At 41.1% G+C, this 463040-nt stretch overlaps 2 protein-coding genes across 9 annotated transcripts; one reads left to right on the top strand and one right to left on the bottom strand.

Annotated features, from left to right (window-relative positions):
* The first annotated feature begins 7622 nt into the window (after positions 1-7622).
* NAV2 (neuron navigator 2) lies at positions 7623-414205 on the top strand. Of its 8 annotated transcripts, XM_075755357.1 has the most exons (40): positions 7623-7756; positions 11216-11837; positions 252858-252975; positions 259746-259798; positions 274959-275031; positions 282119-282386; positions 283938-284006; positions 287213-287370; positions 304753-305851; positions 307491-307603; positions 311117-311225; positions 312374-312763; positions 325670-325792; positions 358773-358911; positions 364057-364348; positions 365272-365974; positions 369585-370052; positions 371105-371170; positions 372403-372447; positions 374624-374784; positions 376940-377128; positions 382398-382450; positions 384338-384361; positions 384481-384555; positions 389115-389198; positions 389799-389910; positions 390762-390907; positions 393494-393666; positions 396395-396548; positions 397077-397236; positions 397732-397832; positions 398835-398930; positions 399089-399257; positions 401313-401548; positions 402783-402937; positions 403430-403501; positions 403984-404180; positions 404627-404745; positions 409161-409364; positions 410429-414205. In XM_075755357.1, the coding sequence occupies exons 2-40, from the start codon at positions 11763-11765 to the stop codon at positions 410552-410554; spliced, it is 7167 nt and encodes a 2388-aa protein (XP_075611472.1). In that variant the 5' UTR covers positions 7623-7756; positions 11216-11762; the 3' UTR covers positions 410555-414205. The 8 variants fall into 8 exon arrangements, with proteins under 8 accessions (XP_075611472.1, XP_075611473.1, XP_075611475.1 ...); XM_075755358.1 differs by lacking the exon at positions 283938-284006; XM_075755352.1 differs by lacking the exons at positions 7623-7756; positions 11216-11837 and adding an exon at positions 188024-189798.
* Positions 414206-423962: 9757 nt separating this feature from the next.
* On the bottom strand, positions 423963-430556 carry DBX1 (developing brain homeobox 1). The gene is made up of 4 exons (XM_075753085.1): positions 428261-430556; positions 427657-427758; positions 425720-425922; positions 423963-425382 (listed from the first exon to the last, which is right to left on the bottom strand). Exons 1-4 carry the CDS (start codon positions 428853-428855, stop codon positions 425008-425010), a joined length of 1275 nt encoding a protein of 424 aa, XP_075609200.1. The 5' UTR covers positions 428856-430556; the 3' UTR covers positions 423963-425007.
* Between the last annotated feature and the right edge of the window lie 32484 nt (positions 430557-463040).

Here is a 463040-nt window from a genome sequence, read left to right as displayed (position 1 = left end):
GTTTTCATAGGATGAGAGGATAATTCGCGTTACAATGGCCTCGGGAGATCTCTAGTTCAACCTTCTGCTCAAAACAAGGTCGGCTATGATATCAGACCAGGTTTCTTGGGGCTTTAGCCAGTCGGAGCATATCTTAGCCTACCGACTTCTATCTGGAGCCACTAGATCATCCATGAACCCATCTGCTTCTGTTTCCATTACAGTCTAAAACCTATGGAAGCCTTTAGTAATGTTACTGAAATTAATACCCCAAAATCCAACACCCCAGAATAACCTTCAGAAAAATGTTGCTATTGGGACACAAGGATTTTAATTTTTTTTCCATCTTAACAATTTATCTCTGCAGCTGCAAGATTTTCTATGGACCTTCCCAGTAACTTTTTTTTCCTTGCAAAGATAATCAGAGAGAGGGAAAGAACTGTTAACGAGCCTGTGGGAGATAAGCCAGCAGCCTTTTCAAGACATTGGAGTACTGCCTATTTGAGGACAGAGTAAGGCAATAAGGGCTGCCTTCTCAGCCTCTTGGTTTGGGTATAGAAAGTCTCCCTCTCCTGCTCTGCTAGGGTAAGAAATTCACTCTCTGCTGTAGCCACTAATTAAAATCTGTAGAAAGTCTCTTTTCTCAGGTATTCACGATCAGCCTCTTAATCCATACTGGGCATCCCATACCGTCTTTCAAAGGCTCAGTTTCTCGTCTTCTGAATCACTGTGAAAAGACTGACCTGCAGACAGAAGGTTTCGGTTTTCTCTCCAGTGCTGGTCTTATGGCTCCCAGCGGGGTAATGCTTTGTGTTATAGCAATCTTTACTGACAAATAGGATGGAGAACCCTGTCAGCAGGGGAAAAACCCCACCAAACCTGTATTCAAAGCTCATTTACAACATTCACGATGTCCAGATTGTTCGAGACAGAGCAGCTCGTCACTTTTTCAGAGATACCATTGTAGTGTTTCTCACCATCCCATGGGAGTTCACACGTACCTTTCTGACCACAGCCATTTATTTCAGAATTGGTCCTTTCTGCTGCTGCTGTGCCGTTATCCTGCTTTTCCAGTTCAGCCGTTTGAAGTCAGTAGAAAACTCTAGTGATCCCTTTATTTGCAGACAGAGCAGATATCTACAAGCCAGCTGTGGAGTAGCTAGTTTGAATCTATATTTAAATACTCAAACAAGCATATGTTTATTCAGATTTCCCTTTAAAGTTTAGGCTCTGAAAGTTTTACCTATATTACATAGGCATGTGCCGATACAATCTGGAATTTTGAGTTGATGGTAATATTGCTACTAGATATTAGACTAGGGTTGTTCTACCACCACTTCTTCCTCAAAGGAGAATTAATCATCGACTTAACTAGAATGCTAATATGAATGATTGTGTTGTTATGCATATGTTGATTTATTTAATTTTTTCAGCCTTCTAGGTCCCTTTTGAAAACAAGCTTAGCGAACCAAACTTAACAAGCTTTTACTTGAGTGTGTATAAATGTTAAGTAAACAAAATATTTTTGCTGCTTATGCTTGCAGTATTCAGCTTCATTAAACATGTTTATATGCAGTCTGTAACCTTTTACAGTATACATGACTAACTTGTAAGATGGGTTCCGATCAGATAAAAGAGGACGTGGACAATGTGTTTTGGAGAACTCGTTTGAATGGAGCTCTCCTGAGACACACTCAAGGTGTCCTGTTCAAGCAAAAAAAAGATCTCAAATCTTGAAGATCACGGGGTGTGTAACAGGTCAGGATGGCTTCTCTTAGATGGACTTTCCACCGAATAACAATTAATAACCATTTTGCACTGTGAAAGTCGTCCACGGTTAATGGTGTCCCTGCGGCCAAGCAGGAATCCTCCGGTTACCCTGCAGTTGCAGGCTGAGGCGAGGATGGTGCGAGGGTTAGTACGTCCCACTTCCTTTGGCAGCCTGAGAAAGGGTTTGTTTCCAATTAGGCGGCCAGGCTTCAGAGGCCAAGGAGACACTAACAGCAGAGAGAATTTTAAGAATGCCACCACATCTGGCAGATGTTCAGGGAAGACCTTGGGAACGCGGACAAACAACTGAGGTCTGCTCTTAGCCTCACCTGCCAAAGCAAGGATTAAACAATCGTCATCAAATTGCTTCTTCCTACCTCTGTTTTACGTTAAAGCACGTAAGCTGAGATTTTGATGCCACGATGCAAAGTAAGTACTTGATAGTGACAGAATCATAGTGTAGCAAGATGCCACTTAGTAAAAATTTCTGATACCCTGAGAGAACATACCTACAGGTTAAAGGAGAGAGCAGGTTGCTTTGGCAGTATGGGAGTACTGGTAAAGTCTTGGAGCAATGGCTCACCGCAATCGTAACTAACCCTTGCAAAGGGTTTTTATTGTAATAATGAGGGACCGTGGAAGACACTGGCTGTCCGTAGATACAAGCCACAGATGAAGTTACCTACGTTGAGGAGATGCGCGTTCTAACCACGGAACTACGGAGTGACGACTCTGAGAACGAGAGAGATGCCAGCTAACAATAACAGTTGTTGATAGAGGGTTGTCTTAGAATAGTTAAACTGTAAATAAAAGGCACTGTGAAGCAAATTCTTAGTTCAGGTAAACTGCTGTTGTTTGTGTTTACTCCATCTAAGCAGCTGTCCTTATGAGCCATGAGTGAGGAACCTATGTATTTTCCACCAAAGCGGTAGGAGTACCCACCTTTTAATGAGTACAGGGTGGACATAATTCTTAGAGAGCAGCTGACCCTTTTCTTTTAAAACTGTCATTTAAATTTAGCGTTTGAAGTTTCTCTTTAGTCTAATGGTTTTCCGATCACAGGAGAGGTAAATGGGTGAAGCAGTTTCTAAGGTCTTATACACCTTACTATGTATCTGTCTTGTTCTATTAATCAAGTGAGCAGTTCATTTTCCAAATTAAAATTTTATTTTTTTTTATTTTATTTTATTTAAATAAAATTTTAATATTGAAAAACCAAAACAATTCCCCCCTGCCAAAGAATACAACAAAGACAGAGAGCATCTGGCTGTCCTAGAAGAAATCTATTGGCTCTCTCAAGAGTTAATCTTTCAAAGATTATATTGGATTTCATAGAGGTAAATAGATTCTCATGATGCATTCTATCCCCAAAAGCAACAACTTTTCTTAATGTACATGCATTGCACAATAACATCTTAAAAATGCAAAATAAGACATTTTTAAGAATTCATTGCTGTAAGTCAGAGCTTATATGGACATTCAGTTTGATTAGCTACAGCCAAAAGCTAAAAGGTACATAACAGAGCCTGAAAAATTAATGAAAGCCTTGCTATTTTAGTTTAACATCCCTGGTTTTCTGCTCTCTAAACACCGCTACCGTTGCAGCCATCGGTTTCATAACAGAATGTTTTACCAGACCCTGCAGCAGACACACAGACAAATGAACTCAAGGTTGTCCTGAAAAGTCTGTGAAAACACCTCAGGAAATGTTGACTCTTACAGTCTAAGGATCAAAGCTGAATTATGTAAAGTTAAAGGATTTAAATTCTTTAGATGATGAATTGCATGTAGCTGTTTATGAATGTTTTGTTTTCTAATTATGAAACTTGTTTTCACTTAGTATAAAATCTAGTTCTTTAAGAATATGAATAATATTCAGTATTTTTAAGCATCTTTCACTGTTTTAGAACTGAACTTTCTGTGACATTTTGTAGTATCAGAAAATAGGCACTTGCAAAGGAAGCCTCATATTTTCAAATGTTCGTGGCGAACAGTGTGATTATGGCATCGTGGCTTTGACAGCGTTTCAGTAGCCTCGTATTGCAGTGGTAATTAAAATGCATTGGCCCAGACCCTGCTGTCCTTGCTGAGATCACAACTCCAAAACACGTTCAGTATTAATGTGCTCTTAATTATTGTGGACCTGGTACCTAGAACTTTCAGCTAAGATCACGGGCTCGTTTTGTTAAAATTTGTGTGGAATTTGTGGTAAAAGGCAATCTTTGATTTAAAGCATTTACAACGCATGGCTGGCATTTAGATTTTATCCTGCGGGAACCCAGTGTGTTTCCACGGTACCAGTGTGGCCTTAGATGACAGAAAGCTGACAGATTGAGGAGTCCCGAGTCCCAGGCTGGTGCTCCTGCCCCAGCATCCTTTCGTTTCTGTGAACGTACTAAATGGCTTTTTCATAGGAATGGCATTGGGATTTGAATGACATTATCCCTAGACTAAAGGTCTAGTGTTTAGTTACTGATTTTTATAGGACAATGACCGTTACCTGTTGTTCCATAAGTACTCTTAAATAAGAGAATTATTAGTGTGTTAATGTCTAATGAAGTCATCAGATTGCTCCTGGCTTCAGTTTTCATCACTGAGATGAGAACTTGGGCATTGATGATTATCTTTTTAGAGTCCAAGCCTGTAACTTATCACGTGATTACTTTTACCTATCTAACAGGTTGGAACACATCAAACAGGTAAGAAGCCACAAGAAGGGGAAGGGCTTGTGGTTAGTTTTGGCAAATTCCCCTCATCAGCTCTGTGCCATAGCTTTCCGTTTCTAAAATAGAGATTAAAATGTTGGGATTTTTCTCTCACCTTTTATCTGTCTGGAGTGTAAGCAATGACGAGGGTACATAAGTGCAACACCTTGTACATTAGTGCTTCTTGCTACAACCGTAACATTTAATCAATAAAAATATGCCTTTTGCTTCTTTGATTCATAAAACGCTGAATGTCTCACTAATCTAAACTAGAGAGGAACACGTATTTGCAGATGACCTTTAACTGGAAACAGTAGATGATCACCCTCCTTGCCTTTCAGTTGAGGAGTATGATACCAGTAATGCAAATTTTCAGGCTCTCGCCATGTAAATGAACAAAAGAGGTGGCAGCACACCTGTCTTTTCAAAGCTCAAAGCATCACACACGCGCAGGAAAAAAATAAAAAAGGTTACACTACAGTCGAGCATTCTTTCAAAGGGAAAATCCATCACTTTGAAGAATTTACAGAAGAAAACCTCCACAGCAACCAAAGCTGCAGGCGAGTGAAAGGCAAAATGCAACTGCTGAGAAAAATAAATAAAGGCCTTTACAGCAGTCCCATTGAATTGAAATTTTCCTTTATCACAGACTAGGCTATTACAATCTTCTTTTCTACCTCTAGCCACATATTTTAAAAGAAGATTTTCTAAATATAAAAATCTTACAGTAGAAGCAAAGTTTCTTATTAATGTGTTATAAAACATCTCTTTCTGTACTAAAACACCACCTGAATTTGCCAAAGAACTGATCCGGCTTAACATCTCATTACTGTTATCTGCACGTGAAACATCGATCAGATACGAAAAACGGCAGTTGAGTTTGCGGAGTGACGGAAACGTCATTTTCCGCAGGCGCTGGCATTCAGCAAAGCGCACCCAATGCTTGCAAAGACCTTTGAGCACAGGCGAGACCAGGCGTCGCAGCGAAGCCTTCTGCAAGCCACGATGTCCTTCGAGGTCCCAAGAGCTGCAGCAGCCCAGGTGTTCGTGGCATCTTTTTCCACGTAAGTTTAACCAAAACCTTGGGCAACGTAAGTTCGCAGACCTCTTTTTACAGAGGCCGTGTCCTTTAACTTTTAAATTAAAGAAATAGTCTAAATGAGATGTAAATTTTATTTACTGGTGTTCCATCTTAGCAGGTGTCCTGAATACTGGGCTGAAAGCTGTAGCTCTGCTGAGTCAACAACCTTGAGGAGAAAGCTAAAAGCAAGGTAAGACTGTCGTCGTAATTTTATCTGGGAGGGGGGAAACTGAATTTTCTTTCCCCAAGAGCAAGGTGCCACAGAAAGAGTCATGTATAGGACTCGCTGAAGTTCAGACAGAAAATAAGGAAAATGCCTTGAAATCCTGGGCTGGTAGCGGGATGGGAAGGGCGAAGGCTGATGCTGCTCCCGGCTATATCCTCCCGAGGAACAGGAACTATTTCTCTTCACACTGACCTCTCTCAAAAGGTGGCAGGCAGTAGCCATCCTGGGTTTCTTGAGCTGTAGAGTCGGCAGCAAGCCATGACCAGCTGGTTGCCTTCAGAAATCCGCAGTCCCTCGACACTGCCTACTTCTGTGGCCCCCAGCCAGCCTTGACTTTGATGGTAACATCCTGCTCTAAACACAGCGTGCTACAGCACTGTAAAAAGTGTATCTCGGGTTGAGGCTAAATCAATGTAAACCTCACGTATTTTGCATCTGTGATGATATTTGTGAGAGTTTTCTTTTTCTTCCCCACAGAAGCTGTGTGGGTCAAGCTCAGATACAGGGTGACCAAGGGAATACATTGCTGCTGGAGGGGGCCGGGGCCCAGGCACGTGCTAGCACGGCTACCGGCACAGGCCAGCAAGTTGCGTTGGACCGGAGCTGGCTTCTGCCGAGCCTTCGGGAGCGTATCCACGCTTCCATTTCCAGAACCGGTGCTGAGCTGCCTCAGTGGCTCTGCAAGGAGTGAACTTACATCCAGCCTGCCTTATTAGCGCTGGCTTGTTAAGGCTTGTCCAGAGCAGGCTGGCTCTGCTCCAGGTAATTCAAACATCTGCACTAATGAGAGACTGATACCATGTTGATATTGTTTTTTTGGAATATGTACCTAATCGGGGTGTGTTTGGTACCAACCACCGGTGACAGGACAAGGGGCAACGGGCACACACTGGAACACAGCCGTTCCATCTGAACATGAGGAAAAAACTTCTTTGCTTTGAGGGTGACCGAGCACTGGGACAGGCAGCCCAGAGCGGTTGTGGAGTCTCCTTCTCTGGAGATACTCAAAACCCGCCTGGACGCCATCCTGTGCGACCTGCTCTGGGTGATCCTGCTTTGGCAGGGGGTTGGACCAGGTGATCTCCAGAGGTCCCTTCCAGCCCCTGCCGTTCTGTGACACCTTGCGTTAACAGCGCTGTAGGAGCAACGCTGCCTTGCGGCATCTCTTGAGCCGCGTCCCCCGGACCCGCGTGTCCGTTCCGGTCACGGGTCCTGCACTGACGCTTCCCCCACCCCAAGGCGCGTTCGGGCCCGACGGGCTGGGCTCCATCCAAAACCCGCTGTGTTGCTCTGCTGGCGGTTTTGCGGCTTCGGAGGGTTTCTTAGGGTGGGTAACGCCAGACAGCCGAAGGGTGCTGGTGGCTGTTTCTCTGGGTACCCCTCCGCCTCGGCGCCAGGGGCCTGCATGGTGCGGGCAGCCCGGTCCGGAGCCCAGCGCTTGGCCTGGCTGCTGTGACCGTCCCGCCGCACGCAGGTGGCCGGGGCCGGCCCGGGCCGCCCAGCGCCATCTTCCGCTGTGGGGCGGGGCGCTGCCTGACCACCGCCTTACCCCGCTGAGGGCCGCTTCCCGCCGGGCCGGGGACTGGGGCCCGGACCGGACCCGACCCGACCCGACCGGACCTCCGGGGAGCGGCCGCGCCCTCCCGCCGCCCCTCACGCCCCGCTCCCGCCTGGAAAGTGGCTCTTCATTGACTTCGCCGGCCGCAGCCCCCGCCTCCCATTGGCCTCCCGGCCCCACGTGGGCACGGCGGGCGCCCTTGTGGTTGGCCGGCGAGGGCGGTGTTGTGGGAAGGGAGGGGGTAAAGCGAGGGGGCGGGAGGCAGTTGCCCGGGTAACGGGAGAGTGAGTAGTGGCGGCGGCGGCGGCGCGGAGCGGTGGAGCTGGAACCGGAGCCGGGCGCGCAGGGCGGCCCCTCGCCCTGCCCCGGGCGCATGGGCCGCCGGCCCGCGGGAGGAGCAGCGCGCCCAGCCGCCCGTCCCGCCACAGCAGCGCTAGGTACCGGCGGGGACCTGCCGCCGCGCGGGGAGCCCGCCCGGCTCGCGGGAGGGATGCGAAAGTTTGTCCCGGCGGGCTGCTCCGGCGGCGGGAGAGCCGGGGCGGGCGGGCGGGACGGCGGGACGGCGGGACCCCGCGCCCTGCTGGCGGTGAGGGGCCGGCAGCGAGCCGTGCCCCGCCGGGGAAGCGGCTCCTGCCGCCGGGTTGACGGGGTGGGGTTGGCGGCGGGGGTGTCCCGGCGGGGCCGTGCCCCATCCGCACCGCGGCTCGGCGGGGCCGGCGCCGCCCGCCTTGCCGTGGCCGCTGCCCGCCGCGCTGCGCTGAGGCGGGAGCGGCTCCTCCGCGCTCTCTCTCGCCGGTCGCCAGAGGGGGGGGGGGGGGGGGGTGTGTGTGTGTGAGGCGGCCGGTGGCGGGGCCGCAACTTCTGCGGGGGGCGCGGCGGCGTGGGGCCGCGGAGGGGGCTGTGCGTGAGGGGGGGCCGCGGGTCTCCAGCCCCTCTCCCTCAGCCGAGGGCCCGGGCGGTGTCGCGGGGCTGAGCCCCCGGCGGGGCGGGGGCCTCCCCGTGCTCCGAGCCTGCCGTTCGGCACCGGGTGGGTGTTGCTGCTGCTGGTCTTTATTATTTTGATGATGATGATTTTGGTTTATTTCTTATTGTCTGCTGGCGCAGAGGGGTGCTCGCTCCTCCCGGGGAGCCCACGGCAGCCGCGGGTGCGGGTGTCCCCGCGGGGTTTTGTCTTTCACCTCGGGCTGCCGTAGAGACCGGGGAAACTTACTGCTGGGCTTTCATTTTCCGTGTAAAAAAATTAAAAAAAAAAAAAAAAAAAACCAAAAAAACAACCAAAAACAACTTGTGGAGAAAGACCCGCGAGTAAATTTTGTTTTGCAATCACAGGAATTAAAAATTTCCGATGCTGTGAGATTGCTTTTCTTTTTTTTTCTTTTTTTTTCTTTTTTCCCAGGAGGGGAAAAAAAAAAAAAAAGTTGTGTTTATCTGCTTTGCTTTTAATGAAAGAATAGCGACCAGGAGGTGTTGTTGGGGATCTGGTTATCTAGTGAGAGATTTCTGAAGGACATAAGTGCAGGTGTGGGTCCTTCCAGGGCTGCGTGTGAGGACAGACCCTGGTAGGACACATCCAGGTACAGCCCTTGAGGCTTAAATCCAAGAATATGAAATCATCTGAGGCTCACCGAGATCCGTCATACGCTTAAGCCGTGGTCGGGTTTAGGCTCTGAGCTCCTAAAGCTGTTTTCTCATGGAGGTTTTGAAGCGCGTGGCCCAACGGGGTCCAGAGCCCGTCCGGGGCCTGGGGATGTTGCAGCGGTAGGAACATGCGATGCCAAGTGGCCGAAAATCTGTTATTTTGCTGGTTTTAGCATCTCTGATGGCTACGTGGTGATTTCCCCAGCAAACCTTTCTTTTTCTTCTTATCACTTCTATTTTGTTTTTAATGCCAGTTGTTAACAAATCCATGTCTGCAGTTAGCTATGCACAGATATAAAAAGCAAGACTTCTTTTTGTTTGGGGGGGGAATAAGAATAAATTCAATCTAGATACTTAAAATGTTTTGGTTTGTGGTTGGTTTGAATGAAACAGTCTTTCAAGCTTCAGGATACATTGTTTCTTTCCTTGTTAATATAATTGTTTTTATATGAAACAATGTAGCTCACTTAGGCAGTGATACTACATATCCAGTAATGCATACTCTACAGGCATACACTAAGTACTACCTACACATAGAAATTTGCATGTTTCCCCAGAGAGTCTGTCTGGTTCCACGATGGTTAAAGCCATCCCATTGAATGCACAGGAACTTCCAGAGAGGTTGCACTTTTTCTTCTTCTAATTTTTTTTTTTTTTATTTTCTGGTTCAGGGGACCTTTCGTGCAGAGAAACGTTGTCCTTAGTTGCACTGGTTATGTCATGCTATTCCAGCGTGGCATTACACGATGTGACTGATGCAGTCTCGTGTGTCACATCACAGTGAAATCACTGGAGGGAGAAAGTTTTCGTCAGTGGGACTTGAGGATATTTATAAAAGTTGTGTTTGGTTGGGGGTTTTTGTGTGATATTTGTTGCTGAGGTCAGAAGGCCCTTTACTGCCTTCAAGCTACCTGTACGATTTCCATGGATATCAGCAGGTGTGAAACCACAGATCAGGAGGAGATTGTGGTTCAAAATAAGATTTGAAACCTCTTATTTCTCTATAAAATGTGTTTTTCAGATTATTTTCAAATGGCAAAACGTAGCAGCACCACTGCAGTCAGTCATGTTCTTTCCTGTGGTCAGCAGAAGGACAAGAACTGGATTAATGCCCTACCACTTCGTGGTGAGGAGCAGTAAAAGAGCATTTGAAGCGAGAGGCAAAAGCGGCATTTCGACCTGTTGTCTTGTGGTTTTTTTTGCATCGGAATAACGAGGGACCCCAGCACGTAGAACAAACCTGTTCATGTATTTGACCAAATATCTGCCTTATATCTAACGGGTATTTGATCCAGGTATTCAGTTTGGGCAGTGCTGAAGCTCTGTAGAAAGATATGAGTGGGGTACAGACACCCAGTTTCTACTATGTTTATGGAAAAACTATTTTTCATGCTACCCATCCTTTAGTGATGGGAGAATGTCTGATTATTAGGATGATTTTCCTTTTTATTATTTTCTTTCTTTACACAGGACACTGAAGTTTGGAATTTTTTGGTGCTTGTCTCACAAGCAGAGCTTGTATCGACAATATGCACATGAATATGCGGTCTCATACCATGCTCAGCTAAAATAGATTTGATATTTAGTCTTTTTTAGATATGGAATCCAGCCTAATAAATGAGCTTTTTCTGGTGCCTGCGTATTGAAGCCTGCTGATATTGATCCCACCGTACAAACTAACTCAGGGAAACAATTTGTCTCTGTTGGAGTAAACTTGTGCTTCTTAGTACAAAAAGAACAATATTTTAAGGTGGTTGAGTTGCTAACCTGTGATTTCAGATGCCATGTTCTTTCCCAAGTAATAGCATAACCTGTTCATTCACGTGTTCTTGTGCCAAGGATTTTGGGAGGTGGCACACGGTAACCTTATGAACTGTGGAGAAAGATCCTTGGGTTAGAGACCATCCCCAGAAGGGTAATGAATTTAGCTTTAGATCCAGAACTTGAATCCTTGAAGACTGAATCTTGAGTTGATCCTTGCAGGTTTTAGTCAGCTTCGCAGTAGGCTCGACTCTGATGTACAGTGTTGTCATTCTAGGGTGCTTTTAGGTAAGAAGGCCCAAAAGCAAGGTAACACGCTAAATAGGCATCAAAGCATTTTGAGAGGTTTGAATGAAGAGTGCAGTATGTACCAAACATGTAGTTATTGTATCGGTTCTGACTTGCGGCTCCTGGTGGTGGGCAAAGAATATCAGTAGCTATGTTTTCTTTCAAGCTGGTAAAAAATGCCTTTTTTTTTTTTTTTTTCCCCCTTTTAGGTATTTGTTTGAATACATAGAAGAAGATGACAAGCGTGCATGGATGATTTTACGTAATTAACACCTGCTAGATTTGCAAAAGGCAATTATCGCTGTGAAGTGTTTACATTGATTTATGGGAGGAAGGTTGCCCAAGAGAGGGATGCTGATAATATCAACACAGTGGATTAAATGCACATTTACACCTTTATTGACATATAAATTATCCGTGCCAGGAATGCACTGAAAAGGCTGCTGATGGAGCAATAATGTGGCACAAACTACTGGGTTTGGATTCAGCTCTGTCATCCTTCTGTAAGGCACATGTAAATGGAAACCTTCATCTGAGCTAAAATAGGATATAGAGGTTCACAGAATGGCTGCTTGTTAAGCTAATGAGCAGCGATGGCACACAAGAATTTAGAAGGATGATAAAAAACACAGACGAGGTTTGAAGGAATTCTCTTGCCTTTTTTTTTAATTATTTTTAGATTTTTTTTTTTGTTGTTCATACTATGGATTTTTAGGGAAAGCTTAAAGAGGCTGGAAGAGTCTTTGTAGCTGGGAAATGGAACCTGGCTCTGAATCCAGCCAACATCAGAAAAGAAAGCCTGTGACACATGGACTGGAAGATCAAAAAAGGGTAAGTGACAAAAGGCGGAAGCATTTTCTGCTTAAATTGCTGGATGAGACACAAGTGGCAAAATCGCTCCTTATAACTCTTTTATCAGTTGCAGTTTCTGCTCATTCTGCTTAGCCAGCTGTAGATCTCTTCTCCTGATTACATATTAAAAAAAAAAAAAAGTTTGTCTTTCTCTTCAGGCTTGTTGCAATGTATGGGGCAAAGAGCCGAGGGAAAGGAAAAATTTAATAGGAGTGAAATAAGGGAAAAATTCCCAGAATTTTGGCTAGTTGTTGACGAAGAGACATACAGAGTAAATGAGGTATACTGACTCTTACTGAGTCCGATCAGATTATTGATTTATTGTAACTTCAACTTTTTATTGATATCATTAGAACAGTTAAAAAATTGGTCTCTTGAGGTTTGGTGAATAAATTTGCTGAAAATGTTGTACGCTTGTCAGTATCCTTATTGTCCTGACGGTAGCATTCGCATTTTACTGTAGTGTCCAGATGAGACTTTGACTTGAAACAAAATAAAACGCACAGTGGAAGGTGCTTAGTGTCAACTGGCGGGCCTTGTTTCGTACGAGGGCTTTGCGGAAGCTCTGCGGGTCAAGGTAGTATTGTAGTATTTAATACTAATGGATTGGCATATTAAGTTGACTTAAATGAAGTTGCCATCTCGGAAAAATGTAGCTTGTGAACAATTGGGACTTTAAAGTTGTTTTCTTGGCACCAGTCAAGCAAACTGTAACACTTGACGTGTTTCTACTGTATAAATCATTGATATTGTTTTCCACACAGATCTGATGGGTGATAGAAAACCCTGTGTGTTCAGCTTTGCGTGGAGAGCGCCTTTTTCATGTAGCTTTTACGTATGATTTTTATTTCAGTCAAAAAGTGAGTTGGAAAAAAAAAAATTCACCATCGGCTATTAGTTTGCTGTTCAATACTGCTGTCTAATTTCGGGGAGAGGGAGGTTTGTGTCACAGTTTCATCAAGTCCGCTGAAGAATAAAAGCGGTTTCCCTGACACCCCATTAGAAATCTAAGCAGCCTGGAAAACTTTAAGAAATGGGACAAAATGCAGCTGTTTCCTTAGAAATGACATTTAGGGAACACTTATTTGGGGAACCAAATAGATGTCCTAAATATATTTTAATTGCACCGAGCATGATCTATTAACTGATAAGCTGCCAAGGTCTTCCTTCTGCTTTTTTCAAGGAAGCGTTTTGGGACTGAAGTAAATCAATAAGGGTTGAAACAAAATCCTTCTATTGACTTAATTTCTGGAGTCTGCTAGTACACTTTTTTCTCCTTAAGTATACATTATACTGCATATTGGGTGTGATGGGAAAAACATTTGGGACCCATGACACCAAAGTATACTATAATTGTTCTGATGCACCAAAATTAATATGCAATTACGTCTGTCTTCCTTGCTGATAGGTATGGAAGCCTACATCTCCCATCTGCTCCTGGCTCTGGGTATTCGGTGCACATGTAGTATGGGGCCTCTGAGTGTATAATATAACCCCAAGTGAGGCTCAGTGGCAGCTGGGATAACATCAATTGGTCATGCTTTGCTGACATTAATTTTAACTTGAACTCTAGCCGTCATGGAGATTATTAAATTTATAATGATATATGTAAGATCCATTTTAATGACTCTGCATGCTTGGGTGATCTCTCACTTCTGTTTGCAAAACAAGTCTTAATAGAGTATTACATTTCATTTCCTATAGAATTTTCCAGGGAGAGGTTCCTGATGAGAGCTTTGCTTACACTTATGTTTACTGGGAAAAATCAGTTTGGAATAAAAAAGTTGGTACAACTCAGTTGCTGTTGTGGACTTGAATAGTAATATAAATTGTGGTGTTCTTAAGCTTAAAATTCTGAGATTTCTGCTTGGGGAAAGTGGGTGTGTGATCAAGGGCCATTAAAATTAATCATCGGTAGACGCTTCTGTAATTGGAAATGAGTCTTGTGCTGGAAGAAACAAGACCAAGCTCATTTTAAATCGGGCGAGTGCATTCTTCTTTTTATAACAATATATTTTATGGACATCAAGTCAACCGTTGTTTAGTGGTTTTGAAGCAATAAGAAATCAGTGTATATATGTACACCGATCGATGCATCTGGCGTGTCTTGTCCGAGTAAAATAATAGAAAGCTAGGTTTGCATTTGTGGTGTAGAAATAAAACTTAAATTTGCCTTCCCCCCCACCCCACCCCCTTGATAGGTATCTACTTGGTAGCTTTATTGATTAAAGCAAGACAAGATTTAGTTTTGTGCTTAGCTTTTAGTGGTATGAGGTTTTGCTTTTTGTATTTTGGCTCATCTTCAAGAACTGGAAACTGGGCTGTGTCTGACATATTGCTGAAATCAGTAGAAGCAGGTTCTTTTCATTCATCGCTGCGTTAGCTTTCCAGGCTGAATTTGAGAGGACTCTAGTTGTTAATGTTTGGGATAGCATTGCATCTATCTACATAACTTACGTCGGCTGTAGTGGGAGTTACATAGCCGAAGTCCATGCAGCTTGTCATATAAAAGTAAAAAATTCGATCAGGTTTAACAACCATGTAAGTGGACCCTCTGAAGGTAGTAGGGTTACTAACATGAATACTAATGTGAATCAAGCGAGGAGACTTTATGCCAGTATGTGACCTTGGCAACAAAGTTTTTAAATACGGGAGTGGTATAGGTGATATTATAGACTTGTTGAGTTTGTATGTAGGTTATTGTTTTGATATCAAAAATAGATGATTGCTTGTGACCAGTAAATTCACAGGTTTGTCTTGAAGAGGAGACTTGAGGAAATCACTGTAAAGCAGGTGAAAACTGCTGCTAACATAATCTAGTTAGGTGTATTTCCGTTGTCCTGTGTAATGAAAAATTTAGTACTGCCCTGTGTTCTGATTAAATACTTTTTCTGCTGAGTGAAATGGAATATTTCTTCAGTAGGTTTCTATCCATTCCTACTCTTCCTGATTTCTCGTTCAAATTAGCAGCTCTAAGTTAGTGGGACATGGTAAAGAAATGTGTATGTGTAATAGTGACAGAAGCGTCTTCTGTTCTGCCTGAATGAACCCTCTTTGATTAAACAACGAGTAAAATAGAATTGTGAAGTTAATTTAGACTTTGGAAGGATCTCTGTAAATGAGATCATTGCTTATATGTGCTCTATTGTCCAGCTAAACTTCTAGCTCTAATAAAAACTGAAAATCACAAGACAAGCAGAGACTTATTTGTGCCTACCCTGGTATATTAGGCTAGCAGGTTTTAGGAAGGACTGGCTTTGTCAGCGGCACAGAAAGCAGTGTGCTAATATTGCACGCGTGGGGCTTGTCAGTGGCTGGCTGCTTTTGTGTGTGGGTTTTGTTTTTTGACTGCAGAAAAATTGTCACCCTGGACTTTGACGTGTCAACTCGAGCCACCCAGCCATGCTACCACAGATGCGTAGCAGACCCGACACTGGGCCTTGTAAAGCTGAACTGATGGTGGTCTTCCAGTAGGGGTTTGTTGGGGTTGTTTTTCCCCCCTCTTTCTACTTGATAGAAAACTTCCTCATCTCTCTATTTTGAGTGAAGAACGTGCGAGTTGTAGTTTTATAGCGTTAAAAGCAGACTAACCCTTTTTCGTGGGGATCTTCTCTTTTGACTTGTTTTTATTGAAGCAGCTATGATACACATGACTGAAGCCATATGCTGTAGCTTTCTCTTTGGTTTTTGTTATGTTTTTTCTCGGTTAGTATTGACACACTTAAGACTTGCTTGAAGATGCTTTGCTGCTACCTTTCTATCATACTCAGTTTAAAGAGCTTAAGTGGTCTCGCATGTATTGAACTTCTCATACTGAGAACTTGTTGTTTAAAGTGGGGCGATGTTGGCCGAGCACTGTATTTATTAGTAGATTTTGGTGCTAAGATATTAAGGCAGTTGTTTTTGAGCCAGTGTGAAAGCATTCAAGTACAACCACTTATAAATTGCAGCAAGGCTTACCTTATGAAATTACAGGAAGCTGCTATGTGGTGTTTTGATAATGTAACTAACTGGGCTTTCATGGAAGGGAAACACAATAAAAATCCACTGAGCAAGAGAATGGAGATGTCCTAACCTCTCCTTCATTTTGCAAAGACTTAAAATCTTCTGTAGATAATAATAATCTCTGAAGATTTTGGTTCTTAGCTATGGGGTTTATGTTCTTATTCTTTTAATTAAGATCATTAATAAATCTACTTTAAACCTGGTATTCACAGAATCAGATTTGGGAGACGTAGTTACGTGGATGGGCCTTGGTGATCTGTCCAAGGCTCGGCTTCTGCTTTAAGGTCGTAAGTTTTCTGCCTTTAAGATGCTCCTGAAACCCATTTTGTGGGTGTGCTGTCCGTGATTACTTTAAACCACACTTTGTTAAAGAAATGGGCTCAAAGAACAGGTAGATCAGATCACTTCAGCAATGCAGATTTGAACCTTGATGATTGTTGCAAGGTATTCTGTTGTTATTTTTCTTCTGGTTTCTGTTAAAAGCTCTTTCTGTAATGGTTTTAACGGAAGAGTGGTATGAATGAGTGTGAGTTTAGTTTGTTTGGGTTTTTTTAAATTTTTTGTGGTTTTTGTTGTTGCCAGTTGTCTTCCAGTCAGACTCTGGTCTTAAAGAAATGTCCTTGATGAAGCAACAGGGCTAGCTAGGATTGTCAAAAATATTTCTGTAAGGTAAACAGTGAATCTTGCCTGTTGAGCTGGTGTCTGTTGAAATATTTGTCTAGTTAGAGGAATTTTGCAAACTTTAAAATTAGAGTGTGATTTTTTTTTTCTTTTTTCCCAACTTGTGTACATTTACATTAGGATGTGATAGAAAGGGTCTGTGGTGATGTAGACCAATTGAAGATTAGACTGTGAGCAACAAACTTCATGCCCTTGAGGTCTCTGTGGTATAGTTTCATCTAGAATTGACCTGGGTGTAATACTGTCAGTTTTTTATCTTTTTGCCCTGTCCTTCTTCCCCCAAGTCTGTGTTAGTGTAAAATGAAAAAAAGCTTGTGTGTGATTTCTTTGAGGTCTTGCATGAGTTATTGGGTTTTACCTCTGTTTTGCTGCATGGAAGTGAATAAACAGTATACAGCACATGTACACATGCTATGACTTGTTAAGCAGGGGGGTGTGTGTGTATATATATATGGCTCCTAAAACAGATGTATGGATGGGATTTGTAAGGGAGGTGTGCTGGATTATTTCTGTTCCTGTTGGTGGCCACCTTAACATTAAGAAGCTTCTAAGCTGAGTGTGTCTGTGGCTGTGCAGGTAGCTTTTTGAATCTGGTGTTCAGTGATCCAAGAGAAAAGTGAAAATCCAACTTCATTTCAAATGGAACTGAAGAAGATCTGTCTGTGTTCAGGGATTAGGAGTGTTGGCATTCAAAGCTTGAAAAATAAGACACTTTACAACAGACTTCCATTTGTACCCCAGTGATGCCGTTGTTTACATGGGATATGTGAGGTATAACCTTGATTTAAATAAAGTTTTGATTTGCATTCTCCCATCTCACAGAAGTGTCCAGATTCATTTATATGGATTCATTCCTGCATATTTTTTCATAATTGCTGCTTGTGAACCTGATTAATTTTAAATAATTTCTCTTTTCCTCTCTCTGTGATTGGAATTAAGCTTCCTAGTAAATACTTGATATAAATCTGTTTGGTTTTTTTTTCCCAGTGAGTGAGGCTACTTTTGCGACAATGTCAGAACCTATTCAATCTTGTCTACTGGGTATGATTCTTTTTTTTTTTTAAAACTTGTTAATGTTCTGGGGCCTCCTTCAGTGTTGATAACAAAGCTCAAATGCTGATTTCTGCCTGATCTGGAGCGGCTATGCCATATCTGTCAGTTGTTCATATTGCTAGGTTATGCAGTTTCTGTTAAATGACATGTACATCAGAGTAAATCTAGCTTTAAAAAGTTCATCTGTGTAGGATCATTCCGGAGTAGGTAAGCGTATTGGCATGTTTCTACCCTCTCTTGGACTCAGAATGCTAAATTCAACTCTCTAAGTAATTTTGGTTGATCCAACAAAACACTTTTTTTTTTTTTTTTTTTTTTTTATTGAGCAGGAATAAATAATGAACAGAAAGTCCTGTAGTCACTGAGTCACCTATATCTTTTCCTCATCTCAAGTGAAGTTCATTATCCTGGAAATAAACTCCTTAGTCAAGATGAACTTATCTGAAGTTCTAAGGATCTGAAAAATACCCACGTATAAGCACAACGGCATTGCAAGGTTGCAAGACAATGTAGCATACCTTTCGAAATCATTTGGGTGTGCTTTGAAAATTCTGATCTTACAGATGGGTTAAATGATGGACAATATTGGCTTTCCTCGTTAACAGCAGCTTAAAGCCTCTGTTAGAGGGAGGAAATCAGGTTGATCAGGAGACATGACCAAGTAGGCGATGAGATTAATAAACAACTGCTACCTGTGTTGTGGCTATGTATTAATGGAATAATTACAAGTGAAACATTACAAAGGGTAGGACTCCGGTATGTCTGTTAAAAACGTTTATAATACCTTTTACAAACTTGCTGATGACACTGTTTTAACAGAATGCCCTGTTCTGGATCTTTATCTCCACCAAAAATAGAGCGCGGGGATAAATTACATTCTGTTCAGAAGAGCCTGACACTGCCCCCGCCAACGCACACGTGAAAAAGCAGAACAAATCTTCTTAATTATTCTTCTAGGTTTATTCCAGAATCCTGGAAAAAATGCTTCTGAAAATGCTTGTATGGAAGAGTATTTACACAGTAGATAAGCACAGATGTAACTTAAAATGGAACCATACAAAACTGGGTAGAAATGATTTCTGTATGCTGAAACTGTGTCAGACAATGCAGAAGAGTTGATTATTTGCAGTCCCAAAGGAGTGAGGGTTAATGCTGATGAGTACTTTATAAAAGATACCTCTAACGCCGCCCGTGCCTGCAAGAACTTCCTGCTTGCATATGTGCATATCTCCGTAGCATCTAGTTTTAAATTGGCTTTTTTTCCCCTTCTTCTCTGATAATAGATTAAGAATACATTGGTGTGATCCAGTCGGACATATCCTACAACAGTCTGTCTGGTATGCTGTACTGCCTATGGCACTGATCGACAGCTGATGTTTCGGAGCTGGAGTTAAACCCAACAATTTGATGCATCAGATGGTTGCCTTGTGTATAAGGAAGAAATCCAGCCCTTCGTCCAGCTGCTGCTGTTCTTATCTTGAATGACTACAAGTATTAATGGTCATAAATCAGCTGGGATATTTTAAAATTTAGCCAGACACGTTGATTCTGTGGAAAATCTCCAGTCAGCGGTGGATCGTGTGGAGAGGTGGTATTCTACATTGAATGCTGTCTTCTCTAGCTGGCTTTGGGGTTCCTTGTCCGGGGCTGGTGAACGTGGGGGTGGGCTGAAGCGTGAAAGCTCTGAGGCTGGGCTCAGTGCTGCAGCCGTCTTGTAATGCACTAGCGAGCCCGTTACTCGAGATTTGCACATCCTGTGGTATAAATACGGATTTGATGGCTAGGATCCCAACAGCTTCATCAATCTAATTTTAAAGATAATGAAACCAAAAGGCTCAAGCAGTAAATACATCTAAGTGCTATGTAATATAGTATGTATTCTTTATGGTAGAAAGAATGCTGGTTTCAAAATAAAGTGAATTTCTGATGTGAAAAAGGAAAAGCCTCCTATCAAACATGGGTTAGAGGATGCTATGGAGAACTCCCAGCCTGATAAGAAGTTTTCTTCTGTTACTGGTTAGATTGTAAAAAAAATTTACTTCTGATTTGTCAGATTCCAAAATGTTCTTGGAAATATTTCTTCAGCTGTGAAATAAACCTCATCCATCCTTCCCTTCTTTCCCAGTGATTTAGCAGGAATGGACGTATTTCCCTCATTCTTTCCGTGATTGAGATGTAGCAACACAGCGTTTTGTGTGCCGTAGGATGCATTTCCGCGATGCACAGCTTCAGAAGCCAGCCCGCTCCTGCAGTCCTGGTGCGTGTGAACAGTCCAACATAAATTACTGAGTTTCTTCAAGTGACTCAGTATCGCAAAAATTAGTCCTATGTGTTCTTGTTCATTTAATAGGACAGGTGCCTCTCAGTCTGTTACATAAAAGATACAAGTAGGTAAACATTAGAGGTCGTGTTTTTAATTATTTTTATAAAGCCAAGTGTGGCTTTCAGATAATATACGCTAGAACTCATTAGCATGTAGTTTCCTGCACACCTCTTTAGAAAAATGTTCATTATTATGCAAATGGCTAGCCTCTGGCTTTGAATTAATTGTCGTATGGAATAATGTGTGGGCCATGATATTAAATTCTTCAAAACCTAAATAGCTGGGAAATTCATATCGGACAGTCAGATATTGCCTCTCGTGGTGTCTGTGCCTGGAAGCAAATTTGATGTCCCTGAGGTCCGCTATCTATTTTGATATTCCTCGTGAAGGGAGTGGTAGGAAAGGGAATGGGAAAAAAGGGGGAAGGAGTGTGAAGGAAATAGTCTCTGTGATAATTCTGACGTTATTTACTAATTTTAGGGCATATTGCAAAGCTAAGAGTACCGCAAGGGTCTTTGAGAAAGGGACGCTTTAGGGAGGGACTGACATGCGTTTGTCAGTATTTATTTTTAGGCATTGAGTGTTAGCATTTTTTCGGGTGATTATAGTCTACTTTGACAGATGTGGTATAGATTTATTTACGCTTGCATACTACAGCAATTCATAACAACTTCAAGAAACAAGTATTAGTGACAACCTCCAGTAGCTGTAAAGCTATAGTATATTCTTTAACAAAGAAATTAGATTTTTGTGTTAAGGTGTAGATCCAGCGCTACAGACAAAGCAGATGTCCTGGTGCAGTCTGTGACTCTGTGATAGGTTTCAGTGCAGATGAAGGAGCTTTCAGTGAGTGTGAGAAATGTGGGTCTGTTTCCTAGTGATGTATTTCTCCTTGAAAAGCATCATATGTCTGTGTACGCTTTCAAGTTCATATATTATTTTCAAAGGATTGCTAAAAGGAATATTTAGAATGTAACAGAACCTGATAGTAAAATAGCTGCGTTACAGATCAAAGCTGATGCTTTCTGCTAAAATTGTTCAAGGTTACATTGGTCTAACTCTAAAATAACTTTTAGAAGACTGCTTGACTAAGCTATTTAACTTTTCTCCCAACCTGAGGTCCCCTTGTAGTGCAGTGCATTACTATTCTTTATATTTTCTAGATCAAGTTGTAATTTCCTTTTTTTTTGCAGAGAAAAACTGGAAGAGAGAGAGCACATCTGAGTTTCTTGCCTTTTCTTGCACTGAGTTTTTTGCCCATCAGACAGTTCACTATTTCCGCTCTTTTTCTGGTGATGCAAAGTAAGTAACTCAGAGGTAGGATGTGGCAGGGGACTATCGTCTGAGGTGGAAATGCCGTGTGATAGCATTATAGAATAGACAGAACCAGTGCAGATAACCTAGACCTTTCTTCCATTCCTCAGGAGCTTACTGCAGCTTCTGATGGGAGCCCAACCTGTCTGCTGAGAGGCTCCTGGAACATTCCCATGGCAGTAAAACTCGCTGAGAGAATGATCTTTGTGGGTTTGGTTTTGGTTGGTTTTTTTTTCCCTTTACAGTGGAGGGTGTCCCTGCCCATGGCAGGGGGGTTGGAACTAGGTGATCTTTGAGGTCCCTTCCAACCCAAACCATTCTGTGATTCAATGAAGACTGTCATTCATCCTTTAGAAAGGAATGATCAGGCTTACAAATTAGCTTGTCCTTGCAGCATTAAGAAAAAATAGCATGATATTGAAGACACTGATTCCTTTTCTTGCTAACAGAATATGATGCGTGGATGTCTCTTGAGGCTATCGCACATTGATGGTAATAAATATGTACTCAGACTTGTGTAGCTATTTTTAAAGTGTTCTGCACTAAAAAAGGAGTTGTATTCAAGGGAGCTGAGGGGCAGGGGAGTAGCTTCCGAGATCCGATGATAGAGGAAGTTGAGAAATCGATAGAGACAAGGTAAGCTTGTTAGGAGAAACCTCATTTATAGGTGGAAAACTAGAACTCTACGTGCTGCAAGCATTCAGCTTGCAGTTTATTTTCTAAAGTCTTTCAGTTCTTCATTGTGATGACAGCAGTGACTATTAGATCTTCAGTAACTTGGAGGACTTGTTTTGGATAAACAACATGCATCTGATGTGACTATTCCAAAAATGTAACAAGGCAGATGGAATTGCCTATGTTAGTTGAGTGAATTTTTCCAATTTAAATTATGTGTTTTCTTCATTGATTTTTTTTTTTCTGTATCATGTCAAACAAGGTAATGAATTTTTTTTAATGTTCTGAATTTAGCACTGTGGCACTCAAAATTTCAAAGCAAATCCTATGAACACAATAGAAATGAGAGGTTAGAAACTAGAGAGATCACAGAATTGCTAGATTTTGGATAAGGAAAGTTGGATTGTAGTTAAATTTTCTGAGATGGGCAGGAGCTGGGCTTCAGTTCCGTTATTGTTCCATTGGTTCACAACATGAATGTTAAAACCAACAAACACAAACTAGACAGTGCTAGTTCAGTTATTGAAAGAACAGTGTCCTTTCCCTATCAGCTGTGATTAAAATCAATATAAGATATTAGAAATGAGTGAAAGTTGCAGCAGTTATCTGTTAGTTACATAAAATAGCGCTTTAATGTTACTTAGGCTGGCAGCTCAGATCCTAGTGAATGGGAAAACCATCAGCAAATACGAGAAGAGATCTTTATTTCAAACATTTAGTTTTTGCAGGTTTTAAGTACTTCATTGTTGTGAAACTCATGTTAACCTTGTGTACTGTGGTGGGTTTGGTTTTCTTGTTGGTTGCTTTTTGTTTTGGGGTTTTTTTTAATTTGCCTTCCAAACCTGCATCATTTCACTTAACACGCTGACTTCTGGAGGTCAAGCTTGGCAACAGGAGTAGCCTGTCTTCCAGCTCCTTTTTCCTTTAAGGTGCTTGATTAAATAAAAGGAAGATTAGTTATAGTGTATATGTGTCAGGACTGGAATAAAATCTTCATAAATATTTATCAAGTGGGAAAAATAAATACATGGATGCATCCTTTTAAAACTCAAATGATATGACATAATAGACCAGCTGGCAGAGGATGAAAGTTGAATATGGGGGAGACTTTTCACCTTGTATAAACTACGTATGGACTTTGCAATACAGCACATTGAAGTGCTAAAATAGATAAAAGCATGTACAGACAAGGGTATTCCTAGAGAGGCAGATGATTTTATTGCTTTTGTAAGAGGATGTAACTTTAAATCTTGATGGTGGGTGGTCTAGTGTCATTCATTGTATTTTGAATAACTGAATCTGAAGTGAAGGTGTTTAATGCTTTGATAGAATCAAAATGAGCCAGAACATAAATACTGCATAATGATGGTGTTGTAACTGCTGCTCGTGTAATTGGGGAGGCAATATTGTTGATAGATAAGGTGTGAAATACAAATCTACATAGTTCTCCTTGTTCTCCTAGCCCACAACATGTTTTTGTGAGGGAAGTTCATAAGATAATGTGAAAGACTTCTGCTTTTCTTGGTCTTTCCTGTCTATAACATGGGATAACATCACTTTACAGAGCATTTTGGGACCTCCAAATGTCAAGAGTTGAGTGACATTAACAGAAAATCCAGGGGTTTTAACATACATTGTAATCAATAGTGGCATAAACGCAATGTCTTGTTGATAGTCTTCTTTACTTACCTGTCTTTATCTGACTTCTATTTTCAGCTTGTAGATGTAGCTATTTGATTTTTCTGTGTATGAGCATATCTCTCTGTAGAGTAGAATATTAGTTTCTGGTAATCAGAGACAATAAGAGGAAAGACGTGACTCTGGTTGAGGAGCAGTACGTGAAGTGCGGAGGTGTAAAAGCAAAACTAGCTCCTTCACTCCCTGCATTGTTGTCACAGGATCTGAATTTCAAGCGCTGCAGTTAGGTTGTAGTAGTTGGCCCAACCAGTGTGTGTTCTAATAGCAAGAGGCATCTCTGGAGCTTTAATAAAAAGTTCAAACAAACAAAACCCTTAAGAATCTGAGCGTGCGTAACATGGGTTGGACTGCACGGTCTGCTGCTGCAGATCTGCATTTCGAGGGCTAACATGTCCTTTGGATGACTCCTTCCATGTGGTCCTACATGGATGAGAATATCTGACACACACAGCCTCCAGTAATGGATTCCCCTTGGATTAAGATAAACTTTTTTTTATTGTTTTGGAGAGGGGTGTTATGTTCAAACTAACCTGGCTGGCAGCGTGGCCCCTTGTGGCTTCTAGGCAGTGTGGCTCCAAGGTTGATCTCAGGATCGGGGGAATGGGAAGGTGGAGAAGAACTGTGGCTTATTCTTGCTTTTTCTCCTCCTCCTACAAGTTCTTGCAGTGCTGGTTTTGGGTTTTTTTGTTTGGGTTTTTTGTTGCTATAAGTAAAATAGAAGTTAGATATGGATAATCTTTATGAATGATGAGAAATGCTTGTTCTAGTCTTGCAGACCTACACAAGGTAGCTACACAAAACCAAATATAATGCAAGCATTCATCTCATACGAGGAAATCCGCTTAAAATTTGAAGTGTATGCTTGTCCTTATGTCTAAAAAATAGCCCAAAAACCCAACAAACCAAACCCAAAATACTCTATATATAGTTTGTAAATGACTGTTACTGTTCCATAGGTGGCTTTTCATTTGTGTACTGAAGTAGAGACACAATGCAAAGCTATTTTGTGTGTACAGTTTTGATGCATTCTGCAAATAGTGACTGCACGATGGATGTGTTGAGAAGTGTCCCACAGAACCAGAGGTGTTTGGGACCGAGGGCGAGCGTGCTCTCGCACTGCCCTGCGCTCCTGGGGAGCAAGGACAGCCGAATAACTTTCTCTGATCTGCATCAGTTGTACGCGTTGCCGAAGATGATGAGACAGTAACTGCTCTCCTTCTCTTCTTCTCTCTTCCCTTTCGCATGTCCTGCCTTAAGGTGTAAGTGTCATGACTAATAACGCTTGCTGAGCAATAAACACCAGTGACTATGAAGTGCAGAAGGACTTTATGATCGAGGCTTTGGTCCGAGATGTTTTGAATGTCTCTGAAGAGATGCATGTATAAACCAATTAAACATGCTAATTAGCTATCTTACTACGTGTCTTCAAAGTAAACCTCTAATTTATTTCATGATTTTGGATGAGGGAGTAGTGTAAAGGTCTTGGTGAACTACAGCAGTGGTTATGGTTGCAACTTCTACAGTAAGCCTTTTCAGTAGGTGCACCTCAAATATTCAGAGCAAAGTTGTTTTTTGGTTTTGTGGTTTTGTTTTTTTTCCAGTGAATCTTGTCTGAATGGGAGAGTCTGAGGTAGGGAGTGGATAGAGGAGGACTCAGCATACTCTTTCTCGGCCCTGGCAAGTACTGTGTGCACCGCAGTTAATGCTGGTAGATGTACTTCGTTTACCCAGCAGTTTATCAGGCTTGCATCTCTTCCTGAGGTCAGGAAGCCAAACCCCGCATCCCTGCAGAACCTCAATATATACTATTAACAACCGCACGCTGCATGAAGTGCTCCAGAGTGTATTGTAACTGCTGCCCTGGCTGGCCAGTTGGGGATGTGCCTTTTGCAGAGAGGCAATACAAAGACTGTTAGTGCGGTCCTTGGAGGATAGAACAGGATGTAATTATATTTCCTTAAAGCTTGCACGTGTTTTTAGCAAACTTAAAGGATGTCCAGATATTGTGCCCAAATTCTTTTGGGAGTTTGCGATGACTGAGTTTTTCTTCCGAAAGAGAATAGTATGCTGAAATTATTCTATTGCAAGTCAATTCCTATAATGAACTTTGACAGTATCTTTTGTTGCCAGTTAGATTAGTAATCTAGAGTGCTTTTCACATTATTACAGTTAATTTCTATTCTTATATCGATTCTTGTGAAACTAGCATGTGGATTCCAACTGAGGATTTTTTTTTTGTGGCAACTAAATAATGAAAGCTGTCAATCTGGATTTCTATTTAATGGCTGGATGAAGACTGTTTGTTTGTTTTTTGTGATATACTGTCTTCTCCTTTGCAGATAGTGTCAAAGATAACGTAAACCAACAGCGTGACTGTTTAATAGCTTAGTTTCATCTTTAACGCTTGAGAGGAAAACATGACCGTGCACTTTAGCAAACTGTTCATAATCAAGTCTTAGACTCCAATATCTTGACTTACTGTGTGTCTACAATCCAAGCACGTTGTCAGCTGTAATGCATTGCCACATATGCTACGTTAACGGCGAACGCTGTGCAGTTAAACCCTTTTGAAATCAAGGCTTTCATGAGGCAGATCTAGGCAGTGTGTCAGATGTTTGAGTGTTGAACTTCGGAAGCCAAATACTATTCATAACCATTGATGATAACTTAATATCCATGGGTTTTTTTTTCTTTTTGGCCACCTGCCCAGATTCTATAATGATGAGTAGTTATCTTTGCAACCTTTCACATTGTTGACAGTGATTAATAACGTGTTGTGCACACTTCCATTGCATCAAATACCGTTTTTTTGGGGTAATGGGAAAAGAATATCTAATTAAGGAACTAATTAGTAGTTTACAGTATGATTTTTATGTAGTTAGGGGAGTAGAGTATTAGAATGTTGGTTCATTTCTATCAGTTTCCCAGTGTGTAATGACTGAAATGCGAGTGTATGAACACAGAAGCACATTTAAAGGATTCTACTGTGAGGAAGAAAATCTTCTTTTAAATCACTAGGTGCCTCATATACCCATTTTAATGTTAAAGCGTAAAGTGAAAAAGATAGCAAATGCTTGTAAAAACGAGATGAATACAGCTCAGAAATCTTATTTTTGTAGGCAAAAGTGCTTGAAATTGCCAGTGCACTGATAAGCACCCTATACTACTTATCTCTCAGTGCGATGACTGGAAATTAAAAGATGGGTACTATTCTCATACTTCAGTACCTTTCATGTAATTACACTTCCTTCAGTTGCTATAATAATTTTTTTTATTGATGACATTTAACCTGAGGCTTAATTTTTTTTTTTCTTTTTGATAGTATCAAAGTAGATCGCACCTCAGTGTATCTACTCAAGAGAAACTGAACTGTAAGTTAGGTCACCTATGCTGATTTTTCACATCAGGTTTTTTTTCCCCTGAAACAGTAGCTTTTCTACTGTTTGTGTAATTGTCTGTTCAACTTCTTCACCTTTCAGGATTCGAGGGTTTTTTTTTGTGTTGTTACAGCTGCGCTATTCACTAATGCAGACCCTGTAGTTGTTTCATGATTTAGATATTATCTGTGAGTATATATTAATTCCTATTCATGTGGCTAATGCCTGACATATTTAACTGGTATTCTTTCTGGTTTGTGTCATGGTTACTTCATTAACCGTGTTGAATTATGCTATAAATGTTTGCAGGAGCCCAGTCTTTGTAGTCATTCTCTGTGGGGAATTTGCATTGAAATTGATGGGGGATCTGAGTGTAGAAAAGCTGCTTGAGTGGGCATCATCTGCTCTTTCAGGCAGGCAAGCTTAAGTGGTAGAATATATATGTTTTTAACGGCTAATGTACTGTTAGGGCAATCAAGGGAATGATTCCTTTGGTGATGTAAGTGGTTAGGCGGGAGGGGGATATCCATTCACTCGGGAACCGTGGAGATTTTTATCCAGAAAAGCTCTGGATAAAAGCGGGGGCCAACAGAGAAAATGCAGGAATATTTCAGTAAAACTAAACAATGTGCGAGGATAATGGGAGGGATGCAAGTTCAATGAAAGAGGATTGTGGCTGTCTAAAAAGCCTTTCATTCGCTCCTTCCTCTTAAGGGTTTTGAGCTTATTATGAATATTGTACTAAAGATGACATATTGTAAAGGTTTGCTCTAGAATTCCTGTATGCTGGGGATGTATGCTCACGTTGAACTACAGGAACAGAGGAAATTGGTTTTGGAAATTAATTTAAACAAAAATCACATGGCAGTGAAAATCTTTACACAAAGAAATGCGAACGACAAGGAGGAATGATATAAATTTGCTCCCTTTTCTCACTGCAGCCTTGGAAAGGAAAGGTTGTTGAATAACAAATCTTGTGCCACGCAGAGAAAATGCAGTTGGAATAAGTTAGTTTTGCAGACACACAATAACAGCAGAGAAACAATATAGTGGTCTCACTAAAAATTATACAAATGGTTATTTACTCTTGCATTGACTGCTTGGCTCTGACCTGTGTTTCAAAAGTATACGCACAAGGAGAATGAAAACTTGTATTAAATTGCTGAACAGTCGACGTTGACGGCTTTTATCTTTGTTTTGTTACATCCCACAACCTTCATCTTTAGAGTTGTCTAAATAGATGGCGAGATCTCTGGGACGGGGACTCCATTGTTTCTTTGGGGAAAGGTACACAGCAAGCTTAAACCATTACTAAAGGTGGTGGTTTTGCCCAGATCTTACTGTCCGTAAAGATGCACTAACATTTTTGTAACGGTAGTTGGCTCTACCCCTTCCTTCTCCATTGAGGCTATGAAAATGGAGAAGCAAGAAGCTTGGCACAGGACATCTTTTGTGATGGCAACTGTGTTTCTGGGTATACTCTTCCCAATTTTTGGATGAGGTAAATTAGCTGTGTTAATACTGCACTACCTTAGTGGTCCGTCCAAGACTGAGCACTGAAGCACAGTAACTAGTGAAAGAAATGGCAAAAAAGCCAAGGAATTGTTGGTTTAGTTGGTTTTCAGTGGAGGGAAGGGGTTTGTAATCTTTTTCACAATCTAATTTGCATTTTACTGGAGTCTGCCAGTGGTGATATTAAGGCCTGTGTTATTTCCCAGGGTATTTGGAATTCATTTGTCCCACTCAGACTCTTCTTACTCTGCTGTGAGTTTCCCTATGTGATCAATAGAAGAATTTTCTGTTTAACAAAAGTAAAGTCTTGTGATTATGCTAATACACTCTAAAGAAAACTGGGTTTTCTCATTGGAGGCCTTGCATTAAGGGGCTTTATTTTGCTCTTTGTGCATTTTAAACTTGTACTTGAAGTATCTTTGCCATTTTAGACCCAGGCTAAGATCCTAAAATATACATAAAGGGTACTGAGATATGCGATGCGCAGTGGTCTGCGTACATGCTTGCTGAAGACCAGCTAGTATGCAAGCAGGAAAAATACTTTCCATAAAACACTAGGGTTTTCCAGTCTCACATTTCCAAAGATGTTCTTCCCCCAGCGGTACAGTCATTTGCAGTTAAGAGCTTGGAGGCAAGGAGTGAAGCACAGAATAACATGAGAAGTCCTGTGAATGTCAGCCACGAAACAGTGCACATCTCTTCCATCAGGAATATTCAGACTTTCATTAAATTGCTTAGAGGTGAGCACGGGAACAAGTCTGAAAGTGATTTGTAAACCAGAATTGGTTTATTGCACTGTATTAGCAGATGACACGATGGTCACGTTGCTTTGAATGTGATACTAGGAGGCTTGATACTAGGCGTTTTCAAGTTAATACCTTATTCTGAAATAATCATACTCTGTTGAAAAGATTTCCTATCAGACAGGGAATTGCTAATTTGTGTTATTGATTCTGACAAGCTTTTTTTTTTTAAAAAAAGAGAATTCTTTGTTTTCCTAGTGAATTCAAGGAGCGGGTGTGATGCCACTGGAAAACAAGCACTGTGCCCGTTGCCAATCTGAGCGTTCAAATGGTTGCACTAGAGGCAACTTGCCTAGCAGAGAAACTTGCGTGCATTATTTTTCACAATATTTCACCACATAAAGAAATTCCTTTTAGTACCATGAGTTCATTTAAAATATACACTGGTGAGAGAGTAATGGAAAAGCCAGTAGATAAAGAAGTGTCTTCTATTTGCTTAACCTGTATGGTTAGCTGAAATACCTGTCTTAGGCAAGAAGAACTTGTATGACTTGTCCTTGAACGTGCATTTTGAAAGTGAGCCTAAAAGTTTAATCAATTAATGCATGTTTTGATCATGTGCTGTCATCAGGTTTCCCATCAGATTCTTGTGGCTATTCTCTCCTGCTTTAACATGCAGGCCTTGCACCTCTGTTGTTTAGTGATGAGATCTTTTTGGTTAAAATTGAACTGAAGGGTTAGAAACTTCTTAATGGAAGGGTGACAAGCGAGGCTTGAGTACATGCTTACAGAAGTTGTCTTTCTACAAGAAATAATCTGAAAAATTTTGTTCAGTGGTGCATCCAACAAGTCAAACTTTTTAATACTCTTCTGAACTAATGAGACAACACTGGGACCTCCAAAATGAACTTTGCGTCTTTAGGAATACTGTGTCTACCTTGACTGGTGTGACAAGGATGTATTCCTCAAGGGAATGTTGTTGAAGAAATATTTTTTTCTCAGTGGACTTTTAGGAGCAGGAAAACATCTCACTTGTAACCTTCCACTGAAGGATGAGTTGATTCAAACTGTCTAGTGATAGTCATTTAGGTACAACTACTTCTGGTGAAAGTTCTGTCATCTTTTCCCCCTCTCTACAAAGGAGCACCCTGGTGCACCATAAATTATTTGGTGTGTGTAAATTGATTGTTCCCAGATGGAATTAAGAAGGTTTCTAGGCTTTCTGGAAGAAAAAAATGCTGAATTTTCACTTGGTTTACATGACTTTATAAAAAGTGTTTCAATCAATAAAAACAAGTGTTGTAGGCTGTCCATATCCACATCGACACGGTGGTACATGCGATGTGTACATCAGGGCTTTCTCATACAAATGTGGGAGATCAATATGTTACATATTGCGATCTTCTGGGTGAAAATATGTGGCTTACTGATGCAGAAAATAACAAGCAACTAATATGGATATTACACAGAACTGTATTGTGTGTCCTTAGCATTTCAGTTCATCTCCAAGGCACAGCTGTAATACGCCTGTGCACTGGGCTTGGGGCCGCTCCGGTTGGGAATTGAGGGATGTAGAAAGGCGCGAGGAGCGCGGGTACCTGCGGCCGGGGCTGGCAGGCTGTACGCCAAAACGCAGCTTTGCCGGGGCACGGCAGCGGAAACGTGCATGGTTCGTGGGGAGGGATCTGTCAAAAGAGTTAAACAGTGGAGCATAAAATGAAGGGGATATGTTTATATACACACCCACACACTGGTTCAGTGCACTATATGCAAATACATATTTACTGCACAATCTGGAAGTACAAAACCCCCTATTTGTTTATAAATATTTGTACATTTCAGCCTTTCATTTTGGTTTAAAGTATGTAATCTACCATAGCAAATACTCTTCCCCTGCCCCTTGACAGACCTTGCCAAATGATTGCTTTTTACCAGCTGTTTAAGAAGAAATAGTGGAAGAAATAATGAGCTTAAAAAAAAATTAAAAAAACCCTTAGTTTCTTGTTTCCTCGTTCAAGTGTCACTAGAAGATTTGGACAGTTGCTCTGTAATTAAGTACCTACTTATTTTAAAGGTTATAGTTGCAGTGAAAATAGCACACTTGCCATTTAAGTTTGTACTTCAAAACCATCTCATATCCCTCTTTCGAGGGAAGACAGTCTATCTCCAGTCATGTAAACCACATATACAGTTAAGAGACAAATATTATGTCTCAAAAATAGAAAAATGCTCAAGTTGTCCTCACTGCTCTTTCAAATCTAAGAAAATCTGGTATCTTTAATGATAGTTTTCATAGGTTTCTTCTGTGCAGTTGGTTTCTTGAGGCTTGATGTTTCCGTTAATTTTATTTAAGATCTAAGGCTCGGTTCGAAAAGCATATGTGCAATAGAGCCCACCTTTGTGAAGAAATGCGGTGATGGTGTGCTACGACCTCTTCTCGGCTTGTACTTCTAATTTAGAGACCATGGTGAGGGGTTTGGGTTTTGGTTTCCCAAAAGTTTGTGGCTCTTTGAAACTTCCTTCCATAATAAATTAACCCCTCACATTAAATATCAACACCAGCTGTATTAGTGTTCATTGAGAACAGGACAGTGTAATTGGAAGCTTAGGGTTCATACTGACTTTTCTAAGCTTCAGATTAAGCTCAGTCATGTTCTCAGTGATGAAGAGTAAACCCAAAGTTTAAAAGGTTAAAATAAGTCTTATTACAGTAGTCCTAGATGTCTAAACAAATTGTGAGGTTTATCTATATAAATGCACGTAGTTAAGTGACTAAGTTGGAGAAGTGTCTCTAGAGTAGGTCTGTCTTGCTATGGGCAGTTCAAGGTAAAGAATATTATGTCAGTAACTTTTTTCCTATATTTAAGCAGTTAGATCTCTACTCCTGCTGATACTGGGGATTTTTTGGTGGGTTTTTTTCTTTTCTTTTGAATTGTGGTGGTTCAGGGTTTGTTGGGTGTTTCTTTTATCTAAGGGTCTGTCTGATACATAAGGGAGGCTCAGAGGCCATTTGGATTTTTGTTGGACTGGACGAGCCATTTATTTGGCTGCAGCCACACTTGTTTTCTGGTTGCATGTGTTTGTAGTGTCTTTATTCGTAGTTGCTTTTTTATGGTTTATGTCATCAATACCTGTAGTAGCTTACGCTTATTTCAGCCCCCAGCAAGGAGTAAGACTTTGTCTTGCCTGTTGTGTGAAGAATTTCCTGTTCCTAGAGGAAAATAAGACATCTATTCCTGCCTGGGTGTCTCTCCCAGATGAAATGCTGCTCTTTTGATAACTGACCATATAAATGTGATTGCGGAACAGGGACTGGCCTTGAAGATAACTGAAGGATCAAAGACTTATCTAACATATTTCTTCTGTGGGAGAGACTCCTAGTCAGAACCGGACTGGTGCATTTTTTTTGTGCATTTTTTATTATCTTTCTAATATGGGCTGAATTACAAATTTGGAACACCCTCGGTATTCCTCTTTGCACAACAGTGATTTAAGGTAGGGTAAGTGCCCTACTTGCTTTTGTCTTTTTATGCTTATTTAAGATAAATTGTGCTTCTGTCTGGCATAACTGTGCACTTGAAGATCAAATGTACAGATTGAAGAAACCTCTGCAGCTGCTCTTAAACTTTGTAACTGTAGTCACTCCAACTGTCAAGTTAAAATAATTATTTCTCCTCATAGGAGTTAAAATAGCTTTGCTGGTGGAAAAACTACGAGCGAGAGCAATATAATTGGTTTGGCACCCTGAGGTCTTTTATTTAGCGAGCTTTCCTAGCTATGCCTCTGCAGTAAGGCTTATCTGTATGTTAGATCCTGAATGTGAAATGAATAGTCCTTTGTGTAAACACAAATAGATAAAATTTTATCAGTGAGTACAGCTGTTTTCACGTAGCGAGTTGCATCTGAAATCCAGAATGACTGATTAAGCAGCAGATAAGTTTGAAGATGTTAGCAATAGTTTGAGTGAAAACGTTACAGAACGCTGTGGTAGTCAAGGAAGGACTGTAAATAATTAGGATATTCGGAGGTAAAGATTAAGGAAAAAAGAAACTGGAAACGGAGGACCTGGCAATAATGTCGGAAACATGTAGTTTTGCTGCATTCTGTTGTGTTTTGGCGTGGCCTCTTCCTGACTCTGTGTATGTGGTAGGACCCGGGAGTCCCGGTTTTCCCCTCTGACGTACACCTTTCGTGGAGTCACTGTCCTTGACTTTCTTTTCACAGAGTTCGTACCTATCACAGTTGCAATTTTAATATGTGATCTCCATGTTTGACTTGTTTTTCTGTTGTGGAGTGGTAATATACTTGAAGGGGGAAGTGATGTGATGTCCTCCACTGTGGAGATGTCAATATGGTTTATCGTCATTAGAAGATGCTGCCTGTTGGTATGAAGGAGAGTATGAGCAATCACAGCATAGCCCTGGATCACCGTGATTCTGCTGGCAGCCAGTGAAAGATGTGTTTGCTGGGGGAAAAGGCAGCATGGTGTGGGACTATCAATGCTCTTTCAATATCTAAAATGTCAGTGTCTTGTGCACATTTACCCCAGGACAGAGCTGCACAGGTATATAGCTGCTGATACTCGTGCTATGGGGTAGATAGTCACTGCTGTGAGATAACGTTCACAAATCTGGATGAAGGGTCCCCTTTCTCACCATGGAACAGCTTCTCCCAGTCTTTTCTCTAACCTTCTTCCCTCATCACCCTCAAATAATCTTAAAGCACATGTGTTTTAGTCAAAATGTAAATAAGCATTAATTTGGGAAACATCTTTTAAAGCTATTTCATGCTATTTTTTGTTTTGTCTTGGCTGTGATGAGACAGGTAAATGGATGGGTGCATGTCCTCCAAGTGCCAGTGCTTTTCCTTGGCCGTTACCATGGTCCTTCCTAACCTGGCCCCTCGTTCTTGACTGACAGCTGACAAAAGAAGAATCTTAGAACATCTCAACGTTTAAGAAAACGAGTGTTTTGGGGCATTTTGAAGCTGGTGCCAAGTTGTTGATGGGGATATGTGACCAGAAGCTGGACTCATTGGGGATTGTCTATATGAATTAAATTAGTGCTAGTCCGTAGTAGTATCTACTACCTCATTGTCTGGAGTAGACACATAATGGACACCTGCACTAGCGTTTGAGACAGGCACTTCAGGGTAACACAGATAGCGTTTTCTCCTATTTACTGCTGTGTTAGCTTCTGTATTTCAGATGCGTACACAAGTATTCCCCACTGAACTGGGTATTTACAGTCCTGCAGAAATATTTATAAAGCACTTGAATTCCCTGCTCTCTTAATAGCTTGGCACAAGCGCGAGAGAAGCACTGCTGCTTGGAGCAGTAGGCTGCCTCCTTTCTTGGATTTAGTGATTCACTAAATTTACATCTGTTGTATTAATAGAAATGGAAATAGCAATGGTACCTGGCTTCAAAAATTATTTTTTCTCTCCTGTTGGCTTCATGAATACCACTCCTGAAGGTCAAGCAAATCCTGGCCCTGTACAAGGAATTATTCTGAAATTCCTTTTTCTTGTTGCTGTCTAGATGCTTACTGATTTGTTGGAAAGTCTGTCAGTCTTCCTAATCTTTTAGACAAAAAAACTTCTGATTTTTTTTTTCCCTCCTTTAGCTATTTTTTAAAATTTTTTAATTTATTTTTTTTTTAGAAAATAGTGCTTTGTGCTTAGAGTGCTTAAAAGTCTGAAGGTGACAGTTTTACCCAATACTTCAGATATCCAAAGCTTCCCCATTACACGCTAGTGTAAAACAAGCACCTTGTTCTTCTGAGGGAAGAAATTAAGAGCGAGCTGGGTAAGTCCAATGGTACTAATTCTACCTGAGGTTACATGTGGATGGGTGTTAGACCAGTGATGAATTTGTCTCTGGCTTGTGAGCCCTGATTGCTTAATTTAATTGTGTGTGTGTGTGTGTGTATATGTATATAAAAATAATCCTCAATTATAGTCAACAATGATATACACGCTTTTAAAAACGAAACCCCTCTTTCTTCCCAGAGGAACTTCTAGATAACTTCTTCCTCTGCGAAGGGAGAGAACCTCAAGCCTGTTTATCTCTCGGAACTTTCTGCACCTGACCTTTCCTTCCCCGTTGCGTGCATTCTCTTCTCTTTTCACTGCCCTTGCTTGGAAGGAAAAGCCCCATCTGAGCAGCTTTGCCCTGGTATCAGAGCAAGTGACTTGACTCTTTTGTCTTTTGCTGGAGCTGGATAATTCCATACGCTCCTCGGCAGGACACAGAAACCACTTGGTTTGAGTTGCAAAGATTGCAACAACAGACCTGTCATTTTTCACCCCCGATGCTGCTTAAGTTGAAATTCAGTCCTACTCTGAGATTTTGCTGCAAGTGGAAGTGTACTCTTATAGTTAGATTTCTATCTTCTTTAATGAGAAAGGGACATAATCTCTGAGGAGAAATATTGGGGTCTTAGTAAGAAAAACATCTTGCAAGAAACAGAGCTTTGAAGTGATGGATATCACTTATTTGAAGGGAGAACTTGATAAGAGTAGCTTAACGGAAATGTTTTAGGCTAAATGCAGGGCGAGGAGGCAGGAATGTGTTCAACTTCTGGGCTGTAGCGACGCAACAAAAAAATACCGTGTGTATGTATCTTATATACGTGTGTTTTGTATTAAAAGTCTCTACAGTGTGGCTCTACTGCAGAGTTGGAGCACAAAGTCTTGGAATGACTTAGTGAGGTGTTAGGAGACCCGTGTAGTGCTTATAGGTTGCAGATTGGGTCGTCGTACTCCAGCAGGTAAACTGATAGCACTATTCCAAGCTGCTCAGACCTGGAAGACTGAAAATGTTCTCAATGTAGTTGTTAACAAAACCTCTAAAAACCCCATTTGTTTTATTTTCTAAAATTCTCTTTTCCCTCAATTTCTCTTGGTACACTTGCAAGAGGACGGAATCCTTTTGCTTGTACCTTGTATTGCCACCAAAGCCCCGACGTCTGAGTAGTTGTGTGTTTATGCTGGTGTAAAGTTAGCATCCTCTCCTTCCACTGCATTGCAAAGTGTTCTCCTCTGCCTTTCAGTGAGACAAACTGAATGTTAAATCGGGAAAAAAAAGGAGATAAAAGACAAACCACAATCTTCTGGACACAAAAGTGTCCCAGTAGCTATTGTTCACTGACTAGCAGCTTCTAAAATGCGAACTTCATTATCATTAATGATAACCGCTGAAAATTGCTTGCGCTCAAAATAACTATTACCACTTACTTTGAATCTCTTTGCACATATCTGCAGCTATTTAAGATCAAAATAGCACTTAATGGGTTTAAGTAATCAATAGTCCCAAAGACTTCTGAAGATCTCGGTGCATAAAATATTAATAGTTTATATTTGTCTTTCAAGAATCTACTCAGCATTGTTAACGCATTACAAAGTGCTAAGATTGCAAAGTGTTTTTCTATTAAATGATGTTAAAATGCTTATAACAAGCACAAGATGCTTGTTTTATGTATCGACCTAAATAAATGCTATTTCCATTCTGTTGAAGTACACAGTTACTTTGAAGTTCAATGTCAAGTTTGATTTGCTGACAGGCTTGTTTCGCTACAGGATGGAAAGGTACATCTTTGAAAACGTCATTTTTCTGCAATGCTTATAGTTGAAACTACATAAAAATTCTCACCTAAAAAAATTTCTTTACCATTCCTACTGGACAAGGTAACAGAAAAAAATCTGTCCAATTCAATTTTATTTAATCTGTGGGCACGAATAAGGTGTGTGGTTAATTCCTGTCGCTGGCACTACAAGACAAGTAGGAAGAGCAATGTTAGCTGGAGCGCAGGTCGATGGATATCAGGGTACACTTCTGAAATCTCACAGCAACTCAGAATTAGTAATCTGTTCCAGCTATCACACATTTCAATAGAAATCGGAATTTAAAGTGGCATTTAGAAAAGGAGACTGTGGTAGGTATTCAGTGGTGCTGTGCCTGCCCCTTTGGTGCTAGGAAAAGCTGTGGGGGGCCGTGGTACCCGGCGTGAGGTACCCATGCAGTGACTTACTGCTGGCAGGCAGCTGACCCGCAGTTTGACTTTGGTGCAGAGACAGCTTCTTAGACTTATTTGAAATGGTCACAGTCTGTTGTTCCCACTTCTTTTGCTGTGTTCTGTTGTTATTTAACCTAAACTGAACTGTACGGGCCTGGCATGTACGTTAACAGAAGTAAGAAATTGTTCTGAAATTCCCTCTGTGTGTGTGTATGAAAGGAAAACCGATGAGATGTGTAGAATTACTACAGAAGAATGGGCAAAAGGTAACTCCAGCAAGGAGATTTTTAAGAAACGAAGGGAGATTGGCATGTGTTGTAACTCAGGTGTATTTCTTAATTTTCCTTTGGAAAGGTAGATCCCACAATGTACTTGAACTGACAAGGAATATGTGTGAGTCTCAACTCAATGGTCTCACGGAGTCGAGGTGACTGGTCTTCTCAGATCTTACTGCAATGAACTCAAACGCTTTCCAGTTCCCTTTTAGCATGCCATGTCTAGTAAATGAGACTGTTTATACCCCTACCGAAATGAAATAGTCTATTTTCTCTACTGGAGACTGAGCATCTCAAAGAAGGGTCTTTTTCTTTACGAAAATACATGCATAAACATTCAAGGGGAAATTGCTATTGATCAAAAGAGCAAGATGTTTGTTTCTGCATGACTATAATGGCTATTTTAGTCACATTGGCAATTTTTCTTTAATGGCCTCTCAATCTTCATGCTGTGTACAGTAAATGAAAGTGATTATGATATTTTTGTTTCATTGATATTCAGCTGCTTTCAAGGTGGAATTGAGGATGGGGGCCGGGGGGGGGGGGAAGGCAAATTCACAACTCCTGCCAGATATGGCTTGACTGCGGGAGTAGTTGAAGACCTTTACTTGGAGCATATGGTATGAAATTGCTGCTGATCTAGATGTCTGGGGTTTAAGCGTAGAAACAGTCAGATACCACCAGTCAGTATCTGCCAAAAATTGAAGTTTAATGAAATGAGCTTGAACTTGCGTACCTAGTGAGTACCTGTCTCTCAAATGTCACCTGCATACAAGATGAAAGGTTTTTTTCCTTGTGGCAGATTTGTACTGAAATACAACAAACCCTTTAAGCTTTACCTTTTTTGTTTTTCGTAAGCAATTGCATAATATTATTTATGTAGAATTGGACTTGGATGGGAAGAATAGGACAGGGGAGCTGAGAGACCGTCCCATCTGTCTTTTGAGGGCAGTTGATTTTGAAAGGCAGTCAGATGTTTTAAAACATCACTTGGTTATGCAGCAGTCATGATGCCAAGTTACTTCTGAACAGTTGTTTCGAGGAAACTTTAAAGGCACCAGTCAATTTCTGTTTAATCTGTCCTCTCTTCCCACCTCTTAATAAGGCAAAAAAAGCAGTTAGTCTGCCAGCTGGAGCCTCTCTGCCGTAACGCTTCCCTTGCTACTCCGGGTTGTAAACACGGGGGGTTCTTGTTATCCCCCTCCTGCTGGCCACTGCCATTAGAGAGGGTTTAAATAGTACCAGCGCGACGCTGTCTGCTGTCGAGATTCAGAATCCTGTTATAACTGTGAACCATGAAATATTGGAGGACGGAGGTTGAGAGAGTATTCTGCTGATCTACCTTAGATCTGACTTCCTTTTGCTTTGGAAGAAAAAGGCTGGCTCTCCTAGTGTAACAAAACAAAACACCCAAACCCCTGCATGTGTGTGATACCAAAGTGAAGTAGATTAAAATAAAGCCTCCAATAAATTTCCTTTCTTGTGTATTAGCTCTTTTCTGACTGATGTGCAGAGAAAACATCATTTTGGAGCGTCGTAGTAAGCACTGCAATCTATGCCGTTGTTGTCCAAGAGCAGTACTTGTATAAACCAATGACAAAATATAATCCCTGCTATCTTCCTATTTTATGTTATCAAAGGAGGTCCCTTCCTCCCTAGCTGCTGTTGCAGTTCACCTATCTGTACCTCTAAGGAGATATTAAATAACGCTTATTTCTGCTGAGAAAATCCTCTGCTCTCTTTTAGGCAAGTCTGTGCAAAGGCTTAGGTTTTTCTTACTAAATATTTTTATTTTTAAACTCAATGGTTTAAAGGCTGGATGGTTTAGCTGTACATCCCCAATTGTGTAATTTTTTTCTTAACCACTTGAGCTTTTCTTGCTAGCGCTGCGTATTTGACTGCTGCTGTTCTTGTGTTTTCTAATGCAGAGATATAAGCAGTTGCTTGAGCCCCTGCTCTGCTGTCAAGTCTTTCTGCCAACCTGTCTGGCTGATGAGAATCTCCTTCAGACCAATTTAGTGTTTGTAAATAGGCTTGGTGTAAGTCATGGCACAGTAAAAATAATGAAAAACACAGTATTAAGTGCTATGCTAGTCCAATGATCCTGATAAGATTGGTTCATCCCTACATCAGTGTAATTTAGAGAAATAGCTGTGTTGTGAAAGGAATTTAAACAAGAAGTCCCCACTGAAAAAAAAGGTTAAATTAAAATGATGTTTAAATCAGAATGGCGCAGAGAAGACATGCAATGTAAATCAACTACATTAGTGGAAAGCAAAGCTAGTTTTGGGAAGCATGGTGTAAGTGAGAAGGTTCTGCGTTGGTTTTGTTTGTACCTGTGCATTTGTAATATGTCAATATTTTAATTTTTTTCCCCATGGGGACTTGATGTAAAGATAAGTAACGCATCTTTTTAAATGTCAAAAGTCAGCTTAACCACAAAAGTTAAGTTTAACTACTACAGTGCAAATGGGAGGAAAAAACCTTTATAAAAAGAATTAGACGTCAATAAACTTATAGACTCTTTAATTCTGTAATCTTTTTATTTCTTAATTTTCTTATTCAGATATTCTTATCTGAGCAGAGAGATGTCATGAATTGTTTGGCTTGTGAAATAAACCTGTACTGTATCTTGAACCCTTGCCTCCCCCTCCAGATGAGAAACAGGGGACCCAGATTTGTCTTGATTGATCTGAAGCCAAGTGAGATGGAGGGACTAGGAAAGAGGTGTGGAAAATACCTGCAGCAAGAGAAAGTGTCCTTCGTGTGTGCTGTGACAGTTTGCAGCTGGGCGTTGTATCCACAAACTACCCACACATGATGAGCAAAGAAGGATGTGACGGAGGACTGCTTTGATACCGCGTACCACCCAGACAGCTTCCGCTCGTCCCTCTGAAATCCTGGTCGTAGCTTCTAATTTTATTTGAGAGAATTGCTGTCGCTTCACGTCGGTTCCGGCCTCTGCTAGGTTCATGGAAGGCTCCCTCTCCACTCATTGGTTGAAATGGCTTGAGCTAAACCACCTATGTTAACCAACAAAACTTGACATTGAAATTTTTGGCCTGGTTGTTTTAAACACAATGTTCCAGCCGAGCAGTAGAAGCTCTAGCTTGTTCCTGATCAAGTCTTGTCTTGAAAGAGTCTAGAAATGCTGGGCTGCTGTTCCTGTTGTGCCGGAGAAAGGAGACTGCTTGTGCACAGCTGGAGGGTCGCTGGGGTGCCACAGGGGGTTCTCAGCTCACCTTACGAGCCCTTATGATGCTGACTTGGGGAAAAAACCCAGCCCCAAACCCGTTAGAACTAGTCTGTAGACTTCATCTCGCAAATAATGAGGGATCAACACCTCTATCAACTCAGCGCAGAAGACATGACAGACTGTATCCTGAGGGAACAGGGCGTTTGTTCCTTTATTCCTTTCCCTGCATGTTTCTTGCTCTATGGTGTGAGTTATTAGATTTATGATATCTTATTGACTAGGGGGAGGAAGGGAAGGTATGATCATGATACAGGTATAATGATACATGGTTACATGAATAATCTATGTGTAATCAATACCGAACTCTCCCGTGGTCGATTAGATATCCAGACGCTGAGTTTGTTTTACACTTACTTTATCTGTCATAGAAATGCAATGCAATTGCCTCCAAAATGCAAATGAACTGTAATTGCCGTGGAAGAGCTCTGAACTTGGGGTCTGAATATACCGTCTTGAGTCCTTTCTCCTAAGGTGAGAGTTGGGGGGTCCTTTGTTTACCAGTTGTGACGCTTCGCTTCATAAATCTTCCTCTAGATGTGGTATGCTCAAGACGTAGATTTAATAGTGCATCAAGCTAATATTTTATACTGTGTCTGATCAGAAGCATAACTTCTCAGCCGGATATCAATATTTCCGTGAATAACAGTTTAAGACACCCCAGGAATCTTTTGGTATCCTGTTGACTCAAAAGTGTTTTTTTTTTAATCTAGTCTGCTATAAAAGAAGCATTTTTTTTTACCTAATGATTTTTTTTTTTTGGTAGAAAGTTTAGGTAGAAATATTTGTGTTTGTGGTGGGGTTTTTTTTGGTGGTGCCAGTCTCTAGCTGATCAGAGAGGCCACTAAGTACCTTTGAAAAACACCTTCTCAAGGACTCCAGTTCTACTCCTGTGTGCAGGAGGCTTTACCCTGAGGTTACATCTGCAAGACTCTGGAAAATTTTGATGCTCTTAGAGGAGAAATCAAGGAATAAATACTTGTCAAATGTACCTTTGTGTAAACTTAATCTGAAGCTCATGTATGGTGAGTAGCACAGTGCCTAAGAAAAGACAACGTGATGTGGGACAAGGCAGCAGAATGACCTGAACTACCAGTAAAAGGCTTTGATGGGTTTCGCTACTCTTCTTTCTGTACAGCATTTAAATTGAAAGCAATTTAAGAATCTGAGTTTGCCTCTTTGGTCTGAGTCTGAAAGATCCTGAAAGCCTTAATTGCCAAGGGCAAGAGCGGGCACGAAGGCTGGCAAGTTGATGGCAACTGGGAACTTCTAGGAGGACATGGGCAACTTGCAGTATCTGTCTCTTCATTTCTCTTTGGACACTTTCCCTGCTTCTCTGGTGAAGAAGAGATATGGCTGCAGAGGATATTTATAATCATCAGCCTGTCAGAGTTCTTTGTGCCACCCTGCACAGAGGTTAAAATCTGGATGCTAGCATCTCACTGGCCTGAGAACAAATAGATAATGAAATAGCTGATCCTTTGTTTCTGTTTTGTTTATTTGTGAAGGCTTCATTTCTTGCTTCAAACTGCATCTAGGGGATGGATCCCAAATGCCCAGTCTCTGGCAAAACTGCTAAGGTAGTCCTATTCTGGGTGAGGAGAGATTTTTTTTTTGTGTGCCAGTCTTTGGGTGTTTAGTCCACTTTAGTTTAAATAGAATCTAGTGACACCTTCCCTAGTGTGCTGCGTGATGCGCTCCTGAGCCTAAATATATGAATTTCTGGGGAAAGTGTACTACACTTTGCTGGGCGTTCCTCTATGATGCATTTCCCATGGATATGCCCTTTTAGATATCCAAAAACATTGCCATATGTTGCCATCTTAATACTTCAGTCTGCCAAATGGTTATGAATATCAATAGTGTTCTTTACTCACTCAAACTGTAAAAGTCACTGCAGTAAGTTTGAACACTTGCTGTTGGACATTCATTTATTCCTTTTTGGGGCTCTCAGCAATTTTTCTGATACTGACTTTGAATTTTTAAAGCCTTGTCAGCATACTTTATGTTCTTCTATACTTACTTTACTGTGGTTTTCAATGGATCCAATCCATGGTTTTTCACGTACCGGAGATTAGGGACTGTATCTTGGCAGGAATTGTTGGGAGCTGTTGTTGGAGAGCAGAGTTAGGCTTTAAACTCCTTTCTGACTGCAAAGATACCTATTATTGGTGTGGACAATGGTTCTGAGCCTACATACTCTGAAAAGCTCTAACCAAGCTTTCCCAAAGTAATCCAGCAGGATTTTCACTTTATCTCTGCAATACATGCTGAAGGAGCGCTCGGGAGTGGAATTTAAGGAGAAATAAAATGTATGAAATGTACTAAGTGTGCTTCAGCTTAGATGTTGCTTAATCACAGTTGCTTCTGTGTTTTTTCTCCTTTTTAATTTCTGAAAATTTGGAGGAGAATAGCTCAAGTAGTCAAGAATATGATGCAATCGTTAAATGTTCCAAGGCTTTTAAACTTAGGTTTATTGAATTTGGGATTTTTGAGGCTCGGTCAAACATTCTTGTCTTCTGACTATCGCAGCCAGCATGAGGACCTTCCTTATTTTGCTTTGTTTTACTTTAAGGGAGACTTTAAATTTCTGTTATAGTCATAAGAGCTTAGAGATGGGGATTTTAAGAGAAAAGTCAAATACTTCCTTAAACAAAACTAAGATTTGAGGAGAAACTGGGTGCACTAGAATTCATAAGACTCATTCTCAGGTGACAACAGTACAGGTGCAATGGACTACTGTCCTGATGTTAATGGCACCTTTTTCTTTTGGATTATTTCTATATTTTTGGCAAAATTCCTGGTTTAGGAGCGAGGTGGGGCTGGTATGTTAGTAGTGAGAGCTGATGCTGGATGAGAGCAGTGTGGAGAGGATGCCGGCAGCTAACATAACTTATGCCAATCTAGATTCCCAGGGGATAAATCCTCAGCTGGTATGAATTATCACAGCTTCATTAGCACAAGCGAGGGATGTCAGGCTGCACCCAGCTGATGATCCAGCCCTGTGGCTGTAAAGCCTTCGATGGACAATATGGCTCGGTGTTTGCGTGCGTGTTCACATTTAACTTATTAAATGTGGCAGTTTCAGAGTCTGTGTGATTGTGCCATCGCAGAAGGGCAGTCGGAGGATTTTTGCCAGCAGGGCGTTAAGACAAAGCAGAAAGGATGCTGCATCCTTTATGGGTCCCATCCAACTCGAGATAACTCTGTGATTCTGTGTGCCTTGTTTTAAGCTCTAGCCTGGCAGGTGCACATCTGCTCTTCCCTGTTGCAGCGTCGGGGCTTTTCAAGAAGAGCCTGATGTTATAGTGCTTCCTGAAGCCGACGTTTCAGGCTGAACGCTGTAGGAATTGCTACATACGCCTACTGTCTGACAGCATCCTGTGTGTACTTTTCACTTGCTGCTGTAGGAAACTGCGAATGGCTTTGCCTCGCACCTCAAAAATTCAGACTTGGGCTGTGGGGTGGCTTCAGCTGTCCCAAATGGGACATCCCTTCCGTGGGCTTGCTACATGCCGGTACATTCTGCAGAAGGAGAAGCAGGCTGAGATCTAATCTGGCTGGAGCCGAAATGCTTTGATGAACCATTTCCCTAGAGGTGACAAGCTAATGGTTTGTCCACAGAGCCATGCAGCTTTTCCCATTTCTTTCGGAAATGAATAGAGCTGGAAGAGAATCGTATGCTGCATTGTGATAGCCTAATGCTCTTAGAGCTGTGTGTTATTACCCAAGCTGCTTTAGTGGACAAATTAGACATGCAGAATTTCCAGATTTTACCTTATTCAGATTTTAATTAACTTAGTGTAATAAGCTGTAAGCACATTAATATCAACAAAATACTTTGTACTATATCTGTTAATATTCAGATGATAAAGCCAGAAGTATTGTTTTCATACATAGACTGGTGAAGCTAGAAATAATGGGGATCTTTTTTAGGAACTTGGAACATGCTTTTGAAATAATCCTGCATTTTTAGTGGTAGATCGCAAATAATAGCTGTGCAGCAGAAGGTGCTCGTATGAGATTTTTAATATCACATGGATATTTTTTAAGTTTATATTTTAAAAATCGGTGGATTCATTTGCATTCACGAGCTTGGACAGATGGTGTGATCCGTAACAAAATACTGAACAGCATACTAAAAAGGATCATTTTAGCACCTATCCCCTGCAAGCAGCTTTCATCCAAATAATGAAGGAGAGCTTGCAAAATATAACATCCTCACACAGGCTTTTCGAAGGTAAAAATGTCACCCGAGCACTCGCATTTGGACATTTGCAGTGGTTCTGCGTGACGCTGCAGCCACCCACCCCGGTCCTTGCCCTCTGCCATCAGATGATGTGTGTTTGCAACTGCTTGGGTGTCTGTATTGGGAAAGGTTGGAAAATACCAGCTGGAAAAGAGCCTGCTCTGGCATTTGTTTGAAAATCTCTTCTTGGGAACAGGGAGTTCTTCACCTGCCACTGGGATCGCTTCCGACTGCGGTTAACCCTGTAGCCAGGGGATGCTCGGTGCACCGCTGCGTGCAGAAATGCAGGACGGAGAGGGATCACGGCTTCCTAAACTGCTTTAAGGCACTGTGCGCAAATCTGGGCAGCTATGCTCCGTCTTGTATCCCGACAGGAATGTGGCCATCTTTCGATTAGCTATTTTGGCTGCATGTACAAAACTAATTTTACAGAAATGTTACAAAAGTCCAGCTTATTATTTATTTAACATCCCCCTCCCCCTTTATCTTCTGATTAAAAGATAAGCAAAAAATATTAGTTGTTTATATTTTCCACTATGCATTTACTCTAGCGTGGTTTAGTGGGTTTTAACATCTGGAGACCTTGGAATAACTGGAAATTTGAGACCGGTCTCAGTAACCTCCACTCTGTCTCATTTGTATTGTGTCTTCATCTTACATGGAGACCAGGAAAAGCCTGACCATCAGAGAATTTTTTGAAGAAAGCTCTTTGGAGAGGGCAATTATTTTAGCAATAATTGGAACTTTGGTTAAAATACCACTGGAGTCTTACTAAAGAGGACATCTGTGGTTGCAAATTAGGAAAAAAAAATTGTTTTGGATACTGTCAATTGAGCAAAGCTGCAATATGTTCTGAAAGTCAAGCTGTGTTTTCTCATTTTTGCACATCATAACCAGTAATAAAAGTCTTTGGGGCTAAATTAGGTTCTCTGTTTCACTTCTGAAACCTCAATTGCTTTTCTATTGTCAGCAGCAGCACCAGTGCAAACCAACCTACAGAAAATAAGGTTTCAGCAAGGTTCAGTGCAGGGGTAATTGCAGAATCACTTGGAAAAGTCCCAACTGGTACAGCAGCGTTTCTGAAGGGTAACTTTACTCCCTCAAAAATGCTTCTCAGTATATTGCAAGCAGTCAAGAAAAGACCTTTAAAGTCTCACCTTGTCTGAAAGAAACGGGTTGTTATTCTTAAGGTATAAGTCACCCCTGGAAAACTGCGTGCTCTCACAAATGTATATTTTAGCATCAGGGTGGTTTTTTAGTCGTCTTTTTTTTTTTTTTCCTGTAAAAAGTAGTGGGTTAATTCCCAAATATTAATTTTGTGCCACTATTTGAGGAGAATTGGCAGCTGCTGCTCATCTTCCGATTCAGTCCAGCATTTGTGCTGCGAAGCAAGGCATGTTATAACATAAATCCTGAAGCTTTGTATGGTGCTGGATCCGTATGCAGTGAGGGTGATATGGGTGAGCTGCCCGATTCAGCTGGAGCAGCCTACGGCACGCGTGTTTGAACGGAGAGACGATGGCCAGATTGCTGGGGCTGGGGTGGTGGGGTTTTTTGTGGTTTTTTCGGGCTTGCAGGATTCTAAAAATAGTGGTGAGCTTTGTGATTTTCAGATAAGCAACACTAACCAAAGATGAAGGCTGCCATTGCACAGATCCTGGCGGCCTTTCAGATTGTAGAATTACAAGATCATTAAATGAGGTGGTTGTTTAAGTTCTGTCGTTACCAGAACCAGGATTTCTTACTGGTAGGTTGAGATGAGAAATGTTTTACTTCATTAGAAAGGAATTACCTTGGTGCAGGAATAAATGCTGGATAGTTAATAACAGTAGTTATTAACCCATCAATTTAGCTTGCCTGGATAACTGCTGATGGGGATGTAATTGCCTGAAGTTTTGAGCAGAAATATTCAAGGGTTGGGAAACAGTTGTTCTACAGGCGTACTGTTCTGTAATAAACCAAAACATTTAGGTTTAGGAGGGAAATCTGGGGAAATAGATTTATTTGCAGGAACGTGGGTGTGAATACTGAGGAAGAAGCTGTCTAACATTGAGCAGAGATTTGGGATTGTATTTGAAACAAAGCTCTGTTTACATGAAGGTATGATATTTAATGTGGTTTTTAAAAATTATATAATTTTTGAGTCTTAATCCTGGTCCTGAAATAGATTCCGTTTGTAGCGTGAGCATTTCATAGATTTGAGGACTTTATGGGATTGAATCCTAACAAGGAGAGGATGATAATTTGTGCCATTCTGCAGGCTTGCGCTCTCTATCCATCTTGCTTTCTCCAGTTGTAAGCTGGAGATTCAGCCACTCGCTTGATCCGCAGGTTCCTGCCTGTGTGCTTTAATCTTAATGAAGTGCTTTGGCAACTGAAACGCTTCAGTCAGTGCTAGGTACTAACTTATTATTCAGATGTCGTCAGCTTGCTGTATGTGTGAATATAAAAATTAATCTTAACCTTGCTGTGCAAAGACCAAAATCTCAAGAATTGTCCCAGGATATTGAGTGCTTTGTGGCTGCTATGGGACTTGTCGATGCTTCCCGAATATAGACCAAAAGCCAATCTTGATCACGGTAGCGTAGATTCAGCTTCACAAAACCGAAGCACTTTTGTAACTATTTGAAATCTTTATCCAGAGAAGTCAGATTTTCTCAATATCTCTTTCAAATACCTGTGAAAAACTCATCTTGAGAGAGGCATTGGCTCGTATTTCTGGCTCTGAGATGCCAGCGTCGACAGTGCAGGGCTGAAGGGAGAGTCACGCTACCACCGTTCTGCAGGTTCCTTATAAGAAAGGAAGTTTTTGTAAATGAGTGATACAAATTGTCTCTTGAGTCTCTACTGGCTGGCCCTGGTGTGTGGGGACCGCTGAAGTCTCAGGCACTTATGGATTTTTTTATAGGGATCCTATAAATTGTCAAATTGCTTTTTATATAGGAAAATTACACTTTTGTGGCATATTATAACGGTACTTTAATATACGAATAAGTTACAGAATATGAAGTGAACTGTGTTCTGAGCCTTCGGTGCCAGTTCAGCTGAGCTCCGTGCAGCTACCTTCACGCCTGATGCCAAGCGCTGCTCCTCAGTCTTTTAGACTGGGGCCGCAATGCAGAGTAGAAATAGCACCTAAAAATAAACTGGTTTTAGAAACATCATCTAACATCAAATTAAAGATGACAGCTATATTAATGATATTCCATAAAGATGAAAAACGGACATCAGTCACGCTCTTTAAACTAGATTGTATTAAGCACTTGGACTGTTCAGTTCATTAATCCTTTGGTCAATGAATCCTTTGATTAATCCCTCAATTGCTGAGCTCAGTTTAGTTGCCTGAGCTGTAAGGATGTTTGTTTTAAATAAAAAATATCTAATTTTTCCCTTTCAGATCTTTTATACCTGTGGTTTTCAGTTTGATCTAAGAAATTGCAGAACTCCACATCTGTCCCAGAGTGGTTTTTCAGTGCTAGGGTTCAGCCAGTGGACTTGGGCTCGGTGTATCTGGGTTCATTTCTAACTTCTGTCGCAGACTTCTCGTGTGACTGACTCAAGTGCTTTATCTTTGTGCACTTCGGTTCCCAGTAAGCAAACTTCATACCTCAGTACCGGCTTTCCTGTGCTTGTATGTATTGTGACATATGGTGAGGTGTTTGGGCCAGGGTGTATTTTGTCACTATTTGATGATCAGTGCTGGATCCCTTCAGGCACCAGTCTGAGACCCCCCCTTGCCCCTGGCCTTCAGTATAGCCCCCTGTCCTTGGGGGAAGTACATTGCTTGTCTTTGTCTTTTTCTTCTCCGCCCCCCCCCAAGATGCTTGTTTTCACTGTTGCTTTTAACTCTTTCATGTTGCTGATACGTTCTTTCTTTGCGTTTTGACACAATTCTGGCTCACAATGTAAACCAGCCTATTGAATATTGCTTTTTCAGAGGACCTTCTTGGTAATAAAGATTTTGATAATCATTCAGTGGTAAATTTCCAGATGAACATATTGACCAGCCCTTAATTTGAAAGCCCATCTAGGTCATCTGCCATCTACTGCTGACACACAGATCAAATTTTTTTAATTTTTGTTTTGTTTGGTCCTTTTGATAGTTGCAACTGCAGCTCCTGAGAAGCACAGTGGACTAAAGGTTTTAGTATTTCCTCATGCCATCCAAGAGAAATAATTTCCGAATGGTACGGCAAGCCATAGAAGAGCCTCCCTGCTAAGGAAGCAGAGGATTGAAACTGAATTTAATCTAATGTAAAGGCAGAACAACTTCTCAGCTCTTGAAACAATGCATCTACAGATGGAAGGACAAAGTTGTTCAACATAGCTTTGTTCTTTAGTAGTTGAGCTGGCTTTATGTTGAAGTGGTATAGATGCTTGTGGGGTTAGTACTTGATGTGAAGAGGGACTATCATGTTAACATAGTATTATAAAGTTGTGGTTAAACTTACAATTTTCTGTCTTGAAGGCAACAAGGCAACTGTCCTAGAACCTGGAAGCATGTGAAAACCTGTAACTCCCAACAAAGTACATGAAGATTAATTACACTGTCCTATTACGATTTCAAACTAAGAATCCTCTATGCATTGACTAAACAACATGTCAAAGATGGGACTGGCTTCTTGTCTTTTCACACTGTAAATCACGGAGATAATCCTACTTTATTCCCTGGTTTCTGTGTTAAATTTCTCCTCTGCAAGCACTCGGCAAGGTAGGTCTGTCGTGTATGTCGACTTTATTCCTGGCTTCTTTACAAAATGCACTGAGAGAAGTAAAAGATGCTCAGTGCCCTGTAAAGCATGCCAGGGACAAAAATCGATGTTAATAAATTATCAATTGATTAACAGATCTACCACTCGGGCAAATCAGGACCTTTAATTTCTAATTAGTGACCTTGATCCGAAAGAGAACATTTAGGTTACAATAAAACAAAACATTTATGTCTCAACCAGATGGAGGCTGTGCTTTTCCTTTCTTAAGGTAGGCAGAGTTTGATTTTTCCCTCGTTTAGTGATACGGAAAATGCCTTCAAAGGAGCTGGGGTGAATGCAGTATTAGACTTGCTAGTAGCAGCAGAGCGTAAAGACTGATTAGAGCAGTCATTCAAGATGGATTCAGATTATTAAGTAATATATGGAACAAACATCATCAACAAACATAAGATGAATGTCTGTAGGAATATCCTGACAGTGATTTATTAGACCTTCAAGTCTAGTAGACTGCTAATAATCTCCCATGGGGTGGTGGACTGATCCTCCTTTAGAATATTTACAGGTGGGCCAGCGACGGTGTCAGTGGAGACCTTGTGTCCCTTGCGTCTGCTTGCCACCGTTCCTTATCTCTAAGTATCATTTTGGTGCTAGACGAGGTAATAAAAATAAATATTTTAACTAGTTTTTCATAAAAGTTGTCATCAACCTGAAAGGAGCCCTGCAGATATAACCACAGTACGTACATTGTTTCTTGAAGAGATCTAAAGGATGTTTAAAACATGCTCTCTGAACCTTGTAGTAAAAATGAAGCATAATTTGAATAACTTGAACATCTAAACAGTGCATTCACTTTAATTCTCACTAGACTTCTATTCAAGACTCTAAAAATTATAGTTGAAAATGATGATTTATATTGAAATCTTCAGAGAGCGTGAGACCTCCTGGTTTGGATTGTAATAATGCTTCTGAGTTGTAACCACAGCAGGGATTTTTGTTTTGTTTTTAAATATTTACTTCTATTTTAATTTCTTTTAAAGAAAAGACCTAAAATGTGAAAGGTGTTTTCACTGTGGTCCATATCATCACAGTCAGTGCAAGCGTAAGAGTATCTTCTGGTGTTATTTTTCCATAGTAGCTAATTCTTTGTGGACTAAACCTTTCAAGATCTTGGTATTTGTGGAATGCAGCATTTGGGTTGTCAGAGAAAAAGTGAGAAATATGCTCTGTTCTTGAAGAAACCTCAACATATTCTCCAAATCCTAAGCTCTTCTTGATATCAGTAGGGCCCTTCTGTAGTTTGAAGCCTTAGTAACTAGTATTGGTGTTCCTTCCATGGAGAAGGGTTTGGGAAACTAAAAGCAGCTGCTAAGAAGAAGAAAACCTTTCAAAACCTCACTCGCTCCCACGTGCACTAGAAAGCAAGGAATGAAGGGGAGATGGGCCAACCCATGGGTATTTGAAGTTGGGTATAAGTCTTACTTGTGAATTAGTCATTGTTGCAATACTGTAGAAGGTCTTCTCAGCAAGTCTCAGGCTGCCCATGAATTTAGAAAAGCAGGACTTGAGTATCTCTAAACTGGCACGTTGGGTGCATGAGCTGAGGGTGCAGGAGCTGTGTGTGGGCAGCACAGCCCACTCTTGGGAGGTTTTGAAAATATTGTGGTGTGAGATGAGACCAGACCCAAGGAGATGGTCGCAAGAGGCTGATAGGCTTCGTGTTCGGCTCTGTTTCAGAAGGCATGGTTGACCTCGTCAATGCTCACAGTAAGCTCTGTTCATCTAACTGGGATGCAGCCATGGGTGCCACAGCTGCGAAGTCTTGGGTGGTTGTTTTCCCCAGAGGAGGTTTGTGGTTTGAGGCTTGGGGTTTGGGTTGTTGCAAAAGGAATTGGTAAAATCAAGCTTTAACAGATGCTGAATCTTGAAATATAAAACTGTTTTTCTTGTGCTGATGCTTCTCTATCAAGGACCTTCTAGTAGTGAGTATAAAGTTTGATTCCATCTGATGCAGCTGTTTCTTCTCTTAAGTGCAGTAAGACAGTGCTTTTCTAGTATGTGTTCCTGGGTTGGGGTGGGGTTTTTTTGGGGGGGAGCGTAGGGTGTAGTTTCTTTTTTCTTTCTTTCTACTTCTTCCGCTCTGCCATGTGTGTCAGCATTAGGGAGAATTTTGCTATCTAGCCTTTATTTTCAAGTGCCCCCATTTGAACCTACTTTAGAGGTAGACTCTACTGTAGTCTTGAGGCATCAAAGTCCTCAGTAGCTACTAATGGGGGAAATGTCATCATTTTCAGTAACATGGTGTTTTATACGTGGTTTTGCTGACTCTTAACAATTTCTATAAACTAGAAGTTATTGCATTTGATGCACATCTTGGTTTTCAGTAATTAAAAAAACCCCAACCAACCAACCTTTCCCCCCCAAACCAGATCCAACCACAAAAGACTTACTCTGTTTTCCTTCACAAATTTTTATGACTTAATTCAGAGGCAGATACTTGCTGCGTTACATGCTGTGTTTATTGCTAGTTGAACCCATCCAGGAAACCAACACTAGGTGCAGGGTCCAATTCCAGTTATCTTAATTTTAATGTCACCGTTGGGTATGTGGTTACTTCTGTGGCTAAATATAACCCATCAGAAAACAAAATGTCCACGTTGTTTTCTGATGGCTGGGTGTGGGTGTGTTTTTGTGGTGCTGTAATTAACTGGGCGTGAGTGAGTTCTGGAAGTAAATAATTTTTCAGAGGGTGAAATGCAAAATAAGTCATCTGCCTTGTACGGCAGAGTATGGCCCATCTACCTATGGGCTCGCCGAGACCTGGGGAGGAACCTGGACATGCAGAAGTTCTCTGTTACCTCTAGCAGAGTGACAGCCTCCAACCTTTAATTCCCCCCATCTCCTGTAATGTGATTTTACTCTCTTCCTGCTGGCAATGTAGATTATTTTTTTATTTTATTAATTTTTTAGCTAAATCTGTCTTGCAAAACATGATGGTTGGGTAAGACGCAATTTTGCTTTAATTATGATTAAATTACTTTATGAATTAACCAGAGGATCTCATGGGACTGGAATCTTTTGACACAGGAGAAAATTGCCTTTCTTTAACAAGCTGCTTCAAGCATGCAAGGTAATATTAGCATTTTTCAGTTATAGCTTCAGGGGATTAAATAATAAGGGGAAGTATTGTACCTACAATTATATGGTGTGCATGTGTGTATAAAAGTCTTAAAACCAAGTAGACACTGAAGAAATCAGTTGAACTGCTGAACCTGTGACATTTTGCAGTGGGAGTGTGAGTAGCAATTTTTTTTTCTTTATGAAATGGCTTTTTAAGATGGATTTTTTAAGAAAACCTGCAGGTATCTGAAGAATTTTACTTGCAAAGGTTGGTTGTCATTCGGCAAAAAAGCATCCTAGGCTTAATACACCTGTTTCACCTTAAGGATGATCACTGGAACGCAACTTTAAAGGAAGTTAATGGTAATTTTCGTATGTGTTCCTTTGTTTTACTTAGTGGAGGTAGCAATTCTGCTAAAGTCAGTAATTTGACGGTAAAAGATGCATTGCATGATTAAGCCTCTCATGAAGTATATGTAATAGTACGTGCTATCCATGTAGGTCTGTAAATAACATATATGTGATGTAGTCTCCAGAGTATGATATTCTTCTGGTTTAATGCCTCTAAATGCATGCGTTTAAAGTCAAGCTTTTTTTTTTAGATATGCTATGTCCGATGAGTTAAAGTTGTTCAAGACTCTGCAGAAATTAAAGGTGTCAATTTTTTTTTTTTTTAAATGAGGGCAAGAAATAGTACAACAGCTTGTGTGAAATTGAGAAGGAATGGGACAACTTAAGTCGCACGACCTCTGCATATGTTATATTCAATATGGGCTTGCACCTGCATGACCCTGTTTTGGTTTCAGAGGGTTGCCACTGGCTTGTGGTATCAAATCCACTGAAGTGGAAAATTGACAATAAGGGATTTAAGCTATTGTTGTCATTGCCCCAGCTGTTTGGTGGTTGCTTTGAGGACAGGATTTGTTCATGTTCTACACAAATCCGTAAGGTAACAGTAATTAGTGGCATCCATAGAAGTTGAGGAAGGTAATACAATGATCTGAAAACATATAACATAAATTGCTTAAGTGTTGCAGTAGTCATCTTCTAGAAGGAAGGTATATGCATAACACATATTTATAAATTAATAAATGTGCACTAGAAAAGGCAAATAATTTGATTTAAAAACAGTCATTGATAGAAACCCCACACCTTCATCTCTAGATTTATTTGGGACAAAACTGTGTCTGTGCAATAACAACCAAAAGTAATGCTTGTGTGCAAATGCTCTCAAGTAGGGCACAAATTTTTTTCACATATATTTGTCATGTCATCTTTTAACTTAAGATTAAATGCACGCTAGCCACTACAACTATTGTACCATAATATAACTAGCCTCTCTATGTTCCCAATCCAAAGACTAAATGAGGCTGGTAATTTTAAATCGAAATCTGTTCTGTGCTGACAGAATAGTACGGTAGGTAATGCTCACAAGATAAACAGCGTAAATTACAACCTTATGTAGGCAAGATCAGTTCAGTGTTGATAGTCTCTTGATTGCGTGTGGCTGCGTTTATCAGAAAATTGAAAAAATTGTTTAGAAGAAAAGCATGTTGTCTGATTATTTTTAAATTTTATTATAACTGTAGGGATTGCTGAGAGAATTCATATGGAGGAAGAACAAAGCCCTGTATTATGGCTGTGATCTAAAACAATTGTTTCATTTTCTTGTTTGGTTCCTTTCTTTACACGTTTGAATTGCCTTCCATTTGTTGGTTGACACCAAAGATTCGCTTGATGCTGAAGGGAGCGTTATGCTTCATGCAGATTCAACCCAGGGCTCCAGAAGTTTGCAATCAACAAAGCAAATCGTCTGTTACCTCGGATAAATATTGGCTCTGCCAAATTAAAAATGCATTTTTCTAGTATGCATTACACTCCATCTCACAAAATGGTAATTGTTGTTGCTGTTATTGCTTTTGCTCGTAGTGAGGCATCTGTTTATCATCTAATTGCTAGCATTCAAGTCCCAGTCAGTTTAAAATAACTTTTCAGGACTTTAAGATAGCGTATCCAACCCATCACAGGCATTCCTGATTCATACCTCTGGGGTTTTTGATGCAATTTCCTCACAAAAAAAAAAAAAAAAAAAAGCCAGCCACCAAACCCAACAGTGGTCAGGTTGAGCTTGGTTGTGTCTTGTGCTGTAATCAAAGGCAGGGCTCCACAGAGACAGGAAACACATGGAGGAGGTTCAGCTGCCTTTCACCATCTGAGATTATTCAGGCTCCAAGCTTGGCTATAGGTTATGGAGCCCAGGATCTACCACTGCCTCTTGCATAGTCACTTGAAGCTGGAAATGTGTTAGATGACTTTGTACGCTCTGACATGGCCTTGTGCGAGTTACCCGTGACAAACCATTTTTACTTTTTCCTCTTTGATAGTTAATCTTTATTATTTCTTCAAGCTGGAATAATCATCTTCCTTCATCCTTGTCCCCCGCAGCCAGTCCTGCTGCTTTGCTTCTCCATGTCCCTTGGCTGTTGTTTTAAAAATCCTCTGCAGGGTTTCAAGACTCTGTACAACCAGTTGGGAGCTGTATCTCTTCTCAGTCCTCCTTGAAGCTCAAATTCTCGCACCTACTGAGAGTAGAATGATGACACAAACACAGAGACGCCAATTTTCCTGGATTCTCTGGAATCAGCATGGGGAATTTTAAACTTCCATTACTGCTGTCGTCTTTGCCCTCATCTCTCATCAATGAAACAAGAAAATGCAAAACATAAATAATAAAAAAAATCCCCATTAGAAGAGATGAAAACATTTATAATACCCAGATGAGAGAGACTACTGGGGAGCTGCCAGGGGAGGGTGGGGAGACCTGTCCAGCATGAAGGCTTTGTTTGTGTCTTTATATAAGGATATTTTTTTTTCCCAGTGATACTGTACCGACTGTAGTGAAACTGCTTGTACCTCCAGGGGACGGAGGATCGTATTTAGATCTCGTTCCTACGTAGCTTTTGGAGGACAGACATCCTGTGGTCTCTGCCGTTCTGGCTTGAATCTGCAACTTGACTTGCCGTGAACCTTCTGGGTTCCCTGTTACCAGCAGCAGCCCTGACGCTCTGACATGTGCTCCGGTTCGTATTTCCCCGCTTGTTTTGCATGTGTACAAGGCCCATCATAACCCCTTATACTCGTGTGTTTATTCATTAAGTACTCCAAATGAGTTCAGCTCTAGCTTTGGCTGTTTTCTTGGAAGGGGTAGGCATAGCCGCATGGTCTCGCTTAAAACTGCTTTCAAAATGCCCCATTGCACGTAGGTTCTCTTAATATGGATTCCACTGAGTAATATGTGCTCTGGTGCAGCAGGACAGTCTGTCGGTTGGCAGGTTGTTGCCATGATTCTTTGAGCAGTTTTCTGCAGTAATTACTTGAGTTATGTGTTGTTACGGTTTTAAGATTAGTTTGTCCTTAGAGATACACTAATAACTCTTATGTGACCTTAATTGTAGATGTATTAAAATATATACTGAAAATATGGCTATCGTAGAGCGTGCGTGCAGGAAGGCGTGCATATGCGTGCATTTGTTTTTGTTAACGATGCGTTATGAGAGAGGAAAGAGTGGCAGTGGATTGCCATGCCTGGAGAGCAGGATTTGTGCTGCAGCTGGCTTTTCAGTGCTGGTGAAAGCCTGTAACAGCTGGCATACATCATGATTTGGTGAGAGTTTCCTTTCACAGGTGAAAAGTAATGCGTTCTCTATAAACGTGGATTCCTTGTCCACTGTAATAAGGCTGCCCACCGGGATGCCGGGGAAGAAAATAAAGATCGTAACTGGTGGCGACTGCTCTGAAAGCACTCACCCACATCGCTCGGTTATGTTTACCCCATAATAATACTGGGATTCGGGCTAGAACAGAACCTTTAGCTATTACAAAACCTGTCCGCTCCCTGAACTGTCCTTGTTAATGTTTTTGTACTACTATTGACTTAACCGGAACCATTAACACAAAATATTTAATTAAGTTGTTGGTGTGATTTTTACAGTTGGGGGGGGAGGAAAGGAATTAAGGGATAAGACTTCACTTCTGGTTCCTGCTGAGAACTTCTGAATCTTTCTTGTTTGGAGCCGTGCAGGAAATCTGAAACAGCTCTTCGCATCTTCACGTGCAACATCCAACAACACACAGGGTATATGTAATGGGAGTCTCTGTAACTGCCGTGATCTCTGGTAATGGCCAACGTAAACCTTAAATTTTATTCCTCCCTTCCCTTGATACCACTTTGAATAGTAGCGATTATGCACCTCAGCAGAGAAGTCTTGAGAATTTCGTAAGCACATTCCTAAGTTAATAGTTGATAGATATGTAAGCAGTGATTTATTTCAGAATGGGAGGAGTAATTGGTTTTGATCTGAATAAAATGAGGACAGTTCTCTCCTTAGCTGCATGCTATATGATGATAGATTATTGGAGAGTTTCAACATTTATGTGTCCCGTATTGGAAGCCAAGAAATAAAAATGAAATGTGCTGTATATTAGCTCTCTGAATATGAAACAGAAGATGGCTCTTCTATCTGCACTAAGGCATTAGCCAGTGGTAGCTGTAAATACTCTTACCCAAAGTTTGCTGGATGCCGCAGTTGAGTTCCCTTGGCTTTAGATCAGGTCAAAGGGGATAAATCACATGAGGCAATTATTTTCATGGCTGTTAAGTGTACAGGCAGGCTACTAAATCTAGGTACGGAGTGACACGTTGCTACAAGCACTAGGAACCTTTCCCTAGCTAAGGTGTGTTTCCAATGCTGCGGCAACTGGCTTACTTGGCAAACAGCCACTTGAAATCGGGGCTGGACAGCTCTGATGTGACATGACTTAGTTTCTTCTTCCAGCAGTTCCTTATCCTTCTGGAAGGAACTGTGAAATTTCATATATACTCTAAACTCTCATAAATTTAACAGTAACTTTCCTTACCCTCAGGATGTTTTCACCCCGGGGTGAAATTCACCCATCCAGTTTGCTGTTCAGCCATGTAACGCAGAAAAGGTGTGAGGGTAGCAACAAATATGCCAGTGGTTTTTGCAAGAGTAAGCTGCTTCCTTTGGTGGCTCTGCTAGCTTTTGCTTCCTTAAATGTATAGGAATGTACGGCAATGCTTAAACAGCTTGTTGTTTGTATTGTGCTGAAATTGGACGGTATTCTGAGATGCAGCTTTGAAGTTGCGTAAGGGATTTCTGAAATTTCTGTATGAAGGAACCAGAAGCACTGCTTAGGAGACATCAGACACTTTAAAAATGGGTCCTGGCAACTGCGAAAGCCATGTCTTCTGTATGGATATTAATGAGAGCATTTTTATGGTAATTCCATGGAGGGGGATCAATGATAAAAAAGGCTTGAAATGTAGCATGATGTATAAAACTGTCTGCAAAGAGCCCTTGCCGTTAGTACTTGCAACAGAACTGACCCATGTCAGAGCAGAACTTGCTGTACGGTTGTACCTTGTCTGGTGTCGCCTTGCTTGGCGGTGTCTCCCAAGACACTTTCCAGTGTTTGACAAATTAACAGATGTTTTTAGTAGTGCCTTGGGTTCTGGTGGTTGGAGAAAGACTGCCTCGAGCTTCTGGCCTAGCACCTAATAATTTGTGTGTTTCCTTTTTAGACTGAGTCCAAACCTTCCAACAAACCACAACTTGCATTCTCAAACTAATCACTGTAACTGCCAAGTAATGACTCATATGCTATTTTACCTGTGCCTAAAGGAGCTCTTCCTTCCTCTGGTTAATCATCGAATTGGATTAATTATGCTGATTAGACACCAACCTTGACTCATGTAACTCATCACTTCCATCAGAGCTGTCTGGAATGGGATGATTAAACCCTTTCCAGACTCAGCTGGAACAAGTTGAGATCTTGCAGCATCAGTCCCTACCTCACTTTAAAACTGCCTGGAACTGTAAACTTTTGGGGTGGAAACCCATAATATGCGTCAGCCGTGTGTATTTCTCTTGCAAATTATGTCTCTCCTATCACCACTTTTCTCTATTAAAGCAGTTTAATCAAATCACTTTCTTCCTCCCTGGTTGTGGTTATGGTGGTTGGTTCTGGTCAGGCGTTGATGTTTCTGGCCCCACATTGGTTTTGAATTCCTGTACAAGAATGACACCTACAAGCCCACTTGGACAAACAGGATGATTTTTTTTTTTCCCCCCAGCCTATGCATGGAAGTATTTTTCAATGTAAGGTTGTGTAAATGAAGGCTCTTGAAAACCAGTCCCTGAATTTTCAAGTAGAAGACTCCAAGATATGGTAAAATGTGCTGCTGTTGTGACTGGCACAGAGGGAGGTACTTCTGCTCGGTCCTGCTGCTGGGCTCTTCGTGGCTGATGCTGGGCTGGCTGCCATCTCCCTTGCGTGGGCACAGGCCACCCTTTGGGGACATATGGAGAACTGGTCTTTGTTCTCAGCGTGTCCGCGTGGACATGTTCATGTCAGTGTTCAAAGGATGGGAGGAGCAGGAAGGAGCAGCTGAAGGTTTCTGTAGCTCCCTGTGGACTTTGTGCCAAAAATGGTGTTGCTGATGCCAGGTTTTTGAAAATGACTGTTCATAGCTTGTGGTATATCTCGCTATTTTCGAGACTACCACATGATACTGTAATGTTATTTAAAAAAAAAAAACCCAACAAAACAAAGCACTGGAGCATCTAGAGGTCTTTCAGTTTGCCTTCTGAACTGTGAATTGCAGGAGTCCTGTGTGTGTCTTCGGGGTCCGAGCTGGTGCCAGGAGGCCCGTCAGGCTGGCTCCTAGGTCTGCCCCTCTGTGAAATCTGGTGTGTTCTCAGGATGTGTGAAAAGGATTTTGTGAAACCTCTACATATGGCAGATATGGCAGGACTTGCACTTGAAATCAGGAGAGTCAATGCTAAAGCAACCAAATAAGAAATCGGGCATATTCCCTAGATTTTTCTGTGGATTCATTTCCCTTTCATGGACACATTTCTCCTACAACTGAAAATCGTTTGCTAAAAAGGAAAACCAGTATAAGTTTCAAAAGTCAGGTCTTTACATATATCAAGACTTAGATATGTAATATCTAAACTGCATTCAGGTTATATAGTAAAGCTTTCATAGCTAAATCACTTTTGGAAGAAAGCAGGATGAAACTGTGAAATAGCCGTACTTTTACAGATGAACAGGTTTCCAAAGTGCAGTTTGGTATGTGTTTTGTTTGGTTTTCTTTAGCTTGCGTGGAGACTTTACCTCAATTCCTACCCAATCGCCTGTTTCAGCCTCTTGCAGAATGGAGTTTTGGTAGTCTTACACCTTGTCACCTTACTCTCGTTTTAAAAGTCTGGAGGAATGAAGCCCTAATAAAAGCTACATCGAAATAACAGAGCCCTGTGTGTTTGTCCTAATTATTCACAGTAAAACATATGCCAGATTTCTCTTGGTGAATGTGCCAGACAGGCACAGACTGTTGTTATTTGCGCACAGGATAGTATCGAGGTGTAGCAGGCTGTGTGACTGCTGATCTGTTGTTTGTCCAAAAAAGGTTTCTTTTCCCTTTGTGTCTGTGCCTGGCTGCCCTGGGAAGTGTAATTAATCCAGCTTGAATTATCTGCTTTGCTGTAAGTTAATACTCCTTAAAGTCAAGTAACAAACAGTAGCTGTTCATCTGATGGATGAAGTAGATCTAGGGGAATGGTTTAAGCTTGGAGCGTGGGTGTAAATACGGGATAGTGGGAAGAAGTGGGAGACGTTTCAGCCCAGAAAATGCCACCTGCTTATGGGGACCACCTTAGGAACTGCTGAAAAGACAGGTCGTCGCAGCTTTTCTCAGAGGATTTGGATAGTAATTCCCCAGCTCCGAAAAGAGATGCTAAAGCTGCAAGCCCCTTGCTCTGTTCCACAAATGTGAGGCATAAGTAGTATTTATATTCGCTAGGACGGTGCAGTAACGTGTGTCTCTTCATTTACCTCAAGTGTGCGTATTGGATGGTAAGTTAGATTTATTTCTCGAGATTAGTTTTATATTTGGATTCCTGTTAGATTATTCTCTTTTTCCACTCACATTCCTCGTTCTAAAATCCCTAATTCACTGCTGTGTGGCAGACTGATGCTTATTTCTTCAGCAGATAACAGTATTGTGTTTTTACAGTTCATAGTCTCTTGCTATTCAAGCCCATAAAGCAGAGGAACAGCAGAAAGCATCCATCCGTGCCAAAGGCTGGTGTCCAAAGACTGGCATCCTCGCTTGGGAACACATGGAAGAGGAGCACGTTTGCTCCACAGCCGTGGAAAACGCTGCCAAGGGAACAGCGGTGATGTGGCTGGCAAAACCTGATTTACCAGTTGAGGGCAGCTACGAGGGTTGGAGCAGTGGTGTCGCTGGGAGCAGAGCATCAATATCTACGTGTACCATATGCTGTAGTTCAGCTGCTGGGGGAAGGAGTATTGCTTGCAAGGGAGCGGAACAGTTTAAGCAGATAAACCTCGTTTCCTTTGGTGAGCTTACATGACTGGATAAATAAGAATGTGTCGTTGAAGTTGTGGAAGGACTTTTGTGCTCTGGTGTCAAGTTTGGTACAGCGTGAAACATCCACATGCATGAGTTGTCATCCTGCCTCTTGCTGTTGTACTCCATGCTGTAGGGTATCATTTAGGGTGTGATTTTTGGTTTCAGGGAGGAGGCCTTACCTAAGGTAAGGATATCCTTAGATGCCGTAGACACTGTTGCTCTCTCTGTATATAGCACTTGATGAGTGATGGATGCAAAATATATTTTCTTTAAAAAATGAACAAAAAACCAGCAATGAGTTTTTTCCTTGTCAGGGTTTCTTTCAGTACGAGCATGGCTTCAAGGCTGTAAGCTTCCCTTAACATCTGTGGGGAAATAATTACCTGGCAACTAGATGTCACACGGGTCAGATATAATTTATTATTACATTCAGATGGTTTATATATTAAGGGAGAAAGAGTGAGGGGAAATAGTTAGCTGTGGTCCTTCAAAAAACAAGTCAACCACCAACTCTGTAGCGCTTCTAACTAACGTCCTATAACACCGCCGTTCAATAATCCATAGCATCCTACTTGAGTGTTCACTGTTGGTACTTAGAATATCGATTTTGAGCCCTTGCTTGGGAGGAGGTAGTTGCTCGCTGCCACGTGTGAATGGCAGAGACCTGTGGTGATCCAAAGTAGGGTCGTTTGGGACTTTTTCTTCCCTGTTTGGAGGTAGTTACAGTATTCTGCATTCAGTTGTTTTGTTTGGTGATCAAGATGCTTTCAGTAAAGTCCAAAAGATAGAGACAGATGATTGATTGCTAAATAAATATTGACAAGACTCAGCAGTGTAGAAGAGCACAAAGAATGAGCGTTAATACTGTATTGAAATATTGTAACAAAAGGAAGGTAAATAAGATGGTTGCTCTTAACTGCAAGCACAGTTTCTGTGCATTCCCCACATCCTTCTTTTTGCCTTCTGCCGTGCTCTGGAAATGATGCAGCTCTGTACTACCTAATTCTGTGATAGCTAACCCTGTTAGCTTCGTATTAATCCAAGAGTGGAGCACGTTTATTTATAAAACACTAAAACATTTTTTCTTTATGGAAAATAGTTATTTTAGATTCCTAAGATAATTTATTATCTTTTAGGGCTAATTCTCATAGGTCTGAAAGATAGTCCTGCAGCTCAAGGACCGAGCATTTCTGATATTCCCCTCCCCTTGTTTCGCTTTTTTTTTCCTTCAGTTTTTAACTGCCGCCTCTTCTCATTTACTTTGGTATAAATCAAGAGCAAGTCTTTTGAAATTGGCAGACTGAGGCTGGTGTAAGTCTTGGGTAGGAAATGTTTTAATCAGGGTAGGATGTGTTGCCTCTAATGGGAGCCCTGATAGCAATAGGGGAGGAGCAGCTGGGACCTTGGGGAATCTGGTGGCCTGCTCTCCTGCCAGCTGAGCAATTCATCTGGCAGCTCAAAATCTGCCTGTTGGAAGTGCCTGGGAAAAAGGGTAAAAGAGAGTGATGAGCAGGCCAGATATGTTTGCAAAGGCCTGTGTCAAATTATTCCTTTCTTCTTTAACACCTAAAATATTTGGATTTTGCAGAAGAGGAGTGCTGGAGCTGTACTTAAGAGATGTACAATAAGGTAGTAAGGGCTGAGGCTTCTAGGATCCTTGTAGCTGGAGACTGAGGGACACTACTGTGGCTGGTGAGGAAGAGAAGTGCTACCCTGCCTGAAACCCCCTTGTAGACACGAAGGGGCCCAGCTCCTCTTTCGTGTTTGTGGCACAAGAGCAAGAGGCGAAATCTTCTGTAAGATTCAGCTTAACTCCCTAAAACTCCTGGCTCTATCTTTCCTCCATCATCTCTCTAACTCAAGCTCTAAATCCCACCTGTGCACATATTCCTGCTGCCTCAGCACCTGATTTCATACATGGATAACTTTGGGCTTTCACCCTTCTCTTCTTCTCCATTTCTACACTAGCTGACTGTCTGTCCTAGAGCACATCTTACCCCTACTCCTTCACTGCCCTTGGATTCTCATCCTCACACCCCAGACTCCTACAGTTACAGCCCCTCGTCCCATGCACGTCTCCTTGCTTCTCCCTGTCGTGTGCTGTCCTGCGCTCCTTTCGCAGAAGTGGCATCTCTTATCCCCATAGTCTCAGGAAAGATATGAGAAGGCTGTTCAGGCAATGACGATTTTGTCTTCATCGTAGTGTAGTCTGGAAGATGAGAATGTAAACTTCCACTTCAGCTGTGGAAGAAACCGTTTCTAGTCCTTTTGCCTGGGGTGGTGCAGCAGAAGGCTTGTGTCAATGGCCAGGAGTATATTATGGGCTGGATGAAGCCCTGGCTGGCTGCATCACCTGCCTTGGGTCCTCCAGCCCTGAAGTATGAGAGCTGCTACCTTGATGGAGAGAAGCGTGATGCTGCAATTGTTCCTTTCAATTTCAGTCTTTACAGATGTAGGCCAAATAAATAAGGACACCTTGTGCGTGCTTTTTTTTTTTATTATTTTACAAAAAATAAACAGGCAACTGATCTCCTTCTCACAGTGTTATGTTCCAGTGATCTTGTGTTCAAAGTTGAACTTCCAAAATGTGAGCAAAGTATGGGCATTGCCTTTGGCTTTCTAAGGGCATAGAGACATGCCTCCTGAACGTAGAGCGTTCTGTCTTCTGCTTTTGAACATTAAGACCCAAAGCCATTGCTACTGGCATTAGAAAATAGTTTGGCCTCTTCTTTAAGAAAATTCTCTAATAGCTTATTTAGACCTTTTCTTCTAGTCCCCCCGCCCCTGGCCTCTGTGGGCTTTGTTCAGAGTTTGCCACAGTGGTGACACGAGATCAGTTTATTCAGGAGGTCCCAAACCCAGCTGATCTTCAGAGGAAGCAGTAGCAATACCGTATGGATACTGAGGGCATAGTAAAACTGATCATTCTTACCTGCTTCCTTTTGTTTTTAAGTCAGCTTGACTTTGACTTTCAAGTTTAAAGGATGAAGCCCCATGTAGAACTCTTGTGCTGGGGTAGTGGAAGGTTTGGAAGAGCACTGGTCCTTGCACAAGAGAGGGAGTGGGAACGTGCAGCTGGGAAGTGGGGAGGCAGTGGGACCTCCCCCTTTTGATACTGGATCTGAGACCACTCCTAGTAACAAAGAGGGCAGATGAGTCTTCTCCTCTTAAACTACATGACCCCATCGTCTTCCTTGCTCCATGGCGAAAACCCATGTACTGTTAAAATCCATGCGGGATCGTAGAGTGACTTCAGCTGCTTAAGAATCAACTCTTAGCTGGATTTTTAAAGTACAGCTGAACTGACCTAGTAGCAGGATGCTGTCAAAAATGTTGGTACGGATCTTCTCCCCCTGGCTAGAGACTCCTCATGAGGTTGTTTTGGGTGTGGGTTTTTGGGGGTTTTCTTTACTCCTGAGTGAAAGCCTGAAGCCTTGCTCTGGTTTAGTCTCTGAAGCTTGGCTCCTGTAAGGGACAGGTGAGTGCCTGTGCTGTGGCTGGGGTTACGGGAACAGGACCACCTCTTCTAGCAGCACCCACCTGTTTGTTGATAAGAGTATTTGATTTCCTATCCCATTAGCCAGCTGCCTTAATTTGACCTTGCAGGGCAGTTTCATAAAAAGTGGTTGGCTTGCTTCTTTTTTCCATTTCAGACCTGGCTCCTTCCATGGCGTTGCCTTGCTGGAGCACTAAGGTTAGGGGCTTTTGTCCTGTGGTCATCCTTGTGTGCAGGGTAGGGGATAGATGGGGAGGTTTTTCATTCTGTGGTTGCCTTGCTGCTCTTTGAGGCATTTGTGGCAGAGCACGTGTGTGAAATTAGGAAGAATTCCAAACTCTACATATGCAAATTCCCTCAATCACTTATCTGTGATTTTATTGTTTTTGTGTTGTGATCTCACGGCTAAAAATCCTTTTTCTCGCGTCAGTATCATTTGTTTCCTTCACGTCAAATCCCACTTCTGTGTGGCAGAAGGCCGCTAATGCAAGTTAGATGTACTGAACCTGTGAAGAGATAGTATTTCAGGCAAAGCAGCTTACAATTTATTGGCTTTGTTCTTTTTAGAAACCTTATTATTATTTTTCTCTAGAGCTGTCAAAGAGAAGGTGAAAGATTCTGTGCAGCTTCCACGAGCACGGTCATGCTGAGAGCAGATGGTCCGTTCTTGGAAACGGTCCCAAACGATGGATTACTCATCTGATGCAGAATGATGCACCAGAAAATTGCAGATTCACTGGGACTGCTCTTTGATTCCTTTAAAGCTTTGATTCTTTTAACTTTTCGGTTTTACTTGTCTGCCTGGGTTTTTTTTTTTTTTGCTCAGAAAACCTTCAATAAAATACGCTCAGCCAGAGCCATAAAGACATTTATAATTTAAAAGGGAAACTAGTACAATGCATCTGAATTGAGGGAAAGGAAGACTTCGGAAGTATAGTTTCTTGTATTGTGCGGTTTAAAACAAAAATTAAAAAAATTAATTTTCATTAGAGTGGCCAGTGGGAAAGCAGCAATGCATAAGCATAATAGACTTCTGCCCTTCTCTTATCACTTATTAATATGTCGCTTACTCAAACCTACCATCAGGATCTTTTCTTATGTATGCATTATTTCATGTTTTCATGTGATCCTCACTTTTAAGCCACGTTAACAGAAAAAACACGTGTTCGATGAATTCTGATACTGGATTAAAGAATAAAAAAGGCATTAGATGCTGAGGAATTGATTATTCTTCATTGTAAATGTATTCAATGAACCAATTGTTTTGGAAGCTGGTGGCTCAGGGTGTTGCAGCAACTAATCTGGCAGGAGTATTTCTAGCTAAGTCCCTGACTGGTGCTGAAGGATATATATTAATTTTTTTCTTTCCTGTCTATTGCTTTGATTTGTCACATCATTTCTCAGTATTTTCTTCTCTGCAGACAGCCCCGTACCTACTGCTCACTGTGCAGCTGCCGGTAAAATATCCCCTAATCCATCTCGGAGAGGGAAGAGTTCCCTTTGTCAGCTGCTCTGGTGTAACTAAGCAATGTAAATGGGTGTTTTCAGCCAGACTGAATTATTCCTCCAGAATCTATTGAGTTTCCACTGGCCTAGAAGGACAGAAATCGGGAGCAAGTTTTTATCTATGGCATTTAATAAGTTGATGAAATTGCATGGGTGGTGGAAGAAGCAGCCGCGTAACTTCATATTCTTTAAAGTCCAGCCTTCACCATCCTGTTTGATTGCACTACTAATGGCACCGTGGAGTTCTTAACCACGGGTGATGTTCTCCCTACCGAGCTTAGCAGTAGATGGGAATCGGGTCCTGCGCTCTGCCGCAACGTCCTCCGTGCAAGAGGGGTCTCGGCTGTCGCAGCCCCTTGTCCTGCAGGGGACCATGGTGTGAGCAGAACAAGAGCTAGCAAGGGTTTGGTCCCACCTTCTTCGTGCCTGTCTGCTGAAGACAGTTTCATTTTACAAATCAAAGGTATGAAAAGAGTAATGGCGATCTGGAATTGTTCGGCGTTGGTTTTCTTTTCTTGTTTCCCCATTCGTTTAATGGCTCTCACCTTCTTCGTCTGTGGAGGCTGATTTACGAGAGAGATTTCACTGACTTTCCTGAAAACATCTAATTTTCCCAGGAGCAAGGCACTGGAATAGTTTCTGTTAGCACTGAGGTGACACAGGCTTTGTTGTGCCCGCACAAACACAAGCGAGTGGGCCTCACTTTACTTCCATTTATCCCAATTTAACTCCATTAACTACAAGAGAATTGACTCTTTCTTCTCTTTTCTTTCCCAGAAACAGATTTAACTGTGCTATTATTAATCCAGTGAGAATTTAACTCTTTGGGCGATAACGTAAGACCCAAGAGCAGAACTGGTTAAAATAAGCTAATCATCTTACCTGTAAATTTTCACACTTTTAAATATGAGTTATGCTGCGATGTGAAGCTGTAGCTTCATGTTAATCTGTACCATTCTTTTCAATATACTACAGGAGAGGTTGAGGCACGTGTCTTGATGTGTTCTATGCGTATATAGTAAAATTCTATGTATGAAGGAAAGAAATTTTCCAGTGTCTTATGTTTCTTGCTGTTAGTATCTTGGTTGGCTGTGGCATACAAAGGGATTACTCTTATTTAATTGAGTTCCTAAATGTTTATGTAGTACTAATTTTATAAATGGATTTGAAGTCTTGAAGTTGACTTCTTGAATGGGCGCAGTTTCCAGCTAATGGACCAGTAATAGGATGAGAGCTGTGACGACTAAGCATCCTGCAAACCATGGGGTTTGTATGACAGTGCCTCCACTCACTTAACTTAAAATAATTTTAATTCTCGTTAATTCACAGGAGGTTGGGTTCTGGGAAAGTAACCTGGGATGTATCTTAATAGCTACTCTATTTAGAATAGTCAGTTTAAATGTCACAAACAGAAGTGGGTGTATATTTGGACAAACATTATAATAATTTAGATTTTTTAATTAGATCTTTATAAGAATTTTTTTCCTTCATTTGAGCTTTTATTATATGCGCTTTTAATTACACATCCAGAAATCGTCCAATTATATTAATCACATGCTTATGCCCTTGGCAAGAATGAAGGATGGTGAGGGCAAGAATATTTTTCAGGAGTAGGGTTTGAGGGAATTTCATCATTAATGTTTGAATCTATACTGTATGAGACGATGCATATTGCATGAGGTTATATTACGCAGTGTTCATACCGTGCTGGATGCAGAGTAAAAAACCTGCAGGTCTATCGGAGGAGGGTAAAGCTGTGCTGATACCCAGCAGTGTAGTTTACTCATCGGTGTGAGTTTCTGGAACCATGGCTTGCCGTCTGCCAGAACAGTCCTGCCCCTTTTGCAAACCTGATCAAATATTTTTACCTTTCTATCTTTCCTATTTAGTAACTTTAAGGTAAGTCAGATCCATTATATAGCCATTTTTCTTCAGTTCATTTCCAGTTTCTTAATTAGTTGGATGAGGAGGCTGATCTGACGCAGGGACTTGGGTGCATATGATCCCTACAGAGGAAATGGTCAGGGTATAGGTGGCTTGGAGGGAAGGCAAAACTATTTTTCTTCTTTTTTTTTTTTTTTTTTTTTTGATGGGGGCGTAGTATTATATTGTCTTAAAATTGAAAGCGATAATGCACTGTGAAAGTTGAAGTCATCCAGCCTGGTGGGGGAAGCATGCGATGTTCCAATTGAATTAACAAATAATTAACTCAAAATAATCAATACTTTTAATTTAGGAAATGCTAATAGTTCAGATGAGTTGTGTGGTAGTGTTATCTGCAAACTGTGGATAAATTAAAATCCATTCTTGGTAACTTTGAAATTTATCCTATAAATTATTCATCCCACATTATTCATCCAGCTTCTGTGAACAAAAAAAGTCATCCCAATACTTAACTCCTTTTGTTCAGACTGGTTTACTAATCACCATATTCTAATGAAATGTGAGATGTTATTTTTTCATTTATTTTAGCCAATATTACCGCAAATAAAATGAGCGATATTTCGTGTTTCCTGTTACGGACTTGTAATTGTTTACCCGAGATGTCGCTAGCCATAGCGGGATGCTGCTGTCCTGTACTGTACCGCTCCGTGCTGGGAGCTGCTGCGCCCTTGTATTTAACCAAGGAAAAGTGAATAACCAAGATCAGAAGAGCGGAAAGATCTGAATTTATGAAATGTGTATTCCGAGCTGTTTCTGAGTCGCTTCAAACGTGGGACCACATAGTTACATTAGCACGTTACCCAAACTTTAGGCTTTGTATTTATAGAATTTTCTCTCTGTAAAACAAACAAAATATCTTTGTATGTTACCACTCACTTTTCTGGGGGATAATTTAGTGAAGGTTTATTTCCCTGAAGGAACTATCGAAAGCAAACTGGTAAAGCACAATCCTTTTTGTTCAAAACGGTCTCGTGCCTGGACTTTTTTGACCCATAAGCTGGGCTCGGTGCCCTGCTACTGCCATTGGACTGTTCTTGGGTTTTGTATTTTTTGCCTTCTCATTGTTCAACCCAGAAGATTTGTTTTCTTTCACGCAGGAGCGGGAGAGATTGAAACAGCTGAACTGCTGTAAAGAAATGAGATGGCAAACCACGATAGGATGTATATAAATGTATAATTTCACTTCAGGGAGCAAATGTCACTTGCGTCTCTACTCAAGTTGGTTACAAGAGCTAATATATATTAATGTAAGGCTGCTGCTGCTGCCCGTTGAAGGAAATGTTATTACAGGGCAGGTTGGGACATGTCTGTGTCTGGGATCGGTAATTTATGCACGGCGGGTAGTAAACTGAGGCGTTTTCCAGGGCAGATTTTGGAGGATGTGTGAGGGCAGGGTGGTACCTGCCTGTTCCCCCGATGGCTGTAAGGCGAGAGGAGGACCCCGCTCCTCTGCAGACACAACCGGGAGCGCTCTGTCTTCTCCTGCTTCTCTCCAGCACCCCTTAGAACACCCTCAAAACCCGGAGCGTCTCTGGTCTGGCGGTCTTGGCACGTTATTGCGGCAGATCGCTATCTTTTTGAGTCCAAGGACAATATCGGCGTGTAGACCAGTGTTTAGTATTCAAGGAGGCATGAGGTGAAGCTTCGGGCTCTTTTCTGTGTGTTGCAGGGAAATCTGCAGTGTTGAAAGTGGGACCGAGGGGGTTCTCTTTGAGCTGCTAACAAAGTCAAAAGATTTGGCATTGACAAGATTCAGATGTATTTACTCTCCTTTTCAAATGCTATGCAGAATAGATTCAGTGATATAAGAAACATTGGTCGAGATTTTCATCAGTCTTTGTCTCCAATTATCTATGATGACACACACTGTAGTTAAAAAAAAACCCCAAAACAAAACCACAAAAAATTGTATTTCATTTTTTTCCTTGAAAATGATTTTATTATTTATATGAAACTAATTTATTGTAGCAAATTCCTTTGTTAAAAGTAACGTGGACTTTCTCAGCATCCTAACTTCGTGGGTTTTTTTTTTTTTTCCTTTCCAATCACCTTTTACTTAGAGACAGGCTACATCATCACTGGTAGGTACTTCTTTCGTGTGCTGAATGTGCTTCCCTTGACAGACCAGCAATTCTCATTCAGCTGTAATGTCATCTTGAAAAATGAGATTATTAAATGAAGTGACATTGGTGACCAAAGAAGAGGAGGAGGATTTTGTTTGAGTTAAAAAGAATTGTTTTTAATTAGATAAGTGCACATTCTCAGGAATTTTTTATATTTAACCCAGTAGTGATTAAATTCAACAGCAAGTCGACACTGACAGTCAAATCTCTAAATAAGTGGGAAGGAAGTCAGAGGTATCATGCTTGCTGATTATTTTAAACTCAGCCATAAATAAAACCTAATACTTCCTTTCAGCTATACTATTTACTTCTCTCCTGATGGGTATAAATTAAAGTCGCTGAATCCCTGCCTGAGCCCAAAGTGAGCGCTCTTCTTTGTGACATGCTAAAATGGCCAGCCCTAATATTTTCTAGGGCTGTTACTCCTAATGGATGTAGACTTTACATTATTTTCTTCCATGCCCAAGTATGTTTCCATTTGTGTAAGACAACTGCATCTTTATATGGCTCAGTTGTTTCCACACCCTAAATGGAATAATAATAATAATAATAAAGTGTCAGTTTTAATCAATATCATCAAACATTATGGGAATTGAATTCTACCTTGCTGCTAATATATTAGGTATATTCTGCTTTATCTTCTCTTGCAGAATTGATTTGCCACTATTCAGTTTGCTTGGCCGTTGTCATGCAAATTGTGGCATTTCTCCCCCATTGACTGCACAAACCGAGATTAGATTTGAAAATCGACTCTCACTGACCAGCTGCTGTGTTATTTTTCATTTGATTTCTCCTTCCTTCCCTCACCAGTCCCCTTCCCTTGTTTTTCACCTTCTTGGCTGGCAAGGCGCTGATAATGTGGTCCCTGGGGAGTGGGGTGGGAATCGGCTGTGTGCAGCTGGGGCTGAAGCCCAAGAGCAAGCCCTGGACGCGCTGCTCTTTTTAAGTAGTTCTTGCTCATGGCCCTCTAAAGCCTGGGGGAAGGGGCGAGGAGAAAGTATAAATTGTTCTTTGTATTGCGGTGAAGTGTAGAGGATATTCAGGACAGTAGGCTAGATGGTGAGTGGTGGGTTTTATTTTGTTTCTGTCCATGAAGGTAGAGTGAAGACTTGGGGAAGAGCCTGCTCTCTTCCCTGTATGACCTGGCATGTCAAGCAGGTCATTTTAAATCGGGTGTAAGTTGTAGTTGTGGCTGCCCCTGGCTCCCTGGCAGTGTTCAAGGCCAGGTTGGATGGGGCTTTGGGCAACCTGGGCTAGTGGAGGGTGTCCCTGCCCATGGCAGGAACTAGATGGGCCTTAAGGTCCCTTCCAACCCAAACCAGTTTGTTATTCTAAATTAAGACAGGGATAGCTGAATGCAAAGCGAGTATCAGAACAGGGCCCGCGCTTATAAGGTTTATTGTATTTTGACTGTTTGTCAGCGTGCTGGTGGCAGTGTTTAATATCAGTGTTCTCACCTAGCGGTCGCTGGTGTTCAGGGTAGATGGTAGATAAAGTAGTTGGCCTAGGAGCAACGCTTACTGTAGATGTGAGTTTGCTGTGATCTAAGCTGTCACCAGTTCTAGAAAGCAGAGGTCAGCGGTTTAGTGGCATGTGATGGTAGATCTTGTTTCTAATGCTGGAGGCCAGGGAAGGGAGGGAAACCAGGTGTATTTCTTTAGTCCCATGCATGTTATTGAGCCTGTTGCACCTAAAAAATTGTTAGAATAAAGTAACTTGAGGAAAGCAACAGGGAAGAAGAGAGATTTAAAAATAAATAAAGAAAAAAGGGCAGACAAAAAGAGCAACCAGGACAGAACTTCTTGTGCTGATGAATTCTTCCTTTTCACCTTAGTTGTGTTTGGTCACTTGTTCTGCAGTGTTCAGATGTTACCCTTTGTATATTTGTCCTTAGTGTTTCTGTGCAGACTGGGGCCAAATTATTTGCTTTTCCCAAAAATAAGTACAAATATTGTAGGTCCGTAGTGATTTCTGACTTAAATACACTTACTTTAATATCAAATCCTAGTGGAGACAAAGCACAAATGGTTTTGTACTTGGATTGTACCTAGTTACAGTTGTAGTTGCTTATAATGTTATCGTTGGCCAACTTAGTAGGAATATAATATATCTTATATCCTCTTGGGTTTTAGTGCAAAGTAGCAAAATCAAATCGGTTATTTCTGTGTAGCGTGCTTTCTGACATTGAAGGCACGGTCTAAATAACTTGACCTGAAGGCAAGAAGAGCAGGCAGAAGTGTATCTGCATCTCGGGGTGCTCCCCGTTGCTGGCACAGCCTTCAGGCAAGGCTGGCTGGGGACACCGCTTCATGTAGAAGAGCTGGATGCAGCGATACCCACAACAGCCCTTTGCTCCCCTCGTTGTAGCTCTTTCTGCTTCGCAGGTGATCTGGGATTCCGGTGGCAGCATATTGACTGAAATCTGTGAAGGAATCCAGTAGGACCTGGTGCTTACTCTGGTGCCCCAGAGTAAGATTAAAATCTTACCCCACCGATTTCAGCAATAGCTACTCAAGGAGTTAGTTCTTACCTTGAACGCTTTTCGTCAACATGGGTCTTTGCCTTGGTACTTCGCTGTCTTGCACTACTTGTTTTTAGCCTTTAATATTTGTAGTCTTAAAATTCTGCTAATGTTCAAAATGCTATTTTCTACATTTTTTTTTCTTTTATGGCATAGCTATCAGCATGACCAATATGTAAGATATGATTAACTTTATCGGAATCTTAAAGATTTTTTTTTTTACTAGTGAAAACATTTCAGATGGGAACAGGTTTTAGATCTAATACCAAATTTCACAGAAGACTTTTACTAAAATGGTGTTAATCATGCGTTTCTTTGTCAATTAGATGAAAACATACTCAGTACATACAACCTGGTAAGTGCTGTAATTTAGATGAGAGGAAAGTATGTATTTTTTCTTATATAAAGAATAGATTGGATCTCTGCATAAAGTACGATAAAATTCTTAGCGAGGGCAGAGCAACCCACACTTTTTGTAAGATAAACAATACTGTATGTAATCTGTTATTACTGTATATCCACTTCCAGATAAATGACACGTACCTTGGTTCATTCTTGGGTTCTCTTCCAGCAAATAGGTACCTGTGGTGCCGCACATGAATTAAGTGAAGGAACAAGTCTTTGTGGGTGTGGGCTGTGCAAACCCTTGTCACCTGGTAAGGAGGAGTCATCTTGACCCAGGGAGACTGATACCCTACTTGCAGCATCTGCAACTACTTGGTTTTAAAAAAAAACCCACTGGACTCTAGTCAGTCCTAGACCAGTGTTTGTTTATCTTTCATTCTTCCCAGGAAAGGGTCACCCTGTAGATGCTGAAGACGAAGTGACTGGCACCATCCTCTCGCCTGGACTCTCTGCTCCTGAATTAACAGTCCAGAAGTTGCTTTTCACTTAAAAGATGCTCATTCAGGTTTCTAGGCAACCGAGCCCATTTTCACTTCCCCCACTGAGAGATAAGAGCTGACTCCTCATGCAGGGAGGCGAGACCATGATGGATTTCGGCAGCCTTTAATTTGAGCTGAAAATAAAACGTAGCCCTTGAATGTCAGGGCAAGTCAGCTTTGGGGAAAAAAAACAAACCAAACAAACCAACCCAAAAAAACCCAACCAAAAAAACCCTCAAACCAAACAACAAGACCTAGTCTGACACAGCGCTGGGAGTGATAAGGACCAAATTGCCGCTGCTAATTGAGGAGTGGTAAGAGGTATCTGCAGGACTGGTGCCTTCGAGCAGGATCTGTGAGCTCCTCAGCCCTGCTGAGAAGGGCTGTCATTCTTAGCCCAAGTGTCCAAGGGGGGTTGGAAGAGAGGGATTTCTTTCCAGTTGGACTCTTTTCAGCTGATACTTGGATCAAACAAAGGCGACTCTCCTCCCTGTTCCCGAAGTCCAACACCCAGCTGCTGGTGCTCCCTCATTTCTCATCCATCCATGCAGAAGATGCCAAGACCTGCCATGGCATCGCAGATCAAACAAAAACTTGCTTAGGGCAGGATGAAAGAGGGGTTTGAGAAGATCTGGACATCTCACAGCAGCATTTGGGCATGGTGTGATAGATGTTTGTGTAGCTTCTAATAGTCATGTCTGGAAGAAGAGATTTGGCACTGTCGCTTCCTTAGGGAGCTCTGCAGGCCAAATAGTTAGTGTAATGGATGTTGGAGGTGTTGGCAATTTTACTCTTGGGGATGTTAAGGCAATTCAACACTTAACTGAAGTTTTCCCTGTTCTTGACTCCGTTCTGTGTACTGATGCTTCACTATTAACTCCCATCAATCTGAGAATTTCCTTCTAATAGCATGATTTTTGTACTTGTCCCAAATTGCCCAAATCCTGCTGTGTCCCTGTTGACAAAGCGAAGAGAAACTGGACTGGTTCTTCAGCCTGCCTTCTACCCAGCGATTGTGTCTAGGTAAATGAATTTATAATCTCAAACCAGTAGCTGCGTATGTTCAGTTAATGTCCTGCATATTTTATAAATCCTTCCTTAACAAGAAATTATTTTATCCTTGCCAACTGCTGTGTAATACAGCTGCAGCGGTGACAGATATTGGCTTAGTGCTAGCAGGCAGATTTTTTTTTTTCCTTTCTTTATTATTTTTTTTTAAAGTGCAGTGACCTGCAGGGCTGCTGCGTAGGGAGAGCAGATGAGCCACTGCCGCAGGTGCGGGTGGCTCTGCCTGCTTTAACTCTTCCCCGGCAGCTTTCGCCTGCGGATTAAAGACTTCTGATTCCGTGGCTTCTCCTGTAATCTGGAAGACAAAGAGGGATGGATGCTGTTAGGGGCAGGGGTTTTGTTGTTCTGTCTGGGCTTGTGTTTGTCCTGGTTTATTGACATATTGGTATTCATTTAGTGTCTTAGAGAGTCTAAATTGAGGGCAGAGGGTTAAATGTTATCACAAATTGTAGCTGTGTTCCAGTATTCATCACCCTTCTGAGGTCCTCCTCCACCCTCCCTCTTCAGCTCCTGCTGTTGTGCGCATCCCTTCGGTAGCGTTCCTCTGGATGCGTCTTGTTTTATTTGTCTAGGCTGGATGTTCTTCCCTCTAATTAGAAAACTGTAGCTTGGATGTTGCCCAAAATACACGGTTTAAATTCATTTTGGCGCTGCAAGAAGCAAGACGCAAACAGCTGTAAATAGTGTTAATGTTAACTTAGTGTATTGGTAAGTCTTGCACTTGCTTGTACCTGCACTCAGAGGAATTGTAGCTGATACTCTTGTGTCAATGGCTTTTTATTGACAATTGTTTTCATTATTGTAGCTTTGGTATTAAGTCAGCTACCTTTTTGTGTATGCTCATATATATTTATATTTTTAATGCTGTGTTGCCAGTGTAATTGGCAAAATGTTCACTGGAATCTTTGTTAGAGAAGTTGTTTTTACTGAGATGTCTTTTCTTGGCTTTAATGTGAACCATATCGCAGCTTTCGAAGCTAAACAAAGCCGCTCTTTTTCCCTCTATCAATCAATATTTCGTTATGTCTCAGTTTAAAAAATATTTTCTTGTTTTAGCCTTAGCTGCTAACTTTTATTAAAACTTGAAGTGTGCTTCCTACATAACTTTGTTTTTCTTCAAAGGATGCATTGAGTAACTGAGTGAAAAGCATTGAATCAGATACAGTAATTGTATTTAAATAGGATCTTAAACATAAATTTCTCTTGTTAGCAGAGAGAGAGAAGCCTATTAGTCTATTTGAATTTTCACAGCAGGAAAGCAAATGGAGTTAGGAAGTGGATTGTGTAGAAAGACTAGTAGACAAAATTGGGCAATTAAACACTACATGTGGGATTTGCTTTTTATTTACCTGTTTTGTGGGTAAGTGGTTTTTTCCATATCGCTATGAAACTGGAAGAAAGTAATGCGGAGGAAACCAGTGTGAGATAGCTCAGTGATATTTTAAATTATAACATTTGACATGCAACATCAGACTCTATGAATAAATAATTTTTCTTGTATTTCAATATTCTTTTCTACTGTTGTCAGTGGTTTTGGTATTAGATGTTGAATGAACTTGAAATTGTGTGTTTGGTGGCAGTTGGAGTGACTTTCAGATGTATGTTTCAGATTGGCAGATTTAATTATTTATACTTACATCTCCGGTATGTATACTAAATTATGATGATGATGGAACTCTTGCTTTCCATTATTATTTTATTAATCTTGCAGTAAGAACACATGAAGCGTGACGTATTGAGGCACAAAACTTAATGAATAGCGCTAACATCTTGCATCTGGAGTTGTGGGCAGATGTCAGCCCAAGATGCTCCACCGAATGCAAAGTTTGCAAAAAAAAAAATCCACCCAAAACTCATTATGATGCAAATAGTTGATTTCTCAGAATTGCAGGGTTCTTGTTGATGCTGTTTGATGGCAGGAACGATCTGATGACACCCAGGCACCAGGCTGAAAAGGTCCCACCTTCTTGCGAGCGCCTGTAGCTCTTGGTTTCTCTGATTCCCAGCACGGATGTTTAGGTTACTTCCAGTTGTTTGGGTTTTTGGTTTTTTTTTTTGGTTGCAAACTATGGCAAGTAGTAGCGTGGGAGACTCTGGAGTCTTTTGGGGCAGCATCACGGGGGACTGCACCGAAGCCACAGCTCCATTGACTTTTACACCAATACTGAAGTTTTGCCCTTTTGCAAGCCGAGCAGGCTCGAATAGTTTTGCTACAAAATGTCTATGAAATAGAATTGCAATTTTCTGGTAGTTTAACGTGCGCATACAGTCATGGTGAAGACTGTTTATTCTTTCAGTTTCTTCTGCAAAAGACGCAGCTCTCCCGCTGCTTGTGTTTTGCCGTGCAACTGCAGCGTAGATCAAGGTACTGACCGTGCTGTTTATGATGTGTGTATACGTATAAGCATTTTGCTTGATCGTATATACATATGTCTTAAATACTGATTTAATACCATTTAATACTGTACGTGTGGGTATATAAAAACCATTGACGCTGATGGTGCACCGGTGATGTGATTGTAGTCCTTTTTGAAAAGGACCGAGATGCTCTTTGATCCAACAGAGTACACAGTGCTGAATGTGATGGACAGTTCTGTTTTATCAGGTGTGCAAACTATATTAATATTCTAAAATTCTGTTTCTGTTCACGCTTACTTCCATTTGTACCTTTTATTAGTACCTTTTCCCATGTCCCTGGTCAGAGCTATCAAATGCTGGGAATTGGAGGTAATATATCAATATCCTAGAATTGCCTCCTTACTCCTCTTCAAGTGAGTGGAATAATACTGAGACAGAGTTTCTTCTGTTTTATCCCCTTCCTTAAGGTTTTTTTTCCTCTCCAGGAGTGGTAAATATACACTGGTGCTTTGCTGTTTTAGATCTCAGACCCACTTTTCAAAGCTTTGCCTGAAGGTAAGCACCAAGTACAGTTTTCATACACTTGCTACTGCTAGTGACAAGATTGGCAACAAGACTTCTGCAAATTATCCGGGTTTATTTACAGCTACAAATACCGGCCATGGCGGTGAAAAATTTTATGCTGTGTTTCTTTGGGATTCACGTCACGTTCACAAGAGTGCAATCTCAAAGGCAGTGCCCAAAATATGAAAGTTTGTACGTTTTCCTGCAGTTTTATTAAGGTTGGGGAAACTCTGCTTTCAGCATCTATTGCGCTTCAGTTTTCTCTGGCTTTATTAGGTGGGGGTGATAATTCAAGGCTTTTCTTCTTTCAACATGAAAACCTGGACTATATTCTCTGCTTAAATGATGCAAATGTCCCCTTTTTTCTTTCTCTGGGCAGAGAAAAGCGAGCGGGTTGGTAACGTAAAGCATTCAGCAAAGACCGCAAATCCTATCTGCACACAATGATAAAACATATCCCTAAAAATGTAAATTAGCCTTTTTAGTCTCTAAGCTAATTTTCATGTGTATAGTGGAAACAAAAACATAATAAGGAAAGATGTAGCTGTTTAACCAGATTATCTTTAAAATGTGACAGAGATATATGCTGGCTAATAGCCAGCTCCTGGTGAAATGTCTGCCTTACAAAGCACATTAAGGCCTTTCGTTCTCAGCGCAGCACTGGGCTTTGTAATCGGGGAAAGACAAAAGAGTTTAATTCCGTTTTTGTTACGCTGTGATAAACCGGACTGTCTGATTTAGCCACCCTGTTCTTCGGATGCCTCCAGGGGCCGTTTGGCTGCTTGAATAGGAGCTAGAAGAGGTCTTACTGTGTCAGGACCTCCACTTAGAGTCGTGTTAACAGAGGTTATGATTGACTGCTGCTCGTTTTGGACAACAATTTCTCTTCGTTCCCTATTAATCAAAGTATTTCTAGGCATTTTAAATTTGAAAAGGAACTAGGAGTTTGCCTTAGCCCTGGGCTTTATTGACTGGAAAGATCACTTAACATTTTTTTGTTAATGAGGTGATGACAACTTCTAAGGCAGTTTTACTTGGATGAATATAGCTGTATTGCTTCTGGTGGAGATGATGGAGGGATGCTCTGTGTTGATGAGAAGAAAGGAGTCTCCTCCTTGTTGTAGTGCCTTCCGCTTACGGCTAAAGCTTCATGCTCCAGAATGGCACAGGGGATGGGTCCTATCTAGTCTGGACTGACTCCAGCAAGCGTTTGTGCCCCGCTGTCGCGGGGATCAGCTTTCCTCTAACTTGGTTGCTGCCTTCTTGGTTGACTTCGCTCTATGGAGTGAGCAAACTCGATTGATAACTCGATAACGTGCATTGCCTTACTCATGCCACATGCTATTTAAGTATAGCATGCCAGTATTTGTAATTAACTTACGCTAATCAGACTTAACCTAAGAGTAAGGGTGTAAGGGTACTCTGTCCCACCAGAAGGTAGTCTTTACTCAGAGATGCTGTTATCACGGCACTTGCTTACAGCCACCTACATGTGTTGGCCAGTGTCTCCACCAGAACATAAGTAGTGGTCACCATACAGCTATTCTGTGTAAGGGGAGGCAGAGGAAAACTTCCCTCATCTAAATGATGCAGAGTAGGGACCAGGACTGGATTCTGCTTGTGATAGTTGTTAGCTCTGAGGCTCCGACCACGAGTATTTAATTGCTCCGGCAGGTGGATAACCTATTTTGCATCACGTACATTTTAATGAGGCTAGAATGGGAAAAGTGCAGGTATGGAAAACAGATGATATGAAGAGACGGTGATGGAAATAATTAGTATTTGTAGTTAAGTCTAAACTGTATGGAGTTACATGAAATCACTTATATCTGGAGATGTAGAAGTACTATTAATGCTAACTTATGTACAAAATCTTTTAAATACTTGTTACATTTTGCACTGTTTGCAAATTCTGCCTTTTTTTTTTTTTAAGGTATCCATAATATCTTTCTTGCAAAGCAGGCTCTACCTGACTCTAATCATCTCTGTAGATTGTAAATTAATGACTCAATACTGCTTAAAAAATGGTCTAAGCTATTAATGTGCATGTATATTACCCACATTTATAAACTGGGAAGTGTCATTCTTTTAGCGTTTGATAAGCTCTGCTTATAGATTTGCTTAAAAATAGAAAAAAATTAATGTACTGGAACAATTTTGAAAGGCCCATAAATAATGAGCTGAGGACCAAAAGCTTGAAACATATCTAAAGTTATGTTAATTATGATAAAGTACTTTGAGAGGTTTGTTAGAAGCCTTTTAGCAACTATCAACCATAATTATTGCACATCAGTGAAAGCACGGAGACTACAAGCGATATATCTCGTCCTGGCTGAAGGTTTATCCCTGCAACTTTTGTTGTAATGCATCTTAAACGCAGTACACACGAGCTTAGTTCCTGGCTGTGATTTGGCTTATCACCTCTAATGGGAAAGCTTTTCTAATTGACCATTCGAAGTGGATCCAGCCGTGTCTTACATGTAGTGGTGGACCTACATGACAGCTGATAGACAAAGACCTTGCAACCCAAAGACCAAATCCAGCCTGAGGATGTTTCACTCTGATCTGCTGTCACCTTCTCAGACTAAACTGAAATTAGCTTTTGTTTTTTTTTTTTTTTAAAAGCAATTAATGCGCATCTTTTGCGTGCATGAGGTTAAACAGGATGCGGAACCTGTGACCCCAGGGGAAAGCTACACAATATCAAAATCTAGACTGGGTCCCCATGATTACGGATCTTGGGGTGGTCTTGAATAGGAGGAGAGGAAGAATCACGTGGGGTTTTTTGAGTTGCATTTGGCCCCTGGTGCTGCCAGCACACCCTGCGGCCGTCGGAGCGACTGGGTTCGTGTTCAGTCAGCTCGGGTTGAGGAAAGCCAGCTTTTCATTGCCGGCTTCATCTTTGCAGAGACGTCCCTTCCCCAAGCTGTGCTATTCTCTTCTTAACTGAAGACAAGGCGCCGTGCCAGAGACCATCAGGAAGAAACATAAGAGAAAAGATTCAGAGCTGACATTCATTATTTGAACAGTGGTAACACTAATCCACGTGTAGGAAGAGCAAGAGGGTTTGGTTTTTTGGTTTGTTTTTAGGTTTGTGTTGTTGGTTGGTTTTTTGGTTTTTTTTTTTTTTACATGAGTATTGTTTAATCTGTGTCTGCACCAGGGAGTTGTTCTCATTTCACTAAATGAGTTCTTTTCAACCAATTGAGTTAAATTGGTGCAAAACAGTTTATTGTTAAGTCCTCTTTACATCGCTGAAGAAACAGGTAAAAGCCTTAGAGAAACTGAAAAGAAAGGAGATTAGATTGCAGTAATTTACAGTGGTGCAGGAATTGTGTGAAGATGTTAAATTGTAGCTGAAGAGCAGATCACTGGAGTCTTAAAATTCACTGCCACTAAAAATGTGATTTACGCATGTAAGTGTTCAGCTAGGGATTAAAGTAATCCCACTACCAGCTCGTGAAATGCTGTCTTCTCCACTGTGCCGGCACACCTTTCAGGGATGAGGCTGTGGATGGTATTGAGGAATCGGGAGATGTTGGGCTTGGAGCAAACTCTTCATGCTCTCCCAGCTGAGAAGGGTGATGAGCTATGTGATCTGGTGGAGGAAAAAGGGGAAGAAGGCGGCAGGTCAGATTTTTTTTTTTTTATACTGATATTGCTGCTAAGCTCTTTGTGATGTGAACCTGTGGCTTAACATGCAGTTTTGGGTGTAGTTTTACTGTAATTGATTTCAAAATAAACACTGATATTGCATGCTTAGCACAAATGAGATGGTTATAAATCAGCCCTATGCTGAAATGATATTAAACCCTATTTCTACTGCAAGAAAAGCACAAGCATTATTATATCTTGCTCCACTAAAGCTGTTTAGAGGTGCCTGTAATCAAAAAAGGCAAATAAGATGCGAAGTTGCGGGAGGTGGAGTAGTGCAGTTAGTATTTCATGGGCTGTTGCTTGGATGGGTGATGAAGCTTCATCTGGAGTTGGATGCTCATTATTGCATATCTCAGAAAACAGCTAGGAGGAATAAAGAAAAGTTGAAGAAAATAATCAAAGGCATGAAAAATCTCTTCAAGAGGAAACTGGTGAAGACCGAGATGCTTATCTTTGCAAAGCTGGAAATGAGAGGGTCTGGGAAAGATATATGAGGCACCTAATCCTATAGGGAAAGTAAATTCAGCAGCTCTGGTTCTCCCTCGCAACACAGGTCCAAAGAAGGAAATGATGGAATAAAATGGTGGGATCTTCAAAACAAATAAAGGGAGGAAGTTCTTTTTTTGGAGCCAGTTATGATCTTTGAGGAGTTAATTTTTAAGCTCAGAAAATAACATCATAAGAGATGATCTGCCCCGGGAGGTTTTTCTATCAGGCACATAGCCCTGGATCATTCAGAATGTCCATTCAATTCCAGTTCGGACAATAAAATGCTCCTTGGTTGCTTCTTTCTGGGTCCAGATACAGGGACTTTGGTCTGTTTTTTCTATTTAGAAAGGTGGGAAAAACTGTACTGTAGGAGGAGGATATAAAATATCAAAGAACCATTTTCACATTCTTTTCATCAGTGGGTCATCTACCATAGCGTTTTCCTTGTTCTTTAGTTTGAACAGTATTGATCCCTTTATCTGACCATACAATTTTCTTTTCATGTTAAATCGCTGGTGAAGGTAGTGAATTCGATGATTAAAAGTGACTACAACAGGATTCAGAAAACTATGAAGGTAAAAATTGGGTTTTTTTTCTTAAGAATATCATATTCTATGGTTTTTTGGATACTATGAAAAAAAGGCTAAAAAAATATTAAAAGCCAGAAAATGTGACTTCACAAATGAGAAATAACTGAAAGCTTAAACTTATCCATTTCAAAGTGCATGATAATGCTTTTTAAGTACACTGTTTGTCGTAGACTACTAGTCCGTTATCAGGAAAGTCATGCGTAGATATTGATGTTTTCCCTCTGTTGGGGTGATGGGGTGCAAGAAGGAAAACAAGCTTCCATTTAAGCTTGGCTGTGTGTTTAAACACTGGATCGAATGCAAATGTTAGTGAGAAGGTGGCCCAGAAATTGTTTTTTGGTGACTGTGGCAAATTTCTGCTTGTCCATAAGTGAATTAGGATGCCTGGATTCATTAGTGTTGTGAGGACTAATGAACTAGTATTCATAAAATACTTTGTCCTCTTCCAGATTAAAAAAAAATAATATATAGCAGAAAAAATGCAAAAAAAAAAAAAAAAGTAAGTATTTTCTGTTGAGAAGTGAAGACTAACAAGCTAGATATTCACTTTTCAGAATTTACCTTTTGAGCTTTTGTTTCTGTAAAAATGGATTAGCTGATTTAACTGAGTTGGGCTCCAACCTTTCTCCCACCAAAAATAGTGGCAAATTTTTACTTTTTTTGCTTCTGACGGTGGATTCGCTCATACAAGCTTGTTTCACTCGGATGTCTTTCTGCTCTGCACAACATTCCCATTAAGGTTAATGGGACTTAAATGGGCGAATCCCTTTGGGAACCGACACGGTTACAGCGTGTGACTAGATCACCTATTTGCTAGCCTGTGACATGACGGCGTTTCTGACAGTATTTGGCAGTCTCTTTAAATTAGCGCACCGCGTGACGACTGCGTCCCTATTTGACAAGGTGCCTCCTTGCCTGTGGACCAGCAGAAAGCAGAGGTGACTAGCGGTGGCCCGTGCTGCCCTAGCAGCTTGGCTTGGCAAGGGCTCTTCTGCCAGACGCCCAGCAGAAGTGGCTTTCCGTGACAGCAGGAGCCTCTAGGCAACACATCTGAATCCAGCGAGGGGGGAATAATCCCCCCAAACTTGCTTTTGTTGGCAGCATGACAGAGAATGTGATATTGCACAGTATCATCAGGCTGGGAGATTGCTGGGTGATGGAGGCTACGGAGATGATCTGCAGCATTATCCACTGCCGCTCCAGGACGCGCTAGGCTTGAACTGGGTTAGTTCGGCAAAAGGAGAGGGAAACGCATCGGTGTCGAAATGAGAGTTCCCTGAACTATGTTATGAGTAATTTACTATCGTCACCTCTGCATGTGTGTATGTATATGTATGTATGTGTATATATTTTTTTTTTCCCGCCTGTTGAACCAAATTTGCTGTGGTTACAGTAGTGTTGCTATGGTGACCCGAAGTGACAGCTGTTATTTTGTGCTTCTCGGAGGACTTGCGTGATAATGGTGGTCATTTTCCCAAGGGGAACGGGTTGGTATTAAAAATAAATCTGAAAAGAAATGAACAGGTAGTATGTAAAAATCCATTCTTGTTAGCAGCAATTAAAAGCTCTATATTATTCTAATTGGGTAAGAAAAGCCAATTTTAGATGAAAATATCTTGTACTTCATAAATCTGAATGAGCATTGTGTTTGTTATGAGGAGGATGCAAAAACCTTCATGTTTCATTATGGTAATTTTCTGCGTACGCTGGACTGCCCAGTCCCAGCGTAGGGAAAGTTCCTCCTTGGGCTGAATCCCGAGGCATTCAAAAGAACACATTGTCCTCCTTTTGGATGAGGTAGATGAAAGAAAAATTAATTTATTTTTTTTTTAAAAGAACAACCTACCATTTTTGAGCCATAAATGCATATACATATACTTGCAAACTTTCCTCTGCTTCTCAGATATCGCTGAAACTGGAATTTAAGTGTAGAAATCCCCAAACATCACAAGATCGATGACAAAAGCACTGTCACCAGTTGCTGTGACTGTCTGATGTCCTTCTTCTGAAGGAAACCTAAATATTCCTGTTGGCTGGTTCTTGGTCTTCCTGCCTTTCATTAAGCGCTTAGGAACTTTTGGGTTGAGAGCAATCTCTTACTGGGGCTGGTAGCAAGGAAACGTTTGATGCTGTTAGTGACTAATTTCAACAAAATATTGTTGTGGGTTGTCCTGCCTCGTACTACCGCTGCATCCCCTGGTTAGCCCCAGCACACTTAGAAAACTGTCTGGTTTGCTGGCTCTGCCTGGATTTCGTGGCTATAACCAGCTCCAGCCTTGCCTACAGGCTTGAACTTTTCCCTTGCTGCAATAGGATTGTCCCTTTATTGCTCTTGGCAAAATGAACTCCTGCAGGGCAGAGGCCACCCTGGAAGGCTAACCTTCCTCGGCAGTCACCATTTGACTTGGGGAGGGGATGTAAATGAAAGGTGTGTTGAAGTTGAAAATACCTTTTCATAGGATGGTTTGGGTTGGAAGAGACGTTAAAGATCATTCTAGTCCCAACCCCCCTGCTATGGGCAGGGACATCCTCCACTAGCCCAGGTTGCCCAAAGCCCCATCCAACCTGGCCTTGAACACTGCCAGGGAGCCAGGGGCAGCCACAGCTTCTCTGGGCAGCCTGTGCCAGGGCCTCAGCACCCTCACAGGGAAGAATCTCTTCCTAATATCTAGCCTAAATCTAAATTTTCCTTCCCTACTGATACTTGTAGAAGAATCTACAGGGTTGGGGAAGGAGGTAAGTGACTGAGATCTGCAGGTGGGCATTTCACTGCGCTTTTCTTTATTGTCCCCTGTTGTTTTTTTCCTTGATGCAGCTTCAGGCAAGTACTTTATATGGTGTTTCAATTTTCCTTATGTTTTGGAGCTTTTCTGCCCATAGGTCAGCTATTTTGGGTATGTGTTGGTGTATCAGAGAACTTTTAACTACATGTAACTGAAACCTGTACTGTGAATTGGCTTACTACAAAAACGTGCCGTGGAAATGTGGCTGTAACTTAATTACCTGTTGAAAGCTGGCAACCAAAGCTTTGAGGAAACATTCGAAACTGCCTGGCAGCTGCTGTATACAGACGCAAACTGAGCAAAACAGTTACAGCTAAACAAAACCAAAGAGATCTTTTGGAAGGAAAGTAAATAGAGGAATTATGCCCCTACCTTGCAAGAATTAAACTGATTTTATACGTAGAGTTAAAATTCAGTTTGCAGTTAGTTCTTAATGAGTATCAGCACATTTTTTGTATTAAAGTGCTAACAGATTTTGAATCCTCATTCTAAAAGATTTATAACTAATTTTGCTGTTATGCTTTTTAGCTGTTTAGTCTCTGTTTTATGAAGTTTATGTCTTGTGGCATGGCTTCTTGGCTATCATAGCGTGTGGAAGTCCTGAGTGACTTCTTAGCCGAATACCGCTGACACCCTATGGTTGCTCAGTCCTCAGGATGAAATAAGATTATGTACCTTATTTGATGTGTTAAGAGGCATCCAGAAACAGTGCTACGAAAGATAGATCGGTTACTTTATTGCGATTAATGAGAGGTGAACAGCTAATAGGTGTTCCTCTGGAACTCCCTGGGTGAGGACTTCACCTGTGGAATGTGGACCTTAGGTGTGATGACTTCCTGAGTAACCTGTGTTAGTAAGGCTGTTGAACAAGAGAGGAGGTCAAGGGGGTTGTAGAATGATAGCACGGTTTGGGTTGGAAGGGACCTATAGAGGTCATCTAGTCCAACTCCCCTGCAATGAGCTGGGACATCTTAAATTAGATCAGGTTGCTCAGAGCCCCGTCCAACTTGACCTTGAATGTTTCCAGGGATGGGGCATCTACCATCTCTCTAGGCAACCTGTTCTAGTGTTTCACCACCCTTGTTGTAAAACATTTCTTCCTTTTATCTAGTCTGAATCTACCTTCTTTTAGTTTAAAACCATCACCCCTTGTCCTATCACAACAGGCCCTATGAAAAAGTCTGTCCCCAGCTTTCTTATAACCCTCTGTTAAGTACCGGAAGGCAGCAAAAAGGTCTCCCCGGAGCCTTCTGTTCTCCAGCCTGAAGAACCCCAACTCTCTCAGCCTGTCCTCACAGGAGAGGTGCTCCAGCCCTCTGATCATCTCTGTGGCCTCCTCTGGACTTGCTCCAATAGGTCCATGTCTGTCTGATCTCGTCACCTTTGGATGTTATCCTGATGGTAGGTGGCTTGGCGCAATTTTAGTCTCCTGCGCTGCTGTGAGTGGAAGCATTGCTTGGAGCTGCTGCAGTGCTGTGATCCCACCGTCAGTGTTGCCATTGCTCTCCCAGGGGTCTCCACGAAGGTGGTCTCCGTAGCTCCATCCTTGGAGTCTGAGACATTTGGTATGTCACCTTGTATAATGGGGCAATAAAAAGACAAAGATATATATTTACCTTCATCCTAATTGGAGCTGGGAAGCTTACAAGTGTAATAAAATATTGCTATTCCCAGTTCTTGTCCCACACGGCTTGTGTTCCTGTGCAGGCCAAGGTACGAATGAGTGTTTATGTCATCATAACCAGTGTACCCTTCATTACCTTTATGATATTGTTAAATATTTTATCTAAACAGCAGTATCGGAGGTACTGGTTTACAAAGGAGTTGGTAAAAGCTTCACTCAGATCACAATAAAAAAGGAAATATGAATTTTAGGCCAAAATATTTAGACATTCAGATTTAAGGTATGTAAATAACACGGTGGTTATCTCTGTTGTGTGAGATGAGGAGATAAAAATCTATTCTTCTGTCTCTAACCTATTACGTTTTCAGACAGTGCTGGGGATGAAGCGATGGTTGTGGATTGTGTTGTCAGATGGATGTGATGTTCTGCCTATCAAAAGGAATAAATACAGGCAGCTTGATTACAGTGTATTAATAACTGTGAGAAGATACTGAACAGCAGAAACGCTGTAACAAAACTCAACCCCTGGAAGCTGAAGCCAGGTAATCTAAGTGTGAAATGAAGCACGTTTTCAGTGTGAGGGTGTTAGACGTTGCAAAAGTCTTATCAAAACTTGCAGCACCTCTCTTGGTGCTTTTAATTCAATACTTGGATGGTTTTGAGAGAGTTAGCTTCCTGTTAGAAATTCATGCTGTCTGCATCTGCTGGCATCCTGTTTCTAAACCACGGAGGGAAACGGTGCGCTGAGCTTCGTTCTGCTCAGAAAGGGGAGCAACTTCTCACGGGAGGCTGCTGCTCAAATAATCTTTCATAAAGATGGTATTCACTACGTGTTCGTGAAATGGCAAGTAGTTTGTGCTATTTTAAAGCAAACAACAGCCCCCAACCCCCCACCCCCGAATCCTATAGTTAAGCCTATGAAAATGAGACAAATAATTACGGTAGAAATGTGTAGGCCAAAACTCGATGGGAGAAGTTACTGTCATCTCGTGGGGTGCAACTGCTTGCAGTTGGTGATGCTCTGGATAATGTGTTTACATCCTGACTCATGTTTATATGGCTGGAGTGGGTTTTTTCTGCCTCAAAACGCACATTTGTTTGAGGTTGTAACTTACTGATATCTGTTATGACGCTAAAGGAATTTTGGGATAACACAACTGTTCATGAAACATATGTTTGAGACACAAGCTGTGGTGTGGAGCTCTAACTTGGTTTTGGTAAGGTAGATGAAAAGCTAGAATCACTGATTTTTATTTTTGCCATTCTTTGATTAATTTTGTTGTAGTGTTGAATGTCTTCTATTAAAATAGGGAATAGTGTTTCTATGAAAAGAAATCAAAATCAGCTGTGAAGTCTGTAAATGAAAGCAGCTTTATCAGTCTATAGCACCGTCCTAAATATTTGTGATGGATGATTGACAGCATTGTAGAGTCTTCTCTCTGAGTATAACCCAGAGCTTATAGAGAAAATGGGGGTTCTTAATGGCCAAGGAGCAAGCCCGTTTGATCGCAGGTGGGTTCATGTGACAGCAGTGCATGTCTATTTAGGTGGCGTTCTCATCAACTTTAATTTCTGAACGAGAAGCTGCCAGGGCAGGGACAAACACCCTGCTTAAATACTTACCAGCACCTCTGTAAAACACTTTGCTCCTCTCTTTTGGGGATTTTTAGGGGGGGGATTTTTTGGTATGCCATGAATAATGCAAACCAGAACCAAAAAATTAATTTGGCATTTTAGAAGCAATAAAATATTGATGTAATACTTAAGCAGGAGTGCTTCTGCTTGGCAGCGTGTGCGTTGAGGTTTGGTTCCATGTATTCCAGCCTCTTGACTTTGGGGAATCTTGGACCCTTTATGGCATTTGTAGTTCCTCTGTAATCTTAATTAGATGTTGTGCCTGTTGATTTTCAGTTAACCGGGGGCACCTGTTTCTCTTGCTGAGACATGATTTACACAGGCAGCCAAAAACCTTTTTATACACCTGAAATTTGCCTGTTATGCAGCGGCTGCCTGGGAGTAGCTCTCCTGAAGTCTGTAGGTGGCAACTGTATAAGTGAGCATTTTATGGTCTATTGCAATTCAACTTTATTAAGCAATTTAAATTACTGCTTGGCATTCTGTTGGGTTTCGCACTGAAGAGTTTGCATCTAATGGGCAGAGCTAAAAAATAAAGTAAAAATAAAATTTCACCCTTGTCTCCATGTCCAGAATCAATCACTGGAAACATAAGAGAGTTTCCTTCACCAAGGATGGATAATTCTTTCATATTTCAATTAAAAAAAGCCCTTGTGATTAGTTTTTTTAAAAATAATGACCGATTAGGCACTTTGGGAATAAATATGTAGAAAATTTTCATTAAGATGAAATAAACAGAGTTTTAAAGGCTGAATTGCAGTGAGTAGCTTTTGATTTAAGAACTAAATAATTCCTCAGTGCCAAAGAGGGATTTTATATGTTTTATTTGTATATAAAAAAGGAAATTAACTGCAATGTACGCTAGTGGGAAAATTGAACACGAAAATATGAAGAACGACAAAGCTTATGAGACATAGAAGGGTTCCTCTAGGAAGTTTATCCTTGGCTATGTTGTATCCGCATTCAGGAATTTCTGGGAATATTCACAGTTGCGTGGTATATTGCATGAGATCTAAAATAGGCATGATTAAAGTTCCTCTAGGAGCTTCATAGTTCTAACATTTTAACTTGTCTGTGCCTAATTTCTTCGTGTTAATGTTGACTGATGTACATTTTTTGGTAAATATCTTTGACTAGAGGTTTGTATGAATTGTTATCTTTAATTGTCTTGAAGTAATACGCTCAGTAAAGCCTGCGTTGTAAGTGCTGAAATTATTTATAATGCTTTACTGATTGTCAGTTATTGAAATTCTGTTGCCAGGGGAGGAAAAGGTTTTTATTCTTCCTAGCATCTGACTTCAGTAAATGCATAATTGTGTATGGAACGGAGCACTTCATCCTTTGCCCAGAGAATACCTTGAATTTTCAGAGATTTAAAGGAACTACGCAGCGTTTAGGATGCTGGGAACATTTCAGGATACTTTACAAGAGTAGAAGTATTTTCCGGAAATACACAAAATAACTGTTACTGCTAATTTTCCCAAATCTAATTTGATATGTTATTTTTTGAATAGTAGCTAAACCTCCATCTGCATCAGTCTTAACAGAAGAGTCTGTCAAAATGTCTTGGCTCTTAGTGCTTGGCCATGGAGAGTATGAAAATATTTTTTTAAAAGTGCTAGCTTTTCATGGTTAAATAAATACATATCTTTAAACAGTGAATAACGATCTAATTTTTTGACAATTGTAATATATGGTAGCCATACCTACCGTATCTATTTGTATTGGCAACATTAAACCCTAATGTTAGCCGGCTGCATTCTGCTTATTTTAAGAGGAAAAGAAGCCGGTTGGCCAAGGTGGTCATAGCGTTCCCACTCGGTCGTGGGACGTGTCAGCGGCTGCCCTCTCTCTGCTTCATCGCTCATCTGTTAATTGTGGCAAATTACAGTTTTATAGATCCCAGGGTACCTGCTCGATGAAGTTTAGAGGAAAAATAGAAGTTCTGAAGGAATGTCTTGTATGTTTGGAGAGAAGAATAGGTACCCCCCAACTTTTTAGGAAAAACCCTACCTGTTTCTTTGAGTCACAAGTGCTGTTGAGCGTGACCGTGGTCTCTGCCTGCTCTTTGGCTGGATGGCTGGCAAATAAGATCAGTGGCAGACAGCGCGAGGAAGGGGCTCGAACACGAAACCAAGCCATGCTGTGCTCCTGTATTCGTCTTGGAAGAGAGAGAGGGTAAGGGGCTGCGAGCTACTACACTGGTTTAAAATAAATATGGGATTTTTTTTTTTCTTTTCAAGTAGTGTTGAGGCAGTGTTGTAGAGAGAGCAAACAAGGCTCAGTTTTGGGTTTTTTGGTTGTGTGTGGGTTTTTTGGTTTTTTTTTTTTTTTTTTTTTTTTTTTTTTTTTTAAATATATATAAAAATAGGCACAAAATGTCCACAGGAACATCCATGTTTCTATGGTTACAGGATTGTGTCCTCTTGCGGACTGTAAGGACGATGATAAATGAATATGATGATCCTGTACTACACCTGAAATGCCATAAGGGAAGCAGGAACATGTCCTGGGTTTACAAAATCTTTGGTGTCTTGGACCAGGGAGCGCCTTTAGACCTCCCTGCTGTTATTGGGCTACAGGAAAGTGGGAACTTTTTGTAAAGAATATTAATAACTAGAAAAAATAGCACACATAATAAAAAAAAAAAAGGCTAATACATTCTTTCTTAAAAGGTCACATTTTTAGCAACTAAATAAAAGAGTTGCGATTAACTTGTTTGCTGTTAGCTTAAGTGAATGAAGAAAAATCACTAGAAGAAATGATGAAAACCTAATAAAAACCTTGGAAAACTTAAGTTTACCTCCTTCACATATCTCACAGTGGTTTCTTAGCCCTCCAAAGTTGGATGTATTGGTCAGAGCCTATTTAATGATCTTTTTTCCTTAGTCTGATAGTGGCAGAAGGAATTAGCAGTTAAAGGTTTTTTTATTTCTGTTTGGTGGCTGCAATGTTCCAGGGCTTGGGGATACACTGTTGGCTGTTCCAATCGGGTAGAGTCCATCAGTTAGCTCTGCCTAATATGTCAGTTAATGTTTCACGCCTGAAATTCAAATGTTACTTTGCCTGCTTAAAGCTCTGTCTTGCCCCGCCAAGCGTGTTTCAGGTCGAGACCACAACCTCAGCAGGACAAATCTGTAGATCATTTCCTTCAAAATTGCCAGGAATATGCGCAAACAGTAGTAATATGTAATCAGCTCTGTAATCCAGAAAATGTAGCTTTATAGGCTATTTACTACTTCCATAAAAATAGGAGGTGGAGGAGGAAAAAGAAAAATAGCTATGAAAAGAAACCCAATTGCAGAAGTCTTGGCCTCTGGGGAGTATCTTTACAGTTTATCCCACTGATAACCCAACTGAATTTTGTTTTTTCAGCTAAAATAAGAAGCATAAACCAAATTACTATCTGAATTATACCAAGTATTTTATTTCCTTAGAATTAGCTAGAGAAGTTTAATTTCTCCTTTTACCTCCTGTAAGATGAAGATATGCGGAAGATACAGTCTGTCTTTCTAACGCGGTTACGCCAATTGACGATGAATCTGGAACAAAGCTGGGTCAAGGGTAGGAATTACAATTTTTGTGGAAATGGGAAGTACTGCCGCTCTTTCCCAGAATGAAATATTACGGGGTTACAGCGTTGACAGAGGGAGCTGACATGACGCTGCCGAGGTTGATTGGATTATAAAGGGATTAAGTAGTAATGGGATTGGAAGATACTTCTTGAATGAAAAGACAGCTGTAGAGGATTTTGAAAGGAAGGTTTATGGGGTTGAGTCAGTTCAGCCTTGTGGTCATAGCCTTGCCTTGAATCAGGGGTCTGTACGGCGGCGGGAGGCTCAGAGCTTGCGAAGCCTGAGAAGTAGAAATACAGGGAAAATCAGAACCCGAACCCTTCATTCAGGGGGTTACATAGACCTTAGCAGAAATGTTTTTATATAAATGCTTAATTTAAAAAAAAAAAAAAAAAAAGTCTGCTCTATAAGTTTTGTTTCCTAAGGAGAGAGGAGAATGTGAAATGTCATACAGTAACATGTCGGAGAAGGTCTGCGTTAATGATACGTTATCCCTCTTTCACCCATATCATTGTTAAACATTTGTAGTAATATATAAAAAAAGTTTATTCCTGCAACTAGACCATAGCTAAAAGGAGCTAACGGGGAAATAACTAAACACCAAAATGCGTGCATCATGTATGTGCTCTTTCTCTCTGGAAAGAGTTGTGTGGGGCAGAAATATCCTTGAAAGTCAGAGGTAAAACTCCTTTTAAGCTTGCCCCGTACTTGGGTAATCCCCAATGCATTTGACTGGATCGAATTTTAAGAGAAAAGGAGAAAAGGGTGTAGGGGCTAGGCTCACAAGTGCCATAAGGAATTAAGAAGTTCATGGTTTCTGACCACAGTCCAGATGGTGGGATGTGGAAGAAATGGAGGACTTCTTGATTGTCTGGCCAGACACCTTTAATTGTCAGCCAGATGATAAAACACGTGTGAGATGATATGTCTTAAACCGGGAGAAATGCGGGCAACCGCAGTGTGCAAGAGACCTTGCAAAGGGAAAGAGATGTCTCCTCTTGCCCTTGGCAATGGTCAATTTTAGGGCCAGTAGGAGGAAAAAGAGAGTGTTTTTGAATATTTTTGGCTGAGGCCTCAGAGTCCATTGAAAATATGAACGCTTACCAGATATGTGGATGCATGCCTTAATTTCTGTTAACAGCTGTTAACTTCCATTATTCCCTTCTATTTTCTTTGTCAGACCATCTTCCATGGACTGAGTTTGTAACCGGCCAGTACCCTTGTTGGTCATTCAGGGAGATGCATACATGGTTTTGAAGGAACCTGTCACTGTCAGTTCTCTTGGTAACCAACGGTGCGAGATTCAATTTTTCAAGTCATTTATTGCATTCAGCTTGAATCACAGTTTGAAGTCAGGTTTGATTTTGTCCACCGGAGATGAGATATTTGCTTTCCAAGGTTGATGCTCTTTTTGGCTCCAGATCGGATCAATTTTTCGATATCAAATAGGAGATCACACTAGAATGGGAAAAGTGCTCATTTTCCACGTTATTTGGAGACTGTGGTGACCAGATTCGCCTTCTGTAAAGAAAACTCCGCTGAACAGGCACCTAGATTACGGCATGATAAATGTGATAAATCTCTGACAACCCATGGTTCTGTTGCTTATGTACTTCCTTACACCCATGTTACCAGAACTCGATAATACAAAACACTTGGTGATCCTAATTTTCAGTGATAAATGTCCTGCTAAGCACAATTCAAGGAATTTTTTTGTCGTGTAGTATTCCTGCTAGTTCAAGTTAGCTAATTAATTATTGGCCATAAATGCCCTTTTTTTTTTTTTTCTTCCCTTTCTTGATAGAGGTAAATCAGCTGAACCTAGCCTGGGAGATGAACAAATTTAGCACTGGATATCAAGTTTTTGATCTCAGTGACCCACTGTGGAGATGAGTACTGTAGGTGGAACCTGTGGTTTAAAATCTCGGGTCAGTTTTTAATTTTAGAGTCTTTGAACTTTACTAAATGTCCCTCTGTATATTATAAGAGGGTGAACAGTGGCACTGCGTTCTGTACACAAGCTGCTGTGTATGTTTTTGTCGTTCCCTTCGTTATTTTCTGTTTTGCATAAAGCAGATCACTCTTCAGTAATATTTTTTGAAAATTTACTTTATATATACAATGCTATGATAAGTTAGGGAAAACATCTTATCAGGAGTGGGCATCCAAATGTGACAAATAACAAGGATTTTGGGGTGATCAGGAGTGAAATTCCTACCACTGAACCACAGCTATAGCTCAGACATCATCACCCATGTGTTCTGTGACTTATTTTTGGCTTTGATGTGCTGACATTTTGAAAAATAAAAATACTTTGACCACATCCATTAGTAATTCTTTAGAGATGTGCCCTTATCTTCAGAAGGAAAGGTTATGGGAGTGTGATTTAGGATTACCTGACCATAGGAGAGGAGGTGTCCGTACCTGACAGTCATCGTTGCTATTAGTTCGAGAAACCAAACCAATAATGTCCGGTGGTTATTTAATTGACAGTTGAATGTTTCCCAGTGCTGGTAAGGTGGCGATGAATCAAAAGGAGAGAATAGCTAAATTCTCTCCTGGTAAATGCACGATTTAAGTAATACAGTTGGTAAATCAAATACAGTTACATCAGCGTTTTTGTTCTCTTTTAATGTTTCTCTGAGTAATATCCTTTCTTCACCTAATTAATGTGTTGTGGGGTTTGGTGTGGTGCTTTTGTTCTTGGTTTTTTTATTTGTTTGTTTTTTAAAAAAACCCAAATCTGTAGCTTTATAGAAAATGACATTTAAGAATGTTTTGATTATACTCCCTCTGCTTCCCATGCGTGCATTGTGGGGGTTGTTTCTTATCTTAACAAATATATTCAATATTTGGGACAGAGGGTTGCAGACTAATTATGATTGAAGGCTTTGTAATTATTATTAGTATTTTACAAATACAGAGCGTGTGGATGGAAAAGAGATGGAGAAATGTTTGCCACCTTTGTGACAGATTGATGCATGTCTCACGTAACCTTTAGGCCAGACAGCTTGGAAGTCTAATGAGCCTGAATTATTCAGAAGCCGGTGAAGATTAGTTTGATAGTGAGAGTATGTATTGATCCGCCAGCATTCTTTCTCAGTGTTTGAGCTTCCAAAATACTTAATAACTTTAAAAATAGGGTTTTATTTTGACCAAAAAAAAAAAAAGATGGTTTTTGCAGAAAACCTGCATTTTTTCATAAATCTTTACTAGATGCTAATCTTTAAAACAAAAACAAACAAAAAAGCATCAGTTATCAGAGTGGCTAACAATACATCTGACACTGTCTTGCATCCTTCCGCAACAAGATCCATTTCTTTCAGGCAATTACCGGCTTCTCTTTCAGATAAGATATAGGTTTATTGAGTTTCCCACTGTGCAATTACAGTTCTCGAGAACAGATTACTATGTACGAGCAGCGTGGATGATGGAGCTGATGGCAGTGGAAAGTAGGAGAAAGATGCTGCAGTGTGGTGGGGGATTTTTTGGTGGTGATCTGGAATATACAAGGATGGAACATCAGTGTTGTTACTGATTGATTTTTGCTTCGTGGCCAGAGCCAACCTAATTCTTGCACAAACTAGTGATGTGTGGAGCTGCAAAATTAATTTCTTTCTTTAATATGGAGAATACTAAGATGCACCATTGACTTAAAACACACTTTGAAATTTCCAGCCTGTAACGGAAGACAAATAATACTAATTTTTACAGCGCTTTTTGCAAAATAAATTTTTATTCTATAAACTGCCGACACTTGAGAAAACACATTTCACATTTCAGCGGCATTGGATAAGATGCTCCTGCTCGTTGCATTTATCAAAGATTATTAAACGTTAGAGACCCAAAGAGGGGCTCATTCATATGCAGACGCTGTGCTTCCAGGATTAGCATTCCATTCCCAACACCAACTGCACTAGGAGTGCCTTGTGGGAGTGTTGTTTTTGGAAGGTGAGGACTATTATTTTAAAGCAAGTAGCAGGCTTATGTATTTTTTTTTAAAAATATATCGGCTTAAATGACTTCTCAGGACACGTATCTTCTTTCTACAATTAATACGTAGCTTTATGCTTTACAACATCTGTCTCTCGATGAAAACTGCTTTGCATTCCCATGCTTCACCTTGCTCAAGTTACAAGCTTATGCAAATATTTTTCATTCTGTCATTACTCTGCGAGACCGAAGATTTAGTCAGGCTTTGGAAGCTCGGCTCAGCTGTTTGTGCGGGAGGTATGCCTCTGCTATGGGTAACTGTGCAAATTCCGGGGCACGGCACATTTTTATATAGAACATTTTTTTGTAATTTCAGCTCATGCTCCTTGTCTTAATTATTTACTTGAGGGGCTGTAGCTCTAAGCACTGTCTTTATAGAAGGAAAGAAAAAAAAGGTCTCTCCTGGCAAAAGGGTGCTGCAAAAGGAGTCTGATGCCATTACATTATCTAAGATGAATCTGTTAAAGCCAAATGGCCTTAAATTAATGGGCATTTTTGCTAGTAAAATAAGCAAGTCTGGACAATTGTGGAAGATGGATATTGTTCCAGAGAAGGCCGTGCTTTAATTAAAAATAAGGCAGTTGGACAATTTTATCATATGTTGGCACCGTTATTATTTCTGTGTCGTTGAAGCATTAAATAGGAAAAAAATCTCTCCTTACCTCTACTACAGGGTAGGCGATATTGCCAATAATGTTGTAATTGACTCTAGTCAATCACAAATGCCAAATATAATGACATTTACATTTACAATATTTCAGGCATTTTAAAAATGAAGCATAAATGTTAACTTCGTATAGTTTGTTCAATATTAATAATGCAGATTGTTTTCCATTGATTATATTTTGATGTCTGCAGTTCTAGTTGAGTCCAGTGGGATGTTAATGCCTATGAAAACGAACGTGCTGTACTTTCTTAAAGTAACTTTTCTCTGCAAGGCAAAACTCGGTATGCGACATGACAAGTGTCATCATTATTGTAGCCGTATATAGTAACTGGGTACGCTGTCACCAGTCTTGGCTTTCTCTTCTTGTTTTGAAAAAATGTCGTGATTTCCATCACTTCCAAATCTCACGCTGTCATGAGCACCTGGTGATCAACGGTGGTCGCAGTGGAAGTTTCTTCCAGCTGCATTTTACAGCTACCCCGTAGGCACGGCCACATCTCCCATTAGCCGGTTGGATCCTTATCAAGTGTAATGGTACGTTTCCTTTCCATCACCCATCGGACTCCCTTTATTTTGCCCCTCAGTAGTCTGGTTGTGCTGGCCTGTGTCCCTCACCTCCTCCCTCCTGTTGTCCATCAGTGTGAAGAGGAAGGCACTTTGCACAGCTTATTCTACGTCAGCCACACAAAAAATGTGAGTCGTGAGTTTCTTTTTTTGAAAATAAAGCCTATATATGTTATTGGGATTTGGTTGAGTGTGATGTCAGTGTTGAAATGTGGTCATAACATCACATATTTCTGCATTTTTAAAAAAAGATAATAAATTGTCTAAAGTACAGGAGGTTGTCCTTGTCTCTCCTCACCCTCTGGCCCAAGTGTTCTACTCAATAATACGAGAACTGATGAAACCTGTAAGTCTGAATCTTGGTATAATTCAGTTCAACTTTAATACTACTTAAACACTAATCAGTCGATCTATCGTCTTCTTAACGTCAAGGCTGGCACTTCTATAGAGGCAGCTGTTGTGTGTTCTAACCCTGAAGATCCCCGTCATCTTTTTGTAAATAAGAATTCAGCGAGCAGTTTTAAAAGCTCATAAATACTGTTCGTGTTTCCACTAAACTTAATCTGTTTAAAGTTTGGGGTTTTCTTTACATGTATCCTTTGTGTATATAGTCTAACATGTGCAATCTGGCAAACGATCCTGTGCCCCTCAACTAAGCAATAGCATCGTCTGCCTAAGCCGTAGTGTTTTCAGTATCTCCACAGCAGTGGTGGTCTCATGGTCAGTCTCTAATTCAGCAAAAGGCAAAGTCTCCTGGGGAGTGAGATGTTTTTGCTAAAAGCACATACTGCTGCAGAATTCTTCCTGAAAGTAGTTTCGATACAAGGGAAGGAAACTTAATTTAGTCTAACTTAGTCCGTTACATATGCTCTTTTGGTCTACTTGGTTCCGCTGAAGTGTTTCATACCACCTCTGGAGATCCTTGTGGTTTTTAAACCATCCTGGGCTGAGAGAGCTCACTGCAGTTGTCAGGGAATTTCTTTAGGTTCTGATTTTTTTGTGTTGCATATTGATTATTTTTTCCCCTATCTTTGTTCTCTACTGTTGAGGCCCGGTCTCTCCACAGTAATACCTTGACGTGAGGGGAACGTACAAGATGTCCATCTTCATTTCCGTAGATGTGTGCTAACCCTGACTGGATGAGCAAGAGCCTATATAAAATAGTATAGTGCTTAAAATTAGATGCAGGCCTTAATATCTTATTCAGTCAATACCTGCTTGGTGGAATTCAAATCAATAGATACATTTTTATCTTTTTTCCTGAATTAGGCAGTATATGTGGTTGAACTTGTCTTCCCTCAAAGTGCCGAGTTTCAGTAAATATTGAGAGAGATCTTCCGCTGCTCTGAATGCACGTCGTGCCTTTGTTAATCACTGACAAATGCTGCTGAAATTGGAGGGATTTATGCTGTAAAACTAGGTGCCTAACTACAAACTTTATTGAACTGGCACTCTGAATGCCACCAAAATGGAGAAAAGACATCCGTGGGTCTTAACAGGTTTGCAGCAGTGAACGAGCTGGCTCAGTGAACCTTTCTACTTAAAGATGAAAAAAATAGTTGTTGAAATCTCTCATGTAAATCACTTCTACATTGCCCTTGTAGATAAAACTGTCTTCTACGTGTAGACAACACAGCGAAGTGTTCTTCTGACCCTTTAGCACTGGTGGCATCCCCTAAGCGTACCGTTTCATTGGCTTCTGAGAATTTTTTTCCATTTTCTGTAATGATAAAACATAATTATTTTAAATAATTTTGCTGCTTCTGGAAGGAGATTCTTTTCGTGAATTTTTCAACATAAATGCAATATGTGAGTGCAAAGTAAATCATTGTCGGATCTGTCACAAAGGATAGAAGTGATACAGCTGAAAAACGGACTTTATGCACCATCGCGTGGGATCCACGAAGAGCCCACTGGAGAGAAGTTTCTGTGTGTGCAAGTGCAGTGTGTAAGACGGGCTCTGTTAGTATTCTCAGTGCATGGAATCACCTAAACTGCTTTAGACGCTTTGTATTTTTAGTTTCAGCACGTGCCCCCTGACTCCTCCGCTGCTGACGAAGCAAGCATGCGGGCGGTATTTTAAATGTTAACTGCGCTGAAGTTGGCTATCAGGCCGTTTGTGTTTGGCTATGTGTTCCTAATTATATGGATAATCATTTGAACATTGCTTAAAGTTTTACTTTGGGAATTTGGCTCTTACAAGCCCCATTTTATAATTAGTTTATTTGCATTCTCTTTATTCCTTATTAATAAATCATGGTTCAGCACTTTCAGCCAACTACTTTGATCGCAGCGTCTGGTGATTCACAAACAGTTTCATTCCCTCTTGGCGTTTAAAATGCGGCATTGTGGCAATGCAAACATGCACGCATGGCTACAGCTTGAGGAATTAGCAATTCTGCGTATCGTAACATCCTAATGAATGACTCGCTCCTGTTCATATGTGGTTGTTCATTAAGTGAGTGAGGTGAGGTCATTAGTTGGCAAAATCCCTGGTGGCATGACCTCATGGTGGAACTCTGGCAGTGGATATCAGTGCTTTATGGCATCTGTTACCATTGATCTCTCTTTATTTATTCATTTTTTAAACTCCAGGAAAGGAAGAAGGAAACAAGCACTTTGCATCTAAGAAACTGCAATTTGGGAAACATTCTGCCAATGAGGGAAAAGTAAAAACAACAAATTAACAGAGCATTCTCAGGAATCGAAGAACTTAATGAGAAACATTGTTGTTGAATAATTTGACATATGCTTTGACTAGTTCTAGGTAGGTATGCATCGGAGCACTGAAATATCATCCTTGTCTTTTGGACCCATCTTCTTTCCTTAATGTTAGCGGATCTGAGGTGCTTCTCATCACCTGCAATATGTAGGATTGAAACCTCCTCTGAAAAAAACTGGTTGCAGTGGGAATAGGATGCCTTGTCCTACTGAAAGCTTCTTTGCTATCCTTTTTCATCCCACAGAAGTGCCAGATACATGGCTGAGACATCCCTCCCTTTTGCTGTAGACAGAGGGGCCCATCTTCTCAGTATGCATCGGGCTGTAATAGAAGTAGAAATTAATTCTTTTCTTTTCCTTAGATTCAAATACCACCACTTCTCGCGAAAGAAATCACTCCAGTCAAGAGGTATCTGTTTAAGTTTAAGGCTTGTAAATCCTTTAGGGATTAAGTTCGTTTACCTGAATATACTCCATACTTAATAAGAATTGCTTTATAACACCTCTTGCACTTGAGGCAAGAGGAACGTGTAGGACTTTCAGCTACATCAATGAACTTCTGTGTGACCTTTGATGTAATCTTTCTTTGCTATAGCTTCATTGTATATGGAACGGGCAAAAATATCAAGTGCTGCATCTTATTCACATGAGCACTTTGAAGTTTAATTCCCCATTATAAAACATTTTTAGATCCCTGGAGGGAAGACGGTAGAAGCGCAAGCTGCTAGTCATGTATATTGCCTATATGAAGGAGAAGAAAAGGAACATACACATTGTATTATAATATACTTTATCCAATGCACAGAGTCTAAATATAATAGCTGAATAAAAATGTGTTAGCTCATTATGGATCAGTGGTATAAAATGGTGTTGGAAGTAGGTATTTTTCTGAAAGAGCCTGAAATAAAAATACATCTGAAAGAGATGCTGATCAAAGACAAGATGTGAAACAAGTGCAGGATGGTTTGTATGTGTGCACACAAAGGGCATGCCTTTCTTCCTACGTGTTCTATGTTAAACTTCTTTTCTGCAAGCAGGTTTACAAACCCTGTACCTGTATCCAGGTGCCTAAAACCCTAGGTACCCTCTCAACGTGCAGAGGCTACATTTTACTTGTCGGTGTGACAGATAGCTAAGGTTCAACAAGGGATTAGGGCAGTAAGCAGTCGTGAAGCCTGCCTCTTCCTTAGTCTGCATCTGTGCTGTTGGCTGATTTTTGTGCAAACTGGGTAACCTGAAAGCCAAAAGAATGATCTGTAAAGTCACGTCTCCCGTACAGTTATTGCAAGGCACTGTTGTCCGACTTCTGCAATGAAATGTAGGCAATTGTGCTTATCATCCGTCTCAACTGCGTCCCCATCAGCCAATCATAGTCATAACTGGAAGGGTAGGAGAAACTTCAAATTTCAATTAAGTTTGGGCTCACCTGCAGTGACGTGTGTGTCTGTAGCGAGAGATGACGGTGCCTGTTAGAGGACACAAGGAAGATGAGGTGTAAAGGAAAGGGCACGTACAGCGCAAATCCACACGCAAGCAGGTAATGGTTTTTGTATTGTTCATCAAATTCACATTTCAAATCACTGAATAGCACATTCTGTGCAAGGAGAAGGTTTTGTAACATCTGTAGCTGAGCAGGAAGAAAAGAAATAGTGCAGCCTTGTCTTAATCTCCTTGCCTCATCTCTGCGTGTGTTTTAATGGCTTTGAGCAACTTCATATGTTAATGCTAAAATGAGCAATGGAACAGTATGCACAACTTAAATTTAAATGACTTAAATGATTAATGTTTAATTTGTTCTTGCAATTAACTCATTCCCAGTGGCAGTGGCAATAGTTCTGAGATCAGACTTGTTTGTATCATTGAACTGTTGGTGTTCGTTGCCATAAAATGCAATAAGAGCTGATGTGTTCTTGAGTGAAAAAAGGTTAGCTTGACTCTGCATTCTGAGGAAGTCCGGTATAATTGCAATATTGCTTTCTAAACAGGAACTGCTTCACAGAACTTGTGTTAGCTATTTGGTTGATTTATTTATTGTCAGGGAATAAAACCATTCAAGTACTAAAGTATGTGTTATCTCTGAATAGTGATTTTATTTTTAGAGGAATTGATTCAGGGTTTTCTTTCTCAGTCTTGATTTCACTGGGACTACTTAAGGAATCAAATTATCTGGCTACAGAAATGTCCCCTTCAGAGACAGTGTGAGTCCCTGGTAGAACCGAGATACCGAAATTTGCTACGAAACCTTGGTGCCCAGCCACGTTGCAAGAGGAACCTCTTTCTGTACTGATTTTATAATTGTTTTAACTGAAGAAGTAGAACTGCTTCTTTTTCTTCTTTATATGAACTTCTAAATCTGTTATTTCCAGCCTGTATCAGGAAAACCTTACTAGTGCCAGTGGCCGTTACCTACACTGGTGACGAGCTGAGTTGACCCAAAGGTACGGATGTGATTCCCTGATCCTTAGCTCTGAATGTCGGAGCAAAGGGAAATGGTGGCCTATGATTCCCCCCCCCCCCCCACCTAACTGTCAATCAAATTCTACCAAACCTCAAAATTTCTGCAAAGGTATTTAAGGCCCTTTTCATTTAATTTAGTATCTTGGCATGCATTCTTCAATTTGTAAGATAAGCATGAAATTTTTCAGGCTATTTGAGCAACAGCCCATCCCTTTGTAACATAGATGCGTAAAACTTTTAAGCATTTCATATTATGTGCCTGCAGCCAAGAGGGATTTCATAGCCACAGAAGCAAGAGAAAAGCACGTTATTGAAGGGCCATCTACTTTCCTGGAAGGTAGAGGGACAAACTGTGAAACTGTACCATTTAAATATCCTGGGAATTTAAGCACCTGATGTATGTGTGTGTGTGTGTGTATATATATATAGTATCTCTGAGAATTTAATCTGGTACAGAGAAATGCAGGGGAGTTGTCAGCTTTTTTCATATTTGTAAATGAGATTAAAAAGCAGATATTCTGTGATAATGAAAGTAATTTATTCAACCTGCAATTTGGTCATTTGTTTGGAGATAGCGAAAAGAACTCGTAAGGAATGAATTACTTGCGAATTTGTAGGTGCTTTCAGCAGAGTATCATCTGTTCTCGTGCAGGAACAGGATGGCAGGTTCATGGTAACATTTGCAGGGACTTAAAATGCAGAACATGCCAGAAGAAAACATGTCCCTCTGATTTGTGGTGCCCATGGGAGCCATTTTCTTCAGTGGGTCATTTTATTTTGTAATAATTGGATGCTATCATTGATTTGAGCTGCAAGCCACCTGGTATCTTACTTAAGGACCATGTTTGCTGTCTTAGATGACACAATCTTTCCCATTTGGGCCGACTCCTGCAAGTCAGCTGGTTAGCTCATATGAGAAAGCACCGCTTATATGAAATGCCTGTGCAGCTTAGTGTTCTAAGAAAATCGTCTTTATATAAAAAAATATAAATTGTATGGCTTTACTCATTCTCAGAATGTCTTCCCTCTACACAGAAATACTACTCTTGCTCAAATATAATATTAAAAAAACCCCTAAAATCTGTCCTCATCTTGAAGCTCCATGAGAAATTACATGTTCTATCTTGGTTGACCAGTTTCTCTGCTGACATCAGGCCACTTTAGTTTGTCCTTGCACAGTACCCTTTTTCTGAAAAAGGGTAGAAATAAAGAATTTAAAGAAATGCTGAAATCAGTGGCCTTTGTCATGGAATCAAATGCACATTGCCTGACTTGATTTGGTCTGTAGTCCAATAAATGACTTGCTCTTTGAAACTATGATGATAGATGTGGAAAGTGATTAGCCAGCTAATTAACAAGCCGTCATACTTATTAATCACAGAAAGACTTAGTAAGTCACCCAAAGGTTGGCTTCATGCTGCTTATGAAAAAACAGCATGATACGTTTTTTTAAGACTTTTTTTAATTGCTGAAGAGTGGGATTAATGTACGTAGGCTGAAGCAGTGGACACCTCTCAGCTTAGTTAGATAGCTGTAGCTGCAATCAAGTCCCCAGATTTATGTGGATCTAAACAATTTCAGATATGGCCAAATGAAAACTTCATAATAAAAAGGAATTCAGCTGTGAAATGAACTTCCAGAAATGAGCTAAGCCACAGTTCCCTGCCTTCAGTCCATGCTGCAGCAACCACTGCTTTCTCTTTGTGTTATAAATCCTTATTTATGGATTTAAAAGCTAGAGGCAAGAGTAGCTTGCACCCAAACGTGCATACAGAGGATTTTCTCTTTTTTTTTTTTCCCATTCCCCTCTTGCAATTATTTCAGAAAATACAAAGAAATAATCTTTAAAAGGCAATAAACAGAAAGAAATATATTCCCTTTACAGGTATTGTCTCTTAATGTGTGCATGGCATGAAGCAGCATTCGGTCATTGAAACAGAACCTCCTGTGAGTAAAACTAGAAGGAATTACTGGTTTTGTCTTGGGTAGCACAAACCAAAAGCTTTGTCACTTCTGGTGTGCTACAAAGTGAAAGAAATATAATTATATAAAATTGTCTAGGCATTTTGCTGAGCTGAGACATAGCACTTCCCCAATGTTCTACTTCAAGCGACTCCTTCCCGTGGCTCCGGCAGGCTCTCAAGGTCAGCTGCATTCATTTGATGTTAATGGGCTTTGGAAACCGATGCAATCAATATTAGCTCACACGCTTATCTCCTGCCAAGGAGTTCCCTGTGCAATTTCCATTCTGTTTTACTTTTCTTGAGCTAGTTTAATGCAAAACCAATACATCTTGTGGAGAAACGGATGCGTAAAGAAACAATCACTGACTAATTTCGTAGCGGTTATCTGTCCATTATTTACCATTCTGATAGTAATCATCTGTTTAATAATATACCCAGCACCACTGTATACAAAGAACAAAAACAGGCGGTTGATGCTGCCGGACTAATTTATATTGGCAGTGTTAATTTTTCAAGTTACCTGGAAACTGCTGGAGACAGACTTAATTAAAAGAGCTTTTTAAAAATATGTGGTTAATGACCTCAAATATTCAATGCCAAGATCATGCTCTTGGCCTGATGCTCTGCCAACAGGAGAGGACTAACCTATTTAAAACCTTCCAGAGAGTGTTTTACCTGGTTCCTTAGGGAGGGGGGCTCTTCAGAACAAGCCAGCCATGAGTATTTTGCAGGGAGACTGAAGATGCAGAGTCTGGCTAGTAAAACGTCCGAGACACTGGCCAACTCAGAGTAAGACTTTCCAGGTAGGTATATCCTGGTGTGGTCAGAAAGATCAAGTTCCCACGCTGGGGTTTTGGGGTTTTGGATGTGTACAGCAGTTCCTAACCGTGGCTCTTGTCAAAAGGAAGGATGAGGTGCCGCCAGCTTATGTCTGCCCACCCCTGCCTCCTGTGCTCAGGGCAAATGCGGGTGTCCTTGACTGGGATGCTCACAGGAGTGAGCCAGGGGACTAGAGAGGGGACTGCTCACTGCTCTAGGTCCTTGTGCAGATCACCTTCACAGAGGTCTCCGGCCTCGGTCTCAGGCTGTCTGTTGTGCTATCTACAGCAGAGTGAATTAATTATTAATGCTGAAGGGTCACGTTGGATGGGTTTCCTTATAAAAGGAACAAAAAATGATCAGAAGGATGGAATACGTCTCCTGTGAAGACAGGCTGAGAGAGTTGGGTTGTTCAGGCTGGAGAACAGAAGGTTCTGGGGAGACCTTATTGCTGCCTTTCAATATTTAAAGGAAGCTTATAAGAAAGCTGGGGACAGACTTTTTGGCAGGGCCTGTTGCGATAGGACAATGGGTGATGGTTTTAAACTAAAAGAGGGTAGATTTAGAGTAGATGCAAGGAAGAAGTATTTTACAATGGGCGTTGTGAAACACTGGCACAGGTTGCCTAGAGAGAGAAGTAGTAGATGCCTCATCCCTGGAAGTGGTTAGGGCCAGGTTGGACAGGGCTCTGAGCAAGCTGATCTAGGTGAAGATGTCCCTGCTTGCTGCAGGGAGCTTGGACTAGATGACCTCTAAAGGTCTCTTCCAACCCACACTGTGCTATGAAAAGCAGTGTGACCAAAGGCTGGCAGTGGATGTGTCTGGCGTGAATCCCTTGGCTGGAGAAAGTAATGCGTGAAATCTGGTGTTGCTACCAAAGGTAGTTTAGATTTATGCGCTGTGCATGTCTTATTGCAGTACAGTTTTTAAATTCTAAACCAGTTAAAATCCTAAAGGGCATGTATTGACTACTTGACTAATTTGACCTATTGACATTGTGAGGAACATCTTGTTGCAGTACTATGCTGACCTTGTCTACTGTCAGACTGTGTCTACTCCAAAGATGGGCTCTTTCGGAAAGCTGTCTAACCTCTTGAAAGATCTAGGGAGTAAGGAATCTGAAAGAATATCTGTTTCCTTCTATGCCATCAATAAAGAGGCATTTTAGAGAATATTACATTCCTATGTGCTGGGGACAGATTTTGGCTTTATCAAATAAAATCAAACCAAGCATACGATTTGGTTGTCTATCAGTTTTATGCAACATTGGTCTTTTGCAGCAAGCCATTTCCTATGGAAAGCTGCTTCTTGAGCAAATTAGTTTTATCTGTAAGAGCTGAAAGATCTGACTGCTGTAGAGGTTAGAGGATAATTTCCTCTTGAAGGATTTGCTGGTACATCTACATGAATATACGACTGCGAAAGCTTCCTTCTAGCTCTTCATAATTTGTGTCTTAAATATGTTTGACTCAAGGATGCAACAGCACGTACTAACACCACGCGTGGACATAAGCCTTTCATAATTTGTGTCCTGAAGATGTTTGACTCAAGGATGCAACACATACTAACACCACACGTGGACATTTGGTCACTGTTGGGAGGGAAACGTGCCGTCTGCTGAAGCAAAAACAATTCCCCCAGGTTTTCTTGATGGTCTCTCATGCACGTAATAGTTGAGTCCAACTCTTCTTAGTACAGCAGATCTAATGGGATCTGCAGGTCGTAGCCTGTAGCAATCTTCCAAACCTGTGTAATTAAAAACTAAACATTTGTATTGTCTGTAGTTTCTAGCTGCAGCCGAGGTGCCACATTTTCCCTTTCCGTGGTCTGTCATCTCTGGCAGTTTGTACGAACCTCCTAGCCAGCATAATTAAATAATCAAAACTGCTGCTTCCCTCTCCGTAGCTTGTTCTCGTTCCTTTATCCAGTATTTTCCAGAACTTAACAAAGCAGTAAAAACAGTAATTAGTGCTCTAATTGGTTCTAAATAATAATATAACAGACTTACTGTCAAAATAACAACCACAAAGCAATCTGCTCTTTGAGAATCTTTCAAATTCCCAGCACTAAGGCATTCAAAGTAGTAAATCATATTACAGTAATTTGCTTCAAAAAGTATACCCTGTAAATGTATTTTATCCTGACAGCTGTGACAAGCTCCATTCCTAAGTACGTATCTGTTTCAGGTCTGGCTGCTCATTTCTATTTTCCTGATCTATAGTGCCGATCAAATGATCGTGTCTACTCCTAATTTTGTATTTTCACTCCTTGCTATGTAGCAAATTTATAAGCTCTGTGTTGGTGGGGTTTTTGTGGTTTTTTGTTGTTGTTTTTTTTTTCCTCAGCTTCGCAATCCTGGCAAAAAAATCTTATCGGCCCCAACATACTGTTACTAGACTGTTTTCTTTGTCTCTTGCAGCTGGTAAATTATTAATGAAGCCGCTAAAGGGGAGCGGGGTGGTCAGGCGGAGCGGGTGGGTTGCTGGTGGGAGACGATGGGCAGGGGGAAGTCGGGGGAGCCCTGGGCAGCTGACGGGGAGAGGGGGGCAGATGGTTGGAATGCACAGATCAGGGACCGCCAGGTTTCCCCACGTTTAAATTTTTTTTTTTTTTTTTCCTGCCTGAGGGCAGGACAAAAGGGTATTTTCCAAGAGCAACGATGGAATGAAAACAGATGGATGGAATATGTGAGAAGAGCTTGTGGCAGTGAGAATTCGCACTTTATAGATAATGCTAGTTTAGCATTCTTAATCTTTTTATTCTTACTCGAGCCCCTGAAAATTGGTTAAAATGTTATTTGGAGTCTCCCCTTATAAAATGAATAATAATAAAAAAAAAAGCAGTGGGGAAACACATCTAATGTTTAATACGTGCGTGCTGGTTTAGCTGCTGTGTAGTGCTAATGTGTTTTATTGATATAGAGCCTTCTCTGTGATTCATGAGTAATGATGAGGTAATCTAGAGACGGGTCTCCTTCCACCCACCCAAAAGTGATAAATACAACCTTTGGCAGAATCCTCAGCTTGCTCATTTGCTATAAAACCCTCGAGAAATCTCTCATGTGCGTGAGACACAGCTGCAACAAACAGCGATATTCACTGCGTATTTTTTTATTTTCTTTTTTTAGAGAAAGGGTGACAGTGCTTACTGAATTATTTAATGCTATAGAGATCTTACACATTTATAGACCTTTTTGGTAAGCTGATAAGATCTGATAATGTGTCTGACGGGTGGTTTTAGTCTAAAAGTATCATAGTTTATCATGCCATCTCCTAGGAAAGAGAAGGGTGGCATTTTTCTGCACTCATTACTCTTGCAGGTGCTAGCACCGAATTTTTAGTCATTTTGGCTACTACACGGGGAGGGGAATAAAAAAAGTCAGCAGTAAGTCATAGCTAAAAGGCATAATCTCGGGTTAGAGCTGTTCCTTTTTCCAAAATCTGCTGATTCAGGAGGAAAGGTGCCCAGGAAGGTTGACTCAGCTCTTGCTTCTTCCATGGCAAGATACCCCAGAGGGTATCCCAGTATCCCATCACAATAGGATTTTATTCTCAGGATTGAAACTAAGATTTTTTTTGTTTGCTCGACATAATTATTGCGACTGTCTTGGCATTCTTCCTAAGGCTTCTGGAAGCGGGAGTCAAAATGTTCTGACTTGTCTGCTGAAGCGTGTGCTATCGCTTTCCCCCCAGCCCTGGTAGTGGCTGCGTTTCAGTAAGGCTACGGGGATTTGCTGTTACTTTGGCACCTTTTTCCTTTTTTCTTTTTTTTTTTTTTTGGTGGAAGTTATTTCTTTTTGGACTTTGTCTGCAAATAGTTATTTGAGCATTTTTACAAAACTTTGCTGTCAAACTAAAGATGAGATGACTGCATTTGAAGTTACAGAAGAAATATTGACTCAAGAAGAGATGATTTGCTGCGTGGTACTGATTCTGGGAGAACGCCCCAGGCACCCAAAAAAGAAAGATCTAGAGTGGCAATTTTGATCCAATGGATTAGTAAAACATCTTTGTATTTTCTATAGAATACTTCTTCTCAATAATGCTGTTATCAGGATGTTGAGTGCTTTTTACACGCACAAATGGGTTAATACAGGCAAAGCCTAGTGACCAGTGTGTGTCAGAGGGAAAATATATGACAGATAACTGGAACAAGCTGGGTGAAGTTGCCCCGTTGGTGTATTTGCTTTCCTTGTGTCGTAGCGTTGGTCATAGCATACAAGGCATTGCTGAAATATGTAAATACCTCCTCTTGTCACAGCCACCTTTGGGGAGTCCGTCTAAGGAGTACATCCTTCAAGTATTAGTTGTTCTTGCCCTCACTGGAGGCATCTCGCTCGAGGTTGCCTTTCCTTATAAAATAAATTAGCTACCTAATAAAAATTCTTTAACTGTGATTGTACATACCAAAGATGATCCTTTCTTGCTAAAAGTTAAGGGGCAGGGAAGTGTGTATATTCTCCATCCTCCTCCCTCTCCCCCCCCCCCCCTTTCTTGTTGAAAAGGGTACTTGGTGATCGCATTTATAATTACTATTTGGATGTATAGTTTGCCCGTATATCAGAGGTAAATCATGTGGTTAACTGCATTTGTACCTCTCGCTTGGTTTGACTCACAAGCCCATTGAAGTGGGTCTAAGGTAAGCAGTTTGCCTTGTAAATTGCTTGGAACGTAGCTCCAGGTGGATATTGAGCTATAAAAGGAAATTTTAAATTGCTGGCTTTTTTAAAATGCCTTTTTTGGATGCATATGATGGATGATCTGTTTGGCGAGGGCATTTTCTGTCTGAATCGCAGGAGACGGTCCTCGGTAGGGTTGGGTTGCTCTTTGGAAGGGCAGAACCTGCCCTCTGCTGGCTTGCGCAAGTATTAAAAACTGAATTTATAGAGCTTCACATCAGGCCAGTAAATTGCATATGGAGCTTTAATCTGCTTTTGCTAGCCCGTCCCAAAACTACCAAGTTGTTCTTCTGTGTTTCAGTATGCTGGCTTTTAAAAAACACATCAAATTAACTGAAAATGAAAAGGCGAAAAAAAAAAAAAGAAAAGAAAAAGGCACCATGTGCTTCAAAGGTGGTCTCAAACAGTTAGAAATTGAAGATTATATCCAAATATTTGAGTTTTAACAGACCGCGTTGATCACAACTTGAGACAGCAGTCAGCAGTGAGTTTTTAATGTGGTTTTGGATTGAAAGGTGTTGTATAAAGCTCGAGTTAAGAGTCTCTTAAAAATTTATATGGACCAAAACCAACCCAAATGAATGGATATAAAGAGCCTGACATACAAATGAAGCGTTAGGAGCAAAGAGCCAGTTGGAAATAGATCTGGGCTGGTCGTTGCCCCATCCTGTGGCGTATCTGTCCGGTGAGTGATTTGTGTGAGCAGGTTTCTATTTATTACGTGAAAAGTTGGGTTAAACTCACTGCTGAGAGCAATAGGGGCAGTTAAAAACTGAAAAGGGGTTAAAAGGGGAAGACCGGCCAAAGGCTTGAATAGGAAATATTCTTTATGGGAAGGAGGTTTTCCCTTCAGGAAGGAACCCACGGTAGATGGCTGCCCCGGCTCTTTGAGGTGCTCCTTTTCCAGAGGTGGCTGAATCACATCCCGCGCTTGACTTCTAACCACCAATCACCTTTCTAAGTCAAAACCAAGAAATAGATCTCAGCAGCTAAATACAGCCTGGTTTGATCTTTAAGGATCATTACGGAACTTTGGGTGCAGTAGTGGAAGATGTTATTGTCATACCAAAACTGTATCCATTTATCATCCATTAAAACTAGGGAGAGAAGTCTGTGCTGGCCCTCAGTATGACAAATAAAAATTGACATTGTGAGGAGGGAGTTGATGATTCATAAAGGAAGGGGACAAGTTGGGGACACTAATCAGTATTGCATGGCTCTCAAGGCACGCTACTTGGCGGAGGGACATAGTGCGTGAATATTTCTCCTCTGTTACACCCTAAATGAAAAATTTAACTGGAATCCCAGCTGGCAAGATAAATTTGCAGTGAGGATATTATTAGCTTTATACTAGGCTTGTTTGATACGACCTAGTAAATTTATTTTAATAAAACCTAGACCCGTAGAAGGTAGCCTAGCTCTTCAGGTTTTTTGTCTGCTTCAATAGTTGCAGAGCAGAGAGAAGCCCCTGTCAAGTAGGTTTGAGGAGACAGCTGGGGCAGCAGTTGAAGTTAAATAGCTATTTTAGTTCCTCATGTACCCGAAGTCAATAAAATAATTTTTAAATGGCTTCTGTAACCTCATACACAGCATTGTCCTCCTTGGTTTTTTTGCAAATGAGCTTGATAGTGCTTGTTCAACAGAAACCACTAAAGACAAGTGCTCTGGCTGTGGTCTAGCCAAACCTGAGGACTTCTGTATGGCAAAAGTTAAGTGTGTCCTTGTGTGATGTCCTTGACAGGGTTTGGAAGATGTGGCACCTTAGAGAAGGCGGTTTCAGTTGTGAAATGTGGTTAATTTAAGCTCCTGGGCAATTACAGCAGGTTCTGAGTGGCTGAAGGATTGAGGTGGAAAGCCTCAGGGCTGGTCAGGGATGTCAGGACATAGCGGCTTTCCTCAGCGATTTAGTTCCATGTCACTGGCCACATCCGATCTGAGGTGAGTTGCAATTATTCAAATTCGACCATAGATCTTTACAATGGCCTGAAATCCCCGTGGTCCTAGGTGCTAAAAATTTTCTGCTTTGTTTCTCCCCCCACCTCCTGTATTACTAGAGGAAAAACAGCCGAGCAAACGGTACAAAACAACCAGCCGATGTCTATGGCTAGTCATCTCATTTATGGAATTATGTATTAAGACCTGGTTTTGCATAGAAGATGGGAAGAATTAGGGGCTTTCCTAATGGATTGCACTCTTTTTCTGCCTCCCAAACAGCATTGTTTGTTTTTAGTTTAGTGCAGTTGATCCTGGAAGAGATCTTTTAACCAACTCATTAAATCAGTGTCTCTTTCCACCACCGCTCCAATTACTTTAAACTCACGTGCGCCATTTCTGTACGTCTGCCCCTGCACCTATAGGCTTAGATGCCTCAATCTTTGCGGTGGTTGGCTGACAATATGTCTTTAGGATGAATGCTCATCTCTGCAGGACTGAGACAGTGTTTGCCAATGTTTGCACAAATGTTTCTTGTAGCTAGCTGTGGGAAGGGATAATAACGAGGCAGTCATTTCCACCGCTTGCTTCTGTGTTATTCCCAGGACAGCAGTTAATGACTAGCAAACAGCATCGCAGGGGAAGGGGGACGTAGAATTTCTGCCTGCGTGTATCTGTCGGGAATCCCATATGAAGCTATTTTGTGGATTTAATTTGATAAATACTTTAGGAAATGACAATTGGGAAATTACAGTATGTTTAATGCCTCTGTGCAACACGCAACAAGCCGGGTTTGACTCTTTGTCTGCCTTTGGCAGCTCCGGGAACAAAAATAAAATCAAAACCAAGCGTCCATTGTAGCTCTGGAGACTTTCCTTTGGGAGGGACGCAGGAGGGAAGAAGGCAGTAGCTCTTCATGCTCCTTGTAGTGATGTTTTTGCTTGTCCGACCCAGGTATGAGCCAGCGTAGCAGAAAACAAACTACAAAATGCTGCTGCGGGGCCAGTCCTGCCCTGGAGACTGTTAACTCGGCTTAGCTGCGTTGCAAGACTGCTGCTGAAGCGTGAAAACATCACGTTTTTGGCTTTGGCTGGTGTGGAAACATAGGTTTCTTAAAGTCCTGATTTGCATGTTTTAGTAGTAGCGTATTAAACTAAATTAAAGGAGTGATAGCAGGGATCTTAATGTCGGTGTGTGTGATGTGTTATATAAAACTAATACCCGAGAAGCCTTATAGCAATGGGCCACATAGTTTTAAAATTTAATATTTTAAAACTTGATTTTTCCTCTAAAAATGCACAAATGAATGCGGCCAACTGATTGGTTAACAGCGACAGCAACAAAATAAGAGGTGTCTCCTTCTCATTCCCTACTTGACGGTGTTGTCGTTCAAATTTTCAGTCCTGGTGTCTGAAAAAAGAAAACCCAGCCGGGGACCGATGTGAATGCTTTCTTGCCAGATTCATGATGCAGATTTTAAGGCAATTCAGATGTTTTGCAATTAAAGGTAAGGATTGTGTGTAATGTGGGATATCTGCTAATTTCCCCTCCTTCATAAACCCTCCTAAATCCATAGTTCTTATTCAAACAGTGGACTTGAACATTTAACGTATGTATCCCGTCTCCACTCTGTTTTCTGGTCAGTGAACTAGAAGGTGCTGGGCACCTGCCAGGGTTTATTCGGGATGGGGAAATAAACACCACAACTGCTACTGAATTACAGACTTTTGGAAGGGAAACATTAAATGCAAGGCTTAGAGCAATAGTTTTCATATTAATGAACACTCTAATACAGCAGGCAAAGCCAAAAATGTGCTTCTTGATGATACTTTAGATTTCTCCTGTTCTCACGAGAGAAAAGGTTCAAACCCAGAATAAGCTGTTTAAAAGGAGATAGTCATAGATTAATAGAAGTAGATATCGATAACTTCTTCAATGTGATTTAATTTAATTTTCCAGGATTGTGTTGTTTCTTTTTTGCGAGGTACAATTTCACACACAAAATCTGATGGATCAGAAGTCACTGGCCAAAGGACACCTAGTGAGGATGCTTGGGAATAAATATATGGAGATATTAGTCCTGCGCTGGAGCACACGCATGATTTCACTGCAAACAATTCCACTGGCTTTAAAATAGTATATCAGCAAAATTTACAAGTGTTTGCAGAGAATGGAGGCTGAACACTGGCAGTAAAATAACTTGCAGCCGCTTCCAAGGTGAAGGAATGGTAGCTGAGGGGAAAAAAACAAAAAAACCAAAAACCAACTGGAAAATAGATTCTGGGGCAACAGAAAAACCTTGATTTTTAGGTTAGGTATAACTGATTTCTAATTGCTCGAGTGGGCGATAAAAAGTCTCTCTTTCTGTTTGCACCATCCAAAAGCCACAGCTATCCCTGAACCACACAGTAAACTACTTGCAATTCATCTGCTGTGCCCTGGAAAGGAGGAGAGCAGATTGACCCCACTGGCATTTAAACCTGGGGATTTAAGGAATATTTTACTCAAGATTAGACCGCTAAGCCATTCCTTCTGACTATTTAAACAATTTTGTTCTAAGAAAGACACGGGAGTGCAAATATTATTGTTAACTGTACTTGGAGGTAGGAACCGTGTATTTCTATCGCTGGTGAGTTTGTTTTATTAGCCACTTTATTTTTGAAGGGATAGCAGTGTGTTCGTTAAGAATGCCTTAGGCTTGCTCTGATCTCAGATTTTGGTTATTCCTCTCCTGTTGGATCATTTTTGGTCACCAAAAAGTTTCTTTCCCCTTGGTTATCGTCTTCTCCCCCAGGTGCCGGGGAAGGTCTAAGTAGCTCAGAAGCTCCAGAGGCAAGAGAAGTCTGGGAAGCTTCCCAAGTTGTCCTGATGGGTCTGGATCTGGTTTCAATCTCCTCGCCACAAGTTGCCTACAGCAAATTTGCATGATTTTGTGCTTGGGAAAAATGTCAGTGACAAATCATTGCATTTATCATTTCACTTAGCTATAATGTGAGTTTATATCCATTTCGATAAGAAGTTTGATGACTGAACTTGTAGCATCGTTCTTTACCATGTTCAGTATAAATATTCAGAGGTAAAGAAAAAGAAAGAGAGAGATGTCTGAACTTGATAAAACTCGTCTTTAATTCCTTTAAACATTTTCTTTTTTTTTTTTTTTTCTTAGTAGAGCAGTTCGTCTTTTTTAATATCCAGAACACTGGCCATTTGTATACGTTTGGTTTCATGTTCATGGTAATATTTTCCAAAAATAATAATATACCAAGCAGAGAAAATAAACTGCCTCAAGCATGCAGAAAATAATTCAGGAACATTTTTCACTATGCAGCAACATATTCCTAAAATACCTTTGCGGCATGCTGCCTTTTGTTTTAAATAATTCTCGATATTTCAGTCATTCATGTCCTGCTGTTTGCCTTTTGCTGCAGGGTACGATTTGTAACGTGCTGACAACAGGGGGCAGAGTGAGTTTATGTTTTAAAGGAAGAGAAATCACTGTCAGAGGAGTCAATGATTTTTTTTTTTTTTTTCAAATATAAGCCTCATCTTATTGAAAGAGATAATAGTAAGTACTTCTCTGTTTAAATCTGCTGTGCAGAACTTGTGGATATCTAAGTGTTTCAAGGGCTCGGTTGCTATCTTAGATCCTCTTTTATAAAGCAGATAAGGCAGTTAATCTATAAGTTTGTATTTATTTAGGTTGATTTAAAATCTTTTTATTAACTGTTTATTTAATTTTAGCCACCCAATATGGCTCTGGCAAGCTCTCAGCATACTTCTGGCTGCCTTGACTGTCTAAAGAGACTTTTGGCAGGGTCCTAGGTCTGGGATTTGCACGCTTTTTCCATCCTAACAAGCATGCTTGAGGCGCCTAACCATACTTAGAAAATAAAAAAGGAACAAACTTCACTTAACCATGAAAGGAGTAGGAAGGGAATCTGTTGCTGCCGTTATTACCTCCGCACGCCTTGATCTAATTTGGACTTTGGTGCTGAAGAATTGGCAACCTGGTTTCTACTGCTCTTAAAGAAAGGCACAAAAGCATCCGAAACTCTCTTTGTAACTATTATTTATTTATTTTTTTTAATTTAAAGTAGTAAAGCATAGCTTTGAGGGTATAGTTGTAATGTTTTCCAAATATTCATAGTTATCTGACAAGGCAACATGTGGCTTCCGGAACAGACTGCAATCCCAGCTTTATAGTTTGAAGGCTTTTTCCAAATTTATTAGTTGTTTACTGTGGATTCAGTGCTAGTGACCAGAGTTTCATATTAATATGTTTAAGAACTATCACCTACAGAAAATATTTGCAGGTCCCATCAGAGCTGTGAATAACTGCTCACAGATAACTCAGTACTTAAGAGTACGTAGTCTTGAATTTTCTTTCTTTTCATGTTGGGCTTGGGTTTCCCAGTACCTCTGATGTATGGTCAGAACACAGACTTTTTTGTTTTTTTAGCTGACCCCAACTGAATTATTAAGGGTGCTGTTAAGCCAATGGCTAAGGGCAGTCTTCATTTAGAATAAGACATTGGAAATTCCATGTACGTTCTTTATATGGAAATGTTTATACAATATAAACTTCTGCTTAGTAAAGCAACTCTTTTTCATCTGGACAGTCTCTCCATACAATGCATCACGCCAGACAATAGATGAAGTGTTTTAATGGTGGTAAGCAGTGTGTGTGTGTATGTATATACATATTAAAAATATATATTTATAGATATTCAACCACATGTGAAACGTCTTTTCATTTCCTGCCTTTTAAGGGGAGATTGTATCGCATTTGTACCTACCCCCTGTAGGATGTTTAGCTCCCGCATTCGAATGTCTCAGAGCTCTTTTTTTTTTTTTTTAAATGAGAGGGAGACAAATTACCTACATGTTATGAATGGACTGATCTACCCCTTAGAAATTGTAATTAAAATGTGCGGGGTTTGCTACATGTTGCAAAAAATACAGGGAAATCACTTTGGTGATAGCGTGTGTAGTAGCTGTTTAAAATACTTCTACTAATAATAAATTCCTGAAGACAATATTCATCTAATGGATAAACTTTTGCACAGTCTCTGTATAGCAGCGGAGACACAATGTTTCCCAAAATAAGTTTTACTGTTTCAAATGACTGCAAATAAAAATTGCAAACATCTTTGTCATTTGTGCTTACAGACATGTGATCAAAAAAAGTCTATCCTAAAACCATTTGTTGTACAGTTGCTTTTAGGGATGAAAGGAAGGCGAAAGCAGCACAACAGAATGCTCTTTCTGTAATATTTACAATTGTGATGTAAATAATTTAGTCTAGATTATATTCCAAGATTTTCTTCTCGCTTTAAAGGAGAAATGGAATCAGTCCCATGGCTCTTACCTACCGCATGCACTGTCCAAACGCGGGTTCTCTTTATTTAACTGTCAAATATCCAGCTCTACGTTTTCCATATAATGAGATGACCGCCTTTCTGCACTTCACCAATTTCACATCAGGTACTTCAGATGCCACATGAACCTTCAATAAATCAGTGCAACGTACGTTAACTTGAGCAGCTGGACCGGCTCCTGCAGCTCAGATACGAAAAAAAACCCATTGAAGTATTTGAAATACATATATGCCGACGTATCACTGGCTTTGGCGTGAATTAGTATGTGCTTAAGGATTTCCCTGGATAGGAATGCTTCTCTAAAGTAGGCAAAGCTCTCATATGAGGGACAGCAATATCTATTCTGTAGCTGAAATGGTTACAGACGAGCCAAGCCACGCTGGCTATGTAATGCTGAGGTAAGAGCTGCTTGTCCCACAGTGCCCATTCAGCTTTCGCTCCAATATTAATTTTGTCAAGGAAATGTTTTCTGGTTTTATATGGTGTTAGTGATACACTGACACACTGAAAATTCAAACGTGGCTTAAAGATCTATACTGGAAGGATTGAGTTGTAAGGGTAAATGGTCAGAATGGGTTCTGTGGAGCCATAGCCGTTGACTTGTGTCCTTGGTGGTTGCGCATTCGGCTCTGATCGTTTTTAATTCAAAGACAATGCTGCATGAAAAGGTTGCGTATACAGCATTAATTTATTACTAAATATTAATGGATTTAGCCGTGACTATTGAACGTATGCCATTCCAAACAGTTTCAAAATGCAATGAGTATTTTTGCTTTTCAAATAGAAATGCCAAATGCAAGTAGAGGAAATGGGCGGTTTTATTTTTAGATGCACAGTGCTGCTGCTCACAAGCTTCCTTCCGACGAAGACTTAGAAAAGTTCTCAGCAAGCTTTAATAGAGGCAGAAATTATTGACCCTGTGAGAATAGCTTTTATTTCTGCTGCTGATCTCTTAATAGTTATAGTCGTAGGACTGATTGACTGTATCATAACCTCATGTTGAGGTAATTTAAAAAAATGAAGTAAAACACAAAGTTTCACAAGTGGAGTCGATTACCTACGGTTTTGGTAGGACCTGGTCATGTATTTGTGAGTTTTAGCTGGATCCACAGCTTGGTACACTGGTGAATTCGGCGTGGCTGGTAAATGAATAAAACTTTATTTACTGCGTTGTCTCGTGAAGCTGAATCTGGATAATACCGAGTTGAAAGCCAGCAAGCAAGATGGCACTGTGGTAGCGTGGTGTTCGGGCAGCCATTGGGCCCGTCATCCCCCAGACAGAAAGGAGTCGATGCCTTGCAGTGACACACACAATAAAAGGATTATCGCTATGCATAACTGAGAAAAATCGATCTCGTCATTATGAAATGTTTCCTGAAATTCAGCCTGAGCTTTCTTGGTACTGATTTTTCTCCTCCATGCTCTTAAGTTAAACAATTTTTACCTTCCTCATGACTTGGATGCCATTTTGTTAGTTATTTCCTTGGTCGTTCTGTAGTGGCGTGCTGGAAGAAGTGGCTACCTGCTGCTGGGATTTTATCAGAAAATAAGTGGAGGTTTAGGAATAACTTAGTAGGGTTGACCTCACTCTGTGGGCAAACTGGAGGGGCTGAAGGGCTGGGGAGGTGTTTCCAGAGCTTCATTTAGTAGCTTCTGATGAGTTGGCACAGTCTTTTTTTGAAAGGAGTAACTACCTTTATCCAGGATGGAAACCCAGCAAAGGCCAGGTTTGTGTGTTACCGGAGCACGTGGCATATATTGTATAATACAACATGCCTCATTCATAATGCTGGGCCTTGCTAAAAATACATTTTATTTCAGACAGCGTTTATTGATGCAGATCTAAGTGAAACTCAGAGAATCGGTTTTCACAGACTGACTCTGGCTTTAACATGTAGGTCTATAAAATAATAGAAGAAAGCAAACAGTAAAGCATTACCGATTCTCTTGCGTGTGCGTACACTACTTTCACAGTCGGTAGGTGGTATTTTCTCACACTTCTTTTTCTCTTGCAATAGAAAGGCACTTTGCCATTTCCCTTCTGCAGCAGCGAATGGATCTCGCTGTTGCTCGTGGAAGGTACTGAATTCACTATTTTCATTTTTGCCTTTAAAAGTCAGTATTCAAAGAAGGAGAGGCAAAACCAATCTGGTTTGGTTGCCTAATATGGGCATGGATATTATTTAATTAGCAAAATAAGTGATTTAATTTCAGATAAAGTAAGCACCTGTTTCTCTGTCCTTGTACTGCTGGGTTGGAGCTGTTTTCAGTTTTTATTCTTTTCCCCCTAGAGAGCCTGACAACCAACAAAAATAGCCAAAAAGGCTATTCATGTCGTTCTCCGTAAGCTATCAGAGCCACAAATGTGTTTTCTTTGAAACGCGTAAGATTCCCTACTGAAGCTCTTGGGCTGGAATAGAGACCAGAGCACATACATGAGTTTTATTGTGCATCTCAAAGGTAGGTACGCGCGTAGTTTATTTTGACCTACGGGAGCGAAATAAAAGGGAGAGCTATGTAAGGCAAAGTCTTAGCAATAGGCCTTCTGTGAAGGGGAGTTCGCTTGCTTTGGAGCTGGACAGGCCATGGGAGTAAAGTGCAGTATCCGAGTGCGGCAGAGGAAAAAATGCATCGCCTCTGCCAGATCTCCTGCTGCCACGAAAGGAATATTCCCCCCTTCTGTGCCTTGCTCCATGTTCTATCTTTTTAACAGCTTCGTTTCCTTTCTTTTCAACGTATCTATCAACGAAATGCTTTCCATCATCTCACGCTATTTTTATCCCCTTATCATAGTTATTTCCTCGGGTAAATAGTTTCCTGACGTTGCTGCTGGAGTATGCTGCTGGGAGCTGGAACGCGCGTTGTGGTACAGTAGGTACGGGCTGTGTGGGAGGTGAGAGGCAGCACTACAGCAATCCTGTTTTTTTTTTTTTTCTTCAAATAAAACAGCTCCCACATCAGCAGGATAGTGCCTTTGAAGAAAGAAAAAACCGAAGAAAGAAAAAAAAAAAAAAAAGGACACCCCCCGCCCAACCCAGGAAACCTACTCAATTTTATGGATGTAAGATATATTCAAGGAATCAAAAGGCAGAATAACTATTTTTTCCAGTTTGCCTAGCTGTGCAATCAACTGCATGCTCTTTGCTACTCTTTAGACATATTTTTTCCTCTCCACGGTTGATTTAGAGTAACAGTGCCTCTTATCAAAATGGTTGGAGGGCATGGGTGGAGGCTGTAGCATGGACTTTGATTACTGTGTTTAGAGGTTCTGATATTTTCTCTAAAAAAGAATATATCAGTGTAAACAGGTGGGGACCAAAAATCTCCACTATCACAGCAGGAGCATGGAAACCACAGTACCTGTTGTTCAAGCTCTTACAAGCATGTGATGCTATACATGCCTCTATGTGCTATTTGTTATGAGTTTACTACGACGTGGTCTTTTCAGTTCAATTTTTCAAAGGGGTTTTTGCATGCTGTTCCATCCATGAGAAAAGTAATTTGTTTCCTCACATACCTTTTTTGGGTGGACTTTTTATCAAGTTTCCCTGGGAGCATTTGTTCTGCTTTCCTACTGAGGTTTAAGGAATTTGTAATCCCTTGAAATTTAATAGGGTTGTGGAGGAGAGAATTACATGGGTGTCTCTTCACATCACTGGAATGAGCAGTTCTCGAAGTCTTGAGAGCTTTTTCTAGACAACGTCACCATTTTTCCTAGATTTTATACAAATCCAGTACATTAAGTAGTAGCAGAGCAGATACTGGTTTAAAAGAATGCGTATCGTATGTCAAACTACTATATAAAGGGAAGAAAAATACGTAAGCGCTTTTTTAATCTCTTCAGAAAAAACCCCCACTTTGTTAGGGCTTTAGTTAATGTGGAATGTGTTAGCTGTATGACTTCTTAGCATTAAATTGCAGTAAAGGCATTTTACTCATTTCTGTTACCTGGGTCTTTTCTTGTGTATGCTATATTAAAATTTTTAAATGTTAAATATTAAAAATACTATGGACTTCCTTAAGACAGAAGCAAGTATTTTAGGTCCTCTGTTGTTGAGAAGAATTGCCTTGAATAAATATAGACTCCTGTGTAATACAAGTTTTAAAATTGTTGAATTAGAAATCCAACCTTTTTTGTGTTTTAACTCAGTTTTGTGGTTGTTCAGCCAATCTTTATACTTATTTTTTTGACCCTCTGCGTTTCTAGCCAAACCAATGTCCTGGGCCAATTGAAAAAATAGATGGAGCAAATGCTTTTCTGAACTTGTCTGGTAACTTCCTTGGAGCTGCAAGATATAGGATGTTTGATAATAAACGCTGCCTGTGAAAAATGAGTTACCAAACTAAAAGGTGTAAGTCCAAGTGAGATCACAGGAGCTGGGAGTGGAATTGTGAATCTGACCAAAGTTAATTTGATTTGTGGTTGTATTTGAAGGTCGTTTGAAATAATTTGGCTGCAGATGGAACTGCTTTTGAGAAAAATTAAAAATTAGATCTCTAAAGTATGTAAACTTCAATGAGAATTTTGCTACTCAGCAAAACGTGGTTGCATCGGTAGTTAGTGAGATACTCCTCCATAACGAGAGTCAACCGTATCCATATTTAAACTGCAACTTCCATTTGATTACTTACTAAATTTGTAACTTGCTGTTAACTTTATAAACATTACATCTTTAACTTAACTAAGGAGCTGGTACAACATTCCTGTAGATCCCCTCATTTCAGGGTTCAGCCTGATCTGTTCCCACAAAGAACTCCATTGCTGTTTAGTTTTCATTTTTTCCCCTCCGTTCATGCCTTTGAGTTATGCCGTGCTCCTACTATTCAAAATTAAGGCTTAAAGCTCACCTTTATCTTTGATCGCAGCATTCCTGTATCCATTTTGTGATTTTTCTATTTGATTTTTAACAACAGAGTTTACTTACTAATTTTGTCTTCTATTCTTCTAGATATAATAGCATGTATTACCTGGCTTGACTTAATCAAATAATCATCATTACCTAAAAATAACTCTTCAGTGGCAGTGTCTAGGTATCTCTTTGCCTTTAGGCCTTTTTTTTTTTGTTGCATTTCAGTAAGTTAAATGTATTAATATGTTAGAAATGCAAGCCATAACCTTGTCCTTGCATGTTTTTGATTGCAATAGGATTATGGCTTTGAAGGATTATTACTTCTGCCAATTACAGCTGTGTAATTTTACTTGCTATTAATAAGGAGTTAGGAGTAAGAGGATCCTCAGTCTGTACTCTCGTGCTCCGTTCACAAAATCTCTGCAGGTGGGTTAGGGTCAAATCTGGTTTTCCTGTTGATCTCTTTCTAGGGCAAGTATCGTTAAGGAAAACGAAGGCTTCCTTGTCTCTTGCTGCCTCTGTGGGTTTCAGTAGCAGGTAACTGTTTTGGGAACTCAAGGCTTTTATTTTAAATCCTTAAGCAGGTACTGCTACACTCTTCTTAGATCAAGCCCGGAAAGTATTATGGATCTTTAAAGAAAATGTGTGATACTTAGTGGCAGGAAAGCACAGCGGGGTTCAAATTGCTTTCAATTAAGACTTTTCCCCTCTCTCTTTTTAGCAGGACAGATCAATTTTAGACAAATTTGAACCAACCACTGAATGAACTTCTATCTATAGCGAGAATTTTGGATGTTATAGAGCTTTTTGTTGCATCGAGCACCCGATTACCACCCACGTCCTGGCCCTGGGAGAAATCAAAGATGATTTTGAAATGCTGTTGCGTAAGCTGCATCCGAAGATCTGCCCCTTGTGCAGTTTGACTCACCTTCAAATGTCAGTGGGATTTCTTCTGATGGGTGGCTAACAGCTTTGCTTGAGTTTTTACCTTTTTGCTGATACTCGGCTGCTTTGTCATGTAGACTAGTTTGTATTTCACACAAAAAAAGAGAATTCTCTGTGTCCAATATTTCACCTGAAAGTGTTACTAAAGGGAGCTGTTAAACTTATAACTCTACTTCCCAAATGCGTCCTATAACTCACAGCGGTCACTCGCACGTTCACATCATGAAACATGCCAAGCTAAAGGGTGGTAAGAATCAAATTAATTAGCAAAACTATGGGGAATCTGGATATTTCTTTTTCTTTTAATTTCAGCATTAGTCCCGCCCTAAAACTCTAACTTTGCCAGTTCTTGTAACTAATAGAGACTAACTTACCAACTTTATCGCTGTTTTGCACTAGCATGTGTCTCTTATCTAGAGGATGAAAAACAAATGGCACTTGTTTGGAAGAAAGCTGACGTTATTTGTGCCATGGGGAGTCATCAATTAAAGCAGGCTCTTTTAATTCTGCTTTGTCAAGTGGTGGAGGGCAGGGGGTGAAGAGAAAACAAGATCCAGCTTTCTCTTTGTTGAATATTTTTCCTTAATTCCAAGTCAGAAAGCTAAACAGATGATGGTGCAACCACTGCTTTTCATTAAAAAACCCACCACAAAACAAAAACCCACAAAAAAACCCACCAAACAAACAGTGAGGTGGAACAGGAGACTGCCAGTCACTACTCAGGTAAAGACGCCTACCCAGCGTGCGAGAGAACCTGGTTTGGTTCCCCATCCTCAAGTGATGAGGTATGAACCGACATCTCTTACTGGAGTGGTCCAAGAGCATTCGGATGCAGTATTCAGGGTAGGGTTACCTCAGCCTCTTCTTTTCTACAGCCTTGTAAAACAAAAATCCCAGGCGCTCCTTGGCATGAGAACTTTCCGCCTCTCCTCCAGGTGAATACCGCAGCCGCTTGAGTAGCTCGCTGCCTTCTGCCCAGAGCCTGGGTAGGAATTTTGTACAAAATGAAATACTGTCAACAGAAGAGGAGCCACCTTGGCATGCCGTAAGAGCTAGCGATTGCAACATTCAGCAGGCTTGTGCAAGGATTCGGTTTGAATAACGGCTTGGGATGGGGCCATGGGAGTTTGAGCCACGATGCTGCTGTGAGTCCAAAATAGCCACTGCCTCATTTTTAGTTTTCTAGATTTGCCCGTGAAAAAACATGGGGTTTAATTTACGCTGTTTAGTATAGTCAATTCAAAGTCATTACCAGGGATGGTTTAACCAAAATTAGGTTTTAATGGGTAATTTATTTGCTGAAAAATTCATGCAGCTTTGATAATTGGAATTTTCCAGTCATCATTATGTAACATGTTTGTGGCAGTGAGAAGGTCTGTGAAACGACTGAATGATCCAGTTTGTCTTTCTGGCACTGATACCGGCTAACGTGTTCCCCATTATCAGAGAATCTGCATGTGTCACAGCTGTGGGGTGAAAAGAGCCGCCCTATGTACGAGATTTGTAACTCAAGTTTTTTCTATTAGAACGTTGTCAAGAAGTCATGGATAAATAGAAAAGCCTATCGTAAATGGAGCACGTTGGTGCATCAGGTGTTCTTAACTTCTTAGGGCTATGGGGAAACACTACAGAAAAGACTATCAGCTGATTTATGGTCTGAATGAACTTTCCACCAGCTTCCAAAACACCTGGAAAACAGGGGTAATATCCGAACGCAACAGCATTAGCTCGATCTTTATTCAGGGTGCCTTATGTGTTAACGTGTCATGGTCAATATGTAGCAGTGGATAGTTTGAGAGAGGGGAACTGCTCTTCTGCTGAGTGCTAGAGGCTGTATTGTGAAAACCCTCGTGTTTCCTGAGGTTCCTTACCAGACCAAAGAGAGTAATAGAGGACTTATCCACACGTACTGTAGCATTAAAAATGTAAATGGTGATCCTGCAGTATGTGTTTTCAACACTTTTAATTGACAATTCTCACTTGATTTGGCAATATATTTAGCAGTGCTTAATCCCAGGTACAATTTAATGAGACAGATGCCAACCAGAGAAGCTGGGCAGACAAGTTGCTAAAGTTTCTGGTTGCTACCAGTGTTTTTGTTTTCAAACTAGGTCTCTTGGTCTGTTTCCCATCACAGTGTCCCGAGAAGACCTTGCTCTAGTTTTGGGTTTGTTTTTTTTTTAAAAAGCTTTAGTATGTGTTCTTCCCACGATACGTACAAGTATTTCCATTAGAGTTAATCAATCAACACCAAATAACAAATGCTTTTACCATTAATGGGAGCAGTGGGTGTGCGAGGAGGACAGAACCGTGCGTGTAAAGGCAGCATGAAGAACAGGAGGAAATGCTGTGGGGTATTTGCTCTTTGATAATACTCGTGTTGGATTTGTATGGGTGCCTTTTGAGACAGAGTTGGATTAGGGGGTCGTAAAATGTGCAGCTTGTCTTCCAGTTATGTATTTTGCCAGGTAATGGAGGTGAGTACTGCTTAAAATATACAGGGATGGGAGGAAGAGAAAAGAATAATTCATTTAAGAAACCTTCCATCTTTTTCCATTTATCAATGTAACATACCAGCTGCGCATTTTCAGCATGTTCCACCTGGAGGTATTCTGCAGTACTTGGTAGTTTAAATAGCAATTTCTGCTTTTCCTGTAGCAGCAGTCAGGTCTAGTGTATTTGCATATCTCTAATTGAAGCATAAGGAGATGTGTAATTAGCTGGTAATGCTACCTGACTTTTTACATGAACCTGCCTTTGACAAAAGGCCATGACACAGAGACCAAGAACTGTCTGTCTACAAGCGATGCTCAAGGCTGAGGGAGCCTTACCTGTCATGTTTTTAACTTGCTCTGCCTTTTAGCTTTTGCGGCTGTCTCAGCTAGCCTCAGAGTTCAAGATGCGTGGCAGGGATGGTTCTGTGTTTCTTGTGCTGCCCTGGCACGCAGCCCAACACCAAAAGACACGGGCACTCGTCATAGCTGCTGTGATGGCGGCAGCTGCATCACAAGGAGTTTACCGTTCATTGTAGGTGGTCTTCTGCTTTGGTTTGCTTCCTTCGTGGTGAGGGAGAGGGGTGATGAGTAGAGACAAATAACTGTTATATATCTTCATTATTCTACTCTTAAAAAGAAAAAAATATTTGTAAGTAAACCATATACCCGGCACGCAGTCCGATATGCCCGCCGTGACATGTGGAGGCCAGCAGATGCGAGATGTTTGCTGCGAACTAGGCAGAGCTGGTGGGCGCATGAAGTCATACACAGCTCTTGTTGCCACCTCCAAGTAACTCTTGCTGGTGTAAACATACATTGGTCTTGCCACATTAGGAAATGACTTAAAGTACGTAATTTATGAATTGGGGACATCTGAACGCGTAGCGACAGTAAAGAGGTGAGTTGTGTGTTGACAGCTCTGAGTGATGGCCCGTTTCATCTGCTGCCTTGTACCCACGCCTCCTTCCATCACAGCCCACGCAGCTGGGTCATGACAGTAGGTGTGGGGGAGGATCAGCCCCACGAGGAGGGGTTTCTGCCTGTGCTGCTATGCCTTGCGTACGGCTGGTTATTTTTCCAGTCATGTAATTTTCTCCTATTTTCTTTCAGCTGAGATACTTCCCGTAGATATGGTTTGAATTAGTGGGCACTCCAGCTTTTGTTTGACAGCAGTGAGGTGCAAGCTTAAAAGTAGCTAATTATATTCCTTAGAATTCGAGGATTTGTGTATGAAATTAAATTGCTATTTAGTCCCCTCAGAGTTTGGCCTGTTTCCTTTAGGTACGATTCCTAAATGGACATCCCTGACAAAGTACACGGGCAATTTCCTCAGCCTAATTTATAGCCGGTTGCTCAGCATCATTGGTGCTGAGCCTTCTTATAGCAGAAATTAATCTCTCCGTAGCCAGCTGTGCACTAGGGAAGCAAGAATGTAATTGCACGAAGAAAAAATGAATCGCTATTCAGATAGTGAATGCTTTGGGTTTTGCAATCGTTTCTGCAACCTTCAAACAAATGCCTGTCATTTCGGTTATACCCAAGTGTTTTGTTTCATTAAGTATTCTTTCAAAGAGGTAATAAACCTGGTGATAAGCAGTATGTATATTTTTTAAATTATCTGAGGCTAATATTTTGTTGAGTTTCTTTTTAAAGTATGTGATCTTAAGAAATTTCATGTAGATGAAGAAGTTGGGTTTTTTTCTAAGTTTCAGTATAAAATACTTCGTCTTGGGGAAGAAAATTCCACAGGATTAGACCAGATCTTTAAACTATGTAACCTCCAATTTAAAAATGTTACAGCAAATATAGTATTTATTTAAAGAAACTACTATTTTACATTAAAATGAGGGTAATTTTATTATCATATTTCTCTTCACTGTGAAATTTTATGAATTAATTCAATTGACCAGGTCAATAAGAGTCTTGTCTTAGTTAAGTTATTTAACTCTAGTCTCAAGTGAGGGAGAGATTTCCTGTGGAGCTCTTCTTGAATCATGTTAAGCTGAAATTTCATCTGAATTTTAGGTCCTTTTCTATTAAGCAAACACTTGTGCATTGCTTCTCTTGCAAAATTTTATCATGAACCTCCCTCGAACTTGGACAGAAATCTCACACATGACAAATACCTGTTAAAGAATGTAAGGATGTCCTGTATAATCTTAAATAGGAAAGTGTTAGAATGGGATATATGGTATGAGTAAAACGTCACTGGTTGAGGCTAAGGATGACTAATATTTTAACGAAATTCACCAAAGAGAGATCTTATAGCTGTTTCCAATTTATTTTTTGTTAGTTTAGAATTAGTGAGAGATATTGATGTTTTGTGCAGATCACAGAGAATGAAACATTGGACCAGAAAGGTTTTTTACTTGGTAGAAAAGCAAATGTTTAGAAAAATGAATTGCATTTAAAAAAACAAAAACCAACCAACTACACCCCCCCCCCCCCCCAAACTGAGAGTATCTTAAGCACAAAAATCTGATTCCTGCTCAGAGCCTTTTTGAATAAGCTTAAATGATGTAGGTTCAAAAGATATGCTGTGGGCTGGGATGAATGTTTTGTAAATTTATCACAGGTTAAAATTTCTGTGAGTAGTTCAGATTGACTCGTTGGGGTTTTTTGGTTCTCAGGACAATAATTCCCCATGGGACAGAGCAGCATTATTAATACCTTTGAAAGGCATATGTTGGCTTTACCAGGCTTCCAGGTGGAGTGAGGGAAGAAGGGATAAAAATCTCTTCTTTTTTCCTGTTTTCTTCTTTTGTCATGCTTAATGGGCCACATGTATTGCAAATCAATTTTGCAGACTTAATTTAAAGAAAAATACACATTCAGAGTGTTCTTCAACTATAACAAATGTCTCGATGACTTTGCAAACAATAAATGACACGCGATGCTTGTTTTTGATGTCCTTTTGATGTCCTTTTAAGAAAGGACAAGTTAATAGCTCCGAGTTACGACCCATAGATACTATTGACTCATTTAGTATTTTGTAATGTTGACTTGAGCATACTTATGTAGCGTGAAATGCTCTGGCTTGGATCGGATATAATAGTCACACACTTGCTTAATTTGGGAAGTTACAGAGAGGCTTAATCCTATTCACACATTTGTGATTGCTGCATTTGCTATGGGACAGTCATTATTGGAAGGATGTTCATTAAACATATTTCATTAATATATAATGAGCACCATAAATACAGTGACCTTTGAAATAATTGTCATTTACATGTTTTGATTCATTACTGCATTTTCCTCTTGTTCATTCATCAGGCATGAAAATGTATGAATTTCCTAGCTTCCCGATGCCTGGCATTATATCGTGTCTTTTATGGTAACTTGTAAGGGATTTTTATAGAGAATCTTCTGATATCCCTGATGTGAATACAAGAAATGATAGAGAGAATTAAGCAGTTCGATTAGCATAGCAATGACCATCCATCGCTTCTTGTTCTTTATGAATTTAAATGTAAACATGTGAAGAGACTTTATATTTCTTGCAGACATGTAGATTCATGTAGACATACCCCAGCTTAACCTGGTGCTCTGCAGCTTTCCCACCGATTCAAGAGGAGCACCGTCAGCAGAAGGCTTACAGCATCGCTCCTGCTGCTGGGGTGAATGCTGTGGCCCACGCTGATCTCTATCAGGCTGGTTTAAATCCAGTTTGGGCACGTCTACGTGAGCTGTAGTCGCAGCTGATTGCCAAGGCAAACGTCGTATGTAATTCCCATGTTCTTGTTTAGCTTGGCAGATATGTATATTGTTGTGTGTATTGGGGGGGAGGAACAACCCTTCAACCTCAAATCCAAATTAAAGAAAAAAAGCAAATCAAGAATATTGCTAACACTTTAAATTTATAAAATAACTGTTGAGGTGTGATTCTTTCAATTTAAATCATCCTTAAGTCATTTGCACAGCTGGTTCAATTTCCTTTAGCTTTCTTTTCACATAACCCACTAGATGCAGTCTTCTATAGATTTTGAGATCAGGTTTAATTTTACTGCCTGAAAATAATTTAAAGATAATATTAATTTTTTTTTTCTTTCTGATGAAGGTTAGAGATATCATAGACTAGTCGAAGAACAAGGTCTGTCAAGAATGTGAGGCATGTACACAGCACATTTAGAGTAAGCATTCAGTTGTGATAGGAGTATTTCTATCCATAAGCAACACTCAGTTGCTTTCTCTTAAAAATCAAATTATGATGAAACAAGCCTAAAGGGTGTATCATTGCATTTGCTATTGTAATGGCCTGAGTGATAAAATGAAGTTTCCATTTTCTTTTTCAGGCCATTTTGTGTTAAGCTTACCTGTACCCAAAGCAGGGAAATGTTTCAATTGGAAGACCGAGAGATCTTTTTATTTCCATTACTCCAACAATTTGAATCATTTCCAAACTATTGATTGATAGTAGATCTCATTTTATTAACTCACCATGTTGACTTTTTCTAATGGAGCAATTACCTTCCTGATGCTCTGATTCAGCAGCCGCTTCTAATGCACACACATTCCTCTGATTCGATTTCTCTGAAATGAAAGGGCAGGTCTGTTGGTGAAGGTTTTATGTCTGTCGCTGTGGTCTTGTACTGATGAGCTCAAAGAGCAACTTCAGCTCATGATCCTTTAAAATAATCCCTGGAAGTTGTACTTCCCACTTTACATGAAGTGCTTCAGTGAGCAACAAAGTGGTGTGTGATCTATTTTTATCTGTAACGTGCCCATAAAACTCATCTAGAGGAGCGGTATCAAGTTGTGAAGGACACCTTCAGTCTGTTCTCTGCATGCTTGGGGCTGAGCAGAGCCCTGGTCCTTTGTACCCGTATCGCCTCTGGAAAGGTTCTTCAGCCTTTTGGAGTTGTGGAGTTCCACTCTGGTGGAGTTCAACTTATTGCACCAAGGAAGCAATCACGCAAATGAGAATCAAGGTGATGTTGTGGCTGCTTATAGTTTTTTTGGTTTAAATAGTGTATATAGCTCGAATGTTAATAGAGAGCATATTCAATTCTAGCATACCACAAATGAGAAGAACCCAGGCTGAGAAAAATGGGATGCACAGGGACAGAAGCCACAATCTTCACAGGGTTTCACAAGTCTCCAATCTTATTTTTAACTATATTTGTATCTAAAGTAAGTTCTTGCAGTCTTACTAACTTCCTTTTCCCTCTCTACCCATCCTCCCCAAAAAACCCCAACCAAACAACCCCAAACACAGAACTTTCTTGCTTTTAGTTCCCCCCAGCACAGCAGCCTTGTCCTTCTTTCATTACTGTTTCTTGCGAGCCTTAATTTGAAAATCCATCACCTTGAGCCCTTGGAGGCTGCTTTTGGAGGCATGGAGAAGAAGCGTAATTATCAGGTTTATGATAATCTGTTCCATTATTAATAACTTGCATTGCAAGAAATGAAAATGAAATTTTGATTCTTGGGACCAAATCCTGACTGGCAAATGGTTTCAGGTTGGCCTTCAACCTGAACAGTTGTCTCTGTTGTCTGGCCACTTCGGTCTGTCCCTGGATTGGTGACTAAGACAGTGATTCTGCTTTTAGTGGCAATAGCAAACTTTTCTCAACAGCAATGACTTCAGAGATATTCCAATAATAGTGTTTTTGTGTGGGTGGAGTTTATTTTCTGCATGTCATTGTATCTATGAGAAGGTCTGAATTTTCAGCAAATAATCATTAAAATGATGTTCATTCTGTGCCTTCCTTAAACTGCTGATTCATACCCAGACCTAATGGGAGTCTGGCTGCAATAAACGGGCAGAAGAGTGCTGGGAGCTGGAAGTGACTGAGCTGAGCCTAGCCTAGAGTTTGCTGCGATGAAAAGAGAATTTTCCATCTGAATCAAGGAGGAAGAGAAATACAAGAGACATGATATGTTGCATCCTTTATAGAAGAAGACTCGGAAGCAAGTCTCTTTTTAAAAAATCAATTTGCTTCACAGTATCTGGCTATACCGTATCTTTTCTAGGATTTTGCACCTCGTGAAGGTAAATGTTGACTTTTTCTTTGTTTTCTGAAGTCCATATTCCTGGATGAATTTTTACCATGCATTCTCACAGAACAGCAAGTTTCAGTGTCTCAGAACAAAGTCTTGTGGTATCTTTTTACTGCTGGTGATAGTATTTACCAGATGGAAGTAATTTAGAGGTCTAGAGCAGATATGAATTGTTTTGAATTTGAATATCTTTCAATCAGAAATTTTTATCCCTTAAACCTATTCCTATGCTAATATATAATCTATCAGCACACGAATAAGATGATATTTTCTTCAAGCCATAATTATTTAAGTTTCTCTCAGCATTTTATGGTTGCTGGAAAACTGGCAGAGCTAGATCTGGCATAGCTAGACCACTTTAAACGAATATAGGCTTGCATGTTTGGCATTCTTGGCCTGTTAAGTGTTGTATTTTACACTTAATGCTTCAAGATTAGCATGATATATTAGTGTGCTTAGTTAAATGTTTTTACAATTTATGCTCTTATTAACTGTTCTGTTGATCCTAAGAAATATGGCTTTTTTTCCTTGATGGATGTCACGTCACAGTAATACCTCAGCTTGTAAATCGGGCGTTGCTTTATTCTGTGGTGCTGTTGGGTTAGAATCAGTTTCAGATGAAAAGTGCTGAGATATCTCTCTCTATATATATATATGTAAAAACATCAGGAAGTGCAAAAAATCCTTCTGCTGACTTGTGACATAAATTCACAGATCACTGTCATCTGCCTTGCAAGCTTTGTTACCGTAGCGTTATCCGTAGACATGATTACATTTACTGAAGGTAAAATGAAGGAGCCTGTCAAGTCCAAAAGGCATCAGAGTTCAAGAGACACCAAGAGCTTATGCATCCTTACGCTTAACGCCAGGACGTTTGAAACTCGAGATCAGGAGCAAGCAGGGCTGTAGAAGAGCATAAAGCTTCTGTTGAACTCCTGACCTAAAGGCTGTACGTGATCTTGTATGTGCATATAGTATCTGAGAGTTTGGATGCGTATCTGTGATAATATGTAAGAGCAGATTCTGAGGTGTGTATACACAGACATTGTGCAACAGCTATGTTTCTTTTTCAGTCCAGATTCTGGAATATAGTGTCCCTTGGAAAGCAGCTGGAGACAGTGGGAGAATTTTGGATAATATTTCCTTCAGATTTTTTTCCTGGATGCTCTGGATTCCTCAGTTTCTTCTCATGCCAACAGTCTCTCGTTACTGCTAGTCAAGTTATAGAATCATAGAATGGATATATATATCTCTATATATATCTCTTTAGAAAACTAAAGGCTGTGCCCTACCTTGGTCTTTTCATACAGTCATAAAATTTCAGTTCTTTTCCAATAAAAAAAGGTCATAGATCTTCATTCCCAACCATCTGTATAAATAACTTGGGACAAGTTGGTTTTCATGATTTTTCGGAGATAACCTGTGGCTTGTTTTGCCCCTGCTCTGAGCTGGTTAAGCATGAGGCAGATCCAACCCAAAACTTATCTATAGCTGCATTAGCACATTATTGTACCTGAGCGAGCAAGCCAAGGCTCTTTGCTTTGAACTTCAGCTGGCTCAGGCAGATATGGCTCTGAACATACCCTGAATATCAATTGCAAACACCGAGAGCATAAATCTCGCCCTGTGGGGCCCCAGATCATTCTGTACTCTCTTAAGTGCCAAACGCATCCAGTTTTGATGTCTTTCAAAGAATCTGTTTTTTACCAGGCCTGATGGCAACCTTCACCTCAAAGAGCATGTTACGGAATGTGAGGTAAACGGCAATTCTGAGCGTGAAATAGAAAACATTGGTTGCTGTGGATGTCTTTCGAAATGGAATTATCGAATGATTGAGCAATTACTGTTCTGTACTAATAATTACTGAATTACTAATATCTTTAACAGAATACAACTCTACAGATACCAACTTTTTCATGTGAAAATCCCTAGCACGTAGCTTATAGTTAGAAGATCACGGTAGGAGTCTGTGGATCTCCTTGTTCTACATGTTGACACCTTGTCTTTGCACGTCTAGAAGCTGTCACGAGCACCCAAAGAGGCTACATTAGAACCTCATTGATACCCAGGCTAATTTTAATTACTCACCATTATGTAGAAATAAATGTTAGTTTAGAGTAACACTAGACCTTTCTGAGACACTTTGAAAATAACCCAGGCAAATAGTTGCCATAAATAAATATATATATATATATATTTTCTTTTAGCAGTGATTGTTTTACTTTTTTTGGTTAACTAAAAATAGATTTTGATGTCAATATCTCCTCAGACTGAGGAACTAAAGATATTTGTAGCAAGGTTAGGTCCTTAAAAGGAACAGATAAATCCTCTAACAAGCGTTGTGTGGGTAGACATTTGTAAACTCCTTTTTCAAATATCACAGTGAGAGGTTCTGTGGAATTGTATAGTTTTGTTTTCTTTGCTCTCGCCATTCCGTTTGCCCTCCTCCTTTCCATTCTCTGAAACAGTAATTAATGCCTAGGATCAGCATGGTTGCTGCTGCCATGAGAATATACTGCAGGAGGAACAAAAGAATGACGTATGCTTTGAAAAGGAGCCAGATAGTGAAAAATGATTACAGCCTGCTTAATTACGGGCTCTTTTAGAGCAGCTTGTTTAGTTTTGCATCACTTCAAAAACTAATAGTTTCACAGCTTTTTAAAACAAAATAATGAAAATAAACTCATGTACATTATAAAAAGGACAGCGATTTTTTTTTTTTTTTTTTTTTTTAGTGTAATATCTGGAAAAGTTTAGGCTGAAGAACAGCTTTAAATAAATCATTTCATAAAAAGAAACAAATATCACCTAAAACCACAGAAAAATGTGATTCACCGTTTCCACTCAGCTAGAGATGCTTGTTCAAGACCGGGTCCCCTGCTGCTGTTGCAGTCGTTACCTTTGATTTCTCTGGGAACGGGAGCAGGCTGGGTTGGGGCAGCAGCATTTACCTGCGTCTTTGGTCCTCATCACCTCGTTTAGCAATGGGGCAATATTAGTGCTTGGGAGAGGAGGTTTCTTTGTCCTCTTCTGAGGTCTGTGCCTGCTCGCCTGCCAGTGCACAACGTGGTTGCTCACCACATCCCTCTTGTGCTCGGGTTTGTGTAGGGTTTGCACGGTTTCCATTGCTATTAGAGCACGGCTGTCGGAGGGCTGCTAGGAGCGGGACCAGCCTGAGCTCCAGGAGACCCCTTTCTCCTGGCCATGCCTGTGTTAGGAGCAGCTGCCGTCCCTTCCCTGATGCCACCGGTGCCTCTCAACTCGTGCTGCCTCGTCCTCCCAGACCTAACTTTTCCCTCAGACTTGCAGGTGGAGCAGGAGCTGACTTCTCAGGTGTCTATCAGTTACTCTTCCTAAGTGCTAGGTCTTCATCCCACCCAACAGACAGGCCAGCATGTGTATTGAACTTGCTAGGAGAATTGCTTTCCAGGTTAGAAATGCAAAAGAAGGGGGAAAAAAAGTGCAATTCATCAAATATAATGGTTTCCAGGTATTGCTCGGCTCTTCGGCCAGGTTGGAGATTGTAGCTGATGGTTGTTGAAGTTGTCTAACCTATCTTCTTGAGGTGGGCTCTTGGACATTCGTACGTAACCCCTTGTTCTGTGTCTGCTATCAAAGCCGTGAGCTGGCAATTTTTGTGTTTCCCTAAAGGGGCGGATGTCAGCGTGGTACTGCTGAACACACAAATACACGTACTGCGCGCGCACAAAACTCCGGTGGGTCTGTGGTTGGTATATGATGGATTTGGTACAGCTGACCAACCTAAACATGCCTTTGTGCGTTAGGTGCGCCTTTTAGAAATATTCTGGTTTTTATTTTTAAACCCAATTATTAACACGGCACACCTACAGTTTTCCTCTGTGTCCTCCTAACAAGAAATGTTATCTGAAGATGAATTTTAGCAAGTCTTGCATTCGCTAATACCTTGAATCATAAGGTAGCATTCGTCTTCAGTTAAAAAAAAAAAAAAAAAAAAAAGATTAATGGAGCACTCTGTCATCAAAAGCTGAAATTTTGCTGTGGTGTTTCACAGAACTTACTTGGAGTTATGCAGGCAAGCATCATATCGAGTATGAAACTGCTGACTTTTCTTTTAATAATGCCATTTTGATATTGATTACCTGATCAGATCAATTGTGTGCACCATGACCTAAACCAACTGGGATACATTTCGGTTACGAGTTAGTCCCAAATTTGTTCTAAAAATGATGGAAGTTAAATTATCTGACAGTTGATGGGGTCTTTGAGGGATTTTGTCCTGCTTAGTGTTAGCATCTGAAGACCGTTTTGCTAAAGGTTGGATGAGGATGGAGGCAGTTCAATTTGTATTTGATAACTTCTCTCCAGGCTTTTCACAGAAGGTTTCTGTTAAGATTTCTAGGGTAAAAGTAGGTAGGCTAGCCTTACAGTTTCTGATATTTCCACGGTAAAGGGTGAGAGGGGGACAAACCTAACCAAGTGTCTCAGCATTACTCCCTAAACAGCATGAGAAGAATAAAATCGCACCATTTGTCCCGTGCCTCTGATGTGTTTTTTTGAAATCTAAACATCGGTTTTAATAGCTCTGCATCTTGTTATCTACTTTTGTCAGCATCATGCATGTTTTCATGTACAGGGAAGTCCATGTTTCCCTTTTACTGAATGTGCAAAATCTCTTATTTAGCCTGAACGTACGTTAGGTGAATGTCACGATAGTGTGAAAGTGCCTTAGTACTAGTTCTAAAATGGCAGATTGATGCACATGTTTATTTTTATAATATTGAGAGACAAAGTAGCTAAATACCACTATTTTGTATGCAAGAAGAGGATACTTTGTATGCTTCGGTTCTGTCATGTGAAAGTCCTTAAATTGCTTTTGGCAAGTAGATAACTTAGAGAGAAATTGCTTTAGTGACAGAAGTGTTTTGAAAATAAACCTTGAAAGTGAGAATATGAAACCTGTAATTATCAAATGGAAGACTGAAAAGGTTTTTAGAAGCAAAATAAAATGTAAACACTGGAGTTGCTGCAGTTATCTGCCCTCTCCACCTGCTGTGCCATATCTATATATTGTGGATACGTAGGGCATGATTTTCCAGATTCCTGTTAGCCGCAGAATGTTTTGGGCGAGGCACTGGGCTCACAAAAACAGTGCACAGGAAAACATGTTTGCTTTTCAGGTAGCAGAACACGTGGAGGCAGGGCATTTCTTGAATTTAGTGATTGATTTCTGCATTTCTTTATTGCTTCTATATTTTTAAACTTTGTGGCGTTGCTGCCAGGGATCAGAGCGTGTATTTCGTGTCAGAGCCCGATGCGGTGATGTGCACAAGGGGTTTATTGTTCGGCGGGGGCTAAATGCCGCTGAATGCTCAGCCTTGGGCCGGGACCAGCTACGGCTGCTGGTAGTACTTGGTGCGCTGGTGTCAAACCTGTGTTCTTCACGAGGGTTTGCTGATGGTAGAGTTTGAGTCTTGGTAAAAGTAGGTTGCAAAAGATCTACTTGGGTCACAAGTAAAGGAAGGTCAAGACCACTCTGAGATCTCTAGGGCTCTGGCGTCAGCAGAGATCTCCCACAGCTGCCCGTCCTCTTCTTCGACAATTTGGCTACTGAACTTCCAGTCCTTTCTTGTTCTTCATGGCTGTGGCTCACCGGTGTGCAGCATTGTCGCTGCAAGAGATGAGTATTTGCCTCTGTGTTCATGAAAAACTCTTGTTATTCTGTACAAATACCTTGTTACCTTTGACTTGAATCCTTGGAAAACTTTGGTGAGAAAAGGAATTAGAAAGGGAAAAGGTTTGGTGGATCCTGTTCTTGTTCACATCCACTGCAATTTGGGATTTTTTTGACGCCGCTAATGTCATTCTTGACTGCGATTGAGACTAGATGATGACTTCACCTCCCTGTTACTGCCACCTAAAAAAGCCTATGTCAATCTCGGGAAACAAACAAAATATGAGTCTTTGTTGTTGCAGCACAAGCTTTACATTCATTGCTATGGCAGTTCAGCAAACGTGCCTGTTTCTGTGGCCATCTAGCCAGGTCATGATGAGTTTAGGTCACGGTGTCTGTATTGCTGCAGGGGAATGGCTCTTGCATGCATGCCTGCATAGGAAATATCAGTGTCAGGAAGCTGAGTAAATCCTTATTCAAACTGATACACAGCTTTAAAAATTACTCTGTAATGTATTACGTCTTTGAGGAAAATCATGAGAATTTTTGACCTGTGAAAGACAGGAATTTCTTTACTCCCAAAATGCAGCTGCTGCAGCCAGAGATAGATAGCTACCAGTGATCGCAATGAGAGTATGGCAACGCCCAGAATAAAATGTAGATGAGAGAGAAAGAATATCAAGAACCTTGCTAATCTGTTTTGTAGTCCCATCCAGGATAAGGCTGGGATCAGTTTCTGCCGCTACTCCAGTGCCAGATGAATCCTCTTGAACAGTTACAGTCAACAGCTCGGAGATGCTGCTTTCATGCTTAATGTGGTATGAAGGATCCCTTTTGGTATTGGAAGTTGTTTAAAAAGTAGCTGGGAAGATTTGCTGTTTGTCCTTAAGGCGTCCTACCAAGGAAGTTGTATGGGACATAAGATTGATGGTGACGGCTGAAAGAGCATGTCTCATTTTGGAGTAACTCAAGGGAGAAGGACTCCAATGGATTGGTTTTTATTAAACTTTGACTTTTGTATTCTTTTGGCTAAAATAAAAGTAGAAAACCAAACAAACACATAACAAAAAAATACTTCAACTTGCAATTATTATGGCCCTAAATAATAGTTGCTTTTAACTGGCATAAGTTGTCCTTGTTGCCAAGAGAAACAGTCCCACCTTCCCCTGGCAGCTCGTTCACATTCCTCTACCGTTGCCTCCTCCGCTGTGCCAGCGCGAGGGTCTGCGCAGCTGTGCATTGACATGGGCTGAGGAACCGACGCAAGGTAACGTTAATCCAAGAGAAATTGCGGCATTTTTGTATTTTGGTTTTCTCTCGGATGAGTTAGCTGCTCCAGCTTGCAGCCTGGCTCTACGTGCGCCGGTGCGATGGGAGGAACAGCACAGGGCAGGAGCAAGGGGCTGGAGAAGAGCAAGTTCTGCTCTTTGGGTGACAGCGTGGCACCACGGGACGGTTGTGCTGGCCTAAGTGAGGGGAGAATAAAGAATTAAAAGGTGAAGTTCCTGGATTTATCACCTTTTAAGTCTCGTGTTTTGCAGGACAGCGAGGGGTGGTAGCGACGTGCGAACTGCCGTAGTGCAGGGGCGTGAAGCGTTACTGTTTTTCTGTATTTGAGTTGTCAGCTCTCGATGACTTTATAATGCTCCACAAAGGTCTTGCAAATTATCAGGTATGAAATAGCCTTTAATGTCCCATTTCTGGGTAGGTGCTGTACATGGCATCCTATTATACTGAGATGTGGTGAAACTTCTCTGGTTTATAGACTTTTTTTTTTCCCCAATAGGTTTCGTCTGTTTTTATTTTGGTGTATAATTCTCTGCAAGTACGTACAGAGGTATGCTAAAGATCTTGACTTAGTCGAGCAAAGATTAATACTATCTCTGAAGCTGTTTTCTTCTTGGTTAAAAAGAAAACAAAGTGAATTGCATGTGAGTGGGTGTAGAGAAGCTAAGGAAAAAATTCTGATAGGCCTCTCTGTATGTGTTGAATGATGTTTGCATCCTTGTGCAACTCTACTGACTCTCATCCAATATTTTTTTCATCTTGAAGTGAACTTGTACAGGCATATATCTATTTATCATAAACAACTTGGAAGCTTTAAAAGCTCTTTTCTGACTGTCATCCATTTGAATTAAGTATCTTTTTCGTAAAAAAACTGTGTGGTCTTCAATACCCTGTGTCATAATTCGCTTATGTAGCTGAATTGAGGGCAAAAATGTCTTCTAAGACATTTGGGACAAATGGAAAATGCACCTTTGCTGTCGTTATGAACCCACCCTCTGCTTTTTCTCATTAAAAAAAAATGCAGTTGGTAAAACATTGATTAGTAGAGGCGCTCCTGTATGTCAGTTCTTCAGTTACCACTGTTGACGATGACAGCAGCTCTGCCTTGCTCCCAGAGATCCCACATATGCAGAAGGATGCTTCTCTTCAACCTTTTCCTTCATTTCTTTCTTCCCACATCCTGGGCACAGCCAACTTAAAGTGGCCAGTGCAACCTCCTTTTCCATCTTAAGGCAAAATGTTGTGGGGTCCCCTGCAGCCTCTTTGATGCAGAATTGGGGTCTCTCTGTACCAGCTTTGATCTCCTTATCTCCGAGGGACTTTATTTCATTTCTCTGACCAGCGTTGGAAGCGTCAGTCCAGCCATTACCTAGTTTTGGCAGACACTTTGGAAAACAGTGAGGGAACCTTGGAGCTGGGAATTCCTCTTATTTGCAGGAATAAGCTACTGCTGGTCAACTCTTAGCTCTTGTTTTGACCTCGCTGCCCAGGTGAGAGTCAGGGGCTGCTACGACTTCTACCCAGCACAAGCGGAGCGCTTTGCGGTGCTCCACACACTGTGTGCGAGTGTTACAGCTGTGGGTTGTAGTGTTATTGGGAACAGAGAATGCCAGCAGGGTTATGGGGGGGCTACAGAGATGTTGATGGCCTCCAACCAGCCGAAATCCGCTCTGGAACGGAGGTAACTTCCCATGCCTGCTCCTGCATCTGCAGAACTGCCGACATCTATAATAAATTTTCCAAAGAGTTACGAGGATAAATGCAACAAAAATCAAAACACAGAATGAGTCTTTGTAACTTAAGAAAAATTGAGGTTTTATGCCTGTTTAATTAAAAATTAACTTTTAAAAATTGATCTTAATTGCACTGGAAGCATCTTCTCTTGCAGCAGATGTTCAATAAAATATAAGCTGGGATTTCAACATCCACGTTTCTAGCTGTCATGTCTTTATTGTGAACAGTTGTCATCTATCTGAATACATCATTTGGTGAGCCACTTGCCTCTTCTCTTCTCTGCCTCTTCTCTTCTCTCTCTTCCCCACTCGTTGCCTTTTGAGGCTGGTACTGAAAAGCATAAACCTGAAGAAGGCCTCCCTTCTAAAAATTTGCTTCTTGCATTGTGTTTTTCTGCCAATGCTTATTTTATTAGCCCCCTTCTTACTCTGGCAGCGAACGCAGTGACGTAGCATTCGGGGCACTCTTCCAAACTCCGCAATTTTACAAGCAGTACACAGTGGAAACATTTACAAATCTGTTCCAAGATACATATACACTGGGTGCGTATATCCAAATGTAAATATTCAGATCTGTTTGTTAAGTTTTCAATTTGCTAACTCGTTAAAGGTTTATATTCGCGTGTCTGTGGAGAATCTGTTCTTTTTGTGGTCAAAATGACAGCAGGTTTCCTAGAGGGTAAACCAGCTGGTTTTTTATCTTGATGTTCCCCGTGGCTTATCTGGAATCCTTGAGCATCCACGTACTGGATGTTGACAGGGAGAGAGCTGGCAGTTCGACCAGGTCTGCATTGCTGACTAGCCCTCGATGCATAGTAATGTATTTGAAGTGACAGGCTGCCGCAGGTTTGCGGTGCCGACTTGGGTACTGAGCCTTTTCCATCTCTGAATGAGACCGTTTTCTGATTTTTTAATTGGGTTCTCCTGAAGTCCATCGCTTACTGGATGGAAAGCTGTAGCTCCTCAGAAGGGGACAGAGTCAGTGGCAGTCGTTAAACTAATGCTCTGTCATCCACAAGGGAAAAATGATACTGGTTTTCTCTCTATAAGGTTAGAGAAATCTTAACTGTTTAAAATTCCATTTTATTGAACTATTTTTTTCTAAATTGCAAGTAAGGTATTGACTTGTAGGCAAAATCCACTCATGATGGTTAATAGGTGGTCAGATTGTCTTGAAAAATGTCATCTTCCAGTATGTAAATTCCACGGCTGATCAAAGATAGTGGTCAAAACCTGTGTCTGAAGAAAGCCAAAACTTTGAGAAACTTCAGTGCTGTTGATTTGCATCTAGATTTGAATTAAATGGATTTTTGTAAAAGCTAGCCTCTCCCTCAAATACTATAACCAAAAGTTTTGCAACTTTCTGGTACTGATATTTATTCTTAGGTTTATTCCCATTCATAAGACTTAGTATGGGAGAAATTCTTAACCCTGAGTATCTAGTATAAATCCCTTAGACTTTAATCATCTGCCAGGGAACGTCCCATCAAATGACAGGGAAGACAGAAGTACAATCTTTGAGGCAAATGTCTTGTTTGAATGATTTTTATTGTTTTTTTTGTTTGGTTTTTTTGTTGGTTTTTTTTTTTTTTTTAAATTACCAATCATTTAATTTGAATCCATCAGTGGTAAGGACACAAATCTTGCAGCATCTAAATAAATGTTTCTTCTCAGAAACCACTAACCTATGTTGACTTTTCAGCTTACGATCATTACTTGTTCTATGCCAGTAAGTCTGTGCTTTAACATTCAGTTCAAAAAATCAGATAAACTTTGAAAGAATTAGAAGATGTATTAGCAATGCTTGGCATGTTTGCAATAACAATTTCTCAATTTCTGTTTTATATGCCAAAGACAGTTTTTAATTTGATAATGCATTTGAAACGTGCTGCAAAATGTTTGGGGGGGGGGGTATGTGTGTGATAGCAGGAGGTTACGTGGTGATGTCTGCTTCTAAAGAGGAAGAGCTTGGCCATCTAGTGTTGGTTTCTACATCTTCATAGTTGGGGTAAACCAGTCTAAGTGTGTGGGCTACCTTTGAAAAAGGTCTTCTGGTCTCTGGTGAGATGTTTGTGTGATCTGTGTGGTAAACCGGAATGACCTCACCCTGCAAGGCTGCCTTTCTGCTGGAGTTGGTGCCCTCATCTAGCTCATGGCACGAGATGCCCAGTTGCTGATAAGAGCCCTAAAGAGGGCCTGGGACCACAGGATTTGTCTTCTCATGATAACCTGCACTGAGGTTGATTTAAAATGCTTGTGAAACCTGAGCACCGTTTGGTTTAAAACACCCTGAGGGCAGGATTACCCTCCCGTGCTCTGGGGTGATGCAGTGCCCATCATGGCAGGGCTCCCCTCATGCCGCTCTGCACTACCCACATATGTTGTACTGTTTTAATAATACTAATGTTATTTTTCAGATTACTCTAGCAGATTATGATATCCCCAATTACAATAGCAGTGGCACCTTACAGAAGCTTGCAGATATGCGAAGTTTGGATTCTAGCTCTTCACCTTATGAAGTTAAACACAATTGTCTGGAACAACGTTTGGTGTTGGTGTAGTAAAAAAGCATGAAAAGGTCCAAACTTGACCTTTGTCAGGTCAGCTGAGCCTGGGAAGGAAATATTACCCATGCTTGACAAATCACGTGTCTGTACCCTTTGCTTCCTCTGGACCGAATTGGTATTTAAGTATATACTTCAAAGTAAGCACATGCTCAAATACATTCCTGAATCGTGGCCTCATCTGCCTTGGAAGGAGGAGAGTGCTCTCTTCTTGCCTATCGACCTTTCTGACCATCGCAGCAATGCTACGCCTAACTCTGCTAAAAAAACGTTTGGATTTCCTGCCTGGCAGAGAGGTGGATCTTGAAAGTATTTCTTGGAGAAAGTGTTTTGGAGAGCTGTGGGATGAGGCAGAGATAGGAGGCCGTATGTTTGGCCAGACATCCCGTTGGACACGTTCTTCCTGAGACGCGGCTGTGTTGCAAACTGTTTGCGTAATTTATCCAGCTGCAAGCAAGATCTACTTTCCCTTACTCTTTTCCTAAAGTTACGTGCTGCTGTTGGTCATGTATTAATTCTTATTGCAAGCACAACTGGTGGAGGACGTGCTTAGAAGGATACGATGGAGAAATTAAAATTGCGTAGCAAGAGATCAAGTCACGGTAAATACGAGGCAGTGTTTTTTACATCAAAGACAAGGTATATAGTAGCGCACTTCGGTCTGATAACCCAAGTAGCCCAGCTATCTCAGCTTCAGTTTTCCTGCATAATTGGTATTTGAACTACATAATACTTTGTAGTAAGCTTTGGAAATTTTAATCAATTGTTTGCAGGTAGATAGGAATAATATGTCATTAGGTTAGAAGGAACAAGCTGAGTCTCCCCAGTTCGGTATGAAACACAGTAAATAATTAAATTTCTCTGTCCCTTTATCTGAATAATAAAAGTTGCAGTTTGTTTCATATGAACAAGTAAAACGAGCAGAAAAGTACTGGATTTTGCAGAGTGAATGGCCATAGTTGCCACAGAAATAAGGAGACACTAGGATTTTGAGGAGCAACCGAGAAATAATTTCTGTTGAATTCATCTGTATATGAGTAACATACAGTCATGGCAAAGAACATGAATGTACCATGTTCTTAAATAACGTCTCATCTATAACTTAGGTAGTTTTATGCAAAGGAGTAAAATATTTTTATTTTTACCAGATTCAATTCTCGATAAAATCCGTTTTTCCTAGCTGGCTTCTGTTCCACTTAAATGGCTGTAGTGCCTAACTGTAAACTTGCTGCTTGTGATGGGCAAATCAATAAAGTCTTATTAGTATGCTCTGCTGCTCATGTTGCCATCCCTACCGCAGTGCCCCTCCCTCGATGACGGGATGCTGGGACATCATGTTCCCAATGTCCTCTGATTTGTGGCTAGTGAGGTAGGAAGGTCAAAAGGGATACAGGATCTGAATAACTCAAACATCCATTAAAAACAAGCAGCAGAGCAATGAAAGCCTGGTTCCCCCCAGATTTGTTGCACATTTGGGTTTTTCTAGTGCCCCGTCCTTGGTGGGATGGTTACTCTGGTCCATGAACCCTGTTGAACCTCGATATGTTTGAGACTTTGCTAATACAGCAGCTGAACCTAGCTGATGGCATCCAGGGTCATTAGAGAAGAACCCAATGCACAGAGTGTGATAATAGACAGTGAGTGATAAGATTCACCTTTTTTCTTTTAATTCATGCAGACATTCAGGAGCTGGTGACCTGCTGTGTATGTATGTCAGGGAAGATTTGGTCCCAGCCAGTAATAGCTACCAGTGCTAACACAGCTGTTTTCGAAAGTTACAGCAAGTTTTGGTTTTATTTAAATTAAAAAAAAAAAAAAAGTTGAATTTTAGAGATCACTTGGGGTCAGGCTATAATAACAGATAGCAGAGTTTGTTATCACACAGTGATAGATAACAGAAGATACACCTACTGGAAATGCTAACAAAAATACGCCTAATAAAACCAGAAACCATGATCCTTTCTGATAATCCACGTGATCTTAAAGGTCATCTATTCAAAAGAAAAAAAAACAAATTACCACTTGTAAATAAAGTGACTCTTAAAATGTCTGTATCAGCCCTTCACCTTTTAATAAATAGCTTCTAAATATAGCATCAGATCAAATACTTAGGCGGAGCATTGGTGTTTCCACAGCAGTGTTGCAGACTTCAGTCTCCTGTGCTTTTAGGCAACTTGTGTCTTTGGTCTGTGTAAAATGCTTTTTATTTACAAAGTACTCTTCTGGCTGGTCGTTTGGCTCCAGTGATATCAAGTTATAATCTTATTTTTCCAGGTGCTCTGGAAAACACAAAGGCTCGTGGTGTATTGCAGGCTTTGCAGATAAACCGTCATTAATCTTGATCATTGGCAAATCGTTTAAACCGTCTTTCAGGTACGGTGCCTTGGGACCATCTGTGGATGTTATTACCAAAACAGGGATAACGGGATGGGGAGATGTACCAGAGTGTGGAGGCTGATGTTTAAAACTAGAATTTTCTGCGTGGGATTGTACATTTGAATAGCTTTTGTCTCAGAACTCTAGTTTCATACAGATGCAAATGTTTCTAAATACAAATGCTAATGTATTAAGTAATTTAAAAGGAAAAATGGAACAAAAAATAATCTAGGGGATGTGAAATGAAGTAAGCAGATAAGAGTTTTAACATAACAAGGAGGAGATGGTTTTTAGCCACAACATGTGCCTAAACTTGGGAACTCCTTGCCAGACGATGCAGCAGAAAGCTCTTCAGGGTTACTAAATACATAGCAAACACCCCTAGCACAGGAGGGTCCCTGAGCTGCAGCCCCTGGCAAGCCGGGGAGCTGTGACGGTATGCTTGTCCTGCTCTTACACCCTCTCTGGGCAACTCATCCTGGCACCATTTGGGCCAGGAGATGGGATTAAACCGATCTGTGGTCTAACCTGGTACGTCAACTGGAAGTCTTGTTGTAGAGAGATGGAGACAAAGAGGGGATGTGTCTTTTCAGCTGATAACTGCCTGAAGACCGATTAGAGGATGAAACCAGAGCATTTGTGGTCAGCTCTGGGCTACTGACAGAGCTTTTCTACTTTGTGTAGTAGAGGTGACTGTAGACCAGCAGCAATATGATTACGGTATGAATTCTACACGCTTATCTTAAATTTCTCCTCCTTCAGTCATCTTCCATTACAACTAAGGATCCAAAAAAGGCAATTGTTAGTAAAAAGGATCTTGTGGGTAGCACTGTTTCAAGGCATATTTACCTAATTCTTTCGGGGATTTTTAATGTACTAAAAAGGCTGAATTATGCTTTGCCCTCTCATAAAACTCCTGAGATTTTATTTTGTTTTCCCCTCTCTCAGATGCTGAGTCATCATGTTTATCAAAATCATACATCACTACCTAGAAATCATATAATTTATTTAGAAATGCTGAGCTGACTTCCACATTTTATTTGCTATACTAAGCAAGTACGAAACTGGCCTTGATCAATGTGCTTCAGTCAAGGGTGCTGGCAATTTACTGGCTCTGACCTTCCCTGTGCGTTTAAGAGCCTGAAAGACAGGGAAGGTCAATGGCAATTATGGCATTTAAGAAATTCATGGAGAGTTAGGCAGCTAAATAACTCCAAGGATTTAGACCAAAGCTTGATTTATTTCTTTTTTTCTTTTTTTTTAATATCGATAGCATCACTTAGCAAAGTTTCATTCATTTTGCAACGAATGAAGAAGGTAGATCTAGCAGTAGTGAGTTCAAATAAAGAAATGCACTTCTGAAAAATAGACTTTTAGGCCCTCTAGAGAACATTATTAAAAAATAATTACCTAGACACTCTGAAACTGTTAAAAGATCCCCATGACACTAATACAGGCTATGATACCAGTCCTGATATATTGGACCAGCCTAATAAAATGTAACCATATTTTGTGAATCCAAAACTCTTAATTTTGGCCACAGAAGATGTTTAAATATGCAGCATATTCTAAGTGCATACATATACAAAAAACATTTTTGCAGTGTCTGGTTATTTTGGATGTTTTAATTTCTAAGTGTCTAATCTGAGATGCTTTTAAAAGTCCTAATGACCAAGAGTGTGCTCTACATATGGCCTGGAACTGCAATTTCAAGGTATTTCAAGTTGAAAAATTAGAACCAGAAGCAACCAGACCCCATTGACTATGTTGTCTCCTAAGGTACGTGAGATGCTCTTAGAATTCGAAAGGTTGTTGGTTTTTGACATGAAGTGAAGTAATCCTTCTAAACGCTTTTCTTGTTGATGGGTGTTCCAAGGGATTCCTCAAGGCAAAGGACACCATATGGAGAAGAGTTGATGGGGCAAAATTGTTCCCAGTTTTGTAAGTGATACCTTCAAAGAATTGAAGCCAAACTGTCCTGGATGAGCTTTTTGTGTTTTAACCTTGTGTTATTTACACTTCCAAGCCATTTAATCCAGTGGAGCATAACAGAAGTAAAATTAAATCCTATTTCAGCAGCTAGAATCATTTTGTGTTACGCCTATAAGTAAAAGATCACTTTCTACTTTTTTCTTACCTGCATTGTGTATCATCTGCTGTGTACTCACTTCAGTGTAAATGTTGTGTATACCTGTACATCATGAAGAATTTTAGTGTCTCTGGTCAGAGTTTTGTTTAAAGAGCATCCTAGTGCGGTCAGTTAGGAATTGAAAAATACGTATGGAGTTGTATTTGGAAATACTCGTACAGGAGTTCCTGCTTAAAATCATTATTTTGCTGTCAGCATGTTGAGCTAGCATTGGTGTTCCCTGCCTTGTAGGGGTAACATCAGGATGGTCACTACTTTTGCCTAGTCATTATGGTATTAGCTAAAAATTAACATTTTCATCAGAAGTCCTGAGTTAAACGCACAACTCTGTCTGTGGCCGGCACTGTCACACGTGACTGATGCAGTGGTATTTAACGTAATGGCATTTTGAACTGTAGGGCATTATTTTTGCCCTGGGTTAGCCGCTGGCGTGGGTGTTGTGTCGTCTCCAGCCTTCTCTGTGCTCCCCAGTGATGACGAACTGAAGACCAGAGTCATTATCTTCCACTCTCCGGTTCCCAGAATGGAGCAGGATTTGCAGCCTGGTATTTCTCTAAGATGCTTTTGTTCACTTGAAGGACTTTGATCATCTAAATATTCATTTATGCATGAAATTGCATGTTTCTCGAGAAAGATGAGGACTAAAGCCTTTCAGTGCTGTAGATTGAGATGCAAAACTGAATCATAAATCCCTTGAAGATTTCTGTCTTTAAATTCCAATATTGCAGTTGCTGTAAGAATACATATTTAGACAACCATCATTAGTATTTTCTAACATAGGCTATGCTTACCACGGTGAAACTGTGACCACCTGTATGAAGAAGATGTACCATAAAAAAATGTTTAACATAATTTGAGGTTTCTCTCAAAGGGCTGTTCTTCTACAATGTCATCTCATTTGGGTTTACGTGAGGAGACCTTGGGTTTATGTTTGTTATTAGGAACTTGCCGTGGTTTAACCCCAGCCGGTCATAAGCCCCTACGCAGCCGTTCACTCACTCCCCGCCTCTGGGATGGGGGAGAGAATTGGAAGAGTAGACGTGAGAAAACTCGTGGGTTGAGATAAAGACAGTTTAACAGGTAAAGCAAAAGCCGTGCACACAAGCAAAGCAAACCGAGGAATTCATTCCCCACTTCCCACGGGCAGGCAGGTGTTCAGCCATCCCCAGGAAAGCAGGGCTCCATCACGCGTAACGGTTATTCAGGAAGATAAACCCCATCACTCTGAATGTCCCCCCTTCCTCCTTCCTCCCCCCAGCTTTATATGCTGAGCACGACATCATGTGGTATGGAATATCCCTTTGGTCAGTTGGGGTCAGCTGTCCCGGCTGTGACCCCTCCCAACTCCTTGTGCACCCCCAGCCTCCTCGCTGGTGGGGTGGGTGAGGAGCAGAAAAGGCCTTGGCTCTGTGTAAGCACTGCTCAGCAGGAACGAAACCATCCCTGTGTTATCATCAGCACTGTTTTCAGCACAAGTCCCAAACACAGCCCCATACTATAGCTGCTATGAAGAAAATGAACTCTATCCCAGCTCAAACCAGCACAGAACTGTAATGTGGGCATCACCTTCAAATACCTTGTAAGAAAGAGCTTTGATTCCCACCCCCCCCCCCCCCAGTTATGTTGTCCAAGACTTTCTGTTTCTAGTCAGGTGTAGCGATATTTATAAACGGATCTTTGCATGCCAAATACTGGCTTTATTTGTACAAACAGCTACATTCTCATGCCAACATCTAGCTTTTATCTCAAGCACTAGATACCTTAGGGAAACTCAAGATAAATACAGTGGTTTTCCTCACAAAACATACAGCACTCTATCTTCTGTGGTCCTCAAGGTCTGCACCCAGATCTCGGTGGTGTCGGGGTTGGTAGCAGAGGTGCAGCCCTTTGGGCAGGGTCCTATGGTGGTAGCTCAGAGGCAGAGTTGGGGAACCACCCTGTGATGGAGCTCATGCAGATGGTGTCATCCTCTCTTAACTGTTTTTCTGCAAAAAACTTGCAATTTTCCTCATACGAAATGACAAATATTAGCATCTGGTCCGGACGTCTGGAACTATAGTTATTTTTTGCGCATGTGTTTCATTTCACTAAACTATGAACGCTATTTAAATTTCTATAGAAATAATTTTACTGGGGAAATAATTAACTGTAGTCTGGAAGAAGCGTGCATATGTGTGAAGAATGTACCGCTACTGGAAAGACACAGTCTTTGTATGATGAATGCTGTCATTTTTTTTGAAAGGTGTAATGAAGATAAGAATTATTCTGCTCTTATTTCCTTCTCCTATTAGTGCCACAAATGCATCTTATACTAAAATGCTGGCAGTGGTCTCGGGCGGGGGAGAGAAGTGGAAGCAGGAACGTACTGTAGGAAGGAGATGTGTTGCAGGAAATCAATAATGTGCGTGCATACACAAGACATTTAATTTTCCATTAAAAAGACATAACTTTATCCCAAAGAGATTTTCTTCCATTCATTTCCAGATGCCAGTTGTCCTCTGGCCTGCTGGCCACGTTGATTGGTATTTTGGGTTCTTTGGCATTTCTGAAGTAGCATGTTCATTGCCTTTTGCGTTACACCTTAAATGTCAGCAAGGGCACGAACATTTAGGTCAGGTTCAGGCTGAGGTCTTCCGTTACTTCTTGATATTCTGCCTCAATTAGTTGCATTCTGGTTTTGTGTGCTGCCTTGGAGGAACACCACATTGGTGGGCATGAAACCAAAGCCAAGCCAACAGGTTTTTTACAGGAGGTTGATTAGACTTAGGTGAGAAAACCTCTTTGGGAACTCTGGAAAGGACTTAGTATTTGTGGCCTTGTAGTAGAAGTCTGTAGCAGAGTCATGGAGAGACCATAGGAGTATTGAATCCTCTTCAGTTCTTGTAGCCACATGAAAGAAATCTTTACAACTCAAAGCTTGGAGAATAATATCCAATATGCTGCTCTGTTGAGTGATATCCCAGTTCCAAAAAGCAGTGTTCCAACTGACAAATTTTGAGAGAGAAATTAGTTTAGCCTACTAATAATCACAAGTTGGAAAACGTTTTATGTCCTCAGTATGGATTGTAGTCATCAGTTACGTGTGGTTTTGATGTGTCTCCTTCGGCGTTCCCCATGATAGCCTTTTTTCCCTTCCAAAGTCATGCATTTTAATCTAGGAAAGTGGGACGTGCACAATTTATTTCGCTCTGTCTGCTGGTCTTTTCCCCTGCTCGTCTGCCCTTCCCAGCCTCCTTGTCCCAGTCCTCCTCACAGCTTTTGAATCTTCTGACCTATTTTAACCATTATCTCGGCGGTGGTCTGCAAGGTTCTTGCAAGTTTTGTGAATATTGCCACCCAGATGGAAGATATAAATTGGATTAGTTCTTTCACCAACAAAAAAATTTGCAGTGGGGAGCCCATTTTCTCTTAAACCTGCAAAGGGAGAAATGCTGTGAATGCATCTACCACATAAAATGAAAAAAAAAAATTCAGAAGAAGCTCATGTTTTACTAAACTCCAGCAATTCCAACTACTAGACAAAAAGCCGTAGGAAACCAGCTTCATTAGTGCTTCATTAGCTTTACTTAACAGACTCAAAGGGAAATGAGCACTATACACAAGAGTTGAATACTGTTCCAAATGCTCCAGATTATTTTCTAACTTGTATTTCTCACGAGCTGTTTAAATTGGCCAACATCTGCGAAGATACTAAAAAAATGTTTCTGCTACTGGAAAATTAGAATATTCCCCTCCTGCAACCTGCTTCATTGCGTCTCCTCTCTTCCACCCTGCTGAGCCTGCTTCCATCTGCTTTTAGGTGACGTTAGCACAATTCAGAGTCTCTGAAACTGCTGAACTTTGTCATACATGGTAATTTGTATAAACAAGACATTCTTTTGAGTCTAAAGTATTTTATATATATATATTTATATATATCTGTTTATATATACATATTCCTTATACCAGAACTGTTGGATAGACACATACCATGCCTTTTTTTTTTTTTCTGCTGAGACCTTTGCATATTTATGGTTGTTCTTAGCTATATTTAGTTTGTATGATTGAGTTCTTTCAATTTAAACAAGAAGTGTTTAGAAAGAAAATGTTCCGAAGTGGGCCACGTGCTTTCCTCTTGTATGGCATTTTTGTTCGATTATACAGCAGCTGGTGTCAGTGGAACTGAGGTATTTAAAGAAAATACACATTATAAACTCCAGAGGGTATTGACTTAGGCAGCAATGCTAATACTTAACAAATGCCTTTCCTGATCACAAGTAAAGAGGATTCGGGAATTTTGGAGGTCTGTGTGTAGTTTCTTTGCAACTGCAGAATAATATGTGATAGTGCCTCTTTGTCCTAGGCTGAGTTTTTATGAAGAAAGGAGCTGTGGCTTTTTCAAAGAAAGCCATAATGAATTCTGGTACAACTTCATTTTGTATTTTTAGATCACACAGGATAATTTACTTGCCCTTTTCTTAGGGCTCTTGTCAGAATTCATGTTGCTTAATCTCCTTGCTCTGCTATTAAAACTCACCTTTGTATTTTCCACAGGCTAGGAGAGACTAATCTTAGCTCCTGGTAATTAGTGCTAATTTAGCTCTTTGTGCTCCATGAGTGGCCAACAAAGGCCTAATAGAGAATGTGCATATTTTATCTTCACAGTAAGCTAACAATCCAATCAACAAAAAACCATTTTTTTCTCTGTAATTCCTATCTTGCCCCTCCCCCCCATCATCTAAACCTGTGGCTACGTTGAGATAATATCGCTAAGAATCAATTTAACCGTGCTAGAGTAGTAATAGCAAGAACTGATAGCAAGAGTACTTCTGCAGAGGCTGAGCCCAAGGTTGACAAAAACGTCGTTTGAAGGAACCGTGTTTTCATCTGTTGCCAGCGCGTAGCTGCGGCCAGGGCTGTATTTAGCAGCTGCTCGTGCTCCCAGGACGGTGTCTGAAGAGCGCGGCCCAACTGAATGAAGATACAGCTTGGACTCTTGCCTTCGACACCCCTCTCCCCCACAACCCCAACCACATCGAAAGCCTTCTTGCTTTTCATAACCTAGCGCTTTAGAAACTCATCCTGCACAAAGAATATATTCTTGCCTTTAGGTTCACACGTTCAACTGGTGACACCTCCCAGATGAAGCCAGCGATCTCGCAGCCTGCGATACTTCTGTGCTGACAGAAGTCTCCCGCCTATGCTGGTTGATGACTGTTTGACGATCGGAGAAAAAATAGTTTGATATAGTCTGCCTAGCAAAACAAGCTGCTGTTGGGGAACTCGGGGTGCTACATAAGGGATATATATAGCCTGGACCACAGGCTAATAACCAAGGTCACTGCACCCCAAAAGCCGAGCGTGTTATGTGAATTCCTGTATTATATAAATCAATATGGTGGGATCATTTTTACCTGTACAAATGCTTAATTTAAGGGGCTGTGCTGGGGATCAAAGACAGAGAGAAGCAAACTGTCCGTTGATGCAATTTGGAAATACGCTTACAGTAGTAAGTTTATTGCATTATAATGTGTAATTTTCAAACTTCATAGAAAGGTTTGCTTCTGAAGACTATGTTAGGTGTAGACTTAAAACATGAGTAGTTAGTTTTAGGAAAGATGCGCAGCATCCCAGCTTTAATCCCGGACAGCAGTTATCAAACATCAGTAACGGCTTCCTGCCATGAACAGGGAAGAATTTCTGCTGTGGTTTTCTGCCTCAGAGTTCAAAGTGTGAACGTCTGTGCTCTGAAGTCAAACGGGTGGGGAAAGCGGTGAGCACGCCAGGAGAAACTCTACTTAATTTTTAGATTTCATTTCCCTTTCCTGTACTGCTGTGAACACTCAAAAAACGTTCCCATTGTTTTCACGGGTTTTGATTTTCAATGCCAGCAAAGGCTGAATTGTTTCCTGCGGTGACTCCGGTGCTGCCTTTGGGTCGCACAGCCGAGGTATCTGCTAGTACACAGAATCATACAGACGGATAAGTAGCAGATAAGCCTTGGTATTTTACTTGCCAGTAAGCAAAGAATGGAAACGGTTCTCTCGCCCTTCTCTTATTGGCAATTGCGTTTTGTGACGTGAAACAGGTTCAAGAGCTCGACTTCCTACTAGTGCTGCACCTTGACGAAGATGGATGGGACTGCCAAGTTGTGGGATGTCCAAGTTGTGGGAACCCTCTCCTCGGGGAAAAATCCTCTCCTCAATTGATAGGCATATTTACAAAGATTAAACAAAGATGTAAGATAGGCACAGTCTACTGTTGCAGAACAGATAAGCTTGAATGACAAAAAAAGCAATAGAACAAGCTGAATATTTCTAAGTAAAAGTAGAAAAAACCTGCAAAGTTAGTCATTGCAAATACTCAGATTGAGTGTTTCTGGGTTTTGCATGCATGAAAGTACAGCAGCACATTGCTGAATCTGGTGGGACAAGGTAGGAGCCATAGTGTTTGAGGCGGCGGATTTGAATATCTCAGAACAATATTGTTCCTGACATCTTCTCTGTTCTTCCTAGCCTTGTGCTCGGGGAGTCTCCTTTCTCCTGCTGTGCTTTCCTTATACTGGAAAGTGTTGTCTTACTGGTTTGCTCTCCTTTTGTGCATTTAAGCTACTTGCATAAGGAGCTGAAATGTTTTGAATAATTCTGTTGGTCCTTTTGTCTACTAGTTCATCTTTTCTCATCTGCGTTTTTCCAGCACCTTTTGAACCCGTTTACCAATGTCAAATACATCTGAAGGAACAGTCGATGCATTGGATCTCTATAAACGGCTTGGTGAGGTTAATGAAAATCGCTAGCTGTCTAGAGGGAAGGCATTCAAACTCATCTTCTCATGGAGGAAATGCAGCCTCAAGCTGCAGGGAGGACACTGGGGGTTGTTCAAGAACATATGGAAGAAACTCTGGGTAGTTTAGGGGAAATAAAGGTATTGCCAGGGAGAGGGATGGCAAGGACTAGTAAGGTGGTAGTGAAGTGGTAAGTCTTCAGGGACATGGGGGATGTGTTGGTGCGAGAGATTACTGGGAATGTGTCGTTGCGAAGGGCAAGAGAAGGGCTGGTGATGATGGATGAGGTAGGCGCATGGGATGTAGGGCACAAATCCACAGGAGATGCTTTCTGTTTCCAGTATGGGCAGGAGAACTTTTTTCTGGTGGCACCCAATTAATTGTGGTTCTGTTTGATAAATGTTAATATATTCCTATCTCATAAAGATGCTGTGTTAGCATGTGTCTGGCTGCCATTTCTGAATTAAAATCAGCAGTTTTGCTGGGCAAGTAGGTCTGCTTTTCAAAAGATGGTAAGTGAACTCATGCTGACTGTTTCACTGTAGGTCAGCCTGCGGCTTCATTCGTACAAAAGCATTACGTTGGCAAATCAGGGCAGGTGGTCCATGAGATGTACAAATTGTGTAGGTTTATACAGTAGTTAAGTAGTAGGGAACATGGAAATCAAATCCAGATAAACAAAATTTTGCTGTTAATAAGAAATTATTTCTCTCTCAAATTGTTTATTGCTACAAAGAAAAAAGTGTTTGGAAACAGCCGTTTTTAGGATGAAAGATTTCTAAAATATATTTTTCCCTGGAATTATTTCAGGTATTACATTATCCTCATACGTTGTACAAATCCGTTTTTATGTGTTTTCATGGCAGTGGCTGCTTTAGCTGCTAAATATTGATTAAAGCATTTTGATATAAAGATAAGCTGCCAGCAAGTCTTCTATATGCAAAAATAAAGTAAAATTGAGTTTAACTGTATTGAGTGAAGATGGCTGTGCTCGGTCAATTTACATCTACAGAACAACTGTGCTGCAGTGCCTGTTTCTAGAATGTGCTAAGACTTTGTTTCATAGTCCAGTAAAAAAAGTGTAATTTGATGATGACTTAAATAATTTGATCTTGCCGATTTGATAAATCTTTACTAAATGGTATTGTTTTGAAGCTTCTTTGATTGACTGCGTCAGTCAAAATTAAAAACAGGGCAAATGGGACTTGCAGATTTCAAGCTGTAAGTCATTAAGTAGTTAATGCATATAATTGAGGAACAAATGGGAAGAGCGTAGATCTGATAAATAATATATGCATAGAAATTGTAACCTGCCTACGAAGAACCTTGAAACAGAGCTGAATAAGCAACAAAATTGGCAAAATATATTCAGTGGTATTTGAATTATTTTTGCAAACTTCCAAGATCATAAGGGCATAAACTAGAGATTACAGCGCTACATTAGTATTAATAGAATGCCCTTCACTTTCTATTTAAAAGTAGTTACCACATGGTTACTTCTGAGTCCTGCTGTGATTCTTTTTTTTGATGAAGCATTTATTTGTGCTTCCTCTCTCCCCTTTGGTTGAAGTGTGCAGCAAACCTAACTTGTTTCCTAGCAGCTGGATGCGTATCGCTGCTCTCTCAGCAAGGTACCCTACCCAAGGAGTCATTATACTTCGTGATCGAAACTTCTCAGCTGTTCTCAGGTTTCTGTTGTGTGAGCGCTCCTCTGAATATCTGAGTGTTTCTACATCACGTAAGGAGCCCACAAGGATGTTCTTTGCTTGGATGCGTTACTCTGTTAGCAGTTCTTGTGCCCCTCGTATGTCTTTCCGTTTAGTGACCTTTTTCCAGCTGTCCTGGCCAGGGAATAGGTGAACACAGCTTACTCCAGAGTTCATTAGCATTGCTCCAAGCATCAATTAGTAGTGAAAGAGGAATGTGGTAGTAGTAGCGGGATAGTAGTACTTGAGCAAAATGAATAATTTTCATCCACCCTCGGGGACGTGAGGAATTGCCTCCAAAATGTTTCCACTGTAAAGTCAGAGAGATGAAATGGCTGTTCTCCAGTAATGTTACTGCAGCATGTTCTGCAGTAAGTAAATCACCTGCTCGGTCTGTTGTACTTGTAACAGTTCATCAAGAGTACTCTGCTGCAGACCCCGAGTACTATTGTAAAACAAAACAACAACCAGACAACCCTTTTACAAACCTAGCCTCCAAATAAAGAACCCAAATCCAGAGCCACAGCTTTATTTTTCAAATGAAGGTGAAGAGCCCCGTAGTTACATTTCTGCATTTGAAGTGCTATTGGATGTGAAAGCTCGTGCAGCCGAGTACAGGAGGAGTCTGACTGACTGTCAGCTTTCGTTTATCAGTCAAAGGGCATTTCTCTATTCGTGTAGTATAGATCAGAGTGGCTGCAACCCAGGGGGCCCACTTTAAATCAGCCCGGGTATTCATGACAGTATGAGCGCGCGCCGTGGAGGAATGCTTTTGCTCAGCACGCGATGGGTTGGTGCCAACCGCTGAAGTGGGGGAAGTCTCCATGGGTTTCCTCTCAGTAACAACAGAGTAAAAAGTATTCAGGGTCTAAATATCCAAAAGTTACAATACCGTGCTGCGTGTAAAGCACAGGTAGTTTTCAATGATGTTTCGGGTCATGCTTGCTTTCCGGCACACGCTGGCGTGAATGGTTGGTTCTTCCGCTGTCGTGTGAACTTTCCAAGGTGAACGCTTTTCAGATGGCTTTTCTGCACATCTCGAGTCACTCATTTCTCAGTGTCTCCGTTCCTTGTCTGTAGCATGGGGATGTATACCTTGCTTTTCCGTCCCTTGTCTCTGGCGGCTGTCTCTGCTGCGTGCTGTTTGTGGCAGGCGCAATCTCTTACGAGTGTGTGCAAAACCTGCCTGGATCTCCAGGTTTGGCTGGGGCTGCCAAATACTAAGAAAAGGGCTGATCAAAACCATTTCTATATATACTGTTGAGGCTGCGATCACGTGAATTTTCCTTTGGGACTCTGTTTTGTAGGAAGAAACTGTCTTAGTAAAAACAGGCAAACAAACCCTTGCAAAAAAGATGATGTTCAAAAATGTAAATGTGGTTATTTATCAGTTTGGGTTCTTTTTCAACAGACCTTACAGAGAGTTCCCAGTAGCTGTCAACACAAATATGGTTATGGACCAACAGCCAACTCCAATTCCCCCCAAACCATAGAATAAATTAATTCTTTCAGTCCTTCTGGAACACGGTGAGGTGGTGAACAGAAGGAAACTGAATCCCATTGGCTACTTTGTGGGGTTTTGTTGATTTTGTTCTTTTTTTCAAAAAAGATACATCCTAGTTTTATGTACTAACAAATTAAAAAAAAAAAAAAGTTATCCCAACGTATTTCAATCAGGTACGAGACTGAGGATGAAGAGGGGCTTTAGTGTCAGCTCATTAGTTGTGCAGTTTAAGGATATACAAGTAGTGGTTTTGCATCTTACCTTCCCCAGGCTATGGACTGAAAAGAGCCCCAAGCTAGAGTACGTAGTAGATGTTGCAGACATTCTTTAATGTTTGTAACGTGCATAGACAACTTGGGCGAATTGTGCCTCAGAAATGCCAGGCATCTTACAGTATTTCAGTGAAAATTTAGATTAATTGAAATTGTTGCTGTTGTTTGGAAGGTCTTGATCATAAGGAGAGATAGTACTTGTAGAGAGTAGGTTACTAAACTACTACAGTCCCTTATTTCTTGCCAAGAATTAAAAATTATATGTGAGCATACTTAAAAATTAAAAATCCATCAATTAATCAGAAGTGATAAAATATTTAACAAGTGTACTGCAGAGCGCAGATTGTTCAGACTAATGCAATAAATGTGTTCACAATTTTTAGTTTTCATACCCTGCCGAGGACGTCGAGAGGACCTCCGTGCCAGGCTAGTCCTGCCTCAGCACCTGGGGCGGAGAAGAATTCAAGCCGGGTTTTGGCTGTGGGCCATTTCTCTGCTCCCATGGGTAAAGAGCAACCCTTTCTTCCCTTCCGCGTTAGAGTAATGCTCTTTGCCTTTCCACAGTAGAAAAAAGCAGCTCAGCACAATAAACCTCATCCCCATCCCAGTAAGGCGGTGGCCCCTGGTGACCTCCCTTCCCTGGATGTGCTGTGGAGAAGCCGGGTGGTTGCAGTGGTGAGGAGTGGGAGGAAGAGGCAGCCCGAGCCAGAGCAGTGGGTTTTTCCCAGCTTTCCCAGGGAATGGCTGAGGCGGTCGGCGTGCTGCAGGAGCTCCGCTCACGGCTGCACCCTGTTTTCTCCCACCGCTTGCTTTTACAGTGAAGAATCATGTTCTGCTGAATACCAGCATGTAATCATTTCATCTATAAAAAGAAGAAAATGATCTTGTTAATGTAAGATGTAGAGCAAAAAGATAGTAAATTCTATGCATAGAAGAAAACCACGGTAAATAAAAATAATAATAACATAATGACATATTCCTGTGCAGCACTAAGAATTTTTCAAAATTACTAACCTGTTTTGTGACCAGTCAGGAAAATTAAATATCTGATCACTCTCACTGCTGAATAATGAAATGTCTAATTATTAATTGCAGGAAAGTGTGTGTGGGGGGTTTTGATGGCTCACATTAAAAAAAATAAAAATAAAAATCTTTTTGTGTTTTGCCAGTCACGGTGCAAGTGGGCTTTTAATACCACGAGCATGTCAGTCCTAACAAGTTCCCTGGAAAGCGTTAGCCTTTCTGTAAGACCGAGCTTTGCCTTATAAGCTCTGCGTGCGTTGTAATGCAGCCTGTTGGCCGTAGCTGTCGGGGTGTCCCAGTTTACTTGTACGTCGCTTGGCTCTATCCAAGCACCATCTGCTTGAAACCTTCTGCCGCAAGTGGAAGTTTGCACTTGAAACGGTACTGGATCAGATCAACGCGTTGCTCTCTGCATCTTGATCGTTAAGTAGTTAGGAAGCAGAAGGAAAAATAGCAGGATATTTTATCTTTGGTACAGATTTGCAGGTAGATTCATATTAGTCTTCTGAAAAAAAAATTTTTGCACATATAGGTTAAAATATTACATCTCTTTTTCTCAGTGCCCTGAAACATTTGTCTTTTATATACTAGAATAATTTTTAACTAAGAAATATTCGAGATTTTAATACTATATTCGAGGATATGTTGACTGTGAATTAGCCAAAACCAGTGAGAAGAATTGTGCAGCAAAACCAATTAATCTTCTTTACTTTTTGCTGCAGTGCTTTAAAATAAAAACCCCAAACTTTCCCATGATCTTTAAGAAAAACGCTCCCACATCAGGGACTTCATAAGGAAAACTCTTATTGTTAGCTCACGGCGGGGGATCAACTCCCAGCAAGCCAGGAGGATAATACTATCGGTAAATTGAGCAAGTGTCCTTGCCTCTCCAATCAGCTGGTATTTGAAGGGTATTATCCTTGCTAAACTTGTCATCCACTTTAAATGGAAGTTGGACTGCAAATGTACAAACTCGACTTAGCATGACTTTTGAAGAGTTGTCTCTGCAGTTTAGGGGGTGGATTGAATTCTTAAAGACATAACTCCACTGCAGCTTTATTTAATCTCTGTTTATTTGCTTTACCGTTCTCCAGTTTATAATCTAGTCAGTGCGTAAGGAAACTGCTAAAGAATAAGCAAAGTAAACAAAAACATCTTGGAGGGAAAACAAAGCTGGAAAGCTGAATATCAATTAGATTCAGTAAGTTTCTGTCTTGAAGTAATCAGAAAATAACTCCCGCTACTGTATGTTGAGGAGCAGAAATAACCTTTTTGACGGGGAATAGAAAGAGTGATGTGCTAGAATATTTAGTGAAACTGTGGGCCATCCTCTCTAGCCAGTGCATTCCACATCATTAGAGTTGGAATTGTGAAAGCTTCTGTCTGTTGTTGCTGGCGGTTGCCCATTTAACTCCTTTATTTTGTTCTATTACAGGACAAGATTAGCCAGGTTAGTGTTAGGGTTAGCTCTGGCCAGGTTGTCTCTGGAGTTCTTTGCATGGCTAGGATGGTTGTAACGATCCGAACCTCTAAATATATTTTCCTATTAAACTCTATTACAGGAAGAGGTTATTTTTTAGCATTTTCCAATCTTTGGACTTATGCAGGTGAGAGGCAGTAACAGACGGAAAGAACTTAAGGGAAACGCTTGAGAAATGTCCTAGCTTTTGAGAAACAACCTCCTAATGTTTCCAGGTGGCTCAGAAAAGACATGAAATGTTAATTTTCTTCTTTGGGATTTGGGAATTGGTGCTTTGTGCAGATCTTGAAAGATAATCTAAACTGACTGGAGTCTGGTCCCATGCATTGATTATGATAAATTAATGAAGTAGCTAAAAGGGAAGTCCAATTTTAAAAATGTACTAACAGTGAACAAAGGAATCATCTCTAAATCATAGAATCAGAGAATCACACAATCATAGAAGGGTTTGGGTTGGAAGGGACCTTAATGATCATCTAGTTCCAACTGTCCATGGGCAGGGACACCCTCCACTAGCCCAGGTTGCCCAAAGCCCCATCCAACCTGGCCTTGGACACTGCCAGGGAGCCAGGGGCAGCCACAGCTTCTCTGGGCAGCCTGTGCCAGGGCCTCACCACCCTCACAGGGAAGAATTTCTTCCTAATATCTAACCTAAATCTCCCCTCCTTCAGCTTAAGGCCATTACCCCTTGTCCTGTCACTACATGTTTTTTTCTCTTCAGGGATGAAGAGGCCAATGCTACTGTGGGAATCACGTTATTAGGCGTGAAACCTATGAGGGCTTTTGCCCATTAGTTTAATCTACTTTGAAAGGAAGAGAAGGGAAAACAAAAATTCGGGCAATATCATCAATACTATGTTGTTCTTGTCTGTCCGGCTGTCAACTCAGACCTAAGGATAGTTGTTGCGTCTGTTGAAGGCAGTGCTGAGGAACTGGAGTTTTCACGTTGTTCTACACCAGCACTGCGGCTGTAGCGGTCTGTCAGTCTGGCTCGCTTGCACAAAGACAGCGTCAAGGACGTGCCATAGCATGGGCCACTAATTTCTTAGTTTCTTATTGTCAGAGCAAGGGAGATGCAGTTCAGATAGATGATGAACGATCATTTACAGTCCCGTTTAGAATGTGTAAATCAAAATAAGGTTTTATTTAAAAGAAATTAAAAAATCTATCATTACCTGTTAATAAAAGTAGGCATGTTTTTATGTGAAACCAATGGTTCTCTAAAGCAACAGACAATGGAAGAGATTTACTGGGGGGATGTCTGACGCGTAAACCGTATTGAGTCCTGTGGGAAATAGACCCGAAGGGCAGTACTGGAGACCTACTGACCTAGAAATTGTAGCAGCTATCCTTTGACAAAGTCAGAAACTACAGCACTGTACAGCAAAGGGCTTTGGGGGTTTAAAATAAAAAGTAATTGAAACAGACTTGCCCTCAGATGACCCGGCTTACCGTGGGTTTAGAAGTCCCTGTTGCTCCATGAGAAAAGACTTCCAGTTTCTGACTCTGCGGATGGAGAGAGCGAAGCGTGCAGCTGAGACAACACGCTCGGTCCCGAGGAAACACTTCCAATTGCTGTTCACGCCTGTGGCAAAGTGAGGGTAACAAAATTTCACACTTATACTGACCGCAACAGGCTCAGCTTAATATAATTACTGCCGTTCAGACAACCGTTGCGAAGATGTTTAATTCAGCCGTTGTATGCACTGGCTGAAATAAAGGTAGAGCCTTCTAGGAGGACACCTCAGCCTTCATCTGTGAACCGTGGAGGGGGAGGAAGGGCTGGCATTGTGAACCCTCAGGATAGAGGCTGAATACCTCATATGGCCCTGATTTACAGGATGGATGATGATTTTCTTATAACCTGTGGGAAAAATGACAATCCAATCCACAAGATTAAAACCAAAAAAACCCAAATCAGTTTGATAATCCAAATAATTATTGCCAAAATTTTCAGCGATGTGCACCCTGCAAGTGTGCTTGATAGAACAGAGTCCCTCAGGCTGCGTTTTCTTAACCAGGTCTATATAGCTATTATTATAGCTATAGCTATTGCGTTTATGATCTCCCACCAAACAGCAGAAACACACAGTACAGTGTGGAAAATGAGTTCATAACACAAAGTGGATTATGGAAAAACATCAGTTAAAGAGTTTGGTCTTTGGAACAAGAGTATTTAAAAAGATCTTTTCCAGGTAAGGTGTTGGTACTGGATTAGCTCACCATGAAGTGAAAAGTTACAGACCTGATCAGGAATGAACCGACAAGAGAAGACGTATTGAAAGAATACTGCGTGAGGCACTCGCACTGTCGTGGTGCTTAAGCAGTTGAACTGCAAGATACGAGATGATGCCGGGTTACAGAGCTCTTGGTCCAGAGCAGAGGTTTGAGTTGGGCTTTGTCCCGGTCTTTTACAATTGGCAAAATTATGCTATGAAAAACTCTGAATCTATAAAAGTAGATGCTGTCCTGTAAGAAAGGTAAGAATTATAGGTGCCTGAGGCACTATCTGTTTTTCCACGTTTCTTGCAGGACCATGGAAGCTCAAGCCTAATGACATTTGTATTTCTTTTGGATCATCCTTGACTTTTTTTAAAATGAACTGACCTTACTTAAATCCGTGTAATCTGAATACGTGATCACTCCGAACACTCTGGATGACATCCCAGAACATTTTATCTTTTAATATTGCAAGAAAAGACTATCTCATTTCTTTCATTGCAGATAATACTTGTACTGCAACAGTTTGGGAGCATTTTATTTGATGGAGCCCATGTTTACAGGAGAAAATTTTGTTAATTTAGTTCACAGCAGATATAACAGTGAGCTCCTTCTGCTGAATGTGTACTGCTTCCGTTTGTAAAAGCACTGCGATCCAGCCACAACGCTTGCTTTATATAGGCAGTACGTTTCTTCTGACCATCTCAGGTGCCAAAAGCATCCGTCAGCCTCCATCCGTTCTGCGGTAGTGTTCAGGATCAAGTTAACTTCCATGCGTCCGTGGATTTGCAATAACATCAGGTCACAAATAGGTCCCAGCAACATTTAAACAGGATTGTTTCCCTTTATAGTTAGGTGCTTGGCTTGAGAGCAAATAATTCAGTATGTTACAACATGATCTGTTGCTTCTAGAGCGGATGGATTTATAGTCGTGTTAAAAAAAAGAGAGGAATCAGTTAATATTCAGAAATATTGTGTCAGCCTCTTTGTGGTAGGGTGACGGCTGATAGAAGTGCAGCCTTGACAGTCGTAGGTCCGACTTTGAAAACTTGCAAGTGTTCCTGGGGAGGAAGTTATTGCTGGAGGCTTTTTTTTTTATATATCTCTACTGTTCTGGTTGCGGGTCAACTCCAGTCTCTGTTTGAAGTCCCAAGATTGAATGCTGACCTGAAAAAACCCAGTTTGCATACCACCTTGGGATTGTGGAAAGGAAGTGTTGTAGTTCTTTGACAGTTGTATTTTATAAATACTGCACTGAGGTCAAATGTAGGCAAGCACATTGTAAAAATATATGGCAAAGATTTAGAGATTTCCTGGCAATAATTTTAACATGTCCTGTTTTATTAGTTCTCATGTAGTTGTTTCTCTGGAGGTTGCTTCGTTCATGCAGGAATAGTTTTCAACGGATACAGAATTAGTTAGGCAAGGGCACTGTAGGAAAGTTGTGTGCGACTTGCTCTTAGGAATTTATTTTCTTCCAAAATCCCATTATAATACTGTTTTCCTGCTCTAAGGCTTTTACGTACGCCATTTAGTTTGCATAAAAAGACTTGACTGATGTGGATGGTCAGGAGAATGCATCAGTAGGTTGGTTTTTTGACTCTTTCAGTTCATGTTCATTGAAACCTAGGAGTTAAGCAAAAATATGGTTTGCCGTTCTGGGTTTATTTGAAATAGGAATAAACTACTCAAGTTCAGAACAGGAGGAAATACAGTCAGTATTTTTTTTTCCTTTTATAATATGAAAACTGATTCAGATTATTATTTCTTACTGGAGCAGTTGTTGTCACCTCACATTTTTGAGACTGTTTTTGCTGTGTCTTTAAGTAGCTGATGGGACCCCGTAACTGCAATTCAGCTGAGGCATCGGATGAGGCTGTCTCTACAATGGAAGATACTTAACCCAGTAAGCAAAAGTAACTTTGGGATTTGGAGCGGGAAGTGTTGGTTCAGAAGCCAGGTTTTCATGGCTGACTGTCACCGTCTCGCTTGCAGGACTTTGTGTCCCCATGTACATCAGCACTTTTCTTATCACACAGGCTACATCTGACCTCGGCCACGGTGCTGCCGATTGTCCATCCCCCCCGTTCGCAGCTTCTGGGGCAGTTTATCCCTCTGATGTGCTGGTGCAACGTACGCCAGGGACCGTTCCTCCTCGGCTCCCTTCATCCTGGACCGTTCTCTCACACTACCTCGACGTGTTTTGAAACCTCCGGCACCCCTTGATGCCCTTTATGCCACAGCCCGGGGCATGAAACACACATCCCGAAATTCCCTGCCATAAAACTCACCGGCTGCAATGCAGTCATCGCGTTATTTCAGGCACTTAATGGCCAGCGGATGATTTCTGGCCCTGTTTTATTTAGCTGTAGTCAAGGAGACTAGAAAGATCGAGCCGTGATTCATGAGCGGAGATAAAGCTGGCAGGGTCTGGTTTTTCCTTGTCCCCAGGGAAACAGAGAGCAGCTTTAAGTGAATGGGCAATTTCTGCTCCAGATGGAAGTTCATCGGTACTTAAAAACACGGCATCGCCGGGTGCTGGTCACTAACGCTGGGTACTGACCCTCAATTCCCACACTGCCGTCGGGGTTTTCACTGTGGCCCTTTGCAGAGCGGCAGGACTCATGGCTTTTCCCAAAAGCAGCATCTACCGTGGCAGAGGTTCGCACAATTTTGGGCGGTTGGCAGTGATTTCTACAAGCAGCCCGCGACAAGCTGGGGTTGGAAGAACTCAAAATAGAAATAGGAGCTTACTGCTCTGTAGCCGTATCGTGCAAACGGTGTTGGGGAAATCTCACCTCTGTCTCCTCGCCTTTGTGTGGGGGTGCTGGCCTTCCAGCCCCTGACTGGGAATTCCTGGGAATAAGGACTTCGCATGATGCGACTGAACTTGGCAGAGGCTCCCCAAATCCTGACTGCCCCGTCCCGCAAAACGTCTCTGCTCTGCCAGAGCCTGAAACGACCTCGACTTTCTGTTTGTCTGTGCGCGGCGTAATGTTTAACTCTGGTAAAATAGAAGATATTCTGGTCATTTTATAGTCTATTGTTTTGAGAGAATGAAAGCCTCTTCCACCCCTTCCTTCCTCCCACGGGTTAGGAAAAGCATAATGCAAACTGCTTAAGGTGAGGCAGGTCCTTAGAAGGGAAAAGTCCCCGCTCACGGTAGAGATTTGAGCAGATCCCAGGACCGAGCTTAGTTAGTAAGCCTGACTTGATATCTGTAGGCTGACTGACTTGTCAGAAGGCTGCCGGTGGCCGTTCATCATTTCAAGGTTAACGCTTTTGATCTTGAGAGGCCGGATGCTTTGCGCTCCCGCAGCATGACGAGTCCTGCGCGTTATACGAAAATGAAAGCATGTGCTGCCCGTCGGCGCGGTGACTCCTCCGATGAGTCAGAGGATTTGCTGCTTAACTGACGACCCGAGTGCTGCTCCGATGTTTCCAGTTGGGTTTCTGTCTGAATAGCCTTCCTGAAGAATTGTTTACTTTTGAATTACAGGAACATGCTTTCGCATCCAAAAAGTCAGAGAGAGAGGCAGAGTTGCTGGGAATTAACCAAACGTGTGCAATCAATTCAGTGTATTTTGTTTCATCCTGGTAGTATTTTTTAATTATGCTAGTACTTAGGAAATTTAAGGCTTGTGAGAGTTACCAGGCTTGGAAACTCTGGAAACTGGGTTGAAATATGCAGCAGCAATGTTCTCTTCACGTTCATTGACCCCACCGTAGAGTTGGGCGCTTGCTCACTTCTTACCCTTCAATCAGTCTGTATTTATTGTAAGGTGGACAGTTTTGCATTAAGAACTGAATTCATCTTGAAGAAATAGTCAATAGCTTTCTAGACTGTTGTTTAATTTTCTCCTGTTTGTTATTTATTTTGAGAGAGCGGACATGGTAACTTTACTGCGAGAATTTCCCTTTAGTAGAATCAAGTCATCCAGTTCTTGGCATATTGACAATTGCCCTTTTTGTACAATAATACTGTGATAACATTTTTTTTTTTTTTAAATGGGGGGGAAGGGGCTGGATAGTTATTTGTAATATCACATATATTTATAACATCAAGTGGGCCCACTTCCAGGCTCAGGGTAGTAATTTCCTCAGATATCTCACTCGTGTAATTTTAAGGAACTTTCTGTGATTCTGCATAGAATCTCTTTTAATGAGATGTTAAGCCTTTGCAGTGTAGACATATACATTTGAACCAATTGCCTTAGGCTCCTTTTATAGTTAAAGAACCGAAATAAGCATTTTTAGGATGTGATTCACCTGAACTATTTTAGGTACACAGTGTGGGATGAGCTCAAGTATGTTGTAGCAGTGCTGTTTCTCCCCTTTGATGGCAAAGGGAGTTGTAGCTGGTCCTGGCTTTCAGCATATTATAATCATTCTGTGTACAGCATTTGTCCTAGATGGGTTCTTCTTTCGTGCAAGGTGACCTTTTGTCAAGCTAAATTCTCGACTAATACGGCCTCCAAACATCTTGGGCATGTATTGCTGTGCTTGCAAGTACAATAAGACTAGTACTATTTTTCTTCTTTTATGCTTTTCAATACTTTTCTGCTTTTCACACTTCAGCAAGAGGAGAATTATATATAGACTGGCTCAGTTGTATGACTGAACCCTGCAAGTTGCTTCAAACCATTGAAATTCTTGTGGGGTTGCCTTGGAAATAGCAAATAGAGAAGGATGTGTAGAAACTGCAGAAAAAAAATGTGAGAGAAAATGGTTGAAAGAAATAGTCATATCCATCAACAATACAGGAAGAAATTAAACTTGTATGGTGCTTTTTTTATTTTTAATGTCAGTTTTGCCTGGTAACAGCTGATGGTCTACGTGAGATGAAATTAATGAACCTGTTAGGTTCTCCTCACGTACACCACATCAAAGATATGGCCCAATAGCACTGTTTAGATTGTATTGCAAAGCTTAGATTTTTTTAAATTTTTTTTTTAATCCATGTCTCCTGCAGCTCTCCATTTGTTTCTCTGTAGAAGTGAATAGCAGTGCAGCTAGAAATGATAGGCAGGCTTCTCGCTCTGCCCAGTAAAGACGGGTGAAGAGGATATGTGGTCTGAGAATAACTGACGTATTTGGCTTGGCTTTAATAATCTGTGTATCCAAATGATAGTATTAGAAAATGGAAAGAATGATGATAAGAAAATGTCTTCTGTGCATGAATGCACAAGGAAAAAAATGGTTTGCTTTTGATCCGTTGTTTTCCTAGCTAGACGGACAGCTGGCTTGGAATCATTGGATGTGCTACATTGCCACTCTTCATTTCCTTCATCTGGAACGTACGGACTTGTTTATAGAGGAACATGTTTCTTCTTCAAACACAGTGGACATCGGGGTATCTCCCCCATGGAGGGAGAGTTCATTGTTACATCCCAAAGGCTATAAATATGCTACGGTCTACAGCAGATTGGCCTAAGCCTTGGTTTAGTTACTGGTGAGCAAGTCAGCCATCCATAATGTCCACGTAAGACGCTGGGTAACTGAAGCAGTGAGCCGGTGGCCTGTATTTTGAAACTGGGAAAGAAATTAAATTGTCATATTAATAATCCCTTGGCTCAGGTCTGGGCTGAGGTCTCTTTGGTGGAGGAAGGAAACTACCTTACCTCATAGCCACCAGGTGACTGCAAGAGAGCCTACGTCATGCCTTTGACATACCTGCTTCTTCCAGAGACCAGCAGCTCCCCGGGGGTGAAACCACCAGGGAGCTACTGTTGGTTCTGCCTGAGATTTGATCCTTACCTTTTGTTCGGACTGACTTTTGCTGTTGTGTATTATGAATAGGATTAGTTTTAGTCCATCCCCATCCGCTGAGGACAAAAGCAGAACTCCAAAGGTCTGTAATCACACTTACACGCTAGTCCGTTGCTTCAGATACTCCTCTGCATTGTAACGTATAGGTAAGGTTACGGAGCTCAGTGCATGTAGCAAAGATGTCAGTCCTAAACTTAGAAAACCTGTATTTTTATCTTTTTTCCCTGCTGAGACGCAAACCTCAGTGACTTCTGCAGGGTGCAGGGCAGTATCCACTCTCTCTTCTGCTCTCTAATGAATAGCTCCACACTATTGGCTTAATATAGCTCAGTTTTTATCACCACACAATCCCAGAATGTCTGCAGGTATTGTCAGCCAGGAACACAGGAAACAATCCCTCGTTAGGAGGCATTGTCTGGACACAGCACAGGCTAGCTAGGCCAGGGCTTAAGTAGTATTGTATTGACAAAGGCTTCCTGTTTAGTACGGGAAAGTCGAGGCACCCAGATTAAACTGCAGCAGCAGATCCGAATTTCATCTCAACGGGTGTAAGGAGCTTCTAGGTGATCGAATGCCAACCCCTGTGAGATGCCTGTTAGTGCTCTCTTCTGCTCCCTTTTCTGACCAAGGGGAAATCCTGAATTTCAAGCACTTAACCTCTGCTGCTCTAACTTTTAGAGTATGTTGGGAATGCAATCGTGGGATTTTTGGGCAGGGCCTGAAGCACAGAGGTAGCTGCAGGGGTCAGGAGCCAGGAGGGTTCCCTACGCCTACCTACAGCTGGTGTTATACCCCAGTTCTCAGCAGGATACGTCAACTTGGGTGCCCAGCACTGTCTGAGGACATCAGCAGGACCTGGCACCTCTGAGCACTCACACTGGGTAACTTGACATAGCGTTGTGTTACAACATGTGCGTTTTCTCCATCCTACCTTCTTGGTGGAATCAGCTTTTGGTGAAGAAATTTCTTTAAAGACTTTATAACTGAAATAAGCTGTCAATGTAATGGTGCTTCTGCAGCATTCACCTACATAGCTAGACCTACAAACTCCCGTCGTGTTGAGTGGACCCTAGGTTAGACTTTGAGAGGCAGGCAGGAGACACTCTAACTTCTTGCTCTCCCATTCTGTCATTTCAGGATGGTGCAATAACTATGTCCTTGATGTTCCTATATGTGCGTTAGAAATTATTGTGTATGGTTGGGTGCTAGAGAAAATATTCCACATCATCCGTTTATCAAGACTATATCCTTTTCATTTTCCTACTCTTTCTGTGAAGTTGCCATCTCCTCAACTCCCTGTAGTAACCTGAGAAGAGGAGAAAAAAATTCCATACTGATCCTAAACATAAGCCCTATGCATAAGCAAAATTATCATGTTTAAGCATCTAATCCCATACGTATCTTGGCTCTTGCATTATTCATATGCTGCAAAGGGCTCCTGGACAAAAAATTCCACGTGGCTCAATACCAGCCCACTTTGGATAAATCACCACAGTTTTGTTTCGTATAAATTACTTCTATTTTAAAGCCTAGGATTGTCCACATGTTTTTCTGTGCTGCTTAGTTCAAATTTATCCATCCCCCAGATCCTTGTGATCCCCTTTAAGGTACTTATAGAGCGCAAGAAGATCCCCCCTGTAGCCTTCTCATCTTCAAATACACACGCTTAAGCGCCTCATCCTGTCATCTTAGCAAAGGCCCTCCCTGCTTTTGGCCAGACTCGTATCTCTCTCAGAGATTTTCTCTAGAATGTGTATGTTGCTTATGGAGATAAGATGTGCCCAACTCCAGCTTATGCCCCAAAATGGCTATTTATAATGGCATGGTCATTATTTTATTTTATTTTTTTTAACGTTTGGAAGTCATCCTTTCCTAAGTTGTAGAAACATTGCCCTTCCCCTGGAAGAAGCGTGCTCCAAGCCTGGCTCTGGGGAGCACGGTGGGGGGAAGCTTTGCTCTTGTGGCCATCAGGGAGGGAGGAGAAATCATGCAAAAAGTGATGGCGGTGGTTCCGTCGTGACATGGCGATGAGAGCGATCCACTGACATAGCAACACGGGACATGAGATGAGTTACCATGTAGAACATACCTGCTGAGAGCAATGTAAATATCTGGCTAGGGCCAAAATATCTGGTTTGCAGTGAGGGTGGTGGAGAGAAGACACGCTTTTTGCAAAACTCTAGCAATAAGTGTTTTTCATGCTTTTTCTTTCAGCTTAGGTGCAAAAAATACCGGTATTGAAACATTTCCTTACAGTATTTGCGACCTGATGTCTGAATCACTTCACTGTTCCTGTCTGCCAGGAAGTGAAACTGGGACGCCCGTTTCCTTTGGGCAAGCCTGGGGAAAATGCATGGAGAAATACATGGCCGAACGGTGATGGAGGCTGTAAAGGTGTAATTTGTATTATTGCAGGCCAGAAAAGAAATGTTAGCCCAGCCTCATGCCGTTCATTAATGGCAGCATGGCATGAGGATCAGAGATTTATCTGGGGATTAAGGAGAAAGAGCAAAGGGACTAGAGGTAGGACTAGACAAACCTGTGCGGTCTGGTACAGAACTGTGGGGTTGAGCTGGATGTATGAAAGGGAGAGCTGTGTATTTTTATCAGTTGTGCCATTTTCAGTCATTGCAGTGCCATGACACTATTCCTCAGCATAACATTTCGTTTAAAATCACTTTTTTTTTTTAAAAAAAAGATATATCTTGAATTTTTTGTCCTTTGGTTCTTGAGCCTTTTTTAAAATATCTTTTTCCTTTGAGGGAGAGAAGAATTGGTGCTGTACAATATCTCATCTTCCTTTGATACCTCTCGTGTTGATCCTGCACTTACCTGGTGTTATAGCTAGATGTCAGCCTCAGATGTGAATCAGGGGCTTGTCAGTCAGAATCGGATTTATTTTTGTTCCTCATCTCCCAGTACCATGAGACTTCTGAGACAGCATGGTAACTCCTTCCCAAAAGCCCAGCCTAGAGGCTTAATTATTTAATTTAACGGAGCCATTAGTAAGGATTTGCTTTAAACAGACTTGGAGGAGTATCTGTGTTCATAGTAAAGTCTGCCTTTCTCTTGACTTTTCTTTGGAGTCCGGTGGACTTCTTATTTTGCAGGTGATGCCCCCTGCCCATAAAGCTCTGCTCACCCCTTTCTCCAAACTCCTTCTCTCAGTAACGTAGCCTTAACGGGTGCCAGAAGCTCTGGCAAGCTAATGCGGTGACACACTGAGGCCAGGACGGTTTCAGACCCGGGACAATGACAGCAGCGAGTGTGCTGGAAAACGGGTGATTCAGCTATTCCAGTAACTCGTCACAGTCACCCGACGGCCTCATAAAACAACAGGTCACGTTTTGGCGGATTTGGGGATGTACGGGCTAAGGGAGGGTTGTGACTCACGGGGTGACTTATCTGGGAGCAGCAGAGGGTCAGGGCTGGCTTGCAGCGGAACAGCGGAGGCTGTTCCAGTTCAGAGCAGCACCGATTTTTGCTTTGCCTGTCCGTGGCTTGCTGTGAACTGCAGCAACTCCAGGCCTGTTTTTGGGGGAGCCGGGGTCGTACGTGCGTTAGGGATGGGGCGCACGGGCACTTTATCAGTCTTCCCAGAGTGTCAGTCCCGCCTGTGAGTCAGCATTGTGAGATGGGGCGGACGCGCAGATTGTCATTAAATTTTCTTGTAAAAGACCTTGATAAGAAAATTGTAAATTATAGAACACAAGGATTGTATATCCATTATTAAAAGCAAGCAGGCAAGCGTAAAAGCCCTTGTCTTCGTCTGCAAAGCTTCGGAAATGACAGTTTAATGTCTGTGTTGCTGGGAGCTGAGTGAGTTGCGACAGGTATTTAAATGCAAGTGGTTACCTGAGGGCTTACTGAGCTCTGGTCCCTTTCTGTAAACAGTTCAATTTATCTGATTCATCTTTTAGCCCAATCTTCTCTTTCCAGGAAGGACCGAAATTAGAGAGAATTCTCTGCTGGAAGTCACTGTGTTTCTTCCCTCACTTCAGTAGGTTTAAAGCGAAAACAATTAGCTCTTCAATGCATGGATTTGCAGGGTAGATATGATGATGTACCCTAAAATTATTACTTTGGAAAGAAAATGTCCTGAACGATAGGTTCTCAAGTTTAACAGAACTGGGTTGAAGCTCTGTAGCTGCCTTTTCCCCTTCTCTGAATGACTGGAGTCCCCGGTGCCATCTTCCAAATCGTAAGCAAACAACAAAACGCAAATCTCAACACAAGAGCTTGTTGTCCAGTGAGCTGGAAACGTTAGCTCTTGGTTTGCCCGTGCCTTTGGTTGCACCGTTGCTTCTCTCGCTGCCGTTAATTACAGCTGCTTGGCTGCTCACAGCTGATTTCCATTCCTGCCTTTGTTGCCTGCCAAGCGCCGGGCGAGGAAAAGCAGGAGGTGTAGGCACAGAGCTGTCAGCAGAACAAACTCCAGGGCGGTATTTTGAATGCTCAGGTGACTCGCTGTAGGAACAGAAATATTTAATTATCATTATTTTTGTTTCAGGAGGGACAGTTCTCTTTCTTTTTTTTTTTTTTTTCCCCTCTGCCTTTTACAAGAAGGCGGGGAGTTGTACCCCGTGTCTGGGAGGCAAAGATTTGGGCTCTGTGGCTTGATTACTAATGTTCTAAAATAATTTTTGTTGGAAGGGACATTTGGAGGCCATCTGGGAGTGGGAGTGTGCGTGGGAGTGTGCCGCGGGGTGCCAGGGCCGTCCCCTGAAGGGTACAGCCTTCCCCCGCCGCTCTGCACAGGAGACGGGACGTGGGCATGCAATCTGCTCGTGGCATTGCCGCCGCCTGCCCTTTCACACCCCGACTTTGGGCTACTCGGTGCTGCTCAAGGCTGGCAGCAGCTAGACCTCCCCGGTGCCCGTAATTTAGGAATCTCAGCGGCAGTCATAGCAGTACGGAGAACGCAAGACTTCTGTCACCCCGCCGCGTGGTACTCGCTGTATCTCATGAAGGACACCTCTGAGAAGAACAATTACTTTGCAGATACTGAGTCATCCTTGTGCTTCCAGAGACGGAGCTAACAGAACTGATGGAAGCACAAAGGTCTTCATTTAGGTTTTCTGTACATCCTCATTGAAATCTGGGAGTTACTACCCCAGGATTTTGTCTCCTGTTACCTATATTTTAAAATACTTTATCCCAGGGGAAATGCATTATCCATAGCTCTTGAGAGTGCCCAGCCTCATTTTGCCTGGGAGGCAAGCTAGCAAGCCAACGTTTTCTGTTTTTCTTTAAGAATGTGGTAGGCCATAGTTTGCCCATCAATAGCTTTATGGCTAGCAGTCACATTTTGCAGTGTGTCCTTACCCATCTCTTGCATATTGTAGCAGCTACTTTAGACACAGCACCAGTTTTGGATCTTCTTTTATGGCTAAGACAACTACACGCAGTATAAATAAAAATAACTGCTGTGTTATCTGGGAAATAACAGTATCAAATATCCAAACCCAGAGTAATGTAAAAAATTGTTATTTCTCTCCTACTCAGTAACTGCTTGCTTACTGGAAGTAATGAACGCAGACAATTATTTTATAGAATGTTTAGGATTATTAATAATACATAATAGGGCCAGAGTTAACATTGACAAGTGACTATATTTAATTTCCATGGCAGTGCTTCAAACATCTAGCTTCGTGTTAAACCTTGCTACTGATTAACCGCAATGCCGTAGAGTTAAGCCAGGACAGTAAACAAGCTCTCCTGTTCCGCGTTGGTTCACGAATACCGGAGGGATGCTTGATGGTGTCTCTGGCAGCCCAAGGGAAGTCAGGTGAGGATGAGGGCAGCGCTCGGGTAACAGAAGCGGACGGGAAGTGCGCAGAATCGGAGGGCTGGCAATGTCACTCTTGCTTCTGAGTCACTAGCGAGCTAAAAATCTGGGCAGAGCGCGAGGGGGTGTATTGACAGGGTAAGCTAATTGCTGTCACAACAGTTGCCTCTAATCTTATTTTCATGTATTTATAGTGTGTAAGATAACATTTTCTCTCAAGTGTGCCCTCTTGCAAGCCCCTTGGCACAAAGGGACCATTTCCTATCAGCGTTTTATGAAGCAATACTCTGATTATTCAAAGGGGATCTTTATTGCTGCCTTGCCAGGTTTTGCTAAGTACGTCTTCAGGTTGAATTCAAGAGCTCTAACGGCCTTGATTACAGACTAATAACGAGCTTTGGTGCCATGCTCAAACCCTGAGTGGGAAGAATAGCGAGCGAAGAGGGAGCTGAAATACGGGACCATTGGGACGGTTTCCAGCTTCGACTTGTGATCTTTCTTTGTGCTCCCAGGCTTTACCCCGTCCATGACTCAATTACTTATTTTGTACAAGTATGAAAGATTGCTCTAATGTGGCTGGTTCTTTGTTTCCGAGGACTGTTTTCAGCCAGTGTCCTTAGCAATTGAATTTGCTTCCACATTGTTATATTCAGGGATGCCTTTGATTTGCCGTAATTATCTGCTCCTAGCGCAGCTCTGCCGCACAAAGGTTCGAGTGTGTGTGTGCCTGTACGTACACACGTGCTGGAAACTGCTGCCCTTTGTGCTCCCACTCCAGGTGGTAAAGCGTAAGAGGGAAAGGAGGATGAACGTTTGGTGGTTTCTGGATCAGAGGAACAGAACCAAGTTGTCAGAGTTGCAAACAGCACTGGAGTTCCCTCACTCTCCTGTTTATGGGGCAGGGAATCAAAATACTGAGCGGAAAGATAAATAGTACCTTCCTTTATTTCTTCCTTCCCTCAACAACGTTATTTGAAAACCCTTTCCACTTTCCCTGGGATTTGTTTGGGACTTGGTAGTGCCATAAACATGAAATCAAAAGAGATATTCACATCAAAAGAGAAAGCTGTTATTTTAGATTGCTTTATATATTTTTATATATAATCTATTTATTATCCTTTATTTATTTATTTCTACTCGTTATTAGCTTGCTTACACATCCCAAACCTTTTTTCCAATAGCTTTCTCTTTTCCATTTGTCAAACTTTGGCTCTCTATCCCCACTTCCACCTGCTTCCTGTTGTGATTTATACAGGTTGGGAAATAATTACAGCCGTTTTGTTTAACTGCCGCTGCATCCATGTGTATAAGTCCCTAGACAGGTCAAAGAACCCTCGTTTGTAGACTAGCCTCGAGAACTGATCTTAGCTGTACCCTGCAGGAAATATAAAATCAACTGTGGTGCTCTGGGATTTTTAGTTTTGTCTTGTTAAGGAGCCCAAAACATGACAAATTTAAACTTCTTTCTTTTCCTAATTCCGATTGAGGCTGGTAAAAACTGACACGTTTAATAGTGTCTGTTCTTTAGTAGGAGAATAGTTGCTGCCTTTGCCTTCCTTTTGGATTTGCCCACATATCGGTAAAGGCACCTCCACATCCGCTTTAGGTATGTTACACAAACATAGATCAGCACTAACTACAGCGCTGGAGATTACTTCCGCGTTTAAATGAAATCTCTGTCTGGTCACATCTCAATATCTGAGGGCCTCCTGTTAACATAGCTATCGCATTTCCTTGGACAGTGCGAAGACATTTTTATCTGGTTTTACAGTTCATAAAAAGAAAACAAAGAAATACATTTCCAAAGCAGCAACTAATTTTACTTGTTCCTATTTTGGGAAGCCCGATTTGAGGCGTTTGCCGAGCTGTCAGGCCAGCTTGCCTACGTTTGCAGGGGAGCTCAGCGGCGGCGCTGGGCGCTCGTCCCACGCTCTTGACTTCCCAGGTCACAACTCTCCTGCAATATAAAGTGCTTTTCCTTTTGCCTGAGCTGGTCAGATCTGTTTTGCTCTGTTCTCATTTTGAAGTTCAAGTTGAGTAAGCGTAGCTTGTGTCCTGGCTGTAGATCCTTAAAATGCTCCTTGAGCACTGCAGCCTGGCCAGTCCAAGGGCTGCCCTTGGAAAAGAGCACCTTGCTCACCTTGCAGCGCGGCTGGCGAAGCGCTGTACATGGCACGGAGCACGTCAGTGTCGTCAAGACCACCGCGATTAAATTGTTGTGGAGATAGGGAAAAGCCATCTGCTATTTGTTCCCCCCCTCCGCCGCCTGCTCGCTATTCAGAAAGCCGGTGCCAGACGTGGCTGCCAAGCCTGGCTGACGGGACGCCAGGCTGTCATGTGGAGCTGGCCTGGCTGCTGCCGAGACTGGGTCAGGGGTTTGGTGACCTGTTTGCAGGTGACATTGTACGTAGGTGTGGAAAAGGCTTGGCTGTCAGCTGATGGAGGGAAGTCATGGCGAAGGGGGTGACGGTTGCTGGAGCGCGCCTTTTACAGCTGTTGCCTTTGCGCTGCTGGGTGCTGATCCTAGCTGAGCTGATAATATGTTCTCGCTCTCTTCAGATATACGGCTGCGAGAGTTGGTCTTGTGCCTGCTCCTTCCCTGGAGAGAGAGAGGTGTGCGGGACTTAGCCCAGCATCGCTGTAAGGTGACGACCTTAGAGAAAGAGAGGCATGCGTGCGGGGCTTATCGTGGCATCGCTGTAAGATGATGGATGACCTTAGGGTTACTGCTGTGCCGCTGGCTGGATGATTTTCGGAGAGGTGTGCGTCCCATCTATGCTGCAAGGGTTGGGGCAGGCTGCGGGGGGTGTTTGTGGGGGGCACAGGGATGGGGCGCGTGGGCTGTGCGCAGTTCTGCTGACTTCCCAGGTGACAAAGAGTCGCTGTGATTCTTCTGTGCAAGTGTCTCGACTTCTTTGATCTACTCCCTAATATACATCGGGATACAGTATCAGATTCCTAAAACAAAACAAAAGTGTTAAAAGAATATTAGGATTGCTGAAATACCAAGGTTAAGGATCCAAAGTTTAGGAAATGCCAGAAGCAAGATGTCCTAGGTATCTGCTTTTTGCATTTGTGACATAAAGTCTTTTTGTCACGATGATACGGTTATCAAGGGCACGATCATATTCTGGTTTTCCTATGTTGGCCTTATATAGCAGTGAGTTAGGAAGCAGTTACTTAATGGTATATTTTATTTAAAAAGAACAGTATGTGAGACCCTAACCTTTATTTACTATACTTGACTAAATTCCTCTCTAAACACAAAATTCTTACTTTCCCCCCAGCCCCCATGGTTTTTCCTCTTGGGTTCTTCAAAGTGAATAGTGCTGATCAGTATAGTACCTAAACAGTGTATTGGCAGTAACGGACCTCCACACCATCTCTGGGTGAGATCTGGCGGATTATGGGGACAGCACAATCTCTGTTATGTAGGTAAGGGACTGAAACGCTGGAAAGTGAGAACGTGTGTTTTACTTTGTCCACAAAATACGTACCTGATTTTGAGGCACACACTGTGTAGTATTTTATAGATTCAGAGCTTCCATGTGCTCATGCTATTTCTTTTTTTACACCTGGGTGTTCATCCCAGTCCTGTTCCCATCGTTGGCTCCACTCTTTGGACCTTCCTCTTTGGAACCAGTTTCCATCTCTGCGTTCTTTCATAGTCCATGCTCTCAGCCCCGCTTCCAGGTTCTCTCCTTCAGCCTCGTTATGTTCCCCTCTCGTTAGATTCCTCCTTTTGCTCATTCTGCTGTGGTCCAACTCAGCTTTTGAGATAGACACGGGTAGCGTTGTCACTCGTATACTGGAAGGAGAGGAGGTTTTTTTATATATACAACTACCCCAAACACCAGTTGCAGAGAATTGTGTTTCTTCTAGTCCCTCTGGGCTGAGGACCCGGCACCTGCAACTTGTGGGCTCGGCTGATCTTAGCAGCTGAATTGAAATGTTCTTATGGAGCGTGTGTAAAATGAAATGACTTTTCCATTGGCTGCGTTGCGTGTGTTTCAGAGAAACCACGTTAAACTTATTTCTGGCACAAATGTCACTGTCTTGTCTAATTGCGAGTTCCTTGTTCAAAGCTCTGGAGTGCCAGAGCTTGTTAAAGCAAAGGTAACTGGTGCTTTTGTGTGTGGTTGAGTAACGATGTGTTGTGCTACCTCGGTTCTGGCATTTTGGCTAAAACATTCCAAAATTTTCAGCCTGAGGTGGGCTCTGACATTGTACTCTTCATCCCAGAGTATTAAAGCTTGACAAAACTGAGCTGGGAACGAGATGATAGAGTGGGAAATCTCAGTCGGCTTTACTAAAACGATGATCATGTTTATGAAAACGAGACCTGATATTTAATTATTCCTTAATGGGGTTTGAAGCTTCCTATGAGCAACAGGAGTGGCGTAGGCACCGCGCTGCCTATCCCAGCACTCCCAGAGTGTTTGAGCAGCGAGTGCTCGTGGTGGGGTTACAGCGATGAATTCTCATTGATCTTTGCTAATGCAAGGTTAAAGCTTTGGTATTTGCTAGTGCTCTAATTTTTATACGGTATGCTTATTACTCTTTTGAATTGGAAACGCTTGTTCAGCACAGTGTAAGAGAGATTGGAATTGGCTTCGTGATGCTGCATTGCAAATAGCGTCGAACCTTTTCCTGTTTATGTAGAAGCGTTGTTCTGGCTTTCTCAGGCCAAATTAGACATCACCACATTTTTATTCAGCTCACAATACGTGTGCACGCATGCATATGCATACATAGTTGTAATTTTTTGTTGTTGTGCTAGCAGGGATACTGTCCAGAATATTTTTTTTTTTCCTAACATCATGGTGGAAACGTGATGATGATTTTGGAAGCGGATGCAGCTGTCTGAAAATGAAAAAGACAAAATAGAAACACAAATATTTTGTGTCTGTGCAGAAGGACTAAAAGGTAATTAGCCAAGGATAAATAAATGAGTTTATTCTGAAAGACTCAAAATGGTGACCCAAAATTTTTTGCAAGGTTTTCTGTATGATGTTTCTATGTTCAAAGTTTCAGTCCAAGAATCCTCAGACGAAAGTGAAAACGGTTGGCAGGGGAGAGCAATGGGAAGTTATGCCTGAGAGAGGAAACCATCTCACTTGTAAAAGTGAACATTGCTATTTTAGCTTTTAATTCTAAGAATTAGCAGTAGCAGCTCATCCTCAGATTGCTCTGCTAACATTAGGTGGTCCAGAACTGCATGAGGTAACTTAACATGCCATTTTATCCTGAGTCTGTAATTGGAAAAAGACAGGAGCAGCTAACTGCTATTAACTGCACAAGCTATTTACAGCAAAGAAAATTTTGTTTTTCATTTATATACACATAGAACCGTGTTAGCGCTGCTGCAAAGTCATGCACTTCAAAGGTCTCGCTTTAATATCGTGTATCAAATACTAATTTCTGTTACCGAAAGTCTGTCTCAGCCTATAATTCCTGTGCATTTAGCCAGAGCATCTCTCTTGTTTCCCAGCCTGTTGTTAACATATTCCCCAGCGGCCGCCTTTCTCGTGTGCCCTTGTACGTTCTCCTCACCTCTCAAGTGGATGCGGCAGACTCCTTGGGTGTCACCTCTAGTATCTCACTGCATTTCTGGTGGCCACCAATCTGTGGAAGATGCTTCTATGTCTCCTGTCTGACGTTACGCCAGCTCCCTACCTGCGCGCTGCAGGTGAAGTCAGGACGCAGTAGGAGAATGCAGTAGTAGCAAAGGAACTTACTGAGATGTCCTGGTACTGCAGTTTACACATTCGTTATACCCTAGGGTGAAAAAAATGCATTGTGGTTTGCATTTTGTATTGAAATCGCTGTTAATGCAAGCTAGGTTAATGTAAATTGCAAATGTAAGCATCTGTTCACATAATTCAAAGTGATAACGCGTTTGTGTTTGTGAGAGATGTGGGAGAAGAACTGAAAGAAAAATCACACTTAAACATGTGCTACAGTTTTCTTCCTATAGTTTGATCTGCTGGTATCTTCTGCTGGACCTCCTGCCTAAGCATATTCTTGTGATGGACCAGATTATTTTTTATAGCTGATTTCCACTTTAGGTTCTTCCAATGGATTGTTATAATCATGATTATTTGATGTTTTATTTTACCTTTTATTCAGGAGTCATTGGGGTAATTCAGATTGGAAGGGCCCTCAGGAGGTCTCCGGTCTAACCTTCCGCCCAAAGCAGGGTCAGCTACAAGATCAGACCATGTTACTGAAGGCTTTATCCAGTTGGGTGTTGAAAAGGAGATGCAGAGCTGGTTATGACTAAAGTCAAGACTTGCCTCGGCTCTTCAGGAAGCCATAGGTGCAAAGCCCCAAGGAATAACTGAAGGTGGAACAGATGTTACACGTGTATTGAAACTTCATTGTGGATTGCTGTCTGAAAACGTTTATAATTTGCCAGTTATTTTCCAGATGATTTTTTTTAATGTGCTGAGGTAGCAGATGTGTGTGTTGTATTCAACTCTTTAAAGTCATTTTAGGAAGTTAAACAGATGGATGAGTTTTGAAATTCAGCAGCATCTCTTTCAACATCTGTAACGTCGTTGTTTCATGAGCCAACCGGGATAGAAGGGAACAGAGCATCTGATAAGTACTTTGCCTCTGACAAGCTGACCCGTTTGCCAACAGCCAATAATACACTAATGTTGTGACAGGAATGATTGACTACTGCTGCTTTTACAGTGGAATGATTTGAGGTGGGTTGTTGTTTTTTTTTTTAAATCTTGGTCTAGCTTGAATACAGGTTGTTTTACTGCAGGAACAAACAAAGCTGAAACAGAAGGTAATTGTGTCTCAGAACGCAGAAAATCATTCCATCAATTGAATTGCATCTATCTAAACAAATAAAAAGGTTTTATATTACAATGATCTGACCACTAGAATGACCAGAGGAAATATGAAATACAGAAAAATTATCTCTCAGGGCTATGCCTTCTGTTTGTTGCTTGTTTTCCAATGATAAACATCATCCAGATCTTCTTTGGGGGTGATACAGCACAGTCGGGCTGTGTGGTGTTTGACACCTTCCCAAAATATTCCAAACACTGAGAATGGCATTATTAAAAATCATACAATGGGCTGGGTAAGACAAATGCAATGCTGTCAGGTCTTTATACTGTAGCTTTAAACAGTGTGAGTTCAATACAGCAGCATGGGTAAAATTCAGGGTGGCAGGAAACCTTAGGGTGGAATAATGTCATGTCACTTTAAAAAAGTAAAATAGATTAAATGTTGAAATATCAAAGCTGTTTAAGGCAACAAACATGTCATTAATCATTACACTGGGAACCTCCTTTGTTTTGGTGTGAAACAAAATACTAGGACAACATTCAGCTATTTTTTTATGTCATTTTTGGGTGGTGTATATTACAAAAGCTTGAAAATATCAGTATTAAAACAGTAGGCAGGTTAGTTATCGGTTTGCTAATGGAAGAATGAGACAACAAAGGAAATATAGAGATATTTGAGAAGGGAAGCTCGATGCTGCCATGCATGAGGCTGCGTGGTGGCCCTGCAGCACTTTAGTTTTGCGTATTCTGTGTTAGATTAACAGAGAGATTAAAGAATAACTGTTTCCTGTACATTTCCTTGCAAAGACATCTTTGAAGCTTTCTGGTTTAAAACTGAACGTGACGTTTGGCAGCTGCAAGTAAACCTCTCCCTCGAATGTATACGTGATTTTTAAATATAAAATGAATCAGTACTCTCTGTTGGTTTTCCACAGTTTACGGGGTAACCCTCGTGAAATTGCCTTGTGATAGATCGTCACACTGGAGATGGAGGTGGCAGATTGAGGTTTTTTTGGACGTCGATTCTCATGAACGGTCACGGCTGTTGGGCTTAAGGTTGACTTGAGTTGTGTCTGTGTAAATCTGAAGAAGTTTCACTGAAATTTTTGACTTAAGAATTTCAGTAGGACCATGAGTGTACCCCAAGTTTTAGCTGCTAAGGATGTGCACTTATTTACCATAAACATCAAATCAGGACTAATCTTGTTTTAGATGAGCTGTGGAGGTAGGCAACATTGATACCAGGGCATTGTGCTATGCACTTTCTGTGTTTCCCTTTATATCATTGTGAACAATCCAGGGGGTTTTGGGGGTTGGGTTTTTGGGTTTTTTCCCCTTCTGGTAACACGTTCAGAAATAGCCGGTGTTTGTAACATTGCAATTAATCATCGTGACATGATATGGTGCATTGCAGGTGACCTCCAGTAGCGAACCTCTCTGGAATGGTTGCCCTGTGGGAATGCTCTTTTTTTGGCTTCTAGGGAAGAGCGGCTGCCTGCAGATTTTGGTCGTGAGGAGTCCTTGGCAGAGCCTGCAAGTGTGGGACGATATTTGTTGTTCTCTGATATCTAGTTGGCAGTTGGTGAGCACCACAAGCACTACTTCCATGGCTCTAGAACTTCACTGTGCATCACCAACTGAACTGGATGCGTGGGCTCAGTATACAAGAGGGTTTTTTAATACAGATTCGTTGGTAATGAATACTGATGGGAAGGGAGATAATGTGAGTATATGATAGGATTGGAATAGTTTATCTAAAGAAGATTTTGATAAACACTTCTAATTTGGAAGTCAGATTCTGATGTTGGCTATAGAGAAGCTACACTGATTTAGAGCAGGTGAAAATCTGACTCTCACCATTCAGTTTGAATAGTGATACTATGCTCTTTACAAAATAACGGAAGTTGCTTAATGATAATATGGCCAATTTGTGTTTGTTCAAAGCTGCTGATGTGGGAGACATGGATGGCAGCTGAGGCTGGGTTGGAATGATTAAGCAGATCCAGTTGAAAAAAAGGCTTTGAGATACAGCCTTTTCTTCCGATCGCTTCTCAGATGCTTTCTACGTTTAGGCTCTGACAACTCTTCCAGATGCTGGAGCAGATGCATTTGAAACACATGCCAGTAAGGGACAGCAAGGTTACAGAAGGTGACTACCTGAGGATATGAGATTGTTAGCTTCTAAGTAGTAGATTTTTCTTTTTCCTTGCCCCTTCTTGAGAAGGTAGGGAGAATAGCAGCACAGGGAAGAGAGCATTTTTTTAGGTCCTCTTCTTCATATTTCATCTTAACTCGATGGTTCTCAAAGTCAAGAGTAGTTTGTGGTATTTGGATCACCGTCACCTTCCTTCTGTGATATTCTTATTAGTCACAGATGTTTTCTGTGCTTTTCCAAATACACGAAGCCATAGGCAATGTCAAATCAGGCATCAAATAATATAGGAGCTAGTACTATTAACCTTGTGGAAACAAAGGACACGTGAATAGATTAAGAATACCCAGATGCACATCTCTGTTGGGAAGACGTGATTTGCAAGGATCTTTCTAAAATGGTATTGAAATATTTCTTCCAGGTGCTGTTAGTGGCATGGAAAGACAATGCCTCTTTTTATGGTCACAGACGTTAAGAGAGATGGAAGTCGAGGTGACCTATAGGTTGGCGTGACAAAGCTAGTCTGTTAGGATCGTAGAAATTATTTACACCTATATGTTTTACACAGTGGTCACTGCTGTGACTACAGTATAGACATACAATATGCTACTTATCTTACAACACTGCAGAAAGCATTAATTGAAATAAGCTCTTGCACTCCTCATCGCTCTCAGTCCTGTTCCTGATGAGTTTAAGGCTGAGGAATGAATTTTACATGCAAAGGCGGAGAGATGGACCTTTTGAAAGCCCATCACAGAACCCCTGTCAGTAAGTCCGTCTCCAGCCAGCTGAGCCCAATTTTTATTAGATTCTGAGAAACTGATATGGCTACAGATCCAAAAGCGACAGGAACATAATGAAATCACGGATGTGGATGTTGATCAAAATGCATTTGCTATGACAGTAGAAACTTCTGTAGCTTTTGAGTGAAGCACTACCAGAGTTAGACTTATGTAAAATGCATCGTGAAATAAAAAAATACGTCTGGAACGAGGTGGGAAAAGTATTTCAGTGCAGTCGTGATGCCAGCTCCTACTGTTCGTGCTCACATTACAAAACCATGAAGTGTTCTGGTACAGAAACAGGATTAAATGCGAGCATTGTTCAGAAGACACTTTTTTAAAATGGTGCTGGTTTGTGTCACCATGCAAAAGTGTCTGCCTGTGTTGCTAGTGTGGCTAGTGGAACTCCCTAGGTATCTTCTGAAAAAGAGTGTAAAGGGTGTTCTTGTCCAGGTGGAACTTAACTTGTGTATTTGTTAAAACACGACAGTGTTATAAAATTAGGCGGAATTAAACCCAGTGTGAATTAGAAACGTGTCAGGGGATTACAAAAGGGATTTTAGATCAGAATTAGCGTAATGCAGACAAGAGTTTTGTGAAAAGAACTGGGAACAGAACCAAGGTTTCCTCCTTTTCTCTCTGCTCTATATAAAGAACTCACATGTACAGATTATGATTGCTGTGGTAAGAGGATGCCAAATTATATAATGCTTCTACCCACATTCCTCTTTTCTAACCTCTACCGTTCCTCTTGGGGGAGCACAACAAAAAAATTTGGAGCTTGATCCCATTTACACCTTTATGGGTTCTGTCATAAAATGGTAATGTAAATCTGTAGACGGGATCAGGCTTTTATATATTCAATACTCTGATCGCGGACAAAAGATGGATGTGAATGTGCAAAATGTCTGCAGTACCAAAAATAGGTCCATATTTATTCCTGTCATAACTTTAGTTCAGTTGATGGAGTTGTGCCAAGGCTGAATGTGCCCACAGTCTATAGGGCAGCTGGCTGCCTGGCAGGAGTCAAGCTTGACGAGAACGCTTTTGTAAGAAGCATTAAACCTTCCCATATTGACAGTACGTGGTGACATTTTAGGAATATTCACCTAGGCTTGAAACGATTTTCTGGGAGATTTCAGATACATCCGTAATGCCTAACAGACAAGAATAGGATTGATCGAGGTCTTTTCAAGCCTTGAGTTTAGTTCCATCAGCAGTTCTGAATCACCAGACCAGTTAACGAGGTGTTCTAATTGATATATTAATTCTACATAGTTCTTCTGCTTACACTAATGTAATATTTGGCTTCATTGAGGATGGGTATTAACCACAAGTTGAAAGGAAGGTCTGATGCTCTGATCCTTTGCTACATTTCATAAAGCTTTTAATTTTACTTGCAATAGCCACATGCAATCCATATAGGCATTTTCTTTCTGCTTGGGTTTAGAGACCCTGTTCCGGTGTTAATTGATAGTGTGCGAGCAACGAAGGCAGCTTCAATAGTTTTACTGTTCCAGAAACGTTCATCTCATTCATAAAGATCATCTGTTCAAGAGCAGTCGACCCTGGCTTTTGTTCTGTTTACTGGCTTTGTTTTGGGCAATGTGCTGACTTGCCTACATGCTCTTCAACTAGAGAGTGTTCAAATAGTTTCCACTGATGTGTTACAGTCTCCGGTTCACGTGAGTCTGCTCACTAAAATTTTGAGAACATTTAGCCAGTTCTCCACACCAGAGTTTTGGCACTGGAGGAGATGCTACATGGTGCTAAGGAGCCACAGCCTGGATCTTGGGCGATGGCACCTGCTGAGCTTAAAATTCAGTCCTACAAGCCACGTCACTAGGAGTGTTTTGTTGGGGGGGCGTGGTGGTGGTGGTGGTGGTGGTTTTTCCTAACAGGGAAGTGCTTGTTAATGGCAGCTTTCCCTCCATGTTCCCCCATTTGGGGAGTGGCTGGATGCTGGCTGGACCACAGGCAGATAAGGGGGGGGATGTTGGGATTATTCAGGCAAAGATATTCGTTAAAGCTAAAGCTGCAAGGGAATGTTCCCCTAGCTAGTGGCTCATCCAGCATTTGTGGCAGGAAGGAATGAAGCTCTTGCTTTTTGTTTAGATAATTTGCCCGCTTTTTGTTATTACTTATCGCTTAGATGCAGAAATTTGGTTGATTCAAAACAGAGGAAGGGAAAACCAGTTGGGCTTTTCAAAGAAGACAAGGATGATAGGTCCCCAGATCCCATTGACTGTCCAAGAAAAGTAGTTTCTTTTAAAAATCCTAGCCTTAAAAACAGGTAACATCAACTATACATTTAAAAAACCCCATCAAACTAGTCACTTCCAAAGACAGACCAAAATTGACGTTGCCCATCTTTGCAATTATAGCCTGTAATGTGACGTGCTAACAATTTATGACCTCATGGCACGGCTGCACTCCTCCTGGATACAGTACATTGCATTTCAGTAGCATTATGCTGTAGTGTTTGGATATATAAAGCAACATATGCATAACACACAAAAAACCCAGGTAATGGATAAGTTTTCTCTTACAAAAGCTGTTTTTAACTGAGCCTGTAAGAGAAGCATTAATCCCAGGCCACTCTTCAAATGTGTTACCAGGAATTCACATTAAGCTTTGGTAAAGAAGGGGTCCACGTTATTGATTTGGCAAAATAACTGACAGGAGCACAGATTGGCTGTATTCAGAAGCCATCATCTTCACTTCAGTAGGCAGGACTGCACACCAAGAAATAAAGTATTTTCCTTTAGCTGTGCAATATTCAGTCCACCATCATCAAAGGATCCGATTCCATAATTGTTAAAGGAGCAATGAAAGGAATCCTTTTCTTTTACTGAAATTAACTTTGTTTTGGTATCCTGTAACCTAGCCGGTTTTCCAAGATGAAAACAAAACAAAAACTGGCAAGTTCTGTGCATCTGGGATTGGTGGCCTGAACCTCATAAAATGTGTAAGTGAAGAACAGAACATAAAGCTGTCAATTAGATCTTCTAATAGCTTTTAAACATTACTATATTTTATTACAGACCTAAAATTAGCCTTGTTTTCAGACTTGGAACTTGTTCAATTTTTTTCATACTTCAGCCCAACCTTCTTTTTAGCAGGCGAGGCTGAGTTTTCAGCACTGAACAATGGGAATGGTATCACAGCATTTTAGACTTTTCTGCTCCCATAACTACCGGTCCTTTCATATGGTAAATCTGACTTTCTTCACTGAGCTATAGTGCTTTGACATTTTCTATATAGCCGCGTGCATGGTGTTATGACAGGGGAGTGAACGTTAGAAGGTCCATCTCAGTGAGATGGATGAACAGAGATGTGCGGTTTTCAACCTAAGGTTAGTGAATAGAGGGACTAGAGTGAAAGGTGGGAGTAGTTACTTGTAAAACCATCATCATCATCAAAAAATCCCACATAGTACAGCTAATGTCTTCTGAAACTGTGTTCTGTTAATGGAGACAGACCTTTTTACATTGCAATGTTGAGGAAGAATAGTGCTTTTATAATGAATAGAATACATGTTCTGACTTCAGTTTCCAATTTTTCCACTTACTCACTGTGTAACCCTGGATAAGTCATTTAAGATGACATTCACAGAAGGATCCAGCAGGCAGGTCTCACTGATTTCCAGTTTAGCTACCTAAATCCTAAACCACTATCCTGATCCTGCTACCTAGTGCTGGAGACACCTACAATCCAGAAATGCCTCATTTTTCTATCTGAAAGAGTCTCAGATGTAAAAAATTGAGGTTTGCTCATTAAAACTTTCCCAAAATTCTGGATGTCAGATAGGCAGGACCCAGGTCCCGTTGAAGCGGGTGGCGGAGCGTGCTTCAGCCTTCCTTCTCTGAGCACTCCTCGCAGCCTAGATGGGGCATGGTGGTGGGACCATGTTGCCTTGGTCCTGCCAAGTAGCTCCGTTGGTTGGACTCTCACCCAGCGTGTATTTCAAATATTTGAAGAGTAGGTTCATTGTTTCTCTCTGCTTGCTGGGATCGCTCTTGTCCCTGCCACCCAGGCAGTGGCGTAGGGATTCAATCTTCAGGCAGTGGACGAGATGAGAATATGGAGCTGAAGGAAGTGCCCCTGCTTGGGACAGCCTGCGATACTTGGGGCTGAGATGAGGATGTGATTTAAAATGCACCTTTCTCTTCTGTGTCTCGTGTTGGCTTTGTGAATATTATCCTGAGGCACCCTCCCCTCCCTGTATATAATGTAGGAAGTCTACATGGTAACTCAAAGCCTTTGGCTGCCTGAAAATTAGGTGTTGTGGCACTGTAAATCCCTGTGCTAAGACCCCCTTACAAGTCTGAAGGCATCTCTCTGCCTCGAATTTCCATGCTGATAATCCTCCGCGGTCCAGGATGGTGCTCTATGGTCAGAATCAGGGATAGGCGCAGCTCTGAACCATGTAATGCTTAGCAGGAATGAGGGAATGTAACGGATCACGGTATCTGCAGAGCAGCACGGGGAGGAACCGGTGTCACCAGAAGAAAGACTCCTAAAAGCCAAGTGCCAAGTGTTGCTATAATAGGGCTGGATTACTCACTGTGCTTATTCAAATTCCTGTTGACGCTGGCAGCGGGAGTTTTCCCGAATAGCAACGAACAATGAGTCATCTCCAGGTGTTTATATTTGAAAGCGCGCTTTTTTTTTCTTTTTTTTTTTTTTTTAAATTTCAAAAAGAAACCGGTACGAAGCTCCCTCCGTGCCGCCCCCAGAGCATCTCTTCCCCCGCCGGGGCGGCGCAGCCCCCGCCGAGTTCCCTGCCCGCCGCAGGACTTGAAGCCGCTCCTCCCCCTGCGGAGAGACACAGACGGAGAGATTTTTTTTTTTCCTTTTTCTTTTTTTTTTTTTTTTTTGTTTTTTTTTGTTTTTTGTTCCTGCTTCGAGCAGGCAGGGCCAATCCGGAGGCCGCCCTGCCCGTACCGTGCCGCCGAGGCAGCCGCCGCCCCCTGCCCGGGCTGGTCCCCGTCCTCCCCCCCCACCCCCGGGAGAGGCGCAGGATGCGCTGAGCAGCGCCGGGCGGGAACCCGCTCCACTGCGGGTTGGGAAGATGAGGTGGCGGCTGCTTTCCCTTCCGTCTGACAGCCGAATGATTTGATTATTTTTTATTTTTTTTTTCTTCTCCCTCCAGATTTTTCATGATCAGCACTGGGGGAGCCGGGAAATTTTGTGGCCACTGGCATATTTTTATTTAAAATTGCTGTCAGTGGACGTTTCTCCTTTTGCTCCGGCATCGTTGTCCTGTTCACAGCTATTAAGACTTAAGAAGCTTGATTCTCTAAGGCTCGTATCCAAGGGCATCAGTCATTAACACACTGAGCTACATCTGCTTCTTGGCTAAGACTGAAGAAAGACATCTTAAGCTGGAAATCCTGCTTGCTCGCTCACTCACTCTAGTGCTTACGGAAGGGGAAGCATATGCAGCAGCAGGTTCCTTTTTTTTTTTTTTTTTTAATTCCAAAAGGCTGCCTGACTTTGGAGATGCGGTGACAAGATAATGGAGTGAAAGTCTCCCATTTCCAGGGAAGAAAATTACAGGAGTCAGCCAGAGAAAGGAAGGAGCAAGTTAAATAACAGCAGAAATAGGAAGGAGGACAGTGGTGAAGAACTGAAAATAAAATTAGAGGAAACAGGTGGAAGGCTGGCATAAGACTGGGAGATATTTTAGGCTGAAAGTGATCTGGTTTTTTTTTCTTTTTCTCTTCTTTTTTTTTTTTTAATTGTTTTTATTGTTGGTTTTAAATTCTAAGCTGGTTTTGGAGATCCCTGCAGTAAACCAGGCTGCTTTAGTGTAGAGCAGCTTCCCCAACGTGTCCTTTTCTCTCTCCCTGCCTGCTGTCTCTGCTCTTGCTGCTGCTGACAGAAACGTGTTAGGAAAGCAGAAAGAGAAAATGCCAGCCATCCTGGTAGCCTCCAAAATGAAATCGGGACTACCTAAACCCGTACACAGCGCTGCTCCAATCCTGCATGTCCCAACGGCCAGGACCATCCCACAGCCCTGTTACCTGAAGTTTGGGAACAAGGTGGAGGTGACGAAGCCATTGTATTCCAGCCAGATTCCTCTCAAATCTCCTAATGGACAAGAAAACGCAGGAGATGGACCCCTACCAAGGAAGAGTAGCTCGGTAGAAAATGGATTTGACACACAGGTTAGAAGGCACCAAATGTTGGGGAGGTGTACGCGAGAATTTGTTTCTATATTGAAAGTGTGCAGCAGGTTTTCTGAGGTAGATGGTGCGAACAGCAGTGAGAGCAGGGGGGTGGCGGTGTGTGTAACAACATCTCTCTCCAGTGCCGGGATGTTTCATATTCCGCATAGTGGCATGTGTTTCCAGGGGATGGCTGTGTAATTTTGTCAGCGTGGTGGAGCTGATGGTGGGGTGGCGAGAGATGGGGCTGTGCGTGCTGACTGCCTGTGCTGCCTTCTCTGCTGCCTTTGCTTCTACTTGTGGGGTTTATGGAGGGGAGATGGTAGAGATGATGTTTATGGGCTGTGATCTCTGTGGTCTTTCTGTAGGTGGTAATTGGAATGGCTGGTTTGTGTGCCTGGGATGGGGAAAGATTGCTGGTTGTCATGTGTTCTGTGTGTGGTCGTGTACCGTACCGGAGCATCAGTTGTGTGAACGTTTTGTATTTGTAGTTGTGTGGGGAGTGAATGGGAGGCAGTGCTTGAGGTTCAGGTACAGCGTGCATGTCATTCTCAGTGCAGCTAAATTAAGTAGATTATGTAGGAAATGAATACTCAAGTGGAACTGTCTGTTACAATGCTAAATGTACATGACATCATAGGTGCAGCACATTATCAGCACGCATTTCCCTTTAACGTGTATCAGTTTTCTCATGTATTTTTATATATGCTGCTTCCTGTATAGGGATGAGAAACGTACGTTCTTCAGCTCGTTTAATTTTTGGCAGCATAGTAACGTTTTCAGCATGGCTCACATTGCCTTGTACTGCTGATGCCCCAGTGTGCTCAACAGCAGTGTAAGCAGCTAGTAGGTGTGTTAGTGTACTACGGTGTGAGCAAAGCAGATGGTCTGCTGCAGCAAGCAGAATTGATTAACGTTATACAGAGATTGCCGTATAGCAGCGTGATGTATTTTGGCAACGGCCCTATACATTACAAGCTGCTTCTACTGATATCTGAGCCCAGTGAAAGGTGATACCGTTATACCGGGATAGGGAAATGATGACAGATACTTATCTTCTTTTATTTTTTTCTTTTCCTTCCTCAAGAAATAATGGGTCATCCCTACTATCTAGATTTTGAAATCTACAGCCTCGTAACCCTATTCTCTTAAGTGCGACTACTGACTGGGCGTGTTTGGCCCCATGCCCTGAATTTTAGGATATGCTGCACTTTGGTCGCTGGCAGACAGGGTGATGGATCGGGCTACTCCGGCCAGGCGAATGTGACCGTAGCAGTTCCTGAGGGACTGAGAGACAGAAAAGGAGACAGACAAGTATTGGTGGCAGGGTGGTGGCAGCAGACAGACTGACCTGCGCATCGCATCTTGTTCTTAAGAGAGAAACAAGCACACTTTTTTTTCCCCCCCCCCCTCGTGGTAGAGTCTGTCGTCCTGATTATGAAATGTCAGCAAAATCTCATTATATGCTGCTCTTTCTCTCAGACACGCCTTGGTTTCTGCATAAAAATTTACATTCCTGCAAAAGTGATTGTTATTCATAAATACTTTCTCATCCTAAAATAGATTATAATCAGAGAGATCCCGCCAGTGGTAGCCGTTTGCAGCGGGAAGGGGAACACTATGGTGGTTTTAACCCTTACACAGATGTGGAACAAACCCCGTTTTTTCATATCCTGATGATGAAATGATCTGCGTGCTAATTTGTTAGATGTAAACAGGGAGGAATTTTGGCCAAAGGAATTTCAGATAATTTTGAGTTTTGAATAACTTCAGCAGTGGGAGAAATCCTAAGCTTTGTCCTTCTCGGTAACCTCATTGGGGTAGCAGTCTTAGCAGATAACCAGCACCTTTTAAGGTGTGAGCCAGTGAGCTTTGTTTTACTATCCATTATCTTGAATAAACACAGTCCTTTTTGTTATTCTTATTGATCCAGCTTTGATCCCTCTGCCCACATAAGCATGCAGGTTTTTGCCATTCAAGGTAGTAATTTGGATGGTTGGTCTATATCTAAAGGGAGATTGTTCCAGATTGGTTGTATCAAGGGCACTATTTTTTTCTTTTCCTATTGTCCCTCCCTCCCAAGGGAGGAGGAACGGGATGGATGGACAGCTGCCAGATGGTATGTCCGCAGCTGAAGCATTTTCGTCTTGGAAGACCTTCAGCTACATTCAGATGTAGTACTTTCTGATAATAAGCCTAGTAAGGTTTAGTCTTAAACACCACACTAGGACTAAATATCTCAAGAATCATAGACAACGTCCCATGGGGGTGATCACTTGCTTCTCTAGATAAATTATCTTAAGCATCCATGTGGCCCTCGCCATTTTACTGAGCAGGCACCCAGCATCCCCTGTGATTGAGGGAAGTTACATTCTTATCATGACATTTTGAGTTTAGATCCACAGGTCGGACCAGCACCAAATGTTTTGGCACCTATCTTCTGTCAGTCTCTACCCTTGCGTGGAGTTTGCAGCCCACAGGGAAGGACATAATATCCTCCTGTGGGGGTGGAGGGAGAATTAAAGAGAGATTGTGACACTTGGATCAAAAGCCAAAGAAATAAAAATGACTGAAATCTATTTAACTTGTGCTGTATTCCTTGCTGAGGCTGAACTTGACATTTGCAGCCCCAAACTCTCTCCTGGAGTTGGAGGCATGAGCTCTTTCTATCAAAACCCAAGGTGCTATCGGGCCACTTTCAACACAAGTGGCAGAGAAGCGTTGCTTCTGAACAGCTGCTTAGCGGTTAGAGGCTTCGCTCGGAGAGCAGGATATCTGACTTCAGTTTCTATTTCAACACAAGGGGATTCAAACTCCTATCGTATCTCTGGAGGGTTTCATAATCAACAAGCCACAGGATGTTCTGGGAGTATTTTAGGGAGTTGCTCTTAATCCTGTTGAAGTTGGTCCTCTTTGCACTCCATGATACAAAATTCAGTTGCATGTACAGAATAAGGACAGGGTGCGACTTGACCTCATGTTTAGGACATCTACATACAGGGAAAGAGATGAATGGAGGGATGAAACAGATAGATGGGATACCTTTAACTATTTGTGCATATGAATTTTTTTCTCCCACCATGGTGTATATATACTTCCACTTTGAATTTCTGTATGCCTTTTTCCCTGCACTTAGTTTACAGATTATTCTAGAGAAGAAGCGGTGTCTAGTGCATAGACCAGAAGTCACAGTGTGAAGATACTAGCTCATGTTCTAATGCTGTTTTAGCGTGTTTCAGGCCACTTCCACACCAGTGATAGGTTCATGGGCTTTTTTGGTGCCAGGTGGTACTTTGAGCCTGATTCTTCGCAGAACATGGGCACTACAGGTGGCATTCATTGAAGCACTCATTTTTTTTAAAACAGCTGAAAATCAAGGTGTCCTGCTTGTGAAATGTGCTATCAGTATTGGTTTTGTTTGGGTTTTTTTTTTGGTTTGGTTTGGGGTTTTTTTGGTTCTTCTTGATATGGTTTTACATGTGTAAGCTGGATTTTATAGTGACTGGAAGTTTTGTGCTTAAGGCCATATAAGGGCAACATGTTATTTAAAATGCTGTGCAATTTATAAAAAGAATTCTTCAGTGTATTTCAGAGGCACTTTCCAAAGAAAGGTCTGAGGGTTTCAGCATCAGGCCCATTGTAAATGCTAGTCTGAAATCTTCAGTCGATGAATCATGGCAATATCATTCCTATTTTATTGTTACTGATATACACACTCCATTCATTTTTCCATATTAAATTCCCTGTGTTGTGTACAACAGTATCCTGCTGTTGCACTGGTGCTTATTTTGTCTAATTTGAAATCACCTGCCAATAAATTGTACCCGTATTTAGAGAGCATTGTTTTGGAAATATTTACCTTTGTTACCAGAGAAACTTCCGTCAAGTAGATAGCAAGATAGTGCTCTCTCATATACAAAATGGTATTTATTAGTTATTCTGAAAAAAAGTCATATGTATTTGGCTACTAAATTTGCATTAGTTGCTTAAGACAGAAGTCATTGCCAATTAGAAGTCCATGGGCATGGTAAAATTGTTTGTGCAGGGTGCAAGAAGGAGTCCGGTCTGTTCCAGGAGTACAGTCTGTTGCCGTGTTATTGTGCAAGCCACTGAAGGAGATCATGGATTTAATGACTGTGTTTATTGCTGCTATGTTGTATTTCCCTAGCTTCTTGATTTTCATTCTGTGGAGAACCTAAAAAATAATTGCCGTTTGTATCTTCAGTAACTATAGCAGTCCTAAAAGCACCGGGACCTTAGTAAGTCCTTGGTCCCACCCTTCCACTGAAACACTTCAAGTTGATAGGCATCTATTTAACCTGGTATTTAAGTACGTGTATTCAGCAATTTCCTATAACTGCCCTTAACGTTGGGCAGGGAGGGGGGTGTGTGGGGGATTTGTTATTTCTTTGCAAATGCCTTTGCAATATTTGTTTGCTGAAAGTTAGGCAGTTAACCTCTCCTGGTGGACATGGCAGACGGTCACTAGGTGTTACCATGTTCTCCCTCATTTTTCTCTTTCTCTACACTAGGTAAATCTAATTCTTCTAACCTTTTTTTCTCAGGATTTCTAGTACTCCTACAACTCTTCGTGCTATCTACTGAACTCTTTTTCAGTTGGCCTAGACCTTTTTTTAAGAATTCAGTTCAAAGCTGGATAGATACCATTTGTTTGCAATAAAAACACCTTGCTCAGCTAGATTTTTCCTTGACGTTGCTTTCCCAATTGGTGAAGATCATGTTGAGTGGGGTGTTCTAGACCTGGGGCGTTCTAGACCTGGGGCGTTCTAGACCTTCCCTGTTTTCTAGTCTTCCACTGGATTTTTCTTCTAGTGATTTATTTGTTCTTTCCCAGTGTATGAAGATGATCTGCATCTGGGGTGTTCTAGATCTGGGGTGTGCTCTAAATCCATTTGTAATCAAGATTAGAAACGTCCCTGGGTTGTTCTCATTAGCCATTCTGTAGTCCAAGTCAATGACAATGGTACGGAATGGAATTGGTAGAGAAGTTCCATTACAGATCCCTGCAAAAAAATCTTTTGGATAGCCATTCCCAGGTATAGCACAGTCCTGACAAATTTCAGGGAGTTCGTCAGTCAGTTGTGCGCTACCTTGAAGTACTCTAGTTCCTCACAAATTGATGACTTAATAGGTTGCTCCAGTATTTTTCCACACTTTAAATTTAGGCTCGCATCAGCTGTTTCATGAGCCACATGTGACTTGCAGTCTGTTGGCTATTGGTTAGCCGCCTCTGCCTCACTACGGCCGTTCCCGTGCCATTAGCAACCCAAATGAATCCATATAGTTCAGATATTAGTAATTACTTTTCTATATTTTAATTAACTTTATCAGAAGCCGTTTATACCGCCGTATCACTGTCTTGCTACAGTGAAGTTTCATTGAGAGAAAGATTAATAAAGCATATTGCAGAGAAATTGTGCCTTCCTTTCTCGCGTGCATTAGCCATTTTTATGCATGATACTGGGCTTCTCAGTTTTACTGCAGAGCCATCTTGCAGAAGGGATAGGAATTAAATGAATCTTGATCTGGATCCAATTTCAAGTCAGATGGACATTGACTGGTTTCAGTGCCATTATGTGAGCTGCCTCAGCGGTGTAAAATTTGGTCTCGCTACCACTGCTGAGCTAATTATAAAAGAAATTATGAGAAATGTGGTCAGTAATACTGATAACTTCACCAGCAAAGGATAGCTTTTTGCAACGTTGGAAGAAACCAAATGAGGTCATGTTTAGGATGTGTACGAAGGAGAAATTTTACTGAAGAGTTGGAAAAAAAATCTAAGAAAAGTTATAGATTCAGGCTCTCAAAATGTATAACCACAAAAATAATTTTAAATTAGTATTAATTTTGATGAGCTTGCTTATGTGATTATAGTTATTTACTTACGTACATTCTTACAAATAAACCTTACTGTATCCTGCTTTCTGATGTTGGGGGTTTTGGGGTTTTTTTTTGACGCACTGTAAGCTGAGACTATTAAGTAGCCAAATTCTTCTTCTATTTGTGATTACAATGGTTTTGATAATATGTCTACAGATAGATACTGGCAAATATTAAATTTCTAGGATGTCGTTCCAAATGAAATGCTACCAGATAGAGAACAATTCATGAGTTGTTTTATTGTGGTTATTAACATGGAGTTGTCAGTGATCTGTCTTTTAATATAAAAAGCTATCCTGTTTTAATGCCTTGCATTTGAACAAAAGATGTAAGCTTGCACTATAAACTCAGCAGGCTCTTTCGTCATCGGGTTTTCATTTAGAATATGCAAAGGGTCACTTGGAATTCAAACTTCCATTTAGTTTTTAATTGTACTGGAGAATGTGTGAAAATATTTTTTGCTCTGATTTCAGCTTAATTATGACAGTTCTTGAGTAAAAGAGCGTTTGTGTAATGTTCTTTCCCAAGTTCAGTACCTTCACTGTCAAACTGTCCAAGATGGGATTTCCAGAGATATTTATTGTTGAGCTAATAAGGCTGCTGTTGAATTCACTCAAGTTTTTATGGTCCTTGGGAGTGTTTTTGAAACACTCATTTTAATACGACCTTTTTTCCTGCTTCCGATTAATCTAGGTTTTTATGCTATTTCTCTGATCTCTGCTAATAGGTTATATCTAAGGGACTTCCAAATTTTAATATACTTAACCTAAGAGCACTCCTTAGAGGTGGGGATGTTATTTTATAAATGAATGGCTAAGGAACAAAGAAACTTACCCAAGGTCATAAAGTCTGCAGTGCTATAGAAAATTACTAGCTAGTCCCCGGACTATTAGATTATCTTTCTCCTTTGCTGCTACTTGTTAATCAGTTCAAAATGCTTATGCGTATGGTGTCCATATGTTCTCCCTCTGTCCTTGAAACTGTTCACTTACTCCATAAAATTACATTTCTTCAGTGAACACTCTCACTTTCTTTGTACTTGTTTTAGCAAGTAATTTTTGTCACCTTCTGCTCTGACACTTGATGTACGGCAGCACCCAAGGACACTTTGGTCCAGCTGTCCTCTAACCAGAAACGGGTTAAATCTTTCTTTTCTCTTTTTTTTTTTTTTTTCCTGGTAGTCTTTCTCGCTGCCTCCCCAGGTGAATTTCTTTGACAGCTTCTAGAGTTTTGCTTCTTACTTTTCCTAGATTTTTGTCCATTGTATGTTCCACAGAACTTCTCTTTCTTGATGTATATGTTGTATTTCAGTTCCGTTCAACACTCAGTCTCTGCTGGAGGCTCGTTTGAGCTGAACTTGGCTTCAACAGAGAAGCGTTAAGTTTTTCTGCCTCTCCAACCACTAGCTGATATATCTAATTTGTCAATGTTCAAGTGGGGATAAAATAATTTTAATTTGAAAAGCAAGTGTAATGTGAGGAAACGGAAAGGTGAAAGCACCCGTGTCTATCGCAGACCTAGCGCGGGCACCACTTGAGCTCTACAAGTGTTCTTAGTGGCTGAAAATCATGCTGGCGTGCTTTATGGAGCTCATCATAAAGTAACATTTGCTAATCTTCTGCAAAATACTGTCATAAAAAATCAGGCTGTATGAAATACGGAACCTATCCTAAAGGAATCTCCTGGAGACGCAGAGAGGTGTAAGGATATTAGTAGAGGAGAAGAACAGAAACTGCTTTTTAAAACTCCTGGTTCTAAACCTGAGCTTTACTTCTCAAAAAGAAAAAAAGGGAAAAAAAATCAAATTATAAAGAAGGGGTCTGGTAAACAAAACATGAACCTTTCCCAAGTTTCAAGTACCTGAGAAGTACCAAAAAGAAAGCAAATTATGAGACCAACACCACGTGTGCTCTTTTTGTTTCTGTCCAGAGGGTATTAGAAAAGAAAGCCTTTATTTTGTTGAGATAGGAAGGGTGGATTCAGTTCTTGGTTTTGGAAATTCAGGGCTGGTTTTGGCTATTTTTGATTTCCTTTGAAGACTCCTTTGAGAAACACTGTCTAGTCTGTAATTTCAGTTTCCAGATTATCTCATCACTAGATTTAAATCTCTGTTGAATTTGTAGAGCATTTTAATGCTTTTAGCCTACAAATCTCTTTTTCCTACCAAAGTGGGAAAAATAAGGCAGGATTTAAATTGATAATTATTTTGCTTGAACTTCCCAAACTTGCAATGCAGAATTAATATTATAAATGCTGTTTAAGAAGATACAATTTTGAATGAAGTGATAGCTGGGCCTTTAATGGAAGGATGTGTTTTCTGTTCTTCCATTCTTTCTCATTTGCTTTCTGCTTATTTAAGCTTTAGGAGCTAAACTTTCTACTTTTATTATGGTATAAATCAAGAGATGCTCTTAAAATTTAACCTATTAATTTATTTTTTTCTTTGCAGCAAACTGTAGAATCTCAACCAAACTCAGATTTGTTCTCCTGAGAAGTTTACCTGGCTAAAAATACCCTACTTGAATATTATTTTTAGAAACATCTATATTTGAAGTATATAAATGGTCAGATTTTACGTGTATTATTAGGCATGAACTGTTGGTACATTTTGTAACAGGAAGCTGCTGGTTTTCCATTCACCAAGAACTGGAATTCAGTCAAAAACTTGGCACTTACTTGATGCCTCTAATTTTATCTGTAAATTGTTCTTTCTGAAATAGTTTGTGGAAACAGTCTCAGTTTCTTCAGTTTTGCAAAGCATAGGCATGGAAATAACTGCTAAAACTTAAAACAAATAAACCATTTATTAAAATAAATAATTGAGAAAACAGATCACTTCTTATTTTAAAATGGGCTGAGATCTGAAGATTTAGCCTGATTCCACCTTTTTTTCCCCTCTTAAGTATTTTTAGGTGTGTTATCCTTGGATTATTTCTCATTTTACTTTGGGGTTATTTTGGAATTGGAAGCAATGTGTGGGAAAACAATACATGAAAGGAAAAAATATCCAACTTCTGGATTTCAAAATACACTTTGCCCCTGTGCGTGTTCAGTTTTGGACTGTAATATTATATTTTGACAATGTCTTGTTTACTCCCATGGCCTCTTAAATTTTACCCTGTGTCCATCCCTTGTCTTGAATGTATCCTTAAGTCCTCTCCCTATTCTCAGTGGGTTTTTCCTCTACAGCTGTGGCTAGAAGTTGCCATATCCTCTCTTTCATAGTTGAAAAGAGTCCCTAAATCTCCTTATTTTACCTGTCCTGTCACTAATATTGATCCATGTCTTCTGTCTTGTCCTTTACGTAATGATCGCCATGGTACAATCCAAAAGTGTGCAGTGGTGAGTTCATATTTACGGTGTAGACATCAGAATTGCCTGTAGCAGTAGCAAGGCTGTATTGGAGATGGTAAAGAGAGTCCATGGGCTACTTTCCGATAGTAGTTGTTGAGGTTGTATTTTACATAAGCAAGAAGGAAAACTCATGGACTATAGAGACAAAGGAACTAGGATTGGCAGGCGTTGGTGTGGTAGCAATAGTGCTATGCTTGACAAGAAAACATGGTCAGGTGTCTGAAACATGAATTCTTGGGCAATAAGCTGATGGATCCATCGGCATTTTCTTTGAAAATGGAAGTTGGTCTATTCATAAAAGTACTAAATACTATTAGTCCTTCCTTCAAGCTCTGGGAGCTTAGAGAAGTGGAGGCCAAGGTACTCGACTTGCTGCCCCCTCCATACCTTGGTTAGGGGAAGGACAGGTTCTTAGACATGATGGTCCCAGAGGCATAGGGGACTGGGCCGTAAAGCCTTCTGGGAGAAACCCAGAGATGTTTGTCTCACCTGTCTGACAACAAAGTTATCTAATTATACACATCCAGGCTTTCTCATGTTATATAAACAAAAAAACCAAACAAAACCCTCCCCAAAACCAAAACAACCCTTGACAGGCTGGCTGACTTACACGGCTGCAGAAGCAGCTGTTCTCAGTGCTGGGACCTTGTTGATTTGGTTATGCTTTCTCCAAATGGGAGGACTCAGCTGACTTCCTCGACCATTTCCATGTTCCTCCTCCTCTCCCTAATGCTGTAGAAGCTGACAAGGCCTTTTTGCTAATAGGCAACTACGTTTTTCAGAGTTGTATAGGACGAAAATCTTCTCGATGACTGTCTGAGGACAGCTGTACTTTAGTTTTGGGAGAAGTGGAAGAAGTGCACGACAGGCTGGAATTGTACGTCCTCTTGCATCCAGCACTTTGCAGTGTATTTTAAGTCTGTGACAGAGGTCTTTAGAGGCTATTCTTTAATTTAAAGGGATTTTGAGTGTTGTGGTCTCATTGCCACAACATGTGAGGATCTGCAATATTTCCTAGCATCTCATCCTCCTTGTCATCCATTTGATGGATCTCCCATTTGGACAACTGAAAGACATTCTCAGTTGTAAAGATTATTTTAGCAATACCTTTTTGTTTCATATAATGCAGCGAACCTTCCCTGATAGGATCACCTATCTTCTGAGGGGAAACTGCTGACCAGATATTATTTTTATATTGTATTTTTCTGCCACCTATTGATTCTATGTACTTGCCCATTGGTAGAACAAAATGAATACCCAGGTGGGATTTCACGTTGTTGATCTAGCTTGTGTGCTGACATTTTACGGTGGACATGGATACTGAGACTTTGTTACACTTGTATATCTTGAAACAAATATTTAGAAGCCAATTCCTTTTTCTTTAGCCACGTCCATTTGACCCATGTCCGCTGTTAGAAACTACAGGTGACATTAGTACCGATAAGCTGAATACTGATTTTGTACAAGTATTTTTAAAAGACAGCTGTCTTTCCATGTCATATCTATTTTGGTTCATTCTCAAATTATGACATTAATTACCAGGAAGTAATTTCTAATCAAGGGGGCTAGCAAATTTGCTTCCTCTGGCAGACAAACAACTATCAGGCATCGTATTGTAAGATCAAGCAGATGAAAAGATTCATTTCATGTCTTTCGGAGCCAGAAATCCTCCTTAGCCAATGTAGCATGATGCAAAGTTATATTTTCTTAGAGAAATGTAATGTGAGAACAGTATCTGTATGCGTGTGTCAGACGTTAAAGGCCTGGAACACATGTAGAGGACACATTTGCATCCACAAAGATCAGTGCGCAACTTTGAATACAGCTGGTGGGAACAATAATTAGTGGATTGGTCTGGTAAGACAAATTTGGTTCAGTTATAAATTATTCTTCATTTCAAAGAGTCTTACGGATATTTAAGTCTTCAGAACTAATTTTAAAAATGTCATGTGTGTTTCAAGATCAAATGTGTAATTGGCCATTTGAAGCAATAGCTTAGAAACGGGTTTCTCTTTTCTTGCTCGCTAACCATGGGTCAGTCTGCTTCTCAGGATGGCCATACGTCTTCCAGACTTGTCTGTGGCTGAACTGGGACAGATTATTTTGGGAAGGAGTATTTTCAGCGTTGCTACGTCTTACTCCTCTGAGATGGTCTGTGGAGCACGCGGGGGTCTGATCCTCCAGGGTGACATGCCAAACGCACGCTGCCAAGGAAAGCTGGCAAACAGGTGCCTGTCCTCCAGCGCGGAGCTGGAAACGGGAGGCAGCGGCGTCCTATTTATCCCTACACAACCTCGCCAGGGGAATTCTAATGAATTTGCTTTAATTTACAAAACAAAACCGCTTTCTGCTTTTCAAGAGGGAAGAGCAGCGGTTGCCTAGGATCCCGTTTCCAAGCAGTCAGATACAAACTTCCCTCGCTTGCAGCAATGGAGAGTTTCCCTGCGGTTGCCTGTCAGAGGTAGCCTTTTCGCTTGTACCTGGTAGGGTTTGGACCACGTAGAGTGATTTGTTGTATAGGATTTAATACTTTGACTCCAGACCGGTGAAAGGAAATCTAGTTGTCATGAGAAGCAGAAATATTTGGAAGAGGATCTGTTTGTGGATGAAAATGTCACGCACTTAAGATTGAATGAAGGAAGCATCTTCTGCAAGTGAGACTCAGCCAGGATTGTCTCCTGTCCCTGTGGTCATTTCTCACTGTGGTGCCAGGCAATGGGAAACACTGTGATTATTGCGACAAATTTGGAGGTGCAGTGCCTTTCTGTGAGATTTTTGCCTTTGGGATCCGCTGGCCGAGCTGTGGTAGGTGCCTGAGGCAGAGGGGAGCACAGAGAGACCCCAGGCCATGAAGGGGAGCCAGGTCTGCCTGCTGTGTCCTGTCCCCCAAGCCTCGGGTGTTGGGGGTCGGTGAGGATCCTGTGGTAGGCTTTCAGCTGCCTCTGCCACGGGTTGCTTTTGGGATACTGGAGAAGATGTTCCTCCTGTAGGTGTATTTTGGCTTAAAGGCATTATGATGGTGAGACTTGGAAGACCAACCCTGTTGAGGTGACGTGAGTTGTGGTGCATACACAGTATTGGGCACTGGGATCTAATGCCCGTGGGTCGTACCCACCGGTGGTTTGGTTTATCAGGTCGGATAGCAAGGCAGCTGTATCTGATTTTTAACACAGGAATCAATCCCAGCTTCCCCTTGTTGAGCAGGTTACTTGCTACACTAGGCACTTGAAAAAAAAAGAAAAGAAAAAAAAAAAAAGAAAGGAAAAAAAGGCATATGAAAGAACCTGAAATCAAAAAGCCAGTCTACAAAGCTCCTAGACTACTCAAGAGCAGATCCTTCTCTCCTGTACACAGTTTCAGATTTGTGCTGAAACTTAATCTCTTGGCCACAACAACATGAACTAGATAAGATTTAGTCCTCTTTATTGCCTCCTGAGCTCTCAGACATTCAGCAGAAAATGGGGTTTGCATTGAACAAGCACAAGTTTTTATCTACTATCTTCATAGCCTGAGAAAGGTTCGTTGGTGTGAGACATTAGGGTAGGGACTGATGCCACCCTCGGCTCCCCGTAGGCTGCTGTGTCAGCATTTCTGAGCCAATGGCCCGTCAGATCTACTCAGTGTTTATTATGCAGCATTAAGCCAAGAGCGATCTGAAAGTTCAGTGTTCCACTGGCAAACCATTTAATTTCAGATAATTTTGAAGTGTTTTTTAGCAACTTATAGAAATGGCTTTTCAACAAACAAAAGCCTCAGGCTTTCCACGTACGTGTGCACGTTTCGGTCGTGTGAACAATACCTGTGGTGGAAGGAGTGTCTTGTAACCCATCTTGTGAATAGCTGTGGCATCGCTCAGTGCTGTTACCCTCCCTCCTCCTTTCTTCTCTGACAGCAGCTGAAATGGCAGGGCTTGGTTTGGCCAGCACTTTGCATCATTTATAGCAATGCTGTTAAATGCTGGGCTGAAATGGATGGTAGCTCGGCTAATTTGCATGATTTAAAATGCCAGCTCGGTTTAATGTAGAGCAGCTGGTATATACTTAACTCCTTCAGGAGAAAACTTAATACCAGCAGATCGCATTATCCGAGGCTACGCTGCAATTTATTTATTTATTTATTCCGTCTCTTCGCTGCTTCCCAGCACGTTTATAGAGATCATTTATGCATCACTGGGGAAGGGGTTGGCTCTCTGTTGATATTTCTGTATCTTGCGGAGTCCACAACGGAAGAAATTGGTCCCGCCGTGTGACAAATACTTCTTGTGACTTCCTGAGCATCCACTTACATTGACCTTAGCAGATAGGACTCTAAATTAAGATGTGACATGATGAAGGATGGCGAGATTAGTTGGAAGAGGGACAGGTGTAGAGGCCTGGATTACGTGGATTACTGCATACTCAATTTCTTAGGGTTAAATTTCAAGGTTGAAAATGGCTAATTCCACAATTACGGAATTATGACGTGCCATGCCATTCCTCTGGGTGCTGTGCCGGCAGCCAGAGTCACCTTGTGAGGGAAGGAGGAGTTGGAGGATCAAAGAATTCCTTTGCTCCCCTGAAATAATTAGCACAGCCTCAGTGAGAGGATGGAGGGAGCATAATCTTTTAATACCAACCCTTCTCAAAATTGACCTTGTCACAGGCAGATTCAGCTTCTCACAGAGGAACAGATGTGTGACAGAGCCACTCTTACTGCGTCAGAAATGCTGGCACAGTATTTCATCCTCTGCCAAAATTCTCTTGCCTTTCCACAGGTGATGGGCCTCTCGTGCTAGAGAGTTCTACATGTCCCTTTGGACAAAATGCGAGACATTGTGCGATGAAAATGGACTTTACACGGGGCATTCTTAAGGCACTTAAGACGGAGCTTTCTCTTCCTGTGGAAATTTTTTATTCTCTCCAGTCACAACTTGAGCTGAGGTTTCTTGTGGAACAGCAGTTTCAAATGGTCAGTTCTGAAGACCCTTATTAGTTTCAAGCACAAGTCATTAAGCTAGAGAGAAAACGCATCTGTTAGGTTCTTTTGACATGCATAAATCCTTCAATATTGCATTTGAAGTTTAAGCATTTCTATTAGCCTTTATAAACCTTTGTGTTAGAAGATACCATGTAGTTACTCAGTTCACGTCAGCACTGCATTTGGTTGTAAGGATGTGAAATCAATGTCGGTACAACAGAAAGGACAAGTCTTCCCTCATGAAAACCGATTATTGTCTTTTTTGTTGTGAAAGGGAAACCACTAAGATGATGATTTCCTATAATCTTCTTCCATGAATGTAGACAAGATAAATGGCCCTCAGTGATGAAATACTCCATTATTTGATCTCGTGTTGTCCATGTGTAAGATCATTAGCATGCCTGCGTGCTGTGGAAGATTATAGCCCTGTATTATATAGTCAAATTATTTATGTTGTAGTGTATGTATGCCATAAGTCAGTTGAACATCCAAATGTTTTTGATGTATAATATGCAAATAATTCCAGTCATTGGAGGAAAAGGCTTGCTAACGGGTACTCTTAAAGGCAGTAAATTTAGTTAAGCAACATGTATCCATCCTTTAAATAGACAGAAACCATTTTGTGAGACAGTTTAGAAGGTTTCATTATAGCTGAGGTAGAATAGTGTGGTTTAGTAATTGGTTGCCAGGCACCAGGTCAAAACTTCCAACAAATGATGCTATTTGTGTTTATCAAGTCTGACTCTAGGCTTCTGGAACGGGAGCAAATTAGCCAACTTTTCATTTACGCTGTGTGTGAGAGCCGACTGCGAGTTAGTAAATCCTCATCAACCATGTCAGTAGGGTGTTTAAGTATTGTTTGCTTTCTTTTTATAACTAAGGGATACGTTTATTTCTTTTAATGCTTTTCCATCGGTTAATACAGACGTTTCAGGGATCCAGGCTTGACCTCTAATGCTTATTAGTTCATTCCTTGCTATTTTCCACCACAGATATTTTCAACTCGCTGTTTTTAGGACTTTTCCAACTGGTCAAAAGGTTAGGAAAGCCAGTTGCACCAGACTGGCCGTGCCATGAAAAAGCTTGAAAGAATGCTAAGACTAGTTTTATGGCACCTTCATTTTGAGCTGTGCGTTTCTGCCAGGAAGGGTTTTGGTCCTGAAAGGGCAGGGAGGATGCGGTGGTGAGTGTGTGAGCCCTGAAGACCCGCAGGCCATCAGCGTAGCTTCAGACAGTCACCTCCTTGCATTTATCAGCAGCAACTCCCTTATCTCGCAGGTGCTCTGCAGAGATAAATCCATTATAATTCCAAGCAGCTCAGGTAAAGTGATACCTGGAGCCATGAAATTACCTTAAATAGCTAACTCTGTGACTCTTAAGCTGTCATGCTTCAGTGTCATCGGCTTTTTCTTTATTGATTTTTTTTTTTCTTACGGTAATACTTGAATCAAAGCAAGAGATACTTGATTTAAGATCCTTTCCACTAGTGATTTATGGATTTTAATACAACTTGTGAAGATAGAAGGCACATCATTACCTCTTTGTTAGGAGAAGGTTCTCAGCTATAAACAGATATCGTTACTTTTGGCCATGCTTTCTGAAAACAGCAATTTATCCTGTAACGCTGAAAATAATTTAAAGAGAAGATAAGAATCGAAGAGCTGCGTACACTATTTCAGATTATAATGAGGAGTCTGTGGGCTGTGGGTTACCATCTGCACTCCACTTCGATGCCATCTGCCCACAAGGAGAAAAATCACTGGTGAAGAAAATAGTAGGATGTCCTGCAATTACGAAGCCACGTAACCACCAGTTACACGTGAAGACCTTGTGAGATTTGTAATAAGACCCAAGCCTTTGATAGTACTGCTCTGAAAAGGAAGAGGAACGTAAAAAGGGCCATTGAGATTTTGGAGGACTGGGAAAGGGGATTTTAAGACCCATGAATTGCATGATTGACCGTGTTAGTAGAAGGAAGGAATCTGCAGAGTGTTAATTCGTAGCCTGTAACACAGTCAACTGAGAACTATCTGTGAAGGCTGAAATTATGCTAATTTATGCAGTTCAGATTGCTACTGCAGTTTAAAAATAGCTTCATTTCTAGAGAAGCAGAGCTACGGTAATGCTGTGTGCGGCAGGTTGATTTTGTGTTTAGCTTTGCAAATTTTACCAGTTTGAACACAGAGTAAAACCCTACTTATGTGGCCTTTTTATGTGGAGGTCCAACCGGTTATACCGCATTGCATCGCTGCCGTTCAAGAGACTGAAAGGAAAATGTTGGTCCTCTGGCTTAGAAATGGCACCGAGGTATTAGTGGATGCTGTGAATAGCTGCAGTGTTAGGCCTGAGGCTGAATCCCCAGAAGAATAGTTCAGATTAAAGGTATCTGGTTTGGTTTTGCAGAGCTTGACACCTGTCGCTGAGATGCGTGGTGCTTTGGAGTACCTTCAGGAGGTATTTGACTCGCCTTCTGCCACTATACACATCATCGTTTTCGGTGCTTATGCAACATAAGAAACAAAAAGATGGGAAAAAAACACCCTTCCGTGTATTAGTTGTGATTAAAACCAATTTTCAAGTTGTCATATTTGAACTGAATTTCCAATGAGCGTGGGCGAAAGTGTGAAATAACAAGCGTATCGCAGCTGGAGTCAGTGGGTAATTTCATATTCTGATTTCTTATTTTAAATTTTAAATATCTTGCAGTTAAAGTCATAATTTAGCATTATGAATAAACTTGCAGACAATACTGGAACTGGTTTTTGAAGACCAAAGCAAGTTGGGACAAAAAGTCCTGATGCGCAACTTGTATTTGAACAGCTGTTCCTCTGACAAGAAAACAGCAATGGGTTTCACCTACCAGAAGATAATCTTTCTGGTGGCTTTATGTCTGCATAGGTACATCCTTTGCATCCTAAGGATTCATGCACTCAGTCTTAGAAGTCTACAGCGATGGGCGGAAGCCAAGAAAATATAATCACCTTTCTTCCTTTTCTTCCACCACCTTCTGTTGTCTTCAGTCACGTTTCCTTTCCTAGACTTGGGATAAGACTTCTGATAAAGTGTCAATGCTTCAAGCCTTCCCCCAGTTAGTGAACATGCTTTAACGTTTTGCAGCTGGCTTCTCCCCTGTCCCGGTCAGCCGGCTCAGCTGGTCCCAATTCAGCTGGGTGGGACTGGTTGCTGTTGCTTATCAGCTTTAAGAGGCTGCACATGGGAGCTGGGTACATCCCTTCTGCTTCCCAGGGCATCTCCATACCCAGGAAAGTCAGCGTGGAGTGCTGGAGGAGGTGGGAGGCCTCAGGTAGGCTTTCCTTCTGGAGGGGGTCTGAGGTCTGATTTCTCCTCTAGACCATTGGGCTGCACAGAACTGGCAGGGGTTTATGGTTTATCATGTGTGTCTGAATTAGTATCTTGTAGGTGAAACAACATATGGGAGAGAGATTGTCCGTGTCAGTCAATTTAAATGATCAGTTGTTTGTGTTTTGTTAAAACCTTTTCTCTGATTCCGCTCAGGAATGACTGCTAACCTCAAATGGGGGCCCATAGCTGGTGTGGAAAGAGATGTGGGTGTTAATGCAGCTCATTTATCAGAAAAACCTTTGTAGAGAACAGTGGTTATGATGCAAATTATTCAAGACCTGCTTTAGGATGGCATGAAATGTTTCTTGGCTCGGTCAGTGAGTCGGTCTGTGCAGGTCAGAAGCGGGGCTGCTAGGGAGAGGAGTGCGAGTACAGGCCTGGCCTATTTCTGCCACTCTCAGGTCATCAAAATGCATTTTCTTTTTCTACTTTTCCAGATGTCGTGTGGTTTTGGGGCATATATGCAGTGTTTGGATAGTGAGTTGGATAGTGTGTTGTGTGCTATTTATTACATGAGAGTATATAACACCATTTCATAAGGGAGTTTCATGAAGTTACAACACAGAAGTTAAGGTGTCCTATTGTAGAAGAAAATTAAATGGCCTAAAGGTAATGGGCGATTCAGGGCCACATCGTTCCCTCTCTGAACCGAAATACACAGAAGGGGGTTGGCTTGCAGAAGCAAGTGTCTGTAATGGATAGCCTGCGTGAGGCAGCTACGCCTTCTGCGCAGAAAGGCCAGGATTTGCAAGGTTGGAAGTGATCATTCATGGATTCTTGGGCGCTCCTTAGCTTTGACCCAATCTCATTGGGTCTCTCATTAAATAGTAATAGCTGTGGGGGTTCTTTTTATTAGATATGGTCGGTCTGACACTGAATTTAACTGCTAGCAAATCAAAAAGCTCAGGGTAGGGCTGAGTGAAAGGAAAAAGGGTAGTAAGGAGTTCCTGCAGCTGGCTTGCTCTTGGGAGGGTTAGCTGGGCTGCTATTGCCACCTGGTGGTGTTGAGCAAAACCCAGCGATATCATTTTCCTTCAGCATCCTCACACGAGTTGCATGGGATTAAATAGCTATTGGGTATCCATTAGAACTATTATAGATACACACAGATAATTCTTTCAATGAATAAAAAAAAATCCACTATATTTTATGGCCAACATTTATTTTGGGCATAGACGATGTTTAAAAAAAATAAATTATTGAACCTTTCTTTGAGCATCATCAGATTCTGACTAGTGGAAAGTTTTGGGGGAGCTGGTTGCGATGTGTGAGAGGTGATTTGTGCGGGCAGCCCTTTGGAGAAGGATTAAAAAAAGCAGCTGGGAGTATCTGCTCCTAGTCGGACCCAGCTGCCTAAGGTGGTATTTGGTGGGGGAAGCTCTGCTTGTTCCTGCGGACACGCTTTGCTCCAAGTGGGGTAGGCAGTAGCTACAAGTCCATAGGTTTTCTCGTGGGTTGGGTAACGTGTGGCACATATAGCTGCCGTCATTCTGGTGCAGCTGAGGCAGTGACAGGCCAGTGGTTAGCATTTTAATTTATCTTAATTGATCCTCAAACTTAATTGTGTCGGGTTCAGCGCTGGTGGTTAGCTTCAGCAAGCACCCGATTTCCTTTGGATTGCCAGACACAAGTACTTGTCTGGCTGTGAACCCATAAAATAAATATGATTTGTGAATCCAGAATCTGCCTTTTCTGGTACAGGGTGACATGACAGAAATCGAACAGGAGGCAACGCGATGTCCTCCGAGCGTCTCCGTCAGAAATGCGCTTGGTGGCATATGGAAGCAGAGTTAATGAATATCTCTGAATTGCTTCAGCATGACCCAGTCACTGCATTACCGGTGCAAATTTGATTTCCGTAAGTGATTAGCATCTTATCTTGCTGAAATTAGTGGATCATTATCAAATTATGACTTTTTGTGCTTAACGTGACCTAATTGTCCTTTCGTTATATGGAGTTTTATTGCAATCCTTTTAGTAGGGGGAATACAGATAAGTTGTAGTTACACAGAAAAAAGGAGATCCCTGTTCAGCCCCCCCGTTCAGTGCCAAAACCGCACTCTGTAGCTTAATCTGTAGATTCTCTGTCTCTACGAAACATTTGCATCTGCTGGAGTATTTCAGAGCTTTGTAATGTTTTCCAGTGAAGTCCTGGCATAGGTTATTTGCTGTGAATTTTTCAGGCAGCGTTTAAGAGGTCATCTTTGTCGCATATGGAAATTCAACCTGACCCTGTGGTAGGGGTCTGACCTAAATGTCTCCTTCCCTCTGCTGTAGCTGCCATGTACTATGCTACAAAATCTCTGTTTCAGGGAAAAATGTAAACCCATTCAAGTCACAAGAATTTTCTCAGGATTTTGGCTGAGCAATTCAATGCCTCATTAGATCTTTCAGAATGAAAGAAAATCATTTTAATGGGGGGGGGGAAGTATTTGAAGCAGCTATGCTGTCCTTGTATCATCTTTGGGTTTCCAAAGAAGCATCCCAGGACCCTTTATGTTTCACAGGCATCAGGTCCCATAACACTATCAGAATCAAGAGTAGCAGCTGAACGGCCCATGGGACCCTCCAGGTGAGCGCTGCCCAGGAGCAGCAGACCACATATGAGGACTTGGACTTAATGTATAGACTCCTAAGACAGTTATATGGGCCACTTGTAGTAATTTTGACTTTTCTTCTCCTATTAGCAAAGTCCTTTCCCCGTTTGTTTTTACCAATACGGTTAATAAGGCAGAGCGAGCTGATTTTACAGGACCTGAAATACATCTAAATGGTTCGCCTTGTGTCCAAAGTCCCTTCCCTTGCTAATGCCAAATCCGGATTTCACTCGGCTCTTTCAAGCAGCCTTCCCGCTGTTATTTTCGGCTGTGGGAGAGCATTCTGACTAGAAAGCATAGTTATTTTGTAACTTGCTGTTCTGTATTGTTGCTAAGGCTTATTTGATTTCTAGGCTTATTAGCAGTAATCAGAGTTTTGCCTAGAAGCAGTTAAACCAGCAGGACGCAGAACAGTCTTTTTTGTCCGTCAGTTGTTAACAATTTCAGTTATTAGTATTCCCTGAAATGGAAGCCAGACCTTATTTCTCATGTGTGATGGCTGTGTTGGTTTGTTGTTTGTTTTTTCCCCCCTTCTGGTTCATGTGTGCCTAATCCCTGCAGTACTTGGGAAATGAACTGGATAGCAGCGGTACAACACATGCTGCTTACAGTGATCCTAGTGTGTTACGTGCGGTAGTAATGGACATGTCCTGGTGCTATTAGGCCATGCTCAGAGGATGCTGAAAGCCGAAGGTGAAGCATTTAGCTGAGCTGTCTGGTAGTAACAGGTGAAAGTAGATTGAAATGAACTTATTTAAGGACACTTTTTTTGTGCTTGCCCATTAGATTTAAAAACATTCAATGAAACCTTCATAAGGGAACAATATCTGACCAGAATATTTCAAATGTAGACTGGAGGTAGCATGATGACAAAGCCTCGATTCCCAAGCCCATGTAATCTTACTGCGTAATCTTGAATTTAGCTCAAGAGGACCCTAACTTTTTATTGTCCAGAAATGCTTTGTGTCTGAGAGAGCTACAACTCATTATCAAACCATAAGAGTAGAACACATATTTTTTGGAAAGCATCCTGAGGCAGATGTCCCTCTTTTCCTCGCGCTTTTCCCTATTCCTCTCCTGCCAATTCTTGGACTTTGATGAACCAAAACTCAAGGTTTTCAAAACCTTGGTAGTGCAGCGATGCAGTTTGTGCGAATGCTTCCCGTGGAGCTGTGGGTTTGAAAGGGCTGTCCTGTATCCTGCCAGGGAAGGTCTCTATGCCGCTGGTTTGTGTTGCGGAGCAAGGGTTGGTGGAACGCTGCTTCTTTTGGGCTAAGTACTTGGAGAGTAAACCAAGCAACATTAGTAATATTTATCTGCAGAGCTTGTTCTCAGGTTTGTTTATTTTTACTAGTCACACTAGTGAAGTGCTGTGACAGTAGCAGCAGCGAGTCTTCCTATTTTTTCTTGGTCTGTGATTTGAACTCCATGTAGCTAGACGAAGGGTTGGAATCTAATCTTGTTTTCAGACACTGGTGGCCTGCTCCTAGCTTGCGCAAAGGAAGCGTGCTAGCTTACAGCATGATGAAAGGTATGTGTTCAGGTGGTTTATCTCACTTCTGTGAGATGTTAATGCACGAATAGGAATTATTTCTGCTCAGTTTGCAATCTCGCTGTGTCTTGGGACTGGGCTACTTGGCATCTTCCCACCAGAACTTTGAAGGTGAGAAGTCTGTCTCGCCAATGTCTAGCCTTTGTCCCAAGCACAGATGATGTTCCTGTTGCTTTGGTGGGAAGAAACAGAGAGGAAAAACCTTTTCTCAAGCATAAGCAGGATAAGGGATAAAGCAGGCATGCAATACGTATTTCAAACCTCACTCTTAAAATCAGTTTTATGACTAGCTTCATATTGTCTACGATTTTAGTTGCTGTTATACGACACTGGAAAACTCATCAGCTGCATGTTATTTCTGCCTTGTTACATGGTCACTCATGAAAATCTGGTCACTGTGAATCACAGGCTCAAGGTCACAAGCACATGGTCTTTGGTGAAGCTCTTTCTGGGCAGGTTGATATTCCCCTCTGAAGTAAACCTGAGAAGAAAATATATTTCCAACCCTTCTGGTAGTAAAGATAGCTTTCAGTGCCATCTCCTGCAGTCATATTTTTTCTGGAATGAGGAGTGTACAATTCAGGACATACCCCATAGGACTGGGTAAAATACTTGCTTTGTCTTATTTCCGTAGATGACATTTTCAGAGAGAGAGGTACAAAATGTAAGTGCTGGTTTGGACATTATAGAGGGCTAAGGGAGTTTAAAAAGTAAACAAAACGAGCAGATAATGAGTCTGGTTTATACCTGGTTCTGTACCATCACTTATAGCGGGTTTATCAACAAGAAGCAGAGAAGAGAAGAGGAACGTGTTTGAGTGTTTTATGAAGGTATATTTTTATCAGCAACATTGATTTTAGTAGCAGCACTCATCATTTACTCAATGTAAACCCTGACTTAATGATGTTAGACTTGGGCAACTGATTTCAGTGGGAATCTTCCTGTTCGGCACTCGCATTTCATCGCGGTTATTTTCATTTAGACAATTGTATTGAGACCCCTCAAAGTTCTTGGGTGTGATGTCAACAGGAAAAAAATTGGAGCACAAAGATAATGTTGAGACCCCTTCAAAAAGCTATGTGTTGCCTTCAATTTGGGAGCTAAAGTTTTTTATTTATTTTCAGTATCAGAACAGGGAACTAGACTATTAAAAGTTACTTCAGCTCTCACATGAAGCCACCTCCTGTTGGAAATATGAACCACTGTTGATGAGGTGTTAGATTTTCATCTCTACAGGAACAAAGTTCATTCCATGACTTGTATTCTGCTTGCTGGGTTCCTTGTGTACGATTTCATCCTTGTTTCTGTCTAGTCAAGAGTGCCTGACAGTGAAAACAAGCTGGAGGAGTGCAGAACCTGAGCTCATCTCACGATTTCTACATGGAGTTTATACATATCTCTGCTTAGTCTTTTGGGAAGGTGGAAGATTCATGTTGTATGGAAAACAAAGCTTTGCTGGATGAAAAATTTTGGGGAAAACCACTGAGTCAGAGAAACATCCTCTGACCGAGGCAGAGGTGACTACAGAAATTGGGTCTGATTTGGCGGTTTGAACCTGCAAGCGCTGCCCTTGTTATTTTGCCAAGTCTTTCGCTGGCATAATACAGTGTATTTGGGATAGACACGTTTGCTCAGTGTAAACCTCGAGATCTGTTTCTTGCTTCCTCTCACAATAAATACAGCTGTAGCATACAAGGTTTACCAGGGAATGAGCCTAAGGTTTCTTATTTATCTGACTTTAAAAATAGCTCTAAAAAATAATGTTGTGGTCACAACTAGCACATTTTAGGATATTCAGAGCATAGTTTGACACTGTTTTAAGATCTGTTAAATAGCTTAGAAGTAGTATTAGAATCGCCTCCTTAGGGCATGGCCTGACATCAATGAAAGAATGTTTAATAAAAACAAGAAATGTTTAATTTTATGGAATAGAACGGGTCTGATTCTTTTCTGCCTTGCAGCTTTTGTCATCGTTAGTTACATGACTTGAATATGAAGGTCAGATGCTAAGTTACATGGTCAAACTTCAAGGCAAAGAAGAGTCAGATCCAATATATCTTAATTGGATTTTTTCTTTTTTTATTAAGGTACATTCAGAACAAACCAGTAATAATTTTGATCCTAAGGTGTGTAGCTAATTACACATGCAAGCAATGCAAAATGGTGCAATTAGGGGGGAAAAATTGCTTAGTATTCTAATATGACTTTATAACTAAAATCCTGTTAACTGTTGAAGCGAACCCTGGACAAAATGCTCATGCTATGTTCTTGGAGAGGCATCTCGCTTTGGTGTTGATAAATAAGTTATCTTAGTAAATGCTAATTGCTTTGTTCAAATCAGATTAGGCTGCAAATCATAGTTTAGACTTGGCCAGTGTGGGGAGCAGATTAAAATAATTAGCGCTTTCTTTGTCACTGTCATGTCAATATAGACCAACTCCTTTTAGAGTAGGCTGAAAAACAGTAATGAAACTCCTTTTGACGTTCATGGGCTCAGGATGCGCTCTCTTCAGTAGCGCAGTATAAAGCGAACTCAGCAAAATGCTTTGGTTATTTACAATGGGGCGTGCTATAAATTCTTTATATTTGTTAACTTTATCATATTTTGAGATACAGAAAAATAACAATGCCAGTAAGCCATGGGAGTAATCCTGGATAATAGATGGGAAAAGAAGATTTTATTTAAAATCTATATTCATAGCTCTCTGATATTTTAATAATCCACCAAAAACATAAACCAAGTTGATTAACTTTTACAGTAGAGTTTTTGGGTTTATTTTCAAGTAAGTGATAATCCCTTTAGAAGACAAAGCATCAGCTTCAGTGACTAGAGGAGCTTTGCTTAGATAAAAGTTGTTTTCAGGACCCCTGCCTAGGCAGCTCAGAATTTGTTTGCCTTTTAGAGAAATCCTCCCCTTTTTAAACTAGGAGGAATATGTTGAGATTTGGATGTATGCATCCAGCATCGTGAAGCAGAATTTGCATTTCTGTTTGATATAGCCTGGAGCACTCTTTCATGATAAATATCATCATCTTTGTTTCTTTCTTTGCCATTAGCGTTTCTGCTTCTGTCCTCAGTAGCGTTCCTTGCACGTACGCAATTCAGCCTACAGAGGCAGAGCAGCTAAGTAATGTCTGTAGCTGATTTGTAGTCGGCTGCAAACTCTTTTGAGCTTGCAGCTATCTCGATGTTTTCTTAATTGACAAGATTGAGGATATGGCACTATGTACGCAGGATGAAAATTGAGACAGAAGTTGAAAGTAAGTGACACGGATGAATTTCACATTCTCAAAAAAAGAGAGAAGTGTGGAAATTGTTAAGCAAGACTTGTTTTCTAGTTGTTGGACATAATCTATGACGTAGTGGGAAAAAAAAAATCTCAAAAAATGAACTTGAGGAGTAGGGAAAAACACGTGGTAAGTACTAATTTCTTGTTACTACCGCTATTATCAAACTGCCACTCCGTGTGAGCAGTAGGACAGTGAGGAAAATTCCAGCTACCCAGAAGTGACAGGAGCCAAGGGGAGGCTGGCAGAGGAGGTGAGAGAAAAACAGCTGGAAGGTAGACACGAAAGAGCTGAAGTAGTCCAGACAGCTGGAGAGAAGTTTTTGCTTTAACAGCCTAATCTTTTAAGATGCTGAAATACTATGGAAGTAGAATGCGTGTCACTGCACTGTGAACTTTTCAGTTACTGCACATCTTGTATGCAGGTTTCAACACTGCTTTTATTTTAGAGTTCAAGAGATTATCAAAGGAAGCATGCATTGTACTCTGTCATTAAGGCTCTAATTATTTAATTCCTTGTATCTTTGTTTTGTAACGTCAAATTAGTGCTCTTCTGCCTGCAGCCTGCCATACCACCATGACATGCTCAACTAGTATTTCTCTGTGAAAAGAGAAAGAATTGGTGCATTCAACTCTGAATACTCTGGATATGCAGAGGAAGAAGAAATCATTCCTGCTATGTATGATTATATCAAGTAATTGTGTTTTTCACAACAGTATTCCCTGTATTAAAAAAACAAAACATTGCAAGTGTTTCTCAGTTTCTCACTACATTCTAATTTCTTAGCTCGGGTAAAAGGTTCACTGAGGGTACAGAAAGCTTGTGTGAACTTTTTAAAATCCTTTTTGGTGGGGGAAATGTAGAAGTGTGAGTTTATCGAGGAGAGAGAGGAGGGCCATAGCATCCTTGTTTCCAATTTAAGCATCCCTAGCGCAGGGCCAGGGTTTTTCCTCCGTTTCCGTGTGGTTATTTACGATGTGTGGGCTTTCACAACCGCGTGGTGGTGTGCAGCAGCTGGGATTGTGCCTTTCTCTAGTTACAAACCTGCACCAAGAGCTTTCCCTCGTGATGTGACTTGACGTTTTGGGGAAGAGATGAGATCTACCCCAACTCTGTTGTCCTTGGCAATGTTGGTCCTTGAGCAGCACTCTTCCAGAGTAAGAAGTAGTATTTTTTCATTAAAAGATAGACTGCTTTTCATAATGTATGCTTATATCTCCAAATTTGTTGTCTTGAGGGGACTGGTTATGGCTAATGACTGAAATGGAGATGATGCATCTGTGAAGACATGTCATCTCTGCCTTAGAGGCTGGGGAAGGGGGCAAAGAGAGGGCAATTCTGTGGGGCTAGCAGCAGCTCTGCCCCATCTCTTGGCTGGGCAAGGGAGACGAGGAGACCTGTCCAAGCCTGCCCATGCCTATGGCAGCTGCTGACTCCGAGCCGCGCAATGAGGAAAGCAGAGCAATGCTGAAAGCTTTCAAAGATAATGCTCAAATAAACAACCAAAAATAAATGGGATGGCCCCATTCATCCGTTAATGTTGTTGTGTGCAATCATCAACAAGCTAGGAACAAGCCTGGGCGTTGTACGTACTTGTTTAGTGTTGAAGATGCATGTTCAGAAGGCAGCGATGGAAGCTGAAGCGTGAGGAGTACAGCCCCACTCAGCAACTTCTGTGGACGCTGGAAATACTTCTTTGAAATCAAATTAGTTGGGAAGACTCTGATTATGGCACTTCCATCGACAGTAAACTGACTACAACATTTACGGGCAGTCAACTCGAAATGCAGCCTTTTAGTTAGTACAATGTGTAAGTCACTATATATGTTTATATATGTACGCATACATAATTCAGAATATACATTTCTGCTTGAATCTACCATATAGGTTGTTTTGTTCACAGAATGTTGTGCTCTTGAATTAGCAACTGCTTCATTTAAGTTAATGGAGACTATGAAGGGAAAGATTTTGGCAGGAGGAACTCGTAGAGGTAAGTTACTATCAAGTGTTCCAGGTAGCTAATGAAGGATTGAAGTAACAGCTATTTTTTAATTAAATCTTAGTGTGCATTCTTTTATGGGACAGGTTTCAGAAGTTTTGGTGAGGGATCCTCTGTTAATGCTGAGTAGCTTTATCTACAGACTGTAATTTAACGATTTTTCATACTTTTGCGCATCTGCTTAAGAAGGATTTCTTAGTTGATTTTAAATTATTGTTGGTGTTAAGGGTACTTTGCAAAATCTCAGTAGAAACAGAGCAAATAACCCTTTTCTGGCTGTATTTTAACCTTTCTATTAAAATAGCTTGAATCAAGAATTAGTCTCAAATATAGTAAGTCAATCTATTTCTGTTTGATATCATTATTAAGTCTTTTTTCTATGGAAATGTTTACCAATAATTTTTAGACTTTAAAATGGGATGCTTTGATGCAAGTTTTAGTGAGTGTTACCTCCTGGGAACAAAAGCTGGATTGGAGAAAGTACTTAGTCGCTAAATGACTTTCTGTGCACTGTAGCACTTCGTGGTATGTACAGCTTTTGAGTATAGAATGATCTATTATGGATGTGACTGTGCATAAAGCAGATGGTAGCTCTGTCTATGCAGCTGGACAAGGTTCTCTTCACAAATGCTATCAGTATGTTTAAGAATATCTTCTTCTGCCCTCACTGATCTGAGACGGAAAGCAGAGGTTTCATCGCATTTGTGAAATGGCAAAAAGCTTAAGCAATGTTGTGCTTCGCTAGTGCTCCGATTTCCCATTTGTCTTTTTTAGAGTAGATGATAATTATATCTTTCCATCTTCTTTCATAAATACAGTTTCACTGATGAATTTTAGTTCTGGATCTCCTTTAATTCAAGTGGCTGCACAAAATATTTGAAGTTTTCTAATCCTGTGTAAGTAACCCATACCAAGGTCTCTGGCCTTTGGAGGCAACCACAGAGAGTTGCCAATGGAAGAGGAGAGCTCCTTGGCCTCTTTCTTTTGGTCAGTAGAATAGGGCAGAATGTATGATGCATGTGGCTCATGAAAAGACATGGAAATTATGAGATCCAAACATCTTTGGTGCGTTATATCGCCAGTAAACAATGTCTTTGGGATGAGCTGCCTGTCGATAACATTCCTCAGCATCTTATTCCTTCAATTGTTGAAACCTCACCAAATCTCTCAAACTTTGTAAGTATTCTGTGCTTTTTACATGTTGTGAAACTGGGTACAGGACATATCAGGTCACAGAGCTGGGATTACATTCAGAAAGTCATAATCCAAGGATAACACTGCCCTAAGAGATTTTTGGAGTAGGATCTGTAGAAGGTTTCCTTGGCAGAGCTGACCCCTGGATTATTGTCCTCTTCAGACCATTATGAGATCAGTTTCTAATGATTTTATTTTGCAGTTGCTATGCTTCCTTAGCAGTGTTGTGTTGTGGTAAAAGCTAGCAAGAAAGCTACTCTTTCATTTCTTTTTTTTTTTTTTCTTTGGCTGTAGTGAGGAAACAAATACCTGCTTTGATTAAAGGGAATAACCCACAGAGGATGAATAAGGAGTGGCCTTGGGGGTTTGTTAACATTTGTAGAACAGCATAAAGTGTTTGGTGATATTAGTGCTCGAGTAAGAGGGTTTTCTCCTTTGCTGTCACATATCTGACACAATGGGTAAAACTGAATTGCTTATTTATCTCCCCAGCTCAGGGGCTGGGTGCTCACTGAGATTTAATTGCGTGAGTGATGTTGCAGACAGTGTATCCCACGAACAAAATATCCTGTCTGTAAACTCCTACGAGTAGACAAATGCTGTTGTAAACCGTGTCTTCGCTTGTGCCGTTGGGCAGTGAGCAGAAGAGAGGAGAATGTGGGGAGCCAGACGGTGAGGTGAGGATGGTTGGATGGGTCTTTTCAGTCACCGACTCGTTTGTGGGGGCTGTGGCGCTCGGCTCCCTCAGACCGTGGTGGGAAGGTACTGCTCTCCGTCACTGGGCAGCCTAGTTAATAATGTCAGCATTGCTTAACCAGTGGCAATTCAGTGTAATGTTATTTTTGTAACTTTGTTTAGCAACTTTTTCCATCACATTGTGTACTGAATCAAGAAATGAATATTTAAAAAAAAAAAACCACCGACAAACCCCCCTTATTTCTTGCTGCACTGGTGAGCTGTTGAGTCTAATCAGGCTGGAACTTGGGATTGAGCACGAGAAGCTTTCCGCTACTTTTATGTTCCTTTTAATCCTCGAAGACTGCTGGACGTCACATTGGGTTGCTGGCAGGAGCCAGGTGATAGTAGAGATTCTAGCAGCGTTTATGCTAGAGGAAAGAGGGTGTTAAAAACATTTAGTAGTCTGGCCTTAATAGTGTAGAATTATTAAGCAGATGTCAAAAGCTAACTAAACTGGTGATGCCTAAACTTTGAAACATTTTTCTTTGGAAAGGGGTTCTGATTTATTCCAGAGTTTGCTAAAGGAGTACAGAGGAGTGCATCCTTTTGTCCAGCTTTGCTTCCCTGCAAACATTACAGCTGTAGCAGTCCTTTCTTTATAAGCCTCCTATTCCTCAAGAGGCTTAAAATTTACATTGAAATATATTCTCATATCAGAGACTGGACTCCAAGGTAGGTTATTGCATTGCATTTTCCCTCTCGGAAGCGATCTCAGTCTTAACTCATCGTGGAGTTAGTGGTTTCTTCTGCCAGTGAGACTTATTGCTATAATGCCATTTTTGCTTACACCTCCTGTGTCTTTCTGAAACAGGTGAGCTACAAATACGTGTAAGGTTGGCAGGAACAGATCTGTAGCTAACTGATACACTTCCATGGGGAATTTAGAAGTAGCCTTTGATGATAAAGTAAGACGACAATAAATGTGGTAATTCAATCTGACTTCCGCAATAAAACAGTCCACCTGACTTCTCTTGAATTACTGTCTTTTTTTTTTTTAGGTCATGTTATGATCTCATATTTACCCGTACTCTTCTCTGACAAATGAAATAGAGCTTTTTGAATCTTGTCCTGCGATACGCATTTTCCAGTCCTTCAGTCATTCTTGTGGCTCTTCTCTGAAACCCCTCCAAAGGTTAATGAACCTGTTGAACTGTTGCACGCAAACCAGCACTAAACCCAGCAGGTGATAAAGCCTATTCTTATTTGATAACCACCTGTTCTTATGTACAAGAATTGCATTACCCCTATAAACACACACAAACCCCGGCATCATGACGGCGCATCATGTCAACGATGCTCTTTCTAGGTCCCCGAGTCTTTCAGATGCACTGAATTTGTGGAGAGCCCTTTGCTCTGTGACATTCGTAGTCTCTCCTTGTTACAAGATTATATTTACCGTATTGAAACACCTTTTCGTGGCTCTGGTCAGCATATATGAGCTGCTTTGATCTTATTCTTTTTAATCGTTTACTTCTCCACCTGCAAATTTCCGAACAGTTTCATGCCCCCTTCTAGGGCTTGCTCAGAAAAGTAGGACTGAAAATGATTCCTGTGAAACGCACTCAAGCTGCTTATTTTCTTGATGATAATTTCCCATTTATCGTGTATTTTTAAACTAGTTAGCTCATTTTCAGTCCAGCTGACGTATGCCAGATTGATTTGTTATTATTCTGGTTTTCAGTGTGTCAGGAGACATGATGGTAAGAGCCTCCTCACAGAATCGCATCTGCGTTATCGCTTTCGTAAGCTTCTGTAAACTCAGCAGAAAAGACCGGTTTAACAAGACGCGTTTTCCAGAGAGGGGTGCTCGTTGGCCAGGAATAATACTATCTGCTTTAGCTGTTGATTAATTGAGTTTCTATCCCTCGTTTTGGACTTCTGTCTGGGACTGGTGGGAGGCTGATAGACCTGTGACTATCAAGACCATCTTATTCTCACTCTTTGAACACTGGTACCCAGCATGAGTGGTCTTTCTGTCCTCCAGAACCTCCCAACAACTGCTGAAAATCAAGATTCACTGTCTGGGTAGCTCCTTCATTGCATCTTCTAACACTGCCCAACACAGGGTATTTTATTTGCTGGTGTAGAAAATGTTTAATTTGGAGGCTGCTGTTCAACACGGTTTTGAGATTTTTTTTGAATGAAAGTTATTATCATCTGTTATGATTCTGAGAGCTAGGCTCCCCTTCTCTCCCACATAATACGTAACTATTATTATTATTATTGAAAAGATCAGTATTTTTAACCAGTATTTTAATTTTGTCGATGTTTCAATTTTGTAAAGCATGAAAGGAAAACCTAAACCGTGGCTATTGGCGTTTAGTAAAAATAAATAAAAATCTATCTTTCAGTGAATAGAAAACTGAAGTATTTTTGACCAAAATGCATTGAAGAGCAGTAATAACATTTTCTAATAATATGCCCCCTTTTGTAAGTGAAAACCATAACACAGTGTTAAGTGATTAAAAAGCAAAAGTAATGGTGAGTACAGGAGCATAACTCTGCTTAATGATTGCAGAGCAAGCTGTTAGCACACATATTTTTCATAGGCAAACAATGGATTATTACTGGACGGATTTCCCCAAGCTTGCTTTATAGTAAACATTGCGCAGACAATGACTGTATGCACCGAGTTCATTCATAATGTCTCCAACACCTGTTTCCTCCTGTTTTTCCAGCAGTTTTATTTGGAAAGCATTGGGAACTGGAGCGATGTCTCATTAGAGTGCGGGGTATGCTGGGGACGCGCATGTTCCTCTGTCATTGAAGACTTGCTGGTGAATAACAGGCATATTGTTTAGCACTTTAATAGGGATGTTTAGATGCCCATTAGAGCTGTAAATAACGTTCTTTTTCTGAAGGTTCAACTTAATATCTTCTCCGTGTCATCATGTATGCATTGTCAAAGTTCATAATAAAGAAGATCTGAAGAGCTCTAGTGCTTTATAGTTAAAGAATTCAAATACAAGCAAATATCCCATCCTTGTTCTCTTTTGAAATTGGGCATTGTATGTGAAAGGCATCTCCGAAATCTGTCGGCAAAGCCGGGGTGCAGCAATCAGGGAAGGACTCCCGCCGTGATGCTGCCGGGGGCAAGAGGTCATGCACGGATTTTACCAACTTCAATCCCAATCTTATCTCTTTCACTCTGTCGAGGGAACCTAAAAGAGAGATAGGAGGATGAAAGGCAGCTCCAAAGTCTTGCTTTTTAATGGAAGAAATAAATTCCGGTTACACCTGGCAACCCTATCAGAACTCTGGGGATCTTCATCCCAAATCAAGGCTGGCTTAGGAAAATCAATTAAATAAAAGCTTCTAAAAGCAACGCAGATTTTAATTAAGGATATTAATTAATTTTAAAAGTGATTGGGAGGCACAGAACTTACACTTTAACCTCAGGAGTTTTGCTTCATTAATATTTCAGACTATTATGTGAGAGCATCTCTGTCCGTGTTCAGCATGCTCAGTTGGCCCGTAAGGGATAAAATGAGAGAATAGTGTAAATCTGAGCCAGGCTTAATGTAAAAACAAATGGCAAAGTGTATCCAAAGAAACAAGCTTGGTTGGCTGAAGAGTAATTAAAGCCTATGTCTTTCCATATCTGGTCTTTTAATCTGCTTGTTTGTAGCCAGGCCCCTCTTTGAGGAGCAAGTTTGGCTCTACCCTGTTCCCTGGGCACTAAAACAGCATTAAAAGGTCCCAAAGACACAGTTACCCCTGCGATGGTAGACAAGAAACTGCTGCTTTCTGAGGCCTGTTCTTTGCTTCTCGCAGTCCCTGGTTTTGATGCCAGGTTGGGGGTCAAATGAGAACATTTGGCTGCTCAAACCGGTAGAGCAGGTCATCAAGCACCTTTTAAGAGGCCCAGGAGACGTCTGAGGGTACCCTGACTCATGCTGCGGGTTGTTTTGGCCCTTTGTACAGGCTCAAATCCTGCAAAAGCCTCAGCTCCCTTGTCTTTTTTTGTCTGAATTTGGTGTGGTTTTTTGGAAGCAGAAGCACAATCTTTGACTGATGGTACTTAGCCAGGTGCCAGCAGGTCAATGGGAAGGTCTTGTGATGTTTCCACTGGGTCAGCAGCAGGGAAGGTACAACTTTAAGCTCAGTGAAGAGCATGTGCTACGGGCACTAGCAGCTCCTCTGAGGTGCTGGTAAGATGCTTTTACAAAGTCCTTTTGGCATCACACCCAGGCTTCTCCCGAGTGCGTTTGTTCGTCCATTCATTCATGGGTCTGTCAGCAGGTTATTGTGTCTGCCTGTGACCCTCCCGAAGACCATACATCTTATGTTCAAGCCCTCGAATGGGCTGTGACCTTCTCCTCTTTTGAATGTTGTAGGAACGACCTTTCAGCAGGGTACTTGCTTATGTAGAGGGCTGACTGGGAAGATTTGGCTCTGCTAGGGCTTTGGTCCACGCTGGCCTGAAGTGAAAGAACAAGAGTTCTTTATTCTCAGGGAGGGATTCAAATTTTACTTCTATGGTTCAAATGTAACCTGTATGCATAAAGTCTTTAAATGCTTTCCACATGCAGTTCTTTCTCTATGCATAGCTATTCAAGCTACCAATATTGGTAGGGGAATTCTTTTTACAGCGAAGGAAAATGATTATTTGTTTCAAGTATTATTTCTTCTTCCTTGTCACTTAAAAAGAATGAGAAGAGGATAACAATTGCAGACTTAAGGAATGAAATCCACATCACAGAAGCAGAACGGTTAGGGAAAAGACTTCAGTAAGGAGATGCATGCATTTTTTCTTATGGAAATGTGTATATGCAGAATTTCAAATGCTGATTTACTTTTTTGTTGTAGTATTTCTTCAGCAACATACTGAATGGGTGCGTGAAAAAGCGTAGCCAGTAAAATCATACAATAGGGGAAGTTTTAGCTGAGAAAGCGATCAGTTTGGGTACAATTTGGTCTTTTTTTTTTTTTTTTAATGTCTTAGCTGTACTGTGAAAACAAATTTGTTCTATGTACTCCTTTTGGCCCCTGAAGCTAGCTGTGGGTCTTAAGAAGGGCCATTACAAGTACAGGATCAAGGATTCAAGTTTTGCAGGCATAAACTCATCCTGAAAAAGACTTAAGCGCTTTAGTTATGAAGCAGTCAGTTTAACGCTGAAACCTCCAGTGCTTTAGTGGCAGAAGAGTCCTTGGTGCTTTTGTATAAGGATTGTATCTTTTTACAGGAATATTAGTGGTTAACGCTTAGAAAATGAAGGCAGGCTGGCAGGAGCTGCTCATGGGCTGAGAGAGTTGGGGTTGTTCAGCCTGGAGAAGAGGAGGCTCTGGGGAGACCGTATAGCACCTTCCAGTACCTAAAGGGGGGTCTACAAGAAAGCTGGAGAGGGACTGTTTACAAGGACATGGAGTGCCAAGACAAGGGGTAATGGCCTTAAGCTGAAGGAGGGTACGTTTAGATGAGATATTAGGAAGAAATTCTTGACTGTGAGGGTGGTGAGGCCCTGGCACAGGCTGCCCAGAGAAGCTGTGGATGCCCCTGGATCCCTGGCAGTGTTCAAGGCCAGGATGGATGGGGCTTTGGGCAACCTGGGCTAGCGGAGGGTGTCCCTGCCCATGGCAGGGGGATTGGAACTAGATGATCTTTGAGGTCCCTTCCAACCTAAATCATTCTATGATTATATGATTAGGGGCTCCTGGTCTATTAGCCATGGTTATGCCTGTGGTCATTTCTTCCTTCTCCTGCAGTAAGCGAAGTTATCTTTGTGACTTATAGTTCATATTTGGAGAGAGGGTGGGAAAAGGGCAGCCTGGGGAATTGCCTCAAACATGAGGGTTGGGGGGGGTTTCCCCATAGCTCCCTATCATTCATTTGTGGCCTGGCAAAACCAAAGCCACCAAAGAAACCACCCCCCAAACCTAGGCTTGGAGAGTGCTGGATAGGAACGCAGCTGGGGTGCATGGAGCTGCTGTGGTGTCCTGTCCCCCATGGCCCCCTATGTCAGGTATAGCACCTTCTGCAGAGCAGAAGGGTGAGGAGCAACAGCCAAGTGCATGGCGTGAGGCTCCTTTCCCACTGGTGATTTCATAGGACCTTGGGCAAGTTCAGACATGAATCTTCCCACAGTTGAGTATCTTGTGTAGACTGCTACGCAGGGCAAGATGCTTCAGGGGAACAGATGAGAGATTTCAGAAGGGTGCAAGAGAGAAGCCGTGAAATAGTCTGGCATTTACATAGACCTTTAATAGCTGTATCTTAAATAAGACAGCGTGGCAAACTGTGATATTTATTGCCATTAAATACAGCTGTTACAGATATTCTAAATCCTCTTACTAATCTTTTGAAATGCAAAGTTTATGTTCCTGAAGCTGATTTGTGATGTTCCATGTGTTGAATCATTTTTAAGGCAGTATATTCTTCTGTTTTCCCCTTTTACTAGGGGAAAGTCTAGTCCTTTCCCATCCAGCAGCTTTAAGCATGAACGAAAGCCTAAGTAGAAGCAGCCTAGATTGCACTAAACGCTGATAAAACAAGCCAGCTTTAGCAGTTGAGCTCTTAATGGCGTCAGGTTGTCAAACTTGGGAGAAACCCCCTGTAACTTACTGTTTCTCTGTAAAAATGCGCCTGATATCCTTAGGCATCTTCCTAAACCATGGCTCGCTTGGAACTCTATTCATTTTTCCAAATATTTCTTTGAGATGTTCCCTTTCACCTTCAGTGTGCTTAATTCCCTATCCCCCCTCTTTTCTCTCTTCTCTTCTTTTCTCTTTTCATGGAAAACCTCCCTGTTTTCTTGCTCGGTCCGGAGGGACCACCTCCTCTCCTCGAAGGGGTTAAAGGCGATCCTCCTCCCCGAGAGCTGCTGGCTGCCGTGGGAGGAGGGACTGCCCGGCCGTTGCTCCCGGCTCCTGCCATCCCGGAATCCCGGAGCTTGGGACGACGCGGCCGATCACTCGTACCCTTCCCGTAACCCTCCGGGCCCTTCTTTCCCCATGGGCGATGTAAGTCGTCCAAGGAGAGCAGCCCAAGGATGAGCGGCCACCAGCCGGGTGATAGTCGGGAGTAGCGATGGGTTTGTAGCACCAACCGGTCGCGGCTCCTCTGGGCAGGTGCTTGGCGGGGGCGATGAGCGTGATGCTGTGGCGCTGGGAACAGAACAACACCACCATGAAGCTGGTAAGGATTTCTGAACAAAACCCTTGAGAAGCCTGGTCGTACCGATTGAGGAAAAAGGCATTTGCACGGCACTTTATTATCCCTGCGCCTTTCTCATTAGCGAACAGGAGCTTTTGTCTGAATGAGGTAAATAAATAGGTAATAAATAGAGGAATAGGTGGGCTGGAAGGGCTGATGCTGAAACAATGTTCTCCCCAAGTGGAATGCTGTTTTGCAATAGAGTTGCAGCTGGATCTGTTACTCATTAGTTCATCTTTTGGACTGCTGAAGGTTGTTTTGCGTGTTGTTTGATCTCTGCAGTTAGGCTCATTTAAAAGTAAGACTAGAAACATAATTATGTTGTATAGCTCTCCCTTCACCTTCCCTTATTTATTGTCTCTTTCACCTTTTCTTCTTGGAAAGAGGTTTTTTTTCTTTTAGTCTTGCTAGAATAACTTTGTTAGCTGGGAGCATTTTGGGTTTTTGTTTGCTGAACAGCGTGTTTTTTAAAATGCCCCCCCCCCTTTTTTTTCCCTGAAACCACGACATGAGGAAAGGGGGGGGGACGGGACCCAAACCCACTGTTCCCTGTAAGTTAAAAGTGTGTGGCCGCTTCATTCCTCCAGCGTAAATGAGATCAGGAAACCCACGTATCTGCCTGTCTGTTTGAATTACTGTCCATACCAAGATTTAAACTCTGGTCAAAACTCAAACTTCCTATGAACAGGGTTTTTTTTTAAAGCTATTTGATGTAAAGAATATTGAGGCAGTGGCTGTCTGAGATAGCTTTAAATTTATTTTTCTCTGTCTCTCTGGCAGATTATTTAAACAAAGAAAGTTACACTTCTATGCAGTTTTTATAGGAAAGATTTCTTTTCCTGAGAAGTTTATAATCAAAACCAAGGATTTGCTACAGATCTAATCCTTTAGCCTTTATACGTGAAAACTCTCGAAATCTGTGTGGGAGTTAAAGGTACCCAGCACCTCTTTGTATCAGGCTCTGTGATCAGAGAAATTTATAGTATGTCCAGTAATTTAACAATCTCTGGTTTTTACGTACTTTTCTTGCAAGGAATGAGGTGATAAACAGGTGTTATTTAAGCAGTATTCTGTTCTAGATAGAAAAGCAGCTCTTCACGTGGGATCAGATAGTTTCGGATATTTCACGCGTGGGTAGGCACTGGAATAACGAATTTGTGAGCTGGCGGTGAAAATGCGCGGCTTAGCGTGGGGGTTGCCCCAGCTTGGTTCCAGCTGAAGCCGAGTATTTTGGAAAGGGAGGTTAAAGCGAGCCCCCTCTCCCTTTTCATATGCAAAGATCGCTTTAGGAAGCAGGGAGAGCTATGTACACAGGTGTATTAGAAAGTCTTTGCATATCCATTGGCTTTTAAACCACGCCATGAATGGACTTTACAAACAGAATGAACACCTGTGAGAAGCGTATTAAACCAAGCAGAGAAAAGGAGATGTGCCTTGAATACTAGCAGCTGTTTAATTTCTCCGCTCACAGCAAAATCTAACCTAGTAATGCTCAGACTGCTAGAAAAGTGCTGGATGTACCAGCTCCCTTGGCAGGAAAAGTATAAAAACCTTCACCTGGTGCCTTGCTCCCACCTCCCTCTCCCTGTAAAGCGGCAGAAATATATTGGCCCCTGTAATTAGGGCATTGTAGAGATGGTTCCTGGGGGGCTGGCTCACTGCACGGCGGTGCTGGGGCAGGGGAAGCTGCGGGTGCGTGGGGCATCCTCCGTCTTGGGGGGCCTGGCAAGGCTCTGCCTAAGGCCTCGGATGAGCTAGGCTTTGTGCAGAGCTCTTTGATAGGCCTTGGCTGGTCTGTAGTGATAAAGTGGATCAAAGAAAGTCAGCTTTATAATATTAATTAAAAAAAAAAAAGCATCCTCAGCTAAGTGAGTATCAGAGTAAATAGACCAGATGATGCCCAATGAAAATGTCTTAGGCATCTGAAAATACAAAAAAAAAAAGGGGGGGGGGGGGTTAGTTTGCAACAACTAAAAAGAAGAACAGAAGACCAGAATAAAAACTTTAAAATAAATAAAACATAAATAGAATAAAAAACTGGACATCTTGCAGGAAATAAGATGGAATGAGATGTCCTCAGCTGTTTGTCATGGTACTTTCTGCAAATGAAAATTTGCCTTTTATAACAAGTGGTGAACCTGTACTTTTCTGTTCTTTGGCCGTGAAGTTTTATGCGACATAAATTTATAGAATACAGAATTTCTTACAGTTGTCCCTGTTTCTTTGGCATCACTCCTCCAAGGACTCGAAAGCACTTCGCCAGCAGTTCACAGAATCTTAAAATAATTTCCACCGGATCCCTGCGAGTGAGAAAGACGTCGTGACTCCTTACCTTAGTACCGACAGGCAGGCATGGGCTCTGTCAACATTGCAGAGCGGGCAGCAGGGCTTTTGTCATAGCTGAGGGCAGGAACTGAATCAACATTGCGCCGGGTTGGAGTCAGAGGTGGAGGGTGTTGGTGTTAGCGGTGGAGCTGGCGAGGACTTAAAGGGCCTGAAGGATGCCCGTGGAGCACTGTGCCCTACGGTTCCCTCCCTCTTCTCCCCGACGCTTTCTCTCCCTCCTTCTCCCTTTGGTCCAGTGAAGTTTGTTTGGAAGAAAGAAAGAGAAAATGCTTGTCAGTGTTTGCTTAGGGTGAGCTGATTATGGCTGGTATACCAAAAATAACCACATATATAGCGTTGAGAGTTTTGGGTGGTGACAGCAAGAATTACTTTGTGATGGAAAGCATAAGACTGAGTGTGGAGGCTTAGGGTTTTTTGTAATACAGGGCTTTTTAGGTGGTCAGGGATAAATCCCTTTGCCTGCTGTTGTCACAGACTCCCCAAACAACAGATCCTGCAAGATTTACCCTATTAAGTTTGTAAAAATCAGGATGTCGCTGTAAGAGCGCAATGCAAAAATAGATGTCTAACTTTGTGTGCAATGCGGTGTTGGTAGCTCCTCCTCCTCCAAAATATTGCCCTTCAATGATTTTGAGGGACGATAGCCTAATTTCTGTTCCATACCACTATACAATCCATTAGCATCCATTTCGCTTAGGTGTTTGTTTTTGCTTTATGAAAAATATGTCAGGAGGATTCTGACCTTTAAGGCACATCTTTATTACTTGAAGCCAAGAGGACTTAAACTATTTGGGAATAGAGTTTTAGAAGACTAGCAAGGCTACTGCAGGTTTGACTCTGATTAGGTTATTGAAAAATTGGGCTTGCTACTTTTGTGGATGTGGAAATAGATTCTAAATACAGTAGCGTAAAAAAAAAAAAAAGAGTGAAGAGGGCATGGATGACTTCTGCAAGGGTCCTTTGAGCTACAGAAATTAAGTCTTTGACCCTGTTTATTTTTCAGGGGGTTGGTTTGCATAATACAAAACTGCACTGCAGCATGTACAGGAGTGTTTTTCAGTCTTACTCTAGAATGATGCTGTTCGTTTAGTAAACTTACCTTGCGAGTTGATGGTTTGGTTGTTTATGGTTGTGTTAGACTTTCCACCGCTTCACTGTGTTTCTGTTAGGTGCTTACCATGCTATTCTGTAACGCTTGAGAAAATAATTTTAAATATTTGGAAACTGTTTCAGAAATATTTGAAAATCATGGCTATATTGAATATAGTGTTGTACACTATTGAGTTGAGAGTAAACCAGCCAGACGTAAGGCCATATGTAAATTGTGTCACCTTCACAGCCAGCATTTCATTTTAGACATCTTATCTGTTAACGTAGCGTGGGAACCAAGTTGATGGCATCTTCTGAAAGACAGACATAGACAGCAAATAGTGTTTTTGTTAAGGAAAAGAAGCAAAACCAAGATCTGTAGACTACTGTCTGATCCCCACAGAGTCCTTAAGAGTAACTTTAACTATCCCAACTATTTTTTACAAATAGCATCACAAAATAATTTTGGTTGGAAGGGACCCCTGGAAGTGACCTAGGCCAACCCCATGCTCAAAGTAGATCTCGCTTCAAAGAAACATCAGGATGCTGTAGGCCAGTTGATTTTACCAAGCTCCAAAACCACATGGCTTCTGTCCCAGTGTTTTGCCACTTCCGTTGGGAGAAATTTTTGCCCTCTGTCTTCTCCAACCCGAGGCCCCTCACCTTAACCTCTTGTGTTTGGGAGGCTGAACAGACTCTGCTCCTTCTCCTCCTAGCAGATTTCCTCACTTGCTTCCATCGCTTGTAACCCAGCGAGAACTGACATCTAGTTCCTGAAACGCTCCTAGACTTGGTTTTGGAAAACTTTAAAAATCTTTATCTTAATCATCTGTTTGGGAGGGTGGGGAAAACCTTGACAAAATGTTTGTACAAAATCTGTTTGTCATCTTGAATTACCTGTATAATACAAGGTTGGGTTTAGTGCTGGATATATTCCCTGGGCAACCCTGACAGGCTTCTTGCCAGTCTTTCTGGAGCATATGGATGTTTTTCCTGGACGTTCAGAGGAGTGGCCAGACAATAACCAAGACTTCCTGTTTTGCTGAATAGATTGTGCCTACTTTCTAAGGTATTGCTAGCTCTCGGGGGGAAAAAGATTGAATTTGGGTAGCTTGCTGCTTTTCATGGTGAGTGACTTGTGCAAGGCTGTTGATCTACCTAGTTTGACACCAGAGTTCCTATTCCTGGGCTTTTAAGAACAAATGTTTAATTCTGTTTTTTGTCTGTTTTACATTTGAGACTAGCACAATAAAATTTCAACATCTAGTATAAAACCTTCCTCTTTTTTTTTTTTTTAACTGGTATGAGTCAGCTACACACCTTATGCAAACACCTTTTTTTAATGTAATCAAAACAAAGCTCTTTCCCACTCACTGTTTTATGGCTTTGGGAATTTGCAAGGGGCAATATATTGTTGTTGTGATGATTGAAGGTTGTTGTAAAAAGCATGTGATCCTTTTTCTTTATGCAAGGTTTAAATTGTCCTGGTTTTGCGCAGCCCCCAGCCTTGTAGCGTGTGTCTGCTACTCTGAAGTCTGAGAAAGTTTCAGCCTTTTACAAGACTTTTCCCTACTATTATATCAGTAGAAACATGGTAACTAACCTATCTGGATATAACTGGCAGTAGATAACCTTTTCAGGGGTTTTTGGGGGGTTGGGGGTTTTTTTGAGCCTGCAAGCAACTAATGAATGAAAATGGTGTGTATGTCTTCTTGAGTAAGAAGTTTGATATGGAATAATAAATGACCCCAGAATGAGGCCACATCAACAAGTTTTGTTTCTTTAGATGGAATAAAATAAATGTGAGTGAAGAGCCACATTGGTGTCAGCAGGAACTAGCATTTTATTGTAAATTGTACCATAAACAACAGTGTTGCAAAACCAGTTTTCAGATGTACAAATGTTTGAGCTTATTAGGATTTTATTTAGCGTATTTTATTTGTAACTTTTTTTCCTTTAAGGAAAGGAGTAGCTTTTGTCTTTTCTTGATTGGGATTAGGCTTATGGAGAGAAAAAAGCTGGAGAAAACTGAATAGAAGGCTGCTCAGCTTTCCCTGTTCACCTCAATTCTGTTTTCAGTTTATAAAACTTGAATGATACTTAATAGTAAGCATATAGAATTCTGGTTTGAATTTTCTCCCCATGTAATTCTTTTCTGTTTAGATTTTAACGCGTTGGCGAACACGAGAGAGAAGAAATGTGCGTGTCTGCATAAGCACTTTATATATAGACACCTGCAGCTTAGGAATAGGACCAGATTCTCATTTTCATAGCAGCAAACAGACTCTTGGTGTGAATGTACCTTTGTGTACATCCAGCCAGAACTTCATCCTTGTAGAAGACCCTGAGCTGCGGGGCGTGGGAGACTTGCTCCTGCTGAGGGTCAGGAGGTGCAGGAAGGACTTGGGCCATGTCTTCATCCCATGCCCATGTGGCTGGTGGAAAATGCTGCTCTGTACGGGCTAGGGAAGAAAGAATGATGTCTCCTGCTCATACGGTATAGCTCAGTACCACTCAATGTGTGCCAGGAGGTGAATGGTGCCAACTAGACCAGTACCTGAGTTTTGCAGAAGTTAATAGGCCACAAGTTGGGTAAACCACTGGATTTAAAAAAAAAAATTCTTATTAAAAAAAAAAAAGTTATTGTAAAATTGTGAGTTAATTCAGAATTTTCCCTGTGAAGAGTGTGTTAAAAGATTTGTCACTACGTATAGAATTTCTGTCCTGGTTTACACACAGCTTCCCCTTCTATTAAGTATTTCCCTTTAATGCTCTTATCTCAATGTGCCTTCTGGACTAATGTGTGGCATACAGCAAAGAAAACATACTTATTTGGAAGAAGCACTTCATTGTGGAAGAGATTTTTCAAGTGCTTAACTGAAAAACTGCAACAGAAAAATTGACTGGGCTGATAAGAGGTTTGAAAAGTTATGGTTTGATAGACCTATTTTTGCTAGCTGACTTAACTGAAAGTATAGCTAAGTAAGGGAAAGAATCACTGCAGTTCCCTAAGCTTTTGCCATCTATATTAGTTACTTATAAGCAGTTTATTTGAATCGTCATAGCATTATCTTGCAGCTGATAATTGACTTGATGTTGGAATCGGATCACAGCTTATTACAGAGCTTTTCCAAGCCGAAAAGTTTGGAACCTCAGCCAGTTGTTAGATGTCTAGATCGAAGGCTTAGTCGCTGGAACTCTACAAAGATTAAAACAAATAGCCAAGTACAATTCTGTGTTTCATAGGTTAGGATATTTCTGAGAGACGCTATTGCATATAATCACACGTTTCCCACCTTTGCACTTAATCACGGTTAAGGAAATGTTCTTTTGACACAGAAGCCTGTGAGCATACAGCGCGTTAAAAGGACGCACACATCTTTTTCCTGTGGAGCGTCAGTCAAGGGAGGACAGCGCAACTGTCAAGTGCACCATCGTAAGACTGTGAAAAAGGCAAATTTGTTCCTAAGAGGTATCAGGAAAGGTACTTTCAGTAGAGATAAGGAAGCATGAATGCAGTGACACTGCCAGGAGGCAGGAGAAACCTCGTACAGAAGTATTACACGCAGTTGTGTTCAAAGAAACTAGAAACCAATTTTAATAACGTGTAAATGCCTCAATGCATTACACGTTATTGCACCTCAATTCAGTGGTTCTATCTCAATGTAAATAAACACCATATTATAACTGTTCTGTTACAAGCTATATGTGTCATATTTCAGTGCAGATATAATTTTGAAAATATAACTTCAGAAGTGCAAATCTAAAAATGTATGTAGGTGCTATATATGTTGCTAGGTTTAGGCTTTCTGAAATATTCCAGTTTAATCTGTTTGTCTCCCTTAATTTAGAATTCAGGTGTAGAGATTTGAGCCTCATTTAATTCTGTTCTGTGACTGTGGCAGTAAACAGAGTGGAAAGGGATTTGAGGTAGGCTATCCTTCAAAAAGCATTCCTGTTCCAGTACAGGATGCCTTTTGGGAGTGCAACTTGATTTTAGTTTATTTACTTCTGTCCCTCAGAACAGAACGCTGAGGGAAGATGAAAAATTATATACACTGTTCTAAAAACCTCATTATTTCTTTTACTCCTGGTGGGACGTGGGTTTGTGCTAACTCTCCTTTATGGGAGACCTCAGAGGGCTAGCTGCAGATGGTGGGTAGCATGTGAGAGAGAGGGAATTTTTTTTTTTATCAACGTCCGACTTTACTGTTACAATGTACTGATGAACGTAAGGATATCACCGTGTTTGTGGATATCAAATCTTAACGTGAATTGGCTTGCATTCTTTTACTCTTCATGGCAAGCTGTCCCAAAATTTTCTCCAGCCTCATCCGCTTTGACACGCGCATCGCCTGTTCATATGCATTTGGGGGTTTTTTTGCCACTATGTCTCTTAGCTGTTTTGCTCCTTTTCCATGATGTTCCTAGGCAAAGAACATCTTACTCTGTGAAGTTTAAATAAAGCAAGTTCTTAGAGCTTTCTTTTGCAAGATAGTTTCTTCATTTCCCAAGTGCCTTTCTGTACCGTTTCTAGTCTGAATTCCTTCTCCTTGAACACAGGTGGCAAGAACTGTACGAGACTTTTCAGGTGAAATCTTGCCAGGACATTGTACAAGATCTTTAATATTCATAAAAATTGTACATGTGAATAAGCGTTTGGTCTCTCAGCCAAGCAGTACTTGCAGTTTTTATTAGCAGATAGCTCACGATGAGGGTCGTTCTGGTGAGGCTGTGACTACTCAGATGTTTTCTGTGCTGCCTTTTTGTCTGAAGAGTCTTACTTCAAATATTCACCATTCCCTTCCGATACACTTGTTTATTATCATAATGGATCCACTTTTTCATTTTGAAATGTGCAGTTTTATTTGACAAACATAAATTCCTTATAGATTATCTGGGCAGTTATGGGATTTTATTATAATGATCCTAGTTTGTTGTCCAAGGAAAATGACGCTACATAACTTTTGTGAACTATTTCTTCAGGGTAATTACTGTGAAAGTGAAGGACGGAAGATGGTTTTGGTGCGGAAGGGCATCGTACTTCAAAGAGGCTTCTGAACTAAGAAGTAGTTGTGTATCTTTATCAGTATCTTTTTAAAGGAAGTACTAGAGAACTTCAAGAGTGCTCCCAAGTGGCTGATTTCAGTTAGCTGGGTGCGTATCGTTGTTCTAGTATCTTATACCATCACGCCTACGTTGTAATGTGTTCATCAGTCACCTAAGAAATAGTCAGGCATTATAAAGCAAATTGGGTTTCTGCTCTGTGCTTCGTGTGGCAATCATTCAGAGCCAAACTCTTTTTAAGGGCTGTTTCCTTTTTTAAAAAAATCTTTAGAAGTCTTTTTATTTAACAACCAAAATGCATGTAAATAATCTGGGCTCAGAATTAGAGTACCACTGGATTCAATATGGGGTGTATGAAAAGATCAGCATTTTCAAAGAATCACCCGATTTCTGGCTGGGTTCTGGTAGAGGCTTCCAAAACCACGTAGGTGCTACCTTGTTCTCCTGAGCTCCGAGACAGGTGTTTTAGAATTTAGAAGGTAGAAATATTTGTTGATTTATTTATTTTTTATTTTTTTTTAATTTAAGACATTCTAGTGGAAAATCTCCATTGGGACAGGATCCAGGATATATAGGATATAGGAAAGAAATTTACTCAGGACTGAAAACTTTATTTTGAAGGAATAAGAAGAGAAAATACACCTGCCGTTCTGGGCACCTTAGTCTCATGCAAGATGTAGTTCTTTTGCTGTCATTTCAACAACGTATGTTTAAAATATTGAAAATAATGCCTGGTTGGCTTTTTCCTTTGAGAGACAATGAATGTATGTAATTAGATAGCCTGCCCCCACATCAACATGCAACTATATATCTCTGTCCCCAGATAACCTGTCATTAACTGCTTGACAGCTACAGCACTGAAAGGCCTTTGCTGCCAGGAGAGAAAGCCATCAGGCTTCTTGCTTTCTTTAATGCATTTATATGGTGTGGTACATGGTTTTTCTGCTCTGGAGCAATCAGTTGCTGCTCCCAGTCCTCTTTCCATGGAGGTCCACGGCAAGGCTGAAGAACACACATGTTCTTGGGGGAGGCATATGTTGTCATGGGTGGTGTTGGGACAATCTGAAATCCTTGTTTTGGGAGAAGCAAGCTTGAGGATGCTGTTAATCATTGGGTTGTTTGGGGACCCACCTGTTCTGCTAAGCCCAGCTAATTTTCCCATGAGTGTCGTGGGACCTTAGGAGGGTCGATGTTCCTTGCACCTGAGATCACACCCTCCTCTGGGGTCTCCAAGGTATACGACGTGTGTGTGTTGTGGCTCTGAGTCATTTTGTGATTTTGAGCTGTAGCTCTTTGGATGAGGAATGATGGCCACTTCAACATTAGAAGATCCATTTAAGATGTTGCCTTCAATCTTTGTGTATGAATAATCTATTTTGAAGACTGGAATTAATGAGGGGATAACACTACCACTGCAAACAGAATTTATTTCCTCATCGAGGGAACCAACCTGACTCTACAAAGCAGGCAGGAAATCTAATGCGGACTTGAGTGGGTGCTTGGGAGTCTTTCCTGTAAGATTATACATTTTGTATGAAAATAGATGTGCATAGAAATATATTGAGGGTCACTTTGAGCTAAAGAGAAAATGCTTAATCAATGTAGTTTATACCTTGAATCCAAACTGCATAAAAGCAATAGCTTATTCTTTATGGTGGTACTTGATATTAGGCTTACTGTCTGTTCTCAAGCAATTTTTTTTGTTTTATAAAATAAAGATCCTTTAATGTCATTTTGAAGGTAGAAGCGATTGGAGGATTGGTTACATGTGTTTAACAATAATGTGAATGGGGCCATGTGTTGGGTTCAATTTGGTGTCAGCTGTTCATTGCTGATCTTCCACTGGTTAATTTAATGTTCTCTGACATTTGCTCAACAAGCTTTTTTGTTGTGTTGGTTTTTTGCTGACAAGTGATTGTCCATGAATTGACTGATTAGAGAATAAGGGAGTCTCGAGATAGCGTAAAGCAGTACGCAATGCATTTGGGGCCCCATGGATCGTTTGCTAAATATTGGAAAGGAGGGGGTTATTTTTAACCCCATGTAAAAATTACAGGTTTATTACTTTGTTAGACATCTGCTTTACTGGTTAGACACAACTGATGCTAATTGTGTTTAATCCTTCTGGGGGCATGGGGGAGGCTGGTCCCAGGGCTAGTAAGTACTTTTATGAGGTCTGCCAGTCTTAGCTGCGCCCATGGAAATATCAGTCTGCTAATCTGATCTTCGGGTTATTTGCTTTTTGAGACGAGCATCTGCAGAGAGTTGGGAAAATAAAATGTCAGCAGCATGAAGCAGGTGTCCCTGAAGCATTTGCAAAGCCCTCCCTTATCCTTACCCCTTATCTGAGTGTTGTCACATCATAGTTTATACAGAGAAAGTGTAAAGGATAATACTAAGTAGACATGAGTGCAAAAAACACTACAAAGACTAACTCACATAGGTTGTCGGAATACTTTAATGTGCTAATTACTACTAGTTGTACTAAAAATGGAAAAATTGATAATGTAGAAATACAGAAACAGATGTGCTAAATGCAATTATATCATACGTAAAAGTTTAATTCAGAACTGAATTGGCAAGAACTTACTTTCTCCATTTGGTTTGCAAAACCCTTGACAAATGTCAGCATATAAAACTCTACAGACTTTGCCCCTTAAACAACAGGCAAGCGCTAACAACTTCTCCTTTGGGCTGTGGCTTGGTTTTACTAGCTAGTGAGTTGATGGAGACGGATTAAGTTCGATTTAGGGTACCAAGCATCAGCATTATTCTATGCCACGCTCTTGGGTTTTTTCACTTTCTGGCTACACTCTCAACACCTAAGACTGTTTGATTGTAAAGTAATCCTGATTCTTACCAGTTATTGCCTAAGACAGTTCATATTCAATAATTATTTCTTAGGTCAGCTGTGTTGTAGCGGTAGTAAATTTTTGCCTTATGCAATAATAAAATGAGGTTTGGGGACTTAATGGCATCCATCCTTCAAAACCTCTAGGAACTGTTGAACCATTGGAGAGAGACCTGTTTCTTTTGTAGGCACTACTGAAGCAGCTTATCGGTATTCTTTACGGTGTGTGTTGGGTGGTGTTCGTTCCTGCTGTTTCTGCATGCTCCTCAGAACTACCTCTGCGTGACGTTTCTGAATGCGTTTCTGGACTTCAACGTGAACGTACTTTTTAAGGGCAGAAAAATAGTCCTTTGGGGGTAGTGTCTTTGGGGGCACGGTCATCATCACTGCAAATGAGCTATTTAGTGTGCCTTTTAAATCGGAATGGCAGAAGCTAATTTTCATGGACAACCCGTACAAGAAGACAGTTTCACCAGGGTACGAGAACCTCCAGTGAGCATGAAGTTGCACTTCAGCTGCTCCTGGTGTTACGGCACTAAACTGAAAGGTTGGTGGTTTCATGAAATCTTGAGAGCACTTTATGGAAAACCTATATTGATTTGCTGCTTTGTATCTTAAATGGAATTATTGTTAAAGGTGATAAGACATTGATATGTTTTGAGTTACTTAATTAAATCTGATATTTTTTTTTTTCATGGCCAAGTCACTTCATAATGACCTCGTGGTCTGAAGCTTGAGGATTTCTTATAATGTCACTTTAAAAAAAAAAAAAGTTTGACCAATCTAGTTTTCATGATATAAATGGAATCAGTGAGAGTCCTATTGAATTTAGATCCTTCTCATGTTTTAAAAATGAAATTGTGTTCTGATTTACTTAGAGTTTCTTCTAGAATCTTTGGGTCTCCTAGATAGCGTTGGGGCCAGAGCGGATGAACTGAACCCAGTTTCTGGAAGGATCCATTTTTCCCAACTCCTACTCTAAATATAAATTTACCCCGTGGAGCAGAGCAGCTGCTGCCTTTGTCAGCTCTTATATAGTTCAGTGCGATTTTCTTTTTCTTTATTAGTCTTTGTGTCAGAATCACTCTGATAGGGACAAGCATGCACTCCTTTAATGCATGTCTATAAGTGTCACTTAACTCAATGAGGTCCTTAAAATGATGTCCATATCCGAGCTGCAATGGATCTACACACAAATTGTCAGTTGCCTGAATCTATCCTTCTAATTCTCACAGGGTGTCTCCAGCTTATATTCTTTGAAATATATTTGTCGTTTTGCTGAGGGTGCCATAAATACAATCACGAGTGAAAGTTCAACGTCAAGCAGTCTTGCTCTTTGAGAATCCCAACAGTGATGGGTCAGGAGAACACCTGCAAGAACTATCTGTGAGGCTCTTTGCAGAGATTAAAATGGATCATCCATAGCATCCTAGTGATTTAAGAGGTTGCACAATAAAAACCTTGGAACAAGTGTTGCCAAAGGTGTTAAAATCAACACTGCAAAAATGATAGTACTAGGGAGTTCTGCGGTAGAATCATCGCTGTTTCTAAAAAAACCCAACAACCACCAAACAAAACAAAAACACAATCTGCCTTTTCCTTACAGGTTGTTTTAGTAGTAATTATATATTTCATTCACAACTCAACCATCTGCCTGTAGTTTAATTCATTTGCTACAATTTCAAGTTTTAGACAATGCTCTTAACCTCCCTTTTGGAAAAAATAGCCTGTAACCTAAAATCTCAACATTGTGCTACAACAGCTATTGCAACTTTTTCTTTTTTTCTTTTTTTTTTTTTTTTGGGGGGGTGTGTGTGTGTGTGTGTGGTATTTCTAAAGCTTTAAGATTATGCAGGTTGACCTGTAGCTGACAAAGAACTGGAGAAAGTCATGCTGTAAATATTAGTCGTGTTGGAGCAGGAAAATAGACAACCAGTCCTGATAGCTGTTTGTTTGTTGGGGTTTTTTTCCCCTCCCAGTATTGGTATCTCTGTGGTTAATTTCTGAATTAATTAGGGTATGTGTATGCATACACTCTTCATTTTTTCTTCTTTTTTTTTTTAACTAGCAGCACGCTCTTTGTTCTGCATTCCTCCAAGCTTTGCTCCAGGCAAAAAAGAAAAACTGATTCTGCTGATGTCCATAAGCCTTGTTTCTATGCCGGTAGGCTCTGTCCTCCCCAATGGTTACCACTAAATTGCTCTGATTTTATCTGCAGCTAAGCCAGTATTCTTATCTGATGTTACTTTAAAACATACTCGGTTTCATACGTAGATGTGCTTCCATCTACCTCCTGTGCTGAAAATTTGACCGCTTCTATAGCATGGATCAAAGTGAATGTTCTTGTCTGAAGGAAAACTTGACTTTACAAAGATTTTACAGGAAAAAAAAGTCAAATGTTTAATATCTGTGGACCCCAGTAAAATGACCACAATGGATTAGTTACACTGGTTTATTCCCTGTAAATTCCGTATTATTTTTCTTTTCATTACAACTGTTCTTCAGTTAATTTCAAGAACATAAGTTTGCTGGAGTAATGCTTTCCTAGGTGGAGGTGTTCAGGCAGAAGCAGGACTTGCCATAGGGAACTAAATGCAGGATCTCAAGCAGAGAAAGGGATTATGTAGGTGTGCATAAATTACATAGGAACTTGAGTAATGGGGGCCCCGTGAGCATAGTCTGCTATCGTTGCATTGTGCTTCCTGAATCTTCCAGAGCTTGCAGGTCTTTTGATCAAGCTCCTTGCTGTCATATAATTGTTAAAAGAGTATTAATAATAATAGAAATATTTCAACCATCCACCTTTTAAAAAGGAACGTATCGACAGAGATTATAAGGACCTAGAAGCCTCAACCTGGTAGCTTATGCTGTTCAAGACTTAGCAATTCCCATTAAATATCTTTTATGTTAAAATCCTTTGTGCTGAAAATAGATGAAACCTAAAATTGATCTGCCTCATGACAGTACTATTAAAGGACTGTTCTATATATATTTCTGAATAAAGCTTCAGGAGCAGTGCAAAAATTATTTCCCTTGCTTGAATGATTTTTTTGAGGAAGGTGCAGAAGGCCTTTAAGTGGCTGCTAGCTATGCAAGGAAGCTCTCAAGAGGAGATGCCTGAACCTCCTGTGCTTGTGGGAATTGTGCCTGTACTTTCATTTCTTGATCAACCATAAAATATTATTTTAAATTATTAATCACTAGCCTGCTATAAATTTTACTTTACTGGATATTCTTTTTTTTTTTTTTTTTAAGAAGGCTACGTTAGCGGTTCAGTATCAGAAATTGTAGTAAAAGCCTACAGCATTGATTTTAATCGCCATATCAATGAAAGCGTAGGCTGGTGTCGCTTTAGTGAACCTCTCTAATTAGGAGCATAGGATTTGCCATCACAGATCAGGCCGATGGTCTACTGAGTCCGTGAGTCCATCCTGCCTCCAGCAGTGCCCATGCTGGCTGTGCTGTCTTTGGTGGGTGTGTGCCTCCCCCCTCCCTCCTTCCCCAATAATGCATAAGGTCAGGCATGAAGAAGCAGAATTTTCCTCTTATATCATGCGAAGAATCATTCTTCATCCCAAAGACAGTGAATTGGTAACTGGGGTCTTGGCCAGCATGTCTGTAAATGGCCTTTAGGGATAAAAATACTCATCCTTTTATATAGCTGTAACCTCTAATTACTTACAGAGGCTAGCTGTTTCCCGTTAGGAGGGGTATGTCTTCAATTCTTTGTAAATGTACAAAAAGGTCTCTGTTTTTGTGATGCAGACTGTAGCGGAGAATGGGGATCTAAGGCGTTTTTACTATAACCTCTGTACTTTAGCACTACTTCTTCCTCCATTCCCTTAGTCTCCATCATAACTGGGGATGCTGCCCTTCTCTGCACAGTTGAGTTTCATCTGGTGCCAAATGTGCAGCTTTAGCCCTTACCAATTGTTTTCTAACTATATAATTGGCATATAGGTCATTAGATAGAAAACACTCCAAACCCTTTAAATGGAAGCAGGAGGAACTAAGCTGAAAGCAGGGTCATCATAGGCAATTTAATTTAGAAAGTTATCAGGCAGTAGAAGATGCAGTTAGATTCGTATCTGTGAAACAGATGGCCAACTGCAAGATGATTAGATTAGGTTTGTTATGTTTGTGGAAATTAATTCAGCACTTTATTTTTTTGTTTTGGAAAAAAACCCAAACAACCAACTTGTACGATTTGGTAACCACTTAGCAGGAACAATTTATGAAGAGCACCGTATTCTTTTGCGTAAAATATGGCAAAACCCCAGTGATCCCCGGGTATATGGAAAGGTTTTTGCTGTAGCTTGATTTCTAGAATGTGTAGCAGTATCGTAAATGACATAACAAAAACAGAAATGCTGCCACCTATGGAGAAACAGTTGTTAGTATTTTCAAATGCAAGAATTTTATCTCAAGATCTCCTTAGCAAAGCATTTAGGGCCAGACACCTGTGTGGGCTGCGTGTCCCCATCTGTCTGTGGACGCAAATATATACACGTACGTGTTCCTTTCTCCCTCTTCCTCATCAAAAAGTGAAGATCAGATTTTAAAGTGCTGGAAATGTAGTGCTTTTTCAAGTTTTTAAAAAGCATCTGAAAACTTGGCCGTTTATTTTGATGGCTACGTGGAAGCTGAGCTCTTGTGATAAACTGGCTGTGATTGGGATGCTGAAGCCTTCTGAGATTCTTAGCCTTTTTGTGTGTCTTTGGGATTGAGTCTTTGCCACGCAAATTAATGCTCAGCTGTCACAAAGTATTTTTCACTATCTTAAAAATGCAGCTTAAAATAAAAATAGGTCTTTCAAAAGTAGGTCACACCTAAGATTTGTCTAGCCAACTGTCCCACTTCTGACAGTGCCCAAGAACACGAGGAGCATTAGAAGTAGAAACATGGGTAGAATATACAAAAACCTCTTAGAAAGATAATTGGTCCCTTCTCATTCTTACTCTTAGCATCAATAATTTTTAGAAATAAAGGAATTAATATGTAATTCTGTAACGACCAACTTCCGTACTGCATTCCTGTTCAGAAGAGTTAAATGTGTGCTAAGTAGTTGAGACTTGAATACATGCTTGAAGCAAGTGTGTGGTCAAGTGCTTCCTCAAGTCTGGGTCTCCTTTCCTCCTCCTTTTATTCCTTCCATCTCCAGATTTTGCATTCATCTTGCTTGGCAGATACAGCAATGAATAGGTGGTTGGCCTTTCATAGCTCGCTTGTGCTGACTTTTTGTCCGTGTCTTGGTTACATCTTGCTTTATGTCCTTCCAAGTGTTAAAGAGCACTACCTCTCTCCAACTTCTGGCAACTTCAGAAGCATTGCCTCTTGTGAAAAATCTTGGACACTGTACTAAATTACGTTTTACAGAGTGAGAAAGGTAGTGCAGATGATTCATTGGTTTTTGAGTGGCATTAGGCATCCTGTTTACAGGAGTGGAGGAGAGTTGCTGGTGACTTCATAGTGTTGGTATGGACTGAACCTACGCAGCCTCTGGTTTTGAAGACTCGATTTTTTCAGTCAAGCACTAAGCCCACCCAAAAGGGAATGCTGTCTTGTCCTTCGGCAAGGATTTGGTCTCCTGGGTGAGACAAAGACCAATTTCTATAATTCCCTAATCCCTACAGCAAATTACTTTTGTTAAAGATTAAGAAAAGCCTTTGTAATGTTTCTGGCCTCGCTATTTGGATCAGATAACTTTCATCTTCACACATCGCTAGGAGTTCAAATGGTTCAGAGTCGTGTGCCTTTGAGACTAATTTTACTTTCATTTGGAGTTGCTTCACAACTGTGCATGTTGTTTTGGTGAATTAATCTTCTATGCAATCATGAGAAAATGGAATAGAGGAATGAGTTTGTGCCTAAGATGCTAGTCAGGTTTCATTTCCAGCCCTGTTCAGATCGTTATTATTTCTTGGAGTATTTTCCTTCCCCTTTCTTTCTCGGGGCCCAATGCCGCAGTGATCGTTTGTCTGCTTTGACCCTGTCTGTGGCCATCTGCCCAGAGGAGATGATACTGAAGCCGTACAGATTTGTGACCCCAGGTGAAAAATAGCAATGAAATTATAGCAGCTGTTTGGAACAGTCTGTCACACCTTTTCCAAATAGAGAAAATGAGTCTGTCTTCATTAGAAAAGTTTAGAAGATTTACTTGCTGTAACAAGCCAAGTGTGCCAAAATTACATTGAGTTTTGGGAACTGACCACGTTGAGTATTGTAGGGTTAGATGCTTATAGCAGAAAGCTATATTTAAGACTGTAGCTGCCCGAAGTCAGAGCTCTCTCCGTTCCCCAGTGGCCAGGGTTTTTTGGGGGGAACATGAGCAAACCTCCCTCCTCCTCGCGCTCAACCGGTGCCTGTCTTTGCGTTAGCAGAGTTGTTGCTCGTAGCACAGCTGAGCGTTCCCGGGCACATCGGAGGGGGAGCACTTAGTGCTACGCAGGTAAAGCGGCTACTTCACGTCTCGGATAGTCGCGATACGCTATGTTCCCTTCAAACTCCATCAAAGGCCTGTTCGTCCCCCACCTCCCCAAAGCAAACACACGCCTCGCTGGTGGTGAGTGGGCTTTGCTGGAGGGGAGAGCTGATGTGGAGACAGCGTGGCTACCGGGGTATTTACTTTTCATGGAGCAGTTAAAAGACCCGTATAGATTTGACTCTGGCAGAAGTGTGCCTTTTGAAAAATAAACAGTTAAAATGTCAGACATCTGTCCTTCAGTTTGGCAGGAGGGGAGGTGAAGCAGTCATCGCTTCTCACCTTGTCAGCATTGGCAACGCTGTTTTTTTAATATAAAAAATTCAAGCAAAGCAGCTTACAAGAGCCAATTCTCTGCGTTTTTAAGGAATGCTAGGAGCATGGTCAGACGGTGGGATTTGGGGTGACTTGCGCGCGGTGGGGTCCTGCCAGAGGGCAGGCAGCCCTTGCTGGCTGTACCAGGAAAATAGGCAGGTTCTGCAGGTGTCTGCTCAAAGTCTAATTCAGCCTGATGCTTTTCAGCTTGCAGCTGTGATAGACAAACACAAACATTTGATCAATATTGTGAATGCTCCAAACTTCAAAAAAAAGGACATATCTGGATTTTTGTGGCATGCAAAATGTTTGATTTCTATTCAGAGCATAAATTTCTACAGACCTGGGAGCATTTAGATGAAGGGGATTGTCTCTATAGTGGGTAGAAAGTCTTCTCATTGTGTAAAAAACCAAAACAACAATTAAACAAACAAACAAAAACCCACGACAATTTTTAGTAATTGTATTTTAATACTTACAGCATCTAATACAAAAGACCTGCCAAACTTTATGCTTGCTGCAAATAGCTTCATTATTTAGGAGTCTGTGTATATAGAATATATTGATCCTGTTAGATGTCAAATATTGAAACTCTGTGTTAGGGACAGGAGTGCGAGAAGGGAGCAGTGGGGGTGGAGGGGAAGAGCTGCAGGAGGGGTGGGAGTTGTAAAATCTGACAGTGCAAGAAATCTGAGCACCAAGCATGTGTGACTCCAGCTAAAATTAACCGGCCAAGCTTCACATGCCAGTGTAGATATCATCATTTAACTGTAGACCCCTTGAGAAGGAACAGCAAGCTGGACTCGAGCAGTATACATTCATGTTAAATATGCCAATAAGTAGTACCAACTTTCAGGTCCCTGCTCGTGGGACAAGTAAATTTTCCTGTGACCATTATAAATCAGTAAGCAGCTCTTGGCTCCTTGCTAACGGCAGTGGTACTGTTGAACAGTAACTAACTTCAGCCTCAGAAGTGATTTTTTTTTTTTTTTATTTATTCTATTTTTTTCCCCTTTCTTCTGCAGCTTCTTAAGATTTTCTGTGGTTTCTCTTCGGAGTAGAAATGTATCACCTTTCCAGATAAGGCTTTTTCTGTTGCTATTTGTGTGTGATAGTAGATACTGTAACTGGGTTTATTTCATGTGTGAGAACTGTGATATTTGAAAATAATTTGGTGTGCGCTTTAGGTGACTTTAGAAAACGCTGGGGAAAAAAAAAATAGTGTGTTTGCTTCTCTTGTTCTCTGAGGTCAATTATGTTTTGTTGGCGTGAGATCAAATCAGTTGATTCACTGTGGCCAAACACGACTTGGAATGGGTTTTGCTGATCAGCTCAGCAAACTAAACTCTATTTCACTTCTGGATATGCAAAGAAATTGATGCAGGTGTGAATGTAATCTCAAATCTATTCAGGACTTAAAATGTTTTGCAAGGGGGAATAAGAGAGCGGCCACCTGCTTGGCTTAGTGTGTGGTTCCAGCTTGAAGGGGATTTGCATGTGGCGAGCGTGTATAATGGGAGCATTGAGAGCGGGGCTTGCCGGATACCAGCACAATTGCTGGCCGTGCTTCACCTTCTAGCTGGCGCGTAGGAAAACGTTGCTTTGGTATGAAACGTTTACTCCTCTGTGTAGGCAGCGCCTGTCAGGAATGGGGTGCAGAAACTGTACAATTGGGGGGGAAATAAAGAAAATAGCTCTTTTCTTAAATGTAGTACAATATTCGGTAGGGTAGGAATAAGAAAGGTGCCGGCTAGGCATTTTAAAGCGCATGACTTGTTTAGCATCCACCAAAGATTTGCTTTACCCAAACTTGGCGGCAGCAGCGCCTGCCCTGACGTGTGGACGACCTGAGGCTCTATTACCGGAAAGGCTTGCAAGCGTGCTCAAATTTACACGCACGCGTGGCTGTGTGTGCTGTGAGTCAGCCTGTTGCTTTTGAATAGTAGTCATATGCATCGGAATAGCTCTCCCCAGTTGGGAAAAAGGCTTTAAAGAGAGAGAAATAAATAGTCCCGGTGGTGTTCGTTTAAATTACCCGTTTCTCGAACTTCCAAAGGGTAGTTAATGTAGTACCTAAGTGTCCAGTAAAATGAAATATTCAGCGAAATACCTCCCACCAACTGACTAATAATTTAAAGCTGTTCCAACAAACACTTGCACGTGTGAGTAGAAGAAATCATTTAGTTGCACTTTAATAATAATAAAAAAAGCATAGTTTCCTCTGTCTCCCCAGAGAAGTGGGAACCAGACCCTCAGTTGGTTACAGCTGCGATCCCATTATTTGATGATAACTGGAAAGTTCCAGCGCTTAAGATAATTGACGGTATTTTACTGGCAGCATATTAGATGCTAATTAGTAGCCAATTATTTTGGCAACTCTTTTTAGAGGATTGCAAATGTATGGATTCCTTTCAGGAAAGGTCATTTTCCCATCTCACCTCCCTATCAGGAGTCCACCTGCAATCCGGTCCATCATCACCTCTAACTTGGAGTTTCTGGTGGTTTCCTTGCTTTTTGCTACTACTGGTGCCCAGTAGGATGGAGTGACCAGGTCCTCAGGCTCCATCCTCACTCTGAGAGCGCTTCCAGTATCTCCGAGCAGAGAGGAGACAGATGCAGCCTAAGGCTGGTGTGTCTGCGCCGGCTTCGCCATTCGCTGCCTACCCCCCGGGTCCCCTCTCCCTCTGAGCTGGGCATCGCTGGGGACTCGTGGGCATCCCGAAGGACAGTGTATTTTTGCTTCTCTACGTACCTTTAGCAGGATCCTTAAAGAAAAGGAGCAGGCAGAACTCTTTCCTCAAAGCCCACTGTAATGCCTTTTATTTAACATGGGGAAATGTGGGCACACATTATTCTGTGCCCTGCTTTTTTTTTTTTTTTTTTTAAGCTTCTTTTTTTCTCTTGGAAGAATTAAATTGGGGGAAAGAACAACCCCAAACAGTCCTTTGGCTAGCAACGCAAAGCTTTACTTGTTCTAGAAGAGCCGGCACTGTCCTTTTACTAGGATTTGTGTCATGGTACAGATGCAAACTTTCTACAGCATTTAGGAAGTACGTGGGGGCAAGTAAGGCCACAAATTTTAAGAAATCTCTGATAAAAGGTCTGTGACAAATGCTGTTAAACTGTTGTTTTTTCCTTTTTTTTTTTCCATGTGCTGCTTAGCTGTCCTTTTGCCAGTAACTCAGCAAAATATCAGCTGTGTTGTTGTCAGGGCTGTAATCTCTGTGCACTTTCAAAATAGCTGTTTATCGCCAGGGTGCTCCCTTGGAGCCGAGATGCTTCCGAGGGATGAGTTTTTCAGCGAAGACTTTGGCTTCAGCTATTTATCTCTGGACTTAGCAGTGTGATATCTATTAATAAGATCATTGTATTGGAGCGTCGCATGGATCGGCATGAGACTGCAATTAATGCTACCAGTCAAAATTTGTGATTTCATGCCACTGCGTGTGTAAACCCCATTATGTTGGGCAGCAATGAATATCTGATGGGCTTTCCTCCCCCCATACAGCATTATAACAAGTGCAGGCATTCCCGACAGGATCATCTCAGTATGTTGCGTCTATTTTTAGGTTTCTGGAGTGGTTTTCCCCGCCCCCCCCCCCCCCCCCCCCGGTGAACTTCAGTAGGCCAGTGTGGTTTGGTTAGCAGCAACACAGGCATTGCACTGCAATGGGTGTTTTGATGGAGTTCATTGGTGTGACTAACCCTGCTATTCAATCATAGAAAAAGCCTTGCTCAGCTCTAATTATGGTACGTGATGTCAAAAAGATACTCTTCAGCTGTTAACAAATTCACGAGAGCCTGATTCACAATAATTATTGGAAGAAAACAATCGGAGTCTGATTAGTTAGGAACTGACATGGTCAGGGAGGGAAAGAAAGGTTTGAAAATGTACTTGGGCATTTATTATAATTAGATTTTTTTTGTGGAAATGAGTAACAAGGAAGAGGTTAAGGCATATTTTCTACTTACTTGTATAGAAGAGAGAAATGCTTTTCAAGTAGTTTTGTGTGAACCCTTTCCTTTTTGTAACGAGCATATTTCAGAATACCAATGGGGAGGCAAAAAGCATTGGGTAGTTCTTGTGTTCCCATTTGGGACTGGATTCCAATTAAAGGAGACCCTGGAGTACATGATAATACCTGGCACCTTAATCTGATTGCAGCTCCATGGATATAGTGGGTCTCCTTTATGATCTCTGAAAGGTCTTCCTGCATTCATTCTCTCATGACTTCATTCATGCTCTGTTTCCTGGGTCTGACTGCCTACGGGAACAGAGGAACAGAGTCCTACGGACGCTGTGTTTGGCTCTGTCTGCCAGCAGATCAAGAAGAACCTGCCCATCAGCATGTCAGAGCACCCAGGTATCAGCCTGTTGCCTCCAAAATGGTATCTGTGGAAGGAATATTGTGGTATGTGTTGCCAACTTCAGACTGTCATGGCTACTTAGGCAAAATCTACTTTATTTGGCTTTTTGGTTTTTTCCAAGGTTAAAAAGACTGTATGAATGAATTTCAAGTGGACAGAAGCTTCAGGGGTGTTACTTTTTCCTGGTCAGTATGTTCCCCAGCCCTCCCCAAGTTGCGTAGTGGTAGCTGTGAGGTCTCAAATAAACAACTTGTTCTGTGAAAAGCGCCTTTTTCTGCTGATTCAGTATTAAAATATGGTGCAGGTGGTCTGAGGTGCGCTCTGGGTGCGACAGACCTGGTCGCTCAGTACGGTCAGGAATGTTACTGGAGACTCAAAGTGACAAGAAAGTGCAGAAGTCTTTCCCAGCTGGAAAAGCGAGGTTCCTCTGCCCTTCAAACCCCTCTCATCTGAAATGTGCTCTGAACAGGCAGGTATAAGGCTAAGAAAAGGGGAGCAGGGAAAAATCCTGCTAAATTTCAAAAGGAAATGTTCTTACTGATTGAAGACATACTGATCTGCAGGCCTTTTTCTTTACAGACAGCTTACAGAAGCTTTAGAATTTTGGTTTGGTTTTTTTTTTCCTCCAAACCTCGCAACTTTGCGCAATAGTGTTTTAGCTGTGAGTCATAGTGTACTGGATATTTCCAAAATCAATATTTACCTGTAATGCCCTTAATTCAAACCTGATGGATTGGGGGGTGGGGAGGTAGGAAGAGAGAAGGGAAAAAAAAAAAATCTTTCACATTTGTTTTTAATTTGTTCCCAGATAATTGGATTCTTAGAATCATAGACTACAGAGAGAGAAAAAAAAAAAAAAGCTAGCAAGCAGCTGAGTCCACCTTTAACAACAGCCAGAACTTAGACCGGAGTTAAACATTAAACTGACTGGTCTCAGGCACAAAGACCTGCTCATGGTGATAATGCCCAAATCATGTTGTTCGCTTGATTTTTGTTAACTAAAAGAATGAAGCTACCTCCCAATGATTTTCATACTGTTTGAAATCACTGAAAAGTCATTTTATACTTTTTAATTAGACGACTGTTCAGGTTATTTTCATGTGACTATTCAAACATGTGACTTTGTAACCTGTTTGCTGAAAATACCTGCGCACGCTCCAAATTCACGTGCAGAGTTAGGCATATATGAATGGAAAGTTTCTCAGCAGTGTTTTCCTTTTCCTAGTTCTTTTAATATTGTTTTCCCAATTATTTGCCTGGTTTTAAGCATTTGAAAACACTATGTGCTTTGAAACACTTTTCATGTGTCTAGAAATAGCAGCCATTGTACACTTATATTTTTTTTTCACTTGTTTGTATGGAAAAGGAAAAGAAACATTAGGAATCCTATTTGTGTAGTACATTACAAAGACTTGCAACAAACAGGTTTTGAAAACATCCTGGAAAGTTTCCATAATTAGTTTAATATATGCCATAAAAATGAGCAGTGACCATAAAGAGCTACTACAATATGCTTGGGTGATACCGCAGCCATAAGAATGCTCCAGAGCTTGTAAATATATAGCCCAGCCAGCTTAAAAACAAACAAAAAAAATTTTACACTTTATGCATATTGCAATAAAGTTTTTAAGAGAAGCATAGATTTATTGTATCTGTATTTTCCTGCAAAAGGCTTTACTAATCAACTATTTGAATGACATAATATTCCACACCCTTAAATAACCCAGAAACAAATATTTTCTCCATAATGGTACCCATTATTGACGCATTTAATGGAATATTTTGCAATGAGCATAAAAGCTCTGCTTGCAATTCGGATACCACACACAGACGTTGACTTCAGCACACAAAGTAGGGGTTACACGAATATTTTGCCAACGGAGGGAGTTTCTTTATGTGTTATCGGAGACAGTGAATCAGGCAGCGGGTATTTGGGCGAGTTTCAAGTTGTCTCCTTTACCAGGAGGATTTGGTGGAGGAGTTAGGGTTTTCTTTGATGCGGTTGTGTTTATTCACAGGGTATGAACGTAAGGGCTGGAGTTCCTGGATGCAGCAGGAATTAGCGCAGTAGGAAACAGCTATGAAATAGCAGGTTTGCGATGCCAGCCACGCATTTGCCAAGTTGTCTGACTTAAAAATCCCTCCTAACTAGCTCTCAAGGTCTTGTTGATGCTGTAATTTCAGGCTCTGCCAGGAGGGGTCTGCTCCGCTTATTTTCTCTCTGCTCCTGTGTTGCCTTAACTCTAGGGCTTGTCCAAGTGTTTGGTTGCACGATGATCTGCATCATGGAAATGATCCAGGCTGGAACTGATGCATCCAAGTATAATCTTATGTTTACTGGAAGTCCTTCTGGGATAAACTAGGACATTTGTCACAGCCCTCCCATTAAAAGAAACTCAGTTATTCCATTGGATAAGTTGCTTGTCAGGTAAATTGCAGTAATGGCGTAGGGGTGCGTGTGGACCCTTGTGCTTGTGACTTCAGCAGTTTTCACCCTGTTTCCTCCTACGTTTTTTACTTGCAGATCAGCAGGCTAGAACCGTGTGGCAGAAAAATAGGTGGGCAATCCTAGTTCCTTGAAGTTGTTGGACCTTATTTTAAAATATCTTCCTGTTATGGAAAATGTTTTATTGTAAAAGGAGCTAAGGAACACAATGTCTGGTTTGTAGGGGTTTTCTTCCCTTTTCTTTTTTTTCAGTCAGCTAGGGAAATCACTTGTGTACTCAGCATTTATTTCACTGAGATGTTTTTCAGCTCCTTTTTTTTTTTTTTTTCTGGAGGCGTTCTAGTGTGTTTTTCTGTTCAAGTCCCTGACACTGGCGGAGTAGGAAATGCACATCCTGCTGCTCTGAACATGAAAGCAGAGGATAAATGATGGAAAATAGGGACATGTGTTTCAGATTTTGAGTGATTTGTTCATTGCTGCTACCAGTAATGTTTTACAGGTTTGAAAAAAAATAAAAATGAAGACTTTATAACCAAAATAACTCTAGTCAAAATATCTGTTCTTCATTTTATCGTATTAACATCAAATCAGCAAGTGCAAGAGGAGCAGGAAATTACAGTCCTCATATTATTTCCAGGTTCCTCCGTCCCATGTGGCAAATACTTGACTCTTAGCCTTGGCAGTTGGCTTGTGACTCCCGTGAAGGAGAAGGATATAAGCCTTGTGTTTTCAATGCGATGCTGAAGATGCTTCTGAAATTAGTAGCCACGGCCATGCTCGGTGATGTTAGTAATTTACAGGCTCTGCATTGATATGCAATGATGTGGAGGGGTTACATAGCTCAGGAGAATGCTTGTGTGAGCATTTGAAACCAGCATACTGGCTTATTCTGGGAAAAAACCCAACAAACCAACCCCAGCACGTGGCAGTTTATAGGGACTGTGGAGGATTGGCATGGGTTGTGCTCCGGAAAGCGGATTTGAATCTACTCCTGCTTACTGATAGACTGAATTGGGATGAACGTATTTCTAATATGCTAGACACCCTTGAGAATAAGGGTGAACCTTAATGTTTATCTGGGTATCGAAAAGGTGAAATCCTGATATTTAGTTGTTTTTATTTCTTTGGCATATAAAGAGATCCTATTAAAAAAAAAAAAGTCTTCCCTCAAATTTTGTCCTATACCAAGAACAAGAAACCTTATTTAATTTATTGGCAGAAATTCCTAAGGAAGTATTTTTCCTTTATTTTTTTGATAACCTAGCATGAAAAGGTTTTGTAAGTTTTCTGGATAACTTGGATAAGTTGTGCTAGCATGTGGTGGGCAGTACTTAATGCAACTTGAACAGAGATTTTGATGGTTATATTTGCTCAGTTTTCAGATAAATTGATTTTAATCTCTCATGCAAAATTCTAACTGTTGGGATTTATTTTAAAACGTATTAACAGGCCTATTTAACCTGTGAGATAGAACTTATTAGAGTTGGTAGATTTTTAAGACCTTTAAAGGCTTGTTGGGTAATATAACAAAAGAGTTTTCTCAAAATGAAATTGCTGTATAGCTAATATCTACCGGTAGTGGGTCTTGGAAAAGAATCTTTAAATTTCTCAATAACAGATGTAAAGAAGAAACGTCAAAGAGAAAATGCAAAAAAATACTTGGGTAGAAATGGAAATTTCTTGTACACGCTTGTGACTGCCGTAGAACATTTACCTTACCGCCTGATGATCCATTCGAGCTGTAACGTGTTTTCAGGAGTTTTCTATTGTTTTCTGTGAGCTTTTATGTCAGATTTCTGAATAGGAAAAGCCATACTATAGTAAGCTGACTATTTGATCTGCACAATGCCTTGAATTTTAATGTTCGTGACTTATTTCAAAGAGCAAAAAGACCACTGATCTTAAATCAGCCTCTCGGATACTGAGACAAAGGAAGATCTCTCATTTTTAAGTTTGATGTTATGACTAACAATTAATTTTTGTTTATCTTTGTCCTGACAGATTTATACGGATTGGGCTAATCACTATCTAGCAAAATCTGGTCACAAGAGATTGATAAAGGATCTACAGCAAGATGTGACTGATGGAGTCTTACTAGCTGAAATAATCCAGGTTGTAGGTGAGTGACTTTCTCTTTGTGTACCAGGTACCCACCAACTCGCTCAGAAATTCGCTGTCTTTATCTTCTACATAAACACGGAGAGGGAGGAAAATCTATCAAACTGCATGGAATTATGTAGATAATTTTCCTTCAGAGACTTTGCTAATTAATTTGATAAAGCCTAGTCTTAAAGCATAGTGGAACAATATTTGATGTTGTTGATAAGATCTCTTGACACAGCATTATCGTTCCATACAGCCGAATGTTAAAAAAGCAACTGAGGAGGGATTTTTTTTCCGCTAGGATGCGGTTAGCCTTCACTGTCTCTGTTTCTGATACCTTTTGGGGATTGGTCTGAACATAATTCACAGTGATACTGGCCTGCTGTGTTGAACCTCCTGCCTCCAGCTGGATTTGGAAAATCCATATACGCAGCTAGGAAAGGAGAAGGGGTATAGTTTTTTCTGTGGCAGAAAAAAGAAATCTTTCATAATGAGTTTTCAAATGAGGAAAATCACTTATCATTAGGACAAATCTCAAATATAGTCTATAAAGCCTTTAGTTCCCTCAGTTTGCACTAATATTCATAGATAACGAGGGTTCTGTACAATTGTCTCCATTGGCCCCATGTAAAGGTATGTATTCTGCCTCTCCCCTTGGGCCTGGATCCTTCATTAGTTCCTTCACAGGCTCATCCATCTGGTACTTGGGATGACACAAAACACATGCATGGGCCAATGGAGATGGATGGAATGGGAAAGCCTGCTAATGGCAATTAGGATGACTGCTGTTAGAAGCAAACTGAAGGATTTGAGATGCAAACGAAGATGACAGCAGTGAAGTGACAGGATATCAGTGTGTGCATATTTATACGTGTTTGTGATGCTGTAAACAAGCTAGTTCCTTGATTTAAGGTACAAATCTGCAAGCCCTGTTCTTGGATGAAATTGCGAGGCATTGTTCCGATGACTCCACTAGAGCTGCACTGGAATACATCAAAAAAGATTTTTGTCTTGGTGTTTGTAGAGCAAGATTATATCTCAGTAGCATTCTGCAGACCTGCCGTGCAGCTACAGATGCGTAAAACCAAGCCGTGAATTGATTGTGTATGGACAGGTATTCACTGTGAACAACGCTTCATCGTACTATATCTGTTTCCTTTACTAGGGAAAATTTTTGGAAACCCAGGAACAGTTAGGTGTGCATATCTAGCTACCTTGTGTTAATGCTGTTGTGGAAAACTTCTGTGTGAGCACACACGTTTGAGAATACCTCCATGCAAATGTGAACCCGGTAGTACCAAGTATTTAAATGTAGCTGTTTGAGTATTGATTTGTGAAAACTCTCATGAAATTCAAATTAATGCCTTTAAAATATGCAGAAATAATATTGTGTACTGTATTTTGCTTTGATTCACCTTAGCTTTTTTTTTTTTGCCATTCTTAGAGCTGCCTTTTGGCTAATATTTAGGATTAAGTCTGCAAGCTTTCAAAAGTTAAAAATACAAGGTGACAGATTTAATTTTCAGAGAATGTTTTCCATGTGAAACAAAGTTCATATTTAAACATACTCTGTTTAAACCTCCAAATTAACAGTGAAGAAAGTCATTTGGATCTGGCGTGTATGGCCTTGGGTACGCTGCATCTCATTGTCGCAAAGATGGTGAGAACTTTCACACATAGAAGCAGCTTTAACTGTAGCCTGCAAAAGACAACCTTTTTTTTTTTTTCCCCTACCAAACAAGACTGCATGCTAAGAAAAGTATGTGCAGTGTAGGAAAGGTTTAGGGTTATTAAGGTATTGTATGTTATATGTAAAAGCAGCCATGAAGATCCTTCCTCCTTTTTGTCATGTGCCTGGAGTACCTGAAGATTATTCTAAGTCATTGGAAATGATTCAGGTTTAATTATTAGTGATACGGGGTTTTTTGTGTGTTCATAATCTAAGAGTTACATCACAGATGTTGAATCTTGAATTGCTACTTAATATCCAAAACTGCAAAACGAATTAATCTGGTTAGGTTATTTAATGAAGACTCCATAATAGTTAACGATTATACAGAGACAGTGATTGCAATCCTTTCTGCTTAGCTTTCTTAAGCGAAATAGCTGCATATATAGGAAAAGAAGATTTTAAATTTAGTAATAACTAGGTAGTTCTTTTCCCTTAGCGTCCAAACAAGGAGAAAAGCTAAAAAGACGTGAAACCAAATGTCACTGCGTTTGACTTCAGAGGAGATAATCTTCAGACTTCAAAACTGCTAATGATAATATAGAAGCATTATATGATGTCAGGGTTTTTTCTATTTGCAAGTCAATTAAAATGCATTCATAGCATTCTGGTTTATTTCAGTTCAAAATTTATGAGTCTGTAAAAGAATACATAAGTAATATATGCCTCAGTAATGCCATATAAACATAGCAGCTATATTTAAATTCATGAATGCAGATATCCTGGGTCTGTGCATGCTCCGAAATTGGTAGTATATCAAACTGTCAGTTGGTTTCCTGTGAGCACCTTCAATTTTCAAGACCTAGAATCGATGCTAACCTGGTTCGATAGGAATTTTCCTACTGATATCGTAGAATATTTTGTGGAATATTTTAGTTGCTCGAATACAACCAAAGTCAGATCAGATACAAAAGCTTTATAAATAGGAATGCAGACATTGCGTTAGTGTTAAATACTTATTCAGCTAAATAAAAGTAGTTTTACTAAGAAGTACAATGTGCGCATCTCAGTATAGCTTTTGTCTGCTGACATGAAAATTGTACTATTACATTTGCAGGGGAAGCTTACGGGTTTATATTTCAAACCCAAATCTTGGGATCAAGCCTAGCAGTTCCCTCTAGTGATAACTCCTGTCATATTTTGAGTGGGACATTACTCGAAGGTTTATTTTACTGGTATTTGAGTCAGTTAAAAGCTGCAGGTGACAATTCCTGTGCAAATGTATGAATTATATTGAACAAATATTCATTCATACATTCAAGAACAAGTAATCTAATGTCCAAGGGTATCCCTGAAGTGCTGAATAGTGCAGAATAGCTGCTGAGGTTGTGATAGAAGGCTTAATTCATTATTAAGGAGTGCCTGGACTTTTGGTTTTTTTGGTAAGGGTGTTTTAGCCATCCATACATAGCCAGTTTTGTTCTGTATAATGCTTATTGAAACACTTTTCATTTTGTTCTGATTATAATTGTTCACGCGCTTGATGGAATGTCATTTGCGGAAGACTTTTTTCACCTGGATTGTGGTACCTGTACCTATATAAATGGGATGCTGACGGCTCGCCAGCTGATATATTTAAAGAATTCTTTGCAACTTCTGATGTTAGTGTTTCCTTTTCACTTGTGTTTTCATATAACTTTGGCTTGCAGTTTCATAACGTGCCTTCTGTCAAAATACATAAACCCCAATATTCTTTTAGGTACCATTTTCCAAACTTTGATTCGGATCCAGCTAATGAAAGCCCAATGTCACTCATTATAGAGCACAGCTGGTTTCTACTGTCTACCTTATTACACCCCTCAATCTGTGCATAAATGGGGAAAGTTTGCAAACACTTAAAAGCATTTGGACCAAATTCACTGTATTTGCAGTGAAGAAAAAAAAAAGAGGGTGAAGCTCTGCGGACTTGCAATCAGTTTGGGAAAAATCCCCTGCATTTCACACTTCTGTGGTTGTGAATTTACATCTTGCTTGAGGCTGAGATAGAATTTAAGGCCTTTATGATTGCCTGTGACTTCCAGATTATGCTAAACGATGTAGTATTCCTACGTGGCCAATAGAAACAGTAGTTGTGAGAGTTGCCTATTTATCTCAGCCAGAAATCTGTGCTTTTGCAGCTGTGAAATTGGACACGTTTCCAAGATCCTCTAGCACACAGTGACTCATGCGACGAACTGTACCATCACGCTGCCCGTGGGCACACCACGTTATCTCATTCATTGCTCGCTCTCTTTACAATCATCCCCACAAGAAGGGCAAGTTACCTCGGACCTGCTGCGAGCACCGTTCCTTGGAGCTCGGTGGAAGGGTCAAAGATAGGGTCCAGCTATGCCCAAGGAACGGGATCATTGAAACTATTGCCTGGTGATTTAGGCAGATACCTGCCAAGTGCCAAATAGACCTGTGGGCCACTTTGATGCATCTCCCTAGCCTAGGTTGAGTCTCTGAGGTCTTGCCCGACTGGTTTCGATAGAGAGGTATGAGTTAAAGTTCAGCCCAGCTGCCAGTTTGTCCCACCGCTAGGTTTTTTGGTTACTCTCTATTGCACCTGCTTTTCATAGCACTTGTACCAGCAAGGAAAAGATAAGTGTGTTAATCTACTGAAAGGACTAACTGAGAGCTGTAGGTGAGTTGGGACTGGGTTTAGAAGGAGAAAAGGGAGAGCATAAACCTGCCCAGGGAAAGGTGATGGCCCAGGGGTAAGCAGAAATAGCACCTGATGGGCCAGGTAAATTGGAGCAGAAACTCCAGTTCTTGTTAGTCTTCAGATTCCCACCAACTATTTCTGGTCCTCTACATCCTGAATCACCCATGGCAGAGAAGGCCAAACGGCATCAAAGGAAGCGGTGAGTAATTGGGAACTGATGAAGAATCATCAGCTGGTGGACAAAAAACTGCAGGTTCACGAGTGGGAGGGGAAGTTGCCTTGGTTCAACATAGCTTTTGAGAGGAAGTAAAAGCAACTGTTTCAAAACAAAAAAAGTAGAGCACAAGAAAATACAGGAAACTGGTAGTAATGAAATAAGCTACAAATCAGTTATCAGAAGAGTACAAGGATAGCCGAGGACATCTTGCAAGCTGATGGAAAGGTATGAGGACAAAAGGAATGATTTCTAAGTGAGAATGGTAGTATTATTAATCACAATGTAAAAAGGGAAGAGGATAAAAGGTAACATCCCAAACAGTTGGTGTGTGTTGGATGCAAACTTCTCCTGACAAGAAAAATTTAAGGTGGCTTACATCTTCATTTGCCATTAATTTTCCCATGTTACAGAATGGTGTATTTGCTAGGTTATAGGATTTACGGGGTTAACCTTTACTGTACAGCTGTAGAACCAAGCTTGCACTCCAAGCCTGTGAATGGGTAGCAAGACCCACAAAGTGTAGAAGTGTTGAGTAAATATTTTGGTTCGACATTTGCATGCTAAAAAACCTCCAGAAAAAGTCGAATGCCATATTGCAGCAGAATCTTGGAAACAAGTTACTGACAGCCTCACCTGCTTGAAACTGCCTGAACTAAGTAGTTTCCATACAAAAACTTAAAAAGAACCAGGGAATAGACTTTATGGTTTGCTAACCCTGTTTTTAAAGTCATCATGCAACGTTTTGGCAGTTCCAGAGGATTAGGGTAAAAGCTAGTATTTTTTAAGGAAGATAAACAAAATGACCGGGGTTATTAGGGGTATCTCGGTACATGTGTCCCAAACAAGAGAGAACTCGTTCAGAAGTTCATTAGTCTCCTTTCAAGTAATAATTATATATGGTGCAAATTTATACAAATAAAATCTTAATAGCTATCAGTTTTTTAAAGTATTATGAATTTAGTTGATAAAGATATTGCATGTTACTAAACTGAGAGATAGTAAATACTAAAAGATGGATGCACAGGATTTGCAATTGAGATTTAAAGAAATAAGTTTTGTTTCTGTGTGACCAAATCGGAGATCACGTTCTTGAAAGGAATGTGTGCTCTTTGAGTGTAGAGGCTGACAGAGCACTCTGGGGGACAGTACGGTGGATAATTTAGCTGCAATTTTTTTCAGATTAGCATAAATTCTTAAATGCATTACTGTGGCATAAGAGTGTGCTGTGACACCTTGATGTATAAAAAGGGGAATGCGGGGCAGGAGTGAAGTTATTTTATTTCTTTGTTTGCCACTGTTATGACTGCTATTGGGATATTGTGCCAAATTTGATATTCCTAACTGAAGAACAGTGTAAAACGAGATGGAGTTCTGACCAATGTCCTGAGAACATGGGACTGGTAGAACATACAGATTTTAATATAAGAATCAATGGGAGGCAAATTTGTTTGATTCATCAAATTGGATGTGAACGCCCATTTTAGTACAGTGAAAAAACCGTGGGGAAACCAAACTTTGATTATAACTGATTCTTCAGTTTGGCACAGAAGTCATTTCAGGGCCCAGGACTGAAATGGGAAGCTGAGCAAACTACGAGTCTAGGGCAAATGAACATTTAACCACCTCAGCAACTTAATTATTTCACTTGGGACTTTAAAGACTGAAACTGTATCTTTTTCTGCAAGTTGCATTGCATGTAAACCATGGACAAGGAGCTTGAAAAGTAGTCTTGTGGCTTGTACTTTGGGGGGAAAAAAAAAAAAAAAGAGTCTTATTGATCATAAATTTCCCATCTAGATTTAAAATCTATATTCACTCTACAAGCAAACGAATCGACATACAAATGTCTATACATACCTGCTGTGCACTTTTCCACCCAGCAGTAATTCAGGTTCCAGAGTTTAAATTTTTTTTGTAGTTTAAAGGAGTTACCCGTCACTGTGCATGATGTTCTCAGACCAGTTGTTTTCTGCCCCCAGCTGTCTCGGGAGGCACGACCCACTAGAAAACTCCAGCTGCTTTTTTTTGATGGGTCTCAGTGTTTCACACATTCACTTTGACTGGACAACTACAATCTGAAACCCTTTTATTTAGCTCACAGCAAGTGCTCTGGAAATAATTGGAATAAAAGTCATTGGTATAGTTTTTTGCTTTATTTCCTCTATTTTTATTTTTTTTTTGGTTGTTTTTCAGCAAATGAAAAGATTGAAGACATCAATGGCTGCCCCAAAAATAGATCTCAAATGGTAAGTAGTAAAGTAGTCTCTTGTTTGTGTGTACATGGTTGAGTATCAAGTGAGAGCATGTGAATTCAATGTCTGAGACTTTTAATAACAATTTTTAATTAGTTTTTCACAGTAGTGAGAGCAAAGGTATAATCTGAAGAACCCTAATATTACAGTTCGCGCCCCGTTGTACTCCACAGTAGTTGAATTAGGCCTTATCATTAATCACATCCTTACAATCAATATTATTCTTTCATTGGTATATTTCTGAACTATCACAGAGTTACAGAGGAATGTATAAAAATAAAATTCTATTCCTCTATATAGACAGTAGTATTGAAAAAGCAGAATTAGATATTTAAAGTTGGATTAAGACTTCCTATATTCTTTGAAAAGAAACAAAATAAATGAGCAAAATGCACTAAATGAAAAAAATTCAAATTGCAAAATTCAAGATGTTTTATGCATGCAACTTGGTTTTGACTAATAAGTTTTAATTTGTAAAAGTTGGTTTGTATCTTGCTTGTATTTAATATTTAAAACTGAAGAACTAAAAATTAGTGCAGTAAAATTAAAAGCACAGAGTACCTCAAGAGTATGTCTGAGTATTGGTGAAGGTAAAATTATAGGCAGAACTTTACTGACAATGCAAATAATAAGAAACTGATTTTTAAGATGCATCCTAGGAGAGGAATGTTTAACTTTTTTAGTATTTTAAAGAAGGGTATTTCCTTCTGTATCTTGAGGAAAAAAAATCATTGTACAATGTGAATTCTAAAAATCTCCCCTTTGCGTTGCAAGTGCTCGTTTTGGGATATGTGACTATCTGTTCTGTGTGTGAAGCTATTTTAATGTTTTTCATTTTTTAAGACTCTGTGGCGGTAGGGGCAGTTGGGAACAACTGCAGCTTGAGCACAACTTCTCACGTAGTTAAACAAAAGTTTAAAGTTTTGATGAGTTTGCTATCTTAAGTCAGAATACATGCTGCGTTCTGCTATTCTCTTTTGGCTTTTTGTTGTTTCTTGGAGGTTATCAATCTTGTTTAAACCCATGGAGCAAGCGCTCCGTAAAAAGAAAGCCATCTAAAAGATTTATCATTGCTACTTTTTACTGCTTTGAAGACGTTGGTTGCTCTTCTTGCTGTAGCCACAGCAGCTGTCTAGAGTATAAATAATTGAGGAAATTTTGACAATTACTATAATTTGATATTCCACAAGTGGATCATAAGGACTGAATTTCATCAGGACTGGAGTCTGTAACAAATTCCAGGGCGTTGTAGCTAAAAGTCACTTTAAGTCACTATTTTCAGTGAAGGAGCAGTGTTGTTCTGTTGGGTAGTCGGATGCACGCTGTAGGTCACTTGTAGAAGTCTGATCTGGTGATAACCAGAGGCGTGCAGAGGGCATGTGCTGAGTCGTGACTTGGGAAGAGTCCTGGAAAGGCATGTTTGCCCTGCACTACTTCCTCTGATGTTATTCCGGTGGCTAATTCAAGAGAGTGCAGTGAGTTGGGAGTGCGTCCCCCGCTCATGAGACATAGCGCATCAGTCATAGCTAGGCATCCCCAGTGGTTTTCCTCACGTGAGAAAAATGACGGTTATGCTTGTTAGCTTGCTTTTATTAAGTGTGCATGCTTACAGAACTCTTTATCATGTTACAGTAAAGATACTACGGCAAGAACAGAAGTATCTTCATAGAGGGGGTGTTCACACAATTGCTTGCAGTGTTTAAGGAGACAACCCTTTTGCAGGTCTCCTGTGTTCTAGGAAGAACCCATATGTTAACAGTGTTTGTTTAGATACAGCAGTCTTCATCCTTTGCATCACACCTTCCTCTTAATATAGCTTAGAGGCAAGCCTTCTACTATCATCTTTTCCCCTGTGGGCAGTTATCTCATTTGTCGATTCAGGATGCCATGAGCAGACACACATGTGAGCTGAATTGCGAAGAGCCAGATGTATCAGCTTAGAAAGCTGGAGCAAATCTGTGTCTTCCAAGCCCATTAAAGTGGGTGTGAAAGCAAGTGTATTTGCTTCCATGTGGCACTGTCCGAAGCCAGTAAAGCCCGCCAAACCTTAGAGAGCTTGACACAGAGCCAGATCAGGTCTTTTTGCGTTGTTATATTGCTACAGCGTTGGAGAGAATCATAGAAATTTGCCCAAATTGAGCATTAGAGACAGCTTGGGTTTCTCAGGCTCAAAGCCAGTGCTAATAAGCCTTGTCAAATTAAGTTCAGTACTGCAGAACCACGTGGGGCTGTCAGTGCTTATCAACCTGGTCCCAGGGCCAGAAATGACATGACAAGGACCCTCACTGGCTCCATGAAAAACATTTAGGTGAGAACTTATCCCCCCTCATCATCTTGTCTGGGTTTCTCTGCTGTGGGGGGAGTATCCCTGTCTTCCTTTGTTCCAGATTGCAGTTGGCTGGCTTTTATTGAATCTATGATAGACTATTCTATATCTTGTCATCTGCATAAGAACTGTTTCAGGGTGGTGGTTTTTTCCAAACCTCTATATTTTTATATGGTAGATATTCCTCTAAAGAAAAGCCTGTAATTGTGACGATTAGTTCCAGCTGGCATGCAGAAAATCCTGTGGTTAATAGAGGAAGTAGTCGTATGCAGCATGGGCTCTGGGACCAAGGAGATTTGGAGACCATCACCACAACTGCATTTTGGTTTTTAGAATGAAGCACAAGAAAATATTGGCATGGTTCTTGAGAACAGGGCAAAGGAGGGTAAAATGAGATTCGGTTTCCTCTCCTACACACTTCTGAAACAAAGATTGAGGTCAATAAACCCGAGTAGGGCTTTCTCTACTGATATTGTTTGGTCATGGAAAACCAGAGATCTCTTTCTGGGGAGGATATTAGAGCTCAACGTTGGGCATCCTGCAGAATCTGGACTGTGTAGGAGGTACCGTTTAGTCCCTTCCCCTATAGCTAGTGTAGATTATTCTTATTGATGTGAGTACATTTGAGTGCTGAACGTAACCTGTTGTAAAAAGGGTTCATATCACTTATATTTGTAAAATGATAAAGTAAACAAACAAAAAATAGAGTGTGTGGGTTGTTACATGTGGCTATCAAGTCTGGCTGTAATGGCAGCCTGTAGAAATCTTGTTCTGTCGGGGCTGTGTTGTGTCTGTGAGGAAATATGTCGTGTAAAATGGTCACAGTTTTTGAAGAAAGTTTCACAGCAAGGTTTTAGCACGGTGTTACCTAGTACATGCAAGTGGTAAATCATAACAAGATGAGATAATGGTAAAAATTAGGTGATATAAGAAAAAGGCAAAGGACAAGATGATTGAGAGATCAGAACATTGAAGTGAAGAGCGAGGCAAAGGAAAGAGAAGATCCGTATCAGCTAGAACAGCAGTGACTGGGGAGAGAGAAGAGTAAACAAAGTTAGTTTTGAAAATGTGGACTTGAAGACAAAGAAGAGAGCAGAGATGCTTGCCGGTGAACGGATATGTTGGCAGACGCAGGCAACAGTTGAAAGATAACTGAAGGTGGGACTGGAAGGGGAGGGGGTAGAATAGCAGCAGCAAGGTGACTTATGGGAGAGGTAGAGGGGTTTTGCCCCCTTAAATGTCAAGGTAACGAAATATTGAATCTGGCAGTGGAAAGAGATAAGACATATCTCTATATTTGAGAAAAAAGTATGAGAAAAGACTAATGAGAAGACAAAATTTATTTTTTCCAAGGTTCAACATTTAAAAAAAGAAAAATCACAGATGATGATACTCTAGAAAGAACTAAGATGTTAGATGTGAAAGTCTGAGAAGCGATAGTGTGTTACCCTTGTTACTGAAGCCTTGAAGGAGTGGAAGGGTAGCAAAGCTGTCGGTGCCAAAGGGAAGAGGAAGGGGGAACCTGCAGGTTAATAAAGCAAACTCTCATCTTCCCATGCTAAGCCTGGGGAAGTTGTGGGATACTCAAAACAAGAATTTGGAGCAACAGAAGGAATGCAGGCTGAACCAACACCACAGTTCCTTCCTATAAATAGAGTAGGAAATAACTGTGGTTCTCATGTGGGTTTGTGGTTGGCTTTTATTATTTTTTAAGGATGATCCCTTTGTGTATATAAGTATCTGTGTTATCAAATAACAAAGAGGAGGTATTTATTTTTTCGTGTGTTGACCAGAAGTTTTTCAAGAATCATCCCTTTCTGATGCAGATATCAAGCTGTACTAGTAAAATAATACTCTTCAGTCTTTCTACTACTGTTTGTCTTGTAAACATAAAGAATCTTGTAGTGCAACATGGGTCAGAGCTTGCATTTCTTTCCAAGGACTTTGTGAAAGTCGAGCTGAAGGCCGTGTTTTCAATATAGTGACTTCATTTGCAAGGAAACCTTACTCCAGTGATGGCAATTTGACTATTATTTTAATATTTGACTGATTTCTTGTGTTCTGAAAATGAGCTGCTCTGTAACGTATGTAACACCCAAAGTCAAAGAATGGTTTGTATGGAAATTATCCAGGCTGGTATGGCTCCTAGTTTTGAAGCGAGCTGCTGCTGGGAGTTTTAATTCACTTGTTAGAGCTGGGTCTCCACTTGCCTCCTCAGTGTGACCCTCGCCAGCTCCATCCCCTGCTCTATGAATCTTGTTTTATTGAAGAAAAGAGCATGAGATGTTGAAGTCTTTGTTACTGTTTGCGTATGGCAGATGCTATACATATTTCTGTGTTCTTTTTCTCAAAGAAATGAGTTAATAAATGTGAATGCTGGTGTGATATGGCCTATACTTAAAAGATACAGCAGGGTACACATTAATGAGCTGGTTGGCAGGAATAATATGGGCTGAAACCATCTGCATCACCTGAGCAGATATGTATATGAGTATACATAGTATATAAGTATCTCTATCTTATATGGGTATAAGTTCCACTGAGTGGATGAGCTCATGTGTTTTGTACAAATAAGTGAAAATGACTGCTGAATAAATAAATAAATATTCTTAATTGCTTGTATTTTTCTCATGGAAAATAATTCTATCTTTGCTCTTCAAGAGCAGGCATCCACTTTAACCTGCTCCTCTAAACATTTTGAGCATTTTTATACACCTGGTGTTGTCTAAACATTGCCTTAGCTAGCCTCAATAAATCTGCGAGGCTGTTGCTGCCCGCCCCTCAGGGTCGGTAGGGCTGAAGTCTGGTTGATGGCTCGTTCCCCAAAGCCGAGGAGGACTCTGCTGCCTGGGCATGTGCTGCTAATTCAGGGGAGCAGCTCTGCCGGGAAGATCAAAAGCATCACAAGCATTTTTTAAATTTCTTTTTTTCCCCCTCTGCAAATTCCTAGCATAGGGTTTTTGGAAACACATCCCAGTGGTTAAATATAGCCATTTATTTTCAAGTTATCCTACCCCAAGGTTGTTCTGAGAAATGTAGTAAAGGGAATGTTTCTGTATTCTGGTAAGCCTTCCCCTTGCTTTGCTTGGGGAGTTTGTATGGTACTGTCAGTATATGTTTAGAAATTTAATCTGTTTTAATGTTACTACAGTAACAAATGGGTGTCTTTTGGCCTTAGCCGTGATATGCTTCCTCACAGCTGAAGGTTAGCTGGAGGGGAAGATGTTATCTGGAGCCGTGCCAGCCTGGCTGGTGGTAGGCATCAGCTTAGCTCCTTCGATTGCCTGGAGAGGCACTTGGCCAAATGTTGAGTTTAGGAATGTTTAAAGCATTTTCTGTAAGTGTCCTGTGTTTCTGTTGATCATGCATGAACCTGTGTTGTCATGCAGACAGGAATGATTTACTACAGGCGTGATCCGTCAGGTTGCTTGTACTTAGGTGTCCTTCTTCCTCACTTTATAATGACTATTGCTCCTAGATAAGATTCATTTTACTGTCTCTTTTGTTTTTCCAGAGATCCAGACTGTTGTTACGCTGTTATGCTTACCATTCATGTATTGTTATCAGTGAGACAGGCATGGTTGGATCATAGGTTTCTGTGTTGCAGAGCTTGCAGTCTAAATAAAACCACAAGCCGCCCCCTCACCCCCACCATCACCCTCCATAGCAAATAACATGATAAATAGAGCTAGACTGGGTAGGGAAAGGCCGATCTATACATCTCCCTGCCATAAGGCTTGATAAAGTGTCACTAAACAGGTATTTAATTTCTCAAGAAAAAGGCTTCCCAAACTCTTCTGTGTGCGGAGATGGGAGATAAGGCAGCATGTGTGTGCTGTTCTGTCTGTTGGGTGGATGTATGTGGCACCGTTGGCCACGTTGCTGATGACAGTCTGTCGTTCCCATAAGGGATCGTCCTCGTGGTCCCCGATGGCGTGTCAGAATTCTTTGCCCTATCCAGCGATGCAAGAACTTGGACATCATCTGTCTCTGAAACTGTGTGAGGTTCAATAAGGAGCAAAAGAGAACTGACTCAAAAAGTAATTTTTATGGAAAAACTGGAAGATGTCAGCTTAACTGTAACAGCAGAATTAGATTGATGGCTTATTTCACTGTTAAATGGAATTATAACTTTTTGAACACCTATGGTTCTGCCCCCTTTGGACTAAATACATGAAACAGTAAATGCATTAAGGGCCCAGGGTCATTCCGCATAGGTATGTGGAGATACCTGTATCTGACACTTCTCTATGTACACCAGCACCAAAGTCTAGAAAAATAATTCTTTATTTGCCGTGCCTATTATTTATGTAAAATGATTACATAAATATGCTTTCCATGCAATACTTTGCAAATGCATAGCTCCTTGCTATTTTTTGTATAAATAGGGAAAAATGGGAAATTATGGATGACAGTTTTTAACTTCCCGTGCCTGCGTGTTAGAGCACGTACAACATGCGGAACTCCATGAGGTTGTGTTCGGTGGATTGTATTAACTTCACCCGGACTCTGTTGGTGCTGAGTTTGGTACCACGAGCAAAAACTGTGCTCAGACTAAATCTTGTGCCGAGTCTGTCAGGGATAAATGATGGGTTTTATTCAGGGTTAACTTTATCCGAACCTTTTGTAAGGGAAAAAAGGTTAAGGGGATTTGAGGACAATTATTCTTCTCCTTTCTGGGAAATTAATTAATTCTTTTTCTGAACCTTAGCTGTGAAGAAAACTTTGTCTTCCATAACGGCAGCAAAATCACAGTAACCCGAGTTTAAAGCTTAGGTGGATAACAAAAGGTATCTGCTCGTGTGTACGTAGTTTAATTGGGGTTTCTGAGTTGTGCATCGTTTCTCAACAGAAACCCCACTGTCTGCTGCACTGTTTAAAAATTGTAGAGTGAAACTATATATTCAACAAGAAAATATGACAAATTTCTCTGTCAGGTTTATGATGTAAGAATTAAAGCTGTTTGTATGGCAATTTCTTCTGGTGCCTAGACCTTTGTTTCTTTTCACAGGGTATGTAGTTCTAAGCTCTTCACTCTTGAATATCTGAAACAGATGGTAGCTTTTACAAAGGATTATACAGCCCAGAGAAATAAACTTTTTGTCTATGCATGGTCATAAATCTTTGATTTCCAGCCATTGCTTATACACTGTAATTGTGTGATAACAACTAATTAGTCTGTGAAGGTAACACAGATGCAGAAAAATGAATTCTTTTGCTTTTTATGTAGGATTATGCTTATATATTTCAACAGTACTATTGCAGGAGAATTTGAGGAGGAGATGTTACCCAGGTGCAAGGAAGGAAGGAGCCCATATGTGTTGGTGCCCTTCCAGCCACCAGAATAAATCAGTTGGGAACAGGTGAAGGCGTGACCCTCAGACCTCGAGACATAAGTATGCACGTCAGCCGAGACGGAGAGGGTGCTGGGGACGCCTGGGAACGGGCTGCGGCAGTAGCTCCCTTCCCGTGGATCTTTTTTAGAAAGGAACAACTGTCAAGAACTGTATTGCCAGAGCTCCTTCACGTGACGCGGCCGTGAGGTGACCGCTACGATGACTTTAGTTTGCTTGTATTTGAATAAACGAAACCAGATCGTTTGCAGGTGTACTGTCGTCCCGCTCACAGTAATTGAGAATCTGTAATGTGCTTGCATTATCCTAAAACAACCTTGTGATTTGTAGGTTATTTTATTTTTATAATTAATAATTTAATAGAGTGCAGCAGTATTAATGTGAAACTTTTTTCTGAGGCAAGAGCTCTGTTTGTGATAAAACGTTCTGTGTAGTTCTTTGTACGTCAGTTTTGTTAAATTCTGGATTCCTGCTGCAAATTCAAGTTAATGATATACAGAGCCTTCAACACTTGAGCTAGTATTTGAGGAAATACAACAGTGTACAAGAGCCAGCGCTTACTGCATTGAGTGGTTGTAGCGTCAGTCCTTCCTTTTAAGCATTTATGCTCTTTTAAAAATACTCTTTTATGTAGAATTCAAGGATGTTTTGGCAACAAGTCCATCTTCACTAGGTGTTGATCATATTCCACATTTAATCCCAAGTGCACAGCACTAGAAACACATAACTTTCAGTCTGGAAGCCCTGGATATTAACAGGTCTCCTGTGAGCAACCAGGGAAGGTGGAAATGAAGCATTCATGGACTCGCTGCCCTCCTCATTATGTATTTACTGAGCACAGCCTTAGGTTCAAGCCCGTCTGTTCCTGTCCTCAGTTATACATAAGCCAAGATTTAGTGCCAATAATGTACAGATAGTGTCATGTGTGCTAAAAACTAGTCTAGTGTCTCTTGAGACCAACGAAGAGTTTCATCTATATCCTAAATTAATGATTCTCCAGAGACTGGATACTCTGTTGATAGGTGTTTTGCCAAGTGGAACTTGTTGATGCTTAACTAATCATAATTTAGGATGTCTCAAGATTTCAAATTATGCACCAATTATCCACTTGAACTTTTCAAATGTATTTAAGGCCTGATCCTGAAAAGGTGATCCAAAAATAATATTTCCAGGGATATTTTTCAAAGAAATTGCCCTTTACTTTTTTTTTTTCTCCATAGGAAAGTTTCACTTTTGAATAAATAAATCTGAAAAAACCCCGAAAAGCTGGATTTCAAAATAAACTAGGAAAATTTCTCCAACCCTTCCATCTGCCTCTCCCAGACCAGATTAGCTTTGGCAAGCCTTGCGAGTCACGCAGGATTGCCTGAAACCATTCACAATACAAGAACGCCCTTTGGATGCTCTTTGATGTCATTAGAAATCTTGGCCATCGTGAATCGCAGCTTTCTCTGTGGTGCTTACTGCCGTGGTTCTATTTGTATTAGGCGTGTTGTGAATGAATATTGAATATTTGTCCCATTATTTGCAGAGGAGGAGCTGAGGCACAGGCAAGCCAAGGCTTTAACCGGGGTCACAGAGATGAGGATGAGAGATGAGGCTTAGGCTAGTTCTCCAGCCTTAGGCTAGTGCCCAAACTGTCCTGTTCTTTAAAAACCTAAAATAATGCATTTGTAACAGAGAGAGTCAACTCTTCACGTACATGTGAAAACAGTGTACCCATGATAATAGATTTTTGTTTCTGTGGCTGTATCTGTTACAACCTGGCTTCAGAACGCGGATTAGCTTCGTTTGTCCTTATGTTACATCTGCTATTTAATTTCAAAGATATCCGTCGAGTTCTGTCAAAATCCTGAAACTTAGTTTTGAGAGACGTTTTTATCCAAATAGTCAGGAACAGCATATGAACGTTTTCTAAAAACAAACAACAACAACAAACCCAACAAACATTTTGATTGGGATAACTACTAATGGAGATTTATTTTAAACAAAGGAAAAATAGTTAGTATTTATATCCTTTTGGGGAAAATGGAATTTGCAATTTTGTTGTCGTGTTTCTTATATATATTATTATGTTTAGGAAATAGTGCAAATGAGACATTATTTGAAGGGAGAACGCTCCCTCCCCCAAATCTCCAGGGTTTTAAGGATTGCCAATGACTTAAGATTTTAAGGCTCTTCCTAAATTTTACGATATAAAAATATTGAGTGTAAAAGCTTGACCTGAAAATATAGATAAGGAATAGAGTTTGCCTTAAGTAACAGCTTGCTGAAAACTGCTTCTGTTCGGCTCTTTCCTTGTTTCCACATCGTATGTGCAGTCTGCTGGAATATTGCATGAGGGTTTGTGAAACTTTAAAAACTTTCACATTAAATCAATCTTCTTTTTCTCCTTTGAAAACTAATATGCCGGACATAACATGGAGCCTCAAGTTAAATGGAAAGCACTGGTTTCAATAGAAGTGGTGGATTTTCTGGATAAGCTCGTAAAAACTCCACATCTATCACTGTAAAAGTTGGGAGCAGAGGTCTTGCATCGTAACATGAGAAACTTCCCATGGTTTCTAAGTGAAGGAACCTACAGTAAGTTTAATTCTGATTTTGTCTGAGAAAAACACCTTTATCTGTCACAAGGGCAGCACTAGTTATAATTTACCCTGTGTATTCAACTTGACGGAGTTGGATGGACAGCTTTGACTGTGGACAGTTTCCATATTCAAGTCTTTGATAGAATCAATGGTCAACATATATCAGTTCCAACCTATGGATCTCCATTTACAGGCTACAGAATGGGGATATTTTGTTTTGGGGGGGTGCTTTCTGGCATGCCCTGTTCTGCTCATACAGACCAGGGCACATTTCCTGACTCCTTTTCTTTCTAGCACTGACAAGAATAGAAAAAGAAATTGCTATTATATGAGAAGCGCAAAAACTTGCGTGGGTCTGGTGGCCAGTGTTGTCAGAAATGCATAATTACTGTAGGGTACTTTTGAGAACAGAGGGAAACCTGAGTAATATACCTGGGAAAGCCATAGGGAAATGAGAATTAAAGAAATGTATTCTGATCCACACATAGGAATTCAGGGAAGCTGTTAAATTTGTGTGTACTTGAGTTTGATGTGTGTAGAAGCTAGGAAGGAACGAGGAGTGTGCAGGTCTGGTGGGAATGAAAATGATGATGTCCGATGATGTCCTTTACAAAAACTTAGAAATCAATAAATATCTGTGACCACTAGTTTTTAATCCTGCTTTTCCAGCAAGAGGCTGATGGTCTTACTGGTGTAACAAAGCAACTGCTGCTTCCACAGGCTGGTCAGGTGTTTGAAAGTTATGCATGTGCAACACTTCTTAGCCATGATGCCTTCTGCTCCCACCTTGCCAGGTAGCAAATGCCACCCAGAGATTCATGGTAAGAGGAAGTTTTCAGATAGCTGAATTAAACATGCATTTTGCTTTTGCGAATATGAGAATGGGAGCTGCGACGCTTGATATATTATGTCTGAACAGAAGTTTAATTCTGTGGCTTCTTATTTTTTTTTCATATCATGTCCTGGTTGTAAGAAAGGAAGAGGAGCCCCCAGAGGCGGGTGGCCCCTCGGGTGCGGGCTCAGCTATCCTTTGTTGGCGTTTAGGAACATTTCAGAATAAATACCCATCACATAGGGTGTGGGACTGATAATGTGCTTTATTTGACTCTACCTGAAACAGTTTATATGCAATGATTTAAAATCATAAATTCATTTGATGCTTTTGGCTAGGAATTCTAACAAGGCAAGGCTCAGTTTTGGACACTCCCGGTAGTGTGTCCGAGTGAGATAATTGCTGTGGATGCCTGTCCTTGGTTTTCCTTCTCTTTTTGCAAGCTTTCCCCTATTTTGGGTAGCCAGGAGATGAGAGCATCCAACTGCCATCATTCCTGCTTTGCTTCTACTGTGTTAAACATTGCTGGCAAAGCAAATGAGAAATCGGGATTGTCAGCCAAAAACCCAGTTGTAGCTCACAGTTAAAAAGAAAATATACACTCCCCTTTGGCAAATCCAGTCTTTTCACATCTGCTTGAAGGGTTTAAGCAATGTGTGGGCTTGGCCAAGAGAGGGCCTGTACAGTCTCAGTGATGGTTTGCTGCTGAATTCTGTCATTTCAAGGAGGCAGCTGTGCTTAGTGTTGCAAGTCACCATGACATGGGGTCATTAGGTCTTTGCTTAGCTGAGGTCTGCCCAGGAATTTCACTTCTGTCCTAGGTACCCACATCTAAATGGTCTAACTGCAACGCTACTATCTCCAAGCCTTTGTGCACTGGGCCACCTTCCTCCATAAAACAATATTTGCAGATTATTAATAGTTAGTTCTTACCTTAATACAGTACGGGCTAGAGACAGAATCCTTCCGTGGTGCTTTTATGGGTAAAATTCAGGAAATATTAACACAGTTGGAAACTCTTGTCCTTAAACAAGTGACATGATTTCCGAGGCATTAGACTAATTTTTAAGGCGATAAACTGAGTTTAGGCTTCTTCACTCAGGCTGCTGGCCATGAAGTATTACTGACATCTTAAGCTATTTGACATGTGAAGATTTCAGTAGCTTTCTTATTTTCAGTTTTTACGATAGGAAAAAATCAGCGATTGCATCCCTCGTACATCCCAGCATCACTGTTTTCCTCCTTGGCACCTCGGGGTGTAGAAGACAACAGCTCCCTGGTCGGGCATTCAGGGCTTTGGTCTCATCCGAGACCCAGAGTGCTGTGTCAGTGTGAGTCCTTTTTCACTGGAGCTAGACAGCAGTCCCAAATCACTTGTATGTGGGCCACCAGCCCCTCATCGTGTGGCAAGCACCTTGAATTCCTGCGAACACTAAATTTCAATCATTTCAGCTATAGACCTGCCTTCTGTGTTTCACTTTATTCTTGAATTTTCCCAAAGTTCTTTCTGTTTTCCTTTTTGGGCTCTATTTTTTCTTCAAAATCAAGAAAATGCTCACATTCCTGTCATTCTGTCATGCAATGTTGTTAGCATCACAGATGATACTGCGTAAATGTTAACAGGATCAGTGATGTGTTCCTAAGTTATATTTTTTTAGTGAATTCCTTGTACATGCGATGCTGTACAACCCCGTAGGATCTTATCGTAGTACTTTTAGTTTACAAATGTAAGAGGTTTGCTTTTGCAAGCCTCTGTTATTACCTCTTTATTTTATCATGCCTGGTTTTAAGTACTGAAATAGGATATTTTCCTGTTTCCTATAGATAGTGTTATAAAACATTATAGAATATAGATAATATAGATATATAGATAATAATCTCTAATATTCTATAATACAATCTACTATGTCCCACCAAGAATGAGGGCACGGATGAGAAACTTGCTACCCAGAAGTAAATCCTAATCCTGTGGTCGCTCTGTCCTAAAGGAGAGTTTGAGCAAAGATGAGGGACCTGGGAAGAGCAGCAAAGCAGGACTGACAAAGCTACTTTGAGTCTCTGCTCATCTCACCTGGAGTTGAGATGAGATACTGCTCATCTTCACTCACTAACCAAAGTAATCCTCCTTATTAGGAGAGGAGAAAGCTACCCACAGCTGTGGAAGACTGGAAATGTCCTTGGAATGATGAAGACTTGTTGAGTACAGGTGGTAGAAAGGGAGTGATGCTTTTGTGTGGTGTTTATTCTTGAAAAGGTAAACTTTGGCTTTTAGGCAAAGTCCCAAATCACCTCAATAAAAACCATGTTGAAAACTTGAAAGGGTTGTTGAGCACTGAGGAAGGAAATGGGTAGAGATTGACTGTGGTATTGTATTGAAATGTGGATAAGTGAACCTTTGAACTGCACCCTGCTGCGAGCTCTAAGGTCTGAACATTACAGGAAATGTATTCTTTGGTATCTGTCCGGGTTTGGAAGTATACTCGAAGTATATGATATACTTTGTATGCTTTGATATAGTGTATCTCAAAGTATAATGAGGTTGATAAAAGCTTTGAGAATATCAGTGTTTATAATTGTTGAAATCACAGCCAGGTAATGCCAAGAACTTTTTTTACCCCTGATAGAAGAGAATGTTTTTATTGTTAGAGACAATAAATGAAAGTACCTTAAGAGCAATCCATGCTGGAGCTTTTCTGGCAGCTTCCCTCATATTGTTTATTACTTTGAGAAGGACGGGAAGCACAGGTCAGGTGCTGGGAGCTCAGCCTCTAGAATGCAATGCCCTCAGAGGGCTGCACAGCCCTCACCTGAGTGGTTTTTGAGCGCAGGCAGGAGCTGACAGGGAAACTGGGTCTTTCATGTTCTCTTTTGATGTCTTCAAACTTCACATAAGAAAGGTAGTTTCATGATAGCAAGTGCGATAGCTTGGTGTTTGTCCACTTATCTATAAAGTGAAAGCAGTGTTAGGTTGCAATGTTTTGGGAATTAATAAATTAATGTTTACGAGATGTTCAAACATGGAGACCCTGTTTTATCACTCACTGGTTACCGTGATCACAGCAAAAATTGATCAGAGGTATTATCCAAAAGTCTTCTGTGTAACCACACCTGAAACACTTGGTATTTCCTATGATGTTGTTCCTTGCAGCTTCTCGAGGTTCCTAAGCGTAGGCTTCTGCAGAGAAGTGCTGTGATCAGGGGGGCTGGCATCTCTGCATCTTGTGAATACGACAGCAGAGCGTTCGTGGTAGCTTGGTGGGAAACTAGGTGTGAAGTTAGTGCGAGATCTCTATTGTCATGTTGAGGTGCAGGGGAAAAAATGTCGAACTCATCCAACCCTTCTGGAGTTCACTTTGTTAGGTGGGATTTGAATGCAGTCTATATGTGGCTGCTGTAGTCACTAACAGTCAGGCTTCTTGTGCAGAAGACCCTACCCGGTCAAAATTCCTCTTATCCCATGCAATTTAATGTTGTTGTACCATCTCCGACGGGCAGGATTTGCCCCGCAGTGAGCGACCAGAATTGCCTGTCATTTCAGACACGCGGAGGATCTTGCGAGTGACCATTTTTTGGATTCCGGCTGAGGTTTCCAGTTACAGATTTTATATTTGACTGCTTTTGTGGCTGGAAACTTTCGCCAGCTGTCAACTTCAGAGCAAGTGGCAATCTGCCTTCTCAAGCAAATGTGACCTCAATGTTTATTTTCGGTTTCGTGTTTGTTATACTTATTGTCGGTTAAAAATCCTGGCATAACAGCCTTGACCCTTTAGTGAGATGTTTAGTGATCCTCTTTCGTGGTTAGAGTATTAAATAACTTGCTTCATGCATGTACAAATAACAGAAAGTCCTAACCCACGTAATACTTTATTAATTTAGGACCTTAGTAACTGAGGAGGTTTCATATTATGGTTTCCACATAACGAGCAAAGGGACTTTTTATACAAAGATACAAAGATTGAGTGCAATGAAGGGTGGTGGGAGATGAAAGTAAACAATTATTACAATGCATTTTCTTTTTGTGTCTCTTTTTTTTCATTTGCTTGTTCTTGAACAGATTGAAAACATAGATGCGTGCCTGAGTTTCTTGGCTGCTAAGGGGATCAACATACAGGGGCTGTCAGCAGAAGGTGAGTCAATCAGTTGTTTAAAATTTCATTTTAAATGAGGGACCTGAAGTACTGCTTGTGATTGGAAGCAGCACGTGGAGTGTAATGGGAGAATAATATGGATAATTTAAAGTTTTGATAGTCTTTACTCCTTTTTTTCCCGTGTCGGTACGGAAGGTAGGTAAAGATATATATCTAGTCTCCACACAGCTGACTTGTAAAAATAATCAATGAGACCAAATCAGAATTCAGTCACTTATTTGTTTCCTTCTGTTAAAACCCAGAAGTTTCTCATCTAAGTTCTATAATTGGCACATTGATCAGAGTGTAGATTTTACGGATACTTAAAGTAAACTGCTGGTGGTTGTTTGCCTTTTGAGGGAGAGATTTACTTCCTCATTTATGAATTATTCTCTTACCTGAAGAAGTATCCAACTTTCTTTTCTTTTTTAAAGATAGATATTTTTTAAAAAAAAAGTTTGTCTCCAAATGCATGAAACAATAACATCCAAATGTTTTGAACCAAAACAAAAACAAAAGACATTTTGACCTCTAATTAAGCACTCTGCTTTTGAAGAGCACCAGAATTTTTCTGAAACCCAAACATGACTCACCGTACTATATCCTTTATGCTGGTGCATGATAGGTCTCAGGATGTATGGTACCTTTTGGCTCAGAAGCTGTTTAACTGCCATCTTACTAAGAGATCAAATGGATTTCTGTCATCCTCAGCACCAGCTTTCACTTATACTTTCATTGAAATCCACTGGAAAAGCAATTGGGATTGGTGGCGCCTAAGGCAAACTTTGAATATATTATATACCTCCTTCAGAGCTTTGCAGAACAAATAATTGATGTGTGGCATCGGGTGAGGCATTAAGCTAGATCTGGTGACTAAGTCTCTTTGCAAACTTAGTTTTGAGGAGGAGGTTATATCATCAAATCACGCACATACGCTTACTTGTGTGTGAATAACTTAATTGCCTGTATGTTTAACGCTGTGTTTTCTTCCTCTGATGGAAGGCTATAGCTGAAATGAGGAAGGCGAGAAAGGACGTGTAGGTGTGGTGGGCTGACCTCCAGCTCGCTGTGGGAAGGCAGTGTGGGAAATAAAGAAAGTCTTGATGCTGTGCAAGGATCGGGGCCTTATCAACACCGTTTTAGTCACAAATCCAAAACCCAGCACCACGCACTTTAGAATCATGATTTGAAATCTTAGCTGAAACGCACTTTCCCTTATTGATGGTAAATGATGTTTATGAAATGTATTCCAGATAACCACTGTGGATTAACTTTATGGTGAAACCATCATGTATACAAGTTTTATATTACATTTTTAAAATATTACAAAAATGCACAAACTTTCATAAAATTACTATAAAAATAAAGCTATTATTTAACTGTTATTAAAAATAAAAATTTAAAATTACATTTTGACAACTTGGAGAATAGGTTAAAGAATTCCTTGCTGTCCTTGAAAGGAAGCCCCCTACCTCATCCTAGTCTGTGAGATCTTACAAGCCACTTGAAAATGTACATTTGAAATGTAATTTCACTATGTTTGAGGTGGTTTGTAAGTGTGGAAAGCAACGCCGCAGATACTTAGTACATGTTGTTCTAACCTGCTATTCCCATGACTAGTAGGAGAAGAGGGAGCTGAAGGTTAGCTGTCTTTTCTGTGGTATATCCTTAAGCTGGATTAAAACACCAATAATGAATATTTTCTTCCAAAGGGAAGCTTTAATATGGTCAGCCCAAGTACTTCCTGCATTATGCGCCTTGATAGCTCAGTTAAAATCAGGATTCTCAGGTCAAGAAAAGAAAGTATGAGCTAAAACTTCTAACAGCAGAAAGTTTCTTTACCAGGAAATGGTTAAAAAAAAAAAAAGAAAGAAAAGGCAACCAAGTCCCTACCCTAGTAAAAGCCAGTTTTGACCTTGACATAGTATGTAAACATTGTAAAAAATGTAATAAATTTCATTATTACATTTATATTATTATTTACCTATCTTGATACAGTGCAAAATCTAAGAAAAATAGCAGATTAGTTGATGGGAAGACTGTCTCAGCGCGCAAAGTTGGAAGTGTGGTGGTGTTCACACTGGGGAAGGGACAATGCGATCCGTGTTCTTTGCTCTCCCACCAAATCACAAGTCACACTCGGCAGGATATAGGTTATCCCGTGGCTTCTGCTGATTTTGTGTGTCTTCCTTTCTTTTACACTGTCTAGGAATTAACATATTAAATTATATGGAAGCTAAGAGGAGACCAGTAATGTTTGCTGCCAACATATGAATGAGAACATTTACTGGCTCCACTGCTAATATTGAAGGAAAAAGTGACAGCTAGAGAGGGAGGGAACATGTTTTTATAAAATGAAGTTAAAAGACTTGAATTCAACAATGTCGTTTCTGTTCTTAGTCACCCCTTAACTGTGCTGAGGAAGGAGGAAACACAGAAACACTTAAAATGAAGAGTGCTGTAAAAAACCAAGTCAGTGTTTCTGTGCGAGTTGGCAAGACCTGCTAGGTCAACTGCAAATAACTTTACCTCACTGGCAGATCCTCATCTAGGAGGAAGTACAAGATTGTGGTTGCTTCCAAATGGGAATAAACATTGAGGTCTGTCCTGGGTTGCTTGAGAACACGTATTTTTCAATAGCGCAGTTTTAGTGCTGAGGGAAGTTGATGATTCAAAATTGGATTTGGATGACTCCTAAACGTTGAAATAATTTGGTATTTCATGTGTCATATCCTTCCGGTATTAAAAAATCCTGCTTTGATATGTGCGTGCCACTTAGGGGTTTTTTTTATGGATTTATGCAGTGAAGATGCTAAGGATCTGCAGTCGCTGATGATGACCACACTACGCTAGAGACAGGTCTTCCCAGCAATGTGGAGCCAAAAAGGCATTACCTTCTCAAAGATTCTTAAATGCTAAAATCTCCATTTGTACTTACTAAAGAAAACTATGGGGGATGCTGGAAAATTCTTTTCCTTTCTTGCTGCGGTAAATTTTTATTGTCCATCACTTTGGGCTGTCTCCCCATACCCACGCTCTTAAATTTGTTTCCGCACTGAGCTCCGTTTTAGGCTCCTGGAACTGCACCTGCTCAGCTAAGGTTGCCCTCCTTCACACAATATCTGCTCACTGCCAAGATTTTGAAGGTTATGGAGAACATAAATGTGCAGTAGAAACTCTAAATGGTGTCATAGATAGCAGCTGCAACTCTTCTGGGTAACAGATTAGCTGGATAAAGATTAGCTGAGCAAATGGTGAAACCATAAAGTGACGAAAGAAAAAGCCTCGCTAGACTTTGGAACAACCACGATTCCGCTTAGACTTTTGCCTCTGAAATGACATCCACGCTTCTGTAGGTAAATGGATTTCAGTGTGCACACTCTGCAGTACTGCAGTTCATCCGTTTTAGGTCCTTTCCAGTGTCAAGGTGGAATTTTTGTTTCCGCAGTGTATCCCACAGTGCTATTTTAAACGTACCTGAGCAGGGCACTTAGCATGCTGCCAAATTTTGATGGTACCACACTGAGTAATGTGCAGTCTTCAAAAAATTACTCTTTAATTATCAAAAAATGCCTGCCAGACCTAGTGTGTCTGGTGGGAATTAATTCCCTATTGCATTTCCCTGCTTCCAGGGAAGAGAGCAGAGTCTCCAAAGTGGACCCCGGAGTTATTTTGGTAGCTTTGGATCCCTAAAGTCAGCTTGGAGCCCCGTCAGCCTAGAGCACGTGCTGACTGAGGTTGAGTCTGTCCGTACTTTGTCATGTGTCCTAGGTTGGCTGTGAAATATATCTACTGCTCAACATTTTGTCTTAAATTCAAACCTGCTTGTAGTTCCTTTGACCCTTTCCCTCCTCTCCCATCATTCACTGTGGACAGAATTTCCTGCTTTTTTTCGTTTTGTTCTGTTCAGCAGACCATCTTGTCTCACCTCTTAGACTAAGCAGGGTTGATGGGGGCTGCGTGCAGAATCCCTCGGTGGTCAACCATAAGGGGCTGGTGCAGAGCGACAGCAGCGGACACCCACTGTCTTGCAGGGTGAATAGTACAGAGATGTGACAGCCCTATTTTCTAGCAGGATAGAGGCAAGCTTAAGCCATGTGCAGTGATTCTTAATTTGTACTCCTGCTAGCCAGTTTGGCTAACCAGTCTAGTCCATGTAAACTGGTTCTGTTTTTCTAGTCCCACGTGCTTTACAGAATCAGATACAAAATAAACTTTACAGAAGCAAATGCAAACAAGCTTGACTAAATAACAACGATAGACGATTTTTCTTCTTCATTGGTTTGCTTTGATCTTTATTCCGTACATAATGAATAGTTTATGATTTATAGAAATTTCATTCACAAGTGTTAGAGGAATCAGATAATGCCATTTCTCTAGTAACCTACCCAGCAGACTTTTCTTTTCTTTGTCCTGAACTGTGGGGTTTTTTCAATTTCCACTGAATCCAGTGTATTTTTGTGGAGACAGAGAAGGATGATTGGCAGGCTACAGTAGTGGAAGTTCCAGCTGTAGGTGAAACAAGCAGCAACGGAGATGTTCCAAGATGGAAATATCCAAAGGGTAGATTTGTGGGGATTCTCTGAAAACCAAATTCCAGTTTCCTTTCAAATATCTAGAGTGTTCGTTTCAAATATACAAGACAAGTCTTTTTTGGCTCCACATATTTTAAATGAGTAGGTGACACGCCTGTCCTCATTTAAGTTAATATGCATACTTAAGGGGGTGCTTGGACCGGAGGGGACTTAAATCAGGAAGCAGTTGAGACTGCACTGATGGGCACAGTGCAGCGAGGTTGAAGTACTCTTTAAAATACTCTTTTTGTACAAAGTGCAGGGGCAAACTGCCAGGTGTCTATCTCTAAGATAAGAGAAACAGAACTACTTCTGAAAGTCCCGTTTGAAATAATTTGCTTAAAATCCAGAGGGAAAGAGACTGCTGCTTTTGAAACTCATTTAAAGATGTTTTTCTTTTGGTCCTTATTTATTCGGTCACCTTAGAAAAATGCCAAAACCAGGTTGCTCTTCTGATAAATACAGCAGAAGACATACAGCTATAGAAAGCGACAGGTTCTAGGTGGGTTTATTGTTATAATCGCCTCTCCACATTGAAATCAAGTCCTTGTTTCCAATTGCATAGAGCTTTGCTGAGTCTGAAGATGCAGCCCCCCAGTAATTTCTTTTATTTTCTGGCCTGTAGGTGTGCAGTTAAGCTGCCCAGTGCCTCTGGGTCTGTTTAGTTATGCTTCAGCCTGTGATTAAGCGCTACTTTCCTTACCATTTCCGTGAGGGGTTCGAGTTCTTTACTGAAGATAAGGAGATCCTTTTTACTGTGCTTTTCTGTCTTTTTATGTCTGTTTTACTTTGTCTGCTTCTATCCATGTCCTCCCTAGCTAAACACGGGCAGGTTAGTGAAGGAACCTGCGTGATGCAGATGCTGATGGGAGTGGGGGAAGGTTTGTGGCATAACGCTACATGGGAGCAGGAATGGACGGGGAAAGGGGAAACAGGCAGGACTCACCGGGATCCCATCCCGTTGTCCAGGAAGAGACTAAAATTGGCTGAGGGGGAAAAAAAAAAAAAAAAAGGAAGATGGAAAATGGTTGCTCGAGGGCCCTGGAGTTGATAATCGTTTAAATAAGGGAACAGGGGCAGCGATGGGAAGGAGCACTGGTGGAGGGGCCAGACTGCAGGGAGGAAAAAATCGGTAAGGAAATTTAGTCAAGAAGTAGGGGAGCAAAGGAAAGGCGTATCCTGCATTTGGGTGATGATCAGAACCACTGAGATAAGGTCTAGGAGTTGTTAAGGAGATGGGCATGGACCAAAAGAAAATTAAGGAGGAAGAGAGTAAATTAGATTATTGGCTAGGAAGAAGAGGTAGATTGAGGCACAGGTAGACAAGGACACTGAACCTGGCAGCTGGTATGGAAAGGGGAGCAAAATTTTTAAGCCATGAGCCTGAGATTTGCTGGTTTGGGCTTAAGAGCAGAAGCTTGTTGCACAGCAAAGAGGAGCAACGTGAGCAGAAACGTGGCTGGGCGAGGGAATAAAGGGTAGAGCCGGGCCTGTTACAAAGTCAGAGTAACCTTTTGGCCAGAATTGGGAACAGAAATTAAAATTCTGATTCTCGCTTCCGTGCTTGGCCACCAGCTTGCCACATGTCCTTTTCTTCCCCTCTTGCACTCATCTGTGTAGATGGGTTAAAAGTGTAGGGCAACAGTAAGTTTTGTTGGTTCCAGTGGTCTATATAGTGTTCAGCTGTTTGATGTAACTTTTTTAATTCACTTTTTTAAATGAAGAAATTAAACATTCTTAATAATTAACTCGTGGCACATTGCTGAGGTTGTCTGCAAGACTGAATTAGCACTCTTGCGTATTAATTATGATACAGCTATTACCTGCATGTTCTGGTACTTTATCTTTGTATTCCTGTTTGGTTTTACATTTTTGTATTTGATATTGCGTAGAACAGGATGACTTTTAGGAGTTGAAATGTTTATTCATTCACTGTCAAGCTATCTTTAGGTACCTTGGGCATCCATTCTTTGTTGGCTTGTGATAGCATGAAACTGGTAATTATCTGGTTTAACACAGCTATGTCATCCGATAGTCATATTTTCTAGTGCAAAACTTCTGTCAGATTTCCTTAGTGGAAACAATTAGTCTGATATTCCAGAAATGATATGATAGTATGTGATAATTGAGTAGTTTCTGCTCCTCGTGCAGATTCAGGACTGAGAAATCATTTACAGTGTGATGATGTTAATACACTTGTTGTGAGGTTTTTGTTTTGGTTACTTTAGTTTAAGGGACCTATTTAAAGAGACTATTGTTTTTAAGCACACTATTATTAACACAGAGACTGTAGCGGAAATGGAAGACATCGTGCAGTCACCGCAAGGGAGAAATTAGTTACTTATTTGTAGTTGGTGCTCACTGGTAATCAGCTGTAATGCCAATTAGATGTGCAGAAAGCCTGTCATTTCCTAAGGGAACCGAGCTCAGACCGCGTTACGTGACCGGCTGTACTGTCGGAGAGAAAGAAGGACTGGGGGCTGACCTAGTGACTTCTGAACATTGCCTTACAGAAATCAGGAATGGGAATCTAAAGGCCATCTTGGGCCTCTTCTTCAGTTTATCTCGATACAAGCAACAGCAACAGCAGCCACAGAAACAGCAACCACAACTCCATCCATCCCAGCAAGCGCCCCCAGTATCCCAGCAAGCGGGTCCTCCATCCCAGTGCCAGGTGGGGGTACCGCAGCAGCAGGTGCCAGCATCGCTCCAGACTCCGTGCCAACAGCCCCCGCAAGCCGCGCAGCATCAGTTCAAAGCACAACCAGAAATGCAGTCCAGGTGGGGAAATTTCCTTTACGTTGTTGGTTTTTTCCATTGTTTTATTTCTTTTTTTCTTTTTGTTGCAGGCCTTCAAAAGCCAAAGAAACTTCTTTCTTTAGTTCTACTCTCGAATAAAGAGTGTGTTGCAAATTGAATGCTGGGTAACAGTTGACTTCACGCCCTTGGAAATGAAAACAGATGTGCTTAAATATGTTCTCAGTGCCAGAAATACGCAGTTCAATTCAGTAAAATACCCACTAGACCAAGTAACTGTAATATTTTGTAAGGACATCTTTCTCAGTATTCCTTTTGTTTCTTTCTACTCGCAAAGCACATCTATTGTTGCCATTACAGAATATATACTTGGGGCATGTGAAAACCAACTTCAGTTCTCAGTCTGCAAGAATTTCAGTCCTAAGAAGTGGAGGGCAGTGACACTGGTAAAAGAAATAAAGTCATCACAGCTGGTGACAGTCAAAATCATATCTAGGCTTATTGGTCAAAAAATAATATGCTGCTGGCTTACATGAAAAATAATTTCCACAATTGGCGTTTGTTGGCGCTCCTAGATCAGAATACAGATAAACAGAGGCTGTCTTTGTCCCTTGAATGTCTTTAATCCTAGGGGTGCTCTTTCCAGGTTAAAATAAAAGCAATTTGTGAAAGCAATACCACCACGAATACATGTGTACAGCTTTCGGCTTGTCTGACCCTTCCACTGCTAAAAGAGCGAGGGGTTTAGTGGGGATGAGTGGGCAGGAGTAAAGGCTGAAGCCATCTTTGCATAATTGCTACAGTATGAAGGTTTTATATATCTCACATTAAGGTGTGTTTGTGTTAAAATAACACATATGAAGGTGAACACTAGCTTAAGTGCTGCTTTATGAGGCGTATAAACAGTTTATTTAAGACCTTCCAAGTGAGACTAGTGAGAGAGCTTATTTGGTGTTTGCTTATGACTTTCTTCATGAATCATGCTCATTTTGGGTAGGAACAATGTTTTCGTGTAACTGAAAAATATAGCGTTGCTACGGCATGTATAAACTTATACAGGAAATAATTACTGTAAAACAAAGATATATTTGAGAATATTTCTGTGACTTCTATCAAAAACATGCAGAGATGCATGGGACTATTGGAATATTGCTTTGATATTTTTCAGTCCGTTGTGTGGCTTGTGCTGGGTTTCAAATAATTTTAAAATATCTAATGTAAAGGTCTTAAATGTCATGTTTTCTTAGTATATACTAAATGTCATGTTTTCTTAGTATATACTAAAATATGCTCAAATTCTGCAGAAAAATACATATAATAAAAGTTTGAGAAAGAAAAGAGTAATAAAGTTGGGGTTTGCACGCAGAATTGCACGTTTATTACTCTATAAAAATTAATTCTTTTCAGATTTTAGGAGTGCTGACATAAAGTTATACTTAGTCAAGAAGCTTTTTTTCCTATGAAATTCATAAAAGCTCTTTCCTCCCTAAAACTACTTACTAAGTTCAGTGGCTTAAAAGAAAAAAAGTTTCTTTATTCAATGTTATATTCCGCTTTTTCTTTCCTATCATACAGTGCATCTCCCAGGGATTCATCTCAAAGCAAAATCATCCGATTCACTCTTGGTCAGAAAAAGTCTTCTAGGTTAGAATTTCTTCATCTTCTGCAAAGCATGAACAATCCTTTTGCAATATTTCTGGATGCATGTTTAGGGTTCCTGTTGAAAATAGTTTGTAACTAGGCATTTTACAAACAGCTGAAGCGCAGAAGCGTTAGAATGGATTTTAATTTTTTTCTTTTTTTTTTTTTTTTTTTTTTTTTCCCCAAGATGTGGAATGCATTTTGGCCCGCAAGAAAATAAGTTGGTTTTCTTGTCTTTATGAGCTTTTGCTTTTGAGAACAAAACATGGTTCTGGGAGTTCTCTCCCCTCTGTACGCATCTGTATGTGTTGTATTTAGATCTGCGTTATTGTAACTAGAGTCAGGCTGTTCTCTTAGCTAGTAAAGAGCGTCACGTGCGCCCAAACAGCTCCCTGTGGGTCTGTCTCCGCTGAGCTCCCCAGTGCTCTGAAGCTGAGCACATCTAATCTGCCTGAAAATAATTATTAGCTATTCCAGTCTATTTTTTTTCCTGAATCCCAGCATGATTTGCATGCCAGCTTGTATGACCATCTCATCTCAGTGATCGTAAGGTTTGCTGTGTTATTAATGTGGTTGTTAATCAGGTTTACTTTTACTACTATTATATATGAAAATGTTTTACAAAGAATTTTTATATAGTTATACATTGGTAAAGTAGACTACACCATTTTTGCTAAGCTTGTGAACTATTGTTGACGATTTTTGTTCAGCTTGGCAAGTTGTATAGATTGTTAGTTCTGCTGTATAATCTGGATTTATTTTCCCCATCTTATTTCTTTTTTGACAACAGTGAACGTCTGCAGTATAACCCCTGTTAAAACATCCCATGTTTCCTTTTCATATTCTCTCTTGATCATAATTATGGCTTTGACAGTTCCTATTTGCCTGGGAGAGGTGCTGAAGAGCAGTAATGGAGAGTGTTCTCCAAGCTCACTACCTTGTCTCTATCTAATAGGAGGAAGCTAGAAATGTCTCCCTGAACCGTTTTTTGCCCCCTGTATTTCCCACTGTGAAATAGCTTGGCCTAACACCAAAAGCAGGGGCTTGAAATCAGTCGGTTAAACTACAGGAGGGAAAGAAAAATCTAAGAGAAATGATATCTTCTTCAAGAGTGTTTTTAGCACGTATGTGGGGGGTTTTTTATTCTCTATATGTTTTTCCTGGCAGTGACAATACTGACTCGAGTCGAAAACTTGTCACTTCTTGAGTGATCGTGTGGTTTGAGTAGCTTTATTTACTTTAAAATGTGACAGACTTGTAAAACCCATATGGGCATGTGTGGAGACCTTTTTCTTACCCATCGGTGCAAGAATATTACCCCTTCCCTCCTGCCAAGCCCTGCTAGAAAACTCCCCTCCTAGTGCTGGGGGCTCTCATAGCCTTCCACAATGTTTTATCATCCTGTAGAAACTTTCAGCTGAGGTATCATGTGCATCCTTCCTACCTGTAGGAAACCTAGCTCGTTTCCTATTAAGCAAAACAAGCTCGTAATGAACTTTCTTGTCTTGGTGGCTTCCAAGTTCTCAAGAACAGTGTTTGTCCCTGGTTTGTCTCTGCTGCTTCCCGTGTAGTCTCCTCTGCAGTGGATGAAGCATCTCTTGGGCTGTTCTCATTTACACCTTGCTGCAACGGGGAGTATGCACAACTTTCTAGCACCCCCCAGTGTTGAAAAAGGCTGAATAAATTGAGGGGCTCATCTAAAAGGGTTCAGTAAAGTCAACCTCAGAACCATGATGTGCTGTGCCAGATCTGTGATGGTTTGAGTTTGTAAATTAATTTTTGGTTTTGTATTTGAATGATGCCCTTATGTCTTATCCTCTTTTGAGCTTTGAAAGCATGTGCATGCAGCTGCTGACATTTTTGCTCTTTTCCTTCATGTTTCTTTTCCTATTTTTTTACTGGTCCTGGAGAAGTCAGTTTATTTAGGAAGCACTGCCAGACTCCTTCCTGGCTTCTCGTCCTTCCCAGAGGCACAACGATGATTTGGTCAGCTGCATCCCCACTCTCTCTGACAACTAGGGACTTCTTCATTTCAGCCTATTATTGGCATAAGTTATTTAAGACAATTTGATTTGGTGATTTATATAAATAAGTTTTGAAGAGATTCTACCATACAGAAGATACTAAGACGGCAAAGAGCGGTCCCTTTCAGTGCTACCGTAGGTGACGTGAACTGGGTCTATCTTTTAGTCTTTAATGTGATGTCCTTGCTTTTAAACAGTGAGCTGTTTCACTAACTCTTTTCAGTATGCATTTTGAGCAACTACCAAATCTTTCCATTTTTAATATTTCATCTATTTGGAATGTAGAAATATGTGCTCATTAGTGCACAAGATACAATACAAACATGGAAACTTGATGGGTGAACTTTGATTTTGAGGGACTCAAGCACACATACTGTTCTGAGATGCAATGCCAGCGGCTTTCCTAATTCTGTTGGGCTTTTTAGAAAAGTATTCCCCCCTCCCCTTTTGCCTGAAAAGCATGAAAGTAGTATCCCTCCCTGTCTACTTACTCCAGAATCCTAACTACATTTTTTTCTAGGTAAACGGCTAAATCTTGTAAGTACAGGCTACGGTAAGGAAATGCTGGAAGAGATTGACCCAGTTTAAACCAGAGGCTTATACCAACTTGCTGGTAATGGGGTTGCCCTAAAAAGGGGTACTTAAGCTTTGTGTGATTTTTGTAGGCTCAAATAATTAAGCCAAGTTATAAAGGGGGCTGCTAGGCTTTGTAGTTCTCAGAGCAGAGTTGTGATGTGCTTCTCTACAAGGGAAAAGGCAAGTTCTGTCTCATTGTTATTTCCAAAATAAAGGGGAGCTCTTATGTGTTCAGCATATAATAAAGTGTCCAGCAATTTGATTTAAGAACAGTAGTGTCTCAGTTATAACCTTGTGCCAGTGGTATTGCTCCGTTAAATTTACTTGCAACTATTTCCGATTCACAAGATTTATGGCAACTGACCATTCATTTCGGTTCAGGGTTGTTTTTTTTTTCTGATGTAAAACAATTCAGGCTGTAGCTTGTTTGACATATATTTTTCATCTAGGATGATTTATTTTTTATTTGCTCTTTTTAAAGAACAAAGACCCTTATGAGTATCTTATGGTATTGGTCCTTTTCTTTTCAGCTTATGCATGGTACTCCATAGTTTCTTTCCCAGAGTGCTTTTTAAATATATTTTAATAGTATTGTAATTCTTTCATCAGACTTCCAGGCCCCACCACGAGGGTGTCCGCTGCAGGCAGTGAGGCCAAAGCTCGTGGTTCTATTAGTGCCAACAATCGACGCAGCCAGAGCTTTAACAATTATGACAAATCGAAGCCTGGACTTCCCCCTCCAACATCAACAAGTAGCAATGACAAAGGTAAGCACTTGAGATTTTGGCATCCTCAGATTTTTCTTAATAGCACCTTCGTTCGGGGGAAATTGATTTTTCCATTAAGCTCCGGAAGTTGTAAGACTATCTCAAAGCTGTATGTTGTAAACATGCCATTTACAATCCAAAAACCAGCTGGCTTTTCTTGAAAAAGGTATAGTCCTCCTTTAACATAACTGAAGTTGTGACTTGCTGTCCTGAAGGTACGTGCAAAAGAATAGCTTCAAGAAAAACTGGCATGGGTGAAACATGTTTTTTTCATTTTGCTTCAAACACAGATAAGGGGGAGTGAATTAATCAAAAAAATAAGACATTTTGATGAGTAGTTTGACAGGAATGGAAAATGACCACTAAAGGCTTCTTCAGTGTTTTTATATGATACATAGTACCATTTGCTTTTCTTTCCTCCACTCTTGTGGAAGATCCTTTAAGTTACAAAAGTACATGATTTAAATCTAATTTCAAGAATCATATAGGGTAGGGTTTGAAGGCAGGAACACATTATAGTTTTATAAACATTGCAGTGGAACTCTGTCTGTGGCAGCGCATTAGGAACGCTAAGTACCACGTTCCGTCTGAAGCGGTGCTTTTTTGAATGACTTTTACTGACTTTGCGTCCATTCGCGAAGCTAGTAATCTGACAGCATGCGTTAGCTCCAGTCTGTAGCTCTGGGCTCTATAACGCAGCATTTACAAGCAGCGTTTTGAGGGACGTGGCTGGTGAGAACTGAGCAAATCAACCTGGTCTGATACGGTCAAATTGTTGGCGTAGGCTGGCAGCTAATTCTGTATCCTTAATGAAGTCATTGCGCTTACGAAGATAGATCAGCATTGGGTTTCAGTACAGTCTTCTTGCAGTGAGTTGGGAGTCATGCCCTTTAGGCTCAAGTCTCCTTGTTGTCCGTGCATAACTTCTGTTAACAGTAATGAGGATTTTGCTTGAGGGAAAACTACTGGTCTGGTTCAAATTGCCTGTGGTTCTCATGCTTGTTTCTTTTCAAGAAATTGTGTTTTTCCTTCTCTATAAACCGTTGTCCTATAACTGCATGTCGTTAGGTTTTGGAATGTTACCCCTTCTAGCCATTATGGCCCAAAAGCTCATCTTGTGATGATGGCGATGGAGGGTCCTTGGCATCCTTCAGGGACATTCTGAATCACCCTGACCAGACCTGGTGTTAGAAGAACGTTAAATTCACAGCTGAAGAATATAATTGTTATGATTATAATATAATGTATTACCATAATATGCTAATAAATTAGCAAGATTCTACCTTGGTAAATCCATGCTTACTATTTTAGAAGGTGCACTATGTAAATAGTAATGATTTAACTGTAGCATCAGCATGCAATAGTCATCTCTCAATCTGACTTAGATCTGACTTTGAGTTAAAAGAACAAGCTGACAAGTTACGACACGAGCAGTAGAACCGATGAAACCTTGTTTTCCTCTGTAGTATCTCCCCAGTCAGTACTCTGCTCTTCTGCTCATGTCCCCTAACTACCGGGTTGGGGAGACGCAGTGTGGGACGCGGCTCGTTCCAACACGTGTGTTGGTTGGCTAGGTGATCCTTACCCGCATATGGATGCTTTGCTGCTAGGCTGCGTTGAAGAGAGAGCTTGAACTATCTTGGCTTTTTCTCAGTTTACCAAGATTATTAAATAAGGCAAAAAAGAAAAGGGAAAAAAAGAAAAGTCTTCACACATACAGAGCTATAACAATCGTTTGTCAACTGAGTAACTTACATATCAACTGCTTTTAGGCAGACAGTTCTATGAACCCTCATTCCTCATTGTAACCCGTCTCTTCCAAAAGATAAACTAGTTGCTGAAGAAGCTCACAAGATCATCTGCTTCCTAGGAATGTTACAAATGACTGAAAGAAAAAAGGCTAGTTTTTAGGTTGACAGCTTACATAAATTGTATTAAATACTCAGAATTTTGCTCTGGTCAAAATTTCCAGTCATAAATTATGGTCTTCAGAAAAAAAATAATGAGGGTTTATGTAAGTTGAACTTTATTTAAAAATATAATCATGACACAAAGTTGGTCTGCATCCATGAGAAACAAAAGCAGTTGGTCTGACAAATTTTTGGCTTATTTTAAGTTAATTGTAACGTTGCCAGACAAAGTTTATTGTCAAAGTGCTAAGACAATTCAAGTTTTCTGACCCATATCCTGTATTTTGCCTAAGGAAATGAGACTTACATGTTGTGTGCCAGTTTTGGTGAGTTTTCATCTCTTTCCCCAGTACTAGCTCCATTGCGTGTTTTTGGAGAAGGAAATGGGAGAAAGAGAAATCTGCCTGTGTTGGCAGACTCTTTTGGCACGAGCGGTCACTTTGTGATAGAAGGTAGCCCTCAGCGAATTACATTTGAATCATTTCTTACAAAGTAGGTTGTAATTTTCAGCTTTTATTAATCTGTGGCCTTTCCCTCCAAATGTGAATTATCTTGTTAGTCAATCGTCTGTGTCTTGTGGCAATGAAAGTGCATTAATTGAAACAGAACACATCAGAAATTAAAAGGACAGTAAATGGAGCATAGAGGAATAGCTAGCTACTGAGAAATAAATAACCTAGATTTTTTGAAAGATTCCGTTAGTCAGTTAATGATGAGACCACTGTGTTTTTAGAAATCTTGGGGAAAGTATTTACGTAACATCGAATACGATTACACTGTTGCATAAAAATAAGAGATTCTTGGATGTACACGCATTTGAGAGATGCATCCCTACCCTTAGCAAGGGAGCACACACGATGAGACGTGAGTCTCACTTCCCCACGGCTTACCTTGTGCCTGCAGTATTTTCTTTTGCTTTCTCAGTCTTCGCGTGCCGTCTGACACCAGTTTCCAGACGTGGAGAAGGGATGCGCCTTCTCTAGCAGAGATGACCAAACACCTAGTTCAGCCCTATGGACACCTTTTTTGAAGTTAGGGCATGAGAGGTTTAACCTGCTCTTTGGAGTTAGCCCCATAGTTTCGATGCAAAATTCCCTTCAAACTTACAGGAATTTCAGTGCCCTCATTCCTCACATCATAAAATGGTAACATGGTATGGTACATTTTTTTAATTTATTGTCACAGTGATTAGCCCTTTATAATTGCAGTAGCATTCTAGGGAGGGTATTTTAATGTGTGTAATTGCTGTTACAGGCTTTTTTTCTCAAGAAAAATGCAATTAAAGTCCAATTGCATTTTTGGATTGTGCAGAAATAATGAGCCAGTCAAGCTTGTGATTTTTGATGTCATCATAATCCCTTTGTACAATTGAAGCCTTTTAATTCACTTCGGAATTGTCAGAGTTGTTTAGTCCGTGCATATGCAAGCATACCCTTGGTTTACTTTCTTGTCCTTTAATATCCGTTAACACCACAAGTGTAGTATAGCATGGAAAGCATCAGCCACCTCCCAAGGTCACTACTGGACTCATCTAAATTATCAAAAACAATTCTAAGGAATGTAAAGAGGCAAACGAGCTTTGCGTTTCTATGCCTGTATGTAAATTATTAGTTACTAGTTATCTTGAGGCTCCACATTACCATGTCCTTCTATTTGTGTAATATCACCAAATAAAAAATAGCCAAAAATTTGTGTCTGTAATTTAGAATAAAGAAATCTTTTTTTTTTTTTTGTCCATGGCAAGAAGGAGCAGAACTATGTCATAGGTAGTAACAAGAAGGAAACTTAAATATTGAACATAAAACTTCAGTAAAGGCTTTGATACAGTAGAGTTTCTCATGAATTTTTTTCAGTGTTTTGCTTAGCTACACAGGGAGAGTCTTTTGAGATGCACTTTGAAAGCAGTCTGCAGTTCTAAAAAGTGGTGGGTATTTTTGACTAGCTCTGAACACCTTCGTACATCCCCTGTCCTCACTGATCTTCAGGCACTCGGTTTTCATTTTGCAGTCTCCAAAATCTGGTAACGTTGTATGGCAATATCCTGTTTATTACTTCCTGATTTGTATCCACAGTCTATAAAATCTCTAAACATGTGAAGCTATAGGAAACGACAACTTAATATGCCATCTCCAGTACATTTATGAAGCAATACACTAATGTGACAGGTTTGCATGCTTTTTTGTTTAGTTTTTTCTTCTACTTTGTTCCTAATATTTTATTTAAAGTAATCCTACAGAGGGCAGTAGAAATCTATGGGAACAATGACACTTTTCCTTTGGCTTAAATATTAGGTAAAATGTCAGTAGAAAAAAAGCACTACCAGACTTTGACCATTTCCACATGAGATCAAAGGAAATGTTTATTATTCAGATTTATGAAGAAGGCAGCGCTAATAATGCCAGGGTTTTTTTAAGTAGGTAGTATTAGAAAAAAAAAATATGCATACGGATTCATGCAGTCAGGTGAAATAAATAACTGTTTTAATAGCAGTGTTCTTGCAAACTTACTTGATGAGAGGGGTCTGAAACCAAATCCTGCTGACTCAGCTATAACCTTAGCTCTGCATGTCTCCATTTCCAGATATGGATATACGATACAGGCAGGAGAGTAAGAAAAGCATGTGCTCCTCTGGTTGATGCTCCTTTTCTTTTATTTCTTTCAAATTTTGGGTAATCCCTTTTAGCTTGGAACATAGTATCTCTTTAATCACTGTCTTTTAGTATGTAAAGGGTAGTCACTGTGTCCACAAGGATGCATGGTGACAGGACAAGAGGCAATGAGTACAAGTTCCTTTAGGAGAATTTCTGTCTGGCAATAGGAATAAAATTCTTTGCTGTTAGAAGAATTAAACATTGGAGAAGTTTGTCCAGAGAAGTGGTGGAATCTCCTTTGCTGGAGGTATTCAGAACATGCCTACAGCAGGACTGTTCTATGATTTCTACAGTTTAAATATAAGATTATTTTTTTAGAGTATACCGGACATTGACTAAACAGTTATCAGTGATTTATTTAAGGGAATCTGTAGGGGCAGGGAAAAGCAAAGCAAAATCGAAGTATGCTTCACGACTGATCGTTCTACCTGTTAAGAAAAATCTCTAATACTTTGTAAGCGTCCTACGTGCCTGCCCTATTTAAATACGTTTCGTGTTTTCCTTTCCTCTGCGTTGATGCTCAGTTGTGGTCTGTTGTGCAAAGCTGTGTGTATTGCGATGTGATGCAATACTCAACCCAATCCACGTTTTGCCCATTGCGGGCATATTTACCCTGCTGACACAGCTCAAGTGCTTCCAGTACGGAGAGTGGCCCAGAGACAGAGGAAAGTATGGGGACCTGCGGATCCCAGAGAGACAGTCTCATTGCAGTGACAATTTTGCAGGAATCAGACCTGCATGGAGCCAGCTGTAAGGGGCTGATATAACTTGAGTCCAGCTCTGAGCTCTGGCAGATATAAAATTACCACACTTTGATACCTTTAAATATTGTTTCCTCTTAAAACTTTTATTAAGTGTAGACTAGTTGAATAGGAAAGAGATATTAAGGTATTTCGAAGGACAGTTAAGGAATTTCTTTCCTGTAACTTTTTAACTTTGTGTTATCAAAATAGGAATGACTACCAAGTAAGTAAAATATTAGCAAGGAAATGTAACCTCCACTCCACTGAGCAAATCGGTCTTACTGGCGTATGGTTACATACGCCGAATGCGTGCTAAATATGTGCGCACTTTATATATAGGGAGTTATATTGGTGCAGTTCAAGAGGGCATGGCATGTCTTGGTCATAGCGTTAGTAGGAAGGACTCTTCAAAGTTAAATCTATATAGCTGCAAAGAGAATTTCCCAGCTAGGTGTATGAGAATCCAGGCAGTACTGGTTCCTGGAGATGCGCTGCTCAGAAGGCCACGGGGGGATGTGATGTTGCACAAGCTTCTTCACTGGAACCCTTATGTTCTGTTTAATCTCATGCAGTTTTTCCGCTCCAAATAAATTAATAATAATAAACAGAGACAAAACCCAGGCTTTTGCCTTTGCGCCAAATAGTAGTATAAGAGTTTAATAAAAAAAAAAAAGTAGTGGAAAAAGAGCTCTGAGACTTGTAAAGCACGATAGAAATTCCTGTTACAGACTTAACTTTTTTTTTTTACCCATTTATAGTAGCGTTCAGCGTAAAAGCCTGAATGCGAAAGCGAAGGCTTTTTCTGGGTACAGGGACAGTTATCGTGACAGCTATGGCAGGAGAGCTGAGAATGTCGGGTTTAATTCCTGTGGCATGGAGCCAGCTTGACTCAGGGCTGGCAGAAGGTCCCTGGGATGGCTGGACAGTCCCTTCCGAGTGGAAGCTGCATATATATGGCCGGCCTATTCCCGTGCTAAGAGCTGCCTTCTCTTACCCTTTTCCTGGCCAAAGAAGAAAACATTCTTTTCGATACTTAATGGTTGAGATGATCAGGATAACAAGTGTAGTATTTAAAGCAAAGAAAGCCACTAGCTGTTTCCATTTGGTGATGATTGAATTGTCAGCTACGGTGTGAACTTTCGGTGCTGGGTGTGTTAATGACCAGCCTGGGCTGATGTGAGCTCATTTCAAAGGGCTATTGTGCTTCTGAAGAAAAAAAACCTTAAATAAACAAATTTTATTGTCCCCAAGTTGTACCAGCTAGATTTCTATCTACAGCCCATAACCACCTTATAAATTTTTCATCCAACTGTAGGAGAAAATAATAACACTCCAGTGTTGATAAATCAATCTCTTTGGGCCTAAAATAGCAGTTGTCCTCTGTGGTTTTGTCCGTTTTAGTAATCAGGCAAGAGGAGTTATTAGGCAGGATTGTTTGGCTGGATGAGAAGAGTTAAAATAAAAGCAGGACCTCTAGATTTGGTCTTGCAGGTGGCTTACTGCAGAGCCTGTGCTGTTCAACTTCTTGGGTTTTAAACTTTGAGGAAAGTTCTTTTATTGGCGTCATACTGAATAACTCCAGTTTTTGAGGTTCATCAGGGTCTGTGGTTGATTACTCTCGTGTTCAGAAACTACCTTGAAGTAACAAAGGGTGCTTTTTGGAGAGCCCGGTGGGGGGGACGCTTTCTGTAAACCAATCTGAAAACCACTTGTGATGTTCTCCTGGTCTGTTTTAAAAGTCATTGTAGTGTTGGTAGCTCGTAGAAGCTACCAACAATATAATAACATATTATAACAGTTGTTCTATATATATTAAAAAATAATTATTGTTTATATATATATAACAGTTGTTATAAGCCGTAGCTTTTTGAGTGATATCTTTTACTAATCAAAGACTAAATAGTCCTAAAATAGTCAGGCACATGGTATCTTATGGAGGAGGGAGTTAATAAAACCCCACAAAGTTAATTTGCAACCAGGAGGACCTCCTGTTTTTACAGTGCTCCCCGTTCAGTTGGTGACTGCAACATCTGATGTTGCTAAATAAGACAGAAATGTGAAATTAAGCCTGGTATCTTGACCAACGTCCTTTATAGGCATCACGCTGCTGAGGCTGACTGAGGACTCTGATATACTTCAGTTGATATACTTCAGTTGATGCTGAGAAGGCATTGACCCTTTTTGTATGAACTGCTAGGTCGTCGCTGAAATCGGTTTTAACTGTGCCAATGGACTAGCGCTGAGCCCGGCTCTGCGAGACCGCTGGGAGAGGGTGGGGTGAGGAAGGCTTTTGAAATCCAGAGCAGCAGAAAGATTTAATAGTTCACTGGAGACTAGCATAAATAAGCAGAGCTCCTGAAATGGGAAGATTCCTCTCCCTAGCGATGAGCAGTATATTGGATGTCAGGAAGATGAGAAGAGATTTTATAGAATGAAACAGTTGGCTCGTGCAACAGATAGCAGTAAGTTAAAGTGGAGGGGGTTTATTATTATTATTTTATTTGTAGTTACAACTTTCTTCATGACTGAAAATTGTGTGAAAATTGTGAAGGAAATCATGTCCTTCATTTGATGTTTTGGAGCAGTTACTTTCACTCCTGTTCTATATCCGTCTCGGGTTTTGTTTTCTTTTAAAGTTTCTCTTTCTTTAGAAAATTGAATGAATCTGATGTTTACTTTTGAAATGTTGACTGCCAAGACTGTGCAACAGTCACTAAGATTAAAAGAACTGCAAAAGTGGGAAAGTTTGTTGTGTGTTTTCCTTTTTTTTTTTTTTTTTAAAGAGGCACAAGTCCATAAAGATTGAAACCAATTTACCTGCACTTTCAGATTTTCCCTGGGAGACAAGTGGGATTGGCTCAACAAAGTGAGAATATGAGCATTTAACAAATTTCGTGCATACCACCCTTGAAAAATGTACAAATGTTTCATCCAGGTCAGGTATGAAGCAAACAGCATATTCTGCTTAGTGTTTAGGATTCTGCCTCTGCTCATTTCTGCTGGTAGTCGTGAGGTGCTCTCTGGTTTTACTGACTCAGGGTTTTCCCTGTAAGTCAGAGCGATGATAAAATAAGTTTACATAATTTGTCTCGACAAATCCATAACCAGAATAGTTGGTATTTTTTTATTGTTCTGCTGTATGCACTACCAAAAAGCAGATGCTGGAATAACCGTATCCAGTTTTCTACACATAACTTGCATGAAGGTGTTTACCATATGTTCAGTAGGATTTATTGTGCCTTGAATATAGAACAGTGATCATGAATTTGATGTGGCAAGAGAAAAAGTAAAAAAAGAGGGAGAAACAAAGGAGTGTGGGTTAACCTGAAAGATACCCTGAGAACCTGGTGGTTTGGTTTATATTTTCTGCCTGGGAGAATCTCTAGGTTTTTGTTCGTCCCTTAATCTAAAGCTACTTCTGCTATCCTTATACAAATTTGAGTCATAACTTTGCAGTGTAGATATTTCTTCTGGTTTTGACTCCGTTTAATGAACTGTGTTTAAAATTATGATGTTTGCAACGTATATTATATATTTATAGAATTGCATCTGTAAATAATGGGAGTCTGTGCTCCAACTCTGCAGCAAAATCAACTGTACCTTTACCTGAGAGGTGTTACCTGTCACAAGACAGAACAGACGAGGACTTGACGATTTCCTTAAGTGTGTCCCAGTGCCCATTTGGTTTTAAAGCTAGCTTTTGAAAAAAAACCTAAAAACCAAAAAAAACCCCCAGGATTTTGCTTGGCCAAAAATTAAGCACGTTATTGCTCTTCCTTGGTCTCTCTCCTGTTTATAACAGCCTTCATATATTTGAAGGCTTACAATGTCTCCCCTCAGTCTTCTCTCTTCTAGACTAAACAACCTCTACTATTTCAACCTTCTTCTCATAGGTTCTTTGTGACAAATCTCTTATGTCTTGATGATTTCTTCTGGCCTCTTTCCAGTCTGCCAATCTCTTTTAGAGGGGTGCTGGGGCTAGACACAGCGTTCCAGCTGATGCCTTACTCTAGTCCTGAGAAGGGTGGAATAATTACATTATCTGTCTTATATATGATACTCATAATGCATTCCTGAAAGACATTAGTTTTTCCTTAGTGTCACATTATAGAGGTGTGCAGTTGTGGTTTACTGTAAGTCCAATTTCTTTTCTGCAGTACTGCTGCATAGCTGATTGTCTGACATTTTAGATTTAGGCATTGAATTTCTCCTTTCTAAGCATAGAACTTTTCAGTCAACTTCAGTGAATGTTATTGAGTCAGTCTGTTTCTCCAATTTACCAAATATATTAATGCCTCTGTATTCCCCAAACATAAGGTTATTGGCTTATGTCATAAGGTGATCCTCATGAGGGTCATTAGCATCAAAGAAAATACTCATCTTTGGACAATTGAGATAAATATATATTTTGGAGTATTGCTTACATCCTTTCACTTTTCTAATCAAGTATATTTTTTTGAAAGATTGGCTCATCTTATTGGATCTTTAGTGACACATTTATGTTGGGTGTGTGCCCATAGAACAGCTTAAAGACTGTCAGAATATAACAGGCAGTATGGCAAGTTTATACGACAAGATAAGAGTATGCAGTAAATCATATTTGTGCTTAATTTTACAACTGTTCAACTGGCTGAATTTGGCATTTAAAAATATGTCCTCTTTTACCTAAACAAAGGCTGGCTGAAGGCTTAATCATGGCTGAAGCGGAGCTTTACAAGATCTCAGAACTTTGCCATAGTTGGTATAAGCTTTAGGAATACCCAAACCAAGCCAAAAATGTATTGAAATAAAGTTTTTTGGGAAGAAAAAAAATAGCCGATGACATGTTCCTAACTGCACAGTTCGTGAGGGTAAAAATCCTGAGCTTTGAAGTAAAAGGTAACCTTGAGAAGCAGTTTCTTGCCCAGTGTACATCTGCATAGCTGCATTGGAGACAGTGGAACCATGTTAATTTATACCAGCTGAAGAGCTGGCCCAGCATTTCATGGCCTTTACAGTTCCTAGATGTTTCCTTTTAAAATAAATATTTACAATTTCTTGCAAATTTATTGCTGGGTGAATTGTGCCAGAACAGCAGCCATGGAAATGAAAGTTCACTATTAAATCATAGGAAAGCAAACAGCAGTGGTGCTACATCCCAAACTTTGTAAGAGCCAGCATGTTTCTACCACACCTGTAGAAGCCTCCTCTCCCTGGCGAAGAGCATCATCCAGCCTCTTGGCCCTTCCATTTGTGGCTTCTCTACTGAGCCTTGTGCCTGTCCTCATCCCTAACCAAATGTACCTAAAGAATCTCTGCCTGGTGCCAGAGAACTGCCACCACCTCTGAAGTGGCTGATACGTAGAAAGCCATGGCCCAACCCATCATTACTCTAATGAATACTAGATCGTTAACTGCACGTTGGCCTAAAGATCGGCTGCTACAGAGTGTAGAGTGGTTTAATTGACCAGAGAGAGGAAATGAAGACAACCTCAGTATAAACAGCAGTATGTGCCTGTCGGCTGTTTTTCATAGGAAAAAGTAATAGATTTCTGCATATTTATGTATGTTGGTATATAGGTGTAAATATAGATGATGATAAGGTGTTGGTATTTCTGTATGATTTGGTTTGACTCCTCTGTTTAAACATAGAACATCCGTGTTTGAGAGTGCCTTGGTGTTCGCCACTTTACTGTGTACAGCTGGGCAGTTGTATGACTTCTCACTGAGCGGAGTAAGACTTTCTGAGTTAAAAAGTAATTTAGCTTGGTGTATTGACTGATCAGTGGGAGTTTACTTAGATATTTTTTCATATTGCCCTATTGTCTGTCCCTGCTCTGCTAAAAATCTGCCCCCATTTCTACATCCATGGTCATTTCAAGCCCCGATCGGAGCCACTACTAATAATCGAAATATTCCCTAAGTGCAATTCTCAGACCACTAATGTGTATATGGCATATTTCATATAACCTACCAGTAGAAGAGATGTGTCAGATCAAGGCTGCTAAGTGTACATGTTGTCCACTCCAGCTATGTATAAAGAAAGACTCCGTAACAGCTCCTTGCCTGGAATTCATTAAAGCTTTTGAATAGCTCTGTTATGAGAAATCTTGGTGGATTTGATTGTCCAAATAATGAGAAGAAAATGGAGAGTAATGAACAAGAATGGTATTTATCGAGTATTAAATGGAGAGTGCAACTTGTTTTGAATGGCACAGTAAACTTGGTTTCATTCTTTTTATGACCATCTAACTGGTATGTGGTCAATAGAGGTCCCTCCAACTGCTTTCTTAGGCAGTCATGTGGACAGCATTTTGAATTTTACAGTAACTAAACAAAAACAACAAGGAATTCAAGTGTCTTAGTCGGTTATGTCAAGACAATGAGGAAAGGATCGCCTGCGCTCCAGTTTTATTTCCCTTCACCTCAGCAAAAACGCTGAGGCTTGGCGATGTAAACCAGTCAACAGCACAACTGTTGTTTCATATTCTGGAGCTCTGTGTGAACCAAGGGGGCTTCACAGAAACGTGGAAGTTGAGTTACGCATCCACGGGCTTCGGTACGGGTTTTCAGAGGTACAACATGTTTCTGTGAATACACAAAAGTGCTATTGAAGCTGCAGAGTTTACAACACTGAGCTCGAACAAGTAGATGCAATGGAAGGGGAGAAAAACATCAGGGAGTAAAGGTAATTTTTGTCTCGTGTTCCAATAAATTAACTCACCCCTAGAGGGAAAGCCGGTGGACAGAAGTTGAAGGTGAAGCTTGGTGAAGTTTTTGTCCCTCAGCATAGCAAAACATTTCCTATCTGGGCTTTTCTCAGGTTATGCAGAATTTCCCTATCTGCCAATCTGTGTTTTAAGAAAACATTTTTGTTGCTTTTTTGTTGTAGTCCAGAGTAGAAGAGACAACACAAAGCTTCAGTCATCTCGTGGGTGGAGGCTATGCCTCTTGCCACCTGGAACTGGTAAATCAACCAGTGCCTTCCCCACCCAGCTGCAGTTCTCTCTGGTCAAGTGTTAGAATCGAAATAGAATCATCTGTGGGCCAGAAGAGTTGTGCTTATTTTGAGGAAAGGCTGTGTGCCAGGTTGCTCTTGTTGGGAACGTTCTGCTCTACCTGCCTGTGGTTTGGATTATGGAAAAATTGTGATTTTTATAGTCAACTCCTGGCAGAAAAGCAGGCATTTCCATACTTCAGGGGTTTGCTGAGCATGACAAATCATTACTGAAGAAGAGAATAGCTCAGCTGAAAAGCTTTTCTCTGTAGGACTCTTGTTTGTAGTACTTTGAAGGAAAGTCTTCTGGTGGGTGGATAGGAAGGGTCAAGTCTCACCAGTCGTTACTCTAGATGGGAAATGATGAAACTACCACAGTGGTTTCTGCAGTTGGAACACTCTAATGTCATAGAGCAGATCTGCTTTTACTTCCTAAATTAGAATTTGGTTGTGGATTTGCTTTTAACTCAGTTATCTAATCTATGGGCTGGACTAAAAGATATTTCTCTTCATGAGAACTTTTTATTTTTCCCATAGCTGTGAAATAAAAAATGACAGCTTGTTCATTCTAAAATGAATAAAAATGCTGTTAAGTTCTTGACCCTCCTAAGGAGAAGTAACTTATGAGAACATCTTTGTCTTTGTGTTGCCTTTCATGCTTGTGGTGATTGGTTTTGAAAGTTTTCAGTTATAGCAAAGCAAAATCCACTTGCTTAGAGTGAACATGACAAATGATGGGAAATTGCATATATTTTCTCCTGACCTTATTATAACTTAAGCTCTCAAAGACTTCAGTGGAAGAATTAAATCATAAGCCTTCAGACTTTTTTTTTTCCTTTTTCTTTTTCTTTTTTTCCATCACAAATGGGTAGGTTTGCAGATGCAGTTAAGACTTTGCAGGAGCAGCTGAAATCAGATTTACCCATGCTACAGTGCGTATTGGCATTGGAACTAGACCACCAACATCTTTTCTAACAGGAACGCTAGGAACAAAATAGATTTCAGGCCAAGATTTGACTTTGAAAAGAGGAAAGCGATCATTATTTATTGTAGACTGTAGCTTGGGTTTGAAAACATTTCTTTTATAGTCAGTTTTAGTTAATGCAGGTTGCTGAAGAAAGAAAATATCTCCCTCACAAAGGAACACATGGGAAATAATAAGCTTATTAATCGAATGCATGAAACCTGCTCTCCTTTTCATGAAAGAAGGGCCTATGCTACGCTGAATAAAACTTTCCCCTTTGCATGCTGATGTGTTATCCACATATTGATGTTACTGCTTCATTAGGAAACCTAGCATTTGAAGCTACATTCTGGCAGCAGAACCCCTTTCGTTTACCAAAATTGGTCTGAGGAGTAAAAGAGCCAGCAGACTTTGTAAGAAAGAAACTGAGAATCTTAAAAAGACTGCAGTTTTCTTAAGTTGAGGCTATTTTTCATGAGTGTGTTTTATGGTGAACCTTTTATTTCTTGCATTAAATTTGCATGGTGCAAGGTAACAAAAACTTCCAGTTTGACTGTATTTGACCTGAGGACAAATCAAAATCTGCTATACTTGTGTAAGAAAATACCTTCTTTCCTTTCCCAAAGCTTAACGTGAATATTTAAGAGTTTCTAAATATTTTTGCCTGATATCAGATGCGTAGCATCCAACAGTCATAGAATTTACTTCCTCGAACACGTCAGGTAGAGACTCTGAAAACTATATTAACATCCCCATCTATTCATTTTTTAAAATGTTACAGTGATACTATTGTTCTAATTCTGATTTCCCTGACATATTTGTAAATGAAGAGCAACTCTGTAAATGGAGTTTCTTTGTACTCATCCTACGCCACTGGCAACAGCAACACAATTAAGTTCCAAATAGGAGGGTGTATGTGGAGGAGTTGGGGACAAAGCAAATGCTGTGTTTGAAAACAAACAAACAAAAAAGTGTTTTTTGGCCAGTGACCAAACAGAATTTAAAAAAAAAAAAAAATCCTGAAAATGTTCACAGAAAGGAGAAATGAAAAAGTTCTGGATTTTGTTGGGAAGTAAATTTTGAGAAATGCTTTTTGTATTTGATTGGATCAAGCAAAATGGCGCCTTTTTGGTTTGGTTTGGTTTTTTGTTTTTTAAGCAAAGTCTTTTCCCCAAAAGTTCGTGGGCTGGAGTACTCACCTGGGCTGTTAGGGTGAAGTTGATGTCCCAAATGAACCGACACCTTCCATTCACTTCCAGGACAACAGTGGAGAGCTCCTAGGAAGCCTGTTTTGATGTGGGTTGCCTCCGGTTTCTGCTCCCACAGCTGATGAGCAGTGTGTTAGCAGCTAGCTCGGTGTTTGAGATGGAGTCAGACTGAACAGCTGGGTCATGGACCACAGCCTGGTGCTGGCATGACTCTGATCTCAGGCACGTGCCCCAGCCTGTGGGTCGCAGCTCACGCGAGGACTCTGCGTAGGCTCTGAGCTCTGGAGAATGCAGGATGGCTTTGTTCATACTGATACACGTTGCCTGTATTATTTTTTTTCAAACTGTTCTGAAGAACCTTTTTGAGAACAACACAGATTTCTCTTCCAAGTCTGTTCAGTTGGCTGCGTGCTCCAACTAAATGAGTTTCCCTCCCGAGCTGGGTTTGTGTTGCTGCATATGTTGTACTACTTGAGTGTGCAACCAGCTCTTCTCCCGCTTCATGCTGCCTCCTCTGTATGTATGTAAAGGAATAAGCACTACTTTGCAGATGCATCCCTTGCCAGTAATTTTCAATTTGTCACCCTTATGTTATCCCAATCCCGTAACTTCTTGCAACTCATTTTTTCTGAGAAAGTAAAAGCTTCCTCTGCCCTTATTGGTTAGTACAGTAGGTTCATCCCTGGACCCAGCTGTAAATTCATCCTAGGCATGTTCATGAATCAGAGACAGCTCTGATGGTTTATGGGCACAGGTACGCTTTGCGCTGAGGTTTCTTTCAGCATGATTAGGCCAAAATGCATTTGGATAAGCAGCTTAGTGTTGGAAGTGAATCTCCAGTTTCTGTAAAAGTATCCTGATACTGAGATGGGTAATTATTATTTCTTTAAAAGAAGCTAAACAAATTAATTGTAAATGATGCACAGTTGGGAGTTTTGTGAAGCTTTCATGCCATTGCTTGGGCATCATCTGTGGAAGGCAGGCTGAGACAAAGGCTTGCTTGTTCTGAGTTTACAAAAGGAGCACGGTGCAGTGTTGCAATGGGAAGTAGATTTTGATGGGTAGGAGGACTTCAGGAAACAAAAATAATAACAAAGCAGCAGTGTATGGTAAGAGGCATGAAGGCAAAAGCGATGCTGCACGGCTTTTGAAAGCAGAGGGAGTAACGTTTCCAACAGCCTCTGAAGTAGTTGTGACCTTCCTTCCTTGCTCCTGTCTGCGGGCAGGGTGCTGGGTGGTGGGTCGGTGCTCTCCCGTGCACTGGGTGTCACTGCACCTCCTCCACTACTGCTTCTTAGTTCTCCTTAACCCATCGGATTGCATTTAGCAGGCTTGAGCAGAGCAACTAGAGGACCAGGTGGCATTGCTGTTAGGCACGTTTAGTGGCTTGGTTTTCCTTCTGTACTAGAGTAAAACAGGAGGAATGCCCTGGAAGTCAGCGGGCTGGCACTAGCTTAAAAGAAGTACGATTCCTTTCTGCGTCTGTAATCCAGCTCTTGCTTCCTTCCATCTTTGTGCGGGTAGTTTGCCATAGGAAAAGGACTAGCAAAACCAGCCAGTATAATAGTTATTGCTTAATAACGGAGTCCTGGAAATCTTCTGACTTCAGTAATATTTTTAAAAGTATCATTAATTCTTGCTATCCCACTTTGTCCATAATGATGTGAAATGACTGAGTTTATTATTAAGGAGTCTCTAATACTCATAGAAACCTGATTCTACGCGAAGTCAGGAAGATGTATGTGCTTTAAATCTTTAGTAGATCTGGTTTGGATCAGGGGAGGGAGGTTAACAGAGCCGTATCTTCACTGAGCAGCTGAAAGTGAAGTAAAACAGTCCCTGTGTGGTTGCAGCGGCTCATGATTTACAGGGCTGAATTCAGAGGGCTGCTCCTGCTGCTGAAAACGCACGCTCTCAACCGCTGTGTATTTTTGAATTAAAAAAATGCAGCTCTATACACAGTTTACTTTATTGCTAGAGGGCAGGGAAATATAGGTAAGAGCCGTTAATCCCCAGCAGGCTGCTGGGCAGGCGAACAGACATAGATGACAAAAGTTAATTGGAACCATGAGCAGTTTAACAGAAAACATATTTGTGATAATTGAGAGAGTAACGTCTCCAGAAAGGAAACTCTGCAGAGAGAAACTTCAGAGGAGAACTGGCCACTGGTAGGTGAGTGTGATTTTTCAAGCTCTCTCTAAGCTCTGAACTAATTTATTAACAAGAACAAATAACATTAAAAGGAACTAATTAAATAAAAGATTTGTTTTCTCTGAGGGAGGAGGGCTGTTGTTGCCCCTAGTTTCTCTCACAGCTGGTTTAAGATAGGTGGTAATACTTAATTTAGGTTCATTGCATAAGAACACAATTGGTTTTATTTTTGTACATGGAATTTTCTCCTACCTTTTGCATACAAAGGTCTAATCCCCCCCTTCCCCAATAACTGAAATGACTTCATCTTTAATTTTTTCCTTACTCTTGCATTTTATTTATATGTTTGAGGTTTTTCTAAGAATCGAGGTTTGACAGCAAATATTTTGCCAAAAGCAGAGGGAAGCCTTAGTTAGAAAATAGTGCTGTGTTTTTGCTAATGAAAAAGTATTATGAACTTAATAAGGGAGAACACATTGCAAAACACATTTTGGTTTGAATTGGAGGAGATTTTATATTTTTTTTTTATTTTTTTTTTGCCTTGAAACAGCAAGTGAATGTAAATTACATAGTAGGAACTCGTTGTTCTGCTGGGTAGGAAAAGAAAACTGGCTTTTATTTTCTTTAAGTGATACTGATGTTGAAAACAGTGATATGTGTCTTTTTAATGTTATTAGTGTAAAGTTCCTAATGTTTCATTACAAAAAGAATCTCAGACTAGCTATAATATCAGGTACTACTGTGTTGGTTTTTTGGGTTGTTTTTTGGTTTCTTTCCAGAGCCTGCAGACAGTACAGCCTCCCAGCCCACAGGAATGAATGAAAATGTCTCATCCTCAGTTCAAAGCTGCAGCAGTACTGTTAGTTGCAATAACTCATCAGCCATCCCTCAGCCCAGCTCTGCTATTAAACCTTGGCGCAGCAAGTCCCTTAGTGCTAAGCACACAGCTACGTCTTCCATGTTATCCGTAAAGCAGCCCGTATCGGAGCCTCCAAAGCCACCGTCGGAAATCGCCAAAACAACTCCCAACGGTCAAAAATCCATGCTTGAAAAATTAAAACTCTTCAATAGCAAAGGAGGTTCCAAAGCAGGAGGGACAACGCTCGAGTGTCCGGGGTCTCGGGACAACAGTTGTGAAAAGCTAGAGGCGCTTCTCAGCTTTGAGGAAAGCGAAGAAATTGATGCCGCGAATCAGAATGTGAACAATCCGGGATCGATGTCCAGTAGTCCCAAAATTGCACTCAAGGGTATTGCACAAAGGACTTTTAGCCGGGCACTAACTAACAAGAAGAGTTCTCCAAAGGGTAATGAGAAGGATAAGGAGAAACAGAAAGAGAAAGAAAAGGATAAAAGTAAAGATATTGCAAAGAGAACATCGATCACGGAAAAGCTGGATGTGAAAGAGGAACCAAAAGAAGAACAGACAGCACTAGCAACAACAGAGATGCCAAAAAAATCCTCCAAGATCGCAAGCTTTATCCCTAAAGGAGGAAAGCTGAATAGTGCCAAGAAGGAGGCCTCTGCCCCTTCGCACAGTGGAATACCAAAACCAGGAATGAAAAACACCACAGGGAAATCCTCAAGTGCCCCCGTTCCTGCAAAGGAAGGCGAGAGAAGCCGCAGCGGGAAAACCGGCTCGGGGCTCTCTCATCAGAAGTCTCAGCTGGACAGCAGGCATTCCAGCTCCTCGTCCAGCCTAGCCTCTTCAGAAGGAAAAGGCGTAGGAGGTCTCAATAGCAGCAGCAGCAGCCAAGCTGTCAACGGACCCGCCGCGACGACACACACCACAGGGAGCAATACTGTGAGTGTTCAGCTACCTCATCCCCAACAGCAATACAGCCACCCGAACACTGCCACGGTAGCTCCCTTCATGTACAGGTATGGTGAACTTCTCCAGTGGACTGTTTTGAACGTGACACTTGTATAGAATCCTGGAATGGTTTGGGTTGGAAGGGACCTTAAAGCCCATCTAGTTCCAACCCCCCTGCCATGGGCAGAGACACCCTCCACTAGCCCAGGTTGCCTAAAGCCCCATCCAACCTGGCCTTGAACACTGCCAGGGATCCAGGGGCATCCACAGCTTCTTTGGGCAACCTGTGCCACTGCCTCATTTTGGACACTTTCAGGGAGATGAGGCGGCAAGATGAATGCCACATCATGTAAAAGTTTCTTGCTTTAAGAGAGTGGACAATTTATACATCTACACAATAATTGTTGATGAAGGCCATCAGACTAAGATGTGTAAGAAGTTGTGATAGATAGAAGGGTGAATAATTGTTGTATCTGACCCTGCTACCAGTTCAGATGATAACACCCACGCCTTCATGACCAGCTACTGCTCGTCTTTTTTGTAGCGTGTGTATTAGGTTTGTTTCATGCCTCATAGCTTTAAAAGTTGTAGCAGCGCCAGTTTGACAGATACGCTCATTCTCTTCAGCGTGGCTTACAGTGGTGGAGCTGCATCACTGTAAGCAGTAATGGGAAATCTTCAAAACAAAACAACAACAAAATTTCTTAGAATAGGTAAGGCCAGGCACAATATCTGCTGTTCTGTGCTTTAACCCTGAATTAGATAAGCATAAGAGCAGCCATATGGAGTCACAATGAACCTCCATCTACTCCCAACATCTGCTTGACACTGGCAATAGAGGATATGTAGGGAAGAGCAATGAGAGAGAAATCAATAACAAAGCTTCCTAAGGACCTGCTCCCAAGCCTGACCATGACACAAGAAATTCCTGAGTCAGATGGTGGAATTTTGGGGTTTGACAGCCATCCCCTAGTTTCCTTTGACACTGCTCGATTCTTTCATAGAAGAGAATGCAAGCGGTTGTTGTGTCGTCTTCATCATCATCTTGCTCATGATTTGAGACACCTCTATCATACCCTTTCCTCCCTTAAGATGTGTCTTTTCTAGGCTAAGGTGTCCTACCCTGTTTTGTTTTTAGTTGTAGAGATGCTGTTCATACCCTTTGGTCACGTTTGTCACCCTTTTCCATCATTTTTCAGTTCTACTATATGCATATTTGCCTTTGATCTCTTGGCAGATGTCTGACAATAAATTGAAGTTGTTTTTACCCAGTCATTTATTTTAGAATACAAATGAGTGACATTGCTAGTTACTGAAGAAATTAGCAGGAGTGTAACATGCCATCGCACCCTACCTGCTTCATATTTGTGCAATACGGACTTTATATTAGAGAGGATCAGATTAGCCACAACTGATGTTATTGATAATTAAAATTTAGCTGGAAATCCAAGTGTCTTAAGACCCTGACTAAAGAGCTGTAAAGCCTATCTTTAACTATGAATTTTTTATTTTTTACAGCTGAGTGCTTGTTTCCATTTCTAGGACGTAGTTCAACATGGGACTAATGAATTATGTAAAATCAGTCTGCTGGTCTGTTCTGGAGAGAGGGACAGAGCAGCTGATGGCGGGTGCAATTGTCTAGTTGTTATTCTTGAGATACTTTTGATGCAGAGTGACTGCACATCCCTATTTTGTTTTGCCTTCCAGATCTCAGACAGACAACGAAGGGAACGTAACAGCCGAGGCCAGCACAGGAGGGGTCAGCATGGATTCTGCTCTTTATGTCAAAACTGGACAGCCTGCTCTTGAAGACCTCTCAGGTACGTCTTGCAACACGACTTTTACTGACTCTGGTCTGGTTAGATAAGAATGGGCTAAAGCAAGTTTGGAGTTAGGAGTTCCCTCTTTAGGGGGACATTTAGTTTGATTTTATTCCTAAAGCTTTGTTTCTTATTAGGTACGATGTTTCATTCAGCTCTTCAGCAATAGCACCTGGGTGTCAGTAGTCTGAATACCATATGCTCAAGTTCTGCGCAGTGGTGTGCCCCCCCCCCAGTTTTTTGAAATCATTAGGAATTCGGGTGCTTCAGGTTTTTCTAGGAGATATGCAGGACCTTTTAGGACAAAGCCTCCTATAAGGATCCTAAGTATTCCCAAACACTTGATAGTTATTTTTTACTTTTTAAAGCTTTGCTTCAGAGCTTACAGAAGAGATTAAGTTAATTTCCTTGAAGTTTTAGTTCATTTATAGGTTTGGAGGAATCTCGCTATTCGCTGACATGAATCTGGTCAATTTGAGAAGTGGTCTTTGCAGTGGTGGGAGACCAGAATCCAACTACAGTTTACTGTGTCCAGCATACAGGACCTGAAACTGTTTGTGATTAGAACAATAGCAGTCTAAGTTGGAAAGTACTACTTACATTTATCTAGAATTCCTGCTAATGTAAGAACTATATGATTATTAGCAATAATTTTTAAGCTTATGAATAAAACAAAGCCATTTTTAGCAACCATATTGCACTCCAGACCTAAACCACATTTTTAAAGTCACAGTCAAGTCTCCTCCTATTCCAGTTTCAGGAATGTCTATGGCTTTGTTTATTGCATACTATTGCAGTATATTTCATCAGTAGAATGTCAGATTTTTTCATCTACTTAGTCTTGGTGTCCTCCACTTTAATGGGAGTTTTGAAACTGATTGTCTGACTTGAAAAAAATCATGCGGTTAAAAGTTTCACAATTGGATGAATTTCATACTGTATTACATATTCTGTCAGTGCTGCGTTTGTACCTGATGGCAAAGGCAAGAGGCAGAGTCATTGGCGAGGAAAAGGGCTGCAGGAATGCATAAATGAGCATATCTGTGTGTATGATTTATATATGGAGAGATATATATATATATGGATTAAATATTTAAAAGGCAAATAAGTGGCACAAGGGAGAAAATCCTTGAGAACATTTTGGGTTCATATTTGAATGGGAGAGCCAGTTCAAAGTAAGAAACACAGAGTGTCCAGCTGCTTATGCTTTTTCAGTTTTACCTCTTAATCATCATATTGCCTAGCCTAGATGTATCTCAGCCTGTAAACTGCGAAGTGTTTCTAGATCACAAAAAGTCTTTAATGACAGATGTTATGTAAATACAAACTTATTATTCAAGTAGAATATGTAAGTTTTGGGATCCAAAAGTAGAAGACAACTGATAACCTTGAACAATGGAGATGCAGAACGCAGCTGCGTGCAGCCCGACCCCACAGAGAGCAGCAGTCCATAAAGGGGCCGTAGGAGAAAAGGAGCAAACAAAACAAAATGGTCCCTCAACCCAAATAAATTAGAAGAAACAAGGGACAGTTTTCTTCTCTCCCTACGTAGCAGCTATTGATGCTTTTAGTTTAAAGGCACATATTAAAAAAAAAAAAAAAAAAAGAGAGTATAGGTAGAGAAAACTGGAAGCTGGCTAGTTTAATGATACTGCCTATTCATGAAGGGCTAAGTGATTTAATAATTAAGTTCTAGTGGCACTATCCAAGTCTTTCTTTTAAGTATACTTATAATTTCAGCAATTGAATGTCATTGAAGTAAAAATTTTGTATCAATTTAGGCGTAAGAGTGATCTCAATAGAAATTGGTTTACCTAGTCTCATGTATGTTCTCTTTAAGAAGTTATCTACTGTTTGCCTTCACATTTATGAGAGGAATGATCCGTAAAAGAGCACTGTAACCTTTGTTAGGCTAAAGGCCTATAAATATTTAATGTTCTTTACTGTAAAAATTTGTAGATCTGTGAGCATAGAAAATATTTTCTGTCCCAGAGACCCGTTGGCTCAAGGAATTGGTCTTGTTAGGTGGCTGTTTCCAATCCAGCCGGATCATAATTGTTTGACCATTTGGCCTAAGTGAGTTGTATCCCAGGGAGATTATTGCCCTGGGAGTAGAGATCCATTAAAAAAAAATTGCGGGCACTACCTGAGCCATTGTGGTTTGTCTCAGGAAGGCTAATGATTGTATAAGCGTTACAGTCTATCTTCCCCTCCCTCGATGGTTCCCCCGTCGTTGGGGCTCCAGCGAGTAGTTTGTGCTACCGTGCTTTGCAGGCGAGATACGCGGTTTGTTTTTATGTGCCACCAGCTTGACATCTTTCAGAAACATGAAGTTTAAAGCAAAGAATGTGGAAAGTTCCAACAATGGCTTATTTATCTGGTCCTTAACGCTTCTGATTTGTGTAATATACAGATAGCCATCTAAACTAGCGATCGCATGGATGACCAGTATCCTGGCAGCTTAAGAATGCATCACTTGTGCAGAGAAGGCGGATACAAAATTTAAAAAGTTTAAAATTTGCTGTAGTATTTTCTTTAGTCATGAGTTGTAAACCCTCTGGAATGAAATCATTTCCTTCTGTGCCCAACAGAAGTTTTGTGACGGCTTTTTGGAGGTTTTCTGTTTCAGCATTCAGCTTACAAAGAGTATGTTGGCACTGCTAGAAATTCACTTCTCTTCAACCTCTTAGAAGGTTTGACTATGGAAAGCTCAGATGAGTTAGCAACCAAAGCATTTCTTAATTGATAGCTGAGAACAAGTAAATAAATTATGCTGAGGCACTAATTAAATTATTAATTTTATAAAAATAAACTGTGCTGAGGCACTAGGAGGACTTTTTTAATGTATATAAACTCTACTTTTAGAGTTAAAGAACAGGTCATAAACGTATTTTAGAATAGAGTGTTTAAAGAACAGGATTTCTAAATGCCAGGGAGAGTAAAAATCATCCCCCAACTTTGTGTCATGTAGCACATTTAAGTAACGATGGCTGTGTTGTTCTGTGGACAAGCAAAAACTGTTGCTATTTTACCTAAAATGTCACTCAGCATGGAGCACCCAGGCAACACAATTTAGTTTACTGGAAAGCTGCTGTTGTAGAATGAGATCCGTTTAAAATAGGAAAAAGAAGGCCCAGTGAAAATATAGCATTGGCGAAACTGGCTGTGTCAAGTTGATGTTAATTGTGTCAATATATGAGATGGGAAGGGTGGTATTGATGGAGTATATCTTCTAATGAGATTGAAAGTTAACCAGGATTTAAATTGGGTCATATGGGGAAATGGCAATAGAGAAACATCTGGTGCAAAGGCAGCCTGTGAAATAAAGTGAACGGCACAGAGCTCGTTCTCAGTCCGGCTGCAGCGACGGCAGGTGCCTTGCCATAGGGAAACAGTATCTGCCTCCTAATCAGTTGAGAGTGTTAAATAACAGAAAGTCAGAAAAAATGCATCCGAGCTCAGTTCTGTGGTGTTTCCTGCCTTATCCTTTCTAATGGTTTATTTTCCCAGTAGGAGAGGATCCAGAAACTCGGCGGTTGCGAACTGTGAAAAACATTGCCGATCTTCGACAGAACTTAGAGGAAACGATGTCCAGTTTACGGGGAACCCAGGTCACTCACAGGTAACGGCGTGGCTTTGTTTATAAGAAAATGGAAATCATTGTGCTCTTCCTTTACTTCTCTCAGATCTGGCTGGGTTGCATCCTTGAAAAATGATTAACACTGACAGTGGAAAATAGCGATCTTGTACTTTTTGTCTTTAAAGTACAGATTCTGAACTACGTTCAGCGTTTATTGAGATTTGTGATAAGTAATTGGTGGTGGCGCGTTGTATATACAAGCAAAGGTGGAGCACAAATCAGTGCTTGTTAAATGTGTTAGGTGATGTTTGAATATAGGTTACAGTTTAAAATGTTTCTTCATCTTACTCTTGAACAACTTCAGTGCATTACACCCCTCTCCCCCATGTGTAATATTTTGTTTAAATAAGCAGGTGAACTGTGCTTGACCCACTTCATCAAGTGCATAACTTGAATTCCCCACCTATCTTTGGGCAAACAAATTTTTCTAATATTATTAGTCGTCCAGGTATATACCTGCTTTTTCTTTGTAAAGCAGCATTTGGAAATCTTCAGCAATATTTAAAATATGCTCTAAATAAACAAAGACTGTTACTACATTTAAACGTTCCGTGACTGAGATCTTTTCAGTGTTGAGCAGGAGGCTTGGGAGAACGAGCTATTTGGCCCCTCATGAGGTCGGGGTCCTACTTACTGCTCAGTGCCTTACGGACTCCAGCCCTAAACAAGTTTATCGGGGGAACGCTTTGTGTTTTGGCTTTGTATCTAAAACTGAGGCAGAGCTTACGAAGATGAACTCCCAATGCTATTTTTCTTTTTAAATTTCAATTAATGTAACATCTTATTGTGATTTAGTTACTATAACTGGAGGAGACATAGTTTTTTGCAGCACAGATCTAACATTATATTGCAAAAAATACAATGTTCTTACCTTAACAAATATCCACAATAAAAAAAAAAATAACACTATGTTAGCTGGGCAGGAAAGGAAAAGGGGAGTTCGTGTGGGAAAGAGAAGTTGCACCTATGGATTAGCTGCAACTAAATTTAGCCACAACTAAGCTGCGAGTGTTCAGTGTGTAGGGTCTTGCAATCTATACGCTCCCATGAAATCTCAACGGTGTAGCAGTCCCATTTTTAAGGTTCCATATAGCGGTCTACATTCAATCAAATGCATTTATTTTTTTCAGCACATTGGAAACTACATTTGATACCAATGTCACTACCGAGATAAGCGGCCGCAGCATCCTCAGCTTGACGGGACGACCGACCCCGTTATCGTGGAGATTGGGGCAGTCCAGCCCCCGCCTGCAGGCAGGCGATGCTCCGTCGATGGGAAACGGGTATCCTCCGCGCGGGAATGCCAGCCGCTTCATCAACACGGAGTCGGGACGTTACATGTATTCGGCACCTTTGCGGAGGCAGCTAGCGTCCCGCGGTAGCAGTGTCTGCCACGTGGACATCTCGGACAAGGGAAGTGATGAAATCGATCTGGAAGGCATCACCATGGATGCCACCGGCTATATGAGCGACGGGGATGTGCTGGGCAAGAATATCAGAGCTGATGACATCACGAGTGGGTAAGTGCCTTTACTTTTCTTCTGAAATACTATACTTTGTGTGATTCCTGCATTGTGTTAAATGGCGCTGGATTCCCTCGATTATTTGGAGAAAGAAAAAATTAAAAAAGCCGCGAAGAGATTCTCCTGGCTTTAATAAGTATTTGGAGGGACAGCTCATTATCACAGATAATTTAGTCAGTGGGATTTAAGCACATGATTTAAGTACATGTTAAAAAAATATTCCTATAGATGAACATACTCGTGCACACAATTGGATGTTTCCCTGAGTCAGGGTTCAGTGCGGTCAAGTCAGATGCTGCAATATTCATTTGTGCCCACGAGATGGAGAGAGGGAGGCATTTTCTGGGCTTTTACTGAATCCTTTTGCTGCCTGAACTTTTAAGGGACAGTTCACTGGAAGGAAATGAGTTTACATCTCTGTGTAGGGTAAAATAGTTGTGCACGCAAAGTAAAGTCTGAAGAACAAGTTACTGTGCAGAAATATGAACTGATAGACAATTATTAACAAAGATTTACATCAACATTTTACCTCTGCCTTGACTGGAAAAAAAGCATTTGTTCTTTGTTCCAAAGTCAGTGTGCGATTCAGTATTTTTAATTTCTTCTAGAAAGTGCAGTCATTTTTTCTTAGTTCAAGTACATCAGCATTAGGTTGATGTTAAAACTCATCTTTGAGATGTAAATGGCATATTTATTTCTGTGGCAGCCTTTTCCCTGTCTGGCCATCTTACTTCCTTTGCTTTTCTGTAATTTTTTTATAAGTGACATTTCTTGTCGTTTTGGCTTATTTGGAAGATTTAGTGTCTCTTCCTGAAATAGAAAGCTGGGATCCGGCTGCCGCTCTGTCACTAACTTAACCAGTTAAGTTACGCGATCTGGAAGCCCCCATTAATTCTGTCTGTTGTGAATATTTGGCTGTCTTTGTGCTGTCCTGTTTTTGAAAAGTCAGACACTTTGTTTTTAATTCTTCGTTAGGGAAGCAGATAGTCAAGAAGCTGATGCAAAAACCAGCACAAAATTCCATTTCAGATAAAGCACCGGTAGCTGTTGCTGCATTCATAACGCATCACATCACTAAAGCGCCTTGTGTTTTCCTCAAATAAATCAGCTTATACCTGAGTTTTGCAGTGTTTATCGTAGTAACAATTATTGCTTTTCCTCTGAACTATGACTTCTATTCAAACTCCTGGCTGTAATTTTGGTCTAGAAGTGAGGAAAATAAATTCTGAGTAGCGCCGTGGTTTCTATAAAACATGTAAAGTATGAGGTGAGAAGTGTCCCTGGCAGAACTGTGTCAGTTCAGGCTTCTGCTGCTCATACCCTAGAGGAGCCCCAGTCTTTGCAGGTCTTTACTCAGTCTGAAAAGTTCAGATTCCAGGTTGAGGAAAAGGAAAGAATAAGAAAGCTGTTGAGCTTATGAATGATATTTTCAGAGAAATCTGTGCCTTCACTCATCTCTATTATTTCCTTTTCTGTGTCTATCTGGTCATCCTGTAGGGTACAAGATGGAGGTCTCCATAGTCTGAAAATACAAGAGTGGTCTTTAGATTCTGGGTCTGAGGAACTAATAATGTAATAAAATGTCTTTGCCTGTTGGTATCTCTGTCACCGAAGCAGTGAGTTATAGACCAAGAATGGTGACTATAATATTTAGCAGAAGAGTCATATACTCCACAACAGCTCTCTCCTACCCTTGAGTGATAGAACAACTTTAACTGAGAACCTAACTCTTACTTCCCACTGCTTTTTAAAGGAGCGAGATAAATTCCAGGTTTTACTCAGAGAACCAGCCACAGATTAATAAATGAGATCTCAATTTAAAGTTCTCAGGACAAGAAGCGTTCTGTGTACAAATGTCTTTTTCTTTTCCACATCTTTTACCTTTAGCTACAAAAGCCTATTTTGCTAAATAATGTGAGTTGGTTTATTGATTTATATAGCTCTGTTGTAGTCATTGACTAAGTTCCAAGGGCAGAATCTATATTGTAGGTCAATCCGTCGTCAGAAAGATCGAGTTTCACTTCCAGGTGGTGAACAGGGTTTGGAGGTTGGACGGTTTGGAGGTCCTCTCGTTGCTGCACCGGTGGGCATTTGGAGGGCATGTTCCTGGACGCAGGCCCACAATGCTGGGCTTACGTGGTCTGTGCAGAGTAATCGTGTGGTGGATTCCCCGAGAAGGGAGTATTGCAATATTGAATTGCAAAACCACCATTGGATATAATCCCAATATCAATGGAGAGAGATAAAAAAAAAATGAGGGTGTTATCTTTGGTGATTCTCACTGACACCTAATAATACTGGATTACTATCTTCAATGTGAACAGGCGATTTGGTAGCCTGTTTCATGAGTTATCTTCCCCAACGTCGTTTATTCCTAATAATAAAAAAATGGGATAGCATTGTGTCTCTGTGGAAGAGGAATAATACACCGCTTAAAAATTGGAGAGGCTGCTTGTAAAGAAAGCATCCGTGTGACTTGCTGCAGAACAAATCTCTGAGATCAATGTTAGGGCGAACGGGCCCAGTATTTCCAGAAGCTGAGTTACAGTATGCAGAAAGCAGCACAAGAGGGCATTTATAGCATGAATAGCTCTTTATTAGCTGGTATGTGTTTCACTTTGTCATTTTTCAGAATTGCTACAATCCCGCAGTCTGAAAACCTTGGATCTGTGTTTTCATTGGCAAACTGATAGGGAAGGAAGCCAAAATATTTGTTACAGCCAAAATAAATCCAATAGCCAAGATAAACTATTTTAGCCCTGTGATCCTGATGCTTTCTCTGAAATGTACTGGGTCATGGGAAGTTTCGTTTGGCCTCCTTTAATAAGTCTGCTCAAGCAGAGCTCTGCCAGACACCAGGATTGCTTTCATAGGGTTAGAAAGAGTGTCTTTTCCAAATGGGCAGAAAATATCTCTTAAATTAAGAAAGTCTCCAGGCGGTGGATCAAAGGTAAGAAGTGGTCTTACTGTGGGAGCTAAAACATCAACCTAATGACGAAGCAGCAGGACTGGGATTTGTGCGAGGCAGGGAGCGAGCGCCCACCTAACCTCCTTTGGCGGCTGGCTGAGCTTGGGGCTCAGAGCCTCGTCACAATGTGGCACCTCAAAGCCCAGAACTGTCTCACCTGTCCAACCCCACGGATTGTCCCAGGTGGGGATGTTGATTCTCACGGTTTATTTTGGGGTTGTTTGGAAGGTTTTGTCCACTTCAGTCTCCTTTTAGCTACTTGCATACACGTTCCTACCTCTCTCTCTGTCGTTGTGTGTGTGTCTCCCCTTCCCAGTTCTTTCTAATGAGATGTAGAGTTAATTTCCTTTTTATCTCTCCTTGGAACGGAGCAACAGGGCTGTTGATCAGCAAGGCCTTTTAAAATTCTTTTAATTTAATTAACCCTCTGCCCCTGTTTTCATTACCCTAATGTACAGCTTTCTATGCAAACTAACAGCGTGGATATATGCCGATTAGCACTGGTCACAAATTTTTTCAGGATATTTGTTTTGGGAATTTTTTCAGGAAATTTGGGTCTGTGAACACAGCTTGTCAAAACAATTTTTGTGCAGAAGCCTGGCTGTTCCTACAAAATCTAGATTTGATGATTTGACAGCTCGTCCGCGCTGGAGCCTGAACTTGGAGGGAGGGCAGATGTGAGCAGCCTCGTGCATGGACCGCAGGTCTACTGCGTGCCAGGCTGGGCTTCGGGGTGCGCCCAGCTCGTTTGTTTGAGGGTATCTCATTAAGGACCGTTACCTAGTGACTCTCTCATTCCTCACTTACCCAGCCCAGCAGTGAACTGCTCCCTCAGCTATTAGACGAGGCCAGAAGGGCTCAGCCTGCATACGATGTTCAGGGACCCTATGCTAAAATTCTCCCTGCAGCAGCCGCCTGCGAATGCATTGGCTGTCGTGGGGGGGAGACTTTTTACCATCTTATTAACCTCCCCATTTATTTATTTATGATCATTTGGGGCCGATGTATTCCCATTCCAGATCTATTTCCACAACCTCTTAATGTATTTGTGTGCGTGATGCTCATGGTTCCTTCCATATGGTTTCTTCTTGTTTGTTCAAGCCTTTATGCTCCCCTGGGATCTTTTTACAAGCAAGTGAATTGGGAATGTGGATGAAAGGATGCTAAAAGGAGGAGCAGGCCACTCTGACCTGGGGAATCGGGCTTTAACCCCTGCTTCTGCTCGGGTCGATCAAACCCACTCAGGTGCCCTAGGTAGAAATCACATTTGTGGTGCAGAAGCTTGTCTACCTTTGAGTAACATGGACCAAAACCATCGTTGAAATAGTGTTCTGTTGTACACTGAAATTTAGTAGTTACATCTATTAGAAGGTGAAGAAGAGGTCGATATGAGGAGCTGAAATTGAGGACTGATTTCCTTGTATGTTGAATAGTGTGATTGATACCTGTAGGATTCTTGTGGCTCAGTTGCTTGATGTTGTACTATTTGTCAGTCAGGCAGCGACGCATCTTTTTTGGGCATCAGGCTCGTACGTGGCAAAACAGCCCTTCACTTGGGCTAAGGTTTTAGAGAAAGAAAAGGAGGACTGTGCAGTTTGGTGCTGATGAGAATTTGTTCTTGGTAACAGTGGTTAAGAGAAACCATTTCCTTTTAAGCTGTGCGTACCAGGAATGGGTGCTGCTCCAGATAACGCATGGCTAGCTAGAAGTCAAGGGCTGCTGAGCTAAGCAGGGTCTGAATGAGAACCTTGTCACTCTATACATTGATTCAGTGCTAGCTATAGACTTTTCTGACCTATTTTTTGCCATGGTGATTACCACTGTCATCTTTTCTGTATGCTTTGCCTTAGTCATTTTACTGGACATTGCACTTTAAGTGATACGATTTTAGTGGTAAGATTCATCTAAATACAGTGGATGGGTAAAACTACATTCCTTATATAGCTATAACACTTCAACATGACTAAGAATCATTAGGAGCTTTATTTTATTTTTCTTCTCTGAGCAGAGTGTTTTAGTTCAGCTACCTTCTTTCTTGCTAGGACTGGCTTCTTAGACATTGATCTTTTCAACATTGCAGAATAGTACCTATATGTGGTAAATTGATAATTAACGCAAATAATGAAGGGGTCAGGCAAGCAAACTGAAAATTTTGGCTTTTATGAAATCGTATTAGGAAACTTTTGATTTCTGAATTCTTAGTAAACAATGTTGAAACTGGTTCAGAACTGGCTTTTTTGGATTTAGCATTACATGTGTTGGTGCTGTGGCAGGGAAAAGAAAAAAAACATGGCAGTGTTTACAGTTCTTCTATACTTAAAGATCTTTGCGGGAGACCTGACCAGAATATTACATAAGCGTTTTCACTATTATTAATGTTGTATATTATTTAAAATATTCTTCAACATTGCACTCAGTTCAGGAATAGTTCTGTTGTCAACTTCATCGATAAAACAGTGTTTGATCATTTGTCACAAATGCTCTCTCGGATAACATGCTGTCATAGAACTTTTCTTGCAGTGTAGGATTCAGCATAGGAAGACATCCCAGGCCTATAAGTAGTAGCCTTAGAGCTGGAGTCAAGCTTTTTATTCAGTACACTGCTAAAAAGGGCCACGTTAGGTCATAAGTAGTGTTTGTCAGTAAAATGAACTCCCAAGTTGTGGTGTGTTGTATTTTCTGCGTACTTGTATATACTGTCCTATTGTTAACGAGTACCAAAATACTGTTTAATAGCCATTATCCCACTCTGGGCTCGTTTCTGTAACACCTCAGCAGTGTTTGAACAGCCGCTTCAGTGCCGACAATCAGGTTTTTGTAATTTGAGCAAAAGAACAGCTTCTCAAGGACAAAATATGGTCCCGCTCTGGGGCTAGCCAGTAGAGGGAGATGCAATCATACACACTTTGTCCATACGGATCATTTGCAGGGAAGAAGTAGGCACGACTGAGTCGAAAGTTGCTGTGGAGTAACTCTTCCTCTGCTGTGGAGAAGCAGCACTCCCTCGTTACTGCTCTTTGGTCACACGTCGTTCCTCTGCCTAACAAAATGAAAGAGGACAATGCAAAATGGATCACTTTTTCTATAGCTTGTTTCTATGATTTTCATTGAAATAGATTCTGAGAAAGGACTTGGGCATTTAAATTAAAATTGGCATGTGGCTACCTAATTCTGGTGGATCTTCAGCTTGGTCCAGGCTGGCAGCCTGTGATTGTTGTCCTCTCTTAAGTTTCTGCCCACATTTCACTGGGGTCCAGAATGGCGTTTGCACACCTGAAGCACCTCTTGGGTGTTTTCGAGTCTTGTCTACCTCATTTTGACAAGTTTCCTCTCTGGTTGCCTCTTGCAGGGTGGGGTCATTCATTTTACGTTAGCAAATGACTGGGTAACTTTCAGAAGCCATCTAGGAATTGGAGCCCCAGGGCTTAGTCCTTCCTCCTTCTAGATGCCGTAACGGCTGTGCTGTGATTTACTCTCCTTTGTACAGGTGAACCTTCCAGCATAGTGAGCCATTTGGGCTTCGCTGCCTGCTGGCCCAGCTCCAGCAAGGTGGGTGATGCCCTTCTCCATCCTCTGGAGAGCATTTAGTCTGGCATTAGTGTTAGGTTAGTCCGGTTGTCAGGTGAATTCTTCTGTGAGATGAGTAATGTGGATTTTAATCCCCTCAGACACAGAAGGAAGCAATTTCGATTTTTAATTACCCTTTTGTGCTGCTTACCTTTGATCTGGGTATGCTGGATGTAGATTTGGGCTAGAGAGGCTTTGCCGTAGAACCTAGACTTAACGCCTGCTATGGCCTAACTCCTGCATACAGGCAATGCTCGCAGCTTTGAACTGAGGCCTCCAAGTCACACAATTTAGGATTAGCTCGATAGTCTCACCAGATCGAACTAAACCTGTTTCTTCAGAAGCTCAATAGAAGCCATTGTCCTGGAGGGAACAGATGTGGGGACATGTATAAGATTTGACCTATAGTGGCAGCAGCCTCCCAAGTCCCTTACAGGCTATACTGTCCTTGGAATTCCTTCCCTTAGCAAATGCAAGTTTTATAGTAACAAGCCTGCAGACTTCTTGAAAGGGAGACCCAGCAGAGAAACCATGTAGAAATAAATTTAGCCCTGGGCAGCAGTGCCCAAAAATTCTTATCTGAATGACTTATGTGCCAGGCAGTCTTAATACATCTCCAAAGAGAAAGGTATTGATTTCGCAGAAGGCATTTCTTTCTGTAGATTTTTTTTTTTCCCCCCCCCTCCCCGAAAACATTCTGAGGATTAAGTAGGTAATGGGGGAACACTTGGTTTGCTTCTAGACTGATTTGGACAGTGTGAATAAGCAGCTATTGCTCATGTTATTAGCGATTTACAGGTGAGAGGTTTCTCCAAGTAAACTATGAAATTAAAATATACTTATTAAGTTTTGCATAATCTCATTTTTCCTGTCTTATCCATTAGTGGAACAGGTATCTCCTCCTTCCCATCAGTAATTAGGATTTTTGAGACTGCAAGTCATTTATTGTTTTTTTTCTGAGTTTACTCCATGTTTGGGTTTGAGCATCTTCCAAACAATTCATAGTTCATGCAGTAGTTTGTTAATTGCAAATAGTTACTGATAATTAGTAAAAGTTTATTAATATATGAATAGCCTGCCTTAAATATAAAATTAAATTTTAAATGAAATGAGCAATAGGTTTATTCTTCTATGAACCTGAAAGGTAATATTTGGTCTGATGTTAGGGATTTGGACATTGTATTAGCAGTCCCAACCTGAAAGCTCAGGACTTAATCCTGTTCCTGAATGCCTTTGTTGAAATTCACGTGGATCAAGGAATGGAATTTAAACCAGGTACAGGCCTGTAGACGGGGTATATGTTCAACCCTTTGGTTGAGAGATCGAGTATTGTGCTGATGTGGTGGGCATTGTAACGGAGAGTGGTCAGGCAAGAGTAATGGATGCAAACACTTTGGAGGGGAAACACAGGGAAAGACCATATGGTCTACTTCCAGTGTTGTGGCAGAAAATACTGACCGAAGTCATACTAAACTGAGAAATTTAGGGTCAGATTTAGAAGATATTCCTGCTTACAATAACAGGATCATTTTGACATTTGTCATATTTCAGAAACAGCAGTGGAGAATTTTCTGCTGTTGGTTTTTAGCAACTGGCAAAGTTAGACTCCTTCTTTGATACTCAAAGCTTGTTAAGCCCCTTGATCTTTAACTGACTGTAATGATGAGGGAGATGAAGCCTAGTGAAAATAAACATTTAGAGGAAAACATTAAGGATAACAGTGTTATTGCCGCAGTTAAAGGAGAACATTCTTGCACGTCAAAGCGGATGTCGATGCATGGAATAATCCAAAAATTGTAATTCCTGCAAGCTTTTTGTTTCTTCAAGTTTCAAGCACTTGAGTTGCTGGGCAAGTCTTCTGCCAGGAGGCACCTGGGCAGCTATTTCCAAACTAACCTTGAATCCAAAGCACCAAGAGCAGGAGCACCTGGGCAGCCAGAGTCAGCTCCAGTTTTGGGGCACGTTGCTGCTTTCCTGCTTGTGGGTTTGGGATTACAGAGCCACGTGGTGTCGAGCAGATCAGGGTGGGCTTGCCCGGTCTGTCGTGTGCTGCTGACTTACCTGCTGCTCGTTCTCTTCCTAATACTTCAGCAAAGAATGCCTGTCCCTTGGCTATCTATTTTCAAAATTGGAAAATTCATATTTGTACATGAAAGAGTGAAATGAATATATATGAAGTGGTAGAGTTGTCAGACCATAAAAGTAGGTGTGTTGTTGGCTGGCTGCGTATATGGGCAAGTAGGGAGTGCGGACAGAAGTCAAGTGACTCAAACCGCTGGATTTTCCTGATCCCTGGCATAACCCGTTCCTGTTTCCTCTGCGTGCCTTTCAGGAAAGGGAAATAAATCACTTCAGCATCAGAAGTATCCTAAAAATATTGCACTTGGAAGGACTTATTACGGCATTCAAAATTTCAGAGGCGCAGAAAGGGTGTGTTTGGCTAAAGAAAAGAGAAGCTTAAAGGTCCATGTTGTCCAGGGAACTCCAAAGCAAATTACTTTATGCCTGTAATACAGGGCAGAGAGCCACTTTCTTATAGAAAAAAAGTGTCACCTAGAAAGTGGGCTGTAAGTTCCAGTTGCGTTAGAAGTACATAATACTGCTTTTGTTTAACCTGACTCTTTTCATATTCAAAGTAGCTTGGTTAATTTTGTTTCCTTGCTGATGAAGAGTGAAACTATAGAGATGAGTATTAAACATTAATGCCTGAAAAGATCAGAAACTCCTTTTAACCAACTTCATCACCATCCATTCACTAAGTATTATTATATTCGACTTCATTAAAGGCAATCATTCCCCACTGCCTGTTGGTACATTCCTGGAGCATCTGAGCTATTAGGTTTTTTCGAACATGTAGACTTTACCCATCTCTATAAAAGTCATATAGTCTGGATACTACGCTTTTCCCCAGATCATATGTTTAATTTTTTTCTTATTTTGAGACAGGAAGAAAAATACTTCGAAGAGCTTGGTTTTGCACTAAATGAGCTTGCAGAGTTCTTCTGATGCAAGGCATCTAGTACAAATTTGTCATGGTTTTTAGTAAGAAAAGTCAAAGAAATTACACCTAATCAATAACTGGCCTAATACAGTTGTTTGAACTGCAATGGGTTGTTGAGGAGGAGAGGCAGTATACTGGCATTCCATATTGCGTGGATGTACGGTAGGGCAATAAATTCAGATAGCGTTGAGTACTGTTAGAATTATACGCATGCAGGATAATATTTCCTGGTTTTAGTCCTTCCTGAGTAAAACCTTATAAGACTGTCTTTAGAAAAATATACCTTCATTATATTCTCCTTTCTCATAAAGCAAAAATCTGCAGCAATAATAACGTTACGTTCATAAAGGCAAGATGGTTTCTGAGACCCAAGACAGTTTTATGTTTGAAGGGATGGAGGAAGGAAAAGAAAGCAACGGCTGGAGGTTTGTGGGACCAGTATCTTTTAATCTCCTCCACACTAACTAATAGATAGTAGAGAATTTATTATTTTTCATTTATTTTAAAGTGTATTTATTGTAAATGCTTTTTTCTCCACAGAGTTTAGAAGCTAGTACCTTTCCTCCTCCTTTCACCTCACTGTTGCATGCAGGACTTTCGGCATCACTGGTTTTGGCATCTTTTTGAAATTAAACATTCCTGGGTAGAGGACATCGCGTGTAATGAAAATAAGATATAAAGTTTTCAATCTGTGGTTACACAAACCTGTCTCAAAATACAAAATTCTATCTGGTGTTGTTCTGGCATGTAAGAAACTTGTCCTATTGGTATAGCGGGTAAAAGTCGTCGTCTATGTGCTTTTTTACAGGGTCTTGGTTAGAAAAACTGACGATCTAGTTGTCAAAGAGGCCAAAGGCATCCAGCTTCCATTGACTTATATAAGATTTATGTGTGCTTAAAACCAATGAAAATCTGTTAGTTTTCAGTTTAATGCAAGTGCAGAATTATTCTAATCTATCGGCTTGCTGAGCTTCTACGTAGAGGATGAAGTCTGTTGATGCTAGTGAAAAAGCTTTCTGTTGGTTTCAGCATGGCTAACTCTTCAGAGTAATATATTTCATTTCACATATTCTGAGTAATAAGTATGGAGAACAATCTATTTCAGCTACAGTTGATCTTCTTTATCAAAGGACTAGTCATATGCCAGAAATCCGACAGCAAAGCCAAAAGCTGCATTTTCCAGTATGTGTACAACGGATATTCCTACAGAAACGTGTTTCGTGTGCAGACAAGTATCTGCAATAAACCAATTAGCGTATGTACATTGGATGTTTTTGCAAAATGCTGTTTGCATGTTTGTATAACAATATGATCTTAAGCTCTACTTTTCCTTCCCTTTATTTTAGCTTAAGGAAAAAAATATTCTCCATGATAAAATACTGATAAACTATGTCAAACAAAAGTTAGAATGCTAAACCTAAGGCAAATTCCACATGAGTTACAGTGCGAGTGTTCCTCATGCTTTTTACGGTCTTTGTTTATGAGTTTGGAGAATCATGTCCCCACAGATTTGCTGAATGGAGAATACTCTTGTGCCTGACTTGACGGGCTTAGCAACCGCTTTGTTAGACTCCCCAGAGAGACTCCTCGGTTGTTCCTGGGACGGCACTGTACAGATTTATACATCTAACTGAAATGCTAACCAGCAGATTTGTGCAAGGCTGATTGACTCTTCACCATCCCATTTTTGTAAATGTAATCGAATTTGACTTGGGTGCAGTACATCTGCTGCAGTAACGTCTCGCCAGCAGAGGCATTGCTGGCTGCAGCTAGGAGCATCTGTCCTTTCTTGCTGCGGATGAGGGTGTCTCGCTGTTAGGGAAAAAGCTCTGTGTCTTGTTAAGCAAGAGGAAGGTGTCCTGCGTATCTGGGTGTTATTCTGTGGGCTGCTGTCAATTCGCCAAGAGTGGCTAAAGGATTAAGGAGATACAATCCCGTCAACTCGTAACTCGGTGAGGTATGTTATGTGCCCGACGATACGCCAGAGACAGCGGCTGTGTTGCTAGAGTTGTTAGAGTTATTTCAGTCTCGGGTGTGTGCAAATCTTTACGATGTGTTCGCACAACGTCGGTGCTGCTCACGTAGATGTATGTGGGCTGATGATCTGGTGGTGGTAGCACAGGGCTCGCTCCATGCCGACGTCTTGAGAGGCGAATGGGACTTGTCTTTCCAGTTTAAAGCTAGCTTGCATGTATCTGTAGTCAGAAAAACTTCCAGAATTGAAGCTAAACCAAGAGAAAAGTCCTCCTGTTTTGACACTTTGAACTAGTTTACCTATTACTATCATGAAAGGCCACAAAATGTTTTAAAACATTATTGGGATACTGATGTAGGGCAGCTCGTTGCGAAGCTACTAAAGAAGACTGGAGTAACTTCTTAATTTCAGTATTAATATACTAAAATCTTTTGTTCATAAACTGAACCGAAGTGATAGGCAGTTGGTATAGTTTTTAACTTTATTTTCTTGGTTACCACCACGTCCTAAAGTTACATTACGCAATGCCTACTGCTGTCTGCATTGGTACAGCCTTCAGTAAAAATGACAGATAACACAGCCTGCGTTATTGTGAGGAATTGTTCCTGGTGATTGACAGTATCTATCTATTCCTGTCCACCAAGTGTCACCTCTGTTCGCTTCAGGGTTCGTTTTTCATTTGTCTCAACTGGAAAGTAAGAAATGTGCTATCTTAGCAATTTGTGAAGTATCATATATACACCTGGCACTTCTTAATATCTAAGACTAGTAATGCTTTTTAAATGCAGATGTCTCTAGGTCACAGCTGCAGACAGAATACAATGTAGGAGCCAAAACAAGGTTGAAAAAAACTTTTCATTCCTGCTGCAACTTTTGGTTGCTCACAATAAATCTTGACATACTCATTGTTCATGACTCATTGACAATATCTAGGATGAATTCAATGTGATTTTTGCAGTTAACTTGTAAAAGGGTTGTGATTTCCATTGTGTTGGTTTAGCCCGTACAAAATAGTTCAGGATGGTATAAACCATGCATTGTTTGGACAGGAAGAGATCATTAATGATGGCATTCACAAATATTAAATGACTTCCATCTAGGCATCCTTAATGAAAGTTAAGTGTTCTTCCTTTGTCACAGTTATGTTGAAATTCAATTCTTACTAATGAGACAGAGTTCAAGATGTGATGGAGAATGATGAGAGGAACAAAAAAATCTCTGATCTAATAAAGAATGAAGTTTTCCTTGCTTCATAGTCCGAGTAATATTCTTAACTCAAAAGTGAGGAAATTGCAATATATAGTTAAAAACATGCAGAAGATAGGAGCTACAAGAATACCTAAAAGTTTTATTGTTTTACTGAACGTGACGTTTTGGTTTTCTGTTTTAAAGGTATATGACCGATGGTGGTCTGGGTCTCTACACTCGAAGGCTAAACCGGCTGCCTGATGGCATGGCTGCGGTGCGGGAGACCATGCAGCGTAATACTTCCCTGGGACTTGGAGATGCTGACAGGTAAGGTCTCATCCAGCAAATGTAATGGCACCTTCGATTCGTGCTGTATCTAATGCATTTTGGATCTCTAAGATTAAGTAGCTTTGGGAATTCAGATACTGAATACGTGGATATAAGCTTCTCCAGAGTATTTTAGGTTATACGTTCACGGAGGTGTCAGGATAAATGCTGACTTTGTCTTCTGATTGCTTTGCTGAAATCTCACTTGGGTTTTTGTGCACAGGACGCAACCCAAGAAAACGTAAAACTTCTGTTCTGAAGCATTTGAAATAAAAAAGACCTAATTCTCTTCTCACTTCCATGGATTCTCCCAAGTCCAGTGATTCAGTCTGAACAGTCAAGGCGAAAGATCAGGAATTAGGGGACTAAAAATCCATAATTTAGGGGAGTGTGATCATAAAGGAAGCCAAGGAGATGGACACTAATGAGACCTATATTCTGTTAGAATTGAAATTAAAGGGTTAAATATGTTTGCTTTACTGGCATCAGCCTATAACAGCTTCTTTCCCTTCCAAATCCAAAGCCTGATGAGTGTTACTGTTGACGTAGTAAGTGAACTGTGTCCTTTTTCTTCCATGAGGGGCCCCTAAGTATAAAACATGGATTTTGAGTTTAAAAATTTGAATGAATTTCTGAACTAAAAGGTTTTTCTCTTTTTTTTTTTTTTTTGTTTTGTTATCAGTAAGTGTTTCCTGCACATAATGCAGTTGAGTGTGATATGACTGATGCTTTCTTGATAGCGATGTATGGGGTTACTAAGGATATACAAGTGATGGAGAATCTAGCCTTGTTTTCAAAGAAAGCCATGCTAAATTTGCTTTAGTGGTCTCTTGACATTGGTAAAGAGCAGGATGGTAAATCTCAACAAAAGATCCAAAACCTATTAGAGAATCTCAGCTCAGTTTCAATTACTAAGTCAACACATACTTGCCAGTTGTAAAATATGCCCGGATTTTTCAGGAGCTCATATCTGTTTCTGAAATTTGCAACTTGAAACCCATCCTCAGCCAACAGTGCTTGCTTCTGGTTGACCGTGGGTGAAGGCATTGCCACCTGGTCATGCATCTGAAGACGAATCAAGTATCATCCTCGCCTGTCGCCGTGGCTCCTGAACATTGCCACACTAACAGAAGCTATTGTTTACAATATAGAATTGGTCTAATATAAATTATATTATTGTTTAAGTAACGGTCAGCCTTCTGGAGAGCTAGCGATGCATTCTTCTTCATTGATTTGCTCCTCAGTCCAATATTTTCTGTGCTTGCAACACTACTTCTTCGCATGTGAGTTATTCTCACATTTTATTTGCTGAGCTCCTTCCCTGAAGATGCCACACACGAGGACTTATTACATATGTTCATCAAGAGAGATTATTTGTGCGTTTAAATATACGTCACTTAGAATGGGATTGTGACACGCTGAAATGCAATCCCTAGCTTATGTCAATTGTTTCGGCTTTGAAAATCATTCTTCCAGTTCACATGGAGGGGATGGACTTTACACGCAATAAAGACTCTGCATGACTGGCAATTTAGCAGCGACATGGGATCACAGAAAAATTACCCTTGGTCCCAAAGTTGTTGACATTATTATGTGTTGTTTTGATTTAGTCTTTTCTATTAATAATGCAAGCCTACTCACCTTATGCAGGAGATCGGTTTTCTGACGATAGGGCAGTGATTTAAAAATAACTCCTCTCTAGTTGCTGGGTGATCATGAAGTGCAGTTTAAATAAAAAAAAAAAAATTAATCTTGGTTTGGGCAGCAGTTTTCCAGGGTGAGAATTGGCATAAGGAAAAGGAGTTGAATGAAACGGTGCAGTAATGAATCGCTTTCTTCATTCTGTGAACGGAGGCAAGCAGGAGTTCTGCTTTATCAGTACGCCTAGAAAACCGACGAAGATTAAATTTAACTTGTTCAAAGCCGATGTTAATTGAATGCATGGGAGAGAAGGAGTGTGAAAGGCTATGAACCTTTGAGTATCAGGTTAATCATTAAAAAGTTATTAGAGGAATTTTTGCAATTTGCTTACTTGTTAGTTTTCTTGTGTTATTAATTGTAGAAGCTTCGTTGTGAAGCTTTTACTCGTTGGCTCTGGTAACAGAAAGCACAGACCTTAGAAGGTACATTTTCCCCTGCAGCAGGGAAATCCAAACAAGGCAATTTAATTTAATGCTTGAGTGCAAGGTTAATGGAATCATTGCACAACACAGCTGAGCTTATTTATTCACTTCAAGACAATTTGTGTTTGCATAGAACAAAGGCATTTTTAATGAAAAAAATGCCTTTTTATTTAGTTTGTGATTTTTTTTTTAAAGGTTGCAAATTAGCCATCTCTGGTTTTGTCTGTTCTATGTACGTGGACTCGGTGTGTACCATCTGGTTATTTAAGTTGATTTCACATTGTCAGGCGCAGCTGCTTGATCTGAGTCTTAATTCTGCCCTTACTTTAATGTACGTAACTTGTGTTTATGAATACGTATAGATAAGAGGGAGGATATTTGAAACTTAGATTTGAGTAAATCTTTCTGTAATTGCTTACTTGTATAACCTATTATTTAGATAAGTTAATTCAGACTTGTGCTGACTTATCGTATCCTTGCGAATAGGTTAGGAGACTATTAATGACAGTGAACTTGTCGAGAGTAACTTTCATGCTGTTGTTAGGGAAATGTCTATATGACTTCTTTAAAAATCCTCAGTGATGAAGTGCATAAATAACTAGTTCCAAGCACGATTGACTTGGATTGTTTCACTTGTACAATTTAATTTGAGGTTGTGTGAATTACACATATTTGCATAAGAGTATAAGGCCTAAAAGGGTCTTCCCAGCGTCTCACTGTAAGGACCTGTCTCATCAGAGAGCACGTTGCATTGTCTTGCTGCTTCCAACAGCTACAGCATTGGTGGGCTGTAGGTACAGCGTAGCTCAGGTATTGAGCATGGGTGGGATTGAGTGTTTCTGTATCACGGTTCAGATCGATGATGACTACAGTGACAATCTTGGCACGCTCTTGTTGCTCTGCACTTAAAACAAGAGCGTGTTCAGTTTAAGTCTCAGAAGGACTTGTGGCTGAAGCTGGATCCTGGCAGTCAGTAGCATCTCAGTAGGATTTCCTGCTTTTGGCAAGATTTTTGGATAATCCCAGAGGCGAATGTGGAACCAGGAGAGGAGATGGACAGGAAGAAAGAATTGGAAGTGAAGCAGAAACTGAGCAGAAAGCCAGAGGATGTTCCATGCAGAGCACAGATATATCACTATTAATAAGAACGTCATTGCAGATTGTTTCAGATGCTGTTTCATAGTAATTTCTACAAATGGTAAAAAAATTACGGTTTTCAAAAATAGCTGAAGAGTAGTATTTTGCTGTTGTTTTGCATTTTATAAAAACAGATTAAGGTTAAATGTCTCTTGGCTCAGTTAGTAGACAATGCTCCACATTGATTCGTGGAGTAAACCCCTTTGACTGGGAGTATGTTTAAGTTCACCAACTGCAATTTAATTTCTGGAATCCTGTTACAGTGATGAGATTACTAAAAAGATGGGTTAGTGTTCAGTGCTGGAGGGAGGTTGGTGGACTGCCTTCATGACCATGGGAACCTGGATTGCACTTCAGAAGAGCTGAAAAGCAAGTCGAAGCAAGTCGTCAAGTTGGGGGGCAGTACTGGCCTGTTCTGAAAAGCGGGGAGAGAAGATGACACTGCTTTTGGAAAGAGGCAAATTCCACTGAAAACAGGATTACAGACATGGTTTGATGGGTATCACACAAGAAGCTGCATCAAATTTTCTTCTTTTTAGGTGCTACTTTATTGTAGACAATGGGAAAATACTAAGATATTTGAAAGAAAAAAAGGAAATTTTTGTTAAGATATTCTTTATATAGTTTTATAGTGGGATAAGGCAGCTTTAAGTCTTAAGCGTGGGGTTTTTTTCAGTTTTTCCTCTTAACTGAGCCAATGCAGCTAAAATTAAATGGAGGTGTCTGCAAGTCCTGGCTTTGCAGATGAGGAGTTAGGTCCTCAATTCACAGAGCATATCTGTTAGGAATGCTTATCCCATCACTACCTATCTCATCATAGCTTTGCTACTCTAGCAATGGTAGCATGGCACATAAGAAAAGGGGAAAAACAGAGAAAGTGTGTCTGAAATAGCGATATAGACTGGATAGACTGTTCTAAAATGTTAAAACGTGACTGGGTTATATCTTAAACTTCAGGTGGACCCAACCGTTGTAAAAATATGTAGCAATAGATATTCCTGCATTGTAATGGCAGTGGAATTCCCATCATCTCCTTCCTCCACAGCATCTCCTGCTCCTGCAATGCTCCCTCAGGAGTGTTGACATAAGTGTTTGTGGAGTTTCGCAGTAAATGAACTTGCAGGGAGATCCATCTGGGTATATTATGTGAATGGGTTTGTGAAGGGAGGATGTCCTTTCTGTCAGGAGGAGTAACTATATCCGTTGAAGTCATCTACAGAGCTCAGGAGATCTCAGCTCAGAAAGATGCTGCCAAGCTGTTAGCACTCTGCCGGAAAAATTGCTTGCAATCAGTTCACAGTTCCTTCACTTCCAAAAAGCCCTGGCAATTGTACTTGCATTCAGTTGTTATGATTAAAATAATTTATAAATTCTGTTTTTTCCATTTTTTTCTTTGCTAGGGCAGTGGAACACCCCTATATAAGGACCCGATACGCTAAATAAGCTCAGTTTTCTAGAAAATAATTTCAAAGTCTCTAAATTGCTTTAAAATAAAATAGATCAAAAAGTAAGTGAAGTTCCAACACCTGAGCATTCATTGCTCACTGTATCTGTGCTCTGAGTCACTGCAATTTGTAAAGAGATGCCCGTGTATAGTTGCTTAACAGCAAAGTCACAGGACTGGTGAGATTATTCATGCCTAACAGATTATCTACTCTGCCTGACCATCTGTTTGGATTTTATCACTAAGTTAAAAAGAAAATACTACTGTTTCTAAAGATGCAAGTCGCACCTTGGTACCTATAGATACCCATCTCTCTGTCTTTGAAAGATCCCACCTTTATCTTGAAAACTGACTCACAGAAACAGGGAAATTCACATTGCAAAGATTCTTTGAAGTTTATGGCCTTGGGATCTGCTGATTAAAATCACAATACCATATACTTTTATTTCCCAAGGAATCTTTTTACAAGCTATAATCCAAAGTGGTTTTAGGTTACATAAAGTAATTGCAAAGTTAAGCAACAAATAGTAGTTGAAAGCAAAGGTAGAGTAGTGTACCCGAGGGCTGAAATGAGCAGTACCAAACAGGAAAAAAAAAAAGAAAAAAAAAGAAAAAAAAAAAGAAAAAAAAGACATTCTACTTGCAAATGCGGCAAGGTTAGTCAAGGGAAGCAATGTCTTTTGGCAGATCCGTTTCAGTGGGCTAAAGATGACAAACTTCTGGGCACGTAAGCTTTTCTTTGGGTCTGCAACAGAAGCAAGAATTTTCATTACTAAATACAAGTTGAAGAAAAGTTGCTCTAAATTTACATGGATGTAGTAGTAGTTTAGACTAACTCTTAAAGACAGACAGTACCTAAGAAGCAGAAGAAGATTTAGCAAGGAAAGGCACAACGTGATGTTGGTGTGCTGCAGAAAAGAGAGATACAGATGATTTATCCCCTGTGTAACACGGAGGGGTTAACTGAGGAGAGGGAGCAAATTATTACAGGCTGTAAAGGCTGTGTCTTTATTGAATCTATGGTTTTTAATATCCACCAGAGTTATTATTTTAATACTCTCGTTTATTCTTTGAAGATGCTTTATAGAACTCCCTTGAGGATGAGAAGGAAGAGATCAGAGATGAAGTGGCTGTGTGAGAATTGCCCCCCTTGGGGTAACCAGGTTCTTCTCAGCTTTGTGGCACGTGAATTCCTTCAGTGGGCACAGTAATATTGTTGGTGTTGGGGTTTTTTTTCTTTTTGGGGATACATGTGGTACGCTGAATGAAGTATGCTACCTTCGGGAAAGTACTTATGTAAGATTTGGAGATAGTGTCCATTCTGTTTAGAGAGTCATGATGGTGTGGAGATAGATTGGAAAGTTTTGTTGGTTTCTCGGGCTTGGTCTAATTTTACTCTTTGTGTGATGGTCGGCAAAGCATTTGCTTCCAACAGTCAGCTTAGTGTGGTTGGGGACTGTTTGAAGGCTAGAAAGTTCTGAGGAGAGAACAGCTTAAAGTAGAAGATAATTTTCCAACGGAGGTTGTATTTGTTTTAAAATTTCTATCCAGGTTTTAGATTATCACATCGTGTAGCAATAGCAGGTGTATGATTGACATGGAGGGGGTTGGTACTTGAAGCAATTTTGTGCCTAATGGTTAACTGACTTTTTGTAAAAAATGCAAGTTGTTTTTCCTATGGGACAGTCCCTTTTCCATGTATCCATGGCCAATAAAAAGAAGAGTAGATTTTACTGCAGTTATGATGTTTGTGCATCCTAGAAGCCAAGAATTATCCTATTCTTCTCTTTTAACTCATACCTGGTTTAGTAGCTCCACCGGCTGACAACGCAGTTGAGAGCAGGTCTTCACCTCTTTCAAGAATTTCTTCCAATGAGGAGGTACAGTTCTACTACTCACCTCTAAAAACAAGCCAAGCAAATAAAACACCCAGCAATTGCAAGCTGTTCTCTCCAAAATTAGTAGATAAGTAGATAATCTTTACATGCTTGACTGTCACTATAGTTTTAAAACCCTTCTTCAAAATTGCTTTTTTGCCTAGATTTAAACACTGAAGAGATAGCCTAGATCTAGGCTTTAGGAACTACATTTCTTGATGAAACATTTTTTTCTTCATGCCATGCCCCCTGCTTTTATTACTGTGATTGTGATTCTGCACTCCTTTTTATTTTAGGAGGTATTTCCACCTTTGCTGTAACATCTAATTAAAATGCTTAAGTCCGGAGCTGAAGTTCGTTACAAAGCTAATGGCAGGTGCCTTAAGGGAGCAACTCATTGCGGTTAAGTTAGGACTTTCTTTCTGCCGATACATTCCACTGTGGACAGTTTGTCACTTCCCCTGGAAGGCTGCTGTGTACAGGTGAAGGGACCTTGCCTTTTGCAGAATTGTGGGTACTGATTCTGTGGAAATAGGAAGAAAACTGTCTAATTTAAGCAGCTGTATAATTTGCATCTAGGGATGGCAAAGTCATGATCCCACACCACTGGAACTAGATTTTCCTGAAGTGACGTTACGTTTCCTTTCGTACGTACCCGCTTTATGTGCGTAAATATAAAGTTGATCTAATTGCCGATTGGGAAGCTCTTCTGAAACCCCCAATATTTCTGGTTCCTTTGCCAGAGATCAGCACTGTCTTTTCTGTTTTATGAAGCGGCTTTTAAAACACTTTAGGCATGTGGGAAATTAAGCTTGTATTCCAAGGGTAAACAAGATTGTAGATACAAAGACCGTTTTGAACTGTATCAGGGTCTTTGTGCTTTGCATGACAAACCAAAGAATGCGAAATGCTTGCTGACATAGTGCAGACTTTGTTATTTGGTTTTCCATGTCAAATGGCAAGAGAGTCAACATAGTCTCACAACTGACCTACACCACTAACCTCTGAGTTTGGGATTTGGAGATTGAATAGATAAAACTAATAGCAGACAGCTGTCAAACTCCAAAAGAAAGATCCCAGTTTTGGGCTGTTTGATGAGCTTGGAAGCTCATTGTGGCTGTAAAGCAAATTTCAAGACAGATTATTTTCTTCAAATATTGTGTGCGTTACTAAATGTCTCGTTACCCCAAAACCTAAAGATTCTACCTTTGGTCTTTATTTGCCCTTCTTAGATATTTTGTTGGGGCTTTGGAGTTGTCCGTAATTGTATGTTTCATTAGAATTTTTCTTTAGTGTTTTTTGCTTCTGTTCTACAGCTATGTATATATATTCTTTTGTGATTATAGTAATATTCTATTAGTATTAGCTTACATGTTAATAGAAATATTAATGTTAGTAGCCAGGACCTAAGCTTTCTGTTTAGTGGCTGAATGTTTCCTGTAATCGTATTGTTTGGAAAATGATATTGAAATTCTGAGTCCAAGTGTAAGATCTTCCGGCATGCTCTTCTGAGCTTTGGGTTTTTTTGGGTTTTTTTTCTTTACTCTATTGGTTATGTTTATTGACTATTCAGTCATTTATTCCCAGTCTTGTCCGCTCCAGTGAAGAGCTTTCAAACATGGTGTTGGGGACACCTTCTGTCATCGGTGAGAAGCCCCCAAGGAATTCAGGATATCCGGGTGCTTTGAAGGATCCATTGCCTGTGGAGGGAAATGAGACTCCTAATTTGGACAGCTAACTAATGTTTAAAGTTGGGTGGTACTCATAGTCCTGTATATCCAACACACATCTGCAGCGTAGCGGGAGAAGCTGTTAAAGTATCCACAAGTTTGAACTCGTATTTAGAACGCTGCATGTTTCATAAGCGGTCATCTCCTTCAGCTGCCCTGAATGGCAGCTCCTGCGTTAGAAGGTAACAAAGTACCAGAGATACGTTTGGGCTGACTGGTGTCAAAAGAAAGGTATGTGTCCCCAAACTAGTATTCGTGGAGGCAGAAGATCTGTTCAGATAAAATGAAGGTTCGCTCCCTATTTCTGTGGCACTTGAGGAGAGGTGCTCTCTCCCCTCCTCTCACAGACCTTATCTACCAGCTATAACTGGGTTGTCATAAAGAGGGGAAAGTCTCATTTCCCGTGTGTGCCTGCACAGATAGAAGTGCAGGAATCGGGGGCTATGGAGCATGTAGAATGAGCGTTTGTCCCCACTGGAAGGACTTTCCGGCTCTGGAGAGCAGCTCTGCTGCATTTTGCAGTGGCAGGACAAAAGTGCATAACTATATTTTTGCTGTCCTGGGATTTTGGAGCTACTACGTTTACATCAGGCCATTCCTTGGTGTCACGATAACTTCCTCGGGGGCCAACAAGCTATTCCATATTGGGGATCCGTACCCTTCTTATCTGTAAACCCTGTTCTGCTCTTCTCCATTCCTCAGCTTCCTGATGGTACAGGGATTTTCCAGCAGTATGATAAGGTGACTTTGTGACCTTCTTATGACAGCTTGTAGGATTCGCAGCGAGGCTGAGACTCCGCAGAACAAGTAGTCACTTTGCTCCGGATCTTTCTGAGTTGAGCCCCAACATCCCGAGGCTTAAACCTCCCAGTGTTAACGCAGCTGCATGGGGCTTAAAAATGCTCTGCTATTACACAAACAGGCATTAAGTCTTTCACGTGATGGTCTTATGTTGCTGAAGTATATACAGTTAAATATACATTTGGCCAGGATAAATAATTACATACTCTACAGCGGAAACTCTTGGAGCCACATTGTGCTGTTACAGCGGTATTATGAGAATGCATGTAATTTGTTTTTATTAAAGTTTTTGATATTCTCACTAAAAATAAAACATCTAATTTTATTAATAGTGATTGCTGCAATTTGAGACTAATTAATTTGACGTAAGTGGCATTGGAACAGTGCGAAACCTGTGTGCAGTGTTAGCATAGGGAGCCTGAGTAACTACCACATTGCTGGAGGCTATGTTTATGTGTGTCCAGGTATATATGGTCAATAAGTAGCCAGAGGATCAGCACTAAACATTGGAAGTCTGATTAGTGCCTGAGCAAAGTCCAAGGGCTGAGGTCAGCTCTTTTTAACTATACGATTTTTTTTGTTGTTGTTGTTTCTTAACTGACAAAGGCTCAGCTCAGCAGGTCCTGTGGAGTTACCATGTGCTCTCATCACCCTCAAGTAATATTTTTATCTTTTTAATCTAATTTTAACTTTAAAGTTTATCTTCTCTGATTATGTTGTTAGCTTACGTTAATTTTCATATATATCAACTAATTCATTTATTTTAGTTTGAGGGAAATGAACAAACCACCTTGAGTGTTCAAAAAGGTTTTATTCCCTCTTTCATGTTCATTGTCAAGATTGATTTATTCTTGTTGTGAAACTTGCAGCTAGAAATACTCTTCGTAATATGACTTAATGCCTTAAACATCTCTTTGAAACTATTGATGTTATTTGATACTATCAAATAATATGTGCATGCATAGTTTTATGTTTCATTTGCATTTTTATGCAAAGATTTCATTTTTATTTTCAGAGATGACTGAAATATAATGTTGCATTTGCAAAACTGGAACTGTTTTGAATGCAGAAAGGAAGAACACATTATTGTCAGGAAAGAGCTAGAAATGTATTTGTAGACAAACTGTGTATCTCTATGGAAAGAGAGGAGAGGGAAAAGGAGAAGGAAGAATCACCAACATGAGCCTCTGGGAAAGAGAGATGAGTATCTCGTGCCAGCTGAAGTTCACAGAGGTTATGTTCATTTAGGAGAGCATTACACTCTATTTAATCCATATTTTTGGGACCGTGGGGATTCTCTAACTACTCCTAGATAAAGAATGTATCTATCTGTTTGTGCTTTGAGAGCATTTCTGAACCAAAGGACTCATGAGATGGATTGGGTGCTGGCAAGAAATCTGTGTTTATACCTATCTGATGTCTTAAATGTGCATGCAAAAGACAGACACAAATTTTCTGAAATAAGATTGTGATTTCAAGCTGAAGGCAGGATATGAGTTCTGTGCTCTAATTACTATTGAAATTCTTTGTTGGCTTCTAATGATAACCACTAAGCCACTTTTTTTGTTAATGTAGGTTAAAAGCAAGTATGCCATATGGCAACATGAAGTTGCCTGTCATTGCTTTTGGTCAAAGCATGCTGGTGGTTTGGCCACCAACATCCGGAAGGTAGAAACAGAGGTGTCTTCCACACTGTGGCTTAGAGTTTGGGTCTCTTTCTGCAATAGCTTCTGACCATTTCTCAATTTAGTGACAGTCTGCTTCTCTCATGGTTTTATGGGCTGACCTTACGCTAGCTGTAATGAGCTAAACATGTGACTAATAATCATTCTTTCCTGTGAGTCATACCATATGTTTTCCCTCTCTCCACCACCACAATTCCAGTCATACTTGACCCAGTTATTTTTCCTTTCCTACATCATCCCCTCTATGCTACCAAAGTGTTTTCTCTTGCAGCCATTTCTCTCTTTCCAAGCAATGCATTGTGCTTTCATTGGAGGGGTGGGATTTCTTTGTGCCTACCTTTGTCCTCAATGAATTTCTGAAACCCAACTTTGTCCATGAAACGTGTTTGAATCTTAAAGTCACTGCATGCTTTGGATACGTTCTCCTCTTATTTAATGACATCAGTATCTGATTTCACTTTTAGATTTTAACACTGTTGGAATGACAGAGCTTGCAATACATGGTGATGTGGTGAAGTTTATTATGGCAATGTATATGTTATCGAATCATTTCGGAACAAGGGATTATTTTAGAAAGAAAAAAAATGAGAGCCAAAGGTAACTTACAACTTGGCTAAGCAAGGCTGGGTGAGATCATGGGAGGAAAACAAAACTTTATTTGGACATTTTCAGGAATAGGAATGAATTGGAGCTATAACTTAAGTAGAATGGATGAACATAGAGTGACTTAAGGAAAACCTCTCTGCACTTACTGACTTGTCTACTGGACTCTGGGAAGTCTGTCCTTTGAGGCTTTTAGAAATCTATATGAATCAAAGCACCATCACACATTTGAGGCATGGTGGTGTGAATAACCAAAGAGGGGTTTTCCAGATGAATCTTTGTTTATCTCATTATTAATACTGAAGGCAAGGACTTTCCTTGTAGTTTAATCTAACCAGTAATCTGTTTGGGTTTTTTTTTTCTTTTTTGTGTGTGATTTTTATCCTTTCATCCTATCATCCCTTGTGCAGTTCACTCCATGAAAGTCTCTAAACAAAGATATCCAATGACCACTCCTTAATTCTAGAGGAATTCACAGAACTAGAGCTGTCTTTATCAGTACTGGTTTATGTTAAGTCTCTGATAGCAAAGTGAGACACCATTTCACAGCTCAGCCTTAACAAGATGGCCACGTTCTGCTCATATTGAAATAGGACAGATTGATGAAAGACTGCTTTAAAATTATTTTCATTTCGTTATTGCGCTGGGATAAAACAGAAAATAAGGGTTCTTGGTTTGTTTTTTTTCCCATAGACAGAGCAGTGATGCAGTGATTAAGGTTGTAATGTAAAAAGCCAAGTTAAGGTCTCTGCTGTGCCTGACGGGAGCAGGGATCTCAGGTTTGGCCTCCTCTATTTAGGTTGTTTCTGTAAGAATATTTCTCTCTGTCTCTCCGGCCAAATTATTTGCTGGAAATAATATCAACACAAGATACTGAAAGGTGTTAATTGGACTCTTGGCTATTGTGGAGCTATCAGGCCACGGAAGTGGGATGGAAAAAATTAAGGTTGAAGTCCTTGAACTCCCACATCTCCCCTGGATGATTAGCAACGAAAATTAACAAAGGGTCCAAGGGAGTCTTAGTGTTGTGAAGAGTTACATTTTTTAATAAACCAACAGGATATTTAATGATATTTAATAAAAAAATTCCAAACCATCTCTAAAACATGACTGTAGCAGTAGCAGAACTGGCAGTTTGAGAGTTTTATGTAAAGCTTGCCAAAGTAGAAGGGGGGAGGAGAGTGCCTTAAAACCTCTTGTTAACAAAATGAATTTCCAACTGAATTCCAGTTGCTGCTTCTAAGCTGCTTTTGTGTCACCGCTGTGGTGTAAAGGTGTTGTGTTTGGTTAGAAGGTAGGCTTACAAAGTTCTCAGGATCTCAAAGAATAACGAGTGGTAGGGAACAATTTGAGCCTATGGATGTATTGCATATGAAAAATTGCGTTAACGGAAAATGGAAGTTGTGCATAGTCCACCTGCTGTGACAAGCAGACAGGGGTTCCCCAAGAAACAGCCATCATCGTGGTAGAGCAGCGGTCTATCTCTGCAGCAGATTTGTCTCCTGCAGTCAAATAGGAATCATAAAAGGGGGGGGTGGGAAGCGTCCCATTATAGAATGGTTTGGATTGGAAGGGACCTTAAAGTCCATCTAGTTCCAACCCCCCCTGCCATGGTCTCCATACCCTCCACTAGCCCAGGTTGCCCGAAGCCCCATCTGACCTGGCCTTGAATGGATGTATCAAAATCTATATTTACAGGCAATTTCAGTTCTGATATTTCCCTTCCAATTTGTCCCACACCAATTTTTTCCTTCTTCAGGCCCACTTGAGGCTTCTTGTCCCTGTTCTGTTGCTTCTGTGCAGCAGGTCCCAGCCTCCAACTTCAGAGTTTCCATCGAAATTTGTTTTCCCTTTACTATTTTTTTTCCACATACTATTTTTTTTTATTTTCCACATACTATTTTTTGTCCCCATACAGTCTCAGATTCACCTCTAGACTTACTGTCCTTGTTCTCCAAGGCCCTCCAGAATCAAATAAAAAAAAAATTTATGTTGCAAGACAAGGTTTCTCAGGGACGATCGATATAACTTAATAGTAAAATCATGTATCTTTTCTAATGATACTCAGAAATTGTTGTGCTATTTTTAACTGAGCCCAAAGTCTATCCTTAGGTTGGCATGCAGTTTGGAAAACCTCAGGCCAAACAGCTCGATTTTGGCAAAATGATAAATAATTGAAATCATTCCCCCTGATAATTATTTCATTACTGTAAGACAGCCATCTGAAGCAGAGGGTGTAGCCTCAGAGAGAACAAACATGCGGCAGGGCTGGGGCTGGGGAAGGAATTACTGGGCAAGGAACAGTTTTGCAAGTTTTTTTGCTCTTGCAGAACTATTAGGAAAGGTTCAAGAGTCCTGCAGAGACCTTGGGACCTCAGGACTTCTGCAGGGTGGGGAGTGGAGGGAGGGAACAGAGATGCAGACCTCTCGGCTAGCAAAACTGATCCAGCCAGAAAGCTTTGCTCAGACCTACTGAAAAAAGTAAAATTGTGCTTTTCTGTTACATTTCATGGCTGGAATGATTAAAAGGTTAAATTCATCTGCAGTATGATATGAGAAGGGTGGCACGACATTAAAAAAATTGAGTTCACATGGCTGAGCTTTTGTTTTCTCGCACTTTCCCATTTTGTCCCTTAAAAAAAAAAAAAAAAAAGACAGAAGCCTACTGCTTTTAACTTATCAGTTCAGAATTAGAGAGATAATGTAGGTGAAGTTGCATATATTAACAGATCATTTAAACAGCCCGCAGTTCAGTGATGGTGGGGGCGGGAGGGGTATGCAGCACCATAGGAGAGGCTCCGCTGAGCTTTGAACTGGATCAGATGCTTGAGAGCAATTAAACACACAAGATTTCCCCCTTTAAACAAAGGCACAGAAGGGAGTCTCCCTGTTTTCTGTGCTGTTAATCATCAAGAGGAGAGAAGAATGTGCAAACCGAGGAAGAAAAGATGGTGGTGTATAAAGGAAGGATGTTGGACCCCAGCAGGATGCCTGCTTGAGTTGCATCTCGATAAATAATAAGCACTTGTTATGCTAATAGTCACTATTTTCAATAACATGATTTGCATACAGATCATATGCATGTTAATTACAGTCTGCACATAGCCAATAATGCACATCTTAGTTTTTGTCTTTAGCATTTTCTTTTGTAAAACGATGCATCACGTTAATGAATATTGCAAAGTTTTCGAGTGCAAATAAATCGCTAATACAATGAGCAGCAGCACGCCGAGCCAGATACGCCCTGAAGATAACCACACATACCAGAGACCTTCACGGAAGAAACCCAGGGTTAGTGGCACTCCTGGCACTGACAACATCTGTCCTTGCACCTGATTATAATGAAAATAAAGTGAAACAAAAGGGGGCATGAATGCATGATAATGCAATGATGTGTGATAATAATTAACCCCGCATTGGCTAATTACCAGGTGCCTGCTTGTGTGTATTGCCGTGCCTTTATACCAGAGCACAAAGTTTAGTAGTTTTATACTGATTTTATGGGTGAGGACAGGTGAGACCTGGCTCTGTGAAGAGATAAAATAGTGTGGGCAGAGGTACTTCTTGAAAAATGTTTGAACACGTCGATCAGAGCCATGTTTATGAGAGATCAGTGCTTTAATCTTGTGCCCATAGTATTTCTGACCATTGGGAAGACTGGACTTTTGGTGAGCTGGGTCTGAAGGGCAGCTCCTCCTATTCTTTCTTCTCTTCCCTCCTTTCCACACATCTTCTGGATGCCTAGCATTTCTCATTTTGTTATGTGTAATTGAAAGTTCCCGCTTGTCCTCCTGACCTACTAACTTAAATGAATAAGACAAGTAGAACTCGGTCCATAGGATGAGAATGGCTAGTGGTAGAAAAGAATGACACCCTATAAAATACCTATAGTATCTTGGGAAAAGATCTAAGAGTTGTTATCTGCCATTCCAGACTAAATATTTAACATAGTCCATAAGGTATATAATAGAAATATTTACCAGTTAGGAAACTGTAAGAATATAACTTACAAGTTATTGCCAGATTAGTTTTTCAGGTATCAGATAACGATATCAGGTGTCAGATAATCTGGGCCCTATAAGGCACAGATGTTTGGAATTAGTAGTTCACTTTCAAAAGAAAATAACTGTTAAATGCAATAGCTGGCCACATCAATATTCAGTTGTTATTGCCACTGATGTTCCCACGTCCCATTGCAGCTCACTCTGCCTGTTTTATAGTTATCATAGACTCTACAGGAATTAAAAGGATTTGCTGTTCCAGAGAAAAATTAATGGATTTAATAATTTTGAAGGAAGAGGTGCTGCTCACTCAAGTTCACATGGGTGGTTGCATGCTCGCTCCGTTGTGTGCAGACCTTATGCCAGGCTGTCACTGCTGCAGCTGAGCACTCAGGTGGGATCCCAAGGAAGTGTTGTTACACCAGCCCGGTTATGCACCCATTAAACTCTGTTGTTCCTTCTGCAGATCTTCTGCTTCCCAAGCCCCATGCTCTTCTGCATTGCAATTGCAGTAGCCCACTGTGTCTACACCAACCTTCATCCCTGGAACGGAAACGTGAACTGAATTTGCCCAGTTGTCTACTAGTTGCAATCTCTGCTCCACGTAGCTTGCCCTGAGGAGGAAACCAGTAGGCTTATGGTCACTACTGTTATTCTGAGGTAGCTTCTGCTGAGCATCTGTGAAAGGACAGAGATTTAGGTAGCACTGAGATAGCAGAGTTGGTGCTGTTCATGAGCACAGGCAACCACGATTGCCCATTGGTACGCTGCAGAGTCTAAACAACGTGTCGACTGCCATCCTGTCCTTTTGGCGGAATAAAAGCAGAACATTTCACCCTTAGAGGCTTTCTGTATTTGCAGGGAGAAGAGTGTTTTCTAAGTGAATAGTTTTTGAGCAACGGTAAATAATTTTTCAGCTTACTGATGCTGTAGCTGAAATGTTGACCTTTTGATAAGAGCAAGTCTACCAGCTGAAATTTCCTCCAGTCAAGCTTACACATTCAAGGTGATTCTTTAGCTACTTGAAATGCATGCTGCAATAGTCTAATCGGGAGGACCATTAGTCTTCTCAGGTGATCTACAGCTACATTTTATTAGAGCTTAGTGAAGTCAGAAGTTCATGTGGGCAAGTTGTGATTGCCACAGGTGTTTATGAGATAATGAAGGAGTTTCATGGAGGGCATGCTCCTCTTCAGCTGCAATTTTCAAATATTAGTTTAAATTCAGTGTTTTAGCTGACAAGCTTGGGGTTTTCTTACTGCTTAATTAATAATATCTATCTCTGAATAAGCAAAAATACTGAGTTGTGAGAGTTGCCAGCATTATTCTCCAAATCTTAAAATGTAGAGCTAGAAAAGGCTTTTGTTTAAAAGCGGACACTGGTTCAAGATGCTGCCTTGAAGGTAAGTGGTTTGATTCAGTTCCTTTTATGTTAGGAATATTATAGATTTAAAGAAAACTTTAGTGGTTTTCTTAACCAGGCATAGATAATAGTGGCAGGGAGAAGAAACATCTGAAATTCTATATTGCATTAGTAGTCTATTGTGCATTTGGCCATGGCAAGTTAGTCTTTTTAAGAGACCAGTAAGAATAAGAAAAAAGCAATTCGCATGGGAAAGCACGCTCAAAAGAGAGTGGAAAGATTTTGCAAGGTAATCTGAGAGGCATGTCTTTTGGCTCGGATACAGTCCTTGGAACATCCTTGCATTGTACAGATGAAGTAGATCCCTTTGTTTTATTATAAAAATGCAGGTGGACTCTCAAAATAAAGGAAGATTAATTTTTGTTGAAGTTGAGAGTTTGCATCTTTGTTGGTTGCTCATTACTCAGTTGAAGTGTTTATGTGGTTTGAATGTTTATAGACTTGGTAACAGAGGATTTTCAAACACTAAAGATCAAGCTGTAATGATACTAGCTGGATTTAATAGTTCTACTTTAATTAGGATAAATGAGTTTACTTTTCTAGTGGGATGTATTAGCTTTTTAACAGCCACAGCAACAATAAACAACTGTAAATGCAGAGATATATCTAATTAGGGGCCAGCCGAAGCAATTAAGATGGGGGAACTCTATTGATCATAACCGAACCGGATTTGACTCAGATACATGTAGCTGGCAGCAGTGCTTTTACAGTGGATGCCGTGAGATGGGTAATGACTGCAATGAGATAGTTAATGACTGCTATTGACTAAGCAGTAATGATTTCAGTATTTTGTTGCGGATATATGGGAGGGGAGGGTGAATCGAGTTTTATAGCACTTTTCAAAACCAGAATGCAACTCTTTGGAGAGCTGCTTATTCAACCAGAAGTATCTAAGTGTGGTTCTGCGGATAATTACGCCTGGCATATCCTTCCTGGGCCCGAATGCATCCTCTGACCTAGTCCCCTGGTCCTGCTGGCTGAAATGGAACCTGTCACTCAAATTTTCTCTCTGAGCTGCTCTCTACCTCATTGGCCAAAAAGAATTTTGCTCCTGGATTATGGATTCGTATACCTTCTTTCATACCTGATGTTTCTGTTCCCTACTGTATTGCTTGTTGACAAAGACATTGTGTTAGAAAGCTCAGAAGACAAACTGTAAATCATATGTGGACATCTGCTATATATTCATCATTCATTTTTTCAGAGTCCTCAGAAGCAATCGTACCAGCTGCACTATTTTTATAACTCTGTATGTTAGAGATCAAGCTTAAAAGCTTAATGGTTGCAAAAGACAAGGAAGTGTTACAACAGTGTAGAAGTAAGCTGTTAATCTATTCAGTGGAGTAGTTTGGAAAACCTGAATTTTTCTCTTTGGTCAATGGCATGTGTGTTAAAATCTGTGATTGGCAGTGTTATGTTCTTTGGAAAGAGGACTGATTTTTAGAGTTTGGAGAAGGACACAAAGGAAACTGCATTTAAAACCATGGGAACGATACTTCATTCTTGGGTTTCACTACATTAACTGCTTGCGTTTTAAGATCATATATTTTTTTTCCATCTTGTAGAGACTGTTCTTACTAATGAGCTACTTGCCCTGTTATATGTATATTTTGTTTGCTTTGATTATTTGCTATAGCTGAAAAACATTAGATAGTATAGAAAACAGAGATACAAAAACATACACCTGTGTGTATAGTAAATACTTTGATAACGTTTCTCTCTCAAGGAGGTTGAGACTTGTTAATGTGCTTGAATTTAGAAACAAATGTTTGCATCATCCGAGTATAACCCCTGCATTCATTTGGAATTCCTCTTGGATAATAGCGTGCAAGCTGCATCCCTGCTCAGCATCCTCCGTTTTTATTGGATTAGCTCCAGTTGCCTTTTTCTTTCTCCAGTGCCACTAGGAAATAGCCGTTTGTGTTCATTCAATCTGATGTGCTTATGCGCTTGAAGTGTGGGTATAGTGAAAAGTATGCCTCACGCTTGTGTCAACACAAGTGCTCCGTGTAGGCTACTGGCGTTTTTAAAACAATCTTTTAAGGAAATATAAAATGTTATAAACCCCTTTTTACATCATATATTACGCGTATATAAATAGTCTTTTCTTCTCCATCAGGCATGCATTTCACCTTGTCGGAGGAAGCTGTGGTTTTCTTTAACGGTTGGTCAGTGAAAAGAAATTCCTGGGAGTCAGATGCTGAGTCTGCCACGTGCTATTTTCATGATGCGTTATGAATTCAATAATCAATAATCTTATTCCAAATCATTAATCTTATCCCGTATTTGGGGTTTCTGTGTATGCGCAGTCTTTTCGGGGCCAAAATCCCTCCTCTTCAAGTCAAGTGGAGTTTTGCCGTTGACTTAGGAGTCAAGGGACTTGCCTCAGGACTAGAAAAATCTTACCATCTTTCTCTGAATGTATAATGGGGTGACTCCCATGCATTGCTGACATGCCCATGCAGCCACCATGATGATTCTTTTTTACTTTCTTCTGCGCCATACTACCTATATGTGTAATTTTAACAAGGTCCTGATGTATTCTACACTTCATGTGTTCACTTATATGAATAAATGAATGAATCCAGACAGCACCACCATAATGTAAGTTCCTCTCGGGGAACTCTTTAAGGCAAGAGAGGACTGTCACCCTTGAGGTTTAAGAATGCGAAGAAGAGACTTTCATAGCATATATCCCTCATCAGTCTGCAAACTTAGTGCCTCTTTCATTCAGCAGAATGAAGGGAACTTAAAAATGGAGCTTCGTTTCTCCAGACCCACTTCTCCTGGCTCCCAAGCTCCCTTTGGAACCACACTGCAAACCACGACTTCACGGGGTTGTAGCAGCTAAGGTCTATTTGCCACCATTTCTCTTACTGTGGGTTTATCTTGCTTCCAGTGTTCCTCTGGATTTAATTAGAAATATCTTCCCAGGATTGACAATTACACGTGAGCACAAGAAGTTGTTTTATTTGGTTTGGGGGTTTTTTTTACACTTTTTTCTTTAAGACAAAACACAGGTTGTTTAGGTTGATAAGTAGAATTTTACCCCTATAGTTTAAATAATTTAAATAATTAGGAGGAAAGAAAGAAAGAAGTCTTAAAAAAAAATCACTTTTGAGATTATTTTAAGACATCAGTTTACCCAGTTGTAATGGAGTCTCTTCCAGGGTGAGATGTGGCAGACGCTTCATACCACGCATTATAAAACGCATTACAAAGTGCAGTGTCTTTACAGTCTACGCTGCTTGCATTGCTTTTATGATCATTGCAGTCATCAAATGCAGACATTTCCCTAACTGATATATCTCATCTAATGAGAAAAAAACATGAAGGAAATTAACGTATTGCAGTAAACCCCCGATTTTCAGGCATTATGGTGTTCTCTAAGGGAGAGTTTGAAACGCAGCAAGATTGGTGTTGCTTTAGCCTAGACTGCAAACCCCTAATTATGGTTTTGGGCCTTTTCAAGTAAGAATCAAACCACACATTTCTTTGATAAGTCTTTTATTGTTGCCTACAGTTTTAGCTCAGTTCCGACCATGAACACAATTCTTACTGAGGTTAATGGGAATAGCACATGAGCGTGGGGAGAAAGAACAAGCAATTGGAGGTGCAGTGATTTTATGACACTGAGTATTAGGACACTTTGCAGCCTTTTCTAAGCAGCTGTTCTTTAGGTAAATTAATACCTGGGGTCTCTTTACTTCTCCCCCAACTTTAACTACCATAAAAGAACTTAATGTAAAGCTGTTCACAGCTTATCTCACCCGATTGCTATGCGAAACTTCTAACACAAACGCTTTTATAAACTGCAGCCATAACACACTAATCTTCTGAACTTCCTGACCCATAAAACTATGATTATTGCTACATGTAAAATTCATCTGGAAATATCCCTCTGTATTTAGTGTTATGGGTATTATGTTGCAAAATCCCTCCTCTTTTGCAGCGTAAGGGCTGCCAGGAAAGCGAAGGACAATGGGGCTGTAGATTGGTGTAGAGAGAGTAATGCTGTACCTTAATCTTGTGATTTTGGTTTTATTTGGAACTGGTGATTCCACAGATGCAATGTTTTTTTCCCCTAGGTTACAATTTCAGATTTGATTATTTTTGGAATTAGATTATTTCTGGCTGTTTTTATTTACCATTAGCTGCACGTCAGTCATTAATTTCCTGTACGGCTCCGTGAGCAGATAATTAAGAAACATCACGTTTGTGGGAGCTGTTTTGGTGAAGACAGGAAGGATGTTAGAGATGAGAAGAAAGCTTTGCTATTCCAGTTTTGATTCTTTTAAGTGTCTGTAATATCTGAGTTATCTCTAGTGACTATTCTGTGATTCAAGTAATGAATAAGGAGCAGTTTACAGGGTTTGTTAATAAAGGATAGCAGTTAAACTCAGCAGAGGTAAGAAAGGATTAATAATAGTCCATGAGTGTCTTCACCATCGCTTTTATTATGGATAATACATACTTCTTTTTAGAAAAAGCTGTGTGATTCTTGTCTAATCTTCACCAGAGATAATGACATCTGCAGCTTTGTGTTTATACACATGCACATTGCGAAGAGGGTGCGTTGACTGCACTCTAGGGTGAAGACATACCAAAAAGCAGAAGAGTCGTGTTTCCATCTTTTATTCACCAGTAGACTAACTTAATAGAGATAGTCATCCAGCTGCAAAAAAAAAAAAAACCCAACCAAAAACAAAACAAAAAAACCCCAAACCAGAATTAAATGAACAGCCTTTTTTCATTTTAAAACACAAACATTTGTGTTAAATGATGCTTTTCCCAAGCCGCTTTTATTATTAGTATTGTTCTAAATTGCAAGTTGTCACATCCACCAGCCTCTAAATTACCAGTTCTCTGTGTTGCTATAGTGACGCCGTGGCCACTAAAATACAGACTCCTGCGTAGAAAGGCAAGCTCAGACTGCGACTCATTTGAAGGTTTTGGCAGCAGAGTATCTCCACAGAGTCTTTATTTTATAACCCTTGAATACTTGCATTTTAACTCTTTCAACCAAAAATACAGCCTGGTGCTAAAAGATGCATTTTATTTAAGATGGGGTACCCCAGATGAACAGAGTTAGTAAATACGTGGGTATAGTTGACTTCTGACTACTCTTTCCCTCTCTTCTCTTTGGTTTCGGGCCAAACGATTGATGGTTTTCTTGAGGTGCAGCTAAGAGGACAGCACAGCATTGTCTTCTCCACTTCCTCCATCTGAAAGGCTGGCCATCTTTTCATGACGCCATCCCTCATCGGTAACCTGGACAACGGTTGGATTAGAAATGTAGTTTCTTACTTACTGAACAAGTCTTTCTGTAATAAAGGGAATGGATTTATATATTCCCACTTGGCTGGAAGTCAGTGTGCTGGTCAATGCTAGTAACCGTACAAACTACAGCAAGAGTCAGTGCTTTCTGTCTCCCCCAATTTAAATAACAAAACATGATAAAAACTATAAGCTCTATCTTGAATTTAATCCCTTCTCCTTGTGCATATATACTATAATATGCTTTTAATTTTTTGAGCTCAGAATTTTTCTCCTCATCTGTTTTCTCCGTTTTGCAGTCCAATTCCCTGACTTTCAACTGTTTGTCAAGTTTGTCTTATCTCCTCACCGTGGCGTTACATCTGATCGATATCTCTTTTCAGCCTCAGACCACCTTCCCAGACCTCGCTGCTAACCTCGGTTTCCCTATTCCAACTCCTTGTCCCCAGTCTCTTCACGCATCTACTTGTAGCGTTCCTCCCACTGACCCCATTCTGCTCACATTGAACCAGTGACATTGAACCAGTCTGTTGGTTCTTCACCCACGGGCTCCCTGACCTCTCATAGTAGTCTTCTACTCCAAGCTCCAGTGCTGCCTTCCATGCCCCACTAGTCACAGCTGTCCAGCACCACTGTGTTTTAGAATCATGGAATAGTTTGCAAGGGACCTTTGGAGGCCATCTAGTCCGACCCCTTGCAATGGTCAGGGACATCTTCAACTAGATCAGGTTGCTCAGAGCCTCATCCAATTTGACCTTGAATGTTTCCAGGGATGGAGCATCTACCTCCTCTCTGGGCAACCTGTGCCAGCGTTTCACCACCCTCACCGTATAAAATTTCTTTTGCATCATCTATGTACCTTTTGTATTTCTACAGTTGCTCTTTTTTGGGGGGTACAGGTACCATTTCCTCCTCTGTGCCTGAAGATGCTCCCCCCCGCACTGAGCCCATCAGCACACAGAGGACTCCATGAATGATGAGTCTACATGTGCTCTAAGTGACCAGCTTTCCAGTTCTCGCTGTCTTATGGGCTTTCTAATGTTTACAAGTTACCTTCGTGCAGCATCTAGCATAAGGGTAATCAGTGCCTCTGAGCACTACTACCCATAGTAAACAGAGCTGGTGTAATTTCCCATATTAGAATAAAATAATCCCACCTGTATGGCAGGATGCAGAGATCTGGGAAGAATCCTGTCAGAAAGTATTTCTATTAGGCTAAAATAAGAGTTTTGAATGCTAACAACCAGAAATTTTTATCAATCAAATATGTATAAATACCCATCTCTACTGGAAATGACGGGAAGTAATAAGTCCCTTACTTTACAACTATAAATAAAAATTAATACCTACTCAGAGAAATCTTGCATATCTTGTCCCAGTTTCATAAGGGCTTTATTGGGGATACCAGTGGATAAATCAGTATTTTCAGTACCATTTGTATTGAAAATGTTTTTCTACTCTCAAAAAAAAAAAAAAAAAAATTGTATTTTACCAGTATTCCAAATATTTTATGTTAAAACATTTGGGGTACATCTCCTGCTACATTCTCATAAAAGTATAGTTGTTTCAGCAGTCACGTTGCTGAATCTGTCTATAAAAGCAGAGTAGGAAATACGCTTTTACAGATTGTAGGATTTTAGCTGAGATCAAATACTCTCGTTTAGTACCTTCAAGTGTACTGGGTTGCTGACATGAGCTTTTACTTCATCCGATACGGTATGTGATCTGGAGGCACCCAGTCTGCCTGCTTTGCTGCCATCAGGTTACAGCTTTTCACAGATGACCTAGTCCCAGCAGAAAGTCTTGACCTCTCACTTTTTCAGCACTTCAGAGGTTAATTTTGTTGAGGGATCAGATTTCTTTCTAGGGGAAGTTTCTGATGATCACCTTCTAGCTAGGCTTCACTTTCCAGTGTCTTTCAGAGCTGCTGAATGCTGAGAGCTCTGTTGGAAAACAACCTTGCTCCAACTTTTTCCAAGTCTCTTCCTAGATAGTCAAGTTACAAGCTGTTTTATTTAGGGGGGTGTTGGATGGTAGCCTAATGAAGGTATCAACCTGCAAAATAAATCTAAGCCCCTTTTCTGGAATCCTTCATGGGCAGCAAAGTGGAGAAGTGCTTTGGTCTGGGAATATTGCAAGGTAAGAGATTTTCTGCACTTTTGAAAGCACGCAAGTGTGTTGTGTTACACCTTTGTGTGAGTACGTTTAGCTTTTTTAATGCTGGCAGCAACGCAAAGACATGAGATGATGGACTAAATCTGAGAGGTTTTCTCCCTGCGCTATTCCATTTGAGTCGCCGTTTGCTGCGTGAAATCGATCTGGTTTTAGTAGATTACAAATATTTGAATAACGTAATAAGAAATTCCGTATGTGAGAACTGACAGCTATTATTATATTTGCTTTTTCTGGCTTTGCTTTAGGATTCTGCGAGATACATTGACCAGTTGTTAGCGTCTCATAGGTTGCAATCTAACCGGCTATCTTTCCACTAGTGTTACAGGCTTTTAGCCTCAGAAAACTGTGGGGGCTTTGTTATATTTTAGCACTGGAAGTTTGCTTTCTGTGCAGAGGAGGAACCTCTGTGGGAATGAGCTCACCCTGCAGGGAAACAAAGGCGTGTGTGAGGCTCTTTCAGGCCATATCACAGCCCAGAGTGCACTTGCTTTTTAGCACATAATACGCAGTTCTTACTCTCACTCCCGTGCAAATTTCTGTCGGCTTCCTGGTTTGTCTGAGTAAGGTTATAGAAGATCTTTTTCCTTTTTACAGTTTCTCTCAAATATATCTAATTTTAAAGGCTGGTATAAGCCAGGATTTATTGGTCCTATTTAGGATGTTGCAGTTTTGCTAGGAAAAAACCTCGTTCCAAATTGGTAGTAGCTGACATCTTCCACATACCTTCATATTGCTGAGAATAAAGTATTTCACTTGATTATGTATGTGTCTTCTATAAATCACTGGCCTGATAACGACGGTTGTTTTTCAGTGGTTTAGTTTCCTGAGGGACGGTGCTGTGCCCTGTGATTAAATTTACACTTTTTATTGCCAAGTTCAGCTTTATTTTAAGACACGTGTCAGCAGGCTGTAATGCGTTCAGCAAGACAAATTTTGTGGTTTTCTCCTTTTTTTTTTGATGGGGGGAAGAGTGTGCAAACATCTGCGTTATCTTTGTCTCCGTGTGCTTAGCTGCAGCTGATGCTGCTGTGTGAAAGGAGCAGTGCTCATGTGTGAAATCTGTGTTCTGCTGTGCACAGGGGTTTGCCTTGATGAATTTACGTAGAAGCTTTACGGTGTATTCTGAATAATGAACAACTTTGATAGTGACTGTAAATTGCTTCAAGTCTTGGTGTGCGTGTGGATATCTCTCTCTCTATCTATATATTTATATCACTTCTTCGTTTTGTGCCAGCATGTTTCTTGCATGGAATCACAGCCTGCAGATCTTAAAAGATTTGCACTGGTGTCACTAGTGGAGTTGCAGCATCAGGAGGGATTAAAACAAGACTGGGAAGCGTAAGAGCCATATTCTACCTGTAAGCTGCTGGAGCTTTTGGCTCTGTGGATGTGTTTTGTAGCTGCCTTTCCCTGGGTGAGGATGCCCAGTGGTCCCAATTGGCCATTTGTGCTAGGGGAGCGGGTGGACCAGTGGCCCTGGCCAGTGGGCAAGTGGCCGCAGGGGCAGGTGGGTCCAGTCGCGTGAGTCTTTGGAACGCCCACTTAGGAGCAGGGAATTGGAAATGCCTCTTGCACAGGTTGGTTTCCATACTACCCTTCATTCCTTTCCTCCCGTGTTTTAGTTACGTCAGCCCTGTAAGAATTTAGCTAATCTATTCTTTTTCTTCTTGGTGGTTAAGCCCGTTTTTGTTGTGTTTTGGAGCCTTGGATGAAGCAGGCTGCCAGGTACCAGTAACTGCTGGTGAGCTGCTGAGCTCTCACCAGCTCAGCCCAGTGCTGGAGGAGCGCGCAAGTAGGAGATGGGTGTTAGAAACCATGTCAGTGTTTTCTGTAAGTGCTGTCCCATCTTGAAGTTGGAACTTAAATAGTGCCTTTGTACGAGGAGGTGATGTGATCCCAAAGGTATCTGCTTTTGGGGGGAGAAGAAAGTGTAAACCTGTAAGTAAGGCAGGGGAAAGAAACCTGCACAGTCTGGTGTTTGGTTATCATAGCTCTCCATCCCTTGGGCAGGGCACCTTCTCCGCCTGCCTGGAGGAGGGAGGTCTTTGGGCTGGGACCTGGCCAAGAGGGAGGAGAAGGCATATTGCAGTGGTGATCCACACCTCCATCTCTGCCAGGGAACTCCTCCCCGCTCCCTCCCTCCAGGGGACTGCAGGGAGCCAGGCTGTCCAGCACAGCATCCCCAGCAGCTTTGGCTTGTCCTCGGTGGGTTTGTTCAGTCCATCACTGTCGCGAGCAGGCTGTACACTTCCCAGGGATTTATTTTCTGGAGAGCACCAGAGGCTTTGTATGTAAACAAGGATTTCTGACCTTCCATTAGAAGACTTTTCTCAGCACTTCTTACTGTCTTGGAAGCAAAGGGATAATAAACAAAGCGTATTTTTTAACACAGTAACAACTAAGATTTAACTCTGACCTTATTTTGATACGAAGACGCTGGTTTTCTTTCCAGCTTTCACTGGTGCAAATCAGTTGGAGTCACTGGAGTCGCGCAGGAGTGGTCAGGGATGAGTATCAATGCCATGGCCTTCCAAGCCAGGAGGTAGGGGTGCTCTGTGCACCCGGCCTAGGGCTGGTCTATAAACTGGTTTATGAACATAGTAAGTCCTCAGGCAGAACAGTAAAGGGGGCGGGGGGAGCAGGACACACACCGAAAATATGGGGTGTGAATCATGAGTCTGAGAAAAAAGGGTTGGTAGCTGGTTGGAGCTCTTTACGTGAAATTTTTCAGACCTAGCTGGGAGTTTGTGTTCCTCCAGCACTTGGGTCGACAGCAGAGCCTTGGTCTGGTTTCTCACCTTCCCCCGAGGCTGTGCAGTGCCAGAGGAACCATTGTCCTGAACAACAAAACCAAAAAACAAGTTCCACCAGTCAAGCATTTTGCAACTGAATACAGTAGTGACTAAAAGTGAAAGGCTGAGCAAAATGTGTGCAGATGAAGAAGTTGCCATTGGAATTTCTGCTTTAAAGCAGATGATAACGAGTTTCAGTTGAAAATCAGATTGCTTTCATGAAGCTTTAGGGTGTTTCAATTGGGGAAGCTCCCTGAGATCAGCTGGGTTTAGCAGCTCCTATGTGCCCGTGCTCAGCTGTGTTCACTTGAAGTTGGACAATGGCTTGGTCAAATTCCTGGTCAGATTTTAAGGGACAAAATAAAATCCAGTGTTATTTTTACAAGGTTATTAGCACTGATATAAAAAGATTAAATGAAAAGAGCATGTGCAGTTTTCTAGCTTCTATAAATCTTTTACCCAACCTTTTTTGACACTAATTGATATTTTTCTTCTCTGAGTTATTGTCCTTTACAAATAGGTATTTTAAGTATAAATTGTGAAACCCTGGATGAATTCTAAACAGAGCTTGACAGAGAGCTGCATTTCAGCTTGTTGGCCGTAAACCGAATAGTCACTAAACATGAAAATGGTCTGATTAGCTCAGAGCACACTTAACAGCAGTTTAACTCTGCACAAAAAGTATCATTAAAAGGATCAGATTCTGCTCCAGAAAGAACAGCTGGAAATGGTCTATATTAATTTTGCCTGGTTTACTTTTTTCTTTTCATGATCTGGCTTTACAAAGTGTTTCAAGGTAACAGTCCTGTCCCTGGGTAGCTCCTTTGGTTAGAAACAAAGTGGTTTATTTTAAAATACCTATAATGAGATGTAATGAGAGGAGAGTAACTGAAGACAGGGAGAAGGTGGGTGATTAATAACCACATAAGACACATTAATTAAATTCTCTTCTCTTGAAGTAGATTTCCATCCATTCTTTTGCAAACACTTATTTGTCACCTTTCATAACAATTTGAAAGGAAAACCAAGCAAGGATCTGTGTATGGTTTTTGGATTTCTGACATGGTGATGTCAGTGTTGTAGGAAATCCCAGAAGAAAACAGTGGAAACTGCAGTATTTAGTATCTTGCTTGATAGAATATTTCCATTTTTCTGGCTTTTTTATTTTTCGTTTTAATTCTTTGAAGATACTGTGAGTTTTCAATCATTTTACACCTTGACGTTGTTGTTGTTCTCCTATCAACTCATAAGTAGTTAAATTTTTAGGTAGAAGAGGATAATTACTATGTTTCCACTTGAAATATTGTGAAGCCCCAAGGGCCTGTCTTGGACAAACGTATTTTTCAGCAGCTCATTGTAATTTTGGTTTTGACTGAAGATCCAGCAAAGTTAAAATCCACACCCATCCGTAGAGAAGGGTGCATTTTCAGCCTTTAACAATAGCTTTATTTAGTAGGATTTTAATGACTCCTTTGCTTTGGACTTGCAAATAGAGACGGTTTCTGCAAGGGGGGGGGGCTGTCCTGAGGATTGCAGGATGGTTTCATGTGCCGTCCAAGTTGACAAAGAAGAGCCAATTCCTTGGATGATGATTATGCAAGATGGAAAAGTGCTGATAGACAGTGGAAAAATACAAGTCTGAGCCTAACTGCTTTGCAAACCTGCTTCAAAAAAGGAGCTTTGAGTAGTTGACCTGGTGCCTTATGTGGGCGACCTATAGTAGCAACGTTGTTAGTCGCATTAGGGTGAGCAGGCTGAGATGGGGAGGGAGAGAAAGGTGCTTAGGGTGCTTGGTTTCACAGAGAGCAGGAGGCAGCTTTTTAGGAGTTTTTAAATGATTCTGGTGATGGTTTTTAAGTGGGTGGTTGTATAATTGTCCTATATAATACACTTTTAAGATTTTTTAAATTTTTTTCTTTTTTTTTTTTTTTAATTTTCACTAATCAAAGTAAAGTTTCAGGTGATTGATCAAATAGAGAAAGGAATGCCCAAACATTTCAGCTTCAGGTTATGGTTGAGTAGACTTTTGCTGACATCAGAAATTATTAATTACACCAGCTAAATTACAAAGATGTTATCGTGGCTCTGGGAGCCAAGAACACCGTAATTAGGAAGGCTGTTAGATTCCCCTTCCTTGCTTTTGACTTTAACCATCAAGGCACTGAATCAAGGTAGAAGTGAACTAATTTACGTAGAGGGCTTGAGCTTGTTTCAAGAACAGTGTGAACTAGAAATACGTCAATTTATTAGCAGATGTTGTCCTCTCAAGAAGCTGCAGTCTTCGCCCGCGTGCAGATACAGACATGGAGCGGTGTGTCCTATACCGTTGTATATTAAACCAAGTACGGTGTGATGGGCTTGTTGGGGTGAAGAACTTATAGTGTAATGGATCATTGACAGCAGGTTAAACAGTACATATGCTTTAATTACATCACTTTTTGCCAGTATATGTTGTATGCTCATAAAGTTGCTTGCATTGGCATCTAATTTACAGAGTTCAGTGAATTCTACATGCATCTCGCTTGCATTAAAATCATCTGTAGTGTTACTGAAAAAGACAGCATCAATAATTGTTTACATAGGCTTTAAAAATAATTTTAAATTTTTTAACATGGTGATTTTTTCATCTTCTTTCACAACCTGTCATCCTTCTAGCTAGCTCACTCCTGAAGTGAGTTTTTTAAATAAACCTAAATCTGAGATGTCTGGGTTTTTAGCTGACACAGCATCTTCCCTTGTCAGAACAGCTGCGTGCATCAGTACCATCGCTTGGTGTCATCGGCGTGCTTACAAGAGCCGTATTGCTTAGCTTCTGACAGCTGAAATGCTAGACGTCTATCTTCGGACCTCAGAACGGCTAATCTATTTTAATTTAGTAAACTTGAAAATACAGAGTGTGAGTTGTTCATCGTTTCCATAAAAGACTTAAAGCCAAGGATATAATTTAGGGGAAGCCATAACCATCAGTGTCTTCAGGTGCATGTTTCTACCTTTGTCCCTAGGCACATGTCCCAGTTCAGAAGGGCGCTTAAATATTTCTGTAATGCCTTAGATTGCCCAACTGAAGTCAGCAGGGCTGGCTGATGCCAGCAAAACTACTTATGATTAACATTAGACGCATTCTTTAGATGCTGATGAACTGGGGCCTCTGATAGTTTAAGAATGGCAGATGGTTGGAAATGTAATGTTTCTGTACGTTCAAGGTGGAGCTGTGAGTCGCACAGCAGAACATTATTGGTTGGTTTGAGAGGGTTTTTTGGCCATTGCCATGTCTCCATTAAGAAGGAAATTAAACTGTTAAACATGGAAAACAATTGGCATTGCTGCTGATAATGTTGTTGTTATTTTTGGTTCAGAAATAGAAAATATGATGTTAGTTGCCACACAAAACTTTGGAAAATGAGGAGCATAATCTTTTATGCAGTTATTTTAATAACTTTTGCAATTTTTAAATAGAGGTAAATATCAGCTATAGGGCCTATTGTTAAAAAGTGATATTTAGAAGTAATACAACTTTCAATATGTTGCATTATAATACTTAATCACCTATGCTAAAAAAAAAAAAAAAAAGGTACTTCAAAGAAGTCTTTCAATAATTTACCAAATTTTCAGTTTTTCTATGCTAGACACTGCAGGGGAAAATACGATTATTTTTTTTTGTCCCCGATATATTCCATGGATTTCCTTGGTCAATAAGTCTTTCAATTATGATGAGGAAGATTTTGGAAAATAACAACAGTAATGAAACTGTTGTGTAGAATCTGGCTGGCTGGCTTTCTCAATCTCAACGAGTCTCACATTGTGTGTGGGGTTTTGGTTTAACGCGTACTTCTATTTTGCATTACAGCAGATTCCTTTTTTAAAAAATCCAGGTAAAGGCAAACCTAGAAAAAAATATTTATACCTTCCCTTTAAATTGTAGCATCACCCAGACTGTAGACTACAGCATTTCCTTCCAATCAGGAGAGCTGGAGTGACTGTGGATTTATCAAATAGCGTTTGGAAAATCTTTCTACAAAGCCAGAGCTTTGCCTGTAACTGGGGCACTCCTGGAAGTCAATCAGGAGTACGTTTTTATGAGTTGAAGGACACCAGATGAAAGGCCACCTCAAGGCTCTGTGAAGCAGGTCGGCGGTTGTCCCGGTGCCCGTCCCTCCCCATCCCTGTCCTCTGCCAGCAAAGCAGCGTGGCTCAGTGCTCCCCAATTTCCTCAAGGCAAAATTAATCCAGCTTGCTGAAACGGTTGATCTGAACTTCTCCGCTGGCTTTGTCAGCAGTGATACTGCGAGAATTGGCAGAAATGAGGGTGCTGGCAGATTGATGAGGACGGTCACTGGGAACAGAGCAGTAGGAAAGAGCAGCTGCGAGCAACAACCCTTTCTGCAGACACGCAGAGGAGCGTGTCCCCGCGGCCACTGCTGGTCGTGTGGCTCAGTAATTGTGCTGCTGGTTAAGCTATGCTCAATCCCCTGAAAGGCCTTACGTAGATATGGGTGAACAAAATATTCCCAAGTAAGCAAAAAGCAATTAAAAGTTATTAAAGCATCGTTAAAACCCATACAGGTGGCTGTTTTGTAACGCTAAGTGAGAAAAACGAAATGCTTTTCATTTCAAAGTTGCCAAAGGTTATATAGTAAGTCAGGGGTGAAGCTATGGATAAAATTGAAGAAACCGCACATAGATTGCCTTTCTTTACATAGTTCAGTTACATAACGTGCTATTCAATTTTAAATGCATATATTAAATATCCAGTACATCAATTTGTGAATGACATCCACTCCACGGTCAAAAAACTCGCTGTGATCTCTTTGCATTTCTGTTTGCTTTACAAACTTGTAACAATAGGGAAGAGAGTCTGGACCTCCCAAAATCTGAGGCTGTAGTGATAAAATAGCAACAGAACTGCCAGGAGATGAGCTCTTACCACTAGATTTTGCAAACGATGTATGAAGTATGTATTTATGCATTTCCAGCAGTAGTTATCTATCCATGGACTGAAATGTCTTCACAGAGCTACTTAGAGGATGGTGATTCAATCCCAGCTTTACAGTTCTCGGAGTTGGAGCACTTGTAAGCCAGTTTGTAAATCTCTTCCTTAAGCAGCTTATTTTTAAGGGCATTTTAGGAGTGGAGCATCTGGCTTGACTTTTAGATCATTTTGATTCTGTCTGTCCTTATACTCCAATTGCTTCAGGCACGGACATTTTTTGTTGGTGCTTTCTGTGTCCTGAACTTCCAGCTAGGTGTTTCTCATTGACTAGCAAATGTTGAAGCTATCACAGGCTGGAAGAAGGTAGTCTGAATAGTAAGCTGTTAATAGATGTCCTTGAAAAGGATGTGTGGTACGGCTTGGGGGGGGGGGGGGGGGGGGGGCGTTATGTGCCATCCTAACAACTAAACTTTCAGTTACCAGAATTACAGTGATGCTGTCAATGGTAGATCCAGGTTGTTGCCCAGGTCTGTGTAACAACTAGGTACAAAAGATTTCTTCAGGATGAATTTTTTCCTTGCATTTAAGTTCCATCTCTGCATTACAGCTTAGCAAATCAGCGCTACGCCTAGCCGGAGATGCCTTCTTACCACCACCTTCCCCTGCTCTGGGACCGCAGGCGTAAATTCTGAGGGTGGCTTGAAGGTTTATTTACTCAGACAGACTTTCAATTGAGTCAGGAAGAATTGCATCATTGGTGCTACCGGCATAATGATGCATTAGGCTTTATGGCAACCGTATAGTCAATGAGCTGTATGAATACAGACTTGAAGCGCAATGAAGAGAAGTTAGGAAAATGAGCGTACCATTTTTATTTCACAGCCACAGGTAGGATAAGTCTTGCACAAAGAATGCTTTTCCTTTTGAATGATATTTTGTCTTTTGACCCTTGTTTTCTACCTTTGTTGTGCTTGTTTTCCAGCTGGGATGACAGCAGCTCTGTCAGCAGTGGGATCAGTGACACCATAGATAACCTCAGTACTGATGACATTAACACTAGCTCCTCCATCAGCTCCTATGCCAACACACCCGCCTCCTCCCGCAAAAACTTAGACGCGCAGGTAAGATTTTTGGTTTAGACAAGTAATATTTATTATTTTCTCTGCTCAATAGGTATAATTGTTTTAAATTGGATGAACTTGAACATCCAGCCTTCACTACGGATGGTATCACTGAAAAGGCAATGTCAAGCGATAGTAACCACCTTATCATACGTGGCATTTGTGAATCTTTCCTCTGTGCCTGGAATCCGTGGCATCTCTGCTGTGGTGGTGTGGCAACAAATGGGTTCTTCCTTCCTGTACAGAGAACATGCATCAGTAGATGGGATTTTATTATTGTTTTGTAGGTCTAGAAAAAGTATTATGTTTTTTCTTAAATGATAGAATTTAAGTCAACACGAAGGTTTAAAGATTATTTACACTTCCATTGGAAATGTAGGCATGCTAGGCAAATGAAAGAGATTAATTTAAACTTCCAGGGCTGCGTGTTACTGCAGGCTTTCTATTTTTGGCAGCATTTCATAGGAGGATAAATTTTACGTCCATTGGCAGCCTACATGTACATTTTGTTCTCAATATACCACACATCCAAAGAGGGCAAAGCAAGTGAAGGTATCCAACAGTTTTTCATTCATCAATTAGACTGCATAGTACAGAGATTTGCAGTAATATAAACTGCCTTTTTCTCCCCAGCTGTATAGAATTTTGTTTGGAGAAGCAGACGACTAAGAAGTTCAGCTTTTTTCTTTGTACACCCACCTGCTCGGGGGACGTGGGTGTTGTGTGTCAAAGCAACCAAGATGCAGTCAGTTGGCATTGCAGTAGGTAGAGGAGAGGGATGTAGGTATGACCTTCTCCTCTGTTTCTTTCGTCTTTTATTCTTCTCCAGTCTTTTTCATGATTGGACCCTAAATCTGTTTTTAATATCAGTTTTAACGTAGACGTGTGGTTGCTGTGAAGTGTTACTCTGCCTACGGAACTGTGGTGCAAGCATATATTAGTCTTTGTTCCCTTGCCACAAAGTGCATATTTGAGCCTACATTAAAGATTTCCAGTTAGCCTCTGGTTGTGTATCAGCGATTGCATGTGTGCTCGAAACTGCTAATACAAGTCCCATACAAGTTGAGAGGAGTTAAGGTCTGTCAAGCGTGTTTTTCAGTACGTAACAGAGAGTGACATAGACAACTAGAAGTATTTTTTTGACAATTGCTACTGTCTTAGCATTGTAATAATGTTTTAAAAAAGAAAGAAAAAGGGAGATGTGACTAAACAATTAACCTAAGAAAAAAAAATAGAAACTTGTTTGACTTCTATCTTCTGATGGATCAGATTCTTGGAAACACCTCTGAGAGATCAAAATCAGTGTTGACAAACTCCTCTTCCTCCTCCACAACTCTTACAGCATCCAAGGGAGTGCAGACAAACACCAGCTGAAGCTTGTACAGACAATAGAGCATAGACATTAGAAGAGGAAGCTGGGAGCTAAGACGTACCAGTTGTGTTTGCAGTTTTTTGATTTGTGCCTGTGACCTGCTTCTCTCCTCAGATTTCACGGCTGACAATATTTATTCTAGGTATTACTGTTACCTGCAAATTATTAGCCATAAAATACTTTGTTTTCATTTGAACAGAATATCCTAATCTTGTCAACCAAGGGATTGGAAATAGCATGGAGTGATGGAACCATGTGTAGCTTACAGGGTTGATTTTTTGCTACCCAACGTAGTCCTCACAGCTCATGAAACAGCGAATGCTACCTAAGTGCCTTTTCTGTCTTACCTGGAATACTGTATGATGGCCTGTGCCTGTTCCCCGTTGTGGTGAGCCACAAAGAACTGGCAGACATCTGCACGGGGATGTGGGCTTTTCTTCTCAGGGTATCCACTGCTTTGGTTCTCCTAATAGTAGGCACTTAACTTGTAAGCTGCTGTGATTCTGCCACATCTTTTTGAGGTGGTACAGAAATTGGATTTCAGGTAATTAAAGAGGGAGCGTGAAGCTAATACATGTGCAACTGGGAGTCCAGACAAATAATACAGCAACATCAAAGGGAGAGAGCCCCAACATGTCAGTGTCTGCTGATAAAATCAGTAACTTTACTCAGAATCATCTCTGCAAAGGAAGAAGACATGGTTGCAGTAGAAAATAAAAGCGTTTGCTAAGCAATTGATTTTCAGAGCTGCTGAATACCCCGTACGCCTGAAGCTGTAGTTTCTCCATCTTTGAGAAGCAGGACTTAAACATGATATTAACTCAATCTTCATAGACTTTCATAGTTGTATCCCCTTTTGGTAACAACGCTATGAAGATGTTTGCAAGTTGGTTCTGAACAAGCTGGTGCTTGGAACCAGAATTTACCTTCCCATGTTCCCGTGTCTTGCTCTGATTATGCCAAGCACCAAACCACTTAATGTAGCTATACCATTTTTGGGGCCCTTTATACTGCACAGACTTAGATAAGTTACCTTTTAACACAGCATAAGCCTTTAAAGTCATGTCATGCACATACTTTAAGGAGAAAGTAAGACCTGGCGGGCATTTGAAAATAACTTAACTGAAATAAAATGGAAGAGAGGAAGAGATCAAGTAATAAGCTTGTTCACATAATGCTAAAAAGATCAGAAGACAGAAAGGAAATGATTCCTTTATGTAGAAGACAGCAGCATCTTTAAGCTGTTGGATGAAGACAACTTCTCAGTTTTGTTGCAGCAAAGATGGGTTTGGTCTGTTCACAGCTTCATGAACAGATTTACAAAACTGTAGGAATAAGTTGAGAAATCCTGGTGGTTACTGCTACTCCCAGCTTTGCTCCAGCTCGTGCTCGCTATGTCTTGCCATGACCTCCAGCAAACAGTATTTCCACTTTCACCCACTCCAGGCCTTTCAGGCGGGTGGAGTTTCAGCTGCAATCCCAAAGCCAGGTTTCACCATGTTTTGCTTTGGATTCCTTAGTCATGTTTTTGTGCTGTTCTCAGTGTTTATCGTTAAACAGGAACACCTCTGGCCAGAGGGCTTCAAGGGTGCAGCATTTCAAAGGCTACGGAAAAAGTTGGGCGGTGGGTGTAGTAGTGGAATGAAATGGAAGAGAGCAAGGATAGAGGACTTCTTGTAATGCCGTTCTCTGTGTTGAGGCTGTACTCTTCTTAGAGATGTAAAGGGGGGAAACAGAAGGGACAGAAACATTTCATAGTCAATCAAAACTAGAATAGGCCCTTTACCAGCAAGTAGCTGTATTTCTTGCTCTCAAACGCTAATGTTGTAAAAAAGCAATTCCAGACCAAGGTACTTGAAGCAAGATGCTAATGAGAGCATGTGAGGGGATGATACTGAGGTGGTTTTGTTGGTCCATTATTTGTTACTCTCCCGAGATCTGTAAACTTAGGAGTATGTTTGCACAAAGTGATGACTTTAGAGAAACAGAGGACATAGAAACAGTCACACTGTGAACTTACTACACACGTACCAATGGTCACAAATAGAAAGGTAGCCATCCCCAAACCTTGCAGCCATACAAAAGAAGGAAGGTAGGAAGAAAGCAGTGTTTCATTCAAACCTATGCTGAGTTGCTCTCTTTGAATGGAGAGGCAGGGAAGCGACATTTGCATAGCACGAGGAAAACACAACGAGAAAATAATATCTAAATCCATAATTCAGCGAATGCTTGTTAGTCGAATGGTTCGGTATACAGACAAATAACCCAGGCCCTGACTATTTCATGTGACTGAAGATAGACCATTATGATGTGTGGTGTCACCTTTCACATACTGATCGCTTAGACTAGTTTTTCAGGCTTTAAAAAAAAAACAAAACCCAAAACATAGTTACAGTAAAAACCAGAGGAAGTTAAACCACACCCCCCCCTAGATTCTTGAATATTAATAGTGTGATCCGGTAAGAAAAGTCATAAACTCAAAACGTGCTTGAGGAACTTAAAAATAAAATAAAACATTTTGCTGAAAGCATGGTAAATTATCATTCATCCTTTTCTGTGCTGTGCTTTTCTGATTATCTAGAGGCAGTAAAAAAGTTGTGGGCTTTATAACGCTTTGGGGTATTTAAAATCATTTCCTTTGAGGTGATCTTACTATTTGACTACTACACAGTGCTGAGCACATTGATCTTCTGCTGAGGCTGCAGGGAAGAGATGGCAGTCAGCATCTTACCAAAATTCACCAACTCATGCATTGGCAGTCTCTTTCATGGTACTGTGATGGTTGGAGAACACTTCAACTATGAATTTTTTATCTGAATCAGGGTCAAATGTGGACATTTGTCATTTGTGCCTGATCACAAAATACTAGTTGTGGTGTTACTAAATTTGCCCAAATTAACCGGCAGCATTTGACAGGAGAAGTAGAATTCTGCAAGACTAACATTAGCATTTTCTATTGCTAATGGTATGAGGAATATATATATATATAGGGTAATGGATTTAATTTAAGTGTTTCTGATAATTTGGCAAAGGCTTGCTAATGAGAAAATTCTATATTTGGCATTGATCTTTGCAAAATTCTCCATAAAACACTGGCGGTTCAATGAGTTTGTGCAAAGGATGGGGGAAAACCATTTGTAGGGGTTGAAGATAAGTTAAAAACTGGTGTAATTTGTGTATTTAAGTCAGACTTGAGTGTTGTTAGAAAGCTGGTGGGGATTCATTTTTCTCCAGTTCTTGGGTGTCCTTCTAATATGTTAGATTGGAATGAACAGCATTCCACAGCTTCAAATCTGTTCAAAAAGCTGCCTCCTCGTGCTCTGGAGATCAGATTGCCAGACGAGAGATAGGAAAGCTGCAAGAACAAAGGAAAGCTGGCTGCACAGGTTTGAAACGATTTTTGGCATTGCAGTAAAAGGGTTCATCAGAAATTTGAGACAGAGGATTATAAATGTCACAGAGCTGAATATGTCCTTTATAAATCAAGTGCTTTTTTTTTTTTTTTTTTCCCTTTCTTTCTTTCTTTATTCTAAGGCGCATGGCTGTTATGGTTTTTGTTTTTTTTTAATTCCCTAGCATATTTAAAAAAAAACCAAGTCATTGATGGGGTTCATTTCTTGCTGTGACATTTCTTTATCAAAGGCGTGTTGTGTTTGTTGCTACTTGGAGATGACTGCTGAGTTTATTAATCAGTTTGACGGTTCTCATTTATGAAGCTTTTTAAAAGAAAGGCTTGCTCTGAAGGTTGTATTACAATTCCTTATCTGTCCTAGACTGATGCAGAAAAGCATTCCCAGGTTGAGCGGAATTCCTTGTGGTCCAGTGATGAAGTCAAGAAATCAGACGGAGGATCTGATAGCGGCATAAAAATGGAGCCAGGATCTAAATGGAGGCGGAATCCCTCTGATGTGTCGGATGAATCTGATAAAAGCACTTCTGGTAGGAAGAACACTGTTATTTCGCAGACGGGCTCCTGGCGACGGGGCATGTCAGCTCAGGTTGGCATTACCACACCAAGGACTAAACCTTCAACCACCTCAGGCACATTAAAGACACCTGGAACAGGTGAGAAAAGGTGTAAGATATAAACAAACCAAAAAGTGTGTTCGGTGTGAAAACAGTTTAAATACTTTCCAGAGGCAGAACCTGAACTTCAGGTAATCCTGTCTTTATTTTTAGGAATTGTTTTAACCTATGCAGCATCTCGTATGTCCACATTTCTATTTCTGTTCATTTGAAAATGCATTTTTTTGATTATTACACCCTGAAAGTTGTTTTCATTACAACTCTGGCCTTAAGCCAAGCTATTAATTGGGCACGGTATTGCCCTATGAAGAATAAATAATGTAATTTCAGCTTTTGAAGTCATGGGTAACTTTAAGAACATACAGTATGTGTGGTTGAGGAGATTTTTAATTTTTTTTCCCCCATACTAAACCAGCATGTTAATTTATACTAAACGCGACTTAGTTCTGGATTTTCTTATAACTGTATTAGTGATTTTCACACTTGCAGATGTGTGAATGAAAATTGATTGAATTTGCATAATGAAGTAATATAAGTTAATGCTTCTCCTCTTACTTGATCAGGTACACAATTGTACATGAAAAAGTTGGTGTTAGATACTTTCTTGAGCAATGCCTTTTAGGAAAATTATACTAATGGCCTAACACTGCTTCTGTCTAATGATAAAAAAGGTCAATCTGTGGCAGCTACAGAGGGAAACATTTTTTTTCTTATCTGTCACTATTACATAAGACTGTTCGGCTTTTCATATTCTCGAGGGCAAACACACCACATACTTTCTCTGGCAAGTCTGCATGTATAACTCACTAGAGTGGCATGTAAGTTCAGTGCAGACTAGATCGTAATTTTTAACCACACTCTAGTGGCTAACACGCTTTTGCTTTTCATGCTGCTTTGAGTTTCATCATTTGCTCGATGTTTTCAAGTCATTAAATATTAGAATTCTTTTTCTATTTTTGTAGGGAAAACTGATGACGCCAAGGTATCAGAAAAGGGTAGACTATCTCCTAAAGCTGGACATGTTAAACGTTCCCCATCAGATGCAGGACGCAGCAGTGGTGATGAATCCAAAAAGCTTCCCACAAGTAACTCTAGAACAACTGCTGCTAATGCTAATACATTTGGATTTAAGAAACAGAGCGGTTCAGCCGTAGGCATGACTATAATCACTGCCAGTGGGGCAACTATCACCAGTAGATCGGCTACCCTGGGAAAAATCCCAAAGTCATCTGGACTCATGGGTAGGACCACTGGTCGGAAGACTAGTGTCGATGGCTCGCAGAACCAGGATGATGGCTACTTAGCACTTAGTGCCCGAACTAATCTTCAATATCGTAGTTTACCCCGGCCCAGTAAATCCAGTAGCAGAAGTGGAGCTGGGAATAGATCTAGCACAAGTAGCATAGATTCCAACATAAGCAGCAAGTCAGCCGGGTTGCCTGTCCCTAAAATGAGAGAGCCTGCCAAGGTAATCCTTGGAAGCTCTCTGCCAGGATTAGTCAATCAGACTGATAAAGAGAAAGGGATTTCGTCTGACAACGAAAGCGTGGCCTCATGTAATTCTGTTAAAGTGAACCCTGCATCACAGACGGCTTCTAGCGGAGCTCAAAGTACTCACCAGCAAGGAGCCAAGTACCCCGATGTGGCCTCTCCCACTTTGCGCAGGTAGGCAATAAATTCGTTGATTGTGCGATGATGTTAGTCGGAGCTGAATGATCAGGACTCTTCGAGCCGGGCCTGGCTGTGTTTTGTGGAGCACTTAACTATTTAGTGTCCTACGTCGAGGTCTTTGTATTTACATTTAATTTCACATCAACAGATTGGCCGGTGTTGTAAATACTCAGTCCATTACGCGACAGCAGCAAAAATTTAACATTTGGAAAAAAACCCCAACCGTCCGGCAGAAAGTTTGGCAATTGTGATATGAGTCTCTTTGTTAAAAAAATCATACCTGAAGGCTTTATCCATGCAGGTACGCAGGAGTAAGAGTTTTCTTACGTGAAGGTTACTGAAGACTTCTTGCACCAATGCACATGTAACAAACCTGGAAATACTCCGATGGTGGATCAAATTATAAATTGACAACAGGAGAGTTATTTCACATTTTCATTAGGACAGCTGCATAATTTGACCTGCCATATGTAGATTCACGTGCCTAACCCAAACCGATCTTTCAGTTGTGTGGATTAGGCTAGTGTGTTGCGAAACTCGTAACATCAGGTTATTCGACTGTGTAGAAGACTCCTAAGTGAAGTTACTGTCTAAGCTGGGTTGAATTTTCTTATTTTAATAATATTTTTTGAAACAAAAATCTTATTTGTCTTCTATTTTTCCACCATTGCCCCACACATGCTTTTAACATTAATATTGAGTTGGTCGGGAATCAGTTCGTTGATGCAGTGTGCATCAAAGCCTTGATATTGGTGAAAGCTTCCGATAATATTATTTTTCAATTTAATTTGACATTGAGTAGCTTGTCTGTTTCAAGTTGCAGTGTTTTGCATTTCATTTTGTCTTGACACCCATAATGCCCATACAGTTACGCTACATCATCCTGCTTCCAGTGATGTGAGAAAGCCACATTCCATCTGAAGCACCAGTGCAAGCATAAAGGCTGTGATGGCAGCTTAAGCTAACACTGTAAAGAGTTGTAAACCATTTCTTTTTAGATGGGTGGTTTTATTTGAAGAGCCTCTATCAGGATAATTCAAGATGTTTCATTTATTTTGATACTGGTTATTGTTAGATAAGCCATGTCCTTTAGAACATATAATTTTTGTCAATGACTACTTAAAACCTCCAACAGACCTTTCATTTCTGTTGCATACCCCATGAGAAATGCAGATTTTCAGTGTTGCAAGCCTCAGGCACATTAATCTTGAAATTTGACTGGAAATTTGTTTTTATTACTAAACAGCCACGTTGCTAGTCACGTAATTCAAATACCGCATTAGCAATACATGAAATCTCAAAGAGAAGACATTGAGGCTCAATCTAACTATTCCCTCATTTTGATTACAATACATGAAATCTCAAAGGGAAGACATTGAGGCTCAATCTAACTATTCCCTCATTTTGATTACAATTTCACTCTTGAATTTTCACCAGGCTGTCTAAACAGTCATGTATTGAAATGCATCAGGGTTGAATTTGGCCTCGTCTGCATATTACTGATTGCTAGAATGACAGTTAAGAAGATTTCAAGCTCGATTTTCATAGTCAGCTGAGTTGCGCACGTTGTTGTTTGCATATTTTCTCTTTGTCCTGTAATTTTTTAATAGTATACAATAAATTAGAATCCATACCTTTGTAACGATATAGATTCACCTGCAAGTCTGTGAACATGCGTAACTTCTCTGCTGTCATAAACAGTGAAATTCTACAATTCTGCGATAAGGACCATCACTGTTCTGTCAGTATTCCCTTTAGCTCCAGTGTTACGTAGCCAGCATGTCCCTTAAGTGAAACCACCGTTTACCTTGATATATTGTATTATTAAATTGAGCCTTCATCCTTTGCAGTATATAATGCACTGCTTTTCTGTTAATGGGAGACACGCGTGACCCAACAGCCAGCTCAGATGTATCAGTCTTGTGTCAATGATAGGAGTAAGATGTCCTTCCTTGCAGGGCATGTCCTTCCAGAGTTAATCTCTGTATTGATGTGACTGTCTTGCTGGGTTGGATTTTTCTCCGGCCTGAAAGGAATGCTTTCCAGGCCACATCCTCTTCTGAAGACATTCGTTATGAGGTTGTGGTTCAACCAGACACTGCCTTTGGCAGCAACGTGTCTCTGTTCGTGTGGCATCCTTTCAGTTTTATTAGAGGTGCTGTGAAACAGTTTGGGGAAGACTGTGTAGCTTAAACACAGCTCGTAGAACTGTTGTGTGGGTGGTTGGGGGTTTTTTTAAGCTCTAGGATCCTGTCTAAGAGTACGGTTGCCCCCAGTACAACTGAAGAGGTGGTGTGCAATGGCACAGGAGCAGGAATACCCTCAGCTGGTATTGCTGCTGACGGCCCTGTATCATTGCAGTATAGTTTGACATTTTACTCCATACTCGTTCTAATAACATGAACTCTACATAAAACCTAGACTCTAAATGTCTCTAAATCCCAGTAGGAATGGGTTTTATCATTCAGGCTGACTCATCTGAGTCAGTGTCTCCTAATCAGTGAGGTGTGGTGTCCAGGTGAACCAAGTTTGCCAGATCTGTGCTGGTTTGTGAATGGGTCTCTACATCAGGTGTTGAGAGGAGCGCAGAGCAGTGCTGGATTGTGAGGTAGATGTAGGCTGGCATCTTAGCTTAATCCAGCAGTGTTGTCCAGGTGCTTTGCGGCCAGTATGCAACAACAACCATCCAGTTGAGATATGTTCCAGGCATCTTGCACAGGGACACTCCACACTGGTGATGAGAAAAAAGCAAATCCATATAGGTGTGTGTGAGGAAAACTAAGGTTCCAAGGAACTAAGCGGCAGAAACAGAAGCAATGTTTTGGACTGGATGTTTGAAGCTGGAGTCAAAAGCTACACTTCCCTCATAATTTTGAGGATCAGTTTTAGAATGATCGATAATCTGGTTTTAACCATGTTTACTTCTAAGACACCTTTGGTAAAAACGATCCAAGTTGGAGAAGCTGCAGTCGTCCTCCTCCAACCGTGCTTTTAGATCCCCTCCCCTGCACTAGGTCTGGCACTCAGCTAGTCTTTTACTGAGCCGGTTCCAGGTCCCAAACCAGGTAAAATCTCATTCTCCACTCCAAAAAGAATAGTTTCCAGCTAGCTTGGCTCCTGAAATGAGACAAACCTACATTTGATATCAGTAAATATTTTTCCTGTTACATCCCAGCAAATACGGCTTCTGTGCTGAGTGTTCAGTGGTTTGCACAGAATTTACCTGGACAACAAGCTTTCAACATCTAATATTCCATGCTTCAGATCAATCAATGCAGTGTTTCTCTGGTATCCTTTTTCTTTAAGGAGCAGAAGACAATATGGCTGTAATTTATCTTTGTGCAAGTATTACTGATGATTCAGAGAAGAAACACCTAAGATAGATTTCAAGCTATTGTAATTGTCTCTGGGCTTTATTGAAGGTGGCGTGAACACAAGGAGATTTAAAAATTTATAGTTGTGTATGTCCAGTCTAGGATCATTTACTTAATGTTGGTTTTCTGAAGCTAAGATGATATACGGTCTAGATATAAAATATCCTTGCATTTAATATTCCATTTTATGTATTTTTCATGGGTTTGTTTTTGTTTTTTTTTTTTTACAGACTTTTCGGTGGCAAGCCTAGTAAACAAGTTCCCATCACAACAGCTGAAAACATGAAAAATTCAGTAGTCATCTCCAATCCCCACGCTACTATGAACCAGCAGGGTAATCTTGATTCACCATCTGGCAGCGGTATCCTGAGCAGTGGGGGCAGCAGTCCTCTATACAGTAAAAACACAGATATGAACCAATCTCCACTAGCTTCTAGTCCCAGTTCAGCACATTCAGCTCCTTCCAACAGTTTAACGTGGGGTACCAACGCAAGTAGCTCCTCTGCCGTTAGCAAGGATGGCATTGGATATCAGTCTGTCAGCAGTCTTCATACCAGCTGTGAATCCATTGATATCTCTCTGAGCAGTGGAGGTGGGCTGAGCCATAACTCCTCCAGTGGCTTGATTCCAGCCTCTAAAGATGATTCTCTGACTCCCTTTGTCCGAACCAACAGTGTTAAGACTACGTTGTCTGAAAGGTTAGTAGGTTTTTCTCTCGTTTCCCTACGTCTGTATGTATCCCAAATGTGAATGAAGTCCTGGCAGCCATAGCCAACGCTGCAGGTGCAATTGAAGTTGTGGTTCATGCAAGGTAATGCTGAATGGTATTAGTAGAACATAGAAAGAAACCATTCCAGGAAAGGAGCCCAGTTCAGAGCAAGAGGACGGGTTCAAGTGAGGTTTTTAATTTGCTCTGGTAGCCAATGTGACAACTTCTCTTGCTACCATCTTAGACGTAATATTTGAATTTTGCATCATGTATTATCCTTCTGAAGATCTCCACTTAGTTGATCTGGTAGTGATATGCAAAAAATCCTCCGTCATTATTGTCATTTTGATTTGAGAAGCCAACTTTTTCTTGTTAAACTTCTTGTTTATAACATTTGACAAGCTTTTAAATTGGAGGCCATGCTGAAAAGAGAAGTCCCTGTCTCCTTAGGCACTCGATCCCTTCTTGGCCTCTACCTGCTGCCCTGTCCCATCTCCAGCTGTTCTCTACAATGTTTTGGTACAGGCATTTGTGTGAATGCTTTGTGAACCCGACTGGGAGATGGATCCAACTGAAAAACGATCACCTGAATTGTATCTCAGACTGATCAGTTCCCCAGCTCCTTACACGATGAGATTCATCGGTATCTGTATGGATACAGAACAGGAGCGGGGAACAGACTGAGCAGGGAGGAGGGAACGGGACTGCATTTTCAGCATCAGAGCTGTATTAACGGCACATTGAGCTAACGTCGGGATAAACTAGACAATGACTTGCAGTGCATGCTCTCCAAGTGACCCTTTGTGGAAGGCAGTAGTACCCCTGCAAGCATTGGAAATCAGCTCTATCCTGATGTGCAATATGTAGGCAGGAAGCAAAATTTTTGTAGTTGCCTCTCAATGTAGAAAATTGCCGCTGAATATAATGTTCTGACAGTTTGGGTTTCTGTTTGTGTTTTATTATAACTCCTTTCTGTTCTCTCCTCTTTTCATTCTAATATTCCTTCTCTTGTTTTCTGTCTTGTTGGACTGATTCTTCTAGCCCTCTTTCTTCCCCTGCTGCTAGCCCCAAATTCTGCCGAAATACTTTGCCCAGGAGACAGGACAGGTAATGCTCTTTCAGGACAGGAGTACGCACAAGGCTGTAGGTTTTGTTGCCCATCTCGGTGAAGCAAATTGTTTTGTGACAGACTGTGCTCAGTTGAGTCCTCTGCTGTGTTCATCGTTCAGGTGTGAACTGACACAAAGACATGCCAGTGAGAGTCCCCTCAAACACCCCATTTATTTACCGAAATCAATCTGGAGAACGGCATACGGCAGAGTTGGCATGTTTTTGGTGTTGCTTTTGTTTCTGGGAACATCTTTTGGTTTCTGGGGGTGGTTCCCCCCCCCCCCCCTCGTTTCTTTGCCAAAGGCAATTTGAAAATCTTGCCATTTTTTTTCTACCAATCTAAACTCTCACTAGCATTTCAGCATTCCTCTGGCATGCTGCTTTTCCCACTGCCTTTCAGGCCTGTCCTTCTTGTTGTGAAGTCCCCGTGTCATTCAGTGTCGTCAGTCTTTTATTGCAGTTTGACTCGTGAGTGTTTTGCGGGGACTTGGGTACATCCATCCTTGTGAAAATGAATGCAAAAGTTGGGAAAAGATGACTCGAATCTAAACATTCTAGCTCGCTTTTGCTCACTGCCATAATTTTAGTCACTCCCACGCTGTAATTTAGCTATAAGGATTGTCATTAAATTAATTCATTTAAGCACGTGGATATTTTCTTTAAAAACAAATTAACAGACTCTGCTCAGTTACAAGTTCATCAGTTGTAAAAACATAAACTTAAATATTTGGGGTTTGGATGGCTAATAGGTTCATTTTACTTTGCTAATGGAATTTAAGCAAAGTTTTGGAAATTTAAACAGTCTGAGCTCTGCTAAACGTTGCAGCTGTGTAACAGTAATTAGCTGCATTCCCTAAATGGTGTCTGCTGAAAGAAATGACGGGAAGGTGGTTTGGACTCGAAGATTCTCATCAGTTTTCACAAATAGTCTGCCTCACGCCTGCTGAAAAGCATATTTTTAAGCATCCATTTGACATTTAGAGAGCCATTTTTGTTCATTGTGGGTAGGAGAGATAGCAACACCACGATGTGACCAGATGCGATTCGTTGGCATGGTACCAGATGCATGTTTGTGCAAATCCCCACCTGGGTAAGGAGGTTTTTGCATGTTTCTGGAGGAAGGCCCCAGCACCTTTTCCTCCGAAAAGGTGATGCAGATGTTTGTACGTCCTTCTTCGTCCTTCCCTTTTGTTCTTCTCTGAAGTTCTTTTCTTTTAACTTTTCTGCAGCGACCCACATCTTGATAGGAACACTTTGCCTAAGAAGGGACTCAGGTATTGGTGTTTCCACACGGTTTAACAGCTTTTGTTGTGGCTTTGGAGTTTGGTTTGTGTTTCTGTTGTGGCTGGTGGTGATGGTCGCAGGCTTTGCAAGAGGTGGCAACAATATCGTTCCTTTCTTTCTTTCTTTAATCCTCAAAGAAGGCCATTGACCACTGTGCTTTTTTTCATCCAGTCGCTTCTCCGCTTGAGCGAGAACTGTGGCTTTTGCTGGCTGAATTGCTGAAAAGCGTCTCATAAACCATCACTGGGCTTGACTTGAAAACAATAATTTTGCAGCTTCTATGGCTAGTACATGGAACGACTTGAAATCATTTTTACCCCGGGAACCTTGTTGTTTATATACAAATAGAAAATATTTTCAATATCATGCCAAACCTTTTAGGATGACATTGGATATATTAATGAAAAAAACCCATTTGCTTCAGAATACCTAAATATATAGGCCTCTTAGAGATAATTTCTACTCTTCTAGAAAAGAACAAAAAAATCCCCAAACAAACTTTTGGCAATTGTCTTCTCATACATTTTGTATAACTGTAAGGTTGTGGTTTTTTATAACATAAAAAAAACCTGCACCAAAAAAAAAGTTTTTCCATTGATACAAGCAATTCGAGCAAGATAATAAACATTAGTTGTATTAATTAAATGCTTTAACTGTTGCAGAATTTACATAAGAGATCTCAGACAATTTAGAAAATTGCAGCTTCAGAATTGCTTAACGCAGCTTCTGGGATCACTGACTGATGCCTTGAAATTGCAGCTGCAATTTATTCTGTGTTATCCACGTTGTTCTTCACAGCAGCTTTATCCCGTGAAGCCAAGTGCTAAAAGCCTTTCTTAAAACGGCATTTTGTTTAAAATGTTTCTGTGGTTATCAAGTATGTCTCTAATGAATAAAGACTCTCTTTTAAGACTGAAACATGTGAGTGCTGAAGAGGTAGGTATTAATGCTGGGGGGGGGGGAAAATCCTTAGACCATTAAAGTAAAATGACTGTTTAAAGCCCTTTTTCTAATAAGCTGATATATCTGCAAAGTTTGAGATACAGATAGTCAGAGACTGTTGCTTAAATGTTGAGGCATAAGCAGAAAAATGTCTTTTTTTTAAAAGTAGTTTTGAGGTTTTGCAGTGTTAATTCTTGTAGCGCTCGCATTGATTTAAAATAGCCTTAATAAGTTATATCTCACTGCAGAGTATTTAGTTGGAGGGAATCTAATTAATTAAATAGATAGTATCAACTAATAATAGGCTCCAAGTGTTTAGTTTTTGGAAGGAGAGCTAGTAACCCATAAATATTTCTCAAAAGCAGATGGCATAGCATAAGACAGACACTGAAATCCATCAGCAGAGAAGTGTTTCCATGATGCTCTTTCTGTTGATACCTGTACCCTATCACGTATTTCACATAACACCTCTGGTAATATATCTCTTTTTCAGGCATATATAAAAGCAGATTTAAAACTTTACTTAAGCCAAAGCCAGCGGCTGTTTTGCCGTTGATGTTAGCATAGACAACATTCCTGTTATTTTCTTTGCGTTCGGAAAAGGCTCAACTCAGGCTCCTTTATGATGATTAAATGCTATTAGTTTTGAACTAAATGGGATACGCCTCCACAGACCTTTACATTAATGTCTTTGGAATATGAATTATTGGGTTGCAACTTGTTTAAAAATCTGATAATGGCTTTGTTGACTTGAATTTTGTTGTAATGTGACAAAAAGCCAGCTAAGCTTAGCGATGCACCGAAATACTAAAATAGTGATAGAATTTAGGCATAACCTAAGGAAAGAAATGGATTTCCAAATTATGGTTTTGTTTTTCAATCGTGCATACGTTAACACACACTACATTTTATTCTACAGTATACAACTTCTGTCTGTAGCTTTTTGTTTGCTACTAGTTTGGTTACTACTGAAGCCATTGGAAAGGACAATTTTGGGAGGTTTTCCCAACCAAAAGTGGAATGAATTAGGAATAGCTGGGAACAGCTGCTTAATTCAGAATTGTATTGGGTTTATATCATTTTTATTCTTAAATTTCATATGAGAGTTCTTCCATCTTTCTTTCCCTCTCGCCCTCCCCAAGTCTTGTGACATTTCATGGTGGTTGTCTTTTTTTTAATTTTAAATAAATGTCAAAGTTCATTTTGGAAAAACCGTTTTTGCAGATATACTCCGTCCTCTCAACTCCGTAATCAAGAAGATGCAAAAGAATGGCTACGGTCCCATTCAGCAGGAGGACTTCAGGATACTGCTGGCAATTCTCCATTTTCATCTGGATCCAGCATAACATCACCCTCTGGAACTCGATTTAACTTCTCACAACTTGGTGAATAATTATCTGTTTGGATAATCATAGCAATACATTGTATGTCTCGAAAATAGCGTATTACACAATATAATTTTCTTTCAGCAGCTCCGAGTCCCACATTCAACCTCAGGAAGCACTTTCACTGAAATGAGCGTGACTAATTAGCATTATTATCTTGTATGCCCAAAGGTGCCATACTTGCAGTAACTCTTTGAAAATACTTCTCTGGAAGTTATTAAATGCCTTCATATAAATTGTGAGCTACTCAGTAGAGCTATTTGTTAATACTACACATGGATGTGTTTAAAGGACTTAAGACGTTGCCTACCTGTTTAGTAATACTGCTTTAAAATCCAAGCGTATTACTCACCGTATGTGCCAGTCTCATCGGTTGAAGATTTTTTTTATCTTTGTATGTATTTTTCAGGTGGCTTGTTGGAAAATTGCATAAAGCTCAGTTTGAAAGAACAGATGAAAGTCAGAAAGAATGCCATTCCTTCACTTAAATACATTGATAGAAGTAAACACTTTTGAAGTGAGGGAAACAATGAGTTGCTTGACAGGATCCCTAAAGCATTGCAGATTTTAGTTGACCATATCAGCAGCTGAAATAACCTGATTTAAAGTGCTAGTAGTGCTCATCTCTGGTATGCTGATGAAATATTACTCAGTTGCCTTTGCAATTTGGTTAGGTATGTAAATCAATCCTAACAGTATATACATATATTGTCTTTAAGCTAAGTGGCATTTGGAAACTGCTATATCAAACTGACTTTTTCTGCTTCTTTTTGACTTTCAGAAGCCCCTCCGTCTTTTCTAGAATGATAAAGAAATAATATGCAAAATAGTTAAGCCTTTACTTGTGAACTTCTTGCGTCGTGTGAATTTGCAGCAGCTTATGCGCTCACTTATTTCTAGTGCAGTTTTGCGTTGCAGCAGCAACATTTCAGAGCCTTTCTGTGAGTGCACTGAAAAGAAACAGGTTAAATAAACAGCTTTAAATAAACCAACACTTAACAAAATTTCAGCTGAATATACACACAGTGTAATTACATGGCCAACAGCTAACAAACTGTCATGAAAGTTCATGAAAGCACCTTAATGGTCTCCAAAAAAAAAAAAAAAGTGTAGTCTTAGCCCCAGAAAGTTAACTCCTTATGGAGAATATTGAAGATTATTTACATTAATAAGCTTCAAAAGCTATTTAACAAACAAGCAACACAAAAAAAAAAAAAGAAAGAAAGAAGCTATTTTTCTGTGTTCTTAAAAAAAAAGAGCTTGGAGGGATCAGTGTCAAGAGAGGCCACCACATTTAATTTAATAACAAATGTTGATATGAAAGTTGAGCACCTTGAAATGGAATTATTGTATCTTCTGCAATAGTCTGTGTCAGTTGATAGTGTATATAGAAACGGGCAATGACAGCACACCAAGAGGAACCTGCCAGCTGAACAGCAATTTTGTTGTTCCCCCCTTTTCTTTTCCCCACAAATCAACTAGTTCTTAATAAATAACAGGTACAAATTTAACACCAAGTTCTTTAAAAACCATAAAACCTGAGTTCTTTAAAAACTCTAAACACTGGCTGAGAGAGTATTGGAGTTTGAGGCAAAATTGGTATTTTCTAATTCTTAGGACCTCATAGTGGAAAGAAACAATTCTGAAATGTACAACTATTAGGAAACTTAAAGCTCTTAAAATTTGTGACTTAAATACATAGAAAAATGTCATTTTCTGAGACCCTGAAGGCTTTGAAGGAGATAGTTCATAAGACCTGCTCTATATAGGTGAAGTACTAGTTTAAATTCCTTGGGGCATTTTAGTTCTTTTTGAGCAAGGACTGTTCCAAATTAAATGAGGGTTAATTAGTTCATGCCTTCAAGGTGTTAGTGAGTTGACTGAGCTTGTCTGTAGAAGCGTAGACATATCACCCAGTGTTTAAAATGACCTTATTTACTTGAGCTTTCTTATTTGCTAGCTTGATTTGCATACCTCTTTATTATTTGAATTAATTGAATTTAGAAAAATAATGAAGCCTGGAGAGGATGACATCAAAACTTTGTGTCTTTTTAAAAAAAAAAAAAAAAAAAAAGTTTTTTTGGTAGTTGCACAAAAATTAGGTATGAAAATTTGTGGTTGTGCAAATAAATTGGTGTTTATTCTTCACTAATAGCGAGCCCAACCACTGCAGCCCAGATGAGCCTGTCAAACCCAACCATGCTACGGACCCACAGCCTTTCCAATGCAGATGGTCCTTATGACCCTTACAGTGATACGCGCTTCAGGAACAGCTCCATGTCCCTGGATGAGAAAAGCAGAACGATGAGCCGGTCTGGCTCTTTCCGCGATGGCTTTGAAGAAGGTCAGTAAAGTATGTGGTGGCGCTGGAAATGATCAGAAGATGGCATTCTCACATAAACCAAGTATTGAATTGGTGGGTTTTGGTTCAGCATAGAGGTCATTTCAGAGCACAGTTCTCTCTGTGCGGAGCTCTCGGATAAAACTGTAGTCCCAGTGATCATTGTTCTGATGATATTCATTCAGTGATCCTTCTGGCAGGACATAGGAAAGCATCTAAGTGGTGTACCTAGACCATCACTGTTCAAGAAATTGTTTAAACACATGCTGTGCTTCATTTTTAGTGATCTCAGAATGACTCTAGTTCATGCTTAGAGTTAGCATATGAGTGTGTTTCCTTGAATAGGACTATTCTCCTGAATCTAGGCCTCCACACTTCTGTTTGTAGTATAAATAATTAATATCAGTCAGACTGTTGTTTCTATCGCCACTAGTTTTTCCAGTATTTAATCTGTATTCAAATTGTCTTTACTTTTTATTTCTGCTGAATGTCCTGGGTTGATATCACACAGCTTCCACAGAAGGGACCTGCATAGTTCTTCAAAACATCTAGGCTCTTCTTTTTAATTCCTCATCATCTTTTCAAATATGATAAAAGAAATCCATGTAAATATATAAGAAGAAAAAGTCATTTACCTATAAATCAATATTTAGTTGGGTTGCTACTGATCAAGCGACCTTATGGCTGTAGCAGGAGTAGCTATGAGCACATGTTAAAACCCTCAAGTGTTGCACTTGGAGAAGTCAAGTGTGGGGTGATCTCTGGTAGTGGTTCTTAGGAAGTTCTTTCAGCATTAGCTTTTTGAGTCTTAAATCTCATTTCTGGCAAGGACTGCGAGCTTGGTTGGCTATAAAGTACTTTGTCACTACAGGTCACGCAAGCTTTTGCTGACTTGCTTGCTCCACAGCTGAAGACCTGCACTTAGTAGTGGTAAACCCAACACCCCGTTGTTGCTGCTCCCCTAGAGCCAGGCATGTGTGGCATGGGAGCCACACTGAAGTGCTTGTAGGGGCCTTTGGGAGCTACAACGTGCCTTCCTGGAGATACTGGTTATCCCATCGGTTTTCTGCCATTGGAAGGGGTGAAAAATGCGTGTTGGATGTGACTCCAGAAAGATTCGGGGCTAATTTGTTATTGAATTTAGCCAATCTAACTCCATTACATTTAATTGTATTTTAGAGACCCATGGCTGAGGATCTTCATTAGGGGTTGAACATTATTTGAATAACGCTGTGGGGCTGAAAATTGTGTCGTTGCAGGAATTAACCTTTGTTTGTGCAGTGCTCTCAGAAAGCTAGATGATCACGAACAATCAAAGATTGCCAGGTATTTAGTTGAATTCCATTCTGAGATGAACAGTCCTGCTCTTTTGATAGAATTACTTAATATAATCTGTGAAGGAGTTTAAATCACTGCATCTGTCTTACTCTTAGATGATTTACTGAAAAAGCTGCTACAGCAAAACTTACTCAGATTTTATTGAAGACATCCTCAAAAAAATTGTAACCTCGGTCTTTTAGGTGTGCTTAAGATTGCAGCAGATCTGTTTTGGCATGTTGGAGGTTAAACTATCTCTTATAATTCAGCAATTCTTTCCAGGAGAGAGGCCAGTTTGGAAGGATATTTAACAAATATTACATGTTTGAGGACAAATCATTTAAAAAAAAAAAAAAAAAAAAGGAAAAGAAGAGTTAGGTGAAATGTTCTGCAAAGTGCTTTTCATTCTTTTAAAAATAATAATAAAAATGAAGTCCAAGAAAAACCTACCAAGTTATGGACTTGAAAGCAGTGGAAAAAGATCACATTTGTGTGTGAGGCAGGAATTTGACCCTACAGTGGACATGCTGAAGAAGCCCCTTTCAGATTTTCCTAAATTTTTGGCACCTAAGAGAGTAATAATATTTTTGTCTTTATGTTAAATTTCTTCTGTCACTTCTCTGGCCATACAAGAGGGGAGGGATAGCCTGCTTATTAGGTCCTGCTTATTTCTCAGGGAATCACGAGTTAGAAGTGAGGAATTGGTCCTGAATATGGCATATATGTTGTCTTGTGCTTTTAAACCCATGGATCTAATTCACCTTCATGTTGAGAGAATAGATCAAAAAGTATTATAGAAATTAAATCTGTGGTTAATAGTCAAATTAATTTTATATTGCTAGCGTCAACGAATCCAGGTCTTAAATAAAGCTTACCAATCCAATTCTTAGTTGTTTATTACCACATAAGATTACAAGACGTTTGTTTCTTATTAACTTCAGCAGGGCCAGGATTTATTCTTAAAAGACTTTCTTCTTTTGTCTCCATAGTGTGAAGTACAGCCATGTTCTCTCACAGCACAGCATGTAGGTTGAGATGTTAGCCAGCCTTGCAGCACGTAACTCTTTTGACAGAAGGGTTTCAGAACTGGGGAGATGCCAGCAGGAAGAGCCTCCAAACTATCCAGAACTTCAGGGCCGGGGCGGGGGGGGGGGGCGAACAGCCTAAAACTCAAGTGGTCTCATGGCTATCCACTTGTCCCACTTCCCTGGCCATAGGTCTTCTCCAGGAGCTGCTCTGCCTAGAGAGAAAATAATTAAATTCATTGTTGTGGGATATTTTTATTCCTTTTTGTCCTTGTTGTTCTTTCTGCTCTTTGGACAGTTGATCACGGCTAGACCATTTCTTTCCTAACATTAAAAATGATACATGCTTGCATATGCATTTATAGTGCTTTTAAAATAATAGCTCCAAAACAATTTGGGTTTGGAGCCTGCGTGCAGATGCATGTTAACTGCAAAAAACAGGAATCACATCAAGAGCATAACTGCCTTCAGGCTCCTAATTAAATAGCCTTAAAGTAGCCATCTGCAGATACTTTAAAAAGAAATTGCGCAAAAAATATTAACTCCTTAGTTGTCCTAAACAACTAGGAATCTCAAATTGTGTACACGTTCAAATGACGCAGCGGTGATGTTTTACATGGCAGGAGTATGGTTCCCAGAGTGATATGTTCTTTCCCTTTTTTTTATTTTGAGTCTCCTTTTCCTCCTTTAAAGTCCAAATGTGGTCTTAAAAATTCCAGTTGATGCTAACTCAAAAATGTGTGCATCCCAATCCGTTGTAAAGAGATCTGTCTCTTCTCTGCCCAGTTGCTACAGTTGCTTTTTTGAGTACATCTCTGTTAGCAAAAACTGCACAAAGGAAGAATATAGAGAGGCAAACCAGAAAATAATAATATATTCTCTGTATGAGTCCATTGGTGGCCTTGTGCAAATATTGCTTGCGCTTTGGGCTTTCCATCTTGAAAAAGGCAGTCCTAAGGGTACAACGCAAATAAAAAGAAAAATGACGAGGAGATCTTAAGTGCGTAGCATCTATGATGTGAAGAGAGTTAAAATAGGTTAGGAATCTTCAGCTTGGAAAAATTATGACCCACGGGAGGTGATAATATACAATATAGTGCATCATAAAGAGGTTGGCTATCCATTACTTCTCATATCACAAGGCTGTGGAGACACTCTAGGAACTTACAGACTGATTCAGCAGCAGGTCTAAAACAGCCGCAGAGAATGATATTTCTAAACACAAGAAGATTCTTTTGTTACAGACAAAATGTGCCAGTGGATTCAGAAGCAGTTAAGCAAGTAAGTGGTAGAGAGGTCACAGCGACTATGAAAAATAGTGGTCTGACTGCAGATTCCATCTCAGGAATTTCCATCTCTGCTGATTCCCAGAAGATGCAAAGGTGTACCTGGGGAAAAATCACCGGGTATCTGCCCTGTTCTCGCATTCTTTTTCCCTAAACATGCGCTGCGGTTGCAGCCAGAGATGGAGCACGCGATTAGACAGACCCCGCTCACTGACTCACGCTAGTTATTTTTATGTTCTTAATGCAGTACAGTTCTTGACATCTAACTATAAAGATCATTTTAATTGAAAATATTATTAACCAGAAAAAGCAAATGGGTGTGAGTTTTTTCTACTTTCTTGTGGGTTTTTTAAATTGTCTTAAATTCCTCCAGAAGCTAACTTAGACTCTGTTTACTTCTCTTTCCAGCCTTGCCTTAGGATATAATGTCAATGGGAAAGCAGAACCCATTTATTATGAATGTAGGAGAATTGCAGTAGGTAATTAGAGCAAAATGGCAGCTTTTCTAAACTTTTTTTTTTTTTTTTTGGCTGGAGGATGTAGATGAAAGAAAAAGTGATTTGACACGATTTCATATGATTTGTATGAAGTTACCTGAAGTTTGAATGAAAGTTTTTTCAGTTAAATATATTTTGTTTCTAAAAATAAAAAAAAAGGAAAGGTAATTTTGCATGTTTCAGTAACAGAAAGAATAGCTTCAGGTAGGTTTTTTTAATAGCATAATGAAAAATAAAATGATGTTATATGTAAATCCTAACATCGGGGTGATGGTAGCAACCTTGAGAATCAGCGTGTAGGTATATCTTTTACTGAATGTATATTTAAATGCAAAAACTGCTTGTAACGGATTCTTTTCCAGAAAAGGTTTTGTAGCCGTGTTTTCACTCAGGTAATTTTTCTTTGAGAGAAAGAACTTTGCCTTGTTAAAGAAGTGTTATTGCTTTAAAGAAAGAGCAAAACACCCTGCAGGGATAGGGAGTCTTCAGCTCACTGATGCCCGTGATTCCGCTCCCTTGTAGTCAGCAGAAGGAAGATACAGCTGCATTCAGGGGACAATTCAGAGCCCCAGAATTAGAGAATGGTTTCTGCCCTGGGTGCTCCACATCTTCTCCTGGAGCATCTGGTTACATATCGTGGTCTTCTCAGGACATCTCCATCTTGGTCTGCTGCTTAAAGAAAACGCCACCACCCCTCCTCAATCTCATCTAAAACTGAAGATGAAGCAGTTAGATTTACTCTAACTCTCCTGCATTTGTACTCTCTCCTGCATTTTTTTTTTTATTCTGAGTAAGCCCTTTTGCAAGAGTCTTAAGATAAGCTGTCCAGAGAAATATTTTTCTGATGAAACCTTCATCGAAACTTTTCTTTTTAATCTTCTTGACTGCCCCTCATTCCCCCCAAAGCAACTATTATTAAATTGTTAAAATGGCTTTACCAAATGCAAGTTTATGGATTGTAATACCTGGGCATGCATTCTTCAAACTGCACATTATTGGTGCAATAATATAATTAAGTTTATGATGGATGATGAAATTCCTGAAAGTATTTCTTCAGGAGGCTGTTAGTTGGCAGTGAATGATCTGGGATGGCTCCACTATGTGGTTACTGTATTTATATTCAGTCTGTTTATTTTCTTTCCTTTAGTGCATGGTTCTTCTCTCTCTTTGGTGTCCAGCACATCATCTATTTATTCAACAGTGAGTATAATGAAATGGACAATTTAGCAATTTATTTTTTGAATCAGTGTTTTACAACTACGCTATGTAGGTTTTGCCACAAAGGACCTCAGTAGATCTGAGGAGATGCGAACTTCATTACCCAAAGCACCCCAAAAAGTTCTAAATAAAGTCATTGCAGCCTTTTATTAATGATTTGCTACTAAAGAAGTTTGAATATATGCACAGATTTTAATAATTCTAAAGAAGCCGTTTGTTCACTATGCCAGTAATATTTTCTCCAAAAGTGTGTATTCATTTAGGTTATCTGATCCTAAGATAAGACTGACTGGAGTTTGAAAATACAGGTTTTTTAAATGTGTGTTACATGTGCTTATTTTCTTCTAATAACCTCACGAAAGATTTTCCATTTAAACGTATATTATGGAAGATCTTCTAGGTTAAGGCTATTCCTGTGCAGTAACGGGGAGGCGAGGCTGCGACACGCAGACCGTGTCTTGCCCAGCTCTTCTCCAGCTCCTTGGGGTGTTACCTGCAGCGACCCAGGGGCACAGCAGGTTCCACGAGAGTCTACAGAAGTGTTTGGCACTGATGGTTAAATCCCAGTGCCTTCACTGCTGTTAATATCCAAACTAGCTAGATGAAAGGGCGATCGTGTATTCCTGGCGTGCTATCATCACAATTTTGGGGGTTTCTTAAAGCACAACCCTTTTAAAAAAAAAAAAAAAAAAAAAAAAAGCATCTTCGGTAAGATGTGTTCATTGAACAAGGTGTTTAATTTCGAATTGTTATGCAAGTCTAATGCAGCTTCACGCTTACCACACACGCCCAGCTGAAACAAGCACATGTGACACAAGAGTACGTGGAAGAACTTGCTCTTGGCAGATCGTGTGTAACTGTCTATGAAGTCTGTCGAGCCAGCATAGTGTTATTTCACATATAGGCTTCACTGTTAGGAAGCCACATGTGTACCATGGCCTTAAGACCTAGATAATAAATTGAAAAGACTGCCTTTTGTTACTGACCTTGCCTCAGGCAAGGTCCATGTGAAGCCGAAGCAGATAACGCGTTGGAAGGATGGAAAACAGACCTTTTCCTCTGGGCTGTTGTTTATAACCCTGAGAGCCACAGGGAGAGTTCTCAGCAGCTTTTGGTTTCTGTGCTCGCTGCCCAAACACGAGTGGCTCTTAATAGTGTGGTTTGATGGCTATAATTTTCACGGTGGCTGGTAGTGGACATGTTTGCATAAGGACGGTGGAGTGTGTAACTTCCTACCATATACTTCTCTTTAGCTGATAACTTTGGTTAGGAACAAGCCATAGCAGCCACAATTTTATCATGCAGACCACAGCGGATGGTCAGTAAATCCACTTTGCATCCTCAGATAACTTAGTTGTGTGTCCTCAGTTTTTCATCACCACAGTGCCTAGGCAGCAAGTGGAGTAAATTTTTTATTTTTTTTTTTAATTTTCACGTCACTTTGGAATGCAAAAACATGATCTCCATCCCATGGAGAGCTGAGCATGGGAGGAAGGAATTGCCTAGGGTCGTCCATGTTCTGTGACAGTCCTGGCTCATCAGAGCCTCAGGCAGTGCCCTATGCACGGAGCCAGGGCTTCCCCCTTCCCACGGTTCAGGCTCCGATGTGCACTGGTCGGCAGGCTGGGAAGTGGAGCCCAAATTCCTTCCTGCAGGAAGAAGAACTGTACAAGCAGCCTGTTTTCTTTTTCCTGACAAGTAAATAAATTAGGAGATTATCTTAGATTGAGTAAGGATGTGGGAATCCAAAATAAGGAATTCACATTCGAGTTTCTGAAACGCACCAAAACAAAAAAATATTTTATAAATTTGTCTGGCTGGTTATGTTGTAAGGTACTCATGTATTTTTTCTCTGTTTTTATTTTATAGCCTGAAGAGAAGTGCCAGTCAGAGGTAAGAGCGCATCGTGTTTGACAGGCATAAATGTTCTGTCAAGACACCCTGCATTTCATGCGTTGCTATTTTATTTCTCCTTATGATGGTGCAGTAAATTGCTCTCTTAAAATATATAGATTCGCAAGCTACGAAGAGAGTTGGATGCATCCCAAGAAAAAGTGTCAGCTCTGACAACTCAGTTGACTGCCAATGTGAGTACAATTCTGAGAACAAACGCTAACAGGGATGCATTTAATGCCCCTGCTACCACCCCAGTTTTTCTAAGTGACAGAAAGATTTCATGTGGATAACATTCGGTTCACGTTACCTATGTGTTTAAAAAAGTAAACAAACCTACGTGCATGTGGGATCTTTCCAAAAATAACATCCTCTGTCCTGAATTGTCTTATGCCTGTCTTTAAATACTGAATTATAATATTCATTTGGTTTTATATAGATATTAACCATCTTCAGATCTTGAGAAAATCATTGAAGATGGTGTCATTTTTTTTATAAATGGTGTCTGATCTTGTCATTTGGCTGGGATGAGATACAGATGAAGGTTACAATTGGTAGGAGTAAAAATTGGTGGAAACGTGGATTGAAATGCATTGTGCTTTGCTATTGCATAAAGATGTGGGTTAATGGTGTGATAGGTGACAGTGCCATAAGGGGCTCTAAGAACTAATTTACGGTTAGGGAGTGGACATACCTGATTTTTACCAGTGTAGACAATACTTCTGTCTGTTTCCTCTGAGGAATTTGATGAATAAATAATGTGGGGGAAAAAAAAATAAAATTGGAGGCCAGGAGGTGTTGAGGCAACACTAAGTCTGACCCTGGGCAACTTTATTTGTATATTCTGTGCTGTAGTTACAGATAGCAGAAATGTGCAAAACAGAAACTTGCTAGAAAAATAAGCAGTTCTAGGGTAAATGAGCTACAGATGAGTAGTCATCACATCGGATCATACTGACATCCCAGTTTGTGGGAATGAACAAACATCAGCACATGTGCTACTGAAGAGGACATTCCTGTCCATCAGCTCTCTGAATAGGTGGAGTGCAAAACTTGGCACAGTAAAGGACAGCTTTCACCTGAGCAGTGACACCTATCACAAGAAGGATCCGAGGGGAAATCTACTGCGGTGTTCACTGCAGGCGTCGCAGTGCTTCATCCAGCTTGCAAAATGGAAAAGGAAAACCAAGGACACAGTTAATAGAGAAGGCAAATGAAAGGGCTGTGACTGCATGTAACCACTCAGTCACTTTCCCAAGAGGAAAAGAAAAAATTTTTAAAACCTTCCTAAAATTTAATCTTATGTTTGCCCTTCAAATACAAAGAGAACTGAATACATGAGTTGGTTTTCATCCAGAAGCTTCTTTTACACGTGAGAAAGCAGGACCAGAGTCTCTTGCTTAAAGTTTTTTATCGTGTTGTTGAATAACCCAGCTTGTGTCCTTCAAAGAACTTGTCAGCTGCGCAGCTCCTCTAGCTCTGCCTTGGTTTTGTTGCCTTCTCCTTCGTACAGTGCACAGATGCACTAGGCTGTTACTCACCACCGGAGTCAGTAGCCTCTCTCCAAGAGTAGCGAGTAGCACATGCTACTCTGTGCCTGCCCCAGCTGCCAGTAATTTACCCAAGAATTTGTGCACGGTTACTACTACTATCTTTGTGGAGAATAGTTTTTAACATATGCTGCCACTGTATATTTTTATTTGGTTTGGGGTCATGTGGGGTTTTTTGAGGGGAGAGGGTTGGGGTTTTTTTTTCCCCAAAAAAAGTTAGCATCATTTATTATTTGGATAATATTCCATTTTTGCTTCATTCACTTTGCTAAAATTTTGACATTTTTTATTCATGCTATTTAAACTTCTTAGACTTGGACCTGCCCCTTATTTGTCCGTAAATCAGCAACAGTCTGCTGCAGAGGTGTTGCTCTAACTGTCCTAGTAAAACTTTTCAGTTCTAGCCACCTCTCTTGGAGGACATACTCTTTTTCCATGTGAAAGGCCAGGTCTGTTCCCAAAGAAGTTTAGACTAATAAGTGCTGTTTGTTAAGACAGTGCTTTATGGACATTTCCTTTACACCAGATTTTTTTAATAAAATGCTTTTGACTTAGGCAATTTTAATTGCCGAACTTAATAAATAGATCTCTTTAAATAAAGGAAAAAACTATTTAATTTATTAATTTTTTCCTGAGTTTTCCTGTATAGACACTGCAGCTTTTGATGCTTCTCAGGCCGTCAGGGGCAAGAATTTGAAAAGGTTTTGCTCCAACTAGGAAGCGAAGATAACTCTTTTTCCATAGCTCACTGAACAATTTCCAGATAGGAATGATTTCAAGGCACCTAATATGGTTTTGAAAGAGCAACTTTTTCTTAAGGTTCAGCATTAAGGGTTTGTATCTCATTAGTAATCCCTGCGGTCCCGCTTGCCCATTTATTTTTTTGCTTTTGCAAAGTATTGCTGAGGATTCCTGAATATCAGTTTTGTTTCTCCCTGTTCATCCTCCCCAACAGAAGCTTTGCTGTCTGTGTTTGTAAAATAAATATTTAGATTTTCATACATGTGTAGCGCAAACCCAACACAGGGTTTAAATTACTTTTTGCTATTTTCTCACAGTCTCCACTCTGCTTATTTTCATAGAGACTGATGGGAATGAGAGATGCACATCCCGTATTATTGTACTGCTCGGGTTTGTTTTCATTGTGAATGTGGGAACGGTTAGTTAGGATAAGTCAGCTCTGTGCTGCTGATGAATAAGTCTGGAATAGCTCTGTGAAAAGTTTTGCTATTCTCTATAAGGTGAGAGAATGTCCTTTTCTGCTTGGAAAGTTTTTGCACAATTTTACTTGTCGTCATGTGTAGAGAATTATTTTTAATAGAGAAATAAAATATTATTTGCTACAGTTAGTGTAGATGATTATGGCTAATGAGATAAATAGGTATTGAGCTATGTTTGTGTTCAGTTTCATATGCTATTGCATAGAGATGTGTGTATATATATACATGTACACCTGTAAATAGATAAATAGATAGACATGTATATCTATAAAACAACACCACTAGAAACATGGTACCCTTTTATCAAGTTTCTTTCCATCTTCTGAGTCTCGCTTTCCTTCCCTTTACTTCTCAGTCATTTTCAATTCTTGGCCGATGCCCTTGCTATAATCGACACTGGGTGCTCAGCGCTTCACGGGAAAAGAGAAAAGCGTCATTGGCAAGCGCCAGGAATTCCATCTTGGATGATATTTAGCACGTAGACCTTGGTTGCAAGCAAGGTGCACTCAAATATTGGCGAAGTCTTTGAGTTAGATGCAGGTATATCAGCTGATAAAGCACCCGTCAGACTGGCCGCAATGCTGCAGGCGTCCTGTCTCCATCCTTACCCCTCTCTGCAGAGAAGGCATCTCTGGACTGCTCTGACTGACTGGGCTTTCAGAGAGTGAGAATCTCCACTCTGTGGAGTGTCTTTTTGCCTTAAATATCCACAAGGAAAATAGTCATCTGGTTGGAGGGAAATTTCGGCTTGGCCTTTGTGTACTTGAAAACTTGCTTAATATTTTATTTACTGTTTTCTATTTTATTTTAGTTTTTAGGGTATCTTCATAAAACTTAGGAGTGATGTTTTGGGTGTTTTGGTGCCCTCTGGAAAAAGATTTAAACTTTTTAGAAAAAGCGCTGTGGCAAGAGTTAGCTACTTAACTACTTGAAGGTACCTGATAACTATCACTAAGTAACCTTTTACATGTTAATAATGACCCCAATAAAAAAGTCAAAGCTTAAGTCTGATTTCAAAAATGAAAAGCAGAAGATGTTTAGAATCTCTCTACATGTTGCAATAAGAGATCTTTACATGCCATTGCTTGCAATAGCTTGGGGACGTGGCTAGATAACCAGGGACTTTCATGGACCTTCCGTGCCTTTTTGGTATCAGGAATTACTTTCAGGTGACAAGATGTGTTCCCTAAAGTGGCCCTTAAAAGCCTCAGTTATTTAATCTGTGAGATGTTAAAAAAAAAATTGAATCTAATATGTGTTGCCACTTTGTTGAAAGAGAAAAGCATGTTTTCCATTTATCACAAAATCTAAGCAGCTTTGAACAACTGAGAAAAGTACATGAACTGGATTAGTTTGAGATGGGATTCTTCGAAGGGGACCCAGAAGGTGTTTCGTTTCTCAGATGTATTCTGGATGTAGGATTGCACATCTTAGAGAATAAATGAGAATTCCAAACCGGAAAGAAATCCCGCTTTGCTGGTCTGTATATCTGAAATAACTGTCTTGGCTATTGAAATCGTGGTGCCAAAGAAGTGGATGTAGCAGCTGACTGAGGAGCCACCTTCAGGAAATCTCCTGATGCGCAGGTCGCAGCGTTACTCCTCCCTTTGTGTTTTCTAAAGCGTTTGGTAGCAGCTGCTGCCGAGCAGGCCGTGGTTTATAGCCTAAAACTGCATCATTTCATAGTGTGCTGCTAGTGGTAGTCATACATGAAAGGGCTGTCGCCTTCTAAAATTCTGAAATTGGTCTGTTACCTTTTGGCATTTCTAATTCTCCACAATTAAATTGTTCCTGGTAATTTGTTTGCAATCATTTTCACAATGTAGGCTCTACTGATTTGACCTTTTCTAATCAGTGTTATTTTCTCTGTATCATTTACACAACAAACAATGCAATGCATTAGGTGGTCCATTTAAATACCCACAGAAATAGTCTTGTTTTGGAGGGAGAGAACAAACTACTTGTGTATGCTTGAATTTTCAGGCTCACCTGGTGGCAGCATTTGAGCAGAGCCTGGGGAACATGACGATCAGACTGCAGAGCCTGACAATGACAGCGGAACAAAAGGCAAGCTGGAAAAGTATTTGGGGAAGTCTTAACTTCTGTTTCCAGCGTTCTTGCTCGTGCTGCTTTTGTAGGTGTGGGAGGAAAAAAAAAAAAAATCACATGCACGGTTTGCCTTATTTCCTCAATTGTGGTGATGGAGTAAAATGTAATAAAAAATTTGGAATGTTGTGACAACTGATCAGGTTATTCCTATAAATTGTTGCTTTGGACGCAAGTCTTCACTATTGCTTATTTTTGTAATAAATTTCTTCTGAAAGCATCCGCACACGTGTGTTTTCGAGAGAAACACCAAGAAAAATCCTTGCAAGACAGGCAATATTGGATTTTTGGAGAGTGTACTTGAATACGTGCAATTTCTGTATTACAGAGCATGTACGTTTCTTTGTATCATAACAACCAAACTATTTTCCAATCTATTGAGGGTGTGCTTCCCCAGCTATACCAAACCTCATTTTCATCTCCCTGTACAGATATATATATATATATATTTTCTATAAATTCTCTATCAACTACCAATGCTCAGATTGAAATGTGGCTCCTTTGGAGCAGTTAGATGCCATCTGCATTTTCTGATGTAACACCATTTTTTTCTTATTCAAGGACTCAGAACTGAACGAGTTGAGGAAGACGATTGAACTCCTGAAGAAGCAAAATGCTGCTGCCCAGGCTGCCATCAATGGAGTCATCAACACACCTGAGCTCAATTGCAAAGGTGAGAAGCAAGCACCGTGTTTAGCAAATGTGCAGTGCTCATGAGACTTTAGTCCTCTTGGTAGTAGCTGATGTAACTATCAGAGATCAGCTTCGCCTCGTGACCATGCTCTAGTTACTTGTTATGGTGTCATGTGGGGATTTGAAATGGGTATCTCTGTAAATAGCATGATAAATTCTGCAGAAATAAATGGATGCGTTATAGAATCATAGAATTCTAGAATGGTTTGGGTTGGAAGGGATCATCTAGTTCCAACCCCCCTGCCACGGGCAGGGACACCCTCCACTAGCCCAGGTTGCCCAAAGCCCCATCCAACCTGGCCTTGAACACTGCCAGGGAGCCAGGGGCAGCCACAGCTTCTCTGGGCAACCTGTGCCAGGGCCTCACCACCCTCACAGGGAAGAATTTCTTCCTAATATCTAACCTAAATCTCCCCTCCTTCAGCTTAAGGCCATTCCCCCTTGTCCTGTCACTACTCTCCATGATAAAGAGTCCCTCTCCAGCTTTCCTGTAGGCCCCTTCAGGTACTGGAAGGCTGACATGAGAAAGACACATTAGACACATGAGAACACATTGAAGATGGAAAAGCTTTGATGAAATGCTATGTCACTGAATTTACTAGAAGCATTTAGTAATTCACCCATCTAGACACTGATGTGAAGCAGGAGGGAGCAAAGATCCCCATTTCAGAGCTGTCAGGGACTTGGCTTTATTTTCTTTGGTGTTTTCAGTAATTTCCAATATAAAATCTGAATGCAGTCCTGCCTTAATCTCACTTCTCTTAATCCCAGTAATCTACGCTTCTATGAAATTTCTTACGTCATTTTGACACTGCCTCCATTTATCTTCAGGACCTGGAGCTGCTCAACCCGCAGACCTGCGGATCCGAAGGCAGCACTCTTCGGATAGCGTCTCCAGTATTAACAGTGCTACCAGTCACTCCAGTGTGGGAAGTAACATCGAGAGTGATTCAAAGAAAAAGAAGAGGAAGAACTGGGTGAGTGTATTTTACCAGATTGTTTGAGGTTTATATAAAATTGTCAGAACATGCATGGTGAAATCTAGCTGCTCGGCTCCTCCTTCCTCCCTGCGTGCAGCAGGTCAGCACAAGGGCTATGCGCTGTGTAAATCCTGTGTAAACTCTCTTTTGAAGGCTTAATTGAGTCGTAAGTGATGTATATGCTTGTGTTGACTCTGCCTAGGATTGAATTTTAGCTTAACAGCCAAGAGGCCAGTCTTAAATTAGAAATAGCTGTCAAAGATCAGTTCTGGTTAAAAGTAATATGATGTCCAAACCCTTAGGGAAAACTTGACATCTGTCATTAAAGTAAAACAAATCCACAATGAGAGATCATTCTCTTTTTTTTTTTTTCTTTTTTGGCTTGTAGGGCTTTCCTTTAAGTGAACATGTTAAACACTTTAAGAAGTCTTATTTGAACGTAACCATGGAGTTCTACAACAAAAAAATACCAATTTTTAAAAATGTATTGTGATGGACATTTATTTTGCAAGGTTTTGCAATATTTACCTTTCATTTCCCGTTTTTCCTTCTTTGCTCATCACGTACTGTGTACAAGGTACCCTGTACTGGAGGAAAGGTACATTATATTAAACTCCATTTTTGATTAGACCAATACTGCCTTAGTGACCTAGTCTGATTGTAGTTTGGACTAAAGTCCCTAGATCCTTTATCGTAGCCACTAAAGCAATCCACCCCTTCCTTCTCACTGAGTTTAAATCTCCCTGGATCTTCTGGGTGTGCAGAAGAATCTGTATAGGTACAAAAAGTGGTTTGAGCTGGTAAAAGCGTGATTTGTATTTGCACAATATCGTCTCGGAAATGTTTGTGAAACTCCTGAACTGTAAGAAACAGATTCCTGAGCAAGTTCTTGTTTTCATTTCTCTCTTATCCTGGTGATTTAATTTTGATATCTTGCCAGCTCCTTCATAACAGTAGTATTTAAGAATTGGTTGAATGGAAACAATGTCATCTCCAAATCCTCCTTGTGCTGGGTTACACATTAGTTATAGACAAAGTAAATTGCTGTAACTTTTAAATTGCTAGTGACTTCTAATTTGTTACACAAAACTTTTGTAATCATTAAGCCTTAGTTAAGTTAAACACTTATTAAATTTTTGCTTCAGTTTCTCTTCTTTTTTATTGTAACCTAGTAGATATGCTCCTACATCAACCTATGCTTCTCATTCATCAGATGACTATTTTTAAAAAGGGTTAAGGAAACATCCGGACAGTATTTTTATGTTGTTACTGAAAATGAGTACATCCTTGCTGTAAAATGAAGATTGGAAATTAAATCAGTAATTTACTGAGAAAAATACAGAAGTTGAGTCTAATTCACACATTCTTTATTCCAAAAATACTGAGGAAGTTCTCAGCCAAGATCTTTTTGTTAAATACAGAAACAATGCAGCTGTCCATTCAGGGCTGAAACACCAGATTTTCAACATTTCTCACCATGTTAGAGTCTTTGTCTAGTTTAAAAATAACTTTCAGCTCTTATTTAGCCAGCCTGTTTACAACATGTAATTTGCGATAGCCTTAAACGGTGTTCATAGTGTCCTGAGTTGGAAAGGACCCATGAGGATCATCAAGTGCAAATCCCGACTCCGCACAGGGCAACCTAAAAGTTAACCCAAGTACCTAAGAGCGTCGTCCAAACGCTTCTTGAATACTAACGGTTGAACTGTAACTTTGGGATAACATCAGTTTAATCACATGAATATTCATTCTTTTTCTTCTTTGGAAAATGGCAGTCGCATTAAAAAAAAAAAAGGTTATTTTAGTTGCAGGTAGGTAGAGAAGATTTGGTCTTTTCACCTGGTAAAGTACCTGTTCCTGGAAGGACAATTACAGTATTAACTTGGCTGTTAGCCAGAACATTCTGTCTGAGCTAAGGAGAAAATATAATTTAAATAGTTAAGAGATTTGAGTCTGGCGTCTCCCTTAAGTAATGCAAAAAATGACCGTGTGTTGTTTGAAACACCTGGTTTTGGAAAATACAGGGTTCCGGTTTTAAAGTAACTGTTGGTCTTTGTTGATTATTGGTCATGTTTGTCTTAGAAATCCAAAGCTTTCCTTATCACGGGCTTTATCTGTTAAAACATGTCTTTTTTCCTTCCCCCACTTCCTTTTGCTTGCGCTTCTTCTGGCAGGTCAATGAGGTAAGGAAGACCTACTTTAAACTATGAGATACAAAGCTAACCCATCCATTTACATGACTAACCATTTCAGCATTGTTAACCTTGTCTGACCCACGCTACGTTATAGCTGCAAGTTGCTACAACATCACTGTAAAGCTTGTTGCACTGAACAGAATTTGCTATAAAATAGTTATCTTAAAAAATAGGAAGCATTGATATCCAGTCCTATTGACCTTATTAATCTCATTAAATAGTTAAGGAAAAAAAGGCTTTTTTATTCTTTTTTTACCCGTATTAAAATATAAGTGAGTATGGCTGTATCGTTTGGAGTATTTGCATGTTAGAGTTTTTACTCTGTGCCTTTTTTTGCCTGGTTTCATTCTTAATGATGTGCCTCCTGTTGTGGTCTTGGTTTTTTCAGTTACGCAGCTCCTTCAAGCAAGCTTTTGGTAAAAAGAAATCTCCCAAGTCAGCATCTTCTCATTCAGATATTGAGGAGATGACTGATTCTTCGTTACCATCTTCACCAAAGCTACCACACCATAACTCTACTGTTTCGACACCATTGCTGAGAGCTTCCCACTCCAACTCTCTGTAAGTGATTTCTTTTTTTTTTTTTTTTTTTTTTTTTAATTTTTAAATAGAAAATGGAGTGGAAAGCATCTTGCTGCATTGGTAGAGGAAGAGAGAAAAACCATGCTTTGGAGACATCCAGTGTTTCCATGCTGGCTTTACAGGATGTCTCTAGGCCACTTGACAGAAAGAGGCAAAATGTACCCTACACCACTCTGTGGCCTTTGGTTCCTCTGTGCACATCTCTCCAAGAATGTGTACATCTCCGTAAGCGCTACAAGAGTCTGACAGCTGGATTGAGCTGTAGATCAGGGCTGGTCCGTTGCCACTGGTCAGTCCTACTCCCAAGCATCACTTGCGTTATCCCCCAGGGGCGGGCTGTGTTTTGCTAAGGGTTTGGGGTAAAATCCTTAACCCTGGCGTACTGGCAAAAGAATGAGCAAAGTTCACACTTTCAACTACTGCCTATTTTGAATGCGCTGTAGTCTAAGGAGGTTACAGGCAGAGCACGGAAAAGCTTTACGTGTATATTGGGGGAATTAAAGGTACGTAAGCTGATTCCCAAGGCAGTACATTTGCGTTAGTGTCCAGGAAGCAAAAAAATCATTGCATTGTTACTGTAGCATGATTTAATATTTCATTGGGGTGCTCTTTCAGTGGAACATATTGTGTATGAAGAGTATTTATAACCAGGGTGACTTTGGAGTGCAGAATTAATTGGATCTCTCACTGTGAATGAAACAAGCCAGGCCAAGTCTGGGATTTTGTTTTCTCTGTTGGCTAAAGACAAGACATTATTGTACTAATCTGCAGTGATGAGTTCCCAATTAAGCTGACAAATTCAGATGAAGGTAAGGATTTACTGGAAATCAAACAGCATTGTTTAGTGATAAGGCTGAGCTCATCCAACAGCTTGTGGCTGAAGAATGAATGGAGATGACGCGCTCCTCTTTTCTTCCGTACCTCCCCAGCCACCTGTGCCTGGTCCTTCCCTTGCACTGGTTCTGCTACTTCTCAGACAACTCCACTGAGCCGATGCAACACGCTAACTTATGTGAAAAATAATTTGATAGAAACGTGAATAGGGTTGGGTTTTTGTCCCCCAGGTTGCTGGGATGGCTCAGTGCCGGGGTCTGAGCAGACTCTGACGAGCGCCAGGGCTGGTGTAGGCATGGGGGCATGATGGCAGCACAGCCAGGAGCAGGCTGGGGAGGAGGAGTGAGAAACAAATGTGTCCTTTGAGCAGTAGCAAGCTATTGTATAGGCTCATCTGTAGGACCAAACCATACCTTTCTGCTTGTGTGTGTATGAGAACGAGATGTACGCTTTAACGTCAGGACTTCTGCCCTGCTGCTACATTCATTTTATGTTCGTGGGAAGGTCACAGGCGGTCTTGATGCTGCATTTGGCCACCTGTGAAATAAAGTTCTATAATTGCCTTACCCCGCACTGTTTTGACTCTTAAACTCACCTTTAGAATGGGCTTGGAAAACTTTGTAAAACGGATTTTCTGTTAATTCTGTCAGTTGTGTCATCACTTGAAAAGGATAAATAAATATAGAAAGTTGTAAGAGGCAGTATTGTGAAACATAGAATTACCAGCCAGCCTTACGACCTTATAGATGTCACGAAAAGCTTCCATCCTGATTTCAGATCGAATGCATTGGAGTAAGTACCCAAACTTGAAGTTTTGCCCTTCACTTGTTTTCACATGAAGAGGTGAAAACAATAGCAATAGTTTCCAGCCGCATAATAGCGATGAAATGTTAGTAGCAGAAGATAATCCCCCGTGAATTTTCTGTAAAGCGTCTCCAGTCTCTTGAGCCTAACTCGATGAATTTCTGGTGACTACAGCAAATTGTGCTTTAGAAATCTAAGGCCAGAAAATTGTCAAATGATGATCTCTTCTATCGTCAGTCAGAATGTTGTGTGCGTACGTGTTGTATGCATACATCTCGTATTGACGTGAAAGCCAAAAGGCTAAACGTGAGAAAAGAGTAAATATGGGAACTGAGGGAAGGCTAGAGCACAAGTAAAACTTGTGTATTTTGGCTTTTTGGTGTAGAAAACATCTCTCATTAACCTGATTTAGGGAGAGATGTTTTAAATGAAGTCTCCCTCAAAGCAACAGCTGTGTGTTGATCTTTATATAGATACACTTATGAAAGTGCTGAAACGTTACTCGCCCAGAATCCTTTTTTGTGGGAGGAGGGAAGAAAAACGCCACCAAAAATTTTTTAAGCATGAGTGCTTTAAAGCGAGCAGGAATTTATCACGCTTGAATAGGTGTAGAGTTCCAAAGCCCTCCAGAACAGTTCAGGGAAACCCAGCTGTGCACACCTGGTGAGCTTTAAATCTGTCTGTAAACTCATCAATCTCCAACCAACTGCTCTTACTGCCTGCACCCCCTTAATTTATTTAGATTTTGGCATTAGAAGTTGTCCTTTATGGCAACTACCATGAAAAAAAATGAAGACTATCCAGTACTAGGTGACTCCCAGAGTTCTGTTTCATATGCTGATTAAAGAAAAATAACCCTCAGACATATTTATTTCACTAGTCTCTAATGTTTCCATGACCAATTTAATATCTGATTTATGGTATCACTAATCCAATAAGCCAAAACTCTTGCCTGCTTCCTGCAGAATAAAAGGGGTTTATTCCTCCTTTACTAATAAATGCTGGAGAAGCGCTATCCAAAAAGTAACAAATGGGTCTCGTTCAATGTCTGTTTTTCAATCTTCTCCAGTATTTCCGAATGCACTGACAGTGAAGCTGAAACGGTCATGCAGTTACGAAATGAGCTAAGAGACAAGGAGATGAAGTTGACTGATATTCGTCTAGAAGCCCTGAGCTCCGCTCATCAGCTTGACCAACTTCGGGAGGCGATGAACAGAATGCAGGTAAGAAATAAATAACCCCCCCAAATATTGCAGTCTACATTGATGTGCTAAAGATTGCCCAACCTGCCGTACAGTAAAGAACTGACAGAAGGTAAATTTGACGTTTTTGAACGCTTACTAAAAGTTGCGTCTAGCGTTGTGCCAGTGTTACGCCTTGCACCTTCGTTAAAAGTCAGCTTGAACACGTGACTTCTGCTGCCCTCGACTCTGTAGCTGTAACCGTTTCAACCCTAGGAACCTATGGGGAGATCAGTTTGTTAACTGTCAGCAACCTCTTAAAATGTTCCCGTGCTCTCTGCTTTAAAGTAGCTGCACTTCAGCATTTAGTGAATTCCCACATATTTATGTTTTCTAGGATACTTTGAAAAATTTCATGGAAGGGACGTTGTAATAATTAAAATCATTGATTTATTAAAATAAAAATATTATGAAAATGACATTTTCTGCTAAACTAGTATTTATTCTTAAGTTACTTATGTTGCACTCTTTTAAGTGTATGTTTTCTAACTCCTGACTTGTCTTTTCAAGAGTGAGATTGAAAAATTAAAAGCAGAAAACGATAGGCTGAAATCTGAAAACCACGGCAGCTGTAGCAGGGCTCAGTCTCAGGTTTCCATTTCATCCTCTCCAAGACATTCAGTGGGTCTCTCTCAACACAGTTTGAACCTCACGGAGTCGACCAGTCTCGGTGAGTTTAACGAGAAAGGCGGTGGGCAGGTTTTATCCTGCACTTGGAAGATTTGGTTTGGTTAGCCATGGAAAAATGAAAGCATGAAAATTATTAACAGTTGAGGTGTGGAAATATGTCAGGAGCTGGCATAAAGCCTTCTTTTAAAATGTCGTCATAGGTCTGCTACGCCCTAGATTGGAGTTGTCCAATTATGACCTCAGCTGTGGAGAGTCATGTTTAAAGCCATTTAATGGTGTACGTTTGCCAGGGGATATATTGTAGGAAGGAAAATACAGACTAACTGGCTAATAATTGTCAAAGACCTTCACTTTTTAGGAGCGATACCGATAGTTGGTAGGGAAGTGGGTAAACCTGGTTCTTGCGTCTTACCTCTGGGCACGTGAAGCCCAGATGTGTTGTGTTTGACTACAGTAGACGTGTTGGTGTAAACCAGAAGAGTCTTCAGTGTTCTTAAGATACAGCTGTGAAGCCGTTGATGTTTTCTGTTCACAGACATGCTGTTAGATGACACTGGAGATGGCTCTGCCCGGAAAGAAGGAGGCAGGCATGTCAAAATAGTTGTCAACTTTCAGGATGAGATGAAATGGAAGGAGGTGAGTTGTGTTTCATCCCCAGCTTTGAAATACAAGTGACTTTGGAATGGAGCAGAGAATTCAAATCCAATTTGTTTTGGAGGCTTTTGTCTGCAAAAGATTTTTTTAACATTTTCTCTGTAAAATAGTTCATTAGTGCATCACTAGTGATAAGCCAAGGTGCTCAGCTCCCTCCCACCTCCTTGGAACTGCGGAGAGCCAACACCGCCAGTTCAGGTTGTCTCGCGGACTCACCTGCAAAAGCTTTTCATGTTGCAGTTTCGTGTTGGTGCCACCAGCGAGGGCCATGAAGCATGTCGGTAACACCAGATTGCTAGACTGGACCGTGTGTCAGCGGTGGAAGCGATAATGTTACAATTTAAGCCTTTCAGTAGTATCTCTGAAAACCAGGCCACTCTTTTGGCGTCAAGGAGGTTAGCAGACCGGTCTGCACCTTGGGATAGCATCTGTTTAAAACTGATGTGTTAAAAGCTGCACAAAGCTCTTGGGCCTTTCTATTGAACTTGAATAAAATTTTAACTAATAATGGAAATGGTCCAGCCTGTAGATAGAAGGTGCACCGAAATGCTATAAGCACTGATATTCTGCAAGAACTGCATGGATCCAAACTGGGAGATCTTATCGTTCTAGATCAAGTTGTCCTCTCTGGTACAGGTTTCCCATTTTGAATGACATCTTTCACATGTCCTAAGTTGTAAGCCTCTCAGAAGTTTTTTAATTGTTCACGGATTGATTAATAAATACCTTTTACTTAACATCAGTACCGCTTCAGTGTCCTTTAGATTTGTGACTCCAACACTGTAGAAAATGTTTAATAGAAAAGAAGGATCTCGTATAGCGTTCAGAATTCACCACATAGAGTGGTAAAGATGCACCATAATATTTTTTTTAAAAAAGGAAAAAAAAAAAAAAAAAGCCAGCATTTTAATTACATCAGACAGACACGTCTGATACAGTTAGGATTTATTTATTAACTTAAATTCACATTTCTTTGCATTTCAGGATTTGAGGCCTCGCACCTTCCTCATAGGTTGCATTGGAGTCAGCGGCAAGACCAAATGGGATGTTCTGGATGGGGTTGTAAGACGGTTGTTTAAGGTTAGTGAGTACAACGTACCGTGTGCTTGAGTTCTCCTCTTAGATTTTGACGGTACCAAGCAATATTTCACTTGCTCTGAGTATTGCTATCATAGCATGGAACAAAGTCACAGAGGTTTCGGTGCTGCCTAACTTTTCGTGTCCCGTTTGCACGCTAGGAGTATATCATTCACGTGGATCCCGTGAGCCAGCTGGGTCTGAATTCAGACAGTGTTCTGGGCTACAGCATTGGAGAAATCAAGCGCACGAATAGTGCAGAGACACCTGAGCTGTTGCCCTGTGGCTATCTAGTTGGAGAAAACAACACTATTTCAGTTACCATCAAAGGTAATTACACTTGACCTGTCTGTTGTAGTTCTCACTAATTACAGTTTTATCAAAGCTTGCTGTGTCAAGAAACTCAGAGAAGTAGAAACTTTTTTGTTGTGTGTCTTTTTCCCATCCCTGCTTCTTATTTACTGGTCCTTCTATTTTCTTTTGATGAAGACAGCGCTCAGAGTATGCTAAACCTATAAATACAGCAAGTTTTCAGCCTCTAACACTAGGAATAATTGCACACACATCAATTTTCTCCACATATCTTGAACTGATGCCTGGAGTTGTCCCGGAGAGGACCTCATGCCGTAAGGGATGTCATGGTGTTGTTTGAGCAGCAAAGTACCTTCCAAATGCATAAAGCCTCAGAACTTCATTACCTCTTTGTAACAGCTATAGTTGCTATTTCCTTCATGCAGAGAGGGAAGAAAAAAAAAAAATCTTGATTTTGCTTGCTTGATTCATCTCGCTAAAAGTCCCTCCTTACTGGTAGGAAGGATCCCAGAACTCATGGGACACTTTAAAATCTGGATTTTTTTCAAAAGGTATTTTTTTCAAAATTCTCATCAGTGTCATCATATCATACCGATACGAAACGAATGCTCATATTTCTCATATAAGCCCTTTTGGTTTCTATGGGAACCGTTTTAATATGACAACTGTACTACGAAACTAGGTTTGAGGGATAAATCCTCAACTGCTGCATTTTGAACGTACGTCAGTTTGCTCGAAGTTACGCCAGTGAAATCTCGAGCGTAGATCTGCGTACAGCAGTAGAGTATTTGAGAGTGTTGCCAAACACGCTGCAGCTCAATTTCCAAGTTTTGGCTTTGGCATTTGACTGGAAGTATTTTGATTTTTTGAATATTGGTGCAAAAAAATCAATTACCTTGATTAGCAACTCAGTGGGCAGGAAGATAAAATGAGCCACTGAAGCTTGACGTGAACCCAGGGCATTCTGCTTACTTAGAATACCTTGTCCAATAGTATAATCCTGTTTGAAATATTGCTTAAGGACTAGCCATATCTATAAAGCTGCAAGCTGATTTTATATTTAACTTGCATTGGCTTGACTTGAACTTTGAAGGCTCCTATGTGATAACAGTTTTCAATAAAATAGAAATTATTTAATCAATTTATGGAAAATCACTCACATATACCTTTGAGATATAAAGCTGCCTATATATAAATATTTAACATTCCAAGTAACCATCGAGGTGCAAACATTTCTCTGTGTGATCTGCCAACTTCCCTTTCTGCTGTTTATTTTGAAGCGCCGTGGTTTTTCCCTGAGCCAATTCTGCCTAAAGTGACTGCTGACATTGCGTAAATGCTGCTCAGTAGGAGTTTTATGTTAGAAGAGATAACTATCAGCATACAAAGGAGGAGTTTAATTACAAGCGTTTGGGAAAGTAGGGGGAGTTGATGATAGCTGGTTTTGGTTTTTTTGTCTAGTGATTCAAAAGTAAACAGGTAAATTCTGGATGAATGGGTACCGTACATGGCAAAATACTGAAAAATGGATCGTTTGTGTGTGAAAAATGTGGCCCGGAATCTTTGTGTGATTAAATCAGTGTGGCAACTTTCATAGGGCCCTAGACACTGGAGGATGCAGCCAAAAGTTTCTGAAAACTGAGAAAGCTGAAGGAGGATTTGGGTTCAGCCCACAGGTCACTTCTGCACTTGTTTCCCCAGCATTGTGTGTGCTCCGCTCGACCGCGGGGGATACCAGGCTGGGGAGGGGATTTATCGCTGAAGTGAGAAACAGCTTGGGCAGGTCTGATCTAAGGCTGTTGTTTCTAAGTGTTATTTTGGGGGTTTTCTCCTACTGTTACTGGGCCCAGTAAAATGAAAATCACATTTTTCGGTTCTCTAGTTTGACTAGTCATTTCAACTAATCTTCATTGGTTCAAATTCCACTAACGGGATTGCTTTGCAGCATTACAGCTACTTAGTTAAAAAAAAAACCAACCAAAAAAAACCCCAAATCCACAACCTTTTAAAAATGCAAGTAATCTGAATAAAAATTGGGAAAGCTTCTAAATGAGCAATCTTTTCCCGTCGCAGGTATCTGCGAGAACAGTTTGGACGGTCTGGTGTTTGAGTCACTGATCCCAAAGCCTATACTGCAGCGTTACGTCTCTCTCCTGATGGAACATAGACGGATTATCTTATCTGGCCCCAGTGGCACTGGCAAAACATACCTGGCCAACCGTCTGTCGGAGTACATGGTCCTTAGAGAGGGCAGGGAGCTGGCTGACGGCATTATTGCCACCTTCAACGTGGACCATAAATCCAGTAAGGTGAGGAAACGGAAATCGGCCTTGCGCAATTAATGCTGCCGTATATCAAAAATGAGAGACTCCTCCTTTATTCATCCGTCAAAAGTTGATTTTAAACTTGCCTTTCCTCTTAAAGCAGTATGATAATCCTGAAGGGAATAATTTAAGGTTTTCAGAACTGCAGATTCACCTGATTATGGGCCTGAAATAGCAGGCTTCCAGGTGTATATTTAAACACTGAAAGGTGTCACGATTTTCAAGTGGTTAGGAGCCTGAGAACTACTGAGGAAGTTGAACACCTGCATAAAATTCCCAGCAACTTTAGCAGTCCCTATTGCATGTGGGCGTTTCTCCAAAAGCCCTCGAATGCCTCTCTAGGCTGTCAAAAGTTTCTGCAGCTGCAAGTATCAGCAGTTGTAATCTGCATGTACTGGGTTTGGAGCGAATGTTGTCCAGACACATTCCTGCACCGGTAAGGCACGTCTCTCCTTTTTTTATGTGCTGCTGGTTTTGCTGAATGTACCCTCCAGTGAACATCTAGATTAAAGAAAAATAAAAATACCAAACAGCAACTGTGTATTTCATGGCCTTAGGCACATTTTCCTCTGGAGGAAAGGGATGGTTGAAATTGTGGTTGGAGGCCACTGGTATAATTTGAGACATGCTATGGAATAAAGGCTTTAAAGCTGCTGAGAGCATTTCAACCCCACCCAGTCACCCGGCTGCAGCCCCACAAGCTCATCCTTCTTTCGCGGTGCTACTGGAGGCATCTGAATTTGGCCTTTGCCGAGGGATGCTTTATTCCAGATTAATTTTATCCACTGTATTTTGATAGATGCACAGTTTGAAGAAGATAGAACAAACCTCGCTGGGATGCAAAGTTTGGTTTGGTGTATGGAGGCTTGAACAAGTTCCTGGAAAGAAAGTAAAATACGTTTCAGACCTCTTGAGTGTCAGATTAAGACAGCATGAATGGAAAAAAACCCAGACCAAACAAGAACATCTTACCCCCCTTTAGGCCCTTCTCTCACACAGGATTTCTGATATAGTCTTTGAATCTTCAGCATAACCTACAAAAGAGAAAGAAACCCATATTCTTCTGTTTTCTTAGGGAAAATTTGTAAGATGGCAGGCTCTTTTGCTTTAGATTTCATTACAAAGCCAGTAGTTTGTTTATTTTAACTGGATTTTCAAGGAGTATGATGAAAACTCTCTTTCTTTTTTTTTTTTCCTTTTCTTTATATATGCTTTGCAGGAACTCCGCCAATACCTGTCCAACCTAGCAGACCAGTGTAATAGTGAAAATAATGCTGTGGATATGCCTCTTGTAATCATTTTGGATAATTTGCATCATGTTAGCTCCCTTGGAGAGATCTTTAATGGACTTCTAAACTGCAAGTACCACAAATGGTAAAGAAATCATATCAGAACACATTCCAAATTTTAATATTGCAATCAGACCACCATCGTTGCAAAATGTGATCACAAAACCAAACTCTAGCTTAATTTGGTAAAGTGGACTGAGGTGGCCAGACTGTCCATGTTATGGACAGCGCTTCAGAGGGGGTTTTTTTCTTCATAAAACGATCAATTTGTCTGAAATCAGTAATAAAAAAGTAGTGGAGGGTTTAGGTAATTTGCATACACTTCATGCAGTAGATCTTCAATACAAAAACAGCATTTTTAGTGAAAGTTCCTGCTTTGAGATTTCTGTTTTGCTCTTAGCGTTTGATGTTCTCAGAAGTCAGATCCTCAGTAGAGAATTTGGTGATAAGTAAATAACTGCAAAAACCTTTTTTTGACAAAAGAGGTTTGAATAGCCTTTTTAAGTTGAGATCTTACTAAAAAGTTGTTTTTGAAAATTTACAAGTATGATTTGCTTGATTTTTTTTTTTTTCATAGTCCGTATATTATTGGCACAATGAACCAAGCCACCTCCTCAACGCCTAATCTTCAACTTCACCATAATTTCAGGTACTGTTTATTCACGTTTCTTATTTATGTTTGTGGGCTGTCAAAGGAGTAATGGCTACTGAGTCATCTCAAATTGTTCTTATCAGCTGAAATAGCAAACTGAGAGAGAAATACCACTTGCTACTAGTTGCTGCCCTAACGTGTGTGCAGCTTTGTTACAGTGCCGTTATTAAAGTAACTGTGGTTCATAAACCTTTTCCTTTTCAGAGGATTGTTGAGATATTTGATCCTCTAACAAATTTTAAATAACAAGCAAAGCAGATACTGAATGAGAAATAAGCTGAAGTAATGCGGAATACAAATTCTTTCATTTAGTGAATGCATCATTCCAAAATAACTGTTGCTAAGAAACATATATGACTGGGAATAACCCCTTTTGATCATGATGATTATCTAGAAATAATAAGAGAAATTTAATCCAGAATAGTTATGTTCAGTAGCATGAAAGAGAAATAATGGACATTTCTGCTGTTCTGCCGTAGATGGGTGCTATGTGCTAACCACACCGAGCCGGTCAAAGGCTTTCTTGGCCGTTTCTTGAGAAGAAAACTAATTGAAACAGAGATCAGTGGCAGGATGAGAAATGCAGAGCTTGTTAAAATTATTGATTGGATTCCCAAGGTCTGGCAACATCTGAACAAATTCTTAGAGGCTCACAGCTCCTCTGATGTTACTATTGGTAAGTGCTCTGCCCATATGCCCAGGCATATGGAAATATATGTATTTTATTTCCTTGTGTTTCAGGTGCATCTGTGTACATTTCCTTGTGCTATATCAGGTAGAAAAGGTTTCTTTAAACCCCTACTTCTCGACGGCACTGTACTCTCAGGCAAACTGTACAAGAAGTTTCTAAATTTTTTTTTCCAAGAAAAAAGGACCTCTTTCTAAGTCCTGGATACAAACGGTGTTAGGAAATCTGATTAATTGTTTTCACCTTAAAGGCTACAGTTTTTCATGTTGATTCAGAGGACTTGGAGCTCTCAGGAAGAGCAGTTCACCAGATAGCTATTTATGTTCTCTCATCCTTGGCTGCTTTCTCCAGAGAACTGGTAGTTGTTGTTTGATCCTATTTTCATGGATATCTTGATGACAATTTGAGTGTAATATCTGCATTTCCCTTTCCAGGTCCACGGCTCTTCCTCTCCTGTCCGATAGATGTAGACGGTTCTAGAGTTTGGTTTACTGACTTGTGGAACTACTCCATCATCCCGTATCTTCTGGAGGCAGTTAGAGAAGGGCTACAGGTGAGCAGGCAAAAGTGAAAAACCATAGGTCTTGAATGGTGTCTATTCAGAAGGCAGCACAGCATCAGCCAAAACTGAATAACGACAGCGTTTTCTGTAGGTACAACTTTGCTCACTGAATACCTGCATGTCTGTAAAAAATGTAGCCTGTATTGTCATCCATTTCAGGCAGATTTTTCTTTTCAAACAATTTTGAAATATGCAGTAGAAACACTAAAAGCCCAGATTAGATTTTTTGAAAAGCGTTTAAATGCCAAGCTAGTGACGTTTTCAGTGGGGGGAGTTAGACACCCAAATATCTTTCAATAATCTGTTCTAGAAACACACCTTGAAATTGTGGTGTGCATCTGAAAAATATGTTTGTGGTCATTAACTTAGTATTATGCAGGATTTTCCTTTGTAAATCAAATCTTTCAACAGAAGAGGAACAAAGCTATGTACGGAGAGAAACATATTAATGAGTGACAGGATCAGTATCAGTGACATTTTGATTACTTGTCAGTATACAGGATGAATTTTTTACTAGTTTCCTTCATAATTCTTTCAGAGGCCATAGTGAAGTCATCATTGTTTGCCTGTACTTACTTACTGATTCATACTCCAGCAATTTGGATAGTTTTAAGCACTGCCACACAATTCTTAGTGTCTGTACAACTCTAAAGCTTGTTAGAATCGGGAGGAGGGTTGAGCAGAGGATTGCTATGGACTTGCAATGCAACCATGGGAAAAAGGGGCTTTCTTCATTCTTCGGTCCTCTGTTCACAGAATAAGCATGCAGCACATGATTTAAAAGACAGTTTTTGGAGATAGCACAATCAAATATCAGTAAATTCTGGGCATTGCACGCATGAAAGCTAAACACGAGATCATGCATACACAAAGAAAAAGGTGGATCACAGCGAGAGTCTAGAAGATTGAAAAAGGGCTAAAGGTGGATGGAGAATAGGAAATTATGGCAATGCATTGGGAGCTTCTGTTTTGGTAAGAGAACAAATGCCATTTTGAGGGCATAAGCTATAATTACATCTAATAGAGGTAGGAAGAGGGTAGTACTTCTCCATGTAAAAAAGGCTCGTTAGATAAAAATGTGGAAAAAGGGTTCAGAAAAGAGCAATAGGTATCATTAAGATAACAGGAAGCATTATTCAATGAGAGAGGTGAGAAGCGCAAACTATTCAATTTATTCAAGAGGAAGCTAAAATATTACTTGGTCTATGGGAGTGACTACAAGCAAGACATGGCTTGTTATTAGTAACACTAATTAACAGTTCTGAAATTTTACTTATAGAAGTAATAGGTTCTCCATCACATATGTCTTTATGTCTGAAGTCTTTCTGAAACACAAAATAACTCCAAGCACTAGCTCCATAGAGAAGCAGTTCTGTTGCAGAACGGTTCCTTCATGTTTGTGAAAAATAGTTCCCTCCATTCTGCTACTGGTTAGGGCTCACCATCGCAGTGTTTGCCAGGACGCCTTGCCAATCAGATATGTTAAAAAAAAAAAAAGGGTGAAAGATTTCTTCTGGAAAATACTGGGCTTTTGTTTCGATTTGTTTGTTTGTTAGGTTTCTTTTCTATGCAATATCCTTTCGGTATTAGAGGTTCAGCTCTTGTCTGCATGGGGGTACTCTGCAGAGAATGGAGAAATCATGAAGATGCATCTGAGGACTTGAAGGACTGAAAAAAAAGAAAAAAAGAGGGGGGAACTTTACATTGTCCAGTTAACAACCACCTTGGGTTTCATTTGCTCTCTCTACAGCAGAGATTTATAGATGTTTACATGGAGAGAGAGAGGAGACAACCCTGTCATAGAAAACTGAGCTTTTACTGATGGCTTCTTACAAATCTATGAAATATAGGAATTCTTCAACAAGTTTTGGTTAAAATTTGGATAAACTGTGATTGCCATTTGAAATTTGTCAGTGCTCGGAGACCTCGTTTTCTTTGGGACAATTTGGTAGGTTCTTAGACATGAAGAAAATAGGTCCTCGAGTACAAAACACACGGAGGAACTTTGCTAGAAATAGAACAGGAGAACCATTTTACCTAAAACTTCCTGTACAGGAAGGTAATGGGAGCCAATAATCTTTTTGACCTAAAACAAGGGAAGGGAGAGCATGTGACTTTGTTTCCTCCTGAAATGGAGAAAACTGATACTCCCAGTGATGCTCGGGCTCCTTGTACCGTGCTTTGAAGCTCTCATATCAGTGATCAGCAGGTGTGGAAAGCACTGAAAAATTAGTAATGGAAATGAAGAGAAAGAACAACAGTTAATTAAACCATCTTTTGGCTTGCTTGTTTGGCCTGATATCTGCATCTTTCCTTTGGTTATTTGAATGGCTTGCATTCCAGGTGTAAGGATTTCAGTTTCTCACTTTGTGCTTTAGATACTTTATCACCTTCAGTCCCGTTTTCCCAAATTCTGCTAGTTCATTGCCATTTAAGTAATCTCTCTTCTGTTCAGTCGAGGGGTAAGAATAAGACTTCAGTACTTGAAGAGCAGCCAGAGTTGTGGTAATTAATAAGCTGATGCTAGAAATGTGTGTTTCATTGGGGCTATTTTCTGTCCCCCACACCCACAAAGGCTCCTCCAAGAACACATCTTCTCTCATGAAATTGCCTGCCAGAAAGGAAGGGTGGACTGCTGATTTCACTCTGATCTCTGCAGATCTAACCTGAACTATTTTTATATTTCTGTTTCTCGTTTAGAGAACTATTCTGGGTCAAAGACAAGCGAGCCAAATGGATCCTTACAATAATTGCTCCCATTGGAGCTGAGTTTTTTCTGTTTTTCAAAACAGGGATGTGAAAATTAGAGGGTTATATAAAACCCAAGTTCTTCCTGCTTGGTGTATCGATACAGAATGCAGCACCAGCAAAAAGAGGACCCAAAGTCCCTGCGGCTTCCTGCCACCGTCACTTGTACTCCAGTCACTTCTCTGCGACGCTTTGTGAAGCAACCTGTTTGATTCTTGTTCCTTTTAATTGCTCTGTAGTAAATGTGCAAGTGAAAGGGATGGACAGAACCGGTTGCCGTGGAAGGGAATAGGGAGTTAGTCATTCGGTCTCTCCTCTGCTGAAGATAGGTGCTGATTTCATATACTGAAATGGGAATTTTACATACTAGCTAATTTTCAGAAACGAGCTTGGATCCACACAGACCTTCTAGGTAGCAGCAACACGTGAAAAAAATAAAATTCTCTCCTCTTAGCAACTGGCGTGTATTGCTGTAAATTCAAGAACAAGATTAAAATAGGAGATCTGGTTTACCACAGCTTGAAGACATTTTGCTGGGAAAACAAATAGAGTCCAGCTCAAGGCTGAAGAGCATTTGGGCGGTGGAAGAGGCTGTGTTGAAGATTGCCTAGCACCATCTGCTGGGCACCTCTGCTCTGGGCTGGGGCTCAGTTCTGCTGCAGAATAAAGCAGATGGTGGTTATGTAGAGCGATTTAATACTTTGTGCGTGCAAAAAAAATAAAACCACAAAAAACCCCAAGAAGAAATAGTGAGGAGGAAAGTGAGAGAGTCTTAGGTCCATCAGAGGTAACGAATTTCTTTGGTGGACCACTGCTTTTCCCCCTGTGCTTTGTGCAGGAGAGTTCTCTGAATTCAAGTGACAAAATGCCAGTGACAAACTCCAGTTGCTGGAGATTGTTTAGGCTGAAATTTATTAAGCAGAAGTAAACATTTTAAAGTCACCTGAAGTTGTATTTATGCTTTTGACAATCCCGTGGCATTAAAATGAATGTATTCCCTAATGAAGGCAAACCAAATATAACCAGAAGAATATACACTGGGATTCGGTAACACAGTCTGTTCAACATTGGAAAAGTTTTTGAAATAGAGCTTGCTTACTTGAAATAGGAATGTGATCATACACAAATCCTGCTGGCGCTTTTTCTTGGCTCAGTACAAAGAAATTCCCCTGACTTGAAAACCTTTTGCGATGATATCGGTCATTATTGCCTGATGACAGGTCTCACGTTTCCTCCTACGCGTTGTGCTGACGGCAGTTTCGCGGCAACAGCAAATGTAGATAAGGCTGGCGCGATCCGGATGTCAACGCTGACGGCCTCTTTTGTATATAGACTTTATTATTTAAGTTAACTTTATTAAGTGAGGGTAAGTTCAGGCCTCCCTTTTGTCAATTGATGCCAAGAGAAGGGCGCTGCAGTCTCAAAGGAGGTGGTCAGCTGCATCCGAATCAGTTGCCATTAAAAATAGCTAAAATATTAACTAAAATAATGACTTTGTATGTCATCAGGGTAAGGAAAATTTCACTTGTTTGTGTCCAGCCCTTCTTGCAAGTGTTTTCTGCAATCCAAGACTCATGGCACGTTCATTTTGGTTGGGTAGGCACCGAGTGAACTGCTAGGCTAATAGGAATGTTTTCCGTGGTTTTATGCTTTTCCAGTTGTATGGGAGGAGAGCGCCCTGGGAGGATCCTGCCAAATGGGTAATGGACACCTACCCCTGGGCGGCCACCCCACAGCACCACGAGTGGCCTCCTCTGCTACAGCTGCGGCCCGAAGACGTGGGCTTCGATGGCTACACGATGTCACGGGAAGGCTCCACCAGCAAACAAGTTCCAGTGAGTGATGCCGAAGGAGATCCTTTGGTAAGCTCTTGGTTTTTTAAAACAGCAGAACCGCTTCGTTTCCCTTGTTTCTAGGGATTAGAAACGGGAATTACAAAGCAAAGGACAGCCGAGGCGTGTTTAGAAGTCTTAGAATGAGACGGCAACGTTTCTGGGGAAGTTGTCACGTCAGCTTGCGGAATGTGTTCGCACAGAAAGCCCGTACAGTTTTGCAAAAAACAGTGGGAGAAGCTTTTCAGGGTCATTTGTTGAGGATATTTTAAGATTCATTTTTTGAGGAGTGACTGGGAATGTGTGTAATAAACTTAATTTCTACACTGTGGAATTAAATATGTGATCTTGTTAAACGTGCTTGAGTAACACAGTGGAACCATTTCATTTAGCCCGTTTTGCCACAATCAGAAAATAGGCTCGTTGCTTTACTTCACGTGGTTTTTAGAGCTGTATTCTTGACCCGTGACTGACATCTAATTTATGAAGCAGAAATACCATACAAGCATATAGGGAAACGTTACCGGGTATTTGCATAGAATGTGTAAATTGAGCTTGACGGTAACACTAAATATACATTTTCTTCCAATGGGAAACAGTTATCGAAACTGCTGTGCAAACTATGAATGCCCTGAGGCTCTTGAGGTCTATATTTTTCCAGACAGTTGGGAGTATAGAACATGCATTACAGTTTTTTACTAGCTCGTGTGTACATACCCAAATACCAAGCTAGATATCAGGACATTTGGATTTGCCTCTCTTGACTGATCTGTCTGTATTTCCATGGGTCAGAGGAGGAGAAGGGTAAGATGCTTGCAGAATCCTGTCGAGTATGGCTGTGGACTAATCACTTCAATCTTCTTGTTTTCACCTTTACAGGAAAAGCATACTTTTCACGCCTAGCTTGCATGCTGCTATGACATGTTCTACAGTTAATACCTCTTTTCAGAGACTCAGTATTCGTTACCCTGATTGTCTTTTCCCTTCCTTTGTTACCCACTGGCAAAATGAATGCCACTGTAGCTTGCATATGGAGTTGATTTTTTTTTTTTACCTCAGAATACAAATAATCATGAATTCCTGTGCCTTTGCAGATGAACATGCTAATGAGACTGCAAGAAGCAGCCAACTACTCAAGTCCCCAGAGTTACGACAGCGACTCTAACAGCAACAGCCATCACGATGACATCCTCGATTCGTCTCTGGAGTCGACGTTGTGACCTTGCTCAACTAGAAACAGGTCGTTTCCATTATTGCTCTCCTACTTGGCAAGAACCCTGATCACAGACTCATGAGAAGAACGCGTTCCTGGGCTGGGATCTCAGTATTAGAGCTGCAAGAACAACAAGACACTTGGAGTCAGTCTTGAGCCTGGGTGCAGGCAACCCAAGCAACCTTTGTATAGTTTTTCTTTTGATGATAATGAGAACTGCACTATTCCTTTGTTTTCTTCTGTTTAGTTGCTGTAAGCTCTCATGCCTAAGATACTGAAGATGTTAAAAATAATCATCATTACTAAAAGTTGAAGGTGGGGGGGACACACACTTCACAGCTTTGTGCCATGTACTGTCCGGAAGGAGAGGAGAAAGGAAATTTTTGCCTATGCTGCTTCTGACCAAACACATAGAGGTGAGGGCTGGACTTTTACCAATCAGCTTTGTGGATTAAACTCAGCTTCATATAGTTCTGGTGCTATAATAATATCGCTTGCCTCGGTAATAATACTCAGTAAAGGCAAAGCTGCAAAACAGGGAAGGTTGAATAAATATTAAAGAAGAGAAAAGGAAAAATAAATAAAAAAAATAAAAGAAAAAGCGCTGCTCTCCTTGCCAGTCTGAGACCTTGGCTTTCTTTCATTGTGTGTTTATAAAGATATATATATAAATAGGAATATATAAAAATATATATACAGTCTGAACAAATCAGGTTTTTTCAAACACTGTGTAACAATCAGCCCTAGTACAAGTGAAAGATCAGGTAGCCATTTGCTAGTCAGGGCCTGATTCTCTTCCCACTTACATCCATGTAAACAACCCGGTCGACTTCAGTGGCATTACACCCGATTTATTTACGCTGATGAGAGCGAGTTTCCCTCCTCCTCCTCCTCCTCCTCCGCAGTCAGCGAAAGGGCCGTGCCCGTGAAGTCCTCCAGCTCCAAAGGACCTCGGGCAGTGCGCAGGCGTTGAGCCCTGTACGCGGAGGTGAGCTACGCCCCTGAAAAAGGGATTATTCGGACTTTCAGTTTTTAATTCTTGCCATGAAATGTTACAGCTGTTTTCTGACAACTGTGGGCTTTGTTCAGAGTTTTTGTTCCAATCAGCACAACCATAAATGGGTTAATTAAAACTCAGCTCTGTGACAGTTCCAGTGCTACTCTGGTGACAACATTTACTTCCATGACTTTTCTTTTAAATTTCAAAAAAAAAAAAAAAAAAAAGTATTTCAGCAGTGTTCAGGTCTGGGGGAAAACAAAAAAAAAAAAAGGAGGGAAGGTACTGTGTCTTTTAAGTTTAGCTGGGCCATGCTTTTGAGTTTTGGCAGAGCCGTGAACCTGGTTTTATTTCTCCTCCTCTCTGAATGCGCACACCTACGCTGCCAGGGTTAAGGCTTGTCCTTCTGCTGGGGACCAAGAACACCTCCCAGGGAATTGCACTTTCCTTCTTACGGAAGCAAACGCTTACACCACCATCACCACAACGTCAGCTGTACCTCAGCAAAAAAAAAACCCCCGTCGCTCCTCGATATTGATTTGTACTAGCCTTTCCAGCTATCTTTTGGTGCTGAATTTTAAAGCGATGCCTTATTTTGTACTAATTGTGTTTTGATTAAATTAGTGCTGTATATTATGGGATTTTATTTAAAGAAACAGGGCTAAAGTCATCTCTTGGAATATCATTGCTGTGAATATTGTTTGTATGAGATACTAGAATTTGTTTAAATGTGACAAAAAAGGAGGGAAATGAGAGAACTTTTCAGGTTCATACCAATCCGCAGCTAATAAATCACTGAAGAGCTGTTTTATCCATGCAGGAGGGGGGGGGAAAAAAAAAAAGCTTTTCAACTATAATAAATGCTGTCATTAATAAATTACAGGAATATGCTGGTTTTTCAGTGTACAGAAAGAAAACTTATTGCAAACACTTTTTTAAGAGCTTGTGGGTTTAATGTAATGTAACAGACAAGTTCATGCTTCTGTGACTCAGCTTGAGAGGATCGGTTTATTATACCTCATGACTTTCTGTAACATAACTGTACTTTGTCTTACTGAGCTGGTCTTGAATCTGCTCCTGTTACAACTTTTAAGTGCTGATGACTTTTTTTTTTTTTTAAAGAAAAATATTGTAAAAGAAAAATTTAAATATTTTAATGATGGGGGGGGGAAGAGCTTGGTGTTGTTACTGTTTTAACCTTATGAACTCTAATTCATTATTTCACTGAATGAAATACCAAGGGTTACTCAGCCAATGTTCCTAATCCAGTTCTTGGTACTGTAAAAACAGGATAAATCTGTATGGAATCAAATACATAGCATGCTGATGATGAGTTTGAGAGAGGTTACTTTTTCCAGTAGTCTTGACAGTTCTGCTTCCCAGCACTGACTTTACCTGCTACTACTGTGAATTTTGGTACCTAATCCCCCAACTGAATCCATGCAGATCGAGCATGTGCCTGTAAAAAAAATAATCCAGTTGCAGGGCTAGGGCTTTAAATGGACTTAATATCCTAGAAAATGTCTCAGTTACCCTTTAACTGAGTGCTATAAGACATGTTTAAAATGGTGTTTTATTTGTGGGGAACGGGGTTTGGGTTGTTTTTTTTTTCTTCTCATTTTTAATCCTGTGCTTAAGCTCAGGAAGGATTTTCTGTTATCTATTATTTTTTATTGACACTAGCTTGGATTACAGTGAGCGAAGCAATTTTGAGTAGGCTAGTCATTCTAAGCATCACAATATTCAGTGTCTTTTCTGAAACTTCGGGAAGCAGGGTTACCTGTTGTGCACACGTCTTAGTTTTTATCAAGACTTTTCATAGATTAAGTCTTTCTTTAAGTGACTTTGTTCTCATTTAAGGCTTTTTTCAAAATGCTTTCTTTTTTTTTTCTTTTTTTTTTTTGCCTTTTTTTTCCTTACGAAGTTGGCTTGTTTAAAAAAAAAAAATCAACAAGAAAGAAATGCAAGATTCTATGCAACATTCATGTTGAGTTATAAATTGAAAGTATAAACCATTTTCTTTCCTTCAGAACTGCCAAGAATGATACAGGCCATAAATGAGATGTGGTTTATTTGGGGAAAGGGGGGGGGGGGGGGGGTTGGTTAGCCTTTTTGTACATTTTGGAAGAAGCAAACTGATATTTCATTGTTGATGCTTAACTTCGATATTATGTGTATGAAAACTTGTCTAAATGTGGCAATTTTCTTTCAAGAAAAAAATACAAAAACAAAGCAAAAAAATCTTTCTTTGTTGATATTAAATGGAAGGTTGCTGTTTTGATCTAGTCGTTTCCAGTGGAACAGTTTATGAAATATGTTCTATAAGATGTACATTTTTTCATTGTAACATAGAAATGTAAATATTGGATTAAAAGTGCTGCATTTTGATGAATTTTTTCTAGCCATTTTTAAAGAGAAAAACTAGGAATTGAGTATTTTGTGTACGTTTATGATGTTTTCCATTTGCTCCTCTCCCTATTTAATTTTCAGTTCTCATTTAGGATTGGAATTTGTGAATGGTCTGTTTGAGATCATGCATCCCCTTTCTCACCCTCCCCGTTTCTCCCCCTTCCCCACCCCCTGTGTCATGGAGAATAAAGCTGATGATTGTACCAGTCTTAAATTATTCATGATTCAATAAAATTGATGCTTATTTATTCAGATTTGTGGCTTTCTAGAACTTTTTGTGCCTTCTTAATCAACATTTTCTACTTTTTTTATTTCAAGATTGGGGAGTTCAGTTCTTGTTTTTATTGGCTTCTTACAAGTACTTGTGAAAAGATGCCACAGCCCTTACCCACATCCAGGAGGAAATTTAGCAGAGGGACTCCACCAACACGACTCTCTCCCATAGCTGATGTTTGCACGCTGTATCCGTCAAGAGCTGCTCAAGACAAGACTGGTCTATCCATTTAGAGTGTCTCTGCATAAAGCTGACAGTCAGTCCTATGTGGCTAGCCGGTGTCAGCTTCTTTTTCAAGAGAAGTCCCTGTCGGTCACAAGGGCTGCACGTGGCAGTGTGTGTTAGGCATGTTCTGAACATGCTTTGCAGAGTGAACTTCATAGAATGATAGCATGGTTTGGGTTGGAAGGCACCTTTAGAGATCATCTAGTCCAACCCCCCTGCAGCAAGCAGGGACATCTTCAGTTAGATCAGGTTGCTCAGAGCCCCATCCAACCTGACCTTGAATGTTTCCAGGGATGAGGAACTTCTAGGAGTACTTAACTTGGTGACCCTGGGCAGATCAGAGTGGTCGCCTATAATAAAACCATGGCATTGTTTCATTTGCGGAAAAAAACACAACAGACTTTTTTCTGGTAACTTTGTAAACGCAAGGTATTGCTGGCACCACTTTCATGTCCAAGGCAAGCTCTAGGTGTTGTGTCTGTGCCCCAGCATAAGTGTGAGGCCTTCTACAGGTCTTCGCTTGCTCTGGCAGGTCTTTTAAACTATTTCCATTCTCATCTCAGGGGAATTGGTATTGATTTAAAGGAAAGAAACTTCAGGGCATTAAGCAATTCAGTTCCATACGTTATTACAATTTCCTCTTCACCCATTTGATAGAGACACTGTGATTTTATACAGTAATAAATTTATGTTGGTTAGTAAGAACATGCAGGGATCTATTCTTTCAAATAAATGCTCTAGCTTGAAAAAAAAGAAGACTGTCTTTTCAGAAAGCATAAATCCAATAACCTCTGCACTTAAAGTATAAAGGATAACTCTCAACAGTAGTAATTTTTTCCCTGGAGACAATTTTCATTCATATTTCTGCTTTTTTGACAGTTCCTTGTCCTCTACTCCCCGATTTGAGCTATTAATGTTGGTAGGACAGATTCACCTGTATGAAAAAAAAAAAAAAAGTTTTGAAATAGAAGAAATTCTGCTGAAAATTGATAATCTGCATTCAAGTTAGTTTAATCTAAAAATAGTCTTCACTTTTAATAACGCAGCCGTGCAGACTGTATCGGAGCTGATCTTCTGTAATGTGGGCTTCGTCTGTCCCTCCACAGCAATTTTCCAGAGGCAGAATAGTTCTGGACATGCTTGAGCAGATTTGTCTGCGTTCTGTAAACTTCCATTGATTCACAGAATTGCGTGTTTTAGAATTGGCCCTGGAAAATGCTCCAGCCCTGATCTTGGACAATGTTTGAATCAATACTGGACTGGCACCAAAATGCTTAATATCTCTCAGGAACTCTTCTCCTCTTTCTTTCCCTTTTTGGCCTCCCCATCCGTTCCCCATGTTCTTGTTAGTCTCTGCTCTGTGCACGCTGTCTTGTACACTCATCCTCACATTTTTTTTCCTTTACCTCATCATCTCTTTAACCTTTATTGTCCTGCTTTTCTGTTTTCAACATCCTATTGTATTCTTATTTTATATCCTTCCTGGATCCACCTCATCGTTTCTCAGTGCTATAGGATCAGTGCTGACTTCCTTTCTGCAATTGAAGGGGAAATTCCCTGGAGTTATTTTATGAACTCAGTCCGCAGCCTGTGACGTGTACGTACACCCTTTGCTTTCCACCGACCTTTTTCACTGGTATCTTGAAGTAGTCTCTTCAAGAACTGGAGAGGAAATACCTCCCGATACCCTTCAGGCTCCTGTCCTCTTTTCTGCACTTTCTGTCCATGGCCTCATTTTAGCACTTTGCTGATGCTGATGATTCTGACATTAATCTCTATGTTAGGTGTAAAAACCGAGGGCTCAGTGTGTGGAGATATCGACTCTTCGCTGGTTTCTAGCTTTTAATGTGGACAATCAGTGTGTCCCTCTCTGCTCCACAGTTTGTAGCCCCGCTGGGCACAGGGAGGACCCACGTGAGGTTGCTTTCCATAACGCACGTTTGCAGTATGGCGGCAGGAGAGGAGCGCCTGCCCATGGACCCTATAAGCCCACAGTCATTCCTGTCCCCTCCTTGTTTATCAGGAGACGACTTTTGGGGGTTAGAGTAGGGCACAGCAGCTGGGGGCAACTCCCACCTCTGGCAACGGGACTGACTACAGGCAAATATTTGCCCATTGACATCTCCATTTGCTTAGCCGCACAAAGAAATCCATGTTACTCTCCTTTTCCTTGATCATAGAATGGGTTGGGTTGGGAGGAACCTTTAAAGTCATCTAGTCCAACCTCCCTGCAATGAGCAGGGACATCTTCAACTAGATCAGGTTGCTCAGATACATAGATACTTTTCATTTGCTCCTTTGCTGGAGACTCAAGGAGACTGCGCCAGTTACAAGGGACAGAGGCCATGTTCTGGCTAAGCATGGCTAATTCCTCCTCCTGTTCCTGTAAGAAGTTCACCCATGTGGGGCTGGGCAGCTAAGAGGTCTGAAGGACCTTTAGCGTAAGTTGGGATCCACAGGCAGATGGGAGGAGGTCATGCTTCCAGTGAGATCTTGGGCTCAGTGATCTTAAAGGTCTTTTCCAACCTAAATGATTCTATGATTCCATGATCTTGTAGTAATCCTGACTGAAAGACCATTGTACATCAAGGAGTTGGTGCTCCACGTAGCAGTTAACCTGAGCATGCCCAGGCCGGTGCTGTGCTGCCCCGTGCTGCAAGAGCAGCCTGGCCCTCAGGCCGGTGGGGTGCTGCACAAATCCCTTGCCCGCAGGATAAACCCAGCCAGCTCATTCTAACAGAGGAGCCTGCAGGCAGGACCTGCTGGGTAACAGGGATTAAGCCACCTGCGTGTCCTTGCCTTTATCTAACCCTGCAGCAAGAAGTTCTCTTGAGTACATCCTTTCTGTCTGGCAGCAGAAACTATGAATCGATTTTTTTTTTTGTAAGAAAAAAACCAAACAAACCCTATAATAGCTCCAATGACGATGTCTATGAGTGGTGTGTGCGCGACCAGCATGCTGTGTGTGAACTGGAGGCCCCTTCAAAACTACACCGCTCAGGGTTCCCACCATCTAAAGGGACATAAAATTATCTATGCTATTCTCATCTTTCAGTGTTAGCTCTAATAACTAGCCCTTTGACACGTCACTGAATCCGAGTGCCTTTCTTACCAGGATCATAAAGAACCAGCACCACCCAGCGCAAAACAGATGTTAGGACACAAAGCCCAAGCCCAGCGCTGGGAGGAACAACCTCATAAACTCAGGCCTGTGCGAGCCACTAAATTAACAACAGTATTTCTGGCAACATTATTCCACTGTTTTCAGCTTCCCACTCTCTGCCCACCCTGTCCCCCCATCAGTCTTGACTATTAAATCAATCTATTTCTGCACAGTGGTACACAGGTTCCTGGAAGGTGGAGGACTACTTCCTGCTGCAGATGCTGGACATGCTGGCTAGGAGCAGCGCATTGCTAGATTTACGGCTCACAACCCAGTAAGACTTACTTTACAACATAACTGTCAGTGGTAGCTTTGGATATAGCAACCATAACATTGTGGAGTTTAAGATCCTGCTAAGCACACCCAAGACCCTGGCTTTCAGAAGGTTCAGAGCTTCAGTATGCTCAGAGCCCAGCTGTGAGAGAGTCCGCGGGAAGCATCCATGGAGGGCAAAGGAGCTTGTGCATGCTGGAAGCTACTCAAGAGCAGCCTCCTGGAAGCACAAGAACAGCCCATCCCCTACAAAGGGAAAGGGAGAAGACAGAACAAGAGACCACCCTGGCTTAGCGATGAGCTTTTGGGTGTACTTAAATATACACAGACACAAAAAAAAAAAAAAAAAAAAAAAAAAAGACACATACTGGCTATGGGAACATGGCCAAGTACTGATGAAGGACTATAAGGGTCTTGCTGGGGCATGCAGAGCTGCAGTCAGAAAGGCTAAAGCTCAGCTAGAATTGAAATGGCCAAAGATGTCAAGAACCACAAGAGCAGGTTCTTCAGCTACCTGAGCAGCAAGCAGAAGCACAGGGAAGGCATAGGTCCATTGCTACACAGGGCAGGGAACCGAGTAACAAATAATGCTGACAAGGCAGATGTTCTCAAAACCGTCTTTACCTTTGTCTTTACTGGCGTAGCTGGACTCCAGATCACAGCCTCAAGTAGCTACAACAATGTATGTGTTGACCCACTGGTAGTGGAAGGAGGTCTGGTCTGTGTCCTCTTGCAAGGGCTCAATCCACATAAATCTATGGGCCTGGGCAGAATCCACCCCAAAGTGTTGAGAGAAGTGGCTGACATTGTTGCGAGGCCACTGTCCATAATCTTTGAACAGTTGTAGCAATCAGGGGATATCCCTGATGAGTGGAAGAGGGTGATGTCAAACCCAGCTACAGGAAGGGCCCAAAAGAGGACCCAGGAAACTGCAGGCCCATTAGTTTTACTTCAGTCCCTGGGAAAGTAATGGAATGAGTCCTCCTAGAAACTATTACAAACCAAATAAAGCAGGTGACTGGGAAAAGCCAGTATGGATGTACCAAAGGCAAATCATACCAGACTAACATGATCACCACCTACAGCAAAACAACGTTTTCTGTCTACATGGGGAGCACAGAAGTTGTTGCTTACCTGGATTTCACCAAAATGTTTGATACTGTTTCCCACAGTCCTCTCCCGGACAAGGGCAAGATACAGATTGGCTGGGTGATCAATTAGGAAATTGGCTAACAGGCAGCACTCAGAGGGTAGTGATCAATGGTTTTTACTCGGGCTGGCAGCCTGTCACAAGTGGGGTCCTCCAGGGATCAATACTGGGCCCCATGATGTTCAACGTCTTCATACATGTTCTGGATGATGGGGTTGAAAGCAGTCTCACTGAGTGATGGCACTAAACCAGGTGGTGAGGTGGACACATCAGAAAAGAGAGCTATCTTACAGAGAGACCTGGACAGGCTGGAAGGGCAGGTTAAGAAGAACAGTGTGAAGTTTAACAAACACAAGTGTGAGGTCTTGCATCTGGGATGACATAACCCAAGAGCCCAATACAGGCTAGAAGATGTGCGGCTGGGGAGCAGCCTTGCTGAAAGCGACCTGGGGGTCCTGGACAGCAAGCTAAACATGAGTCAGCAGTGACACAAAGGCAAATCAGACCCTGGGCTGCATCCACCTGGGCATTAGTAGCAGAGATAAGAGACATGATCATCCCACTCTACTCAGCACTTGTCAGGCCACACCTGGAGTACTGTGTCCAATTCTGGTCCCCGCAATTAAAAAATAATGTGGACAGACTGGAAAGAACCCAAAGGAGGGCCATCAAGATGATCAAAGGGCTAGAGAACCTGCCCTGTGAGGAAAGACTGAAGCAGTTAGGTCTCACAGAGAAGAGAAGGCTTGAGGAGGACTTCATCATTGTATTCCAGTACTTAAAGGGCAGCTACAAAGAGGATGGAGGCTCTCTTTTCACAAGGAGCTACATGGAGAAGACAAAGGGCAATGGGTACGAGTTGCACTGGGAGAGGTTTTGTCTTGATATAAGAAAGACTTTTTTTTACAGTGAAACCAATCATTCACTGGAGCAAGGTCCCGAGATGCGGTAGAATTCCCATCACTGAAGGTTTTTTCAAGAAGTGATTGAACAGGGTAATAGTTCTCATCTAGGCTCCCTTTCCCACGAAATGTGGGACCAGAGGATCTTTCCAGATTCCTTCCAACCTGCACTGTTCTATGACTCTGTGAAGCATTTTAACCCTTTGCTGATTACAAGGGAGGTAGACCTAGGTAAAATCAGCACACCTAGCACGCGTGCATGTTCCGTAAAGGCACTCCTCTGAGGTCCTGGCTACTCTGCTGGGCTTTCCCTGGTGGTGTGTCCCTGTCATGTAAGTTGAGAAAGCAGTGCTGATACATTTTTTGGAGTTTGAAGGATTTTATTTATTTAGATCAGGTTCAGTCCTAGTTGAAAAATACAACAGCCCTAAAGATGTACATTTAAGATCATTTAATAACAAGGGCTGGCAGAAGGGATGAACTTCTGCACCTCTTTCCCATCCTCACTGATCGTTTCTGCCACATGCATTTCTGATGCACAGGTAAGCAGTTCCAGGTGCTAGATCAGCTGAAACCAAAGCAAATCAAGAAAACTGACCACTTTTCTGCTCTTCAAGCAGATCACTTTGGGCCCAGCTATGTGCCAATGCGTGTGCATGGGTTGGGGGTGGAGAAGAGGAAACATAACCAGGAGTGAGATAATGCCTTGTGCCTCTTGACAGAGCAGAGCCTATAGCTGTTATGATGTCAAACTCTGCCTTAAACTTCCCAGGCAAAGAATTTTAAATTCCATCAGTGTTTTTGAGGACTGAACTTGGATCTCTTCAAAGAAATCTGGTTTTCCTTAGGATGGGGGTTTAGCCTTCATGAGCCTCAGCCTGCACTGGTTGCTTCTGGAAACTATGGCCTTGCATCTTGGGCTCTATTTCTTTAAGATAATTGTAATGTTCAAACTTTCCTGGAGGATAGGTGTTCTTCAAAAAAGGCTGCTTTTTTTTTCTTTTTTCTTTTTTTCTTTTTTCTTTTTTTTCTTTTTTCTTTTTTTTCTTTTTTCTTTGGGTTTTTTTTTGGGGGGGTTTTTTTTTTTTTTTGGCTCAGCTGTGACATTCTCAAGCTCTGCAGTACTTAAATGCGCGCCGGGGCTGCTAGCCGAGGATGCTGCCGTACAGCTCTGCAGGTATCAACAGTGCAGACTCCCTGAGAAAGTAATTTCTTTTCTTTTCTTCCCCTGACTAAAAGCCGCTCTCCCACACTGGGAGAGACCAGCAGGCACAGATGTTGAACCAGCTGGTTTCTTAAGGGATAAAATAATTGAGAATTTGCTGCCCTGAGCTCACAGTCACCAAAGCTAAATCCCCCTCTCTGCCTTTCCCATTTCCACAGTGTGAGATATTTCCAGCCTGGCCGTGAGAAGGAAGAACGGACGTACAGGACCACTCTGGGCCACTGGGTCTTTAGAAAGAGCGCTTTTAATATCATGCAGCAGCTGTTGTTATGGGAGTGCATTACATGCGGGATTGCTTCCTTCCAGAGTTTCAAAAACTGTGGGTGCTACTAGTCAATATGGAAACCTTTCCATCTCCATGAAGGCAGGAAAGGCTTCTTATCACCTTGCCTCCTTTCCAAAAGCACATGGTTGCATGAAAAAAAAAAAAATTAAAAAAAAATAAAATTCCAGGGCCAGCAGTTTCATATTAGCCTCACCAAGATCAGCTAGCTTCAGGGAATAGGGGGAGGTGGCCTCTGACACTCTTTATGTTAACAGCAAATCATGAAACATTAAAATATTGAAACATTAAAAATACACCCAAGCTGAAGTCCCAGTGTCATGCACTCCAGGAACCAGCCCGGTTATCATCAGGTCCTGCTAAACCACCTGGAATCTCTCCCCATTTGAGGGAAGCAAATGAGTGCATGCCTCTGACCTGAGACCTCAGAAAGGGCAGCTACTGCTGCAGGTCTTCCCTTGGCACAGGTGTCCTGCGTGAGCTGGCACAGGGCAGCTCCCAACTCCGGCTTCACCAACCAGAGGATCATAAAACAGAGGCCAGGGAGAAGGAGGCTCCTTTCCTGGGAGCTACAGATATGGTCTAGCAGCTGTTGGTAAGTACGAAAAAAACCCCACAAAAGTCTTTAATTTTGTATTAAGATATCCCTGAATTTCAAATAGTTGTGTTTTGTGGTCATATTGCATTCTTTTTGCCATAAAAAGACCCTTAAAAGGGGGAGGAGGGAGAGTAAGATTGATATATGTCACAAGGGTTTTTTCCCTGTTAAATGGCAATTCCAGATTATTTTTCCTTTAGTAAGGATATTTGCCTAGCAGAATAAGATGTAAGAGTATTTATGCTGAAAGAAGTAGTCTGAAATAATTATTTTTGGTTACATTCCAAGTGTAGACAAACTGTAAAGAGCAGAAGGTGTAATATGATGAGTAGGTTTTGGTTTGTTCTTGTTTTGAACGTGCTCCTTTCTTGAGTATTGTGGTATGTGTGATGGTACCTGTGGTCTCTGGAGTAGCCTCTGAATTTTAAAACAAGATGTGTGTTTTAAATTTGAATCTGTCTTTATAGGTTATTTAATAATGGTCTTATGCTTACTAGACTAGTAAAACTTAAGTTATAAGTAATTGTTGTGGCATACTCTATCACTTAAAGAGTTGATAGATGGGTAGCAATACATCTTCCTGTACCTACACTGTTGATAATGCGTGTAACAACTCTTTTATTTGAGCCTGGATGAGCATTTGGGTAGATTGTGCCAGTTGCTGTTTAATGTGCATTTGTGTGACCTTTTAAGTATGCTTGGGAGATGTGCTGCTTTTTCAGAAAAGCTCCCCCCAGCCCCCCAGGAAAAAAAAAACAAAAACCAACCCAAACCCAAATACAACAAACCCTTGTGCTGTTTCACTTTGTTCTGTGGGGTAAATACTGTATGTGCCTAATCCTTTCTCTGCCCTGTCTCAGGTGTCCGTTATCATTCCCTAATGGCTGTAAGGCCTTGGAGGGGTAGAAGATGATTTAGGTGAGGAGTGCCTGGGTTAGGTGTGTCCCATTACCTCAATGGAGAGCAGCTGAAGACCTGGAACAGGCTCCCTAGTGGGGTGGTCCATGCCTGGCAGTGTTTAAGAGGCATTTGGACAATGTCCTTAATAATGTGCTTTAACTTCTGGTCAGCCCTGAAGTGGTCAGGCAGTTGGACTAGGTGATGGTTGTAGGTCCCTTCCAGCTGGAATTATTTTCTTCTCCCTTTCAGGCCTTTTCTCATGGCTGTGGCACATGGTGAAGTGGAGCATATAGGGGTAGTCATGATCAGGTGATGTCTGCTGCATTTATTTATTTGTTTTGGTGTGTTGTGAGTGGTGGGCATGAGTCAGAGTCTGTGGAACTGAAAATAAGCCGACTTGGTAACGAAATCTCTGTTTCAGCGAAACTCTGCTACCTGTATGCAAGGAGGAAAACATTGACGCTTCTGTAGTGTGTATTTGTATCTAAAAATGTGTGCAGGTAGCTGTGGATTTGCCTTGCATTGTAGAAGTGATCCTTAACAGGACTTCAGGCTGAAGGGTTGTCTTAAGTGTGTCTCTTCCATTCTGTTTCTCTACCCCATAAGAATACTCTAATTACAAGCTCCCAGTCTACAAGCTGTAGTATCTTAGCAGGGTGATGCAGGGCAAATGTCCACACCCTGACTTACCGGGGCAATAACCGGAAGGAAGGAGGAGTGTTGGAAGTGCTTTAGAGGGGAGAACAGGTCAACATCAGCAGAAATTAAGTTGCATTTAAATGTAAGGGGGCAGAACCTGCATTCGCTATAACTGCAGAAAATCTTTAATCTTTTGGTCAAGTTGCTCCCTAGTTAAAAGGCAGGTAGATATTCTCGTAAGGTTATTTAATTTGAAGCTGATAATGTCTTGTTGAATCACTATACTGCTGATAAAAGATAGTTTTCTTTTCTATACCTGTTAGGCCTCAAAACCAAGTATTACTGAATGATCAAACTTGGAAATCTACTTTTTTTTATTTGACAATCATTCACTTTATTATATATACATATTTAAAGTCTGTACATGGTAAAATACAAAATAAAAGTGTTTCTTTATAAGTTACACAATTAAGCAGCTACATTTGTCTGTACTTTAGCCGTCATTTCATTAAAAAAGGAGAGAAACCTTGTTGAGCCATCGTTATATTCATTCACAATAACCTTGGTATAAAACATCCATACAGAGTAAGTGTACAAAATAGTGTACAGTTCATATAAGCTGTGCAAAGACAGCAAAGTTCAGTCAAAAATCAAAGAGGCATATCCACTTTCCTCTGTCCACATCATGGATAGCAAAGAGGGGAAAACGCACAGGTCTGTGGGTGAAAAGGTGGGTTAGACAGTGTTTCCAATATAATATTGATGCATAAATTAAAATGAAAAACATATAAATATATAAGGTCTCCATTACACAAGGCACGCTTAGATTATACCTTAGAAGTCATTCCAGGGATTTCAGTGGGTCTGTTGCACAAGTATCGTGCTCTTCAGGGTGTGGAGTGTTTGGTCTGTGTCCCTCAATGTTACTTATTTTTGGAGGAAAGTGTTGCTGGATCAGACCAGTCTTCAGGGTTGTGAAATCTCAGTAGTAGCTGGAGATTCACTTGAAAGGTAGCAGAAATGGCCACAGCATCTATATTGGGGTGGTTTTTTTGTTTCTTATCTGGGGCAAAAAGTTTCCCTCTTAACAGGTTATACTTTCCTCCCTGCTATAAAGCAAGGAGCTGCCTGTTGCTTTTGGGAGAAGGTACCTAACTGAGCACATGTTGAGTGGTAAGCAGAGAGTTATGAAAAGGTTAGCAGATGCTATGGATATGAAAACCTCCACGTGGTGGCGGGACAGGGGGAGGAGGAAATGAGGAATACCTCTAAGTAGAAAGTGTTGCAGCTATGTGATAAAGAACCTGTATTGGAGAAGCATGTGGACATTTGGGTGGGACAACACCTCTTCAATTTATAACATTCTGTTTTATTTACATCTTTGCAATGTCCCTGTGTGAGGGCAGGGGCAGGCAGGGTGATCTAAGAGACTGTTATCTCTTCCTCTTCCTCTTCCCCTTCCTCATCCTCTTCCTCTGTGTCTGAGAAGTCTGAAGGTTTGCTGGGGCTGCTAGAATGGGACGGAGAAGGAGACATCTGGGAGTCCAGTCTGTCCCTCAAGTGTAGATGTTCTGGGGACTGGTGGTAGGTTAAGGGATGCCGGGGGCTGGGTGGGCACACGGTGGGAACTTCCTCCTCCTCGTCCTCTCCTGAACATTTCTTGCCTACGTCACTGAGGTCTGGGTGAGGGTTGAACTTGGTGGGTAAGGTCTGTTCTCTGCAGCCACCGGAAGAGAGGAGCTCTCTTTCTTTGGAGTTCCTCCACTTCATCCTCCTGTTCTGGAACCAGATTTTCACCTGGGGGGTGGAGCAACACAGAAGTGAAACAGGGAGCAGGAAAGGCCTTTTAGTTGCACCCTGGAAAACCCTGCATGTGCCTGTACCAAAGCTAACAGGAACCACAAAACCTGAGCTTTGGGGACCCTAGGAGAGGGGTTAGGGGGCAATAAGGCCATGGTCTGTTCCATCCTATTCACCCAGCAGGGAATCGTGCTGCTCTCTTGGCTCTGTTGGTGCTCACAGCCCTACAGCTTGCTCTGGTCCCCTTTTCCTCCCCTGCCCTCCAGCTGCCCCAGAGGTGGGGGGCCTGACTCCCCGCACCCCCTCTGCCCTCCCCGCCCGGCATCCCTCTCACCTGTGAGTCCTTGAGGCCCAGCTTGGCGGCCAGCTTCTTCCTATCGGGTTTGCTGATGTACTTCTGCTTCTGGAACATCTTCTCCAGTGCCTTGCGTTGCACGTCGGAGAAGACGGCGCGGCGCAGCATGCCACGGCGGGGCTTGCCACGGGCGGCCAGTGGCCAGGAGAAGGTGCCGGGGATGGGGACCACGGCAGAGGCAGCTGCAGAGGGGGGACACACAGTGCTGAGTGGAGCAGGACTGGCCCCCACCGCCCCCTCCCTGCCCTTCGGGTGGGCACCCATCAACCTGGGGCCGTGAAAAGGAGACTTAGGCTTAACTAAGCGCCCCCCCTTTCAGCCAGTGATCACTGGGATTAGATCTATCAACTCAAACGTGTAAAATGGATCAATAGTGGCCGGTTTTGTTGGGAGATTCAAAGGTCTCCGGCCTGAAAAGGCAAAGTGAGGCGTACCAGCTAAGATAGAGGTATAATAAAAAAGCTTTGCCTCCCCCTCAGAAGCATTTGATTATTTTTTTCAGATGCTTTTATCATTTCAGACGCTTTATTATGCTCGAGATGAAAATGAGGACTTGTCTGAACAAAACCTCTTCAGACGCAGTTTTGATCAATCAGTATTCATCTTTTTATATTAATCTCTTCGCTCCCCCCTCCCGCCCAAGTTGGAGAATTCAAACCGAAGACATGAAAAGTAACAGCTAATTAGCACATTGCCTGGTTCCCAATAGCATTGGTATGATAAAAAGGTCAGAGTTTCGCCTAAAAAAAAAAAAAAAGAAGGTGGGGGGGAAACCTCCCCAAGAGAGACAGAGATGCTAATGAAGCGTGAATGGTAATTGTGTAGTAATGAACTAACAGAAAAAGACTGAGGACAAGCAGCTAACGCCATATATTATTGGAACAAAAGAGATTTACACTTTCAAACTAAACACAACGGCATGCCAGGCTCCTCGGGAGAATACTGATGGCACAATCGTCTCTTTCCCCAAATCATTTTCGTTAAATGGACATGAAAAGCTATTTATAAAGCTCAAGTTGTTTTTGTTAGGCTATTCACATGCTGCAGAAAGGAAGCAAATTCCATTATCCGGAGGATGAATGGAAGAGCTTGGGTTATTTTTTTCCCCTCTCTCCCTTTCCCTGTTTTCTTTTTAAATTAATAGCTTGTTTGTGTAATTAGATTTTTTTTTTAATTGTTCGCCCCACATCATAACACTTCAGGGCTGTAAGAATCATACCCCTGTAGCCTGCTTTGTCGCCGAGACCGTGTCATTTGAATACCCCCGACCGTCTAAACGAGAAGCGACGAAGTGGGAGACCCCAGGTGAAGGAGGGGAGGGTTAGTACGCGGGGAGGGTGGAGGAGAGAAGTCAAGCCGCGTCCGCGGTACCCTCGATCCGCCTGTAAACGCCAGGCGGGGGGGCGGGAAGATTATTTTTTTTGGGGGGGGGGGGGGGGGGGGGGGGAAGTACGGAGGACATAGAGGCCAGGGAGCGGGCTGCCTGCCTCCGCCTGCGCGGAGCGTGTCCCGGGTGGGCTGCGCGGGCGCGGAGCGGGGGGCGGCGGCGGGAGCTGACCGCTCCCCTCGTGGTGCTGAAAGCGGCGGCGCGGCCCCGGGGCGGTGGGGGAAGGCGGCGCCGGGCGGGAGGGGCTGCCCGGGAGGAGGGGGACCCGCCTCGCCTCGGGACCGTGACAATCCCGGCTAATTTGCGGATCGGCGGGGGGAGCGGGCAGGGAATGTCAAGCAGTCACTGCCTGTGCTAAATCGGGCATCAAATTGGCGCGACTGATGCTTGAATGTTGTACTCCCTCCAACCTCTGAACTGGAGCATAACCCCCCGGGGCGGGGGGGGGGGAACGGGGGACGGAAAAATATTACCGGGCTGTGCCAGGAGCGGGGTCCGCCCGGAGAGAGAGGGACTTTGAAAGACCTACCTGGGAAATAGGAAGATCTGATAAAGGGCTGGAAGGATCCTTCAAAGTACGGAAAGGAGAAAGTCTTTGGAGGGACGCTCTGAAGCAACGCGGAGGAGGTTTCTAGTAAATAAATAAAACGACATTAAGCAAAAGGTTACCACTGGTTGGACTCGACCGACGGCACGGCTGGGTCTGTCTCTTGCTCCGGGGACCCGTGCGGTACTTTTTTTTTCCTAAAAGAAGGGCCAGGCTGAGCTCTGACCGGCCGGGAAAAAGCGGCACTTTTGCTGCGATGATTTTGCCAGCAAAGCGGCACCCGGGATGGCAGAGTCAGTCGGGAGACCCGTCTGTGGGGACCCCCCCCCCCCCCGGCTGCCTGCCTGCCTGCCTGCTCCTCTCGTCCGTCCTGCGGCCGCTCCGGAGCGGGACTAGCAGCCTGCCAGCGCTCCCCCTCGCCCTTAAATACCAGCCCCTCCGCAGGGCTCTGCAGCCTCGGTACTAGGTCCTCCCTCCCTTTCCTAAACCGTCTCCCTCCTCTCCCCCCCCACCCCCGCCGCCCCCCTCCTGCAGGCGGTGGGTTCCGCAGAACCACGGAGCGGGGGGCCGGGAGCGGGCCGCTTACCGGCGCGGGGGGCGGAGGAGAGGATGGCGTTGACTCCAAACTTCAGGAAAGTGGAGTCGCTGCTGGAAGTCTGTGGCGAACAGATCCTCCTGGAGCCGGCGGAGGTGGTGGAGCTGGCGAGCTCCGGCGTCCCCGAGTCCGTCCTGGTCGCTGAAGTCGGGGGGGACATGCTGGGCGGGGGGGCAGTCCTGGGCAGGTAACTGGTAGGCCTGCTGATCCGGATCAAATCTTCCACCAGGAAGCTGGAATGGCTGGAAAAAGCTGACTGCAGCGACTGAGGCAAGGTGAGGGTGGGAGTCGGCCGCAGGAGGCTGGGGTAGACGGCCGGCGGAGCGATGAGGCTGGGGAACATCATCGCAGGGGCCGTCCGCGGAGCTGGGCTGGGGCCGCTCGTTTGTTTGTTTGTTTGCTTTTGGTTTTGTTTTTCTGCTTTGCAAACCTCGTTTAGTAAAGATCCAGCTAGCAAGCCTGGCGGGGTTCTCTCTGCCCCTTCCTCCTGGACGATGGGTTTTATAGTGGTCAGCCCCGCTGAGGCTCTTTCAAAAGTGACAGCCCCAACAATGGGGTTCAACAAAGTTCTCCACTTGAGCTTCATTCAGGGCGAGCTCCGGGCTTCTCCATTGGTCCGGGGCTGCAATTTATGATTGGATTAGACTTCATAAGCAACCGGGGCACAATGGCCCCGCCACAAAGAAAGTGTAGTCATCAATTTTGCATATTGACCGCCTCTTTGGAATACAGCGCTCCAAAGGCTCCCAGCAGGGTTTTGTTCAGAGGCAACACACACAGGCTAATTAAATGCCTATTTAAAAGTTTCGAATGACATCTTGCCTCGTAGAAAGGGAATTATTTAAAGAAAGCACTAAATTTATTTGCCGCTCCCCTGCTGAGTTTAGGAAATAAATCAATAAATATTCATATAAACTTATCTGCGGGCTCTCAGAAACGCACGGGTTTTGTGGAATGGAAAATACAAATTAGAAAACGTGGATCTAAGCTCTGTTGAGGCGGGGGGAAATATTCGGCGAGCGGATCCCACCGTGGTTTGAGCGTGTTCTGCCCCCTGCTATTAATGTGCAGCAAAAATTGTGCTCGTGGTTTGGGGTTATTTTTCTATCTGCGCGTCAAAGGTCCGGTATAAGGCGAATTTGCGGCGTTATCCTCTGCTTTCAAGAGCCGAGCTTCCTAAGAGTCTTGCGTACGTGATGGGGGCGAGAGGCTTGCCCGTATCGGACGGAAGGGTAAGCCTCGCTGTAGCCGCTAAGAACTCTGCTCCGAGAAAAGCTGAACATCGAACATAGGAAAGATCTGAACAGCTTTGTGGGACCCAAGCAGCCCCCTCAGGTTCTCAGTCTGTTGGTCCTCTTAAGCTCATCTGCAGTAAAAATAGTGGAAATCGCTACCCTCCGACCGTGAAAATGAAGACAACGTTGTAGCATTCGGATCCTTTGGCTAAAGTACTCTGAGCTAGTCTCGGGTTTATCGGTATCGGTGGCTCCGAAGCCTTCTCGGCGCCGTCAAATTCACCTGAACTCGCTTTTTATCTGCGTGTGTGCGCAGGATTTCTAGAGGTGTATTGAGCTCGGTGCCGCAGAGCAGAAAGTCCCTTAACTTTGGTGTGAGGGACAGATGACATTGTCTAACGGAAAAGTAGAAAATGGGGACTTTTCTGGCAAAGAGAGGTTTTGTTTGTGGTGGCGAATATGGAAATAGGCGCCAGTGTAGTTAATTTCCTTTGGAGCTGGGTGATGAAAGCAACTATTGAGAGTGGTTTTACCTGATTTCTCTGTTAAAGACTATAACAGATGTGTTAAATGTCCTATGTTTTAAAAGCACCCTATTCAGTCCTTTGGTGTGGCTGAACCTTTGCAAGCAGAAGTGTGCAGCTCAACCATGCAGCCTTTATCCTATTAACCATGAACTAACTGTCACCTTCAGCTGTTTTCCCTTTTTACTTTTTAACACAAAGCTTTCTCAAAAATCTTATTAACCAGCTTTATTTCTCTCGATGGTTTTTGTCCGGACGTTTTGTGTTGATTATCTCCATGTCGATGCTTTAACCATTCAATAAAAGTGCATCTGCGATTTATATCACATTAGGGAAGAAAGAAAGTCTGTTAAACCTCTCCCTTGATTCAAATCAAAAAGTTATTTATTAGAGAGGACGGAATCAGCCCTCGAAATTGTATGATCCTGACAAGCTTTCCCGGTGCTGTACGCCGGCCTCCAGCAGATGAGCATCTGCAGAAGGCTGACTTGAAGACCCCTTGTCTGAAAGCATCACTTTGAAATAAAACCTCGCTGGAGTTGTGTCGTTCCCCCCGCGCCCCCCCCGCCCCGTTTTGTTAATCTTGACGCTTAGCAGGTAAAGAAAAAAGGGAAGGCAGGCGCGGGCAGAGCCCGAAGGGCTCGGGGGGTGCTGGCGGGCAGCGCGGCGGGTCCCCGGCCCCTGCCCCCCGCCCCCCGCCCCCGGCGGGCACCGCTCGGGCACCGCGGCGGGTGTCGGGGGAGGGGGGGGCGAGGGGGAGAAGCGGGGGGTTGCCCCGTCCTGCTCCGGGTTTAGCTTTCCTCTCGCCCCCACCCGGGGCGCTCCGGGGTTATCTGAAGCCCTTTTATACGCACGGCTGCTCTCAAGGTGTTTTTCAGCAAGCGAGTGGGACGGTAGCGAACGGAAAAAAGCAAACAGGGCTTTCGCAATAAAACAATTGATTGGCGCACACACACACACACACACCCCGCTCCCCCGTCCCGTCTCTCTCCCCTGTTCCCTGCCCCTCTCGCAGCCGCAGTCCTGCGCTGCCCCCTTCCTCCCCCCCATTTCCCAACGCAGCTCCGGCGTCTCGGAGCAGCCCGGGCGGATCCGAGAACACTTAGTTTTTTTACAGTCATTATACGTTTCCTTTGAGATGATTTACTCCTTTCTTTAGATATACATTGGGGGCATTTTGCCTCACTATAGACCAACTGCTGCTAATTTCTCTGGTTTAAGAAAGAGGGTCTGACATTTTCTGGAAGGTTGGGTCAAACGCATGCTGGGGCACACGTGGACCCAGTTCCTTGTGATGCGTCTGAGCACTCTCATAAAGAATTCCTTAAGCACCAAGGCAAAAGGGACTAGACATCTATTGAAAGGGAAGATAGACCATAAGAAACCAAGAAATCAGACGAAAGGATCTTATTTTAAGTGATCTCCTTTGGAAGTTTCTTTTCAAAGGCAGTGATCATTTAAGAGAAAGGGAATTCTAATGTCTCAGGATAAAACCTGTGACTAATGCCGTTTGACCTATGCTCATGCCGTTTTGTGCTTCCTGCCATTCATTTTAATGTCGTTATCTTCAAATTTATTTCTTAAAAGTCACTCACTTTCTTTGTCGGGGGGGAAAAAAAGAAAAAGAAAGAAGGAAAAAAAACCCCCCACCCCTAACCCCAAAACCGCCCGGAGCGGGGGGTGGGGGGTGGGGGGGGTAGGGCTTGAAGCCTGCGTGTGTCCCGGTCCGAGGCTGGTAATCCGCATGAAATTGGGAGAGCCAGCACTTCAAATCCGAAGACCAAAGAGCTCGCCTGGGCTGGGCCAGCGCCTCCCCAGAGGCGCGGAGTCGCGCTGGGAAGCGCCATCCCTCTCCCCGCGGCCCCGCCGGCCCCGGGAGCCGGACGTCTCAATCACCGCCGCGGCTGTCCCGCCGGCAAACGGCCCCACGCGGGACGCGCCCCTGCCTTTCCCGAGCCGGTCCCAGGCGCTTCCCGCAGCCAGGTGAAAACCCAAATTTTTCGCCCCCTCTTCCCAAACCGGGATCCGCTCCGCAAGGGACCAGGGCATCCCCCGCCCGGCCCGGCCCGCCGCAGCCCCACGGCTTCTCCTCCTCCTCCAAAGCTACGGAGGAAGCGTGTGCGTGTGTGTACGCATTTTGTTTGCCTTTTTTTTTTTCTTCTTCTTTTCTTTCTTTTTTTTTTTCTTTTCCTTTTCTGCCGGGGAGGGGAGGGATGCTCCGTCCCCGGCGTGTCCAGGCTCCCTAACGATGCTCATCGACCTCGTCGGGAGCTTGAATGGAGGCTGCGGGGGCGAAGCTATATTAAGACACCTAAGGCTTCACCTTTTAGAATTCAAGCACAAGGAACAGTAACTGTTGGTTCGTTCAAAGCTCTTCTAGATCCCCCCTTTTCTTGAAAATCCTTCTATTGTGCCAATCAAGCAGATGGTTTGCAGGAAATATAGCTTGGCCCCAGTGACCGAAACTAATTTTAACTAGCTTTCCAAGCCTGGCACGTTTGTTTTGCTCTTACAAAATAGCTAAAAAAACAGCTGGCAAGGGTGAATTAAACCCATTAAAGACACATTTATAAGAAATTATATTCACATAGGTTGCTTGAAACCCCCCTAAGAGGGGAGAGATGAGCGTATTGAAATGAAAATGTCCCCGAACACACTACCCTCCTTAACATCGCCTGAGAGTCTCAAAACATTTTACTAAATAGATTAACTTGACTATTGTTTCGCATCACATTTATCAGCTTCATTAAGTGAATAGCTGAACAAATATATTACGCATGCATGAAAAGCTCTTTTGGGGGCTGCCTTATTGTGTCCTCAGCCCTGACAGGTGGTTAACTGTGTTTCTCTCTCCTCTCCCCCTCTCTCTCTCTGCGCAAAGAAAGAGGGATCTCGGACAGAGCGCGCAGCCCAGACTTGGCAAAGGGACCTAGAGGGGAGAGTTACTTTCTTTTCCCTCGCCATTCATGCTGGCCAGCCTAGAGTGCACGCAGCCTGAAATGCAACCAGATGATCTGATCGTGTCAAAAGTAATTAACTTTAGTTTAGTCTCTGAATCTTGCTTGCGCTTTACTAACTCTGTCCAAGCCTGTTTAATTTGCATCCTTTCTTACAAGTTTGATTATTTTTGTCCACTTTGTCCTTTTCCCCAACTTCCACCTTTGTTTAAAAAAAAAAAAAATAATCTGGGGTTGAACAATCCTTCTCCGTTGATCTGTTTAATAAACAACCAACAAACCAACCACACAATCTCCCTAAAACCAACTCCTTTCATGAGCTAAGATTTGCACATTTTGGAGAGATAGGATTTGCAGCATGCAATATGGTATTTTATTCGTTGCCTTAATTTCATGATTATTTGGAAACTAGCTGGGAATTGGGCAGCGGCTGTTGGGATTCCCGGATGCTGGAGCCTGCGGTTCTGCTTGTTTCAGTTGTGGTCTCTGCCCCAAGAGTTTCCAAGTTAGATGGCGCAGATGAAGCGTGGAGGATGAGAGAACGTGATAATTTGCCATTTAATTTCTCCAATACGCATTTCTGTCGTATTACTCAAGTAGGTAAGAAGAATTAAAAATCCTTTTGTCTTTCAAATCAGGTCGTAAATCTACTCCTGCCCACCTCCCAGCAAACCAAAGTGGGGATCCCTTGCTTCTTACGGTGGCAGATTTCTCTGCTCGCTGATTCACTGAAATCTCTAGGCAGCGGGTGATTTTAAGTGCTAGGAGTTGAGGATCCCATTACTCTTTCCACTCATAAAGCCTCAGTTCTCTTCCTTATTCTCCAGGCTAAGACAGGGAGGATAACCTTCCTTGGGGGAAAGGAGCCTGTCAGGGAAATTCAACAGGAGAATGAATGTGTCCTGGGGTGGATTTCAGCAAACCTGACAGTTCGCTATCACCTTAAACTGAGGGTCCCTGAGCCCACGCGCTCCCTGGATGCCTGCCGCAAGACAGACGCGGTCTTTAAGAGGCTGCTCTCCATCCATCTGCCTGCTGGAGCAGTGCGTAGGGATCTCTGTCTCTCAGGGAAAGAACAGAATTAGCCTTTAACTACCCTGTAGGATTAAACCAGGACCTTCTCTTATTTTTACACCTTTTCTTAAAAGGGACAGGCAATTGGCTCTCAATCCCTCAACTTTTACGATGCCAAACAACTGGTACAGCACTTCCTTGGGGCTTAAGGCTCTCTGAAGAGGTTTAAGAGAGAGGTTCAGAAGAGCCCATAGGATGCTGATGAGAGCCCACATAGCTGGAAACACTGTTCCCAGTGGAAAGTCTTCCCTGATGTGTCTGCTGGTAGTGAGTAGCCAGAAAGATGGTGATGGGCTGCGAGGCTCATTTTGCTCCTTCTAGCTGAAAATACCTTCAGATGCTGTGATCCAGTGAGGGGAAACAGCTGTCGTGGGGATTTCCAGGTAGGTGGCAGAGAGGTTTTAACAAATCAGTCACCTGCACTGTGGTGTATTGCCCTGTCTGGAAAGTCATACTGTTCCTCCTGGTGCAAATGCTTTGACCATGAAAGTATCAATTTCTTGGTACAACCTCATTGTGGCAAGAATATTCCTGACTTGAAGGTGTGGAGGTGTCTTCTTCAAAACTCTGTTTTTCTCTCTTTGAGTCCCATGTGAAGGCGCTGAAAGTTCTGTTGACAGGGGTTAACCTGTGTATCTTCTGGTGGGACCAAAAGCCATGTGATAAGAAGAGAAACTCAAATACTCTGTAAGAGTTACTTAGCAAGAAAAAAAAGTGCAAAGATTTCTTGCTGGGATATCGCAGTGTTCTTGGAATTGAGACAGGGGAATCTCTTTAAAAAAAGAAAAAAAAAGTAATTTGTGAGTTCAGGAGGGAGGAGGTATGGGGGTTATCATTAAATTCCCTGGGCATGTAGTGATTTCATCCTGGAAGCATTAGACTGGTGAATTGTCCGTTGAGGCAATGTGTTCACAGTTAAATGCTTCCTTTCCAGACCGTGCCCTAACCATAGCTACGTTCACGTCTATAGGTCTCTGGCAAACTGTACTGTATCCATAGACGAAGGGAGTATATGTACAGGTCTCCCTGGAGAAGATGCAATGCTTGGTGTTTCCAAAAATACAAAGCTAGTCTTGTGAAGGTTGATATGGAGTATGTTTGATTTCTGGAGCTCTGACAGAAGAAGAGAGCTGACAAGCTTTGTTCCTCACTTTCATAGAGCCAGTGAGAAATGAGTCTGCAAGTACTAGTCCACGTGGTTCATGTGCTCTGTTCCCAGTTGCTTGGGGTAAATTGGCAAGTCTGACGAAAGGAGATACCTGCATTTCTGTTGTCCTTTGGGGATGCTTTTAATCAAGCGAGGTGCTTCAGGTAGAGAAAACCAAGGAGACCAGAGCAATAGTGACTGCAGAATGAAGAGCTTCATAGTCTTATGCGTCGTGGACCTCCCTCCAGATTTCTCAAGCAGAGGTCTCTGAATTCAGGATGACTGGGTCCCTGCAGAGCCAATACATTTTGCACTGGATCTCCACTTGTGAGAAAGAGTTGTTCTCTTTAGATAACATTTCACTCGTTGTGGAGACTAGAACAGGGATGCCCTTCCTCTGGGCTTTGCTTTGCAAGCTGCACAGCTTCATGCTGTTCAGAGATGAAGAGCTCTTCCATTTTATCACTGGGAAAAGCTGATGAGGTTCTAATTTCACTTGCATTTGTGAAACTGTTTTGAAACAGCAAAGACCAGAACCTTTCTCAGGGGAGCTTCCACAACCTCTAGAATGTATGTTCCTTCTCAGAGAATTGTGTTTCTTTCTGATAAACAGGACAAATTCTTTACTTGTTTTCCACCAGCCATGAGATTGGATAGATACGTGGTGGAATGCGTTGCCCGTTATGCCTTCAGCTCTCTGAAAGCAAAGGGAAATCTCTAGGAGTAATGAGAGTGCAGGCACGTAAAGAAAGTTGTAGAAAAGCTTTTCCCCATGCCTTTGGCCTGAGAATGTTGCTCGTTCTGTCAGGGCTGAAGTCAGGGGCAAAACTCACGCTAATTTCAATGCGGTGGGGTTAAGCCCTGGAAGAATTTGAATGTACTGGTCTCTTTTCAGTACTTTGTCAGGAGTGTTTTGATACTGCAGGGGAAATATCAAAGACGACCGAAGTTCAGAATTAGACAGCCAGGATGTTTGAATGGGGTCTTCATAGGCTGAAACAGGTTTTCTCAGGTTTCATGTCTTGCCAGTAGAAAGGAGAGCTACTTAACAAAAGTCATGTTTTAGTGGTTGCATTCACATTTTTGGCTCTTATCGTGACATGAATTTTGTCCTTTTTTTCTCTCTGGGGTTTGGGGTTTTTTTTGCCATTAAAAATGAAAGAGGATGGGCATCAAATCTGGTGTCTCTAGAAAGGTCTTTAGGGGTGTTGGATGGGATTTAGCAGATTTAAAGTTTGACTTGAGGAAATCTGATAAGGTCAGGTTGTCCTGGCACTGATAAGCACTGCTCTCCTGGCAGGGGGCAAGGGGGGTGGTCAGCGGTGTGAACTGTGCAGGTCTTGAACCGCAGGCATTTAGTCAGGACGCTGCCAGAAGGCTTGTCCCCCTCGTGCGGATGGAGGAGCACTGTGCACCAGCCTATTTACTCATCTGCAAAGGTCTTTGAAAATAGACTGTACTGGTTTATTTTTCAAGTGGTAAAGTTACTCAACCGTAGTGCATCTTCGTTAGTCAAACGGAATGGTGTAGCATCAATTTGGCTATGAACGAGAGATGGATTATGCTCTTTTTGAGGAACCATACTCTGGCTGCTACTCATCAGACCCAGAAAGGTCAGGAGAGAGGAGGTTAATGTAGCTTTAAGCTACGTTTGCATCCTCCGGATTTGTGGGTATCCTGGGATAAGGGGTAGTTCTCTAGTGTCTTTTAAGTAGTCCTGGCTTAGGTCTTAAGTAGAAGTCTATTCCCTCACCTATCAAACTTTATCAAGCTTTCTCTAATGATATCCCACCAAGCAGGAGGGGGTAGGACAGTTACCGAAGCAGGGGTACGTTTTTGTTCACTGCGTGTACAGCAAGAGTCTCCTGAGGTGTGAAAGGAAGAATGGAGGATGTCCTCTTGTTATCTTCTGCTGTTTCTGTGGACTTCTTTAGCCAAGGAGAAGACTTTTTGATCTCCGTTCTGACGCTCCAGCCCTAATATTCAAAAGACTGTTTTGAGAAGGATGAAATAACCATGGGATTTATGAGGTGTACTGATCTGAGCAGAAGGATCCAGTAATCAGCTATCTTTCTTTGGAAAAACTGCTTCATAAAAGGGTTTGCGTCTGGTTTCAGGCCCCACAGTACAAATCGGGACTGACTCAGGTCTGGATGGGGCTGAGATCAAAATTCAGAACTAGGATATTTGCACTCTGGGCAGATGGAGCAGGACTGTGACACGGTCTCACTACTTCCAAGAAAAATACATAGGCTTTGCATGAAAGCTTTAGGAATAACCTCATCCTGGCTTATTTTACATTTGCCATCTATCCTCCTTAAAGGAGCAGGTAGGGATGATGTGCTCTAACGTGCTACAGCTCCTTTTCGCCCCGCTTTTAGTGTCTCCAGGAACCCAGTGCATTCCAAACTTGCTCTTTATGTGGGGAAACCGACTCCAGTACACAACCAGACTGTCTGGCTACGTGGAGAAATCCACAAAGACAGACAGCTAAAGTCATCCTCCTGGGCTGGGGACCTTTCAGCTCTCATGCCAGGGATCCGGGATGTTCTCTGGAGCTGGGGCCATGTGGCCAAGAGGACCGTTCTCCTCCTCCTCCTCCTCCTCCCCCAGCCTGTTCACTGTGAGGTGTGGCCTTAAGGCAAAAATTACATCTTTAACTCTCTCGCTTAGCCACACTTTAAGTGGCGCTCTGCTGAAGAGCTGCCGTTAAGTCATAGGGTTTGTTTTATGACTTATATTTTCAAATAATGTTTTGTTTAAGCAAGATGGCCAAGTAATTACTTATAGCTTTTTAAGAATGTGCACTTTCTTTTCTTTTCCTCTGCATTTAAATTCCAGAGTGCACAGGACTCTCATGTTTAAGTAGATTTTACCCATGACTAGAGAAGCCTAGTTATCAGTTATGCACTATAAGCAATATGCTGGGGGAGATATTTTGATCAGAGCTATTCAGCCCTCGCTTGCTAATCTAATTACAAAGTATAGGTTTCCTGACACAGAGCTGCTTGCATAGAAAACCCTTTTCTCACACCTGGTGGATTGTTTAGGCAATCTTTTTAAATGCTTACAGTTTTAAAGACCAAAAAAAAAAAATCTTTTTAAAAAAACAAGTTCCTGTGCAGGGCAATAGAAAGAATTTAGTGGTTGTCAACATGAGTTTAGTATAAGGGTGCTGTGTAAAATGTGGGTTCACTTTACGTTGACCTTTGGACAGAGTAGCCCAAAACATTGTTTTACTTTTTTTAAGGGTTAAGGAGAGTATGAAAGATAACAGATTTTGGTGGCCGTATTAAATTAAATGCGTGCATGCATATATATATATATATATATGTACAGGGGGACACGATGCTCCTATATTTTTGGATGTTTATTGTTAGTGCCTCAAGTGCTCCGCAGCTCTGAAAGGGCAGCTTTGAATTACAGCCCCAGCAAAACAGTATTTTTTGTGCTGTTTAGTCGTCGTCCCCCCCTACCCCTCCTCGATTCCTACAAACAAAATAAAGTACCTTGTCGAATAAGGGCCATTGAGCAGGGATGATGGGTTAAGAGCGGGGGTCCGAGGTGGCGGCGTGGGTGCTTGTTTATCAGGGAGGAGTTGTCAGTTGTTGGCTGCGCTGGTGAAAGGAGGGACGCTAGAGTCTGATGGCTGGGAGAGCATTGATGTGAGGTAACGGGGTAATCGGATTGAAAGTTAGCCATGGTATTTATGTCAGTTCACATTTCGTCAAATGAATAATATGAGGTTGCTACCTAGCCCAGGCCTTGGCCCGGGGGTTGGGTTATAAAGAATCTAAGGCCTCATTTGATTCAAATATAAATTAATTCTCACTGGAGCGTTGGCTGATTAATCTATTTGCATAATAGTAGAAAAACTGCAGTGTGGTTACTTTTGCGGGGATTTGGACAAGAAAAGCTTTAAATTCATTTGAAAGAATAGTGTGTGAGAAGTCAGGGAAGCAAAAGCACCTCTATAGGGCTCCTGAAGCCATTTCTTTTTCCCCCGACCCTGATGTGCAAAACCGAAGGGTAAACTTGTTCACACGGAAGTCTGACGCCCTCCTGAAAGAAAATTGCGTTCTGATGTCTAGTTACACTCACATTTTTGTATTTGATGTAAATAGTGTTGCTTTCAGTAGTTGGAACAATGGCATCCTTTATCATTTTTGATATTTAATAAAAATGCAGCCTAAATAAAAAAAGGCATACTGTGGAGGTGGACTAAGTGTTGAACTGCAGTGAAGTTATGTGGGGAGATAAAGAATGAGGAGAACCAAATTGACTTGAAATGGAAACGCTACTTGTGTGTAAGCCTGGTTATCATTTGTAATAGGGGAATAAAAGTTCACGGTTCTGCTGCCCATACGCATCCTAACAGCGTGCCGAGGGAAGGCGAACGACCGGGTCGCGGTGCTGTCACCAAGCAGAGACTTGAAGAGAAAAAGGGATTTCTTGCCTGCCCCCTAAATAAGTGTCTCCAGCATTTCAGTTGTGTAGATGACACCTGAAGCACACCCTTGTCACTTAGGACAATATACGGGGTGGGTTTGTGCGTGCACTTATACGCATACAGTCACACAAAAATGTTATTCTATCATAATCTATTTTTGCCTAAACTTTCAGGTGAAATACTATGCATCTCTATTGCATGTATAAAATGTTATTTAGAGGGGTTGGTTGGTTTGGTTTGGTTTTTTTCCCCGCTATCCACTAGACTGTAGTGTTCAACTGTGACAAGATGTTTTGTGTTGAGACTCTTCTGTGAATCACGTTTAGGTCCACTGAGTGGACAGAATTGTGTAAAATTCACAAAACATAGCAGCAAGCAGTTGAAAAACATATCCAAATCCTGTTCTCATTGAAGTCTGTAGCCATTTTGCCAGTGAGGAAAAAACCAAACCTGTGCTCTAATTAAGCCAAATGTAAACCTTCCAGCAAGGATGTCAGGATGCACTTGTAGCGGATGGGCGTGCACGTATACTGGGAACCTCCAGGTCCATATGCTCCAGAGTTGAGTACTTGCAGAAAAGTTGGGCTGTTACTTGGACTCATTTGAGTTTTAAAGTGTCCACTAAGATTAAAGCTGTCAGGGTTTTGTAGTGAACGTGTCCCTGCTGCAGACTAGAAAAGTTTTCACGCTGAGTTTGGTTGCTTCTGCTAATATCTAACGACTTCAAACACAGACAGTGGGGATGGGAGATGTCCCACCTGCCCTCTTCAGCTAAGGGCTGAGGAAGCTTGCAATGGCTGTTCCAAATGAAATCTTTGAATACTTGGGAAGAATGAACCTTATGTTGGAGATTGTAGTTCCACTAAAGCAAATGATGCTGTAAAAATTGTTCATGTTCTAGGCAGGAATATTGTCGTTTGTAGATCATCTATAAATATGTCCACACACAGGAAACGGGTTTTTGTAGGAGCATTGCCAGCTGCACCTGAACTTTAGCATTTGTGGATGCTTTGGGCACGTACAATTCAGACCAGATCTTGTGCTGAGGCTTCCTTGATGCCAGTGGCATTGTACTGGCTTAGTGGGATGCTGCCCATTAGGGCTCTTCAGCCAGTTTGGCAGCTGGATGGAGATGGTCTGGTTCCTCCTGCCTCATCCCCTTCTTGTTCCTGGCTGTGTAAGCCCATGGTCCTCTGAGTCAGCGCCGGCGCTTAACAGATCCTGTGCCAACCTATCTCAGTGTCCTGGCAGAAGACCAACGTGAGGAAACAAAAATGAGTAGTTTTGAGTTGATTTAGCAAGCTGTAGCCGGGTGCAGGGTGCCGTGAGGGCTAAAGCCCGTGCAGTGGAGAGGGAAGAACCGTGGAACCAGCAGTGGTGGCAGGGATGTGGCAGGTTCACGACTTTTGCTGTGTGCAAGACATGATGTGAGCTCAGGCTGGAATGTGTAACTTCATATTTATTTCTTAAATTCTTTGGTTACTGCTTCTAACTCTTGGGTTCCGTTTTGCCTTTTTTTGTTGTTGGTGGTTTTTTTTTCCTTTTTTTCTTTCACTTTCTTTCCTTAGTTTAGCCCCCCAATATTATGCTTCTAGTGTAATTATTATTATTTTGACCTGGCCTTTCACCCTGTTGATTGCTTTTCAGAGCGATTTGGGAAGGATGTGCTGTTCCTTAGTTGAATGCTGTCTCTTTTTTTCTGAGCTGGTAATTAGGCAAAAGATCTTGACAAACTGCCATTGAAAAAGGAAAGATGGTGGTCAAAACCTCTTATTTATGTAAAAACCCCTGCTATAGTGTCTGTATGTTCAGTGTTGCAAGATCGGCGTCTGAAAGCACAAAACAAATTGATCCTAGCCATGGTCATAAAGCAGCTACGCTGCAGTATTTTTGTGGTTAATTCTTGTGGAAGGGGAATGTCTGGGATCTGCAGAAGGTTGGGCCATACAAGCAAATGACATGCCTGATTAACAGAACGTTGTTACGAGATAATAGCGACTCTGCTGTCTTGCTCTGGTATTTATGAAGAATAAACAAGACCAAGAAAAAGCCAAGACATCTGCTTTCTGAACAGAAGCCCTCGGTCTGTTGACAACCTTCTAGTCCAATTACTCCATGTCTTGTACACCCAATGATTGATGTAGGTCTGATCGTTTAATCTGGGGGAAGTTGAAGGCAAATGAAATGGAGCCTCTGTGCTTGTCTGACCGACCTGGATAACATACCCATTTGAATCAGCTGTGAGTACTTAAGACAAATACAAGACTTGACTTCTATTTACTTTGACGCAGTGGAAGGAAGAGTTGCCTAACGCGCCAAAGACAGTACAAGGCGCCAAGGCTCCTGGGTTCGTTTCGTGGTCCTGTCTGCAGAGTAGAATGATGTAAATTGATTAACTTCACTGAGCCTCTCTTATTCCATTCCTCAGGCGTGGCAATAGTGTTCATAGTACTTCAAGAAGTTTTTTTGAGATTTAAGGCATGGATCGACTTCTTTTTTCCCCGTACTCTACCAGAAATATACTTTAAATTACTTATACTTACAGCTTAAAGGAAAGCTTTATCTTTGACTGTTTCTGTTTCTCCATTGTACCTTAGGTACTTGCTATATAATTTTTGCGGTTTAGACATTAACTGATTTTACTTCCAGTAACTCACACTTTATTAAGGGAGAGTAGCAGAAGAGAAAAAAAGCATCTTCTTCCTTCTTTCCCTGCTGTCATGGTGAAATTGTGAAATAATATCACATGTGACAACAATGAGTAAAAAAAAAAAAAAAAAAAAGCTGTTGGATGGCTGATTTGTCAAAGTTGTTTCATGTGTTTTACACTAAACCTATCTGTCCAGGTTGCACAACTGAAGTTGAAAGAGATGTTGTTTGAACAGGGTGCTGCTAGAGAGAGGCTGAGCTCTGTTGAGCAGCTTGTGGGTGCTGGAAGGTAGAGTCCCTCCCCTATCTGTTTTGACCATGTGAGTCTATGGTTTCACTTGCGGCAGTTCTGGCGCTTGTTTGACCTCTTTGTGAATCAGTTTAGTTCACCAACTTAACAGGAAATTCATTAAGAAAAAAAAAAGGCAGTTTAAAATTGGGCTTTATGGTTGAGCGAAAGGAATTAGTCCAGCTAGGGACATATATATTTCTAACTTGATCCCTCTTTTCAGTTTAAATTACGGTGCGAGAGAGATGCATGTCAGGAAATTAAAAGAAAGACCCCCTCTCCAAAGCTAGAATGGGGTGCATCTGACCTTCTTCAGCCAGACTTGTCAGAAATATTTTGTTCAGGGTAAGTTTGAAAGTGATGAATCTTGCACGCTTTTTCCTTTTTTTTTCTGTTTTTCTCACCCTTTATTCTTCTCTTCATGTCTTTTTATCTCAGAGTTGTCAGAGAGAGGCTAAGGTGAGTGTAATGATAAATCCAGAGCGAAGGGCCAGGCGGGCATTTCTGGACTGGAAAGCCATGAGTACAGACTGCATGAAAAGCTTAGTCGTAAGCTGTACAAGCTGTTTGCTCACAGTTGCCTTCAGTAAGGGCTTAGGTTGGATAAGCAGGCGGGTCAGCTTATGAAACTGCAGAAGAAAAGGTATCAGGTAGGTCTCTGTGCTTCTTTCTGGAGCTTTTTGAGTGTAGACACACCATTACAAGCTGTTCCAGCGCCAGTTACAAAGCCAAGCTTGTAGCCGGGCTTCCTCGCCGGTCTCTGTCCACCCATACTTTGATGTTTCACATTGTTGGTCGGGGTTGAACAAACCTGCGTTTGACATTTCTAGCACAGCTCATTACTGGTAAAAAGGAAACAAGGAGCTTTTCGTGTCTGCTGGGTAAGTCAGATATATGGCACGGAGAGAAATGATCTTCCTCTCAGAGCTGTAGAAAGTTGAATGGCAGAAGTAAATAACCAACAATGGGATATGCTCAACAATATTTATGTGAGCTTTGTGTTCTCAGATACACTTGGATGGCGGTGAATTGTCAGTTACTATATCAATCTGCCAAGTATGAATAGCTCTCAAAGAGCTTGAACGTTCTCAGGTTAAGGCATCTGTAAAGCTGATAGAGATCGTGCATGATATTGATATGACCTCATTCTGAGGGCATATAAATTAAATCATTCCTAGGCAAGGGCATTGGCTCGCTCAGCAATGCTCACATGGAAACATGAGGTATTTTGCAAATAGGCAGATACCCTGGTACCGCCTGTCAGATCAGGCGTGGTTCAGTTTGTCTTTATATATCGTTTTTATAGTGCACTCCTCACCACGGCTGACGCAGAGCTTTAGTGTTTTCACTAAGTTGTCTTTATGTGACAGAGGATCTTATTGGGAGGGAGTAAAATTTGTATTGTACCTGTGGCATGACCTTATCTAAAATATTTTGCGTGCACAAAATAGAAAAGTGCCATTCACCACTTAAGGATGCAGAAACTAGAAAAGAGTGTAAGACATACTGATCACATCCAAAGAGGGGGTTTTGGCAGTGACTTTTAAATTGTGGCTAAATGGGAGTCTAAAGTCATAGCCACAGATTAGAGATTATTTACTTAGTTACAGATAATTATTGGAGTTCTAGGTGGATTATAGGCTTCTCAGCTGGACCATACAGAATTAATACGTGGTACTCGTATTTTCTATCTTTTATGGTTGCCTTCTATGACAGGTGGACAGCTATTCCATTATAGTCCTTTCAGAATCTTCGGTAGCTCTGATCAAGGCAAAGGTGAAGGGTCTGGTTTTAATGTGAGAGATCTGTTAAAATCCTACCATAAGGCCAGGCGAGTTGTAATTCTAGCCATTGCGGTTCCTTTGCTAGAGCGTATCTCGACCAATCCAACTCTGTTGAAACTATACCTGTCCTCCTAGGGTATCCATGACCTGATGGTGGTTTAGGTTTTGACTTAGCTGTGACCCATTACGGCTGTCTTTCCATCAAAACTCCCAAGTCCTTTAAGTAGCAACTTCATTGTCAAACCAAGACCTACAACACCCTTGTGAATAAACATGGGCCTCTGAGGGTATTTTAAACATTTGGGTGAATGAATCTATGTTACACAGTTAGAAACTTCCTGATGTAGGACAGCAAATTAAATCACACGGGATCACAATACACTACTTAGTACCCTGGGACTACCTATAGCTGTTAAAGATAATTGCTGATTTTTAACGGTGTCTGATAAATTCAGGCTCTAGAAAAGAGACAGGATGGAAAGAGAAGCTGAAGTCAGATCTCCAAACCGAGCAGAGAAACTTTCTGTTTGGCTCTTAAAGTTATACAAGATACAAAGAAAGAGAAAGCAAAAGAGGCTTTCTTCTTCTGCGTTGCTCTTTGATGTACACAGGCTCAAGACGTACCACCGTACTGGGGGTATTCTGTCCACCACCTCAGTGAGCCACCAGCCTTGACCGTATGCTTGTTCTGCAGACTCAGTGCTGATGTCTTGGCATTGCAGTCTCCTCTGCTACACAAAGAGTAAGTCAGAGGCAATGCCCTAGGCTCCATGGCGCTCAGCTGTGGGCTTTAGATGCTGTTACAATACTCCTGTTCCAACAGGACTACACTTGGCCGTGACTGGCAAGGACGTTGTAAGAAAACACTCTGTAGAAGGGTGAGAGAACAATCTTGACCAGGTATAAATGATGAAAGAAAAATTACTGAAGTTCCCTGTTCAGGAGGATGCACAAACCAATGTTAACTTACCCACACGCCAGCTCCTCCAGGGACCCAACAGTCCATTAAATGCTTTCCAGAGAGTGTTGCACTGAAATCAATTGCCGGCACTTCCAAGAGCAAGGGCCGTTCACGGGGCTAAAATGCACGAGGCCAGGTCCTACACTGACTTGCACCAAGTCCCGCCCGTTAGAGCTGCCGTTCACAGGATAAATTTCAAAGCAGGATTGTTTTGGTATGGTTGCAGGGTATTAAAGCAGTCACTGTGGCTCAGGCAAAGGGAAGGATGGCTCTGAGGCAACAGGAATAACTGTGGGAGGAAGGAACCCGCCTTTAACACGAGCCTGGAGAGTGGTCCGTTTCGTTACACGCTGAAAACTGTACTATTGGCCAGAATACACTTACCTCCCTGGCTTAAAATCCTTCTGATTTGTCTGTCCAGTATAGTGTGTTGCCAAGCAGAAGCTAATTGATTCGCAGCTCCTGTGGCTCCCTGGTTACTCCTTTAACATTTGTGGGGAGTCCGGGCTCCCATGTGCAATTAACTCATCTTTTAAAGCCTCCCTCGACTCCCATTTGCCTTGTATCTATACAGCACCTGACGCAGTGAGCCATTATCTAATTGAGGCCTCCAGACTCCTCTGTGTTTCCTTCCCCCTCATTTGACTGTGCATTGGGAGTTTTTTAACCTCCTTTGATTTCTGTGGCGTGGTGTTTACCCAATGTTTGACTGTTACTCTTGACGGGCAATGACATTTCTGATTCCCATCCAGTGCTGACCAGGCCAAGGTTGTGTAACTTTCTAAATCAGCTAGAAGCAGCTGCCTTCGGTTACCCTTATTTTTAGGATAAAATAGTAAAATATTTTCTTACTGTGCAAAATAATATGACAAAATTATTATCTGTAGTAATTGATTTTCATGTTATTTGAAAGGATTTTTATTAAAGGGATTGTTCTTGTTTCATTATATACTTCTTATTATTTTAATATTATTAAAGGCAAAGGAAAGATGAAAAAGACTTTGCTATTGTATAGAACACAACAGCATTTGCCGTTGATCAATTTTCCAGTAAAATTATTTGGCAGCAATTTTATCTAATACAAAGCATGTTGCCTTGCCCACCGGCAGAAGATGACTGCAACGTGATAGATACTTGCATTAAATGATCGCGTCTCATTGGATGCATTACAGATGATTATAGCTGTGCTATTTCAGTGTCTTAACACAGTGGGCATCTCTCAAGCTAAATCAAAGCACGAAAATGATCCACGGTGTTTAATTGCATTTTACACTGGTGATGGTAATCTTTACTTTTGCATCTTCCTGAAAACAAATGATACCATATCACTAGCAATGCGATAAAACCAATTCATGGATCTTAGCGCTCGGCTTACCAGAAACAAACCCCGCTGTTGATTGCATGATATGATCCTGTTCACTGAAGCAAACATTGCAATTAAAACTTTCTAGGGAAAGGTGGCCCATGTAATATTAGGGCGTTTGGGGGGGGGGGGGTATTTGGTGCATATTTATTATAAATAAAGAGTGATGATAAAATATAATGGAAAATCTAATGGCTTTGCATTAACAGCAAGTAAAACTGAAAGGAGACAGAAAGATGGGTGAAGCTCTGAGGAGGTTTAGTTAACCTTTTTTTTTTTTTTTTTTTTAATTTTGGGGGGTGGTTTCCCCCTTTTTCCCATAGACTTTAATGTGTAAAGGGCCATACTGCTGCTTTGGAATTTGATCCTGGTCAGTACGGCGCAAATCTCAGGGCAAAGAGGTCGTTAACAGCCCCTTAGGACCTTTTGAACCTGTCTGCTCTGCAAAAACATCCTCTGAGAAGAGGTGAGCCGCTGTCCGAAGTAGGGCAATACTAAATTGAACCACTCGTCAAGTCCCGCTTGGCTAGCGATCCCTGCTAGCAGTGCCTCCGTTTGCTGCTGAGTGAATGCGAGGTGCTAGTTCCAAACCCTTAGGTGCCCTCTCATATAAAAGAAAAAGCCCAAGTACACATTAAGTAATTAAACATCGTTTCCTTTTTCCTCCCCAAGGAAGACTGGTGCTTTTCTATCCTTCCAGGGCCACCAGCTAGAATAATTTAGCTACAAACAAACAAAAAGAACAAACTGCAAAGAGACACAAAACCCTGAGACGTTTTCTCTCCTTTTTTTTTTTTTTTTCCATCTCTCATTAATTGCTTGGATCTGTGAGGGGAAAGGACTCCAAGCTTGAGCTTTGCACAAAACTCATCCAAGAGTGAAGAGGGCAAGGCGAACGCTGAGCCCCTCCAGCTGCCTTGAAGTGAATGGCTTTCTGAGGGGTATGAATGCTCGCTGTCTCTCCCCATACAATGTAGGTGTTACTGCTCACAAGGAGGAAAACCCAAAGCAATAATCGCTTGAAGGGGAGAGAAGGCCGTCCTGGGCAGGGTGGGAATCGCTGTGTCTCCTAAAGATAGAAAGTCGTGCTGCCTTCATTTTGGTGAGAGGGACCAGACACAAAAGGTGAGGCAGGGTGGTGTTCTCGGAGGCTGGGGCACTCAGAACATTTCTTTCCAAGTAAAAAGGGATGAGAAAGTGTGGGTTTTGCAGTGAAATAGCAAAAATACTCCCCAAACTAAAAAGATGGAGTAGCACATCTGAAGATGCATACTCTTCTGGGCACACTTTAATAACCAGTTTCTTCTGTCTGTCTGCGCCTACCTACGCAATTAAGGTCTTTGCACATGGCCTAGCAATTAGTTAAGGAAATCATGGCCTTTGCTGTTTTCCTTCATTCGTAATACTGAATACAACATTCACTTGCTAGCCGCTTTCCGTAAGCGGCTTCAGCTTAGAGAGGTAAAGAGCTAGTGATCACCGGGATGGATAGCAACGCTTCCGTGCTCTCTAATAGCATTTGTGTCTGTGTATACGCACTTGTACATATGAGAGATTTCGTTTGATCTGGAGAGAGGTGGAGATGCAGAGGACGTGGTGTAACAGGGCTTTTCTGTCTTCATCTTCCAGCATTATTACATCTGGTCTCTCTCTCTCTCTCTTTTTTTTTTTTTTTTAAACGTTTGCTTTGCCCCGCTCATGTCTGTATTTAACGTGCACCTTTGGGAACAAGAGAAGAGAGCGAGGAAGGCAAGTTGGGCGCGATCGGATGCCTGCGCTTTTAACTCTGATCTTGTTCGGTTTGTATTTAGACCTTCTGAAGGCCTTTTGCATTAGTTACTTTTGGTCCGAGCAGACCTTTACTCTTATGCGAGCACAAAGGGGTTAGGTGCAGCGCTTTCTATGGCAAAAAGCCCTCGCTGAGGCTGAGCAAAATCTCAGCTTTTTCAGGAGCGCAGCAACACAAAAGATTTAAGGGGGGAAATTGTTAAAAGGGAAGCCCTTTTCTCTTTGGATTGAATGCAGTGGGGAGATTAAAACTTTCATTTGAGATTTTGCTGTATTCATAGTAGCGAGGCCATGAATAGGTCTAAGTCAGAGCCCACAGTGGTTGTGGTGTGCCCTTTTATTCTCCGGCACATCTTCAGACACAGGTTGTTTTGCACTTGAAAGAGGTGAAAGAGGGGAATGTGGGATTTTGACAGCTGATATTGGCCTCTGAGCTCTTGATGGGGATTTTCTAATTAACCCCAAGGGCCCATCAGGTGGTCAAAATGGAATGATTTCTGTCAGAAAGGGCAAAAAGTTGGAATTTTCTATTTTTTTTAATTTATTTTGGACAAATACACTAGGAATGATTTTTCATGTCATATATACGATGAAACCAATTATGAGGAGGATTTTGGAATTTTTTAGGGCCTGAATACCCTTAAAGCCCAATATTCCAAGGAAAACTTTCTTGCTTTTGAAGATTTCTTGGACTTGTAATAAAAATAATAATAATAATGCTAATTTAACCAAATGCCTTTTGATCCTGACCTACTTCCCCTAAATCTGTAACACTGAGACAGTCTGAGGTGGCACACTCCCACCCTGTCTTCTCCAACTTTGGGGACCGGGAGCACCCAAGTCCTAGGAAACCAGCTACGGGATGCGTACTGCACGTATGCAACTGGCAAAGCTTATTAGGAAAGCAGTTGTAATGCAAAAAGATTGGTCTAAAAGTGTGATATTTTGTAGACTGCATAAAGTTTGCAACATTTAATCCTTAAGTTTTAAAAGGCAAAACATGAGCAGACCTGCATGTGTGTGTTTGCACTGGTTTTACAGTATTGAAGGTGGTACAGTACAGAAGCACGTGAAGTTTAAAGGAGCCACCCTCGTTATTTAGTCTCCTTCTGAATCCGTCATGCGTGATGGAGGATTAAGAGGGTAGGGAAAAAAATCTTGAGAGTTGCAATACCTGTGAGTTGGAGAAGTTAACAGAAAGGCATTTCATATTAATTTTGTATGCTAGTGGTGCTGAAAGAAGAATGGAATTAAAGTTTCATAGTATCTGACTTTGTACAGACATTTATATGGGATGGATAGATGGATTAGGTCTATGAACTAGCACAGAAACTTGAGTGACTTGTCCAAGACAATATTAGTTGACTTTTTTCTGTTTGGGGTGTTTGAGAGTTGTAAAGGAAAAACTGTGTAGCAAAGGAAAGGAGAAAAAGGCAGAAGGAATATGAAGGAGGGTGAAAAGAATCCTACTGAAAGAATTAATCTAGAAGTAATAACAATTTTAGCTGCAACAGGAGATGTCTCTCTCTATTGCTCTTGTTGTCCAAGGCAAGCCAGAAATTTCTTCTGCACCTCACAACCCAGGGCGAGAAGTTGCAATGGCGGCTTCTTCCAGTCATGGCAAAGGTCATATGGGACATCTCTGCTTTGGCTGTTGTCTCTTCAAACTAGACGTATGCCTCATCCGTTTTTCTATATCCGTCAAGGCCAGATGTCATATGATTTGAAACTCAGTTGAAAGTAGCACCCTGGACCAATCTTAGGTTTGTGCTGGACGGGAACATAGATGGACGGAGGAAAGGAGTAAGATAATGAAGCTGAGTATACGTAAGTAGTAAATTTAGCAGAATATCGCTAGCAAAGGGTAGTTGTTGGGGGGAGAAAACAGAAAATTTAAGGATTGCAGAAGCAGGCCAAATGTTTCAAAACAAAACTTAAAACCAAGCGAAACTTGCTTTCGCTCACATTTGGCCACAAGATGTTTGGTACGGGTCCAAATTTCCACCCCCCCTGGAATTCAGTGAGTGCATTTTGAGTGAACAGAGCCAAAAGCTGTGGAAACTGAGTTGTTTCTGGTCTTATCTAATGCCTGCAGGCAAATAGATGTATACGTTAACTTCCATAAAGTAAAAGATATGTCCTGTCCTCTGCTTTTACAGAAACATAGTTACTTTACCAAGATGGCTGAAATTTTCACTTAAAAGTCCCCAACACAGGATGAGAACAATCTGATTTGGCTATTGAGACCCAAGATCAGTTCGTAAAACTATGTAAGGCTAGTACTTAGCAATTAAAATAGATGCTAAATAACTGCAAGAAAATAAATATGAAATCCAAAAATATACTAAAAGTGAGCCCTTGGAAGAGTCCAGTTCCTCTGTTCTGTTAGAAGAGGCAGCCACCCCAATGGAGATTTTTGGATGTTTGGATAACACCTGCCTAAATATTATTTAATGATCTTGAGAATATGAATGAATAGACTTAACTTGGGTCAGGAGTTTTAGGCTTTACTTAGCCAAGGATTATTTGAAGAAACCTGATGAGATCTGGGCATTTATCAATCTTCACTGAAGTTAAATTACCAGTATTTCTTCATGCTAACACACATTGGAAATGGACTGATTTTTTTTTTTTTTTTGCCCCCTCCAGTCCCGGTCAGCATTGCAGTGTGGATGAACAAGACATTCATCTTGCTGACACATCTTGTTTCAGCTGTTGCTGTGACAAATTGTTTTTGCTATAGTTCGGCTGAAGTGCTGCAGAGTTGCTGGGAGCGACTACTGTATTCCGAGGGTTGTTCATAACGGATTTTAAATTGTTTCTTGAGGACAGCTTTAAATCAAAATCAAAGCGAGCATTATAAAGCCCTGTCAACCACAGCTGACTTTAAGTAGAGAGCGCTACTGCTAGAGGGATGAAAAAATACTAGGTGGTTCTCGGTCCTCATAGCCTACAAAGTCTGCCCAGTTTCTCAGCAGTGTTATGCACAGTAATTTTTGCCAGAAAACGGAAGAAAGGAATGTTTCCTCTGGTGAGGAGAATTTGGCTCCTGAAACAAAACCCCACTTCCAGTGCCCATCAGTGAAATGCATTGTTTGGGAACTGGCCTATATGTTTTATGAGCGCTCCAGTGCTTCTCCACCAGTGACTGCTTCAGATTGAGAGATCAAATTTCATATGTTTTGGCGGGGGTGGAAAAAATAATTCTGCCGTGATGCTGATGATGCTATGTGATATGAAAGACAGCCACATGCTCACTCTCGACTCACAAATTTTCTTCTCACGCTTAAGAATGGAAGGACCGTACCTCTACTTTGAATGATTTATTATGGTACGGTTATCATCTTGAACCTACCAGCACTCCATGTTTATGGTTGCTTTCTCGCTGCTGGTGACTCTTGGTTCTGCGGTGTGGTCCTCTTCCAGCTGAATTACCTTGTCACTCTTGGTAGACTTAATTTAGTTTTCAACTAGTAATCCATGAGGGAAAACATCCATCAGCTCACAGAACAACAGCACAGTATCAAAAAGGAAAGCTTGTTTTCTAGGGAGCAGTTGTTATAAGTTCTCTTTCATCTTTTTCTTAGATAAAGCCATGGACTTGTGATCCTGAACATTTGAATGTGTCATGGCCTGCCAATTAACAAGATTAATTCCCAATTCCCCCCCCTCCTTCCCCCCCCCAAAAAAAAATAAAATTGTCAACTGTTTTTGAAACAAACTGGGAAGAATTGAGACACTTTCTACTTCCTCTTCCATCCTTCAAGACCAAAGAGATTTCATCCAGGTTACTGTCCATAGGCATCTGTTGTGTGTCTTCTCAGGCATTTGCAGAAGTGAGAGCTCTAAGAAGTGACAGACTTTACAGGGAGAAAGGTTTAAAAGGGCATTTTGAAGTGGAAACTCTTCCAGGTAACTTTCTGTGTCTTTCAAGTTCTAAGTAATGGCAGAGTCAAAATGTAAAGGGCTATCTACCTAGTGGCCTAAATAGAAGCTGTAATATTGCTTTAGCAGTTACAGGAAGGTTTTTGGTATTACACATTAGTTTTGTGTGGGGATAGAAATTAATGCACTTTGATACCTGTTTTCTATGTGCATTTTTTTCTTGGAAAGTGTCGCACAGCACAGGAGGATTGTGTGCTTATTTGTGAACAGAGTTGACTTGGTTTTCTTTCTTTGTGTGTACAGAGAAAAATGCAACAGCATCTGCTCTAGAAATAGTTGGGGAAAATATTTTCAATATATTCTCAGGCCACAAGACAGATGGAGAGTGTTTTTTTATCTAGTTCTGACAATGTTATGGTTTTTTGGCTCTTCCTTTTTCTGGCACTCTGTCAGTTTAAAGTAAGTATCGGTCTTCCTGAATTAACTTAAATAGCTTTTAATAAGAACTAAAACCCCTCACAAATGAAATTGCATCTTCTTTTTTTTTTTTTTTCTGAGCACTCCATCCTGATGCTCTTTTTGTTGCTGAAACCAGTTTATTTTATTCTTGAATACAGTATCTATGCCTCATGTATATAAAGTGTTCTTCCTTACAACACCTTCTGATTATAAGAGCTTATCTGCACTTTCTAGCTTAATCACTGAATCAGCAGGAGATTAAGGCTCATCTCTAGAGTATTTAGTAAGCCAGCTAATTGCGGGTGAAATCAGCAGGCATTAGAGAAAGCTATACGGTTAGAGAAAGCTATAGGGCTTTGATGGCTTTGGCTTGAATGGCTTGGGACAAGGGAGGGCGGCAGTCACTGTCTGACCATACATCCTGGGGCCCCAGCTGTTGTCATTTACTGATCATACCCTCACAGCTCAGAAGTTCTTCTGACTTCAGCAGGCTTCGTTAGCCAACCTGACTGTGCTTTCAATGGCTTCACACGTGTACAGCAAAGAGGAACTTTAGCTGAGAATTTGTTGGTCGTCTTGTGTTTGGACTCGATCTAAGGAAACTCATTGACATCACTAAGAGAAGCCTTTAACTTCTCCCGCTGACATATAAAACAAAACCGCAAAATGTATACAAATGTCTTTAAAATGCCCTACAACGTAAGAATGGCGGTGTTGTGTGGAAGCAGATGGGGGCTGGGATGGGAAAGATGCTCGCAAAGGAGACGACGTGGGGAGGGAACCCTCCCTTGCTGCGAGCGGAGCAGACGAGTTGTACTTTGGTGGGGCTTGGTCTGTGCTGGTGAGGACTGTGATGGCCTGAACAATTAATCTGACCCTCAGCTTCCCCTCCTCCTCCCCCCATCAGAAAAGAGGGGCAGGCAGCAGAGCAAGGTTCAAATGTCACACGGGAGCCGTGAGCTGGCTGCGAGGAGATGGCCGTGGCTGTTTTGGGCAGAGAGCTTGCTTGTCACCGCCTCCTTCAGTGTCATTGGACTTTGTGGCGATGAGGATCTAAATATATAAGAATGTTGGTGGAATTAACAGAATAAAAACTCTTGCTATAACGGATCACTCTTAAGGATAAAACTCTGGTCTTAAACTTCCACAAATACATTTCTAATCACAGGTCAGTCCCGAGCTGGTTGAGGTAGGTCCTGCTTTTTCATCAAAGCAGCCACGAGAGGGCAACATGAGCATGAGCACAACAAAGAGGTGATGTTAAGGAAGAAATCGATGACATAAAACATAACTTGCGATTCCCATAGCATTTGCGCCGATCACAGTGCCTTTAGCTTGTGTGCCAGGAGGTCAGGACAGGACTTCTTCCTATTCAGCATTTGCCTTGCGCTTTGTGGAGCTACCCTGGGGGAGGTAATGCATGCCTATGTTACACGGCAAAGTTTCACTCCTAATTTTGCCAAGTGCACAGTTTGTGTAAGACTTGGGAATCTGGAGCGGTGCTGCTGCTTCTCCCAGGTTCATGGCAGATGTTGAGACATGAGGTACCTCTGCTTCTGGAGCCATGGAGTATATATGAATCTCAGCTTTTAAGAAAACAGCCCTGGTCCGCAGACCTGTGGCGACAAGCATGAAGAGTTGACTTTTTAACTAAAAAGAGAACAAAAAGGTTTTATGATGTGAGAAGAGTGGTAGTAAGATGGCAGCTGACAGAAAACGAGTCCTGTATTTGCTTGGCTGGGAAGTTCAGGACAATATCCCCAGCGAGAAAACCTCAGGATGCGTGAGACTCTGGTGGCTAATTCTGGAGAGTGGATGAAAGCCGGGCCAGGAAAGAGGAGCTTTTCTCACAGAGCCCGTGCCCATGGACTGAACGAGAAGTACACTTGTGGCAAACTAGGTGCTGCCTTAAAACAAAACTGAATCTTAGTTTTGTGTTAGCCTACAGCAGCTAAACCCACCGGGAAATTCATAGCCGTGCATTTACTTTCACATTAATGACTATGGTCTTGAGCTCCAGTGAGGGAAAGTCTTGGTTTAAAATCCCAAAGACAAGCTTTCTAGGGACTGGGAGAGAGGTCTGCTACTGCACTGCTCCTCCCTAAAGATCTGTATACTTAGTGCATGGGTGGGACACATGAAAGACAAGGCTGTATTCTGTCTACCTGGGGCGAGGGGGAATAGACCTTTGTAGAAGATCTGAAAGCATGAAATTCATGTAGGATTGAAAAATTATCTATAAGTAACTACAAATTATTATCACGATTTCAAAGAAATAGTTGGAAGCATTTCCTGCCCTGAGAAATTGGACTTAGACAATAGTTTGGAAATTGTGTTAATATCTGATTGCTTTTATGTTTCCAGCGTGGTCATTGTAATTCTTTGCAGCTGTTCCTTTAAAACCAGGGTGTGCCCTTAAGGGAAAGGATTGAAGAGAGAAAACAGGAGAGATCAGATTTTCCCGGGGTACCCTTGGAGGAGGAGATCCTGTCTCCGTAAGTGTCAGAAATCAGCGTGATAGATATTTTTCCAGCAAAGCAACCCCATCCTTGAAGGGGTGGTATTTCTATTGATGACCGAGTGCTCTAGATGAGAGGCCTATGCTGGAAGCTAGGCGTAGGCCAGAAGGTGACGGAGCTGTGGGCTTTGCTCTTTACCAGAGAATCCCCTGCTCCCTGGGAGGGTACGCTGCAACGTCGGGAGCTAACGCGCATACTCGCACACACACGACGTGTACGCCCCTTCGTTCACGTGGGGAAGGGATCCTGGCGATAGCAGAGCTGGGTCCGGGGACTTCACCAAGTGCTTGGTCTCGCTGATCTGAGGCGATGCTGGCAGGCTTTTATACTAGTGTGTTTACCTGTATTCGTTCTCTCCAGTTTGCTTTCTTGTTTCATTTAACCTTGTTTTTTGTCTCATTTTCCAGTTTTAATTTTAGCTTTCCATTTTACTGATGAAATTCTTAAGATGATTTCCTCTACGGAGGAAAAAGGTGGCTGCATTTTTCAAGCAATTCTTGAGTCTTTCAAGACGTGCCTAAGGTGATGTTATATATGAGCTTTAGGCTTTGTGTATTTATTTGTTTGTTCACCTGGCCACTACGTGGGGCGCAAGGTACAGAAGAAGACATCACTGTAGCTGCGGGACCAAAGCTGGGACCTGCCAGGAGCACCCAGGAGAAGGGGAAACATGGGTCAGGAGGCTTCCAGATGGCCCCCGCGAGGTTGTGGGGAGCTCTGGAAGAGAGCTATCCTCTTATCCATACTCTGCCTTTCCTCTTTTTTTTTTTTTTTTTTTGGCAACAAGCAGCCACCTTCCATTTTCATAGAGCTTTGCAGATGTTATCTTATGTCAAGTTGAAAGGTGCACCTCGACAAACAAGACAGTGGAAAGCGTTAATGAACTTAATGCATGATCTCTTCATATCTTAATTATTTGCGTGACTATTTCCCTTTGACCTTTCTCCCTGGGCATCTATTTGATGTATCCATGTAAAGAGATGTTTTGCACAGAGGGAGGAAAAAATGTTCACCTGTTCAAAAAGCTGCCACCAGGACGCAGATACAAGCAGAGATGCTTTCTCTCATAGCCGTATTATTTTCCTGAACACACTGTAATTTCATCAATTTTCCATGCTTATGGTCATGAATGCTTGACATTACCATGTCTTTGCGTTAACAAAAAAGAAATTTCATGGCTTAAGTTTTCACTAGAAGAATAGGGAAAGCGTGAAAAGCCAGCCAAATTACGGAGCGCTACAGTGTCCTTTGTTCCACAGCAAGATTTTCTTGTGGAGAAAATTGTATCCTTTGGGTTGTTTATTAGTTACATGTCTGTAACAAACTAGAACTCATACAGGTTTCTTCTATTTTAACTGTTTGCCGGTTTGCATCTGCGTGGTGGTTTATTAGATTTTGGGGTATTAGGATTGAATGTGAATGCAAGGTTTAAGGTTTTGGGTGTTTGGAAGGCACGTAAATATTTGCAAGGCTAGATCTTCAGCCGATTTGGATGGATGAAGTGCTGTGTTGGTAAGTACTAGGCAGAGATCTAACTCCAAATATTTCTAGGTTATAGAGTTTTTTCCAAATCATTACTTGGACCATTTGCAAACAGCATCCTAACCAACAGGCAGGTGGGTCAGGATGTCTGTGATATCCTTTACTTGAAAATGTTGATTTTGTACAGCAGACAGATGTGGCCATGACCTGAACTCAGAATAGGTAACAGGATGTTTCTGAGTGACCTCAGGAAACTTCTGACTTCTTGCAACCAAAGTTACATGTTTTCTTCTTTGCTGATCTCTGACATGGAGGTGATGATGTGGTTCTATCACAGTTGTACTTTTTTTTTTTTTTTTTTTTTTTTTGCACTTCCCTGTGGCTCTGTGAAGGGAGTACTTTACTTTGTATTTGTACTTAGTGAAATATATGTAAACCGAGCCAGGCTTGGAGAGCTTTCCTGTCTGTTGATATGGAGAATGTGGAAGCCACAGTAGAGCCTATGGAGCCTTGTTTGCCAGTGGGGATGTGACAATACAAAGCTGCTTTCCCAAGTCACTGGACTTTTTTTGTGTCAAAGGATGGCCAAGCCGAATTAGGACCTCAATAAAACCTTTTCATAAATGTGTTAGACTTTTTGTCTTTGCTAAATACTGGTTTGTTCTACATCTTTCATGTTCGATATGTCTTTCAGCTATGAGAAACATGAGACAGGTTTAGGCTGGGGAGTCTGTAGATGCATTGATTATGTTTTCAAGTTCCAGCTGATGCTGTAACTGCTGCCCAAGTGTCCTCACTCGCGCTATCCCGTCAAACAACAAACATGTGAGAAGGTTGATTGTTCCTAGCAGAAATGTGATCTAGTTAATGAGCTCGAGGTTGAGCTGTGAAATTCTTCTAGCTGGAGATGGAAAGAGTGGACCTCTCTGAGTAAGAGAGGAAGAAATGGTATCTGGCAAGAGCACAGGCCCAGTAAGTATGAGACGGAGACTGTTACTCTGTTTGCTGGTAGATAGCCACGTATTTCTTCCCATGGAGCGCTTTCAGTTGAGACTGGAACGAACGGAGTTGGCTGTCGCTGCAGCTATGCTGGTGTGCATCAGTAGTAACTTCACTCCAGTCAGCAGTTAGTAAAACATAAAGCTGGCATAAGCAAAAGCATCGCAGGATCGAACAGATGTCTCCTAAGGGAAGACTTGAGCTACCAAATTACATAGCAGTTTTACTCTCTGTGAAAATGAAGTTAAATCAGACTCCCATATTCATTCCTGTGGTCTGACAGCCAGGCCTTGATTCAGGTATTGTTTCTTTCCTTTCCATAATCTTTCAGCACACTGCAAAAATGCTCATGGAAAACATAAACTGCCCAGACAGCTACTCTTGTGCTTTAACTAATAGTAATGTTGCCAAAATACTATTAGGCACAGTAGGAAGAGTGAAATGTTGCAGGTGATTGTACATACTTCCAGTAGCTGTTTCTATCTTTTGCTTCAAAATGTGCAGATACTACAGGAAGGATTTAATACTATCTGTTTCGACTTAAATGATTGCTCTTTCCATTTAAGCTAATATAACCAAATTTACCTTTGTCTTGTACATTTGCTTGGAATTGTTTATTAGACTTACTGGCTGCAAAGGAAGATGTCCAAGATCACCAGGTGGGAACACTTCTAGAAAAGTGCTTTGTAAGTGTTCGCTGTAAAGCCATGACTTTTTGTTATCAAATGGGTTTGATATGAGTACGAGGAATACTCGATGCTTGGGAAAGTTGCGTTTGTGGCCTTTGAGAATGAAACGTGTTGGCATACGACAGCTCCAGGCGCTGTGTGGTGTGAAGGGAGGATGACCCACCACCCGTCCCCTGCTCGTCCTCCCTGGTCCAGTGAGAGCAGTGAGGCGTAGGGGGTCACCCTGTGCTGGGCTTTGAGCTGTAGAAACTAGATGACGTGAAACCAGGTTGAGATACAACTTTTCACAAAGGCGATAAACAGGAGGTAACAAAAGGTTTGTTCAGTCACTTCTAAACCATAGTAGTTTGATAAGATATAGGTTAACCCCACACACACCTTATGTTTCCCTAAACAACGCGGTGTCCCAGTAATTAAGATGTTTATTAATCTTTCTCAACTCTCCAATAACATCTATGGAAGCACGCAAGGTGCTGCTCAAAAGGTATTGTAATTTAGTAAAGTACATAAAGATATGCAGTTAGATTATGTTGGATGATGGTGTGACATAACTACAAGGATATCAAAGTATTTTTTGAAAGTCATAACTCGCAAGAGACTTAGGAGTCAATGGTTAGTAAGTACTACCGCTGCTTGTACAAGCTGAGACTTAGGCAAGACAATCATATTCTAAATCAGCACGCATGTGAAAAGAAGCTGCTAACAAAATGCAACCAAATAAAAAATGTATCCAGCAAGAAAAGCTGCTGTATTTTACGTTTTAGAGAGAAAAATGGGAACTTTTGGGGAAAATAAGTTCCATCCATTAGGAGGCTGTATCAATGAAATCTTTGGCATGTTCTGGTCAGCGGGGATCACAGCGCTGGCAAGTTGCTCTTTATTAGCATAAGTGCCTGTTCCATGTCCCGTGTTCAAAGCAGAAACCTTTTTAATCCAAATATTTGTGTCAGGTGAATTTTCCTTGATTTATATCCTCATGTAATAGAACACTAAAGAGGTAACTGTATGTTCAGATATTTTTAATTCTGAAGTTCACTCTGTTTCCTATTTTATCTAGTAACTTCCCTTTGATTTCTTTCTTTTTGTAGCAAGGACTGAATGTATCCTACACCATGTTTTTCTGTATGTTCTATTATGGAAAGATAAAGGCTTATTATTTTTAAGGGCATTTACAACTTCTGCAGCTAAAGCATCAGGTGAATTGCTTACCTTTACATATGTTATTCACACACTCTTATTTTGTGACCTTCATTTGAATTTCGCAGCTCATATGGACCTGATGGTCCACAGGGTGTTGATTTTTTTTTTTTTTTATTAGCTTTTTTATTCCTGGTTATAATTATTCCTTAACTATTTCAGCAATTTAACTTAAGAACTGGATTTAAAATAAGCTTTACATGCTGACAATTTCATACTTTATTTCATGGAATTAGAGACCTGTTGCTGATTATCAGCTTTGTCGTTGTTGTTTCCTTCTCCTTTCTTTTTGGGTATTATCCCCGTACTTTGTAAAAGTCGAAAACATCAAAGGTGTCGGCTCACCGCTGCCAAGTGACTTGGTCGGTCCGTTATGTCCTCATAGGCAGAATTACATCAGCAGTGTTTGAGAACCAAAGTTGTGTGGGGTTTGGGGTTTTTTTTGTTTTGTTGTGTTTTGGGGGTTTTTTTTAACTAGTTACGTGAGGTCTGATAATTTCTTCCCGTCTCCCAAGAAGCACCAAGATACAAAAAGTCAACTAAAAAGTATTAAAATCCCTCAAACCTAGAATGATCAAAATTGGAGATTTTTAACAGGCTCTCCAGGTTCTGAAATCCTGTGACTCTTAGTATCAGCTTTGTGGGGTTTTTTGTTTAATAAATTTAATAAGTTTCATTTAGTTCACATACATTAATTTAATTAGATTGATTTACAACAAAAATTGCAAAGCTCGATGCTACAGAAAAAAAGCTAAAGCCTGCAATCAAAGGGGTCCAAAGAGGGTAATCAAACCACAATATAAACGACAGGGACTCTGTCCAAATTGCTTGGAAAAGACGTTATTATTTTATGTTGGTCTTGTGATTTGGGGGGGGGGGAGGGAGAAGAACCAGCAGAATTGTCTCAAATTCATTGTATTGCCTGGACAGAGAGCTCTGAAGGGATGGTAACTATTCTGCTTACGCCGCATTTCGTGGCGAGTCAGCCTTGAAACGCTGAGCCAACTCGCCGCCGCCTCCGTAACGGTAACTACGGAACGGGGCGCTCACGATGGAAAACCGGCCCTCTGTTCTCTAGCACTGCTGTGCCCCGGTCTGAAGGCTGTTCTTGCCATAAACAAGCGCTGTATCGAGACTTTACAGAAGAAAATGTTTGCAGAATCAACAATTTATATATAGTATCTCATGGTATATAATTTTTCAAAGGAGGCTCCCATCATACCAACAGCCCCAGTAAGTCCTACAGCAGGCTCATCTGAGTAGGAGCTTTCAGGCTATGGCCATAGTTGTACTTATTTGTAAAGGCTGTAGCATCTTGTAGATGTTACAATAATACCTTGACTCTTCCTCTGATGACTGTAAAATACCCTGGGTCGCATGAGTAATGCTATAAGAACCGTTTGCATACCGATGATGCTATTCTTTTGCTCTCAGTTATAAAGAAACTAGATGCAGAGAAGCAAAACCTGCCTCGTGTTCTAAGGGGTATTGAAATACTCACTGCGAAAGTAGGAGATAGGTAGAAATACAGCTAGATGCAGTTTCTCTGCTCTACTCCAGACAGCATCTCAGTATTTCATATATCCCAAAAATGTAGTCATCTAGGTTGCAGTGGTCTCTTGCTTCTGTGAAATATTAGACAGGACAATGTGAAGTTTCCTAAATTTTTATGTGGTAGCATCTCTCTGTATTTACAACTTCAGCCAGCACGAAGGGCAGTGGTCTAAGCTGTGGCACTGTTAGGGAAAAATAAAATATATTTACACTCATCTGCTGGTACTTCCGAACGAGTCATTAGCAGCTGACAATTATCGTGGCCTGATATGCTTGTTGTACTAGCAGAAATCAAATCGACGTGACTGAGCTGTCTGGAATCGTGGCTGCAAGGCTGAGAAGTTCAACTGTGTACGTTGGCATGAAATCAGCTCAGTTTACAGCTAGAAAATGACGGGACCGAGATGGAAGTTTATTGCATAATTAGTTAAACAATATTTCATCCGTGGGTCTTATCAAGCTGTAAGATGGGCATATCTGTTGTAATTATATTTTACATTGGTAATGTGACGCGTTCATGAAATGTGTCACTACACTAGCGTTAGGATACATTTCATTAATGCAAAACACTTTTGTTGTATGCTTTACATTTGGAAACAGATTTAAGTATTAAGTGGCTAATGTCTGCAGCCAGGGAATCCTTTCCGAATTTGTAACACTGACCAGAACAGACCGCATTACACTCTCCAAATGGTGCATTTTGCATTTGAATGTCTGAATTATCCTGGTTTCTTAGAGACGACCACAACACCAACATCTTAAATCCTCAAAATATTGTCCGCTTCATTGAATGCTCGTGATCTAAGCATATGTGTAATTATTCTGTAATTCTCCCCAAAATGTGATTCCTTGGAAATGCATACTAGATTTCCCCTATTGTAGCTGCAATGACTATTTCTTTGTGCCCGCTTCTTTAAATACGGTCACAAGGAAGTCTGTGTGCCTTGGTGCACCGCATGTGTAATGATGATTTTTTTTTTTTTCCCCTCCCCTTACTCCTAGTACACCCATCAAGGGGGGGGGGGGGGGGGGGGCAAACCCAAAATCTGCTTCATTTGTTTCAGGGTACAGAGCGAGGTCACAAAAAGACCATTTAAGATAGCATACATACAACAGTAATCTTTCTGACAAGAAATGGGCCTAATACCACGTACAATGGACCTAGAGTTAGGCAAGTATACAAAAATAGAATTTGCAAGAGTTATCAAACCTGGCTCCGATAACATATGCGTGTGCACGCTTTGGAAGAGAGTGAAAGGGAATCCCGTGTACCTTAAGCAGATTCAGTACTTCATGCAACGGTGAAGATGATTTTTTTTTAGAAATTGCTGCTAGCGCAGAATATATACAGTCTTTTCTTTAAAAAAAAAAAATGCTATTGGGGGGGGAACTGAGTTTTCGTCATTTAAAAAAAAATACAGTATATTCAGTAATGCAAAGAAAATGTATCTGCATTTTTTTATTTTTTTTTTTTTAACCGAACTCTTACTTGCTTTCCAATGGCAGGAAGACAGTTCTCTTGCGACATGAGTATGGCAGACACCGGGGTGCAGGGGCTGAGCCCTCATCTTAGTAATTGTTCTAGTTCACCGGTGTCTTTGTAAGCCCAGTTATAAGGGAGCTGTAGGGAAGACTTGACTTTGAAGACTTTTGTAGTAGTTTCTCTTAATATCTCCCATTTAAAAAAAAGTTATCCGGATCTTTAGTACTTATTTGATAAAACTTGATAGTCAATTCCTTCATTTTAAAGGAGCAAAATTCAATCT

Source organism: Balearica regulorum, chromosome 5 (assembly GCF_011004875.1).
Source record: "Balearica regulorum gibbericeps isolate bBalReg1 chromosome 5, bBalReg1.pri, whole genome shotgun sequence".
Lineage (NCBI taxonomy): Eukaryota > Metazoa > Chordata > Aves > Gruiformes > Gruidae > Balearica > Balearica regulorum.
Note: the sequence above shows the minus strand (reverse complement) of the source record. Positions and strands in the feature narration are given on the sequence as shown.

What these genes read in the sequence shown, in the direction of transcription:
- DBX1 (XM_075753085.1), bottom strand. Translation starts at nt 428,855, where the DNA reads ATGAAGCTCAAGTGGAGAACTTTGTTGAACCCCATTGTTGGGGCTGTC. An exon ending in CTCCTCCGCCCCCCGCGCCG is followed by an intron (nt 427,759 to 428,260) that starts GTAAGCGGCCCG and finishes TTTATTTACTAG; the next exon opens with AAACCTCCTCCGCGTTGCTT. An exon ending in TGGGCCTCAAGGACTCACAG is followed by an intron (nt 425,383 to 425,719) that starts GTGAGAGGGATG and finishes TCCACCCCCCAG; the next exon opens with GTGAAAATCTGGTTCCAGAA.
- NAV2 (XM_075755352.1), top strand. Translation starts at nt 189,541, where the DNA reads ATGCCAGCCATCCTGGTAGCCTCCAAAATGAAATCGGGACTACCTAAA. An exon ending in CAATGACAGCGGAACAAAAG is followed by an intron (nt 389,199 to 389,798) that starts GCAAGCTGGAAA and finishes TTCTTATTCAAG; the next exon opens with GACTCAGAACTGAACGAGTT. An exon ending in TTGTAAGACGGTTGTTTAAG is followed by an intron (nt 398,931 to 399,088) that starts GTTAGTGAGTAC and finishes TTTGCACGCTAG; the next exon opens with GAGTATATCATTCACGTGGA.